Source organism: Hyla sarda, chromosome 3 (assembly GCF_029499605.1).
Source record: "Hyla sarda isolate aHylSar1 chromosome 3, aHylSar1.hap1, whole genome shotgun sequence".
Classification (NCBI taxonomy): Eukaryota; Metazoa; Chordata; class Amphibia; order Anura; family Hylidae; genus Hyla; species Hyla sarda.
In genome coordinates this window covers 365,841,633-366,418,348 of record NC_079191.1, presented here as the reverse complement: position 1 = coordinate 366,418,348, position 576,716 = coordinate 365,841,633, and the positions used below count along the sequence as shown (strand labels likewise).

The 576,716-nt window shown below is 42.4% G+C and overlaps 1 protein-coding gene across 2 annotated transcripts; it reads left to right on the top strand.

Moving 5' to 3' along the window:
- The first annotated feature begins 119,616 nt into the window (after window positions 1-119,616).
- CCDC85A (coiled-coil domain containing 85A) lies at window positions 119,617-452,763 on the top strand. 2 transcript variants are annotated; one of them, XR_008891555.1, is made up of 3 exons: window positions 119,617-120,753; window positions 213,717-214,730; window positions 449,366-449,459. XR_008891555.1 is itself a non-coding variant. In XM_056567717.1 (3 exons), the coding sequence occupies exons 1-3, from the start codon at window positions 120,547-120,549 to the stop codon at window positions 449,413-449,415; spliced, it is 1,182 nt and encodes a 393-aa protein (XP_056423692.1). In that variant the 5' UTR covers window positions 119,619-120,546; the 3' UTR covers window positions 449,416-452,763. The 2 variants fall into 2 exon arrangements, 1 of the variants encoding a protein (XP_056423692.1); XM_056567717.1 differs by having other exon boundaries at window positions 119,619-120,753; window positions 213,717-214,641; window positions 449,366-452,763.
- The last annotated feature ends 123,953 nt before the right edge of the window (window positions 452,764-576,716 follow it).

Genomic DNA, 576,716 nt, shown 5'->3' with positions numbered 1-576,716 from the left:
TTTTATATGTTTTGACCAATGTTGTTACCTCCCTGATGACACCAGCCTGGGTGCTGGTAGAAATGCGTCGGCGGTTTTTATTTGGTTGGGAGAATTTGTTGTTTAGGAGGCACAGTTGGGCTGGCAGAGCCAAGCAGAGCCCACCTTGGCCATCCACTATACAGCCATAATCCCTTGCAATTTTATTGGCAATGGTAATTTTTGTACACAAATACACAGTTTAAGTTTGATATTTTATCTGATAAACAAGTAAAAGTTACGTTTTATGCACACCATTAAACACATTACTGTCACGATTCGGCTTACAGGTAGTGGATCCTCTGTGTCAGCGAGGGATTGGCGTGGACCGTGCTAGTGGACCGGTTCTAAGAGGCTACTGGTGTTCACCAGAGCCCGCCGCAAAGCGGGATGGTCTTGCTGCGGCAGTAGCAACCAGGTCGTATCCACTAGCAACGGCTCAACCTCGCTGACTGCTGAGAAGGCGTGGTACAGAAGGACTAGGCAGAGGCAAGGTCAGACGTAGCAGAAGGTCGGGGCAGGCGGCAAGGTTCGTAGTCAAGATGGATAGCAAAAGTTCAGGTAACACAGGCTTGGACAACACTAAACGCTTTCACTGGCACAAGGCAACAAGATCCGGCAAGGGAGTGCAGGGGCAGTGAGCAGATATAGTCTGGGAGCAGGTGGAAGCCAATTAAGCTAATTGGGCCAGGCACCAATCATTGGTGCACTGGCCCTTTAAGTCTCAGAGAGCTGGCGCGCGCGCGCCCTAGAGAGCGGAGCCGCGCGCGCCAGCACATGACAGCAGGGGACCGGGACGGGTAAGTGACCTGGGATGCGATTCGCGAGCGGGCGCGTCCCGCTGTGCGAATCGCATCCCCGACGGCCATGACAGTGCAGCGCTCTCGGTCAGCGGGACTGACCGGGGCGCTGCAGGGAGAGAGACGCCGTGAGCGCTCCGGGGAGGAGCGGGGACCCGGAGCGCTAGGCGTAACAATTACTAGGTGTTTATGATTTATTTGAATCTATTAAACATCTATTTAAATAAATAAAAAATCTATGTAATTTTTTCAAGACTGAGGCCCCATGGTCGTCATCATATATTACCTCTGGAATTACCACAAGAATCCCATGAAACAGGTTGGAGCGATAACAATGAACCATAACTGATTAAATGAAACATTCACAGTTCCACACAGAGTAAAACAGTCGGGGTTCCACCAGCTCGATGCTCACCAGAATGATAATTAAATAAAATTAAAATTACTTTAAAATCTTTAATCTCTTAAATTGTGACGCCATATGGTCTTCCTGCTGCCACATTCAGACGCTGTGCGGCAGTGATTCTAAGGGTGCGTTCACACGGAGTAAATCAAGAGGAATTCACGCCGAAAAATTTACGGTCGGAAAAAAGAATTGTATTTTAGCGCGAAATTCGCACAGAATTTGCACGGAATTTGCACTGAATTAGCGCGGAATTGCGCGCGGAAATGGGGGAGAAAGAAGTCAAGGGTTTTTCAGCCATTTCCGTGCGAATTCCACGCAAATTCCGTACAAATTCCATACAAATTCCTCGCAAAAATGATGTCGGGCGGAATATTTTTTTACCATTGACTTCTATTGATTTCTGCTAGCGGATTCCGCTTGAAGAATGAACATGCTCATTCTTCTTCTTTTTTTTTTATTTATTTTTTTTATTACCACCGCATATTACAAAAAAGAATAATACAATATTTTATAAAAAAAATTTTTTCAAGGCAGCTATTGTTATACAGCTTTTCCATCCTTTCTCTTCTTATTGCCCTGACTCCAGTAACTGGTAAATATCATCATATGATCCTCTACATCTTTCCATCAAATACTCAATCATATGAGATCTCCTCCAGTCCCTAATAAAGTATAATTGGGCGGCTAAAAAATACTTTTTGACGTCCGGAAATGCCATTCCCCCTTCTCTTCTGGGTAGACATAAATATTCTATCTTAATCCTCACCCTTCTTCGGCCCCATATCAAAGCATTGAAGATTGACAGCATTCTTTTAAAAAAGAATTTAATCACACCAAATGGGTGATGCACTACATAGGTATAATATTTTCGGCAACATCATCGTTTTAATTAATATCATTCTGTCTGCTTTAGAAATCTTGAAATCGCACCATATTTTAATTTTCTTTTCCATGTTCTTTATTAACCCCTTAAGGACTCAGGGTTTTTCCGTTTTTGCACTTTCGTTTTTTCCTCCTTACCTTTTAAAAATCATAACCCTTTCAATTTTCCGCCTAAAAATCCATATTATGGCTTATTTTTTGCGTCGCCAATTCTACTTTGCAGTGACATTAGTCATTTTACCCAAAGATGCACGGCGAAACGGAAAAAAAAATAATTGTGCGTCAAAATCGAAAATAAAACGCCATTTTGTAACTTTTGGGGGCTTCCGTTTCTACGCAGTGCATATTTCGGTAAAAATTACACCTTATCATTATTTTGTAGGTCCATATGGTTAAAATAATACCCTACTTATATAGGTTTGATTTTGTCGCACTTCTGGAAAAAATCATAACTACATGCAGGAAAATTTATACGTTTAAAAATGTCATCTTCTGACCCCTATAACTTTTTTATTTTTCCACGTGTGGGGCGGTATGAGGACCGTGATCTGAAGTTTTTATCGGTATGATTTTTGTTTTGATCGGACTTTTTGATCACTTTTTATTCATTTTTTTATGTTATAAAAAGTGACCAAAATACGCTTTTTTGGACTTTGGAATTTTTTTGCGCGTACGCCATTGACCGTAAGGCTTAATTAATGATATATTTTTATAGTTCGGACATTTACGCACGCGGCGATACCACATATGTTTATTTATTAATTTTTTTACACTGTTTTATTTTTTTATGGGAAAAGGGGGGTGATTCAAACTTTTATTAGGGAAGGGGTTAAATGACCTTTATTAACACTGCACACACTGATCTCTCATCCTGATCACAGGCGTGTATTAACACGCCTGTGATCAGCATTATCGGCGCTTGACTGCTCCTGCCTGGATCTCAGGCACGGAGCAGTCATTCGTCGATCGGACACCGAGGAGGCAGGTAAGAGCCCTCCCGGTGTCCGATCAGCTGTTCGGGACGCCGTGATTTCACCGCGGCGGTCCCGAACAGCCCGACTGAGCAGCCGGGATACTTTCAGTTTCACTTTAGAAGCGGCGGTCAGCTTTGACCGCCGCTTTTAAAGGGTTAATACCACACATCGCCGCGATCGGCGATGTGTGGTATTAGCCGCGGGTCCCGGCCGTTGATTAGCGCCGGGACCGACGCGATATGATGCGACGTGAATATACGTCCTGCGTCGTTAAGGGGTTAAGGGTTCTAGGTTTAATTTATAATGATCTTTATTAAGGATTCTAGGTTTAATTTATAATGATTTACCTGAGATTTGTATACCTAAGTATTTAAAATGCTCGTCTTTTTTTAATATTTTTATTTCGTTTTCTATGAATATATTATTCTCCCCCAATGGAAGGAGTACTGATTTGGACCAGTTTATTTCTAACCCTGAAAAACTTCCATATTCCTTGATAATCTCCATCACTCCGGTCAGATCCAACTGTTTTTCCAAAAAAAGCAGGATATCGTCTGCATATAAGGATATTTTGTCCTCTCTCCCCCTTGCACCAAACCCGCCTCTCTGATCTTAATAGCCAAAGGTTCCATGCTCATAGCAAACAGCAAGGGGGAGAGAGGGCATCCCTGTCTGGTGCCTCTTGAGGGCGAAAATTGCTCCGATAATTTCCCATTGATCGACACTCTTGCTTTAGGTTCGGAGTATAACAGTCGGATCATGTCTATATATGTTTTCCCAAAGCCGCATTTTTCTAATACTGCCCACAAGAACTCCCACTACACCCTGTCGAAAGCCTTAGTGACAGGATTCCCCACCCTGTAATTTTCCCATATCTATATTCGTAAGGACTCTATATATATATTGTGTGGGGCCATTCTTCCCGGGATGTACCCGCACTGATCTTCCTGAATTAACTCTGTGATATTACTCTGTAATCTAATGGCTAATGCTTTGGCGAAAATCTTGATATCCGTATTTATTAACGATATGGGTCTATATGACTCCATATCCTCTTTATCTTTTCCCTCTTTCAGGATCAATATTATAACTGCTTCCCACATAGAGTCCGGTAATTTCCCGGTCACCATGCTGGTCTCAATCACTCTATGTAATGCCGGGATCAAAATTCCGCCAAACCTTCTATATACCTCAAAGGGTAGTCCATCGCTTCCAGGTGTTGTATTACCCCTTATCTGATCTAGAGCTTTATTCAATTCTATTCTAGTTAATGGAGCATCTAAGGTTTGTGTTTCCATTTCGGGGAGTCTAGGGGGTTCCATTTGGTCCAAATAATTTAGCGTTTCCTTTCTTTCCTTATTATATTCAGATCTATATAATAACTCATAATATTCTCTAAATTCCCTTATTATTTCCTTTTTTTCTATACACCAATCTCCTTCTTTATTCCTTATCTCAGAAATTCTTTGCTTAGTGTGTCGATTTAAGACAATTGCCATCAAATACTTGTTAGGCTTCCCTGCCTGTACAAATCTTTGCTGGCCTTGAAAAATCAATTTATTTTTACTCTTTTCCAACATATATTCATTAAATTCATTTTGTAGCTTATTTAATTTTTCCTTACTCTCTTCTGATGAATTTTGTGTATATTCCTTCTCTGTATCCCTAAGATTACTTATTAAGCCCTCCTCTTTTGATTTAAACTCTTTTTTTCCCACTTTATTGCTCTTATTATTTCCCCTTTTAGGTAAGCTTTACAGGTCTTTATAGAAGTAATTTACAAATCTGTTTAACTTTCCGGAGCCAGTTGATATATAAAAAAAAGTTTTGGCCTGGAATACCCCTTTCATTTTCTGAAACCCATCTCTTACCTCTTCCTCTGTTTTTATCAGTACTTCTAGAGCCGCATGGTCCGACAGACATCTAACCCAACAATGTATTTTTATCCCCTTATTTAAAATAGAGTCATTTCCCAGACATATATCTATTCTGGACATAGTCTGACAGGTCTTGTTCCAACATGAATATTCTTTCTTTTGAGGTTTGTAAATCCTCCAAATATCGCTGAGTCCCAGTTCATTACATACTTTCGCCAGGGGGGTGCAACCCACCTCTCCTTTACTCCCGCTTGCCCTCCATCTGTCTAACCTCTCATCTAGGATGCAGTTCATATCCCCCATGGCAAACACAGGGCATTCTCCGCAACTCACACAAAAATCAAATAGTTTAAGAAGGACCGCGGATGAGAAAGGCGGGGGTATATATACAAATGCTAATGCACATCTTTAATTTTCTAGTCTCCCATATAAAAAAACAAATCTCCCCTCATCATCTACCCTTTTTCTAATTAATTCCCAATTTAAGTTTCTACGGATTAACACCGAAACCCCCCGTGAATATGCTGTATGAAGAGAATGGTAATAATGTCCCCAAACATTACGTTTCAAAACCATTACTGTTTCTCTCGTTAAATGTGTCTCAACTAACCTGATTATACCTGGTGCTTGCTTCATAATAACTCCCATTACCGCTGATCTTTTAATTTTATCCCCAAGTCCTCGTACATTCCATACCACAGCCTTAACAGTCATCCGCGGTCATTCTCTTACAGTCCAGTTGAACACAATAAACACCGTAGTAAGTAGTGTTGAGCGGCATATGCCATATTCGAATTCGCGAATATTCGCGAATATATGGATGAATATTCGTCATATATTAGCTAAATTCGCATATTCATAATATTTGTGTTTTATTTTCACATATGCGAAAATTAGCATATGTGAAAATTAGCATATAAAAAATTAGCATAAACTAAAATTCGCATATGCGAAAATAAAGCTCAAGAGCACATTTTCCCCCAACTCATACACAGACTTTGGACCAAAGTCCAAACACAGGAAGTGCCGCCTGGAGTGCTGAGGGGGGGGGGGGGGTGTCCAACCAACAGCATATGGCAGTTATGTGTGAGAGGAGCTATGATTGGATGAGGCTGGACACCCCCCCCCCCCTCAGCACTCCAGGCGGCCCTTCCTGTGTTTGGACTTTGGTCCAAAGTCTGTGTATGAGTTGGGGGAATATGTGCTCTTGAGCTTTTTTAAGCACAAATAAAACATAGAAAACTTCATTTTTTTTTTAACCAAGTATATTAGAAATATTTTTCATTTACCATAAGGAGTGCAATAGCAAAAATTTGTTTTAATGAGAGTGACCCTTTAACAGTGTTATTTAATTTACTGTATAATGCATTCAAAAAAAGTTAACGTTATTATAAAGACCACCATGATTACAGGAATAGCAATTTTATATTGCTTTTTATGTATTGCTATTTTTACTAAATAAAAGTAGTAGTAGAAGTAACAGCTGACACTTCCTGAGCCTGCTCCACACATACCTTCGTGACATAGAGGGTTTAGCAATCATAATAATAGCTGAAATCACTTTCCCTTACCCTCACAAAACTTTGAATATTTGGCTCATAGTAAAAACTCAAGTTGACACAATCAGGTTGAGATTGTTAGAAGTACACTGCTCAAAAAAATAAAGGGAACACTAAGATAATACATCCTAGATCTGAATGAATGAACTAATCGTATGAAATACTTTGTCTTCACATAGTTGAGTTGACAACAAAATCACACAAAAATTATCAACTCAAAATCGAAGTGAAAAACCACACTACAGGCTGATTAAACTTTGATGTTATGTCCTTAAAACAAGTCAAAATGAGGCTCAGTAGTGTGTGTGGCCTTCACGTGCCCGTATGGCCTCCCTACAATGCCTGGGCATGCTCCTGATGAGTTGGTGGATGGTCTCCTGAGGAATGTCCTCCCAGACCTGGACTAAAGCATCCGCCAACTCCTGGACAGTCTGTGGTTCAACGTGGCGTTGGTGGATGGAGCGAGACATGATGTCCCAGATGTGCTCAATCGGATTTAGGTCTGGGGAACGGGCGGGCCAGTCCATAGCATCAATGCCTTCCTCTTGCAGGAACTGCTGACACACTCCAGCCACATGAGGTCTAACATTGTCTTGCATTAGGAGGAACCCAGGGCCAACCGCACCAGCATATGGTCTCACAAGGGGTCTGAGGATCGCATCTCGGTACCTAATGACAGTCAGGGCTACCTCTGGCAAGCACATGGAGGGCTGTCCGGACCCCAAATAAATGCCACCCCACACCATTACTGACCCACTGCCAAACTGGTCATACTGGAGGATGTTGCAGGCAACAGAACGTTCTCCACAGCGTCTCCAGACTATGTCACGTCTGTCACATGTGCTCAGTGTGAATCTGCTTTCACCTGTGAAGAGCACAGGGCGCCAGTGGCAAATTTGCCAATCTTAGTGTTCTCTGGCCAATGCCAAATGTCCTGCACGGTGTTGGGCTGTAGGCACAACCCCCACCTGTGGATGTTGGGCCCTCATGCCACCCTCATGGAGTATTTTTCTGACCATTTGATTGGACACATGCACATTTGTGGCCTGCTGGAGGTAATTTTGCAGGGCTCTGGCAGTGTTCCTCCTGCTCCTCCTTGCACAAAGTCAGAGGTAGCGTTCCTGCTGCTGGTTTGTTGCCCTTCAATGGCCTCCTCCATGTCTCCTGATGTACTGGCCTGTCTCCTGGTAGCGCCTCTATGCTCTGGACCCTATGCTGACAGACACTGCAAACCTACTTGCCACAGCTAGCATTGATGAGCCATCCTGGATGAGTTGCACTACCGTAGCCACTTGTGTGGGTTGTAGACTCCGTCTCATGCTAGCATTAGAGTGAAAACTCCCGCCAGCATTCAAAAGTGAACAAAACATCAGCCAGAAAGCATATGAACTGAGAAGTGGTCTGTGGTCACTACCTGCAGAACCACTCCTTTATTGGTGGTGTCTTGCTAATTGCCTAGAATTTCCACATGTTGTCTGTTCCATTTGCACAACAGCATGTGAAATTGATTGTCAATCAGTGTTGCTTCCTAAGTGGACAGTGGGATTTCACAGAAGTGTGATTGACTTGGAGTTACATTGTGTTGTTTAAGTGTTCCCTTTATTTTTTTGAGCAGTGTATATACCCATGGTGGTCATTGAATGTAATTTGTGTCTAAATAATGTATAAATAGCCATTGAGTATTAACTGTTGAAAAAAAAACCTGTGCATTTCATGCAGGCTGCACTGACTTTGCTGGTTACAAGAGCATGGGAAAAGCTAAATATTTGTCAATGGATCTATACGCAAAATAGCAAGTGGTGCAGCTGTTTCAGTAAGCACATTAAGCAAGTACTTGATCAAAATAACGTGAGTGGAGTTGCCAGAAAAAAATTGATGAGCCAGTGTCACAAAACAGGCAACTTACAATACTCCAAACAGAGTTTAGAGCTTCATGATCTCTGAAGGAAATATCCTAAAATTTGGACCTGTTTGAATAGTGAAAGAACAAAAGGAACAAAATATAGGCACTCTAAGTGTCATTATCAGAGACAGAACTAGTGAAAAAAGCCAGAGTAGGGAACCTCACCACTCATCTTTTTGTGTTGCCCTATGGTCACAACACCAGAATGGTCATCGACCCACCCTCGGTATGTCAGCAGGATCAAAGGATCAACCTGAATGTCCAGCCGCTGCTTGAACCAAGCTTTGCGGTGCAGAAAACCATCCAAAGTAGAGTGTCCGTGTGTGGGAAGTTTTTCAAGAGCCTAGAGGAAAAAATGTCTGTTGCAGGTGCTCCTGAGACTAGGAGGGGGTATTTAACCAAAATAATGGACTTATACAAAAACAATAAAGGTGAGACTCTATTCTAAAGGACTATGGGGGAGAATTATCAAAACCTGTGCAAAGGAAAATTTGCCCAATTGCCCATTTCAACCAATCATATTGCTTCTTTCATTTTGCGGAGGCCTTGTTAAAAATGAAGGAAGCGAGCTGATTGGTTGTTATGGGCAACTGGGCAACTTTTCCTCTGGACAGGTTTTGATGAATCTCCCCCTATGTGTTTCGAAAAGGGACTGATATCTTCGTCATGTCCATCGAAAAGACCGGTCAATTCTCGAAACACATAGTCCTTTAGAATAAAGTCTCACTTTTGTTCTTTGTATAGTCTAGATTTTTTTAAAGTCCATTCTTTTGGTTAAATACCCATCTCCTAGTCTCCGGAGCACACGAGAAAGACGTCCATTTCTTTTCTCTAGGCTCTCGGAAAACTTTCCACACCCAAAGGCTTTAACTTGGTTCTTCTCCTTTGGAAAGTTTGGATTTTGCTGGACACTCACCAGGCTGAATACAGAGTACACTGTCCAGTGAATGTACTAGTGAGTGTTAAAGGCTATGCACAGAACATTGCTGCTTACATAGTCAAAGACAGGAGTCCCTGCTCCTGTATGTACTTCTGGTGGCCCCATACAAGCTGTTCCAGATGCTACTCGTTAGAGTAGGGTTCAGATCGCCGTGGGTCCGACCACTGGGGCCCCCCACGTTCTCCTGTACAGGCCCCGGCAGCCCACGGGAAGGGGGCGTGTGGACCACCACACAAAGCGGTGGTGACACCCCCCCCCCCCCTCAATACAGTGCTATGGCAGAGCCGGAGATTGCCGAAGGCAGGGGCGATCTGAAACGTATCCCCTATCCTTAGGACAGGGAAGATGTTTTTCAGGACTGGACTACTCCTTTAAGGTGTTTATGAAGCATTGTATGGTCATGCAAAGTCTATTTCTTGCATTATACATGCATTGCAAGTCTAATGCATACACTGAGGTTTACAGTGTGCAGAGAGTTAATTTTTCTTACATTACATTGAATTTCATGTACAGCTGAATGGTTGATTTGGTCACATATTGACTTCTGGCCAATAGGTGGCTGGAGCAAGTCCTAACTACACCCCTCTCTCCTGGGAAAATAGGTGGATCTAAGTTAGTCAGGGTCTAGTTCTGGCTTTTGCCAGTTTTAGCAAGCTCCATTCAAGTAATCATTAGTGTTGAGCGCGAATCTTTGCAATGCGAGTTTTCACCGCAAATATTTAGAATATAGTGATACATATTTGTAATGACTTTTTTGCGAATATGCAAATATATGTGAATATGTAAATATGCAAATATGTGAATTTGCAATATTGCACATATCGGCACTTCCAGTTAGAGGGCACTGATCCCTCTCTTCTCTTAGGTGAAAGATATAATCGCGCATGCGCACTATGCCAATTTCATGCAAATTTTTGCATGGAAAAAAAAGAGAATGAACATAGCGAATATGCGAATTACGCAAACATAGGACGAATATTCGTCCATATATTTGTGAAATATCTTAAATTTGAATATATTCTCAAGTAATCATGTTCTCTAAAGTTACTGTCCTAAAGTCTAGCTCCAGTCCCGATGCAAGGATTCATCTTAAAGCCTCCAAAAGGAAAGTATTCTCCAGAATGGATAAGTTGCTCTTCCTTTCACTGGATTTTTCTTCACCCCTGGTCAGACCAGCGCTACCCTAGGTGCCATATCAGTGAAGACTTCATGGATACACTTCTACCAGTGTAGTGTCACCAAAAGAGTGAGAAAACTATGTTGCAGTACACCATGGTTTACTACGGTTAAGAAGATCCTCATTCAGTATTTTCTGCAATTTGTACTTTTTGAGCTAGAAAACCCCGCACCCATATTTCTACAGAGCATATTTCCACATAAACATGCTGCAGGCATTTAAAGTTGTCTAATATTCAATATATCTGCTAAAGACGCATTTTGTAAAAGGGAAAGTTACCAAGTCATTCTCCTGACTCCCAGAGCTGTATTTGTGTATTTTCTGGAAATGCAAAAGGAGTTCAGTGAAGATACTGGAATTTGGTTTACTGGTTTACTGGAATCCTAGCCTTAGAGGTCTGATTCCTGTAAAGTGTGAAGTGTGTGAGACACAGAAGGGACATTGGATTAACACCACTAAGCTATGTAACATAATAATTAGGAAACCCCATCATCATAACCCACAAATAGTCAAGTCAATCACAAAAATATGATTTAGATGAGTCTGATTTGTTTTGTAAAATTTGATCTGTTATGAATTTATTTGCTCAGCCATAAACAATATGTTTGAAATGAACCAACAAGATCTTTGAAGAGAAACCCATCATCCCTATTGTACAACACGAAGGATTTCTGCTGTTTTGACTGTGAGCTAAAAGGAATCTAGGTAAAAATGTTACCATGATTTAGAGTGCAGCATCTTATCAGAAAATATTGAAGGAGAACTTGCATTCATCGGTTAGGAAGCTACTCATTGGAAACACTTGAACTTGCTAATAGGACAATAATCCGAAACATGACATTTCATTGGCTGCACAGGAGGGAAATCAAGGTTCTGAAGAAAATATCTGGAGTAAACAAACTTTAGTGTATATGTGTATGTAAATATATGAGCACAACTGTCTACATATAAACTTAAAGGGGTACCTTACTCAACCCCTTGACATTCTATCCCTATCCAGAGCATAGGGGATGAGATGTCTAATTGCGGGGGGGTCCAGCTGCTGGGACTCACACAGCAATTTGGTTATTTTAGTATTATGACGTTTTTAATATTTTTTTTTTCTTTATAGTTTATTTTTTTATAATTAGAAAAAAAGGGGCGAACTTTATTGGGGAAAATGTGTTCTTTTCCTTAACTTATGATGAAATATCTAAGAACAGGGGTGGCAATGGAAAAGGCCGCAGCACACAGGACGTTCTCCAATAAAAAGTGAATTTATTCCATAAAACAACAAGCAAAAAGGAAGCTACGTTTTGGTAGTCTCACACCACCATCTTCAGGAGTGGCCATTTTTATTCTAGTGTAGTTTTTATAGCTGTTACATGTGGTTACATTGATACAGTGTTTAGTGATATTTGTGACAATTTGCATACTATTTCAGCTCCTTGTCACTTCAGTACTGTGGGGCTGACTGAGTGTAAATCTGATGCCTTTAATACAAATGCGTTGGATGTGTATATAGTAAACAGTATGTCGTAGTCGCATGATGTAATTACAAAGTGTAAATGGAGATGGTGGATGTGAAGGGGTTAATATGAATTGCAATGACCGTCTTACAATTAAGAAACAATGAATTACCAGAAATCAGTTAAGTTATGGTCTTAAATAAAAATTTTAAAAATCACATATTTTCTAAAAGAATAACAGGCTTTTCAATAACCCTCTATAAACACTGATTTATTTAAAAATGCTAAAAATATTTTTAAAAGGGAAAAATCACAAAACAATAGCAAAAGCAAGACACAATAAGCTGGGAAACGACATATCTGAAAACAATAATTGCCGATTCTTATCTATTGTAACAAATCCAAACAGAATATATCATTCACAAACAACTGGTAAAGTTCCATTTTTCTCACAATTGTTGTTTTTGCATTATTGTATATAGCCATGTTCTTTAGTTTGGCTGCTCCTGTTTGCTTGATAATTTTAAATGATGTGACTAATGGCTAATATACATTTTCATAACTGATGCTGTTGAAAATCTCTAATTTAAGCAATGCTAGCATATAACAGTATACATTACATATTTAAAAGAGTTGAATTTATTTTACAAAACATAAAATAAAATATAAAATACCTTAATTTTTTGGTGTGACACAAAACTCTACTCCATGGGCTTGCCTTTATGATTGCCTGTCCTTTGTATTTCCATGCCTTCGTGTATTAGATCCTGTTGGAGAACTGGTTTTCCATAAAGTATCCCTCGTATATCCAAGGCCTTTTGAATCAGGGTGGAGGTTGCTCCAGGAGATCTGTATATGACCGCAGATCATGCATCATCTGTCTCTGAACTGTTTCTTAATTTTACTGAAGCTTCCATAATTTAGAACCAAAGAAAATGCTGACCCACTGAATAATCTGAGATCGAAAAAGGTTTTGTCTTGGCATTAGCAGTGTTGTACGAAAAGGAAATAATCTGCCCGGAGAAATAATCACTGCAGTCCAGCTTACCCCTATACCTCTCTGCTTCTTGTTCTCTCTGTACGAGGCCCCAGCTGATTCAGCCTGCATTCGTCCATACATAAATCATTCCCCTTATTCTATTGGTTACATGGTACATGGCAAGTATTGATTTTTTCCTTTGCAGGAAAACCTATGATTTTTTTTTTTTTTTTTTACACCAAGGAAACAAGTAGAATTTTTTTTAAAGAAATGGTTTTGTTACATCTATACTAATTACATTAAATATACATTTTCTTTCTTAACCCTGATGTTAACTTTGACTTTTTTTTTACATGTTGGTGTAAATATAGCTACACGGATTCTGTAATAACATCATGTTTATGTGGAAACATTCATTGCAGATACTAACATTGCTAAGTGACATAAAATCAACCTTATGTTCTGACTTAAATATTTCTATAGAAGATAAATTATATTATATATGTATTTTTTTATATAACACACTAAACAAATCACATCATACTCTTTTAAAATCCAAATTTAAGCAAAATGTATGCTGCTAGTAAAACATTTAGTAATATTATTATTATTATTATTATCATTAGAGATAGGCAAAGTTACAGTAATTTGATTTGTCACAAACCTCGAGGCTCGGCAGTTGCTGACTTTATCCTGCATAAATTAGTTCAGCTTTCAGGTGCTTTGGTGGGCTGGAAAAGGTAAACACAGTCCTTGAAGACTCTCTCCTAGGACTGTATCCACCTTTTCCAGCCCACCAGAGCACCTGAAAGCTGAACTAATTCATGCAGGCTAAAGTCAGCAACCGCCGAGCCGAGAAGTTCGTGATGAATCGAATTGCTGTAACTTCGCTCATCTCTAATTATCATTATTAATAATAATAATAGTAATAATAATACATGTATATTAATATTGTAAAATCACAGAATATAACTAACCTTTAGAATGTTATATCAATATGTAAACAAAAGATTTGATAGTGTAATTATACAGATAAAACTGTCTACTTTATCATTATATTTAGTTAACATTTGACACTGTACCAACTACCAGATTTACACTGTAACTGCAGTGTTGAAGGTAGTTTACCAAAAACATACTTACATTTACACAACCACACATACCTGCCTACTTACTGTCTCCCTCTTTCTTCGACTTTCGATATAAAACACAAGTTTTTGGGGGCATTTATATGGTGTACATAAAATGGTTTGTAAACTGCCATTTATAAATTGACCATACTGTAAAAGGTGTATCTCTGGGCAACTAGTCATCCTAATTCCAGGCATACATTTTGTTCACATATTAATAGCTCTTTTCATTGGAGGGATATAAGCTTCTTTGCCAATATGCTAATGAGGTTCACGTGTCCAGGGGGTGTTCCCCAGCACAATAAAAGCTCACATAACTCAAGCCCATGTTCTCTTAATCTCTGCCCCATGGCCATCTTGCATCTACATTTCCTGTTCAACTGATTGCCACTAGAGCACATGGGCTGGACTTGCTTGGACTGGGGAACACCTCTTGGGCACTAAAGCCTCAGTTGCATATTAAAAAAGCTTAATAGTCTTTGAGAATAACCAAAGAATATGTCCGGAGTTATAAAAAGCTGCTCCATCTACCCATATTTCCATCCATGTCTTCCAGTTTTCAGGTCAGCTTTAAGTCTAGCAAGGGTATAATAGACTCCAGGGAGGAATTTAACCCCTTAAGAACCATATACCAAACATTTTTCATTTTTTTAATTCATTTTTTTATTTAAAAAAAAGGGGGGGGGGGGAGAAGTTATTATCGGTGAATGTTGGCTGCTGATAGTAGCCGGCACTACCATCTATAAAGGGAGTTCAGCTTCTGAACTCACATCATAGTTTAACAAGACCTGCATGATGTCATGTGTCTTTAAGGAGCTATATTGAATAAGTATATCACTGGCACTGACAACAGAAGGGAGAAAGTAGTCAACCACGTCCTTGTGATTGTCCACTGATAGCTTAGGAATACCTGTTAACTATTTGCATTTCTGAGCTCATTTCACTTTAATTGACCAAACCTGCAATACATGACCACTGATGACGCCATTGTTTCTAGAAGAATGAAGTGCAGCATTTAGCAACTATAAATTTATCTTTAGTTTTTAATGAAAACTTTAGCTTACACATGCCCTAATAACTGGACCCCTTTTCTTCATTAAATGGTCTCTCAAACCATATTATGTAACTATGTATATGTCAAAGCTGTTGCTGGTTATTTACATATTAACATTTCTTACAGAATAATTTATTCATAAATACAAATTCTAAACTTAATTTAGCATCAATATATAAAATAACTTTATGTCAAGTGACCTATTGAACAAAGTCATCTTGTGTAATGAATAAAACAAACTCAACTTTCTATTATTTTACAGTACAACTTATCTCCACATTGTTAATGCTTAGCAACCATTTTTCTACCTCTCCATAATTATTTTTTGCTAGTAACCTAGTAACTGTCTATGAAAATAACCACTGAGAAAGCCCACAAATCCATGTGCCCATTATCATGGGAAGGATGAAAGATTCACAGAGTACCTGACAGATATAGACTGGGAACAAATGTCTTGATTTTATTCAGCAGCTGAAGGATATTACAGTTGTGTCACATGTTAAGAAATACCATTGATCCCTGATGACATCCACACGATAAATGCCAGAACTGGAATAGCTTACAAAACTCAAATAACATAAGCTTGTTCAAAGCTCTGGAAACTAACAATATATTATTATCACATTTTTTTAGATTTCTTTGGGAAGCTGTGTTGTTTGAAATCATTACTCTGGTGTTCATATTACAGAATCATTTCCTTTTCATTTCCCGTATCAGAGTATAAAAAAAGTAACCCCAACCTCTAAAAAGGCAATACCCATTTATACATGGAAACAGTGGCTCAATATTAAAGATTTAAACTGGTCCCCATCTGGTGCTGGTTGAACCCATGGCACTCTTAACACAGTACAGTTCAGGAGTAGATACATAGTATCATCACAGTTGTATTGACCTTCATCATAAATTATTTAAACCACCATGAACTAATAGATACCCTGACTCTACTATAAATGTAATACTGCTTCCTACATTACTGTGCAGATCTGTATGAAAAGAACAGAGCTCCTTATGGTGTAATTTGTTCAAAAGATCATGCACGATAGAGCGAGTGTAGAGACCCTTACAAGGCTGCTCACCTGTTAGTGTTGTTTAGACAAGGAACAACAACTTGATAGAAGGACGCAGCCTGCCGGGTGTCGGTCATGGATCCTCAATTTACCAGGAATAGCAAGTAAAGAAATTTAAAAAAGCTATCCAAAGTCATCTGGCGCAAAATGTTCAAAGGAATCTTGGAAAAGCAGAGTTAGTGTTAACATTTTTTCACATTTATTGATGTGGCTTAATGCACCTGAGGAAGGGGTGTTTTATACCCAGAAACATGTTATGTATGTGGCTTCGTATGTACCAATAATTTTGTAAGATTTTTCATTAGCACTTACTCTGCTATTCTAAGATTCAGTATTGTTTCAAATTATTTTTATTATTTTTTTTTATTATCTGAATTACAATCATTATAAATTCACCATAAAATTACCTCCATCAACATCTTCACATATTATAGAAATTTTAACCCCGCCCCCCCCTTACACATCTCAAATCTGGGTCCAGTGCCCTGTTCAACCTACCTCACCTGCTTTTATTCATACTCCTTGTAGTAGCAATCCCTCTTCTTCCCTCACCTTCTTCTTCCTTTTACAAAAAGCAAACAAACATAAAAAAACTCAATTTTCTTCCTCTCTATCCTCCCCTCAGTCTCTCTCCTTTTCCAATTTTTTTAATTTTCCAAATTTTACAAGCAGCAGTATTGTTATATTCTTTTTTATTCATATTTTAATTATTTTACTGTAAGTAGCTGGAGGGTGGTCACAAGGGCCCTGTGACATACCCAAGGGAATTTTACTTTACAATTTTACTATAATAAATATCTGGCTTTAATTTGAGAAGCAAATCTTTTGTATTTTATAATGTATCCCTCTCCTTATTCACTTGTATGGTACATACCAATATTATTTTATTGAAATATTGGGATTGATTCCCTCTCCAATCCACATACTGTATATATATATAAAAAAAAAAAGGAATTTATTATACTATATCCATTTTCCCCATACTTTCTGGGGATTTACTAGGCCCCTTACTAGAATTCTGTATTGCCCAATATTCATAATTATTAATTTTATAAACTAATTTATGTCAATGAATAAAGGTGTGGGTTTTCTCCCATAACCAAACTTGCTACAATATTTTTAAAATTCCTCTTCACATATACAATGCATTTGGAAACTATTCAGACCCTTTTTCTTTTTCACATTTTATTATGTTTAGGCCTTGTGCCAAAATAAAATTAAAAATTTCCCCCAACAATCACCACTCAATACTCCAGACTGAGAATGTAAAAGCAGAATTTTAGGAATTTGTTTTACATTTATTAAGAAAAAAACAAAGAGGAAAGCCGCTGCTCCCCCCTGGTGCCTCCGGTATCCCGCTCTGATCCTCTTCCTGGTTGCCGGAGGTCAATCTATCTGTCACACTGTGGCTCAGCTTATTGATGGCCAGTGATTGGCTGAGCGGCAGTATGATGAATTCAGCTCCAGGACCAGGAAGAAGACCGGGCCAAGGGCCAGATATGTCACACTGCCGCTTAGCCAATCGCTGGCTGAGATGGAACATCGCTGCGGCTGGCGATTAACTGAGCCGCGGGGTGACGGATCAACTATCAGCCACAAGAAAGAGGATTGCTGCAGAGGCTGGAGCAGGATACCTTTTAAACTTCAAGAGCAATACTGCTCTCTGGACTAGCAGATCCTGTATATCACAAGGCAGACAGTAAGCTGGTAAAGTGACTTATATTGTCCTAAAGCTGGACTGGACATACTGTAGATATAAGGGACTTGTCATGTACAGTATATTGAGATGCAGTATAGTGTGTGCTAAAGTTGAGTTGGTGGAGTGCATTATCAGCCTGCAAGTACTGTAGATATCTTTGGGGAGACTGTTAAAGCTGTGGGCTAAATTCTGGCTGGTATGGAAAACTCTGGGGGTATGCAGTAGAATGCTCAAACAAGGGATAGGCTACATTTGAGTTTGTAGAAGGGGCTAAGGGGAAAACTTAGTCCTGTTGGGCCAATTAACAAATACAATGGGAATTGTTTGCCTTCAAGAAGGGAAGTGGCATGAGAAATAGGTTTGTGAGCTAGGCAGTGTGTGGGCTAGGCAGTGGACAATTAAAGAGGTAGTAAACTGGGGTTCAGATACACCTGACAAGCCTGAAGCTGTTGTGAAAAGATAATTGTAAGTGGGACAACATGGTGCTAGATAGCGACAATAGTGAGAGTAAGCCTTCTAAGCATGAAATTAGCTTTAAAATACATCTGGATAAGAGCCTTTAGTCTGTTAATGGAAAGATCCTGCCCAATAGAAGGGATGTACCAAAGGGCTGTGTCTTGTGTGATATAACACGGATTGGTAAGTTTGGCTAGTGTGAGGAGAACAGTACCCTGAGCCTAGGTTGAAGAGTTGAATAGTTTTATCATTCTAAGCTTCTTAATAGTAGTAGTAACAGTAGCAGTGCAGTGCTTAGTGTAAACCTTTTGTTGCTGTAATCATGCTGCTATTTCTTTATATTCTGCTCACATAGCACCTTGCAAACCCAGTGCATTAATATCCCCATCTCCCTCCACATACCATCTAGTACTGTAATGTGTAAATCATCACCTCAGCACAGTGTAAAACTGTTCAGTCCAGGGCACGTTCTCCAACACTATGTCATGGTATAGCAGACTATATGCTGTGCTGCGAGTGGCCAGAGAAGTAAGGGAAAGGAAGTCCAAGTATGTGAACTACTGGGAAACAGTCCAGCTCTGGTCGCACATCCTGAAATGTAGAGAATGAGAAATAGATCTGCATTAAGGAAGGTGCACTCATGGGCTCAAATACAACAGTGAGAACGCTGAAATCATCTTTTCCCTACCCCAGGGTAAAAAAAAAGATAAATCTTTCTCATTTTGCGAAAACATAACCACTAGACTTGTTCACCTCTATAGAGATACAGAGAACTTTGAAGCCAAGTGAAAGTGAAAGAAGCGATGGCTAGTATTGGAGTGTATAAAGAGTAAAAAAAAGTTTCCATTTCTCTCATAAACTTGTGTGGGTGGTATATAAAGTTTCTGAGGAACATAGAGGGGAATTCATCAAGCTATTTAGACAGTTTTTTTCCATCTAAAAAAGTGGCATCAAAAGTCTCAGTCACTTCTGCTACTTTTGAGCGACTTTTGCTATAGAACATATCTGAAAGTGTACTACTATGTGCAGTGCAGTGCTTTAAGTCGCAGCTCCCATCATTTACACAATAACCCACACCAATTTAGGCCTGAAGAGTACTCTAAGCGCTAACACCCTAATATATTTATTCCCCCCTCAGTGCTTCCATGTATTTGCGCCCCCCCCCCGCATCGCTTCTATACATTAATGCCCCCCGCAGAGCTTCTATGTATTAAAGCCCCCGGTAGCGCATCTCTATCTGTACATGTTCCCGCTGTGCTATGTCTACAAAGTATTGTATTAGCGCATCGGGCTGGCCGGGGAAGCCAGCAGCATTGCACTGGGGTCCCTGGCTGGCCTGATGCGCTAATACAATACTTTTCCCACATAGCGCAGCGGCTGCCATATATATTGCCGTCTGGGACCCCAGCGCAATGCCACCAGCCACCCTCCGCATGTTGCCCGACCCCTAATTAAACTACTTTAAAAATAAATATTTCTATCATTAACCCCCTAACCCCTTAAGGACTGAGTTTTTCCATTTTTGCACTTTTTTTTTTTTTCTCCTTAACTTAAAAAAAAAATCATAATTCTGAACCACCAGGGATGGTTTAAATGTCCCTTTAGACACCGCTGTCAACAACGATCTAAAGGGTTAATAGCCGGCCACGGCAATCACCACATGTCGGCTATTAACGCCGGCCCCCAGCTACAGGAATCCGCTGGGGGGCCGGCATGATGTGGGCTCGAGTAGGGAGCCCGCACCATACAACAGTTGCTGTCTCAGGAAGAGCTGGCTCGTCCTTAGACGGCAACCGGTTAATATCATTCAACTGGAGATTGAACCTAGAACCTTGTGGAATCAGCTACTTAAAACACAGTTCACCTGCCCTCTGAGCAACTCCTACTTTGTTTAACCCCTTAACGATGCAGGACGTAAATGTACGTCCTGGTGATGTGGTACTTAACGCACCAGGACGTACATTTACGTTCCTGAGCATAACTGAGGGCATCGGAGCGATGCCGGCATCATGCGTGGCAGGTCCTGGCTGTGAATCGCAGCCAGGGACCCGCCGGTAATGGTGGACACCCGCGATCCCACGGATGTCCGCCATTAACCCCTCAGATGCCGTGATCAATAAAGATCACGGCATCTGCAGCATCGCGGTCGGATCGCCCGCAGCGCTGCCGCGATGATCCGATCATCCTGCAAGGCAGACGGAGGTCCCCTAACCTAGCTCTGCCTTCCGGGAGTCTTCTGCTCTGATCTGCCTTCCCGCAGACCAGAGCAGAAGATGACAGATAACCCTGATCAGTGCTGTGTCCTATACATAGCACTGAACAGGATTAGCAATTGAATTATTGCTATAAATAGTTCCCTATGGGGACTATAAGAGTGTAAAAATAAAAGTAAAAAAATAAAGTAAAAAAAATTAGAAAAACCCCCTCCCCAATAAAAACGTAAATTGTCCCATTTTCCCTATTTTACGCCCAAAAAGTGTAAAAAAAAATTATTTTATATACATATTTGGTATCACCGCGTGTGTAAATATCCGAACTATTAAAAAATAAAATGTAAATGATCCTGTACGGTGAATGGCGTGAACGTAAAAACAAAAAGTCCAAAATAGCTGCTTTTTTTTTTATAACATTTTATACCAAAATAATGTAATAAAAAATTTAATAAAAGTATTGTATAAGCAAATATGGTATTAATAAAAAGTACAGATTATGGCGCAAAAAATGAGCCCTCATACCACCGCTTATACGGAAAAATGAAAAAGTTATAGGTCTTCAAAATAGGGGGATTTTAAACGTACTAATTTGGTTAAAAAGTTTGCGATTTTTTTTAAGCGCAACAGTAATAGAAAAGTGTATAATCATGGGTATTATTTTAATCGTATTGACCCAGAGAATAAAAAACACATGTCAATTTTAGCATAAATTGTACGGCGTGAAAACAAAACCTTCCAAATTTGCAAATTGTTGCGCCATACATTTTATGGTAAAGTGAGTGATGGCATTACAACGGACAACTGGTCGCGCAAAAAAAAAGCCCTCATGCTAGTCTGTGGATGAAAATATAAAAGAGCTATGATTTTTTGAAGGGGAGGAGGAAAAAACAAAAACGTAAAAATAAAATTGTCTTAGTCCTTAAGGTCCAAATGGGCTGAGTCCTTAAGGGGTTAAAGTAGTTCAGAACTTACCCTTAAAGTTCAGCATGGAACCCCCATTTGAAATCTTAGCATTTATCATGATGTTGAACTTTAAGGATCAGTTCTGAAACGACTTAATTAGAAGCAGAAGTGGTGGTGAAGAGCATAGGCGTGCACAGCCTATTGCATTAGGGTGTGCACCCTAAAGCACAAACTCGCGCGTGCATATATATGTATATATATATGCACACAGTTAGTATAGTTCCCCCACATTAGGTGCAGTATAGTTCCCCCACATTAGGTGCAGTATAGTTCCCCCACATTAGGTGCAGTATAAGTCCCACCACATTAGGTTCAGTATGGTTCCCCCACATTAGGTGCAGTATAGTTCCCCCACATTAGGTGCAGTACAGTTTTCCCCACATTAGGTGCAGTACAGTTCCCGCACATTAGGTTGGCAGTATAAGTCCCCGCACATTAGGTTGGCAGTACAGTTTCCCCACATTAGGTTTGCAATACAGTTCCCCCACATTAGGTTGGCAGTACAGTTCCCCCACATTAGGTGCAGTTCAGTTCCCCCACATTAGGTGCCACCTAATGTGGGGGAACTGTACCGCACCTAATGTGGGAGAACTGTACTGCACCTAATGAAGGGAAACTGTACTGCACCTAATGAGGGGGAACTGTACTGCACCTAATGTGGGGGAACTGTACTGCACCTAATGTGGGGGAACTGTACTGCACCAGTACAGTTCCCCTACATTAAGTGCAGTACAGTTCCCCCACATTATGTGCAGTACAGTTCCCCTACATTATGTGCAGAACAGTTCCCCTACATTAGGTGCAGTATAGTTCCCCCACATTAGGTGCAGTATAGTTCCCCCACATTAGGTGCAGTATATTTCCCCACATTAGGTGCAGTATAGTTCCCCCACATTAGGTGCAGTATAGTTCCCCCACATTAGGTTGGCAGTATAGTTCCCCACATTAGGTTGGCAGTATAGTTCCCCCACATTAGGTGCAGTATAAGTTCCCGCACATTAGGTTAGCAGTACAGTTCCCCCACATTAGGTGCAGTACAGTTTCCCCACATTAGGTTGGCAGTATAGTTCCCCACATTAGGTTGGCAGTATAGTTCCCCCCACATTAGGTGCAGTACAGTTCCCCCACATTAGGTGCAGTACAGTTCCCCCACATTAGGTGCAGTACAGTTCCCCCACATTAGGTGCAGTACAGTTCCCCCACATTAGGCTGGCAGTATAGTTCCCCCACATTAGGTGAAGTATAGTTCCCCACATTAGGTGCAGTACAGTTCCCCCACATTAGGCTGGCAGTATAGTTCCCCCCACATTAGGTGCAGTATAGTTCCCCCACATTAGGTGCAGTATAGTTCCCCCACATTAGGTGCAGTATAGTTCCCCCACATTAGGTGCAGTATAGTTCCCCCACATTAGGTGCAGTATAGTTCCCCACATTAGGTTGGCAGTATAGTTCTCCCCACATTAGGTTGGCAGTATAGTTCCCCACATTAGGTGCAGTATAGTTCCCACATTAGGTGCAGTATGTTCCCCCACATTAGGTGCGGTATAATTCGCCACATTAGGTGCAGTACAGTTCCCTACAAAAGCAAAATAGACATGGAGGCCACCAGCATCTGGGGGTGCTACCTTCCTACTGGCAGGAAGAGGGGGTTAATTTGAGGGTACTACCTTCTTACTGGGGGGGGGGTTAATCTGGGGGTACTACCATCCTACTGGGGGGGAGGGGGTTAATCTGGGGGTACTACCTGCCTACTCGGGGCCCCAGATTAACCCCCTCCCCCCCTGTAGGAATGCAGTACCCCCCAGATTAACCCTATCCCCCCACCCTGTTAGAAGGTAGTACCCCCCTGATGACCCCCTCCCCCCCAGTAGGATGGTAGTACCCCCCAGTTTAACCCCCTCTTCCCCCCACCCTGTTAGAAGGTAGTACGCCCTGATGACCCCCTCCCCCCAGTAGGATGGTAGTACCCCCCAGTTTAAGCCCCTCTCCCCCCCTGAAGGAATGCAGTACCCCCCAGATTAACCCTATCCCCCCACCCTGTTAGAAGGTAGTACCCCCCTGATGAGCCCCTCCCCCCCAGTAGGATGGTAGTACCCCCCAGTTTAACCCCCTCTCCCCCCCTGTAGGAATGCAGTACCCCCCAGATTAACCCCCTCCCCCCAGACCCAGTAGGCAGGTTGAAATAACATTCACTCACGTCACGCTCTGGGGCCGGCGTCCTTGAATACAGCGTGACGTCCTGATGGTCATGTGATGGCAGTAACGCGCCGTCACATGACCGGACCAACTAAAGGTGAGCCAGACCGGAGCGGCGCGGGGCACAAACAGGAGTAGGAGGCAGCGCTGTGCGGTGCGCCTGACGGACAGGCGCACCGCACAGCGGGGGAGCGGGGGTCTGGGCTGGTGAAGGACGGTCGGGCACAGATGGGGGGTGCTGCGGAGTGTCTTGGTGTCAACCGTTGCGGGCCGCACCCGGGTCGCAACGCCACTGGATTAGGGTGTGCCTGGGCACACCCGGCACACCCCGTGCGCACGCCTATGGTGAAGAGGGCAAATCAACTGGTTTTTGACTAACTGATCCCATAAGGTTCTGGGTTCATTCCCCAGACAGGGACAGATAATTATAGAACAGGTGCTTGAACAGGTGGAAAATGTAGGAGGACTGTGAGGTAATTTTTCAGTAATGTTCCCGAGCACCAGATTCATCAAGGGGCGTACGACTTTTCATGAATTTTGCGTTAAAAAGCAAGGAGACTTCTCATGCCTAAAATAGTAAAAAAGTATACAGTATTGATGAATTCCCCTCATAATTTTTATCTACCCTGCACTGTAGACTTCTAGGTCACCTCTTTATATATGGATGCTGCCCCAATCATTGCATATCATAAATACATTTTAGATTAAAATATGCTCGCAGATGAACTGCCGCAAACATATTAAAGATACTCTTTTATTTTATTTTATTTTCTAAATTAAAAATATAACATTCCACTTCTAAAATAAATAACAATGATGGAAAATCTCTGTAATTTGTTGCTTAATTTTAGTTTAAATCCGCAGACAACAAATCCTTACCATCTGCTTTAGGAGGTGGATTTCACTGGAGAGGGTTTCAAATGTGCCACATGAAAACTGTGAACTAAGTCAGTGAAAATTAGATTGAACCCCTGCAGTCTAATCCTTTGTAACCAGCCATTTCTTCCTGCATTTCTTTCCAAGATTGATTAGTCCTGGTGTAATTAAAGAAATTGCTTAACAGACGGAACTGCCTGGATGGACTTTAATTAAAATATTTTATATAAAATATAATTTTCATATAAACAATTATGAATTTATTGAGAAAGAAAAAAAGAAGAAAGAGAGAGCAATAGAATGAGAGAGATGTACTGTATTTTACGTATGCCCCATTTTATAATTTAATAGCAAATTAGAACATTATAATTTGTTTAGAAACATATAAGTTAAAGGTAGAAATGCAAAGAAAAAAAGTCAGACGGACAAAATTTAAGATGTATACCTAAAACTATATGTCTTGTCTAAAAACTAAACCAAAAAAGCCAATATTTAAGTACTTTTTGAATTTTTTTTTATTGTACTGAGAAATGAGTTTGATTTTATTCTAATTATGTAATATCAATAAAATCACATTTATTTATTACAATTATTTATGGTATGCTACTTTAATCTTAGTATTACACTTTTTTAGTAAAGGTGGGCAATTTCAAAACCCATGATCTGTTTTAGTGATGACTAGCAGAGTATGCAAAGTTGCCTGGTCTTCCTACCTAAACCTTGTGGCAAGGAAAAAGCAACAATAAAGTTCTTTTCCTCATATCCAACCCTTATATCCTGTCCTTATATCCCATCCTTAGGTGGGGCTGAGCTGTGATGAAGAGATTGTAGGCTTTAAATAGAAGGGGTCGTGGCTTTGTGGGGGCATGGCTTGTGTGAGGGGCTATGACTTGCAAACCGTACCAACACATTTACCCTGAAATGCGGATCTTGTGAAGTAAAATGGGGCTGAGCTGAGAAGAGATTGTGAAAGAAGGTCCTGTGATGTGGGTGTGTCAGGCAAAAATTGTTTACTGTCTTGAGCTGAAACAAACAAAAAAAGGGCGAAAAAAAGAAGGGCGTGGCTTGTGGGAAGGGCATCACTATTAGAAGAGGTGTGGCCATCTCACCAGAAGGTGCGGAACGGAGCTCATGGAGTAAGGGGCTGGAAGTCCTATAGACTTGCATAGGACTTTAGACAAAAAGCCAGACCCTCGCAAATAATATCTATATCTATAATTTAGTTTTTTCTCTAAATAAGTCTTTTTTGGGGTACTGTATGTTTACACAGTGTAAAATTTTCCACTGTATTTTATTTTGAATTTGCATTCTATATTCTGTTAAAATGTGGCTGTATTTTTGCCGATTACGGCCTAAAATGTGGACGTGAAATAAAATGCGCTAGCCAAGTTTACACTGTATCAGCTTTCACTTCCTGACTGTGTCTTTCAGCTCCTGCTGCAGCTGGGAGAACATAGGTGACTCAGTCAGAAACTAAACATCAAATCAGCCTGTATGAGGACATCTAGAGGCTGGTATTATAACAGCCAAATATAAGGTAAAAACTACAATAAAAAAACAACAATATATATTAGCGATAGTATTAGAATTGCTATATCTGCAGCATATTAATATTTTATGTTGGTGACAGTGCCTCTTTAAGCCTCAGTCCCTTGACAAAGCTGTTGCACGGTCAAAATATCAGGGAAGCTTTAGTGTTTGGTATTTTAATAAAGAAGCAAAGTCTATAAACATATAGGATACCTACACCAGGTACAAGGCATATATTTTAGGTGGGATCTTATACTGTCAATAACTCTAGGTAATGTCAGACCAGCAAACATATTGACAGCATCAATAAAGCTGCTATTACTGTTTTGGAAAGCTCATATAGGTTTAAATGGGTCATATTCAAAAGCTTGTTTACATGTTGTACATCTTGGCAAAACCTTCCTAATATGCTTAAAGAGGCACTGTCATTGTTAAAAACTTTTCATATATTGCAGGACTCATTATAAAATGACATTTCACAATATTCACCTGTTAAATTTTTTTTTAATTTTCACCTGAAATTCAAGCTCAAAATAGCCACCACTAGGGGTCGCCTGTCTTTTAGCCAGACAGACTAGTCTAGATTTTACAGCATACTGGATACCGGCCGTAAAGCATACCGGTATCCAGTATAGGAGATTTCTATTGTGTATGCAAAACTACAGATAAAGGATGTGTAGACATGCTGGGAGCTGTAGTTTAAAAACAGCTGGAGGCAACACTGCTCTAACACAGTTATTTACAAACATTGCAGCTCCAGTTGTTGCTAAACTACAACTCCCAGCATGCTGAAATAGTCAAAGCTTTCTCGGACTCCTGAATGACAAAGAAGTTGATCAGACATTCAGGAGTCTGTGAAAGATGAATGACACACATAGTGACAGCTATGCTGATTAGCATCCAGCTTTACTAGGAGAAGATAAAACAGATAGAGCATGTATTCATAAAAATGCTGTACTTTATCTAAAAAATCCTTTCACTAATTTTATAAAGATCTATTCTTATATTTATACATTTTATCCTGTTATGAATTTACCATAATGTCTTCTGATTACTGCAGGCAAGCTCCAAGTATCTTCCTCTGACACATGACACAGCATAAAACCAGAGAGGAAAAGGTTACAGAGTAGAGAGTACTGATTGGCTGACTGCACAGGCTTGCTCCTGTGAGGGAGACAGACTGACACGCCCCCTCCAGCCTGCACAAGGAAAAAGTAACTCACCAGCAGATAAATGCTTATATCTCTGGATATATAGGTCAGAGACACATAAAAATTATATGCACATGATCAGGATTGGGTCCTGAGTAACATATCACTTTTTTTCATTTTTTTGCACTATGACAGGTACGCTTTAACCTTTCTAATATGATTCATAAGAAAATGTTATTTCCTTATAAAATTATGCTTTGTCCAAGCTGAAGCACAGGCATGGACAAAGTAAGGCTGGGTTCACACCACATTTTTGCAATACAGTTCCTGTATCAGGTTTTTGATAAAAAACGGATTCCTCAAAACGTGTGTAATTTTTTTTTATCTATATACGGTTGAAAACCGTATACGGTTTAAAAAATGATGTCCGGTTGCATCCGTTTTTTAAGAAAAAAAGTATACCTTTTTAACTTTTCATTCCATTATGAATATAGTTTTACTTGATTGAAATTCCAAGAAAAAAAACTGAGCAAAGCCAAAACCGTAAGGTGAAAACCGCATGGAACCGTACACACATGCGGTACATTGACTCCCATGTTAAAAAAACATATACGGTTTAATACAGTTTTTCACCTGGACCAAAAACCGGGGTAGGACACGGTTTTCTGTCCGGAAAAAAAAGTAAATACCATATGGTTTGAAAAACGGAGACAACCGTATACATTGTGGTGCATACAGTTTTGAATGTGAAGTCTATGGGCATGGTTTTCTGTACGGTTGCATATGTTTTTTTAATGAATCCGTATGCCGAAACCGTATAGTAAAATTGTGGTGTGAACCCATCTTAAGTGAGGGTGAGCTAGCACTCCTCCATGCTCTCTCCTGTCTGATAGTACTCCTCTGTGCTCTCTCCTGTCTGACAGTACTCCTCTGTGCTCTCTCCTGTCTGACAGAACTCCTTTATGCTCTCTCCTGTCTGACAGTACTCCGGTGTGCTTTCTCTCCTGTCTGATGGGACTCCTTTGTGCTCTCTCCTGTCCTATCAGTGCTAGCCCATCCTCACTTACTGGACTTTGTCCATGCCTGTGCTTCAGCTTGGACCAACCCATGATTTTATAAGATATGATCTCTATAAAAAGGAAATAACGTTTTCTTATGAAGTATATTAGAAACGTTAATGTTTTGCCTAGATGTACAACATATAAAAAGTTTTTGTATCTGACAGTGCCCATTTAAGTTCAATTTTAGGATTGACAAATTAAGTGCCAAAGCTGTTTTAACCTGTTCAGGACGCCGGGTGTATGCATACGCCCTGCATCCCGAGTCCTTAAGGACATGGGGCGTATGCATACGCCCGTGGGAATTCTGGTCCCCGCCGCTAGCCGGATAGGGACCGGACTGGAATGCCTGCTGAAATCATTCAGCAGGCATCTCGGCACTTCGCCCCCCCCCATGTCGGCGATCGCAGAAAATCGGAGCTGTCAGGGACAGCCCCGATAGGAGCTGTCAGGGACAGCCCCGATCATCCTGAGGGCTAGGAGTGAGGTCACAGTGCTACGATATCCTCCTATCCCCTGCCATTGGTCAGAACTGATTCTGACCAATGGCAGAGCAGGACAGTGGGTTGCCATGGCAACCCCCGTTCTGCCCACCCCTGGATGTCGTGGGAAGAAGATGGAGGTGACCCCCCGATCTTTGCTGGAGACTGCTGGATCCTGGCTCAGGTAGGGAAACTACTGTGGGGGGGGGGGGGAGGGAATTGAAAGTGAAAGTAAAGGGATCTTTAATGTGGCAACCACTAGGAAGGCCAAACTGCAATTCCCAGCATGCCCAGACAGCCAAATGCTGTCTGGGCATGCTGGGAGTTGTAGTTTTGCAACATCTGGAGGGTCACAGTTTGGAGACCAATGTTACAGTGGTGCCCAAACGGTAGCCCTCCAGATGTTGCCAAACTACAACTCTCAGCATGCCTGGACTGCCCATGCATGCTGGGAGTTGTAGTTCTGTAACACCTGTCCCTTCAGATTTAGCAATTTTCATGAAATTTTTTAAAATTGTTGCTCTACTTTGAAGCCCTCTGATTATTTCAAAAAGCAAAAATATGTCCATTTTATGATGCCAACATAAAGTGGACATATTGTATTTGTGAATAAAAATAAAATTTATTGGGAATATCCATTTTCCTTACAAGTAGAGAGCTTCAAAGTTAGAAAAATGCTAAATTTTCGAAATTTTCATGAAATTTTGGGATTTTTCACAGCCAAAAATTTGCCACCAAAATAAAGTAGAATATGTCACGAAAAAACTATCTCGGAATCAGAATATTTGGTAAAAGCGTTTTCGCGTTATTAATTCGTAAAGCGACGGTGGTCAGAATTGCGAAAAAGGGCTCAGTCCTTAAGGAGAAAAAGGGCTGCGTCATTAAGGGGTTAAAGAGAAAAACCTAATAGCTAACAAATGTGGTTGTTTTATTGGGGTGATAGTCTATGCAGCAAACACACAGTCACATAAAGCCTCATAGAGGATAAGAATAAGTTTTCTTAACTTAATATATATATATATATATATATATATATATATATATATATATATATATATTGTGACACTGTGGCAAGGGAATGGCGTATTTCTCTAGCTAACTCTTGCTAGCCTAATTAATGAGGTAGCAGAAAGGGGAAGTGTGTTTAAAAGGAAGTCATACAGAATAGTTGGTGCTCTCCCCAGAAGACAGCAAGGTGGCTGTATGGGGGAGGCAGGGGTCCTGGTGAGGAACACACAGCCCGAGCTGTGAGTGGCCCCAACAGTGAAGTGGACAAGACAAGGAGTTTTAGCACACACAGCAAGAGGTTGCAAACACTGTGTGTGAACAGTGAGCTGGAGGTTGCAGGAGGCGTAAGTTTAACTAATTAATTAATGGTTGTATTGTTCCTATATAAAAATATGTATTTATATATTCACATCGCACACAACAAGTTGGCATTGAAGGCACTTTGAATTGAAGTTAATACTGGTTATTGTTCCTTTGCAATCAAGTGTTCTTATGACTACGGGGTCCAAGAGGATAATGAAGAGTGTGGAATGACCAACATTAATTTCACCACTGTGTGTAATATAGAGTTCTTGTTGGGGTTTTAATTGACTAAGCCCCTTATTTACCAGGAAATAGTAAATTGTTTTAATAAGGTAAAATAAAAGTTTATTTTTCAGGGAGGGGATCCCAAGTAGAATAGGGGGAGTGCTCCGAAAGGGTTATCCTGTTAGGGTTTGTGTTCTAATTTAAATACCCTGGGACAACCGAAGGATTTTTTGTGTCAGGGTGTCATAACCAAACATTCTGACCTATGTGACATATACCTCAAACAAATGAAAGCAAAGTAGAATAATTAATAGCATTTGTAGAGAAAAATATTACGGAAAATCAACAAACAAAAAATCCCAGTCTGTACATAGTTGCTGCTCCTTGGGCTCTCCTCCTGAAGGAAAAGAGGATGCTTTCTGGTGCCACCTAGTGGAGGTGGTATCTCTGTAGGACAATGTTCTACTCCTTCAAGAGAATTGGAACATAACTAGGAATTATTTGTTCAGTCAGAATAATCTCCAAAAGAAAGAATTAAAGAGGTACTCCACTAGAATTTTTTTTTCTAAATCCACTGGTACCAGAAGGTTAAACAGATTCGTAAATCACTTCTATTTAAACATGTTAATCCTTCCAGTACTTATCAGCTTCTGTTTTGCTCCACATTAAGTTTTTTTCTTTTAGAATTTCTGTCTGACCACAGTGCTCTCTGTTGACACCTCTGTCCATGTCAGTAATTGTCCAGAGCAGGAGCAAATTCCCCAAAGCAAACCTATCCTGCTCTGGACAGTTCCTGACATGGAGAGAGGTGTCAGTAGAGAGCACTGTGGTCAGAACTTCCTGTGGAGCATACAACAGTATGAAAGGATTAACATTTTTAAATAGAAGTAATTTACAAATCTGTTTAACTTTTTGGCACCAGTTGATTTAGAATTTTATTTTTTCCAGTGGAGTACCCCTTTAAACACCTGTAGACAGCATAGATACATGCAATGTACTATGGCACAGCACAAGCTGAGATACAGAAGAAATTAATATTTAGCGGTATCATAGGCTATTGCTGATAGTGTACCTTCTAGGGCATCCAACAGACTCTGTGCAAAGAAGGACTCTGAAAGAGATGAAAAGCTTCTTAAGTGAACAGGCATCTTCTACTTTATCTTTTTTTTCAAAGATTGTGGCCCCCTCTTATAGTATTTAGACTTCCTCATATAGTAGATAAGCCCTCCTATATAGTAGTTAGCCCCCTTTATATAGTAGATAAATCCCTCATATAGGGGTTAGGCTCCCTCCTATAGTGGTTAGCCCCTCTTATATAGTAGTTAGCTTCCCCAATATGGTATTAAGACACTCTCATATAGGAGTTAGGCCCCTCTCATATTGTGGTTACCCCACCATATAGTAGTTAGCCCTCTATATAATAGTTAGGTCCCCTCTATACAGTAGTGTTACAGAGCTGGATGTGGATCCTCTAACCTGTGGGGCTGATGACTCGGACCATATCAGGGAGCGGAGTCTAAGGTGCCGCTGGTCTTCACCAGAGCCCGCTGCAACGCAGGATGGGCTTGCTGCGATAGGCGACACCCAGGTCGCCACCCCCGACATGGCTCGATCACACAGGTTGCTGGGCAAGCGGAGGTTCCGAAGGATAAGGAAGTAGCGTAGTCAGACGTAGCAGTAGGTCAAGGCAGGTGGCAAAGCTGCAAAGTCAAATAACATAGCGGGAAGGTCTGGATACACGGATAAGGCAAACAGGCAATATGGAACGCTTAATCTCAGGCTAGGGGCACTGAAGATCCGGCAGGGAATTGGGGGAGGTGCAGGAACTTTATAATGTAGTGAGGGGTCTGTCAGTAATTATGGGCATACTTGGACTCTGCGCTCACGGCCGGTGCTTGCGGCCGGAGCGCAGAGTGTAACATAGAAGTTATGCCCCGATAGAAAAAAATCCCTTACCTCACTCCCCCCCCCCAAACTCTTCTTTTTGTTCAGATTCTAGTACAGGCAGCGTGGTATAGAGACGCTGCCTAAACTGGAAGTTCCCGACTTCCTCCCCTAAAACACCAGAAGAGGGAGCTACTGACTCTCTTTTTCACTGCATCTTAAAGACACACAAATAGCTGATGGCTGGGCACCCCTCTCCCTGCAGCAGAGCTCAGGGCTGATGTTGGGCCCACTGGAGGATCTTTTGGTACTCCAGTGGGCCACTCCGGCATTGCATTCCTTTTCAAAGGATCTAATCAATTTCTTACTATTGCCTATATAGCCCTAACATATTATGCAATAACGTACAGAGATTATCCCCATTATTCTCAGTTCCAGTCTCCGAAAGGGGTTACAATCTAAATCATCTATGACACATACACACAAAGAACTGATTCCAACACAGCCATACTAGTTTAAGCTCCAATACTCATACAAGGTTATGAACTGAAGTAGATAACTATGGTGCACATGGAATAATAATTGTTGAAACTTTATGGGCACCATTGTGCAATGACATCCTCTTAACCCTATTGTAGTACGCCACCTTGTGGTACAAATGCAACACTCCTGTGTATTCTATATGAAGTACATTTATGTCATTCTGAATGGAAAAAAAAAAATAAATTATAGTTTGGTTTATTGAAAATGCCACATGTGGCGTTCAAATAACAAATGTAGTCATAGAAAAAAATAAACGTGATAAATGTTTCTATTTGAAAACTGCAGTTTCCCATGGTAACTTGTTTTCTGTGTAGATAGCAGACAATAAAATTAATGTTTCAAGTTGAACAATAAGCAAATTCCATTTCCCCCCACTGCTGCTAATATTAAACGATTTAGAAGGTAGAAAAACCATAGGGGGCAACACGCTAGATGAGTCAGAATCAATCATGTACTAGAACTCGCAAACATTAGCTGAAGCCCAATATCCTTTATTTTGAAAGCTTATAAATGCAGAATAAATTCTACATGACATTGAGTTGTATGTGCTGCAGCAAAATCACCATCTGTCTAATAATAAAATAGTAATGATTGAAGGAATAAAGGAAACCTATTGTTGACTTATTTGCTATGTGTAACAAGCTCTCAACTCAGTTGCCCCTCTTAAATACAATACAACTCGCAGGGGTGTAAAGGTAGCAGTAGCATCGGCGGCCCCAAAGCACATCTGCCCAATAAGAAACCAGTATTTTAGTTGACACATGGGGCCCTGTTGAAGAAGCTGTAAGTAACGCCCCTGACAACTCGATATATTAACAGACAGCCCTGGAACACCAATCTGACAAAACAACTGAGGTAAGCTTCTAAGGCTGCAGAGCGGCGTTGGAAGAATACCCACACCAAAGAAGACTTCAAGAATTACAAGAAAGCACTTCTTACTTTCAAGTGTGCACTCATTTTTGCTAAACAGGACTAATTCCCCGCTGTCATTCTTCTCAGCCATCTTCTCTGCCCTAGAACCACAGGCAACACTTTGACACCTTGAATACACCACACATCTCTCATCTCAGCAGAAGACTTTTCCACATACTCCAAATAAAAGATTGACAATATGAGACAAAAGCTTTAACCTGCAATCCTCACAACCCATCCTAACACCTGTCCAGTGCTCTTCCCCATAGCTCACTTTTTCACCATTACTGATGATAAACTTTCCAAACTACTCTCCACATTGCACATTGACACTTGTACCCTTAACCCACTCCGATTCCACCATATCCCCAACCTAACTCCAGTGTTCATCCCCCACCCTTATCCATCCCAATCTGCTTATTGTAAAAGCCTCATGCTTACGGTCTGTGCTCCTTCTTTTGACCTTTCTTTTGCCTTGTTAGGAACAAGGAAGGGAAAAAAGATCCTCAATAGGCGCAATGGACAGCAGTGAAGGAGAATTCAATGGTCATCCATCATTAATATAAAGATATTTATTGAGCACACAATGGCAACGCGTTTCTTGCCCGGATCGGGCACTTCCTCAGGCAAATGTGCATGTGCACATTTGCCTGAGGAAGTGCCCGATCCGGGCAAGAAACGCGTTGCCATTGTGTGCTCAATAAATATCTTTATATTAATGATGGATGACCATTGAATTCTCCTTCACTGCTGTCCATTGCGCCTATTGAGGATCTTTTTTCCCTTCCCTGTTCCTGATATCTCTGCAAGCCGGCCAGCCACGCTGATTCCGGAGGATCCAGGCTGCATTCAGCACACTGCATCATCACTCGAGCTCATCTAGGTGTTGTGCCCATAGCGCAACACCATCTGGTAAGTGGAATACCAACCCCTTCCCTTACCCCAAAGTTTTTGAAGTATTACACTAGGGACGCGTGTCCTTTTTTCTTTTTGTCTTGCTTTCTTTTGCCTTGACACCGCTAAATACTCCCCCCTGCTACAAACTCTCTGATCCCTTGGCATCACATATTTATCTCTCTCCTGGATCTCTTCATATCTCCCCATCTGTACTTTCAGTGTCTCCCATAAAGTCCCTCCCTATGTTAACTGGCGCAAACCCACAACCTTGGGTCACCTTTTATTCTACTCTGTCTTGTAAACCGCAGGCCCAGGGGCGGACTGACCGGCCGGTCCAATCTGACGTCGTCTGAGGGCCCGGCCAGGTTAAGGGCCAACCGCAACCGCTACTGATGACCTGGGATACTCGTCCCAGATCCCCAGCAAACAGCACTGCCTTCTCCGGTATGTGCGATATATGCACATACAGGAGAAGGCGCCCCTCTGTCTGCAGCTTACACAGAGGATACCTCCGCCCCCATGCAGCATGCAGTACAGATGCCTATGAGGTCACTCATCAGCGACTGTACTGTGGAGGAGAGAAGATGCGGGCCCCTGCTGCTGAGGAGATCGCTGCGTGGGACATCAGGTGAGCATAATTTTTATTATAGTTTTTAACTCTACCTATGGGAAAGAGGGGGGTGTAACTCTGAATATACCTATGCGAAAGAGAGGGGGGTGTAACTCTGCATTTACCTGTGGGAAAGAGGGGGGTGTAACTCTGCATATACCTATGGGAAAAAGGGGGGGGGGTTGAACTCTGCATATACCTATGGGAAAGAGGTGGGTGTAACTCTGCATATACCTATGGGAAAGAGGGGGGTGTAACTCTGCATATACCTATGGGAAAGAGGGGGGTGTAACTGCATATATCTATGGGAAAGGGTGGGGGTGTAACTCTGCCTATATCTATGGGAAAGTGGGGGGGTGTAACTCTGCCTATACCTATGGGAAAGAGGGCGGGGTGTAACTCTGCATATACCTATTGGAAAGAGGGGGGTGTAACTGCATATATCTATGGGAAAGGGGGGGTGTAACTCTGCATATACCTATGGGAAAGAGGGGGTTGTAACTCTGCATATACCTATGGGAAAGAGGGGGGTTTAACTCTGCATATACCTATGGGAAAGAGGGGGGGTGTAACTCTGCATATACCTATGGGAAAGAGGGGGATGTAACTCTGCATATACCTGTGGGAAAGAGGGGTGTAACTCTTCATATACCTATGGGAAAGAGGGGGTGTAACTCTGCATATACCTATGGGAAAGAGTGGGGGGTGTAACTCTGCATATACCTATAGGAAAGAGGGGGGTGTAACTCTGCATATACCTATGGGAAAGAGGGGGGGGCAACTCTGCATATACCTATGGGAAAGAGGGGGGGTAACTCTGCATATACCTATGGGAAAGAGGGGGGGTGTAACTCTGCATATAGCTATGGTAAAGAGGGGGGTGTAACTCTGCATATACCTATGGGAAAGAGTGGGGGTAACTCTGCATATACCTATGGGAAAGAGGGGGGTGTAACTCTGCATATACCTGTGGGAAAGAGGGGGGTAACTCTTCATATACCTATGGGAAAGAGGGGGTGTAACTCTGCATATACCTATGGGAAAGAGGGGGGTGTAACTCTGAATATACCTATGCGAAAGAGAGGGGGTGTAACTCTGCATATACCTATGGGAAAAAGGGGGGGGGGGTTGAACTCTGCATATACCTATGGGAAAGAGGTGGGTGTAACTCTGCATATACCTATGGGAAAGAGGGGGGTGTAACTCTGCATATACCTATGGGAAAGAGGGGGGTGTAACTGCATATATCTATGGGAAAGGGTGGGGGTGTAACTCTGCCTATATCTATGGGAAAGTGGGGGGGTGTAACTCTGCCTATACCTATGAGAAAGAGGGCGGGGTGTAACTCTGCATATACCTATTGGAAAGAGGGGGGTGTAACTGCATATATCTATGGGAAAGGGGGGGTGTAACTCTGCATATACCTATGGGAAACAGGGGGTGTGTGACTCTGCTTATACCTATGGGAAAGAGGGGGTGTAACTCTGCATATACCTATGGGAAAGAGGGGGTTGTAACTCTGCATATACCTATGGGAAAGAGGGGGATGTAACTCTGCATATACCTGTGGGAAAGAGGGGTGTAACTCTTCATATACCTATGGGAAAGAGGGGGTGTAACTCTGCATATACCTATGGGAAAGAGTGGGGGGTGTAACTCTGCATATACCTATAGGAAAGAGGGGGGTGTAACTGCATATACCTATGGGAAAGAGGGGGGGCAACTCTGCATATACCTATGGGAAAGAGGGGGGGGTAACTCTGCATATACCTATGGGAAAGAGGGGGGTGTAACTCTGCATATAGCTATGGTAAAGAGGGGGGTGTAACTCTGCATATACCTATGGGAAAGAGTGGGGGTAACTCTGCATATACCTATGGGAAAGAGGGGGGTGTAACTCTGCATATACCTGTGGGAAAGAGGGGGTAACTCTTCATATACCTATGGGAAAGAGGGGGTGTAACTCTGCATATACCTATGGGAAAGAGTGGGGGGTGTAACTCTGCATATACCTATAGGAAAGAGGGGGGTGTAACTCTGCATATACCTATGGGAAAGAGGGGGTGTAACTGCATATATCTATGGGAAAGGGTGGGGGTGTAACTCTGCCTATACCTATGGGAAAGTGGGGGGTGTAACTCTGCCTATACCTATGGGAAAGAGGGGGGTGTAACTGCATATATCTATGGGAAAGGGGGGGGTGTAACTCTGCATATACCTATGGGAAACAGGGGGGGGGTGACTCTGCCTATACCTATGGGAAAGAGGGGGTGTAACTCTGCATATACCTATGGGAAAGAGGGGGTTGTAACTCTGCATATACCTATGGGAAAGAGGGGGGTGTAACTCTGCATATACCTATGGGAAAGAGGGGGGGTTTAACTCTGCATATACCTATGGGAAAGAGGGGGATGTAACTCTGCATATACCTGTGGGAAAGAGGGGGGTAACTCTTCATATACCTATGGGAAAGAGGGGGTGTAACTCTGCATATACCTATGAGAAAGAGTGGGGGGTGTAACTCTGCATATACCTATGGGAAAGAGTGGGGGTAACTCTGCATATACCTATGGGAAATAGTGAGTGTAACTCTGCATATACCTATGGGAAAGAGGGGGGGCAACTCTGCATATACCTATGGGAAAGAGGGGGGGGGGGTAACTCTGCATATACCTATGGGAAAGAGGGGGGGTGTAACTCTGCATATAGCTATGGTAAAGAGGGGGGTGTAACTCTGCATATACCTATGGGAAAGAGTGGGGGTAACTCTGCATATACCTATGGGAAAGAGGGGGTTGTAACTCTGCATATACCTATGGGAAAGAGTGGGGGTAACTCTGCATATACCTATGGGAAAGAGGGGGGTGTAACTCTGCATATACCTATGGGAAAGAGGGGGGTAACTCTTCATATACCTATGGGAAAGAGGGGGTGTAACTCTGCATATACCTATGGGAAAGAGTGGGGGGTGTGACTCTGCATATACCTATAGGAAAAAGGGGGGTGTAACTCTGCATATACCTATGGGAAAGAGTGGGGGTAACTCTGCATATACCTATGGGAAAGAGGGGCGTGTAAGTCTGCATATACCTAGGGGAAAGAGGGGGGGTAACTCTGCATATACCTATGGTAAAGAGTGGGGGTAACTGCATATACCTATGGGAAAGAGGGTGATGTAACTCTGCATATACCTATGGGAAAGAGGGGGGTGTAACTCTGCATATACCTATGGGAAAGAGGGGGGGTGTAGCTCTGCATATACCTATGGGAAAGAGGGGGGTGTAACTCTGCATATACCTATGGGAAAGAGGGGGGGGTAACTCTGCATATACCTATGGGAAAGAAGGGGGGCAACTCTGCATATACCTATGGGAAAGAGGGGGGTGTAACTCTGCATATACCTATGGTAAAGAGAGGGGTGTAACTCTGCATATACCTATGGGAAAGAGTGGGGGTAACTCTGCATATACCTATGGGAAAGAGGGGGTGTAACTCTGCATATACCTGTGGGAAAGAGGGGGTTAACTCTTCATATACCTATGGGAAAGAGGGGGGTGTAACTCTGCATATACTTATGGGAAAGAGTGGGGGGGTGTAACTCTGCATATACCTATAGGAAAGAGGGGGGGGTGTAACTCTGCATATACCTATTGGAAAGAGTGGGGGTAACTCTGCATATACCTATGGGAAAGAGGGGTGTGTAACTCTGCATATACCTATGGGAAAGAGAGGGGGTAACTCTGCATATACCTATGGTAAAGAGCGGGGGTAACTGCATATACCTATGGGAAAGAGGGGGGTGTAACTCTGCATATACTTATGGGAAAGAAGGGGGTGTAACTCTGCATATAACTATGGGAAAGAGTGGGGGGGGGTGTAACTCTGCATATACCTATAGGAAAGAGGGGGGTGTAACTCTGCATATACCTATGGGAAAGAGGGAGGTGTAACTTTATCGTTTGGCACACATGTTACTTATATGTCAACAACAAACAAAGGCTAGGTAATTTAACCCTTACTCATCCCCATTTGCCAGGGTTGGGGTTTTTGTTTAACCCCTTAAGGAACCATGACGTATGCATATGTCATCACACCCTGAGTCTTAAGGACCCATGACATATGCATACGTCATGGTCTTTTCCTGGTCTCCGCCGCTCACCCGCCTGAGATCGGAAGCGGATCCCTGCTGAAATCCTTTAGCAGGGATCCAGGGCAAACGCAGAGGGGGGCCATGTAGGCCCCCCATGTCGGCGATCGTCGCAAATCACAAGGGAAATCGCCCCTGCGATCTGCAGCGATACCGGGCTGATCGGGTGTCTGTCACAGACAGCCAGGACCATGCTGGAGTATAGGAGTGAGGTGGCAAGCCTGCCACCTCCTCCTGTTCCCTGCGATCCGTCGGTTAGCTAACCGACCAATCGCAGGGGGGGGGGGGGGGGGCGGTTACTTCCTCCCGCCTTGCGCGGCCCTTGGAAGTCCGGAGAGGACGGGAGGAAGACCGGAGGACGCGGCGCGGGACGGGGGAGTGCTGGGGCCTGGCCCCGGTACTTACCTCGTCCCTGAAGACCCGGATCCCGGCGATGAAGACGGCAGGTGAGTGGATCTTCAGCCGCGGTCGGGCCCTTTACAGCAATGCACGTCGCCGTAAAGCGACATGCATTGCTGTATTGGGACCCTGTATACTACAACTCCCAGCATGCCCAGACAGCCCTTAGCGTCTGGGCATGCTGGGAGTGGCAGTTTTGCAACATCTGGAGGTCCGCAGTTTTGGGACCACTGTGCCCTTCCAGATGTTGCAAAACTACACATCCTCAGCATGCCCTTACTGTCCAGGCATGCTGGGAGTTGTAGTTCTGTAACATCTGGCCCTTCAGATGTTGCAGAACTACAACCCCCAGCATGCCTGGACAGTTTTGGCATGCTGGGAGTTATAGTTTCGCAACAGCTGGAGATTCCCTTCCCCCCCCCCCCCCCCCGCCCCGTGAATGTACATTCACATGGGCAGGGGCTTACAGTGAGTATCAGACTGCAAGTTTGCGATGCAGCAAATTTTGCGCGGCAGCTCAAACTCGCAGCGGGAAACTCGCTGTAATCCCCCGCCCGTGTGACTGTACCCTAAAAACACTACACTAACACAAAATAAAATAAAAAGTAAAAAAACACTACATGTACACATAGCCCTACACAGCCCCCCTCCCCTCCCCAATAAAAATGAAAAACGTCTGGTACGCCACTGTTTTCAAAAGGGAGCCTCCAGCTGTTGCAAAACAACAACTCCCAGTATTGCCGGACAGCCGTTGATTGTTCAAGCATGCTGGGAGTTTTGCAACAGCTGGAGGCACCCTGTTTGGGAATCACTGGCGTAGAATACCCCTATGTCCACCCATATGCAAATCCCTAATTCAGGCCTCAAATGCACATGGCGCTCTCACTTTGGAGCCCTGTCGTATTTCAAGGCAACAGTTTAGGGCCACATATGGGGTATCGCCGTACTCGGGAGAAATTGCCTAACAAATTTTGGGGGGCTTTTTCTCCTTTCACCCCTTATGAAAAGGTGAAGTTGAGGTCTACACCAGCATGTTAGTGTAAAAAAATAAATTTTTTACACTAACATGCTGGTGTTGCCCTATACTTTTCATATTGACAAGAGGGAAAAGGGAAAAAGGCCCCTAAAATTTGTAATGCAATTTCTCCTGATTACGGAGATACCCCATATGTGGGCGCAAAGTGCTCTGGGGGCGCACAACAAGGCCCAGAAGGGAGAGTGCACCATGTACATTTGAGGTGATTTGCACAGGGGTGGCTGATTGTTACAGCGGTTTTGACAAACGCAAAAAAACAAAACCCCAAATGTGACCCCATTTTGGAAACTACACCCCTCACGGAATGTAATGAGGGGTGCAGTGAGAATTTACACCCCACTGGTATCTGACAGATCTTTGGAACAGTGGGCTGTGCAAATTAAAAATGTTGTACAGCCCACTGTTCCAAAGATCTGACAGACACCAGTGGGGGGTAAATGCTCACTGTACCCCTTGTTACGTTCCTTAAGGGGTCTAGTTTCCAAAATGGTATGGCATGTGGGTATTTTTGCTGTAGTGGCACCATAGGGGCTTCCTAAATGCGACATGCCCCTGAGCAAAATTTTCTCTCAAAAAGCCAAATATGACTCCTTCTCTTCTGAGCATTGTAGTTCGCCCGTAGTGCACTTCAGGTCAACTTATGGGGTACCTCCATACTCAGAAGAGATGGGGTTACAAATTTTGGGGGGTATTTTCTGCTATTAACCCTTGCAAAAATGTAAAATTTGGGGGGAAACACATATTTTTGTGACATTTAAAAAAAATTCTTTTACATATGCAAAAGTCGTGAAACACCTGTGGGGTATTAAGGCTCACTTTATTCCTTGTTACGTTCCTCAAGGGGTCTAGTTTCCAAAATGGCATGCCGTGTGGTTTTTTTTCCTGTTCTGGTACCATAGGGGCTTCCTAAATGCAACATGCCCCCCAAAAACCATTTCAGAAAAACGTACTCTCCAAAATCCCCTTGTCGCTCCATGCTTCTGAGCCCTCTACTGCGCCCGCCGAACACTTTACATAGACATATGAGGTATGTGCTTACTCAAGAGAAATTGGGCTACAAATAGAAGTATACATTTTCTCCTTTTACCCCTTGTAAAAATTCAAAAATTGTGTCTACAAGAACATGCCAGTGTAAAAAATGAAGATTGTGAATTTTCTCCTTCACTTTGCTGCTATTCCTGTGAAACACCTAAAGGGTTAAAACGCTGACTGAATGTCATTTTGAATACTTTGGGGGGTCATTTGTGGGGTATTTCTAAGATGAAGACCCTTCAAATCCACTTCAAACCTGAACTGGTCCCTGAAAAATTGTGATTTTGGAAATTTTGTGAAAAATTGGAAAATTGCTGCTGAACTTTGAAGCCCTCTGGTGTCTTCCAAAAGTAAAAACTTGTCAATTTTATGATGCAAACATAAAGTGGACATATTGTATATGTGAATAAAAAAAATTATTTGGAATATCCATTTTCCTTACAAGCAGAGAGCTTCAAAGTTAGAAAAATGTAAAATTTTCAAATTTTTCATCAAATTTTGGGATTTTTCATCAAGAAAGGATGCAAGTTACCAAAAAATATTACCACTATGTTAAAGTAGAATATGTCACGAAAAAACAATCTCGTAATCAGAATGATAACTAAAAGCATTCCAGAGTTATTAATGTTTAAAGTGACAGTGGTCAGATGTGCAAAAAATGGCCGGGTCCTAAGGTGTAAAATGGCTGGGTCCTTAAGGGGTTAAAGTCCCATACAAGTCTATGGGAAATATATGTTACTGCATAACTTCCAAATGGCTGGAGATATTTCGATAATACTTGGTCACATGTTACTTATAAGTCCACTTAAATTATAGGATAGTTAATTTAACCCTTAACTACCCCCATTTGTGAGGGTCAGGGTTTTTGTTTAAAGTTCCATGCAAATCAATGGGAAATGTATGTTCCCACATAACTTCCGTATGGCTGGAGATATTTCAATAATACCTGGTACACATATTACGGGTCGGGATGTATTAGGTCAGGATAGGAGGTTGAGATAGGAGGTCGGGATAGGAGGACGGGATATGAGGACGGGATAGGAGGTCGGGATAGGAGGTAGAGATAGGAGGTCGAGATAGGAGGTCGAGATAGGAGGTCAGGATAGGAGGTCAGGATAGGAGGTCGAGATAGGAGATCGAGATAGGAGATCGAGATAGGAGATCGAGCTAGGAGATCGAGATAGGAGGATGGTATATGAAGATGGGAAATGTGGACGGGATATGAGGACGGGATAGGAGGTCGAGATAGGACGTCGAGATAGGAAGTCGGAATAGGAGGACAGGATAGGAGGACGGGATAGGAGGTCGGAATATGAGGTCGAGATTTTCCTCCCCACAAGGATTAGAAAGGAAAAACCGGGCCTACATCGTGTGATAACTGATATAAACCTGTATACAGCGTGTGATACCTCATATTTACCTGTATACATTGTGTGATACCTCAAATATACCTGCATACATTGTGTGATACCTCATATATACCTGTATACAGCGTGTAATCTATATATATATATATATATATATATATATATATATATATACATATATATATATATATATATATATATATATATATATATATAAAGAGAAGGCCTGACTCACTGATTCATCAACGCCCAGCCTAAACCCTTGGACCTGGAAAGCTGAATTTTTTCACAGGTGTTTTTTTTTAAGATGTAGATGTTACGCCGAGCGCTCCGGGTCCCCGCTCCTCCCCGGAGCGCTCGCTACACTCCTCTCACTGCAGCGCTCCGGTCGGTTCCACGGACCCGGGGCGCTGCGATACCGCCTCTGGCCGGGATGCGATTCGCGATGCGGGTAGCGCCCGCTCGCGATGCGCACCCCGGCTCCCGTACCTGACTCGCTCTCCGTCAGTTCTGTCCCGGCGCGCGCGGCCCCGCTCCCTAGGGCGCGCGCGCGCCGGGTCTTTGCGATTTAAAGGGCCACTGCGCCGCTGATTGGCGCAGTGGTTCCAATTAGTGTTTACACCTGTGCACTTCCCTATATCACCTCACTTCCCCTTCACTCCCTCGCCGGATCTTGTTGCCTTAGTGCCAGTGAAAGCGTTTCCTTGTGTGTTCCTAGCCTGTGTTCCAGACCTCCTGCCGTTGCCCCTGACTACGATCCTTGCTGCCTGCCCCGACCTTCTGCTACGTCCGACCTTGCTTCTGTCTACTCCCTTGTACCGCGCCTATCTTCAGCAGCCAGAGAGGTTGAGCCGTTGCTAGGGGATACGACCTGGTCACTACCGCCGCAGCAAGACCATCCCGCTTTGCGGCGGGCTCTGGTGAAAACCAGTAGTGACTTAGAACCGATCCTCTAGCACGGTCCACGCCAATCCCTCTCTGGCACAGAGGATCCACTACCTGCCAGCCGGCATCGTGACAGTAGACAAGGAATAACAAAGGATTTTTCGAAATTCAACCCTTAAGGGGGTGAAAAAGGGGTTGAAAGTTTGTATGGAAGTCTGTCATTTTTGAAGCTAGAAGCATGAAACTTTGTTTTTAAGGCTAACAATTAGAGATAAAGAAACACATGTTTTAACGTTTTCTGAAATTCCACTACTGAAGGGGTGAAATGGGGGTTCAAAGTTCATATGAATTAACCCCTTACCACAGAACGTCGGGTATACCCGGCGCTGTGGTATGGGAGGATTATGAAGCGAGCTCAGGAGCTGAGCTCGCATCACACCTGCACGGTCCCGGCTGCTATCAGCAGCCAGGACGCGTGGCCAATGGCGGACATCGCCGTTCTGGTTGAAAGAATTCGGGTTGTTTGGGTGCCCATAGACTTTACCCAGAGCTGCCTCATTACTATAGGATCGTGAAAAGTAGATCTATGTTACCCCAAATTTAACGCGAGTGAAGCCACAGGCAAAAGCTAGTTACTTTATATGGGACAGGATTTTGGATACATTTCATGGAGGTTTAGGAGGTTTATTATTATTATTATTATTATTATTTTTTTATTTTATTTTATTTGGCCAAGTATAGTAACAGTTAGATATAAATTATAGTCCCCAGACAACCCAATAACACTAATGACAATTGGTCTATAGCAGGTTCCAATGCTCCTTATCCCCCCCTTGCGCAGACTCTCTCTCTCTGTTTAAGTTCCATAATATTTTCCATCTGTGACCTCTCTTGTCTGAATCTCTTTACTTGCCCTTCAGCTAGCCTCCACCTGACAACTATGGTCAGACTCTATTTCTCTTTACCTTAGCTTCATAAGAGCTTCCACCAGCCCTATCTGTCTACCACCCCATGGCCAGGACCTTTCTCTTCCTCCATGTCAACCTCCCCTGTTGCCCCCTAGCTGGCCTTCATCTTAACCTTGAGCTCTTAGCCAGCCTACTTTCCATTGCATGGGTTAATTACACCTCTACCTTGAATTCCATTCCAGTCTTCACATGCAACCCTTTTATCCAGCCCTTATATTTACATTGACCTTCATGGCAGCCTCTTTTTTAAGAAAAGAGGTCCATAACAGCTGCTGCCTGAAATGAAATGGGCAGCAGGGGCATGCAGTGTTGATGCGGTTTTTTAGTTGGACCACACCTACCAACATCTCTTCATTGCGAGTGCCACCAATAGGCTCATATTATGATTTGCTAAAGCCTAGTGCATTTGATGAGCGAGATTACACACTATTTTATTGCAAATGCTTTGTCTCAGACATTCCATAGTAAACAAATGGGTAATCTTAGCATGTAAAAGAGATAAAGGGTGGATTTTAATCTGCATCAGACTCTCATCACTATGTAGTTGAGCTAGAGTTAGTGGTAATGGTGTCGTAATGTATCAGAGCTGAAAATCCATAACTACGGAATATAATTAAGATTATACACAATGCCTTTTGACATTACTCATTGTACCATCTTCATTTTTTTGGATTTTACTTACTGTACACATATCCTATCTACAGTATAATTGTGACCAAACCTATTTAGGCAAAATGTTTTCAATTTAACACTTCAAATAAGTGAACACATCTATTAGAGTTAAAGAGCAATTTGGATTGCCTCCATTAACTGGCTATTTGCAAAAGATTCCTATCCTTGTTGAACAATGAGTCCAATTATGACTGACACCAATGACCATAATAACATTTTAATCTACTTCAAACACCATTGTAACTTTAGCTCTCCAGTTTTCTCTTTTAAATATTGTTTTACAATTTGCCTAATAGTTTCATTTATTTTCTGTGTGAAAATGGCATTTGGCTTATCCTTCCATTACGCAGATGTCTTCTAAATTTTAATGTTTTATTAACATTTTTACTCTAACTCCCAGATAATGATAACACAGCACAGCTTGAGATACATATGTTTCAACACAATGAAATGAAGATTTAAAACCTGTGCTCTCCTTTGAATATCATTTTTACAGCTTACAAAAAAGATTTAATCTCCTCAAAAAGTTGGTTAGGTCTGTAAATGCACTGTACTACTTATTTGGGGGAACAAATGTATGATCACTGGGGATCTAGCCACTGGAACAACATGCAATTTCTACAATGTGAATCCCAAGTCTTCCTTTGGCATGAATTGGATTGGTAGTCATGGGTATACACTGTTGCTACCATTGGCAAAGATAGCCAAGTACAGCCCCCAGCTACCTCCAGCAGTCTGATAGACAATGAATGGGATCGCAGTACATGAGGGGTGACCACTGCTCCATTCAGATGGGAGATTTAGAACCACCCATCTTGAGATCACCATGAGTTCTAGTGGTCTGACCCCTAGTAATCTAAAATGTTTCCTCATTCTGTGTATAGTAATAGGTTTTGTTGGTGGGAAACTGTTTTAAAACTGGCTATATGATCTGGGCTTCTGTTGATAAGGTGCATCAAGTCTATTGTATAGGGTGATACATTTTCCAAGTTTAGCCAACAACTGTACCCCACAATATCTGTCATACTCTGTCACAAAAAGGTGGCGACAGTAAGCAGGAACTTTTCTGAGTCTGCCAGTTCAGCTTTTTAAAATCTCTAGTATATATTATTTATTTACAGTATGTTGTATACTGTGTCAACTTGATGGCTACAAAATATTTTTAAGGGCTTCGGTGGTCTAAGAGCTCATTTATATCATGTTTGTGCCCTACGGTTCAATTTTACATAGGTAACCAGTCAAAAAGGGATACGGATGTATAAGTGCATATACTGGCATAGACTCCATGGCTAGTGACTATGTTCTGGTTATTTCCCACATGTATATGTGTATTTTCTGAGACTCAAAAGCATGGCCTCTGCACCTTTGAGTCCAGGAAAAAAATATGTATATTTGCAGGAAACCAAATTAAAGTCAAAGGAGCCCTTGTCAGTACATGCACATTCATGTTGTTGACATCTCATTTTGAAAGGTTGTTGATGTACATGTGAGGGGCATGGCACAAATATGAATGAGACTTAAAATTACTATGTGGGGGACTAATGAACAGCATTACATTACATGGGGGACCAAGTGAATGCCACTATAGTGGGTGAGGGATTACTGGGACACCATTACTTGGGCACAGTAAAAAGGAATTGTCACTTTCTGGTGCACCATTGCCCCCTGAGGCAATATTTTGGCAATACTACTGTTTAGAGAACTAAATGCGTAACTCATTATCTTGAGCACCAAGTGGAGCATTATCATTGCTTGGTGCACTTTTTTCTAATCTTTGGCAATATTTAGGCAATATTACTGCATAAGGCACTTAGCTGAGTACTGTTAGGATTTAAAACACAAATGGGGCGTTATTAATAGTGTGCTTGCAGTGATGGTACTCCTTTCTATCAAGGACTTAGAATGGTAATGGCACAACTCAGGGAGGTGCACGGCAAATCCACACCTGAAATTTCCCAGAGGGTGCAGACTGTGGTAGGGAGTGGCCTTAAAGAAACCCATATTAGCACAGCAGAAAGCGCAAGACTATGACTGGACCTAGTCCCTAATGCTACTGTTCAGAAAAACAAGTGACTTTTGCTCAAACACATAATGTTGATATCATTTCACAGAGGACTTCTCTTACATTAAAGGGGTAGTCCAGTGGTGAAAAACTTATCCTCTATCCTAAGGATAGGGGATAAGTTTGAGATCGCGGGGGGTCCGACCTCTGGGGCCCCCTGCGATCTCTCTGTACGGGGGCCAGGCTCTCCGGCCAGATAGCGGGTGTCGACCTCCGCACGAAGCGGTGGCCGACACGCCCCCTCAATACATCTCTAAGGCAGAGCCGGAGATTGCCGAAGGCAGCGCTTCGGCTCTGCCATAGAGTTGTATTGAGGAGGCGTGTCGGCCGCCGCTTGGTGCGGAGGTCGACACGCCCCCTTCCCCGGGCTGTCGGGGCTCCGTACAGGAGATCGCAGGGGGCCCCAGCGGTCAGACCCCCCGCGATCTCAAACTTATCCCCTATCCTTAGGATAGGGGATAAGTTGTTCACCACTGGGTTCACCACTGGACTACTCCTTTAAAGGGGTACTCTGGCGCTTAGACATCTTATCCCTTATCCAAAGGATAGGGGATGAGACGCCTGATCGCGGTGGTCCCGCCAATGGGGACCCCTGTGATCTTGCACGCCGCACCCCGTTAAAATCAGTCCCCGGAGCGTGTTCACTCCGGATCTGATTACTGTCAATCACGTGGCCGGAGCATTGTGATGTCACGGCTCCGCCCCCGTGTGATGTCACACTCCGCCCCCTCAATGCAAGCCTATGGGAGGGGGTGTGACAGCTGTCACACCCCCTCCCATAGACTTGCATTGAGGGGGCGGAGCGTGACATCACACGGGGACAGAGTCGTGACATCATGGTCTTCCGTTCCCATGGTCTGGAGCCAGAACCTCCAGCGCTGCCGGAAGCAGATACAGGTGGATGCTGCATGCTATATTGCGGGGGTCCCCAGCGGCGGGACTCCAGCGATCAGACATCTTATCCCCTATCCTTTGGATAGAGGATAAGATGTCTAGGGGTGGAGTACCCCTTTAAAGAAAATGTGTTGTTTTTTTTCAAGGAGAGGGGGAGACTATGTGCCCCTTGTCTTTTACGATCTTAGCTATGTTCCTGCAACAGTCTGTTATACTGGATAGAGTGTGAAAGAACACTTACTAACTCCTTCTCTTCGTACAGTAGCATTCTTTTCAGGTTAATTCTATCCAGGTACAGTGGCACCAGGATAGGTAGAGCAGCCTGTAAACACTATTGTTGAGCAAATGTTGTGGATGCTGGTATTTTGAAAAATAGGATCCTAATTTCCTCATCAGGAGAGGTGAATAGGAACCTTATTCCCTGGTTACAAGAGACTGTATGTTCTGCTCAGCCTGTCCTGGTAGGAAAGTTCCATGGGGGTATGTATATAATCAGTTGCAGTAATGTCACTGCATCATAAAAATATAATAAGAATCTATAATAATTATTTTTCATTATCGTTGGTCCAGCAGTAGCATGATTTGCCTTTCTGTACCTTTCCTGCAAATGTTTGGAATTTTAGATGCTTTCCCAAAAATTTTGGCTTGCTTGCTATTCGGTTTTATATTTCTGAACTTGAAACATTTAAACCTCCTACAAAAATTGCTTTTCCTTGCAAATACAGAATACATATTCCCCTACGGGTGACAGATAAAGCAAATGAATCTAAAAAATATGAGTGTCACAGTCTGATCTATGTGTGTTTTTCTGTGCTATACCTCCAGTTTTACAGGAAAAACTGATTGCAAAAGATAGATTCCACTCTAGAGAATAGAGTTTACCTTCAATTTATGCTCCTTAAGTTGCTTACTTACAGAACTTTTCCAATATTATTTTATTAAAATAATTGGATAGCAACAGGGGGGGGTGGGGGGATGTTTTTCTAGGGTATATTATAAGATAAATTGGCCAACTGGTAAGTGGCTGTAGAAGGCAAAAGACATTTTAAGGAAATGTACTTGTGAATTTGCTTACAGCAGCATCGTCTCTCAGGATGACTGCTGAACACAATAAAATGTTCCACAATTATGTTTTCCTTCTCTATCAGGATACAGTCTATCAGGCTTGTATTTACATGCTACTGTGTAAACAAAACAGGAACAAAGACTATAAAATGTACCTGAAAAGACAAGTGTGTTTTACATTCTGCTTACATAATTATGGGGTGGCAAAGGTAACCGTGAACAACTATAGTGCTATCATCTCTGTAGATGTTTTTGCGGACGTTTTTTTTCTTTACCTCAGTAAAAATATTTTCTTGTTTACAAAACATCCCTGATTGAAATTATAGTCTAAATTAACAAAATTTAAGACAGATCTATTGTACATAACACAATTCCTACATAGAAAAACAGCAAATTCAGATACTTTCTCTACCGCTACAGCCTTATTACATCTCCATTTGATGCATGCTCTTTACCCTTCACACCTACAACAAAGGTCACCTGGATGGAGAAAATATAGAAGCAGTCCACTCAAACTGTGGCCCTCCAGATGTTGCAAAACTTTAAGTCCCAGCAAGCCCTGCTTGGGCACTTGATCTGTGGACATTTGAGTTTGAGGACTATGGCCCAGATTTATCAAAGAATGTCTACGGTAGAGCTATTTTCCCACGTTTACTTGGGGGGTGGGTTTGACTAGAGTGCATCTTATTTATCAAGAAGGTGCAACAGGATGATGACTTTTGCGCCGCGCCATTCTCGACTCCACAAGCGGGATTTCGCAAAGAATAAATCATTGGGTATGAAGCCAAAGCCGTCTCCTGCAGGAAAATACAAAAAGGATAATAAGGTAGTTAGAAATTTATAACTTACTATTTAACGAAGGCTGTTGTCAGAAGGAAGCAAATGATCCTCTGGTCTGCAAGTAACAAATATATTGTAAGTGTGAATTAAAGCATCAACCACTTAAGGACTCAGCGATTTTCAGTTTTTGCATTTTCCTTTTTTTCCTCCTTACCTTTTAAAAATCATAACCCTTTAAATTTTGCACCTAAAAATCCATGTGATGGCTTATATTCTACTTTGTAATGACACCAGTCATTTTACACAAAAATCTATGGCAAAACAAAAAATATCATTGTGCAACAAAATTGAAAAAACAAAAAACATTTTGTAAATTTTGGGGGCTTCCGTTTCTACCCAGTGCATTTTTTTGTGAAAATGACACCTAATCTTTATTCTGTAGGTCCATACGATTAAAATTATACCCTACTTATATAATGTAGGTTTGATTTTGTCCAGGAGTTAGCGGATGCTTTAGTCCAGGTCTTGGAGGACATCCCTCAGGAGACCATCTGCCACCTCATCAGGAGGATGCCCAGGAATTGTAGGGAGATCATACGGTCACATGTTCCACTTTGATTTTGAGTGTGACTCAATATCCAGACGCCCATGGGTTCATAAATTTGATTTCCATTGATAATTTTTGTGTGATTTTGTTGTCAGTGCATTCAACTATGTAAAGACTAAATTATTTCATACAATTAGTTCATTCAGATCTAGGATGTGTTATCTTAGTGTTCCCTTAATTTTTTTAGCAGTCTATAACATTGCAAACACTGATTTCCTACACTGATCACTACCATGCAATAGCATGGCATTGATCAATGTTATCGCCGCTCAACTGCTTGGATCTCATGCACGGAGCAGTCATTCGGCGATAAGACACGCTTGAGGCAGGTAGGGATCCTCCTCGTGTCCTGCAAGCTGTTCGGGACGCCGCAATTTCACCGTGGCGGTCCCGAACAGCACCACTGAGTTATGTTAACATTTTTTATATGAAATTTGGGGAAAGGGGGGTGATTTAAACTTAATAAGGAAGGAGTTAATGTGTGTTTTTTTTACTTTTATGAAAAAAAATGAAACACTTTATTGGCCTTTTAGGGGACTTTTAGGAGGAATCATTAGATTCCTCATGGATCAAGCCAGGCTCAATGAAATGAAGAGCCACAGACAAGACTACAGGAGAGGTCCCCACACGATCGCACTGCGGGGAAACGATCCACTCCACTAAACCACCAGGGAGTGTTTTAAGGTTCCTTTAGATGCCAGTGTGAGCTTTGACAACGGCGAACTAAAGGGTTAATAGCTGCACGTCTGCTATTAACCCCGGCCTCCAGCTACAGGAATCAGCTGGGGGACAGCTGGGTATGGTGCGGGTTTGAGTGAGGAGCCCCCACCATAAACTGGTTGCTGTCTCCTTAGATGCCAACCGGTTAAGCGGCTATCCGACGGGTGCTGAAGCAGCCAGCGCTGCCGGATAGCAGTTTTTGCGATGGCCCCGACACACAGCAGCATCGTATGTTGGTGCTGCCTTCAACATACAATGGGCTCTGAGAAGCCATTGTATGTTGAAACTATCGTATGTCGGGGGACCACTGTACTACACTGGGGATCAAAAGTTTGGGCACCCCAGGTAAAAATTAGTATTAATGTGCATAAAGAAGCCAAGGATAGATGGAAAAATCACCAAAAGGCATCAAATTACAGATTAGACATTCTTATAATATGTCAACAAAAGTTAGATTTTATTTCCATCATTTACACTTTCAAAATAACAGAAAACAAAAAAATATGGCATCTGCAAAAGTTTGGGCACCCTGCAGAGTTGATATCTTGTACTGCCCCCTTTGGCAAGTATCACAGCTTGTAAATGCTTTTTGTAGCCAGCCAAGAGTCTTTCAATTCTTGTTTGAGGTATCTTTGCCCATTGTTCCTTACAAAAGTCTTCCAGTTCTTTGAGATTTCAGGGCTGTCTGTCACGCACTGCTCTTTAAGGTCTATCCATAGATTTTCAATTATGTTGAGGCCATGGCAAAACCTTCAGCTTACGCCTCTTGATGTAATCCCCCGTGGATTTCGGGGTGTATTTAGGATCATTATCCATTTGGAGAAGCCATCCTCTCTTTAACTTCAGCTTTTTCACAGATGGCATCAAGTTAGCATCCAAAATTTGCTGAAATTTGATTGAATCAATTTTTCCTGTGCCACTGGCTGCAATACAACCCCAAAGCATGATTGATTTACCCCCATGCTTAACAATTGGACAGAGGTTCTTTTCATTAAATTCTGGTCCCCTTGTTCTCCAAACGTACCTTTGCTCATTCTGGCCAAAAAGTTAAATTTTAACCTCATCGGTCCACATAACTTGTTTCCAAAATGCATCAGGCTTGTCTATATGTTAATTTGCATATATGTTAAAGTTCAAAGGCTGATTTTTGTGGTGAGGACGTAGAAGAGGTTTTCTTCTGATGACTCTTCCATGAAGACCATATTTGTACAAGTATCTCTTTATAGTGGAATAGTGTACCACAAGTCCAGTGTCTGCCAGATCTTTCTGGAGAGATTGTGCAGTCAAATATGGGTTTTGAATAGTTTTTCTCACAATCCTGCGAGCTGTTCTGTCTGATATTTTTCTTGGTCTTCCAGATCTTGCTTTAACTTCCACTGTTCCTGATGACTGCCATTTCTTAATTACATTCCGAACAGAAGATATTGACATCTGAAAATGTTTTTCTATCTTCTTATAGCCTTCTCCAGCTTTGTGAGCATCAACTATTTTCAGTTTCAGATTTCTAGACAACTGCTCAGAAGAACCCTTGGTGCTGATTGTTGGGGTAAGGTCAAATGAGTTTGGGCATTTAAAGGGGTACTCCGCCCCTAGACATCTTATTCGCGAACTCGCTCTGTAAAGTAATGATGGCGGGGTGCCGCAGCGGCGATCCTCGGGGTCCCCAGCAGCGGGACCGTGGCGAACTAACATCTTATCCCCTATCCTTTGGATAGGGGATAAGATGTCTAGGGGCGGAGTACCCCTTTAAAACCTTTGTGAGATTGACATCACCTGGTCTTCCCAGATGATGATTGAGAATAATCCATGACACTGGCAGGTCTCAGCTTTGCAAAGGGGGCAGTGCATGCTATAAACTCTGCAGGGTGTCCAAACTTTTGCAGACGCCATTTTTTTGTTTTCTGTTATTTTGAAAGTGTAAATGATGGAAATAAAATCTAACTTTTCTTGATATATTATAAGAATGTCTAGTCTGTAATTTGATGAGATTTTTCCATCTTTCCTTGGCTTCTTTATACGCATTAATACAATTTTTTTTACCTGGGGTGCCCAAACTTTTGATCCCCACTGTAGTGACTCACAGCTGACATATCTTTAGTCTTTCCTTTCCTTTATCTTGTCCAGACTTCTTCCAACTTCTATCTGCAAAGTTTGATGCGAGTACATCATTGGTTCCTAACTTTGTCAGCTGATCCTCATCCTTTACGTGAAGACAATAATCATTCTAACCCTGCTTAGACAAAGTGCCCATGAAAATAATACTGCAACAGTTTCTTCCACAGTCCTTCTACTTCTCCAGACGCCTCTGTTTCCTATTTTCCCACCAGACTCCTATGACCTCCTCATTAAGATTCCTATGTCCCTCCGCAGACCCATCTGTCCTCCTCATGCAGACACTTTTGCCCCCAGACCTCTGTCTGCCTCATGCAGACCCCCTATGCCCCCCCAAACCACTCTGTCCTCTTTATGCAGACTCCTATGGTCCCCAAACCCATTTGTTCTCTTCATGAAGACCCTTATGCCTCCAGACCTGCTCTGTCCTCCTCATTGAGACCCTTGTACCCTCCAGACCCCTCTCTCCTCCACATGCAGAGCCCTTTACCTCCCCAGACCCCTATCTTCCTTATTCAGATCCCTATGGTCTTCCAGACCCCTGTGTCCTTTTAATGCAGACCCATGAGTTCCGCTAGATCCCTCAGTCCTCCTCATGCAGACACCTATGGTCTATCATAGGTGGGAGTGGCTCATTCCAGGAAGGAATAAGTATATGATATCAAACAGATTCTTGTCTGCTAGGTTACATTGATGTCGCACAAAACATTCTTGCTATGTTAACAATTGCTGAATACTTTCTGTAAAGACCTCCTTTTTTAAGGAACAGACCTGAATGGAAAAAAAAATTCTCCACCTTCCTTATCCTACCTAGTAGCACACTAATTATTTTGTAAAGTTGCTTATTTCTGTTATATGAAAGTTTTAAAATGATTGGTGGCCTTTGACGTTTGTCAATGAAAAGAAGACAAATATAATCAATAAATTATAAAATGTAGTTATAAATTGTTAATTTTTTTTTCTAATTTTCAGAAATAATTTTATAAAAAAATATTCTAGGTGCAGATGTGTAGTTACAGTATGTGAAGAGAAAATAATGCACACATTTGCTGCTTTAAAAATGCTTCTAGCTCCACGGTCATGACCTTATCTATAGAAGCTCCAAACTGAAAGGCAGCAGATTTAGAATACTGCAGTAATCTGTGTTTTTAAAGTGACTGAAGGATCAATGCAGACGCTGAAGACGTTATGTGATGAGGAGCTACAATTTATTCTGCACATTATGTGAAAAATATTCTAAATCTTGAATAAAGAATCAAGAACATATCAGCTGATTTTACTGGAGCCTCATAATAGTAACAAACCAAACACTAAACAATTTACAGTATCCAGAGTGGAAATGCTATTATACAGCAATGTACTCCAACCTATGGCTCAGCAGCTGCTGCAAAACCACAATTCTCCAGCATGATGGCCATTGTAGTTATTCAAGAACTGGAGTTTTAGTTTAGGGTTTTCTATTATACAGCATCAACGGGATTATTCAGAAATATACACTGGAGATCAAAATTAGAGAACACACACATTTCCAACATGTCAAAGTCATAGTGTAGTCCGATGCCAATATATCCAACCATGAGTAAAATAGCAGTATGTTAAGCTTATTTCATAATTTGTATTTATTCTAAAGCACAGAATAAAAATGTAAATTAGATCATTGAAAAAGAACACTGATCAAAATTAGAGAACACTTTGAGATACCTCCAAGTTATTGGTGTTAATCTGGCATTTGGTGCTAATTTCCTTAATGATCTGACAAACCCTTTTTAACTGGGAACCTAACTTTCCAGTTTTCACTGACTTTGCAAAAATGGTGTGATGTTCCAAAGTGTCTGCAACCCTCTGACAGCAGGTTGTCCAGATGAAGCCAGAGGGATTACTCTATCAGCCATAACAGGAGAAGTTGGTTGTTCAAAGTATGTGATTTCTAGAATATTGCATCTTTACAACTCATTCAAGTCCCCCAAGAAGGCTGGTCACCCTCGAAAGACAAGTGCAAGAGAGGACAGGATAATGCAGAGAATCTCCATGGGTAATCATTTCAACACTGCAGATGGAATTGCTCACCAGTTAAGCACTGTACAAGGTAAGGATCTGTCTCATCATACAGTGTCTCGACGTTTAAAGGAAATCTGTCACCAGTGTCACTTGCACTAACCTGTCGGTACCAACAGGTAGTGCAAGTAACACTGACGACAACAGTACTTACCTTTTCCCGTTCCGTGCAGGGGATCTCCGGTAATCTTGTCCATTAGCTTGAGTTCCGGGCCCTGCTTGGGGAATGGGAAGAGCTTAGTGACGTCACAGCTGCTGCTCCCTGCTGGGGCCCACTGCCTGAGAACAGGAGCATTGATGTCACTAAGCTCCGCCCGTGCCCCAAGCCAGGTGCCTGGAGCTGGAGCTAACGGAAAAGATTACCGGAGATCCCCTGAACTGAATGGGACAAGGCAAGCACCATTGTTATTAGTGTCACCTGCAGTACCCTGAGGTTAGTGCAGGTGACACTGGTGACAGATTTCCTTAAAGAGCATTTGGACTGAAAGCCAACTCTGCAGTGACCAAACCATTCATTAGCAGAAAGAATTAAAAAGGCTAGACTCGCCTTTGCTGAGGAGCATCTTGTGTGGACAGAGGAGAAGTGGTCCAGAGTTTATTTTAGGGATCAAAGAAAGTTACATTTATTCGGGTCTAATGGTAAACCTTATGTTCGTTGACAAACTGGGGCAAGACTGACCCCAAAGTGTGTAAAGAAGTCAGTGAAAGGTGGAGGAGGAAGTGTCATGGTTTGGGGAATGTTTTCTGAAGCAGGAGTTGGACCTCTCATACAGCTGCATGAATGCAAGTGTGTATCTGAAACTTCTTCAGCAACACATGGTTCCTTCCTTGTGTCCATCACTCAATTAACCACCAATTTTCATGAAGGACAATGCCCCCTGTCACACAGCAAAATGGGTAAAGCAGTTGCTTGAAACTGAAAACATTGAAACAAAGAAATGGCCAGCCCAGAGTCCTGATCTAAACCCAATAAAAAACCTCTGGGAAATCCTTGGTGGCAAAGTTATGGCCAAGAAACCCACAACAGTCACAGAACTGTGGAAGAGTGGATCAAAATCACACCAGAGCAGTGTGAATGACTAGTGATGTCCTGTGGCTGCAGATTTGCTAAAGTTATTCAAAGCGAAGGCATGTACATTTCCTACTGATTGATGACTGTTGTAACTAGAGATAAGCAAATTTTTGAAAAATTTTATTTGGCCGATTTGGTGCGAATGTTTCATTTAATCAGTTATGGTTCATTGTTATCGCTCCAAGCTGTTTCATTGGATGGATATATAGTATGAGGAAAGTATGAGGAAAGCACTCACCACTCTTCAGGTACGTTTCATTGGATTCTTGTGATAATTCCACAGGTAATATGATGGCACTGACTAGAGATGAGCGAACTTTTGAAAAATTAGATTCGGCCAATTCGACAAATTTTCCCAAAAAACTTCGTTTTGGGTTGAATTTCTTTGCGGCGAATCTATATTAAAGACAGCTATTTCTGGCCTACAGAGAACTTCAATAGGGGTGAAGAACACTTTGCTTTGTTCTAACACGCATATGGAGTGGGCTGGGGCAGTGAAATAATACTGTTATTCAGTATGACATGCAGATTACAGGCATCGCTATTAGAATCACTGTTGCAGAGTGGCACAATGACAGAGCCTGGAGGTAGCATCAGTATAAGGAGACCATATAGTGGCTGAATGACACAGTGTGGAGGTGTTGGCAGCATGAGGACACCCCATAGTGGCTGAATGACACAGCTTGGATGTGGCTGAAGCATGAGGAGACCATATAGTGGCTGAATGACACAGCGTGAAGGTGTTGGCAGCATGAGGAGACCATATAGTTGCTTAATGACACAGCCTGGAGCTGGCAGCAGCATTAGTAGACACTTGGGCTTCACAATCCCTAAGATTAAAAGATTAATTTTGAAATTTAAATTGAAGATTTATGGTAGCTAGTGCTACCACGACATTTTTTAGGCCCAGGTCCAGCAGTAAACCATATATTGGCTGAATGACACAGCCTGGAGGTGGCTGAAGCATGAGGAGACCATATAGTGGCTTAATGACACAGCCTGGGGATGGCTGGAGCATGAGGTGACCATATAGTGTCTCAATGGCTCACCCTGGAGTTGGCAGAAGCATGAGGAGACCCTTCAAATTTAAGATTTTTAAATAGAAATTGAAAATTTTAAAATTGAAATCGAGGATTTTGAAATTGAAATTTTAACTCCCAAGTTTTAGTGTACCGGGCCCCGGCGTGTGGGTACAAAGGACCAAATATAACAAGGAGTCACATGTCACACAGCAGCACAATGAAAGAGCCTGGAGGTGGCATCAGTATGAAGAGACCATGTAGTGGCTGAATGACTGCCTGGAGTTTGTGGCAGCATGGCAAGACCATATTGTATCTGAATGGCGCAGTCCGGAGTTGGCTGCAGCATGAGGAGACCATATATTGTCTGAATGGCACAGCCTGGAGCTGGCAGCAGCATGAGTAGACACTAGGGATTCACAATCCCTAAGATTAAAATATGAATTTTGGAATTTTAATAGAAGATTTTTGGTAGCTAGTGCTACCATAATTTTTTTTAGGCCAAGCAGAATCAGTAAACCATATATTGGCTGAATGACACAGCCTGGAGGTGGCTGAAGCTCGAGGAGACCATATAGTGGCTGAATGACACAGCCTGGAGATGTCTGAAGCATGATGAGACCATATAGTGGCTGAATGGCACAGCCTGGAGTTGGCAGAAGCATGAGGAGACCATTAAAATGTAAGATTTTTAAATAGAAATTTAAGATACTGAAATTGAGGATTTTGAAATTGAAATTTTTACTCCCAAGTTTTAGTGTACTGGGCCCCGGCGTGTGGGTACAAAGGACCAAATCTAACAAGGAGTCACATGTCACATGGCAGCACAATGGCACAGCCTGGAGGTGGAATCAGTATGAGGAGACCATATAGTGCGTGAATGACTGCCTGGAGTTTGTGGCAGCATGGCAAGACCATATTGTATCTGAATGGCACAGCTAGGAGTTGGCTGAAGCATGAGGAGACCATATAGTGGCTAAATAACACAGCGTGGAGGGGTTGGCAGCATGAAGAGACCATATAGTTGCTGAATGACACAGCCTGGAGCTAGCAGCAGCATGAGTAGACAATCCCTAAGATTAAAAGATGAATTTTGAAATTCAAATTAAAGATTTACGGTAGCTAGTGCTACCATAAAAATGTTTAGGCCCGGGCCCAGCAGCATCAGAAAAACATATATTAGCTGAATGACACAGCCTGGAGGTGGCTGAAGAATGAGGATACAATATTGTGGCTGAATGGCGCAGCCTGGAGGTGGCCCAAGCATGAGGAGACCATATAGTTGCTGAATGAGACAGCCTGGAGCTGGCAGCACCAGGAGTAGACACTAGGGTTTCACAATCCCTAAGATTAAAAGTTGAATTTTGAGTAAACCATATATTGACTGAATGACACAGCCTTGAGTTGGCTGAAGCATGTGAAGACCATATAGTGGCTGAATGACACAGACTGGAGGTTGTGGCAGCATGAAGAGACCATATAGTGGCTGAATGGCACAGCCTGGAGATGGCTGAAGCAAGAGGAGACCATATAGTGGCTGAATTGCACAGCCTGGAGGTGGCTGAAGCATGAAAAGACCTTATAGTGGCTGAATGGCACAGCCTGGAGTTGGCTGAAGCATGAGGAGACCATATAATGGCTGAATGGCACAGCCTGGAGTTTGTGGAAGCATGTAGAGACCATATGCTGGCTGAATGGCACAGCCTGGAGGTGGCTGAAGCATGATGAGACCATATAGTGGCTTAATGACACAACCTGGAGTTGGCTAAAGCATGCGGAGACCATATAGTGTCTAGTGTTGAGCGGCATAGGCCATATTCGAATTCGCGAATATTCGCGAATATATGGACGAATATTCGTCATATATTCGCGAATATTCGCATATTCGTTATATTCTCGTTTTATTTTGCATATGCGAATATTCGCGTATGTGAAAATTAGCGTATGTGAATATTAGCAAATACAAAATTCGCATATGCGAAAATTCGAAAATTCGTTTATGCGAAAATTAGCATATGCTAATTTTCGCATATGCGAATTTCCGCACGCCAGTCTCACACAGTAGTATTACAGCCTTCTTTACACCACACAAGCTGGAAGCAGAGAGGGGTGATCACTGTGATGTGTACTGTGAAGAGAAAAAAAAAAAACGAATATTCGTAATTACGAATATATAGCGCTATATTCGCGAAATTCGCGAATTCGCGAATATGCGATATTCGCGAATAATATTCGAATTGCGAATATTCGCGAGCAACACTAATAGTGTCTGAATAACACAGCCTGGAGGTGGCTGAAGCATTAGGAGACCATATAGTGGCTCAATGGCAAAGCCTGGAGTTTGTGGCAGCATGAAGAGACCATATAGTGGCTGAATGACACAGCCTGGAGGTGGCTGAAGCATGAAAAGACCATATAGCAGCAGCATCAGGAGTCCTGAAAGTGACCCGGTGACAGAGTGGTGCGTTGTGTGGCAATACCAGTACCCGGTGACGAAGGTGGATGAAAAAAGGTCTGATGCGCAGGAATGTTTGTAACTGAGGAGCAGCCCCTTAAATTTGTTTGGCACTATCCATATTTGTGAAATGTTGGTGTTGCACCATGGTCAATCTACTCTGATGCATCAGGCACTGGTGGTTGGAAATCCTGGCTGATCCATGCCTTATTCATCTTCACAAAGGTCAGTCTCTCCACATTTTTCATGGAAAGACAAGTTCTCCTTGGGGTTACTATGGCCCCTTCCACACTAAACACCCGCTCTGATGGCACACTACTGGCCGGGCAGGAAAGCTTTTCCACGGCACACTCTACTAGTTGCACCCACAAATTAAGTTTTGCTGCCCAGAAGTCCCGCGGATCTTCATGGTGTGTTGGCATGGGCATGTCAAGGTATGTCACCACCTGCTGGTTCAGGTCCTGCTCCAGGTGTACCTGCTGCTGATGAGTTGCTTCACTATGCGGGTGAAGAAAGGTTCTCATCAGCGACTGTAGACTCAGGCTGCTGCTGATGGAGCTGGTACTGCTCCTGACACCCCACCGCTCCCCAGCAGCCATGGCAGTGGAAGGGGAGCACAGGGGGTCGCCTGAAACAAACCTGTGAGAGGATGGACGAAGGCGCTGATGGGCATTGCCAACTGACTACATAGGATGCCTCTGTAGTAGTTCACTTTGTCCTCCCCCTCAGTGGGTATAAAAAAGGCCCCTATTTTGTAGCAGTAGCGAGAGTCCAATAAGGTGGAGAGCCAGAAGTCATCCTGCTTGCCGAATGGTGACAATTCAGCTGTCATTACGCATGCAAGTGAGCATGCATCGTGCCATTTGTGCAAGTGACTCAGAGGGACTCCATGCCTCCATCTCCACTGTATACTGCCACGGTGTGTCTGGGTCCTCTGTCTTGCCTTCCTCATAAACCTCTAGCTCCTCTGGCTTCTCCTGCTCCTCCTCTCCTGCCAGATTACTATAAAAAACGCCCATTTGGTGAAACCTAAACTGTGCTCACTGTGCCCCTCCCCCTCCTCCTCCAGTTTAGCCCCCATAGGTCTCATGTGGCCGTGAGATGTAGGTGCCATGTCTCCAGTGCCCTGTCCAGCCATTGTTATTAACACATGTTGTAAGAAATGAAGCAGTGAAATGATCTCGTTCATCCCATAATGATGGCGACTTACTAATAATGTGACTTCCTCAAAGGGTCTGAGCAAATGGCAGGTGTCACGTATGAGCTGCCACTGGTTCACTTTGAAGTTACACAGGGGAGTACCCCTATCCGCTTGTATCATCAAGAAATCAGTGATGGCTTTTCTCTGTTCGTACAGTCGGCCCAACATATGGAGGCAACGTCACAAATCAGACTATGTTGGGGGATACCGTTCTGACGCTGCAGCTCAAGAAGGGTGTGCTTTGCGGTGTACGAGTGGCTGAAGTGCATGCAAAGTTTCCTTCCCATTGTTAGGATGTCTTGCAAATGGGGGGAACACTTCAGGAACCGCTTAACAGACTGAACACGTGTGCCATGCAGGGCCCATATCTCATCCTTTTCAGTCGCAGCACATGCAATATTCTTCCCGTTGTTAGTCACCATGGTTCCCATTTCCAGTTTTCACAGAGTAAGCCATGCTACATTTTTTTTTACAAATTACGTTTAGCAGTTCCTCCCCTGTGTGACTCTGTTCACCAAGGCAAACCATGTGAAGAACAGCGTGACACTGCCGTGCCCGGCACACATGGTATGCTTAAGGGCCACTGAGACTTGTCTGGGCACTGGAAGCGCAGGGCACAGTGGAGTATGGGGAGGTGGAGTTGCACACTGTCACAGGACTAAAGGTCTGAAAGAGTGGAGCTGGAAGCGGATTGACCTGTCCAAGTTGGTGTTGTGACTGTGCAGGAACCACATTCACCCAGTGAGCCGTAAAGGACATGTATTGTCCCTGACTATAGTTACAGCCTCAGATGTCAGCGTTGCCATGCACTTTGGTACACACCAACAGGCTCAAGGACTGGCCCACCTTCTCTTCCACAAAATTTTTCAGGGCTGGCACTGCCTTCTTCGCAAAGAAATGACGGCTTGGCACTCTCCACCTTGCTTCGGCACAAACATCAGTCCTCTGAAAGGTGCAGAGTCCACCACTTGAAAAGGGAGGGACTGCAGCACCAACAACTTGGACAGGAGCACATTCAGCTTCTGCGCCATTGGATGTGTCGGCGCATACAGTTGTCTCTTGGACATGACTTCGCCGATGAATTGTTGGCGGAAAGGCTGACGAAAAGTTGGAGAAGCAGGAGCATCTGGAGGGAAAGAAGGAAGGTATGACACACAACTCCCTTCGGCTGAGGTGGTGGATCCTTGGCTGGCTGAAAGAGGAAGCGGCGTACCACTGGTTGATGCAGCAGGCTGGGCCACTCAATTGGAGCCACGGTTCTCCCAGGCCGCTTTATGGTGGTGAAGCATATGTTGACGCAGGGCCGTGGTGCAAACATTGGGACCCTGGCCATGCTTCACCTTCTGCCGACATATCTTGCATGTGGCTATGTGAACCTAATCCGGATGCTTGATGAAAAACTGCCACACCACCGAGTAGCTGATTTTCCCACCAACAGTCTGCACTAATTGACTGCTACTGCCGCTGTCTCCAGGAACCCCATGGCACCAGAATTTCCACTTCTGCCACCACACTGACTGCCAACCATGCTACCACCTTGCTGGCTGAGATGCTGCCTCATCGGCAACTTGCAACTTTCTTCTCCTAATGATGATGAAGCCCCTTCTGCACCTGACTCCCAATTGCATTCGGCTTCATCATCATCAACAAGTGTCTGCACGTCACTGATGTCCTCCTCAGGTTCCTCAACAGTGTCTGCTTAAGGGCCCTGAACCCTGGCATCACAGCCTCCCCCGTCACTCTCCTCATCACTACTTACCCGCATAGTGGGGGAAGTGTTAGATGTCTCCTCCACTTCTTGGCTGGGAAGTAGCTGCTGACTGTCCTCTATTAGATCGCTCTCACTGAATAGTGGAGCTGAACTTACAGCATAAAATACTTCTTTAGGGGTGGGAACAGCATAGGCAATGGGAGGACAGGGACTGCTCCCAGGCCATGCCAAATGAGGGTTGCATCTGAGGAACCCATGGACTGTTGACTGGGGCTATCAGTTGTCACTTGTGATAACAGGAGCTCAGGCCTCTTGTTGCGACTTGCCCCTAGTCTGCTGCGACCTCTGCCTGATGAATTTACACCTCTGCCACTCCTCTGTGCATTTCATGGCATTTCTCTGTCTGACATACTTAGTGCGTATATGAGGAGAGTACAATATGCTTCACTACGCTTAAAACAGTATTTGTCTAGAACAGCAGCAGATGTGTACTTTTGATTGTCCTTTCACATTCTCTAGGCCCTTGACAAAATAGTACACTACTTAATTGTAGGTATGTTGTATGCACTTATGAGGGCAGAAAAATGGTCTACAGTACGCTTAATAAACGTATCGGAGTAAAACACCAGCTGGTGATTACTTTTGGCTGTCCTTTCACAGTATGTAGTCCCTTGATAGATTAATAGTTACAAAATAATACACTACTTAGATGTAGGTATGTGGTATGCACTTATGAGGGCAGAAATATGTGCTACTGTACACTTAAAAAAGTATCTGAATACAACACAAGCCGGTAAGTACTTTTGCCTGGGCTTTCACAGTATCTTGGCCCTTGACAGATTAAAAAACAAATTTATTTTAGTAAAACACCAGCCAGTGAATACTTTTAACTGGACTTTCAGAGTATCTAGGCCCTTGACAGACTAACAGGTACAAAATACTACACTACTTAGATGTAGGTATGTGGTATGCACTTATGAGGGCAGAAAAATGTGCTACAGTACACTTAAAAGTAACACCAGCCAGTGAGTACTTTTGCCTGGACTGTCACAGTATGTAGGCCCTTGACAGATTAACAGGTTTAACCTCTTAAGGACCCAGGACATACGGGGACGTCCCCGCACCCTGGGCTTTAAGGACCCAGGACGTCCCCGTACGTCCTGGCATTTTCCGGTCCCTGCCGCATGCCGGGCAGAGATCGGAACCGGATGCCTGCGGAAATGCTTTAGCAGGCATCCAGGGCAAATGCCGAGGGGGGCCATGTAGGCCCCCCATGTCGGCGATCGCCGCAAATCGCAAGGGAAATCGCCCTTGCGATCTGCGGCGATACCGGGCTGATCGGGTCTCTGGGACCCGACCGCCCGGTAATTTTGCATGATCCCGGCTGTCACAGACAGCCAGGACCATGCTGGAGTATAGGAGCGAGGTGGCAAGCCTGCAAACCGACCAATCAGAGGGGGGGGGGGGCGGTTACTTCCTCCCGCCCTGCCCGGCCCCTTGAAGTCCGGAGAGGACGAGAGGAAGACCGGAGGACGTAGCGGGGAACGGGGGAATGCTGGGGCCCGGCCCCTGGTACTTACCTCGTCCCTGAAGACCCGGATCCCGGCGTGAAGACGGCGGCGGTGGCGACAGGTGAGTGGATCTTCAGCCGCGGTCGGGCCCTTTACAGCAATGCATGTTGCCGTAAAGCGACATGTATTGCTGTATTGGGACCCTGTATACTACAACTCCCAGCATGCCCAGACAGCCCTTGGCATCTGGGCATGCTGGGAGTTGCAGGTTTGCAACTTCTGGAGGTCCACGGTTTTGGGACCACTGTGCCCTTCCAGATGTTGCAAAACTACACATCCTCAGCATGCCCTTACTGTCCAGGCATTCTGGGAGTTGTAGTTCTGTAACATCTGGCCCTTCAGATGTTGCAGAACTACAACTCCCAGCATGCCTGGACAGTTTTGGCATACTGGGAGTTGGCATACTGGAAGGGCACAGATTGGGAACCACTGTATTAGTGGTCTGCAAACTGTAGTCCTCCAGATGTTGCAAAACTACAACTCCAAGCATGCTGTGTGTTGTAGTTCGGCAACATCTGGCTCTAAAGATATTGCTGAACTACTACTCCCAGCATGCATGAGAATGTTTGGGAGTTGTGGTTTTGCAACAGCTGGAGGCACACTGGTTGGGAAACATTGTCTGTTTCCCAACTCAGTGTTTCCCAACCCGTGTGCCTCCAGCTGTTGCAAAACTATAACTACCAGCATGCACTTATAGACTGGGCATGCTGGGAGTTGTATTTTTGCAACAGCTGGAGGTCCCCCCCTGTGAATGTACAGGGTACATTCACATGGGCAGGGGGCTTACAGTGAGTATCAGGCTGCAAGTTTGCAATGCAGCAAATTTTGCGCGGCAGCTCAAACTCGCAGCGGGAAACTCGCTGTAATCCCCCGCCCGTGTGACTGTACCCTAAAAACATTACACTACACTACACTAACACAAAATAAAATAAAAAGTAAAAAACACTACATATACACATACCCCTTACACAGCCCTCCCCAATAAAAATGAAAAACGTCTGGTACGCCACTCTTTCCAAAATGGAGCCTCCAGCTGTTGCAAAACAACAACTCCCAGTATTGCCGGACAGCCGCTGACTGTCCAAGCATGCTGGGAGTTTTGCAACAGCTGGAGGCACCCTGTTTGGGAATCACTGGCGTAGAATACCCCTATGTCCACCCCTATGCAAATCCCTAATTCAGGCCTCAAATGCGCATGGCGTATTTCAAGGCAACAGTATAGGGTCACATATGGGGTATCGCCGTACTCAGGAGAAATTGCCTAACACATTTGGGGGGTCTTTTTCTCCTTTCACCCCTTATGAAAAGGTGAAGTTGGGGTCTACACCAGCATGTTAGTGTAAAAAAATAAATTTTTTACACTAACATGCTGGTGTTGCCCTATACTTCTCATTTTGACAAGAGGTAAAGGGGAAAAAAGCCCCCCAAAATTTGTAATGCAATTTCTCCCGAATACGGAGATACCCCATATGTGGGCGCAAAGTGCTCTGGGGGCGCACAACAAGGCCCAGAAGGGAGAGTGCGCCATGTACATTTGAGGTGATTTGCACAGGGGTGGCTGATTGTTACAGCGGTTTTGACAAACGCAAAAAAAACAAAACCCCACATGTGACCCCATTTCAGAAACTACACCCCTCACGGAATGTAATGAGGGGTGCAGTGAGAATTTACACCCCACAGGTGTCTGACAGATCTTTGGAACAGTGGGCTGTGCAAATAAAAAATTTTGTACAGTCCACTGTTCCAAAAATCTGACAGACACCAGTGGGGGGTAAATGCTCACTTTATGCCTTGTTACGTTCCTCACGGGGTCTAGTTTCAAAAATGGTATGCCATGTGGGGGTTATTTTGCTGTCCTGACACCATATGGGCTTCCTAAATGCCACATGCCCCCCCGAGCAAAATTTGCTCTCAAAAAGCCAAATATGACTCCTTCTCTTCTGAGCATTGTAGTTCGCCCGTAGTGCACTCCAGGTCAACTTATGGGGTACCTCCATACTCAGAAGAGATGGGGTTACAAATTTTGGGGGTATTTTCTGCTATTAACCCTTGCAAAAATTGCAAATTTGGGGGGGAAACACACCTTTTAGTGATTTTTTTTTTTTTTTTTACGTATGCAAAAGTTGGTAAACCCCTGTGGGGTATTAAGGCTCACTTTATTTCTTGTTACGTTCCTCAAGGGGTCTAGTTTCCAAAATGGTATGCCATGTGTTTTTTTTTGCTGTCCTGGCACCATAGGGGCTTCCTAAATGTGACATGCCCCCGAGCAAAATTTGCTCTCAAAAAGCCAAATATGACTCCTTCTCTTCTGAGCATTGTAGTTCACCCATAGTACACTTCAGGTCAACTTATGGAGTACCTTCATACTTAGAAGAAATGGGGTTACAATTTTTGGGGGGTATTTTCTGCTATTAACCCTTGCAAAATGTGAAATTTGGGGGGAAACACACATTTTAGTGAAATTTTATTTTTATTTTTTTACATATGCAAAAGTCGTGAAACCCCTGTGGGGTATTAAGGCTCACTTTATTCCTTGTTACGTACCTCAAGGGGTCTAGTTTCCAAAATGGTATGCCATGTGTTTTTTTTTGCTGTTCTGGCACCATAGGGGCTTCCTAAATGCAACATGCCCCCCAAAAACCATTTAAAAAAAATGTACTCTCCAAAATCCCCTTGTCGCTCCTTCGCTTCTGAGCCCTCTACTGCGCCCGCTGAACACTTTACATAGACATATGAGGTATGTCCTTACTCAAGAGAAATTGGGCTACCAAGATAAGTATACATTTTCTCCTTTTACCCCTTGTAAAAATTTAAAAATTGGGTCTACAAGAACATGCGAGTGTAAAAATTGGAGATTGGGATTTTTCACTAAGAAAGGATGCAAGATACCACGAAATTTTACCACTATGTTAAAGTAGAATATGTCACGAAAAAACAATCTTGGAATCAGAATGATAACTAAAAGCATTCCAGAGTTATTAATGTTTATATAAATGTGCAAAAAATGGCCGGGACCTAAGGTGTAAAATGGCTGGGTCCTTAAGGGGTTAAAATAGTACACTACTTAGATGTAGGTATCTGGTATGCACTTATGAGGGCAGAAAAATGCGCTACAATGAGCCTAAAAACTCCGTAATTTTTTTTAAACACCAGCCGGTGAATACTTTTGGCTGTCCTTTCACAGTATGTAGGCCCTTGACATATTGACAGGTACAAAATAGTACACTGCTTAGATGTAGGTATGTGGTAGGCACATCTGAGGGCAAAAAATGCGCTACAGAACACTTTGAAAACGTATTTGTATAAAACAGCAGCCAGTGATTCATTTTTCCCTGGCCTTTCACTGTATGTAGGCTTGTTACAGTTTAACAGGTACAAAATAGTGCACTACTTAGATGTAGGTATGTGGCATGCCCATATGAGGACAAAAAAATGCACTACAGTACACTTGGAAAACGTATTTTTGTAAAACACCAGCCGGTGATTACTTTTGCCTGGACTTTGCCAGTATCTAGACTTGTTATAGATTTACAGCTACAAAATAGTACACTTCTTTGATGTAGGTATGTGGTATGCACGTATGAGGGCAGAAAAATGCACTACAATATGCTGAAAAAACTTATTTTTGCGCAACAGCAGCAGTACACAACAGTGCAGTACCACAAAAAAAAAATTGTATCAAACCCAAAATAGTATTAAGAATGGAGTGAACTGCTGGTCATTATACCATCTACAGATTAGTATAAGCAGCAGATGATTTCTTGTGGAAAAAATACACAAAATTGCGCTGAAAAATCACTCATGTCTCCTCTGCTAAGGTTGAGGAAGTTGAGGCAGCTTGTTGAAATGTATTAGGCAACGAAAAGCTATCTGCCCCTCTCTGATAAAATGCTGAATAAAGTGATTGGGAGGTTAATGGCTGGCGTAAAAATCCTTTTCAGTGAGATCAAGTACTGCTTTCTGTCCACAACGCTGATGTGACTGGCAGTTGGAAGTGGAACGCTGCGGTATGATCAATTCAGCGTGTTTGTGTAACACACAGAGACACGCAGCCGTCCTCTCTCTGCAGTGTATGGCATAAAATGAGCAGCCGCAAAATGACTGCCGATTATATAGGGCTGTGACATCACAAGGGTCACTGAATGCGGATAGGCTGCATCCTGCATGTGATTAAGGGTCATCCCGCCTACCTCCCTTCCCGCCTTGCCTTCTCGCCTTCCCAGCATCCCCTGCCCCATGTACTGACATGTGGATCCGCCATTTAAGATTTCCTGTAGCCTGGAACGCTGTAAAATGGAGTTTAATGATAATGAAGCGATTTGCGCTATATAATCGCGGCGATATTCACATTAGTTGTGAATCAAATATTTAATGAAATACGTAAACGAATTTGAGTTTGTCTGCTTCGATTCGCTCATCTCTAATCACTGTCCCCACACCCCACCCCATGCATATTTCCACATATCATTATAATCCCCCTAAACCCATCCATATTTTTATGATTATCACACTTTTCCTCAGCCACCCCCACTCTGGCCATGCTTTTTAATTATATCAGCCACCTCTCAATGCCTGCCGCCATGCTTCCATCATCGGAAGGCCACCAGACCCAGCCGCCATTTAAGTTACATTTTGCACATGGCTTCTGCGACGGATCTTCCACGGCGGGGAAATGTCCTGCTTGCTGGGCGGGACTTCAGCATGTTACGCCAGCTTTCCATCCTGCCCTGCCTGCCTTATCCTGTTGTGTTGTCAAGGGGAAGGGGGATGATGGGAGGGGAGAGAACGGAAGCAAATAAGACAGGAAAAAAACAAGAAAACTGCGCTGGACCAGTGGGGGGAAAACAAAACTTTTTAGAGCCACGATCTTGCGTGGCACCCCAGGCACTACCGAACAGCTTACCAGTGTGCCAGGGTACCCTGGTTGGGAATCACTTCTATACAGAATATGTTCATACATTTAACACATGGTGGAAATGTGTTAAAGGGGTACTCTGCCCCTAGACATGTTATCCCCTATCCAAAGGATAGGGACTAACATGTCTAATTACGGGTGAGTTCTGGCCATTGGGACCCCATGCAATCTCCGGGTTGCTTCTGCAGTGTTATGGACACAGAACCCTGGGGGTTCCGTGATCATGACATCATGCCACGCCCCCTCCATTCATGGTGTGGTGTGACATCTTGATCACGGAACCCCCAGGCTTCTGTTTCTGTAATTCAGACCTGGGGACCACCCCCCCTCACCGATTAGACAATTTATCCCCTATTCTTTCTTTCAAAAGGGAAGCATTATTTTACACATAGTATAGTTGGGGTGTGTAAAAAGGAGGACATTCTCTTTCCATGGCCAGTCAGCAGGGAGGGAACTTCCTTATCTACACCCAATGACAGACTTGTCATTTGATTGCTCAGAGTCTAGGAGTTTGATTGTTAAAAAGTTTTTTTAAACTACACTTTTACAAAAAGGCAGAAGAAAATGATCAGATTTTCCTTTTAACACCACTGATAGACTGCTGTCAAGAGCAATAGGCAACTGTTGCGGTGCAATACGTTCAAGAGTCAGTCCACGTCAGTCATACACGTATGAGGAAAAGAAAAATAGTACTCACCTGTTCTGTTACTGTAGACTTTAATTGAATGGGCTACATCAAGCAAGGGACGGGGTAAAGGACAAGTGCAGGGGTGCAATTGAACAAAGTGGCAGCTGTTACACGCCAGCAGCCGCTTCTTTCGGTCTCTGAGGCCACACACGCTGAAATAAGTGCCTACCTGTGTGAAAGCACTGCCGGCTTGTTTGCTTGCACTCACTCTCTTTCTTGCATGATGTAGCCTGTATAAGAGTTGAATTTAAGTCTAAAGTAACAGAACCGGTGAGTGCTACGTTTTGTTATCTTCATATGTGTATCATTCTTTTTTTTTTAACAGTTTTAACAATTAATTTTTAATTTCTCTGGGTGACCATATATTCCTTCCTGTATTATATGTACATACAGTACAGTGTTATGTATTATGTGCTTTAAGGGGAGCCTGGAGGCCAATAATCAGTTATTTATTAAAGTCTACAGACATTGTATGGTTTCTATACCCTATGGTATGATATACTCCCTTGCCTATATCCCTCACCATTCTAGGTCTCCTGTCCGCTCCCACCGCTACATCACTATTCTTTGGGGGCAGTATCTACTATCCATAACCCTATTATTCTAATAGTCTTATGTTTATCATCATATGATTGAAAGTAATCTCACAATTAGGGGCATTTACTAATCTTTTACTATGTAGTCTGGTTTTTACCCTGTTTTTTTCTACTTCATTTTTGACTATGTGCGACAAATTTACTAAATTGTTGCACGGCGTTAATAAATTTGGCACACATAGGAAAAAGTGGGAAATGTACTTCATGTAGTAGAAAAAAATAGTCTGATCCTTTTTCCTGCTGTCTGAATAGGTTTTGCTGCTAGGTTTCCTTCTGGATCTTTTGTTTTTGAGTTTTTTTTTTTTTTTAGCTTTTTCACTACATCTAAATAACTAAATTGTAGTCATGGCTCAGAATAGTGGTAAATGGCGTTTAGTGTGTGTGTGTTTATTACATTTTTTTAACACTGTTTTTTCTCCCTAAATGTACTTACTTTTTTTTTTTGTTACTTCTACAGATCCGTGTATCCTGTGGACTCCTTCGGATTCGGTGGACTTCTTCGACGACCAGCATTTTTCTTTGCTTGATGTTAATAAAATGGTTAATGAGGGCTTGTGGGGGAGTGTTTTTTTGTAATAAATTTTTTTTTAAACCTGTGTTTTTTTTTTTACTTTACTGGACAGGCTTAGTAGTGGAAGCTGTCTTACAAACGGAGTCCATTACTAAGCCGGGCTTAGCGTTAGCCACAAAAACAGCTAGCACTAACCCCCAATTATTACCCGGTACCCAACGCCACAGGGGTGCCGGGAAGAGCCGGTACCAACAGGCCCGGAGCGTCAAAAATTGCGCTCCTGGGCCTAGGCGGTAACAGGCTGACATTATTTAGGCTGGGGAGGGCCAGTAAAAATGATCCTCGCCCACCCTGGTAACGTCAGGCTGTTACTGTTTGGTTGGTATTTGGCTGAGAATAAAAAATAGGGGGGACCCTATGTGTTTTTTAAAATATTTAATTATTTATAATAAAAAAAAAACGCATAGGGTCTCCCCCTATTTTCATTCTCAGCCAAATACCAACCAAACAGTAACAGCCTGACATTACCAGGGTGGGCGAGGACCATTGTTACTGGCCCTCCCCAGCCTAAATAACGCCAGCCTGTTACCGCCTAGGCCCAGGAGTGCCATTTTTGATGCTCCAGGCCTGTTGGTACTGGCTCAAAGGCTGTCCAGGCATGTTGGGAGTTGTAGTGTTGCAACATCTGGAGGCACCCTGGTTGGGAAACACTGGCCTAAAACAGTGTTTCCCAACCAGGGTGCCTATAGATGTTGCAAAACTACAACTCCCAGCATGCCTGGACAGCCAAAGGCAGCCAACAGGGAAACACTGTTTTAGGGCTTGGGCAACTTACCGGCTTCCATAGGATCCAGCGCCGCACAACAGTGCCGCCCGATGATCTCCGTCACCAATCGTCGCTGGAGCCTCGGAAGGGTAAGTGAACGTCTTTGCCGGTCCCCTTCAGCTGTTTAGTTTTGCAACAGCTGGAGGACTACAGTTTACAAACCACAAACCAGTGGTCTGAAAACTGTGGCCCTCCAGCTGTTGCAAAACTACAACACCCAGCATGCCCTGACAGCCAAAGCCTTTGGCTGTCAGGGCAGGAGCCCGGGCTGACATTACAGTGCAGCCGCCCGGGCTCCTCATATGGCCTCCCCGCTACCCTCACTTATGGGGACACTGATATCCCCCCCCTTGTCTCTCGCCCGCGCCGCTCAGCTCCCGCTGCTACAAGTCTGCAACTCCCAGCGTGTCCTCACTGTAAGGGCATGCTGGGACTTGTAGCCTTGCAACAGTTAGCAGACAGATGGGAGTTGTGTGGTGCTGGCAGGTGAGAGAGGTGGGATGTAAATCACTGCAGTGTCCCTGTAGCGCAGTGAGGGTAGCGGGGAGAAAGTATGTCGGAGCCAGGGCGGCAGTAGCTTTTCCTGCTCCATGTTGGAGCTGGAGTAAATTTAGTAAATTTTTACGGCCGTTGCAACAGTCTATTGGGCAGCTGCGACTGTCGCGGTTAATAAATACCTGACCACTGCAAGTCAAAAATGAAAACTTGCGTAAATCAAGCGGGAAATTTTTTTTTTACTTTCTTGCTCATGCTAGAGAAAGTTGCACGAAAAATAGGGTAGGCACAATTGCGACAATTTTGCGCCAAAAATAGTCAGAAAAAAATGACTAAACCCTTTAGTAAATGCCCCTCAATGTTCTTATACCAGGCTGTCTCTCTGTACCTGGTGACACCACTACTGACCCTTAAGTCAACTTACCTCCCAGCAGAATGCAAACCTAACAGCTCTACTGTGTATATATATCAATGTATGTTTATACTCACTATGTGGTAAATTTATCAAAACCTGTCTAGAGGAAAAATTGCAAAGAATCAGATTGCTTTTTTAATTTTTTTATAGAGGCCTTTACAAAAATGAAAAAGGCGATCAGATTGGTTGCTATGGGCAACTCAGAAACTTTTCCTCTGGACGGGTTTTGATAAATCTCCCCCTATGTTATTAGCAGAGTAGTTGTCCTCTTCAGATGCTTAGGCCCTATGCTTATATCAACTAATAAAAAAAGCTTTCTTCAGATCACGATAATCCTACGTGACTATTGATTCTCTGGTGAACGCTAAAGCATCTAAGCCGTCTCTTATAGAAGTTTTGCAGAACTCCTCACTCTGTATCCTACTGTGTGCTTTATGACAGCTGCAATAAACAGTAGTTAATTGGCAGATAAATGTCCTTGAATATTACAGTCTTCTGGTAGTGATATAGTACAGCCCAGGGAATTACAGGGAGCTGCATACAGAGCCTTATCTGTGTGTATAGCATTACTTCTCTGCCTTGTCTACACCTCCAGCAGTACTATAGTGCTGCTACTACAGAGGCTCTTTGAAAATTCAAAAATATAAAAAGCTGCCAACAATAAAAAAATCAATACTCACTTCCCATTTTCCAATCACTGGCTTCAGTGATCATGTGCCATACTTACAGGCCTCATGGGGAACTAAACAGTTGGTGTGTATCATGTATCTAATCTCCATTGATCTTTTTAGTAGTTGCATAAACATGCAAATATGTCAATTATGTTAAAGGAGAACTATGGCAAAAATGAACTTATTCCCTATCCACAGGATAGGGCATAAGTAGCTGATCATGGGGGATCCGACCACTGGGGCCCGGCGCTCAGTGAGGAGTGCCAAAAAGACCTCTCGGACATCATTGGTGCTCCAATAGAAATTAACGAAGCACGTGCTATCTACCGGAAGATGACACATGCTTCTCAGAGAGAGCCGGGGTCCTGTGCCTGTGGATAGGGGATAAGTTAAAGGGGTATTCCAGGAATTTGTTTTATTTGACTATGCTACAGGGGCTGTAAAGTTTGTGCAGTTCATAATATAGGGGAAGATTTATCAAATCCTGTCCAAAGGAAAAGTTGCCCAGTTGCCCATAGCAACCAGATCGCTTCTTTCATTTTAACAAGGCATCTGCAAGAAGCGATCTGATTGGTTTCTATGGGCAACTGGGGTAGGGGCAAATAGGGTAGGCACAATTGCGACAATTTTGCGCCAAAAATAGTCAGAAAAAAATGACTAAACCCTTTAGTAAATGCCCCTCAATGTTCTTATACCAGGCTGTCTCTCTGTACCTGGTGACACCACTACTGACCCTTAAGTCAACTTACCTCCCAGCAGAATGCAAACCTAACAGCTCTACTGTGTATATATATCAATGTATGTTTATACTCACTATGTGGTAAATTTATCAAAACCTGTCTAGAGGAAAAATTGCAAAGAATCAGATTGCTTTTTTAAATTTTTTATAGAGGCCTTTACAAAAATGAAAAAGGCGATCAGATTGGTTGCTATGGGCAACTCAGAAACTTTTCCTCTGGACGGGTTTTGATAAATCTCCCCCTATGTTATTAGCAGAGTAGTTGTCCTCTTCAGATGCTTAGGCCCTATGCTTATATCAACTAATAAAAAAAGCTTTCTTCAGATCACGATAATCCTACGTGACTATTGATTCTCTGGTGAACGCTAAAGCATCTAAGCCGTCTCTTAGAGAAGTTTTGCAGAACTCCTCACTCTGTATCCTACTGTGTGCTTTATGACAGCTGCAATAAACAGTAGTTAATTGGCAGATAAATGTCCTTGAATATTACAGTCTTCTGGTAGTGATATAGTACAGCCCAGGGAATTACAGGGAGCTGCATACAGAGCCTTATCTGTGTGTATAGCATTACTTCTCTGCCTTGTCTACACCTCCAGCAGTACTATAGTGCTGCTACTACAGAGGCTCTTTGAAAGTTCAAAAATATAAAAAGCTGCCAACAATAAAAAAATCAATACTCACTTCCCATTTTCCAATCACTGGCTTCAGTGATCATGTGCCATACTTACAGGCCTCATGGGGAACTAAGCAGTTGGTGTGTATCATGTATCTAATCTCCATTGATCTTTTTAGTAGTTGCATAAACATGCAAATATGTCAATTATGTTAAAGGAGAACTATGGCAAAAATGAACTTATTCCCTATCCACAGGATAGGGCATAAGTAGCTGATCATGGGGGATCCGACCACTGGGGCCCGGCGCTCAGTGAGGAGTGCCAAAAAGACCTCTCGGACATCATTGGTGCTCCAATAGAAATTAACGAAGCACGTGCTATCTACCGGAAGATGACACATGCTTCTCAGAGAGAGCCGGGGTCCTGTGCCTGTGGATAGGGGATAAGTTAAAGGGGTATTCCAAGAATTTGTTTTATTTGACTATGCTACAGGGGCTGTAAAGTTTGTGCAGTTCATAATATAGGGGAAGATTTATCAAATCCTGTCCAAAGGAAAAGTTGCCCAGTTGCCCATAGCAACCAGATTGCTTCTTTCATTTTAACAAGGCATCTGCAAGAAGCGATCTTGGTTTCTATGGGCAACTGGGCAACTTTTCCTTTGCACAGGTTTTGATAAATCTCCCCCATAGTGTCTGTACCTGTGTTTGACGGTTTTCTCACAATTCTTCTGTGCTTATTGCCCCAATATTTATTTTTAACAGCATACAAAATTACTCATGTCTCGGGATTTTCCAGGTTGCAGTGCGTCGAGACCTGACATCACTAGTCAGGTGATCAGAGGGAGCCAGTCCTGCTTCAATTTTGCAACTGCTGTAGGCCTCCTGGTTAGAAAACACTGTGTTTTAATGGGTGGGGTGGCTGATGTGGGGGAGGAAGGAAAGTGATCTCAAACTTTCAAGCATGGAACTATGGGATGTGTAGTTTAGAGAACAAAATCCAACAGGAAATACTCAGTTCTGTCAGGTAAGTAGTAAAATCACCTTGCTGGTGTACTCATTTAATTTGGTTTATTGTCATATTGTCTATATATACATTTTCTTGACAAATATTTACTTACTACTCAAGTAACATTATACCCTCAGTTTTGACTTATCCTAATACTGCTGTATATATATTTTTTATTTTGTTTTTATTTTATTTAAGTCTATTTTCTTTATTATTCTTATTTTTAATAACATTTATTATATCTGCTCGACTTATTTCTTTTATCATTTTGGTAATTTACAGTGTATTGTAATGTACACACACACAAACACACATATATATATATGTACCTATTTTGAGACTAATTTTATGATTATGAATATGTTAATGTTTATTTACATTTTAACAAAAACTATATTGATAAAAAAAATATACATTATTAATCTTAGTATAAAAAATGATTCTTAACAATTACAGATGGAAATTTAGTTTTATGCTAACTATACTAAGTCATAAACTGACTCCACTTAATAGATATTACAATCTAGCAATCAGTTTTTGATGAGTTTAATGATATTTTTTGACCAGTTATCTGGATTTGGGCAGAATCATTTTATAGGAGTACTTTGGGATATGAAAACATATCCCCTATCCTAAGGATAAGGGATACGTTTCAGATTGCGGAGGGTCCCTCGTGATCTCCTGTACAAGGCCCCAGCAGTCCGCCGGATGGGGGCATGTTTGACCACTGCCCAAAGCGGCAACTGACATACACCCTCAATACAACTCTATGGGAGAGCTGGAGTGATGCATTTGGCAATCTCCAGCTCTACCATAGAGCTCTATTGAGGGGGCATGTCGGCCGCCTCTTTGTGCAGAGGTCGACACGCGCTATTTCACCAGAGATCTGGGGCCCCATACGGGAGATTGTGCGGGGTCCATTAGTCGGAGCCCCCCACGATCTGAAACTTATCCTCTATGCATAGGATAGGGGATAAGTTTTCATATCCCGGAGTACTCCTTTAATGGTTGCAAATGTTTTGTTACATATGAAAATGTGATCCATTTTGAAACTGGGCAGTGAGAGAACATACAGCTGGCAGAATGCTGACATGGTACAAAAATCAATATGAACCCAATACAAATGAAAATACAGAAGCAAAGGCAGATAACAATCTATATTCTGTGTATTTATCTCCCTCTTATTACTACATTGTTTCCATGTGAGGTTTAATAGTGATGGCTTGTCTCCTATAACATATTAATAAGACAAGTAATTTGGCTCCTCATTCTGATTGGCTCTTTTTCTAAAAATAAAATGTTCTAAGTGACTTATCTGCAGACTGCACAACACTGTGATTCAAAGAGTCTTGTAGGTCACTGATCTCATAACAGTGAAGAATCCATTTATTATACGATTTTTCATGGGAGTTAAATGTGTATGAACCGTGTTCACACAGACTCATTGACACCACTGTGTAATTACCAAATATAAGAGGTGTGAGGCTTGCTTTACCGTACAGGGCAGTGTTTCCCAACAAGGGTGCCTTCAGCTGTTACAAAACTGCAACAGGTTATAAAAACGTATCAGAGTTCTCCTGTCCTATAAAAACAAAGTACCAGCATTCAGCAGATGGTTATTATAAAAAGCAGGTGTTCTGTATTTTTCCATTTCCATTTCTACCCATGTATTTTTATTTTTTTTAAAGCAGTTTACAAAATCATTACAAAAGAAGAATAGATCGTCCACTCACATGGATCCCCAACAATTCTGTATACTTCAAGCAGTCAGCAACAAACTTGGTGTCAGCCAGTGGTAAAATCATTTTCTTTTGTTGGAACAATATAAAAGTATAAAAGCAACAAAATGTAGGGCAATTGCCAGGATAAAATATGCAACAGAGCAAGAGGAAAGGGAGTGGATGCATTTCAGGTTGTTGATGCACAAAGATACAGGTAACACACAGGTTTTTATGGTGATCCTTGAGTGGAAAGGGAGGGGCAGAGAACAGAATGTCAAGCCTGTTAACCATCACCTGACCACAAATGGATCTACCAGTACACATACCAACCAAAATAAAACCTCATCAACATAGTCAATGGTATAGTGAGACAGCAATGTAATTTTGGGGAACAAATTACCAGACATATATGTATAAGAAAGGATATCTAAAAGGTATGTTAATAATGGAAAATTAAATCTGATCTGTAATTCAAACCATTAGGTTGATATGTTTCAAACCGTTAGGTTGAAGTGTGGATCCAAAAGATTTCCCTGTTGTGTAATAATCTTAGATAATCTCCTCCATGCCATGGTCTCTGAACCAACTCCACTCCGTGGAACATAAGTGAGGTTAGATCTCCAGAGTGGACGTCCTGTAAATGTTGCGAGACACCCAAGACGTTCACACTATGCAGATTTTTTGTCGCGTATATGTTCCTGGATTCTCTTTTTTAATGGGCGTCTGGTACTACCTATGTATGTCATTAACTAAAACATGATATAACATGAGCAAAATTCCTATTCAGTATACATTTATACCTCTCAATTGTCCCACATATTGCATTAACAATCTTCTCCTTTTCATAGAAATCATTAAAAAAAAGATCACTAGTGGTCCCCATACCATCCAGAACATAATTCTCTCCAGCTGCAGTTTCATCTTTGTCTGATGCACAGACAAAGATGAAGCTGCAGCTCCTTTGTGCTCAGTCCTGTCCTGAAAACAGGAGGAGGTTACTGTGACAACTTGCGCTCTGTCTACTCACTCTGGCCGTGAGCGCTTTGTCCCCCTCTCTTTCCCAGCCTGCGGGGCTGGGATTTGCATCGCGGGAGGCGCCCGCATGCGAATCCCAGCCGTCACTCATCTCAGTCCTCTGCTGTTTCCTCTCAGCTCTGGCGCGTGTGCCCCGCCTCCTAGGGCCAGTGCGCCCGTAATTCTGGTTTGCACCTGAGTCACACTTATAAGTTTCTGCATCTCCCACATACCCCTGCTGGATCTTTGTTTGCCACAGTGCCTCAGTAAAAGCGTTATGCTGTGTTTCCTTGCCATGTACCAGACCTTGCATTCCATGACCTAACCGTGTACCTTGCCGCCTGCCTACTGACCTTCTGCTACATTCCTGTTTATGCTCCTGTGCCGCCTGCCCTGACCTCCTGCTATCCAGACTATGTCCTGTCTCATCCCTTCTGTACCTCACATCACCTCAGCCGCCTGTGTGGTCGAGTAATGCCAGGGATAGCGACCTGGGTGCCGCCTGCCACAGCAAGACTATCCCGTTTTGCGGCAGGCTCATCCCACATTTCTCTTCCTTAGTAACTCCGATTGTAGCTCTCACCAGAAAGAACTCTAACCCAAAGTCATGGCTCCCTGAGGTCGAAGAGGCTTTCTTTCGCCTAAAGTCTGTGCTTGCTTCTGCTCCTGTGCTTTCAAAACCTGATCCGGACAGACCTTTTGCTTTGGAGGTTGACGCTTCGTCCGTGGGAGCTGGTGCCATTCTTACACAGAAAAATTCCAAGGATAATACTGTAACCTGTGGTTTCTTTTCAAAGACCTTCTCGCCTGCTGAAAGGAACTACTCCATCGGAGATTGAGAACTTCTTGCTATTAAACTAGCCTTAGAGGAGTGGCGAAATTTGTTGGAAGGATCTTCTCATCTGGTCAGTAGCTACTCACACCATAAGAGCCTACTTTACCTACAGTCTGCTCAGCGTTTTAATGCCCGCCAGGCAAGGTGGTCATTATTCTTTTCCAGATTTAATGTTTTCATTCACTTCTGTCCAGCTAACAAGAATATCAGAGCTGATGCCCTTTCCAGATCCTTTGTTGGTTTGGTCTCCATGCCCAGGCATTTAATTCCTCCTGACCATCTGATTTCTGCTGCCCATGCTGATCTTCTGCAAGTACCTCCTATGAAATAATTTGTACCAGCCAGACTGAGACGCAAAGTCCTGAAATGGGGTCATCTTTCTTTATTGGCAGGTCATCCCGGAGTGTGTAAGACTTTACTTTTAATCTTGGGATACTATTTGTGGCGTGACGTCTCCGAATTTGTCTTTTCTTGTCTCACCTGTGCATGTGACAAGATTCCTCGACAGAAGCCTGCGGGACTTTTACAGCCTTTGCCCATTCCGGAAACTCCATGGTCTCACATAGCTATGGATTTTATTACCGATCTTCCACCATCTCATATTAACACGGTCATCTATGTTGTAGTTGATCAGTTTTCCAAAATGGCTCACTTCATCCTACTACCTTGTCTTCCATCTGCTCCTCAGCTGGCGAATAATTTCTAGCAACATATTTTCTGTCTGTATGGTTTACCAGAACATATCGTCTCGGACTGCAATGTTCAGTTTGTATCAAAGTTCTGGCGTGCTCTCTGTTCCTGTCTTGACATCAGCCTGGACTTCTCCTCTGCCTATCACCCTCAGTCCAATGGCCAAGTGGAGAGGGTTAATCAAATTCTGGAGACTTACTTATGTCATTTTGTCTCAGCTCGTCAGGACGATTGGCTTGATCTTCTTCCTTAGGCCGAATTCTCCTACAACCATAAGGATTCTAAGGATTCTGAATCCACGAGGACTTCCTCTTTTTTTTTTTACATCACCTCCATCCTTTTCTTCCAGTTTCTTTTTCCATCGTTGTGCCAGCTGTTGATCTTCTGATCCATGACTTCTCTTCTATCTGACAACAGGCTCAGCATTTTTTGTCTCAAGCCTCCTCTCGCATGAAAACCCAGGCCAATAAAAAAAGATCTCCTCCATCTTTCTCTCCCGTGATAAAGTATATTTATCCTCCAAGTACATTCATTTCAAAATTCCCAATTACAAGTTGGGTCCTCGTTTCCTGGGTCAGTTCGAGGTCCTGCAAAGAAATAACCCAGTCTCATATAAACTCTGTTTGCCTTCTTCACTTTGTATTCCAAACTCCTTCCATGTGTCACTCCTCAAGCCTCTGGTATTTAACCGTTTTTCTCAAAAGAACACTACTTCCACTCCCATTTCTGGTTCCTCAAATGTGTTTCAGGTTAAGGAGATCTTGGCCATGAAGACTGTGCGTGGTAAAAAAAATTCTTCTTGGTCGACTGGAATGGATTTGGTCCTGAGGAGAGGTCCTGGGAGCCGGAGGAGAACATCCTGGAGTGTGCTCTCCTCAAACATTTTCTCAGCCACAAAAGGAGGGGGAGCCCAAAGGGGGGGGGGTACAGTGACAACTTGCGCTCCGGCCACTCACTCTGGCCGTGAGCGCTTTATCCCCCTCTCTTCCCCAGCTGGCGGGGCTGGGATTCGGATTGTAGGATGCGCCCGAATCCCAGCCGTCACTCACCTTACTACTCTGCTGCTTCCTCTCAGCTCTGGCGCGCGTGCCCCCGCTCTTAGATTTAAAGGGCCAGTGCGTCCATAATTATGGTTTGCACCTGAGTCCCACTTATAAGTTTCTGCACCTCCCACATACCCCTGCCAGATCTTTGTTTGCCCCAGTGCATTAGTGAACGCGTTATACTGTGTTTCCTTGCCATGTACTAGACCTTGCATTCAGTGACCTGACTGTGTACCTTGCCGCCTGCCTAATGACCTTCTGCTATGTTCCTGTTTATGCTCCTGTGCCGCCTGCCCTGACATCCTGCTATCCAGACTACGTCCTTTCTCATCCCTTCTGTACCTTGCATCACCTCAGCCGCCTATGTGGTCGAGTCATGCCAGGGGTAGAGACCTGGGTGCCACCTGCCGCAGCAAGACCATCGTTAAATAAATTTTTTTCCATCACTACTACATCGTTTTTTTTGGTACCCAACAAATTTGGCCAAAGAGGCCAAAAATGCAATTTCCACACAAATGAAAAATGGCAGAAAAAAACACCAGATGCAGGAAATTGCACTGGAGTTTTTTCAGGCATTTTTTCTTGCGTTTTCTTCACACAGGACAAAAAAACAAGTAGAAACTTAGCCTACATAGGAATTTCTGTGTGGAATTCTGCATGGAGATTCCTCTGCAGCAGATTCCCATTGAATTCAATGGGATTCTGCTGCGCTGTGCATATGGTGGATTTTCCATGCCATGTTCATTCTTTCTGTGGACTCTGCACGGAATTCATAGCTGTCTTTAAGAAAGTCCATATTATGCAGGCACCTGCAGTCTGCGGAATATCCACATGAAGATTTTCCATGTGGACATTCCGTAGTGTGAACATAGCCTTAGAGGACCGCTAGGAATCTATGCATGAACCTGTGCACATCTCTCAGAATGCTCTCCTAGAACCAGATGATAAATTGAAAACAATAGTGGATGTACGTGGGTAATAGTTCTATGAAATTTTTCCAAATCTCAAAAACCTTTGCAACATATCAGTATTTTAGAAGGCTTAAAGGGGTACTCCAGTGGAAAACAATTTTTTTTAAAAAAATCAACTGGTGCCAGAAAGTTAAACAGATTTGTAAATTACTTCTATTTATAAATATTAATCTTTTCAGTACTTATCAGCTGCTGTATGCTCCACAGGAAGTTCTTTTCTTTTTGAATTTATTTTCTGCCTGACTACAATGTTCTCTGCTGACACCTCTGTCCATGTCAGAAACTGTCCACAGCAGAATAGGTATGCTATGGGGATTTGTTCCTGCTCTGGTCAGTTCCTGACATGGACATAGATGACAGCAGAGAGCACTGTGGTGAGACAGAAAAGAAATTAAAAAAGAAAAGAACTTCCTGTGGAGCATACAGCAGCTGATAAGTACTGAAAGTATTAAGATTTATAAATAGAAGTAATTTACAACTCTCTTTAACTTTTTGGCACCAGTGGATTTCAAATTATTATTTTTTTTTACCACCAGAGTACTCCTTTAAGCTGAAGGAATGCCTGAAGGGGTGGCTGGTCGTGAAGTCAAGTGTGTGAAAAATTCTTGGATCCCACTGCTGAAAGTAATACATTTCTAACATCTGGCATGCAGCTATGATGTCATCTTATCATGTTCACTGTATGTAGACATGGTGATACAGATTAAGAAGCATATTCTAGGTCAGGCGTAGACAACCTTTTAGTAGAGCTGTGTCCAATTTCTTTCCAATTCGTTTGGTGTGTCGGCAATATGGGTGTGGCTTGCTGTGGGTGGGGTTTTTGGGGGTGTTGCTTATCACAATTTTTTTTTTTTTACAATTGTCCCCTTATATTGTTCTCACTGTAAGTACCTTACAGTGAGAACAACCATTTTAACTGAGACCTGTACAATACAGACCCCAGAATCAGTCCCAACTATAATACAGACCCCAGAATCAGACCCCACCATAATAAAGACCCCAGACTCAGACCCCACCATAATACAGACCTCAGAATCAGACCCCACCATAATACAGACCCCAGAGTCAGACATCCCTACATAATACAGACCTCAGAATCAGACCCCACCATAATACAGACCCCAGAGTCAGACCCCACCATAATACAGACCCCCCCCCCCTTACATAATACAGACCCCAGGATCAGACCCCAGTCATGTTGCAACATAATGTACATACAGTTACATTAACTGACTCACAATTCACGTCTCTTACGATCGGTGTTGTCCTCTTTCCTTTTGTTCTCCTTCTGGCTCAAACCACCATGCCAACTTCTTACAGCCAAAACCCATCACTGCATCATCTGCAGGGCAAACATCTTAGTTTCTGCATTATTCAAGTGCTCTCCACACCTGAAGTATAAAGTGCAGAATACGGTGGAGTTTATTCCATTCCAAACAGTGTTACAAAGCAGGCTATGTTTCAGTGACCTGAGAAAACGTAGTCTGCTCTGTAACACTGTTTGAAATGGAATAAACTGCACTGAATTCTACACTTTATACTTTGGCGAGCTACAATTTTCCTTGGATATAGGTAGGTAGCCCAGTAGGTAGCTATGCAAGTAGGTATGCAAATATGGAGGTAAGTTCATAGGTAGGCAGCAAGGTAGCTATGTTTGTATGTAGGTAGGTACCTGGGTAAATAGGTAGGTAGGTAGCTACGTAATTAGGTTGCTATGTTGGTAAGTAGCTATGTAGGTAGGTAGTCAGGTGGCTAAGTAGGTGGGTATGTAGAAAGGAAATTAATAAGGTAGGTAGCCAGGTAGGGAAGTAGCCAGTGCTCCTCCCCATCCAAATCATCACCCCCCTCCCCCTTCACCTACACCCCCTCCCCGTCACCTGCAACCCCTCTCCTGCATCCTCCTCCCCATCACCTGCACCCGGGCCGTCGCCCCTCCCTGTCACTTGAACCTCCTCCCCGTCATCTGCACCCCCTCCTTGTCACCTGCACCCGCTTCCCCCCCCTCCCTGTCACCTGCACCCCTCTCCCTCCCTCCTGCACACCCTCCCTGTCACCTGTACCCCCTCCTCTGCACCCCCCTCCCCTGCACTCCCCATCACCTCCACCCACTTCCCCATCACCTGCACCCCCTCCCTCTTACCTGCACCCCCCTCCCCGTCACCTGCACCCACCTCCCCCCAACCTGTCACCTGCACCCCTCTCCCCCCTCCTGCACACCCTCCATGTCACCTGCACCCCCTCCCCTGCACCCCTCTCCCCTGCACTCCCCATCACCTGCACTCCCTCCCTATTATCTGCACCCTCCTCCCCATCACCTGCACACCCCCCCCATTCACCTGCAACCCCCCTTCCTGTCACCTTCCCCCCCTGCTGATGGCAGGATGATTAAAAAGAAAACCTTTACTCACCTATATCGAAGGCAGGGATCTCCTGGGCAGCAGAAGCTGGCTACAGTGCATGCGCCGATGAGTGGCGTCATCGGCACTTGCACTGTGTGCTGGCAGAGGTCACAGGTCTCCTCTTAGTAAAGCTGCAGGTCCTGTGGCTCACACTGAGAGGAGGCTTTCGCTGTGTGTGCATCTGCCCACACAGCCAAAAGCGGCCTGGTTATCTGGGACAAGTGTCCTGGATCCCCATTAGTGGAGCGAGCACTTCTCCCCCCGGGGCCCTGCGTGAAACTCAAAAGCACCAAGGGTTGCCGACCCCTGTCCTAGGTTGATGGATATGGCTAGTAGTAAAAGCTCTATGTCTTGGAAAGGAAGGGTGGGGGGAAGGGGGGCTCATAGGAAGAAAATAATGGAATAGGGCACTAGAGGCTACAAACTGATATAAAGCTGATTATAAATGGTAAGAGATCTTTGTCCCTTTAATCAAAGGATATGAAGGTATATGTGCAATACATTCTATAACAAAAAATAAAACAAAGTGTATATCAAAATTTCAGCTAGAGGACTTTAGAACAAACCAGCTACTGTAAAGCTGCACAACAACAAATATGCAGGAGAGAATCCCAGCCCTTATCTAATCACTTTTTTTTTAAAGATTCTATTTGTCAGACAAATCTTAGCACTGCATATATTGTGCCGAAGTCGAGAAGCACCGTTTTGTTTATTTCATTTCTACTCGAAAGGTCCACAAAGTGCAATTTATTCTTTCTTCAGTGACAGGAAAGATGCTGAGAACATATTTAGTGGGAAATTACACAGCAGCCTGCACAGCTAAATATAATATCACATTCTTCTGTATTGCATGTGTCCATCCTTTCCCCTTATCACTTCCATTCTTTTCGAAATTCCATTTTTAAGGAAAAGATGTTTTTTTTTTCACATCCAGCATTCAGAAGCTTAGAAGCTGAGCAGAGCCTTCTTTCTAGAATGCAAATAACGTGAAAGACATTTAATGATGTTGGTATGGACTGGTGGCAATTGCAGCACTTGCAGCTTCTTTGTTTGACAAGAATAAATCAAATCTGTTTAGAATATTACAAAATATTGATGTAGCTGAATCCGATATCTTTGATTCCCTTTTGCAGATCGATACAGGAGCAAGGACTGCTGTCAACGACAAGAGTGCCTGCTCCTGTACTTACAGTGCATGTAGGCATATATGGTGTGCCATGTTTAGCTCCTACCCTGGTGAACCTGGCATTTCCATGGATTACAAGAACAGCCATTCATTTAAATCTATTCCTTTTTTAGTGGTCTACCACTAAAACCGATTAGTGTGAAATAAGGCGGCTACATATAAAAAAAAGGAGCTGTCTTCATGAAAGAACCACTTACTGTTAAAGAGTAGAAAAAAACGTATTGCCTTCAAAAGCCAATGACTCACTTTTATGTAAAACTTTGTAAATGCTTTTACATCAGAGCTCATGACTAGAAGATTGAGTTATATATTTCTAGTATTAAAAAAAACCTGTAACTTGAATGTTTTGATCCAGCAGTCTGGCATGTTTTGCAATTAACATTTCTATTTCTTAGCTTAGCTTACCATAGCCGGCTCTAACTTCGATTATGTCACCTACCTTTGAGAAATATTTTCTACAAGATAATAGATATAGTCAAAAGTTCTTTATTTCAAACCTTGACATTTGTGTAGAATAACAATATGAATCATTTTGGTTGTAAAGCTTCATTTAAGTCATAAAAAAAATGGCAAGAGTGGGCAGAGACTATCTGCTATATTGTGTCTTATACACAGCACATGCACCTCCTGCCCTTTCACTCTGCAGCACACCTTTAGAATGAGCCGCATCATGGAGGACATTGCAGAGCAGCACTGAACAATGTTGCTGTGAATCCAGTAATGGAATTAGATAGCAGTGTCTTTGTGCCTCTCTTGGCATTTCTCTCTTTCTAGGTGCTAACTCCTCCCTTCTGTATAGACTTCCACTGACAGCATGAACCCTTATACCTCTGTAAGCTTATAGTCCATCTTATCTCTCAAAGCAGATTTAAGCAGTGAAGAAAGAAAGTACGGAGGGTCCAGCACTTCGTTGCAAGCAACTTTATTGAAGATACATCATACCATAAAAACGACAGTCATTCAGACATGTTTCGAGCGCAAGCACTTGTGCTCGAAACATGTCTGACTGACTGTCGTTTTTTATGGTGTGATATATCTTCAATAAAGCTGCTTGCAACAAAGTGCTGGACCCTCCATACTTTCTTTCTTCAATATTGGATGCCTTGCCGGGCATCGGTCCGAGCACCGTACATCAGGGAAGGTGAGCTGGATCAATCACTTGTTTGTTAGATTTAAGCAGTGAATTGAAAATGAATGGTCAGTACAGGAGGTAAGAGAGTGATGCATTAAAGGGGTTATCCAGGACTGAACTTCTTTTTAAAGATCTTGCCCAGCATGCCGCTATTTAGGAAAACAAACAAAAAAAACTAAAACTGGTACTTGTGTCGACTACAGCGATGAGTAGCAGTGTAATGTACTAAGCCCAAGGGTCCGTTGTAACCACCAAAAAATGGTGGGGAAAGGCGCTACTATTTTACACACCACACAAATGTGCCCATGGGCACCAATCCCTTAGTTTACCCTCACCTCTTAAAACTTTGTAAAATGACAATGTAAAATATTCCAGTGATTGTTAAAAAATAAAAAAATAAAATTAGAGCTCTTATGACTTGTGCACGCTCTTTTTGTACACTTTATACAAACCCTAACATTCCCTCATTTTTAGGGTAATTAATTCATGTATGTAGATTATTCCATCCACCAGGTGTGTGTGCATAAAGATGACAAATAGGATTCCCCACAGTGACACTCTGTCTACAGTGCACACCACACACTCTCCATGCCCGCCCTTAAAGGGGTACTCCGCCCCTGGCATCTTATCCCCTATCCAAAGGATAGGGGATAAGATGTTAGATCGCCGCGGTCCCGCTGCTGGGGACCCCGGGGATCGCCACTGCGGCACCCCGCTATCATTACGCACAGAGCGAGTTCGCTCTGTGCGTAATGACGGGCGATACAGGGGCCGGAGCAGCGTGATGTCATGGCTCCGCCCCTTATGACATCACGGCCCGTCCCCTTAATGCAAGTCTATGGCAGGGGGCGTGACGACCGCAACGCCCCCTCCCATAGACTTGTATTGACGGGGCGGACCGTGACGTCACGAGGGGCGGAGCCGTGACCTGTCCTCATATCCCGACCTCCTATCCCATCCTCCTATCCCATACTTATATTCCGACCTCCTATCTCAACCTCATATCCCATACTCCTATCTTGACCTCATATTCTGTCCTCATATCCCATCCTCCTATCCCGACCTCCTATCCCAACCTCCGACCTCTTCTCTCGATCTTCTATCTCGACCTCCTATCTCGACTTCCTATCCCATCCTCCTATCCCATCCTCCTATCTCGAACTCATAACTCATATTCTGTCCTCATATCCCATCCTCATATCCCAACATCATATCTCGACCTCCTATCCTGACCTCCTATCCCGACTTCATATCCTCCAGTCCCCATATCCTGACCTCCTATCCCGTCCTCCTTTCTCGACCTCATATCCTGTCCTCATATCCCGGCCTCATATCCCATCCTCCTATCCCAACCTCCTATCCTGACCTCCTACCCCGACTTCACATTCCCATCCTCATATCCCGTCTTCATATTCCGACCTCCTATCTCGACCTCACATCCCATCCTCATATCCCGTCTTCATATTCCGACCTCCTATCTCAACCTAATTTCCCATCCTCCTATCTCAACCTCCTATCTCGAGCTCATAACCTGTCCTCATATCCTGACCTGATATCCAGACCTTATATCCCGTCCTCATATCTCGGCCTCATATCTCGACCTCCTATCCCGACCCGTAATATGTGTACCAGGTATAAATGAAATATCTCCAGCCATACGGAAGTTATGTGGGAACATACGTTTCCCATTGATTTGCATGGGACTTTAAACAAAACCCCCAACCCTCACAAATGGGGGTAGTTAAGGGTTAAATTAACTATCATATATTTTAAGTGGACATATAAGTAACATGTGACCAAGTATTATCGAAATATCTGCAGCGGTTTGGAAGTTATATAGAAACATATATTTCCCATAGACTTGTATGGGGCTTTAAACAAAAACCCCGACCCTGGCAAATGGGGGGTGAGTAAGGGTTAAATCACCTATCCTATGTTTGTTGATGACATATAAGTAACATGTGTGCCAAGTTTCATGTTAATATCTTTAGCCGTTTGGATGTGATGCTGGAACATACAGACATACACACATTGGGGGAGATTCATCAATGTATATAGAGTAATTTTAAGTGCATTTTGTCACGCAAAATCTTGCGCAATGAAATTTTCTGTGTTCTTTTTGTGCATTTATTTTGGTGGAACGTTTTCTAGCGATGTCTACCTGCAGGTGTACCGTAGAGCCCTTTAGCCCATAGACATCGATTTACTTACTGTTTATTTATTTTTTTATGCACAAAAAGAAGGCAAGGGTCATTTTTTGCGCAAATACACACCAGCTCCGAGCACACATAAGGAGCTCTCAGAAGTGGAAATATGGAGGCAATGTGAGGTGCCTGCTATATTGGGGCAATGTGGGGGAAGCACAAAGTGGGCACTATTAATGTATGGCGCAAGAAACATGTATAGTTTGTAAAGAGGTGAGAAATCTGCTGGCACAAGAAGTCTAAGACTAAAATGTTTGTCCGGCAGATTCTGCGAAGACAAATCGTGGCTGGAGAATTGTTCATGATGTTTCGGGCAAGATGAAAAAGAAAAAGAAAGGTGACTGACTTTGATCAAAAAAGACGTCACCTGTGAGCCACTACATGTAGCTGAAATCACTTAAATGGTCTGCATAGCCTTCTAGAGCTGGTATCTGCTTCTTTATTGTCACTGTATGTGGAAATATTGATTTTATTGATCTCTGTATAGTAGATTTTATTTAGTAACAGTATAGTGCAAAAAGGGGTGTGACCAAGGTGTGGGACCAAAGGGGTTGTGCCTTGGGTTGCAAAAATTCTTGCACCAGCCCTGTGCCTATTGTTATGGCAACTTTGTCTCTAGTGGCGGGCACAGCAAGAAAAAGAAAACAGAGAGACAGGGCATATCTAGTGCTATGTGCAGAAAAGAGGAAAAAGAAAAACCCTGTGGACCTGCAAGCTGTGTCTTTTCTCTAGAGGGTCACTAAAATACCAACATAGCGCCACTACACATAGTGTAACAAAAACCTCTATATAAGTATGTGTGTTAATAAAACATAACTTTTATTACTAACTATAAAAGGTGAGAACTAAAAATTACACAATTAAAAACAATAACCCAATGACATCACAATTACATCACAGACCAGTCCTATATACTCAATTGGTCAATGCGCTTGGCAGTACGTAACTTGGATCACATCCATTGGATACCACCAACTGATTCCCTTGTCTGGAGTCATCAATTGTTGCCACTAAATATTTATTCATGTACCTAGGGGGTGCTCAACGCCCTCCAGAAATGGCTAACGTATACCACCTTAGGTGGCATTAAAATCACTCCAGTGTCTAATTGTGTGTCTAATCTGTAAAGATGCCTCTACCAAGCAATAGGATCCTGTATTTTACAAGTCACTCCTAAGAGTGACAGCACCACTTAATGGGACTGTCTGATTTATTCCATGTTTATGTATCATGAGCACTTAGCACACTGCCCAGTACTCTGCTGTGCACCGCAGGTCTGGACTTCTCAAGTCTATAAGTGCCAACTATTTAATTCTGATAGGTACATAATATGGAGAATCATTATCAAGATGCACTGGGAAAGCAATTAAAATGTCAAACTGTCACACCCCGACATGTTTCCGCACTCACGTGGCATTATCAAGGAGATAAACTGACAGCATTTTCTCCAGAGGGTCCTCACTGCCTCTGAAAGCTAAATTCCAGCAAGGCTTTCCAGCAGCAATAGTAGTTTCAGAGCTTAGTGTAATCTCTTCCTTGCTGTGCTGCTACTGTATCTACCCTATGCTGCTTTATGTATCTTATTACCCCTCCCACTTGAGTCTGCAGGCTTGTCTTCACTGCAGTTATCTATCTACATGTAAAACATCCCCTAGCACAGTGTGAATCTGTTCAGTGCATGTTCATCAGCACTTTGTGGGAGATTCATCAAAACTAATGCAGATGAAAAGTTGACCAGTTGCCCATAGCAACCAATCAGATCACTCCTTTCATTTTTGAAAAGGCCTCTTAAAAATATAAGAAGCAAACTAATTAGTTGCTATGGCCATCTGGTCAACTTTTCCTTAGCATAGGTCTTGACGAATTTTCCCATATACATGGCTGGCTCTGCTTATAGGTAAAATAGGCGGCTGCCTGGAGTGCAGTCTTTAGGAGGGCGCTGCTCTATCCGTCGCAATAAACTTAGCCAGCATCCAAAGTCACAACCACCCGCTCACAGCAAAGCCAACAGCAACCCCACCCCCTGTACGGTTATACTGTCCTGTGCATCACAGTGCTTCTCTCTGATTCACAGGCGTGATCACCCAGGTCAGGTCGAGCATCCTGACAGTGAAACCACCTGCTAGCCCCCCTGACCAGATGTGTGCCACCCTCCTCTCTGAGGTCTGTGACAGAGAGTGCATTACATGAGGAGAGGGTCTGTTACATTGTGTCACCCCAGTAGTAAGGTGATTACATGAGGAGGGGGTTTGTTGCATTGTGTCACCCCAGTAGTATGGTGATTTCATTAGAAGGAGGTTTGTTGCAGTGTTTCAACCCAGTAGTGAGGCAGGGTGTGTCAAAGGGCGGAGTCAAGGGGGTGGCAAAATTAGCTTTTGCTTAGTGTGGCAAAAATCCTTGTACCAGCCCTGCCCATATATGTCTTGACATAGCAGAGAGGAGTATGTAATATGATGGGTAAAAAAGGAAAGGAAAAACTTGTGTGAGTCAGGGGCGGATCCAGAGTCGAGTCTCGGGAGGGGCACTATTAGAGTATTTTGTGTTGGCAGACAGAAAATAAGATGTTGCTTACGGAACTTACAATATTATTAAATGTATCATACAGTCCTAACCTTGTTTAAGACTCTTAGGCCATGTTCACATGTCAGAATAATAACCAAATATACCAATTGCCACAGAATGGGAAAGTGCTAAAGAAGTTTTTACCATTTAAAACTACAGCTTCCAGTATGATCTAAGTAGTGGTAAGGGGATGCTGGGAGTTGTTGTTTCACCCATCATTACTGCAGAACTTCTTCAGTGACTCCAGCTCTGATGGGACACACACAGGAGGATACAGAATGATATCAGTGATTACAGGTGACGTCTTCTCTATAGTCTTTCCTTATCTAATTCAGATGTACATACCACCGGGACTTGTTTCAGCTAAATGTTCTCCCTGCAGAAATTGATGCCCAGACGTCTCCTCACTATGTCAGCGGATTCTGATCCTCTATATGAAAACAATAATTATTATAATACTGCCAAACACTGTTTTCTTCGAATATAATACTGGCACATACCTTCTGAATATAATTCTGACACATTGTACCTCCTGAATATACAACACACTGTACCCTCTGAATATAATACCGCCACACACCGTACCCTCTGAATATAATACTATCACACACCGTACCCTCTGAATATAATACTACCACACACTGCGCCATCTAAATATAATACTACCACACACTGTGCCCTCTGAATATAACACTACCACACACTGTGCCCTCTAAATTTAATACTAACAAACACTGCACTCTCTGAATATAATACTACCACACTGTGCCCTCTAAATTTAATACTACCACACACTGCACTCTCTGAATATAATACTACCACACACTGTGCCCTCTAAATTTAATACTACCACACACTTCACTCTCTGAATAGAATACTACCACACACTGTACCCTCTGTATATAATACTACCAAACACTGCACTCTCTGAATATAATACTACCACACACTGCACTCTCTGAATATACTACCACACACTGTGCCCTCTAAATTTAATACTACCAAACACTGCACTCTCTGAATAGAATACTACCACACACTGTACCCTCTGTATATAATACTACCAAACACTGCACTCTCTGAATATAATACTACCACACACTGCACTCTCTGAATATACTACCACACACTGTGCCCTCTAAATTTAATACTACCACACACTGCACTCTCTGAATAGAATACTACCACACACTGTACCCTCTGTATATAATACTACCACACACTGCACTCTCTGAATATAATACTACCACACATTGTACCCTCTAAATTTAATACTACCACACACTGCACTCTCTGAATATAACTTGCTGTGCAGTGCACCCTCTGAATAAAATACCCAAATGTATTGTGGCCCATAAAAAATGTACCACCCCAGAAATTCCTCATAATCTACAATATACTTCTGAAATGCAAAACACTCTGTGCCTTCACATATAGTAATAATGCCCCATCTTGTGCCCCTACATATAATAATTATGACCCGTCCTGTTCCCCCCACATAATAATGCACTGTGCCCCTCACATATAATGCCCCCCATGCTGTGCCCCTCACATATAATGCTCCTGTCATATGCCCCACACATATAATGCCCCCTGTGCTGTTCCCTTCACATATAATGCCCCCATTCTTTGCCCCTCACATATAATGCCCCCATCATGCACCCCTTCCATATAATGCCCCGTGCTGTGCCCTTCACATATAATGCCCCCGTTCTTTGCCCCTCACATATAATGCCCTCATCATGCGCCCCTCACATATAATGCCCCCTGTCCTGTCCAGTCAGGGGGCATTATATGTGAGGGGCACAGCACAGGGGGCATTATATGTTTGGGGCACATGACAGAAGCATTATATGTGAGGGGCACAGGACAGGGGGCATTATATGTGAGGGGCGCATGATGGCGCATTATATATGAGGGGCACAGGATGGGGGCATTATATATGAGGGGCGCATGATGGGGGCATTATTTGTGAGGGGCACAGCACAGGGGGCATTATATGTGTGGGGCACAGCACAGGGGGCATTATATGTGATGGGCACAGAACAAGGGGCATTATATGTGTGGGGCACAGCACGGGCATTATATGTGAGGGGCACAGCACAGGGGACATTATGTGTGGGGTACAGCACAGGGGGCATTATATGTGTGGGGCACAGCACAGGGGGCATTATATGTGTGGGGCACAGCACAGGGGGCATTATGTGTGGGGCACAGCACAGGGGGCATTATATGATATAATGCACCCTGTGCTGTGCCCCACACATATAATGCCCCCTGTGCTGTGCCCCTCACATATAATGCCCCCTGTGCGGTGCCCACACATATAAATTATATGTGTGGGGGGCACAGCACAGGGGGCATTATATGTGTGGGGCACAGCACAGGGGGTATTATATGTGTGGGGCACAGCACAGGGGGCATTATATGATATATTGCCCTCTGTGCTGTGCCCCACACATATAATACCCCCTATGCTGTGCCCCTCACATATAATGCCCCCTGTGCGGTGCCCACACATATAAATTATATGTGTGGGGGGCACAGCACAGGGGGCATTATATGTGAGGGGCACAGCACAGGGGGCCCCCCTGTCATGTGCTCTTAACATATAGTGCCCCCAGTGCTTTGCCCTGCAGCACCTCACATTAAAAATTCCTCTTTCTCTCCCCCCCTAAGTTTTCAAACCCCCCTCCCCCTCCAATACAGTGCCCTTAACAGTGGCACATATTCCAAATCCCAAATCCCCTGGGCCCTGAGCATACTCTTCTTACTTACTGTATGCTGGCCGCGGGGACGGGATTTCCGGGCGCCGGCGCGATGATGTGACGTCATCGCTCCGGCCTGCAGAGGATCGTGTCCCCGCAGCTCACACGCTGTGTACTCACAGCGTGTGACTGCCTAGGTTAGTGAATGGTGGAGCGGAAGCTTACAGCTTCGACTCCACCATTCTAGGGGGTGGGGGACAGCAATCTCGGGGGGGCAATTGCCCCGTTGCCCCCCCCCTGGATCCGCCACTGGTGTGAGTACTACTGGCAAACAGCCCAGCTCTGTTACCACCCCTTAAAATGGAGAAAAAGAGAAGTGGCACTGTGGAGGGGACTCTAAGGGGCTTAAAAAGAACATAGGAGGAGATTTATCAATACCTGTGGACAGGCAAAGTTGCCCAGTTGCCCATAGCAACCAATCAGCTCCCTTCTTTCATTCTTAACAAGGCCTGTGTAAAATGAAAGAAGCGATCTGATTGCTATGGGCAACTGGGCAACTTTGCCTGTCCACAGGTTTTGATAAATCTCCCCCTATGATAGAGAGCACAAAAATTAACTTGTTAACACTCTGAAGGGTTAATTGACAGGGATGCTTCAAGCCAGAACAGAACATTTTGTTGTCTGATCTCCTTCTGCCAGGATATTTTGCTGACTCGTTAGGTAAAGCAAATTCACAATATTAGAGAAAGAGGAGGAAGAAAAAGCCAAATCTGCAAAGAAGGGGAGATATCGTTATTATATATAATAATGAAAGAAAGAAGAAAAATGTGTAAGTAATACAAGAAATTGGGAAATTAACTGTAATAAGGGGATATAGAGGGACATTTCTCAATGTTTGCTTATGTATTCTTTTTTTTAGTAATTTTTTCCTTACATTTTTTTTTTATTATGTGTGACTTATTTATCAACTGGTTTCAGCCTGTTGATAATTTTCTTTCACGTAAGCAATTTTTCCTTTTTTACGTTTTCTGCTCCATGTTTGAGCTGGAGTAAATTTAGTCAATTTTTAACCTTTTTGCCACTTTACTTTGCGCAGTTGCGACTGTCGCAGTTAAAAAATACCTGACTACCCGTAGTCCATTTAAAAATTATTACTACGTAGTTAATTTTTGGAAAACTTGCTTTTCTCGCTTTCCAGTCAAAATGTAACACGAAAAATCGCGTAGTCGCAGTTGCGACAATTTTGCGACAATTATAGTAAAGAAAACCTGACTAAACCCGTTAATAAATGTCCATAATAGTCATTGCTGCTCATCTGAATAGCTACTTTTATTTATTTATTTATTAAATTTTTTTACAAGGTATGTCTGGGCACAGCATTACCTCTAGTTGTAGGAGTTTAGCCTTAGGCTAAGTCTCCACTTGTTTTTGTTTTTTTGCAAAACGCAAAGAAAAACGCCAATTCTGCCGCATGGCATTTTTTTGGTCAAAAAACGCTGCGGCCAGATGTTAGCTGTAAATCAATGAGAAATCGCAAATTTCGAATTCCACTTTGCGTTTTTTTCACTTTGGCGTTTTTTTAAATCCTTTTGGCGTTTTTTCACTTTTTCTGCGTTTTTTTCCGCTCTTTGGCGTTTTGAAAAAAACGCTGTAGTTCCCTCAAACCGTCGTTTTTTGTCAAAAACGTGGCGTTTTGCTCCAATAGAAGTCTATGGGAGTGCGAAAACACCCAGAAAAACGCTATGTGGATTTTAACTTTGGCGTTTTTGCAGGCGGTTTTTAATCTTTTTTGGACTTTAGCGATCCAAAAAAGTGATGTAGATAGCTGTTTTTAATAAAATTTTGTAGGGTACCATTAATTTTTTTTTTTTTTAAATATACAGTAGTGAAGGAAAAAATTGTATCTGACGAAATGTATATTATTGAAAAAAAAACTATTACTTTTTAAACAGGGATCAATTTATGTGTGCGGGGAAATAAAAATTTAGCCGACAATTATAAAAATGTATTGTTTGTGTTTTTCACTTTTTTGCTTAATTTTTTTACATTTTTTATAGTTAGTACTACTACTCCCAGCATGGAACACACTGTTCCATGATGGGAGTAGTACTACCTGTACAAATAGACAGATCGCCCGCTGCGATCTTTCTGTATAATATATAGATGCGGCGGCCGCTCTTCTATGGTCCCCTATCCTGACGTATATATATACATATTCATATTTCCCGCAGAGCTGTGATTGGCCAGATGGTTCCAGCCAATCACAGCTCTTTGTGAGAAATAGGAATATGTGTATATATACGGCCGTGCAGGGGACCATAGGAGAGCGCTGGCCGCTGCATCCATACATTATACAGGAGGATCAAAGCAGCTGTCAGAAGTGATACCCGCAGTGATCTTTCCATAACTGCAGCTACTACTACTCCCAACATGGAGCACACTCTGCCTCATGCTGGGAGCTGTAGTACCTGCATTAATAGACAGATTGCAGCGGGTGTCAGAAGTTACACTCGCTGCGATCTGTCTATTAATACAGGTACTACAGCTCCCAGCATGGAGCAGGGTGTACTCCATGTTGGGAGTAGTAGTGTTTGCTTAAGGACACATCACAGTGGATGTCACTACTGACACCCTCTGTGATCGTCCTGTCTATAGCAGAGATGGAACGGCTATATACATCGCTCGCATCCCTGCTCTGCACTATACTCTGGGCCGGCCACTCATTCATTCATCTTTTCCTCAGAGCTGTGATTTGCTGCAACCATCCGGCCAATCACAGCTCTGGGTGGGAAATATGAATTTCTGTTGACATCAGTGGCCGGAGTATAGTGCAGAGAGGCGAGCGATGCATAGACCCGCTCGCTTCTCTGCTATAGACAGGACGATCGCATCGGGTGTCAGGACTGACACCCGGGGCGATATGTCTATAGTACAGGTACTATCACTCCCAGCATGGAACAGTCTGTTCCATGCTGGGAGTAGTAGTACTACATACATTTTTTTTTAAATTTATAAAAAAAAAAAGTGAAACACCCACTTTATTAAAAAATAATAAAAATTGGGTTATAAAATAAAAACATTGCGTTTAATTAAAAAAATTCCATCACTGCTGCATCCTTTTTTTTTTGGTACCCAAGAAATTTTGGGTACCAAAAAAAAACGCCAAGGTGCAATTTCCACACAAATGAAAAAAACGGCGAAAAATTCCCGAAAAAACACAAGAAAAAACGCATGATGACGTCACTTGCACTGGCGATTTTTCAGGCGTTTTTTTAATCCCTAAAAACGCAGCGCAAAAAAACAAGTGGAGACTTAGCCTTAGTGTTTTTGAAGGATGATGTTTTAGATGGCTGTATTTTTTCACCCTTTTAAGACACAGCCCATTTTCATTTTTGAGTTTTTGCTTTTTCCTCCTCTACCTTTAAAAGCCATAATGCTTTACAGACCTATATGAGGGCTTGTTTTTTTTATTTATTTATTTTTTACACCTTCCATTTTGCTCCAAAATGTACGGAAAAACAAACAAAAAAAAAATAGTATTTGTGAGGGGAGGGGGGGATTGAAAAAGAAAAATACATTTTTAAATTTTTGAGCAGTTTTAAAGACACATTCTCTTTATTCTGTAGGTCAATACGATTAAAACAATGCCCAAATCTGTAGGTCAATACAATTAAAACAATGTCCAATTTATATAGTTGTTCTATTATATTACTTTAAAAAAGCAAAACTTAAAATTGCCCTATTCTGACTCCTAAAACTTTTCTGTTTTTCTATGTTAGTAGTTTATATTGGTACCACTCTTGATATGATGGGAGTTTTTGATCAATTTGTAGTACCGTATATACTCGAGTATAGGCCGAGTTTTTCAGCACGATTTTTCGTGCTGAAAACACCCCCCCTCGGCTTATACTCGAGTGAACTCCCCCACCCGCAGTGGTCTTCAACCTGCGGACCTCCAGAGGTTTCAAAACTACAACTCCCAGCAAGCCCGGGCAGCCATCGGCTGTCCGGGCTTGCTGGGAGTTGTAGTTTTGAAACCTCCGGAGGTCCGCAGGTTGAAGACCACTGCGGCCTTCAACATCATCCAGCCCCCTCTCACCCCCTTTAGTTCTGAGTACTCACCTCCGCTCGGCGCTGGTCCGGTCCTGCAGGGCTGTCCGGTAAGGAGGTGGTCCGGTGAGGAGGTGGTCCGGGCTGCTATCTTCACCGGGGAGGCCTCTTCTAAGCGCTTCGGGCCCGGCCTCAGAATAGTCACGTTGCCTTGACAACGACGCAGATACGTCGTTGTTAAGGCAACGGCTCTATTCCGGGCCGGAAGCGCGGAGAAGAGGCGCCCCCGGTGAAGATAGCAGCCCGGACCACCTCCTCACCGGACCACCTCCTCACCGGACAGTCCTGCAGGACCGGACCAGCGCCGAGCGGAGGTGAGTACTCAGAACTAAAGGGGGTGAGAGGGGGCTGGATGATGTTGAAGGCCGCAGTGGTCTTCAACCTGCGGACCTCCGGAGGTTTCAAAACTACAACTCCCAGCAAGCCCGGACAGCCGATGGCTGCCCGGGCTTGCTGGGAGTTGTAGTTTTGAAACCTCTGGAGGTCCGCATGTTGAAGGCCGCAGTGGTCTTCAACCTGCGGACCTCCGGAGGTTTCAAAACTACAACTCCCAGCAAGCCCGGACAGCCGATGGCTGCCCGGGCTTGCTGGGAGTTGTAGTTTTGAAACCTCTGGAGGTCCGCATGTTGAAGGCCGCAGTGGTCTTCAACCTGCGGACCTCCGGAGGTTTCAAAACTACAACTCCCAGCAAGCCCGGACAGCCGATGGCTGCCCGGGCTTGCTGGGAGTTGTAGTTTTGAAACCTCTGGAGGTCCGCATGTTGAAGGCCGCAGTGGTCTTCAACCTGCGGACCTCCGGAGGTTTCAAAACTACAACTCCCAGCAAGCCCGGACAGCCGATGGCTGCCCGGGCTTGCTGGGAGTTGTAGTTTTGAAACCTCTGGAGGTCCGCAGGTTGAAGACCACTGAGGGCGAATGATGAGAAGAGGATGATGAAGGGGGGGGGGGGGTGTGGGGATGATGAAGGGGGGTGTGTGGGATGATTACAAGGGGATGATGAAGGGGGGATGTGTGGGATGATAAGGGGATGTGTGGGATGATGACAAGGGGATGATGAAGGGGGGATGTGTGGGATGATGACAAGGGGATGATGAAGGGGGGATGTGTGGGATAAGGGGATGTGTGGGATGATGACAAGGGGATGATGAAGGGGGGATGTGTGGGATAAGGGGATGTGTGGGATGATGACAAGGGGATGATGAAGGGGGGATGTGTGGGATAAGGGGATGTGTGGGATGATGACAAGGGGATGATGAAGGGGGGATGTGTGGGATAAGGGGATGTGTGGGATGATGACAAGGGGATGATGAAGGGGGGATGTGTGGGATGATGATGAAGGGGGGATGTGTGGGATGATAAGGGGATGTGTGGGATGATGACAAGGGGATGATGAAGGGGGGATGTGTGGGATGATAAGGGGATGTGTGGGATGATGACAAGGGGATGATGAAGGGGGGATGTGTGGGATGATGACAAGGGGATGATGAGGATGTTAATGACGGGTCTGGATGATGACAGGGGGGGATGAGGTATTTCCCACCCTAGGCTTATACTCGAGTCAATAACTTTTCCTGGGATTTTGGGTTGAAATTAGGGGTCTCGGCTTATACTCGGGTCGGCTTATACTCGAGTATATACGGTAAGTTTTTTTTTCTAGAATATATGATGTTAGCAAAAATAGGCAATTCTGGCGTTTCTTTATGTTTATGATGTTCACTGTGCTGGATCATTGACATTATATTTTGAAAGTTTGTGCGATCCATGCCTGATTCATCTTCACAAAGGTCAGTCCCTCCACATTTTTCGTGGACAGACAAGTTCTCCTTGGGATGACTATGGCCCCCGCCGCACTAAACACCTGCTCTGATGACACACTACTGGCCGGGCAGGACAGCTTTTCCAGGGCAAACTCTGCTAGTTGCGGCCATAAATCAAGTTTGGCTGCCCAAAAGTCCAGCGGTTCTTCAAGGTTTGTTGGCATGGCGATGTCAAGGTAGGCCACCACCTGCTGGTTCAGGTCCTGCTCCATATCTACCTGCTGCTGATGAGTTGCTTCACTATGCGGGTGAAGAAAGCTACTCATCAGCGACTATAGACTTAGGCTGCTGCTGATTGAGCTGGTACTGCTCCTGCCACCACTCCCCTCTCCAGCAGCCATGGCAGTGGAAGGTGAGTGCAGAGGGCCCCCCAAGTCAGACCTGCGCGTGGATGGATGATGGCGTCGATAGGAATCGGCCAACTGACTACGTAGGATCTCTCTGTAGTAGGTCAGTTTGTCCTCCCTCTCAGTGGGTGTAAAAAAGGCCCCCATTTGTACCGGTAGCGAGGGTCCAATAAGGTGGAGATCCAGAAGTCATCCCGCTGCCAAATGTTGACAATTCGGCGTTAGTGATGTCGCGAACATAAAATTTTCGGTTCGCGAATGGCGAACGCGAACTTCCGCAAAAGTCTGCGAACCGGGCGAACCGCCATTGACTTCAAAACCCACAGGGACTCTTTCTGGCCACAATTGTGGTTTAAAAGTTGTTTCAAGGGGACTAATACCTGGACTGTGGCGTGCTGGAGGGGGATCCATGGCAAAACTCCAATGGAAAATTACATAGTTGATTCAGAGTCTGGTTTTTATCCATAAAGGGCATAAAACACCTATTATTCCTAAATTCTTTGGAATAATGTGCTTTAGCCCCCTTTGGGCAGCATATAGAGTCCCCCTTTGGGCAGCACATAGTTAGAGCCCCCCTTTAGGCAGCACATAGTGGGATTTGAACCCAAGGCCCCAGCGCTGCAAGTCAGCAGTGCTAACCTCTGAGCCACCATGCTACCCTTACCATATACCTAATATGCACGGTTGCTAACATGGACAGAGATGTCAGCAGAGAGTAACAGAAAAATTAGGCATATACACATGGCTCAAAAATTTGGTATTGTTGCAGCCGCAGCTGTAGCAGCGCCCAGAAAAATTGTGGCAGCATAAAAAGTGCAGCACCAGAGGCCAGAAAAATTAGGCATGTACAAATGGCTGAAAAATAAGAACAAGCACATATCCAAGAGTCCAGAACACTCTATAATGCAGGACAGAGAAACAGACAAAGAAATTATTTTCTAAATAACATTTTTCATCAAATAAGGAAACAGAGTTCATCCCTCTCTGTATTTTATTTTTGAAAATGTAAGTTTAAAAATCACACGCAACAAGCGTTCCTTGGTGTAATGGTTAGTACTCTGGAAAATTCAAGTTTAAATTATCATAAAGTCCAGAAGACTCTATGATGCAGGACGGTGAAAATCACAGAGAAATCCTTTTCAAAATGAAATTTTTCATCAAATCAAGATGAAAGCAGCGGCCAGAAAAATTGCAGCAGCAGAAAAAATGCAGCACCAGAGGCCAGAAAAATTAGGCATTCATACATGGCTGAAATATAAGAACAAGCGCATATCTAAGAGTCCAGAAGACTCTATAATGCAGGACGGAGAAACACACAAAGAAATTCTTTTCTAAATAAAAATTTTCATCAAAAAAAGAAGTTCTTCCCTCTCTGTATTTTACTTTTGAAAATTTAAGTTAAAAAATCACACGCAACAAGCGTTCCTTTGTGTAATGGTTAGCACTCTTGAAAATTCAAGTTTAAATGATCATAGTCCAGAAGACTCAATAATGCAGGACGGTGAAAAACACAAAGAAATCCTTTTCAAAATAAAAGGGTCCCTCAACAGGCACAACAGCATGAAAGACCCCATTTGCTCAAGGTTGGATGCCGAGCTACTCATGTCCCGTTTCCTCGTCCTCAGTGATGTCAGGGAAGGTATCATCTTCCCCCCAGCCACGTACAACACCACGGGAACCAGAAGGTGACAATGAGTACCCTGGGATGCCTGTTGTGGTTGGTCTTCCTCCTCCTCTTCAAAGCCACATTCCTCCTCTGACTCCTCTTCCTCACAATCCTCTTCCAGCGTTGCCACAGGTCCAGCAAGTGATGCCGATAAGGCTGTTTCTGGTGGTGATGGTGACCACAACTCTTCCTCTTCACGCTCATCTACTGCCTGATCAAGCACTCTTCGCAGGGCACGCTCCAGGAGGAAAACAAATGGCATGATGTCGCTGATGGTGCCTTCGGTGCGACTGACTAGGTTTGTCACCTCTTCAAAAGGACGCATGAGCCTACAGGCATTGCGCATGAGCGTCCAGTAACGTGGCAAAAAAATTCCCAGCTCCGCAGATGATGTCCTAGCACCCCGGTCATACAAATATTCGTTAACGGCTTTTTCTTGTTGGAGCAGGCGGTCGAACATTAGGAGTGTAGAATTCCAACGTGTTGGGCTGTCGCAAATCAAGCGCCTCACTGGCATGATGGACAGAGATGTCAGCAGAGAGTACCAGAAAAATTACAACAATTTAACCCGAGGGGTTAATTAAGAAAAAACCTCTATATTGCATGTGTCACACTAATGTTAAAAACTTAACTTTTATTGTAATTAAATAAAGTGAAACGTGAGGAAACAAAAGTATTAAAATTATAATTCCACTGTTGTCATGTGCATATGTGGCTAGGCCTGGGTCCTATATTGGTCAAATCCTATTAATGAGTCTCCTTTCTAGAGTGGATGAGTGGGACGTAAATTTAGAATACTGAGATGCTGGATATATTCCAGAATAGGATATCCGCCTCCCTGCTCTAGGGCCACTTATGCAGGTGGCTACTAGTCAATATTGGATCTCTACTGTATCTCAAGGTATCATGACCACCTAATATCTTACACCTGCTGTGCACCGCAGGCATAAGTATAGACCAGGACCTTATTTATTAGCTACCCAGGCCTAGCCACACTTGCAATCTAGAGTTTTTTTTCTTAATTAACCCCTCGGGTTAAATTGCTGTAGTTTCGCTACCTCTGCATGTGCCACTTGGGCCGTCAGGTAGCAGTTTGGTTCTCTACCAGAAAAATTAGGCATGTACACATGGCTGAAAAATGTGGTATTGTTGCAGCCACTGCTGTAGCAGTAGGCCAGAAAAATTTCTGTTTGTTTCCCAGCCAGAAAGTGCCCTAAAACATTGCGGCTTGAACCATAGTTGGTGGCGGATAAGTCATGCAAGTCATCCTTGGTCGCCACCTTACCCAGACGGAACGTGATTGGTCGGATTCTTCAAAAAAGTTGCCGCCGATGCCTCTTGGAATTCTCCAAAGAGGAAATACACGTCTCATCCCTGATTGGTCACCGCCCGGACCTGCTGAGCAGCGATTGGTCGAATTCTTCAAAAAAAGATTTGCCGCCGATGCCTCTAGGAATCCCCCAAAGAGGAATTATACGTTTTTAACCTGATTGGTCGCTGCCCGGACTTGCCCAGCAGCTATTGGCTGAAAGATTTGAAAGACATCCTGCCGCCACCAGCGGCAAAGACTTGCAACCTGAACTCATACGTTCCCTCTCTGATTGGCTCACTCGACATCCCGAACAGCCAATCAGAGTTAAGCCTACCATCCCCATGCCCATGTTTGGATGACATCCCCTCACCGACTTTTTCCTATGACAGCGTAACTGTACACAGCCATGTACGGCATGTTCCTGATTGGTCGCCCCCATACCATCCAGCAGCGAGCGACCAATCAGCTTCAAGGGGCCCGTCTTCATTCAAAATCCACCGCGGCAACCCTGCACAGCGTCACCAGGTTTACCCAATGTGCAGTGTAGGTGATATACCTGCCCTGACCATGCTTTGCAGACCAGGTATCAGTTCAGATGGACCCTTGCCCCAACACTGTGTGCCAGACATGCCATTACTTCCTGTTGCACAATCGAGTACCGGTTGGGGATTGCCTTTTGTGCAAAGAAATTTTAGCTGGGTACCTTCCACTGCGGTGTCCTAATAGCTAAAAAAAAAAATTTAGCAATGACATTTTTTTTTTTTTTTTACATTTTTAAAAACATTTTTTAATACATTTTTTTAAAAGCTGGCGGGCTATGAGTTCAGACAAGCCAGCTGTCAGACGCCGGGCTAGGGGGTGACCTTGTGACATTGCCATCTTATGCTCAAACATGTCCTTGACAGACGTAGAGTAGACGCTGAAGGCCTGACACACACGCTTGCAGACAACTAACTGCTATTCAATCTATTACAGTCAAAATTGTATTTTTTTTTCAATTTACACAACTGTCACACCACATATGATTTGCACTAGTGTGGCAATGAGCCCAGCAGGCCCAAAAACTCCCAAGTGTGAAGTGAACTGACTGATTTTATTTCACAGCCAAAAAAAGGATTATTTTTTTCAAATTTACACTACGGTCACACCACATATGATTTGCACTAGTGTGACAATGAGCCCAGAAGGCCCAAAAACTCCCAACTGTGACGTGAACTGACTGGTTTTATTTCACAGCCAAAAAATGTATTTTTATTTTTTATTTGCACAAGTGTCACACCAAATGTGATTTGCACTAGGGTGCCACAATTAGCCCTGCAGGCAAAAAAAACTCTAAACTGTGACGTGAACTGACTGGTTTTATTTCACAGCCAAAAAAGTTTTTTTTTTTAACAACTGTCACACCAAATGTGATTTGCACTAGTGTGACAATGAGCAAAAAAGGTTGCCAGCGGAGTTCCTCTTTTAAGCAGAGGTCCCCAACCAGGGTGCCTCCAGCAGTTGCAAGACACACGGACTGAAATTATAGCCCTTTTAATGCAATAGTTAGTTGCTTGAAGGAACTTAAGTTTTACACTGGAGTACCCCTTTTAACCAGCTGTCCCCTCCCAACCAGGGTGCCTCCAGCTGTTGCAAGACACACGGACTGAACTTATAGCCCTTTTAATACTGTAGTTAGTTGCTTGAAGGAACTTAAGTTTTACACTGGACTACCCCTTTTAACCAGCAGTTCCCTCCCAACCAGGGTGCCTCCAGCTGTTGCAAGACACACAGACTTTTATTTGAGCCCTAAAAAGGGCTTTTTTGGGTGCTGTCCTTAAAGCGTACCTGTCATCGTGCAAAAAAAAAAAGAAAAAAAGTGATATGTTACTCAGGACCCAATCCTGATCATGTGCATATAATTTTTATGTGTCAAAGACCTATATATCCAGAGATATATCCAGAGACACCACCTAGCAGCAACCTAGCTATCGCTTTCCCTATTACAGCAGGAGCAGCTTCTCTGTCCGTCCACTTTCTAAGCCTGCAGCATGCCGAATGAAGGTAAAATGGCGTCCGTGCAGGAGGTAGGAGGGTCTGGAAGGGAGGGACTGCTGCTGATTGGCTGTAATGTGTCTGCTGACTCTGACTCACAGGGTCAAAGTTTACCGCAATGTTAAAATATAAGGGGCGGATCGACTTCACATATGTTCGCCCAGCGATGTGAACGCGAGCATGCTAAGTTCGCTGGGAACTGTTTGCGGGCGAACAATTTGTGACATCTCTATTCGGCGTTCACTACGCAAGCATCTGAGCATGCATCGTGCCATTTGTGTAAGTGACTCGGAGGGACTCCCTGCCTCCATCTCCACTGCATACTGCCACGGTGTGTCTGGGTCCTCTGTCTCGCCTTCCTCAAAACCCTCCAGCTCCTCTAGTTGATCATGCTCCTCCTCTCCTGTCAGATGACTAGAAACACCGCCAATCTCATGAAACCTAAACTGACCTCCACTATGCCCCTCATCCTCCTCCTCCTCCAGTTCAGCCCCCACAGGGCTCATGTGGCCATGAGATGTAGGCGCAAAGTCTCCATTGCCCTGACCAGCCATCGTTTCCAACACTTGTAGGAAATGAAGCAGTGGAATGACGTCGTTCATCCTGTAATCCTGGCGAACTTACATATAATGTGGTTTCCTCAAAGGGCCTTAGCAAACGGCAGGTGTCACGTATGAGCTGCCACTGGTTCACATTGAAGTTACACAGGGGAGTACCCGTATCCTCTTGGATCATCAAGAAATCGGTGATGGCTTTTCTCTGCTCGTACAGTCAGTCCAACATATGGAGGGTGGAATTCCAACATGTGTCAACGTCACAAATCAGACTATGTTGGGGGATACCATTCTGACGCTGCAGCTGAAGGAGGGTGTGCTTTGCGGCGTACGTGTGGCTGAAGTGCATGCAAAGTTTCCTTCCCATTTCTAGGATGTCAATTGCAAATGGTGGGAACACTTCAGGAACTGCTTGACAACCAGATTTAACACGTGTGCCATGCAGGGCGCATGGCTCACCCTTCCTTGTCGCAGCACGGCCAAGATGTTCTTCCCATTGTCGTTGACCATGTCTCCCATTTCCAGTTTTCTTGGAGTAAGTCATGCTTCAATTTCTTTACTTTTAGCAGTTCGTTCCCTGTGTGACTCTTTTCACCAAGGCAAACCATGTGAAGAACAGCGTGACACCGCCATGCCCTGCACACATGGTATGCTGAAGGGCCACTGAGATTTGTCCGGGCAGTCGAGGCTGAGGAGGCGGAGTCGCACACTGTCACAGGACCAACTGCCTGAGAGCGTGGAGGAGGCAGCGGCGTGACCTGTCCAAGTTGGGGTTGTGGCTTTGCAGGAACCACATTCACCCAGTGATCCATAAAGGACATGTATTGTCCCTCACCGTAGTTACTGCTCCAGACCTCAGTGCTGCCGTGCACTTTGGTACACACCGACAGGCTCAAGGACTGCCCCATCTTCTCATCATTCTCTGAAAGGATGCAGAGTCCACCACTTGAAAAGGGAGGGACTGCAGCATCAGCAACTTAGACAGGAGCACATTCAGCTTCTGCACTGTTGGATGAGTGGGCGCATACTGTTGTCTCTTGGACATGGCTTTGTGGATAGATTGTTGGCGGAATGGCTGACTAAAAGTGGGAGAAGCAGGAGCATCTGGAGCAACAGAAGGAGGGTATGACACAAAGCTCCCTTCGGCTGAGGTGGTGGAGCCTTGGCTGACTGAAAGAGGGAGCGGCGTGCCAATGGGTGATGCAGCAGGCTGGACCGGTACATCGGAGCCACGGTTCTCCCAGGCCTCTTTATGGTGGTGAAGCATATGTTGACGCAGGGTTGTGGTACCAACATTGGGACCCTGGCCTTGCTTCACCATCTGCCGACATATTTTGCATGTGGCTATGTGAACCTCCTCCGGATGCTTGATGAAAAACTGCCACACCGCTGAGTAGCCGATTTTCCCACCAACAGTCCACACTAATTGACTGCTACTGCCGCCATCTCCAGGAACCCCTGTTCCACTACCTCCTAGGAAGGTAGGCTGCCGCGAAGCACATGGTCTCCCTGGGCACGTTTGGCTCCAGAATTTCCTGCAACTCTCTTCTCCTGATGATGATGAAGCCCATTCTGCACCCGGCTCCCAATTGCGATCGGCTTCATCATCATCAACAAGTGTCTGCACATCACTGATGTCCTCCTCAGGTTCCTCAACAGTGTCTGCTTCAGGACCCTGAACCCTGGCATCACCACCTCCCACATCACTCTCCTCATCACTACTTGCCCGCCTAGCGGAGGAAGTGGCAGATGTCTCCTCCACTTCTTGGCTGGGTAGTAGCTGCTGACTGTCCTCTATTAGATTGTCCTCAGTGAACAGTGGAGCTAAACCCACAGCATAAGATACTTCTATAGGAAAGGGACCAGCATAGGACAGAGGCAATGGGACGACAGAGACTGCTCCCAGGCCATGCCAACTGAGGGTTGTGTCTGAGGACTGTTGACTGGGGTGTCAGATGTCACTTGTGATGAAGTGGATGACTGTGTTAACCAATCGACGATGGCAGATGGGTTGCTGGTCGAGACACGCCCACTAGCTGATAACAGGAGCTCAGGCCTCTCGCTGCAACTCCTGCTGCCACTCGCCCCTAGTCTGCTGCGACCTCTTCCTGAAGGATTTAGGCCTCTGCCACTCCTCTACTTCTCTGCCTGAAATACTTAGTGCATATATGAGGAGAGTACAATATGCTTCACTACGCATAAAACAGTATTTGTCTAAAACAGCAGCAGGTGTGCACTTTTGGCTGGACTTTCACAATATGTAGGACCATGACAGATTAACAGGTTCAAAATAGTACACTACTTAGATGTACGTATGTGGTTTGCACTGATGAGGGCAGAAAAATGCTCTACAGTTCACTTAAAAAAGGATCTGAGTACAACACCAGCCGAATAGTACTTTTGCTTGGACTTTCACAGTATGTAGGCTCTTGACTGATTAACAGGTACAAAATGGTACACTACTTAGATGTACGTATGCGGCATGCACTGACGAGGGCAGAGAAATGCGCTACAGTACACTGGGAAAACGTATTTTCATAAAACAACAGCCACTGATTACTTTCCCTGGCCTTTCACTGTATGTAGGCTTGTTACAGATTAACAGGTACAAAAAAAATGCACTACTTAGATGTAGGTATGTGGAATGCACGTATGAGAGCAAAAAAATGCGATACAGTACACTTGGAAAACCTTTTTTTTGTAAAACACCAGCCAGTGATTACTTTTGCCTGGACTTTCCCAGTATCTAGACTTGTTACAGATTTACAGCTACAAAATAGTAGCTTTGATGTAGGTATGTGGTATGCACGTAATAGGACAGAAAAATGCTCTACAGTACACTTTAAAAAGTATCTGAGTACAACACCTGCTAATGAGTACTTTTGGCTGTCCTTTCACAGTATGTAGGCCCTTGACAGATTATCAGGTACAAAAAAGTGCACTACTTAGATGTAGGTATGTGGTAGGCACGTATGAGGACAAAAAATGCGCTACAGTACACATGTAAAACATATTTTTGAAAAAAAACAGCCGGTGATTACTTTTGCCTGGACTTTCCCAGTATCTAGACTTGTTACAGATTTACAGCTACAAAATACTAGACTGCTTTGATGTAGGTATGTGGTATGCACGTATGAGGGCAGAAAAATGCACTACAGTCTGCTGAAAAAACGTATTTTTGCACAACAGCAGAAGGGCAAAACAGTGCAGCACCACAAAAAAAAATGTGTTTCAAACCCAAAATTGCACTCTGTCTTAAGAATGGAGTGAACTGCTGGTTATTATACCGTCTACAGACTAGTATAAGCAGCCGATGATTTCTTGTGGAAAAAATACACAGAATTGCGCTGAAAAATCATTCCTGCCTCCTGTGATACGGTTCATGAAGTTCAGGCAGCTTGTTGAACTATATGAGGCAACAAAAACCTATCTGCCCCTTTCTGATAAAATGCTGAATTAAGTTACTGGGAGGTTCATGGCTGGCGTAAAAATCCTTCTCAGTGAGAACAAGCACTGCTCTCTGTCCACAAAGCTGATGTGACTAGCAGTTGGAAGTGGAACGCTGCGCTACGATTAATTCAGCATGTCTGTGTAACACATAGAGACTCGTAGTCTGTCCTATCACTCTGCTGTGTTTGGCATGAAATGAGCAGCCGCAAAATGGCTGACGATTACATAGGGTTGTGACATCACAGGGGTGACTGAATGCTGATAGGCTGCATCCTGCATGTTATTCAGGGTCATCCCGCCTACCTCCCTTTCCGCTTTGCCTTCCCGCCTTCCAGGCATCCCCTGCCCCATGTACTGACATGTGGATCCGCCATTTTAGGTGTCCTGGAGCCTGGAACGCTGTAAAATGGAGTTTAATGAAGCGATTCGCGCAATAAAATCACGGTGATATTCGCATTCATTGCGAATAGAATATTTCCTGAAATTCGTAACAAATTCGGGTTCGTCTGCTTCAATTCGCTCATCTCTAGTCCAGACGGTAAGGTCATACATGTATGCTCTTTATTGTCTAGGGGTTAAAGGAGTACTCCGGCGTGCACTTTTTTCCTTTTATCCCGTCCGGGCTGCAAAATAAAAGAAAACACACTTTCTCTTACCTGCCAACGAGCCCCCGGAGCTCCGGTACACTCCGGTACAGGTGTTCGGTCCCCGGGCTGTATTCTTCTTACTTCCTGTTAGCCCGGCACGTCACACGGAGCTTCAGCCTATCACCGGCCGAGGCGGGACATGCGGCCGGTGATATGCTGAAGCTCCATGTGACGTGCCGGGCTAACAGGAAGTAAGAAGAATGCAGCCCGAGGACCGAACACCTGTACCGGAGTGTACCAGAGCTCCGGGGGCTCATGGCAGATAAGAGAAAGTGTATTTTCTTTTATTTTGCAGCCCGGACAGAATAAAAAGAAAAAAATGCGTGCCGGAGTACTCCTTTAAGGTTGATGTTCCTAATAAATGGGGAGTGTGCAATGTTGTATTTGTTCATAAAAAGGGAATTAGAAAAATGCTTACTACAGGACAGTAAAAGGGGTACTCCACCCCAAGACATCTTATCCGCTATCCAAATGATAGGGAATAAGATGTCTGATGGCAGGGGATCTCGGCTGCGGCACCCCAGACATCCAGTGCACAGAGCGAACTTTGCTCCGTGCCGGATGACTGGCGATGTGGGCCGGAGGCTCGTGACATCATGACCACACCCCGCTTGTAATGTCATGGCCTTGCCCCCTCAATGTATGTCTATGGGAGGGGGCTTGGCAAGCAGGGCGTGGCTGTTACATCATGAGCCTCCGGCACTGCACCCGATGCTCTAAACAAACGCTGAATGCTGCAGGGAGATCGTGGGGGTTCCCAGCGGTGAGACACCCGGGATCAGACACATTATCCCCTATCCTTTGGATAGGGGATAACATGTTTAGGGGCGGAGTACCCCTTTAACTTGACATATATAGTAGCACAATTGACCACAGAAAACTGAACAATGTTTTGGATTTCAAACAACATGTAATTACTGATGGGAAAATTATGTCACAAGAGTGTTGGATAAAGCTGGTTATATGAATTTTTCCTATCAGGATTTCTGCAAAGCCTTTGATACAGTTCCAGTTCCACAGAAGCTAAAAAAAAACCTTGGATTTAATCCATGGATAGTTCAGTAAATTTGCAGTTCGGTTGTTATTTATAGTATATCTTCTTTTTAATATAAGGAACATAGCAGCGGTGCATCGGGCCTACAGCTGGGACAATGCAACAGCAACACTGTAATTGACTTAAAGGAAAACTGTCAGCTTGCTCCCTCCGCACTAACCAGCGGTACTAGGTGGTATTGCTAGGGACATTGATCAGTTTGATGCAAACCATACCCGAATCTGCTGGGCCGTTCGCCCGTTATCTTCTTTCTTGATATGCAAATTAGCTGCTAACTGGCACAGGCAGGGTTCATCTGGCACTGTGACGTAACCGCCGCCCGGCCCGCATCACTGCCCGGCTTATGCATATTGATGTTCTCCCTCATCATCTTCCTCTCCTCCCCACTGATTTTAGGACTCCAAGTGGCTTCCGGGTGTAGACAGAAAGCCAGCACATGTGCAGTGGAGTCCTGAAATCAGTGGGGAGGAGAGGGAGATGATTAGGGAGAACATGAATATTCATAAGCCGGAAGGTGCTGCGTGCTGGGCGGTGGTTACGTCACAGTACCAGATGAAGGCAGTAACCTTGCCTGTGCCAGTTAGCAGCTAATTTGCATATCAAGAAGAAAGAAGATAATGGGTGAATGGCGCGGCGGATCAGGGCATGGTATGCATCAAACTGATCAGCGTCCCCCACACTACCAGCTAGTACCGCTGGTTAGTGTGGGGGGAGCAAGCTGACAGTTTACTTTTAAAGACTGAATACCTGTGTGAATGTATTGCAGTAAGGAGCCAATTTGCAATAATTTGCTATGGTAGCATCTACTTACTGCCCTTTACTAACCTTAGAAATGTTGATTTTCAAGGTTGGCATAAACTACCTCATAAAGAATCAAGTTAGTGTCAACATTTTCAACCATCAGCAAAATAGTTTGATAGTATGCCATCTTGTCCCAAATGACTGCTGACAATTGAAAGTTTATTTGGCTGAAGATATTGGCAAGAACAATTGTCCTTTTTAATGACATCTTCAACTATGATGGGTTTCGGCATTGCCCATAAATTTAAATATGGTTTAATGACTTTGAAGCAATTCAATTTCTACTTTTCAGCAGTATAAATTTGTTAAGTGTTTTATAAACGAAAAGGGGCAGACGTGCAAGCAGACGATGAAAGTGACAATACCATAGTCATACAAACTTCATTACATCTATAGTGCAGATAAAGATGGTGTCAGTTTCAGTGTGCTCGTGCTCAGCAACCTACTGGTTATATGCATGAGACGTGAACATAATAATGGGGATAATTCAATTAGGTTATTTTTTTTATTTTATTTTTTCAATTTAACTAGTGAATGAGTGAGCCTAAGGGCTATATCTATGACTTAAAAAATTTGGAGTCTGAAACCTCAGAGGCTGGACCTGACTTTTTTTGTTTTTTTTCAGAACTTTAATATTGATGGCCTAGTCTTAGATTGGCCCATTAATATCAGATTGATGGAGGTCCAACTCCCATCCCCCTCACTGATCATCTTATTAAAATAGACTGTGGTCATTGGACTCATAAGTGGGTTAAGGTTAGTTCACACTATGTGCAGTTTTAATGTGTTTTATTATTGAAAGTGTGTTTTTGAGAAATATTGCCATTAAGTGAAAGTGACTTGACCTTTAATCACAATTTAGGTGGTTTATGAAGTCTTTAGGCTGTGTTCTCACATTACATTTTTAATGTTTTTTTTCCCACACATTTCTATAGCATTTCAGCTGTTCCTGCTGCTATTTCCATTGTCTTAATGTGATTTGTACAATTGTGGTTAAAAATCACCCATCCTGGTAACGTCAGGCTTTTACTGCTTGGTTGGTATCTGGCTGATAATAAAAACAGGGGGAATACCACTATAAAGGGTCTGTTCATATTATACATTTATAACATGCATTTTAAATATAAAGGTATGCTTAAAACACACAATATGAACAGAGCGTGACCTACCACCCAAGTTCTAGCTGTCATCTTCATGTTTAACTCCACCTCTAGGGACATCATCACTAGAGGTGAGGCTACACAGTACCAGGCTGGACTAGGAATGGTGGTGGGTGAGTGATCTTCTACTCACTGTATAATAGTGTACAGACATCTAGATAGGTGGCTGTTTACTATATACCCCCCAATGAGTTAGCTAGCACTGCTCAGCAATGCTAGTTAACTCTTAACTCGTTACAGTAAAACAGTGAACCGTATAGATCGCTGCTTTACTGTTTGTTGACAAAATAGTTAAATTGAACTGTACAGCGGTGCAGCTTTACTCTTTCATTGCTGGGCAATCGTATAGCCCAGCAGTAATCTATACAGATTGTTGGATTACTGTATGCTCTTGCTGGACAGGAGATATACAATGTATAGCAATTACATAAATGTAGTCTCGAGGTGATAACAGGTGCTCAACCCCAAGTGCAATTGTGCACATACATTGGAGTAGAGGACCCGCACCTATGGACCACAATACCCGATAAGATAAAAGGGCACATTAGTATAAGCCTTAAAAGACGCTTGCCGGCTTATATTTGCATGGACATGGCTATAACAGGAAACTCAACCCCAAGTGCAATTGTGCACCTTTTCTGGGGTGGAGGTCCTGCACTTGTTAACCGTTGCTATGGGTGATCCCCAGCAAAAATTGCATACAATGGAGGATGCCTGCAGACGGTCACAAGTACCACAATCACATCCTGACACCTGATGAACGTCTATGTGGATGCGTACAACATGACTAACTTTAAACAATTACATAAACGTAGTCTCGAGGTCATAACAGGTGCTCAACCCCAAGTGCAATTGTGCACATACATTGGAGTAGAGGACCCGCACCTATGGACCACAATGTGGGTTCACTCCTGTGGTAAATGTATACAATGACATTAGTTAATCCTCAAAACTGATGTAAAATTGAGACATTAGCCAGTATATCCTTATATGAAGGACATACCTGAGCACGCACACCACGCCAAGGTTTCTCAAGTGGTGCGGGACCTATCCACTAACCTCACTGTATAATAGTGTACAGACATCTAGATAGGTGGCTGTTTACTATATACCCCCAATGAGTTAGCTAGCACTACTCTGCAATGCTAGTTAACTCTTAACTTGTTACAGTAAAACAGTGAACTGTATAGATCACTGCTTTACTGTTTGTTGACAAAATAGTTAAATTGAACGGTACAGCAGTGCAGCTTTTCTTTCATTGCTGGGCCATCTTATAGCCCAGCAGTAATCTATACAGATTGTTAGTTTACTGTATGTTCTTGCTGGACAGAAGCTATACAATGTATAGCTCCTGCTTAACCTGAGTTGTACCCGTGGCTGTACAGCTGTGGGCACAGCTTAGCTCTGCTATGAGCAGGTACAGTTTACAGTGGTGCATATTGTAAAGCCAGCGGAGGTAAGTAGTGATGTTATGAATAACTACTTACCTCTTTACTTTCTGTGGGCCGGGCGCTCGGCATCCGACACATGGTGTGGTACCCTTTTCAGGCTCTGACACCCAGAATGTATTAAAAAAAACTGCTATAGGTTTAAAAAAAAAATGTGTTTCCATACAAGCATGAAAAAAACACCTGAATAAACACCTGAAAAATGGCAAAACATTGCAGAAAGTAGTGGCAGTTTTTCTTCTTGTGTGGAAATTTAGCCTTAAAGGGGAACTGTCAAATACAAAAACTTTTTATATGTTGTACATCTTGGCAAAACATTAACCTTTCTAATATACTTCAGAAGAAAATTGTATTTCCTTTTTATAGAAATCATAGCTTATAAAATCAAGGCTTTGTCCAGGCTGAAGCACAGGCATGGACAAAGTCCAGTAAGTGAGGGCAGGGTAGCACTCCTCTGTGCTCTCTCCTGTCTGACAGTACTCCTCTGTACTCTCTCCTGTCTGATAGTACTCCACTGAGCTCTCAGACAGGAGAGAGCACAGAGGAGTACTATCAGACAGGAGAGAGCACATAGGAGTGCTATCAGACAGGAGAGAGCACAGAGGAGTGCTATCAGACAGGAGAGAACACAGAGGAGTACTATCAGACAGGAGAGAGCTCAGAGGAGTACTATCAGACAGGAGACAGCACAAAGAAATGCTAGCCCACCGTCACTCACTACACTTTGTCCATGCCTGTGCTTCAGCTTGGACAAAGCAATGATTTCATGAGTCATGATTTCAATAAAAAGGAAATACAATTTTCTTATGAAGTATATAAGAAAGGTTAATGATTTGTCAAGATGTACAACATATTAAAAGTTTTTGAATCTGACAGTGCCCATTTAAGGGTGGCAAATTTGTCATTTTTATTATTTTCAATATATGTCTGTATTATTTATGCCTGATAGGTACATGTGTTTACTCATGTGATGTATACACAGTTGTATATAGGTAGAGATTTTTTTTTTCATAGGTGGGAGGGGGTATGAACTGAACTTTTGTAAGAGGGCATGTGATGACAGGTTCTGCCAGAACCCATAGGGTTAATGCTTTCTAGCCCTGTTGTTTGTTTTAGTTGCTGGGACTACGCTTCTGTGTTGCTGGGTGTGGTTCAGCTTGCTGAACCTATTAGGATCCTCCTGCTAGCAGCACAGGGATATATAAGGAAGCATTTTTCACTCATGCCTCGCCTGTTAAAGTTCTTATACTGTAGCTAGCATTCTCTGTATATTTTTGTCTTATCTGGTTTTGTGATCTTTTGGCTCATTTCTAGACTTCTCTTTGGCTCTCCGTTATTGTACCCCATAATCTCCTGTCTTAGACTCGGCTTGTTTGGACTTCACTTCCTGTGTGTGTGTTTAGTTTTATTTCTGTTAGTTTTGTGTGTATCCAGCTAATTCTCAGACATCCTACTGTTTTGTATTTTATTTTTTTGACTTTTTGACTGTCCTTCACTAATTTAGGAAGGGATTTTCTCCGTGGTTGTGGACCCGTTACTTAGGACAGGTACGCAAGTAGGCCGGGACAGAGGGAGTGGGCAAGACTAGGGCTGCACTCTATCCCTGCCCAACATGACAGGGCACTTGAATCTTTAGCTACGATTTTCAAGGACATACATGCGCCACATAGTTTTCTACTCAATCGCTGAAAGTTTCTGGCAATATAAGTCCGGGTATTTCCCCTGCAACGTGAATATGCAACAAGGTTTTATGATTATTATCTAAGTTCAAGGCTATGTTTACACAGAATGTTTTTTAGAGCATTTTTGATGTGCTTTTTGGGTCAAGTTGAGCAAACTTTGGAAAAGTTTGGTTCTTCAAGGCTGCAGAACTTTTCAAAAAAATTTGGTTCACAGCAAATAAGTTCTAGAAGAACCCACAATGCAATAACCCTCATAACGCATGCATTACACTGCCTAAGAGCTTTAAAGCCCTGTTGAACACTGATAGGGTCACATAGAAATAGTTTTAAAGTGGTTTTAATGCTAAGTTAATGTCAAAGTTACGGTGATATGTGGTGGCTAACAGCTTAGTTTATGCACCTTTATTTATTGTTAAAAAGCATGCAAAAGTTATTTCTGATTGTTTGCAGATGCCTGCCAGTGTTAAAATGCACACAGAGGTTTTGGAATACGCAATTTATTTTTCTAAGCATTCCAAAATTTGCACTTTTTGGGAGTTGGAACAGTATTGGTGACACAGTGGTTGTAGTTGTAGTATCCAGCAGACAGCAGGCAGTGTTAGACTGGTGGTAGTTGTTGTAGCCAGTAGACAACAGGGGTGGTGAACTAGTGCTATTAGTATCCAGCGGGCAGAAGGCAGTGGTATGCTAGTGGTAGCTGTAGCCAGCAGATAGCAGGTGTAGTAGATTGCTTATAGTTGTATTAGCCAGCAGATAGCAGGCAATGGTGGACTGGTGGTAGTTGTAGTAGCCAGCGGACAGCAGGGTAGTGAGCTAGTGGTAACTGTAGCACCGCTCCACCACTCCGCTCTTCATCGCTAACAGTACCAGCACCCTCCTGCTCTGAACATGTCACCTCCTGGTCACCTGGTTCCCATGTCCTGTCCAAAACTATATCTTCATCATCAAACTCATCATCATCATCCCGAACACCTGGCTTAACATCATATCGTTGGACTCCTCCTAAGATAAGGACGGAGGAACCAGTCTACAGTGGCCGTATTATCCCCTGAAACAACACAACCCCTGGATGATATAGAAACCTTTCACTTGCTGCTGCTGCTGCCACTACCACTAGGCATCTGGCTGCTGCTACCACCTAAACTGGGCCTATGCAAATGTGTTATGCCCACAGTGCTGGTACTTCCACCAACATTCTTACTGGCAAAGATCAAGGCAAGGGTACTCTTTCCACATTCACACACTAGTCAAGTGATGGAGAAACTGCCAGTCAACTTTCATTCTCACGTCTAGAAATGCAGTTTTTTTCTTTGTTTTTATTTATTTATTTATTAAACCCAGCTTAAAAATACTCTGTTTTCACTAAAAAACATAAAATGCTGGTAAAATTGTGAAACAGACTCTCCAAGATCAGTCCCTTAGACCCATGCCTATGCTATCTCCTAATTGACGTGGGAGCTGTATGTAAGCAATGATTGGCTAACCTACGGTCCCATGTTCTTGCTGCTAGCTGCAAGTATTCTGGGCTACCTTGACATCATCTCAGTGTTTCTACTTCCTCATCCTATGCTGGAATCACACCAAAACACCATGTATTTATCTATATATAGTGCAATTGGAAGGCTCGCACTAAGAACGTTTGGCAAAGTTCGTATGTTTGCCAAATCTCATTTTGGCCATATTTCTTAGCTAGACCAGGTTTTGGAAATCTTTACATGTGGCAACATTTTTGCAGAAATTTCACAGCTGTCCCATTCCTCTAGATGAGGCTTGCAACAATTCCTAGACATGCTGCAGGGAAAGTCCCTTTTACCTATATGAATAAGATTTTTACTTGTGGAATTTTTTTAAAATGATTCTGCAATGTGAGAATTCACCCTAAGGGCTCGTCCACACTACAGACATTCAGCTTGCTATGAGGTTTGCTATGACGATTTGCTCCTGCTTTGGACAGTTCCTGACATGGACAGAGGTGTCAGCAGAGAGCGCTGTGGACAGATAAGAAAATAAATTCCAAAAGAAAAGAACTTTCTCTGTAGTGAACAGCAGCTGATAAGTACTGGAAGGATTAATATTTTTTTTATAGAAATAATTTACAAATCTATATAAATTTCTGGCACCAATTGATTTCAAATGAATGTTTTCCACTGGTGTACCCCTTTAAGCGGATGTACTTTCCGCTGGTGGAATTCTGCTGCAGCAATTCTACAATATGAACAGAATAGCAGAATGGGGGACTGCTGCAAACTGAATTTCACATCCGAATCCTGCCGATGGAATGCCTCAGAGTGGATGAACCCTAAGCGTTTAACTATTTGTTTGTTTCTGTATATCAGCTCTTGAACTGGTCTGTCATTTGGCTTTATTTTCTTGTGTTTTGCTGTCCCAGCTCATATCTTTGCATTGATACTGAGAAATCTCTACCCCAATCTCAGATATGAGAAACAATGTTTCTCCTTTCCAATGCTCCTTCCCCACCAGCAGTTGCGCTATGGAGATTTTAACACAGGACACAATCTGGTAAATCAAAGTTTCAGAATCAATATAACTTTGTAACTTTGTTTTCCTTTTATAACATCTCAGCCATTCACAGATTAACTGGTAGAAACATTCTTGGAAAATTTATGATGGCAAATTCAGGGAAACCCTTATGGGAAAAGGTCAATGCATTGCATTGGATATAAATGTTAACAATGTAACCGGAAGCAGCGATAATGTAACATTAATAGACATAAACACTTTTTAATTATTTTCAGAGGATAAGTGTCCTTTAGTTCATTACAATCTCCCTTGTTGAGTTGAATTCATTGCATTTCCAGAGAGATTAACCAAAGTGGCCACCAGATGGCGCAGGTGAACCTACATTAGAGACCAGCCTGCAAATTTGTCAGCAAAGAAGAGGAAAGGGTCAGCTCAGTCGGGCTGTATTATCAGCATCAGCAACAGCAGCCAGAGTGTCTTGTGTCTGCTGCAGGCAATGGAACTCTTTTCCAAGTCAAGAACATTGCCACTGCAGCCCAGCAGAGAAGATCCACACAGGCATGCCGGCAGCAGCATCTGCATGCTCTCATTCATTCTACTGCAGTAAAGCTCTAGCCATGAGGACATGAGAGGAGCCTGCAGATGCTTTAAAGTAGAGTAATTGATTCCTAAAAGCTGCTTTTCCGATCACTATGGTTATTTTATTCTAGGATTTTAATCTGCGGTTTTATGGATTTATTTTTTTCCCCAAGAGAAGAATTGATGGCAAGCAAACACCCCATGAATAGAATGGCTTGGAAAAGAATGGACTTTCTGAAGGGGTTCCTTCATTTTTTGCAAAATTTAGAAGTCACCCAGGGATCTGCTTGTCTCTGTTGAGAACCTTTTTTTTTTTTTTTTTGGTTTCCTCTAGCAAACACAGTGTTGGGAGATTGAGCAGTGAGTCCCAGCAGGGGATTATCCTAAAAAAGTGGAGAAAAAGTCCAAAGCAAAAATGGCAAAGGTTGTTGGGGAAAGTTTGGTAGAAGACCTTGCCAAGGTTTCTGATGAGGAGCTAATGAAGTGGACTAAGGAGGAGCTGATTGTCCGACTCCGAAGGGCAGAGGTTGACAAGATGAGTGCTATGCTGGATCACAGCAATCTGATCCGGGAGGTGAATAGGAGACTGCAGCTGCATCTAGGGGAGATCAGAGGGCTTAAGGTAAGGGCTGGAGAGCAGTGATGTCCTGGTATATAACCCCTGTGTCTACCGTCTTCTTATTGTACACCGCCACTGATCATGTTGGTGCCATGGAGCTAAGAAAGCACTGTTGCTCTGAGTATCGACCTGTATAGAAATGGTACATTTGTTCTCTGAGAAGAAACAGCGTTGCCGCTTTAAGAGTCAGTGGAGAAGGGAATTTCTGAAGATCCCTTTATCATTAGTCTTTATCAATCTATGGGAATTAATTCATATCCTCCTGCTGCAGTTATCTGGTTTTAGGCTAAGTTTCCACTTTTTCTGGCAGTTTTTGAGCCAAAGCCAGAAGTGTATTCAAAAGGAATAGGACATATAAAGGAAGGACTTACACTTCTCCTCCCTTATGGATCCACTTCTGACTTAGGCTCAAAAACTGCAGCAGCAGATATCCAAAAAACACCAGAAAAAAAACCAAGTGGAAACTCAGCCTTAGAGATACATTTCTGGCAGCTCCAGCAATTTCATTCCGTACACGAACGGTTAAGAGGATTTACTTGCAGCCTAAAAATACAGCATCTGGGTGACTCTCACACCTAGCAGCCCAGTCTTATCATTACGTAATGTGTCAGGAAGAGCACATTGGTACAGTATGGGGCTCCCTGCTGAAATCTAAAGACAGCAGCCGCTGAATCTAAGCATTAGATGAGAGTTACCGGGATGAAGGTGTTTGTGGTGTCAGAGAATTCTGAGAGAAGGATAGAAAACACATACGACGATATAAAAAAAAAACCTTCAAAGTGCAATGTTCAGCCTCCATGCTTGGTATAATCAAATAAATCCATATCCGGAGGTGCCAGGCTGTCGTTGCTAACCTCTGATGTGGATTCCGTGTATATTAGTTCAATCAGATTATGATGGTAACATTAGCCGGGGTTGAGTAGTAGCTTCCGAACATCTATAGCGGTGATGTCATGAGTCTCAGTGTAACCATTTCAGTGCTGCAGTGCACTCCAGCATCTCACACCCCTATCTCTCAGACAGACTTCCATTGATCAAAATTGTAAAAGACAAACCCACACCTCAAGGACAGTGATAATAATAAAGATTCAATAATAAATATCGGCTGAGACCGTGCTGGAAGCACGGTCTCAGCCAATATTTATTATTGAATCTTTATTATTATCACTGTCCTTGAGGTGTGGGTTTGTCTTTTACAATTTCGATCCCAATATATCACACCCTGGGTATAGGGGTTTCGCCCATTCCACCTCGGCCAGTGTTTAATTGTAATTGTGAGCTGCACTATTTTTTGTATTCGACTTCCATTGATATCATTGGAATCATGATGATTGTGTTATTATTTTATTATGTGCCAAATTTAGCTTTCGGTTATATTATTAACTGAATTGTTATGTACAATGCATTTGGAAAGTCACTTTTTTAATATATTTTTTTACATTTTTGTTTTTGTTGTACCATTGTAAAATTAAAAAGAAAATTCAAGTTTCCCTTCCATCATTCTGCATTCTATACCCCGCAATGACAAAGTGAGAACAGAATGTGAGAAATCTTTGCTAATTTATTGAAAAGGAAAACGCAAAATATTGCAGTATTCAGACCCTTTACTCAGGACTTAGTTGAAGCCCCTTTGGCAGTGATTCCAGTCTCCTGTCTTCTTGAGGGTGACCCCACAAGGTTCACACACATGGATTTGGGGATTTTCTGCCATTCTTCCCTGCAGATCCTATCAAACTTTATAAGGTTGGATGGGAACAGTCGGTGTCGACCTATACAGATCTCTCCAGAGATGCCAATTTGGGTTGAATTTTGGGCTGGACCACTCAAGGACATTCACGGAGTTGTCCCTAAGCTACCCCTGTGTTATCTTGGCTGTGTGCTTAGGGTAATTGTCTTGTTGGAAGGTGAACCTTCAACCTAGTCTGAGGTCCGGAGCACTCTAGATCAGGTTTTTATGAAGAATATCTCTGTACGTTGTGCCGTTCAGCTTTCCCTCAACCCTAACAATTTCCCTGTCCTAACCACAGAGAAATAGGACCACAGCATGATGATGCTACCCCCATGCTTTACTGCGAGATGGTATTGGGTAGATTATTAGCAGTGCCTGATTTTATCCAGACATGAAGCTTTGAACAGAGGCCAAAAAGGTCAATCTTGGTTTTAACAGTCAGAGAGACCTTTAAGGCGCTTTTTAAAAACTTCAGGTGGCTTTAATGTGTCTTTTACTGAGGAAACGCTACTTTAAACCCCAGATTAGCGGAGGCTGCAGTAATGGTTGATCTTCTGAAAGTTTCTCCTATCTGCACACATTGTTATAAGAGCTCAGTAAAAATGACCATTGGGTTCTTTGTCATCTCTCTTACCAAGGCACTTATCCTCTTATTACTAAGTTTGGGATGGCCAGTTCTCTAAACTTCTTCCATTTATGATTTATGGAGGCCACTATGCTCTTGGGAACCATCAATTCTGCAGAATTCTACCCTTCTTGAGAACTGTACCTCAACACAATAATGTCTCTGAGCTCTACAGGCCGTTTCTTCCAGCTCATGGCTTCGTTATTGCTCTGATATGCATTGTCAGCAGTTAGACCTTATATAGACAGGGCTGTGTCTTTCCAAATGATGTCCAATCCACTGAATTTAATCACTGAAGGTATTTTTATTTTAACACAATGCCACAACGTAACAAAATGTGAAAAAAGTTAAAGGGTCTGAAGACTTTACAAATGCATTGTAAGACATTCAAGATTCCAGTCTATATTTATAAAACAATGAAAACATTTTTTTAACCAATATAATAATAAAAACATCAATACACTATTATTATGATGATGATGATTATTATTATTATTCATAATATTAACTACATCAATGATAAAATAAAGTATATACAGAGTTAAATTAAATCAAATGTATAACCATTGAAGGGTTGCACCTTTTTTAATACAAAAAAACCCCAAACCACCAGAAAATAAAGTCTTGAGTTGTTGCTTGAGCTCCTCTGTCCAAAGATATCATCTCCCGCCCACGCCTTCCTGAGGGAACAGCAGAAATCAAGCAGATAAGTATAAGTATGAGGTAAATTTAATATATTTTACAATACTCTGGAGATCATGGTTCATTGCTAGCACAAAGATTTGGGATTTCATGTTTAGTCAAGTTCACTTATTGGATAATGTGCATTTATACGACAATTGCATCCCAAGTAGGTTTTGACTCGGTAGTGGAAAGGCACCACATTAACCCATTTTGAAGTACTAAAGGTATGGGTAAGGCAGGATATACAAAATATCATAATTTTCAACAAAGCAATTTACAGTTACTTGGGAATTTCTCACCATTCTGAATATGTTCTGAATATGTTCTGCTGGTTATGAACAGCTGGCGAGAAGCAGGTTACCTTCCAGGACACGTCATCGGCTTGGACAAGCAGGTAGAATGAGTGGCACCTCCTGTACGTACCTACAGTAATTAAACAGGGAACTCTGGTACATACAAGCTCTGTATCTATGGCTTTCCCATAGAGATACATGGAGGGGGCATGTCAGCCAACGCTTCATGTATGAGGAGAGCCGGGGTGCCAGGCAGGAGATCTCAAAGGGTCCCAGTGGTCTGACCCCTGCAATCTGACACTTGTCCCTTATCCTGTGGATATGGGATCCAAACGTATGTAACAGAGTTCCCCCTTTAAAGGAGGAGGTTGCAGTATTGAATGCTCTAAAACATAAGGGCAAAGGGGGGCTTATCTGTGTAGGTCATGTATACACTGCTCAAAAAAAATAAAGGGCACACTTAAACAACACAATGTAACTCCAAGTTAATCACACTTCTGTGAAATCACACTGTCCACTCAGGAAGCAACACTGATCGACAATCAATTTTACATGCTGTTGTGCAAATGGAACAGACAACAGGTGGAAATTATAGGCAACTAGCAAGACACCCAATAAAGGAGTGGTTCTGCAGGTGGTGAACACAGACCACTTCTTAGTTCCTATGCTTTCTGGCTGATGTTTCGGTCACTTTTGAATGCTGGCAGTACTTTCACTCTAGTGGTAGCATGAGACGGAGTCTACAAGTCTACAACAAGTGGCTCAGGTAGTGCAGCTCCTCCAGGATGGCACATCAATACGAGCTGTGGCAAGAAGGTTTGCCTTGTCTGTCAGCATAGTGTCCAGAGCAGGAGACAGGCCAGTACATCAGGAGATGTGGAGGAGGCTGTAGGAGGACAACAACCCAGCAGCAGGACCGCTATCTCCGCCTTTGTGCAAGGAGGAACAGGAGGAGCACTGCCAGAGCCCTCCAGCAGGCCAAAAATCTGCATGTATCCACTCAAACGGTCAGAAACAGACTCCATGTGGGTGGTGTTGTCAAGGATGGCTTCTGGTTTGGTCTTAAAATGTGAGTGACTGCTGCTGTATACTGCTGAGTGCCGGCACAAGGAATACACACCAGACAAAATGTCCAGGAGTTGGCGGATGCTTTAGTCCAGATCTGGGAGGACATCCCTCAGGAGAACATCCGCCACCTCATCAGGAGCATGCCCAGGCATTGTAGGGAGGTCATACGGGCACATGGAGGCCACACACATTACTGAGCCTCATTTTGACTTGTTTTAAGGACATTACATCAAAGTTGGATCAGCCTGTAGTGTGGTTTTCCACTTGGATTTTGAGTGTGACTCCATATCCAGCACATTCAACTATTTAAAGACGAAAGTATTTAATACGATTAGGTCATTCATTCAGATCTATTATCTTAGTGTTCCCTTTATTTTTTGGGGCAGTGTAGTTAGCTGTAGCTTAAATATTTCTCAGTGTTTCTAAATCAAGTCCCATCTACTGAAATATATTGCAGTAAGTGTCATATCACAGAAAAAAATAATGCTTCTATATGTTACTCACTAAGTCATGCAGATCCTTTACATGTCTTTTTTACGTGTCTAGCTTCTGTATTTAGCTCACAAATCCCTCTGTTCTGCTGCTCATTCATTCTGACATTCACTACTCAAAAAGGGGTGTGTCTGAGGCAAGCACTGAGTCCACCCTCACTCAGCCCTGCTGTGCTGTGCTGGGTCTCCTCATCAAATCACTGCAGGATGCTCTGTAACTGAACAGAAAGGGGCACAAAGAAGTGCTAGTCCTGCCCTTACTTAGTGGTCTTTGTCCTAGCTTATGCTTCAGCTATGACAAAGATGATGGTGCAGCCGGACACGATTATGTTCTGGATTGTATGGGGACCCCTAGTGGTCTTTTTTTTTAAAGACATTAATTCTATAAAAATGAAAAACATTTTTTTTTTAAAGTATATAAGAGATATTTTGTTAAGATGTACAACATATAAAAAGTTTTTGATTCTAACAGTGCCCATTTAAACATTATTAACTAATTATTGGTCTGCACAGATAATGCAATGATAATTACAGAGATAACAAATCATGGGAATAAAGCAAATTATAATAGGTGAAACAAATAGAGTCTTTACTAATAAGTCCCACATGTAAGTAATACATAAGACCACATATTTCTCTATAATAAAAAGAAGATAATGAAAACAAAAATAATAATAATAAAAAAAAAATTAAGAAAAAAGATTGCTGTCCGGGCATGCTGGGAGTTGTAGTTTTGCAACATCTGGTGGTCCACAGTTTGGAGACCACTGCACTAGTGTATACCCTGGCCTGATATAAATTATTTTATCTCTCTCGTTTTTACAGATTTGACCTATATATTTTTTTTTAAGCTAAATCCTCATCAACCTTATTATTCCTAATTGATATCATCCTATTATAAGCAGGATGCATCCAGTGATAATGCTTTATGGGATTGCGATTATCCTTGTGGCTTGCCTACATCCTGCTTGTAATATCAGCAAATAGATGGAAACTGGTATTTAGACCTGCCCTTTGATGCAATGGCTTTTTTAAGGCTTGCCAGGAAACGTGTCCCTAGCAACCTGTCTCCGATTACTCATGTCTACAACCGAAGGATGAAACGGCAGAAGCTGAGAGCAGAGGAAGTATAAAGAGCCTTGGCAGTGCTAAGAGAGTGCTTGTACCTATCTGTAATGCAGTATTGATCAGATTATAAATAAGTGGACAACGTCAGTTTGAACCTCTGCTCAACCAATAACTTCAATGAATGGGTTAGCGCAGCAGTATGTGCTCCACAGCGGCACTTCCTACCATAAACAGAGACAGGCTAGGTTTCCACACAGGTTATTTCTGGTGGTTTTTTTTCTGTCAAAGTCAGAAGTGGATCCATTAGGAAGGAGAAGTATAAGTCCTTCGTTTCTACTTCTCATTCCTTTGAATCCACTTCTGACTTTGGCTTAAAAACTGCAGTGGCATTATAAAAAAAAAAAAAAAACTCCAGGAAAAAAATAGTAAACCTACCACAGGGGGATGCAATGTTCATTAGCCACTGTGGAGACCAAGTAAGACAGTACATACAATAACTTCTATGTTGCCCTCTTACTTTATGCATAGTATATGTTCTACGAGTATGACTTTATCCATTTTTCCATGATTTGTAGTAGAGGCTTTTTTCCCCCCTTAACATTTTACCTATTTCCCACATGGGTCATAAATAGGCAGCTAAATAGAACCTTTAAATAGGCAATGTCACTTAAAAGAAACAAAAAAACTAAAATTTACAACTTTTGACATGTTGTAGAGGCATGACAAAACTTTTGGTTAGGGTCTGAGTGTTTAGACCCCGACCAACCGCTAGAATGGGCCTGGAGAAGAGCAAGCTAAGTAGGACAAACTTACAATATAGGTCTATGGGATTGTCTTGGTCAGCATGCGCTTCCCTCCCTGCTCATTCTAGTGATTATTTGGGGTCTGAATACTTAGACCCCGGGTCAATCAAAACTTTTGACTTTTCTCTAGGACAAAGCGACAGGTAACCTTTAAGAGAACTGATGTTTCCTTCATGTTTGTAGTTCATTTTTTGGTGATTTGTAGACAATAATTGGAGATTTTTCTAGTCTAGATGATGGAAAATATAGATTTTATTAACGACTTGCTTTATTAACGAATATGCTTTTCTTTTTTACAAAAACATAGCAGCAAAAAACATAGCAACAAAGTACAATAAAGCTTTTTTTTAAAACAAAAACAGGTAATATGCAAATAGGTATGTACTGACAACCAATCTGCAACCAGCACAGGTGATATAAGGTGTATACAGGTAATGAACTTCCTCTTCTTTGGTGCAAAGCGTAGCAATAACAAAATAGGTAACAAAGTACCATGTAACTAAAAGTTATAAAATAAGAAGATAAACTAAATATCGTAGAGTAAAGCATATAATAAACTAAATAACTAGAATAGTCTGAAGGAAACAGTAGTAGTATAGTCTTTTCTTTATGGAAGAAGTAGTTGACAACAAAGAATCAGAAGTAGAATTCCGGTTCCTTGAAGATGAGCAGAAATAAACCTTCCAAAACGAAATACCATCTGGGGTGAAGCATCAAACTGGAAAAAATAAACATATGAGTAGTATAGGGTTGGGTTAATAGGGAGGGATAATGTTCGTCTCCTGTCGTTAATAAAATCTATATTTTCAATCATCTAGACTCGGAAAATCTCTAATTTTATGGCACGACAGGAGACTTCCATTATGCAAATTTAAAGCTGATATGCAATACAATACATCTAAATATATATAATTAGATTAAAAAACAACAATAAAATATTTGAAATGAAATTATAGTAATGACATGGAAACATGAGGTTCAGGTCTAAAGTAAAAGGTCTTGAAGGTGGATTCTGAAGACCAATTTGCAGCCTTTAGGACCAAGGGCGTACCTGTACGCCGGTGGGAATTTCCTTCCCCGCCGTGCACTGGGCGGGGACCGGACCGGGATGCCTGCTGAAATCATTCAGCAGGCATCCCTTGCCAATGCCCAGGGGGGTCCTAAGACCACGCCACGTCGGCGATCGCCGCAAATCACCCTGGTGAATTCACATCAGCCATTTGCGGTGATACGGGTCTTCATTGACTCGGAAAATAAGGGGGGTCCCCTGAAGGGATAGGAGTTAGGTGGCAGGGGTGCCACCCCTCCTATCCCTGCTATTGGTTTGTCAGAAGCGACCAACCAATAGCAGATCGAGGGCGGGGGGGTTAAGGTTCAGTTCCCCCCGTTCTGCCCACTCACTGTTGTCTTGACAGAGCAGGGGAACCGTCGGTGACCGGCGCCGGAGGTCACTTACTAACGGAGGCGGCAGTGGGCGGCAATGATGTGCGGCTGGCTTTCTGATGCAGACTACGGAAGCCAATGAGTTGCCTCGCACAATGCTTTTTGCTGTCTGGGCATGCTGGGATTTGTAGTTTTGCAACATCTGGAGGGCCACAGTTTGGAGATCACTGTGCAGCAGTCTCTAAACTGTGGCCCTTCAGATCTTGCAAATGCTGTCTTGGCATGCTGGGAGTTGTAGTTACGTACCTCCAGCTGTTACATAACTACATTTCCCAGCATGCCCTTCAGAGATCAGTACATGCTGGGAGTTGTAGTTTTGCAACAGCTGGAGGCACACTGGCTGGAAAATACTGAGTTAGGTAACAGAACTTAAAGGGGTTATCCAGGAAAAAACTTTTTTTTATATATCCACCGGCTCCAGAAAGTTAAACAGATTTGTAAATTACTTCTATTAAAAAATCTTAATCCTTTCAGTACTTATGAGCTTCTGAAGTTTAGGTTGTTCTTTTCTGTCTAAGTAATCTCTAATGACACGTGTCTCGGGAACCGCCCAGTTTAGAAGAGGTTTGCTATGGGAATTTGCTTCTAAACTGGGCGTTTCCCGAGACACGTGTCATCAGAGATTACTTAGACAGAAAAGAACAACCTTAACTTCAGAAGCTCATAAGTACTGAAAGGATTAAGATTTTTTAATAGAAGTAATTTACAAATCTGTTTAACTTTCTGGAACCAGTTGATATATAAAAAAAAGTTTTTTCCTGGAATACCCCTTTAACTGAAGGTTTTCCAACCAGTGTGCCTCCAGCTGTTGCACAACTACAACTCCCAGCATGCACGGTCTGTCAGTGCATGCTGGGAGTTGTAGTTTTGCAACAGCTGGAGGCTTGCCCCCTCCCCATATGAATGTACAGGGTACATTCACACTGGCGAGTTTACAGTTAGTTTCCTGCTTCAAGTTTGTGGTGCGGCAAATTTTCCATCACAGCGCAAACTCCTAGCGGGAAACTCACTTTATGTACCATAAAAATACTACACTACACTACACCGACACAAAAAAAAGGGTAAAACACTACATATACACCCTCTTACACTGTCGCCCCCCCCCCCCCCCCCCAATAAAAATGAAAAGGTATGGGTGTATATGTAGTGTTTTACCCTTTATTTCGTGTCGGTGTAGTGTAGTGTTTTTATGGTACATAAAGTGAGTGTTTCCAAAACAGAGCCTCCAGCTGTTGCAAAACAACAACTCCCAGCATTTCCGGACAGCCACTGAATGTCCAGGCATGCTGGGAGTTAAGAAACAGCTGGAGGCACCCTGTTTGGGAATCACTGGCGTAGAATACCCCTATGTCCATCCCTATGTAATTCCTAATTTAGTCCTCAAATACGCATGGCGCTCTCTCCCTTCGGAGCGCTGTTTTATTTCAAGGAAACAGTTTAGGGCCACATATGGGGTATTTCCGTACTCGGGAGAAATTGCACTACAAATGTTGGGGGTCTTTTTCTCCTTTTACCCCTTACAAAAAAGGAAAAGTTGGGGTCTACATCAGCCTGTTTGTGTAAAACAAAAAATTTTTTACATTAACATGCTGGTGTTGCCCCATACTTTTTTTTCACAAGAGGTAAAAGGAAAAAAAGACCCCCAAAATTTGTGACGCAATTTCTCCCTGAGTACTGAAATACCCCATATGTGGACGTAAAAAGCTCTGCGGGCACACAACAAGGCTTATTAGGGAGAGCGCACTATGTACATTTGAGGCCTAAATTGTTTATTTGCACAGGGGTGGCTGATTTTACAGTGGTTCTGACATGAACGCAAAAAATTAAATACCCACGTGTGACCCCATTTTGGAAACTACACCCTTCACGAAACGTAACAAGGGGTAAAGTGCACCTTAACACCCCACAGGTGTTTGACAAATTTTGGTAAAAAAAAATGTTTTCACTAAAATGCTGGTGTTACCCAAAATTTTTCATTTTCACAAGGGAAAATAGCAAAAAAGCCCCCCAAAATGTGTAACCCCATTTCTTCTGAGTAAGAACGTAGCCCATATGTGGATGTAAAGTGCTCTGCGGGTGCACTACAATGCTCAGAAGAGAAGGTGCGCCATTGGGATTTTGGAGAGAAAATTTGTCCGGAATTGAAGACCACGTGTGTATACAAAGCCCCCATAGTGCCAGAACAATGGACCCCCCCCCCACATGTGACCCCATTTTTGGAAACTACACCCTTCAGGGAATGTCATAAGGGGTACAGTGAGCATTTACGTCCCACAGGTCTGTCAAACGCCAATGGGGTGTAAATGCTCACTATACCCCTTATTAAATTCTGTGAGGGGTGTAGTTTCCAAAATGGGGTCACATGTGGGGGGTTCACTGTTCTGGCACCAAGGGGGGCTTTGTAAATGCACATGGCCCCTGACTTCCATTTCAAACAAATTCTGTCTCCAAAAGCCCAATGGCGCTCCTTCTCTTCTGAGCATTGTAGTGCGCCAACAGAGCACTTGACGTCCACACATCGGGTATTTCCATACTCAGAGGAAATGGGATTATCGGGGACATTTTCTCCTATTACCCCTTGTAAAAAATGCAAAATTTGGGGAAAAGACAGCATTTCAGTGAAAACATTTTTTTTTCATTTACACATCTGACTTTAACAAAAAGTCGTCAAACCCCTGTGGGGTGTAAAGGCTCACTATACCCATTGTTATGTTCATTGAGGGGTGTAGTTTCCAAAATAGTAGACCATGTGTTTTTTTTTTACTGTTCTGGCACATAGGGGCTTCCTAAATGCGACATGCCCCCCAAAAACCATTTCAGCAAAATTTGCTTTCCAAAAGCCAAATCTGACTCCTTCTCTTTTGAGCATTGTAGTTCGCCCACAGAGCATTTTACATCCTAACTAGGGGTATTTCCATACTCAGAAGAGATGGGGTTACAAATTTTGGGGGGCATTTACTCCCATTACCCATTGTAAAAATTTTAAATTTGGGGGGAAAACTGCACAATTTTTTTTTTTCATTTACACATCCGACTTTAACGAAAATTGGTCAAACACCTGTGGGGTGTCAAGGCTCACTGGACCCCTTGTTATGTGCCTTGAGGGGTGTAGTTTCCAAAATAGTATGCCATGTGTTTTTTTTTTTTTGCTATTCTGGCATCATATGGGCTTCCTAAATGTGACATGCCCCTCAAAAACCATTTCAGAAAAACTCACTCTCCAAAATCCCTGTTACGCCGAGCGCTCCGGGTTCCCGCTCCTCCCCGGAGCGCTCGCAGCATTCACCTTGTCACAGCGCCCCGGTCAGACCCGCTGACCGGGAGCGCTGCTTTAGTGTCTCTGGCGGGGATGTGATCCGCGATGCGGGACGCGCCCGCTCGCGGTTCGCATCCCAGTCTGCTTACCCGTCTGTTCAGTCCCGGCGCGCGCAGCCTCGCTCCCTAGGGCGCGCGCGGCGGCGGCTCTCTGCGATTTAAAGGGCCAGTGCGCCTCTGATTGGCGCCTGGCCCAATTAGTGCTTACACCTGTGCCCTAGCCTATATTACCTCACTTCCCCTTCCCTACATCGCCGGATCTTGTTGCCCTTGTGCCAGTAAAAGCGTTTCCTTGTATGTCCCAAGCCAGTGTTCCAGACCTTCTGCCGTTGCCCCTGACTACGATCCTTGCTGCCTGCCCTGACCTTCTGCTAGTCCGACCTTGCTCTTGCCTAATCCCTTGTACCGCGCCTATCTCAGCCGTCAGTTGGGGTTGAGTCGATATTGGGTGGAACGACCTGGGGGTTACCTGCCGCAGCAAGTCCATCCTGCTTTGCGGCGGGCTCTGGTGAAAACCAGTAACCCCTTAGACTCCGTTCCCCTGCTACGTCCCACGTCATCACCCCACTGACACAGAGGATCCACCACCAGTATCCTCACAGTACCCGGATCCTGACAATCCCATTGTTGCTTCTTCCCTTCTGAGCCCTCTTCTGTGCTCGCCGAGCATTTCACATACACATGTATTTCCTCACTCGAGAGAAATTGGGTTACAAATTTTGGTGCGCTTTTTCTCCTATTACCCCTTGTAAAAATTCAAAAACTGGGTCTACAAGATCATGCAAGTTAACACCAAAATAAGAAACTGGAGTGTGAATACCTTAAAATCACAAAATCTTTATTTCAAAGTACATTAAAATGAACCATATATGGACGAGAGGAATAGAAGAACAATACCTCTACTGCTGCCAAGGCACTAAATGGTCATATATCATGCAGCCAATGACACCATTGCAAAGAATAATATACAATAATAATCATAATGATACACACTGGGCTACTATACCAAATAACATTATATGCAATCAATGAACGACCTGCATGTTACCCATTTGAGACTCTAAAGTGCAACCTGCATACTTTTAAACAATAGCGAGTCCTGCTGCAACAAGCCAGCCTCTGATATGCAAAAAATCCTGAGCAAATTGTAAACATAAAGGTAAAGTGGCCAGTGCTGTAAACAAAGTCATCAAAAGCAAAGTGCTAGATGCTTACCCATCTTATTTCAGCGTGCCTCGGCTCCCCAACGCCGTTTCGTTCCCTACTTTTTCAAAGGGCTGCCATCTCAGAATCATAACTTTGTTTACAGCACTGGCCACTTTACCTTTATGTTTACAATTTGCTCAGGATTTTTTGCATATCAGAGGCTGGCTTGATGCAGCAGGACTCGCCATTGTTTACAAGTATGCAGGTTGCACTTTAGAGTCTCAAATAGGTAACATGCAGGTCGTTCATTGATTGCATATAATGTTATTTGGTATAGTTGCCCAGTGTGTATCATTATGATTATTATTGTATATTATTCTTTGCCATAGTGTCATTGGCTGCATGATATATGACCATTTAGTGCCTTGGCAGCAGTCCAGGTATTGTTCTTCTATTCATCTTGTCCATATATAGTGTATTTTAATGTACTTTGAAATAAAGATTGTGTGATTTTAAGGTATTCAAACTCCAGTTTCTTCTTTTGGTGTTAACTTTAGTCTTAGGAGTGACCTATTGTTATATAGGGATCATATTGGATGCCCATTGTGTAATATGATGTACAGATTTGAAGGGTGTCAGTTTGGGTTCTTATTGTGCAAGAACTTTCCAGTGTAAAAAATTTAGATTTTGAATTTTCTCCTTCACTTTACTGCTATTCCTGTGAAACACCTTAAAGGTTAACAAACTTTCTGAATGTCATTTTTAATACTTTGAGGGGTGCAGTTTTTATAATGGGGTCATTTATGGGGCATTTCTAATATGAAGGCCGTTCAAATCCACTTCAAGTCCTCTAATGTCTTCCAAAAGTAAAAACATGTCAACTTTATGATGCAAACATAAAGTAGACATATTGTATATGTGAATCAATATATAATTTATTTGGTATGTCCATTTTCCTTACAAGCAGAGAGCTTCTAAGTTAGAAAAATGCGAAATTTTAAATTTTTTCATCAAATTTTGGAATTTTTCATCAAGAAATCATGCAAGTATCGACAAATAATTACCACTAACATAAAGTAGAATATGTCATGAAAAAACAGTCTCGGAATCAGAATGAAAAGTAAAAGCATCCCAGAGTTATTAATGCTTAAAGTGACAGTGGTCAGAATTGCAAAAAATGCTCCCATCCTTAGGGTTATAATTAACCCAAGGGGTTAAAGGTGTATTTAGGCCAAAGAAATCTTATCCCCTATCCCTGATCACAGGGAGCCTTCTGCTAGGATGCGTAATGCGGGTGCTGCAGGAAGTCCCTGTGCGCATAAAATCGCATAAAAAAAATTAGTATAAAAAAAGAATATTCATCATTACGAATATGTATCACTATATTCTAAATATTAAAGAAAATTATACCGCTTTGGCTTCCTAAACGTCTTGATTTTTTTTATCAAGGCTGAAAATTGTTATATAGATTTTTCCCAGAAATGAAGAAATGTTGATTAATACAAATCTAAAAGTTCAGACATAGAAATTAGCTGGAAACTCAAGATAACTTTATTCTCTTGGAGGTGATGAGCTTGGCAGTAAGTCACAACTTGTGTTTTGAAAATGAGGTACGTTGCTAAGTTGTTAGACACAGTTGTAAGAAAGTTGGCACCTTGCCCCAGTCTTAAAGTCGAAGTTTTCTATTACATCCACAGCCTATACATTTTTGTAACCTGAGTAGGTTCTCCTCAACCTGTCCTGGACCCTTCCCATCATCCACAGCTATGTTTTATTGCTATGGTTCTCCAGCAGTCCCAAGCCGGATTTGGCTATTGTCTCAAGGGCAGGTGACATCCCTTAAACAGCATCAGCCACATAGGATTCACCTCGCAAGTCAGTCAGTGTCAGTGTTAGTGTCTCACTATCACCTCATCAATTTGGTCGTAGACGGCCTATTTTTATTAGCGATCAGTCTTTTCTCTTCAGTGAGTGCAAAAAATGCAAAACTTCAAAATGTCACCATCTTTTACAGTGCTTAAGGTCACTGTCATTTTGCCATTGCACTTATTATGGTAAATAAAACATCTTTCTAATGTACTTTGTTTAAAAAAATATATAGTTTTCTATGTTTTATTTGTGTTTAAAAAAGCTGCCTTTAGTAGTCTCCCTACTTGTTCAGAGCACATTTCCCCTCATCTCTTGCACAGAATTTGGACTCTTGCTGGCCTGTCAGAAGGGGTGCAACCTTAGCCAATCATAGCTCATCTCATACTGTACTGCTGTGGGCTGTGTGTAGCAGAGTGAGGGACCAAGTTCTCCCCTGTATGGCTTCAGATGATCTCACAGCCTGCTGGGTAACCCCCCTTTCCAGTCTGTGAATCTGCCTGAGACTGAGAAGAAAATACAGAGCAATATCAAGGTAGAAAACTAAAACATTACAAAACCAAAGGCAGGGGGTGGTTTATCATGATGGGGCAGTGAAGTGGGAGGAATATAACATTTACCATGACAGGTACTCTTTAACTAGTCCAGTGTAGCAATGGGGCCAAAAGTTCTCCGACATCATGTTGCTTAGACGCACTGTACAAAGTGAGCATACTGTCAAACAAAAGCATGGTGACACATAACCAAAATGAATAACGAATATTCATAAAGTCAAATAATTTCAGTAAACAACAAAATCATGTCTACACCAATAAGCCCTGTATATGGGCAGCTTTTAACTATACCATAAATACTGGATACATCACAGAAATAAATCAATACAAAAATTGTTTCTTTATTGAGGAATAAACTGCAGTGTGTTGATGTTGTCAATATTTGATATTATTATCTACCCTTTGGTGTCAGTTTTAATGGCTTTTTTTCTCATTAAGACAACCCCCTTTTGAGTGGAAGCAATCCCTACCTGTTATTGGGGGGGGGGGGGGGTAGAAGATGCCCCCTCTTGCTAAAGAGCCCTAAAAATTCTTAATATGCCTTTGTTACATTCATCAGTGTGTAAGGTAAGGGACCACAGTAACTCAGTTATTGGCTGAGCGGGCAGTCACCTGAGCACTTTTCTGAAGGTGAAGGCAGGAGCGCTGCAGGGACTGGTAGGTAGCTGGGCCCCTACAGGAGTTCATGAGGGATCCCAGTTGGTGGACCCCCACAATCAGACACTCATTTTATGGCCTCTCGATCACCATCTCTACTGCCTACTTCTGAGAGGTCAGAGCAGTACCTGTCCACTCAGCCAATCACCAGCAAAGATGAGTCATCACTGTAATCAATGTAAGGCTGAAAAGGAAGGCCCTGCTTCTACGTCTCATCTCAGGCAGAAGAGATAAGCATTGAGAAGCATATCAGAAGGAGCTGAAACAGGAGCTGCAGGGGACCTGTAGGGGACCAAGGGTTGGTGAGTATCATATTTTGTTCTGTTTTCTACAGCATCAGCATTATATGGTGTTTTTCGCATACCAAAAATACCCCTTTAACCCCTTAAGGACGCAGGACGTACTCAAACGTCCCCTTTTCCGAGTCCTTAAGGACTCAGGACGTTTGAGTACGTCCTGTCAAATCCCGGCCCCCCGCCGCTAGCTGGAGGGGAGCCAGTGCCCGATGCCTGCTGAAATCGTTCAGCAGGCATCGGGGCATATCGCCCAGGGGGGTCATTATGCCCCCCCATGTCGGCGATGGCCGCAGATCGCTGGACAATTCAGTCCAGCGATCTGCGGCAGATTCCGGGTCAATCGGGTCTCCAGTGACCCGGTGACCCGGAATTACAGGCTGTTCGGGGCCATCTCCGACGGCCCCGAACAGCCAGAGCCTGCAGGGGTGAGGTGGCACTGGTGCCACCTCACGATCGCCCTGATTCGTCGGCCGCCCCTCTTCCGGAGGACATGAGCGGGTGCGGGACGTGCACCCCGGGTGCTGGGGACCCCGATCCCCGGCGCCCCTATTGGGATCGGGGCCCCAGGAGCGACGGCGGCGGCGGAGACGACGAGGGACTGACCTGTGCGGCGAGGATCGTTGGAGGTGAGTGACAGCCTCCTGCTGTTGCTTAGCAACAGCTCCCAGCATGCAAAAAGGGCATGCTGGGAGCTGTAGTTATGCAACAGCAGGAGGCAGACCACCACAACTCCCAGCATGCCCTTATGGGCATGCTGGGACTTGTAGTTTTGCAACAGCTGGAGGCACATTTTTTCTATGGAAAAGTGTACCTTCAGCTGTTGTGTAACTACAACTCCCAGCTTGCACCAACAGCTAAAGTGCATGCTGGGAGTTGTAGTAGTGCATCTGCTGGTTGCATAACTACAACTCCCAGCATGCCCGTTGGCTGTCGGTGACTGCTGGGAGTTGTAGTTTTGCAACAGCTGAAGGCACAGTGATTTATGTAGCAAACCAGTGTGTCTCCAGCTGTTGCATAACTACAGTCCCCAGCATCCCCAGCCAAAGTAGTATGCCTCCAGCTGTTGCATAACTACAAGACCCAGCATGCCCTTCCGCTGTCCGTACATGCTGGGGGTTGTAGCTTTTGCAACAGCTGAAGGCACACTGGTTGCAAAACACTGAGTTTGTTACCAAACTCTGTGTTTCACAACCAGTGTGCCTCCAGCTGTTGCAAAACTACAACTCCCAGCATGCACTGATAGACCGTACATGCTGGGAGTTGTAGTTTTGCAACAGCTGGATGCCCCCCCCCCCCCCCCCCCAATGTGAACGTACAGGGTACACTCACATGGGCGGAGGATTACAGCAAGTATCCGGCTGCAAGTTTGAGCTGCGGCAAATTTTCTGTCGCAGCTCAAACTGCCAGCGAGAAACTACTGTGAACCCCCGCCCGTGTGACTGTACCCTAAAAATACTACACTAACACACAATAAAAAGTAAAAAACACTACGTATACACATACCCCTATACAACCCCCCTCCCCTCCCCAATAAAAATGAAAAACGTCTGGTACGCCACTGTTTCCAAAATGGAGCCTCCAGCGGTTGCAAAACTACAACTCCCAGCATGCACTGATAGACCGTACATGCTGGGAGTTGTAGTTTTGCAACAGCTGGACGTTCCCCCCCCCCCCCAATGTGAACGTACAGGGTACACTCACATGGGCGGAGGATTACAGTAAGTATCCGGCTGCAAGTTTGAGCTGCGGCTCAAACTGCCAGCGTGAAACTACTGTGAACCCCCGCCCATGTGACTGTACCCTAAAAACACTACACTACACTAACACACAATAAAATAAAATGTAAAAAACACTACATATGCACATACCCCTACACAGCCCCCCTCCCCAATAAAAATGAAAAACGTCTGGTACGCCACTGTTTCCAAAACGGAGCCTCCAGCTGTTGCAAAACAACTACTCCCAGTATTGCCAGATAGCCACTGACTGTCCAGGCATGCTGGGAGTTTTACAACAGCTGGAGGCACCCTGTTTGGGAATCACTGGCGTAGAATACCCCTATATCCTCCCCTATGCAAGTCCCTAATTTAGGCCTCAAATGCGCATGGCGCTCTCACTTTGGAGCCCTGTCGTCTTTCAAGGCAACAGTTTAGGGTCACATATGGGGTATCGCCGTACTCGGGAGAAATTGTGTTACAAATTTTGGGGGGTATTTTCTGCTTTTACCCTTTTTAAAAATGTAAAATTTTTGGGAAAAGAGGCATTTTAGGTAAAAAAAAAAATATTTTTTTTACATATGCAAAAGTCGTGAAACACCTGTGGGGTATTAAGGTTCACTTAACCCATTGTTACGTTCCCCGAGGGGTCTAGTTTCCAAAATGGTATGCCATGTTTTGTTATTTTTGCTGTCCTGGCACCATAGGGGCTTCCTAAATGCGGCATGCCCCCAGAGCAAAATTTGCTTTCAAAAAGCCAAATGTGACTCCTTCTCTTCTGAGACCTGTAGTGCGCCAGCAGAGCACTTTTCACCCCCATATGGGGCGTTTTCTGAATCGGGAGAAATTGGGCTTCAAATTTTGGGGGATATTTTCTGCTTTAACCCTTTGTAAAAATGTAAATTTTTTGGGAAACCAAGCATTTTAGGTAATTTTTTTTTTTTTTACATATGCAAAAGTTGTGAAACCCCTGCGGGGTATTAAGGTTCACTTTACCCCTTGTTACGTTCCCCAAGGGGTCTAGTTTCCAAAATGGTATGCCATGTGGGGATTTTTGCTGTCCTGGCACCATAGGGGCTTCCTAAATGCGGCATGCCCCCAGAGCAAAATTTCCTTCAAAAAAGCCAAATGTGACTCCTTCTCTTCTGAGACCTGTAGTGCGCCAGCAGAGCACTTTTCACCCCCATATGGGGTGTTTTCTGAATCGGGAGAAATTGGGCTTCAAATTTTGGGGGGTATTTTCTGCTATTACCCTTTTTAAAAATGTAAAACTTTTGGGAAACCAAGCATTTTAGGGATTTTTTTTTTTTTTTTTATGTATGCAAAAGTTGTGAATCACCTGTGGGGTATTAAGGTTTACTTTACCACTAGTTATGTTCCCCGAGGGGTCTAGTTTCCAAAATGGTATGCCATGTGTTTTTTTTTGCTGTTCTGGCACCATAGGGGCTTCCTAAATGTGACATGCCCCCCAAAAACCATTTGTCGCTCCTTCCCTTCTGAGCCCTCTACTGCGCCCGCCGAACAATTAACATAGACATATGAGGTATGTGCTTACTCGAGAGAAATTGGGTTTCAAATACAAGTAAAAATTTTCTCCTTTTTACCCCTTGCAAAAATTCAAAAATTGGGTCTACAAAAACATGCGAGTGTAAAAAATGAAGATTGTGAATTTTCTCCTTCACTTTGCTGCTATTCCTGTGAAACACCTAAAGGGTTAAAACGCTGACTGAATGTCATTTTGAATACTTTGGGGGGTGTAGTTTTTATAATGGGGTCATTTATGGGGTATTTCTAATATGAAGACCCTTCAAATCCACTTCAAACCTGAACTGGTCCCTGAAAAAAAGCGAGTTTCAAAATTTTGTGAAAAATTGGAAAATTGCTGCGGAACTTTGAAGCCCTCTGGTGTCTTCCAAAAGTTTGTTACTTAACTCAGTGTTTTGCAACCATTGTGCCTCTAGCTGTTGCAAAACTACAACTCCCAGCATGTACGGTCTATCAGTTGTAGTTTGCAACAGCTGGAGGCACACTGGTTGCGAAACACTGAGTTAGGTAACAAACTCTCAGTTTTTTGCAACCAATGTGCCTTCAGCTGTTGCAAAAACTACAACTCTCAGCATGACAGCCAAGGAGCACACTACTACAACTCCCAGCATGCCCTTTGGCTGTCTGTGCATGCTTGGGTTTTTTCATCAAAAAATGGTACCTCCAGCTGTTGCATAACTACAACCCCCCGCATGCACAAACTACCAAAGGGCATGCTGGGAGTTGTAGTTGTGCCTTCTGCTGTTGCATATCAACAACTCCCAGCATGCCCTTTTGTGATAAGCAACAACAGGAGGCAGCCGTACCTCCTGTTGCTGCTGGCTCCCTGAAGCGCCTCCTCGCCGCTGCTGCCGCCGCTTGTCCTGGGGCCCGATCCCGCCACAGATGCAGGGGATTGGGGACCCCAGGTGCTGATGTCCACTCCTGGCACCCGCTCTCGCCCTCCAGAATAGGGGCAGAGCGCGTGCTGTCAGATACACCCCCCAGCAGAAGTCCTGATTCACCAGTGACACACCTGCTGCTAAAGGGTGATAGGTGACGTCCGAGACGGCACCTGTCACCCTTTTTTCTGGGTCTCCAGGGACCCGATTGAGCCGATTGAATCGCTTCACATCGCCAATCTGAATTGATCGGTGGTTTGGGGACCCCCGTGCCCCCCCCAGGGGTTTGCAAGGGGTGCCTGCTAAATGATTTCAGCAGGCATCCCGTTTCGTTCACCACCGGATTACCAGCGGTGAACGGAAACGTCTAGGTACGCCCTGGTCCTTAAGGACCAGGACATCAGGGCATACCTGTACGCCCTATGTCCTTAAGGGGTTAAGGGCAGTAGGGGTGTTAAGAGTAGCTAGGGAACATAGCCTGAAGTAGTTTAATTGGTGACAGGTACTTTTTAAGTTTTACACCTAGCATAAGAAGTGTTGCTACTAATGCATTATTCTGATGTTTTTTTTTTTTTTTTTCACCATTAAGGCTACATTCGCATCTCGTTTTTGCAATACAGTTCCCGTATCTGGTTTCAGTGAAAAAAAAGGTATGGAAATGTATTGAAAACCATATGTATAGATATTTCATAGAAAATCACATGCCAACCGTAGCATCCGGTTGTGTACGGTTTGCATCAATTACGGTTTTATCCATTTTTTTCTTGTACACAAAATCGTAGTCTACTACGGTTTTATGTCCTGATGAAAAAAACAGATGCAACCCATATAAGTTTTTTTTTTTAAATGGTGGTCTATGGGAACCATACTGAACCGTATGTGCGTACGGTTCCATCCGATTTGCACAATACGGTTTTTCAGTTTGCTCATGCGCAGTGCACGCCGAATGTTCTTTCCACAAATAGAACAAGAAGAACTTTATTCAAGGACTAACATAAAACCGTATCCGTTTTACGGAGGTATATTCGGTTGTACACGGTTGTATACAGTTCGGTCCGGTTTTGAAAAATGTTTTTTTACAAAAAATCTGATACGGGAACCGTATTGCATAAACGAGATGTAGCCTTACACTTTACTTTTACTGGCTAACCATGGAGTTGCCATGTGTACCAAGCTCCATTTCCTGAATGCAAGCCTAAAACTTGTTGCAACTTTTTAACTGATCACATTAAATCCAGACTTGAATCTAGTTTTATCAGATTGTGTTGGCTTATTATGGGTTCGGACATCTCACCTCTAACATTAATATAGTAATTTATTCCAAAATACACCTGAAATGTCAAACCCTACATTTCTTAGTTTAGGAAGTATCATTTTTATAACTGATAAATGTATCATGCCAACCTTTAAATCAGTCATCTTGACATTTTTTAGATGTCCATAAATCTAGTGGGCCTGTCTCAAATTGCTGTCAGCACCCAAACTATAAAACCTTTAATAATAGGCTGAGAATAGTGAAATGATAGAAAATCATCCTTGGAACAGGCTGTTCCTAATAAACCTTAGACGAGCAATCTCACTATATAATAAAACAAAAAATAGCATTAAACGAAAGAGCGCTATTTTCAGGGCATCATAAAAAAGAAGCTTCTGTTCCATTGCTGTTCAGCTTGTACCTGTCCTGATATATTCATTTAGCAATTTAGAATATCAGAAGACGTTAATGCGGTTGAATAATTCATAAATGATAGTTTGAATAACATTACAGCTCGCTCTCTGTACAATATTGTGTATGAAAATGCTTTTTTAATGTTGCCAAATTTTAAATAGAACCTCCTAACATCCGCACACAAGCAAATGGTCATATTGTCTAAAGAGGTTGGTATTATGAATGCGGGTTGATTGGTACAATATTATGAAACAGATTTACCATACCATGCAGCTTCTAGGGAAAATGGAATTCTGGCGCAAGCAAGAGAGTAAACAATTGTCGACATCTGTTCTGACCTTGTCAGCCTTAGATTGAAAGGGTTTAAATATTATAATTTGTTTTTTACTACATTTCTAATAGTGTCTATATGTACGTTTTTTTCTTTTCTTTACTGCGTCTCCTTTGATCCTCAATCACTCCACGGCGCCTCTTCTCTTGTCACATAAATGAGAGGCTGCAAATACAGGGAGACATTAAATGGCCTGGTTGTTTTGTTTGGTGGATGCTTGTTTAAATTCCTCTCTGGTGCCGTGAAAGGTTTACTGAAAAGCTCTTAAATAAATCAAGTGTGAAAAGCCTATGGATTGATCATTAATGTGGTAGCGCTGTCTTTAGAGCACAGCAATATTCTACAGCTGAAGAATAAAGCTCTGATAGGTCTTAGGGTATATTCACATAAGAATTCTTCCATACATTGTATGCATTAGTCAAAAAAGCAACAAAAAGGTATTCAAACATATAGAAGGGTATACCTGTGGCATGTCCATAGGGTTCAATGAACCATCTCTCTCTCTATCAACCTATCTATCTATCTATCTATCTATCTATCTATCTATCATCAATCTATCTACAGTGGGGCAAAAAAGTATTTAGTCAGCCACCAATTGTGCAAGTTCTCCCACTTATAAAGATGAGAGAGGCCTGTCATTTTCATCATAGGTATACCTCAACTATGAGAGACAGAATGAGAAAAAAAATCCATAAAATCACATTGTCTGATTTTTAAAGAATTTATTTGCAAATTATGGTGGGAAATACATATTTGGTCAATAACAAAAGTAAATTTTAATACTTTGTTATATACCCTTTGTTGGCAATGACAGAGGTCAAACATTTTCTGTAAGTCTTCACAAGGTTTTCCCACACTATTGCTTATATTTTGGGTCATTCCTCCATGTAGATCTCCTCTAGAGCAGTGATGTTTTGGGGCTGTGGCTGGGCAACACAGACTTTCAACTCCCTCCAAAGGTTTTCTATGGGGTTGAGATCTGGAGACTGGCTAGGCCCCTCCACGACCTTGAAATGCTTCTTACGAAGCCACTCCTTAGTTGCTCGGGCGGTTTGTTTGGGATCATTGTCATGCTGAAAGACCCAGCCAGGTTTTATGCCAAGTTTCAATGCCCTTGCTGATGAAAGGAGGTTTTCACTCAAAATCTCACGATACATGGCCCCATTCATTCTTTCCTTTACACGGATCAGTCTTCCTGGTCACTTAGCAGAAAAATAGCCCTACTTTGGTTTCATCTGACCATATGGCATTTTCCCAATACTCTTCTGGATCATCCAAATGCTCTTTGGCAAACTTCAGATGGGCCTGGACATGTACTGGCTTAAGCAGGGGGACACTTCTGCATGATTTGAGTCCCTGGCGGCGTAGTGTGTTACTGATAGTAACCTTTGTTACTTTGGTCCCAGCTCTCTGCAGGTCATTTACTAGGTGTCCCCCCCCCCCCGTGTGGTTCTGGGATTTTTGCTCTCTGTTTTTGTGATCATTTTGACACCAGAGGGTGAGATCTTGCGTGGAGCTCCAGATCGGGGGAGATTATCAGTGGTCTTGTGTTAGGACAGGCCGGCACTTACTGTTAGGAATCACGCAGGTGGACAGCAGGTGGTGGATCCTCTGGGCCTGTGTGGAAGGAGACTTGAACCATGCCAGGGAGCAGGGTCTAAGGTTCCACTGGTCTTCACCAGAGCCCGCTGCAAAGCTGGATGGTCTTGCTGCGGCGGGTGACACCCAGGTCGCTACCCCTGGCACGACTCGGCCACACAGGTAGCTGGGGGTTGACGTGGCACAGACAGAGACTGGCAGGAAATGGCAGGCAGGACGTGGTGGGCAGGACGTGACTGGCAAGGCAGAATGACAAGGCAGGAACACAGGAACAGGACAGGCTGGGACTAGGGACAGGTACACAGACTCTGGAACAGGGCTTGACTCAGGAACAGGACTAGACTCAGGAACAGGACTTGACTAAGGCTAGGACAAACAAAGACTAAGACAGACAACCAAGATCTGGCCCAGGGAGCAGGGAGGAGCAGATACTTATGGACCAGGCGACAGGTGCAAACACTTAGACTAATTGGATACTGGTCCTTTAAGAAACAGAGCTTCGGCACGCACGCACCCAAGGGGCCAGAGGCACACACATCAGGGAGAAAGGACATAGGTAGGTGAGAGACGGGCTGAGACACCCTTGCGGGCGTGCCCCGCACTACGAATCTCAGCCCTGCCAACAGCGGGGACAGAAAGCGCTCATGTCGCTTAGATACAGGAAGAAGATACAGGTCTGTGAGAGCCAGAAATCTTGCTTGTTTGGAGGTGACTAAATTCTTATTTTCCACCATAATTTGCAAATAAATTCTTAAAAAATCAGACAATGTGATTTTATGGATTTTTTTTCTCATTATGTCTCTCATAGTTGAGGTATACCTATGATGAAATTACGGGCCTCTCTCATCTTTTTAAGTGGGAGAACTTGCACAATTGTTGGCTGACTAAATACTTTTTTGCCCCACTGTATCTACAGTCATGACTGTAAATGTTGGCACCCCTTAAATTTTTCTAGAAAATGAAGTATTTCTCACAGAAAAGGATTGCAGTAACACATGTTTTGCTATACACATGTTTATTCCCTTTGTGTGTATTGGAACTAAACCAAAAAAGGGAGCAAAAAAAGCAAATTGGACATAATGTCACACCATACTCCAAAAATGGTCTGGACAAAATTATTGTCACCCTTAACGTAATATTTGGTTGCACACTCTTTAAAAGATAAAAAAAACTGACATTAGTCTGTTCCTATAACCATCAATAAACTTCTTACACCTCTCAGCCGGAATGTTGGACCACTCTTCCTTTGCAAACTGCTCCAGGTCTCTCTTATTGGAAGGGCGCCTTTTCCCAACAGCAAATTTAAGATCTCTCAGTAGAATAGATGTTCAATGGGATTTAGATCTGGACTAATTCCTTGCCAATTCAGAACTCTGCAGCGCTTTGTTGCCATCCATTTCTGGGTGATTTTTGACGTATGTTTGGGGTCATTGTCCTGCTGGAAGACCCAAGATCTCGGACGCAAACCCAACTTTGTGACACTGGGCTGTACAGTGCGACCCAAAATCTGTTGATAATCCTCAGATTTCATGATGCCTTTCACACATTCAAGGCACCCAGTGCCAAAGGCAGCACATGAATCCGAAAACATAATTGAACCTCCACCATATTTCACTGTAGGTACTGTGTTCTTTTCTTTGTAGGCCTCATTCAATTTTCGGTAAACAGTAGAATGATGTGCTGCACCAAAAAGCTCTATCTTGGTCTCATCTGTTCACAAGACATTTTTTCCAGAAGGATTTTGGCTTACTCAAGTAAATTTTGGCAAATTTTGTAGTCTTGCTTTTATGTCTCTGTGTCAGCAGTGGGGTCCTTCTGGGTCTCCTGCCATAGCGTTTCATTTCATTTAAATGTTGACGGATAGTTCGCGGTGACACTGATTCTCCCTGAGCCTGCAGTACATCTTGAATATCTTTGAATTGGTAGAGGGGAACCCAAGGAGCCTGTTGCCTTGCTGGGAGTTGTAGTTGCTGTGGAATGCAGCTTTAACCCCTTAAAGGGGTATTCCAGGCCAAAACTTTTTTTATATATCAACTGGCTCCGGAAAGTTAAACAGATTTGTAAATTACTTCTATTAAAAAATCTTAATCCTTCCAATAGTTATTAGCTTCTGAATTTGAGTTGTTGTTTTCTGTCTAACTGCTCTCTGATGACTCACGTCCCGGGAGTTGTGCAGTTCCTATGGGGATATTCTCCCATCATGCACAGCTCTCGGGACGTGACATCATCATTGAGCAGTTAGACAGAAAACTTCAGAAGCTAATAACTATTGGAAGGATTAAGATTTTTTAATAGAAGTAACTTGCAAATCTGTTTAACTTTCTGGAGCCAGTTGATATATATAAAAAAAGGTTTTGCCTGGAATACCCCTTTAAGGACCAGGCCAATTTTCACTGTAGGACCAGAGAATTTTTTGCACATCTGACCACTTTCACTTTAAGTTCACAGTAGAAAAAGTAAGGTATCAGCTCAACACTTGTAGTATCACGTGTTCCCGATGTAATCACACAACACACCTCTCCAGTGGTAGCTTCGGACGGATCTCAGGGCCGAGTCCCCAGGTGAGACAATTGGAGCAAAAGAAAGAGGTTGCCGGCTCCCAGACTGGGTAAAAAATGTAGCTTTATCGTATCACATCTTAAAATCCAGTGCACAGAAGATGAATAAAAACATAAGAGAAGGGCAAGACACAAACGCACCGACGCATTTTGACTTAACTGTAAGTCTGAGTCATTCTAAGACTTACAGTTAAGTCGCGTCGGTGCGTTTTTGTCTTGCTCTTCTCTTATGTTTTTATTCATCTTCTGTGCACTGGATTTTAAGATGTGATACAATAAAGCTACATTTTTTACCCAGTCTGGGAGCCGGCAACCTCTTCCTTTTGCACTTTCACTTTAAGCATTAATAACTCTGGAATGCTTTTACCTTTCATTCTGATTCCAAGAATGTTTTTTTGTGACATATTCTACTTTATGTTAGTGGTAACATTTTGTCGATTCTTGCATCATTTCTTGGTGAAAAATTCCAAAATTTTATGAAAAAATTTAAAATTTAGCATTTTTCTAACTTTGACTCACTCACTAAAGTGCAGTTTTTTCCCCAAATTTACCATTTTTATAAAGGGTAATGGTAAAAAATGCCCAACAAAATTTGTAACCCCATCTATGGAAATATAGTATGGAAATAGTATGGAAATACCCCATGTTAGGATGTAAAATGCTCTGCGGGCGAACTATAATGCTCAGAAGAGAAGGAGTCACATTTGGCTTTTTGAAAGCAAATTTTGCTGAAATGGTTTTTGGGGGGCATGTCGCATTTAGGAAGCCCCTATGGTGACAGAACGGCAAAAATACCCACATGGCATACTATTTTGGAAACTACACCCCTCAAGGAACGTAACAAGGGGTACAGTGAGCCTTAACACCTCACAGGTATTTCACAACTTTTTGTTAAAGTTGGATGTGTAAATGGAAAAAAAAATCACAAAACTGCTGTGTTTTCCAAAATTTTTCATTTTTACAAGGGGTGATAGGAGAAAATGACCCCCAAAATGTGTGACCCCATTTCTTCTCAGTATGGAAATACCCCGTGTGTGGACATCAAGTGCTCTGCTGGCGCACTACAATGCTCAGAAGAGGAGGAGCGCCATTACGTTTTTGGAAAAGGAATTTGTTTGGAATGGAAGTCAGGGGCCAAGTGCGTTTACAAAGCCCCCATGCTGCCGGAACAGTGGACCCCCCCACATGTGACCCAATTTTGAAACTATACCCCTCACAGAATTTAATAAGGGATGCAGTGAGTATTTGCACTCCACTGGTGTTTGACAGATCTTTGGAACAGTGGGCTGAGCAAATGAAAAATTTAATTTTTCATTTTCACGGACCACTGTTCCAAAAATCTGTCAGACACCTGTGGGGCGTAAATGCTCACTGTACCCCTTATTACATTACATGAGGGGTGTAGTTTCCAAAATGGGGTCACATGTGGGGGGGGGGGGGTCCATTTTTCTGGCACTATGGGGGCTTTGTAAACACACGTGGCCTTCAATTCCGGACAAATTTTCTCTTCAAAATCCCAATGGCGCTCCTTCTCTTCTGAGCATTGTAGTTCGCCAGCAGAGCATTTTACATCCACAAATGGGGTACTTTCTTACTCAGAAGAAATGGGGTTACAAATTTTGGGGGGCTTTTTTCCTATTTTCCCTTGTGAAAATGAAAAATTTTGGGTAACACCAGCAATTTAGTGAAATTTTTATTTTTTTAATTTTCCCATCCAACTTGAACGAAAATTCTTGAAACATCTGTGGGGTGTTAAAGTTCACTATTCCCCTTATTACATTCCATGAGGGGTGTAGTTTCCAAAATGGGCTCACATGTGGGTATTTATTTTTTGGCGTTTATTTCAGAACCGCTGTAAAATCAGACACCCCTGTGCAAATCACCAATTTAGGCCTCAAATGTACATAGTGCGCTCTTGCTCCTGAGCCTTGTTGTGCGCCAGCAGAGCATTATACCCCCACATATGGGGTATGTTTGTATTCAGGAGAAATAGTTTTACAAATTTTGGGGGTGTTTTTTTTCCTTTTACCTCTTGTGAAAATAAAAAGTAAAGGGCAACACCAGTATGTTAGTGTAAAAATTTTTGTGGTGTAGACCCCAACTTTTCCTTTTCATAAGGGGTAAAAGGAGAAAAAGCCCCCCAAAATTTGTAGTGCAATTTCTCCCGAGTATGGAAATACCCCTTATGTGGTACTAAACTGTTTCCTTGAAATACGACAGGGCTCCAAAGTGAGAGAGCTCCATGCGCAATTTGAGGGCTAAATTAGGGATTGCATAGGGGTGGACCTGAGGGTTTTCTACGCCAGTGATTCCCAAACAGGGTGCCTCCAGCTGTTGCTAAACTCCCAGCATGTCTGGACAGTCAGTGGCTGTCCGGAAATGCTGGGAGTTGTTGTTTTTCAACAGCTGGAGGCTCCATTTGGAAACACTGCTGTACAATACGTTTTTCCTTTTTATTGGGGGGAGGGGGGAAGTGTAAGTGGGTGTATATGTTGTGTTTTACCCTTTATTATGTGTTAGTATAGTGTACTGTTTTTAGGGTACAATCGCACTGGCGCAGCTCATACTTGAAGCAGGAAACTTACTGTAAACCTGCCTGTGTAAATGTACCCTGAACGTTCACATGGAGGGGCAAACCTCCAGCTGTTTCAAAACTACAACTCCCAGCATGTACTGACAGACCGTGCATGCTGGGAGTTGTACTTTTGCAACAGCTTGAGGCACACTGGTTGGAAACTGGTTCAGTTAGGTTCTGTTACCTAACTCAGTATTTTCCAACCAGGGTGCCTCCAGCTGTTGCAAAACTACAACTCCCAGCATGTACTGATTGCCGAAGTGCATGCTGGGAGATGTAGTTATGCAACAGCTGGAGGTACGCAACTACAACTCCCAGCATGGCGAGACAGTTGTTTGCTGTTTGGGCATGCTGGAATTTGCAGTTTTGCAACATCTGGAGGGCTACAGTTTAGAAACCACTGCACAGTGATCACCAAACTGTGGACCTCCAGATGTTGCAAAACTACAAATCCCAGCATGCCCAGACAGCAAACTGCTATGTGGGCATGCTGGGAGTTGTAGTTTTGCAAGATCTACAGGGCCACAGTTCACTGCACAGTGATATCCAAACTGCAGCCCTCCAGCTGTTGCAAAACTTCAAATCCCAGCATGACAGCTGTCTGGGCATTCTGGGAGTTGTAGTTTTGCAACATCTGGAGGGCCACAGCGTAGAGACCACTGTATAGTGGTCTCAGACTGTAGCCCTCCAGATGTTGCTAGGCAACTTACTAGCTTCCGTCGGGCCCGCAGGGTAACTGGATCTTCGGCGCCGATCCTCTGTCATTTCCCCGTTCTGCCCCACCTATTGTGGGTGGCCAGAACGGGGAAAACGAAAGTTAACCCCCCCGCCCCCGATCTGCTATTAGACGTCGCTTCTAGACACCCAATAGCAGGGATAGGAGGGGTGGCACCCCTGCCACCTCACTCCTATCCCTTCACGGGGATCGTGGGTGTCTTAGACACCGTGATCCCCCTTATCTTGTGGGTCACCGGGTTACCATAGACCCGCCAATCGCCAACATGGGGGTTCTGATGACCCCCCTGGGTGTTTGCGCGGGGTGCCTGCTGATCGATATCAGAAGTCACCCCGGTCCGATCATCCGTGCCCGGCGCGTGGTGGGGACCGAAATTCCCACGGGCGTAGAGGTACGCCCTTGGTCCTTAAGTACCAGGGAGCAAAGGCGTACCTGTACGCCCTTGGTCCTTAACAGGTTAAGATTATTAGTAGAGATGAGCAAATAAATAAAAAAAAATCTCTCGATGCTGGGAGCTGTAGTACCTCCATTGATAGACAGATTGCAGCGAGTGTCACTTCTGACACCCGATGCAATCAGCTTGTATAATGTATAGATGTGGGCGGCCGGCTGCTCTTCTCTGTTCCCACTGTAGTATGACTATATGCCGCATAGATTCCTACTAACTGAGTATCCGACGTTGCCCAGTTTTTCCTCACAAATGGGGGTAGTTAAGGGTTAAATTAACTATCCTATATTTTAAGTGGACATATAAGTAACATGTGACCAAGTATTATCGAAATATCTCTAGCCATTTTGAAGTTATGCAGTAACATTTATTTCCCATAGACTTGTTTGGGACTTTAAACAAAAACCCTGACCCTGGCAAATGGGGATGGGTAACGGTTAAATCACCTATCCTATGTTTGTTGTTGACATATAAGTAACACGTGTGCTAAGTTTCATGTTAATATCTTAAGTTGTTTGGACGTGATGCTGGAACATACACACACATTGGGGTTTATTTACTACCGTGATCCCGACTCTTTTTTGTCAGGTTTTGCGCCCAAATTGTGTTGCACGTCCCTTGCTACACAATTTGCGACCAAAAAACCAAAACCCTCCGATTTACGAGAAAAACCCAAAAAGGGGGTGTGGCCACAGGATAAAGTTTTGAAAAATCCCATTTACTATGGTTTCCACAGATTTGTGCTGAGGAAAACCCGACAGATCAGAACAGTTGTAAAAAAAAGCAAAACGTAGGGAAAAGAGCAAAATGTTGGGAAACCTTAGTAAATACCTTGGGAAAATACCCACAAAATCAAAATCAAAACCCACAAAGAAACCTATGCTCCACTCTTGGTAATTAAAGGGGTATTCCAGGAAAAAAACTTTTTTATATATATATATCAATTGGCTCCAGAAAGTTAAACAGATTTGTAAATTACTTCTATAAAAAAATCTTAATCCTTTCAGTACTTATGAGCTTCTGAAGTTAAGGTTGTTCTTTTCTGACTAAGTGCTTGCTGACGACACGTGTTTGCTATGGGGATTTGCTTCTAAACTGGGCAGTTCCCGAGACACGTGTCATCATAGAGTACTTAGACAGAACAACCTTAACTTAAGAAGCTAATAAGTACTGAAAGGATTAAGATTGTTTAATAGAAGTAATTTACAAATCTGTTTAACTTTCTGGAGCCAGTTGATATATATATAAAAAAAAATTTTTCCTGGATAACCCCTTAAAACCCCATTGTCTAAGAGTGTTGTGTTCGTTTCTTTGTGTTTTTTAATTCCCTACAAATTTTTTTCCACGGTATTAACTAAGGTTTCCCTACATTTTGCTATTTTTTACACATGCTGTGATCTGTCTATTAGTACAAGTACTGCAGCTCCCATCATGGAACAGTCTGTTCCAAGCTGGGAGTAGTAGTACTACCTAAAAAAATTTAAAAAATTGAGGAAAAAAGTGAGACACACATACACACACTTTATTAAACACAATATTAAGATACATTACTAATCAAAAAAAAAATTAAATTAATTATAAAAAATATATTAATCATACATTTAAATGGCCCCTTTCTACCTTTTTATTATTGTTGGCTACATTTTTAGGTCCCTGCCCACCCACATAAATTCATCCCTGTTTAAAAATTAACATTAACATTTTTTTTTGTCTTTCAATTTTCGGGGGCGGGTGGGGACCAGAAAATTCAGCGCTCAATATTAAAATGAGGCTAAAAAAGTAAAGTGAAAGTAAAAAAAAATTATGATTTAGAACAAAAACTAGAAAGAAAAAAAAATGAAATGCACTCCTTATTTTTGATATTGAGCACAGAATTTTCTGGTCCCTGCCCGCTCCCGAAAATTGAAAGACAAAATAAAAAAATGTTATTGTTAATTTTTAAACAGAAATCAATTTATGTGAGCAGGCAGGGACCTAAAAATGTAGCCGACAATAATAAAAATGTACTGTGTGTGTGTTTTTCACTTTTTTTTCTTTTCTTTTTTTCTTCGTATTTTTTAGGTAGTACTACTATACCCGGCATGGAACATACTGTTCCATGATGGGAGAAGTAGTTCCTGTACTGATAGACAGATCGCCCCGGGTGTCACTCCTGACACACAATGCGATCGTCCATAATATAGCAGAGATGGAGCGGCTCTATACAGCACTCGGATCTCTGCTCTATACTCTGGGCCGGCCAGTGATATGAATAGAACATCACTTATTCCGATTTTCCACCCAGAGTGGGGATTGGCAGGATGGTGGCAGACAATCACAGCTCTCAGCGGGAAATATGAATGAGTGAGTGGCCGACTGGAGTACAGAGCAGAGATGCGAGCGCAGGAGAAAGCTGCTCCGCATCTAAGGGATGAAGGATGATCGCAGCGGGTGTCAGGATTGATACCTGCTGTGATCTGTCCTTAACTGCAGGTACTACTGCTCCCAACAGTGAACACACTCTGCTCCATGCTGGGAGCTGTAGTACCTGCAATAATAGACTATTGGCAGCGAGTGTCACTATTGACACCCGCTGTGATCTTCCTGTATAATGTATAGATGCGGGCGGCTGGCCGCACTTCTATGGTTCCCTGCACTGCCGTATATATGTACACCTATTGATATTTCCCACAGAGAGTTGTGACTGGCTGGAACCATCTGGCGGGAAATATAAATAGGTGTATATATACAATGCAGTGGACCATAGAAGTGCGGCTGGCCGCATCCATACATTATACAGGAGGACCACAACGGGTGTCAGAAGTGACCTGGGCAATCTGTCGATTAGTACAGGTACTACTACTCCCATCATAGAACAGTGTGTTCCATGCTGGGAGTAATAGTACTACCTAAAAAATGTAAAAAAAAAAAAAAAAACACACACACTACATTTTTATTATTGTTGGCTAAATTTTTACTGCCCTGCCTGCCCACATAAATTGATCCCTGTTTAAAAATTAATTATAATTTTGTTAAAATAAAGATACATTTTATTAAATACAATTTTTTCCATCACTACTGTATCTTTTTTAATATTTTTTTAATGGTAGCCAACAAAATTTTATTTAAAAAGGTATTTCCATCACTTTTTTGGATTGCTAAAGCTAATTTTTTTTCTCCATTATTGCCTCCTAAACGGACCCTTCTAATAACAGATGCAAACTGATGCAAAGGGATGCATCAAGGGATGCACGAAGGTTATTTGTGATGGAAGAAAAAATGGCACATGCACAAATTTTTCTTCCGTCAAAAATAATGGTGGAATAATGGCCATTAAATGTTAACATTGAAGTCTATGGCAAATGGATGAGCCTTTAATGTCATCCATTTACGCCCGGTTTATAATATCCGTTATTACTCCTGCAGTGCTGAGAGTCTACTACTACTCCCACCATGGAACAGACTTGTTTCCATGATGGGAGTAGTAGTTCCCCAGCTTCGGGAGTCTGCCAGTGGCTGGGGAGGCAACATTGTTGTTTGTACTACTACCACCATCATGGAAAAGACTCTGTTCCACGGTGGGGGTTGTAGTACAGGGGCTGAGGGATTGATTGCACTGGGTCTCACTTCTGAGACCTGATGCAATCAGAAGTTATTAAACAGGGGAGTGGGTGGCATGCTCCGCTCCCCTGAGATGTATTTTTACTTTTATTTTTTAAATTCCCTGCCGGGAGCCCTGAATGGCCGGTACGGAGGAGTCACTCAGGGCTCCCGGTGGGGTTTTTAGACTTACAGTGTGCCTAATTACTGTATAATCACATTCCCCCTGACTTAAGTATATTCATTTTATTCCCCCCATGTGTATGTGTATGATTCTCCCCTGCTTGCTGCCCGATCATCTTCTAGTGCTGTCACAGCACATTACAGCAGGGACATGCCATTCCATTCCTTGCTGCTCATCTCCATATATAAGAGAGAGAAGCAGCGGAGAATGGAGGGACATATGCTGTTATAGCGCTCCATTCCCCGCCCCCGCCGGTACCTGCCCTGTCCCCCCCTGTGCCCTGCTTCATTCATTTATTCCCCACTGCCTCACGACATCTTCCTGCTGCTGCACAGAGTGCACAGCGGGGACATGCCAGTCTATTCCTTACTTATCATCTCCATCGGGTATGGCGATGAGCAATGGAGAACAGACTGACATGTCCCCCGCTTTGCGCTCTGATTGTACTTGGAGCAGGGCAGCAGCAGGGACATGTCGGGCGGCGGTGGGAAATGAATGAATGAAGAAGCGCACAGGGGGGACAGGGGGAAAGTGATAGAGATACCTTTTTTTTAGTAAAAATTTTTAAAAAAAGATACAGTAGTGATGGAAAAAATGTTATTTAATGAAATTTATCTTTATTACAATGAAATTTTTCTTAATTTTTAAACGGATCAACTTATGTGGGCAGGTAGGGCACTAAAAATGTAGCCGACAATAATAAAAATGTAGTGTGTGTGTTTATAACTTTTATTTTTTCAAACACTTTTTAGGTATTACTACTACTCCCAGCATGGAACACACTGTTCCATGATGGGAGTAGTAGTACTTGCACTAATTGACAGATTGCTTGTGTCACTTCTGATACCCGTTGCGATCCTCCTATATAATGTATAGATGCGGCCAGCCGCTTTTCCATGGTCCCCTGCAATGCCGTATATATACACCTATTTATATATACCTCTTAATCATATTTCCCGCAGAGAGCTGTTATTGGCCAGATGGTTCCAGCCACTCACAGCTCTCTGCGGGAAATATGAATAATAGGTATATATGCGGCATATACTCATACTAGAGTGGGACCAGAGAAGAGCAGCGGGAGCCCGCATCTATACATTATACAGCACATTCAGATCGGGTGTCAGAAGTGACACTCGCTGTGATCTGTCTATTTATGCAGGTACTACAGCTCACAGCATGGAGCAGAGTGTGCTCCATTTTGGGAGCAGTAATACCTGCAGTTGAGGACAGACCACAGCAGGTATAACTCCTGACACCCGCTGCGATCATCCTATCTATGGCAGAGATGTGAGCACAGGAGAAAGCAGCTGGCATCTATACATTATACAGGACAATTGCAGGGGTGTCGTTAATGAAGGAATTCGTTATTTAGAATTGAGTCCAAGTTCGGATTCGGTCAGAATCAAATTTTTCATGAAATTCGGAATGAATTCAACTTTGTCAAATTCGATTTGCTCATCTCTAATTATTAACAGCACATGCTGACTTGAAAGACTTTAACTTGACTGACTGAAGTAGAGATTTTCCCCAGGAGCTTTGCTTACCACCAGGCTTTGATATTCACTTTTGCGCTAGGGTTTTTCCTGAGATTGGCGTGGAGGTGGAATTTTGTAGTTTTCTTCTCCCTCATAGTACCTCAGATTACTGGCTGTAACACTCCTTCACTCTCCTTCTTTAGCCCACAGGACAGCCTTTGGTACTGGGATACCACACTTGGTAAAATTGTTACTTTTATATGAACTAAAATAATAGGATAGTTAAACTAACCCTAACTCACCACTATTTGGAGGGTCAGGGTTTTTGTCTACAGTCCCATGCAAATCTATGGGATGTCAGGTACCCTACTCCACAAACTCCGCTCTGCATCTTCTGGTGAGTGTGTTAGTTCAGCTTACAAGCCATGCCCCTTCTTTAAGCCACACCATTTCTGCAACCCATGCTCTTCTTTTTTCGGCCCTTTTTTTTAAGCCTTGGTCCCAGGCCAAAACCACCAGATCACAGGTATATAAACAAAAATGTCTTTATAACAGCTCAGGCCCACCTTACTCCACAAACTCTGCATCTCTGGGGAATGTGTCAGCCTGGCTTGCAAGCCATACTTCCAATCTATTTCTGGCCTAAAATCTCTTCATCACAGCTTAGCCGCACTTGAGGACAGGATATGAGGATGATATATGAGGTCAGATGTAAGGTTGAGATATAAAGACGGGATATGAGGTTGGAAGATGAGGATGACTTCAGGATATGAGGACACGCTATGAGGTCACGATAAAAGGATTGCCTATAAAGACAGGATATGAGGATGGGATATAAGGTCAGGATATAAGGTCGAGATATGAGGAACGGATATGAGGTTGGAATATGAGGATGGGATATGAAGATGGAATATGAGTTCAGGATATGAGGACGCACTATGAGGTCAGGATAAGAGGATGACCAATAAAGACAAGATATGAGGATGGGATATGAGGTCAGGATATAAGGTCGAGTTATGAGGAAGGGATAGGACGTTGGGATATGAGGTCAGGATATGAGGACAGGATATGAGGTCGGGGTGTGAGGACAGGATATGAGGACGAGATATGAGGATGGGATATGAGGACAAGAGCACTGAATAGCCAAATGGCCCCTAGTCTGCCGGATACAACTTATCTGCACAAACATGTAGTCTACTTGTCGCTATGTTTTGTCTGCTTTATAAAGGTTTACGTTTTATTTGTGAGACAGAATAGACTACTACACTATACCCTCAAATCTACCTTGGACCATTTAGAATAAAAAAAAAATGGGTGTAACCCACAGATTTTCTGCAAGTGGAACAGGTATATGAGATAATTTATTGAGAACGCAAACATTTTTTACATTTCACTTTTCAATGTCCTCAACGCTCCAACAACAGTAAAGGCCATAGTGACAGTCACAGTGTCTCCTCATACAGGGCAAACAGACCAAATAACCTACCTTTTCCCCACATCAAGGCTGGTTCTCTCCAGATAGGTAGATAATTGATGTATAGAGAGATTCAGGCATTTTTAGCTTTAAGCCTTGACGACTCTACTATATTGGGGTCTATACTTTGACATGTCGCTGGTATTCTATGCTTGGAATGGGGTTAATGTGCACATCTTCTATGATATCTTACTCCACAAGCATGTTTATTTTCTGGGTGGTCTATGACAGTGTTTTCAACCTAGATGTTGCAAAACTTCAACTCCCAGCATGCATGAAGCTCCGCCCCTCAATCCAAGCCTACGTAGGCTTGCATTGAGGGGCGGAGCGTGACGTCACATGGGGGCGGAGGCGTGACGTCACATGCCGCCGGCTCTGTGGTCGAGCGTAATCAGACCCGGAGCGAACACGCTCTGGGGACTGATTACAAACGGGGTGCCGCGTGCATGATCGTGGGCGTCCCCAGCTGCAGGACTCCCGCGATCAGGCATCTTATCCCCTATCCTTTGGATAGGGGATAAGATGTGTAAGCACCGGAGTACCCCTTTAATCCTTAATATTTCTTATTGTTCTGATTCAGAAAGCTAAGCCCCATATATAAACATAGCCATTTACTTTTAGAATTTTATTTTTAGATTTAAAGTGTTGACACAGTGAACTCCATAATACAACTCAATCAGAAATGGGGTTGTACATACTAGATAATCCCTTTAAACCATAATATTAAAGCTTTATAAGATTATTCTGCACATACATAAGCTACAGTATGCAAAGTATAATTGACAGGAGAGATGACTGCATGGAAACATATTTTTCACATCTCTTCTGACATCAGCGAGAACTCAATAGATTCTACCTATCGGTGTATGAGCTAGCTAGTCTGGATATCAGATCCCAAGAATTTCTCAAAACTAAAATATGACCAATTCAGCCCAGTGTATAATCCTAGCATATATGAACCAACTATTGTTACCATAGGGGAAAAGATAACTATTTATCCCAGAACGTGGAAACATTCTTCATTGCAGCCCCCGCTCCCTTACGATAAAAAGACTGATTCACTTATTTTTACTATTTTACTTTACCTAAAAACTCTACTATAGCTGCATTACAAAACAGTCATAGGACACACTCACTGTGCTTTGAAGGAGTCTCTTGCTAATATTAGTTTACATACTATTCCCAGGAAATATTGCCTGAAGTCTCACCACCTTCATCCTGACAGTACTCCCTAAGGAGAATTCGTATTCAGTGTAGGAATTTCTTGAACATAAAATAACAAAGCATGAAGTTAGATGGAGATTTGTATAGCAGTATATGGTGACTGCTGAGCTGATCTCTATTTTTAAACAGCATATAATCATAGAACTTGTTTTTTCACTCTAATTTTGTGATTCCTATAATGTGCTCATATTACTGTAAACAAACCTACTTTATCTATACCATTTCATGGATTGTTATGACTAGATATAGCTGAGTGTAAGGAGTGTAATGAATGATAACACTTAAAAGTGAAAAGTATGGGTGTAAATAACCACATGTCTAGATAGGGTTAGTCAACATCATTTAGGGTACACCTTTTTTTTAATCTTCATAGTCCTTCCCAGAGATATAAGCCATTCTATTATTATGCAAATTATGCTCAAATGAATGCCAAAGGGTAATTTCCCAGCAAGGCAAGTGCCCAGGTAAGTCCACCACATGTCCTGGTTATTGCAGTCTACTGGCCCACTTGCACCTGCCAACCACTTTTGACAGAGCCAGTAGAGGACATGGGCTGGACTTACCTGGGCTCTTGTTGTGCTGGGAAACATCTGCTGGGCTTTTAATCTCATTTGTATAAAAAAAAGGCTTATATCTTAATGCTGAAGAGGACTATAGAGATAAAAAAAAAAAGGAATCTTGTTGATTAGCCCTATGTAGCCAAGTGCCTTTTTATACCCCCATTATGATGCCTTAAAAAGTACCTGTCACCAAATAAACTGTTCTAAACTAACTCAGGCTATGTTCACTTACTACTCCTAACACCCCTCCAGCCATTAAAAAAAATCAGAGCTTTAAAAAGCTCTGTATTTTACCTTTCTTACCCTTCGCAACCAGTGTGCCTCCAGCTGTTGCAAAACTAGAACTCCCAGCATGTACAGTCTCTCAGTGCATGCTGGGAGTTGTAGTTTTGCAAAAGCTGGAAGCACACTGCTTGCAAAACACTGAGTTAGGTAACAAACTCGGTTTCACAACGCAAAACTGCAACAATCAGCATGCATTGACAGTCAAAGGACATGCTGAGAGTTGTAGTTTTGCAACAGCTGGAGGCACACGACTACAACTCCCAGCATGCCCTTTGGTAGTCTGTGCATGTTGGGAGTTGTAGCTATGCAACAGCTGGATGCACACTTTTTAATTGAAAAAATGTGCCTCCAGCTATTGCATGACTACAATCCCCAGCATGCTCAGACTACCAAAGGGCATGCTTGGATTTGTAGTTGGAACTCCAGCTGTTGCAAAACTACAACTCCCAGCATGCCCTTTGGCTTTGCATGCTGAGAGTTGTTGCTAAGCAACAGCAGGAGGTTAACAGGCCCCACCTCCTGCTGTATCCTGCCATCGGGACCGCTGCCGCTGCTGCAACCGATCCTACTGCTCCTGTCGCTGCCACCGATTCTGAGGGAACCCCTGCCGGACCAGGGCAAGGTTGGAGACCCCCGCCGGTGCCGATCGCCGCCATCATCGTCGTCCCAATCGCCGCCCAGCAGGGTCATGATTGGTCGCTCGTTCCGACCGATCAATCACGTGATCATGAGGTGGCACCCGTGCCACCTCATTCCTACTGAGTAAGGGAGAATGGGGCTGTCTCGGACAGCCCCATTCACCCTTTTTTTCCAGGTCACCGGGTCACCAGAGACCCGATTGAACTGGAATAGCCGCAAATTTGCCGACATGGGGGGTCTCAGAACCCCCCAGGGGTTTGCACGAGGTGCCTGCTGATAGATATAGGCAGTCACCCCGGTCCGGTCCTCGCCCGGCGAGCGTCAGGGACCGGAATTCCAACTGGTGTACCTGTACACCCTGCGTCCTTAAGGACTGAGGATGCAGGGCTTATGCATACGCCCTGTGTCCTGAAGAGGTTAAAGATTGTGACCTCGGGAACATTCAGTTTATGAGGAGACCTATACTGGAAAAAAAATTAATGTAGAGGGTTCTCTGTGGATTTTGGTTTTGAACTAGATGTACAAAATATTTTTCTAAGCAGAACCAGATCCCTATATAAGATAAGAGTATGTAAAAGAAGTGAGTTAGGTAAATACTGAGCAGTTTTGACACAGTGCAAAGAACAGATACAGTTCTATAGTGGGGCCAAGACTTTAAGCTTAAATGGGTACGCCGCCCCCTAGACATCTTATCCCCTATCCAAAAGATGTCTGACCATGGGAGTTCCATTGCTAGGGACTCCCGTGATCTCCCTGCTGCACCTGGCATTCGTATAGAGCGTCGGTGCAGTGCTGGATGCTCGTGACGTCATGGCATGCACCCTCAATGAAAGTCTAAGGGAGGGTGCTTGACGGCAGTAGACTTACATTGATGGGGCATGGCCATGACATCATGAGCGGGGCATGACGAGCCGAGCCGCCGCCCTGCATCGCCAGTCATCCGTCACAGAACAAAGTTCACTCCATGCACTGGATGTCTGGGGTGCTGCAGCAGAGGTCCCCAGCGGCAGGACCCCTGCAATCAGACATCTTATCCCCTATCCTTTGCGTACCACTTTAACATTAGCACCAATGACTCTATTCCTCTATCATTATATACAAGAACATAATAAATAACTCTATAATATACATGTCTCTAAAATAAGGGAATTCAGCAGAGATAGATGCAAAGATCTATTAAACATGACAATCTGGTGACAACTATTCACACAACTTTACATAGTAATAGACTATTAACAAATCTGCTGGTTATGACTGAGTTTTCTTTATATTTTTTACTGAAAGGAATTATACTTCACATTGATGAATAGCAAGTGACTGATTAATATCACAGTAAAATGTCAGCCTACAGTTTTTGGTTTGATAAATCCTTCTGTGCCTGTATTGGATGGCGGGATGCATAACGCCCACTTATGTTTTCATTAGAGCTGGAATTTTGGCCTTTCTGTGCTTTTACCCCTGCAGTGGGGCTTCACTTTGTTATGGTTTCTCTATGCTGGCCTCATTTGGCTTCCTTCAAGCTCTATTGTATATTGTTTGCCTATTGTCCCTCTCTGACCCCTTATGTTGTTCTTTTCATGTCCTTATTTTCTTTTTGTTTTGTAAATATAAAAATTCTTCAATAAAACTTACAGTTAAAAAAAAATGCTTAGACATTGTACTTCTTTATACCTGTGTATCTCAAGGTATTTTAGACTTGTATTAGATATAGTTGCCTCATGTCAGTGTTTGTGTCTAAGCCTTCTTAGGCCGTTGGGATTTCACTGGCAAAGGTTCATCAGCTTCTTATCGATCTGAAAGAGGTTCTTGTAAACAAGAAATTAACTGGTGTCTGATACTAGGATGAAACTGTATTGCACGGATGATGGCCTGGGTTTTCCTGTTGGAGAGAATGCTGGATGAGTAGATACCTGGGGACTGGATAACATGCACAAAGCAAAAGCTATCAGGAAAGTGAAGAAATGATAAATTCACATGGAATTAAAAAGGTGTTCTGCTGAATCTGCTGAACTAGATTTTGTCAACCTGTCCAAATATCTATCCTATAAAGTCGACAAAAAAAAGGAAAAGGGGTGCACACCTTGTAAAGTCTGCAAAAAGGCAATAATGAAAACAGTAGTACAGGAAGATAGTCACTTACTGAATCAAGTTGCGCTCAAAACACAACACCTTTTTATGGCTATATATGTAGAATGGTCAGCAGCCTTGTGGTCACTCTGGCTTGGGTGAGCGACCACCGGAGAAATTGCAAACAAGAACAGTGTGAAGATCACAGGAGAGAGATCCAGTGATATGTCATTGTTTGTCCACAATAGATATGTCATTGTTTTTCTGTTTTCTTCACACTGTTCCTATGTGTATCTATCTACCATGGACTCTTTCCCATACCATACTTGGAAAGTGTATTATTATCATCATCATCATTATCACACATGCTTATCATCATCATCACACATGTTTATTATCGTGTATATGGTTATATATATATATGTGTGTATATGGTTTTAGCGAAACGGCGCACAGAACACAAAATGGTAGCAAGGACTTATTGAATATAAGGCCGTCTGCCGTATACTGGGTGTGGAAAAAGTAGTGTACGCTAGTTGAGGAAAGTTGAATGCTGAAAACAGGTCTCTATTCGGACTACTGTGCATATATCCTGCAGTTAAGTTCAGCTGTCTGCTTATACTAGTCTGTAGGATTGCAAGGACAGACAACGCTCAGTGTGTAGACTTCTTAGAGGGGTATCGTGGTCCGGTGTTTTACAGTATCTCGCACTCCAGAGGATGTGAGTGCGGAATTAGTTGGTTACTTGTTCACGATAAGCAGGAGTTGTCCGTGATGAAGTTGATTCAGTCCGGGGATGGTAGCGGCTGCACGCGCCGGGAGGATCGCATCAGCCGGAAAGCGTTTCACCGGTGCGGCGTGCGCTGAATGACAAGCGAGTTGCGGTATTGCCTGGGCACTACTAAGTGACGTCACTAGTGTCGTAGGGCGCCGGGGCCAGATTAAGGATCTAATCTGTCCCCTGTGCCCTACGACACTAGTAACGTCACTTAGTAGAGCCCAGGGGGTCCTAGCAGTCAACAGAATAAGTTTTTATTACCAGATTTACAAAAGCATTTACAAAAGCTTTCCCAAGTTTTCATGGTTGTCTTTTAATGTTTAGATGCATCTTTTCTATTATGTTCTCAACAAATTCCAGTGTTTTAAACAGTAATATACATTTTTTATACATTCATTTTATGGCTATTTGTTCTTGTTATTTACCTGGAAGAGGTTAGAAATGTGATATAGCACAGGCTGTTGGCCCTGTTATTTGGCTGTAGTATATGCATAGCGCACTATTTGTCATTTATGACATATGGTAGAATGGATGTATTTGGAATTATCCTGGTTTATTGGCTATGGTTAATTTAAATGTTTGATGTGTGTTTAACAGCTATGACTAACAATGTGGTCATTGTTCCAAATGGTTGTGTCTACTTGCAATTCATTGTTTTAAAATGTATTATGAATTTCGCCTTTCCAGGTTGTAGACTAATTTCCTTTCTTGCTGTGTGTGGTGGTGCGGAAAGTCCTGCACTGATGTCTGGGCAGCACAGTTAGTCCTGTCATTCATTGCTACCATAATATTGTCACTTTCATTCTTCTTTCTAGTCAGTATCCAGATTTTATCATTTTGTGATACCATGAAAATTACCATGGCCTTCGGTGTTCTGATCTTTGTATTGTAGAAAATGAATTACATCTTACATGTTTTAACTATCTTTATATAAACGATTGCACTTAAATCTTTATCTATCAATTTAAAACCACAATTTAATCCTGTAAATTTAGTTACAAAGAATTGCCTCCAAAAGGTAGAAGACTATAAAATATTACATGAAATAAGACTACAGTGGTCCCTCAACATACGATGGTAATTCGTTCCAAACGACCCATCGTTTGTCGAATCCATCGTATGTTGAGGGATCCGTGCAATGTAAAGTATAGGAAGCTGTACTCACCTGTCCCCGTCGCTCCGGACCAGGTCCTCACCGCTCCCGATGCTGTCCCAGGGGCTCCCGATGCTGTCCCGCTGCTCCGGTGTCTTCTTCGTGATCCTCCGGCTTCTTCCGCATCTTCTGCAGGGTCCGGGCCTCGCTTTCTGGTGACGTTATTACGCTGCAGCGCCGGCGCGGCGTGCGCAGTGACGTAATAACGACGCCGGAAAGCGAGGCCCGGACCCTGGAGAAGATGCGCAAGACACCGGAGGATCGCGAAGTGGACCCGGAGCAGCGGGAATAGGTAAACGAACCTGCCAGGGATGCTTAAACTGCTATCCGACAGCAGCTTAAGCATTTTGCGCTGTCGGATAGCAGTTAATGCGATGGCCCCGACATATTAAAGCATCGTATGTCGATGCTGACATTAACATGCGATGGCCTCTGAGAGGCCATCGTATGTCGATTTTATCATATGTCGGGGCCATCGTAGGTCGGGGGGTTATGTATTAGTAAATTTAGAAATTAGACATGAACAATTTATACAAAACAAGCAAAGATAAACCCAATACAGATTGAGCTTCAGATTTTGTTGAATTTAAACTAAGTATTTGAGCCTCAGCTTTTTTTTAGTTGAAAGCTTGTCACATAGAGCGTTATGGCCAACCACTTCTACTGTATCTACTGACACCTCTAAAATATCAAACCAGTGAAAAATGTATGGCTTTTGATTGATTGACTTGTGTCAGAACCTGCTGAAACTTTGAGTTCAATGGGGTCTTGGTTGTGGGTAGAACCTGTGCTGAGACCTCTCCTGCTTGTTACTATGTTGAATCCCGGTCACCTGGTGGCCGCAGGGCTTAATTGCAAGTGGCAAATAGAGATTTTTATTTTGGACATGGAAATGTGTGTGAGCTGTATGTTATACATGTATAGTGTATGTCAAAGTTTGTGTTTGTATGTATATGTTTAAAACAGTGCAAGAGAATCTTGTCCGGCTACTGCAGGATATATGTAGAGACCACTAAGGACAAGTGCATAGGTGACGACTTGTGGCGCTGAAGATATGAGGGTGGTGCTCTGTCTTAAAAGTGTGCAGACCCAAATACAAATTCCATAGTAAATAAAAGTCGACGACTCACCAATCTTCTTCTTCTTCAATCTTTATTAATACTCACATAAGACGTTACAGAAGAGGGATGATGTGAGGGGGGTACAGTAGGCAACAGTAGCCGTTTCGCACAGGTTAGTGCTTCATCTGGCCTAGATGAAGCACTAACCTGTGCGAAACGGCTACCGTTGCCTGCTGTACCCCCCTCACATCATCCCTCTCCTGTAACATCTTATGTGAGTATTAATAAAGATTGAAGAAGAAGAAGATTGGTGGTCGCCGACTTTTATTTCCTATGGAATTTGTATGTATATATTTATTTATGCATATATACTATGTATGACGTATTGTTTTTTTTTCTAAATACTTTATGTTGAGGTTATATAGTGGTTATGTAGCACTGATGTAAAATGTCTAACGTCTGACAGTCTGTGATTTGCTCAGATGCGAGAAAGCATTACAATTTTTGACCAATGTAAGATTAAGGGGTTATCCAGCAAAATCATTTTTTTAGGAATGTGTCCAGGATGTGTATTAAAAAAAAAAAAGCCATTACTTACCTCACTCACTCCTATGCAGCCACAATCAACGCCTGGTCTCCGGTGCACATTACTTCATGGAGCTGCAGATGGCACATCAGATCAATGTTCAGCCAATCACTGACTGAGGCAGGACACCTCTTTTATTGTCTTCACCATGACCACTTCCTCTGGCAGAGAGTTCTATAGTCTCACTGCTCTTTCTGTATTGGACTAAACACTTTTTCCCTCTATGTGTAGAGGATATCCCCTTATAATACATAAAACTCTGTGGGAGAGATCTCTGTACTGCCCCCTGATATACATAGTTAATAGGTCACCCCTAAGCCATCTTTTTCTGCAATAAATTATGTTCACACAGGAGCACATCCACAGCACATTTGATGCCACAGATGTGCATTCAGCTAACACAGAGTTAAGGCAGAGCAAACTCCCTGCTGCTGCTGCCGCCGTAGCTCTGTATGTTTGCTTGTGACTTCTAGCTGGAACCTGCAGATACGAGCAGACACACAGACTTATGTCTTTTTTTGGCTTTACAAACTTAACTATGCAACTAAGAATTTTATTGTAGACTGTGGACAGTGGTCAGAATAAGAATTTTACATGATTTGTGGCTGTACAACTAGATACGTAGAAATCTGCCACAAGAGGGGAAAACCTTAGCAGTCCTTACAGATATGATTGTGTCTAATATTTTTCCCCTAGTTACTGTTTGGATGTAACCAAGTCATCCAGATAAATTCTTTAATTACTACTAGATGACTCTGCTACCACTTAATTGGCGAGATTTATTAAAATCTGTGCAAAGTAAAAGTTGACCATTTGCACATAGCAGCCAATCAGATTGCTTCTTTCGTTTTTAAAAAGGCCTCTGAAAAGTAAAAGAAACAATCTGATTGGTTGCTATGGGCAATTGGTCAACTTTTCTTTTGAACAGATTTTGATAAATGTTCCCTAATTATTTTCTCTGTGGCAGAGAAACAAAAGATGTCCTATAAGGGAGCTGATAGCAGGAACTAAATAGGTGTGTGGCACAATTATTACTGTATATAGTGCTGGGGTAGTCTGATCAAGTTGAATGGAGTAGGCACCAATGTAAAATGTGCAAATTTGCTGAAGGAAGAGCAAATGACTAGGAACTGTATGAATAGACATAAATAGCCATCATAGGACTGTCCACATAAGCTAGAGGAAGAGGGACTCGGAGAATGATTATATCAATTTGTGATTAAGTGACGTCCTTGAGGAGAAGATTAAGATTGTCGAGTGAAACCATTTGATGTGCTAAAGGAGTCTGTTGTTGACCTGAGAGAAAATTGGCTAACTGGCAGGTCCAGAAATGCCTGAGAGTTACACTAAGAAAGGCAAGAGTAGTATCATGGAGACGTATGTGAGCTAGGTAAGAAAATGTGAGCTAGGTAAGAAAAGTGTCTGGCAGACTGTATAAACTGTGGGACACTTAAAGGGGTACTCCAGCGCTTAGACATCTTATCCCCTATCCAAGCTGTCACACCCCTCCCATAGGTTTGCATGGAGGGGCAGAGCCGTGACATAACACGGGGGCGGAGCCGTGGCATCAAAACGCTCCGTCCCCGTGATCGACAGTAATCAGACCCGGAGCGAACACGCTCCGGGGACTGATTTTAATGGGGTGCGGTGTGCAAGATCACGGGGGTCCCCAGCGGCGGGACCCCGCGATTAGGCATCTTATCCCCTATCCTTTGGATAGGGGATAAGATGTCTAAGCGCCGGAGTACCCCTTTAAGTTCTGTGAGGAGCACACCTTGAGAGAGGGAGTGGGTTGGGTAACACTTCAGCCCTGTGAAGAGCCACAAATGCAATAACATGGACTGTGTGGAATTGTAGCCTGAGGAAAGTAATAGATGCAACAGTGTGGGCTGTGTAAGATATCAGCCCAGTGAGGAGTCATAGCTGGGTAATGTTTGCAATAAGAGATTTTAGTTTCAGTTCAGTGTGAGAGTGATGGACTAGCAGAAAGAAGTTTAGTTGTCCTGTGGCCTGGGATATGGTCAGTAGTTTGAGCGCTCACTACTGATGCCTCCACGGCATACACTGAGGACCTATGTGTCAATCACACAGTGGGCAAAGTGCTGAGGTAAAGGAGAGAGGTGTGGCAGCCCTGAGGCATTGCAGAACTCTGGCCATGCCTATCTGACTGTTGCTGACTCTAGACAAAGGGGGACATTTACTAATCTAGTCTATTCTGGGTATGCTTATAGACCAGCATATGTGGTAGTCTCCTGTCTATTGTGCTCCTAATTTATCAAAGGTCTCACAGCCCTTGATAAATTCTGTGCTCAGACTTCAGGGTCTACAGCTTAAACTGCATTTAGACCTGCTCCAACATGGTCTGACATTTCAGCGTATTTTGGGCAGATGCGACTTGTCGCACAAAAGTCGCACTTGATAAATTCAGCACCAATGCATTTTCCAACGCATTTCCATCTAAAATAGACTTGCATGCATCATTTTCTAAAAATCCTCTACAACAAAAGTCGCAGAAAAGTCGCACATATTTAGACTGTGACTTTCTGTGCGACAAATTTAGACTGGAAAAACCAGTCAAAATCCTTTGATAAATCTCCCCCAAAGTGTTTTAGTATCATAAAGAGACATTAACCCCTTGGGGACAGAGCCCATTATGACCCTAAGGATGGGAGCATTTTTTTTGCAAATTTGACCACTGTCACTTTAAGCATTAATAACTCTGGGATGCTTTTACTTATAAATTTAATTCCGAGAAATTTTTTTGTGACATATTCTACTTTATGGTAGTGGTAAATTTTCGTCGATACTTGCATCATTTCTTGGTGAAAAATTCAAAAATTTGATGAAAATTTTGAAAATGTAGCATTTTTCTAACTTTGAAGCTCTCTGCTTGTAAGGGAAATAGACATTCCAAATAAATTATATATTGATTTGCAAATACAATATGTCTACTTTATGTTTGCATCATAAAGTTGACATGTTTTTACTTTTGGAAGACATCAGAGGGCTTCAAAGTAGAGCAGCAATTTTCCAATTTTTCACAAAATTTTCAAAATTGGAATTTTTCAGGGACCAGTTCAGTTTTGAAGTGGATTTGAAGGGCCTTCCTATTAGAAATACCCCACAAAATACCCCATTATAAAAACTGCATCCCTCAAAGTATCCAAAATGACATTCAGTAAGTTTGTTAACCCTTTAGGTGTTTCACAGGAATAGCAGCAAAGTGAAGGAGAAAATTCAAAATTGTAATTTTTTACACTCGCATTTTCTTTTAGACCCAGTTTTTTAATTGTTACAAGTGGTAATAGGAGAAAAAGCCCCCCAAAATTTGAAACCCAATTTCTCTCGTTAAGGGAATACCTCATATGTGTATGTCCAGTGTTCGGCGGGCGCAGTACAGGGCACAGAAGGGAAGGAGCAACAATGAAATTTTGGAGAGTGAATTTTGCAGAAATGTTTTTTGGGTGGCATGTCACATTTATGAAGCCCCTATGGTGCCAGAACAGCAGAAAAAACCCCACATGGCATACCATTTTGGAAACTACACCCCTAAAGGCACGCAACAAGGGGTCCAATGAACCTTAACAACACACAGGTGTTTGACGACTTTTCGTTAAATTCGGATTTGTAAATGAAAAAAAATGTTTTCACTAAAGTGCAGTTTTTTCCCCAAATTTACAATTTTTACAAAAGGTAATGGGAGAAAATGCCCCCCAAAATTTGTAACCCCATCTCTTCTGAGTATGGAAATACCCCATGTTAGGGCGTAAAATGCTCTGCTTGCGCACTACAATGCTCAGAGGAGAAGGAGCGCCATTGAGCTTTTGGAAAGTGAATTCGTTTGGAATGGTAGTCAGGGGCCATGTGCGTTTACAAAGCCCCTCGTGGTGCCAGAACAGTGGACGGGGGGTCCACATGTGACCCCATTTTGGAAACTACACCCCTCACAGAATGTAATAAGGGGGGCAGTGAGTACTTACACCCCACTGGCGTTTGACAGATCTTTGGAACAGTGGGCTGTGCAAATGAAAAATAAAAATTTTCATTTTCACGGACCACTGTTCCAAAAATCTGTCAGACACCTGTGGGGCGTAAATGCTCACTGCACCCCTTAATACATTACATGAGGGGTGTAGTTTCCAAAATGAGGTCACATGTGGGGGGAGCCCATTGTTCTGGCACTATAGGGGCTTTGTAAACACACGTGGCCTTCAATTCCGGACAAATTTTCTCTTCAAAATCCCAATGGCGCTCCTTCTCTTCTGAGCATTGTAGTGCACCCACAGCACTTTACATCCACATTAGGGGTTACAAATTTTGGGGGGCTTTTTTCCTATTTTCCCTATGGGAAAAAGAAAAATTTAGGGAAACACCAGCATTTTAGTGAAAACTTTATTTTTTCATTTTCCCATCCAAATTGAATGAAAATGGGGTGTTAAGGCTCACTATACCCCTTGTCACGTTCCATGAGGGGTGTAGTTTCCAAAATGGGGTCACATGTGGGCATTCATGTTTTTGCGTTTATGTCAGAACCGCTGTAAAATCAGCCACCCCTGTGCAAATCACCAATTTAGGCCTCAAATGTACATGGTGCGCTCTAACTCCTGAGCCTTGTTGTGTGCCCACAGAGCATTTTACGCCCACATTTGTGTTACAAATTTTGGGGGTCTTTTTTTCCTTTTACTGCTTGTGAAAATAAAAAGTATGGGGCAACACCAGCATGTTAGTTTAATTTTTTTTTTTTTTTACACTAGCAGCCTGGTGTAGCCCCCCAACTTTTCCTTTTCATAAGGGGTAAAAGGAGAAAAAGCCCCCGAAAATTTGTAGTGCAATTTCTCCCGAGTACGGAAATACCCCATATGTGGCCCTAAACTGTTTCCTTGAAATACGACAGGGCTCTGAAGTGAGAGAGCGCCATGCGCATTTGAGGACTACATAGGGATTGCATAGAGGTGGACATAGGGTTATTCTATGCCAGTGATTCCCAAACAGGGTGCTTCCAGCTGTTGCTAAATTCCCAGCATGCCTGGACAGTCAGTGGCTGTTCAGAAATGCTGGGATTTGTTGTTTTGCAACAGCTGGAAGCTCCGTTTTGGAAACACTGCCGTACAATACGTTTTTCATTTTTATTGGGGGGGGACAGTGTAAGTGGGTGTATATGTAGTGTAGTGTAGTGTAGTGTTTTTAGGGTACATTCGCACTGGCGGTTTACGGTGAGTTTTCCGCTAGGAGTTTGGGCTGCGGCAAAAAATTTACCGCAGCCTAAATTTGAAGCAGGAAACTTACTGTAAAACTGCCCGTGTGAATGTACCCTGTACGTTCACATGGGGGGCAAACCTCCAGCTGTTTCAAAACTACAACTCCCAGCTTCTACTGACTGAGGAGTTGTACTTTTGCAACAGCTGGAGGCACACTGGTTGGAAAACCTTCAGCTAGCTTCTGTTACCTAACTCAGTATTTTCCAACCAGTGTGCCTCCAGCTGTTGCAAAACTACAACTCCCAGCATGTACTGACAGACCGTGCATGCGGGGAGTTGTACTTTTGCAACAGCTGGAGGCACACTGGTTGGAAAACCTTCAGTTAGGTTCTGTTACCTAACTCAGTATTTTCCAACCAGTGTGCCTCCAGCTGTTCCAAAACTACAACTCCCAGCATGTACTGACAGACGGTGCATGCTGGGAGTTGTACTTTTGCAACAGCTGGAGGCACACTGGTTGGAAAACCTTCAGTTAGGTTCTGTTACCTAACTCAGTATTTTCCAACCAGTGTGCCTCCAGCTGTTGCAAAACTACAACTCCCAGCATGCACTGATCGCCGGAGGGCATGCTGGGAGATGTAGTTATGCAATAGCTGGAGGTACGCAGCTACAACTCTCAGCATGCCGAGACGGCTGCTTGCTGTTTGGGCATGCTGGGATTTGCAGTTTTGCAACATCTGGAGGGCTGCAGTTTATAGACCACTGCCCAGTGATCTCCAAACTGTGACCCACCAGATGTTGCAAAACTACAAATCCCAGCATGCCCAGACAGCAAAGAGCTGTTTGGGCATGCTAGGAGTTGTAGTTTTGCAAGATCTGGAGGGATACCGTTCAGAGACCACTATTTAGTGGTCTCAAACTGCAGTCCTCCAGCTGTTGCAAAACTACATATTCCAGCATGCCCAAATAGCAAACAGCTGTCTGGGCATGCTGGGAGTTGTAGTTTTGCAACATCTGGAGGGCTACAGGTTAGAGACCACTGTAGCCCTCCAGATGTTACTAGGCAACTTACCGGCTTCCGTAGGATCCAGGGAGCCATCCTCTTCTGCCGCACGACGTTGCCGCCCGCCGATCACCGTCGCCTGCTGCCTCCGGACGGGTAAGTGATCTATGGGGTTTGGTCCCCTTTGTTTCCCCGTTCTGCCCCGCCTATTGTGGGTGGGCAGGACGGGGAAAAGGAAAGTTAACCCCCCGCCCCCGAACTGCTATTGGTGGTCGCGTCTAGACCACCAATAGCAGGGATAGGAGGGGTGGCACCCCTGCCACCTCACTCCTATCCCTTCAGGGGGATCGTAGGTGTCTTAGACAACCGCGATCCCCCTTATATTCCGGGTCACCATAGACCCTTAATGACCCGGAATCGGTGCAAATCGCAAGTGTGAATTTACTTGCAATTTGTGCCAATCGCCAACATGGGCGGGTCTGATGACCCCCCTAGGCATTTGCGCGGGGTGCCTGCTGATCGATACCAGCAGTCACCTCGGTCCGGTCCCCGCCTGGCGCACGGCGGGGACCGAAATTCCCACGGGCGTATGGATACAACCTTCGTCCTTAAGTACCAGGATGCAAGGGCGTATGCATACGCCCTTCGTCCCCAACAGGTTAATCAGGCAATGACTGCAGGTAAAGCTGGATTACAAACTTAATAGCTTTTACACATTGGGCATAGTTTTAGAGGGTAATTATCTCTAAATTCCCATCTATCAGTGATGCAGGTGGTGAGTATACTAGCTTTTCACAGCAACATGAGGTCATGATCATCTGTCAACACTTTGTATCCCTGTGTGTCTCACCCATTGATTGTTATGTAAATGAAGTATTTTGTGTATTCTGTTATAATGTAATGAGAGGTGCCACAGGCATGACAGCTCAGCATACACTTTACTAAAAAATTCATACAGTGTTTAGCATACGTCTGTACAGTGCTGCTAAATGATTGTCCTGGACAAATGTAACTATTTCTGTTACAGTTGCCTATATTTGTTGCTGATCTGACTGCAAACAAGAAGCATTTCACGCTATATATAGTACTGGGAAAAAGTTTTAGGCAAGTGTGGACAATTGCTGCAAAGTAAAATGTCTCCCATCAGGGAGGTGTCTGATTGGCTCCAAATCTTATTCTACAACAACCTTATAGGGGTTATCCAGCAAAAAACTTTTTTTTTTATATATCAACTGGCTCCAGAAAGTTAAGCAGATTTGTAAATTACTTCTATAAAAAAAATCTTACTCCTTTCAGTACTTGAGCTGCTGAAGTTGAGTTGTTCTTTTCTGTCTCTCTGCTCTCTGATGACACCTGTCTCAGGAACTGTCCAGAATAGAAGCAGATCCCCATAGCAAACCTCTTCTACTCTGTGCAGTTACGGAGACAAGCAGAGATGTCAGCAGAGAGCACTGTTGCCAGACAGAAAAGAATAACTCAACTTCAGCAACTGATAATTATTGGAAGTATTAATATTTCTTTATACAAGTAATTTACAAATCTGTTTTACTTTCTTCAGCCAGTTGATATATATCAATGTTTTTTTTCCTGGATAACCCCTTTAAACATCAAGGCAGTGTCATTAAAGGGGTATTCCAGGTCAAAACTTTTTTTTATATATCAACTGGCTCCGGAAAGTTAAACAGATTTGTAAATTAAAGCCACTGGAGGAGGAGAGAGCACACCGTGCAGCTGAACATGCAGATATACGATACCGCTGTGTACACTGGCAGCCTCCGGACCCAATAAGTTACAAAGCAGCACCTGCGGGGTGCACACACTAGATAAAGTATCAAGTAATACAATAAAAAAGAGGTAGCGTGCACTCACTGCGGGTAAACAGCTGCAGGCCCAAGGTCCGGGATCACCACGGCATAGACGGAGACGGTAAGGGGCGCTCAGAGGCTATGCTGGCGTAGCCTCTGAGCTCCCCTTACTGTCTCCGTCTATGCCGTGGTGATCCCGGACCTTGGGCCTGCAGCTGTTTACCCACGGTGAGTGCACGCTACCTCTTTTTTATTGTAAGATTTGTAAATTACTTCTATTAAAAAATCTTAATCCTTCCAATAGTTATTAGCAACTGAGTTGTTGTTTTCTGTCTAACTGCTCTCTGATGACTCACGTCCCGGGAGCTGTGCAGTTCCTATGGGGATATTCTCCCATCATGCACAGCTCCCGGGACATGACATCATCATTGAGCAGTTAGACAGAAAACTTCAGAAGCTAATAACTTTTGGAAGGATTAAGATTTTTTAATAGAAGTAATTTACAAATCTGTTTAACTTTCCGGAGCCAGTTGCCTTGAATACCCCTTTAAGAATCATCTTTAGCATAGAGAAGAACATAGAGTCCTGAAAGTGTATCTGGGAATACTTGAAGAGACAGAAAGGTTTGGTTAAGCCTACATCCCATCCACAAAAGATAGTGGGAACTTTCCTGCTGAGTTCCTTAAAGAGTATCTGTCACCAAATTAAACTTTTAATATATTGTTCCTTATGTAATTATAAGACACTTTGCTATTTACATGCTGTTAAAATTCTCAACCTTTATATGTTTTTAATTTGATTGAAAACAGCCACTAGGTGGCTCTGTTCTTTTCCCTGCATAAGTCAAACAGTTAGTTTGGTCTCCTCCTAGCCTGGCAGGAGACCAAACTCAGGAAGTGTGTGCGGGGTATGGCGAGGCACAGCTCTTGCAGGTTTCAGTAATGTCATGCCTGCTGGAGAATGCCCACTTTCTCCTGCCAGGAGCTCACACAGTGTGAGCAAGGTGAAAGGTATGATACAGAGCTTTTTAAAGCTGGTGTGACATCACTAGGAGGGGGCATGGCCATGACGTCACATCCTCGTCTCAGAGGCAGCGTTCGGCACAGAATGCTGGGAGCTGCACTGAGATCGCGGGGGTCCCCAGTGGAGGGACCCCTGCGATCATACATCTTATGCCCTATCCTTTGGATAGGGGATAAGATGTATAAAGCCAGAATACCCCTCTAAATTAAAGTCCACCTGTTACAAATAATATTTGACATGTCCTAGGGACATGTCATGTGACACAGAGGCAGGATAGAGAAAGTGTTAAGTGAACACCCAGACCCCGACTGATTAAAACTTTTTATATATCTCTATGACATATAACAGTGCATTATTTTCCCACACCTGCCTAAAACGATTGTACAGTACTGTATGTCTTGTTTTGTATACAATTGTATAAAAAGGCATAGTCAGGGCTGGGACACACTGTGAAAAGAACCATGGACCATAACTGTAACACAAACAATCTAGCAGAAAAAAGTAGGAAATATTTCAGACTAAATGCCACAGAAGATATGACCCAACAGGCAACTAGAGAAGGTCATAACACCTATAGATTGACAAGTTTATTGTGTTGGGCTAATGTGTCAAAAATAAGTATCTTAAAATGTCTTGTTTTCAGGAGAAACTACTGAAACTGGATGACACATAAAAGGTCATTTATTATGTTTCATTTAATCGTGAATTTCAAGTGAGTAGAAGTGTAGCAACAAATTTCAACAGAACAGGCAGCTTCTTATATAAAATATTAAAACCCATTCTGGTCAGTGTACTCTTTTAGGGTCCTTCTACTAAACATGAAAAATACCATGTTATCTATGCTAAGAAGATATCACAGTAGTAATAATGTCCAACAATTTAATATTGTATCATGTTCAAGATAGGGATCAGTGAAGACTAGTGCTCGCAAAAAACGCTTATCCTACTTACTTGGTCGATCCGCCCTAAAGGGTGGCCCCTAAACTGGGTGACGGTTCCTACCCTGGGATAAGTGCACTGGGTGTCAGGAAAGTCAGGCAGGACAGATCAGAAATACACAGACAGAAGTGTAACATCAGTAGACAAAGGGACAAGCCAAAAGTCTTGTCCCTGCCTATTGTATAGCCGCCCTAAATACAGACTGCACAACTAGAAGACGATCCCTACACTGAATAAGTGTAAGTACATCACAGGTCAAAACAAAAAAATACAACAATACATTAAGGTCATGGAGATACAGTCAGGACCCAATAGGTAAAAATGCACAGGATATAATGCAACAGGGAGACATACAAACAGAAAAGATAGTCAGCAAGCCGGATAAAAAAGCCAAGAGGACAACAGAAGAACCGAATCGAGTAGCAAAGGGTTTACCAATATGAGAGCCAAAGTCACAGTACCAGAACCAGAACACAGAATCAGATGCAGGATAGCAGGAGTACAAACTCTTCCACAGGTAAAGACTGAAAGGACACTGTAGACTAAAATAGCCAGAGCTAGCAAGGTGTGGACATAAAAGGGACAGCTTAATAGTCAGAGAAAAAACACACAGGATGGGAAAGGGAGTCGCAACAGGAACCATAAGCTTTGCCAGAAATTAAATAGGTTTAACTCTTTGGGCAAAACTAGGTTGAGTTATTATAGAGGCTTGCAATGAGACCAATCATGGGCATGGCAGCAGTGCAGTTGCTGGTTGGAGGTGTGAGCACTAACGAGGCAACCAAATTGCCTGGTACTTTGATCTTCTAATTGGTCAGCAGGGCTGTCGGCTGTCACCATAGAGACCCCAGAATGCTCACAATTGCACCCTGCAGGGTCTAAATGGGACCTGAAAGTGTGGGCAGATATGTTTATGACATCTTGTCACTGGGTTTCCCTAAAGTTTATGACTGATTGCTAGGGGAACAGCAGCAGGACACCCCATCATCGTCTTATTTTTTAGGGGCCTTTATGATAAAAATGATTACATATTGTGATTTTGGGATATCAACCACCTCCAATTCGGCAATTCGTAGCACTATTCAGCTGGCCATTTGGATGGCCATTTTTTGGTGACATTCATATTACGAGACCTGTACCATGGAGTGCTTTGTTTTTTATTCTATCATTATTGGATATTATTGAACAATCATAAAATGATATGATGACTTCCAGTTACAATGATGTACACAGCCATGCGCTGTCTCATAGAGAAGCCATCTGATATCTCCTCATGCATTAACTCATTAGAGATGTGTGATTACTTGGATCCCACATGGTAATTAGTCATTTTTTATGATCACAGTCTATAGTTAAGTCAGTTTTGGATGCTAATTATTTGCCATAGATATTTTGAAATATGAACATTTTAATCCCTAAATTCTTTTGAGGCGTTCAATGTGCTTTCATTTGTTATCAAGAGAATATAAGGATAAAAATAAAATATTATAGCCACTGAATCATTTAATATAAATCTGTCTGTGCCTCAATGTATGGTATTACCCTTTCATCTAAATTTATATTCTTTTTTTGTGTGTCTTTCAATGTTGAAAATTTTCCATCAGTATTATTAAAGCCCTTAAGTCTTTTATGATGCAGCTCATTCACTTCTGAAAAATGTTTTCCAACTGGGTTTTTTATTATAGGCAGTAAATTCGTGCAAAGCAACCCTCGTCTTAGTCTTTTTCCTATCCCGGATAATCCATTGAGACTAAGCATATTGTGGTGTGCTGTTTAACAGAGGTTGTTTATTTAGGTGACATTCTAGGTCTAGTTTGATATAATTTGCAATTACAATCTTGGATACTAATATTTTGCCATCCAAAAGAATATGCCTTAAAGATTGTAATAGTTAAAAAAATATATTTTTATCATTTCATTTATGACATTTGTGAAGATTCCTTAGTGTAGATACCCTTTATATGTGCTCATTAAACACCCTCCCAATGTTTCGATCATGAGGCTGTAAACTGGCATGTCTCATAAATTCCTCCACACAATAAAACATCTCGGCTTAATCGGCTAAGCTCCATGGAAACCAAAGATCAGGGAAGGGCTTTCAAAACCAAATAAATTTTATTCCTTAAAAAGGACCTGTCATATGTTCTCCACTGTAAAAAAAACAAAAAAAACAAAAAAAAAACAGACTTTTTTTTGGTAACTTTTTTTCTACCATTCCTGTGTAATTCATATTGCATACAAATTGCCAAGTAAGTGCAGCCAGGTGTCAAAGAGGCAATAAACTAAGCTGTCTAGTCTGGTCATTTAGGCACATTGTCTTCCTTATTTAGATGTATGAAAACTAATACCATTTTATATCAATATGCATGCTGTGCAATCTATATCCATAGGCAGAAAATCTATGTAAAAAATATGTAATGATTAGAGATGAGCGAGCCGAATCTGACAAACCAGGATTTGACCCAAACTTAATGATTTTTGCGGCTCAGCGAAAACTCAAGCTTTTATTGGTTTGGCTTGCACAAGCCGGTAAATTGTGCGAAAAACCATTAAAGCATATTTTTTGGCAGGTGGAAAAAGCAGGGCAGGCAGAGGGTGGTGAGATTACGTGAGGGACATCAGCATATCACATGATAACCCTATCATGTGATTTGCTGCTTAATGTGTCAATCAGCACAAAGGCCAATAGGTCACAGCAATGGGGCATCTTTACACAGAAAAGAGGGCAATGACGTCACCCACTGCATGTAGAGCACCGAAACTGCTGGAAGGAGAGTTACAGGGAAAGAGAAAGAGGGAGAGAGACAGAAGAACTATGGACAGTTAGTGATTAGAAAGATGTGTGATTCTATTGTGAGTAGCCTGTCAATAAGCCTGGACATTTTTGTTTCATACTGTTATAAAAGCCGTAAAACAACAATGCTGAATAAAGTGAGCCTCCTGTCCTGAGGAGACAAAATCAGCCCCTGCGGTGTCGCACACAATGGACTACGCATCTGTAATGGAGTGAACATCCTGTCAGCCTACCAAGGTGTGATTCCAAACTGACTTATCCGAGGTGCAAGGACGCCATCCGCAGGAAGATGTAGCGATATTGGGGAACTGACCCATATCCGGTTACTGCGAGTCGATTAGAGAGACTGTAACAAAGAAGGCCGGATGGTACCGCTAGAGTAGGTAGCAGATTATCTTAGATACAATATTTGGCACCCCAGCAGATTGTGGAATACAATATTCTACAAAGAACTAAGACGTCCAAATATGCTTTATCCAGTTTCTGAAAGACCAAGGAGTATTCTGCATTGCGACCAAACCAAAACTAGTGTTGCTCGCGAATATTCGCAATTCGAATATTATTCGCGAATATCGCATATTCGCGAATTCGCGAATTTCGCGAATATAGCGCTATATATTCGTAATTACGAATATTCGTTTTTTTTTTTTTTTTTCTTCACAGTACACATCACAGTGATCACCCCTCTCTGCTTCCAGCTTGTGTGGTGTAAAGAAGGCTGTAATACTACTGTATGAGACTGGCGCGCGAACATTCGCATATGCGAAAATTAGCATATGCTAATGTTCGCATATGCGAATTTCCACATATGCTAATTTTCGCATGCGCGTATTTTCGCATATGCGAAAATAAAACGAGAATATAACGAATATGCGAATATTCGCGAATATATGACGAATATTCGTCCATATATTCGCGAATATTCGCAAATTCGAATATGGCCTATGCCGCTCAACACTAACCAAAACCTCTTCAAGGTAGACAGAGCTAGGGGAAATATCCTTGGTGGACAAGTAGCACGCTGGTTCGTGAATAATAAAAGACACCTGAGACATCAACCTGAAGTTCTGGAAACTACTGCATCAGTGAGCGGACGTGTTTTAGTTGGTGAGTTCCTATACTTGAATAGTATATAAGCAATGTTATATTATGTGTGTTGTTGATAATCTATGAAGTTCAGGCCTGGGTATTTGTTAAATTGTTAATTGTTGCCAGCAAGTTAGTGTTAGTATCCTGTTGACTGAAGTACTCATAGGATCTAAAGGGTAAAACCAGACATCTTTGCAAGGAAAGTGAGGGAGAGTAAGCTCTCTGAACCTCATGTTAAGGGGAAGTAGCCTTATGCCTCAAGAGGAGATCACTCTTGGCCTGGATCTTGGATCTGTAGTCGATCAGGTATATCAGATACGGTCAGTCAAGAATAGGTAAGGTCATGAGGCTCTGATTTGGGGTGTGAATTACCTTAGGGAGGATTATATGAAATCTTTGTCCCTGGTGTAATAAATTGTCATTCACTGTTTGTAGTAATTTGGTGTTATTTTTGTTTCTTTTGTAATGAGTTACTATTCAATAGTTGTAGTATATTTGTGGTATCTTTGTTTCTTTGTGTATTATCATTTACTGGCTATAGTAAGTTTGTGATATCTGTTTCTTTTTGTCTGTAGTTCTAGAAATTGTAGGTAAAATGGAAATTATACGTCAATTTGTTGGAAAGTATGCATCTGCTAGTTTTAAGGATTGTACAGATGATGCCTTGACACACCAATTTTAAAGATATGATGGAAGAGATGGTTGTGAGTGTGAAGAGCTCAGAGGAAGTGGACAGATTGGTTCAACAGAATTGTGATTTGGAGGATGAAATACAGGAATATGCGGAAAGATGTAGGCTTAGAGATTTACAAATTGCTTCATTAGAACAGGAAAAGAAGTGAAGAATGATGATGTTGTGAGAGCACTTAAAGGACAACTGTAGTGGTACACTTTTATATATGCCCGTGCTCGGGCCTCAAAAATAAACAAAATAAACTCATACATACCTTCCTACGAACCCCCGTTGCTCCGGCACAGGCTTCATGGTGCGACAGTGCTGACGTCATTCCACTTCCTGGGGACGGGGACGCCGCAGAGCCGTCGGCGTATCACCGGCCGTAGTGATGTCCCGCCCCGGTCGATGATAGGCTGAGCCCACTGTCATGTAAGGAGCTCTGGCCAGCTGTAATGACGTCAGCACTGCCGGTCCGTGAGGCCTGTGCCGGACCAACAGGGGCTCGTAGGAAGGTATGTATGAATTTGTTTATTTTTGAGGCCCAGGCACGGGCATATATAAAAGTGTACCACTACAGTTGTCCTTTAAGAATCATTTGCATGATGCTAATAAACAATTGGTTCATAAAGAGCATTGTAGTAGGAACCTGAGACCTAAGGAAAATGCAAAAGTTAATAAATGTTATTGTGGTATTCAAACACAAATGTATGGTTCCCTGAACAGAAGGAAAGAGATGGGAAATGGGGGGAAGAGCAGCCTATTTTGCACTGCAGATGGTCCACAATCAACCCCAGATGATAGTTCCTCTCTCTTTACTCCTGTATCAGATGGAAGTAGACAAAGAAGGGATAGTTTGCATATTTATGGTAGCAATCTTGTCCAATCCACAACACACTCTATACAAGACAAAACAAACCTATGCCAAATTTTGGGGAAATTTGATACAAGTGCCTCATCCATTAGTCTTTCCAATAGGTTGGAAACTGTGGTTATGCAGTATAATCTCAACAATAGGGATGCATGTGCCTTATTTAGGGTATGGTTCCCATCTCAGCTTTGTGAGAAGTTGCAGTCTCCTGTGGGCACTCACAAAGGATTATCTGCAGAACTCAACTCCAACAGGGGAGATGCAAATGATAGGCTGAAAAGTTGTAGAGAGTGATGGGAGGAGGAGATACCAGAGGTACCAATGCCCTAGAGAATGCTAAATTAAAGAGAGGGGATGACCCAATTATTTTCTGCAGGGAATATTTGACCCTATTTCGTACTACATATAACTGTGCTGACATGTCTCCTGACGGTTTTCTTTATTCATTGGCTAATAAATGCATTTTTATTGACTATCCAACAAAGGTTGTTTTAAGGAATGCAAATTCCTATCAAGCCTTTTTAAATATCTTAAAGTACTGGATTCAGGAGACTAGTCATGATAGCAAGCCTCAACAGAGAATATCAGAGGTCGTTAATAATGAAGGCAAAATATGGTTTTTGAGAGAGTGCAGAAGTAATAGGAATGGTAACAACAAAGATTTTATACCAAAAAGCAACAAAAGCAAGGATTAAATAATGCAGCTGATGAGTACCTCAGACTTCTAAAGATACATTATATGGTCCACTTATGAAGAAGATCAGGAGGATAGGCAAAGCAATGGCAGAGATGCCAGATTAATTAAAGGCCCCACCTCCAACAAATCCTTATATGAATCGATAGGGATGTCAGGCCCCTGTGTTGTCCCTGGTGTGCCAGCTAGATAGGGATAAAGGCTGTAGACCACATATCCAGGGTATGGCAGGGGGCCATCGTACAAATCTTTTAATGAATATGGGGGCAACCGTAAATTTGACTAATTTGTATTTGACCGTGAACCCTAGTGGTAAACACATTTTTCTAAGAGGCTTTGGTGGACAACTGGTACCTTCTAAACAATCTGTGCCTATAGAAATAAACATGGGAAACCTAGGTGTGGAGCATAGTCTGTACCTGTCTCCAACACACGAAGGTACCATTATTGGCTCAGATGTGATGAGAGAACATTGGCTTGTTGTTGATCTGTGTAATTGGATGTTGTGGAAAGGATCATGATACAAAGGCTGCCTTAGGATGCATACTCATAACTATGGAATTCATGTGATCAAGAGTACTTACTCTCTAGACCCTGGTGCATTGTTAAAAACTGAGGAGAGACAACTGGCTGATATTTTGTGGCAACATAACAAAGGGTGGGCAACATCAAAAACTCAGTATGGCAAAGTTTCAAACATGGTAGTGATGATAGAAGGCCCAGATCCCCCTCCTAGCGAAATACAAGATACCACCTGAATCAATTTCATATATCAAAAACATACTGGAGGAATTGCTGGCCCAAAATGTAATCAGGGAGTGTCAGTCTACAAACAACGCCACCTTGTGGCCAGTTAAGAAACCAAATGGTTGGAGGCCCACTCTGGACTATAGGGCATTAAACAAGTGTACCCCTCCCATTAAATGTGGTAGCCAAAATGCCCGACATGACAACGCTAAAGCCATTTTCCACGGTGTACTCATCAATAGATATCTCAAACGGGTACTTTTCAATCCATTTGCATTTACATTTCAAGGACAACAACATTTTGTTTGTTGCCACAAGGTTTCAAGTCCAGTTCAATGTACTTCCATAAATGCATGGTTTAAATATTGTTGTAATTTTCGGAGCCTGACTATATTGTGCAGTATGTGGATGACATATTGCTCCAAACTGACAACAAGGAAAAACACTACGTATTACTTAAAAGAGTTGTTGGCGCTTCTTGAAAATGCAGGCCCTAAGTTAAATCCAACTATGGCCCAGTTAATGAAGGATTCGGTGACATTCTTGGGAGTCATAGTTTCAAAAGCAGGGAGGATTCCTGACCCATACAAATGTGAAACTATACAGAAGTTGCCTAGGCAAAACACAAAAACAGCCCTCAAAACAATTTTTGGGAATGGTTGGATTTGTAGAGACTTCATGGAGGGGTTTGCTGAGAAAGCCAAGCCACTCTATGAACTCTTGAAAGGGAACACACGAGAAGCAGACCACCTTGAGTGGATGCAAGAGCATGAGGAAGCTTTTGTTAGGCTTAAGATCAACCTCACTCAGGCACCTGCTCTAAGCAATCCAAACCCAGATTTAAGATTTGCAATATAGGTTAACGCCTCCAAAATAGCAATTACAGCTGTGTTGCAGTAGGCTCTGGTGAAAACTCTCCGGGAAAGCCCTGGCATGGGCTACTCCTCTCTGGGACCGAAATGATCCTGTATCTTCCAACTTGCAAGCCTCCCTCTCAGCTTTTCACAGTATTTTTGAAGAGCCTGCACAGGCCCACTCGGCTGAAACCGCACTACTGAACCTCCGCCAAGGGGACTCTACTGTTGGTGGTGACGTGGTCCAGTTTCGCACACTTGCCTCCGAATTGGTCTGGAATGACGAGGCCCTGTGTACTAAAAGGACTTTCCAGTAGAGTGAAGGATGCTCTTGCTGCACGAGATCCTTCATCTTCCCTGAGTGACCTCATTCAGTTATCCATTCGAATAGATGTGTGATTTGCCGAGAGGCAGGAGGAACTTTGCCAAGAACGTGAACCAGTACAGACACGTCATCCTCTCCGTTTGGCACCTGTGTTCCAGCGGCCACCTCAACCACCCTCTTTGCCCTCAGCCAAAGAAGCTATGCAGGTGGATCGTGCATGTCTAACCCTGTAGGAGAGGTTCCGCCAAAATGAAAATTTGTGTCTCTACTGTGCTAGCCAGGAGCATTTCCTCAAAGATTGTCCTTTGCGACCTCCATGTCCGGGAAACACACACACCTAGGAAACGTGGTGTGCTACCTCATTGTACTTCGGAGCTTATTCTCGGTCTCCCTTGGCTACAATGTCATACCCCAGCTCTAGATTGTCAAACTGGGTAGATCACCCGCTGGGAATCCTACTGCCAGAATCACTGTCTCTTGACTCCACTACCCAAGAGTGTCTTGACGTCTCCTTCCCTGCCGGGTCTGCCTCTTCCTTATCAGGATTATTCTGATGTCTTCTGCGAAAAGCAGGCTGAGAGTCTTCCTCCACATCGTCCTTATGATTGCCCGATTGACCTTCTGCCAGGGACTACACCTCCTCGGGAAAGAATCTATCCCTTGTTAGTTCAAGAAGCGCAATACATAAAGGAGAATTTCCAGAAGTGCTTCACCCAGAAGTCCTCATCCCCTGCCGAGCTGGATTCTTCTCCATCCTTGTATTGAGTACCGGCACCCCTTTCGGATCGCTTTGATCACCTGCGGGGTGGAGTTGGATCTGCGAGGAGCATACAACCTCATCAGAATTTGGGAAGGAGACGAATGGCCTTTAACCCCTTAAGGACCAAGCCCATTTTCACCTGAAGGAAGAGGCCAATTTTATTTTTGCGTTTTCGTTTTTGCCTCCTCGCCTTCTAAAATCCATAATCCCTTTATATTTCCATCTATAGACCCATATAAGGGCTTGTTTTTTGCGAGACCAATTGTACTCTGTAATGAAACCTCTCATGTTACCATAAAATGTACGGCAAACCCAAAAAACTCTTTTTCAGGGAGGAAATTTAAATGAAAACCACAATTTTGCGCATTTTGGAGGGTTTTGTTTTCACACTATACACTTTACGGTAAAAATGACATGTGTTCTTTATTCTGTGGGTCAATACGATTAAAATGATACCCATGGCTAGATACTTTTATATTTTTGTACCGCTTAAATAAAATCTAAAACTTTTTGTACAAAATCAGTAATCTAAAATCACCCTATTTTGACCACCTATAACTTTTTCATTTTTCCATATATAGGGCGGTATGAGGGCTAATTTTTTGTGCCGTCATCTGTACTTTTTATAGATACCACATTTGCATATATAAAACTTTTAGATAATTTTTTATAATTTTTTTTAATAAAATGTGACAAAAAAGCAGCATTTTTGGACTTTTTAAAATTTTTATGTTTACGCCATTCACCGTACTGGATAATTAACATTATATTTTGATAGTATGGACATTTGCGCACGCGGCGATATCAAATATGTTTATTTTTCACTTTTTGTTTTACTTTTTATTATTACATTTTTCAAATTTTATTTTACATTTTTTATGTCCCCATAGGGGACTATCTATAGCAATCCTTTGATTGCTAATACTGTGCAGTGCTATGTATAGGACACAGCACTGCTCAGTATTATCGGTGATCTTCTGCTCTGGTCTGCTCGATCTCAGATCAGAAGACCCCAGGAGACCGCTGGAGGCAGGTGAGGGGACCTCCGGCCGCCATGCTGGATGATTGGATCACCGCGGGCAATCCGATCATTCAAAGTACCGCACTGCCGCAGATGTCGTGATCTGTATTGATCACGGCATCTGAGGGGTTAATGGTGGACATCCGTGCGATCGCGGATGTCAGCCATTATGGGCGGGTCCCCGGCTGCTATTATCAGCCGGAACCTGTCGTGTATGACGCGAGCACCGTTCCGATGCTCGTGGTCATACACAGGACGTAAATGTACGTCCTGGTGCGGGAAGTCCCTCCGAACCAGGATTCACATTTACATCCGTGGTCGTTAAGGGGTTAATACCCGTGATGGGCACTTCAAGTACCTTGTGATGCCATTTGGTCTCTGTAACGCCCCGGACGTTTTCTAAGAATTTGTCTATGGCATCTTCCGTGATCTTCTCTACACATGTGTTGTGGTGTATCTGGATGATATCCTGATCTTCTCAACCAACTTGGAGCTTCATCGCATACATGTGCAACAGGTCCTAAGACGCCTACAGGACAATGGTCTATGCGCAAAACTCGAGAAATGCCTATTTGAGAAGACAAGTCTTCTGTTTCTTGGATATATAGTCTCCAATCAAGGCCTCTAGATGGGCCATGATATGTTGTCTTCGGTTTTTAATTGGCTTCGACCTTCTGGCTTGTGGGCTATACAACCCTTTCTGGGGTTTGCCAATTATTATCAGCAGTTTATTACACACTTCTCCTCCTTGGTTGCTTCGATAGTTGCTCTTACTAAGAAGAACAGTAACCCCAAATCCTGGCCTCCTGAGGCTGGAAAAGCCTTCTCCTGATTGAAATCGGCATTTGCCTCTGCTCCAGTTTTATCGAGAACTGACCAAGAAAACCCCTTCTTCCTTGAAGTAGGTGCCTTTTCGGTAGGAGTTGGAGCATTTCATACTCAAAAGACCTCCAGGGGTAAAACCGTGACTTGTGTTTTTTTCTCCAAGACCTTTTCGCCTTCCCAGAGGAATTATTCCATTGGAGTCCGTGAACTATTGGCCATTATGTTCGCCTTGGAAGAATGGCGTCACCTACTCGAAGGCTCTACTCTTCCAGTCAGTGTCTACACAGACCATAAAAACTTTTTGAAGCTTCAGTCCGCTCAGCATCTAAATCCCCGGCAGGCCAGGTGGTCTCTTTTCTTCTCCAGATTTAATTTCCTAATCCTTTTTCTGCAGGAAAAGAATATCAAGGCTGATGCTCTCTCCAGAGCTTCTGATAGGGTGGGTCCGGATTCCTCCCCTTGGCACATAGTGCCTCCTGAAAGTTTAATCTCTGTCGTACTTCTTGACCTACAGCAAGTTCCCCCTGGGAAGTCTTTTGTACCATCCCACCTTAAAATTAAGGTATTGAACTGGGGACATTCTTCTCTATTGGCCTGGCACTCCAGAATTCGAAAGTCTGCATAGCTGATCTCTCGTCATTATTGGTGGCTGAACTTGGAACGCTATGTTTCGGATTTTGTCCGTTCCTGCACTACTTGTGCCAGAGACAAGGCTCCACGTCTTAACCTCTTAAAAATGCAGGGCATACCTGTATGCCCTGCACCCAATCCATATCTTCAACGCGGGTTGGTCCAGGTGTCTAATGAAAGCTGGGACCCTGGGCTAATAGTGTGCAGCGCCGATCGTTATGCCGCACACTATTAACCCTTTAGACATGGCGATCAAAGTTGATCGCCGTGTCTAAAGTTGAAAAAACTGCATCCCAGCAGCTCAGTCGGGCTGATCAGGACCATCGCAGTAAAATTGTGATGTCTTGATCGGCTAGGACATGAGCAGAGGGTCCGTTACCTGCAAAAGTCAAGCCCCGATAACACTGATCATCGGCATATATTTCTATGCTGATGAACAGTGTTAGGAATCAATGTAATGCATAATATAGCCACTAGAGGAGGATATAACATTGCAAAAAAAACAAGTTGAAAAAAAAGTTACTAATGATGAATTAACCCCTTCCACAATAAAAGTAAGAATCACTCCCCTTTTCCCATTTGCCCCAAAAACTGTGTAAATAAAAATAAACATATGTCATATTTCCACATGCAAAAATGTCCGAACTATAAAAATATATTGTTAATTAAACTGCACGGTCAATGGTATACACGCAAAAAAAATTCCAAAGTCCATAATAGCTTATTTTTGGTCACTTTTTTTGGCACAAAAAAATGAATAAAAAGCGATCAAAAAGTCCAATCAAAACAAAAATGGTACCGATAAAACTTTTTGGTCCTTAGGAGAACATCTTGGACCGGGATTTGGTATTCAGGTTTCTCCTGCCTAAAAGAGCTGGAGACCTAAGTGGGGGGGGGGGGGGGTACTATTAGGGGCCTCGTCGCTGCCAGTCATGCTGGCCAAGGATGCAGTCCTCTGCTGCCTGGCACGGTCTGTGCTGCGATTCGCATCCCGCCATGCGATCGCGCCCAGCCCACTGCCCTTCCCCCTTGTCCCAGTGTCTCCTCTGTTCTTCCTGCCTGCTGGTGTGCGCATCCCCGTCTCCTAGGGTGCACGCGCAGGCTCTCTGAAATTTGGCCAGTACGCCACTAATTGTTCCTTCTTGTTTCCTGCCCCTATATATGTCTGCACTTCCTTTAACCCCTCCTGGATCTTTATGCCCCACAGCCTTAGAGAAAGCGTTCAATACTTGTGTTCTGCCTTACTGTGTACCTGACCACCTTGCTACATTTCCTGACCACGCTCCAGTGCCACCTGTCCTGACCTTCCTGCGTTTGCCTTATCCTTTTTGTGCCACGCTTCACCTCGGCAGCCTGTGTGGATGAGTCATATCAGGAGTAGTGGCCTTGGTGCCACCTGCCACAGCAAGTTCATCCCGTTTTGTGGTGGGCTCTGGTGGAAACCAGCGGCACCATAGACTCTGCTCCCAGGTATGGCCCACGCCATCATCCACACAGGCTCAGCAGATCCACTTCACCACTGCCATTACATCAGAAGGGCACGGATGAAATTACAGTTGGCAAAAATGAGGTGGACAAGCTAGCCAAAGAAGCAGCTATAATGGGGGCCAGGTGGACTCCCTATGATATTGAGGGAAGGCAGGCCTGGGATCAACATGACAGTGAGGACAGAGACAAAATAGATCTAGAGCTTAAAGGGGTATTCCAGGAAAAAACTTTTTTTTAGATATATATCAACTGGCTCCCGAAAGTTAAACAGATTTGTAAATTACTTCTATTAAAAAATCTTAATCCTTTCAGTACTTATGAGCTTCTGAAGTTAAGGTTGTTCTCTTCTGTGTTAGTAATCTCTGATGACACGTGTCTTGGGAAACGCCCAGTTTAGAAGCAACTTCCCATAGCAAACTTCTTCTAAACTGGGCGGTTCCCGAGACACATGTCATCAGAGATTACTTAGACAGAAAAGAACAACCTAAACTTCAGAAGCTCATAAGTACTGAAAGGATTAAGATTTTTTAATAGAAGTAATTTACAAATCTGTTTAACTTTCTGGAGCCAGTTGATAAATAAAAAAGTTTTTTCCTGGATAACCCTTTTAAATGCCTACCTGTTGTTAAAACACCAACACCATGCTTAGCAGCGGAGCAGGATAAAGACCCTAAATTGCAGCAAATCTAATGCTCCATTAGGGAAAAGACAGCACCTATACCCCAAAACTACATTCTCCAGGAGGATTGGTTGTTCAGAGAAACCCCAGACTGCCCTAGATTTGTGGTCCTTATCAATATCAAAAGGTCATTGCAAAAGAAAACTATAGACTGACAGGTCATATGGGCACTGAGGATACTTTAAAGTTTGTTCAAGCTAAATACTGGTGGGAAAACATGAAAGACGCTGTTCTGGGGGTTATGCAAGAATGTTTGATCTGTGCGCAAATTAACCCAAGACCAAAAGGACAAAGGCCTGTGCTGTCCAGGATACCATTGGTGGAAGGACCATAGGAAAGTTGCAAATTGACTTTGTTGGTCCTTTGCTCAGCGCTCCTGGAGGGTACCGATATTTGCTGGTGGTTGTTGATGTGTTTTCTAAATGGGTGGAAGCCTTGCCCATGAGGAAAGACACTGCAGCAGCAACAGCAAAAGCCCTGTGGAGGGAGGTCATCTCAAGATGGGGATTCCCTAAGGTCATAGAATCAGACAGGGGCACACATTTTACAGGGAAGATCATGACAGACATGTGGGAAATGTTGAATGTTGAACAGAAATTTCATGTACCACATCATCCCCAATCATCAGGGATGGTAGAAATAAATGAATAGAATGCTAAAGGAAAGACTAAAAAAAATGGCACTACAATCTGGAAGTAACTGGTTGTGCCACTTACCCACAATTCTAATGGCCAGACAGGGTACAGAGGCAAGAGGCACCTCAATCACTCTATATCAGTTAATGACTGGTAGAATAACGAACCTGTGCCACCCTGCAGACCCAAAGCTTAGTACTCCAATGAGGGAGAGTGCTGAGAAAGAAAAATTCCTTGCACAGTTACAGGACCAGGTACAGAAATATCTGAACTTTGCAGCCACCAATATGGCACCAGGGCAAAAGAGGAATCTGGCAGGCCACCAATTAGACTAGAAGTAGGAGACAGGGTAATGGTAAAGAACTTTGTGCCTAATTCTTCATGGGAAGCAAATTGGATGGGCCCATTCCTAGTAACAGTAAAATTGAGTGATCAGGTTGTAAAGGTCAAGCGAGTGGGCAGTAGGAAAGTGGCCAAGTGCATGAAAAGGAGGGATATGGAAATGTGGGTTCATGCAGATCAAAGCAAAAGAATGTAACTGATAAGAATGTGATGCTTCTCTTGTTCTTTTATTCCAGGATCCTACATGACGTGTAAATTAACAGGCTGAAATTTCCGGATTTTTGGATATGGAGATTACAATTTTGTTGATGATTGGCATCACCCATGCTATTGGATTACATGATTTTGAACAGTCAGGGGATGAAGATACACATATGTTTTCAGATGGGGAACATGAAAAGGCAGTATTTATATCGTCCTTAACAGCTGTGGATATGCCACAAAGTAATAATATTCACAAAGTCAGAAGTAGGAAAGTGCAACTCATTTCAGAGGGAAAAGATGCATCTCAAAGATTTTGTCAGAATCCGGGTGGGCAATTTGAATATAATGTGGTTTTCTCTTTTGGGAGGGTAAATCATAATTCAAATATGGGAAGACTTGAATTAACACATGGTACGCAAAGTATTCTGCCAGAATCACTACAACCATTCATGATATCAACAGTATATGTGAGTAATACTGGTTATTGGCTGGGAGAAGAGTCTGACTTGCCAAATGCGGGTGAGCAGAAAGGTATGCAATATGGACTATTTAGTGACAACTTGAGATAAGGAGAATATCTGTGTGTGTGGCAGTTATTGGTATAATAGTATGCACCCAAAGCTCATACCAAAAAATATTAACCTAGTAAGATGAGCCTTGGTGGAATCACAGACATGAGCATGTTAATTCAGTGTGGTGAAAATTATATTATTGGTACAATGTCCAAATCATGTAAAACTTATAAGGAGATGGTTGGTCATTGGACATGTGGTACACCTGAATTGGGGAGATTGGGGCAATGCATATTATTGATGCCAATTCAGATTATATAAGGCCATGCACAAACAAAGATTCTGAGAATACTCAAAAGACCTCACATCTGGAGGAAGGACAACCTTTTCAAGTTAACCTAGAGTCTGCCAGGACAATTGCTAGTGGTGTTCAATATGTCAATATGCGTGTGTTACATGGCGGTTCAATATTTCTCTATGGTTAATTAGAACCCGATATCCAATATGTTCAGGGCATACTCCAAATCAGGTACATTCCCTCTATCAATGGCTAATTCCCAGAAGCACAATGGCTCGCCATCACTTGATTAGGATTGGGAAGAGCAGAGGAAAAAGGGATACGTTCAGTACAATATTGGGTGGGGTAAGAGCTTGTCTGGGACTAATTAATCAGGCAGATATCAGTGTCATAAGAGACAAACTTGCAGCCATAGCATCTAACAGTAAAAATGGGTTTGAAATACAGAGGGAAATTAATCAAATCATCAGTAACCTACGAGGGCACATAGACACTAACATTGGAGTGGCAACAGACATTGATCAACATTTTAAGATGTTTGTTGAAAATGTGCAGGCTAGGGCAGGTGGAACTATCAACTAATGTAAAACTCGCAATTCCAACCTTATATAATGGGCAATGGCCATTTGAGTTACTATGACGGGCAACAGCTGCATTACCGAAGCTCCTCACATTTACAGATTCTAAATGGTGGGCAAGCGCTTGAATTGGATGTAGTAATCACAGCTTGGAAATGTACTATGAATGAATCTTCCCTAATTCCATACATGAGTTCCCTTTTAGAAGTTATATATAAGGTCACTTCAATTTATATTTTAACTGGAGGATCCACGCTATTACATCCAAGATCAGAACATCCTCATGTCATCCAGAAAGATGGGTTGTGGAAACAGGTTTATATCTCTCTCTGCCTTCATAGAAATCAGGATATCTTGTGTACACCATGCCAGTATAGATTGGTGGAGGATAAGTGTTGGAACAACTTTTCAGTTTGTGTTCTGTATTGGGAGTCTATTGAAAAAGATAAGGCACCAGTCATATACTTAGGACATCAAAGAGTGTGTTTCCTTCTATTAAACATCACTAATGTAACTCTGATCACAACCCAATGCTCAATAACAACATCTGCGTGTAATGGTGCATGGTGCACGCTTGGTAATATCGCTGAGATCCAAACACCAAGTTGGAGATACGTACTTCCTACCATTGCGAACTTGTCGGTTGATATTAGATACCATAACCCTGCCAATCTTCAAGCACTAAATTTGGGAATGGGAAAAGAGCTTCAGGATTGGCTGGTCAGATTTGATAAAGATGAGTATTTGCTTAAAAGCTAAAGCAAGAAGAAGCTAATGCTACAATCCTAATACACCATGACCAGAATGAGCTAAAACACACCACCAATCTGTTAGAAAATAATGCTAAGGGTTATTGGTGGGAGGTCATATTTGGGCATTCAAGTGCAGCTAATGGAATTCTAAATTTTTTAATCCATCTGATTGTGGTATTGCTCATTGTTGCTGTGGTTTTATCCCTTTTGCAAATTTACATGTGCTGTATGAAACTATATCTATATAAAAAGCTCCAAGTCCTATCCATGGAGATAGAAACACAAAATAAATATAAAATCGCATCATATGAATTAGATGTACCATTAAAAATGGAGAAAAAATGGAGATTTGACAACTGTGGCAGAAAAGGACATAGCAGAAGAAACTACCTAATCCCTGAACACCATAACAAAGTATAATGTGAAAATGAACTGTCAGGGTCCGGACTAGCGGCTGGTGAGGACACTGGAGGTGGATCCTCTGTGCCAGAGAGGCGATAATGCGGGTCGTAGTGGGGAATCGGTTCTAAGCAGTTATTGGTGTTCACCAGAGCCTGCCGCAAAGCGGGATGGACTTGCTGCGGCGGTAACTACCAGGTCTTGTTCCCCAGTAGCGATTCGACCTCTCTGGCAGCTGAGACTGGCGCGGTACACAAGGACTAGACAGAGACGAGGTCAGACGTAGCAGAAGGTCAGGGCAGGCAGCGAGGATCGTAGTCAGGGGCAACAGCAGAAGGTCTGGGTACACAGGCTAGGTAAGACACTATAACGCTTTCTCGCGTCCCCACCAGCACGAACACAGCAGCGCTCGCGGTCAGAGACAGAGACCGGAGCACTGCTGTTAGCAGAACGCTGCGAGCGCTCCGGGGAAGCCGCGGGACCTGGAGCGCTAGGCGTTACAGTACCCCCCCCCTTAGGTCTCCCCCTCTTTTTGGAGCCCAGGAACCTATGGATGAGCTCCTTGTCAAGGATATTGTCCTCGGGCTCCCAAGACCTCTCTTCGGGGCCACAATTCTCCCAGTCAACAAGAATTTTTTTTTTTACCTCTGACAACCTTGGAGGCGAGAATTTCTTTTACCGAGAAGACATCAGAGGAGCGAGAGACAGGAGCAGGAACGGTGACCTTGGGAGAAAAGCGGTTAAGAATGAGAGGTTTGAGAAGTGAAACATGAAAGGAGTTAGGAATGCGAAGAGAAGGAGGAAGATGGAGCTTGTAGAAGACAGAGTTGATTTGACTTTTGACTCTAAATGGCCCGAGGTAACGTGGACCCAGCTTGTAGCTAGGGACACGAAACAGAATATATTTGGCAGAGAGCCACACTTGGTAACCAGGGGCAAAGACAGGAGGAGTTCTTCTCTTCTTATCAGCATGTTTCTTCATTCGAGAAGAGGCCAGTGAGAGCGACTTTTGAGTCTCTTTCCAAATGGAAGAAAAGTCCCGGGTCAATTCATCTACGGCAGGAACTCCAGATGAAGTGGGAATGGGGAGCGGGGGAAGCGGGTGACGGCCGTACACCACAAAGAATGGAGACTTGGCGGATGACTCAGAGTTTTTGAAATTGTACGAGAATTCAGCCCAGGTTAACAGGTCGACCCAATCGTCTTGGCGGGAGGAGACAAAATGTCGCAGGTAGTCACCAAGGATCTGGTTCACTCTATCCACTTGTCCATTGGACTGTGGGTGGTAGGTGGAGGAAAAATTCAATTTAATCTTCAATTGGGTGCAGAGTGCTCTCCAGAATTTTGAGATGAGTTGAACGCCTCTATCAGAGACGATATGCATAGGCAGTCCGTGGAGACGAAAAATGTGCAAAAAGAATTGCAGAAGGGAGACCAGGAAGCTGGACAAAATGAGCCATTTTTGAGAATCGATCAACGACCACCCAAATGACAGTGTTGCCATGGGATACAGTAAGGTCAGTGACGAAGTCCATCGCTATGTGTGACCAAGGCTGTTCGGGCACCGGCACAGGAAGGAGAAGACCCGCAGGCCTCTGGCGAGGAGTCTTGTCTCGTGCACAGACAGTACAGGACCGTACGAACTCAGTCACATCTTTTTCAAAGGCAGGCCATCAATAGTGTCTGGCAACCAACTGAATGGATTTCTTGATTCCAGCGTGACCCGCCAAGTGGGAGGAATGACCCCATTTGAGAATCCGGAGGCGAAGACGTGGAGGGACATAAGTTTTTCTTGGAGGAACTGGCACCAGAGAAGCAGGAGCAGCGGAGATCAGACACTCAGGAGGGATGATGTGTTGGGGAGAGGCTTCAGCTTCTGTGGCATCGCTGGAACGTGATAGGGCATCTGCCCTGACATTCTTGTCTGCAGGACGAAAATGGATCTGGAAATTGAAGCGGGCAAAAAACGACCACCTGGCCTGGCGAGGATTAAAGCGCTGGGTGGACTGTAGGTAGGACAGATTTTTGTGGTCAGTGTAGATGGTGATAGGGTGAAGGGATCCTTCCAGGAGGTGTCTCCACTCCTCTAGTGCCAACTTAATGGCCAGCAATTCACGGTCACCAATAGCGTAGTTCCTTTCAGGAGGAGAAAAAGAGAAAAAAACGCAAGTGACGTTTTTTCTTTTAGCGGTTTTTGGAAGAAGAACCGCCCTGGCTCCTACTGAAGAGGCATCTACCTCAAGGAAGAATGGTTTCAGAGGATCGGGCCTAGTCAAGACTGGGGCGGAGGCGAAGGCGGCCTTAAGGCGAGTAAAAGCTTCTTCCGCTTGGGGAGACCAGGATCTCGGATTCGCATCTTTCTTTGTCAGTGCCACAATAGGAGCCACGATAGTGGAGAAGTGGGGGATGAACTGACAGTAGTAATTAGCGAATCCGAGGAAGCGCTGGATAGAGTGAAGTCCAGAGGGGCGTGGCCAATCCAAGACTGGGGAGAGCTTGTCGGGGTCCATTTGAAGACCTTGTCCTGAGACCAGGTATCCCAGGAAAGGAAAACAGCTACGTTCAAAGAGGCCTTTTTCAATTTTGGCATAGAGATGGTTAACACGGAGGCGCTGGAGCACTTGACAAACATGGAGGTGGTGTTCCTCTAGGTTGGAGGAGAAGATTACTATGTCATCAAGATAGACCACTACTCAGGTATACAGTTTCGTTGACAAAATCTTTAAAACTGCAGGGGCATTGCAAAGTCCAAATGGCATGACAAGATATTCGAAGTGGCAATCTCTGGTGTTAAAAGCACTCATCACCTTCACAAATTCTAATGAGGTTATAGGCGCCCCTGAGGTCAAGCTTTGTAAATACTTTTGCTCCGCACAGTCTGTCGAAGAGCTCAGAGATGAGTGGCAGAGGGTAACGGTTCTTTACTGTAATTTTATTGAGGCCACGATAGTCTATGCTGGGGCGTAGAGAGCCATCCTTCTTAGCCACGAAGAAGAACCCCGCTCCGGCAGGCGAAGAAGACTTCCTAATAAAACCTCTCTCAAGATTTTCCTGGATGTATTCAGACATGGCCTTGGTGTCTGGCGGAGAGAGGATAAATTCTGCCACGGGGTGGTGTGGTACCAGGGAGCAAGTCAATAGGACAGTCGTAGGGTCTATGTGGTGGCAAGACCTCCGCTTGTTTTTTACTAAAGACGTCAGCAAAGTCCTGGTAGGCCTTGGGAAGACCAGGCAGTGGAATAGCGACGGGGACTTGGCTGATTGGTACAGACTTAAGGCAATGTTTGTGGCAGGAAGTGGCCCAGGACTTAATGTCCCCAGTGGTCCAGTCGAGGGTAGGAGTATGTCGCTGGAGCCAGGGCAAGCCAAGGAGAATGTCCGAGGTACAATTTGGCAAAACAAAGAATTCAATTTTTTCTTGGTGGAGTACTCCAACAGTCATGAGTAAGGGTTCTGTGCGGTAACGCACGGTGCAGTCCAGATTCTCTCCGTTTACAGATGAGATGAAGAAGGGTTTGAAGAGACGGGTAACTGGAATATTAAATCTGTTGATGAATGAGGCTTCAATAAAGTTTCCTGCAGAACCAGAGTCCAGGAAGGTCACCGCAGAGAAGGAGGAGTTAGCGGATGGAGAAATCCGCACTGGAATAGGCAGGCGTGGAGAGAAGGAATTCACACCTAGTAACGCCTCTCCCACGTTAACTAGGTGCATGCGTTTCCACTGACGCGGAAGACGAATAGGACAGTCTATAAGGAAATGTTCAGTACTGGCACAGTACAAGCACAGATTTCCATTTCTGCGGCGAGTCCTCTCTTCTTGGGTCAGGCGAGACCGGTCCACTTGCATAGCCTCCTCGGCAGGAGGCACAGGGGTAGGTTGCAGAGGACTCTGGAAGAGAGGTCCCAATCGATGAAGCCGCGGGACCCGGAGCGCTCGGCGTTACATGAACATTTAATTATCTCATGTATGAAATACTTGAATTATATTTTATGGTGTGCTTAGTAGTGTAGTTGACAGATGTATTTAGATTTTGTTGGTAAATATGTGTTTATATAGTAATTCATATTTTACTCCTTTAATGTCCTAATAGAAGTGTAATTTGTATTAAAATTAATTGGAATGAATGGAAATTCATGAATGGTGAATTGACTTCTTCAATGTCCTTTTGTTGGTGAATATGTTTGTAATGGTAATTCATATTTTTACTCCTTTAATGTCCTAATAGAAGTGTAATTTGCATGAAAATTAACTGGAATGAATGGAAATTGATGAATGGTGAGTGACTGGGTTCACCCTTTCTCTGTTTGGACAATGATGGATCGCAAGGTTGAAGAGAACTATGAATCATGGAGTTTTCATCGTTGGTGTGTCATTCAGACACAAAGGGGCATATGTTGGAAGTCAACATTAGACTGATACAAGTCGATACACTTTGATGGACTCATATATGGTGGTCGGACATGATATGAAGAGTGAATCTGCTTTCACCCGGTTGTAAATAGTAATGTCAATAGGCCTGGCATCTGGACATCTTGTTTGACCATATTGTACACAGCAGTATCAATGAGCCTGAACATCTTCTTTGATCCTATTGTGAGCAGCAGTATCGATAAGCCTGGACATTTTTGTGTCATACTGTTGTAGAAGCTGTAAAAAAACAATGCTGAATGATAAGGATGAAAGTGAGCCTCCTGTCCTGAGAAGACGAAACCAGACACTGTGGTGTCGCACACAATGGACTACGCATAAAGTATTACTTTACTGAGAGAGTAGTGGATGCATGGAATAGCCTTCCAGCAGAAGTGGTCGCTGCAAATACAGTGAAGGAGTTTAAACATGCATGGGATAAGCACAAGGCTATCCTCCATATAAGATAGGGCCAGGGACTAGTGACAGGATTCAGATTATTGGGCAGACTAAATTGGCCAAATGGTTCTTATCTGCCAACACATTCTATGTTTCTATGAGTTGGCCCACCAAGGTGTGAATCCAAAGGACTTGCATTTGTAATGGAGTAAACATCTTGTCAGCCTACCAAGGTGTGATTCCCACTGACTTATCCGAGGTGCAAGGACACCATCTGCAGGAAGATGTAGCTACTACAATGATATTCAGGAACTGACCCATATCCGGTTACTGCGAGTACTGCGAGACTGTAACAAAGAAGGCCGGACGATACCGGAGCAAAGGGTGGAGTTGTAGGTGTGAATGTGGTTTGATGTGAAATATATACTAGGCCAAATTGTATAAGATATAGTATTAGATTTAGATGCTAGGTTTATATGTTATATGTTTATGTTACGCCGAGCGCTCCGGGTCCCTGCTCCTCCCCAGAGCGCTCGCGGCGTTCTCTGCAGCGTCCCGGTCAGACCCGCTGACCGGGAGCGCTGCACTGTCACTGCCGGCGGGGATGCGATCCACGTAGCGGAACGCGCCCGCTCGCGGGTCGCATCCCAATCTACTCACCTATCCCATTCCCCGGCTGTCACGTCCTGGCGCGTGCGGCTCCGCTCTCTAGGGTGCGCGCGTGCCGGCTCTCTAAGATTTAAAGGGCCAGTGCACCACTAATTGGTGCCTGGCCCAATCAGTGTATTAACTTACTTCTGCCCCAGGCTTATTTAAACCCACTTCCCCTTCCTGTCCTTGCCGGATCTTGTTGCCTCGTGCCTAGTGAAAGCGTTTTTGTGTATGCCCTTACCAGGGTTACCAGACCTTCTGCCGTTGCCCTTGACTACGAACCTTGCCGCCTGCCCTGACCTTCTGCTACGTCTGACCTCGCCTCTGTCTAGTCCTTCTGTCCCACGCCACTCTCAGCAGTCAGTGAGGTTGAGCCGTTACCGGTGGACATGACCTGGTTGCTACCGCCGCAGCAAGACCATCCCGCTTTGCGGCGGGCTCTGGTGAAAACCAGTAGCAACTTAGAACCGGTCCACCGGTACGGTCCACGCCAATCCCTCTCTGACACAGAGGATCCACCTTCAGCCTGCCAAATCCTGACAGTTTATTAATTATTTTATTATTTTCCAAGTATAGGACAATGCACAGAGGTTTTGCTTTATACTTTATTTTATTTACTTTGTAGCTTTTTATGTTATTTGATCTTTTTGCTAATTAAATAAGCTATTTATTAAAGTCTGGATTCCTCTTCTTTCAAAGACTACTTCAGGATAGAGTAGGTAGCATATTATCATAGATACAACAAAGGGACATCCTAATTACAGCCCCTGAAGGGCTTATCTTTTCCTACCGCAAATCCAAAGCCTTTTTCAAGGCTCATAGCTGCATTTACCTTAATTGAATAGTGTTCCTCAACCAACTACAGTAGCCAGTAAGGTGCAGTGATCTGTATCTAGCCTGTTGTGTGAATACAGTTCTGGTGCATTTCATACTGTTCCACAAACACCTTCAGTATTCATTGTGCTGTCAACCCTGTCTTGCAAAAAGCATGTTGAAAGTACCTAGCCTGTAGTGTAAATCCAGTTCTGGTGCATTTTACATTGTTCCGCAAACACCTTCAGTACTCATTGTGCTGTCATCATTGCTACGCAAAAAGCATTAAAAGCGCTGACACTTAGATTTGACAAGTAGGTTGGTGAAATTCACCCAAAAAGGATAAAAGCAAACAAAAAAAAAAAAAACATTTCTGAAATCAGGTAGAATCAGTGGTTGAGCCCAGCGCAAGCGGGACTGGTGGGGTTAGGCAGTACAAATACTGTAAGACATCATGGTGGCTATGCTGAGGGGGGGCAAGGAGCTGATGAAGTCCATGCAGAGAAGAGTGGAGTGGACGATGAGGAGTTTGATGTTGACGATGATGTGGTGTTGGACAGAATGTGAGAACCACCTGGGCATGAGCTGACGTGTACAGAGCAGGAGAGTAGTGGCGGTGTCAGCGAATAAGAGCGTAGCCGAGATAAGGGAAAAAACCTGTGAAACGTAACAGACGTAGGGCTGCTGGTCTTATGAGCAGATTCTGCTGCCTGTTCAGGTTCCGTTAAAAAAACATCCAGAGGAAGGACACAGTCAGGTGGTGCAGCTTCTGTCTGATATGATGTGTGGAACTTCTTTTATACCTTATTACACTATACAGTTCCAACCGGCCATGCTGACTAATGCCCTTCTTAATAACATCCATAATGCTAAGGCAATGTCTCCAGACCATTAAGGGCTGTCATTATAGAACAACTTGATATATAGAAAAATTGTATACTGACACAAACCAAGTTGATATTGGATAATAAAATGATTACTCTTTATTCATATTCTATTAAAATCACACTTCATAAATAACAGATGTTCATACATATTTAGACAAAAATGCCAGTACAGCATCTAACTCCCAGGTGTCTCAAAAAAGTTACAAACAATAGTACAGGGTGGGCCATTTATATGGGTACACCTTAATCAAATGGGAATGGTTGGTGATATTAACTTCCTGTTTGTGGCACATTAGTATATGTGAGGGGGCAAACTTTTCAAGATGGGTGGTGACCATGGCGGACATTTTTGAGTCGGCCATTTTGAATCCAACTTTAGTTTTTTCAATAGGAAAAGGGTCATGTGACACATCATACTTATTGGAAATTAGACATGTGCAGAAGAAAAATTTTCGTTTTTTTTCGTTTCGTTTTTTATAAAATTTTCGGTTCAGTAATATTTTCAGTTTTGATTTTCAGATACATTCGGTATTCAGGAGTCCAGGTTTCATTTTTTTTTTGGATACATTCGGTATTCGGGTGTCCGGTGGGTTAATTTTTTAGGATACATTCGGTATTCGGGTGTCCGGGGGCTCATTTCTTTCGGATACATTTGGTATTCAGGTGTCTGAGTTTTATTTTTTTCGGATACATTCGGTATTCGGGTGTCTGGGTTTGATTTTTTTCGGATACATTCGTATTCGGGTGGGTTTGATTTTTCGTATACATTCAGTATTCGGGTACATTCGGGTAAATCTTTTTTAAGCAGGGGACCATTATCGGGAGTGTGTGCAGGAAAACAGGGCATCCGCAGAGATCGGAACATTGGAAGACAGGTAAGATAATATAATTTTATGTGATTTATATTAATACATAATGTAATGTTGAATGAATGAATGAGTAAATGAATGAATGAATGCTGTATGAATGATTGATGTGTTTGATCGATGTGTTTGATTGTCGGGTGATTTATGTATAACATGATGTTATATATAAATCAGCTGACAATCAAACGCATCGATCAAACTGTTGCAAAACTACAACACCCACCCAGCATGCTGCTGTCTGGGCATGATGGGAGTTGTAGTTTTGCAACAGCTGGAGGCATACTTTGGCAAACACATGCATTCGCGCAATGCTTTTTAATTCATTTTCAAATTCCGCTGGCTTTTGTCAGAAATGGGTTACCAGGTCAATGACATGCATAGTAATTGCCGTGGGAACATTTTTCATTCATAAAACCGCAGACTTAATTGGATAATTGCAGTGTAGAATGTTTGGTATCCTAAGCGTTCTACACGGCAATTATCCAATTTAGCCTGCAGTTTTATGAATGAAAAATGTTCCCACGGCAATTACTATGCATGTCATTGACCTGGTAACCCATTTCTGACAAAAGCCAGCGGAATTTGAAAATGAATTAAAAAGCATTGCGCGAATGTTTTTGTTTAGCACGGATAGCCATTTGAATTAAGGCCTGCATAATACAGACCCCAGAATCAAACCCCTCCATAATACAGACCCCAGAAACAGACCCCACCATAATACAGACCTCAGAATTAGACCCCACCATAATACAGACCCCAGAAACAGACCCCACCATAATTCTGACAACAGAATCAGACCCCCTTACATAAAACAGACGCCAAGAACTAAACCCCAGTAGAGTCTTGCAGTAATTCACATACAGCTACGTGGCTCATAATTGATGTCTTTTTTGATCAATGACATCCTCCATCCTTTTCTTCTCCATCAGTTTCAGACCACCATGAAGACTTCTTCCAGCAAAAACCCATCTCTGCAGCATCTGCAGGACAAACAGATTTTCTCTGCATTTTTCTAGTGCTCTCCCCGCCTTTACCCAATCTTTCAATCTATAGGCCCCCAAACTGTAATAATGCCACCCTTGGGGTCCTGCATAATAAAGGTGGGTAGACTTATAGGTCCCCCATTAAGTAGGTATATTCCCCACAGTAGGAAGATAGTTCCCCAATTAGATAGTCCCCTCCATAGCATGTTTGTCTTGAGGTAGGAAGCCCCCCCAATAGGCAAATGCATCCTAAGTTAGGTTGATCAATCCCTCTCTCTAGAAGGTAAATATGTTGATGCCAGAGGGGACGGGCTGCCCTGCATGGGAGGAGAGCTGTACTCTGGTGGTTGTAGGCTCAGTTCCCGTGCAGCGTGGTTCGGACCTTACATTGTGAGGCCAACTGTCTCTCCTCCCAGCAAGTGCTGGGAGGAGGTGACTTAACCCATCCATGACCCCCCATATGCATACGGCACAGCTTCATACTAGCTAATGCCAGACATTACTGATAAGGGTAATGTCTGGCATTAACCTTTTAGACTCCACGATTTAAGTTGATTGTGACATCTAAAATACTAAAAACAAGTGCCGGTAGCTCAGTGGAGCTGATCGAGACACCTACAGGGTCATGATCAGCTGAGAGGACAGACAGAGGGTCCCTACCTGCCTCCTTCTCACTGATCAGCGCTCCAATAATGCAGGCAGCCTGTAGTAATGGAGCAAGCTGGGTGCCTGCAGCTGTTGTAAAACTACAACTCTCAGCAAGCTGGGAGTTGTAGTTTTGCATTAACTGGAGACAAACTGTTAGAAGCCCCTTAATACTGATTTGTATACCTTCCAAAGTATAAGATAAGAGATTATTATTAATGTAGAAACCTGGCCAACTGTTAATATTGCATGTCATTAATCATCCATGTCTTGTTTAGCCAACCTCGAAAAAAAACAACAAAAATAAATAAAAGAAAAACAATAGCATTGTCCATTCACCACCAAACTTTACAAATGGCAAAATGCAGCAAGGCAAGTAATAATCTTCTGGTTCTCCTACAAGAAGAAATATAAACTGCTCAAAAGAATAAAGGGAACACACGGCCATTTGCCCCCGTTCCGTTAAAAAAAAAAAAAAAAAAAGGATTTAAAAAACGGATAGAAACAGCTGATCAAACGGGTATCCGTTTTGAAGCGTTTGTAACCGTTTTTAATCAGTTTTTTTTTTATGAAAAAATCAGCCACCTACAGACTTCTGCAGCCAGGACTAGTACTACTCCCATCATGGAACAGACTTGTTTCCATGATGGGGGTAGTAGTACAGGGGCTGAGGGATTGATCGCACCGGGTCTCACTTCTGAGACCCAATCCGATCAGAAGTTATTAAGCAGAGGAACGAGTGGCATGGTCCTCAAGCCTGCGATCACCGATGTATTTTACTTTCATTTCTAAATTCCCTGCGGGGAGCTCTGAATGGCCCGTAACGAGGAGCCAATCAGGGCTCCCTGTAGGGATTTTTAAAATGGACAATGTATATTAGAAGTGCTGTGGGGGGCAAGATATATAGCGCTATATATCTAGCCCCCAAGCGCATTTATAAAGATATAACCCCCGCCAGTGCAAAAATATATACCCCGCAGTATATATAAGTGTGACCCCCCGCCAGCGCATTTATAATGTAACCCCCGCCTGCACCTTTATAATTATATACCCCCCGCCAGCGCAATTATCAATATATACCCCCCGACAACGCATTTATGTGACCCCCGCTGGCGCATATGCCATTACTGCAGCGCGATGTATGAATAGTATTTTACTGGCAGAGCATCACTGCCGGCGCGATGCTGCTGATAGAATACTATTCATGCATCGCACTGCAGCCTGCAGGGGCATATTATATAGAAGTGCTGTGGGGGCCAGATAATACTATATATCTGGCCCCCACAGCACTTCTATATAATATGCCCCTGCAGGCTGCAGCACAATGTATGAATAGTATTCTATCAGCGGCATCGTGCCGGCAGCGGCTGGTGCGATGCTCTGCCAGTAAAATACTATTCATTCATCACGCTGCAGTAATAACATATGTGCCAGCAGGGGTCACATAAATGTGCTGGCGGAGGGTATATATTGATAATTGCACTGGAGGGGGGTATATAATTATAAATGCGCAGGAGGGGGGGTCACATAAATGCACAGGCAGGGGGTATATATTGATAATTGCGCTGGCGGGGGATATATAATTATAAATGCGCAGGCGGGGGGGTCACATAAATGCACTGGCGGGGGGTATATATTGATAATTGTGCTGGCGGGGGTATATAATTATAAAGGCGCAGACGGGGGTTACATTATAAATGCACTGGCGGGGGTCACACATATATATACTGCGGGGTATATATTTTTGCGCTGGCGGGGGTTATATCTTTATAAATGTGCTGGGGGGCTAGATATATAGCGCTGTATATCTTGCCCCCCACAGCACATTGTCCATTTTAAAAATCCCTGCAGGGAGCCCTGATTGGCTCCTCGTTAAGGGCCATTCAGAGCTCCCCGCGGGGGATTTAAAAATGAAAGTAAAATACATCGGTGATCGCAGGGTTGTGGACCATGCCGCCCACTTCCCTGCTTAATAGCTTCTGATCGTATCTGGTCTCAGAAGTGAGACCTGGTGCGATCAATCCCTCAGCCCTGTACTACTACTCCCATCATGGAACAGAGTCTGATCCATGATGGGAGTTGTAGTACAAACACTAATGTAGTCCCCCCAGCCACCGGCAGACTCCTGCAACCAGGGAATTACTACTCCCATCATAGAACAGACTTGTTCTGATGACCCCTCTTCTGAGCATGCTCAGATGTAATTATGGATATTTTAAACCTGGGTGCAAACGGATGACATTAAAGGTTCATCCATTTGCCATAGACTTCAATGTTAAAATTATGATGTCCAAGTTTTCTTCCGTTTTTTTCATGGAAGAAAAAATACTGCATGTGCCGATTTTTTCTTCCGCAAAAAAAAATGGAAATGAGTGCAAACGGGTGCACACGGATGTAAACGGATTGTAAAAAAATCCCATTGACATGAATGGGATTTTTTTTATCTGTTTTTAATCCATTTACAATCTGCAAAAACGGAGCTGAAACAGGGATAAATAAATGGGGGCAAACGGCCGAGTGAACGCACCCTAAGATAACACATCCTAGATCGAAATGAATGAACTAATCATATGAAATACTTTTGTCTTTTCACAGTTGAATGTGCTGACAACAAAATCACACAAAAATTATCGATGAAAATCTAATTTATCAATCCATGGAGGTCTGGATATGGAGTCACACTCAAACACAAAGTGGAAAACCACACTACAGGCTGATCCAACTTTTATGTAATGTCCTTAAAACAAGTCAAAATGAGGCTCAGTAGTGTGTGTGGCCTCCAGCTGCCTGTATTTATTTATTTATATAGCGCCTAAAGATTCCGCAGCACTTATGACCTCCCTACAATGCCTGGGCATGCTCCTGATGAGGTGGTGGATGGTCTCCTGAGGGATGTCCTCCCAGACCTGGACTAAAGCATCTGCCAACTCCGTGGTGCAACGCGGCATTAGTGGATGGAGCAAGACATGATGTCCCAGATGTGCTCAATCGGATTCAGGTCTGGGGAATGGGTGGGCCAGTTCATAGCATCAATGCCTTCATATTGTAGGAACTGCTGACACACTCCAGCTACATGAGGTCTAGCATTGTCTTGCATTAGGAGGAACCCAGGGCCAACCGCACCAGCATATGGTCTCATAATGGGTCTCAAGATCTCATCTCGGTACCTAATGGCAGTCAGGCTACCTCTGGCAAGCACATGGAGGGCTGTGCGGTCCCCATTACTGACCCTCCGTCAAACCGGTCATGCTGGAGGATGTTGCAGGTAGCAGAATGTTCTCCACGGCATCTTCAGACTCTGTCATATCTGTCACATGTGCTCAGTGTGAACCTGCTTTCAACTGTGAAGAGCACAGGGTGCCAGTGGCAAATTTGCCAAGCTTTGTGTTCTCTGGCAAATGGCAAATGTCCTGCACAGTGTTGGGCTGTAAGCACAACACCCACATGTGGATGTCAGGCCCTCATACCACCCTCATGAAGTCTGTTTCTGACTGTTTGAGTGGACACATGCACATTTGTGGCCTGCTGGAGGTCATTTTGCAGGGCTCTGGCAGTACTCCTCCTGCTCTTCCTTACACAAAGGCAGAGATAGCGGTCCTGCTGCTGGGTTGTTGACCTCCTATGGCCTCCTCCATGTCTCCTGGTGTTCTGGCCTGTCTCCTGGTAGCGCCTCCATGCTCTGGACACTATGTTGACTGACACAGCAAACCTTGTCACAGCTCGCATTGATGTGCCATCCTGGATAAGCTGCACTACCTGAGCCATTTGTGTGGGTTGTAGACTCCATCTCATGCTAACACTAGAGTGAAAGCACCTCCAGCATTCAAAAGTGACCAAAACATCTGCCAGGAAGCATAGGAACTGAGAAGTGGTCTGTGGTCACCACCTGCAGAATCACTCCTTTATTGGGTGTGTCTTGCTAATTGCCTATAATTTCCACCTGTTGTCTGTTCCATTTGCACAACAGCATGTGAAATTGATTGTCAGTCAGTGTTGCTTCCTGAGTGGACAGTGTGATTTCACAGAAGTGTGATTGACTTGGAGTTACATTGTGTTGTATAAGTGTTCTCTTTATTCTTTTTGAGCAGTGTACTTTTCGGAGTAACTGATTTAGAATAGCTGAGATCCAGTTATTTCAGTGGAGTTGGCAGAGTAAAGATTATCACAAGGATATTGACAATTTTAGAAATAAGTATGTTCCTTTTTGGTCTGAAATGGTGGTGAATAGCTGAGAAGGTACATGTCTGCAGAAGGGAATGCCAACTCCAGTATAGTCAGCCCTCCTCTTTTGAAGTGTCTTAGTAGATAGATCCTAAAAAAGTTATATTAGGACTGTTAGTTTTACTAGATCTGTGTATAGTCATGGTTTTGTAAGTTTGGCAACGTCATCCACCATCCTTCCAGCCTTTGTACGTGCTTCGAGGGCCTGCAACAAAGTATGGTCTTCTGCATTTCTTACCTTCCTTGTCCACTATTAAACGTGAGTGTGCACAAAAATTTGGACGTCAAAATCATTCATACCACCAATTGTGAATTTTAAGTCTCTAAAGCCCATTTAAAGTTTGTAACTAGTTATGTTCATGACTTGGTGACAAGATTGCTTTTTTGTAATAAAATAAAAAGCATCTAGGCTTTATGCCATGCAAGTATCAATCGCACAGTTACCATAACCAGATAGAGAAATGGCAGCTTGGTAAAGAACAAACCTCTTCTTAAAGAAAATATTATCATACTCACTGATGTAAAATCCAAAGCTAAATACATTTTAATGTGTGCAAAACTGTTCTAGAAGTTTGTTGAGATAGTACAGTATTTTAATACATGCAATGAACATAGGTAAATACCCGATTTGTTTTACTTTTCTTGGGAAATCAATAATTTCAGCGTTGGTGTTCATAAATGTAATCCATTCTTCCACTCTGTATTTTATTTCTAAAACATCTATCTATTTATAGAGGAGCATTAAATGTCATTGCATGGATGAAGTTGTGGTCCATACAGGTCTAGATCAATGTCTGGTCTGCACCTAATCAAAAGCGTGGGGTGAGCGACTTAAAGGGGTACTTTGGTGGAAAACATTTATCTTTTTCAAATCTTCTAGTGCCAGAAAGTTAAACAGATTTGTAAATGACTTCTATTAAAAAATATTAATCCTTCCAGTACTTATCGGCTGCTGTGTGCTCCAGAGGAAGTTAAGTAGTTTTTTTTCAGTGTTTCAGTGCTCTCTGTTGCCACCTCTGTCCACGTCAGGAACTGTATGGTTTGCTAAAGGGAGCATGGAGAGATGTGTCAGCAAAGAGCACTGTGGTCAGACCGAAAACAACTCAACTTCCTCTGGAGCATACAGCAGCTGATGAGTAGAATTAAGATTAAGGATTAAGATTTTTTTTTTTTTATAGAAATAATTTACTAATCTGTTTAACTTTATGGAACCAATTGATTTGAAAAAATAGTTTTCTACCGGAGTACCCCTTTAAGCTTCTTTTGTAGCAGAATAATTTGAATAAAAAATAAATAAATACATAAACCTTAACAATCTACAGATAACAAATAGTCAAACACTTACTGTTACATTAGGGTTATGTAAGGTGAAGACAATTGAGAATTTCTTGTATCTACTCCAGGATGGCTACATCTTCTGTTATATGTAAAGGGAACTTCCCAAGCTTTTCTTGCTACCCAAGAAATGAGTTTGTAATATCAAAAAGACAATTACAGACATTTGTCATGGCACATGTGCTTCTGTGAGCAAATATTGGCTACAATGATTCATTGGTTGCATAACTCTAATGTGATATTCATCAATGTACATCAGTCCCTGAAGTAACAATGGCCATAGGTTACTATACATTTAAAGGGGTTCTCCAGTGAAAAAAAAAAAAATTTTTAATCAACTGGTGCCAGAAAGTTAAACATATTTGTAAATTAATCCTTCCAGTACTTCTCAGCTGTAGCATGCTCCACAGGAAGTTCTTTTCTTTTTGAATTTATTTTCTGTCTGACCACAGTGCTCTCTGCTGACACCTCTGTCTGTCTCAGGAACTGAGGATAAGTTTGCTATGGGGATTTTCTCCTGCTCTGGACAGTCCCTGATAAGGACAAAGGTGTAAGCAGGGAGCACTGTGGTCAGACATAAAATAAATACATAAACAAAAGGGCTTCCTCTGTAGTATACAGCAGCTGATAAGTACTGGAAGGATTAAGATTTTTAATTTAAAATTTACAAATCTGTTTAAAGTTCTGGCACCAGTTAATTAAAAAAAAAAATTAGAACTTTCACCAGAGTACCCCTTTAACCCCTTAACCACTTAAGAATCCAGTACATGGGCCGCGTCATAGCGGGTCGGGCTTGGCCTCTAACAACGGCTGGGAGCCGTGGTTAATAGCGTGCGGCACTGATCGAGGCGCCGCGCACTATAACCCTTTAGACCCGGCGTTCAAAATTGATCGCCGCGTCAAAAGTGAAACTTAACTAATGCCGGTTAGCTCAGGGGGCTGTTCGTGACCACCGCGGTGAAATCGCGGCACCCCAAACAGCTATAGGACAGCAGGAGGGTCCCCTTACCTGCCTCCTGGTGTCTGATCGCCAAATGAATCCTAAGTGCCTGAGATCCAGGTATGGTCAATGGTTACCTATGAGAAATCATTGATCAATGTAAAAGATCAGTGTGTGAAGTGTTATAGGTCCCTATGGGAGCAAAAAAAAAAGTGAAAAGAAAGTGAATAAAGATCATTTAACCCCTTCCCTAATAAAAGTATTAATCGCCCCTTTTCCCATTTAAAAAAAAAAGTGTAAATAAAAATAAACATATGTGGTATCGCCGCGTGCGAAAAGGTCCGAATTAGAAAAATATATTGTTAATTAAACTGCACGGCCAATGGAGTACGCGAAAAAAATTCCAAAGTCCAAAATAGCATATTTTTGGTCACTTTTTATATCATGAAAAAAACTTCCGATCAAGGCGCAAAAAATGAGCCCTCATACCGCCCCATAAGCAGAAAAATAAAAAGTTATAGGGGTCAGAAGATGACAATTTTAAACATATAAATTTTCCTGCATGTAGTTATGATTTATGGTATCATTTTAATCGTATGGACCTACAGAATAAAGAGAATGTATCATTTTTACCGAAAAATGTACTGTGTAGAAACAGAAGCCCTTCCCGTATGGGATCAATAACATTATATTTTAATAGTTCGGACATTTACACATGTGGCGATACCAAATATGTGTATAAATTTTTTTTTATACACTTTATGGGGGTAAAATGGGGAAAAAAGGACATTTAACTTTTTTTTAACTTTTTTTACTTTTATTTTTACACTTTAATAGCCCCCATAGGGGACTATTTATAGCAATCCTTTGATTGCTTATACTGTTCAGTGCTATACATAGGGCATAGCACTGATCAGTGTTATCGGTCATCTTCTGCTCTGGTCTACTTGACCTCAGACCAGAGCAGAAGACCCGTGGAAGGCGGCAGAGGCAGGTGAGGTGACCTCCGTCCGCCATTCTGGATGATCAAATCACCACGGCAGCGCAGCAGGCGATCCAATCATCCATATTTCTGAACGCACTTCAGATATGTATGGATCATGGCATCTGAGGGGTTAATGGCAAACATCCACGCGATCGCGGATGTCGACTATTACCGGCGGGTCCCTGGTTTCGATCAGCAGCCAGGACCAGCCATGCATGATCCGAGCATCGCTCCGATGCTCGTGGTCATTTATAGGATGTAAATATACGTCATTGTGCGCTAAGTACCACAGCACCAGGACGTAAATTTATGTCCTTGGTCGTTAAGGGGTTAACATGCAATGGTAATTTTTGGACCATAAGAACTTGAAACCATATTCAACATTAGTGATGAGCGGCCTTGGCCATATTCGAATTTGCGATATTTCACGAATATGTGGACGAACATTCATCCTATGTTAGTGAAATTCGTATATTCGCTATGTTCGTTCCCTTCTTTTTGCATGCGAAAATTCGCAATGAAATTTGCATAGTGCGCATGCGCGATTATGTCTTTCACCTAAAAGTAGGGAGGGATCAGTGTCCTCTGGAAGTGGCGATATTCAGGAATATTTTCCTATTCACATATACGAAATATTCGCGCTCCACACCGACTGACACAGTAAATAATATTGGAGCCTTCTTTGGGGACCACAAGCTGGAAGCAGGGAGGGATGATCACTTTTTTTTTACACAGTGCACATCATTGTTGTGATGTGTACTGTGAAGAAGAAAAAAAACAAAAAAAATACGAATATTCGTCATTACGAATTTATATCGCTATATTCTAAATATTCATGGAATCGCGAAGGGGTGATATTTGCGGTAAAAATTAGTATTTCGAATATTCACGCTCAATACTATTCAACATTCAATGTCACAGACAGTCTGGATCTACAGCATGTATTAATGTCCAGAAGATCCAAAAATTAGAATGGATGTGTCACTGGTAAAACACTTAGTACTGAAGTGCATGCAATGATTGGCTGTCTAGTAGCACCTCCCTACTACATAGTGCAGTACTATATTGTCCTGTAATGCTCTTTACCTGTGCTATGACTAGCTGTTTCTTTGGACTCCAGTTAAAGAAGGTTCTATTTTATTATTCTAGTACATAGGGAATTTACCTTTGGTTGCTGAACAAATATTTGATGGTAACTGCACATTATGACCAACACATTTATTATCATTGTTCTTCAAAAATTAAACTGTTTACAACTGATACATACTATTTTATCCAAATCTCAAAAAGTGGATTCTTCCAAGAAATGTAGAAATAGACACATCTATTAAAGAAGACCTGTGGCCTCCCTGAAAATTATGGCTTTTTAATACCCCAAGAAAGCTAGAGTCTAGAGGGTGTTCATATTTTAAGAATTTGCCCCCCCCCCCCACATTCCCTAGATATGAAGATCTTAGTACATCATCTGACTGTCAGTGATTTGTCATCCTTAGCCCGGGAAGGGCGGCTCATGCAGCCAGGTAGTGAGACAACATGGGGAAAAGGATTGTGCAGATAATATTACCCCCATCATCTCCTACACTTAATGGACTGTATGAGATCACATACTTCTTTCATAATACATTCATAATATAAGCACACCCCTAGACTCAGGGCACCCTAAGCTTTCAGGAGGTATTAAAAAGCCACAATATTTCGGGAGGCCAAATGTAATTTTGTTAGTGTGTGGACAAAAACTGTAAGATATTTTTTTTATCTGTTCTTGATATAGACAGATTTTGATGCATGGTCTGACAAATTTATTAACCCCTTAACAACCACGAGCATTTTTTTACGCTCGTGGCCGGCTCCCGTTATGTGAAGCATGTTCAGGAGCTGAGCGCGCTTCATACCCCGCCAGGTCCCAGTTGCTATCAGCAGCCATGACCCACGGCTAATACCGGACATTGCCGATCGGGCTGATGACCGGTATTAACCCTTTAGACATCGCGATCAAAGTAGATTGCGGCGTCTAAAACGGGAGAAAACAGTTGCCGGTTAGCTCAGTGGGCTGTTCGGGACCGCCACAGTGAAATAACCGCATCCCGATCAGCTGAGAGGACAGTGGGAGGCTTCTTTGTTTATTAAATTAGGATACTTCCATGCTCAGAATAAAGCAATGCCAGTTTCTGTGAATGAATAAGTGATTATATTGTATTGCATGGTCATACTGTATATGGACATGAGTTGTTCAGTGACGTCAAACCTGTAATTTGTTTGAAACATAACCCATTTGTAAGTGAGATACAGTAGAATAGATAGATAGTAGAGATGAGCGAACTTGCCGAGCTCGACGAACATTCAACAATGTTCGGTTCACATTGAACTAGTGCTCGATGAACTGTGTATAACACTGCCTAGGAGCTCTAAAGCATTTTGTAACACTTCCTGCCTTCATTTAGGCACCAGACCTCCATGTGTTTCCCATCCCTTGTGCTAATATTGTGCACATTACCAGGTTTTGTGTGAGCCGAACCTGGCAATGTTTGAAAGTCCTGAAATTTGAATCGAATCCAGGTTTGTGGAGCTCAGCTCACTCATCTCTAATAGATAGATATCCCCAGGAAAAATCAATATCACGCTCCAGGTGTATGCAACTCAGTGCCTGGTTCATGGTCCACTTCAATATAGACTGGAAAAATTGCAGCACTCCCAATGAAAATAAGTATTAAAAAGCATATGCAGTGCCAAAAAAAAGCTTTTTAGTCCCTGCATATGATGCAATAATCACCGCTTTTTACACCTGTTTTTATTGTGAGGGCTGCAGTTTTCCAGTCTAGAAAGATAGATAGTTACTATTTGATATTTTAGTTTTAATACTTGTAAGGCATACAGTAGCGGCTAACTGGATACATCCTTTAATCTCTTGTATTTTGTTATGGGGATTAACTCCAAAGGACAAGACTAGTGTGAAAAGTGTGTTTCTCCTACTGATTCCAAATATATGGACTGAAATGATGTTAACTCTCTTTTATATTCCGATCTGGAGATCAGATCTCCTATTCTTTTTTTTCTTCTTTTTTTTCTTAACTAAAAGAAGATTGGTTCTTAGCACAAGGAAGAAATTATACATTCCCTAACATTTCCTTAGGGAATGTTCACCCTCTCTCTTGTGCTGATATTGTATCCACTTTTTGATCAAAAAAAGATGTATAGAAGAGATGATCTCTTAAATGTGAAAAAAATATATGGTCTCAAATTGCAGAAGGGATAGGTAACATTTTATGGCTTTGTAAAAATATCCAGCAATTGTTTTAGAAACATAGATGACAGATTTCCAATTAGTTTAATTTCAGAATTATGTTTTTTTGCTGCATCAGGTTAAATATTATATCTGATTTAATCTTTCGAAAATGCTTTTGAATAAATCACATAGATGAGTGTAAATTGTGTTTTTCCAAACTGGCATATTTTCATCTAGACAATTTGCAGGCAATAAGATATGTATGTTTCCCAAATGAATCATTTACTAATACAAAATATCCTTTTGTTTTAGGATGTAAATCAGAAGCTGCAAGAAGACAACCAAGAACTCAGAGACCTTTGTTGCTTCTTGGATGATGACAGACAAAAAGGGAAACGAATTTCAAGAGAATGGCAAAGACTTGGAAGATTTACTTCAGGAATAATGCAAAAAGAGGTTACTTTATACTTGCAGAAATTAAAGGAGCTTGAAGTAAGACAAGAAGAAGTGGTAAAGGAAAACCTTGAACTGAAAGAACTTTGTTATTTGCTAGATGACGAAAAAATTGGAGTTGCTGGTAGTCGATGTTCCATCGACAGTCAAAATAGCCTCTGTCAATTGAATACAACAACCAGCACTTTCCTACGAGATGTCGGTGATGGAAGTAGCACATCCAGTGCAGGTAGCACAGATAGTCCAGACCATCATAAACCAAGTTCTACCAGCAGTCCTGAACACCTTCAAAAAAGTAAAAGTGAAGGAAGTCCTGAACACCAGAAACATGGAAGTGGAAGTCCAGAACATCTTCAAAAGCCTAGGAGTTCAGCAAGCCCTGACCATCAGAAACATCTGAAAAGTGCCAGTCCAGAGCATCATAAAAGTGTGGGTAAAAGTAGTCCTGAGCCACAAAGGCATACTTGTAGTAGCCCAGAAAATCTACAAAAACAAATATTAAGTAGTTGTCCTGAACATTTTAAAAAGCATAGGTCTGGTGGTAGTCCAGAGTACCAAAAGCTCAGCAGTGGCAGTCCAGATCATCTCCAAAAACATACATTAAGTGGAAACTCAGAACATCTTCAAAAAGCAAGGGGCAGTAGCCCTGAGCATCTCAGACATTTTGGAGGTAGCCCAGAACATCTCAAACTTTTGAGTGGGAGCAACAGGGATGGCTCCTTAAGACGACAAGTAGCAGATGAAATGTCATCTCATCACAGAAGTGTGTACAATGGAATGAATGGTGGGTGGACAAGCCTACTGAAATCCCCATTTTCTTAAATGGAGTTTTCTGCATGTGTTTAACAACCAGAATATACATGATACATACAGGTGAACATTTCATGAATGCATGTTTTAGCCTAAAATGTATTCTAGTAATGACCAGCCATTATCAGTAATGTACTACCAACCTTGCCTTAAACAGGTTGTCTGGCCACTTATTTATTTATATTTTTTTAAGGCTCAGAAAGCCCTTTCTAATCCCTCCCTGGTCCTACTGGTCTCTATATAATGTGGCTTCTTCTGACATTAACAATTTAACATGTGATCAATGCAGCCAGTCACTGGCTATGGCTGGTCACATGTCAGTGTCAAGAGGGACCAGGAAATACAAAGATCAGGGGTCCCAGGAGGTGCTGAAGTGGGAACTGCAGGGATCGGTAAGATTATGTGTGTGGACAGACAACACCTTTAACTTTTCTAGGCTTTGCCATCTCCTATTAGGACACATCTAAACATAACTGGCCAGTATGAAAGCCTAAGATACACACATCTCACAGAATGTTTGCTTTTGATATAAACATACATAGTTAGTCTAACTAATGGAGTCAATCATTTCGATATCTTGGAACTGTTTTAGCAGAGAATATTGATATACATGCTGTTGCTTTGTGGATTATTTTTTTTAAAGTGTTGTTCATTATGTTGATTATTCATGTACAGTATTTGAAAATTGTTTTACATAAATTAACTAAACAAAAAAATAGAAAAGTGGATCAAAAACTGGAGAAAAAGCTTGACTGATGTGATTGATAAAAATGTACTGCATTGCATAGTTCTATACTATACTTTATTATTTTATTCTAATATTTAATGTGAGACTGCTAATGTTGAACATACAGATATATATTGTGGCAGAAGCTGTTGTTTACATTAAGATTAGTGGGAACATTCCTTACCTTATTGAGCACCTGGCTTAGCAGGTTTCCTTTAAAGATCATATATATCATTGATCACTCAGGTTCATAGGGCTTAGAGAGATTTATTGCCATTAAGCTCTTAGTTAAAGTCATTTCCACATAAATTGAACAAATCTACAGTCAATATAGGCAAAGTCATGTGTATGGTGATTGTGTGGGCAGAATATAACTTCATACTAGTGAGCCATAGGCATATCATACGCGACCCTATAGTGTCTCTGCACAGCACCACATTCTCTCGTAGAACAAACACTTCTTAAAAAGAATATTACATTTAACATCTTTATTTTTGTCTTACTTTAAGGAAGAGTAATGTATATTTTCCAGATGTTAGACTCTATTGTCTTGTCTTAGGCTCTGTAAGTTCCTTATTAGATGGGAAGAAGATGCCTTAATGTCTGACTCAAAGTGTAATGAGTAACTATACTAACATATTTGAGGTTTTGGAGATCCACTTGGATCTGGAGAATTTGGCTCATTTCCTTTTGTAAAGGTGATTCTGAGTTGCTAGAAATGGCTTAAATAATCTCTGTGCAGGCAGGTTTATTTGATTTTGCCCCCTTTGGTACATCAAAGGTTTTACTGGAGTATACAAACTTAGAACACCCAGAAATTAGGAGAGGGGGATATGTAAAATCTCTGATATGTTCAGAGATGGACAGGCGTTACTGTCATTAAAAACAATTTTTGATACAGACATATATTATTATTATGTAACAATGTACAGCATTACTGGAGAAGCATGTAACAAGAGACCATGGTTATATTGGGATCTGACTTTGCATTTCATGGGAAAAAAGGTACAAGTAAATTAAATCCTATTGTTAGCCAGGCTTTTAATTATTAAGAAATAGTTTTCTTCAATTTCCCCTAGCTTTATCGACCTTTAATAGTTTATTTATTTTTGAATTTTCTTTGAATAATAAAAAAAAAAGTTGAAAAAATCATCGGTTAACATAAAATAAAGGACCTTTAGTTCCTTACCAGTGAGCCATTGGCATACATACAACTACCTTATAGGGCGTATGAGGGATTGACCGATATCGTTTTTTTAGGGCCGATACCGATAATCGGTGGAGGTTAGGACCGATAGCCGATAACTTATACCGATATTCCGGTATAAGTTATCGGCTATTTATCCCCCCTCGACACCGCTGCAGGTCATTGATTTAAAGCGGGCGCTTTAAATCAATGCACTACAGTGGCTTTTGCGGTGCCATAGGCCGCTGCCGCCACCCGCTACTCTCCCCCTACCTGTCAGGGTGGTCCGGGCCATCCATCCTTCCGTCCTGTAGTGAACCGGTCCGGGCTGTCCTTCTTCTCTGGGGGTCATCTTCTCCACTCCGAGCAGGCTCCGGCCTAGTACGCTGCATAGACGCCGCTGCGCAGTGACGCCCGTGCGCAGCGACGCACCTGACGTCTTGGCGTAGCGGCGTCTATGCAGCGTACTAGGCCAGACCCTGCCCGGAGTGGAGAAGAGGACCCCCGTAGAAGGACAGCCCGTACCGGTTCACCCGAAATGGCGCCGGACACTACAGGACGGAAGGATGGATGGCCCGGACCACCCCCATTACGGGTAAGTTTTTATTTATTTATTTTTTATTGACTCGGAGGGTGGGGGAGGGGCCCGATCGGTATAGTGGTATGGGCAAAAATCCATACCGATATACCGCCCAGCACTACGGTGGGGGGTGCGACGCGGTGGGTCGGGGGGCGGTCGCGGTGCAGTGGGGGCGGTGCGGGGGGTGGGGAATTATCGGCTTATCGGCAAGGTAATTGCCGATACCGATAATGCCCAAAATCGTGATTATCGGACGATAATATCGGCCATACCGATAATCGGTCGATCCCTATTTTGTACAGTACCATATTCTCCCTTAGATCCGATGTTTTTAGTAAATAACACTACATTTCTTATATGCCTTTGTATGACATAGCAGAAACAAGGAGGTGCAGTGTGGTAGTATAGACTTCTATGCATGTGTAAAATGTATGTATGACGATTTGGTGCTTGACTTGTTCTCCCCATGTTGTCTACACAATATGGACTAAGGAGACTAAGAAAGTTGAGTAACAATACATCTGTGAGATGGCATTTTTTATTGTCACTTGAAAAAAAATGATGGAAAAAAGAGACAGAGAAGGCTACCTCCAGAACTATGATTTACAGATGGTTTATTCATTGCAGGTGGAATTACTCATAAATGTTAAATAAATTGATCTCTTATTCTTGGGGGTTGAGATTGTGAATATTTTTTACATTTTTTTACTTTAAATTGTGGTTATCAGAAAAATCTGTCTTTTTAATTGGATGTCAAGGATTGGAAACACATTAAAACTTAAAACAGCATTACACCTACTGGATGTGATATCATAGCATAGCCCTTTTAACTTTTAATGATGCTGTGCTGAGATATGAAGCTAAACCCAGGTGTCGGGCTGTTTTAAGTGTAAATGCAGCGATTAAAGGGATACTCCCCTGCAAAAAAAATGTTTTTTTAATCAACTGGTGCCAGAAAGTTAAACAGATTTGTAAATTACTAAACATCTTAACCTTCAAGTACCTATCAGCTGCTATATGCTCCACAGGAGGTTATTTTCTTTTTAAATTTCCTTTATGTCTGACCACAGTGCTCTTTGCTGACATCTCTGTCTATTTTAGGAACTGTCTGGAGCAGGATAGGTTTGCAATGGAGATTTGATTCTACTAGTTCCTAACATGGACAGAGGTGTCAGCAGAGAGCACTGTGGTCAGACAGAAAGGAAATTCATAAAGAAAAGAAACTCATGTGGAGCATATAACAGCTGATAAGTACTGGAAGGATTACGATTTTTAAATATAAGTCATTTGCAAATCTGTTTAACTTTCTGGCACCAGTTGATTTTAAAAAAAAACAAATGTTTTCCACCGGAGTACCCCTTAAAAGAAAGAAAAGAAAACAAACAAAAAACTATATAACCTATTTTATATGAAAACTATTGGGAAAATAACCCGGCAGTTTGTGAGCTGGCAGCGCGGTGTGCAGCTTAAAGAGGTGGGTGCCGAATGCAAGATTGCGGGGGTCCCCAGTGGCGGGACCCCCACGGTCAGACATCTTATCCTCTATCCTTTGGATAGTGGATAAGAACTCTTAGGGCCGGAGTTCCCTCTTAAGGACTGAGCCCTTTTTTACCTTAAGGACTCAGCTCTTTTTTGCAATTCTGACCACTGTCACTTTATGCATTAATAACTCTGGATGCTTTTACTGATTATTCTGATTCCGAGATTGTTCTTTCGTGACATATTCTACTTTAACATAATGGTAAATTTTTGTCGTTATTGCATCCTTTCTTGGTGAAAAATCCCCAAATTTCATGACTTTGAAACTCTCTGCTTGTAAGGAATATGGATATTCCAAATACATTTTATATTGATTCACAAATACAATATGTATACTTTATGTTGGCATCAGAAAGTTGACATGTTTTTACTTTTTGATGACATTACAGGGCTTCAAAGTATAGCAGCAATTTTCCAAATTTTCTCAAAAATTTAAAAATCTGAATTTTTCAGGGACCAGTTAAGTTTGAAGTGGATTTGAGGGGCCTTTCTGTGAGAAATACCCCATAAATGATCCCATTATAGAAACTACACCCCTCAATGAATAGCAGCAAAGTGGAGGGGAAGAATCAAAATCTGAATTTTTTACACTAACCTGTTCTTGTAGCCCCATTTTTAAAAGTGGTATAAGGTGAAAAAGCCCCCCAAAAATTTTAGCCCAATTTTTCTTCACTTTTTTTTTGTGTGCTGGTAAAGTGTAGGAGCACCAAATTTAATAAATGGTCACAGCATTTTATAAATTTTGTGCAGGTAAATGTTTTCTGAAGTTTCTTCACATACACCAAAAAAGCTAAGCTAAGTCTGAGCTGGTGTAGTTTTAAAGACTTTACAGTGGCTTTGTGCCTTTTTTGCGCCTTTTCACAAAAAGGTGCAGTTCATAAAACCCTTCCGTATCATGTGTATTGCCAAAATCAGTGGATTGCAACTCAAAATCTTTTTTGTGTCTTTTGTAGAAACAAAAAACTGTCTAAAGACAATGATAAATGTCGGCCAGTGCTCTATGGGCTCACAACATGGCTCAAGAGGAAAAGAGCAACTGTGGGATATTAGAAAACGAATTTTGCTGTCATGGTTTTTGGGGGACATGTTGCATTTAGGAAGCCCCCATGGTTCCAGAACAGCAAAATAAACCCCACATGGCACACTATTTTGGAAACTACACCCCTCAAGGAAGGTAACAAGTGGTATAGTGAGCCTTAATACCTCACAGGTGTTTGATGACTTTGCGTTGAATTTGGACATGAAAATGGAAAATTTTATTTTTATCACTAAAATGACTGTGTTACCCCAAATTTTTCTTTTTCACAAGGGGTAATAGGAGAAAATGGACCCCAAAATTTGAAGCCCAATTTCTCCTAATTAAGAAAACACCCCGTATGTGGATGTTAAGTGCTCTGCAAACGTATTACAATGCTCAGAAGAGAAGGAGCAAAATTTGGCTTTTTGAAAGAGAATTTAACTGAAATGGTTTTTGGGGGGCATCTTGAATTTAGAAAGTCCCCATGGTGCCAGAACAGCAAAAAAAATAAAAAATAAACCCACATGACATACTATTTTGGAAACTACACCCCTCAAGGAACGTAACAAGGGGTATAGTGAGCCTTAACACCTCACAGGTGTTTGACGACTTTGTGTTGAAGTTGGACGTGAAAATGGAAAAATTGATTTTTAACACTAAAATGATGGTATTACCCAAAATTTTTCTTTTTCACAAGTGGTAATAGGAGAAAATGGATCCCAAAATTTGAAGCCCAATTTCTCCCTATTAGGAGAACGCCCCATATGTGGACATTAAGTCCTCTGCTGGCGCACTACAGGTCCCAGAACAGAAGGAGCGCCATTGTACTTTTGGAGAGAGAATTTTGCTGAAGTTGAAGTTGGGGGCCATGTGCATTTACAAACCTCCCATGATGCCAGAACAGCAGAAACCCCCCACATGTGACACCAGTTTTGAAACTAGACTCCTCCAGGAATGTAACAAGGGTTACAGTGACTACTTTCACCTCACAGGTTTTTTGATCAAAGGGGCCAAAAAAGTGAAAAATTAGATTTTTAAAATTAAAATGATGGCATTACTCCAAATTTTTCATTTTCACATGGTGTAATAGGAGAAAATGGACCCCAAAATTTGAAGTCCAATTTCTCCTGGTTAAGAAAACGCCCCATATGTGAACGTTAAGTGCTCTGCTGGTGCATTACAGGTCAGAACAGAAGAAGCGCCATTGGACTTTTGAAGAGAGAATTTTGCTGAAATTGAAGTCGGGGGCCATTTACAAACCTCCCATGGAGCCGCAACAGTAGAAACCCCCCACATGTGACCCTATTTTGGAAACTACACCACTCACAGAATTGAATAAAGGGTGCAGTGAACATTTACACCGCACTGGTGTTTGACAGATCTTTGGAACAGTGGGCTGTGCAAATTAAAAATTGCATTTTTCATTTTCACTGACCATTATTCCAAAAATCAGTCAGACACCTGTGGAGAGTAAATGCTCACTTCACCCCTTATTACATTCCTTGAGGGGTGTAGTTTCCAAAATGGGGTCACATGTGGGGGGTTTCTGCTTTTCTGGCACTATAGGAGGTTTGTAAACAAACATGCCCATCAATTCCAGACACATTCTCTCTCCAAAAGCCCAATGGCGCTCCTTCTCTTCTGAGCATTGTAGTTTACCTGCAGAGCACTTTACATCCACATATGGGGCATTTCCATACTCAGAAGAATTGGGGTTACAAATTTTGGGGGGCTTTTTTTCCTATTACCCCTTGTGAAAATGAAAAATTTGGTATAACACCAGGATTTTAGTGAAAAAAATTAAAAAATTTCAAGTCCAACTTTAACAAAAATTCTTGTTGGGTGTTAAGGTTCACTATACCCCTTGTTATGTTCCGTGAGTGGTGTAGTTTCCAAAATGTGGTCACATGTGGGTGTTTATTTATTTGCGTTTATGTCAGAACCACTGTAACGATCAGCCACCCCGTGCAAATCACCTCAAATGTACATGGCGGTCTCTTTTCTGAGCCTTGTTGTGCGCCCGCAGAGCATTTTGCGTCCACATATGAGATATTTCCGTACTCAGAAGAAACTGTGTTACAAATTTTGGGGGGCTTTTTTTCCTTTTACTTCTTGTGAAAATGAAAAGTATGGGGCAACACCAGCATGTTAGTGTAAAAAAAAATATATATATTACAATAACTTGCTGGTGTAGACCCCAACTTTACCTTTTCATAAGGAGTAAAAGGAGAAAAAGCCCCCCAAAATTTGTTAGGCATTTTCTCCCGGGTATTGAAATACCCCATATGTGGCCCTAAACTGTTGCCTTGAAATATGACAGGGCTTCGAATTGAGAGAGCACTATGCGCAATTGAGGCCTAAATTAGGGATTTGCATAGGGACGGACATGGATGCAAGGATTACACTTGCCTCCCATACCAAAATTACCCTACGGCAGTGTTTCCCAAACAGGGTGCATCCAGGTGTTGCCAAACTCCCAGCATGCCTGGACAGTCAATGGCTGTCTGGCAACACTGGGAGTTGCTGTTTGGCAACAACTAGACGTTCCGTTTTAGAAACCGTGCCGTACCAGGCATTTCTCATTTTTATTGGAGGGGGTAAATGTGTAGGGGTGTGTATATATGTAGTGTTTTAACCTTTATTTTGTGTAGGTGTAGTGTAGTGTTTTCTGGGTATATTCACATGGGTGGGGGTTCACAGCGGGTATCCCGCTGGAAGTTTGCTATAAAAATGTGTATAGCAAAACATGTTACTGCAATCCTTTTTTGTAAGAAATACTTAATTTTTCTTAAAAAAGTTCAGGGGAGCCAACATTTACAGTCATGACTGTACACGTTAAATTAACCCTTACCTACACCTTTATATAAAAGATGGGTTTTTGTTTCAAGTCCCATGCAAGTATATGGGACTTCCAGTACCTTACTCCACAAGCTCTGCTCTGCATCTCCTGGTTAATGTGTCAGTCCGGCTTGCAAGTGTCAGTCCGGCTTGCCACACCCCATCCCACAAAGACACGCCCATGGTTTAAGCCCCATCCCTTTTATTATCTACCCTTTTGTGCATCGGTCTGGCTTGCATATCACGCCCAGTCCCACAAAGCCACATTCTCTTCTTACAAGCTTACAATATCTTCATCACAAATCAGTCCCACCTGAGGACAGGATATGAGGATGGGACATAAGGACGGTATATCAGGACGGTATATGAGTACAGGATATGAGTTCGGGATATGAGGCTAGGATATGAAGTTGGGATATGAGGACAGGACATGAGGTCGAGATATGAGGACGGGATATGAGGTCAGGATATGAGGACGAAATATGAGGACGGGATATGTGGTCGGGATGGGAGGATGGGATATGAGGTTTAGATATGAGGTTGTGATATGGGGACGGTATATGGGGATGGGTTATGGGGTCAGGCTATGAGGACGGGATATGAGGATGGGATATGAGGACTGGATATGAGGACGGGATATGGGGTTGGGATATGAGGACGGGATATGAGGATGGGATATGAGGTCGAGATAGGAAGACGGGATAGGAGGTTGGGATATGAGGTTGAGATAGGAGGTCGGGATAGGTGGTTAGGATATGAGGACAGGATTTGAGGACGCCATATGAGGATATGATATGAGGACAGTATATGAGGTCGAGATGTGAGGACGGGATATGAGGAGGGCATAGGGGGTTGGGATAGGAGGTCGGATATGATGTTGAGATATGAGGACGGAATATAAGGATGGGTTATGAGTTCAGGATATGAGGTTGAGATATGAGGACGGGATATGGGGACGGGATATGAAAGCAATATATGAGGATGAGCTATGAATTCAAAAGCTTCCTCCTTTGTTGATTTTCCTCCCCAACAAGGATTAGGAAGGGAAAACTGAGCAGCGCCATGTACTCAGCTAATAAATAAATATATATATCAGGAATATGCAAAACAGCTCAACACACCACCTTCTCAGGTAGCATGCCCTAAGATCAGCTTTGGCTCCAGTTACGAAGCCTCAGAAACTGACTGGCATTTATGCCAAGCCAGAATTCTCTCCAGAAGGGAAGAAGACCCATCTGCAGACAGCTGTTTCGGGGTGCTTGCCCCTTGTCAGTACAGAGCAGGGTGTACTGCCTTGGATGTGGGTAGAGGCCTGTGACTAACTAAAAAATCAAGTTGCTGTATTCTGGGAGCCATAACTTTTTTTTTTCACTGACGCAATTGTGTGAGGACTCCTTTTTTGCGGGACATGTTGATGTTTTTGGGTGGAATATTTTTGGTTGTATTTTATATAACAAAATGTACTTTATTATTTTTTTCACATTTTTCAATTTTATTTTTCATTTTTTTATTTAACTTTTTTCACATTTTAATTTTTTACTATTTTTTTTTACTATTATACACATAATTCAATGGAGTACACATGATCAGTCACTACCTTAGGTTAAGACTGATCTGTTGCCATGAGAACGAGCCCACTGTCAGTCCTCTTGTTGCCATGGCAACCATCAGCTCCCTGCTTTCACTTTGCAGAGCGTCGATCAGTTACAGAGGAGCTCCCTCCCTCTGTTACCCTAATATATGCTGCGGTTACGGTGACAGCAGCGTCTACAGGGTTAACTCAGGATCAGAGCACAGTTCCGATCCTGAGTGCTACGGGTGGCCTCCTCTGACGGGGCCCCCCTCACCACCGATCACTTCATTGTGTGAAGCAGCGAAGGAGAGGGGGAAGGGGGAGACCTCTGCCAGATCCCTGCTATTGGTCGGTCTGTACTGATGGACCAATAGGGGCAATCGCCGGCCGGGGACTGCTGCGATTGGTCCCTGGCCAGCTTCAGATAGGCCGGGCAGTGCAGCCTAGCTCAATGAACCATCACAGCGCCCGGCGGCGCTGTGTCAATTTATTTACATCAGGTACATGTACAGTGGGGATCAAAGGTTTTGGCACCCCAGGTAAAAAATTGTATTAATGTGCATAAAGAAGCCAAGGAAAGATGGAAAAATCTCCAAAAAGCATCAAATTACAGATTAGACATTCTTATAATATGTCAACAAAAGTTAGATTTTATTTCCATCATTTACACTTTCAAAATAACAGAAAAAAAATGATGTCTGCAAATGTTTGGGCACCCTGCAGAATTTATAGCATGCACTGCCCCCTTTGCAAAGCTGAGACCTGCCAGTGTCATGGATTGTTCTCAATCATCATCCGGGAAGACCAGGTGATGTCAATCTCAAAGGTTTTAAATGCCCAGACTCATCTGACCTTGCCCCAACAATCAGCACCATGGGTTCTTCTAAGCAGTTGCCCCTCACAAAGCTGGAGAAGGCTATAAGAAGATAGCAAAACGTTTTCAGATGTCAATATCCTCTGTTCGGAATGTAATTAAGAATTGTCAGTCATCAGGAACAGTGGAATTTAAAGCAAGATCTGGAAGAACAAGAAAATATGAGACAGAACAGCTAGCAGGATTATGGGAAAAACAATTCAAAACCTATGTTTGACTGCACAGTCCCTCCAGAAAGATCTTGCAGACACTGGAGTTGTGGTACACTATTCCACTATAAAGAGATACTTGTAAAAATATGGTCTTCATGGAAAAGTCATCAGAAGAAAACCTCTTCTACGTCCTCACCACAAAAATCTGCGTTTGACCGATGAGCTTAAAATTTAACTTTTTGGCAGGAATGAGCAAAGGTACGTTTGGAGAAGAAGGGGAACAGAATTTAATGAAAAGAAGCTCTGTCCAACTGTTAAGCATGGGGGTGGATCAATCATGGTTTGGGGTTGTATTGCAGCCAGTGGCACAGGGAACATCTCACGAGTAGAAGGAAAAATGGATTCAATAAAATTTCAGCAAACTTTGGATGCTAACTTGATGCCATCTGTGAAAAAGCTGAAGTTAAACAGAGGATGGCTTCTTCAAATAGATAATGATCCTAAACACACCTCGAAATCCATGAGGGATTACATCAAGAGGCGTAAACTGAAGGTTTTGCCATGGCCTTCACAATCTCTTGACCTCAACATAATTGAAAATCTATGGATAGACCTTAAAAGAGCAGTGTAAGACAGACAGACAAGAAATCTCAAAGAACTGGAAGACTTTTGTAAGGAAGAATGGGCAAAGATACCTCAAACAAGAATTGAAAGACTCTTGGCTGGCTACACGCTGTGATACTTGCCAAAGGGGGCAGTACAAGATATTAACTCTGCAGGGTGCCCAAACTTTTGCAGACTCCATTTTTTTGGTTTTCTGTTATTTTGAAAGTGTAAATGATGGAAATAAAATCTAACTTTTGTTGACATATTATAAGAATGCCTAATCTGTAATTTGATGCCTTTTGGAGATTTTTCCATCTTTCCTTTGCTTCTTTACGCACATTAATACAAATTTTTACCTGGGGTGCCCAAACTTTTGATCCCCACTGTTACTGATGTTGCTGGAAGTGACCACTAATCACTAGGTACATGTACCTGATTTTGCATAAATGGGTTAATGTAGGTACTACTGCTCCCAGCATGGAGCAGAGTGTGCTCCGTGTTGGGAGCAGTAGTACCTGCAGTTGAGGACAGATCATAGAGGGTGTCACTCTTGACACCTGACGGGATCGTCTTATCTATTGCAGAGATGCGAGAAAGCTGCCTTCATCTACACATTATACAGGACGATGGCAGTGGGTGTCACTCCTGACACCTGGGGCAATCTGTCTATTAGCACAAGTACTACTGCTCCCATCGTGGAACAGTCTGCTCCATGATAGGAGTAGTAGTACTACCTAGAAAATTAAAAAAATAGAGAAAAAAAGTAAAACACACATACACACACACCTTATTAAACACATTATTAAAATACGATACTAATAAAAATTTGCCGCAAATTTATTCAGATCAAATCAAATTATTTTTTTAATTCGGCAAATCGGCCAAATCAGTATTAGTAGTTTCCAAACTCTTTAGACATGGTTTTGCTACCTTATCCAGTCTGTTGAGTCTTTTGCTGTCCTCAGAAATATATTTTCTTTATGCCATGACCCTTTCCTTATGCCATGACTGGGCTTTGGTGGATCCTTGTACTGAAAAAATTTAAATGTTTGTCAGATCAGTCAGATAGGCTAGAACTTAATTTTAATAATGGGATTGAATATCAGGTGATTGGCGTAATTATACAGTCAGAGGGTGTGTACTAGACATATACTTCTTTCAATGTAAAACGTTCACACTCCCTGGCTGTATCATCCTGCCCATCACCTGGTATTCACTCCCATTATTAAAATTAAGTTCACGCCCATCTGACTGACTCCCTGAATTGTCAGACAAACTATAAACCCTCATATCTCAGGAATGTAAGGACATGTCAAGAAACTGTAAAAAGTTTTTGATCAGGGTACTCTAATCTATTCAGTGACAGTAAAATATAATTTTTTAGGGCTTGCTAAAGGTCCTGTTTATGTAAGGCATAGTTAATTCTAGCGACAAAACGTGGACCTAGACAGTATGTTGCATAGTGGATACCAGTGGGTCCCAACGGGTTCCCATTGACCTTCAATGGGGCTCCTTCAGGTTTCAGTAACCTGCAGTATTTTTTTCTCAACTTTATTCCAATCATCTGCTGAGCAGATCCGGCAAACAGAGTTCCCCAGAACAGAGCTCGACGTCGTTGTGAATGAGGCCTAAGACGTCTTAGGCCATTCCCTTTAGCCAAGCAACAGCTTTATTTTGTCAGTCAAGAAAAGGACTTCTGGTGACTACCAAATCAGTGGGAAGACCATCTCAAACAGAGTATAAGAGGATACAATTGTGTTGTGTTGTGACACCTAGAATACCTGTAACAATAACACCCATACTTCCCAAATTGATGCTCCATTTTATATTCTTCTTACTGTCTGTGACTTTTATGTTTGAATTCAGTATTTTCAGCATTGTTAGGAACTCAATAGCAATTTGTCTTCTTAGAACTGTTTAACAAGTCTGTATTATTCCTACTAACTAAAGCTGCTAAAGATTGTATTAGGAAATATGCAAATGGGACCATATTTACATTTTTTTCAGCATGATGTGTGTGACAACCGTGTAAGATAACCGTGTATCTTTACACCTTGCTGTGCTGGAGAGCTGTGTTTTCTCCAAGTGGTTTATTATAAATCATCTGTTTCTTATCTGGTTTCATGGTAAGCTTTGATATCTCTGTCATAGTGTGATATCAAAGTGTTTTAGATCAGCGTGTCATTCCCAGCTGGAATTATGAGAAAGAAAAGAAACGCAAAATTGGTGACTAATAATACCTGCCAGATAACACTGAAATATATCTGAAAATAGACTTTATGCATTTATGGGTAGAGCAATAAGAAATAAAAAGACTTTATTTTATGGGTGTAGCAGCTCATATAGTGAACCCGGCAGCAAAGGGAGAGGAGATATGACAACCAACCATTTTATGATATTATTATTATTATATTATTATTATATTATTATTATATTGGACATAAATCTACTTCCTGGTGCCCCTATAATTTACACATAAGAATATACAGTTCTATCCTGAGCAACATTCTGTCTATAAATCAAGCAAAGAAGATGCGCATGTTTCATAGACTGAGACTGACAGTGATCAGCAGCTGTGCACTCACAGTCAATGATGGACATCTGTGATCCTGCTGATGTCCATCATTAACCCTTTTAACCCCTTAAGGACGCAGGATGTACATTTACGTCCTGTTCATAACCCTTTTAACCCCTTAACGCACCAGGATGTACATTTACGTCCTGTTCATAACCGCGGGCATCGGAGCGATGCCCGTGTCATGCGCGGCTGATCCCAGCTGCTGATCGCAGCAATGGCCGACGCCCGTGATCTCGCGGGCGTCCGCCATTAACCCCTCAGGTGCCGGGATCAACACAGATCTCGGCATCTGTGGCAGTGCGCGATTTGAATGAATGATCGGATCGCCCGCAGCGCTGCTGCCGGGATGCGATCATTCAGAACGCCGCACGGAGGTCCCCTCACCTTCCTCCGTCCGGCTCCCGGCGTCTCCTGCTCTGATCTGAGATCGAGCAGACCAGAGCAGAAGATAGCCGATAACACTGATCTGTTCTATGTCCTATACATAGAACAGATCAGTATTAGCAATCATGGTATTACTATGAATAGTCCCCTATGGGGACTATTCAAGTGTAAAAAATAATGTAAAAAAAAGTAAAAGGAAAAGTTAAAAAAAAGTAAAAAATATCCTCCCCCAATAAAAAAGTAAAACGTAATTTTTTTCCTATTTTACCCCCAAAAAGCGTAAAAAATTAATTTTATAGACCTATTTGGTATCGCCGCATGCGTAAATGTCCAAACTATTAAAATAAAATGTTAATGATCCCGTACGGTGAACGGCGTGAACGAAAAAAAAAAAAGTCCAAAATTGCTACTTTTTTAATACATTTTATAAAAAAAATTTATAAAAATTGTATTAAAAGTTTTTATATGCAAATGGGGTATAAAAAAAAGTACAGATCATGGCGCAAAAAATGAGCCCCCATACTGCCGCTTATACAGAAAAATAAAAAAGTTAGAGGTCATCAAAATAAAAAGATTATAAACGTACTAATTTGGTTAAAAAGTTTGTGATTTTTTTTAAGCGCAACAATAATAGAAAAGTATGTAATAATGGGTATCATTTTAATCGTATTGACCCTCAGAATAAAGAACACACGTCATTTTTACCATAAATTGTACGGCGTGAAAACCAAACCTTCCAAAATTAGCAAAATTGCGTTTTTCATTTTAATTTCCCCACAAAAATAGTGTTTTTTGGTTGCGCCATACATTTTATGATATAATGAGTTATGTCATTACAAAGGAAAACTGGTCGCGCAAAAAACAAGCCCTCATACTAGTCTATGGATGAAAATATAAAAGAGTTATGATTTTTAGAAGGCGAGGAGGAAAAAATGAAAACGTAAAAATTTTATTGTCCTTAAGGCCAAAATGGGCTGAGTCCTTAAGGGGTTAAAGGGGTAGTCCGCCCCTAGAAATCTTATCCCCTATCCAAAGGATAGGGGATAAGATGCCTGATCTCATCGGTCTTACCGCTGGGGACCCCTCCAATCTCCCTGCTGCAGCGCCAGAGGCTCATGATGTCACAGCCACGCCCCTTCAATGCAAGTCTATGGGAGGGGGTGTGACAGCCGTCAAGCCCCCTCCCATAGACTTGCATTGAGGGGGCATGGCCATGTCATCACGAGCATCCAGCCTGCAATGCCAGTCATCATTCATTTCCCATTTTCAAATTAAAAAAACACCTATTTGGTATCTCAGCATACGGAAATGTCCGAACTATAATAACATAATGTTTATGTTTCCTTACGGGGAATGATGGCATAAACAGAACAAATAAATTCCAGAATTGCTGATATTTGGTCACATTATATTTCAGTAAAAAATAATAATAGAAGCTGACCAAAAAAGTCTAAGCAAAATGGTACTGATAGAAACTATTGATCATGAAAAAAACAAGTCCTCAAGTTCCACTTTAGATGAATTATAGCTCTACTACATATTTAGCTGAAAGTTCAGACCCGCAGTCATTTCGGGGCTTGTGATCATCACACGGATATACAGTATGTTCATATTAAGCTTGCGTGAACCCAACCTTACAGTGCTGACATTTCAAAATGCTGATGTAAAAACCATCATTTACACCTGGTATTTCTATAGGTTTGCACACATATTATTTTAATTTGCTTATTTGTATTTTTTTTAAGCATCCTTAGACACTATCATGTCTGTAAGAACTTAGCTCCTATCAACAAAATGAGAATGTAAAATAGGCAAAATACAGGCAGACGTCCTAAATCAAACCGGCTCTGCCGTCACAGAGTTGCAAGTCAGCAATATCCACTATGTCCACATGTTGTAGATCCCCACTAATTGCCAATTACCAGTGATATCCCAGTTATTACATTACCTACTGCTATATAGAACCTTTCCTCTCCTGGACCTAATGACGCATGTACCACAGACATAAACAGGAACACACGCCACCATTTTTTAAGTTCACTTTTATTTTCTTACAGCAGAAGGATCAATCTTTGTGCCATATTTTGAAAGTGATTTTTGTTTAAAGGCCAACACTTGCCTGACCTTTCCATTTTTATCATTTGTATTCATTTTACTTTTCACCCAGTCACAGTTCTTCAGTATCGTTGCTTTTATGTGACAAAATTGCTACAACAGAACATTTTATTGCTATTCTGGCTGAATATGAAACCTTAACGTTGCCGGCTCGTCCTATAAAGACATGTCAGTTCACATCTGAAACTTCCTGAATGCATACCCTTGGTGTATAAAAGGTCATGGAGCATTCGAATGCTTTATTATTTGAATTTCACATCTAACTTTAAAGATATATTTTAATATCCATTCTTTATAGGGGTCAGTAAAATTCTGCTGATGGCATCAACAAAAATTAGCTTTTTTTACATTTTGTTTCGCACAGAGAGGAAATAAAGTTTTTTCAGCCAATTAATACTATTTGGGACCCAGTGACTTTCCTTGTGCCCCGTTTGTGATACCTGAATAGTTTGATATGTGTGGCATGGCACAGTTTTGTGTTCTAATAAATTACATATGAATTCACAAAAAAAAAAAATTCTGTACTTCTGGTGCTATATGGTGCTTTATGTGAATTCAGAATTTTTGGCATTTTACTTTTAGCAATTTTTGTTCCTAAAATATTATACTGCAGCGATTGTTGCTGCAGTCTAATATTGTTTGTAGCTACTAAATAGGGTAAAGGAAAAAAATGGTATTTACCTTCTTTTTGTATGATTTTCCTGTATATACCGTATTTTTCGCCATTTAAGACACTCCAGCATATAAGACGCACCCAATTTTAAAGGATGAAAATCTAGAAAAAAAAAAGATTCTGAACCTTCAACCTGCGGACCTCCAGATGTTGCAAAACTACAACTCTCAGCATGCCCGGACAGCCATTGGCAGGTTGAAGACCACTGGTATAGGAGGTAACACTCACGTTTCCCCGCCGCTCTGGACCCGTCACTGCTGCCTATGATGTCACCCTCCATTGCTGTCGCCGCATCCCCGGGGTGTCCCCGTTGCGCGGGAACGTCTCTGCTGCTGGGTATCCTCGCTCTCCGCTGCCGCCATTACGTTGCTACGTATGCCGCTACGCATGCCGCTCCTATTGGATGACAGGACGGCATGCGCGACGACGTGATAACGACGAAGGAGAGCACCGGCCATGCAGGGAATCCCGGCACGGAGCAGACACCGAGGAGACAGGTAAGATCCCTCCCGGTGTCCTGTAAGCTGTTCGGGATGCCGGGATTTCACTGCGGCGGTCCCGAACAGCTCGACTGAGCAGCCGGGTTAGTGTCACTTTTGCTTCAAACGCGGCGGTCAGCTTTGATCGCCGCATCTGAAGGGTTAATACATTGCGATCGGTGACGTCCTGTATTAGCCGCCGGTCCCGGCCGTTGATGGCCGCAGGGACCGCCGCCATAGGACTGGTTTTAATGTGTATTTGCCGTATAAGACGCACCAATTTTTCCCCCCCAGTTTTGGGGAAGAAAAAGTGAGTCTTATACGCCGAAAAATACGGTAAGAAATGCACTAAAAGCTTGTCCTGTCTTGCGGTGAACAGGCTGTAATGCATCCAGCTTTTAGCACATGCAGAGCATGTACTATTTACACAAAAAGAGGCATTATTAAAAAGGAAGGCAAGTACCTAATGTTCAATTTATTACTGTATGGACTAATAATGGGACACATGTGTGGTACCGTCAATTAACAGATAATTATAGTAAAAAATGAGATTGCATTATCAATAAATAGTGTAGGGTGCCCTGATCACACACATTTTTACAGTTTCCTTCTCACCCCTCCATTCCCGAGATATAAAGGTTTATAGTTCATCTGACAATTCAGTGAATCAGTCAGCTTGGTGTGAACTTAATTATAATAATTGGAGTCAGGTGATTGGTTGGATTATACATTCGGGGGGGGGGGGGAGGGGGTGTATTAGACATCCATGCACCTCAAAGTAAAACATTCACACACCCCTGACTGTAGAACCCCTTCATTACCTGATAGTCACGTCCATCTGACTGATTTCCTGAATTATCAGACAAATAATAAACCCTCATTTGAGGAATAGGAGGGTGTATCAAGAAACTGTAAAACGTTTTTTAATCATGTTTATTAAAAATCTTTTTTTTTTTTTTGGGACCCCCCGTGAGGGCATGGTCCATAGGTCCTCTTTTAGAGGCGAAAAAAAAAGCTGCACATAACACTTTTTAGGACACTGAGCAGATGCCTGCACAAAACACTGAGTCAATTGATGTATAAGTTGGCTTCACTGTGCTCAGTGACTCCCTGAGTGGGTATTTCTTTCATCTCATTAGTGTCTGGAACGTTACTTAAAAAATATATATATATATATATATATTTATTGCACTAGATAAACCCTTTTATATATATATCTGTCCTGATATTTTCATGAAAAATGGTGATGTAATATTATAAAAATATAAGATTTGTAAACCCTTCACATTAAGAGGCATTCACTGTGTTGTTAAAACACCAAAATGATATATAATTCGATAAAAAAAAATGATACCAATGCTTCTTAGGCAAGGCTTTAGTTCGGTATACTTTGTTGAAAACCACAATTTCTTTTTATTTCTGGGAATTATTGAAATTAGGCTGCTATATTCCTTGTGGCTACAGTAGTGCACTTCTGTTTTTTTTCTTTGTTCTAAGTATTCTGTCTCCTTGGTGACACTAATTCTTTCAGTACCATTTCACAGTCACACCAGTTGGCAACCTATGTTGTCCTAGATTTTATATCAGTGCATCCCTAAAGGCAGCTATGGAGGCATATGATGCATAACCTAGAGAGACGTAACCTAGAGAGACAGTTTTATTTGACATGTTTTATACTAATAATATCTGTCAAAGGCAGTAAATCCACAATATGAATAAAAATGAAATGCTTTGCTGCTTTCAAATGTATGACAATGTCCTTAACTACTTCAGAACCTGCTAATATTTTTTACAGGCTTAACTTTCATGTTTAGCTAAACATTAACCTTTTTAGTAAATATAGTATGTAAAGTAGCTCTCCATGTCACTTGCTTGTCTCGGCCCTCTTTTGGGGTGACATCCCTTCAAATCAGTGTTCAACCCTTACAGAGCCTTGAAAGATGACTAGGAATTATATGCCAAGCAATACTTTCTCCTATAAGGTAAAGTTACTCATCTATACACAGCTGTTTTGGGTTTCTTGCTTCTCCTTAGTACAAATCAGGGTGGAAGCTGGTTGGCTAGGTCAGAGGTAGAGTTTAGCAAACTTTCTAAAAGTTCGGCTTAGTGAGCTAGCTGAACTATTCAAAAAGATTAGAAAGTTAGGAAGAAGAAGAATACATTTTTGTATGAAAAGGCAAAAAAAATTTATGATGTGTAGGCCTGGTGGTTGTAGTAGCAGGCAGTGATGGACTAGCACTTGTAGTATCCAGCGGACAACAGGCAGTGGTGTAGTAGTGATACTTCTAGTTAGGCCTTGCGGTACTTCTCCATCTGCTGTAATTCCTAGACTCTAGCTGGTTTTCTGCATCTGGTAAGATAGAAAATCACTTCCACTCAGCAGGGTACCATAAAGAGATAGGTACACCACCACACGACTGTGTCCTTCCTCTGGAATGCTTTTTTCTCTAGCCTACAGACAGAGCAGTATTACAGTCACCTGAGCTGCATCTGAGCTGGTCAGACCAACGGACCTAGGTCCGGTACATTTGACAGATGTTCTGGCCCTACCTCGGCTTCTCTTTTCATCGCTGACATCATCATCAAACTCCTTCTCATTTTCCTCATCACTCTTCTCAATAAGAACTTCTGATGTCTGATCATGGGTTTCATGCTCCCCCTCAGCATATCCCACATGATGCCATACCATCATACCTCCACGCCTATCACTACCAGTCCCTTTAGTGCTATGCTGGACCAATGCTTCCACTTCCACCTCCTCTGCAACACATTCCAAAGGCTGACTATCCTCTCATATCCCCTCCTCATGGCTAATGCTATCCTTCCGTTTAGCACTAGTGGGGGAAGCAAAGACAGAGATGGTGGAACAGACTGTCTTGGATGGACATTCACATCACTGTAACTGTAGACGATTAGGAAACCACTGACACCTGGTACAACGTCATATTGTCAGACTCTTCCTCCTCCTGAGATGACTGTAAACGAGTCACCTAGTCCACAAGGGCTTCTTTGCTGATGCTACTACCATGAGGTACTGGGCTGCTGTTGTTACCTGTACTGGCCCTGGGCAAATGGGTGTCGTCCACAGAGCTGCTACTGTCACCGACATTCTTACTGGCGGAGGACACGGCAGGAATGCTCTTTCCTTTACCCCATCCTCTGCCCACCATTCCCTTAAGAGAGATTTTTTTTATTGAAAAAAAAAATTGGAGGCTATTGTTATGTTTTGGGAAGATTTCACACTCATTAAGTAGTGGTGAAACTCTATGGTAGAAACACTATGTCTGAATAAACCCAGAAAATACAGGCAACTTGGCCAAAAATGCGTATTCCCTATTCACTATAAATGCTTTTAATGCATATTTATGTTAATTCCAGGTAGAAATACATATGTTTGATAAAACCCAGAAAAGACACATAACTTGGCTTAAAATGTGTATTCCACATTCACTGTTAACGCTTTTAATGTGCATTTATGTTTAACCCAGTTAGATCTACTACTATATATATATATATATATATATATATATATATATATATATATATACACATGATTCAACCTAGAAAATACAGGCAACTTGGCCCAAAATGTGTATTCTATGTTCACTATAAGCACTTTTAGGATAGGATCACAAGTGCATATATTTTTTTGCTGTGTATTTTTCAACCTATTGAAGTCAATTGGTAGCAAAATCTGCTGCAGAAAATATGCAGCATAATATGGCACGTGTGAAACAGCAATGCAGGTGATTTGTCACTGAGTCAATGCTTTGCTCATCTTGCTTTCAATTAGGTTTGTAAAGGCTTACTTGGATCAGTACTTTCTCTGTGCTTTCTTTGCTTAGTTTTCTTTCTAAAGGTAAGTTCACACAGCGGAATTCCCACAGAATTCTGTGAGCAGGATTCCGCGAGTGGAATTCCGCGCAGTGAACATTCCCATCAGTGTGTACGGGTCTTCCGCGAGACCCGTTCATACTGCGGAATTTCAGCAGCGGACAATTCCGCCGCTGAAATTGTTCTGTGCAAAAAAAGAACGAACAAAGTCTGTGAGCACTGCATAGCCATCAATGGTGATTGCGCAGTGCCGCACGGTCCTACCGCCAAAGTACTTTTGGCCGCCAGACAAAATCTCTGCTCGCTGAATTCAGTGAGTGGAGATTTTGCAATGTGAACATACCCTTAGATTACATTTCATAGGCAGACAAGCCAGTTGAAAAACTTGTATCTGTTTTGTTTTTTTTATATAAATTTTTTTTAACCCGATTAAACGCAAAACCTGCCCAATGGCAGCAATAATCCAACTTTGTATCTCTTTATATAAAATCAGAGTTGGCGAAAACCATTAGTCTATAGGCAAGACTGCCCATGGTACATCTGTGGCAGGGGCATCATAAAAGTAAATCATAATCACAATTCCAGATATTTTAGTGCCTTTTATAATGACCACTTTTAATACATATGTTATGCTTCATCTTTTAATGAGAACCATGTGATTGTTCTCCGTTCTGTTGGTCATAGCTTGTACTACAGAAACATATTCTTTTGAAAAATTATCTTTTGAGAACCTTTTTCTTCCCTAAGTAGAGGCATAGCTTCCTAATAGGGTATGAAATATTAGTAGCCCAAATTTTGGATAATTTTTTGTTGATTTTTTTTATTTATTTATTGTAGTAAAGTTTCCTTTTTCTAATAAGTTTCAATATTTCATTTGTAAATATTATCAGACATTAACTAAATACTATATATCATGCTGTCTGGTGAGATTAGCATAATGAAAATGTTCAGTCTGCCTAGGCAAGGCATTAGTCTACATTTGCATGAACAGAATGACTAAAATGGACCTCGGTTGGAGGCGTACGAGACACGACTCACAATTAATTCTGTTTAAAAGTAGGGTTTATGCTATATTTCATTGTCTAGAGAGCTTGGTACTTTCTGGGCAGTGGTGATAAATTGTTCTCTCCATGCGTTTTCTGTTCAAATATTTCATTTTATAAGGATTTGATGGCTTTAAAAATAATTAATTGTTGAATACCCAAGTCGAATCCCTTCCCATCTGTCTTTATAGCAAATCATTATAAAAGGTTTCCTTACAAAAAAAAAAAGCTTGGCAGGCAAAATTAAAAATAAGATTAAAATATTCTATTTATGCGGGACATCATCAATAAAGTGATTATTGCCCTAGATTATTCATTATTCTTTGGAGACTTGAAACTTGTAAGCTTTATAATAACAAGGAATTGTTGAGTTTTAATCTACCTTTTATGAGCGTGGTTTGGGCTCAAATATATTTCCTGTAGCATATATAGGTTATTGTGTCACAGTATGTGTGAATTGATCTTCCTCTGCTATACTTAGTAACAGAGTATAGTATAGCAGTATGCTTAGTTAACAATGGTGTATCCTGAAAGGATATAACAATTATCACAATAATACATTTACATCATAGGCACGACAAAATGATGATGGAAATGCGTTAAATACTTTAGTACTAGGGCAGGCATAATCTTTTTTAGGAGTAACACATGTCTGAACTAAAAGCTAAATGAGTGATACAGAACTGGATTTCCTGATGCTATGACCGAGGGTTTTGCACATTGCTTGGATGTCTACTTTGATCTAATTTTTAATGTTAACCTCCTGGTGCTGGACATTGCTCTCTGTTTACAGTACTGTATGTTGGATTAAGGAGAACTTTCAGCTGGTAAATTAACAAGTATGTGGGTTCAGATAGTGGTGAGTTGTTCCAAACTGGGTTTTGAGTACTGGATTCCTGGTACTGTGTTGAAGCATAATGCACCTGTGATGCCTTTTAACCAATGAAATCTAGCTTAGATCAGTACAGGAAGACATGGATATTGGCACCTTAGTGTTGACAGTTAAAGGAAACACTGTGTAAATACTTTACAGGAATTCAGTGACATAGATACAGGGGTAGCAGAGGTCACAATTGCAACTAGGCCCCTAAGTCATGGGTGGGTGGGGGTTGATTTATTTTCTGTCTGACCACAGTGCTCTCTGCTGACACCTCTGTCTATGTCAGGAACTGTCCAGAGCAGGATAGGTTTGCTATGGAGAAATGCTCCTTCACTGGACAGTTCCTGACACGGGAAGAGGTGTCAGCAGAGAGTACCGTGGTCAGACAGAAAGGAAATTCAAAAAGAAAATAACCTTGACTTTTATTGATAAAACACATCTAGTTAATATGTGGCCTGTGTCATGAATTTATATGTTTTGTTTGCAGGGGAAAAAAAAATTGTCTACCATCCCTTTATGTCATATAAACAAAACATGTCTATTCTTGAAACCACACATTCACCGGTAGACTATGTAATCATATTGACCTAAAGAATAAAAGTAATATTTAAATTGTAACTTTAAGTGCACTGGGTAAAAATGAAGCCCCCCAAATTTGCAAAATTGTTTTTTTTCTCTTCAATTTCTCCACAGTTATTTATTTTTTCTTATGATCCCACATATAGGACTGTAGGTAAAAATTTGAGATATGGTTTTCATATTAGGAAAGGTGTTAAGGTAGGATTACTGTAATAAGTGATATTTATGAATACACATCAAAATGTTTGTAAAACATTCTAGATGAAAATAGAAAGATTCTGTGCCATTCCTTTAACTCTGCATACATATTGGGGAGAATTTACAAAGAACAAATTACCTCAAGTTAAATTACCCTAGACCAGCGGTACTCAACTGGTGGACTGCGGTCCAGATACGGACCACAGCTGCCAGTCATCTGGCCCTTCGCCCGTTTTAGGGAACTGGCCAGAGGTGGCAGCCGCTGTCCTGGCATTCATATGTATCTGTGTCATTTAGACACCTATACAAATGAATAGCTGGCCAGGCCTGACAAGAAGAATGATGTAAAGAAGTGTAAAGAAGAATGATGCAGGGGTCTTGGCGGATGGGGAGTGTTCAAGCAGAAGGGGACAGAGGGGTCTGGGGGGGGGGGCAGAAAAGTGTAGAGAAGCATGATGCAGGAGTCTTGGGGGGCAGAGGAGTCTGGAAGAAATCTGAAGAAGCCCCCCTTCTTCAGATTCCCCCTAGACTCCTCTGATCCCTATGTCCTCCTTCAGACTCCTCTGAAGACGGGTCTGGAAGAGGACCTAGGGGTCTGGGGGGACTTAAGGCCCATTCACATTGAGGACATTCCTCCAGCGGAAATCTGCTTGCAGCAGAGTTCAAATATTTTCAATGGTTTTCTAGTGCTCTGTGCACACTGTGGAATCGCCACAGTGGAATTCCCCCTGCAGAATGGGCGTAAACTCCAAGAACAAACATGTTCGTTCTCTGGGTGGATGTTCATTCTGCTGGTGGATCGAGATGGCGCACATCCGTGCAGTCCTATCGCCAGTGGCTTCAGTGGTGCCTGCAGCAAGCGTACATTCCACCGACTAAATGTCCACAGTGTGAAGAAGCCCTTAGGGGTCTGCAGGAGGAGGGGAAAATGGGTCTGGGGGGAGCACAGGGGTAGGATTCTGACAAACAGAGGAAACAGCGTCTGGCAGTATTATTTTTAGGGGTCATGATGTCTGGCAGGGTTATAATGATTATTGTTGTCATACAGAAGATGAGGTTGAGGATAACAAAGTGACGAATAATGTGCGGGCATCAGACTCTGCAGAGAAGATGGAGCTGAAAGAAGACAAAGACCAGATGAAGAAGAAAAGGAAAGACAACAGATAATATGTCTCCTGTGAGTCATTATACAATTGTGTATGCTGCATTACGGTGTCCCATCAGAGCTGGAGTCACTTGTAATTTCTGCAGTGATGATGGGTGACACTGTACCCCAATCTGCGGCTCTCCAACTGTTACAAAGCTACAACTCCCATAATGCCTGAAGCTTTGCGGGCATGATGGGAGTTGTAACTATGCAACAGCTAGAGAGCTATTTAAACCAAGGTGATTTTAGAGTAGGCAGCCTATTTTTTTTTTAAATTTTTTTTTGAAAGGGCTACATAGTCTAATATGCCTGGGCCTATATTTGTTCGCATCCGTATTTTTATTACAGGAATTTCCCAACCTTTATCTCTACAGTAGTTTCAAATCTACAGCTCCCATTATGCTCTTCTGTCTGCATGATGCAAGAGTTCATATGGGGGGGTGGGTGGGGGGACACACACCTCATTCATTGTTTTAAGGGACACAGAGGTATAATTACCTTCAGGGCACAGTGGCAATATAATATTTGGGGCCCCAGCATGTGATAGTTTTATACTCAGGGGCACAGTGTGAGGCAGCATTATAATCAGGGGCATGGTGTGTGGCAGTATTATACTCAGGGACAGGTGTGTGGCAGTATTATATCAGGGGCATAGTGTTTGACAGCATTCTATTTAGATATACAGCATGTGTCAGTATTATATTCAGGGGGACAGTGTGTGACAGTATTATACCAGGGGCACAGTATGTGGCAGTTATATATTCAGGCGCACAGTGTGTGGCAGTATAATACCGGGGGCAAAGTGTGTGGCAGTATTATATCAGGGGCACAGTGTGTGGCAGTATTATACCAGGGGCATAGTGTGTGGCAGTATTATACCAGGGGCACAGTGTGTGGCAGTATTATACCAGGGGCACAGTGTGTGGCAGTTGGAGAAAGATTGTGACTTATTAAGTACTAATTATGATCTACAACAGGCAGTGCCTATTTCTGGCATGGCACTGCGGCCACCAGGTGTCTTAGCCTTTAGCTCGGACCTTCACTGGATGGCAGATCTGGAAAAGAAGACCCCTACTAAAAGTAGTTGAGCACCCCTGCCCTAGAGTAGGATGCACCAAATGTATTATTATTATTATTATTACTATTATAATTATTTATTTATTTTTCTACTGTCCTTGGTTCCAGGGCTATGTTCACACAGTGTTTTTGAGCCTTAGTTTGAGCTGTAGATGCCTGTAAAAATGTAACGAAAGTAAGAATCAGCTGAAAAAAGTGCAGGTTTTATTTTTTGCGTATGATACATACTGTTAGTCGTTTATGTCTCAAAATGAGGATCACAATATGTGCGTGAACATTGCTTCTAACTGAAAGCTATGCCTTGCTGATGTTGATATCAGTTATAATTTGCGCTCCAATAACCCTGGACCATTTTTTAGTAAAGTGGCATGAGTGGCACAAAATCTGAAAAAGTGTTCCTTTTTTGCTCACTTGTACCAAAAATTGCAACTTACAGAAAACTGGAATGCTTAGTACAATAAATTGTTAGTATAACAATAAATGGTAAAACTCAAATTCTAAGTTAATTTTCAAATCTAAAATACAGGGATCATGACAGATCTAATTGCTGTTTGCATTGCCTCCTCCTAATAGTGGTTCTACTATTGATGTTTAGGTGACGAAAATGTCAGATGGGGCTGGAAGCTAATGAAATATGAAATGTGCTGGAGACAGAATAATAACAATGTGAAAGGTCCAATTTAAACAAACTATTGAGAAATTCTCCTGCAATTCTGTCACCATCAATTAACGTTCTAATGTTCTCACTGAATTTCATTACAATGTACTAAAGTAAGAAAACATGTTTATTCCATATAAGTAAAACAATAATTTATAACCATTAGAATACAGACATAGGAGTTTCCTGCCACTGTATTGGGAATGGCCAGGTCACACCTTATCAGATAGTCTCAGGTGGGGTGACAGTGTCACATTGTTAAATTGCGAAAAGCAATGGGGAAAGTAGCTATTAAAGAATCACTCTATTCACTGTGTACATTATACAGCCATATAAATGGCTGTATAATGTATACGCCCTTCTGCCCTAAGGAGTTAATTTGAGATGAACCTGGCAATGTTTGAAAGTTCATTGAGCCGTGTACCCACCAAAGTATGGATCGAATGCGGGTTCGGAGTACTCAACTTGCTCAACTCAAGACATGAGCAGGGGGCATTCTTTGAGTAATAAGGGCTCTCTGTATAGCATGGTGTTGGTGAGTCTCCGAATAATAGGTCATCTACATTCTTTTTTTATCCTGCTGATTTACCTATGTGGTCAGTGGTTACAAAAAGGAAGGTTGCAGCAGCACACTTGGTCAAAAAATGGAGGTTCTTAGTGCACTTTTTGATCAAAACTTGTCCCCCACACGGAGGTGGCCTTTCCTTTCTGTCTGACCACAGTGCTCTCTGCTGACACCTCTGTCTGTGTCAGGAACTGTCCAGAGCAGGAGAGGGTTTCTATGGGGATTTGTTTCTAATCTGGATAGTTCCTGACACGGACCGAGGTGTCAGCAGAGAGCACTGTGGTTAGACTTGAAAGAACTTCACAAATGTCTCTGTAATATACAGAGGCTGATAAGTACTGGAAGGCTTCAGATTTTGAAATTGAAGTAATTTACAAATGTTTAACTTTATGGCACCAGTTGATTTGAAAATATTTGTTTTCCACTGGAGTTCTCCTTTAATTCAAACAATATGAGATATATGAGATGTGGTCATTCTGGCAGACAATGTCCAAAAGACAAATCCATTTTGAGAAGCTGTGACACATCATGAAAGACTAATCAGACCTTCAGCACAATTCCATCATTATCTATCAGGAAGTCTAAAAAAAACCGTAAAGGTCATTTATAGCATTGAAAGCAGTGTTGTTTATAAAAGATTTGAGGGTTTTACAGTTTTGCCTGACATTAAATTGGGACTACCACCTTTTACAAGCAAGGTCACATCTCTGATCCTACTGAAATGCTTAAATTATGGAGAATTTCTTAAATATTTTGGGAAAACAGATATTCATGTTTCTGGAAACTTGAGACTATTTGCAATAATACTTTAAATATCAATTTAAAAGAATATATTTTAGAAACCATCAACAAATGTGCTTGCATTGTAGCTTCTTAAAAATAAAATTATATATATATATATATATATATATATATATATATATATATACCGTATTTATCGGGGTATACCACGCACCGGCCTATAACACGCACCCTCATTTTACCACGGATATTTGGGTAAAAAAAGTTTTTTACCCAAATATCCATGAAAAAATGAGGGTGCGTGTGTGCGCGTGTATACCCCGATATACCCCCAGGAAAGGCAGGGGGAGAGAGGCCGTCGCTGCCCGCTTCTCTCCCCATGCCTTTCCTGGGGTCTAGAGCGCTGCTGTCGGCCCTTTTTAACCCCTGGTTATCGGCGCCGCTGCCCGTTCTGTCCCCCTGACTATCGGTGCCGGCGCCGATAGCCAGGGGGAGAGAAGCGGCGCCGACAGCCAGGGGGAGAGAAGGGGCAGCGGCACCCATTGCCGGTGCCGCTGCCCCGTTGCCTCCCCCATCCCCGGTGGCATAATTACCTGAGTCCGGTCCGCGCTGCTCCAGGCCTCCGTCGTGCGTCCCCAGCGTCGTTGCTATGCACGGCGCTCTGACGTCATGCGCCGCGCCGTTCAGCGCATAGCAATGACGCCGGGGACGCACGACGGAGGCCTGGAGCAGCGGAGCAGCGCGGACCCGACTCAGGTAATTATGCCACCGGGGAGGCAACGGGGCAGCGGCGCCGGCAATGGGTGCCGCTGCCCCTTCTCTCCCCCTGGCTGTCCGCGCCGCTTCTCTCTCCCTGGCTATCGGCGCCGGCACCGATAGTCAGGGGGACAGAACGGGCAGCGGCGCCGATAACCAGGGGGTGAAAAGGGCCGACAGCAGCGCTCTAGACTCCAGGAAAGGCAGGGGGAGAGAAGCGGGCAGCGACGGCCTCTCTCCCCCTGCCTTTCCTGGGGGGGTATCGGCGTATAACACGCACACAGACTTTAGGCTAAAAATTTTAGCCTAAAAAGTGCGTGTTATACGCCGATAAATACGGTATATATATATATATACATATAAAAAGCAAAATCATCGGTAGTTGCAGTATCTTGTAATACCTTTTTTATTGGACTAACAAGATTTTGTAGAGACAAGCTTTCGGGATTCCTCCCTTTATCAAGTCATAAGCATTTCTGAGCTCACAAGGAGAAAACATAGGTTCAATCTCAGAAAATATGCTGGGGTTAAAACAACATTGGTGGAGAATGGACATTAAGTTGGGCCATAAATTGTATAGCAATAGGACGATAGATACAGATAAGGATGAGGAGGGGGGGGGGGGGCTGGAGAGCAGAGGTGAGAATGGTGGTTACGCTGGACAGACAATTTTACTATAGAGCCATAGACTGAAGATAAGACTAGACAGGGGAGGGGGAGCAGGGGTGTGATGGTGTTAGAGCAGGGAGAGGGTAGAGAGTTTAGCAAAGGTTATAGCATCACTGGACTAATACGGCTACTCCTAACTAATCTATATATATATATATATATATATATATATATATATATATTCAGATTTGCTGTTGTGGATTTGATGCTGTGTTTAGCTATATTGATCTAACAACATCAAATCCACATTTGGTGCATGTGAATGTACCCTCAAAGTCCTATTCCTATCTCATAAAGTGATCCCTTTAAGATGGATAGGGGCCCGACTTCTGTGCCCCCACTAATCATAAAAATCTAGAGGCCAGAGTGCTGGTCTCACACCCTTTGCAGTTTTTAAGTAATTGTTGCTAGCTAAAGTTCCCTGGACAGCCCTGCGGGAGAAAGTAGGAAGCACTAAATTAGAGCTTTGATGTTTTTAGGATATAAAGTAAGAACATTGCTATAGAAGGCTTTTGACTCTGAATCTGTACCAGCGCTTAGATATCAGATGTGCAAATTTGGCTTTGGAGCCCACTGGGGATCCCTTTGGCTGTTAAAGTCCCTTCACCAGTTAAACTGGGATGAAAAATACAAACACCAATACGAAAAATGGAGTCACTTCAGAAGTGAAATTAAAAAGTAAATGTTTAATTTCATCAATAAAAATACCAAACCATGTTAAGAAAGGAGGAATACATACATCACACACAAAGACAACATATCCGGAACCTGCATGTACTAGTCAAAAACGGACTAAATAATAGCAGAAAGAATGTCAATCACAATTAATTACTATCCATATAACAAGCAGTGCATCAGACCACAATGGAAGAACCCTATCTCATACAGTCGACCACACAACAAGTGCAAATGCTGCAGCTAAAGTGCTAGATGCTTAAGGCACTGACTATAAGAAAGATAACATGATATATAAATAAATAAACATATTGATTTTTGTGCCATACTGACCAAAAAAGTGCAACTATAGTAAACGCAGGGAGCGGGATAACGTCACGCCAAAGCACATTTCGGCACGTCCAGCCTTTGTCTGGGACTGTGTTCTTTTGGTAAATTAATTATGGGAAGAAAACTGCAAAAGACAAGAGGGTGTCACCTAGTGTAGTACTGTTAGGCCTGTCGGGTAGTGCAGTGGATTCATTGAAACCCAAGTAGGTGGCTGTTCACCTGCAGTATGTATGAAATGCATCTATTACACACACACTGGATGAGAGGTGGCAGTAGCCAACCGGATCAATCCTGGAGGGACCCAATATATCAGATGGCAGAAGAAGAGTTATATGCTTGGTGCTGCCATCTCCACTGCAAGTATTGTTTACTAAAAGCAAATAAAAATACATAAAATGGTCCAATTACGCCTTTCGGGAGACTGTCACCCTTACTTGACTGTCATCTGATACCTTCACCGGTTAGTTACCACGTCTGTTCACTGGTCACTTCCTTTACCCCCTTGATTGACAGGCACTTGGCTTTGTTGTAATCTCTGCCTCTATTTAAACTCTTATATCTCTGTGCTGGAGGCGTCAATTAACTAATAAGATGGGTCAGTTTCTGGGTCAAAAGCCTTATACATCCATATCCATACTTTAGACCCCAAAAAAACTGTTCATAAGTTTGCTTTACATGTGTTAATATGTAGTAAAACTTATCTGCTAGGGGCCTGATTCATAGTCAATTAATATCTGCTTAAAGTATCCTTAATAGTAGATTATTATCTAAAACAACAGTATAGAGATAACACCCAATACATTACACCTCTTATCGCACTAAATGAATTGTAAGGCTATCTTATAATCAGGATGTAGAGTCTACGTGCAACACAAATAACCAGTACTGCCTATTAATAATTGTTGCTTCACTAGCGTATTTGATGCTGCAGATGCATTACTGACTGTCCCTAGAGTGTGCCTCCTTCTGTGCCCATGCTCCCTGAATTTGTCTGCTCATAGAAGCAATCCACCGCTATGAGCAGATACACAGTAATCTGCCAGTCCCTGCATGCATGGGCAGCATACTCACAAAAATAGCGGCCACTCTTGGCCTAGCTCAGGGAGCAGGGAAGTGACCGCGATGTCTGTGAATACAATGTTCAAGCGTGCAGCGACTTACTTGCTGAATGCAAGTCAACCATTGGTTGTTTTAAAGGGGTACTCCGCCCCTAGCATCTTATTCCCTATCCAAAGGATGGGGAATAAGATGTCAGATCACGGGGGCCTGCCGTTATCATTACTGAACAGAGCAAACTCGCTCTGGGTGTAATGACCAGCAATACAGGGGCTGGAGCATTGTGACATCACTGCTCTGCCCCTCGTGATGTCACACCCCGCCCCCTCAATACAAGTCTATGGGAGGGGGCATGGCGGCCATCACACCCCTGCCCATAGACTTGCATTAAGGGGGCGGGCCATGACATCGCGAGGGGCAGAGCTGTGACATCATGATGCTCCGGCCCCTGTATTGCCAGTGATTACGCACAGAGCGAGTTTGCTCTGTGCAGTAATGATAACAGGGTGCTGCAACGTAGATCCCGGGGGTCCCTAGTGGCGGTACCCCTGCGATCTGACCTCTTATTCCCTTTCCTTTGGATAGGGGATAAGATGCTAGGGGCGGACTACCCCTTTAAGCCAAGTGCTTTCTATAGACAAGGCAGCTAAATGTTGTTATAGGGTTGATTCGTTCGTAGGAATCAGTCAGAATTGTCATAGGGTCACAGTTCCTCACAACTACCTACAGCTTTTTTTTCCCAGCAACAAACTGAAAGATGAGATTTGATGGAATGCTTATTCTTTGATAACATTATTCTGCCATAATATATGAAGTGTTGTCAGGGGGCCCAGGCCCAAACCACTTCTAACAGGCAGTGTGTAACTTCAAATGTATGAAGGAAGAAGATGCCATTAGTTCCTTCCCTTGCCATTTCTTGTATTGTGACAATAGCAGAAATAAACAGACTTGAACTTGTGATTCCAGCTTTATAGGAAGCGAGGATGTTTAATTACATTTCTCTGTAGCGAGCTAATTTAATTAATTTGGTATTTATGAGTAGGTTTAATCATTGGAGTGTATAAGCCTGTATACGCTGAGCTCTTAGTATACCGTGTTAATTTTTCATCTTTCTGTGAAAATATAAGAATTCTTTACTTATCATTACACACAACACTCCAGATAAATGATTTCATCAATAAAACAAATTTGCTTAAGCCAGTCTGCTGCCTTCTCTTCTGGAGGTGTAACGTGAACATTAGGCAGATAACAAGTAGATCATTCACTGTTCAGAAAGCAGCCACATCCCTGGCTTATTTATATATTTCCCATCCAATGTCTTCGGTAGAAAGTATCCTCACCTGAAAAGAGGGAAAATCCCCACAAATGAATAACAATACCAGTTCTTATCTCAATGGTTTTCTTATAATGGTGTCTTTATCATGCTAGAATAATGCTTTGCAACCCAGTCTCCAAAGGGAGGGGATCATGCTCTGCTTTAGTATATCATTGAACATGTTGGCATTCATGGTTCCCTTAATGAACTGACCAGACCATGACACTCCCGCCACCATGCTTCCCTCCCAAGGGAGGGAAAATGGCTTATTTTACTCAATTTGACCATTTCCACTTACATTTGTTACCAAAGTTTTGACTTTAAAGGGGTACTCCGGCCCTGAGACATCTTATCCCCTATCAAAAGGATAGGGGATAAGATGTCTCACCGCGGGGGTCCCGCCGCTGGGGACCCCCGCAATGTTGTATTCGCCACCACATGTTTGAGATGCACGCCGCTGTGCCAGCTCAGAAACAGCCGGGTGGCGGACACGGGACCAGAGTATCGTGACGTCACAACGCCACCCCCCACCCCCGCTATGCAAGTCTATGGGAGGGGGCATGACGTCCGTCACGCCCCCTCCCATAGACTTGCATAGCGGGGGGGTGACATCACATGGGGGCAGAGTCGTGACATCACAATACTCCGGCCCTGTGGTCGCCACCCTGCTGTTTGTGAGCTGGCACTGCGAAATGCAGCTCAAACAGGTGGTGGCAAATACAAGATTGCAGGGGTCCCCAGCGGCAGGACCCCCATGGGGATAAGATGTCTCATGGCCGGAGTACCCCTTTAATGTCTATGTGGTAAGTTATTTTGAGGGGATACAACATTAAACACTGTTATACAGGTTGTGCATTCACTGTTTTACATTGTAGCAGAGGGTCATTTCTTCAATGTTGTCCCATGAAAAGTCCCATGAAAAGATAAAATAAATGAACTACATAAATGTGAGGGGCGGTCTCACTTGTGAGATATACTGTATGTGTATATATATATATATATATATATATATATATATATATATATTTGATATATATATCAAATAAATAAATTGTAGACAGAAAACATTTAGCTGAAGGTAATTTTCCTTTAGTGTTCCTGACAGCCGAGTGAAGAAAGCATTCTATTACTAGGGACAACAATAACCATAAAGGAGGTCAGGCGGAAGCAGGCAGGTGTTGAAATATAGATAGCTAAGTGTAAATGATAGGAAAAGATATTTCTATGTGTAAAATGAAAAAAAATAAAAACTTTACAATGTGAAAAAAGGGAGGTTAATAGTATAAAATACATACTATAGAGAGGTCTAAAAGCCCAAGAAAAGATACCATATGTTCTACTGTACATTAATGCAGTTTGGCAAATGTACTGTTGTATCCAAGAATGCTTTCAATAAAATCACCCATAGTAAAGAGAAAAACATAATCTTGTGACAATGGCACCTGTCAAGGGTGGAATGTATTAGGCAGCAAGTGACAGTCAGTTGATGTGCAAAAACATAGAAAAATGTTTTAGTGTAATGGTCTGAGCTAGTAACAGTTCAGATGGGGTAATATACAAGCAGAAATATCCATGTGTATTTCAAGGCAGAAAAAAATAGTGAAATGAAAAACTTCTGAAAAAGCTTTTTACATTTGCAAGTGTTTTTTGAAACTTTTTTGAAATTGTATTTTTATATGTTTTTTTAGCACTACTACATAATTCATACAACACCTTTCAAAATTACATGTACAATTCAATTCAGTTAGAAACACATTATGGGATCAAAATCGGGGTATTTTGAAGCATAGTACAAGTGTTGATTCTTGAATACTAATAATACACCTGCAAATACACCACGGTCTAACATGGGCCAAATATTGATGGCTTGACAACTGTCTCAAAGTATCTTTAATGCATACAGCATTTTTTGGGGTGATTCTGGTATGCATTTGTTACTTCTTACCAAAAGGACACCTTGAGGAATCTTGTGGAGTCTGTTCCTTGGCCAGATTGGCTTTTTTGGTGGCACATCTGTTTTGTATAAAGATTTATTAAAGGGGTACTCCCCCCCTAGACATCTTCTCCCCATCCTGATTTTTTTTATAAAGCTTTATTAAAGGGGTAATCAACCCCTAAACATCTTATTCCCTATGCAAAGGATAGGGGATAAGATGTCTGATTGGAGGAGTCCCGCTGCTGGGGACTCCCGCGATCTTTCTGCTGCACCCGGCATTCGCTTAGAGCGTCGTGTACAGCGCCGGAGGCTTTTAACATCACAGCCACTCCCCAGCGGGTCGTGGCCGTGACGTCATGAGCCTCTGCCCCACAATGCCAGTCATCTGGCACAGAGCAAACTTCACTCTATGCCAGATGACTGGTGATGCAGGGCAGAGGCTCATGATATCATGAGCCTCTGGCGCTGCACCTGATGCTCTAAGCGAACGCCGGGTGCGCAGAGAGATTGCGCACCGAATGTCTGCGGTGCCGCAGCTGAGATTGTGGGGGTCCTCGGCGGGGGGACTCCCACATTCAGACATCTTACCTCCTGTACTTTGGATAGGGGATAAGATGTCTAGCAGCGGAGTACCCTTTAAGGTCTACTTCCAATTGTCCATTGACATTATCTAACACAGCCCAACAATTATCCTATTGCTGTATTTGCAAAATCTACAATAATATACCATTGAAATGGGATCATCCGTAGCCATGATCACCAACCCCATAGCTGACATCTCTATGGAGACAGTCTGGAACCAGGCCATATCAGTAGTAGGCTAACAGGTGCCTGTGCAAACAGTATTCATAGTGTTGTAGAGAAGTAAATAAAAATTGACCCCATAACCTTCACAAGATGTACAATAAATATGTACTGTACACTGGTCATCAAACCATATTTTCTAAACTAACTCAGATAATATTCCCTAACTACTCCTAACACCCCTCCTGCCCTTAAAAAAATTCAGAGCTTTAAAAAGCTCTGCATCATACATTTCCCCTTGCTCACATTGTGTGAACTCCTGGCAGGAGAAAGTGGGCGTTCTCCAGCAGGTGCAGTGTCACTGAAGCCTGCGAGAGTTGTGCCTCACCATGCCCGGCATGCATTTCTGAGTTTGGACTTCTGCAAGTCTGGGTGGAGACCAAACTAACTGTTTGACTTGTGGCAGGGAACAGAACAGAGCCACCTAGTGGCCATTTTTTCAATCACATTAAAAACATATAAAGGTTGAGAATTATTACAGCAAGTAAATAGCAAAGTGTCTTATAATAACATAAGGAACAATATATTAAAAGTTTAGTTTGGTGACAGTTAATCTTTATGGTAAACAATAAAAATCAACATTGATCATCAAGATATAGTATTTATTTTTAAAGATTAAAAAACAAATGATATAGGAGCAAAAATGTCATAAACTAGACACAGAAATGTTAATATCTTATTTGTCCCTGTGTCTTCAGAGAGTCCCAAAAATATTTCAATACATTAGATTACGAGAAAACACAAAAATATACTTAGTACATTTTTGTTGTCTGTTTATACTTCCCTTCAGGGTTTATACAAACACATATTCTTAGCTTCACTTGAGGGTCACAAATGTACTGATAATGATGTAGCCAAAATGAAAACTAGGTTAGAGCTTTAACCAAATTTTGTATGTTAGTACAGATATAAAGCCGATCAAACCTACTTTATATGTAAGATTTCCTGGCAGAATATAAACTGATTATGCGTGCCAGGTTGGACACTCCCTGCTTATTAAGACTTAACCAGTTAGCACTGAGCAGTTAGGACCTAGGAACAATCAGAATACAGTGATCCCCCGACCTACGATGGCCCCGATGTCCTCTTTGGGATCTTCGGGATCCCCTGCATCGTCGGCGCTCCCCATCGTCGTCATCACATCACCACGCACGCCGTCCCGTCATCTAATAATAGCGGCGTGCGTAACGACATGATGGCGGCTATGGAGAGCGAAGATGTCGGGGAAGCAGAGGCCTTGCCGGAGCATCGGGGACACCCCGGGGACGCGGCAACAGCGATGGAAGGCAACATCCAGGGCAGCGGTGACGATCCGGAGCGGCGGGGACAGGTGAGTACAACTTCCTATACCAGTGGTCTTCAACCTGCGGACCTCCAGATGTTGCCGTTGGCTGTCCGGGCATGCTGGGTGTTGTGGTTTTGCAACATCTGGAGGTCCGCAGGTTGTAGACCACTTTCCTGCACTTTACATTGCACGGATCCCTCAACATACGATGGTTTCAACAAATGATGGTCCATTTGGAATGGATTACCATCGTATGTTGAGGGACCACTGTAGTAGCAGCAAGGGATCAAATGAGGATCTCATATTTTTAAACACTGTAACCCCTTTAAAACAATATGTGTTCCAGAAACGCTTTCAAAGGCGATGGAAACCTTTACTTACAGCCCTCTCAATGCTGTATGCAGTTTGTGTAGAGCTGTGTACGTGATTGGCAATGAGTAAAAATTAACAGTAACGTTCACCATAATTTCTGGGGCAACTCGACAAAAATAACACCTTGGAAAATCTGTAATTTGAGCAGAAGTCTGACAGGAGTCCTTGCACCATTTACTAAGCAGTAAGCCTTCAATGCTTTATACATCACTGGCTTACTGTCAGTAGAATTGCTGGGTTGAGAGCTTTGCACCAAGCACAGCAAATACAGTATATCCAGCTTGTTAGAAGTATTATTGTAATACTTTATGCACTGTAGGATTACTTCTGAAGACTCTGCCTGGCCTGGAAGAAGTTAGCCAGTGGTGCTGGCTCAGGCTTTTTACGCTTGGCTCAGCAAGTCATTTAGTCCGGCACAGGGGCGTAGCTATAGAGGTAGCAGAGGTAGCAGTCGCACCGAGGACCTGGTACCCAAGGGGGCCCCAAAGCACATCTGCCCCATAAGAGACCAGCATTATAATTGCCATGTGGGGCCCTGTTTCAGATTTTGCATCGGAGCCCAGAAGCTATAAGCCCGACAGCATTAATTACAGGAGCAAGGACACTATTAGCAAAGAGGCAATTGAAAGGACACAATGAGCATGTACTCATGTCAAAGACAGATGTTACTGCACCTTGCAGAGAGCATTACACTGATAGTGTAGCAAATTTTGTGACTTATGCAGTGGACTAACCAGAATATTGGTAGGTCTACAAATGTTATTGGTTTTTATTCTGTAGTTTGTCTTGTTCAGAGTGAAATGTATTAGAGGAGCAGCCTGAAGGTTTGCTCTCTAGTCTCACAATCTCCACTTCTGAATGATCTTCTAAAATGCTTTATGATGATCAGATTATAGATTATGGACTTCATAGACATGTTCATATATACATATTACTATGACTATTGAGCTTAGGTCTAGAGAGAATGGACTATGTAGATAGGTTTCGTAAAATCTACATATTAAACCAAATGAGGATCTCAAAGGAACATTTTTTTTTTACAATTAAATATTTCTATTCTTAGGCAATGCTTTATGATAGTTCTACAAACTTTTTGGATGGGAATGGGGTTAAAGCTTGCTGCAATGATTCTAATGTATTCTATAAGCTCTAAATAATTAATCTTTTAACGTAGCTAAATAGACGAGAAACAATAAGAATGCTGTGCACATTGTCTTGGTTTTCTTTCCTCTACGGCTCTACTGTAACAACAAGTGGAAGTCACGCACACAATCTTGAAAAATTGCTATAATTTGCTGTCTACATTAACATCTATTTTCCTGTTGAGAATTGATGTAGCGTAAAGAGCTGGGAATAGTAACTTCACCTAGGAAAAATACAATATATTGACATTAGCCCGGAGATGTATCATACAAAACATGTGTTGGCAAGTAAAGAATACAGTAGTCTAGTTAGCAGAGTATTCTATGTTAGAATATAATATGGCTTTCAAAGGTGATATCTGTAATAGCCCTGTAATGGTTAATCATAGAGGCTGTCTCAATACAGATGTCAATTACATCAATGACATATCAATAGATAACCATTAATATCTTATTGATAATGAACTTATAAATATGCTCTCTCTAAAATGTATCATGCAACTTTGGTTGCAGCCCTAATGATTTAAACACACATATTTGAGACCATTGGTAGGAGGGGGAAATTTTTGCAATGAACTAAAAACCACCTTAGGTGTTCACTAACACCCTAAATTTACCAACCAACTAAAATAAAGTGCACTATCTTATCTTTATGAAAAAACACACAAGATTAAATTACTGTGTGCATTCTGTCCCTATTTACTTAAAGAACAGGAGTTGTATCTGCCAATACACATCAGCACTATGTAATAGTATCACAGTATAACACAACAGCAAAAAATAGCTAAATATAAGATATTTTTAACAGCATGTGCATAATAGCCTAAGACCTATTGTGTCCTCCTACACAAAATTATACCCAAGAAAAAATGGGTCCGTTCTTAAGGGGTTAAAGAACCTATCCCAAACATTCAATACCATGATGGACAGCTCATCACGACAATCCTGGGTGCTTCTAACAAGGCCAATAGAAGAGAGAAGCGTCTCCTTGTCTGATTGATCAATCCTGCCGGAAGAACAGGTGACACAAACTGCGCATACCAAGCTGTGTTACCTGATAGTGTCCGTGGCTGATCTTCTGTTTATGTGCGCATGCGCCACTTATAGGCACATGGAGGCTTGCGCACGAACTTAGAAAACAGAAAGCAGCTTTAGATGACAGTGCGCATGCACCAATATTCTGCGCACAAGGATCTGCATGTACACTTATAAATGTCACTGGTTTTCTATGCCCAGTATTCGGCCGGACAAGTGCTGAGAACCAGTGTAGATGTGTAGATGTGCATCTAAAGCTGCTTTCTGTTTTCTAAGTTTGTGCGCAAGCCTCCATGTGCCTATAAGTGGCGCATGCACACATCAACAGAAGATCAGCCATGAACACTATCAGGTAGCGCAGCTTGGTATGCGCAGTTTTCGTCACCTGTCCTTTCAGCAGGATTCATCAATCAGACAAGGAGACGCTTCTCTCTTCTATTGGCCTTGTTAGAAGCACCCAGGATTGTTATGATCAGCTGTCTATCATAGTATTGAATGTTTGGGATAGGTTCTTTAACCCCTTAAGGATGGACCCATTTTTTACCTCAATGAGCAGCCTCTTTTTTTTATTTGACATTTATCTCTTTAAATGGTAATAACTTTAGAACGCTTTTTCTGAGCAGAACGATTCTGAGATAGTTTTTTCATGACATGTTGTACTTTATATAAGTGGTGTATTTTTGTTGACACGTGCAGGATTTTTTGTGAAAAACTTCAAAATATTGTGAAAAACTGGAACATTTCTGGCATTTTATTATTTTTTTTTTTATGGTGTACACTGTGCGGTAAAAGTGATGTTATATTTATTCTGTGGGTCAGTATGATTATGTTCTTCCTTTTCTGACCAAAATAATTTATCTTCCATTCATTTTCCAACAGCCGTCACTTTTTTATTTTTTGTCTGACGCCATTGAGTAGGGGCTTATTTTTTGCGGGATGAGTTTTACTTTTTAATGGTATCATTTTTGCGATATGTGCTACCTTTTGATCTTTTTTATTCCACTATTTGTACCAAAATTGGCGAATTTTGCACTTTTTTGATGTTTGTTTTTACGGCGTTCACCATGCGGGATAATTTACATTATAATTTTATAGTACACGTCATTACAGACGTGGCAATACCTATTATGTATATGGTTTGTGTTTTTGATCTTTTTTGGTTATAATACAGGGCTTTTATTGAGAAAGGGGCATTTTTTTTTCACACTTCATAATTTTATTGAAGAACTTTTTATTTTATTTTTTACACTTTTTACAGGTTATACTATGCTGCAATACTTTTGTACTGCAGCACAGTATGACCTGATCAGCTGCACAGCCACTGGCTGGATCTTACAGGCTTCTGTAGCAGGCATACAGGAGGTCATGATCTGACCTTCTGCTGCCATAGCAACCAATGGCGACCTGAGATCATATCGCGGTGGCGCCGCCGTTGGTGAACAGGGGGAGAGCGCTCCCCCTGTCAACACCATAGATGCCGTGATCAGGATTGATCACATCATCTATGGGGTTAATGCTGCTGGGCCGGCGCGATCGCGACTCTGGCAGCTGCGGCGGGACTCCGGCTATGATTAACAGTGACGGAGATCGCTAGGACATATGCATACGTCCAAATGCGCAAAAGTGTTGGATGCTTGGACATATGCATACTTCCTATAGCGAGAAGGAGTTAATGCATCAATCAAAAACATTCAGCTCCATTGAAGTGACAATTTAGTGATGTCATGAGGGAAGGTTTTATAACCTCCTGTTGGCGTTTGTGACGTGCATTGCCAATTTGCCTCTTGACAAAGCCACAGCCGTGGTGAAACGTTGAGGGGGGCACTGTGTTTATGATTTTAACCTCTGCATGCATTAGCCCTAAATGTATAGTATCTGCTGCAGAGATGCTTTCATCTACATACTGTGATACTATTTCAAAGTGCTAATGGGTATTGGCAGATACAACTCCTGATCTTTAAGTAAATCGGGACAGAATGCACACAGTATTTTAATCTTGTGTTTTTTCACTCAATAAAGTGGTAAATGGTTGGTAAATTTAGGGTATTAGTGACCACCTGAGGTGGTTTATAGTTAAGTCCTAATGATTTGACTGACTTATGGCCCAATATGCCTCCAAAAAACACAGAATGGGCCACAATGCATTCCTAGTAGTCCAACATCCATCAATCAGAGCAATGATTACAATGGCAACTGCTCCACATTTTTCATCTTCTGTAGTTTCAATACATGAAACCTAGTCCATAACATTCATATAAACGTAGCATAAACTTCTGATGAGCTATCTTAGGGCTCGTACCAGCCCATAGAAATTTGCTAAAAGCTGTGTTAATACATTTAACATCAGAATGTCTTAACAGGAATGGAAAGGTCATGAAGCTATATAGCAAGCAGTGAAAGGACCCATGAGAATAAGGGAGACGGGTGCCCCAACCTACAGAGCTTGGGGGGTAGTTCAGGGAATAAGGGGACTCAAGCGTTTTCTCTATTTTGAAGTTTGAATATACCCTTGAAGTTAAAATAATAACTGCTTGAAGATATCACCATTGGTCAAATTCAAACCTTGAATTTTCACTATATATTTTTTGTGTATATACATTAAAAAATACATTTAGGTAGAATGGAAGACAGCACAGGACCAAGTCTCCAAGCAGATGACCGTCCAAATGGCCAATCCGGAATAGAGGCAACAGGCAGGTTCTGCCTATTGGCAAGCGCCGCTCTGCTCGCTGTAAGAAAGTTAGTAACCAGCCAGCATCCGAACCACCTGCCCAGCCAGAACCACTGCATGAGGAGGGGGTTTGTTACAGAGTGTCACCCCAGTAGTAAGGAGAATACAGTACATGAGGAGTGGGTTTGTTACAGTGTGTCACCCCAGTAGTAAGGTGGTTACATGAGGAGGGGGTTGTTACAGTGTGTCACCCCAGTAGTAAGGAGATTACGTGAGGAGTGGGTTTATTACAGTGTGTCACCCCAGTAGTAAGGTGGTTACATGAGGAGTGGGTTTGTTACAGTGTGTCACCCCAGTAGTAAGGTGGTTACATGAGAAGGAGGTTTGTTAGAGTGTGTCATCCCAGTAGTAAGGAGAATATATGAGGGGTGGGTTTGTTACAGTGTGTCACCCCAGTAATAAGGTGTGGTGTGTCATAAGGTGCCAATTGGCAGGGTCAAGGGGTGGCAAAATTAGCTTTCGCCCAGGGTGGCAAAAATCCTTGCACCAGTCCTGGCAATAGGAGAAGCATAGGTCACAGCATCCAAGCAGCTGATTCTGAAATAGTATTAAAAAAAAGCTGTAGTCTTTTTATTGGTTACTAATTGGTAACTAATCAAAAGACTACAGTTTTTTTGCACAATTTCGAAGTCTGCTGCTTGGGTGCTCTGACTTAGAATTTTCCTATTACATCAAAATATATAAAGTCCCATATCAGTTTTCCCTACACATTTCAATGCATTCAATGCGTTGATAGTAGGGCTGGTGTCAATGTAAATGCAATACAAAGGCTTTTACCTTAATCTAAAGGGGGTGCAGTGTCTTGATAACTATGGCACATGCTGGAGAGAGAAACTGTTATCCTATTAACATAGTTAAAAAGTCACAATTTATGAAATTTTTAAAATCATATCCTCTTAATGTTATCGCTGGCAATAGTTAGGTCCCTTGTTTGTATATATTATTAAGGGACATCTTCTTCTTTTTTTCTTTTTTATTTTTTTACACAATTTATCATTAGTTGCTGCCCAGCGCTATAATTAGGCAGGAAATGTAGGTCGCCCAATTGATATTTTTTTTTTCTTTCCTCAGGGTAATGAACTTGATACAGAAGAAAAAAAAAATCAAAAGCTTTATGTGGGGAGAACTATTCAAAACCTGTGCAGAAGAAAACATGCCAATGGCAACCAATCAGATTGCTTCTTACATTTTTTTTTTGAGGCCTCAAAAATAAAAGAAGCATTATGATTGGTTGCTACGGCTAATGCTTCACTTTTCCTCTGCACATGTTTTGATATCTCTTCCCCAATAGACTTATTAAATGCAGCAGTAGAAAGTGTTAACATCTTTAAATAGATACCATAATCTGCATTTTTTTCAGCAAAATGAAAAAATAAATAAATAAATAAAAAGTTTCAGAATATTTTTAGAAATGCATCTAGCTCAGCGAATCTTATTTGAATTCAGTTGTCTTTGGAGTTGTGAGCAAAGAGAAATTTTCTATGGATAGAAAAATAAAGGAATATGTAAGTAAATTAAACATTACGTAATCCTAAAAACAATACAAGATTTATGAGTTTTTGATTCAGACCAATGCCCTTTTAGACAGTATAAGCAATATATTATAAGTGTATCGTATGGAATCTAAATTGTAGCAATTAGTGGCTATTACCTCCATGACATAAATTTTTTTGTGCCAGCACGTATTTCCCTGACCTTAGTTATTTATTATTCCTTAGTTGTTTGTCAGTTGTCAGATTCATGTTAAAAACACACAGAAAACGCGATGAACACCCAATGATGTAGAACTGGTATTGTTGCTGGTACTGTAACTGGTGTTGTAGCATGTGCCTCAATTACACTACAACAAGCAAAAAATAAGACCAAGAATCTAAACAATAATAACATCATATCTAAAAAGTGAACTAACACAACATAAGATTGATTATAATCAATTTTATAATAAGTTAGTGTCCACCCGAAATGCCAACCAAAATAAATATATAAGATAATAATACTTATCTAGGGTACCCAGCTAAAGGCAACGGTCAGAGGGTGGAAACGCAAATTCAGCTATTATAGTGTGGAAGTGCGCTTCCTCCGGAACTACAAATGTTCTGTCACCATAGCAAATTTCTCAGGGGGTCATATATACGTATATAATGAGCAATAAATGCCTGTCAGGTAAAGGATGAACAGGGCGGCTGTACTGCATAAAAAAAAGGCCCCACAAGCAATATCATCGATATGCGCCCACTTACGTCATAAAGGTGACTTACACTGGCTAAGTACTGGTTTGCATGCGTAGGGTCGTGTTTGTCAACATCACTAACAAGAAACCTGATTACCCTACACACATGCGTCAACTGGATGCTGCGCATGTGTAGAAAACCTGCAAGCCCACATTATTGCCTGCACCTCTGCCAGCCCATATCTGCTGCGTCTGCACAATAGAAGTTGTATTTGGCGTGATTAGTGCTATGTCTCCAATAATATGAATGTTGATGCAGCAAACTAAGGGATACAGTTTGTGAAAATTACGTAAAAGAATTCAATGTATAATTGGAAAAATGATCTGTATGAATATGTATATATATATATATATATATATATATATATATATATATATATACATAAATAACAAAAATAGAGAAAATGAAACATAGTCACACATCCACAATTTATCTTTTGATCTCTTGCCTCTCATAATTTCAAAAACTAACAGGTTGTTAGTATACATTTTGATCAAAAAGTACAATCCCACTCTCCACTGCGGCACCAAGCCCACAGGGGGAATGACCCAGTGGCCAGACAGCCCCACTGTGACCTGACCAAGCTATATATATATATATATATATATATATATATATATATATATTTGTGTTCGGGGCTTCACACTCGTGCTCGTGATTATAGTAATACATACGTACCTGTATGGAAACATTACACTAAACCTAAAGGTCAGATTTGTGCCCAATGACCGTGACGGAGGGCATGCCTTTAGTGGGCATGCCCTGTAGTGATTATTTGAAAGAGGGAGGGTTGGGAGGGGTCCGACGGACATCCCGAACGCCCCTCCCGTAGGAGTAGGGGCGTTATATACCCCCGCCCCTACCTATCTCTACTAGACGCCCCGCCTGGACGTGTGGGGGGGCGGAGATACTCACGCCCCTCACACAAATTCAGCCAATAGGCTTCCCACTTGTGTTCGGGGCTTCACACTCGTGCTCGTGGTTATAGTAATACATACGTACCTGTATGGAAACATAACACTAAACCTAACGGTCAGATTTGTGCCCAATGACCGCGACGGAGGGCACGCCTTTAGTGGGCAAAAATTAGCCTGGTAGGAATAAAAAGGGGGCAAAAATAAACAGTTAGAAAGTGAAACACAGCATGCTACCTGACAGACCTGGGGATGATAAACTTGTGGAGCCATATCTCTTGTAATCAACTACCCTCGAATAGGCAACTTGCCTGACTAAACCATACCTTCAACTGAAAAGCTGCCCACTCAGTGATCTTGGGAGTGACGCCCCGCTGCGATTTATTGATTCTTCCATGACCAACATGCCTGTAGACATGACCAGTCCCCGCGCAACCTACATGCCCATAGATGCTAGGGTTCTATACGCGAACCATCATGCCTGTGGACTAAACAGATCCCGCGTACCATCGTGACTATGGATGTGTCAGATCCTATGCAACCATTGTGGCTATGGACCTGAGGCTTTTTAATTTTATCCTATTTATTCTATTTCCGTTCTTTGCAACCACCTGTGTGTCATGAAATTATTTCTGTGAAAACAAACGTGTCCATGACACTACCTTCGCAGTGTATGCTCTTGCAGGCGTGGCAGGTATGAAGCGTACAAAAGCACCTACGTGACGTGATGTAGTTGCTTGGAAGACGTGTCAGTAATAACAATTGCGCAGTGCCCTCCCCTGCAGACGTGGCAGGTAGAACGGGTATACAACAGCCTGTGAAGCATGATATTGTTGCTCTGAAGAAGTGTCAGTAGCAACGATTACGTGGTGCATCACTCTGCAGACGTGGCAGGTATATCGAGTATACAACAGCCTATGACTCGAGATGTTATTGCTCTGAAGATGTGTCAGTAACAATAACCTGCGTGGTGCCCCCCCTGCAGACGTGGCAGGCATAAAGGGTAAACAACCACCTGTGTGTCATAATGTTATTGCTCTGAAGATGAGTCAGTAACAATAACCTGCATGGTGCCTCCCCCTGCAGACGTGGCAGGCATAACGGGTAAACAACCACCTATGTGTTGAAATATCATTGCTCTGAAGATGTGTCAGCAACAATAACTTGTGTAGTGCCTCCCCCTGCAGACGTGGCAGGCATAGCGGGTAAACCACCACCTATGTGTCGTATAGTTATTGCTCTGAATACATGTCAGTAGCAATTATTTACGTCATAACGACCCCTGCAGACGTGACAGGCATAACAGGTAAACCAACCACCTGTGTCGTATAGTTCTTGCTCTGAAGACGTGTCAGTAGCAACTAACTATGTGATACCGACCCCTGTGGACGTGGCAGGCATAATGGGTAACAACCATCTGTTTGTCGAGATGATGTTGCTTTGAAGGTGTATCGTATGTTGAGAAACCGCTTATGTGTCATGATGGTATTTGCTTGAGACGTGTCTGCGACAACTTATTGAAGAGGCTGACTGTCAGATGTCAGTGTATAGTGCTAACATGTAATCGTGATACTGACTTGGTGACTACCAGGGTGCAACTACTCCAGTAACCTTTATGACCTATCAGCTGCGGGAAACCAGTATAACCGTGTGGTGGCGTATGCCCGTGATACTAACTGTGTGGTGGCAATGAGTGAGACTGACTTGGTGGCGTACATCACACCACTAGAAAGTGGTTGTATTCGGAACTTCCGGTGAACTAACAGACGTGTGGAAGACATGTGCGTGGTTACAACGTCTAACACCCGCCCAGGGTGACGGCTATAGTAGTGAGAGTGTATTATTGAATGTATCGATGTGACGGGACCGTCAGGAGTATGCCTGTAAATTCTAGCATCGACATCTTTGTGTAACCGAACTAAGCATCATGCGTGGTCATGAACATGCGACTGATGCAAGCTAATGACCTGTGTATCATGCTGCAATCGAACTTACATTATCGTATTATATCTAAAGTATGTATGCCCTGAGAGAATGCTGTGTGGTTACATAACGTGAATACTACAAATGTATAACACAGCATGCTATGAGCGTATGTACAGTGTAACGCTATGGACATGTGTACCGAGATGCGTGAAGTACCATATAAGCTATGACCGTGTGTACCGTGTAAGTGCTGTAGCATGTGCATGGTATGACTATGAGTGTATGAGCCGTATTCAACGAGCACATTTACCTAATAATTATGTGAATGTATACAGAGCATAGATGCCGATCACTGTGCATAGTACTACTATGAGCGTGTATGAGCATCCGAACAGCACCGACGCCACAGGCACACATGCAGCACCACTGCCATGGGCATGAAACACAAAGCCAGGTGCGCATGCATAGCACCAACCGCCAAGGATGCATGTGCCATATAATACTATGAATGTGTGAACAAAAGAGCGTATGAGCCGTGTGATGCCAAGAACGTGTGAACAGTGTACATGCTATGAGCGCGGGAATGGTATAATGTCTAGTGTTGAGCGGCATAGGCCATATTCGAATTCGCGAATATTCGCGAATATATGGACGAATATTCGTCATATATTCGCGGATATTCGCATATTCGTAATATGATCGTTTTATTTTCGCATATGCGAAAATTAACATAAGCAAAAATTTGTATATGCGCAAATTAGCATATGCTAATTTTCGTATATGCGAAAATTCGCACACCAGTCTCACACAGTAGTATTAGAGCCTTCTTTACACCACACAAGCTGGAAGCAGAGAGGGATGATCACTGTGATGTGTACTGTGGAAAAAAAAAACAAAAAAACGAATATTCGTAATTATGAATATATAGCGCTATATTCGCGAATATTCGCGAATTCGCGAATATGCGATATTCGCGATTAAAATTCGTATTGCGAATATTCGCGAGCAACACTAATAATGTAAACGAATGCCCAGTATAAATGCCACCATCATATCGACAGTATTTTCCTTGAGTGAATGAATACCATGAGCACCTAACAACATATAGCCATTAGTGTTGCTCGTGAATATTCGCAATTCGAATATTATTCGCGAATATCGCATATTCGCGAATTTGCGAATTTCGCGAATATAGTGCTATATATTCGTAATTACGAATATTTTTTATTTTTTTTTCTTCACAGTACACATCACAGTGATCATCCCTCTCTGCTTCCAGCTTGTGTGGTGTAAAGAAGGCTGTAATACTACTGCGTGAGACTGGCGTGCGAAAATTCGCATATGCGAAAATTAGCATATGCTAATTTTCGCATATGCCAATTCTCGCGTATGTTAATTTTGTATATGCTAATTTTCACATATGTTAATTTTCGCATACGCGAATCTTCGCATATGCGAAAATAAAACGAGAATATAACGAATATGCGAATATTCGCGAATATATGACGAATATTCGTCCATATATTCGCGAATATTCGCGAATTTGAATATGGCCTATGCTGCTCAACACTAATAGCCATGACATACAGACTGTAAAAACCTTGAGCATACGCACAGCATGAGTGCCATAAATGGAGCGAGCAATATCAGTGGCATAAGCATAGAACAGCATGAATACTATGTGCGCCCGCCCAGTGGGTGTTTCACAGCATATACATGGAATGTCATGAATGTAAGAACGTTGTGAATGCCATGTATGAACAGCATGAAACAGTGTAGAAGTCCTGAACAGAAAACAGTATGGATGTCCGGTAAAACAGTATGGATGCGTGCGGTATAAATGACTTGATAGTTTGAATGTCAAGAGCACGAAATGTTATGATTGTGTGTACAGTAAGCCAAGAGCGTATACACAGTATAAATGCCATAAACGTGAGGACGGTATAAGCAATGAGCGTGTGAATCGTGTGAAACGCTGTGAGTGCCTGCACAGTATGGAAAGCCCTGAGCGTGTGAACAGTATGAATGCCATGAGCGTGTGAACAGTATGAATGCCATGAGCGTGTGAACAGTATGAATGCCATGAGCGTGTGAACAGTATGAATGCCATGAGCGTGTGAACAGTATGAATGCCATGAGCGTGTGAACAGTATGAATGCCATGAATGTATGAACAGTATGAATGCCATGAGCGTGTTAAACAATATGACACCATGCCACAGGCTTGTAACGGTAATTCATTGAATTTGATTAGTTGTATCCTCGGTTTGTGATATGCGTCCGTAAGTGTGTGCCCTGATGTGGCTATCTTAGACGGCTTGAGCGAGATGGATTATTATTTTTTTTTGTTTTATAAGTGTGGTATAACTATATCGTGGTGTATGTATGTGGTATAACTATATCATGGTGCCTGTATGTGGTATAACTATATCGTGGTGTATGTATGTGGTATAACTATATCGTGGTGTATGTATGTGGTATAACTATATCATGGTGCCTGTATGTGGTATAACTATATCGTGGTGTATGTATGTGGTATAACTATATCGTGGTGTATGTGTGTGGTATAACTATATCATGGTGTATGTGTGTGGTATAACTATATCATGGTGCATGCGTGCGATGACTTGTGTAATGTGTGCACAACAATTATGTTGAAGCACCCGCGTGGGACATCCGTATCTTGTTATAATTGTCACCGCTACATAAGATTTATGAAGGAACAACTATGTACTGGAGTATGGCGATACGTACGTCAGTAGCTCCCTACGCTAATTACGGAAATAACATCAACACAAGCTATGAGTGAATGCACGGCAAATGCATACAAGTGAACAAATGGTGTAATTCTGTGAAGGAACTGACAGAAAATGCTATGCATGAAGCCAGCACTGCCCAGAGCATGCAACAAATGCTGAAGAATGCATAGTATAAATGCACGCACCAAGCTTGGAGAATACATAGTATAGATGTACACACAAAATGCATGATGACAGTCAGATGATATGATAAATGCATTCACCCCTGCACAGAAAGCAATATAATGTTAATTAGCTTAAGCAGATGAAGCCTGAAAATGAACCGGGCGGACTGTATGAAATTACCTTGAAATTAAACTAATGTACTGAGTGTAAAAATTAAAATGAGTGTAAAATTAAAACGACATATCAGGGAAGGAGGGAGCCAACTATGTTTGAGAGGAGGGGGAATCCCTGAGTGCCGTGACTTGTAGCGTGTCCCCACATACAGTATCGGCGCCAAAGACATCCACTGTGACCCCAAGGATTCCCCACCTCCCCATCAGCTATGGACAGGGGGGACAGGGGGGACAGGCAGGCTTAATCCAGCAAGGTATAGGTTAGCTGTGGAATTGCCTGCTGGCCAACAACCCTGCACTGCTCCGGCCCTCCCCCCTGACAACTCGTGGCGTGGCTCGAGCTGGCATCCCCTTGTATATGAACGGCCCGTGCTCCATTTGCGCAGCGTGACAGTAGCCGGCCATTTACAAAATGCGGCACATGATTGACCAGGACTGGGCTGATCAGGGGTCCCCTCGGTCACCAGCTTACCTCCGGAGCCGAGGATAACGAAGCTACACAACCCCCGATCAGTCCCGGCCACTTACCCCTCTCTCTCTGCCGCTCACTCTATCGGTTCCGGTCAGCTGACTCAACTAGTCAGCTGATCAGCTGGCAGTGTAGAACTCGTGGCGTCCGACGGACATCCCGAACGCACCTCTTGTAGGAGTAGGGGCATTATATACCCCCGCCCCTACCTATCTCTACTAGACGCCCGGCTGGACCTGTGTGGGGGGGGGGGGGGGTGGAGATACTCACGCCCCTCACACAAATTCAGCCAATAGGCTTCCCACATATATACATATCTATGCTGATTTGTAGTCTTTCTTATGTATGCAGCTATTTATTTGATGCACATGTGTGTCTTATGATAGAGCTCAAGAAGCCAAAGGCTATAGAGCTTGCTGGGAGTTGTAGTTCTGCAACAACTGGAGGCACACTATTTGAAAAACACTTCTTAAGACAGTTGACCAGTCCTGCTGAAGTTGTCAGGTTTGGCCAACTTTTCACTAAAGTGTATGGGGAATTTACACGACTGGATACAGCCCTCTAAGTATGCATTTACTACTAAATGTACTACTAAAATAAAAATAGAATTTTTTTTATAACTGATATGGCTATTTTTACTTAAAGGGTAGCTCCCACCATCCTATTTTTTTTCTGTCCCTGCCTATTGCCAATCTATCCCTAACCCCCTCCCTGCTTTTACTAGTGCTCACTACCAGGCAGACTTCCCCAGCACGCACCACGTCACTGATGCCTGCTGGGGACAACACTTCCGCCCTTAGATTATCTACACAGGGTGCCTCCAGCTGTTTCACCACTACAACTCCCAGCTTGCCCTGACATCTATAGGTTGTCAGGGAATGCTGGGAGTTGTAGTAGTGAAACAGCTGGAGGCACCCTGTGTAGATAAACTATAAGTTAGTGCCATGCGGCGCTATGGCGCTAGCCCGTTCCCTCCATCAAAGCCCCCCCCATACCCTGTTCCCTCCATCACAACCCCCGCCTGCCCGCATACCCCGTTCCCTCCATCACAAACCCCCCGCCCGCATACCCCGTTCCCTCTTACTTACAGATACTGCAGAGTCCAGCAGCGGGCGTGCAGGGGCAGCGGTGGCGACGACACGTGCGGGAGGAGTTGCCTCCCAGCCAGTGGCCGGGGAGCCAATGCGCTCATTCCCGCCTGTCTGATTGACAGGCAGGGAGCGAGAGCAGCCTAAATGAAAAAGGACTGATTGCCAGCCCAAAATCAGTCCTTTTTCAGGCTTGACGTCACGCCAGGCTGCAGCCGGCCACTGGGAGGGAGACCCCTAGTGGCCGGTTTTCAAATGTAAATTACATCATGTTAATAAAAAAAAAATAATAATGAAACTATATTAGAGATACGTTGTAGTACATATGTACTACAACATATCAAAAAAAAAGTTGGTGACAGTGCCCATTTAAAGTATTTATTAAACTATGAATTGAAAATCATGTCTATAGCAGGGCCCTTGCCACAGACGAGATACATACATTTGAATTAGCAAGAAATCATGAGGGTAAAAAGATGATAAAAATCTGTATTAAGTCCAATGAAAGACCGCCTGCATAAAAATGTAAATATATATATATATATATATATATATATATATATATATATCGTCACTCGTTGGATACAGTCTATGATGTAATCAGATAGGTAAGTCAAGCATATATAAACATATGAGACATTTGGTGTGCTGCACCACTCACCACTCAACAGCCGGCAAATAGAGCGAGGTCCGTCAGCTTTCAGAGGAGATATGCAGTCTGGGTTGCAGTACAGCGATGTAAAAAGCCGTTCTTCCTAATGCTTGCAGAATGGCACAGACATGCGTTAGGAATGCGTTATCAAGCATTAGGAAGAACGGCTCTTCACATCACAAGTAAAACTGGCCATATAAGTTATTTATTCCTATTTTACTAGTACATTTAGTAGTACTGTATATGCATACTTAGAGGGCTGTGTCCAATCGTGTAAATTCTCTGTTTCTTTTTTGGCACAAAGGGAAGTGCAACACAATGACCTCGGTATACATTGTATTTTACAGTGTGAGCCACCCACAATCCTTTTTATTAAAGTGTATGGAGACCTTCAGATTCTCATGTACAATATCTCAGTGAAACATATTTTCCCTTTAAAGCTAAGCCATTATGTATAAAGACGAACTGATGCTTGGTCCCTGGTAAATGTTTTTACAAGCCTGCCTCCTCACATTAAACTTGCAATGTCTCCTACCCCTTTACACTGTAGAGAGAAACAAAAATACTACTTGCTTGAATCAGTGCAGAGGCTGCTATGATCACAGGACTTTATTAATTAGTACATTTTCATTCTTGCTTTTCCCTATTCTGGTAAGATTTAAGTTACCGGTATTTACCTCTCTCTTTCTTTCTTTGTAATACAGCGTTGAGTTAAGAGCAGCATTGCACAAAATGTGTCATCTGATATTGTTTCACATGGATGCCATTCCTTTCTAAAAATACTGAAATTGAATGATATACAGCATGGTATATTGCAACCAACAAGTACAGGCTGCATATTGAAAACATATTTTGGGGGACAGCTTTGTATTTTTTACTTATTACTTACAGACAAAATATGCTTTAGGCCTTACCCGGGGCGAGGAAGAATTACAAACTTATGCATTATGGAAAGTAACAATCAAAGTGTCTTAAATTTTATGAAAACTTTGTTCAATAAAAAGACATTTGGCCCAAAGTGTTATTGAGAATACTTTGTAATTGGAAATTTCTGGCATAGGCTTCCATCCAGCTGTATCCTTATACTGACATACAATAGTATGATTACTTTAATACTTGTCACATCCGAGTGACTATTGCTCTATACTGGATATTTTGTCTGGCCACCACTGAGATACGCATTTGACTTTTGTACTGTAAGCATGTCACATATTTTAAATGTGATTTTTAACAAACTGATGTTCATCATGAAAATGAGCTGACAACTTTGAAATATTGCTTCTCTTCAGGCAAGAGAAATGTTAATGCTTTCAGCGGATGACATAACAGAAAATGATAAGAGTAATATGATTTTTACATTTAGTTTTAACAATATTTTTTAACTAGATACTGAAAACTATACATAAACGTGACAATATTTTAAACAATGTAGTTATATAGCAGAACTATTAACTATATATTAATATAGGTGATAAAAGCATAAAAGTGAGATGTACATGGTCAGAATTAGGTAACATTAAGTTTTATTTGTGGGATCTGACAGGTATGCTTTAACCCCAACGACCATGGACGTAAATGTACGTCCTAGTGCGGAAGTACTTCGCGCACCAGAACATACATTTCCGTCCTGTACATGACCACGAGCATCGGAGTGGTGCTCGCGTCATGCACTGCAGGTCCCAGCTGCTATCAGCCATCGGTAATGGCGGATCCGGTCATCTAAAATAACGGTCGGAGGCCCCCTTCACCTGCCTCCGGCTGTCTCCAGGGGTCTTCTGCTCTGGTCTGAGAACGAGCAGACCAAAGCAGAAGATCGCCGATAACACTGATCAGTGCTATGCCTAGTCACTGAGCCCAGTAAATAACACAACAGGTCTATAAAAATGTTGTGACTTGAAACTTACATTATGATTTTCTCCCAAAAATATTTATTTAAGACATATAGCACACACAGTAGGACTGTAAGGAGAACTTCACACTTTGAACAGAAACAGATCACTCTCTAAGTGTTAATGTTTGCTAAAGATGGAGAAGGCAGAAGTCTTTTTTTTGATCTGATAAGTCAAAAATGTACCATTTGGACTTATTGAACTTTATTTTGTAGTGTAGGTGCAACTTATAGGAGGACTGCAAAGAGAAATCTGACTGTTGTTTTACCAACGAAATGTCAATGGTGATTTGTCGGATCCTTCACACCTTGAGGGAAACATCATTGGTTTTAACTTTTTTTTTTTTAACAAAGCTGCAAATCTTTGCACAATAGCGGAACAGTTGCTAAATTTTTGCATACATCTTTAAGGAAACCACTTGAATGTACTGCTGCATGGTTAGCTTTTTTGCAGTGATTAGCTATTTATTAACTGTGACTTTTTTAAATTGTCACAAATTTTTGCCCAACCTCACATCAGCCTGTACCACACATAGAGACCTGTCTACATCTAAGGCTAGTTTCACAGTGGCTCCATTACAAACCGGCTTTGATGCCCATTTGAATGGGATTCCTCTAACGTTCGTTATAATTCTCGTAATTGCTGTTGAACATAGCGGGAGAAAAAGTCGGCGCATGCACAAATTTTTCTCCCGCTAACTTCCTAACGGACGTCACCTACCAGGCACAAATGGTAGTGTGAAAGGTGTTTAAGCTACTTTGCTATTTATGCAGAATGTGCATGTGGTACGCCTCGGGGGTATGTAGGGTAATTGGGGTGTTGCTGTTCTGGATAATAAAGGGCGCTGTTAACCCTTGTCACTCGTGACGCCAGGGTGAGGGTTAAATACTGTAATGGTGCTGGGCCTATCGCCACCATTCCCAAGAGTGATAGGTGAGTGCGTAATAAATGGATTGTCCACAACCACTGTTTAACTGAAAACTTGCAGGAACTTTTACTGAAGACTTTCGGTAGCAGGCAATTTCAATAACAGTCCAGATAACAAAGTCTATTTGTAGTTGAGCAGCGATTGACAGTTGGTTGGGATCAGATAAGCTCAGTTTAGCTTTAGGAAGATTCTGTTGCATAGATCCGCTGGATTTAGGGGTGCATTTAGGTCCAGTGATCTTGCGGAGAGTAGCTGGGAATTATAGATATATAACCACTGTGGTATAGGCCGAGGCCGAGGTCCTACCTCATTCAGTGACAGCAACCCAAGAGAGCGATCAATGGCCACAGCTCCCTTATATGGGTAGGGGCTGGCCGTTTTGGATTGGTCCATAACAACTGTCACTCACCGTTACACGGCATTATGGGTGAACACGTGACTTAAGAACCACCTAAGGTCCTTCAACATACCATAGAGTTCTGAGCAAAGGGTCACATGACCTAAGGTCCCGCGATGCCAAACAAGTGAGTAATGGAATATACATATTTACAATGACAATATTTATAAATATTAACTTACTAAGGAGTGATTAAGGGCTAACTAGGGAAGCGGACCCCCACAGTACTAGGGACTCTGACTTTGGGAACCCCCCCCCCCCCCCCCCCCGAGGCACAGTATGAAATACGGTGCTGGGAGATCACATGCAATTCTGTGGGGGAAGTAGACATGACGTACTCCCAGGCAAAGGGGGGGGGGGGGTGGTAAAAAGAACTTGATTTACACAGACAATGATACATTTCCCCCATTGAATGTGTCATTGTATGCTGAATTTTGTTTTGAATTACAATAGCCCAGGAATTATCACTGTATGCTGAAAAATATTGAATTATGAAGCCACTGTATCTTGTCTATTGGTCTAGACATCAGTTAAGGCTCAGCGGAAATATTTTCCTCTAAGAGACATTTATTTTCACAAGGACAGAAAAGTCAAAATGATTTTGAAAGGAAGCTACCAATTGTAAAAGAATAGGATTGAAATTTACAAATAGGTCATTCAAGACTCACTGAGACGGTCAACACAGCTTGACAAAGTCTAAAAAATAGTAAACAAGTGACTGATCAAGAGCAAATCTCGAAAAGAAGAACAAATTGACACAAAATTACTTTGATCATAGTCATATTTCCCTGTGTTTACTTCTATGGGAGTTTTACATAATGGCTGTGATTGCAATTAGAAATGAAACTGATACTGAACATTCATATATTCCTGTACAAAAATATGACACATCCTTATAAGTAATGATCAGTATAATGGTACCGGGAGATTCTCTGCAATGTATTTTATCTCAAAGTAGTTAAAAACAGAATACATATTGAACCACTACTTATATTTAGGGATGAGTGAATCGAATCTGACAAATCCGAATTAATTACGAATTTCAGGAAAAATTTGCTTTGCAACGAATCCGAATATCGCCTCGATTTGATCACACAAATCGCTTCATTAAACTCCATTAAGTGTGGTCCCGGCTCCAGGGCATCTAAGATGGCAGCTCCACATGTGAGCGTTTTGGGAAGGAACTCTGGGAAGGCGGGAAGACAGGTAGGCGGGATGACGGTGAATCACATGCAGAATGCAGCCTATCAGCAGCCAGCCAGCCCTGTGATGTCACAGCTCTATGTTATCGTCAGCCATCTTGCGGCCAGTCACTTCAGCGTTTTATTGCAGAGAGAAAGAGAGGGACAGAGAGCACTGTGTGTTGCACAGAAAAGCATTTTTACAGCAGCAATTCACCTCAAGCCCAAATCCAGCCTAGAAACACTGATAGGGAAGGGAGAGAGATTGAGAGAGAGAGAGAGAGAGAGAGAGAGAGAGAGAGAGTGCAATTGTGGGTGTACTACACAGCAGCTGTGTGCTGCAGCACTGGTGTGTACAACAACTGAAAGGCTAATAGTAGCAAGCCAGTTAGGGTGAGCAGAGCACTAAAAGCCACAATCACCTGCTATTAGTGCCTAATAAAGGTTGCTGAGCGTATTGTCCTCTATTAAGTGTAACCTGTGCGTACATATGTGGTATAAGATGTTGTTCCTGTTGAAGTCTTAAGGGCCTAGTTACTGTAAAAGGCCAGCTAAAAGTACAAACCTGCTGCTGTTCGAGACAAATACTGTTTTAAGCGTAGTGGAGCGTATTATACTCCCTTCATATATGCACTAACTATGTCAGGCAGATAAGTGACAGGACATGCTCAAAGGAGTGGCAGAGGTCTAAATTCATCAGGCAGAGGTCGCGGCAGACTAGGGGCGAGTGGCAGCAGGAGTCGCAGCAAGAGGCCTGAACTCCCGATATCAGCTAGCGGTCGTGTCTCGACCAGCAACCCATCTGCCATCATCGATTTGTTAACACGGTCATCCACTTCATCACAAGTGACATCTGACACCCCCAGTCAACAGTTGGTGAGATCCTCAGACACCACCCTCAGTTGGCATGGCCCGGGAGCAGTCCCTGTACTCCTATTGCCTCTGTCCTATGCTGTTCAGTCCCCCACAGAAGTATCTTATGCTGTGGGTTCAGCTCCACTACTTCGTAAGGACGATATACTAGAGGACAGTCAGCAGCTACTGCCCAGCCAAGAAGGGGAGGAGATATCCGCCGCTTGCTCCGCTAGATGGGCAAGTAGTGACGAGGAGAGAGGCATGGGAGGTGGTGTTGTGAGCGTTCAGGTTCCTGTTGAGGAACCTGAGGAGGACATCAGTTACATGCATATACAACTCGATAAAGATGAAGCCGATCACACTAGGGAGCTGGGGGCAGAAGGGGCTTCATCATCATCAGGAGTAGAGGGTTGCAGGCTGCCCGTGTGGCAGCAGCTGAGCCAGCAAGGTGGTAGCAGGGTTGGCAGTCAGCATGGTGGCAGAAGTGGAAAGTCTGGAGCCAAACGTGCCCAGGGTAGATTACCTGCTTCACGGCAGCCTACCTTCCCGGGAGGTAGTGGAACAGGGGTTCCTGGAGTCGGCGGCAGTAGCAGTCAATCGGTGCAGACAGTTGGTGGGAAAATCAGCTATTCAGCTGTGTGGCAGTTTTTCATCAAGCATCCGGAGGATGTTAACCTGGCCCCATGCAAGATGTGTCGGCCGCAGGTGGAACCATGGCCCTGCGTCAACATACGCAGCGTCACCATAAAGTGGCCTGGAAGAACCGTGGCTCCGATGTAGTGGTCCAGCCTGTTCCATCACCCAGTGGCATGCCGCTCCCTGTTTCATTCAGCCAAAGCTCCACCACCTCAGCCGAAGGGAGCTGTGTGTCATACCCATCTTATGTCGCTCCAGATGCTCCTGCTCCTCCTACTTCGAGTCAGTTATTCCGCCAGCATTCCATCGATGAAGCCATGTCCAAGAGACAACAGTATGCACCCACTCCCTTTTCAAGTGGTGGACTCTTTACCTTTCAGAGAACTGATGGCTTGTGCCGAGCTGAGGTGGAGAGTCCCAAGTCGTCATTTCCTTGCAAAGAAGGCAGTACCAGCCCTGCACAATTTTGTGGAACATAGTTAGTTAGTATGGTTGAAAAAAGACATACGTCCATCAAGTTCAACCAGGGTGTTGAAGGAAAGGGTGTAAGGGGATAAGGGGAAGGGATGTAGTTTTATAATTCTGCATAAGCATTCATGTTATTTTGTTCCAGGAATGTATCTAGCCCTGTTTTAAAGCTATTAATTGTTCCTGCTGTGACCAGTTCCTGAGGTAGACTGTTCCATAAATTTACAGTTCTTATGGTAAAGAAGGCGTGTCGCCCCTTTAGACTAAACCTTTTCTTGTCCAGATGGAGGGAGTGCCCCCTCGTCCTTTGGGGGGGTTTAACCTGGAACAGTTTTTCTCCATATTTTTTGTATGGGCCATTTATATACTTATATATGTTTATCATATCCCCCCTTAAACGTCTCTTCTCAAGACTAAACAATTGTAACTCCTTTAATCGCTCCTCATAGCTAAGATGTTCCATGCCCCATATTAGTTTAGTCGCGCGTCTCTGCACCCTTTCCAGCTCCACAGTGTCCCTTTTATGGACAGGCGACCAAAACTGAACAGCATATTCCAGGTGAGGCCGTACCAATGCTTTATAAAGGGGGAGTATTATGTCCCTGTCCCTTGTGTCCATGCCTCTTTTTAACATGACAATATCCTTCTGGCCTTGGAAGCAGCAGCCTGACATTGGAACAGAAGGTGGGCCAGTCCTTGAGCCTGTCCGTGTGTACCAAAGTGCATGGCAGCACCGACTTGTGGAGCTGTAACTATGGTCAGGGAGAATGCATGCATGATGTGGTTCCTGCACAGCCACAACAGCAATTTGGACAGGTCACACCGCTTCCGCCTCCACTCTCTCAGGCCTGTAGTCCTGTGACAGTGTGTGACTCCGCCTTCTCATCCTCAACTGTGACCTCAGCCTCCACTGCACGGACAAGTCTCAGTGCCCCTCCAGCATACCATGGTGGGCACTGCGTTGTCAAGTTGTTCTTCACATGGTTTGCCTTGGCGAACAGAGACACAGGGGAGGAATTGCTAAAAGTCATTCATCAAGAAATTAAATCATGGTTTACTCAACGAAAACTGGCATTGGGAACCATGGTGACCGACAATGGAAAGAACATCTTGTCTGCACTGTGACAAGGAAGCCTGAGACATGCGCCCTGCATAGCGCACGTGTTCAATCTGGTTGTCAAGTGGTTCCTGAAGTGTTCCTCCATCTGCAAGACATCCTAACAATGGGAAGGAAACTTTGCATGCACTTCAGCCACTCTTACACGACAAAGCACACCCTCCTTGAGCTGCAGCATCAGAACGGCATTCCCCAACATAGTCTGATTTGAGATGTTTTCACACGTTGGAATTCCACCCTCCATATGTTGGACCGACTATACGAACAGAGAAAAGCCATTACCGATTTCTTGATGATCCAAGCGGATAAGGGGACTCCCCTGTGTAACTTCAATGTCAACCAGTGGCAGCTCATTCGTTACACCTGCCATTTGCTCAGGCCCTTTGAGGAAGCTACATGATTAGTCAGTTGCCAGGATTATGGGATGAACAACGTCATTCCACTGCTTCATTTACTACAACACGTGTTGGAAACGATTGCTGGTCAGGGCACTGGAGAGGTGGCACTTACATCTTATGGCCACATGAGCCCTGTGGGGGCTGAACTGGAGGAGGAGGAAATGGAGGAGGGGGAGGGGCACAGTTTAGGTTTTGCGAGATGGGCGGTTTTTCTAGTCATCTGACAGGAGAGGAAGAGCAGAAGCAGCCAGAGGAGCTAGAGGGTTAAGAGGAAAACGAGACAGAGGACCCAGACACACCGTGGCAGTATGCAGTGGAGATGGAGGCAGGGAGTCCCTCTGAGTTACTTGCACAAATGGCTCACTTGCTTGCATAGTGACCGCCAAATTGTCACCATTCGGCAGCAGGATGACTTTTGGCTCTCCACCTTATTGGACCCTCGCTACAGGCACAAAATGGGGGCCTTTTTTACACCCACTGAGAGGGAGGACAAACTGACCTACTACAGAGACATCCTACATAGTCAGTTGGCCAATACCTATCTGCGCCATTGCCCATCCTCTCACAGGTCTGACTCAGGGGGACCTCTGCGCTCACCGTCCACTGCCATGGCTGCTGGGGAGGGGTGGCAGGAGCAGTACCAGCTCCATCAGCACTGTACTGAGTTTACAGTCGCTGATGAGTAGCTTTCTTCACCCCCATAGTGAAGCAACTCATCAGCAGCAGGTAGACCTTGAGCCAGACCTGAATGTGGTGGCATACTTTGACATGCCCATGCCAACACACCTTGAAGATCCGTTGGACTTCAGGGCAGCCAAACTTGATTTGTGGCTGCAACTAGCAGAGTTTGCCCTGAAAAAGCTGTCCTGCCCAGCCAGTAGTGTGCCATCGGAGTGGGTGTTTAGTGCGGCCTTTGTGAAGATGAATCAGGCATGGATCAGCTAGGATTTCCAACCAACAATGCCTTATGCATCAGAATAGATTGACCATGGTGCCACACCAACACTTCACAAATATGGATAGTGCTAAACATATTTAAGGCGCTGCTCCCCAGTTACAGACATTCCTCCGAATAAGACCACAAGTATTGAGGATATGCATTACGTAAAACGTAACTTTTAATAATATTCTTAGGATAAAAAAAATCTATGTACCCAAAAATGTTTTGAAATCAAACAAAAGAAAAGGTGTGCAGAAAAGGAAGTTTTGACCTTCACCTGCTACAATGGACAATATGTTGTTCCCTTCCAATCCCTATTTCCACCTAAAAAACTTTGGTAAATGGCAGCGTTTGAAGGTGGAAATAGTGAGAGGTTCCTGTGTGGGGCTGCCCTTTTTTGGGCGAGTAACAACAAACGTTGTCTAAGTCAATAATACAAGCAAGTTAATACCATTAAAAATAAATCTTTTAAAACTTATGAGCCTCCTCTTCTCACTTTCTGCTCCTGCTCCGATCATTCACTCTCAGTTCACCGCAAAAGCTATTTTGAGAAACAAGATAGACTATCATCTGTCTGGTTGATCACATTACATGCTGCCCATAGAGGTTTATGGAGAGAGAAGGGGGAGAAGTGAGCTGTTTGAGAAAGGCAAAGAGAGACAGAGATATGGCTGCAGGATCTAGTAAGTAGCAATCTAACTGTTAAGCTGTATTCATGGCTTCACAGCTCAGTTTACAGTATAATGTCATCCATGCTTCTGCTGCTTTTGTGGGTATTCTACAGATATATAAGGGATCTCCATTTACCTGTCTGTACTGAATGTTAAAAACGTTATAACAGCTAGTCTCTACCCATTCTGTAACCGAGTTCCGAGAAAACTGAACTCAGTTACAGAAAAAAGCTTTCAATAGAGAAAACTGGTAAAAATGTGATTTAAAAGTTACATAATGGCCAGAAATAACATTACTCTTTATGTACACACATGACGACATATTGAAAATAACTGAAAATACAAGGATACATCAAGCTAAATAACCCAGGATTAATATAATAACCCCCATTTTTTATAAACAAATAAAGTTAGTAACAGGCAAGATCTTCCTGGCCCTTATATTTTTACGATCATACTGTCAATATTATGCAGATCAAATGTTAGCAGGATAAAGGACTATAGTTGTACTGCTGCTTTTATTTTGTAAAATGGCTATTTCCTGTTGGAGTTCCCTCCCTCCAATAACAAGTCCCAGAAATCCTCAATTGTAGGTGTGAGTTCACCTTTCTCCCTCCCACACATCAGCCACCCCACCCATTGAAGCACACCTGGGACAATTCCCTGTAGCCCTGTGGAGAATGATCTCCCGTTCCACCCATTAAAGCACAGACAGGCTCCCTTTCAACACCTGACTAGTGATGTAATACTTTGGGCAGCACTGCAACCTGGCAAAACATGAGACTACACTAATTTTGTATGCTGTTAAAAATAAACATTGGGGAAAAGATCACATTAGAATTGCGAGAGCAGCATCAAACAGAGATACAGATGCTATATTATAAAATATACTAACTTTACAGGCTCTGTAGCACAGTAAAATAAAAAAAAATCCTGAAATACCCCTTTAATCTGAATTACATTACTTGGACATCTATTTGTCATTTGATTCCAGGTAACCAAGTAGTCCCAGAAGTTCTGGTAAACCCCCACACCATAATTAATTATTTATGGAGAAACCCACCATCCTATGCTCTTAAACCTGGCAGACAAGCCATATACTACTTGCTTTTGAAATCAATGAGCAGCAAACAAAAAGTAGGGCACAGATGTATCATAAGTCATGTGATGTCGTGTGACTAGTTGCTTGTTATCTTTATGGATATAATGACACATTTCTTTGTGTCCCCTCTGCCATGTTAAGAAATTGTACATGTTTATATTTTACAGTTTGACAAAATGATTTTTCATTTCTAAACTACTTAATGTTTTACTACATCGAACCAAAATAATAACATTGGCAGGGGAATGATTTTCATATGATGCTACGACAAAGACAAATTCACATTATGGAACTGTTTGTCATTACTGTTATTGTGGAGATGATTTAAAAAAAAATTGTTGATTTAGCAATATCGCCTCAAATTGTTCCCATGTTGCCGTCTTTTCTTGTTGGGTCAATACATTTTTTCTCAGATGGAAACTTCAAGTTTTGATTAAATGTCATGGAGAAAAGATGAACACTCTGCTAAGCCTAAATAATCTCTCTAGGTACTTAATCCATTCAAGGGTGAGCGGAATATGTAGCATAGTGTATCAGAAGGGGGAAATATCCACATCTGTCTTTGCTGTGCATTATCAGAAGTGCAGATCTTACAACTTTAACATATGCTTCACCAAGGTCAATGCAGATAAAACACTTCTCACCAGCACTTACTGTAATTGCAGCTCGGTTTATAAATAACACTGCTTGCTTTAAAACTCATTTCTTAATAATACAGTACAAAGGAAGTTGCTAATAGGAACTAATCAGGTTGTAGCTTTTGTTTTTGTTAAAAAGTCTAATATGATAGCTAGGAATCTGGGTGGGTAACTATTCAACTTTTTATTTCTTAAAATTTTTTTTTTACAGACTAGGATCTTGATAAAATACTTTGACTACCTAACTTTTTGGTCTTTTTAGGTGACTTATTTTTTTAATTTGTTATTTTTATTATAGGGGTATTCCACTGTTTACATAAAAATGTATATGTTGCTGGAACCTGTAAAAATTTTGTAAAAGCTGTACTAGTCCACCACTGGATCCCTAGTCCACCACTGGTCCTCATCAGCTCATGTTCTTCTGTTTTCAGTCCCTTCATGCTTTAACCACTTAGGGACCCAGGGGGTACAGGTACACCCCGACACCCCTCCTAACCCTGCTAACCCTGCTATTTGTCGGTCAGAAGTTACCGACCAATAGCAGATCGGGGGTGGGGGGGTTAAGGTTCGGTTCCCCCATTCTGTCCATCCACGGTAGTTAGGGCACTGTGGTGTGACTGGCAGCGTCGGTGGAGGTAATTTACAGGCGGCGATCGGCGGCGGCAGATGGCGATCGTCTCCCTGGTGCGGCGATCCTGCGACTATGGTAGCCGGTGACTTGTTGTCTAGCAACATCTGGAGGGCTACAGTTTGGAAACCACTATACAGTGGTCTCTAAATTGTAGCCCTCCAGATGTTGCAAAACTACAACTCCCAGCATGCCCAAGCAGCTGTTTGCTGTTTGGGCATGCTGGGATTTGTAGTTTTGCAACAGCTGGAGGGCTACAGTTTGGAGAACACTGTGCAGTGGTCTCTAAACTGTGGCCCTCTATATCTTTCAAAACTACAATTCCCAGCAGTTCGCTGTCTGGGCATGCTGGGATTTGTAGTTTTGCAACATCTGGAGGACCACAGTTTGGAGAACACTGTGCGGTGGTTTCTAAACTGTGGCCCTCTAAATCTTGCAAAACTATAACTCCCAGCATGCACGAATAGCAAACAGCTGTCTTGCAATGCTGGGAGTTGCAGTTGCGTACCTCCAACTGTTGTACAGCTACATCTCCTTGCCTTTTGGCGATCAGTACTTGCTGGGAGTAGTAGTTTTGGACAACTGGAGGAACACTGGTTGGAAAATACTGTTAGGTAACAGAACCTAACTGAAGGTTTTCCAACCAGTGTGCCTCCAGCTGTTGCAAAAGTACAGCTCCCAGCAGGCACGGTCTGTCAGTACATGCTAGGAGTTGTAGTTTTGCAACAGCTGGAGGTTCCCCCCCCCATGTGAATGTACAGGATACATTCACATGGGCGGGTTTACAGTGAGCTTCCTGCTTCAAGTTTGATCTGCGGCAAATTTTTCGCCGCAGCGCAAACTCCTAGAAAGACACAGTTCGTAGATAGCTAGCACGGCACTGCTTCCCTATTTGAGTGTAGAACAATGATGAAATGGCAGACTTGGACTAGGAATGCTGGAAGTGGTGCTCTGATTGACAATAGTACATGAAAACGTTTCAAAGAAGCAGGAAAATAATCGTCAACTCACCGCACCAGCTGAATAAATCTTCTTTTATTTCATACTCACAAATATGTTACATGGGAAGAGGGTAGTGGGGGGACACAGGATGGCAACCAAGCTCTGTTTCGCACGGTGATCGTGCTTCCTCCGGCCGGCTCCTTCTTTTCTGAGCATTGTAGTGCGCCAGCAGAGCACTTGACGTCCACAAATGGGATATTTCCATACTCAGAAGAAATGGGGTTACAAATTTTAGGGGGCATTTTCTCCTATTACCCCTTGGAAAAACCAGCCTTTTAGTGATTTTCTTTTATCATTTACACATCCAACTTAAACAAAAGTCGTCAAACACCTGTGGGGTGTTAAGGCTCACTCTACCCCTTGTTATATTGTTTGAGGGGTGTAGTTTCCAAAATAGTATGCCATGTGTTTTTTGTTTTTTTTGCTGTTCTGGCACCATAGGGGCTTCCTAAATGTGACATGCCCTCCAAAAACCATTTCAGCTAAATTTGCTTTCCAAAAGCCAAATGTGACTCCTCTTCAGAGCATTGTAGTACTGTCCACACATGGGGTATTTCCATACTCAGAAGAGATGGGGTTACAAATTTTGGGGGACATTAGTGTAAAAATGTGACATTTGTGGAAAAAAACTGCATTTTAGTAAAAAAAAAAATTCTTTACACATCCAAAGTTAATGAAAAGTCGTCAAATACCTGTGGGTTGTTAAGGCTCACTGGACCCCTTGTTATGTTCTTTGAGGGGTGTTGTTTCCAAAATAGTATGCCATGTGTTTTTTTATTTCTTTATTTTGCTGTTCTGGCACCATAGAGGCTTCCTAAATGTGACATGCCCCCAAAAACTATTTCAGAAAAACTCACTCTCCAAAATCCCATTGTCGCTCCTTCCCTTCGGAGCCCTCTAGTGCACCCACAGACCATTTGACATACACATATGAGACGTTTTCTTACTCAAGACAAATTGGGTTACAAATTTTAGGATGATTTCTCTCCTTTAACCCCTTGTAAAAATTCAAAAACTGGGTATGCAAGAACATGCAAGTGTAAATAATAAAGATTTGGAATTTTCTTCTTCACTTTGCTGCTATTCCTGTGAAACACCTAAAGGGTTAACACACTTTCTGAATGTCATTTTGAATACTTTGAGGGATGCAGTTTTTATAATGGGGTAATTTATGTGGGATTTCTAATACGAAGGTCCTTCAAATCCATTTCAAAACTGAACTGGTCCCTGAAAAATTCCGATTTTGAAAATGTGAAAAAATGAAAATTGCTGCTGAACTTTGAAGCCCTCTGATGTCTTCCAAAAGTAAAAACATGTCAACTTTATGATGAACATATAAAGTAGACATATTGTATATGTGAATCAATATCTAAATTATTTGGGATATCCATTTTCCTTATAAGCAGAGAGCTTCAAATAAAAATAAAAATTCTTAACCCCTTAAGGACGCAGCCCATTTGGGCCTTAAGGACGCAGAAAATTTTATTTTTACATTTTCATTTTTTCCTCCTCGCCTTCAAAAAATCATAACTCTTTTATATTATCATCCACTTACTAGTATGAGGGCTTGTTCTTTGTGTGACCAGTTGTCCGTTGTAATGCCATCACTCACTTTACTATAAAATGTATGGCGCAACCAAAAAAATTATATTTGTATGGGGAAATTACATTTTGCTAATTTTGGAAGGTTTCTTTTTCACGCCGTACAATTTACGGTAAAAGTGACATGTGTTCTTTATTCTTTGGGTCAATACGATTAAAATGATACCCATGATAACATACTTTTCCATTACTGTTGCGCTTAAAAAAAATCACAAACTTTTTAACCAAATTAGTACGTGTCAGGATCCGGGTACTGTGAGGATACTGGTGGTGGATCCTCTGTGTCAGTGGGGTGATGACGTGGGCCGTACCAGGGGAACGGAGTCTAAGTGGTTACTGGTTTTCACCAGAGCCCGCCGCAAAGCGGGATGGACTTGCAGAGGCAGGTAACCCCCAGGTCGTTCCACCCGATAGCGATAGCGACTCAACCCCAACTGACGCCTGAGATAGGCGCGGTACAAGGGATTAGGCAAGAGCAAGTTCGGACGTAGCAGAAGGTCAGGGCAGGCAGCAAGGATCGTAGTCAGGGGCAACGGCAGAGGGTCTGGAACACTGGCTTGGGACATACAAGAAACGCTATCACTGGCACAAGGGCAACAAGATCCGGCGATGCTAGGAAGGGGAAGTGAGGCAATATAGGCTAGGACACAGTTGTATACACTAATTGGGCCAGGCGCCAATCAGAGGCGCACTGGCCCTTTAAATCGCAGAGAGCCGGCGCGCTAGGGAGCGGGGCCGCGCGCGCCGGGACTGAACTGACGGAGGACAGGACGGGTAAGGAGACTGGGATGCGAACCGCGAGTCGCATCCCCGCCAGTGACATTAATGCAGCGCTCCCGTTCAGCGGGTCTGACCGGGGCGCTGCGACAAGGTGAATGCTGCAAGCGCTCCGGGGAGGAGCAGGGACCCGGAACGCTCGGCGTAACAGTACGTTTAAGATCCCCCTATTTTAAAGACCTATAACTCTTTCATTTTTCCGTATAAGCGGCGGTATGAGGGCTCATTTTTGCGCCATGATCTGTACTTTTTATTGATACCATATTTGCTTATATAAAACTTTTAATACATTTTTTAATTAATATTTTGGGGAATAAAATGTTATAAAAAAAAGCAGCTATTTTGTACTTTTTATTTTTTTACGTTCATGCCGTTCACCGTACAGTATCATTAACCTTTTATTTAAATTTTTCAGATATTTACGCACGCGGTGATACCAAATATGTGTAAAAAATCTTTTTTTTAACACTTTTTGGGGGTGAAATAGTGAAAATGGGGCAATTTACGTTTTTATTGGGGGAGGGGGTTTTTCACATTTTTTTACTTTATTTTTTAAATTTTTTTACTTTTATTTTTACACTTTAATAGTCCCCATAGGGGACTATTTAAAGCAATAATTCGATTGCTAATCCTGTTCAGTGCTATGTATAAGACATAGCTCTGATCAGGGTTATCGGTGATCTTCTGCTCTGGTCTGCGGGAAGGCAGATCAGAGTAGAAGACTCCCGGAAGACAGCGGAGGCAGGTGAGGGGATCTCCGGCTGCCATGCCTGATGATCGAATCGCCGCGGCAGCGCTGCGGGCGATCCGATCTTCCAATTAAGTGACCGCGATGCTGCAGATGCCATGATCTGTATTGATCACGGCATCTGAGGGGTTAATGGCGGACATCCGCAGGATCGCGGGTGTCTGCCATTACCGGCGGGTCCCTGGCTGCGATCAACAGCCGGGACCTGCCGTGCATGATCCGGGCATCGCTCCGATGCCCGCAGTTATGCATAGGACGTAAATGTACATCCTGTGCGTTAAGTACCGCATCACCAGGACGTACATTTACGTCCTTCTTCGTTAAGGGGTTAAATCAACTGGTGCCAGAAAGTTAAACAGACTTTTTTTTTTTTTTATCTCAATCCTTCCAGTAATTATCAGCTGCTGTATGATCCAGAGGAAGTTCTTTTCTTTTTGAATTTAATTTCTGTCTGACTACAGTACTCTCTTCTGACATCTCTATCCATATCAGGAACTGTCCAGAGCAGGAGAGGTGTACTGTGGGGATTTGTTCCTGCTCCGGACAGTTCATGACGTGGACAGAGGTGTCAGCAGAGCGCACTGTGGTTAGACAGAAAATAAATTAAAAAAGAAAATAACTTCCTCTGGAGCATACAGCAGCTGAAAAATACTGGGAAGATTAAAATTTTAAAATAGTAGTAATTTACAATTCTGTTTAACTTTTTGGCACCAGTTGATGAAAAAAACATTGTTTTCCACTGGAGTTCCCCTTTAATCTTCTTCCTGCTTCTGGGATAAGTGCTCAGTGCAGGACCTGCCTGCTCAGCCAATCACTGGGTGCAGCAGTGTCCTGTTTTGGCCAGTGATTGGCTGAGCTGCCAAGTCCTGCATGAAGTGCTTGTCACGGTAGCAGGAAGAGGACAAAAACATTGGGGATCAGAAGAAGAACAGGAACATTGGGGATCAGAAGAAGAACAGGAGATTTATTTTTAGTTTTTTAATGTATCTCTTCCTGATCATATGTAAGTCAACTTATGACTAATGTGTATGTCTCCTTATCTACTGTTTTGTGAACTCCTCCGGCATGATATGAGTTAAGGAAGTTGGGTTATTGAATCAAGGGTCTGTTGAGATCACATTCAGTTTTTGGACTAGCAGCCCTTCACTACCAGTATGTTAATGTGCTTAAACACCAGTAGCCAAACTTCTTGAGCAGTGTCCCTTTGGCACACCAATATTCATTTTTATACCTTGTTTTCTTATGGCACTAGAAATCGACTATACACTTTTCAATAAATAAAAATCCCTCTAAAACAACTCACACCAATGTTTTTTTCTTTTACAACGGTAGTTAGAGGCAAAATTATTCAGCTATGTAGGAACACAGCTACATAGGTCTGTGGCATATGTTCAGCCGCATACTTTACCAAGGCAGACATAATGTGAACAGAGCCTCAGCCTCAATTAAGCCTAACATTTTATATTTGAGTACAGTTTGGCTTTACTTTTCTCAAAAAAGTGTAAAGCTGTATGGTGATATGTACCTTTGGACGGGTTAAAACTACACAAACTACAAAAGGAAGGCTTTATTTACACCAGAGTATATATATAATGTATGCACCCAGAGATATTCCTGAAATATATAAGGAATGGGTCTATAGACCCCTGTAAATCAGATGGTTACAGTCAGTTCTTTTGGAACTTATCAGGCAGTTATATAGTAGGATTCCTCTTTTTTGCTGTATAGTAAAACCATCATTCAAAAAGAGGTATATCTTGCAGTATAGGTTTTTTTTTTTCCACATAAAGGTATATATATGTAATTGTATGGTGTCCAATTTCATATTCTTCTACAGTATGCACCAATACAATTGCCATAGGTTATTTTCATTTTGAATCTACCTTACTTTTAATCCATGCTATGAAGCTACATACATTTTTATTTTTTATGTTGTATTTATCTTTCTGTTATTGTTACATATTGGGGGAGATTTAACAAAACCTGTCCAGAGGAAAAGTTCAGAGGCCTTTTAAAAAATGAAAGAAGCGATCTGATTGGTTGCTATGGGTAACTCAGCAACTTTTCCTCTTGACAGGTTTTGATAAATCTCCCCCATTGTTTTTTTTCAATTCAGTCACACTATTGACCTGGAACCACTCTTCCTTATTGGCATTTATAAAGCTTCTTTTTATCTGCATGTTTCATGCCTGATACAAAGCCCCATTTGGGCCAGAAACGCTAGAGTGCAGCGTATTACCTTATGAAATAATGCTGATTTTATTATCCATATGAATTGGCCCTTCATCTATTCCTTAGAGAAGTGCCTTGATTGATGTCCCACTTTTCTATGTGATTCTCACACTGTCCCTGCCCGTTTACCCCTGTATTATATTAATATAGTACTGGATCTGTTAGAGATGATCATATACAATGGATCTCTCTCCATATAATTTGTAATCATGCAGTGTTACTAATGCTCTAATGACTAAGGTGCATTCATTGTAAAAGCAGAAATCCATTTAAGGGTATGTTCATACTTCGAATTTCCACCTGTACAAATTTGAGACAGACATTCTCAGTGCATCAGATACCACTGGCACTAGGATTTTTTTATTCCCTAATATTTGCTGTTGGGTCCTCCATGCCCCCACACCCTGATCTGCCTTTACTGTGAGGAATAGTTTTGTGTGTTGTTTTTTGTCATGGGTAGAGAGGAGACAGGGGTGAGCAAACTGTTTGGTGGGATGGAAGCTGATGGGGTTCGTAGTGAAAGGTGGGCCCAAGGCTGGCTGAATTGTAAAGTCAAGCTCCGGGGAGGAGGAGGGTTGTGACTTACCAGAGGCTTGCTCTTGTTACTCTGGCGAACACCCTTTGTAACTCAGTCTCTCCCACACGTAAAGTTTATGCTCAGGCTCAGGGCTGCTCCTCATACGCTCCCAGAAGGATTATAGGGCCCGGTCGCAATTGCGACCCTTGCGACCTCTATAGCTACGCCACTGTCTGGGGCTTTACATTTGGTGCATATATCAGAAGATTTTTTAGAGTTTACGTGAAATGTTGCCCAGAATCATGATGGGTACACACTGGCATATTGGCATCTGTATATAATAGAATCCAAACTGTCATGTATCTGCTACTTCAGTGTTTCCCAAGCTTTGTCAAAGTACTCCCAACAGGTCTTGTTCTTAGGATTTCCTTAGTCTTTGATAGGTAATATAATTTGGTCAGTGCATCAGGTATTACCACAAGATATCCTCAAAACCTGACCTGTTGTGGGTACTTGAAGACTACGCTTAGAAAACACTGTTCTACATGATAGATCCAAATGGTGACCAACTGACTAAATTATAATACAGTCTGTGGGGATTCTGTGGAGGATTTAAAGGGGTCATCCATCCTTACATTGGTGGGAGGAGGGGGGTCTGGGTAGGGGTCTTTGCTAACCTTGCTAGAATTTAACCTTTGAAACAGAATTTCCGAAATGAACAATAGATCTTGAGCCATATTGTTACGCTATGTGCTCTGGCCTCACACGCTGGCCGTGAGCGAATGGTACCCTTACCTTCTGCTGCCAACGGGGCTGGGACTTGCATCGCGGGACGCACCCGCATGCGAGCCCCAGTCCGTCACTCTCCGAGTGTTTCTCCTGCCTCTGTCTCCGCCTCTCTGCTCCGGCGCGCGTGACCCCGTCCCTTAGGGGGTGCACGCGCCGGAGCTTTAAGATTTAAAGAGCCAGTACACTCATTAGTGTAACCACCTGTGGCTTATTTATAAATTCCTCCACCCTCCTCAGTTCTCTGCCGGATCTTTGTTGCCTTGTGCCCTAGAGAAAGTGTTCCATCGTATTGCTTTGCCGTGTACCAGATCTCCTGCTCTTGTGACTTGACCTTGCTCTTCTGCCGCCTGCCTACTGAACTCCTGCTACCTCCCGACTACGCTACTGCCCTGACCTACTGCTATTCTCACTACGAGTTGTCTCATCCCTCCTGTGCCTCGCATCTCCTCAGCCGCCTGTGTGGTCGAGCCGTGCCAGGGGTAGCGACATGGGTGTCGCCTGCAGCTGCAAGCCCATCCTGCTTTGTGGTGGGCTCTGGGGAAGACCAGCGTCACCTTAGACTCCGCTCCCTGGTACAGACCGAGTCATCTGCCACACAAGTCCAGCGGATCCACATACACTGGAGTTCCTTTCTTCAGAAACGTGAGTGTTACACATATTTACCATACATAGCAAAGTCACCTATTTTTCAGGTTGATAAGCTTGTTCAGATCTTTCAGTGGGAATGCTTTGTAAAATGTGCAGCATTGCTATGTAAAAATAATTTTATCTCTATTGTTCCCTTACAAAAATGTAGTTCCTAGGCCTTTTAAAATGAACAAACACGTCTATTCAATCTGTTTAACAGGGCAAGCAAAAGCTATGCCTCATAATACGGAGTCCTGCATACGAAAAAGTAATGATACTTGGAAAAGCATCCACCAGATATCTTTGTCTGAAATGCTAATTGGAGCTGCATGGCAGATGCTTTGGGAAGCACCCATTATGTCACAGGATTTCCCTGCATTGCAGAGCCAACATGAGTTATTTACAGCTCTAAGCCATCTTGCGTACAGGACCTAATGGCTATCCAAAAGTTATGGCTTTATTTAGCTTAAAATTATCACAGGTATGAAAAGAATTAACGGTTGAATATTGAAGAGAGAAACAGATTGCACTCACGGTTTATGCAGTAAATGTTTAATTCAACACAACTGGTTACAGATGCAGATAAGGTCAATGGGCTATTTTACGCTAATTGCACTTCCCCATGACCTCTGTTGGATCTGTCCTTGAAGGGAACTGTCCCGAGCCAGAGAGGTTTGGTCTGGGGGATAGCTCCTGCTCTGGACAGTCTGGAGGACATGTCTGGAGGACATGACACTTAGAATTGAGACCATAAAGTTCAATATTGGCTTCATCAGACCAGAGAATTTAGTTTTTTACAATCTGAGAGACCTTTAGATGATCTTATGCGAACTCCAGGTAGCTTTCAGGCGTATTTTACTGAGGAGAGGCCTCTTTCTGGTCACTCAGTCCTACAGTGATTTTTTAACTTCTGGAAGTTTCTCCCATCTGCAAACAGATTCTTTGTAGCTCATCCAGAGTGACCAATGGTTTTAATGAAGCAAAGGCAGGCAAACTCACATAAACAACTTACAGTAATTTAGATTCTAAATAGGAAAATTTAATAGCTTAATCATATGTAAGCAACAGGCTAATGAAATGACACATTGAGCAGGACATTTTTCCAATTCTTGAAAATATTAACAGAATAAAATATTAAGTGAGCCTTAGGGTAAATTAAACTTGGAAAAAAAGAAAGTGCTTCCTTGCAAATTAAAATGAAGAAAATTTGTATAATTTACAACCACGAAATAGGTTTTTCTGATTTCGCCTCCAGTTACATATGCATACAAATGTATTATGTTCTTTGATAGTTTTTTTTTTTTTCAATTCATGTTATGTCATAAGACCAGTATACAGATGTAGTAATAATGTAAAAGATGTCAATGAGATGAATGGCTGGATAAAGGAGAGCAAAATTCAACACCAGCTGACCAAACCAATGTGAGGAAGGTGCTTAAAACATAACCTTTAATATTCCTCTAAAAACACAAACAAATCAATCATGTGCTTTTATATTGTGCCGAAATATTAATCTTTGAAAAGCAAACCTTGTAACAAGCTGCTAAAATATAATCAAAAAACTATCCGGAGTGCATTGATTCAAAAATGCACATCACAGATCCCCATATTATAGAAACATCAGTATAGGTTCTCCCAACGCATTTCTATCGCTTCTAGAGGTGACATCATCAGGGGAGTATCCTAAGGTAAGCACAGTAACCTCTCTCATAATAGGTGCATAACAACAATAATATGTTTAAGCTGCAAATTCACCACCCCAACAGATACAGAGTTTCACCATATACACTGTCAGGTGGAGTACGTAGGCAGGATTCCTCATCCAGGACATGACCCCAGATGTAGGTAATGACTGTTCGGTGTTACTGCAGTAAGTACAACAGCAGCTTGCTCCCGCAGTGGCAGAACGGTCGGCCGTGTTTGTCTGACCTGTGCAGGTCATGCAAACACAGAGACCCTTCTGCCACTGTGGGAGCGCGCACTCCATATCAGGATCATCTACTCTGTGTCCTGCCACTGCAGGACCATAGTCTTAAGCATTGTTTACACCCTGGTGACACGGATATTCTGTACCCATGCATGTTTATTCCAAATGCTCCATATATGATCGGGGCTACCCTGGATTGGGTAACATTTTGGTATGTTTACATCTGTTTATCTCTATGATTTACCTGCACAATACCCCTCTGTGGGCCGGACTATAATTGCCAGTCTCTCTACATGATTTCTTTGGCCTTATCCTGCTGACTGGGACAGACCTCAGTTTTATTTAATTGACTGGATTCATTAATGTGTTGACTGACAAATATGGTATACCACAAGTGATACTATGTATACCGTAAATATACATTTGTGTATGTTCCCCTGAGGACGTCCCTAATTGTGGTTGATTACACTTAGGATAGGAAGGTACGTTGGGAACAACGTTTTTCAGGAATATTGGTTTATAACCTTACTAGTGACAGCGTGTAGCTGTGATGGTGTCCAGAGCAATTAACCGTTATTGTGTGTTTTATCTACATATTGGACCTGATTTTCAAACAGCATCCCGACTCTTTTTGTTGGGTTGTACGCCTAAATTCTGTCGCACGGACCATGCGACAGAATGTGAAACAAAGGGTTTTGCACTTCCCTCCATTTTGTAAAATTATATTAATTGCCTGGGAATATTGGGTATCTGGGCTGGCATGTAGCCAAAATAAAAAATATATATATATATGTTCTGGTAACTAGTAGTTCAAGTAAGTGGTTCTTGAATGGTGAGGCAGTTTTTTTTTATTTTAACATGCACTATAACTGATGGCAAACCCCAGGCATCACCATGTTCTTGCTAGAGAGGCCCCAGTAGACAGTGAGAAACCTTAGTTTAAGAAACATTCAGTAGTTTATTTTATTATGAGGATTTATTTGAGGTTATTGGAGGCTGAATTCAGGTTGGATATTTACAATGTATTACTTTTCATGTCTATCTAGCTACTTATTTTATTTGGGAAATATTCCCCCATTATAAGTGAACACATAGGGGGAGATTCATCAAAACCAGTGTAGAGGAAGAGTGGTGCAGTTGCCCATAGCAACCAGTCAGATCGCTTCTTTCATTTTTCACAAGGCCTCTGCAAAAAGAAAGAAGCGATCTGATTGGTTGCTATGGGCAACTGGACAACTTTTCCTTTGCACAGGTTTTGATAAATCTCCCCCATAGAGTTCTAAGCACTTGTACCGTTAAAAAAAATATATCTTTAAGAAAAAAAAATGGCTGTGGGTAAAGTATATGATTTATTCAAACATTGATATTTGAATGCAGGCAAGCATGTGGAACTTGTATTAACAGAGGCAAATATAATATATGAAATAACTTGTCATGACAGAGTACATGTTTATGAAAGCTGAATACAAATATAGGTTAGCAATGACAGCTATATTCTTACTGATACTTTGCATGTGTCAAACAGTCGGAAAGTTTTAGCTATATCTCCATTACTCAGGAGATTGAAATGTTCCTGAGGGACATACTGTCACTTGAAATTTGTATTTTGCTGTTCATCTTTACATGACATTGTATATTTCTAGTAAATATGTACTGGGACTTATTCCCAATTCTGCCTCTGGTCTTTTAGTGGCAAAGCTTGGCTGAGCACTGCATTTCTGTAAAAGGAAATTACAAGTCCCATGTATTACTGGGCTATTCTGCTAACAAAAGTCCATGGCATCATTTACACATAAGCATAATATTCTATAAATTAAATATCAGATGAAAAGATAAATTTTTTTGGCAGAAAAAGTTCAACATGATAATAGGTGGGCCCCAGCTCAATGCCAGGTTATTAACACTACTATATTAGCCCTGATTTACTAATATTATTTTTTAGATTCTTTTTCCCCAACAGGTATTTTTCCATGGTATTTTCTAATTTGGCGCTTTCCCCTAAATGTGTTTTTTTTTTTTACACCTGTTCTGAGCTGTTGGGTTTTCCAGAGCTCAAATCAACCACATTTTATGGGGGAACATTAGTACATTTGTTTTTGTTTTTCTGAAACTGATGGGGCTATGCCCCTTTTCCCATGCTGCCACACCCCCTTTTCGCTTTTCAGAGCAAAACAGAGTTGGTCGTTTTTTGGGGGACTTTTGTGATGCAGAATCTAGCACATACAAAGTGCCACACAATTTGGGTGCAAAACCTGAGAAAAAAGAGTTATATTATCTTTAGTAAATGAGGGCCATTGTACAATGCTGACAATGCCACTACATAGGCTTAATGTATTAAATGGCACCCATTGAAATCAGTTGGGATCCATTTTTTATTAAAGAGGACTTGTGGTCAATTTGAAAATCTGGAGTTTTTAGCATTTATAGAAAACTTAGTGGGGGCTGATAAAGTATGTTTTTACAGCATATTGATCAGTGCAACCCCTATTTATGACATATAGTGGTTTGTAGTTCCTCTGACTGATTCAGTTATCATTTAGAGGATAGTACTTTATTAAAATAGGGGCTGTGTTAGTGTGTGCTTTACTAGTAGGGGGGCAAGAGCTGCACTCATTTTGCAGTCATCCATACCATTCTGATGTTGATAATAATCTTGGGGGAAGTTGTTCTCACTCACTGCCTCCACATGATTCTCAATGCTGTGTGGTACTCTGCTGTTTTGGAGCTACCTGTGCATTTTCCCTTCTCAGGGCTGTGTGGCCCCTGTCTTCTATCCTGCTTCCGCTCCCACATACAGAGGAATCCCCCCTGTGTTCAGTGAATGGGGTCAGGATGCTCTGTGTGGTGCTCCCCCCCCACCAATGCATGTGAATGGTCCCCTTTTGATTAACTAGAGAAGAAATATGCTAACAGAGCTAGAATCTTGCAAATCTAAGCCACCATTGTTTATCTGGTCAGGCTTTCACTTTAAAAACAAAAAAACATACAGAATCCCCCTTAGGGATGAGTGAATCAAATCTGATGAATCTGAATTCATTACGAATTTCAGGAAAATTTTGATTCGCAACTAATGTGAATATCGCTGCGATTCTATTGCGCAAATAGCTTCATTAAACTCCATTTAGTGCGGTCCAGGCTCCAGGGCATCTAAAATGGCGGATCCACATGTGAGGACATGGGGCAAGAAATGCTGGGAAGGTGGGAACAAGGGTAGGCGGGATGACCCTGAATCACATGCAGCATGCAGCCATATTGCAGCCAGTCACTTCAGCCTCTCACTGCAGAGAGATAGATATGGACAGAAAGCACTGTGTGTTGCACAGAAAAGCTTTTTCCAGCAGCTATTCACCTCCTAGTCAAGTCAGCGTTCTGTTGCACAGAGAGAGGGACAGAGAGCAGTGTGTGTTTTACAGAAAAGCATTCTTACTGCAGCGATTCACCTCCCAGTCACTGTCTACAGCGTTCTGTTACAGAGAGCAGAGTGCACAGAAGAACAACAGTGATTCAGCTCAAGCACAAATCCTGCTTAGAAGCACTGATAGGGAAGGGAGTAAGAGAGAGAGTGCAATTTTGGGTGTAGTACACAGCGACTGTGTGCTACTGCACTGGTGTGTACTGCTGGTTTTGTGCACAAATACTTTTTTAGGCGTACTGTAGCACATTTTTCTGCCATCATATATGCAAAGCACATACGTACATCTAAGTGGATACTATTTTGTTCCTGTTAAAGTCTCAAGGGCCTAGATACTGTGAAAGGACAGTCAAAAGTACTCACCAGCTGGTGTTATACACAAATACTTTTTGAAGTGTACTGTACCGCATTATTCTGCCCCCATAAGTGCATACCACATACATACATCTAAGTGGTGTACTATTTTGTTCCTGTTAAAGTCTCAAGGGCCTAGATACTGTGAAAGGCCAAGCAAAAGTACTCACCGGCTGGTGTTATACACAAAAACTTTTTTAAGCGTACTGTAGTGAATTTTTCTGCCCTCATAAGTGCATACCACGTATCTAAGTTGTGTACTATTTTGTTCCTGTTAAAGTCTCAAGGGCCTAGATACTGTGAAAGGATAACCAAAAGTACACACCTGCTGCTGTTCTAGACAAATACTGTTAAGCGTAGTGGAGCGCATTCTTCTGCCCTCATAAGTACATACCACATACATACATCTAAGTGATGTACCATTTTGTTCCTGATAAAGTCTTAAGGGCCTAGTTACTGAAAAAGGCCAGCCAAAAGTAAACACCAACGGCTGTTCCAGACAAATACTGTTTTAAGCGTAGTGAAGGGTATTGTAGTCCCCTCATATACGCACTGAGTATGTCAGTTAGAAGTGCCATGCACAGAGGAGTGGCAGAAGCTTACATTTATCAGGCACAGGAAAAGGTCGCAGCAGACTAGGGGCGAGTGAAAGCAGTGTCGCAGCAGAGTCGCAGTGAGAGGCCTGATCTCTCGGTATCAACTAACGATCGTGTCTCGACCAGCAACCCATCTGCCATCATCGATTGGTTAACATGGTCATCCACTTCATCACAAGTGACATCTGATACCCCCAGTCAACAGTCGGTGGGTTCCTCAGACACAACCCTCAGTTGGCATGGCCCAAGAGCAGTCCCTGTCCTCTCATTGCCTCTGTCCTATGCTCTTCCCTCCTCTACAGAAGTATCTTATGCTGTGGGTTCCCCTCCACTATTCAGTAAGGACGATCTTATAGAGGACAGTCAGACACCACTGCACAGCCAAGAAATGGAGGAGACATCCGCCGCTTCCTCCGCTAGGCGGGCAAGTTGTGATGAGGAGAGTGACGTGGGAGGTGGTGTTGCCAGCATTTAGGGTCCTGAGGCAGACACTGTTGAGGAACCTGAGGAGGATATCAGTGACCTGCAGACACTTGTTGATGATGATGAAGCCGATCGCAATTGGGACCTGGGAGCTGAAGGGGCTTCATCATCATCAGGAGAACAGGAGAAGAGGGTTGCAGGTTGTCCGTGAGGCAGCATCTGAACATTTGCTGCGCCACCATGATGCGGTGTGGGAGAACCTTGGTGGTCCAGCCTGCTGCATAACCCAGTGGCACACCCCTCCATGTTTCAGCCAGCCAAGGCTCCTCCACCTCAACCGGAGGGAGCTGTGTGTCATACCCTCCTTCTGTCGCTCCAGATGCTCCTGCTCCTCCTACTTTGAGGCAGTCATTCCGCCAGCAATCCATAGGCGAAGCCATGTCCAAGAGACAACAGTATGTGCAAAATCATCCAACAGCACAGAAGCAGAATGTGCTCCTGTCCAAGTTGTTGGTGCAGTGTACTCTGCACCTTTCAGAGAACTGATGACTAAAAGTCATTCATAAAGAAATCAGAGCATGACTTACTCCACAAAAACTGGAAATGGGAACCATGGTGACTGACAATGGGAAGAACATCTTGTCTGCGCTGCGACAAGGAAGGCTGAGCCATGCCCCCTGCATGGCACACATTTCAATCTGGTTGTGAAGCAGTTCCTGAAGTGTTCCCCCCATTTGCAAGACATCCTAACAATGGGAAATAAACTTTTCATGCACTTCAGCCACTCGTACACCGCAAAGCACACCCTCCTTGAGCTGCAGCGTCAGAACGGTATCCCCCAACATAGTCTGATTTGTGACGTTGCCCCACGTTGGAATTCCACCCTCCATATGTTGGACCGACTATGCGAACAGAGAAAAACCATCATTGATTTCTCGATGATCCAAGCAGATAGGGGGACTCCCCTGTGTAACTTCAATGTCAACCAATGGCAGCTCATGCGTGACACCTGCCGTTTGCTCAGGCCCTTTGAGGAAGCCACATTTATGGGATGAATGAAATCATTCCAGTGCTTCATTTCTTACAACACGTGTTGGAAACGATGGGTGGTCAGGGCACTGGGGACTTGGCGCCTACATCTCATGGCCACATGAACCCTGTGGGGGCTGAACTGAAGGATGAGGAGATGGGGGAGAGGCACAGTGGAGCACAGCTTAGGTTTCACAAAATGGGCGGTCTTTCTAGTCATCTGACAGGAGAGGAGGAGCAGGAGCAGCTAGAGGAGCTAGAGTGTTATGAAGAAGGCGAGACATAGGACCCAGAACCACGGTGGCAGTATGCAGTGGAGATGGAGGCAGGGAGTCCCTCCAAGTCACTTGCACAAATGGCACGATGCATGCTCACTTGCTCATGTAGTGACCCCCGAATTGTTACTATTCGGCAGCGGGATGACTTCTGGCTCTCCACCTTATTGGACTCTTGCTTCCCTCACAAAATGGGGGCCTTTTTTACACCCACAGTGAGAGGGAGGGCAAAGTGACCTACTACAGAGACATCCTACGTAGTCAGTTCGCTACGTAGTCAGTATCGGCACCATCGTCCATCCTCTTGCAGGTCTGACTCTGGGGGCCCTCTGCACTCACCTTCCACTGCGATAGCTGCTGGGGAGGGGTGGGGTGGCAGGAGCAGTACCAGCTCCATCAGTAGCAGCCTGAGTCTACAGTCTCTGATGAGCACCTTTCTTCACCCGCATAGTGAAGCAACTAATCAGCAGCAGATAGACCTGGAGCAGGACCTGAGCCAGCAGGTGGTGGCATACCTTGACATGCCCATGCCAACACACCTCTGCCAGTCTGCTGGACTTCTGGGCAGCCAAACTTGATTTGTGGCCGCAACTAGCAGAATTTTCCCTGGAAAGGCTGTCCTGCCCGGCCAATAGTGTGCCATCAGAGGGAGTATTTAGTCCTCATGCTGCTGCCACCTCTAGGCTCACCCCAAGAAAAACTCGTCTGTCCACGAAAAATGTGGAGTGACTGACCTTTGTGAAGATGAATCAGGCATGGATCAGCCATGATTTCCACCCACCAATGCCTGATGCATCAGAGTAGATTGACCATGATGCCACACTAACACTTTACAAATATGGATAGTGCAAAACAGATTTAAGGCGCTGCTCCCCAGTTACAAACATTCCTCTATATCAGACCTTTTTTCACCCACCTTCGTCACCGAGTACTAGTACTGCCACCAACTGCACCACTCTGTCATGGGTCACTTTCAGGACTCCTGATGCTGCTGCTGCCACCTCCAGGCTGTCTCATTCTGCCACTATATGGTCTCCTCATGCTTCAGCCTCATCCAAGCTGTGTCATTCAGCCACTATATGGTCTCCTCATGCTTCAGCCTCATCCTAGCTGTGTGATTCAGTCACTATATGGTCTCCTCATGCTGCCAACACTTCCACGCTTTGTCATTCAGCCACTATATGTTCTCCTCATGCTGCCGCCACCTCCATGCCATGTCATTCAGCCACTATATGTTCTCCTCATGCTGCCGCCACCTTCACGCTGTGTCATTCAGCCACTATATGGTCTCCTCATACTGCCGCCACCTCCAGACTGTGTCATTCAGCAACTATATGGTTTCCTCTTGCTACCGCAAACTCAAGGCTGTGCCATTCAGCAGCTATATGGTCTCCTAATGCTGCCGCCAACTACAGGCTGTGTTATTAAGCCACTATATGGTCTCCTCATGCTGCTTGTTCTTTACTTAAAACATTTTAAGGTAGCACTAACTAACATAAATCTTCAATTTAAATGTAAAATTCATCTTTTAATCTTAGTAATTGTGAGGCCCTATTTTCTCCTCATGCTGCCGCCAACTCCAGGCTGTGTCATTCAGCCACTATATGGTCTCCACATGCTGCTGAGACATTACCTAAACATTTTTATGATAGCGCTAGCTACCATAAATCTTCATTTCAAATTTGAAAATTGATCTTTTTATCTTAGGGATTGTGAGGGCCTAAGGTCTCCTCATGCTGCCGCCAACTCCAGGCTGTGTCATTCAGCCACTATATGGTCGCCTCTTTCTGCCGCCAAATCAAGGCTGTGTTATTCTGGCAGATTATGTTCTCCTCATGCTGCTGCCACCTCTAGGCTCTGTCATTGTGCCGCCATGTGACATGTAACTCCTTGTTGGATTTGGTATTTTGTAACCACACATTTTATTATTAAATCTTACATTTATATTTTAAAAAAATCGATAGAGCCATAACAATGAACCATAACTTATTAAATGAAACATTTGCACTTTCACAGTCAGGGGTGCGCTGAGAGGCAGGGGCTGGAACAGGTGGTATCTCACCTGGCAGAGGACCACCAGCTCAATTTTAAGATACAAGTAAGAGCTTTTTCACTGCAGCCACTTCTAACTTTTTGCACCCACTTAAGAAAAGAAAACAACCATATGACCTGCTTAACCTGTTGGGGAGGGCATACCTGTGCGCCCTTCGCCCACTAACTTTCTAACGCCCTTCGCCCACTAACTTTCTACCTGTGCGCCCTTCGCCCACTTACTTTCTAACGTCACAGCGGGTCGGGCTCGGCCTGGGAACCGTGGCTAACCCTTTTGACGCGGCGTCTAAAGTGAAAGTAAACAAAAGCCGGTTAGCTCAGGGGGCTGTTCTGGATTGCTGCGGCAAAATCACAGCATCCCGAACAGCTGTAGGACAGCAGGAGGGTCCCCTACCTTCCTCCTCGCTGTCCGATCGCCAAATGACTGCTCAGTGCCTGAGATCCTGGCATGAGCAGTCAAGCGGCAGAATCATTGATCAATGGTTTTCTATGAGAAACCATTGATCAATGTAAAAGATCAGTGTGTGCAGTGTTATAGCCCCCTATGGAAGCTATAACATTGCAAAGAAAGCTTAAAAAAAAGGGAATAAAGATCATTTAACCGCTTTCCTAATAAAAGTTTGAATCACCCCCCCCCCTTTCCCATTAAAAACTTACAAAAAAAAACTGTGTAAATAAAAATAAACATATGTGCTATTGCCGCGTGCGGAAATGTCCGATTTATAAATATATATTGTTAAGTCCAAAATAGCGTATTTTTGGTCACTTTTTATATCATGAAAAAATTAATAAAAAGCGATCAAAAAGTCCGTACCGCCCCGTATGCAGAAAAAGTTATAGGGGTCAGAATATGACAATTTTAAACGTATACATTTTCCTGCATATAGTTATGATTTTTTCCAGAAGTACAACAAAATCAAACCTAGAAAAGAAGGGTATCATTTTAATCGTAAGGACCTACAGAATAAACAGAAGGTGTCATTTTTACTGAAAAATGTGCTGCGTATAAACAAAAATTTACAAAATGATGTTTTTTTATTTTGTCGCACAATGATTTTTTTTTCCATTTCGCCGTAGATGTTTGTGTAAAATGACTGATGTCATTACAAAGTAGAATTGGTGGCACAAAAAATAAGCCATCATATGAAAGGGTTATGATTAGAGATGAGCGAATTTACAGTAAATTCGATTCGTCACAAACTTCTCGGCTCGGCAGTTGATGACTTATCCTGCATAAATTAGTTCAGCTTTCAGGTGCTCCGGTGGACTGGAAAAGGTGGATAAAGTCCTAGGAAAGAGTCTCCTAGGACTGTATCCACTTTTTCCATCCCACGGGAGCACCTGAAAGCTGAACTAATTTATGCAGGAAAAGCCATCAACTGCCGAGCCGAGAAGTTTGTGACGAATCGAATTTACTGTAAATTCGCTCATCTCTAGTTATGATTTTTAAAAGGTATGGAGTTAAAAAATAAAAATGCAAAAACGGAAAATCCCTCCGCCCCCAAGGGGTCAAAGGGGTACTCTACTAGAAAACAAATGTTTTCAAATCTAAGTTAACCCCTTAACGACGCAGGACTTATATTTACGTCCTGCGCCGGCTCCCGCGATATGAAGCGGGATCGCGCCGCGATCCCGCATCATATCGCGTCGGTCCCGGTGCTAATCAACGGCCGGGACCCGCGGCTAATACCACACATCGGCGATCGCGGCGATGTGCGGTATTAACCCTTTAGAAGTGGCGGTCAAAGCTGACCGCCGCTTCTAAAGTGAAAGTGAAATTGACCCGGCTGCTCAGTCGGGCTGTTCGGGACCGCCGCGGTGAAATCGTGGCGTCCCGAACAGCTGATCGGACACCGGGAGGGCCCTTACCTGCCTCCCCGGTGTCCGATCAGCGAATGACTGCTCCGTGCCTGAGATCCAGGCAGGAGCAGTCAAGCGCCGATAATGCTGATCACAGGCGTGTTAATACACGCCAGTGATCAGCATAGAAGATCAGTGTGTGCAGTGTTATAGGTCCCTATGGGACCTATAACACTGCAAAAAAAATGTTAAAAATAAGTGTTAACAAAGGTCATTTAACCCCTTCCCTAATAAAAGTTTGAATCACCCCCCATTTCCCATAAAAAAATAAAACAGTGTAAAAAAAATAAAAAATAAACATATGTGGTATCGCCGCGTGCATAAATGTCCGAACTATAAAAATATATCATTAATTAAGCCGTACGGTCAAAAATTCCAAAGTCAAAAAAAGCGTATTTTGGTCACTTTTTATACCATTAAAAATGAATAAAAAGTGATCAAAAAGTCCGATCAAAACAAAAATCATACCGATGAAAACTTCAGATCACGGCACAAAAAATGAGTCCTCATACCGCCCCGTATGTGGAAAAATAAAAAGTTATAGGGGTCAGAAGATGACATTTTTAAACGGATAAATTTTCCTGTATGTAGTTATGATTTTTTCCAGAAGTGCGACAAAAACAAACCTATATAAGTAGGGTATCATTTTAACCGTATGGACCTACAGAATAATTATAAGGTGTCATTTTTACCAAAATATGCACTGCGTAGAAACGGAAGCCCCCAAAAGTTACAAAATGGCGTTTTTTTTTTCGATTTTGTCGCACAATGATTTTTTTTTCCGTTTCGCCGTGCATTTTTGGGTAAAATGACTAATGTCACTGCAAAGTAGAATTGGCAACGCAAAAAATAAGCCATAATATGGATTGTTAGGTGGAAAATTGAAAGCGTTATGATTTTTAAAAGGTAAGGAGGAAAAAACGAAAGTGCAAAAACGGAAAAACCCTGAGTCCTTAAGGGGTTAAACAGATACTTCTTTTTAAAAAGCTTAATCCTTCCAATATTTATCATCTGCTGTATGCTCCAGAGGAAGTTGTGTAGTTGTTTCCAGTCTGATCACAGTGCTCTCTGCTGACACCTTTGTCCGTGTCAGTAACTGCTCAGAACAGGAGCAAATTCCTATATCAAACCTCTCCTGCTGACATGGACAGAGGTGTTAGCAGAGAGCACTGTGGTCAGACTGGAAAGAACTACACAACTTTCTCTGTAGTATACAGCAGCTGCTAAATACTAGAGGGATTTAAAACTTAATATTTAATAGTTACATATCAACACTAGATATTAATGTGACCACAAATTCTCAGTGAGAAATCAATAATTAGCTAAAAATCTAAATCAAAAGACAAACCCGGACAAAATACCCTAGTCACAACGCGTTTCACCCTTTATATTCTGTACGGGATCCTCAGGGGCCACAAATCTGGGATTATACATACATTTTAAAAAGACAGCTGCACATCTATCCTATTGTTTGTGCAGGGCGCAGTGAGTGGCCTAACCATGGGCTGTGGATTTTTACTTCTTTGTGACCTTTTGCATTAATTATATTGATATGTGTATATAAAGATATGATATATTGTCTATTGATTATGGACTTGATTTGGTGTTTAGTTGTTTGCTAATATGCAGTATCTTCACTGATGTGGAGAAGATATATCATAGTGGGGCATCAGACGTATCATAATGATTACTGCAGTATTGCATCTCTATCTAAATGTACTCAACACACGTAATCCGATTGTGGATATAACTTCTGTCTTTTAAAAAAATTGTGTATAATCCCGTATTTGTGTCCCCTGAGAATCCCTTACAGAATATTACGGGTGAAACGCATTGGGACTAGGGTACTCAACTAATTGTTCCTCTTCTTTATCAGAGGCTCATGATAAGTTTTTGTCCGGGCTTGTCTTTTGATTTTTGATTGATTATTGGTTTCTCACTGAGAATTTGTAGTCACATTAATATCTTGTGTTGATATGTATACCTAGTTTTTTAAAGTAACTATTAAATATTAAGTTTTGATTGCTTGTTTTGTTTCTGTGAAAACTTTGTTATTTGCAAATACATGCCCTTGGTATCTGTCCATCTAAACAGACTGTGAATTTGTTAAGTACTGGAAGGATTATGATTTTTAAATAGTATTTAAAAAGTAATTTACAAATATGTATAACTTTCTGCTACCAGTTGATTTGAAAACATTAAAGGTTTGATGATTGTTAAATAAGAATAAAGAGCGAACAATGTGCAGCAACACCGATCCGTTTATTTTGGAACATTTTGATTCTCTAGAAAATCCTTAAAACAAAACAAAAGATTTTACTTTGTCAAACACTACAGCAGGGGATCTGTACTGCAAAATTTCTTCTCCATACAATCGATCAATTGTGATCAGAGCTAGATGTTTAGAGATTCTAAAAAACTCACTGTAACAAGGAAAATATGGAAATAAAAATCATTTATTGTACCTAAATCAATATTGAGAGTTTAAAGACAAAAATATCTATCCCTGTTAGATTATATCAAAGATGTGGCTGAAGCATGAGGAGACCATATAGTGGCTGAATGACACAGCCTGTAGTTGGCTTAAGCATGAGGAGACCATACAGTGTCTGAATAGCACAGCCTGGAGTTGGCAGGAGCATGAGTAGACACTAGGGCTTCACAATACCTAAGATTAAAAGATTCATTTTGAAATGAAAATTTGAGATTTTGGGTAGCTAGTGCTACCATAACAAAAATGTTAGGCCCAGACCAAGGCCCAGCAGCATCAGTAAACCATATATTGGCTTAATGGCACAGCCTGGAGTTGGCTAAAGCATGAGTAGACACTAGGGCTTCACAATACCTAATAATAAAATATGAATTCAGAAGCTAATAACTATTGAAAGGATTAAGATTTTTTAATAGAATTTTTAATAGAATAGAAAATCTTTTTAACTTTCCGGAGCCAGTTGATACATATAGAAAAAAGGTTTTGCCTGGAATACCCCTTTAAGAATAAAATATGAATTTTGAAATTTAAATTCAAGATTTAGGGTGGCTAGTGCTAACATAACAAAATATTAAGTGCCAGACCCAGGCCCAGCGGCATCAGTAAATCATATATTGGCTGAATGGCACAGCCTGGAGTTGGCTAAAGCATGAGGAGACCAAATAGTGTCTGAATGGCACAGCCTGGAGTTGGCAGCAGCATGAGCAAACACTAGGGCTTCACAATCCCTGAGAATAAAAGATGAATTTTGACATTTTAATTCAAGATTTAGGGTAGCTAGTGCTACTATCTGGAAAAGCTTTGGCCTGGGCTACATCCTTTATAAGGAACTTCCTCTGGAGGAACTTCCTTTGGAAAAAGAACCTGCCCGAACACGTCGTTTACCTCGTCTGACCCTGTGTTCCAACATCCAACCTTACTGTCTACTCTGCCTTCTGCCAAAGAGGCTATGGAAGTGTGCCGTTTTTACTTAACGCAACAGGAAAATTCCCGTCAACGCAATGAGAATTTGTGCCTATGTTGTGCCAGTCTGGAGCACTTTCTCACAGACTGTTCTATACATCCTCCGCGTCCGGGAGAACGCTCTCAACTTTGACAAGTAGGAGTGGCTTCCCTAGATGTTAATATTACCTCTCCTCGCTTGACCACCCCAGTTCAAGTATTTTCCTAGACGTCTTTCATCGATTCTGCTCTTTTGGACTCCGATTCTGCTGGTAACTTCATTGGTGACTCCCAGTTCCATAAATACCATCTTTCAGTGTCTCGTCTTGCCAAGCCCATCTACATCTCTTCTGTTAATGGACAAAATCTAAACTGTAAGATGCAATTTCGCATGGAACCCCTCGTCATTCAAGTAGGTAATTTGCATAAGGAAAATATTGAGTTCTATGTGCTACCACATTGTACTTCGGAGCTTCTTCTTGGTCTTCCTTGGCTTTAACGTCCTTCTCCACAACTTGACTGGAAATCTGGTGAAATCACTTGTTGGGGACAATATTGCCAAGATCACTGTCTTGTTCCTCCTGTGATATCTTCTGTGCCTGTTAAACTCAGACGTAAAGTCTTGAATTGGGGACATTCTTCCTTGCCAGTTGGTCACCTTAGAAGACGGAAGACTTCACGACAGAAGCCTGCAAGTTCCTTACAGCCTTTGCCCATTCCAGTAACCCCCTGGTCTCATGTAGTGGGGAACTCTCTGAAATCAAAAGAAGAGGGGGGAGACCAAAGGGGGGGGGGGGGTACTGTAAACCTTGGCTCCGGCCGGACATGCCAGCCGTGAGCGCTCTCTGCTTATGTGCCCGCTTCAAATCCCAGGCCGTCACTCACTCCCTCATCTTCCGCCTCTCCGTGTCCTCGCAGCCACAGAACGCGTGCCCCTGCCTCCTAGAGCGCATGCGCACTGGAGATCTTTCACTTAATGGGCCAGTACTCAATTAATTAAGTGTCTACACTTGTCCCCTGTCCTTAAATATCAGCTCCTCCCCTGTTTCCCTGCCAGATCTTTGGTTGCCTAGTGCCATAGTGAAAGTCCTGTGTCCCTGTTTCCGTGTACCTGTCTCCTTCTGTGCCACGCTACCTCCCAGCTACCTGTGTGGACGAGTAGTGCCAGGGGTAGCAACCTGGGTGCCGCCTGCCGCAGCAAGACCATCCCGCTTTGCGGCGGGCTCTGTTGAAAACCAGCGGCACCTTAGACTCCGCTCCCTGGCACGGCTCACGTCATCATCCACACATGCCCAGAGGATCCACCACCTGCCATGACCCATTACAATTAGATGGTTGCCATAAGCTACATGCTGTAATCTCTGTTTCTTTATTCATTTTCAGAACATCCTATCCCTGATATGCAGTTTGCCACCTGCTCCCTTTTCCAGACTTTTCATTCCAGACTTTTTCATGTTGGTGCATCTCTCCCAGTAATACTTAGACCGATTCCTCCTTCTACAGTCTATGAGGGCTTTACTATGCTGAGAGACAAAGAGGTTAAGAAGTTAAGGTTTTCCCCCTTTCTCCCCTTAAATAGTTCTACAAATACTCAGCCATAGTGATCTCTTTATTCTTCAATTTGCAGACTGCTATATGTGTGTCCTCTTTTTCTACACTCCCAGACAGTACAACATGTATAATCTTCCCTCCCTGAAGATATGCACACTGTCTTCTCTCTTTTTAAATGGGACCTTATGTCATCCATCAGAGACACTCATTGATTATATATGTCTGAACAATAATAGGCTTTAAAAAAGCCTTAGACTATATAGCAGCAAATGGTAGGTTACTTTTAAATATAATACCAATCAACATTATCATAAAAGAGTCTCAGTTTTAGGAGGGGGAGAAAAAGTTAAAAAAATAAAATAAAAAATCCCTTCAAAAGTATAGATAGCCTTTTATCTATGCTATCAGTTAATTTTTTTTAATCAGTCATTACATTTAAGGGGAAAAAAATTAATACGTCCAGGAGGCAAAAAATAGCTAAAGTACATTAAAGATTATATAGTTCCTATACAGAAAAGTTTACTAAACAAAGGAAGAAAATTTTAATGAAGACTATAGTATTTAGAGTTACTTAATTTCACAGTGAGGAAGCAAAAGAATCATAATGTAATCAAAGGTGTCCATAGCCTCTAAGTCAACCATTACCGTTTCAGGAAAAATCAATATGTATTGTATGTAGGTAAAAATAGCTACATAAAAGCTGATGCAGTTCCTATATGGTCATTAAACTTTAATTCTATGTAATTTATTTATCACAGGAAGAATTATACCAATGCTATAACTTTAAACTAATGATAGAAATCTACATTAAAAGTTATTTATTATTCTAACACAATCCAGGGATTTGAAATGTCAAAACCCAATACATAAAGGATTGGAAGTCATGTTCACATATCTTTACAAAAGGCTAATATTTTAGATCTAATTTAAAGGAGTACTCTGGTGGAACACAAAGTTTTTCAAATCAACTGGTGCCACAAAGTTAGATTGGTTTTAGATTACTTCCAGTACTTATCAGCTGCTGTATGCTCCACTAGAAGTAGTTTTTTGTCTGGAGTTGTTTTCAGTCTGACCACAGTGCTCTCTGCTGACACCTCTGTCCTTATCAGGAATTGTCCAGAGCAGGAGAGGTTGGCTATGGGGATATGCTTGTACTCTGGACAGTTCCTGACATGAACGGAGGTGTCAGCCTATTGATTTCCTGTAACAATATCAACCATGAGCTACAGCTAACTTTTTTTTAGCTAAGTAATTAAGAAGGGGAGTGATTTTTAGATTATATATAAAAATATATATATAAAAAAAATATATATATATATATTTAAAGGGGTTAGATAAAAAGAGCTAATTTATTTCAAAAACAGCTCCACGTCTGTCCCCAGGTTGTGTGCGGTATTACAACTTGGCTCCATTCACTTTTATAGAACTGAACTAGAGAACCACACCAAACCCGGAGACAGACGGGAAGCTTTCTTTTTCTATTCCTGAATAAACCTTTAAATCTAGGAATAGCCCCTTCTCATGCAGTGGTTGGTGCAGACATCATCTATGAGTCCTTGCCTAACACCTTCTACAGCTTCCAATAAGTATTTTTCACTCAGAGTACTACACGTGCCTACATAGTCCTATTAATATGCATACATTTTTGTGTCTATAAATACACAATGCTCACATTTATGCACATTTATCCAGGTTCCAGCAGACACCCTTCTGCCATGGTAACCTATAGGTACATACCTACTGTGTCTGTGGTTAAATCCCGTTATATCCTGCTATTGAAAATTCCCATTTCTGAACCTGATGCCTACATCTTTAACAATACTTGTTACCAATTATTCCTTCTTAGAATAATATGATTATTACGGTACTTTTAAGCCCCTTTGTTTTTCTGCAGACATTCCGTGTGACTCCACTATCTTAAAGTGTATTTCTAAGTGCGTCCACTTAATGTAAGAGCAATAAGGTTCTCGTTGAAGAAAGATGACAATTAAATTGCTAATAAGGTAAAATTACTTTTTCATAAATAAGGAATAACAGAGGAAAGGATCTGAGTCTGAGCGATGTGAGGGATTTCCATGGGGAATAATTTGTTACTTTGTGTGTTCCATCTAAATGCACCTGTCATCACTTGGAAACAGATATGATGACAGATATAGTAAACGCATGTTCAAACAGTTTACAGAAGTAATTACACTGAGGCGTGTAGATTGCTAACATTACTATGTAAAAAAAAATAGTATTTTTTAGCTAGAATTGAATAGAACAGATATAGATCTGTTGAATAAAGATCCATGTAGATATGACTTTTTAAATAAGCAATTTGGCATTTTTATGACTATTGAGGTTGTTAAGGCTTTTAATATATATATATATATATATATATATATATATATATATATATATATATATAAATCTCCTCCACATATTCAGGCATACGATAATTATACTTCTTATGCATGGACAACCAAATCCATGAACTAGGAAATTATTTAGCTGCTTGGTCACTGTATTGCAACCGATTAATGATATGTTCATTCATAATTCTTACAGTCATAGCAACTATTGAGCAAGCTGAGCCCCCCAAATCCGGATTTAATCCCAACTTTGGGGAGTTTGTGGCTCACTGAACTTTGGAACATTGCCAGATTCAGCTCACGGGAACCTAGCAATGGCGGGGCTGAACTGTGTTCACAGCTGACAGCCGCAGTACAGCTCAGATGAGCAAGGAAGGAGTTAATTAGTGCTGCTGAGTAGTGCTAGTTATCTAATCCAAAGGATGTACAATATACATCCATCTATATTACTCTATAATACATATTGGGTTACCAGCAAACACATGTACCATTTTAAAATGTAACTTTTAATGGATATACAGTAAAATAATCTACCCATAACAATGTGCACAATAATTATCAGAAAACCAAGTATGGGTGGGTAGTCCGGAAGAAAAACATAGGGTCAACAAATCTATCACATATACATGATTAGTTAAAAGAGAAATGCTAACCGTATGTAGGATAAATATTGTGACTATATCATTAACATGGAGATACCATCATGTCTAGTGAAGTAAGATAAACTCATAGAGGCAGAGGTGATGCATCCCTTGATGAATTTGGCAGTTTTCTTGCAGGTAGGTAGACACTGAGGAATATGCAATCACACAAATAAAAATGATCCAAAGTGCTATCCCTCGCTATTAGCTCTAAGCAAAGCTGTCCATACCTAGCAGTGGAGAAGGCACCTTCATTTCAACCGATGGCTAACTGCTACCTACCTACAGTATAACTTATCCTACTAACACATGTGTCAGAAAAAGTCCCTATGATGATGCATCATCATATCCAAAATCCAGATACAACATGTATAAGACTCTAGACCAGCATTGCACCCCTATGTTCAAGACTTTGGACCAGCATTGCCAAAAACAAAACTTAACCCTTTAAATTGGGTCAAATAAGTAAATATGTAATCAGCACTAGAAGCTACTAAAGGATAAGAAATACCAAGTTGATACTAAAATACATATTGTAAATCTTCAGCAGAATTTCACTGTTTAAATTTGCATAAAATATATTGTAAAATGTTAAGTAAGTTTGTGAGTACTTGTCTTTATTTGAAATTTTTCTTGTACAAATTAAGTTACTGGATGTTTTCCGCTCATTTAAGTATAGCAATAGAATTTTCAGTAAATCACAGGAAATTCAGATGGTCATAGCATCCAGTTCGATCTAGGTCATATATCTCACAGCAAAACCTAAATAACCTTCAGCTTGTTTCCAAAGGCAAATGTAAGGCCTGCTAATCCAGTGCAGATGTGAATCCATTATAAGACACAATATTATTCAATATCAAAACAAAATGCATGTAACAAACTGTTTATAAGGTTAAACAACACAAAGTTTGTAGATACTAGACATGTTATATATTAGCTCACATTCCTTCTTCTTCATTCCACTTTTACAAGGCAACAACAAAGGACAAGGCAACAAAGTGTACCTGCTTGATATTAACTCAATATTATTTTGGCATAGTTTGAATAAATAAGCTATCTATTGAATAGCAAAAGAACATTGTGTTGTTCTAAAATGAGAATGGTGACATGTAGCAGTAACATATGAGAACACCAGTATTTTCTAAATTAAACCTCTCCACAAATTTTGAAGCTGGGCTCATCTGTACAGAGGATAGCGGAATCAACTGTTCTCAGTGTTTTGTCAATATCAATTTGACTACATTTAATACTAACATTCTAAAGGTGATTTGTTCCACCTACTTCCAGAATAACTGATAATATCTAAAGGGTAATGTCCGTTAAAGGAGTACTCCAGCGCAACATAACTATAAGTTATAGATCGCAGGGGGTCCAAGAGCTGGGGCCCCCTGGGATCTCCTGGACGGGGCGGCGGCAGTCTGCAGGAAGTGCAGTTTTGCCCCCAGCAGAAAGCCGCGGCAGACACACCCCCTCCATGTATCTCTATGGGGTACATGGAGGGGGCGTGTCGGCCGCCGCGCCATGTGGGGATGGAATGCCTCCTTTCCAGCATACTGCCGTCCAAGAGAAACCGGGGGGCCCAGCGCTCAGACCCCCCACGATCTATAACTTATCCCCTATCCTTCGGATAGGGGATAAGTTATATTGCACTACAGATGTACTTTAATAGGAACAGTAGTGTATTTCAACAGCTACCTTGCTGTACATTGCTGAGGCCTTTAAAGTCTAACTTTAAAAATTGATAGATAACTACAGATAGCATTACAGCAGGGAAAAGGTCCCCAACTTCCCTTACTTGCCTTCAACTGTAAAATTTCCATGATAAAAATATGCACAGAAATTATTTTGAATTGTGTAATTAATAGAAAGAAAAATGATACATGATGAGCAAATCTAAAGCGCTAGTAAAATATTGCAATTAATTACAATAGAAAGCTAAATTGTAGCTCAAAGTGGAGAGGTGGTACAGCTCACAACTACTATAGGGAGTATTGAGGTTAACTGTCAAACACTGTACTCACTGTAATGACCTTAGGGGTGACAGTCCTTTATTGTGGGATGTGTGTGGTGGGGGGAAGGTAAATGGGGGGTGGGAATGGGTAGAGGGATATAAGTAGATGAAGAAAGATGAAAGAAAAGAAAGAGGAATAAGAGATCACTTGACCACTAAGAAGGGTGCAAAGATTATTTATGACCATATCATTTCACCTCTCCCAGATTACATCGCAGAGCATTATCACGCTGCTTGCTATAACCTCTTGCATAGGAGGACACAGCACTGTTTTGGAACTGTACAGAGTACTTTTCTCCACAGGAATACTATAAGTACAAATTGCTATATAGTAGCACCCTATATCTACTACTGAACTATTGGAACTGTATCTAGTATTTTTTTCCCACAGGAATACAATGAGTGCAACTGCTACACTGCTACATGTAGCATCTCTAGACTTTCTTTATTTGGCACCAAATGCCCATTTCCTTTACAGGTTGCCACACAAGCACTGAGCACTTTTTAAGGCTAGGTTTCCAATTATTTTTTTCATTACACCTAAAAAAAAAAATGCCAGCAAAAGCGCCAGAAAAACTGCCACAGCTTTTTCCTGTGTTTTGGCAGTTTTTTCTAGCATTTTTCCTGGTGTGTGGAAACAGCCAATGTTGTCCTCTGTGGCAGTTTTCTCACTGGGCTGCATAGTGTACCCGTGTAAACTATACAGAAGCCGGGAATCTTGTCACCAGATTGACAGGACACCCTGCTCCTATAGCCTCTTTGGACAATATACAGAATATACAGCTATCTATAGATAGCTGTATATAGTGTATACAGAACACAAGGTCAACCTACCTCCCTCACTCCCTGTCCCTGCCAAGGAGCCAAAAATAGCTGAAAAACGCCACAAGGATAAAAAAAAAAAAGCCGAACTTAAAAACACCAAGTGGATATGGCATTTTGCAGTTCCCTATTGACTTGCAGCTAACATCTGGCCGCAGCGTTTTTTCACAAAAAAAAAACCCACCATGCGGCAGAATGGGCGTTTTTATTGGCGTTTTTGTCAACAACAACAAAAAAAAAGTGGACCTACGCTACTGTCACAAAGTTTCCACCTCCTGTAGGGCCTAGGAAACCAACTTCAAAATTCTAACCAGATGGTATCGGTTCCCGGCTCTATTATCCAGTTTCTTCCCGGGGACCCCCGACGTATGCTGGAGGTGTGGGAAGTCGGAGGGTACCATAACTCATATATGGCTGAAATGCCCAAAGCTCTGCTCCTTTTGGACCCAAGTGTTGGATGTAATCCATAGGTTAACATCCATAAGATTGGATGTGGACTCGGGACCCTTGTTACTATTCATCCTTCCCCCCCCCTTCACCCAAAGTGGCCTACTCATCTAGCTAGATTTATGTTTCTAGCGGCTAGGACGGTCATCCCTAGGCTGTGGAAATCCACTTCCCCACCCTCTTTCTCATCGTGGCTATGGGAACTCTCCCATCTCCATAGGATGGAAGAATTAATAGCGTATTCCAGACGATCAATGGACAAACACCACCTGATCTGGGGCCCTTGGGTCTCTTTCATATCCTCCTCTGAATATAGATCTATAAATCTGGAGCCTCCAGATCCCCCGAGTTAATTGCCAATTTAGGGGATGTTCGCGCCCTTCTCCCTCACACTATCTAGCGACTGTCTGATGTCGACACGTCATGTTGGAGAGTCTTAGCCTGTGCACCCTGTCGAGAGGTAAGCCTTCTCTTTCCTATACCCTTGTTCCTCGTTCTCTCTTGTCATCTCCTCCCACTCTGTGTCCATCCCTCTCCCCCTCCTTTTTCTTTTGCTTTTTACCTCCTCTGTGTAGAGCTCCATCAAGCCTACTCAGTCAAGAACCTGCAAGGGTAGTCCCTTGCTACCCATACTGTGGAGCCTCCATTGAATATACCCAGGATTATTCTTACTGTTATTGATACACGTGATTTTTTTTATCCTATCCTGTGTGTATGACACACGTGCCTTCATGTGTGTTTGTATTATTTGTACTTTTTTTTGGGAAAACTTTCAATAAACTTCTACTGTTTAAAAAAAAATACAGAAAAAAAAAGTGGAAAAATAGGCTTAGACTGTCTGGATATCTAGTAAAATTATATCGTTTTTATGCCATGCTTATTTTTATTTTTTAAAGGGGACATGTTTTTACATTTTTATAGTTTTTTTTATAGTGTGTTATCTGTACTTTGTACCATCTACCTACTAACCCATCCCATAGTTTATAATAAATAATTTTTGCACCCTTTTAAGTGGTCAAGTGATCTCTTATTCCCCTTTCTTTTCTTTCATCTTCCCTCTCCTACCCACATCCCTCTACCCATTCCCACCCGTCCATTTCCCTTCCCCCACCACACACATCCCACAAGAGAAAACTTGAGGATTGTCACCTCTATGGTCATTACACTAAATTGTAGCTATAAATGTATAGGCATTGCTGGAAAAAAATTAAAATAAAGAAAGAAAACTAATATCTATCAGTCTTTAAATTAGTTAGGGGAGATTTATCAAATCCTATGTAGAGGAAGAGTGGTGCAGTTATCCATAGCAACCAATTATATTATTTAATTTTTAAAAAGACCTGTGAAAAATAAAAGAATCAATGTTATTGATTGCTACTGTCAAATGGTCAACCTCTGCACAGGTTTTGATAAATCTTCCCCGTACTCTTTTGGTAGCAGGGTGTTGTGGAACAAATGGTGATTGCAGGTTGCTGATAGGATAACCAATGATCAATCTACAGAAAAGCAAGAAGACATAGTGGCCCAGATTTCGTAAAACTAAGGGCCCCTTCACACCGCGTACAAACATGCTTAGTTCATTCTTTTGGCAGAATTTGTATTGCGGTTTTGTGACCGGACTCAAAAACGGAGTATACCATGGTTTTAAGTCCGGTCACAAAACCGGATATGGGGCAAAATTGAGCCGACCGGAGTCACTGTCTCACCGAGAGCGCAAGGTTTTCACTCCCCCCAGTCGGATCCGGTGACCGTATTAACAAACCGTAGTGTGAATGCACCCTTACATACATTGCACATACATTGTACATACATTGCATACAACTGTACATACATTGCATTACTCCAATGCTGGTTAATCGATCGTGGCATTTAAACAGTTTTGGTGTTTAGTGATTGGCACCACTGTGATGCAACGGGGGCAGCCATTTGATTGTCAGAGCACTCGCTAAGAAATCTCGCCGTGCGCCATTGAAGAGATCAACATGCATGTGTATGTGCTGAGGACCTAAGTGTCAATGACCCAGCGTTCTCAGCGTGGAAGTAAAGGAGAAAGACCTTGATAGACAATAGACATAATGTGCTCTAAATTTGTTTGGCTGCATTTGTTTCTCCTTTTCCTATTTCACTCTTACTTGTGCCAACCCTTTCTGTTCTTTCTTTTCCTACAAAATGTTGTCAAGCCCCACCCCCATTAAAAAAAAACAGGTTGGTGTCTTTTATGGAATAAAAAGGGGGTTGCTAGGAATTCCAAGGATCTTGTGTGGCATGTTCCCAACTACATATGTTATCAAACTTAAGTCCAACAATTTATACACTTAAGGACTGATAACTTCACCTGTATCTTGGCTACCCTAAACCAGCCTAGGTTAGAATGCACATATAACTAATAGAAAGAGTGATATTTTTTAAATTGTGAGATAAATAAGGAACCATGCTTAAAATCTGCAACTAATTCTCAACTTTGCTTTTAACATTTTTAGCGCACACAGAGAAAACCCTTGAGAATAAACTGATATAAATCTTATTATCTGATTTAATGAAGTGCAATTTGTTAGTGTGGTAAATCCTAAATAGTTTATGGTTAATAAACAGGAGCAATAAATGTCAACACATTTTATTTTATACTAGAATGATGTATGACATTTGGGAGACTTCTTATCACCGGTTATTGTGTGCATTTTATTCTTCATAGCCATGAATCGTCTCTTAGTCTGAAGGCTGCTAAAATCTTTGTGTATTACTACAATATAATTTATTAGTTTCACATTGTGCAGACTTATTGTTGTCAGGAGACAACATTTAATCCCAATTCCCAAGCATGTTGCTTCTTTGTTATTTATGTTCTTAATATACATTGATATATTGCATGTAATGTCTATTGAGTTGGCAGAACCATCCACTCGGCTCATTAATAATATGCACATTACTAGCATTATAATGCTATTAATATAAATGTTTCTTTTATCAGGTTCATTGTGTAACATACAGATGGTTTTAATATTTCTAATTACATTATAAACACTGTTGTATAATCCATTGAATTTCCAATTAAATATATTTTCTTTGGTAATATTTTAAATAAGAGAAAAAAACTAATTACAGTATGATATTATCTTGGATAACAATAACTGGAAGTAACATATACATACTAGTATTTTTAAAAATACAATTTGTAGAAACATATTGATGCACCTCAACCTTGGCCTTGACTAAGAGCTGGGTGCTAGCTCGAAACGCGTTTGTATTTCACTATTTTTTACAGGTAGAAGACAGACAGTTGAGTAAGGCTCCCACACTGAAACGCATCCATGTACTACACTATGGCATCATAAATCTTCATTATGCATTACTGGTGAGTGCTCTGCATCATCTTTCTTCTACCAGTGGCTTTAGCCTACTTCCTGCACCACCGCAGATTCCACGGAAGTGCCGACCTATCCCTATACATGTCAACAGGGTATGGGATGGCACCACCAGGTCTCACATATGCATCAATCTTAAATGGGCAGTTTCATTAAAACTAATTTTTGCTATTGCACTCCTTATGGTAAATAAAATATATTTCTAATGTATTTGGATTAAAAAAATGAAGTGTTCTATGTTTTATTTGTGTTAAAAAAGCTGGACGATGTCTCCCTACTTGTCCAGAGCAAATTTCCCTCCCCATCTTTTGCACAGACTTTGGACTCCTGTTGGCCTGGAAGAAGTCCAAACACAGGAAATGCAGTCTGGAGTGCTGAGGGGTGTGTGTTCAAACTTATCCAACCATAGCTCCTCTCACACTTAACTGACATTTGCTGTTGATTGCAGAGTAAGGGAGGAAGTTCTCCCCTGTATGGCTTCCCAGTCTGTTAACCTAAACCTGAGGCTGAGCAGAAAACTAAAAAATAATAAATAAAGGCAGGGGGAGGTTAATCATGATGGGGGCAGTGAACTGGGAGGATTATAAAATGTATCAACTTAATGAGAGGTACTCTTTAAAGAGGTACTCCGGTGGAAAACTTTTTTTTTTTAAATCAACTGGTGCCAGAAAGTTAAACAGATTTGTAAATTACTTCTATTAGAAGATCTTAATCCTTCCAGTACTTATTAGCTGCTGAATACTACAGAGGAAATGGGAGTAGTAGTACCTGTGCTAATAGACAGATAGCCCTGGTTGTCACTCCTGACACCCTCTGCGATCGTCCTGTATAATGTATGCAGTAGATGCGGGCAGCTTTCTCACATCTAGATAGGATGATGGCATTGGGTGTCAGGAATGACACATGTTGTGATCTATCCTCAACTGCAGGTACTACTGCTCCCAACATGAAGCACACTCTACTCCATGCTGGGAGCTGTAGTACCTGCAATAATAGACAGATCGCAGCAGGTGTCACTTCTGACACCCGATGCAATCGTCCTGTACAATGTATAGATGCGGGCGGACGGCCGCTCTTCTCTGGTCCCACTGTAATATGAGCATATGCAGTATATATACCTATTATTCATATTTCCCACATAGAGCTGGGATTGGCTGGAACCATCTGGCCAATCACAGCTCTCTGCATGAAATATGAATAAGTGATGTGAATTCTATTCACATCTATACATCAGGTGTCAGGAGTGACACCTGCTGTGATCTGTACAGGTACTACAGCTCCCATCATGGAACAGTCTGTACCATGCTGGGAGTAGTAGTACTACCTAAAAATAGAAAAAAAAGTGAAACACACATACACACACTTTATTAAACACAATAAAAAAATGCATTACTAATAAAAAAGTTTAAAAATGAATTAGAAAAAATATATTATTTTTACATTTAAATGGCCTATTTCTAAATTTTTATTATTGTTAGTGTTGAGCGGCATAGGCCATATTCGAATTCGCGAATATTCGCGAATATATGGACGAATATTCGTCATATATTCGCGAATATTCGCATATTCGTCATATTCTCGTTTTATTTTCGCAAATGCGTAAATTCACGTATGCGAAAATTAGCATATATAAAATTAACATACGAGAAAATTCGCATATGCGAAAATTAGCATATGCTAATTTTCGCATATGCTAATTTTTGCACACCAGTCTCACACAGTAGTATTAGAGCCTTCTTTACACCACACAAGCTGGAAGCAGAGAGGGGTGATCACTGTGATGTGTACTGTGAAGAAAAAAACAAAAAACAAAAAAAATAAATAAATAAACGAATATTCGTAATTACGAATATATAGCGCTATATTCGCGAAATTCGCGAATTCGTGAATATGCGATATTCGCGAATAATATTCGAATTGCGAATATTCGCGAGCAACACTAATTATTGTTAGCAACATTTTTAGGTTCCTGTCTTCTGTAAGGGCAGGTGTGTGGATCCACTATACCTGTTGTGGACGATGGCGTGAGCCATACCAGGGAGTGGAGTCTAAGTAGCAGCTGGTTTTCACCAGAGCCTGCCGCAAAGCGGGATGGACTTGCTGCGGCAGGCGGCTCCCAGGTCACTACCCCTGGCACGACTCGTCCACAAAGGATGCTGAGGAGATGCTTGGCACAGAAGGAATGAGACATAGTCATAGTAAATCAATGCGAACTGCAGCAGAGCAAGTATGAAAGAGCAGGGCAGGAGTGCGCTTGCGCCCAGCATGTCTGGCCGCAGCGCTACTCATAACAGTAACACCCTCCCCTTGGGTCTCCCCCTCTTTTTGTGCTGCAGGAACTTCAGCACCAGGTTCTGATCTAAAATGTTCTCGTCAGGCTCCCAGGATCTCTCCTCGGGGCCAAAACCCTTCCAATCCATCAAGAAGAAAAGTCTAACTTGACTTTTAGGCGTGAACAGAGCGCTCACCAGAAGTTAGAGACAAATTGTACGTGTAACAGCAAACCATGTGAATTAAAAATATGCCTGAAGAATGGATCCGCCAGCTGAGGAGCAGAGGGAAGTCGAGGCAAAGGAACAAAATGGGGTATTTTGGAGAAACGATCTGTGACAACCCAGATGACTGTGTTGTTAGAGGAGGATGGTAGGTCAGTGATGAAGTCCATGGCGATGTGTGTCCAAGGGCACTCTGGAATGGGCAAATGTTGAAGAAGGCCTGCAGTTTTAAGGCGTGGAGCCTTGTCTCTGGCACAAGTAGTGCAGGAATGGACAAAATCAGAAATATTGCGTTCCAAGTTTGGCCACCAATAATGACGAGAGATTAGCTGAGTAGACTTTCGAATTCCGGGGTTCCCGGCCAATAGAGAAGAATGTCCCCAATTCAATTCCTTAATTCTAAGGTGAGATTGTACAAAAGACTTCCCAGGTGGAACTTGCTGTAGGTCAAGAGGTGTGACAGAGACCAAATGTTCAGGAGGCACTATGTGCCGAGGAGAGGAAGTCCAGACCCACCACATTAGAATCCCTGAAAAGAGCATCGGCCTTGATATTCTTATCCGCGGACCAAAATGGATTAGGAAATGGAATCTGGAGAAGAAAAGAGACCACCTGGCTTGCCGGGGATTCAGACGCTGACGGACTGAAGGTACAAAAGGTTCTTATGGTCTGTGTAGATACTGACTGGATGAGTAGAGCCTTAGAGTAGGTGACACCATTCTTCCAAGGCGAGTTTAATGGCCAATAGTTCACGATCTCCAATGGAATAATTCCTCTCGGCAGGCGAAAAGTTCTTGGAGAAAAAAAAACACAAGTCACGGTTTTTCCCCTGGAGGTCTTTTGGGTCAAAATAGCGCCAATTCCTACCGAAGAGGCATCAAATTTGAGGAAGAAGGGTTTTTTTCTGGGTCATGTCTCGATAAGTCATGTCTCGAAAGTAAAGGGTATCGATTCTAGACAGTGATTTTATTAAGTCCCCGGTAATCAATACATAGGCGGAGAGAGCCGTCCTTTTCCACAAAAAAGAATCCAGCACCAGCAGGGAGGAGGATTTCCGGATGAAGCCCTTCTGGAGATTTCCTTGATGTATTGAGCCATAGCTTGCGTTTTGGGAACAGACAAGGGGTAGATTCTTTCTCGAGGAGGCGTAGTCCTAGGCAGAAGGTCAATCAGGCAATCATTGGGATGGTGTGGATGAAGACTTTGAGCCTGCTGTTCGCAGAACACATCTGTAAAGTCCTGATAAGGAAGAGGCAGGCCAGGCAGGAAAGGAGGCAGTGAGAAACTTGGGTTGTAGAGATGCCAGGCAGTGGTTCTGGCAGTAGGACCCCCAGCGGGTGATTTCACTAGTTTGCCAGTCTAGAGCCGGGGCATGACGTTGTAGCCAAGGGAGACCAAGGATAAGTTCTGAAGTACAATGAGGAAGCACATAGAACTTGAAATTCTCCTTGTGCAATATTCCCACTTGCAATAAAAGAGGTTCAGTGCAGAATTGCACCGCATAGTTTAGGCATTCTCCATTGATAGAAGAAATGTACAATGGCTTAATGAGCCGTGTCACCGGGACACTGTATTCATTGACCAGGGAGGCATTGATAAAGTTTCCAGCAGAATCTGAGTCCAGAAAGGCTGAGGTGAAGAACGAAGCACTGGTAGAGGTATAGACTTGAACTGGTGTGGTCAATTGAGAAGAGGTGAAATTCACACCTAGGGATGCCTCTCCCACGTTTCCTAGGTGCGTGCGTTTCCCGGACATGGTGGTCGCAAAGGACAATCTTTGAGGAAATGCTCCGGGCTGGAACAGTAGAGACACACATTGTCATTTAGTTGGCAGAACCTCTCCTGCTGGATTAGACGGGCAAGATCCACCTGCATAGCTTCTTCGGCTAAGGGCAAGGAGGGTGGTTGAGGTGGTGCTGGAACACAGGCACAACGGAGAAGGTGGCATATCCAAACTGGTTCACGTTCTTGGCAAAGTTCCTCCTGTCTCTCAGCAAAACGCACATCTATTCGAGTGGATAACTGAATGAAGTCACTCAGGGAAGATGGAGGGTATTGTGCAGCGAAAGCATTTTTCACTCTACTGGAAAGTCCTTTTTTAAAGGTAGCACACAGGGCCTCGTCATTCCAGACTAATTTGGAGGCTAGGGTGCGGAACTGGACTGCATAGTCACCAACAGTAGAGTCCCCTTGGCGGAGGTTCAGTAGTGCGGTTTCGTCAAAGGAGGTCCGTGCAAGCTCTTCCGAAACATTGCAGAAAGCTGAGAAGAAGGCTTGCAAGTTGGAAGATACAGGATCATTTTGGTCCCAGAGAGGTGTAGCCCAGGCCAAGGCTTTCCCGGAGAGTAGACTGACTACAAAAGCCACCTTAGCTCGCTCCGTTGGGAACTGGTCAGCCATTAATTCCAGATGCATGAAACACTGAATGACAAACCCTCTGCACAATTTTGGATCACCTTTGTACTTTGTCGGCAGGGACAGACGTAGCTTGGAGCCGATGGATGCCACAGAAGCTGCAGAAACCGAAAGAGCCACATTAACAGGTTGAGGCTGCTTCGGCTGTTGAAAGGAGAGAAGCTGTTATCCGCATCATTGCTGATAATTGGTTCAACTGTTGCACTTGATGAGCTAGCTACTGCGACTGTTGTGCCACGATGGTGGTGAGATCAGCAATGTTAGGCAAAGGAACCTTAGTAGGATCAATGGCCGGATCTTACTGTAACAGCAGGTGGTGTGGATCCACTATACCTGTTGTGGACGATGGTGTGAGCCGTACCAGGGAGCGGAGTCTAAGGAGCCACTGGTTTTCACCAAAGCCTGCTGCAAAGCGGGATGGACTTTCTGCTGCAGGTGGCTCCCAGGTCTCTACCCCTGGCACGACTCGTCTACAATGGTTTCTGAGGAGATGCATGGCACAGAAGAAATGAGACGGAATCGTAGTGAGGGACTGGCAGGAGGTCAGGACTGGCGGCCGCCCACATAAATTGATCCCTGTTTAAAAATGTACATTGACATGTTTATTTTATTTTTTTTGTCTTTCAATTTTCAGGAGCGGGCAGGGACCAGAAAATGCAGCCCTCAATATAAAAGGAGGAGTGCCTTTCATAATTTTATTTTCTAGTTTTCGCTCTAAATCATAATTATTTTTATTTTCACTTTACTTTTTTTAGCCCCATAATGCCCCATAAAATAGAACTAACTGTGCAGACTATGGGGGAGGATGATATAAACTACCTTTGTTGTTGTGATATTTAACATTTGGGGGCTCATCCTATCATTGATCAGTATTTGCATATTAATATGTATAGCAATGAATATTCTCCTAGTCTGAGGCTGTTAAAATCTTTATCCATTAAAATAATGCATTTGTTTTTCATTGTAACAGCCTTATTATTGATAAGATGATTTGTTTACCTAGACTTATAATGACATAGTGCTAAATAAACAAAACTTATTGTTTGGAAAACACTAGTTTCCAAAAGACAACATTTAAATACAGTTACCTAAACATGTTGCCTTTTGGGTAAAAGTCTAGAACATCAGATTGCTGTGTAGAGTCTTGGGCACGGGCTACAATTTCCAGAATGAAAAAAGCAAGTAAAAACTATGGGGGAATTCATCAAGAGTGGTGTAGCTGAACATATTTTTACCCCATTAACCCCTTAACGATGAGCACCGTAAATGTACGTCCGTGTGAGGTGGTACTTAACGCAACAGGACGTACATTTATGTCCTAAGCATAACCACGAGCATCGAAGCGATGCCTGGATAATGCGCGGCAGGTCCCGGCTGCTGATCGCAGCCAGGGACCCGCCCGTAATGGCGGACACCCGCGATCCCGCGGACGTCTGCCATTAGCCCCTCAGATGCCGTGATCAATATAGATCCGATCATCCAGCACGGCAGACGGAGGTCCCCTCACCTGGCTCCGCTGCCTTCCCGGCATCTTCTGCTCTGATCTGCCTTCCCGCAGACCAGAGTAGAAGATGATCGATAACCCTGATCAGTGCTATGTCCTATACATAGCACTGAACAGGATTATCAATTGAGTGATTGCTATAAATAGTCCCCTATGGGGACTATTAAAGTGTAAAAAGTAAAAAAATAAAGTAAAAAAAATGTGAAAACCCCCCTCCCCCAATAAAAACGTAAATTGTTCCATTTTCCCTATTTCAGCCCCAAAAAGTGTTACAAAAATATTTTATATACATATTTGGTATCGCCGCGTGCATAAATATCTGAAATATTAAAATAAAATGTTAATGATACCGTACGGTGAACGGCGTGAACGTAAAAATAAAAAAAGTCCAAAATAGATGCTTTTTTATAACATTTTATTCCCAAAAAATGTATAATAAATGGATTAAAAGTTCTATATAAGCAAATATGGTATCAATAAAAAGTACAGATTACGGCGAAAAAATTAGCCCTCATCCTGCCGCTTATATGGAAAAGTTATAGGTCTTCAAAATAGGGGGATTTTAAACGTACTAATTTGGTTAAAAAGTTTGCGATTTTTTTTAAGAGCAACGGTAATAAAAAAGTATGTTATCATGGGTATCATTTAAATTTTATTGACCCAAAGAATAAAGAACACATGTCACTTTTACCGTAAATTGTACGGCGTGAAAACAAAACCTTCCAAAATTAGCAAAATTGCGGTTTTCACAAATAGTATTTTTTTGGTTGCGCCATACATTTTATGGTAAAGTGAGTGATGACATTACAACGGACAACTGGTCGCGCAAAAAATAAGCCCTTATACTAGTCTAGTCTGTGGATGAAAATATAAAAGAGTTATGATTTTTTGATAGCGAGGAGGAAAAAACAAAAACATAAAAATTTAATTGTCTGCGTCCTTAAGGCCCAATTGGCTGCGTCCTTAAGGGGTTAATTCATGTAGTGGAAACTGTTTTCCTGCATCAGATTTATGACTGGTGCAGGGCAAGTGAGAAATTACATTTCTTACTTAAGTATACCACTTTGTATGGTGCCACTCTGCGACTTTTTATCCTGTGTGACAAAATGTGCAACTTTTAATAATGCTGTTCGCAGGCAGTTTTGTAAGCCAAGTCAGGGCTGGTGTAGATTTGTGTCTAATTAAGCGCAGTTGTGACAAAAGAAGCGACAAACTGAAAAGTTGCACATGATAAATCCCTTACCACTGCATGATATAAACTGAAATCGCCACTTGGTATGTTCTTTTAGATAAACCTTCTAAAGCAAAAGTCGCAATAAAAAGTCTCAAAACAGCATCTGAGACAAACTGTGAGACAAATGGACACCATAAAACCAGGGTAAAACCAATGATAAATTCCCCCCTATGTGTATTATGTCAAATTATTTTGTTTGCTTGATATAGCTAAATTGCCTCCTCATTTTCACATTGTTTGGATTGCTCACTAGCTATGGCAGGCTATGTCTGATGTCTTCATGGTAAAGATACAATTACTTACATTCCATGCATTCTGCATTACACTCCTTCTTGTGCTTACTGCCGTGATTTCAACTCTCAGGCATCACCTTCTGAGACTCATCCCCAGCCCCTAAAATACAGGTACCTAAAGAGGTACTTCACCCCTAAACATCTTATCCCCTATCGAAAGAATAGGGAATAAGATGTCTGATCAAGGGGGTCCCGCCACTGGGACCCCCCCCCCACGATCTCCAGCCTGACACCCCAGTCATCCGGTGCATGGAGCGATCTCCACTCCGTGCTAGATGATGGGTGACCACAGCCATCATGCCTCTTTATTCATGTCTATGGTAGGAGGCATGACGGCTATGTACTAACTGTCTTGCCCCACTTCCATATACATGAATGGGGGTGGCGTGGTGTAACATCACAAATACGGGATCTCTGGTTTGCGGTGCCGGCCCAGAGATCCCTGGGGGTCCCAGCAATCAGACCTTCCGAGATCAGACATGTCTAGGGGCAGAGTACCCCTTTAATCTGGAATATCGCTTACGTGAAACCAGCTGGGACTGTGCATGCCCTTTCCAATCGCTAAACTCAACACTTCCAAAGCTTAAGATCACAAGTGACAATAAGTATAGGGGGCTGTGTCTATCAGCTTTTTGCCAGTGTGATGGATAAATGGGGAATCATTTCAACAGAAAATATTGATGACATCAGAGGTCATGAAACATGCTGCGGAATCTGTAAACATAGGCACTGTAAGTAGAGGAGGATGAATCCATTCTAACAGAATAAAATTCACTCTAAGATTGAATTTGATCTAAATTAGAATTTACTGGAATGTATTTAGGGTAAATTCTATGACATGAAAGGGTGTCACCAAAAGTACAGGGCTCTGTACAGTGAGGCTCTATGACACGCCCCCGGCTCACACAGCAGGATGACTGACAAGCCAACATAACGACAGGTAAATTTTAAGTCTCAGAGCGATGTGATCCTGGTTACAGAGAAAATGAAAGTGAACTCATATTTGTCCTGAAGAATGGGCCTTCAGTCCTGGAGACATTATTGAATGTTAATAGAAAAAAAAAAAAAAAAAAAAAAGAAATAAAAAAAAAAAGAAATAAATAAAAATAGAAAAAAAAAAAAAAAAAAAAAAAAAAACATGGGCACCACCTCAATAAAGATAGGGTGCAATAGGCTGCAATTAACTATAGACCCAGAAGAAGAGAGAAAGCTAGCAGCCATATATACATTGCACACCACAAATAGTCAATATGTTCCAAAAAATATATATAAATCTTTATTTCTCACAAACCAGACAGATGAGTACATACAATTAAAAACAGTTAAAAACACATAATCCCAAAGCGGAGGAATATAATCCTACTACGCCCACCCTGCAGTAGGTACACATAACCCTAAGATGTAAGCCAGTCCCGGACAAATAGAACACAAACCAATCTATGCAGCAAATTCTAAAGATTGTACCAATAAGTAGCACCTGGCAAATGTAAATATAATATATAAAACGCCTAGCAGCCTGACCAATGTCAATATAATGAAAAATATGTGTGAATCTCAGTGCATATGAATCTGACCAATATAAGGTGCAAAGAACTAAATCTCAGTGCATGTAATAAGTCTGACCAATGTAAAGTGCAATACTACGACCTGAGAAAAGTGCTGTATGTCCATCAAGTCTGGCTGTCAGGCTCAGTGCTAAAGTGCTGCTACCGGGACTCCTCACATCCAAAGCAGGGAGAAGCTGACCCCACGCGTTCCGCCTCCAGCTACGGAGGCTTCCTCAGGACTCAGGTTATGTGTACCTACTGCAGGGTGGGCGTAGTAGGATTATATTCCTCCGCTTTTGGATTATGTGTTTTTAACTGTTTTTAATTGTATGTACTCATCTGTCTGGTTTGTGAGAAATAAAGATTTATATATATTTTTTGGAACATATTGACTATTTGTGGTGTGCAATGTATATATGGCTGCTAGCTTTCTCTCTTCTTCTGGGATTATTGAATGTTAGACATTTTATTCACAAAACACAACCCATAAAACCCTTTAAAGGGGTATTTCGGTGTTAACTTACTTAAAACTATCCTATGTTTACTACATTTACTTGTATGGCTCTGCTGTGGATCGTCCACTTTTTCTTCTATATATGGTCCCTCCTAGGTTCAGCATTCCATTGAGGCATTGATGATATTTGTCTTGAGCCTTTTCTGTGATCCTTTTGCGGCTCGAGGCAGCAGCTGATGTCAGGGGGTTTGGTTTCTTATTGTCTCTCTTGACAAGACAGCTTCCTGATGACGTGTGCCGTCCATCTGTACGTCCCGATGTGTCGGCATTGACTGCGTCTCCGAAATCTTTAGATTGCCAAGATCACAAGACATTGGCAGGTAGGTATGTACAGATGAACCGCACACATCATCAGGGGTCTAGCTTATCAGGAAAGACAAGAAAAAAACAAGTACCCTGACATCAGCTGCTGTCTTGAGCCGCAAAGGATTGCAGAATAAGCTTAAGACAAATGTCATCAATACCTCAATAAAATGCTGAAACTAGGGATACCATATATGCAAGAAAAAGTTTACGATCCACAGCAGAGCCATACACCAAGTAAATGTATTACTTACATAAGTTTTCATAATGGGCAGGATAGTTTATAGTTAGTCAACTGTGGAACACCCCACATCATGTGCATCGCTCATCTATTGAGCATGAGATTATGTGCAAAATCCCTTGTTCAGATGTCAAGGGGAACTATTTATTTTATAAAAACGTTTTTATCATAACAAAATAATGAACAATTTGTTTTGCAATATTTTTTTTTTTTATGGCATCGATCCTGATTTCTGTTCTGTTTCTGCCCATCCCAAAATCCCAACACTTTAGTTGTTACTCAGTGATCTCTCATAATCAATTCTGCAAGTGAGTCATGAATCAATTCTGACTTATGGTAATTCTTCACAGTGCTTAATGATAACCAGCCACCTACTGTTCAGGTGTCAGACTGGAGATTGTGCTCACCTGGGAATTTAGAAAAGTGTGTGAACCAAAGAATTGTTTGTGTATAAAAAATTAAACATATTCTTTATTTTAACCAAAGAAACAAAAATCTATACATAGTCTAAAGGGAGGGGCGAATCGAATCTGACGAATCCAAATTCGTTACGAATTTCAGGAAAAATTTGCTTTATGTAACAAATGCGGATATCGCCATGATTCGATCATACAAATCATATAGTGCGCATCTAAGATGTCAGGACATGGGGCAAGGAATGCTGTGGAGGCGGGAACAAGTGTAGGACCCTGAATCACATGCAGCCTATCAGCAGCCAATCACCTCTGTGATGTCACAGTCCTATATAATCGGCAGCCTCTGGCGGCCACTCACATCAGCGTTCTATTGCAGAGAGAGAGGGACAGAGAGCAGTGTGTGTATTGCACAGAAAAGCATTTTTACAGCAGAGATTCAACTCAAGCACCAAATGCAGCTTAGAATCACTGATAGGGAAGGGGGAGAGATTGGAAAAGAAAGTGCAATTTTGGGTGTATTACAGCAGCGATTCACCTCAAGACCAAATCCAGTCTAGAAGCACTGATAGGGAAGGTAGAAAGATTGAGAGAAAGTGCAATTTTGGGTGTAGTACACAGCAACTGTGTGCAGCAGCACTGGTGTGTACAACAATCACCTGCTATTAGTGCCTAATACAGGTTGCATAGCAGGGCGTATTTTCCTCTATTAAGTGTAACCTGTGCATACATAGGTGGTGTACCATTTTGTTTCTGTTAAAGTCTTAAGGGCCTAGTTATTGTGAAAGGCAAGCAAAAAGTACACACCTGCTGCTGTTCTAGACAAATACTGTTTTAAGTGTAGTGGAGCACATTGCACTCCCCTCATAAGTGCATAGCAAATATGTACATCTAAGTGGTGTACAATTTTTTTTTTCCTGTTAAAGTCCTAAAGGCCTAGTTACTGTTAAAGGCGAGCCAAAAGTACACACCTGCTGGTGTTGTAGACAAATGCTGTTTTAAGCTTACTGGAGCGCATTGTACTCCCCTCATAAGTGCATACCACGTACGTACATCTAAGTGATGCACCATTTTGTTCCTGTTAAAGTCCTAAGGGCCTAGTTACTGTGAAAGGCTTGGCAAAAGTACACACCAGCTGGTGTTGTTGACAAATACTGTTTTAAGGGTACTGGAGTTCATCATACTCCCCTCATAAGTGCATACCACATATGTACTTCTAAGTGGTGTACTATTTTGTTCCTGATAAAGTCCTAAGGGCCTAGTTACTGTGAAAGGCCAGCAAAAAGTACACACCTGCATGTGTTGTAGACAAGTACTGTTTTAAGCATACTGGAGCGTATTGTCCTCCCCTCATATACTCACTAAGTATGTCAGGCGGAGAAGTGCCAGGACGTGCACAGGGGAGTGGCAGAGGCCTAAATTCATCAGGTGCAGGCTGAGGTCACAGCAGACTAGGGGCGAGTGGCTGCAGGAGTCGCAGCGAGGGGCCTGAGCTCATTCTGCCACTATATAATCTCCTCATGCTTCCGCCACCTCCAGGCTGTGTCATTCAGCAACTATATGGTCTCCTCTTGTTGCCGCCAACTCCAGGCTGTGTCATTCAGCCACTCTATGGTCTCCTCATTCTGCCGCCAACTCCAGGCTGGGTCATTGAGCCACTATATGGTCTCCTCATGCTGCCACCAACTCCAGGCTGTGTCATTCAGCCACTGTATCAGGAGTGCTCAACTGGAGGACTGCGGTCCAGATCCGGACCATGGCCGCCATTCATCTGGACTACCTGCCGGATCTCACCTCATTCATTGTGGGGACACAGAGGCATGATTCATTGTGGGGGCACAGTGATAGTATTCATTGTGGGGACACAGTGATATCATTCATTGTGGGTGCACAGTGACATCATTCATTGTGGGGGCACAGTGATATCATTCATTGTTGGGCCACAGCAACATCATTCATTGTGTGGGCACAGTGGCATCATTCATTGTGGAGGCACAGTGGCCTCATTCATTGTGGGGGCACAGCTGCATCATTCATTGGGGGGGCACAGCGGCATCATTCATTGTGGGGACACAGCGGCATCATTCATTATGGGGGCACAGCAGCATCATTTATTGTGGGGGCACAGCGGCATCATTCATTATGGTGGCACAGCGACATCATTCATTGTGGGGGCACAGTGACATCATTCATTGCGGGGGCACAGCGACATCATTCATTTGGGGGGCACAGCAGCATCATTCTTTGTGGGGGCACAGCAGCATCATTAATTTTGGGGGCACAGGGGCATCATTCATTGTGGGGGCACAGTGGCAGCATTCATTATGGGGGCACAGCGGCATCATTAATTGTGGGGTCACAGCGACATCACTCATTTTGGGGGCACAGCGGCATCATTCCTTGCAGGGCTGCCATCAGAAATTTTGGGGTCCCTTACACAGCAGAAAGCCTGGGCCCCCGAACTCTTGTAGCCGCCCCAGGGCATGACTGCCATCTTCCCCATCATCCACAAAATAAATGTTTTAAACACAGGACAAGAAAAACAAGAGCCTGTGAGTTCAATGCGGAAGGAAGGAAAGAGGAAATATCACCATACATATTACCATCATACTGTTACTGATCAAATCCTGTATACTACCGAGCTTAAAGGGGTACTCCCCTACTTTACTTCTTATCCCCTATACACAGTATATATCATAGCGTCCCCCAATCGCAATGACGGTTTTATACTGGCTATGGTATTGGCAGCATAAAACCGATTACAGGTTCCCTTTAACTGTAAGTAACTATATTAAAATAAACATAATTAAAAGACAACAAACAACTTGAATTGCAAAAAAAAGAAAAAGAGAAACAAAGTGCCCCCTCCATAACACGGTAGTAAAAGCAGATCTTCACTCCCAAGACACCCCCCTTATAACAGGTCTCCCCTCTCCAGCTCCCCCCCCCCCCTTATAACAGGTCTCCCCTCTCCAGCCCCCCCCCCTTTATAACAGGTCTCCCCTCTCCAGCCCCCCCCCCCATATAACAGGTCTCCCCTCTCCAGCCCCCCTCCCCATATGACAGGTCTCCCCTCTCCAGCCCCCCCCCCTTTATAACAGGTCTCCCCTCTCCAGCCCCCCCCCCTCTATAACAAATCTCTCCAGCCCCCCCATTTATAACAGGTCAACCCTCTGTAGCCCTCCCCCCTTTATAACAGGTCTCCCCTCTTCAGCTCCCCCCTTTAAAACAGGTCTCCCCTCTCCAGCCCCCCCACTTATAACAGGTCTTCCCTCTCCAGCCCCCCCCTTATAACAGGTCTCCCCTCTCCAGCCCCCCCCCCTCTATAACAAATCTCTCCTCTCCAGCCCCCCCTCCATTTATAACAGGTCAACCCTCTCTAGCCCTCCCCCCCTTTTAAAACAGATCTCCCCTCCTCAGCCCATCCCCCTTATAACAAGTCTCCCCTCCTCAGCCCCCCCCCCTTATAACAGGTCTCCCCTCCTCAGCCCCACCCCCTTATAACAGGTCTCCCCTCCTCAGCCTCTTCCCCATATAACAGGTCTCCCCTCTCTGTCACCCCCCATACATATTACCATCATACTGTTACTGATCAAATCCTGTATACTACAGAGCTAAAAGGGGTACTCCCCTGCCTTACTTCTTATCCCCTATACACAGGATATATATTGTCACGATGCCGGCTGGCAGGAGGTGGATCCTCTGTGCCAGAGAGGGATTGGCGTGGACCGTGCTAGTGGACCGGTTCTAAGTCACTACTGGTGTTCACCAGAGCCCGCCGCAAAGCGGGATGGACTTGCTGCGGCGGTAGTGACCAGGTCGTATCCACTAGCAACGGCTCAACCTCTCTGACTGCTGAAGATAGGCGCGGTACAAGGGAGTAGACAGAAGCAAGGTCGGACGTAGCAGAAGGTCGGGGCAGGCAGCAAGGATCGTAGTCAGGGGCAACGGCAGGAGGTCTGGAACACAGGCTAGGAACATACAAGGGAACGCTTTCACTGGCACAATGGCAACAAGATCCGGCGAGGGAGTGCAGGGGAAGTGAGGTATACATAGGGAGTGCACAGGTGAACACACTGATTAGAACCACTGCGCCAATCAGCGGCGCAGTGGCCCTTTAAATCGCAGAGACCCGGCGCGCGCGCTCTAGGGAGCGGGGCCGCGCGCGCCGGGACAGGACCGACGGAGAGCGAGTCAGGTACGGGAGCCGGGGTGCGCATCGCGAGCGGGCGCCACCCGCATCGCGAATCGCATCCCGGCTGTAGGCGGTATCGCAGCGCACCCGGTCAGTGGATCTGACCGGGGCGCTGCGGGAGCGAGAGTGTAGCGAGCGCTCCGGGGAGGAGCGGGGACCCGGAGCGCTCGGCGTAACATCTATCATAGCTTCCCACAATCGCAATGACGGTTTTATACTGGCCATGGTCTTGGCAGAATAAAACTGATTACAGGTTCCCTTTAACTGTAAGTAACTATATTAAAATATACATAATCATAAGACAATAAACAACTTGAATTGCAAAAAAACAAGAGAAACAAAGTGCCCCCTCCATAACACGGTAGTAATAGCAGATCTTCACTTCCAAGACCCCCCCCCTTATAACAGGTCTCCCCTCTCCAGCCCCCCCCCTTTATAACAGGTCTCCCCTCTCCAGCCCCCCCCCTTTATAACAGGTCTTCCCTCTCCAGCCCCCCCCCCCTTATAACAGGTCTCCCCTCTCCAGCCCCCCCTCTATAACAGGTCTCCCCTCTTCAGCCCCCCCCCCCTTTATAACAGGTCTCCCCTCTCCAGCCCCCCCCATTTATAACAGGTCTCCCCTCTCCAGCTCCCCCCTTTAAAACAGGTCTCCCCTCTCCAGCCCCCCCCCTTATAACAGGTCTCCCCTCTCCAGCCCCCCCCTATAACAGGTCTCCCCTCTCCAGCCCCCCCTCTATAACAGGTCTCCCCTCTCCAGCCCCCCCCCCATTTATAACAGGTCTCCCCTCCTCAGCCCCCCCCCCCTTATAACAAGTCTCCCCCCCTCAGCCCCCCTCTTTATAACAGGTCTTCCCTCTCCAGTTCCCCCCCCCTTATAACAGGTCTCCCCTCCCCAGTCCCCCCCCCCACACACACACAGCAGGACTCTCCGCCTCCTTCCTCACATAGTAATAGGATCAGGCTCTCCTCTTACCCAGTGTGGCTGATCTTCCCCTGAGCAGCTTCTGTTCCTGTGTGCCGTCAGCAGGAGGAGCCAGAACCAGTGAGGAGAAGGCAGACAGTAGAGGCAGCAGTGAGCGTCCTGTCTGAACAGTATGTAGTAGACTCTGTAGCCTCTGGACCTCCAGTCACTGTGTCAGCTATCAGTCTCAGGACCTGTGTGTGATGCTGCGGTGCACACAGGTCCTGAGTTCTCAGGCTGACACACTGACTGATCTATATGTGTGTCAGGACTCCTAGCCCCCAGCTACAGACAATGTTCTGACCCTGGCTGCTGCAGGAGGGTGCAGAGGGTCGGGCCCTCTTGGGAGGTCGGGCCCCTTACTGGAGTATTGGCTGTACCCCCCCTGATGGCGGCCCTGATTCCTTGTGGGGGCACAGCAGCATCATTCATTGTGGGGGCACACAGGCATCATTCATTGTGGGGCCACAGTGGCATCATTCATTGTGGGGGCACAGTGATATCATTCATTGTGGGGGCACACAGGCATCATTCATTGTGGGAGCACAGCGGCATCATTCATTTTGGGGACACAGTGATATAATCCATTGTGGGGGCACAGCGACATAATTCATTGTGGGGGCACAGTGATATCATTCATTGTGGGGCACAGCGGCATCATTCATTGTGGGGGCACAGCGAAATCATTTATTGTGGGGGCTCAGCAACATCATTCATTGTGGGGGCGCAGCGACATCATTCATAGTGGGGGTGCAGCAACATCATCCATTGTGGGGGCACAGTGTCAGCATTCATTATGGGGGCACAGCAGCATCATTATTTGTGGGGTCACAGCAACATCACTCATTTTGGGGGCACAGTGTCATCATTCCTTTTTGGGGCACAGCGGCATCATTCCTTGCGGGGGCACAGCGGTATAATTTATTGTGGGGGCACAGCGGCATCAATCATTGTGGGGGCCCAGCGTAATCATTCATTGTGGAGGCACAGCGACATAATTTATTGAGAGGGCACAGTGGCATAATTTATTGTTTTATGGTACAAAAAGTCAGTACAGGGCACAGTGTTTGTCAAAATTATATTTGGGGACATAGTGTGTGGCAGTAATATACCAGGGACATAACATGTGGCAGTAATATAACAGGAACCAAGTAGAGAAGAGCAGCACCACCGTCAGCGTCCAAGGAGAGTGGGTGCAAGCGGGCCCAATCGCAGCCCTAGGTCACTGGCAGCAGCAGTAGATACCAAATAAAGCGTCCTACAGCACTCCAAGATAGTGAGTCAAACAATGAAATTTATTTCCTCATACAACGTTGCAACGTTTTGACCAGCTCTCCTGGTCTTTATGCTTGATAAAGACCAGAAGAGCTGGTCGAAACTTTGCACCGTTGTATGAAGAAATAAACTTCACCATTTGACTCACTATCTTTGAGTGCTGAGGGATGCTTTATTTGGTAATATAACAGGGATATAGCGTCTGGCAGTACTATACCAGGGGAATATCAAGTGGCAGTAATATACCAGGGGCATACCATGCTGTAGAAATATACAAGGGATACAGCATGTGGCAGTAATATACCTAGAGCACAGCGTGTGGCAGGAATATAATTAGAGACATACTGTAGCATGTGGCAGCACTATACCAGGGGCATAGCGTGTGGAGGTCATATACTAGGGAACAGTGTGAGGCAATAATGTATCCAGTGACATAGCGTGTTGCAGCACTATTCCAGGGGAATAGCGTGTGGCAGTAATATACCAGGGCACAGTGTGAGGCAGTAATATATCCAGGGGCACAGTATGCAGGAAGTAATATATCCAGAGGCACAGCGTGCAGGCAGTAATATATCCAGGGGCACAGCATGCAGGCAGTAATACATACTGTGGCATAGCGTGTGGCAGTAATATACCAGGGGAGCAGTGTGCGGCAGTAATATATGCATGGGTATAGTATATGGCAGTATTATATTCAGGGGTACAGTGTGTGGCAGTAATATATTTAGTGGTACAGTGTGCGGCAGTATTATATTCAGGGGTACTGTATTCAGGGGTACAACATGTGGCAGTATTTTCATGGGTACAGCATACAACAGTTTTATATTAAGGGGTACACAATGTGGCACTATTTTATTTAGGCACACAATATGGCAGTATTAAATTCAGGGGCAGTATTTTATGTTATTTTCATGGGTACAGTATGCAGCAGTATTATCTTCAGGGGTGCAGTAGGCAGCTGTATTATTTTTAGGGGTACAGTATGCAGCAGTATTTTCAGAGACACAGTCTGTGGCAGTATTATTTTCAGGGGTACAGTAAGCAGCAGTATTATTTTCTGGGGCACAGTAGGCAGCTGTATTATTTTTAGGGGTACAGTATGAGGCAGGATTATTTTCAGGGGTACAGTAGGTAGCAGTATTATTTATAGGGGTACAGTATGCAACATTATTATTTCCAGGGGTATAGAAGGCAGTGGTATTAATTTTAGGGGTATAGTATGAGGCAGTATTATTTTCAGGCGTACAGTAGACAGCTGTATTATTTTTTAGGGGTACAGTATGTGGCAGTGTTGATTTCAGGGGTACAGTAGGCAGCGGTATAACTTTTAGGTGTACAGTATGCGGCAGTATTCAGAAAATACAGGAAACAGTACATTTGCATCCTCCAGAGTTCAGTCATTTTACCTTCATGGCACTCTGGCCACTAGGTGTGAACCAGGCCTTGGCGCTTAGCTCGGACCTTTACCAGTGACAGACCTGAATGAGTGGACCCTCACTAAAAATAGTTGAGTACCCCTGCACTATATGGTCTCATCTTGCTGCTGCCAACTCCAGGCTGTGTCATTCAGCCACTATATGATCACCTCTTGTTGCCGCCACCTCCAGACTGGGTCATTCAGCCACTATATGGTCTCCTCATGCTGCGGCCACCTCCACGCTGTGTCATTTGAAGGGCTCATACATAATGCATTAACTCTTAAAGTGTACCTGTCATTTAGAAAAACTATTGACATGTTACAGAGATATGTCAAACATTTTGATTGGTCGGGGTCTTAGTGCCAAGACACCGACCATAAGCGAGAGCAAGGCTCCAGGCTTACAACAATCACCAGCCAGAATTTCTGGACTGCCCTAGACTTATAACGATGCAGCAGGATGGAAAGTTGGAGAGTGCAGAACTCTAGAGAGCACTTCTTCCAACTCATTCTCCTCATTGGTAGGGTCTAAGTACTGTGGGTCACAATGTTTTCGGTTGAGCTCAGCAAGCTCAGACAATTATCTTTTTAAGAACCATACAAGAAGAAGCAATGTGGCACTCACCCGTCATATTTTCAAAGCTTTATTGAGGCATAGATATAGTGGTGAATTAAAGGACATCTGTAGCGTAAAATAACTTACTCCTATCCCAGTGCCCGGACCTCCCGCGATCTCCTGTACAGGGCCCAGACATTCTGCCGGAAGGGATCAGTTTGTCCGCGTATGCACGGTGGAGGCTGAAACATTGAAACGTGGCCGCTGAAACACCCCCTCTATGTATCTCTATGGGATACATGGGAAGGGCGTGTTGGCCACTGCATCATGCTGGGGACGGTCACGACCCCTTCCAGCAGAATGCTGGGGCCCCCGTACAGGAGATGTCGGGGGGATCCCAGCACCGGGACCCCCTACAATCTATAACTTATTCCTAACCTTTGGATAGGGGATGTTATTTTACACTACAGATGTCCTTTAATAAGCAGGTACATTTCACTGAGCAATGGCTAATTTTCATCTTGCATTTTTTCCAGCTCACAACACGTTACACCGCCTGTGCTGACTTTATGCATCAGAACATTGTTACCATGGTTACCAACTTAAAATTAAAACAACAGTAAATGTGTATTGTCAAGGGCACATCTCCTAATAGGTGCATCGCTCTGATATCATAATACCCCAGACTTCAAATCACATAGAATGTGTATATTAGTTACTAATACAATGACATTCTTTTTTAAAGACCATACGTAGTGAAATACAAATTCTGTACTACAGCCTCACATTCTTTATTAGGTTATGATAGATTTCATCTGCTCCACATTAAGAAAGCTATCCACTATGATCAATTTGTCCGACTTATACGTCTGAATTGCAATAATGAGGGGTTTACCATTGCATGTACTACATAGAGGATATACAGAATAGACGATTGATAAGGCCAATACTAGGGTAAGTAGTTATAGTCAAATGGAAACTCGAACAGCCAATATATAGACTAGAGAATAAAAAAAAAATAACTTTTACTTTTTCATTACAAAATACTCCAATGGATGTCAACGTCATCATCCAGTTTTCAAAATGCGAACACCTTATGGAAAAAGATCCAGCTGTAAGGGAAGAAGCACGCAGATAGCCCCTTTCTTTGTAGTTGTCTCTTGTGTGATATAGGCATATATAATGAGGAATCCCTTGGGTTATAATAAGCACTGATGTGAGTGACAATCTTTACATGCCGACAATCTTAATATGTCAGCATTATAAATTCAACAAGAAATTAATATTAATGTCTTTATGTTGCCAATTTAACCAGTTCCCTATTCTCATGTCTAACGTATGCATTTCGCCGCTTAGCCTTCATGATAAAATTAGTCTGTTTTACCTTTTTTTCTCTAAATTGTTATATTCTTTGCAACTCTCTGTGAAAATGTAGGACTCCAGGTTATAACCCTCGTTTTCTAAAAGCTTTTTTTTTTTTTGGTTCCATCATAGTATTTTTGTTAGACAAGTAACCCTCACTTACTTCTCTTTGGAAAATATGTTTTAAAAAGCTTCACCTAAATCCATGTATTAAAGAGGTTATCCAGGAATAGAAAAATAGAGCTAATTTCTTCCAAAAAAAGCAACACATCTGTACTGGTTTTTGGTTTTAATACTTAAAGAAGAAGTATTATGGACAAAAACCTATAAGTTTTAGATCGCGGTGGGTCCAAGCGCTGGGGCCCCTTGCGATCTCCTGTATGGAGCCCCGACTCTCTTCCACAGCAGCGCATCATGCCCCGGCCCGAAGCAGGGACCACCACGCCCCCTCCATATAGCTCTATGGGAGAGGCCAAAATTGCCGAACAGCAACTCATCCCCTATCCTTTGGATAGAGGATACGTTTTTGTCCGCGATACTTCTCCTTTAATGCTTCCTTTATTCAATAAAACTAATTTGCAATATCACAAACAACCAGGTGTGGTGCTGTTTTTTTATTTTAGAAATATCAGGTCTATTTTTCCAATCATGGTCAAATTCTGGTTAACATGAGGACCTTGTCTTGGCCAAATTAACCTCCTTCAGATTAAACGCTCTTGACAACCAGTATTCACGGAATTCTTATAGCTGAAATGAATGACATGACATGAACCCTGTTCTTGAGTTTATACTTTACTTGAAACCTTTGAATTAAGCTTTGTACTGTTGAGATCAATAGGCGCATCAGGGCATCCTTCCTATGTTCCTACTTTTTCTAATTGACCCAATGTGTTGACCTAGTTAGTCCAAAACTCCACAACCACTGCTGTGCTGACAGTTTCCTTACACCGGTCATGCCCAGGGTAATGGATTTATTTGACAAATATAGTTCTACTTTTTAGACACATATTGGAAATGTTTTAGTTTAAACTTGTTTAAACTTATTTTACTAGGTGAGTTTAAAAAGAAATACTATATAAGACATATATAATTTTTTTTTATTATGTTTTTCTTTTCTTTTTGCTGAATCTGCATATTCAGCTTTGCCTGCATGAATGTGGACTCACACATGTACTTCATAGTTAGAGGATAAGAAAGGACATCAATTTTTCTTTGAATAGCCCAAAGAACTTTTGTGTTTTTGAATATTCCATGGCAGATTTTACTACTTGCATTGTGGGGGTTTCCTCCAGGTTTTTGTCCCTTCTTGAATAATTAGTTTTTTTTTTTAATGCAGTTTGCCATATTGAGTATGAATTAGGTTATGAACCCCAATGGTGACAGGGGTAGATGTGATTGATGATGATTTGTGCTCAATACTGTGGTACATGTATTATTGATATTGCAGTATTAATGTACCATGTATAATATACCTGCTTCCCAGTGTGTGTGTGTGTATTATATATATGTATATATATATATATATATATATATATATATATATATATATATATATACATATATATATATATATATATATATATATATATATATATATATGGTGAGAAGGGGAAAGGGATAATAGTGGACGGTCGATATGTGTCACCAAGGTTCCTGGCCTCGGTGAAGGGAGAGCCGGTAATTTTTCCAGTGTCTGTGCTGCATGTTGCAGACTGACACTGCAGCTGTAGTATAGAGGCAAAGATAATCTGGGACAACTCTTACTGGGAATGGTCAAGGGTTGGGTGGGGGCCATTCCCCACAAACCAGACCGCCTTTTGTTGGCCTTAAAGGGGTACTCGGGTGAAAAACTTTTTTTTTTTAAATCAACTGGTGCCAGAAAGTTAAACAGATTTGTAAATGATACAGAAATGTAGGTGCACTACTGTGGTAGATGTATACAATGACATTGGCTAATCCCTCAACACTGATGTTAAAATTGAGACATTCGCCAGTGTATCCTTATATGAAGGACACACCAGAGCCTGCACACCAACGCCAAGGTTTCTCAGATGGCACGGGACCTAACGCTAACCTACCTGTGCGTAATAAGCAAAAACCAGGGGCCAGTGGGCAATTACAGCAGCACTAGGTCGACATGTAGCCTGCTCCCAGTTCCCTCCAGCGTGACTAAGCACACATACAATGGAAGGGGGGAGAGAGGCTACAAGCCCCACCCAAGTTGGCTGATACAGGTGCATGGCCTCACAGGTGCAACCCTAATGCTGCCTGGAAAATGTTCAAGGCGCATTAACATATGGAGTTTACACACCTCCACTTATAAATTTACAAACAACAACAAAAAACGTGGTCTCAAATGGCTGGAGGTGCTCAACCCCAAATGCAGTTGTGCATATATACTGGGGGAGCAGATCCTGCCCTTGTAGTCTGTTGCTAGGGGCGATCCCCAGCATAAAAATGCATACAATGGAGGATGCCTGCAGCGGACTACAAGTGCCACAATAGAATCCTACACCAGATAAACGGTGTGGATGTGTAACAATTAGAATATTACAATACAGAAATGTAGGTGCACTACTGTGGTAGATGTATACAATGACATTGGCTAATCCCTCAACACTGATGTTAAAATTGAGACATTCGCCAGTGTATCCTTATATGAAGGACACACCAGAGCCCGCACACCAACGCCAAGGTTTCTCAGATGGCACGGGACCTAACGCTAACCTACCTGTGCGTAATAAGCAAAAACCAGGGGCCAGTGGGCAATTACAGAAGCACTAGGTCGACATGTAGCCTGCTCCCAGTTCCCTCCAGCGTGACTAAGCACACATACAATGGAAGGGGGGAGAGAGGCTACAAGCCCCACCCAAGTTGGCTGATATAGGTGCATGGCCTCACAGGTGCAACCCTAATGCTGCCTGGAAAATGTTCAAGGCATTAATGCTATATTTTGCTTTTCAAGATGGGTGGTGACCATGGTGGCCAATTTTGAAGTCGGCCATTTTGAATCCAACTTTTATTTTTTCAATAGGAAGAGGGTCATGTGACACATCAAACTTATTGGGAATTTCACAATAAAAACAATGATGTGCTTGGTTTTAACATAACTTTATTCTTTCATGAGTTATTTACAAGTTTCTGACCACTTATAAAATGTGTTCAATGTGCTGCCCATTGTGTTGGATTGTCAATGCAACCCTCTTCTCCAACTCTTCACACACTGATAGAAACACCGCAGAAGAAATGCTAGCACAGGCTTCCAGTATCCGTAGTTTCAGGTGCTGCACATCTCGTATCTTCACAGCATAGACAATTGCCATCAGATGACCCCAAAGATAAAAGTCTAAGGGGGTCAGTTCGGGAGACCTTGGGGGCCATTCAACTGGCCCACGACGACCAATCCACTTTCCAGGAAACTGTTCATCTAGGAATGCTCGGACCTGATACCCATAATGTGGTGGTGCACCATCTTGTCAGGTGTCAGGTCCGAGCATTCCTAGATGAACAGTTTCCTGGAAAGTGGATTGGTTGTAGTGGGCCAGTTGAATATCTTTGGGGTCACCTGAAGGCAATTGTCTATGCTGTGAAGATACGAGATGTGCAGCACCTGAAACTACGGATACTGAAAGCCTGTGCTAGCATTACTCCTGCGGTGTTGCTATCAGTGTGCGAAGAGTGGGAGAAGAGGGTTGCATTGACAATCCAACACAATGGGCAGCACATTGAACACATTTTATAAGTGGTCAGAAACTTGTAAATAACTCACGAAAGAATAAAGTTACGTTAAAACCAAGCACATTACTGTTTCTCTTGTGAAATTCCCAATAAGTTTGATGTGTCATATGACCCTCTTCCTATTGAAAAAACAAAAGTTGGATTCAAAATGGCCGACTTCAAAATGGCCGCCATGGTCACCACCCATCTTGAAAAGTTTTCCCCCACACATATACTAATGTGCCCCAAACAGGAAGTTAATATCACCAACCATTCCCATTTTATTAAGGTGTATCCATATAAATGACCCACCCTGTATATTATATTTTATATTTTACACTGTACTGTTAAGTTCAGTTCTATGACAACTGTGAAGATTTTTTTCTGATGAGAAATAACATAATGAAATAGTTACGCCAGTGCTTTCCAAACTGTGTGTCTCCAGCTGTTACAAAACTACAACTCCCAACATGCCTGGACAGCCATTGTAGTTTTGCAACAGCTTGGAAAACACTGACTTATATGTACACCGTTTTCCATTTTCGCACCTGATGCTATATTTAGTGATCCCATTCGCTTGACTGTAAAAACAAGACCTATACTTGCTATGCTAATGCTGCTGAGTGGGAGCAATCCTGTGTCTGAAGGTTGCTCTAAAAAAAAAATTTGTGTTGTCAGTAGAACTTGGGTGAGCGTTCGATCAATACTTACACAACATGAAATTGGTTCAAATTGAATCTGATCACAGAACAGTGAAGAGGATTTTCAAGAAGCTTCTACTTAAAGACATTTCCTAGAACACACGATGCGGCGACTGCAGAAATACAATCCCAGTGTGACCTATAAGGAAGGTTCAGGAATACAGGATGGTGTTTTCTTGTTTAGGCTAGCTATTTTCAACAGAAATAATGAGAAATATCTTAGGGTAGCGTATATAATGCATCATGAACTTCCTTCAATGATATACTGTAACAAGCCATACCCTGCCCCTCTTTAAACATTTTGTTGCCACTTGCCACACTTATGTGGAATATTCTTATAGTTATATTTTACATAGTTATTAACCTGTGAAAGGAATAAAGGAATGTTTTTGACTGCGGGAAGCAAAAAAAAAAAAAATTTTTTTTTTTTTTTGGAGTCTGGTGAAGTGCATTCACGTGAAACGGCTGTAACTTCTTGTTGAATAAAGTATACCGTTTTTTTTACTGCACTGGATGCCATGATCTGTGCTGGATGATTTTTTCCCCCAATCATTTCCTCCTTGTAGTCAGTTATAACTAGGGATTAGCGAATTGAATCTGACAAATCCGAATTGATTACAAATTTCAGGAAAAATTCAATTAGTAACGAACGTGAATATCGCTGCGATTAAACTCCAGGCTCCAGGGGCCGGGCATCTAAAATGGCAGAGCCACATGTGAGGACATGGGGCAAGGAATCTTGGGAAGGCAGGAACAAGGGTCAGCGGGATAACCCTGAATTACATGCAGCATGCATCCTATCAGAAGCCAGTCACCTATGTGATGTCACAGCCCTATATAATCGGCAGCCATCATATCAGCTTTAAATTACAGAGAGAGAGGGATAAACAGCAGTGTGTGTTGCACAGAAAAGCATTTTTACAGCAGCGATTCACGTCAAGCCCAAATCCAGCATAGAAGCACTAATAGGGAAGGGAGTGAGATTGAGAGAGAAAGTGCAATTTTGGGTGTAGTACACAGCGACTGTGTGCTGCAGCACTGGTGTTTACAACAACTGAAAAGCTAATAGTAGCCAGCCAGTTAGGGTGAGCAAAGCACTAAAAGTGTATTGTCCTCTAAGTAGTGTACCATTTTGTTCCTGTTAACGTCTTAAGGGCCTAGATACACACCAAAAGTACACACATACTGTTTTAAACGTAGTGGAGCGTATTGTACTTCCCTCATATATGCACTAAGTATGTCATGCAGAGAAGTGTCAGGACGTGCACAGAGGAGTGGCAGAGTCCTATATTCATCAGGCAGAGGTCGCAGAAGACTAGTGGCGAGTGGCAGCAGGAGTGGCAGTAAGAGACCTGAGCTTCCAGTATCAATTAGCCATCGTGTCTTGACCAGCAACCCATCTGCCGTCATCGATTGGTTAACACGGTCATCCACTTCATCACAAATGACATCTGACACCCCCAGCCAACAGTTGGCGGGTTCCTCAGACACAACCCTCAGTTGGCATGGCCTGGGAGCTGTCTCTATCCTCCCATTGCCTCTGTCCTATGCTGTTCCCTCCCCCACAGAAGTATCTTATGCTGTGGGTTAAGCTCCACTATTTAGTGAGGGTGATCTAGAGGACAGTCAGCAGCTACTGCTCAGCCAAGAAGTGGAGGGGACATCCACCGCTTACTCTGCTAGGCGGGCAAGTAGTGATGAGGAGAGTGACGTGGGAGGCGGTGTTGCCAGGGTTCAGGGTCCTGAAGAAGAAACTGTTGAGGAACCTGAGGAGGACATCAGTGAAGTGCAGACACAACTTGATGATGATGAAGCCGATCACACTTGGGAGCCAGGTGCAGAAGGTGCTTCATCATCATCAGATGAAGAGGGTTACAGATTGCCTTTGAGGCAGCAGCTGAGCTAGCAAGGTGGTAGCATGGTTGGCAGTCAGCATGGTGGCAGAAGTGAAAAGTCTGGAGCTGTCCACCATAAAGCGGCCTGAGAGAACCGTGGCTCCGATGTAGTGGTCCAGCCTGCTGCATCACCCAGTGGCCAGCCGCTCCCTCCTTCATCCAGCCAAGGTTCCACCACCTCAGCCGAAGGGAGCTGTGTGTCAAACCCTCCTTCTGTCACTCCAGATGATCCTGCTTCTCCCACTTTTAGTCAGCCATTCTGCCAACAATCCATTGGCGAAGCCATGTCCAAGAGACAACAGTATGTGCCCATTCATCCAACGGCACAGAAGTTGAATGTGCAATATGCTCCTGTCTAAGTTGCTGGTGCTGCAGTCCCTCCCTTTTCAAGTGGTGGACTCTGCCCCTTTCAGAGAATTGACGGCTTGTGCCGAGCCGAGGTGGAGAGTCCCAAGCCATCATTTCTTTGCAAAGAAGGCAGTACCAGCCCTGCTTTGTACAAGAGAAGGTGGGCCAGTCCTTGAGCTTGTCGGTGTGTTCAAAAGTGCACCGCAGCGCCGATGTGTGGAGCTGTAACTACGGGCAGGGACAATACATGTCTTTTACGGCCCACTGGGTAAATGTGGTTTCGGCACAGCCACAACAGCAACTTGGACAGGTCACACTGCTTCCTCCTCCACGCTCTCGCTCCCAGGCAGTTGGTCCTGTGACAGTGTGCGACTCCGTTTCCTCATCCTCCACCGTGTCCTCAGCCTCCAATGCACGTACAAATCTCAATGGCCCTTCATCGTACCATGTGTGTAGGGCACGGTGGTGTCACGCTGTTCTTCACATGGTTCGCCTTGGCGAACTGAGTCACACAGGGGTGGAACTGCTAAAATTCATTCATCAAGAAATCGGAATATGGCTTACTCCATGAAATCTGGAAATGGGAACCATAGTGACCGACAACGGGAAGAACATTGTGTCCGCGCTGTAACAAGGAAGTGTGAAACAAGCGCCCTGCATGGCACACGTGTTGAATCTGGTTGTCAAGCACTTCCTGAAGTCTTCACCCCATTTGCATGACATCCTAACAATGGCAAGGAAACTGTGCATGCACTTCAGCCACTCGTACACCGCAAATCACACCCTCCTTGAGCTGCAGCGTCAGAACGGTATCCCACAATATAGTCTTATTTGTGACGTTGCCATATGTTGGAATTCCACCCTCCATATGTTGGACAGACTATACGAACAAAGAAAAGTGATCACCAATTTCTTGATGATCCAAGCAGATAGGAGTACTCCCTTGTGTAACTTCAATGTGAACCAGTGGCAGCTCATACGTGACACCTGCCTTTGTTGAGGCCCTTTGAGGAAGCCACGTTATTTGTAAGTGGCCTGGATTACGCGATGAACGACGTTATTCCACTCCTACATTTCCTACAACAAATGATTGAAACAATGGCTGGTCATGGCAATGGGGAAGTTGTGCCTACATCTCAGGGCTACATGAGCCCTGTGGGGGCTGAACTGGAGGAAGAGGATGAGGGGCAGAGAGGAGCACAGTTTAGGTTGGATGAGATGGGCGGTGTTTCTAGTAATCGGACAGGAGAGGAGGAGCAGGAGCAGCCAGAGGAGCTAGAGGGTTATGAGGAAGTCGAGACAAAGGACCCAGACACACCATGGCAGTATGCAGTGGAGATGGAGGCAGGGAGTCCCTCCGAGTCACTGGCGCAAATGGCACGATGCATACTCAGTTGCTTGCGTAGTGACCCCCAAATTGTCAAAATTCTTCAGCGGGATGACTTCTGGCTCTCCACCTTATTGGAACCTCGCTACCGTCCAAGAATGGGGGCCTTTTTTACACCCATTGAGAGGGAGGACAAACTGAACTACTACAGAGAGATCCTACGTAGTCAGTTGGCTGATGTCTGTCGGCGACATGGCCCATCCACTCGCAGGTCTGACTCGGGGGCCCTCTGCGCTCACCTTCCACTGCCATGGCTGCTGGGGAGGGGAGGGGTGGCAGGAGCAGTAGCAGCTCCATTATCAACAGCAGCCTGAGTCTACAGTCGGTGATCAGCAGCTTTCTTCACCCGCATAGTAAAGCAACTCATCAGCAGCAGTTAGACATGGAGCAGGACCTGAACCAGCAGGTGGTGGCATACCTTGACATGGCCATGCCAACAAAGCTTGAAAATCGGCTGGAGTTCTGGTCAGCCAAACTTGATTTATGGCCGCAACTAGCAGAGTTTGCCCTGGAAAAGCTGTCCTGCGCGGCCAGTAGTGTGCCATCAGAGCGGGTGTTTAGTGCGGCCAGGGCCATAGTCACCCCAAGGCGAACTCGTCTGTCCATGAAAAATGTGGAGAGACTGACATTTGTGAAGATAAATCAGGGATGGATCAGCCAGGATTTCCAGCCACCAATGCCAGATGCCTCAGAGTAGTTTGAGCATGCTGCTACACCAACACTTCACAATTATGGTTATGAAACCCTGTTGGGTTATGAAACCCTCTTGGGTACTGCGAATGCCTGCTTCTGACTCATCCTGTGTCTTTCAGGAACTGCTTGCCTCACTGATTTTTCTGGCCTTGTGCCTTTCATTTTTGGAAGTTTAGCAGTAGCTAAATACATGCTTAATGCAAATTTTAACATTGATCTTTAAATGAAAGGGGTTATGAAACCCTCTTGGGTACTGCGAATACCTGCTCCTGACTCATCCTGTGTCTTTCAGGAACTACTTGCCTCACTGATGTTTCGGGCCTTTCATTTTTGGATGTTTAGCAGTAGCTAAATTCATGCTTAATGCAAATTTCAACATTGATCTTTAACCCCTTAAGGACTCAGGGTTTTTCCGTTTTTGCACTTTCATTTTTTACTCCTTACCTTTTAAAAATCATAACCCTTTCAATTTTCCACCTAAAAATCCATATTATGGCTTATTTTTTGCGTCGCCAATTCTACTTTGCAGTGACATTAGTCATTTTACCCAAAAATGCACGGCGAAACGGAAAAAAAAATCATTGTGCGACAAAATCGAAGAAAAACGCCATTTTGTAACTTTTGGGGGCTTCCGTTTCTACGCAGTGCATATTTATGTAAAAATTACACCTTATCATTATTCTCTAGGTCCATACGGTTAAAATGATACCCTACTTATATAGGTTTGATTTTGTCGCACTTCTGGAAAAAATCATAACTACATGCAGGAAAATTTATACGTTTAAAAATGTCATTTTCTTACCCCTATAACTTTTTTATTTTTCCACGTACAGGGCGGTATGAGGACTCATTTTTTTGCGCCGTGATCTGAAGTTTTTATCGGTATGATTTTTGTTTTGATCGGACTTTTTGATCACTTTTTATTCATTTTTTAATGGTATAAAAAGTGACCAAAATAAGTTTTTGGGGACTTTGGAATTTTTTTGCGCGTACACCATTGACCGTGCGGTTTAATTAATTACATATTTTTATAGTTTGGACATTTACGCACGCGGCGATACCCCATATGTTTATTTTATTTTTTTTTACACTGTTTTATTTTTTTTTATGGGAAAAGGGGGGTGATTCAAACTTTTAATAGGGAAGGGGTTGACCTTTATTAACACTTTTTTTTAACTTTTTTTAAAAGTGTTATAGGGACCTATAACACTGCACACACTGATCTTCTACACAGATCACAGGCGTGTATTAACACGCCTGTGATCAGTGTTATCGGCGCTTGACTGCTCCTGCCTGGATCTCAGGCACAGAGCAGTCATTCGCCGATCGGACACCGAGGAGGCAGGTAAGGGCCCTCCCGGTGTCCGGTCAGCTGTTCGGGATGCCGGGATTTCACTGCGGCGGTCCCGAACAGCCCGACTGAGCAGCCGGGTCACTTTCACTTTTGCTTTAGAAGCGGCGGTCAGCTTTGACCGCCCCTTCTAAAGGGTTAATACCGCACATCGCCGCGATCGGCGATGTGTGGTATTAGCCGCGGGTCCCGGCCGTTGATGAGCGCCTGGATTGACGCGATATGATGCAGGATCGCGGCGCGATCCCGCTTCATATCGGGGGAGCCGGCGCAGGACGTAAATATACGTCCTGCGTCATTAAGGGGTTAAATGTAAGGGATTATGAAACCCTCCGGTGTACTGCTGATGACAGCTCCTGACTGCTCTTGTGTGTTTCAGGAATTACTTGGCTTACTGATGCTTCTAGGCTTGGGCCTTAAATTTTTGGATGGTAGCACTACCTAACATGCATCTTCAAGAGATTTCAACGTTCACCTTTTAATTTTAGGGGTTGTGAACAACTCTTGTATACTCATGCTGCTTCTTGCTCCACTCTGTCAGCCCGTTGGTGCTGTGACTATGTGCGACTCAGCCTCCACATCCTCTACTGTGTCCTTTGCCTCCACTGCCCGGACAAGTCTCAGTGGCCCTTCAGCATACCATGTGTGCAGGGCACGGCGGTGTCACGCTGTTCTTCACATGGTTTGCCTTGGCGAAAAGTCTTGGAAACAATGGTCGATCAGGGCAATGGACGTTGCGCCTACATCTCACGGCCATATGAGCCCTGTGGGGGCTTGTTAGATTTGGTCCTTTGTACCCACACACCGTTGTCTGGGACACTCAAACTTTGATTTAAATTTCAAATAAAAAAGTCAGACATTTCAATGGTCTCCTCATGCTTTAGCCAACTCCAGGCTGTGCCATTCAGGCAATATATGGTTTACTGATGCCGCTGCTGGGCCTGGGTCTGGGAATTACAATTTTATGATAGGTAGCACCAGCTATCCAAAATCTTCATTTAAAATTTCAAAAATTCTTGTGTTTTTTCTTAGGAATTGTGAAGCCCTGCTGTGTACTCATGCATCAGCCAACTCCAGGCTGTGTGATTCAGGCAATATATGGTTTACTCATGCAGCTGCTGGGCCTGGGTCTGGGAATAAAAATGTTTTGATAGGTAGCACGCGCTATCCAAAATCTTCTTCTAAAATTGTTGTGTTTTTTTTAGGGATGGTGAAGCCCTGGTGTCTACTCATGCATCAGCCAATTCCAGGCTGTGTCATTCAAGCAATATATGCTTTACTGATGCCGCTGTTGGCCCTGGGTCTGGGAATTAATATTTTATGATAGGTAGCACCCGCTATCCAAAATCTTCTTCTAAAATTTCAAAAATTGTTGTGTATTTTTTTAGGGATTGTGAAGTCCTGGTGTGTACTCATGCATCAGCCAACTCCAGGCTGTGTCATTCAGGCAATATATGGTTTACTGATGCCGCTGCTGGCCCTGGGTCTGGAAATAAAAATGTTGTCATGATAGGTAGCACCACCTATCCAAAATCTTCTGTTTAAATTTCTAAATTCATATTTTAATCTTAGGGATTGTGAAGGCCTAGTGCCTACTCATGCTGCTGGCAACTCCGAGCTGTGACATTCATCCACTATATGGTCTCCTCATGCTGCCAACACCTCCACGCTGTGCCATTCAGCCACTATATGGTCTCCTCATGCAGCCAACACCTCCACGCTGTGTCATTCCGCCACTATATTGTGTCCTCATGCTTCAGCCTCATCCACGCTGTGTCATTCAGTCACTATATGGTCTCCTCATGCTGTCAACACCTCCACGCTGTGTCATTCAGCCACTATATGGTCTCCTCATGCTGCCAACATCTCCACGCTTTGTCATTCAGTCACTATATGGTCTTTTCATGCTGCCAACACCTCCACGCTGTGTCATTCAGCCACTATATGGTCTCCTGACACTGATGCCACCTCCAGGCTCTGTCATTGTGCTGCTCTGCAGAAGTGATTCTAAAAGCGATGCCAGTAATCTGTGTGTTATTCTGAATAACAGTATTATTTCACTACCCCAGAACACTCCATATGCGTGTTAGAACACAGCAAAGTGTTCTATACCCCTGTTGAGGCTGAATCGGCTGAATCGAATTTTTGAAAAGTTCGCTCATCTCTAACCTAGGCTATTGTGGGATTTTACGCTTATGCACAGACTCAACATATGGGCCCTAGTTTTCACTCCATGTGAGTGTGAGATGTGCCATTGTTACATGTATTTTATATATGTTTTTTTTCATGGTTGTAATTCAGTAAAATTTACATTTTATTTGCACAAAATCTTTTTCTTGTTCAATATGGTCTAATTTTTGGTGTGGATCATTTTGGTGACCATATGACATTAAGTCTCAGATTGCCATTTAACCTATAAGGTAATTTATGCATAACCTTTGTAGACTAACCTTTTTAATAGCAAATATATGCAGGTTTTTATTTAAAATTAATTTACATTGAGTTCAGTACATCTTTTCTGTACCTTGTCCCTGTTATCATGACTCTAAGCATTTGATCAGTTGCTATGTAGTGTTTTGCCTATGTTACAATACAGCTCATGCTTTTTTCTTTTTTTTGTAAAGGAGATATAGATTTAGCAGCCACCAAACAGATTTTGATGGCATACTATATCATCATTGTTGGGTCGCAGGTCCCTGACAGAGATAGCACTCTACGCTATTGATGCAGCCCATGTAGACACTGTTCACCATGTTAAAAGTAAACTTACTGGATAAAGGATTTTTTATTTATTTAGATACTGTACATATGTAAAGCAACATGGGTATAAGACTGCTACCTATAATAATACTATATAACTCCAAATAGTAGTCATACATTTATAAGATAATACCTCTTTACAAAGAGTATATCCCCACTATACATATTACCATCAATATTACCATCATACTTTAACTGACCAAATACCTGGCCCCCAAACTGTGATAATGCCCCGTCTTGGCAGATGTAGGTATGACCTCCCCCTTCATTGTGTCAGAATGGAAAAAAAAACTATACCTCCTGTCCCACGCAACAACCTCCCTTGCAATACGACTGGCCATGTTCGATCTCCTCCACAGTGCAGGCCCCAATGAGTGACCTACTCTGACTGCCAGCGTTCAACTGTATGCGCGTAAAAGCAAGTTGTGTTGGCACATAAAAAAAAAACTTGATCGAAATAAAGTAATCCCTGTTAAGATACCACTTGGGTCCAATGGACTAAGTAGGGTCCATTGTAGGGCCAACCCTGCCACTGAGTATAACCGTACAGCAGAATATTGGGAGGAGGCCTATACAGTAAATCATAAACTTATACTTTTGCTCTAAAGATAAGTAACATTTTTCCTATGCTAACTTGCATAAATGCATTCGTTTCATATGCAAATGTGTAACTTCAGGCTCTTGACCCCAATGCATAATGTATAACAGAACAATTATACGCTGCTGTTCTCTTATGTCTCCAGAGTTTGTCCTAGCCATTGTCCTATTAAAAGCCATGTCGTATACTGTATCATAAAACCATACTACTTAAAGGGGTACTCCCACCCTAGACATCTTATCCCCTATCCAAAGGATAGGGGATAAGATGTCTGACCGCGGGGGTCCCGCCGCTGGGAACCCCCGCAATGTTGCATGCGGCACCCACCTGTTTATTTTCCGGAAGCGCTGGAGGGTCTCGGTCGCGACCACTGGAACGGAAGTCCGTGACGTCAGGCCTCCGCCCCCGTGTGACGTCACTCCCCGTCCCGGACGTCACGGACTTCCGTTCCAGTGGTCGCGACCAAGACCCTCCAGAACTTCCGGACAATAAACAGGTGGGTGCCTCATGCAACATTGCGGGGGTCCCCAGCGGCGGGACCCCCGAGGTCAGACATCTTTTCCCCTATCCTTTGGATAGGGGATAAGATGTCTAGGGTGGGAGTACCCCTTTAACAGGCTCCTGTTTAATGAAAAGCACAATAACCTGAGTAACATCTTGTATGTACATATGATTGGAGAACCTTTCATGACATTCTAGAGTCAGCCATTAATATTTCTAAAAGAAACGGTAGTTTTCGGTAGTAATAGACCTATCTTTCCGCACTTAAATTGATTTTCCTCATTCTGGCATAAAGTGTGTCTCTGTCACCCAGCCAAGAGATGAGAACTGGCACCATCGCAGTAGATGCATAAGCAGCAGCTGCTTCAGCATTAAAAATGGAAGTGTCAGTATCTATTCTTCAACATGAGAAAGATATGTTGAAACACTTACACAATGTTGTGCTATAAACAAACCAACTCACACTGACAGGAGGGATTTTTCTTTGCATTTTTTAAACCTTATAAAATATATATGGACCCCATCTAAAGGAACGTTAAGTAATATGTTCAAATTTGGGGAAATATAAGTAGTCAGACAAATTGGCACCAGACATTTATGGAAAAAAAAGATTTCAACTGTGTAGCAGTGCAGATACCAGACTAAATTTAGAATGAAGACTGAAAGAAAAAAAAAAACACGGAAATTGACTTGAGTGTGAATATGAGACAGATAATATTAAGCCAGACAATGTTAGCGCGATACTATATTCAGAGAGACATCTGCTAACAAATGCATTATTAAAGGCACAATTTACAACCGCCGTATCTGTACTGTACGAGCTCATATTAGATAGGTTTAATTGATGCATTTCATATCAAATGATGCACGTAGTTTCCACTGATATTTATTTAAATATATTAAAATAAATCAAAAAGCATTAAAATAGAGGAAAAATACAAGTGTACCCTTATCTAGTGGGTCACCTAATGTCTACTAAGAGCATTGGTGGCGGTCATGTGTCTTGCTCTGTCATATGGTTTTTGGGAATAATAATTATTTTTTACTTATTTATTTGTTTATATATTCATCCTTGGGAATGATGAGAGTTGTAGTTTACCTACAGAAGGGGGGCTCCCTTTTTGGGAACACACTATGAGAAACATCTGTTCACTTTCTACATTTTTAACATGCCTTTTTTTTTTTTTTTTTTTTTTATAACAGGCATGCTAAAAACGCCTGTGAACAGACCCATATTTACCACCCTGGTTCCTGTCTGTGATCCTCTTCTTGTATAGCTCCGTCTTTAGCGACGTCATCACTAGAGGTGGGGCTACACAAGAAAAGGTTGCAACAGAAACAAAGTGTGTATGGGTTCGCATTGAGTAACTTGACCTGAATCTCTGCTCTTGGGAACCCACGAGAATAGATTCCATCAGGTGGTGGCCACCAAAGGATCGCGCGGCTCACGGCAGTCACCATTGATGGCAATGTAGTGCTCAGAAAATTGTAGTGCTCAGGTTCATTCTTTGGGTGGATACATTTAGGGCCGAATTCTCCGCCACTGAAATTCTGCAGTGTGAACAGGTTAGTGGATGACCTATTCACACCAATGGTAGAGTTCACAGAGCAAATTTTTGACGTGTAATTCTGCACGAGGAAATTCTGCTCAAAGTACTCAGTGTGAAGACATCCTTAGAGTCCATTCACATGGGCGGATTATCTGTGGAATTCCCGCAGCAAATACTATTTGCTGCGAAAAATCCGTAGCAGATTTTTCTACCATTGACTTCAATGGGTCCGAAGGAAAATCTGCAAATCTGCCTCTACTGCGAATTTTCTACTGAATTATTGACGTCTGCAAGTAACCCGCCTGTGTGAATGTACTCTTAAAGAGTTCTTCAGTTCACAGTATGCAGCCATCAATGAAGACAAAAAATGAAGGCAAAATCTTCTAAGTTTAATACAGTGACCTCTAGACCTACGATGGCCCCGACATACGATAATTTCAACATGCGATGGCCTCTCAGAGGCCATCGCATGTTGAAGGCAGCATCAACATACGATGCTTTTTTATGTCGGGGCCATCGCATAAACGGCTATCCAGCAGCGCAGACTGCTTCAGCTGCCACCGGATAGCCGTTTACGATGCCCCGTGAGCTCCGGTGATCTCTTACCTGTCCTCGGGGCTCCGGCGCGTCCTCTTCGGGATCCCCTCCATCGTCGTCGCTCTCCATCAACATCATCACGTCGCTGCGCACGCCGTCCCGTCATCCAATTGGAGCGGCGTGCGTCGGAGCGACGGAGCGCGCGGATGCCGGGGAAGCAGAGGCCTTGACGGAGCATCAGGGACACCGCGGGGACGCAGCGACAGCGATGGACGGCGACATCCCGGGCAGCGGTGACGAGTGGTGACGGTCCGGAGCGGAGGGGACAGGTGAGTACAACTTCCTCTAACAGTGGTCTTCAACCTGCGGATCTCCAGATGTTGCAAAACTACAACACCCAGCATGCCCGGACAGCCAACGGCTGTCCGGGCATGCTGGATGTTGTAGTTTTGCAACATCTGGAGGTCCGCAGGTTGTAGACCACTGTCCTATACTTTACATTGCACGGATCCCTCAACATGCGATGGTTCAACAAACGACGGTCCGTTTGGAACGGATTACCATCCTATGTTGAGGGAACACTGTATATCTTCTTAGTTATATATACAGTATACATATATTGTGGCAGAACAAAAAAATTTGCTCACTTGTGGTCCAATGCTGTAGTGTATGGTGATGCCAACTTTGCACAGACTGCTGCAACCCATCACTGGCATCAACTGTCGAGTACAAGACGTGATTTCTAATGCTTGGAACAGCCTTCAATCATATTAATGTACGGTTAAGTCGATGGATGATAAATGTTCCCAAACCCAAATGCTTTGACTCCTACAGACAGCAGTTCCAGAAAAACACTATGTGCAACAAAGATGAAGAAACAATCTACTGTAAATGAAAGAAATTGATGTCATAATCTCTGTCTCTCATCTGGAAAGCGCTCGAAGCGTGTACGCTTGATGGATGGGTTGACCTGCAGAGATACAGAGCTTGTGTAGACAGTTCATATTTTTATGCAAATGGAATGCTTGCATTATTTTTTATTGTATGTTTTACCAAATTGGCGTTAAGTAGAGAGGAGATAAATATATCAAGAATATGACAGCTTTATTCTAGCTTTAATCTTTATGATGATGTATGCTGCCATAGAATGTATACCTCATCACACTGAATATATTTCTTCCCTTGTCATGGTAAAGCTTTATATGTACAAAGTATTTTGGTTGAGATATATTTTTTTGTTTTCCTTTTTTTTTTACACTACTGCAAAAATATAATTTTTTGAACTGGATACATATGCTGTAAAAATTGCCAATGCTCATGTGTGAACCTTCCTATATCAAGAAAATGGTCAGATCATCTTACATCTAAAGTATTCTTCACATTTGTTAATGTATTTCCTATTTTTTCTGGTAGCTTAACAATTTTATTTTTTAAAAGTGGAAAAAATTTTTTTTTAGATCAACTAGTGCCAGAAAGTTAAACAGATTTGTAAATAACTTCTATTTAAAAATCTTAATCCTTCCAGTACTTATCAGCTGCTGTATGCTCCACAGGAAGTTCTTTTCTTTTAGAATTTCTTTACTGTTTAACAACAGTGCTCTCTGCTGCTCTCTGTATATGTCAGGAACTGTTCAGAGTAGGATAGGTTTGCTATGGGGATTTGCTCCTTCTCTGGACAGTTCCTGACATGGACAGAGGTGTCAGCAAAGAGCACTGTGGTCAAACAGAAAATAAATTAAATAAGAAAAGAACTTCCGCTGGAGCATACAGCAGCTGATAAGTACTGGAAGTATTTAGATTTTTAAATAGAATCAATATACAAATCTGTTCAAGTTTCTGGCACCAGTTGATTTAAAAAAAAAATTGTTTTCCATCGGAGTTAAAAGGTTCCTATACTTTAAAGTAGAGGTGCACCGACATGGAAATTTCAGAACCGAAACGAAACCGAAATAAAAAAAAATGTCCGGCCGATACCGATACCGAAAATGACTTCTCCCCGTCTTCTGGTAAAATGCAGCGCTCCGCTCATTAGATTAGATTCCCCCACATTAGATTGCCAGCTCCCCCACATTAGGTCGGGAGTTCCCCCACAATAGTAGGCAGCTCCCCCACAATAGTAGGCAGCTCCCCCACAATAGTAGGCAGGTTCCCAAATTAGGTCAGCATTTCCCCTATAATAGTAGGCAGGTTCCCCACAATAGTAGGCAGCTCCCCCCAACAATAGTAGGCAGTTCCCACACAATATTAGGCAGCTCCCCCCAACAATATTAGGCAGCTCCCACCACATTTGTAGGCAGCTCCCCCCCACAATATCAGGCAGCTCCCCCCAACAATATTAGGCAGCTCCCCCCAACAATATTAGGCAGCTCCCCCCACATTTGTAGGCAGCTCCCCCCCCACAATATTAGGCAGCTCCCCCCAACAATATTAGGCAGCTCCCTCCACAATATTAGGCAGCTCCCCCCAACAATATTAGGCAGCCCCCCCCATAATAACAGGCAGCTTCCCCCCCCACAATATCAGGCAGCTTCCCCCCCCCCACAATATCAGGCAGCTCCCCCCCCCCCCCCACAATATCAGGCAGCTTCCCCCCCCCCACAATATCAGGCAGCTCCCCCCCCCCCACAATATTTGGCAGCTCCCCCCCCCCCACAATATTAGGCAGCTCCCCCCCCCCACAATATTAGGCAGCTCCCCCCCCCCCCCCCCCACACACACACACACACATTTGTAGGCAGTTCCCCCACCCCACAGACATACAGCTTCCAGCCATATACAGTGTATGGCTGGAGGCTTTATGTCTGTACTGCTGCCCCCACAGTGTTCCGGTCATCGCTCCTCCGGCCCGGGGTCACATCTACTGCTATGGCCTATGGACCATAGCAGTAGGTGCCGGTGCCGGGACCGGAGGAGCGATGACCGGAACACTGAAGAAGATGACGCGGTCACTTACCAGGCCCCGGTCAGCGCCCGTTCTCCTGCGACGATCCTGCGGTCCTCCTGCGTCTCTATGATTGTACGCACGGGACGTCAGTGATGTCCCGTGCGTACGACCATAGAGGCGGAGAAGCGAAGGACCGAAGGAGGATCGCGGGAGGATCGCAGGAGGACGCCGGGGAATGGTGAGTGACCGCCGGACATCCTTATGTCCCGAAAAGATTTTTCGGGACACAGGGATGTCCGGGATAGGATTAGGAATACTTCTTTTTATGTGCCCGGGCCGGCTCCCGTGTGTGGCTGCAGGCGGGGGCCGGCCAGAGCATATAAAAACTAATGCTGTATACTAAAACCAGGGGGCCTCCAGCTGTTGTGAAACTACAACTCCCAGCATGCCCGGACAGACTTTGCCGGTCCGGGCATGCTGGGAGTTGTAGTTTCACAACAGCTGGAGGCCCCCTGGTTTTTAGTATACTGTATATTAGTTTTTATATGCTCTGGTCGGCCCCCGCCTGCAGCCACACACGGGAGCCAGCCCGGGCACATAAAAAGAAGTATTCCTAATCCTATCCCGGAGAGCGCAACACCCCCCCCCCCCCCCCAGATGTTGCGGCCGGCCCCCCCTGCACCGCCCACGAGTGCCTCTGCCACTGGCAGTGTTTGTAACTTGTGCTGTGGGCGGGCAGGGTCATTATCGGCAGATTTTTAGTTGTTTCGGCATTTTGCCGAAATAGCTATTTTCGGCCGATATGTATCGGCCGCCGATATATCGGTGCATCCCTACTTTAAAGCGTTCCTTTTTTGCCATTTTTAAAATGTCAGAATTTTTTTTTATTTGCAACATGTATTATTTAGTCTTTTAGTGGCACTTTTAGTATGGTGCTTTTTTGTTCATGCATTTTCAATAGAGTTTTTGAAGTCCTTTGCAGAAAACCTTTGGGTTTTCAGAAAAAAAATCATACTGAAAGCATAATGAATTTTGAAAGTTTTGGAGGATCAAAAAACACCAGAAACCAAAATTCTTTGTATACAGAGTATTTCACATTTTTATACAGATTTCAATGTAATATCTGAAGGCAAAAAAGTAATGTTTATCTGCAAAATGTTATGTATAAAACCAGCCAAGACCTTTCTCCATCCTAGTTTTAACACTTAAAGGGGTATTCCAGGAATTTTTTTATTTGACTATGCTACAGGGGCTGTAAAGTTAGTGTAGTTCATAATATAGTGTCTTTCCCTGTTTGTGACGGTTTTCTCACAATTCTTATGTGATTTTCATCCCAATATTTATTTTTAACAGCATACAAAATTACTGCTGTCTCGGAATTTTTCCCAGCTTGCAATGCGGTCGAGACCTGACCTCACTAGTCAGCTGATAACAGGGAGCCTGTCTGCTTCAATGGGTGGAGGGATCAATCTGCAACTAATGCAACAGCTGTAGGCACCCTGATTGAAAACCACAGGTCTGCAGCTCATTTATGTTTCAATGGCTGCGGTAGCTGATGTGGGAAAGAGGAAAATGGAATCATGGGATTTGTAGGCAAACAAGAAAACTGAAAACAGGAAATACAAGTTCACAGAAAGCTAGCCACAGTGTTCTGGTAATCTCAGAGCATAGTCATTTAGCCCAAGACAAGTGCAGATCCTTCCTAAGCATGTCCATTACTTGTCTGCCAGGTAAGTACTAAAATCCCCTTATGCTGGATAACCCCTTTAAGAAGTTTGTCTCACCAAATACTTTTGGTCACCAATACCCTATAAACAGCTGCCAGTGCTGGGGCAAACCACAACCTGGCAGAAATTTGTATTATCTTATGTGGTATTAGGGCTCGCTTTCATCAGATTTGTGCCTTCCGTGGTATGGATATGTTAGCAAATGTTAAAGTGGTATGCCGACATACAAAGTCAGGCACTGGCCTCATTAATTTCAATGACACGAATGTAGTCAGCTGGTGAACATTTTTGAACATATGTTATTTGTCTTAGATTACTGCCCCTATGAGAGAAAACATATGGTGAAGTAGCCCGTGATCAATTTTATGAGCAGTAATCTACTCAAAGGATTCCAGCAGTGTTCTTGATAGAAAGATATTACAGCATGCCGGAGAGAAGATATACACATAGAGAGGTCATGTGATCCATAAGCTCCTCTGATTTATTGGGCCTATTACATCATTTTTAATACTGCTTATTCAAAATTCAGAAGCATAATATGGATGCACAAATGATAATCATGCAAATTCATGAATAATATTGTTCCATATGAATATATCAGAATAATATTAGATTCTAGACATAATCCCGAGAGTAAAGTCAAGGACTATGGGGGAATTTTATCAAAACCTGTGTAGAGGAAGAGTGATGCAGTTGCCCATAACAACCAATCAGGTTTCAGCTTTCATTTTTAAAGAGGCCTGTGAAAAATGAAAGAACCAAGCTGATTGGTTGCTATGGGCAACTGTGCCCCTCTTCCTTTACCTAGGTTTTGATAAAGCTCCCTCTATATGCGCATGTGTATGAATACGTGATTACTATATCGCCATTCACACTACAACCTAATCCATAAATGTCAAGATGCTTATTTATTTAACCCTTAGGTTTACTTGTTTTCTCATGAGAACAAGATGACTTCCTAAAACAAAATGGTTTCTTAATTAAATAACATATTGATAGCTACTTTAGAACCCGCATATGCTCGGAAAATGACCTAAACGTATTCACTAGCTACATGCAGCTTATTGAAATCAATAGGGGCTCTGTCTATCTGTGTCCGGATATGTCGGATTCCCATTTTGACATTTGATGATCCAGTCAGCTATTGATTTGGGACATATAAAGTGAAATCTATATGGAAAAATTGATCTACTGCACACCGAGCTGAATTTCACCCACCCACCTACCAGCTGCTGAAAGTAGCTTTCTTTCTATATACAGTATGAGAAGAAAGCTGTCAATCAGCAGCTAGGAGAATGAGGTGTGCAGTAGATAAATGCTGATTTTATGATATTTGCTGCATCAAAAAATGTATTTTATAAATGCCAAAAATTGGGCAGCATAAACAGGATGACAGATTTTCTTTAAAGCATTAATATCAGTTATATAGATTTTTGAGAAGTGTGATAAGAAGAAGAGTGGAGAAAAACCCATAGAAAGCTTTGGCTTTGTACCTGCAAGCTGAGCCAGTCTGCCTGTTGGAGATTATCCACATTGTACCTAAAAGGTAAATGAAGGCTTCCCTCCCATCTCTCACCACTCATTCAACTTAGAGCAGCTGTCCTTTATGTAAATACCAGTGTATCTACTGCTCTATGTCAACAGTGCTGTAATTTATTTTCCTCTTCCCCCACCCTTTAGTCTTCATGTTTGTGAATCCGAATTTGTAACAAAACGAATTGTACATGCCTACGAAATTGTGAAAAACATATTTTATTTTTGCTAAAACAAAATTATTTTTTATTTAGAAGCAGGGGACCATTATGGGGAGCGGGTGCACGGAAAAGAAGAGACACGCGGAGATCAGAACATTGGAAGACAGGTAAGATAATGTATAATTTTATGTGATTTATTAATACATGATGTAATGTTGAATGAATGAATGAATGAATGCTGCATGGATGATTGGTGTGTTTGATCAATGTGTTTGATTGACAGGTGATTTATGTATAAAGTGTCATGTTAGTTATTTTTATTGTATTTTTCATGTAGATATTTATTAGAGATGAGCGAACTTACAGTAAATTCGATTCATCACGAACTTCTCGGCTCGGCGGTTGCTGACTTTTCCTGCATAAATTAGTTCAGCTTTCCGGTGCTCCGGTGGGCTGGAAAAGGTGGATACAGTCCTAGGAAATAGTCTCCTAGGACTGTATCCACCTTTTCCAGCCCACGGGAGCACCTGAAAGCTGAACTAATTTATGCAGGAAAAGTCATCAACTGCCGAGCCGAGAAGTTCGTGACGAATCAAATTTACTGTAAGTTCGCTCATCTCTAATATTTATAGTAAAATATGTGATTTTAATATATACTTATTGTTAATACATAAATTTTAATGTAATGTGTATTTTTTTGTATGTAAAATATGTTAGATACGTGTTTTACACTTGCACTAACCCAGTGTTTCTGTTACCCAACAAATCAGGGTGCCTCCAGCTGTTGCAAAACTACAACATCCAGCATAATCTGACAGCCAATTGCTGTCCGGGCATGCTGGGAGTTGTCGTTTATCAACAGCGTGAGGCACCCTGGTTCGTTTGCAAACACAGTTACCTATTTTTGTTTTTTCTTTTTTAAATTTCCCTCTCCCTTTATTGAACTGGTTTAGTAGGTTAATGAATTACATAGTTAATTGCCATGGGAAAATTTTTTTATTGACAAAACCACAGACATAATGCCATAATTGCCCTTTAGAACATTTGTGATTTTATCAATGAAAAATTTTCCCACGGCAATTAACTATTCCTTTCATTAACCTACTGACCATTCAGTGAAGGGAGAGGGAAATTTAAAAGAAAAAACAGAAATCGGTTATAGCATTGTTTGCCAATGAACCAGCGTGCCTCCAGCTGTTGCAAAACTACAACTCCCAGCATGCCCGGACAACCTTTGGCTGTCAGGGCATGCTGGGTGCTGTAGTTTTTCAACAGCTGGAGGAACCCTGGTTGGAAAACAGAAACACTTGGTTAGCGCAAGTGTAAAACACCTTTCTAACATATTTTACATTAAAAAAATACACATTGCATAAAAATGTATGTATGAACAATAAGTATATATTAAAATCACATATTGTACTATAAATATCTACATAAAAACATTATATAAAAAAACAAGACACGTTATACATAAATAATTTGTTAATCAAACACATCAAACACACCAATCATTCAAGCAGCATTCATTCATTCAACATTACATTATGTATTAATAAATCACATAAAATTAAACATTATCTTACCTGTCTTCCAATGTTCCAATCTTTGCAGCTCCCTTCTTTTCCTGCACCCACTCCCGGTAATGGTCCCCTGCTTCTAAATAAAAAATAATTTTGTTATCAAATTTGTTTCTCACAATTCCCTACAGCATCTTTCTTTTTCATGGTACCCCGGCAAAAGGACAAAAAAAAAGCCATAAAAAGGTAACGAAACGAAACTAAGTTAAAAAAAAATTATCCGATTCTCCGTATACCGAATGTATCCGAAAAATCGAACCTGAAAAAAATTACCGAACCGAAGATTTTACCCAATATGAAAAAAAATATAATGAAATGAAATGAAAATTACCCTCGTGCACATGTCTAGTATAGTGCACTTTCATCAATTCTATGTCATGGTATTGCAGAGAGGATTATCTGCTGTGCTTTTGTTGTCCAGACAACTAAGTGAGAAAGTAACTATGTGTGTACTACTGGCATACAGCCCAGTTCTGATCCCATTCCCTGAAATTCAGAAAATGAGAAATAGCTGTGCTCCATAGAGAGGTCTTTCAAGAGCTCAAAACAGCGTTAAGAACGTTAAAATCACATTGTCTCCACTCTAAAGGGTTAATCTAAGAAAATCATGCAGGCTGACAAAAATATTTTAAAAGATACAGTAGTTACGCTGTAAAGTGAAAGTTTATGGGCAAGTGTAAAAGCCAGTAAGAGGAAAGCTTACCAAGCATAAACAATTTATACCTTTTTGGGGCAGAAAATGGGTATCCAGAGAAATGAATAGTAGAGAAACTCACTAAAATGTGATAAATATATAGATAGATAGATAGATAGATAGATACTTTATTTGTGTGTGTTATTCAAAAAAGTTTTCCTTTCTATTTTTTTAATAATAGGTGATGGTATTCAGTATTACATGAACTCAGCCAACCAGTCTCATATATCTTAAGTAATTACTTTTGGGTTAGATTCGGTGGCAGACACTTGGACAGGGTCACAGAACTCTCAGTAAGAAATAGATGACTTTGACTTTGACAAGAGCTTAATGAGCCCCAAGATGCTTCATGTGGAGAAGTAATTAGAAATGTAATTAAATAAAAGAAGGTTTGTGATCACTGATAAAGCCTTGCTTGTCACCCACATCTTCCTCTTCTTTAAATTCACTTTCTCTATTTGCTTCTTTTAGCTTATGTTCACACGTTCAGGATTTTCCTATGTTGATATCATTGTGTTTTTTTTGCGAAGAATCCACGGCACAAATCCAAAGCTGACCAGGGCATCTCTGGTGCACTTGTTCCAGCAGATCTGCCCAAGGGTTAAATGATACCCTATTCACTTGCGTTGACTAAAGATCTGATGGGGATTTATGCATGAAATGTGAATGTGTGCACATACCCCTACATTGTTAAAGGGTACTTGTGAGCAAGAAAACATGGGGGGGACATTTATCAAAGCATATGCGCCTAAGCACTTTTTTGTGTGACTTTTGTGTGTAAGCAAAAAGTTACAAACAACCATAACTAAGCAAATTTCAGTTTTCACTTTGCAGTGGTCAGGTATTTATGATGTGCAAAAGTCGCACGTAGGCAAAAAAAAGTCGCAAACCCCTTACAAAAAGTCACAAGTCTACTCCAGGTCTGACCTGGAGTACAAAACTCCCGTATGTGAGCAAATTTTAAAAAGTCTCACAAAAGTCTCAGCTGTGACTTTTGTTTTGCTTACATGCTCCAAATTTATCAACCCGATGTGATATTATGATACATATGTGGCACATAAGCAAAACTTAAGCAAAATAAATGACTTCACAACTTGTTTACCAAAGCAAACAATGATAAATGTCCCCATGGTATTTACGGTATTTAAAGGGGTACTCCGGTAGAAAACGTTTTTTTTTTTTTTTTAATTAACCGCTTCCAGAAAGTTAAACAGATTTGTAAATTACTTCTATAAAAAAAAAAAATCTTAATCCTTCCAGTACTTATTAGCGGCTGTATACTAGAGAGGAAATTCTTTTCATTTTGGATTTCTTTTCTTTCACAACCACAGTGCTCTCTGCTGACACCTCTGTTGATGTCAGGAACAGTAGGAGAAAATCCCCATAGCAAACCTATCCTGCTCTGGACAGTTCCTAAAATGGACAGAGGTGTCAGCAGAGAGCACTGTGGTCAGACAGAAAAGAAAAGAACGTCCTGTGGAGCATAAAGCAGCTGATAAGTACTGGAAGGATTAAGATTTTTAAATAGAAGTCATTTAAAAATCTGTTTAACTTTTTGGTATCTGTTGATTAAAAAAAAAAAATTCCAGAGGAGTACCCCTTTAACCCCTTAAGGACTCAGCCCATTTTGGCCTTAAGGACTCAGACAATTAAATTTTTACGTTTTCATTTTTTCCTCCACGCCTTCTAAAAATCATAACTCTTTTATATTTTCATCCACAGACTAGTATGAGGGCTTGTTTTTTGCGCGACCAGTTGTCCTTTGTAAAGACATCACTCATTATATCATAAAATGTATGGCGCAACCAAAAAACACTATTTTTGTGGGGAAATTAAAACGAAAAACGCAATTTTGCTAATTGTGGAAGGTTTTGTTTTCACGCCGTACAATTTATGGTAAAAATGACATGTGTTCTTTATTCTGAGGGTCAATACGATTAAAATGATACCCATTATTACATACTTTTATATTATTGTTGCGCTTAAAAAAAATCACAAACTTTTTAACCAAATTAGTACGTTTATAATCCCTTTATTTTGATGACCTCTAACTTTTTTATTTTTCCGTATAAGTGGCGGTATGGGGGCTCATTTTTTGCGCTATGATCTGTACTTTTTTTTGATACCACATTTGCATATAAAAAACTTTTAATACATTTTTTATAATTTTTTTTTTAATAAAATGTATTAAAAAAGTAGGAATTTTGGACTTTTTAAATTTTTTTTCGTTCACGCCGTTCACCGTACGGGATCATTAACATTTTATTTTAATAGTTCGGACACTTACGCACGCGGCGATACCAAATATGTCTATAAAAAAGGTTTTTTACGCTTTTTGGGGGTAAAATAGGAAAAAACGGACGTTTTACTTTTTTATTGGGGGAGGGGATTTTTCACTTTTTTTTTACTTTTACTTTTACATTTTTTTACATTTTTTTTTACACTTGAATAGTCCCCATAGGGGACTATTCATAGCAATACCATGATTGCTAATACTGATCTGTTCTATGTATAGGACATAGAACAGATCAGTATTATCGGTCATCTCCTGCTCTGGTCTGCTCGATCACAGACCAGAGCAGGAGACGCCGGGAGCCGCACGGAGGAAGGAGAGGGGACCTCCGTGCGGCGTTATGAATGATCGGATCCCCGCAGCAGCGCTGCGGGCGATCCGATCGTTCATTTAAATCGCGAACTGCCGCAGATGCCGGGATCTGTATTGATCCCGGCACCTGAGGGGTTAATGGCGGACGCCCGCGAGATCGCGGGCGTCGGCCATTGCCGGCGGGTCCCTGGCTGCGATCAGCACCCGGGATCAGCCGCGCATGACACGGGCAGCGCTCCGATGCCCGCGGTTATGCTTAGGACGTAAATGTACGTCCTGGTGCGTTAAGTACCACCTCACCAGGACGTACATTTACGTCCTGCGTCCTTAAGGGGTTAAGGACATACTTAATTTTGTCCTGTTTTATTTATTTTTTTATTTTTTTCCCCTCAATGCCTATTAAGAGACATAACACTTTTATTTTTCCATCCACAGACAGATAGGAGGGCTTGTTCTTTGTGCGACCAGTTGTACTTTGTGATGACACCTCTAGTTTTACCCTAAAATGCACATCGAAACCAAAAATCTTTTATTTGTGGGGGGAAATAAAGAAAAATCTGCACTTTTGGGGGATTTGTTTTTAAACAGTGCACTTTACAGGAAAACTGACATATTCTCTTTATTCTGTGGATCAATACAATTAAAAAGATACTCAATAGAATTTTTTTTTTGAATTGTACTACTTTAAAAAAAACTAACTTTTTTTTTACAAAATCGGTATGCTTGAAATCTCCCTATTCTTACTAGTGATGAGCGGCATTGCCCTTATTCAAATTCGCAATATTTTGCGAATATATTGATGAATATTCTTTCTATATTCGCGAATTTCGCGTATTCGTTATATTCGCATATTGGCATATGTGAATATTCCCATATTCGCATAAGTGAATATTTGCATATTCGCGTATTCGAGGAAGAAAACAGTGAGGGGGTGGGCAACTTTACTATTGGTTGCTAGGGATGTTGTTGATAACTTATGACAAGTATATTTGCATCATTCTAATTGGCCCACAAGTGAAAAGAAGGAATATGCAAATATTCACATATGTGAATATGCGCATATGCGGAAAAAAGAGAATATTCGTAATTTGGAATATATGGCAAATATATAAGCAAAATTCAAGAATTTGCGATATTAGCGATAAAAGTTCGATATGCAAATATTCGCCCTTTATGAGGGCTCAGTTTTGGAGCCTTGATCTTTAGTTTTTTTTTCAGTCCTATCTCAGCATAATCTAATCATTGCATTTTCACAATTTCTTTTCCTATTTAGTAGGTGCATTTTCTTAAATCACACAATCGCAATGCATATCATGCCATTTAAAAAGCAAATTTGCAAGAACTGCGCCTTTGTAGTGCTAATAAAAACAACTCGTGTGAACAGTGCCTAACACCCTTTTGGTAGAGGCAATTCATTGTTTCATTTGATTCGATTAAAAAACTGCCACTTTTTTAAAAATGTATTTATGCCTGTAAGAAAAACACAAAAGTGGTCATATTTTTTTTTTATGCATTCACAAATAATTAGCATGTTACTTATTATAACAGACTCAAGAAAATATAAAGTTTTTTATACAGTTTTTTTTAAATATATATATATTTTCCCATATAATTACATAGGGCACATGAAATATAAAAAAAAAACACTAATGCAAATTTTCTGTGACTGTTACTGACTTTTTTCAAATATATTTGTTTTGTATATACAGAGAAAATAAAAACAGAATAGAAATGTTACCTTTTGCAATATGACTTGTGTCAGTAGGTTTTTGCACTGGGCTTTATATTTATGTCAAGAAAATGATTTCATGCTTTCTATTCTGTACCCTAGAGTCATTATTGGAGGAACTGACTGTTCTGGTCCTGGTTTTGACCTTTTACAATATATTGTGTATTATTTAGCTCAGGAAATCTACTGTGCACATTATTTATTTATTAATGACCTAAAATGTATTTTTTGTTCTTTATACATCTAGTGGTAAAATATTATGTTCTCCAAAGGTTACTTAGAAAGAAAAAGCTTCCCCATTAGGCCATGTTCACATACAGTGTCCTCTTGGTCTGTTTATTCAACTGCGTGAGGCCTTATTTAGTAATATCTCTATTCTTCTCTTTAACAAGAAATCTAGTATACAATTTAATACTAATGTGTATATTTCATTAAAAAATGATTCTATTTACAAATTGTGGTTAAGTGCAGTTCCTTAAAGGGATACTCTGATCTCTGATCACGGGGGTCCCGCTGCTGGGGACCCCCGCAATCTCCAGGTCGGCAGCGGGGGTGTCCGGAACACGGAAGTTTGGAGCTTCCGTGTTTGTTACGTCATGCCACACCTCCACCATTTATGTCTATGGTAGGGGGAATGGTAGCTAGTACATAGCTGTCACGCCTCCTCCCATAGACATGAAAGGAGGAAGTGTGGCGGCTGTAGTTGCCAGTCATCCGACACAGAGCGGAGTTCATTCCATGCACCGGATGACTGGGGTGCCACAGCGGAGATCGCCGGGGTCCACAGCAGCGGGACAACCACAATTACACATCATATCCACTATCCTTTAGATAGGGGATACAATGTTTTCAGGTGGAGTACCCTTTTAAGGGTGTGGTGACTAGTGTTGAGCGGCATAGGCCATATTTGAATTTGCGAATATTCGCGAATATATGGACGAATATTCGTCATACATTTGCGAATATTCGCATAGTCGTAATATTCTCGATTTATTTTCGCATATGCGTAAATTCGTGTATGCGAAAATTCACATATACGAAAATTAGCATATACAGAAATTAACATAAGCGAACATTCGCATATGCGAAAATTAGCATATGCAAGTTTTCGCATATGTGAAAATTCGCACACCGGTCTCACACAGTAGTATTAGAGTCTTCTTTACACCACACAAGCTGGAAGCAGAGAGGGGTGATCACTGTGATGTGTACTGTGAAAAAAAAAAATAAAAAAAATAACAAAATAAAAAAAAATATGAATATTCGTAATTACGAATATATAGTGCTATATTCGCGAATATTCGCAAATTCACGAATATGCGATATTCGCGAATAAAATTAGCATTGCGAATATTCGCGAGCAACACTAGTGGTGACCCCCTAAGCCCACTCCCAGCGTTTGGAATTAAGTGTTCTGAACGCTATGGAGTGGAGTACCCCTTTAAGGCAAGAAAGCAAGTATTATTTGGTACCTTCCATATACACTGTATGTATCACATTGCATATATATATATATATATATGAATTCTGATAGAGTGGGCAGCACAGCAGACTCAGGGAGGGAGTGAATGAATGGCGAGTTAGGGCGAGCTCAGTGCTTGCCTTGGACACACCCCTTCCTGAGCAGTGGATGTCAGAATGAGTGAGCAGCAGAACATACAGCTTTGTGAGCCAAATACAGAAGCTTGTAAAGCATCTGCATGACCAAGTGAGTAGCATATAGAAGCATTATTCTTTTTGTGTGTCTGTGATATGACAGGTACGCTGCCCTCCTTCCTGCTTCTCTATAGACTTAAGCAGAACACATTATTTTATGTATTTTTCCGCATTATACCCAATGCCATGCCATCTTTTTGTAAAATAACATAAAATAAAATTAAAATAAAGCTCATTTTACAATGTTTGGACATAGCGTTACCCCTTCACCGCACTAACATTCTAATGGCTCTCACCGAGACCTATATCAATTTTACAGAGCACAAAGCAGCCCAGACGGAGCAATCAGAAACCACCGAGCCCAGGATCCCCGGCATTTATGGTGCCTGCTGATGCATTGGAAAATAATAATCCTCTGGCACTAAACCCCTCATCTCTCAGGAAGCATATGGTTACTGATACTTTCTTGTCAGACCAAATATTTTTAAGGTAATGTTTCCCAACCAGGGCGCCTCCAGCTGTTGCAAAACTACAAATCCCAGCATGCCCGGACAGCCTTTGGCTGTCCGGGCATGCTGGGAGTTGTAGTTTTGCAACAGCTGGAGGAAACCTGGTTGGAAAACACTGATTTAATGATTATATAAAGTGCATGAGGGATACAGCAGCAGAGCTGCCAGCAGTTTATGGGAAAAATATAATAAAATAACTCCAGCCAACGTGATACGTTTATAGACATGTTGTGGCTCAATAAATCTAAATTTAGCTTGTTTTAATTTTAAGTAAAGAGCCGCACTACGTTCATTGTCAACAGACTTGCACAAAATGCAAATGTATTTCTTTATCCTCGGATTGAAACAACAAACAATGCATTGTCACTGTAAATCACTAACATCTAATAGAACTTGAGAACGAATGCCAGCGATAAAATTACTTCTCCTTTATTGAAAAATCCATATAAAAACAAGCGACAGTGGATGGTCTCAGGTACATCAGTAGTAAAACAAAACTGTGGAAACGCTCTGCATGACGCGTTTCAGGTCATGTGAGCTTTCCTCTGCTGGTATTCCTTCTCAAGTTCTATTATTGGAGGCTCCACGCTTTGCGGAGGACTACGGTGAGCTGACTGCATCTGTATTCTCACTAACATCAAATACCTCTCGGCGTACTTGATTTCTACTGTATTGTGTTCTGTTACTGTTTGTTCGTTGTCGTAACTGGTAGATATCTGAGCACTATTCCAGAAGTCCCCAAACATATAGAATGTATGGTTAAACCCCTTAAGGACACAGCCCATTTTGGCCTTAAAGGGGTATACCCATGGAAAACTGTCAGAAAGTTAAACAGATTTGTAAATTAGTTCTATAAAAAAAATCTTAATTATTCCAGTACTTTTTAGCTGCTGTGTGCTCCAGAGGAGGTTGAATAGTTATTTTCACTCTGATCACAGTGCTCTCTGCTGACACCTCTGTCTGAACTGTCTGGAGCAGGAGAGGTTTGCTATGGCGATTTACTCCTGCTCTGGGCAGTTCCTGACACGGACACAGAGGTGTCGGCAGAGAGCACTGTGGTCAGACTGAAAAGAACTACTCAACTTCCTGTGGAGCATGCAGCAGCTGAAAAGTACTGGAAGGATTAAGATTTTTAAATAGGATTATTATACAAATCTGTTTAATTTTCTGACACCAGTTGATTTATAAAAAATAGTTTTCCACCGAAGTACCCCTTTAACCCCTTAAGGACGCAGGGTGTACAGGTACGCCCTGATGTCCTGGTACTTAAAGGACATCTGCAGCATTATACCACTTATCCCCTATCCACAGGATAGAGGATAAGTGTTTGATCGCAGGGGGTCCGACCGCTGGGACCCCCCCGATCTCCTGAGAGTGCTAATGCACGTAGCATCGACCTAGAGAAGCCGACGGTACACCACCTCTCCGCCCCCTCCCCATACAGTTCTATGGGAGAGGTGGGGAGGCACGAACGCTGCCTCCCTGCCTCTCCCATAGGACTATTCTGCCGCGGCTTTCCCGTGCAGATGGCCTACCAGCCGCAGGAAGATGTTTCAGCCGGCAAGTCTCCTGCATGGGAGAGCTGCGTGGATAGAGGATAAGTTGTTTTTGGCTACAGATGGCCTTTCAGGACTTAAGGCGTACCTGTACACCTTGGTCCCATTTAGTGGGTTTAAACTGTTCTCACTGGTGGAGAACCTGTTAAACCCGGTGGGTCCCAGTTGCTACAGGCATCCAGAACCCACGGCTAATGCTGGACACCGCCAATCGAGCCGATGCCCATCATTAACCCTTTAGATGCCGCAATCAAAGTTGATTATGGCATCTAAAACGAAAGTGAAAGAATCCCGGAAGCTGATCGGAGATTACGCGAAAAAAATCAGATAAGCTTACCGGACGATGAGAGGATACTTATACTTACCCGTTGTCCGATTGGTGATCTCCTGCTCCATGCCTATGCTATGGCATAGCAGTGATCAGTGTATGTAAGTAGAATATTGCATGGTATAGCCCCCTGTGGGGGCTAAAAAAACAAAAGTGTAAAAATAAAAGTTAATGAAAGTTAAAGAAGAAGTATCATGGACCAAGTCACAATTTTTTTTTTCTATCATGTGAAAGTGCATCAGCTCACCATTCTGACAATCTGCTCCTCATGTATCTCACCCTCTCCCTTCTCCTGTAATCCCCTCTGAAAGATCGGTACTTCCTGGTCCATGGAGGTCCCTGACTTCCTGTCTCCCATAATGCCTTTCAGTTCATCATAGAAGTAGCCCAGCCTAGACCAGTGCTTCCTAACCAGGGTGCCTCCAGCTGTTGTGAAACTACAACTCCCAGCATGCCTGGGAGTTTTAGTTTTGCAACAGCTGGAGGCACCCTGGTTGGGCTACACTGACCTAGACACTGATCACTTTCCTAACAGCAGGCTCAGTGTTTCCCCTCCCCCTGCTTCTATTCTTAGGACATTGTTCTTTCAGACTGACCTGCTGTCAGATTGTAATCAGTGCAGGGCAAAGCAGGGATCTCCCCCTCCCCCTCTGCTTCTTCTCGGGACATTGGGACATCGTTCTTGCTCTTATAAACACTGAGCTGGCTGTCAGATGCTTCCCTGCGGAGGAGATGAATACACGTGAGCTCAGCTCACTGGGGCTTCTATGATTGGCTGAAGCTGCACATGGGAGGTTCCCTTGCCGTGCACAGAGCTGGCTAAGCTGCAGAACTATGGGAAATTGTGACATCACGGCCCCCAGCATAATGCAGCTCAATGGGGGGTCGCAAGTCATCAGAACAGGGAGCTGCTGAACTTCCTCTCTGAACAAAGAAGCTAGAAAAACAGGTTTTATATACAAGATGGGTGAAGTCAGTGATTTACAAAGTGATATAACTTTTGCTTCTGCATTTAAAACACAATACTTTTTCTACATGGGACTTCTCCTTTAATTAAGCCTTTCCCTAATAAAATTTTAAATCACCCCCCTTTTCCCATTTTTTTTAAAATAAAATAATGTAATAAATAATAAAAATTATCATATGTGGTATCACCGCATGCATAAATGTCTGAACTATTAAAATATAAGGTTAGCTTTTACATGTTTTTCTCCCATGTTCATTCATTTCCTTGCTTTATACTAAAGCAGACTTCCCCCAGTCTGCGTAGAATTTACAATTCTGCACATTTCCTTTTTGTCAACCTATTATATTTTTTCTTTATGTTACTCTGTTGCTTTTTGTGTTTAGTCAAGGTACACATCCTAATGATGCTGGGTGGTGTTCGCTACATGTTCTCTGAATGGATCTCAGACCCTGCCCTCTCCTCCATTCCTCAGCATAACTACATGGGTAAGCATTATTCCTACCCCGTTTTTCCTACATACACGCCATGAGTATTACATTTTATACACACAATGTGCACGGCTTAAATAGCCCACAAAAAAAGATCTTTCATGTGGTCTGATTTGAAAAAATCCTTAGTGGATGTAGCTTGTATCCAAGAAACACACTTGAAGAAAGATAACCACCGACCATTTCTCATAATAGTTTATCATACATGTTGAATGCGCCAACACTAAGAAAGAGGGAGTTTTCATTGCAATTAGAGACTCTGTTACCTTTGTAGAACACAAAATCATCATAGATAAGGGAGGAAGATACCTGATCCTAGTCTGTACTATCAATAATACGCCCTTTACTTCTTTTAACATATATTCTCCTAATTCGAGACAAATACACTTTCTCAACTCTTTGTTAAAAAAAATCACAAAAAGCCCTTCAAGGGAAACTGATCTTATGTGGAGACCTTAAAGGAATACTCTGGCGCTTAGACATCTTATCCCCTATCCAAAGGATAGGGGATAAGATGCCTGATCATGGGGGTCCCGCCGCTGGGGACCCCCGTGATCTTGCACGCCGCACCCAGTTTAAAATCAGTCCCCGGAGCGTGTTCGCTCCGGGTCTAATTACTGTCGATCACAGGGCTGGAGCATTGTGACATCAAGGCTCCGCCCCGTGTGATTTCATGCTCCGCCCCCTCAATGCAAGCCTATGGGAGGGGGCATGGCAGCTGGAGTACCCCTTTAATGTAATTAATGACGCTTCCTTGGACTCCACCTCCTCTTCATGTACACCCCCTGTACAACTAAATACGTGGCTACATCATAATGAATTGTTAGATGTATGGAGATGCATGCACAACAATGAGAGGGACTATACTTATTACTCAGTTCCTCATAATATCTACACCAGAATTGACTACTTTATTACGAATATTTGGTCGAATAAAGATGTTTCCAAATGCAAAAAGCTCTTTCACACTACGCCGCCGCGCACACACACAATGCACATGTCTATTTTGCTTGGGGCCCCCGAATTCCTTCAAATGGCCCTGATTACCTCTAAATTTATATGGTGTGGAAAACGCCCAGGAGTAGCAGCATCGATTCTTTTTAAATCCACAGTTAATGGTGAATCGGGGGTTCCCAACTTGAAGGCTTACAGACAAGCAATCGTAATCAAACAATCCTTGGAATGGATTGGAGATGATCCTATCAAGCCTAGTTGGGCTGATATTGAGGCATCAATCTCCGACATCTCAAAATGGAAACATCTCTAGTTAAAACCCCTCAGATATAATTCTTTAGTAAAGACTCTCCTTCCTGCTACCAAGCATTCACTGGATGTTTGGAATGATGCTTTATCTCAACAACACTCAGATCATACAGCTGTATATCAGGAAATCCCCCTCCATTCTCTCAGTAATCATATAAAAAATATCCCTCCATGTGTTTGAGATAGTTATGGTATTAATCACTAGTGTTGAGCGGCATAGGCCATATTCAAATTCGCGAATATTCGCGAATATATGGACTAATATTTGTCATATACCCGCGAATATTCGCATTTATTTTCACATATGCAAATATTCGCGTATGCGAAAATTAACATATGCGAAAATTTGCAAAAACTAAAAGCAAAAATTCACATATGCGAAAATTAGCATATACAAATTTTCGTATATGCGAACATTTTCACACCAGTCTTACACAGTAGTATTAGAGCCTTCTTTACACCACACAAGCTGGAAGCAGAGAGGGATGATCACTGTGATGTGTACTGTGAAAGAAAAAAAAATGAAAGAAAACGAATATTCGTAATTACGAATATATAGTGCTATATTCGCAAATATTCGCGAATTGTGGTATGACTGGTTCTCTATCCCGCATTTTTTGGAAATGCCCAAAATTAGCCAAATCTAGACAAGATTTATTACTCCTTATACAGTCCCTCACGCCTTCACTCCAGGATATTCATAATTGTTGACCACAGTGCTGTGCCAGGAAGGCTGCGGGCAGGGTCTAGAGATGCCACTGTATCACAAGGAGGTATGTACCAAGTACCAATTATTAACAGTACTTCTTTCCTATTATCTCCATATGAGATATATTTTCATTTTGTTCAGGTGCGCTCCAATTTACAACTCCAATTCACCACACGGTCTAACAATGACATTGTTTATTTATGTTAATTGAATTTGTTCCAATCTTCCATACATACATCATTTCTCGACTAAGACACTTCATATAGCCGAAAAATAAAAAAGTTATAGGGAAGATGACAATTTTAAACATACTAATTTTTGTGAATGTAGTTATAATTTTTTTTAAAGTAGTAAAATAAATAAAACCTACATAAATTGGGTATTCCTGTAACCGTATGGACCAACAGAATAAAGATAAGGTGTCATTTTTACCGAAAAGTGCACTGTGTAGAAACAAAAGCCCTAAACATTTGCAAAATGGCTTTTTTTTTATTTCACCCCGCAAATAATTTTTTTTGTTTCGCCGCAGATTATGTTATAAAATAAGTAATGTCCTTACAAAGTAAAATTGACAATGCAAAAAACAAGCCTTTATATGCGTCTGTAGGTGCAAAATTGAACGCGTTATGATTGTTTTGAGTCTTTAAGGGGAAAATGGAGGTTTCTTTGCCTTTACGTTTTTTCCTCCTTGTCTTCTAAAAATCATTACTCTTGACATCACTTATTTTGCCATAAAATGTACAGCAAACCCCAAAAATTATAATTTGTGTGAGGAAATTGAAAGAAAAAAAAAAATGTTGCACATTTTGAAGGGTTTTGTTTTCACCCTGTACATTTTACGGTAAACATGACATGTTTTCTTTATTTTGTGGGTCAATACTATTAAAATGATACCCATGATTACATACTTTTCTATTACTGTACTGCTTTTAAAAAATACTCAATTTTTTTTTACAAAAGTAGTATGTTTAAAATTGCCCTATTTTGACCACCTATAACTTTCTAATTTTTTCATATACCGGGGCTGTATGAGGGCAAATTTGATTGCACCATGATCTGAAGGTTGTTTTTTTTTTTTGGTACCATATAGCATATATGTGACTATTTGATATATTTTTTTGTGATGTGATTAAAACACAGCAATTTGGGGATTTTATTTTACCTTTATGCCATTCACCATAGGGGGTCATTTACATTATATTTTGATAGTTCGGACATTTACGCACATGATGATACAAACAAGTTTATTAAAAATTTGTCTTGCTTTTTGGAGGTAAAATGGGAAAAATGTGCAATTTACATTTTTATTAGGGGAGGGGCTTTTTCATATTTTTTTTAAAACTTTTTAAAACAGTTTTTTTACACTTTTTATGTCTCCTTCGGATAATACTTATAGAAATCATTAGATTGTTAATACTGCTCAGTGCTATGCATAGGCATAGCACTGATCAGTATTATCAGCGATGTTCTTGTCCTCTCTCTCTCTCTTTCTTTTTTTTTTTTTTTTTTTAACAGTGTTTTATTTGACCTCCCTAGTCATCAGTAGATGGCTTAATCGGTGCTTGATTGCTAAAGTCTGCTTAAGGAGTCTGGCAGGATAGGAGTGAGCACAGAGGAGTAGTGGTCCCACCCTCACTTCCTGGACTTAGTTCCAGTCTGTGCTACAGCTGAGACAAAGATGATGCTGCAGCCAAATAGTGTTATGTTCTAGATGGTATGGGGACCCCTAGTGGTCTTTTTTATAAGCCATGATTTCTACTAAAAGAATATAACATTTTCTTTTGAGGTAAATTAGAAAGGTTAATATTTTGCCATTGATGTGCAACCAAAGTTTTTGATTCTGATAGGGTCCATTTAAAGTGTACCTGATGTTTCATGCATCTTTTCAGGCTAAATTGTTGTGTGTGAACATAAGTGGCACTATTATACAGATTTCAGCAATTTTGCAGAGTAGGTGATGACTTTTGGAGGAGAGGAAGGAGCCACATAAATGGAGAGAGGGGTATTACAGTGTTTCTTATATTCACGTGTACTGTTAACATCAAAAACGTGGAACGGTAGGTGACATTTTGATGATATATTCCCTTTAGCTGATACCTACAATCTATCATCTCATTGTGTAATACTGTCAAAATTCAATATAAATAAAGCAATCCTTATAACATCAGTATCATTGAACATCATACAGGGAGGCTTTTCAAAAAATCCAACCGTTTCTTTCTTCCTCATTTCTGTTAGGAAACACTGTGACTAAATGTTAAAAAATCATTGAGCTGAATTGATGTTCCACATTGATCATGGAAATAACACTTGAGTGGATAGTGCCTATAAACCTCTAACCCCCTGTGCAGAGAACATCTCCAAGACGTGCTATTTCTTTTCAGCTCTCTATGAGTCCTGTTCATTAAACCACTCAGTGATCTTGAAAGCAGGTGTTTTTATCTGAAAGTCACAATATGTCTGCATTCAGGAAATGTTTTCATCCTTATGAAGTGTTTGCTAATGTGTTTTTTTTTATAATGATGTTGTTAACTCTGACAGGTAATTTGTTAGGGGGATCTGTAATCACCAAATAACTGTGCATTAAAATATTTGCCACTAAATAGAGAGGGTCGCTGGATTAATAGGGGCACATTTGTCCAGTCAAGCAGCTACGTGATATATGGAATTTCTTTTACGTTCACCTGTGTATTATGGGCTGACGATTAGAATTATTTATGGCATGACTCTTGTGAATAATGTTAATGGCGGTCTACTTATCGACTGAACGACTCCAGAATATAAATGGCGACACCGTATGATGTACATAATAGAGCTAGATCTAGGTTTCTACTAAAATGGCTTAAAGGCGTACTCCGGTGGAAAACTTTTTTTTATTTTTTTAAATCAACTGGTGCCAGAAAGTTAAACAGATTTGTAAATTACTTCTGTTTAAAAATCGTAATCCTTCCAGTACTTATCAGATGCTGTATAAGATAGAGGAAGTTCATTTCATTTTTAATTTCTTTTCTGTCTGTCCACAGCGCTCTCTGCTGACACCTCTGTCTGGGTCAGGAACTGTCCAGAGCAGGAACAATTCCCCATAGACAATCTCTCCTGCTCTGGACAGTTCCTGATATGGAGAGAGGTATCAGCAGAGAGCACTGTGGACAGACAGAAAAGGAATTAAACTTCCACTTTATTATATAGCAGCTGATAAGTATTGTATGGAATAAGATTCTTTAATAGAAGTCATTTACAAATCTGTTTAACTTCCTGGCACCAGTCTGGCAACAGCTACTTACTTGTCCTCGACGTGCTCCAGCCCCCACCTTTCTGAACGGATGCAAGTGACTGTCCGCTTAGCCAATCACCGGCTGATGCAGAACATTGCTACAGCAAGTGATTGACTGAGTGGCCCATTACTTGTGTCTGTCCAAGAAAATGGGAGCCAGAGTCCACCGAGGACAAGTAGGAAGTCGGGGCCCTGTACAGGAGATCGGATCATGGGGGGATGTTCACGGCGACCAAACCCCTTCTATTGACGTTTTTCTACTTCTTACAACACATATTGCACATCTATTGATAACAGTTTATTAAAATAATATAATCATATGGTGTCGGATGGGAAATGTGTGTATTAACCTCTTGGTGACTCCAGGGCATGGTTAACCTATACACCACCTGAGGTAGATCAGCTTCACCTGTGCCAGGCATGGGGCAAATAATCACTTTGACGCAAGGTTACGGTTGACTGGTATGCTTTACTGAGGTAGACAAGGTGTTAAAGTCCATACAGCTCAGATAGGCACTAAAGAGATGCAGGGTGAACTTAAGAAAACTTATTGGCTTGCTGGGACTTGTAGTTGCAATTTTATAGACTGATGCAGCCTTGAATTTAGTAATTGGCAGACTTGACTTGACTGACTACTTGGACTGGACTTCAGCAGAATCCCCACTATGTTTAGGTCTTACTGTTGGCTTTTACTTTCACCCATGGTGCAGAGGTTAACGTGAAGTAGATGCATGGTTACTGGACTAGGCCTCAGGCCTCCTTCAGGAACACTCCACAGACTCCTCAGACTTCTCTTCTCTGTGCCTCAGCAAAGACTCAACAAGAGCTAGAGAGATCCCATTGGGTAGATAGGTCACCTGCTCACCTTGCATATTCTCCTTAACAACAAAGGTACCTTAGCAACATAGATTTAAGATAACAGTGCATATAAAATACATTATATTAACTCTTATATAACATGACATTAGTAAGTACAATAAAGAGAGTTCTAAGGAGAGGGGACCCATGATGGACATTGAGCAGAATATGCCAGACAGGATGGGCAGAAGTACAGAGGAGTATGTGACTCTGTACTGGGTCACCGTAATAACATTGTAATGTAACAAACTGGAGGACGAGAGGAAAATGTAATGGGAAGAGGGAGATGTAAAGTCATTGGCGTAAATGTTGGCACAACTGAAATATTTCAAGAACATTTTGTATTTCTCACAGAAAAGGATTGCAGTAACACGTTTTGCTATACACATGTTTATTCCCTTTGTTTGTATAGGAACTAAACCAAAAAAGGGAGGAAAAAAAGCAAATTATACATAATGTCACACCAAACTCCAAAAATGGTCTGGACAAAATTATTGGCACCCTTAACTTAATATTTAGTTGCATAAAAATAACTAAAATCAGTGGCTTCCTATAACCATCAATAAGCTTCTTACACCTCTCAGCCAGAATGTTGGACCACTCTCCCTTTGCAAACTGCTCCAGGTCTCTCTTATTGGAAGGCGCCTTTTCCCAACAGCAATATTAAGATCTCTCTACAGGTGTTCAATGGGATTTAGTTCCGCACTAATTACTGGCCAGCGCTTTGTTGCCATCCATTTCTGGGTGCTTTTTGACGTATGTTTGGGGTCATTGTCCTGCTGGAAGACCCAAGATCTCGGACGCAAAGCCAGCTTTCTGACATTAGGCTGTTCAGTGCGACCCAAAATCCTTTGGTAATCCTCAGATATCATGATGCCTTGTACAAATTCAAGGCACCCAGTGCCAGAGGCAGCAAAACAACCCCAAAACATCATTGAACCTCCACCATATTTCACTGTAGGTACTGTGTTCTTTCTTTGTAGGCCTCATTCCAGTTTCGGTAAATGGTAGAATGTTGTGCTTTACCAAAAAGCTCTATCTTGGTCTCATTGTCACGATGCCGGCTGGCAGGTAGTGGATCCTCTGTGCCAGAGAGGGATTGGCGTGGACCGTGCTAGTGGATCGGTTCTAAGTCACTACTGGTTTTCACCAGAGCCCGCCGCAAAGCGGGATGGTCTTGCTGCGGCGGTAGTGACCAGGTCGTATCCACTAGCAACGGCTCAACCTCTCTGACTGCTGAAGATAGGCGCGGTACAAGGGAGTAGACAGAAGCAAGGTCGGACGTAGCAGAAGGTCGGGGCAGGCAGCAAGGATCGTAGTCGGGGGCAACGGCAGGAGGTCTGGAACACAGGCTAGGAACACACAAGGAAACGCTTTCACTGGCACAATGGCAACAAGATCCGGCGAGGGAGTGAAGGGGAAGTGAGGTATAAATAGGGAGTGCACAGGTGAACACACTAATTGGAACCACTGCGCCAATCAGCGGCGCAGTGGCCCTTTAAATCGCAGAGACCCGGCGCGCGCGCGCCCTAGGGAGCGGGGCCGCGCGTGCCGGGACAGGACAGACGGAGAGCGAGTCAGGTACGGGAGCCGGGATGCGCATCGCGAGCGGGCGCTACCCGCATCGCGAATCGCATCCCGGCTGGAGACGGTATCGCAGCGCACCGGGTCAGTGGAGCTGCCTGGAGCGCTGCGGTAGCGAGAGAGAAGCGAGCGCTCCGGGGAGGAGCGGGGACCCGGAGCGCTCGGCGTAACAGTACCCCCCCCCTTGGGTCTCCCCCTCTTCTTAGAGCCTGAGAACCTGAGAAGCAGACTTTTGTCTAGGATGTTGTCCTCAGGTTCCCAGGATCTCTCTTCAGGTCCACAGCCCTCCCAATCCACCAAAAAGAACTTTTTTCCTCTGACCGTCTTGGAGGCCAGTATCTCTTTCACTGAGAAGACGTCAGAAGAACCGGAGACAGGAGTGGGAGAAACTAATTTGGGAGAGAAACGGTTGATGATGAGTGGTTTAAGAAGAGAGACATGAAAGGCATTAGGAATACGGAGAGAAGGAGGAAGAAGAAGTTTGTAAGAGACAGGATTAATTTGGCACAAGACTTTGAAGGGACCAAGATAGCGTGGACCCAGTTTGTAACTGGGGACACGAAAGCGGACATATTTAGCGGAGAGCCATACCTTGTCTCCGGGAGCAAAAATGGGGGGAGCTCTTCTTTTCTTATCGGCAAACTTTTTCATGCGAGATGAAGCCTGTAAAAGAGAAACTTGGGTCTCTTTCCATATGGTGGAAAGATCACGAGTCACTTCATCTACCGCGGGCAAACCAGAGGGCAAGGGAGTAGGGAGGGGGGGGAAGAGGGTGACGGCCGTACACCACGAAAAATGGGGATTTGGAGGAAGATTCAGAGACTCTAAAGTTATACGAGAATTCGGCCCATGGTAGAAGATCTGCCCAATCATCCTGGCGGGAGGAAACAAAATGTCGTAAATAATCACCCAAGACCTGGTTAATTCTTTCTACTTGTCCATTGGATTGAGGATGATATGCAGAAGAAAAGTTTAATTTAATCTTGAGTTGTTTACAGAGAGCCCTCCAGAATTTTGACACGAATTGGACGCCTCTATCCGAGACTATTTGTGTGGGCAACCCGTGAAGACGAAAAATGTGTACAAAAAATTGTTTAGCCAACTGAGGCGCTGAAGGAAGACCAGGAAGAGGGATGAAATGTGCCATCTTGGAGAATCGATCAACGACCACCCAAACAACAGTGTTGCCACGGGATGGGGGTAGGTCTGTAATAAAATCCATACCAATCAGAGACCAAGGCTGTTCGGGGACAGGCAGAGGATGAAGAAAACCAGCGGGCTTCTGGCGAGGAGTCTTATCCCGAGCACAGACAGTGCAGGCTCGCACAAAGTCCACGACATCCGTCTCCAGAGTCGGCCACCAATAGAAGCGAGAGATGAGTTGCACAGATTTCTTGATGCCTGTATGACCTGCGAGATGGGAGGAGTGACCCCATTTGAGGATTCCGAGGCGTTGGCGTGGAGAGACGAAGGTCTTTCCTGGAGGAGTTTGCCTGATGGAGGCTGGAGAAGTGGAGATCAGGCAGTCAGGAGGAATGATGTGTTGCGGAGAGAGTTCAACTTCCGAGGCATCCGAGGAACGAGAGAGAGCATCGGCCCTAATGTTCTTATCGGCAGGCCGAAAGTGAATTTCAAAATTAAATCGGGCAAAGAACAGAGACCACCTGGCCTGGCGAGGATTCAGCCGTTGGGCAGACTGGAGATAGGAGAGGTTCTTGTGATCGGTGTAAATAATAACAGGAAATCTTGATCCCTCCAGCAGATGCCTCCATTCCTCAAGTGCTAATTTAATGGCTAGAAGCTCTCGATCCCCGATGGAGTAGTTCCTCTCCGCCGGAGAGAAGGTCCTAGAAAAAAAACCACAAGTAACAGCATGCCCGGAAGAATTTTTTTGTAGAAGGACCGCTCCAGCTCCTACAGAGGAGGCATCAACCTCCAATAGGAAGGGTTTAGATGGGTCAGGTCTGGAGAGCACGGGAGCCGAAGAAAAGGCAGACTTGAGCCGTTTAAAGGCGTCTTCCGCTTGAGGAGGCCAAGACTTGGTATTGGCATTTTTTTTGGTTAAAGCCACGATAGGGGCCACAACGGTAGAAAAATGTGGAATAAATTGCCTGTAATAATTGGCGAACCCCAAAAAACGTTGGATAGCACGGAGTCCGGAGGGGCGTGGCCAATCTAAGACGGCAGAGAGTTTGTCTGGATCCATTTGTAGTCCCTGGCCAGAGACCAAGTATCCTAGGAAAGGAAGAGATTGGCATTCAAACAGACATTTCTCTATCTTGGCATAAAGTTGATTGTCACGAAGTCTCTGAAGAACCATATGGACATGCTGGCGGTGTTCTTCTAGATTGGCAGAAAAAATCAGGATATCGTCCAGATATACAACAACACAGGAGTATAAGAGATCACGAAAAATTTCATTAACAAAGTCTTGGAAGACGGCAGGGGCGTTGCACAGGCCAAAGGGCATGACCAGATACTCAAAGTGTCCATCTCTAGTGTTAAATGCCGTTTTCCATTCATCCCCCTCTCTGATGCGGATGAGATTATAAGCACCTCTTAAGTCCAGTTTGGTAAAGATGTGGGCACCTTGGAGGCGATCAAAGAGTTCAGAGATGAGGGGTAGAGGGTAGCGGTTCTTTATCGTGATTTTATTAAGACCGCGGTAGTCAATGCAAGGGCGTAGAGAGCCATCTTTTTTGGACACAAAGAAAAATCCGGCTCCGGCAGGAGAGGAGGATTTACGGATAAAGCCTTTTTTTAAATTTTCCTGGATTTACTCCGACATAGCAAGAGTCTCTGGGGCGGACAGAGGATAGATTCTGCCCCGGGGTGGAGTAGTGCCCGGGAGGAGGTCAATAGGACAATCATAAGGCCTGTGAGGAGGTAGAGTCTCAGCTTGTTTTTTGCAAAAAACATCCGCAAAGTCCATATAGGCCTTAGGGAGACCGGTTACAGGGGGAACCACAGAGTCACGGCAAGGGGTACTGGGAACCGGTTTTAGGCAGTCCTTGAAACAAGAGGGCCCCCAACTCTTGATCTCCCCAGTGGACCAATCCAGGGTTGGGGAATGGAGTTGAAGCCAGGGTAGTCCAAGGAGGATTTCGGAAGTGCAATTGGGGAGGACCAAAAATTCAATCCTCTCGTGATGAGGTCCGATGCACATTAGAAGGGGCTCCGTGCGGAAACGTATGGTACAATCCAATCTTTCATTGTTTACACAATTGATGTAGAGGGGTCTGGCGAGACTGGTCACTGGGATGTTGAACCTGTTGACGAGAGAGGCCAAAATAAAATTTCCTGCAGATCCGGAATCCAAGAAGGCCATAGTAGAGAAGGAGAAGGCAGAGGCAGATATCCGCACAGGCACAGTAAGACGTGGAGAAGCAGAGTAGACATCAAGGACTGTCTCACCTTTGTGCGGAGTCAGCGTACGTCTTTCCAGGCGGGGAGGACGGATAGGACAATCCTTCAGTAAGTGTTCGGTACTGGCACAGTACAGACAGAGATTCTCCATGCGGCGTCGTGTCCTCTCTTGAGGTGTCAGGCGAGACCGGTCGACCTGCATAGCCTCCACGGCGGGAGGCACAGAAACGGATTGCAGGGGACCAGAGGAGAGAGGAGCCGGGGAGAAAAAACGTCTTGTGCGAACAAAGTCCATATCCTGGCGGAGCTCCTGACGCCTTTCGGAAAAACGCATGTCAATGCGAGTGGCAAGATGGATGAGTTCATGTAGGTTAGCAGGGATTTCTAGTGCGGCCAGAACATCTTTAATGTTGCTGGATAGGCCTTTTTTAAAGGTCGCGCAGAGGGCCTCATTATTCCAGGATAATTCTGAAGCAAGAGTACGGAATTGTACGGCGTACTCGCCAACGGAAGAATTACCCTGGACCAGGTTCAACAGGGCAGTCTCAGCAGAAGAGGCTCGGGCAGGTTCCTCAAAGACACTTCGAATTTCTGAGAAGAAGGAGTGTATAGAGGCAGTGACGGGGTCATTGCGGTCCCAGAGCGGTGTGGCCCATGACAGAGCTTTTCCAGACAGAAGGCTGACTACGAAAGCCACCTTAGACCTTTCAGTAGGGAACTGGTCCGACATCATCTCCAAGTGCAGGGAACATTGGGAAAGAAAGCCACGGCAGAATTTAGAGTCCCCATCAAATTTATCCGGCAAGGATAGTCGTAGACCAGAAGCGGCCACTCGCTGCGGAGGAGGTGCAGGAGCTGGCGGAGGAGATGATTGCTGAAGCTGTGGTAGTAGCTGCTGTAGCATCACGGTCAGTTGAGACAGCTGTTGGCCTTGTTGCGCTATCTGTTGTGACTGCTGGGCGACCACCGTGGTGAGGTCGGCGACAACTGGCAGAGGAACTTCAGCGGGATCCATGGCCGGATCTACTGTCACGATGCCGGCTGGCAGGTAGTGGATCCTCTGTGCCAGAGAGGGATTGGCGTGGACCGTGCTAGTGGATCGGTTCTAAGTCACTACTGGTTTTCACCAGAGCCCGCCGCAAAGCGGGATGGTCTTGCTGCGGCGGTAGTGACCAGGTCGTATCCACTAGCAACGGCTCAACCTCTCTGACTGCTGAAGATAGGCGCGGTACAAGGGAGTAGACAGAAGCAAGGTCGGACGTAGCAGAAGGTCGGGGCAGGCAGCAAGGATCGTAGTCGGGGGCAACGGCAGGAGGTCTGGAACACAGGCTAGGAACACACAAGGAAACGCTTTCACTGGCACAATGGCAACAAGATCCGGCGAGGGAGTGAAGGGGAAGTGAGGTATAAATAGGGAGTGCACAGGTGAACACACTAATTGGAATCACTGCGCCAATCAGCGGCGCAGTGGCCCTTTAAATCGCAGAGACCCGGCGCGCGCGCGCCCTAGGGAGCGGGGCCGCGCGCGCCGGGACAGGACAGACGGAGAGCGAGTCAGGTACGGGAGCCGGGATGCGCATCGCGAGCGAGCGCTACCCGCATCGCGAATCGCATCCCGTCTGGAGACGGTATCGCAGCGCACCGGGTCAGTGGAGCTGCCCGGAGCGCTGCGGTAGCGAGAGAGAAGCGAGCGCTCCGGGGAGGAGCGGGGACCCGGAGCGCTCGGCGTAACACTCATCTGTCCACAAGACGTTTTCCCAGAAGGGTTTTGGATTACTCAAGTTAATTTTGGCAAAATGTAGTCTTGCTTTTTTATGTCTCTGTGTCAGCAGTGGAGTCCTCCTCGGTCTCCTGCCATAGCGTTTCATTTCATTTAAATGTCGACTGATAGTTCGTGCTGACACCGATGCTCCCTGAGTCTGCAGGACAGCTTGAATATCTTTGGAACTTGTTTGGGGCTGCTAATCCACCATCCGGCCTATCCTGTGTTGACACCTTTTATCAATGTCTCTCTTCCGTCCACACCCAGGGAGATTAACTACAGTGCCATGGGTTGCAAACTTCTAGATTTGCCTTTGTCCACAGTGCGCAACATTGTCAAGATCTCTGGAGGTGGACTTGTAACCTTGAGATTTTTGATATTTTTCCACAATTTTGGTTCTCAAGTCCTCAGACAGTTCTCTTCTCCTCTTTCTGTTGTCCATGCTTAGTGTGGCACACACAGACACACAATGCAGAGACTACGTGAACTCTCCTTTTTATCTGCTTTCAGGTGTGATTTTTATATTGCCCACACCTGTTACTTGCCCCAGGTGAGTTGAAAGGAGCATCACATGCTTGAGACAATCGTATTTATCCACAATTTTGAAAGGGTGCCAATCATTTTGTCCAGCCCATTTCTGGAGTTTGGTGTTACATCATGTCCAATTTACTTTTTTCCTCCCTTTTTTGGTTACTGCAATCCTTTTCTGTGAGAAATATTTAATTTTCTTGAAAAATTTAAGGAGTACCAACATTTACGGCCATGCCTGTGTGTGTGTGTGTGTGTGTGTGTGTGTGTGGGGGGGGGGGGTCTGGGACATAGTTATAGTTATATCCCAAAGACATGATTGTTTGAGAGGGTAAAAGGTACGGGTCTGCTAATAGATGCAGATATGACAATAGATGAAAAACTGCACAAAATTAAACCACAAAAGCAAAACAAATGTTCCCATTGTGCACACGTCTATCCATTGTTAAATCAAGTTTAAGAAATATTCATAGTTTAGTGTTTCAAAAGAAAATTTTGGCAACCGCTAGAAGGGTATTCAGTCTAATACCATAGCTGTAGCAAGGTGATTGGTCTTAAGACTAAGAATATAGAATTTTGATGTTTATGACAGTTTGGTAATGTATTCTTCATATATTTTGTTGGCAACCTCAATCCATAAAGTTTATACCACAGAACATTCCCACCACACATAGAAATGGCATTTCCATCATATACTCTTCATAAATGTGCATTTTGAGCAGGGTGACATATCAGTAAGCAGGGAAAATTTTTGACTTGTTGCTGAACATTATGAAAACCCAAATAGGGCTATATAAATGCAAATCACCATCTGGTGTGTTATTAAAACAGATAAATACCCATAGACACACCAGGACAAGAATTATTCCAAGTAGATTTATCCTTTATTGAATACACATAATTAAAAACATTTATAAGGGATAGCAACAAAACAGACAAATATTGAGTGCTACACAGGTAGGTAAGTGAGAATGTGCAAAGTGACGAAGTGCAGTAAATATATTAAAGTGACTTATGCAATCTATAAGGCTGCCAAAGTGCAGCATGCAATATATATAGGCAATGTAAACACTTCAATATGTAAACATATAAGTAGTATGGCCGTGGCCAAATGTTTTGCACATAACATAAAGTGACACAATAAAGAAAGCAGGGTAAGGGAAAAGCCTGCAGATATCTGATCTATCAATAGGCCGGACAAAGAAAAACACCTATGGATGTGGATAGGGCAGGTCCCACCACATCAAAAAGAGTCTGCTATTAAGCAGAATAATAAGTTGCCACAGAACAATGGTAAATCAGAATCATGGTCACCTATCACATACCCCTATGCAGAACGTCAGACCCCAATGCCATTTCGCCGTGAAGGCTTCCTCAGGGTTTTGTTGCGGAACATTGCAAAAAGTTGTTGATCGCACTGGATCTTACTACTGAGACCCAGTGTGATTCTGAAATATAATCTGGGGTAGCGGGCGGCATTGCACTCCACTCCCATGGCCTCCCGGCATGTACAACCTTTTTTCTGCATAGAAGTCTATGCAGAGAAAAGGTCGGATCTGCAAGTCAGCTGGGGAGAGGAGCGCCATGCCACCCACTGCTTATATCTCAGAATCACATCAGGTCTCAGGGCTAAGACCTGTTGTGATCAGCAACTTTTGACATGTTTGAACAGAATGACAAAAGTTGCTTTTAATGATAGTAATGCTTTAAACTTATTTTCACATATTCTTACGTATCTAGATACAAGTTTGAGTGCATCCAATGTACTAGTGGTAAAAAGGTTAGTCTGGAAGTCCTCTTCCCAGGCTGCAATTTGATATCTTATGTATTTTTTACTTTACAGAACTACAAAATTCCTTGCATTGCCAATTAAATTATAACATTTGGTTTGCCTGGAGTCACCCCTAGGGGCAGTTTAGGAAGTAATGTCAAACAGTCTTTAAATTGAGCTCAATTTATACAAAACAAAAAAGCTCTGAAATGAATAATGGCTCTCCAGCCCCTATAAAGAAGGAATCCTCTTGGAATATTAAACGTAAAGCTATGTGGTATTAAAAGATGAACATATTATTTTTAAATAATAGAGGACATGTAAAGTTCCTGGACGCTGAGGTTGTAAGGGCAATAAGGTTTCCCCATGTCCACAGACATTATTGTGTAATGAACCATAAGCACCATGGGGGAGATTTATCAAAACCTGTGCAGAGGAAGAGTGGTGCAGTTGCCCATAGCAACCAATCAGATTGCATCTTTCATTTTCCACAGGCCTCTTTAGAGGCCTGTGGAAAATGAAAGAAGCAATCTGATTGGTTGCTATGGGCAACTGCACCACTCTTCCTCTGCACAGGTTTTGATAAATCTCCCCCCATATGTTTCTAATAATTTGATACTTATTGCAGCTTAATAGAAAAAACGTTTACTGTTTTTCACAACTACTTAGATTGATTTGAAATCCTAAATATAAATATTAGCAGTGTTTTCCAAGCCATGTATACTATAGTTCAACTTGACAAGCTGTAAAACGTAAATTTCCTGCTATATATAGTTGAAAACCAGATGACGTACAAAGAGCAGGAGAACACTAACACTCCAAGTAGCAAATGACACCAAGTTCATTATCACAACTTGATGCTTATTGAAGTTCACAGAAAGGATACAGAAGCCATGCTAAGTAATAGAGTGTTATTGTAAATCTGCGATAATGCTGTATATGAAAAATCCATCAAGATCAGCATGAAGCATAATATAAAGCCGGTGGTATTGAACCAATAGTCATTGACAGCTGCGGTGATGGTAGCAGAGTGTGACCACTAAAATGCTAATGTTTTAAGACTCCGAAAGAAGCAAGTGACATTGCGGTTTAGTTAACAAGAGCTCACTGAAGGACAAGCCACAAACCTACTGATAGGGTCAATAAGATCTTGAAACATTTGCAGGCATTAGCAGGATTTTTTTTTCTCACTAAGCTAAAAGTGCAATTATTAGCGCAGTGACATAGATATTAAAGGGGTAGTCCAGTGGTGAAAAACGTATCCCCTATCCTAAGGATAGGGGATAAGTTTGAGATTGCGGGGGGTCTGACCGCTGGGGCCCCCTGCGATCTCTCTTTACGGGGGCCAGGCTCTCCGGCCAGATAGCGGGTGTTGGCCTCCGCACGAAGCGGCGGCCGACACGCCCCCTCAATACATTTCTATGGCAGAGCCGGAGATTGCCGAAGGAAGCGCTTCGGCTCTGCCATAGAGTTGTATTGAGGGGGCGTGTCGGCTTCCTCTTCGTGCGGAGGTCGACACGCCCCCTTCCCGCGGGCTGTTGGGGCTCCGTACAGGAGATCGCAGGGGGCCCCAGCAGTCGGACCCCCCGCGATCTCAAACTTATCCCCTATCCTTAGGATAGGGGATAAGTTGTTCACCACTGGGTCACCACTGGACTACTCCTTTAAGGCAAAGAAGCGTTTCCTTAAAAAAAATAAAAAACAATTCTGAGAAATTTAAGTCAGCTACATATTTAATATGTCCACCTGTGAGCACCACTTTATGGTTTACATATGGATTACATTGGCATATTCTACATGACGATACATCGATATATTTATTTATGTTCTTATCATGGTGTTATCAGCCATATTATAGCCTAGAGCTACTTTTTCAGTACTGCAGTCATCTGAACTAAAATCTCCCATTCCATGCTGGCTCAGTGTAAACATGGAGCTTGACTTGGCGATTGGCATTCTCTGAAGTATATTCTTCCCAGCTGTCAGTATTTTCATTGCATTGAAAGAGCTTAGGGTAATGCTAGAATTATAATACAGACTGTGCTTCACAGCATTGCAGCAATATAAGGAATACAAAGTCTTCAAAAAGTCTATAAATATATTATATCAATATATAAACTAAGTTTGTGTAATAGGCAAGTATATACTATGGAGCAGAATATAATAAGTATACTTATATAATTATCAATACCTATGCATAGAACTGAACAGTATTAGCAATCAAATGATTGTTATAGATAGTCCCCTATGAGTACGTAAATAAAAAGTGTAAAAAAAATTAAAAGTAAAAAATCCTCTCCCCCAATGAAAATGAAAATTGTCAGTTTTTCCCATTTTACCCCCCAAAAGCGTAAACATTTTTTTTATAAACATATTTGGAATCACCTCGTGTGTAAATGTCCGAACTATCAAAATATAATGTTAATGATCCCGTACGGTGAACGGCGTAAACGTAAATAATAAAAAAAGTCCAAAAATTATGCTTTTTTGTCACATTTTATTTTAAAAAAATGTATAAAAAATGATATAAAAGTTTTATATTTGCAAAAGTGGTATCAAAGTACAGATGACAGCGCAAAAAATGAGCCCTCATATCGCCCCATATATACGGAAAAATGAAAAAGTTATAGGTGGTCAATATAGGGCGATTTAAGATTACTGATTTTGTACAAAAAGTTTTAGATTTTTTTTAAGCGGTACAAAAATATAAAAGTATCTAGACATGGGTATGATTTTAATTGTATTGACCCACAGAATAAAGAACACATGTCATTTTTACCTTAAATTGTACAGTGTGAAAACGAAACCCTCCAAAATGTGCAAAATTGTGGTTTTCATTTAAATTTCCTCCCTAAACAAATTTTTTTGGGCTTCGCCATACATTTTATGGTAAAATGAGAGGTTTCATTACAAAGTACAATTGGTCACGCAAAAAACAAGCCCTTATATGAATCTGTAGATGGAAATATAAAAGAGTTGTGGATTTTAGAAGGCGAGGAGGAAAAAACAAAAATGCAAAAATAAAATTGGCCTGGTCCTTAAAGGGGTACTCCCGTGGAAAACTTTTTTTTTAAATCAACTGGTGCCAGAAAGTTAAACAGATTTGTAAATCACTTCTATTAAAAAATCTTAATCCTTCCAGTACTTTTTAGAAGCTGTATACTAAAGTGAAGTCCAAAAAAGAAATGCATTTCCTCTGATGTCATGACCACAGGGCTCTCGGCTGACCTCTGCTGTCCATTTTAGGAACTGTCCAGAGAAGAGGAAAATCCCCATAGCAAACATATACTGCTCTGGACAGTTCCTAAAATGGACTACAGAGGTCAGCAGAGAGCACTGTGGTCATGACATCAGAGGAAATGCATTTCTTTTTTTGGATTTCTCTTTAGTATACAGCCACTAAAAAGTATTGGAAGAATTAAGATTTTTTAATAGAAAGTGATTTACAAATCTCTTTAACTTTCTGGCACCAGTTGAGGGAGTACCCCTTTAAGGTGAAAATGGGCTTGGTCCTCAAGGGGTTAAAGATGTTGGGTGGGGGTGGGGAAAAAGTAAAATAGAAGGTATAATCGTATACCCAGATCAATTGCAGCTGTAGTGCTTCTCAGATACTTTCTAGGGCAAATTGCGTGTATTTTCTACATGAGTAACATAACTATGCATTTAAAAGCATCGAGTGAACATGGAAGATCCATATTAGACCAAGTTACAAGTATCTTCTGGGGTTCATCTAATTTATAGTATTTCTACCTAGGTTTAACACAAATAAGCATTAAAAGCTTTCAAAGGCCAAGTAATGTGTATTTTAAGAGTCTAATCAAACATATGGGGGGACATTTATCATGGTATTTAGAGCCATTTATTTTACTCCTGGCGCACAAAACGTCACACATGTGCCTTACCACTTTGTGACTTAAAGGGGTATTCCAGGCAAAAACTTTTTTTTTTATATATATCAACTGGCTCCAGAAAGATAAACAGATTTGTAAATTACTTCTATTAAAAAATATTAATCCTTTCAGTACTTATGAGCTTCTGAAGTTAAGGTTGTTCTTTTCTGTCTAAGTGCTCTCTGATGACACCTGTCTCGGGAAACGCCCAGTTTAGAAGAGGTTTGCTCTGGGGATTTGCTTCTAAACTGGGCGTTTCTCGAGACAGGTGTCATCAGAGAAGACTTAGACAGAAAAGAACAACCTTAACTTCAGAAGCTCATAAGTACTGAAAGGATTAAGATTTTTTAATAGAAGTAATTTACAAATCTGTTTAACTTTCTGGAGCCAGTTGATATATAAAAAAAAGCTTTTTCCTGGATAACCCCTTTTAAGTTGCAAACAGTTAACCTAAGCAACTTTCATTACAAATTTATGATGTGCGAATGTCACACGTGGAAAAAAAAAAAAACACAAAACCCTTCAAAATGTTGCAAGGTAAAGCCAGGTCTAACTTGGCTTACAGAATTGACTTCCTTGAGCACTTTTAAGAAGTCTGTTCCATCATCTCTGTCTTTGCTTCCCCCCTAGTGCTAAGCAGAACGATAGCATTAGCCATGAGGAGGAATTGTGTTAAAGTCAACCTTTGGAGTGTGTTGCAGAGATGGAGGAGGTGAAAGCAGTGTGCGAACATAGCACTAGTGGAACTGGGGAGACTGTAAGGCATCATGGTGGCAATATATGCTGAGGGGGAGCCAGGAGCCCACCATCAGACATTGGAAGTTCATACTGAAGGGAGTAGTAGGGATGACAAGAAAGAGTTTGATAATGATGTCTGCAGGCCTGTTGATCTGATCAGTTCAGGAGCAGGTGACGGTCATGCTGCTGTCTCTGCAGGCTTAAGAAACAACCCTTCCACAGAAGAGGCAGAGTAGTGTAGTGGTGTACCTATCTCTTTATGGTATCCTGCCCCGTGTGGAAATTATTTTCTACCTTTCCAATCAGTCAATAAACCAAAGCCAGTGCCCAAGTTTAGAATTTACAGCTTTACATAAGCACATGGAGCGGCATCACAAGTCCTGACCTGAAATATCACTAGTCCACCACTGCCTGCTTTCCGCTGGTTAGTTCAGCTACCATCAGTCCACCACTGCCTGCCTTCTGTATGATACTACAACTACCACCAGTTCATAACCCTTGCTCTTGTTAGTACTTGCCAGGCCTACACATACACAACCCATAAAAGAGATCATTTTTTTTGCAGCTCTTCATTCAAAAGCTATTTTTTTTTCACTATTTTGGGAAACCAATCCCATGGCAACTCCTATAAGGGAGAATTTTATGCATGCTTGGGAAAAGCCATTGCGTCTTCTTCACTTGCCAGCCACATAACCTGTTGCAACTCCCAAAAAGGAAGAATTTTTGATAATTGTTTTCAACCTTTTAATATTTACAATATATTTTACAATATTTACAATATATTTACAATATTTCTTTACTCTCTACCGATTCTTCACTATTTTAAGAAACTATCACCAATCCTGTTGCAATTCCAAAAAAGGGAGAATTGTTTTCAAATTTTGTCAACTTTTCAATATTTACAAATGCTATTTCTTCACTGTTCTTGTACTTGTCTATTTAGAGACACTGTCGCTAATCCTGTTGCTCCCAAAAAGGGTGAATTTTTGATAATTTTTTCAACTTTTCAATTTTTACAAAAGCTATTTATTCATTACCTACTAGTTTGTCGCAATTTTTAGACTATGTCACCAATCCTGTTGAAACTCCCAAAAAGGGAGAATATTTGATCATTCTTTCAACTTTTCAATGTTCACAAAAGCTATTTCTTTACTATTTCCTGATTCTTTACTATTTTGAGACACCAATCCTGTTGCTATTCCCAAAAAGGAAGAATTGTTAGAACATTTGGACAAAGCCATTTCCTCTTCCATTACCTCTGTGTGCATTTAAACACTGGCAGACATCTGCAAACAACCAGGGATACTTTATGCACCTTGTTTTAATGGTAAAAAGCAAAGAAAATCCGCTAGTGAAATGCGTTTTTAAGCAAGGTATTAGTTACCCTGGGTTACTGCATATCACTTTAACTTTTACATTAATTTAGCTTTAAAACACTGTATAAGTACTTGAATGTGTGACCCAAGCAGTTTTACACAGGGCTTTAAAGTGTTATACTTTTGCAGTGTTATACACATGCTCTCCAGATTTGGTACTGTATTTGCCTAAGTGCCATTGACTGGGACTGTTTGACGCCTTTTTGATGCCCCAGAACTTAGATCAATGTAGGAATCATTGCCCACTGGTAGGTAGGGACAGTGGACACTGATCCCTACTAGATATGGCAACTAGTAGGAGATGAATATTTTTCACAGTTTGGGCACCAAAATATATTAATAACTGCTTAACTGGTAAATGTAAAATAAAATATGCACAATAAAGAATAGGCTTTATAATGTTGCATAAGCTAAGATGTGACATTACACTGGCACTTTAAAATACTAAGCGTCTTTATTTTGACATAAGTAAAGAAAAAACTCCGGCACCAGCTTTATTTTGACGTAGAATATCAGGGGAGTTAAATGTAGGATACTAGATCCAGAAAAGATGCATAATACTAGGTGTATGTCAGTGAATTTCAGTCACTGCGCATATGTTATAATTTTATTAGTAGTAACGGGAAGCAAGGAGCAGTGAAGTTCAGCCGATTGTCAGTTTGGACATTTTCATTTCACTAAGTTTTGAAACAAAATACAGTTTGTCTAAAAGTTTCCTTTTTGCAGCCTCTGCACAATACTTTTGTGCCACATCATCATGCAAGATCTAAATACGTCTATTATTCAGCATTGTAGAGCTTCACAGAAGCAGCAGGATCATACTCAAAAGCAGTGGGATATTTTTCTGCATTGAGATAGAGTATAGATTACTGTTTCCCAGTACCTGTCCATATTAGATAGAAAAATCAATATACAAACCACCCGTCTTTTTCCATTTTTAAATGTGATTGTAAAATGACAGGACCATGGTATTGATTAGGGATGAGCGAATCGAAACTTAAGGTATCCGAATTCGTTAGGAATTTCAGGAAAAATTTGTTTTGCAACTAATGCGAATATCGCTGCTATTCGATTGCGCAAATCAGCTAATTAAACTCCATTTAGTGTGGTCCAGGCCATCTAAAATGGCAGATCCACATGCCAGGACATGGGGCAAGGAATCCCGGGAAAGTGGGAAGGCGGGTAGGCAGGATGACCCTTAATCACATGCATGCAGCATGCAGCCTATCAGCAGCCAGTAACCCATGTGATGTCACAACCCTTTATAATTGGCAGCCATCTTGCAGCCAGTCACATCAGCGTTCTATTACAGAGAGAGAGAGAGAGAGAGAGAGAGGGACAGACAGTAGTGTGTGTTGCACAGAAAAACATTTTTACAGCAGCGATTCACCTCCCAGTCACATCAGCATTCTATTGCAGAGAGGGACAGTGCTCCGACCACCGCTCCTCCAATCCCGGGACCTAATGCTATGGCCTGTAGGCCATAGCAGTAGATTGTGACCCCTGACCAGAGGAGCGGTGGATGGAGCACTGAAGTGGGGCAGTACACAGGCATGACAGTCTGAGGCAAGGGCCCTGCTGAAGACTGTGCATATACTTATTAAATATTATTTTATCATTGGACACTATCTCTTTACTTCATTCTTACTCTCTTTTATTCCTCTTATTCTCTTATGCATTCTTATATTTTTACCTTCATCCCTAGCCTAGTAGGACTGTTTTCCTATATTTATTGTTGGTTATCCTTTTGCACATTGGGTTTATGTGCAACACAGTATCCTCGGCTTGGTAATTCATGGTTTATGTTGAGCTCCCATTTATTTTTTTTGAATCTATACTGTACCTAATGTGGGGGAGCTATATTGCACCTAATGTGGGGAACTATACTGCACCTAATGTGGGGAACTATACTATACCTAATGTGGGGGAACTATACTGACAACTTAATGTGGGGGAACTATGCTGACAACCTAATGTGGGGGAACTATACTGCACCTAATGTGGGGGAACTATACTGCACCTAATGTGGGGAAACTATACTGCAGCTAAAGTGGGGGAACTATACTGCACCTAACGTGGGGGAACTATACTGCCAACCTAATGTGGGGGGACCTATACTGCCAACCTAATGTGGGGGAACTACAATCTAATGTGGGGGGACTTATATTGCCAGCCTAATGTGGGAGAACTGTGGTGCCAATTTACTGTGGGGGAACTATAAACTATCAATAAAAAAAAAAAAGTTTGGATCATTGAACTCTGTTGTGTTTGTCTTTGAAAAAAAAAAGATGTTAATTAGCTATGGCAACTGTAGGAGTTGTTTTTTCTAAACTTAAATCTCAGTATTCTGATTTAATTGCTGTGCTGACACTTTGAAGGAAAAAAAGTTGGAGTGCATTACGGTTTGGGCACTCGGGCTCAAAAAGGTTCATCATCACTGGCCTAGATACTGTGAAAGGCCTGGCAAAAGTACACACCTGCTGGTATTGTAGACAAATAATGCTTGTAAGCGCTGCGGAATCTGTAGGCGCTATATAAATAAATAAATAAGCGTAGTGTAGCGCATTGTCCTCCCCTCATAAGTGCATACCAAATACATACATCAAAGTGGTGTACCATTTTGTTCCTGTTAAAGTTTCAAGGACCTAGATACTGTGAAAGGCCATCCAAAAGTACGCACCTGCAGGTGTTGTAGACAAACACTGTTTTAAGCATAGTGGAGCATATTGTACTCCCCTCATATACGCACTAAGTATGCCATGCAGAGAAGTTCCAGGATGTGCACAGAGGAGTGGCAGAGGCCTAAATTCATCAGGCATAGATCGCAGCAGACTAGGGGCGAGTGACAGCAGGAGTCTCAGCGAGAAGCCTGAGCTCCCTGTATCTGCTAGCAGTCATGTCTCAACCAGCAACCCATCTGCTGTCATCGATTAGTTAACACGATCATACACTTCATCACAAGTGACATCTGACACACCCCAGTCAACAGTCGGTGGGTTCCTCAGACACAATCTTCAGTTGGCATCGCCCAGGAGCAGTCCCTGTCCTCCCATTGACTCTGTCCTATGCTGTTCCCTCCCCCACAAAAGTATCTTATACTGTGGGTTCAGCTCCACTATTAAGTGAGGACGATCTACTAGAGGACAGTCAGCATTCACTGACCAGTCAAGAAGTGGAGGAGACATCCTCCGCTTCCTCCGCTAGACGGGCAAGTAGTGATGAGGAGAGTGGCCTGGGAGGGGGTGTTGCGAGCTTTCAGGCTCCTGAAGCAGACACAGTTGAGCAACCTGAAGAGGACATCAGTGACGATGAAGCCGATCACACTTGGGAGCTGGGTGCAGAAGGGGCTTCATCATAATTTCCCTCTAGAGATTGTGATACATATTGATTGTGCATTTATATTCTACAGTATTTTTTTGTACATGTATGTATTTTATTTTAATATGAATGTCCGGTTGGGGGAAGCACATACAGCTATATGTATTGTGGCAGTGTGGCAAGAAAAGGGTGTATTTCCCTTGCTAACTCTGGAGAATCCACCTGTGGCCTGATTAATGAGGTATCAGGAAGGGAAAGTGTGTTTAAAAGGAAAGGAAACAGAATAGTTGGGGCTCTCCCTGGGAAACGGTGTATGCTGGTTGTTAGAGGGGGAGACACATGGGCCCTGTTTAGGTAACATGCAGAAGGTGCTGCGAGTGGTCCAAGAAGTGGTGTGAACTGTGAGTACCAGGTTGCAGGAGACACATGTTTAACTGGCTGAGGGTAGCTCACCAGTTGATAGAAAGGGCATGCTTACATGTATAGTCAGTGACCAGACGGTCTAGGGCTTTATTTTTGCTCCTGTTTATGTTTTGTTTTACCTGCAACCTGTGGAAATAAAGCTGGAGAGGAGCCAGACTTGTATGCGGAACTGTGGTCTGTGGTATTATTGTGAGGAACGTGTCCTGTGGCAAGTGACCAGGACGATCCCAGAGTTAATCCCCAAGACAGTTCGTCACAGTATATATTCTTTTTGTAATTTTGTTTAAAGTAGCAATCATTGTAAGAGAAATTATATATATTTCATTTAAAAGGAAAAGAAAACGGAGGAACACACCTGGATAACTTGCTAGTGAGGGTTTATTCTTATTTCATAACCGGCAGGATACCGGCAGAGTCCCAACACCTCTACACCAAGCAGAGTTGGAGTGGCAGGAGCCAAGCATCTGGACGGCCGCGCTGTTTCATGCCACAAAGGCATTTCCTCAGGTCCCTGGTGACCTGAGGAAACACCTTGGTGGTGTGAAACAGCGCGGTCGTCCAGGTGCGTGGCTCCTGCCACTCCAGCTCTGCTTGGTGTAGAGGTGTTGGGACTCTGTAACCTGAAGTCTACATGAAGTCTACAAAATCCTTATCGGATGTGTCAGCACCACTCTGACATTCCTGCATTCCGTCCCACCCCTGATGCCATACAAACATTGACATACGTGTATATTCTATTGCAGTTATCCGCTAGCAGTGCCCAGTTTCGATTTCTCCAAGCTGTATTTGGAAATTATATACTTGCCAATGGACTTGTCACATAGTCCTGTTAGTTATATGGGTCTATTTGTCTGATTATGATCAGTTATAGTGCAATAGTAATACATCTGATTTTATACACAATTACATGTATATATACATGCGCGTCCACTATATATTTCTATTTCTTTTGTAAAGTACCCCTCCTTTAAAAGTTTAAAAGTATTTTATATGTGTTTTGTGTATGCATTTTGTATTTTATATATTCTGTATGTATACTTTTATATATATATATATATATATATATATGCATATATATATATATATATATATATATATATATGTATCTTTTTGTAAGGATCTGTCTAGATAATGCAGAACTTGAGCAATAATAGAATTTTATCTTACTGTCCCAGTTATCTGTGAAGTAATAGATAGTTATCTACGAAAGGGTTAATATTACCTGGTACATAAGATCCCTCCCCAACCCTTCTGTTATGATTCGGCAGGCTGGAGGTGGATCCTCTGTGTCAGAGAGTGATTGGCGTGGACCGTATCGGTGGACCGGTTCTAAGTTGCTGCTGGTATTCACCAGAGCCCGCCGCAAAGCGGGATGGTCTTGCAGCGGCGGTAGCAACCAGGTCGTATCCACCGGTAACGGCTCAACCTCTCTGACTGCTGAGACAGGCATGGTACAGAAGGACAAGGCAAGAGCAAGGTCAGACGTAGCAGAAGGTCAGGGCACGCAGCAAAGGTCGTAGTCAGGGGCAACAGCAGAAGGTCTAGAACACAGGCTTGGGACATACACAAACCGCTTTCTCTGGCACAAGGCAACAAGATCCGGCAATACTGGGAAGGGGAAGTGAGGTTATATAGACGTGGAGCAGGTGGGAGCTAATTACAGATTGATTGGGCCAGGCACCAATCATTGGTGCACTGGCCCTTTAAATCTTAGAGAGCTGGCGAGCGCGCGCCCTAGAGAGCGGAGCCGCACGCGCCAGAACGTGACAGCCGGGGACCGGGACAGGCAAGTAGCTTGGGATGCGATTCACGTCGGCAGTGTCAGTGCAGCGCTCCCGGTCAGCGGGTCTGACCGGGGCGCTGCAGAGAGGAGAACGCCACAAGCGCTCCGGGGAGGAGCAGGGACCTGGAGCGCTCGGCGTAACAGTACCCCCCCCCCCCCTTAGGTCTCCCCCTCTTTTTGTCTGTTTGTCCCTTCAAATGAGACGAGAACATTGGGGGCAACTCTTGAGTTTCCTTCCGGAAAAAAGAGAAGTCCTGGGAAGCTACATCAGAGGCAGGCAATCCAGAAGAAGTGGGAATGGGGAGGGGGGGGCAGAGGGTGAATCTTGTCACAGGGCAGAGTGTTACCAGGAAGGGGGCTATGAGGAGCAGATGTGAGGCATCGTTTGTGACAAGCAGGACCCCAATTCTCGATCTCCTCGGTGGTCCAGTCAAGGGTGGGAGAATGACGTTGGAGCCATGGCAGACCAAGGAGGACTTCAGAGGTGCAGTTGGGCAGAACAAAAAATTCAATTTTCTCGTGATGCAGTTCAATGCTCATAAGCAGGGGTTCTGTGCGGTAACGCACAGTGCAGTCCAATTTTACTCCGTTGACCAAAGAAATGTAGAGCGGCTTGACGAGACGGGTCACTGGGATGCAGAACCTATTAACAAAAGAGGCCAGAATAAAATTTCCAGCAGAACCAGAGTCCAAGAAGGCCACAGCTGAGAAGGAGGAGTTGGCAGAAGGAGCAATCCGCACGGGCACAGTGAGACGTGGAGAAGCAGAATTCACACCTAGGGACGGCACTCCCATTTGAACAGGGTGCGTGCGTGCGTTTCCCAGACGCGGAGGACGAATAGGGCAGTCCACTAGGAAATGTTCAGTACTAGCGCAGTACAGGCATAAGTTTTTATCTCTGCGATGAGGCCTCTCTTCATGGGTCAGGCGAGATCGATCCACTTGCATAGCCTCCTCGGTGGGAGGCACAGAGGTAGATTGCAAAGGATACTGGGAGAGAGGTGCCCAGAGATCAAGGTCCTTTTCCTGGCAGAGCTCCTGGTGTCTTTCAGAAAAACGCTTGTCGATGTGGGTGGCCAAAAGGATAAGTTCAGACAGGTTAGCTGGAATTTCTCGTGCGGCCAGTACATCTTTGATGTTGCTGGATAAGCCTTTCTTGAAGGTCGCGCAGAGGGCCTCATTGTTCCAGGCTAGCTCTGAGGCGAGGGTACGAAACTGGATGGCGTATTCGCTTACGGAAGAAGTTCCTTGGAGTAGGTTCAGCAAAGCAGTCTCGGCAGAGGAGGCCCGGGCTGGCTCTTCGAAGACACTACAGACTTCAGCGAAGAAGGACTGGACTGTGGCTGTGGCAGGATCATTGCGGTCCCAGAGCGGTGTGGCCCAAGACAAGGCCTTTCCAGACAGAAGACTAACTGCGAAAGCCACCTTAGACCGTTCTGTAGGAAATTGGTCCGACAACATCTCCAAATGTAGTGAACATTGAGACACGAAACCACGGCAGAGATTAGAGTCCCCATCAAATTGGTCCGGCAGAGACAAGCGGATGCTAGGAGCGGCCACTCGCTACGGAGGAGGTGCAGGAGCTGGCGGAGGAGATGGTTGCTGCTGTAGCAGTGGCAGAAGTTGCTGTAGCATGGCGGTCAACTGCGACAGCTGCTGTCCTTGTTGGGCGATTTGTTGGGATTGCTGGGCGACCACCGTGGGTAGGTCAGCGAGACTTGGCAGCGGCACCTCAGCGGGATCCATGGCCGGATCTACTGTTATGATTCGGTAGGCTGGAGGTTAATCCTCTGTGTCAGAGAGGGATTGGCATGGACCGTATCGGTGGACCGGTTCTAAGTTGCTACTGGTATTCACCAGAGCCCGCCGCAAAGCGGGATGGTCTTGCAGCGTCTGTAGCAACCAGGTCGTATCCACCGGTAACGGCTCAACCTCTCTGACTGCTGAGACAGGCGCGGTACAGAAGGACAAGGCAAGAGCAAGGTCAGACGTAGCAGAAGGTCAGGGCAGGCAGCAAGGGTCGTAGTCAGGGGCAACAGCAGAAGGTCTAGAACACAGGCTTGGTACATACACAAAACGCTTTCTCTGGCACAAGGCAACAAGATCTGGCAATACTGGAAAGGGGAAGTGAGGTTATATAGGCGTGGAGCAGGTGGGAGCTAATTACAGATTGATTGGGCCAGGCACCAATCATTGGTGCACTGGCCTTTAAGTCTTAGAGAGCTGGCGCGCACGCGCCCTAGAGAGCGGAGCTGCGTGCGCCAGAACGTGACAGCCGGGGACCGGGACAGGCAAGTAGCTTGGGATGCGATTCGCGAGCGGGCGCGTCCCGCTATGCAAATCGCATCCCCGTCGACAGTGTCAGTGCAGTGCTCCCAGTCAGCGGGTCTGACCGGGGCGCTGCAGAGAGGAGAATGCCATGAGCGCTCCGGGGAGGAGCAGGGACCCGGAGCGCTCGGCTTAACACCTTCTTGTCATGCCTGATGAAACCCCACAAGCACAGTGAAACGCATTGCATTCTTTTATCCAACAAACCTTCTTATCCTACCTGACGTGCTTGCTCCTGGTCATCGCCGTTGAACCCCACTCCACCTTGGAAGTCTTCCCCTGCTATTGTTTGTTTGTTTGGTCAGGAAGGCTGCAGATCAGGCTTATTGCTCATTCTCGCTGACCATTGTTGTGTGTGAGCCCACGCAACCTTCTATGGCAGTGGTTCTTAACCTGGGTTCGATTGAACCCCAGGGGTTCGGTGATTCAGTCCCGGGGGTTCGGCGGTGGAGGTCGGAACAGGACAGGCAAACCAAGCAATTGCTTGGGGCCCCGAGCTGGCCAGGGGCCCCAAGCAGAGCCGGTGTTTGCCCATCCTGTAGCGACGGGGCAATTCCCCTCATTACTCTTGACTCCCTGCGGCCCCGAGTTAAGTTTAAAAATGCAGGGCCGCCGGGACATAACGCATGCCGGGACGTCACTGAAGTCCCGTGCTTGCGCCCATGGAAACGAAGGCGCTGAGGACCGGAGGATAGAGAAGGAGGAAGACACGCGCTGGCCAGCTTGGTAAGTGACCAGCGGCACGTCATCTTCGGTGCTCCGACCACCAGTCCCGAGACCTACTGCTATAGCCGCTCCGGCTGGTCGGAGCACTGAAGTGGGCAGTACACAGGTATACAGCCTCCAGCCATACACTGTATTTGGCTGGAGGCTGTATGTTTGTGGGGGAACACTGCCTACATCAGTGGTCTTCAACCTGTGTGTGGACCTCCAGATGTTGCCGTTGGCTGTCCGGGCATGCTGGGAGTTGTAGATTTGCAACATCTGGAGCTCCGCAGGTTGAAGACCACTGGCCTACATAATGTGGGAGAACACTGCCTACCTAATGTGGGGGAGCACTGCCTGCCTAATGTGGGGAAACTGTCTGCCTAATGTGGGGGAACAAGGCCTGCCTAATGTGGGGGAACACTGCCTGCCTAATGTGGGGGAACACTGCCTGCCTAATGTGGGGGGAACTCTGTCTGCCTAATGTGGGGGGAACTCTGTCTGCCTAATGTGGGGGGAACACTGCCTGCCTAATGTGGGAGAACACTGCCTGCCAAAGTGGGGGAACACTGCCTGCCGAATGTGGGGGAACACTGCCTGCCTAATGTGGGGGAACACTGCCATTGTTGCGAAAATGACATGAGAGTGGCACTTGACAAGGTAATCCCCACTTTCTGTGTTTTGCCCTGGACTCACTGCTACTAGAAACAGTGTTAGCTTAAAAACAGGCAGTGGACAGTAAATTGCAGGGAAGGGGGAGCACCAAATGATAAAATCCCTTTAGGAATTATGGGGCATAGCAACAAGATAAAGATGGCATTGGAATCTGGGCACTCATGGTTACTTAATTTTGTTATACTGACCATCAGTCCTCTTTAGATAAAAAAAAAAAAGGATACAAATGCAGGATTGGGAAGAGGTATGTGAAGTAAGAGGCCACTAATGACATCATTATTAGGGGGAACAAATGAATACATTTAAAGAACAAAGGTAGATATATGAGTTAGATGTAACAGTGATTGGGCCTGAGAAATGCGGGAGTTAAAAAATCCTAACAGAAATTTTTGGTAGGGTGTTGAGTTGTGTCTACATAGAGGGCTGTACTTGTGAGGAGGGGAACAGAATAGGGTTTCTACATAATTAAAAATGCTGGAGAGTGATGGGGAACAATGGACAAGGAACTAATTGAATGAATGATTTTCCACCCAGCACCTATGATGATAAACCTTAAATAGGTTGCCTGTCCCTTACAAAGTGTGACTATAATAACTGATCCACTGGTGATCATGAAGCTTAAAAAAAAAGTGCACAACAAAGTTGCATGACAGTTGTATTTGTCATGCAGCTTTAAAGGAGTACTCCACCCCTAGACATCTTATCCCCTATCCAAAGGACAGCCGTCACGCCCCCTCCCATAGACTTGCATTGAGGGGTCGGGGCGTGATGTCACATGGGGGCGGAGTTGGGACGTTACGATCTTCCGTCCCCGTGGTCGCGAGCCAAACCCTTCAGCGCCTCAGGAGCAGTAACAGGTAGGTGCTGCGTGCTATATTGCGGGTGACCCCAGCGGTGGGACCCCCGCGATCAGACATCTTATCCCCTATCCTTTGGATAGGGGATAAGATGTCTAGGGGTGGAGTACCCCTTTAGCATGGCTAGCCTGGAAAATATTTTGGGAGTATGTCTTGCAGGTCTGCTTCATCACTGATCTTTCCACTTTTGGGCCCCCATGCCATCATTAATAACACACTCATTAGAGCACCATCACAGTGGAAGCGGCAGTGCGGAGTAGGCTTTTAGCATTTTCTGGCTGCAACAGGCATATAACAGCATATCACAAATCAACCAAGCGGATTATCTGAATGTCACAGACCAGTAACTGCATCAAATTATACAGCGCACAGACTGAGATGGAATCTTACAGCCACTGAAGTATTTGGATGGTTGGAAACAAAATACAAATCATTAGCCATGAAAAGGAAAGATAGGATTTATTTGTATTTTTGTTTTCACTTTGTAACAACAATAAAAAAAGCAAATCCCAGCAAATGTAAAAAAAATTCTTAACAATGATCATTGATTTACATGCAACCGAAAAAGAAAAAGAAATTGCTAAAGCAAAATAAATAGTTTGAGTAAATGTTATTGGCACAAACTGCACAACATTTACATTGGAATATTTTAATTTCTTACATTTATCAATGGATATTATTATCAGGGATATTATTATCAGTAAATTGATTTTCATGGGACATCTATTTTGTAAAATTGAAAAATTTCAATTAACCCCTTAAGGACTCAGGGTTTTTCCGTTTTTGCACTTTCGTTTTTTCCTCCTTACCTTTTAAAAATCATAACCCTTTCAATTTTCCACCTAAAAATCCATATTATGGCTTATTTTTTGCGTCGCCAATTCTACTTTGCAGTGACATTAGTCATTTTACCCAAAAATGCACAGCGAAATGGAAAAAAAAATCATTGTGCGACAAAATCGAAACACATCTCCCCCAGAAAACCATGCGGGGGGACAAATCATTGGGAAATCCCCCCCCCCCAGTTCTGCCTGCAAACTTTGCCGAATTAAATGCTCCCTGGGTCTGATTAACCCAGAGAGCATCCGTTGGCGGTCACTCACCGCCGGTGATGTTAAGTTTTCTATAATTACCGGTACAGAGCCTCTTTGAACTGCGGACGCATACGCGCACACAGTTCAAAGACGGCCATGCCCTCTGCTTCAACGCAGGCGCCGATGACATCACACATCAGCGCCTGCACGTATCAATATGTTCTCATTTATGCCACTGTTCACATGTAAGTCTGTTTATTCACTGTATCTGACTACATTAATTCTAGGGATGGTAACTAGCATACACGTGTAGCAGTTAAATCTCCATGCCACTGTTCACATATATGTACATTTTATTAGTCCGTGGATAGTCTATTGCAAACAAACAAGTACACTCTCCTTAGTCACTGTGGTTGGTCCAATATTCCAGTATTTATATTGTTCTCTTATGGTAACTAACATGGTGACTGCTAACACATCGGGCTAACCACAGTGACAAAGGGGAGTGTAATTTTTTGCTTGCAATAGAATATCCACAAACTAAAAAAAACGTACATATGTGTGAATAGTTGCATGGAGAATTAACTGCTATATGTGAATGCTAGTTACCATCCCTAAAATGAATGTAGCCAGATACAGTGATAAAACAGAGTTACATGTGAACAGTGACATAAATGAGAACATATTGATATATAAAGGAATTTATGTCATGTAACAAAAAAAGCTTTTTCCGAGAAAAGAATAGAAGATAAACCTGGACCATACCTCCCATTGGAATTTTTTGTGTATATATCTTGTGTGTTTTTATGCACTGTTTTTGCACTTTATATGGAGTTTATCCTGACTACGTATACTCAAGTGCAATATGATAATTGTGTGCTAAACCATAGGTAACCGGTGGCAGCCTGTATTGTAGTGTAAGTCGATATTTTATTGTAATAAAAGGTATATTTTATCATATGAAAGGTCCCTATTTAAATCAGTGTCTATATTATTAATGTACTTGGAGACCCACCATTTTAACCTGATAAGTTTTAATACCTACCTACCAAGTTTGCTAACAACCTATCTATCTGGTTACCTACTTCCCTGGCTATCTAACTACCTGGCTACCTATGTAGCAATCTAGCTGCCTGACTACCTAGCTACTTACCTACTTGGTTTTCTAGCTACCTATCTTGCTATCCAGCAACCTGGCTACCTACCTAGCTAGCTAGAAAACAACCCGCCTAGCTAGTTACCTACCTGGCTACCTAGCTAGCTACCCCCCTATCTTGCTAACAATCAACCTAGCTATCTATCTACCTATCAACCTAGAAAAAGAATAAGTCAGCCATCACTTTAGTTGATACCAAACTATTATATGGACCTGGCCAGCAGGTGCACGCTACTAGGCTAAATATACAGCAACAAAAGAATGCAGCAGCACACTGCCAGTACAAGGATATAGGTGAAACATGAACATGCAGATAAAACATGGAGAGCTATACAGCTATGGTGTAATAGGTGAAAATGTGAAACTATGAGATAGTGAGGCACTTAGCTCGCAAATTGGTCTCCGCCGGCGGTCAAATAGCTTGGACCGTCCCACCGCGATAAGGTGGCCTCATTTGCGTGCACCTGCAGGCCAGGTCCATATAATAGTTTGGTATCAACTAAAGTGCTAGCTGACTTATTCTTTGTCTGTATTACACATACGGGGTAGTGGCTACCTCCATTTGGCCTTGCACCCCACCCACCTCTATCAGGTGTGTATATAAGGTGTCTTGGATGTTCCAGATCCTGCCATGCTTACTGAACTGTTCACACAGAGGCATATTCACAGTGTAGGGTCCATCCCAATGAGGCCACCTTATCACATGTTTCACCTATATCCTTGTGCTTTCAGTGTGCTGCTGCATTCTTTTGTTGCTACCTATCAACCTAACTACCTAACTAGCTACCTGTATGGCTATCAACTTAGCTAGCTAAAAACCTACCTAGATACCTACCAAGCTATCCACTTACCTATCTAGCTAACAATCAACCTATCTTTGAACATACCTAGCTACCTATGTGGCCAGCAACCTACGCATGTAGCTAGCTACCTACTTAAATGCCTAACTACCTAGCTAACAACCTACCTACTTTCTGATGTATTTACCAACTGGGGGAGGGTCTACAGTGGGGGATAGGCCAACTTAATGGGAGACCTACTATCCTAATTATGGGAGGGCAGTGCACTGAAAAAATGCAGAGTCTAACATGTTTTTCCTGCAGATGCTAAAGAGATGGTTTTTGGCTGGAAGATGTTGACATGTCTGATCTAGATGCAGAAGAAAAGGAAAGAGGACATCGCTGATCAGAAATGACTGTACCTGTGAGTCCCTAGAAGTAACTATAATCACTTATATGGTATACAGATCCTGTGTAAAGCTGGGATCTACCTTTATATGGTCCTGTATACAATCCTTATACAGTCCTTATATGGTATACAGGTCCTGCAACAAAATTCCAAGACCACAGCACAAAAAATTGAAAATTCTGGATATGTGCAAAAGAGCAGTAGTTAACTGGCTCCCCAAAAGCTTTTTTTGAGGAGCCCATAAATGACAGCTCTTTTGCACATATCTGGTGAATTCCATTTTTTGTGCTGTGGTCTTGGACTTTGTTGCATGTTTCGTATCCGTATTGGCTATCTGGATGACTACAGGGACAATGGATTTATCCAGTGCTGTCTTCTACTGCTTCTCTGTATACAGATTCTGTGTATGCCTGGTATTTACTTCTTTATGGTCACTGTTCAGGGAGATACATGTCTGTATACAGTGGTTTTATTCAGTAACAGTATGATGCATTAGTCACTAACTCACTCCAAACCACCATAGGGAACAGCTCACCCCTTCCTGTAACTGCACGCTTGTGCACGGAGCCTGACGGTATCGTCGCCGGTCAACCACGAGATATAGCAACGGAAAAGTCCAGCACCGCAGCATGCATTCCAAATGCCTGGACTTTATTTAGACGTGTTCATACAGGATACAAACGAGAGATAAAAACTCTTATGACACGTTTTGGGCTGTCAGCGCTTAGTCATCGAATCTATGACTAAGCACTGACAGCACGAAACACATCAGAAGAGTTTTTATCTCCTTGTATCCTATATGAATACGTCTAAATAAAATCAAGGCATTTTTAAATGCATGCTGCGGTGCTGGACTTTTCCTTTGCTATTAGTCAGTAACTGTGTGATGTGAAGTTTGTTCCTAATGATGCAGTACTATTTGGTCCTGTTATTGTTTATATTCTGGTATTATTGGTATTGTTAGTCTGTACAGTGGTTTTTACTCAGTATGGTGGTATTATCGAGTCTTTGTGTGCTGGTATAATTTGTTCCTTGTATACTGATATTATTGATAATGTTGGTCTCAGTAGTTAGGATTTGGTCAGTAATAGTATGGTGGTAATATGTATGGTGATTTTATTCCTCTTTTTTTTCTGTTATATGAAGAGACCAGAAATCAGCAATTATGGACTTAGGTATTTTTTATGTTTACACCGTTGACCATGCAGTTTCATTAATGTTATATTTTAATAGTTCTGTCAATTCCATGTGCCGCGATACCAAATATGTTTATTTTTGTTTAGACTTTTATTAGGGGAGGGATGTGATCACTTCATACATCCAGACTGCTACCACGGCATACATGTACACCCTGTTTTGTCGAGGTGTCAATGGTGCCTACACTAACCACTCGTCCTGACCTCGCACACACAGCCTACCTCCCACAGTCCTGACAGATCCCTATCTCTTGAATTCACTGCTCTCTGAGGGAACCTGTGATCAGGAGCCTGTATTGTCATGCAAAATATAGTGACCCAGCCCCTTTAAGTCCCTCCCCTTTTATGACTCAGCCTTTTTTCAAAGCCACAACCAGTTACAATGCTATCCCCCCAGATTTGTGGGGCTTCCTATGCCCCTGAGGAAGACAAAAAAAAAAAGGAGTGGGACTGCAGTAGCAGACACACAGAGCATGTTTATAGTCTCTTATCCTTGAAACATACAAGTCTGCATATAAGTTTTAAACAAAAAAAAATCGGAGGATTTGTTAAGACTATTGTTACTTTTTCTGGGTTTTACATGCAGTGGGTCGATAAAAGTTACTATTTTTAAGTTCCAATATGCAAAGATATGTAACTTTGAAATTAACTTGTAGTGCCTGTAAGGGGTGAATTGTCCCTTTTTTTGTCTATTTGATGCACCTGGAAGTTCTACATTCATAGGCACTAGAGATTAGCATTGTGAACTTGCTGTGGGGCACAAAACCATGTGCCAGAGATCATCTGATTACAGGGAGCATGGCTGCTTCACATCTTGCCTGACAAGCCAGCCCCCTAATAACACGTGTGGCATAAGTGTACACCTCGACATGTTAGAGATGAATGCTCCCCTGCTATCTGAAGACTGCGCTAAGATTACATTCAGTGATGGCAGTGCAAAGGAATACCCCCGTAAATAGACTGTGAAAGGAGAATCACAATCACAATCACAAACTGCGGATGCAAAATCATAGAATGCTGCAGAATCATATAATACCTTTTTTTATTGGGCAAACAGCATTTTGTAGACAGTAAGCAGTATTTCAGATATATATATATATATATATATATATATATATATATATGAATAATCAAATGTAGGTACACAATTTGTATATCACCCAATGAGTACAAGGCTATATGACCTCCCAAATAGCATATGCATATACAAAAAATGGAATCATTTACAAGAAAAGTTTTTGACACATATAAATCTTTATAAAACACTATGAATTAAAAAATAGGAAGGATTCCACCCAGAGGGGGAAGAAAGAACAATGGGTGTCCCTCAGGTTGCCATTTCTTGTAAATGACTCAATTTTTTGTATTTGCACACAGTATTTTGTAGAGACAAGCTTTCAGGAGTACTCTATTTATCAAGTCTAAAGTATTTCTGATCACATACTGTAGGCAGAAAACACACTCACAAAATATGCATGGGGTAAAACAACGGATGTGGAGAATTCACAAAAAAGTTGGGCCATAAATTGTCCATCTATAAAATGATAGACTTCATAGATAAGGAGGAGAGAGGGGAGGAAGCAGGGGTGAGAATGGTGAGACAAAGAGAGAAGACAATCCATCTATAGGACCATATACTACAAATAAGAATGAGACGGGAGGGGGGAGCAGGGGTGAGAATGGTGATGAGCAGGACATGGGGAGATACTGAAGAGAAGAAAATCCAGCTACAGGGCCATAGACTAAAGTTAGGGATGAGATGGATGGGGGGGGGGGGGGTAGGGGTTAGAATGGTGATGGAGCAGGACATGGTGAGAATGAGCTAAGAAGCTCAAATCCACATTAAGTCCTCTGTTTATGGAATTATATAAACGTATCACTTTGGCTTGAAATTTCTCTCTTTTTTTTTTTTTTTTACAGTTTCCTTTCAGTATCTTGATTTTAAGGTCATGTATTGAGTGACCTGTTTGGGTAATATGATGTCCAACTGGAGTGCACTATTCATTTTCTTCATGGTGGTTGAAGGTAAATCCGTGTAGATTCATCCTTTCATTAAAGGGGTACTCCACTGGAAAAAACTTTTTTTTATCAGATTTGTACAATACTTCTATTAAAAAATCTTAAACCTTACAATACTTATAAGCTGCTGTATGATCCACAGGAAGTTCTTTTCTTTTTGAATTTCCTTTCTGCCTGACTACGGTGCTTTTTGCTGACACCTCTGTTCATTTTAGGAACTGTCCGGAGTACAAGCCAATCCCCAAAGAAAACCTATCCTGCTCTGGACAGTTCCTAAGATGGACAGAGGTGTCAGCAGAGAGCACTGTAGTCAGACTGAAAGGAAATTAAAAAAAAAGAAAAAACTTCCTGTGGAGCATACAGCAGCTGATAAATACTGGAAGGATTAAGATGTTTTTAATAGAAGTAATTTAAAAATCTGTTTAACTGGCACCAGTTAATAAAAAAAAAAATTGTTTTCCAGTGGTGTACCCCTTTAAGTTTCTGGCAGGTTTTACCAATGTAACATCCTATTTAGTGAATTGCATCCTGTATACCACATTCTCAGTTGTGCAGAAGTATAGTCCCTTAATTTTGTATGTACTGTTGTTGGCCTCATTCTTTCTGCAGATGTGTTGGCAAAATATATAAACTAGTAGGTATATATAAACTAAAATAGTTGTAGTAGAAATACCATGGTTACCTACATTGTGCTCTGTTGCCCAGACTGGTCTTGAATTATTCTAAAAAATATATATATTCTAATAAATATAATTAAGGCTGATTATAAATAGTCTGAACTTACATTCTCCAGATAGTATGGAGTATATTTTTAAAAGGGTTAACAATATATTCCAAACTTTTTCTTTTAGTGTCTATGAGTAGCCAGTTCTAAAATTCTCAAAATAAGGTCTGGCTTTCTGCATCAAAGTCAGATATAATGCAGAACCTTTAAAGGGGTGCTTCAACATTTGAAAATTAGTGCTCGTGTATCTCTGGCGCTCCCATAGAGATTGCATGGAGAAGGCGTGTGTACCCTGCGCACTGTGCACAGGAACATTCAGGCATCATTCTGGAGATCGCAGGGAGTCACAGTAGTGGAATCCCCCACGATCAGACTCTTATCCCTTATCCTCTGGATAGGGAGGAGAATATTTAGTGTGAATGGGCCCATAACAGGGCTGATCCCCCATACCCTGTATCAGAGAGTCTACACAGGATGTAAGAGATCACTGCAGTGTTCTGAGAAGTTTCTCCTTTTTTTCTAAGAGAAGCCATTTGGTATGTTAAAGCCCTTCCCTGTCTAATGAGCCCTGGGATAGGCTCAACCTTGCAACGTTCTGATGGCGGCCCAAATTGAAATTGTATTTATTTGAACTGGTTTTCTAATATTTGTAAATAAACTTTAATTGGGAAAAACAAAACAAATATATACCTGGCAATTACACTCAGTTCCTTCTAGTCTACAACTGTATGCAATGACATTAAACTGTTTTGTCATACCACATGATCTCGGTAGCTAGGTCTGACGCCGAGATGTTCCATCCTTGCTGGTATCTCATCATACAGAGATAGGCCAATCACATACCTTGCTGTAGTGCCAGTAAACAAGTGCCAATAGGAATGGGTGATGAGGGAATTGCACAGAATCCGTAAGTTAAGTGTATTGCAGCTTGTTTTGTTTTCCCATTTGCGATGTATTAAAGCTCATTTATAAATCATGGAAAGTAACAGAAGAAAGGGAATGAAAAATGCAGCGATGCCTTATAACTGTGTTACAATAAAAGGGCATGGGGACTGGTTTAACTTTAATATGGTAAATGTTTTATTTAAAGTGATTTTTTTCCTGCTATATGCTGAACATTTTCATTACATGAGTTTGTTTATAATTAACTCTTGGCTGATGATATTGATTGTCAAATTACTTATTCTTAAGGTGTTACTAATGTATTCTCTGCTCAAGTAAATGAATCACATTGTTAGGCATAGTCATTTATTTATCTAGCTTATTATTTTACGAATAATTATTATTAAAAAAAAAAAGAAGAAAAAAATGAAGAAAATCCAAGGGGAAACCTGAAACAGCCAGTCATACTTATCAGAGGAGAGCAGCAGACTTGCTCAGAGGGATAATGTAGGAGGGTAAGTTTACAAAGACAGAACAGTTGTTGGGAAGGTAATTTGGCTCTGACGTGAACTCCTGTTCTTTTACCCACATACAATGCATTTTTATATGTATGGTGCACAAGGCAATTAGCCAGGGAACATTCGCTGCTTGGTCTGAATAATGACAATGTTGAGCATTATTCAAATCTACTTCAAGGACACATAAAGCTAAATTGCTGCAACTTGTGAAAAAATGTATTAAAGGGAACCTGTCAGTTGCTGCAAGCATCCCAAACAGCTGACAGATTAACATAGCATATAGGGAACTTGTACACACTCTACCTCTATATTTTCTTTCCGTGATGTATGCCAGAGAAAAGCCCCTTTATTAATCCAGTCCAAAGAAACAGAGAATTCCAAGGCAGGTCAACACTGCACTCCGGTGGTGCCCGTGGATCAGGGAGTATCCATATAAAGAAAAGGGGATCCCGGCACTTGTGAATTGCTGAACAAACGTTGCTTTTATTACAGCTTCATAGCAGGTACACTAAGGCGGTACGTGTTATGGCTATACCAGCCTTTCTCAACTGCATAATAAGAACAGGTTAACACGTGTAATTTATGCAACATCCATCTCATCAAAACGACGTCACATCAGTAACTAGGCAACCATAAACAAAATAAATCAATTCTGAACAAAGAAAAATAAAACAGGTATTTGTGTCTTTTAATTCCGTGGCATCCCGTCATCACGGATCTCAGGTGGGTCTCTGCGAAGTCAAAGTATATCACATTAGTAATCGCCAACTGTACAAACTCAAAATAGTTGTGTTAACTTGTAATCACAATTTAATCCCCGTGGTGCCATAGTGTCCAAATGGTGCATCCAGAAAGCTTATTTTTTAAGAGGAATTTTTTTATGCCTCCCCCGCGTCTAGGCGGGAGTACCTCATCTATCACCTGATATTTTAACTGTGTATTAGAATGACTCTTTTCCTTAAAATGTTGAGGAATCGGTAATAGTAAATTGCTGCATCTGATGATAGATTTGTGTCGATAGATGCGGTCTCCTACACGTTGAGTAGTTTCTCCAACATATAGCAGGCCGCATGGACATTTTGACAGATAGATGACATTACGAGACTAACATGTAGAAACCCGCAATTGGAAATCTCTTTCCATTGTGTGGGTGCATTAAGGAATCACCTTTGATGACATTGCTGCATTGAGCACAGCTCAAGTAGGGAAATGTCCCACATTTTTTGGTACTCAGGAATGTTTGGTGGATCTTTTGTTTAGTACCCACATCAGCCCTAACAAGACGATCTTTCAAATTTTGCGATCATTTGTTGCAGATGTATTGAGGATTTTTGAATTCTTCTATTGCTGGGTAAGATCTTCCTAAAATTCTCCAGTGTTCTCTCATTATCTGGTAAATTTTTCTGATGAGGGGATGATATGTCCACATAAATGGGATCACCTTTTTAATCCTTCTCTCTTTTTTGTCTCTTTCGACTAACCCTATGAGGGGATAAGATATTCTGGGGGTAACCTATTTCCCTGAACTTCTCGTCCAGCTCCTTTAGTCTCACCTCTCTCTTTTCAGGGTCTGTTGCAATTCTTTGGATCCTCTGTCTTTGTGAGTTAGGAATTGCCCATTTCGTGGATGGAGGGTGGGCACTGGTGTAGTGACTGTAAGAGACTGTTTTTATTCATTGGCTTTCTAAACAAGTCTGTACAGAGCCCCCCCCCCCCCCCCCCACCACCATCTTTTTCGATCATAGTATCCAAGAAACTCACCAAATGGTGAGTTGTGAGTTTCTAGTAAGAGAACACTGGAGAAATTTAGAAAGAACTTACCCAGCTATAGAAGAATTCAAAAATCCTCCACACATCTGCAACAAATGATCGCAAAATTGGAAAGATCGTCTTGTTAGGGCAGATGTGGGTACTAAACAAAATAGCCACCAAACATTCCTGAGTACCAAAAAATGTGTGACATTTCCCTACTTGAGCTGTGCTCAATGCAGCAATGTCATCAGAGGTGATTCCTTAATGCACCCACATAGTGGAAAGATATTTCCAATTGCGGGTTTCTACACATGTTAGTCTCGTAATGTCATCTATCTGATAAAATGTCCATGTGGTCTCCTATACGTTGGATAAACTACCCAATGTGTAGGCAATTTACTATTACCGATTCCTCAACATTTTAAGGAAAAGGGTCATTCTATCACACAGTTAAAATATCAGGTGATAGATGAGGTACTCCTGCCTAGACCCGGGGGAGACATAAAAAAAATTGCTCCTTAAAAAATAAGCTTTCTGGATGCACCATTTGGACACTCTGGCACCAAGGGGGTTAAATTGCAATTATGGCAATTATGAGTTAACGCAACTATTTTGAGTTTGTACAGTTGGCGATTACTAATGTGATATACTTTCACTTTGCAGAGATCCACCTGAGATCCGTGACGACGTGCCTGTTTTATTTTTCTTTAAGAATTGATTTATGTTGTTCATGGTTGCCTAGTTACTGATGTAACGTAACATAAAAAACATAGAAACATAGACTGTGTCGGCAGATAAGAACCATTTGTCCCATCTAGTCTGCCCAATAATCTGAATACTATGAATAGTCCCGGGCGCTATCTTATATGAAGGATAGCCTTATGCCTATCCCATGCATGTTTAAACTCCTTCACTGTATTTGCAGCGACCACTTCTGCAGGAAGGCTATTCTATCCATCCACTACTCTCTCAGCATCCACCACTCTCTCAAAAGTTACCAGTCATCGTCCAACGTGGGCGATGAGACGGATGTTGCATAAATTACACATGTTAACCTGTTCTTATTATGCGGTTGAGAAAGGCTGGTATAGCCATAAAGCATACCGCCTAAGTGTACCTGCTATGAAGCTGTAATAAAAGCAACGTTTGTTCAGCAATTCATGAGTGCCGGGATCCCCTTATCTCTACAAAAAAGCAGAGAGGTGGTGCCGAGCCCTAGCATGCTGTTAATGTTCACACCTCTTTGCTGCCACTCCCTCCCTATCCCAGCAATATTGACCAATGAATCAGGACTTAGTTTCTCGCACCGAACACTGAGATATTGAGGATGCTGCCAGCAGTAGGCAAACTCACTGCATGAATCCCATGACCGAGCCCTGACTGTCTGTAAATCATGCTGGGATGGGGCAGGAAAAGTCCTGTCACACGCTAGGGGCTTTTGACTTTTAGAACTGAAGGAATCAAGGTATTTTTCTATGGTTCTCTCTAAAACAAGCATATAAAAACAACATGCAGCTGCAGTCTATAAGCTGACCACATGAGCTGTACATGAAATGTATAAACAATATTAGGCTTGCCTGGGGTAAAAAGTGTCGTGAATATCAGAAATCCTCCTGCTATCCTGTTCTTCTGTCTAGTGCAACTTGTATCTCTTTAGTTCTCTGGTTCTTGTGTTTGTGAATAGTGCCTTAGATATTTCTATTGTCTGTGTTATATTGGCATGTGTATTTGGAAATCATTGCAGTTTGTCTTGATGCAATGTTCAGTGGGCCATCTTGTTTTTTTATGCTGGGGAGAGTTAGGCTGGGTTCACATCACGATTTGAACCTCTGATGCACAGATACAATTTTGGAAGCTCAAATCGGCTGAAATTGTATCTGGGCATGGACAGATACGAACTAGGGATGTCCCGATACTGATACTAGTATCGGTATCGGGGCCGATACCCGGCATTTGCATGGTATCGGGGGACTCCCATCCACATCATGGCGTCCCATGGAGCAACAGGTGACACACACGTCACTCCACCTCCTCCACTGCGCCCAGTGTAACGCTATGGAGGAAGCAGAGTGATGTGTATGTCACATGCTCCTCCATAGGACGCCATGATGCGGATGGGAGAAGGAGGCAGCGGAGTGGCAATACCCAACAGACGGCAGCCGCAGGTGAGCAACTCCCAGGGGCACTACCGAGGGTGCTGTGGTGGGGGCTGCTGTCTACAAGGGGGTGGGGGCGCTGTCTACATAGGGGGCTGTCTAAAGGGGGGGCTGCCGTCTACAATGGGGGGCACTGTCAACAAGGGAGATGCTGTCAACAAGGCAACAAGGGGGATGCTGTCTACAAGGAGGGGCTGTCTACAAGGGGGGCGCTGTCTACAAGGGGGGCTGCTGGCTACATGGGGGGGCACTGTCTACAAGGGGGTGTGCGGTCTACAGGGGGGCTACTACTTATGCCTGTAGGAGGGCTGCTGTCTACAGGGGGCTGCTGCTAATGTCTGCAACTATCTATACTACCTACAAGGGGATTCAATCTACTATTAAAGCTAATCTTACTGTAGGGTCACCTGCACTAACTTGCATTTATAAGTAGATAGTGTAGGTGACCCAGTTTCTACCGCTGCTCACCATGTGAACATCAGTGCAATCGCTCCGGAGACATTGGTCTTACCGCCAATGCAAATTCCCTGTTCTGCCCAATGGAGAAGAGAGAAATCTTTGCTCATACTACAGCAGCCGCCTCCATTGCATACAACAAGAACCCATATATCCACACGGTAAGCAGAGACAGAAACCGGGTCACCTTGGTGTCAGATTCCCTTTAAAAAAATAAAATAAAAGTACTCGTAATTGGTATTGGCGAGTACTAGAAGTAAAGTATTGGTACTCATACTCAGTTTAAAAAAAATGGTATTGGGACATCCCTAATACGGACCCTTTAACTTCTATAAGGCTGTGGACCCAATTATAGTCAGCTAGTGACTACGATTGGGTCATTTTCTTAGGGCATCTAATTTTTGACATGGACTGAAAATCGTGTCCATGCATAGATATGATTTCAGACGATTTGAGCTTCCAAAATCGTATCTGTGCATCGGAGGTTCAAATCATGATGTGAACCCAGCCTTGGGCCAGGGATTCCACAAGGAAATTGCGGGGATAGTTAGGGTTGTTTGTCTGGTAAAATGTTAGAGTTCAAAGATAGGCTTGCCCAAGATAGAAACCGTGTTAAAAATCACAACATCAGCTTTTACTACAAAATGAAATATACACAAAAAACTTACAAAACATGTAATGGTGGACAGCTACAATAAAAAAAAAAAACACAACATAGCAAGTAGAAATAAGAGGACATAGCACATCGATTTTCTTAGATTTTCTCCTCTGTAAAGTACAATGTGAAGAGTAAATTTTCTTGAATGTGGTATTTGTAGAATGTTACATTTTTACTTTGCTCTTTTGCTCCCACTTAAACTACTAAAGGGGTTTTACTAACTTTTTTTTTTTTTACTAAGAAGTCATTGTATTTTAAAGAGGCACTGTCATTATGAAAAACTTTTCATATTTTGTAGTACTACTGATAAGATGATTTTTTTAAATATACATTTATATTAAAAAAAAGTTAACATTTTACAAAAAAAAAAAAAATGAAAAAAGCCGCTACTATGGGTCATCTATCTTTATGCAGACAGACTACTCTGTATTTTGCAGCATACTGAATACCATCCGTAAAGTGTGTTGGTGTCCAGTATAGGAGATCACCATTGTACCACTGCAGCCTTCAGCTGATCCTAAACTACAACTCTCATGATGGGAGATGTAGTTTTGCAACAGCTGGGGGTACAATCTTTGTAAAACTCTGTGTTAGAGCTATGTATTCACCATCTGTGTGCCTCCAGCTCTTGCAAAACTACAAACAAAGGATGTGTGGGCATGCTGGGAGTTGTAGTTTTGCAACAGCGCTAAAGGCAACATTGCTCTAACACAATGCTTTATAAACATTGCACTTCCAGCTGTTGCAAAACTACAACTTCCAGCATACTTGAACAGCCAAATGTTTTTCTGACTACTGAATGACAAAGAAGCTAATCAGACATTCAAGACTCTGTGAAAGCTGAATGACACACACAGTGACAGCTATGTTAATTAGTAGGGATGAGCGAATCGAATTTGATGAATCCGAATTTGTTACAAATTTTGCTAAATTAAACTCCATTTAGTAGGTTCCAGTCTCCAGGGCATCTAAAATGGCGGATGCACATGTGAGGACATGGAGCAAGAAATCCTGGGAAGGTGGGAACAAGGGTAAGCAGGATGACCCTGAATAACATGCAGGATGCAGCCTATCAGCAGCTAGCCACCCCTGTGATGTCACAGCCCTATATAATCGGCATCCATCTTGCGGCCAGTCACTTCAGCCTTTTTTTGCAGAGAGAGAGCGAGGGACAGACAGCAGTGTGTGATGCACAGAAAAGCATTTTTACAGCAGAGATTCACCTCCCAGTCACATAAGCATTCTATTGCAGAGAGAGAGGGACAGAGAGCAGTGTGTGGCACAGAAAAGCTTTTTTACAGCAGCAATTCACCTCAAGCCGAAATTCAGCCTAGAAGTATTGATAGGGAAGGGAGTGAGATTGAGAGAGAAAGTGCAATTTTGAATGTGGTACACAGTGACTGTGTGCTGCAGCACTGGTGTGTACAACAACTAAAAAGCTAATAGTAGCCAGCCAGTTTAGGTGAGCAGAGGACTAAAAGCATATTGTCCTCTATTAAGTGTCACCTGTGAGTACATTTAAATGGTGTACCATTTTGTTTCTGTTAAAGTCTTAAGGGCCTACATACTGTGAAAGGCCAGCTAAAAGTACACACCTGCTGGTGTTGTAGACAAATACTGTTTTAAGTGTACTGGAGCGCATTGTCCTCCCCTGATAAGTGCATACCACATACATACATCTAAGTGGTGTACTATTTTGTTCCTGTTAAAGTCTTAAGGGCCTAGATACTGTGAAAAGCCAGAAAAATGTACACACCTGCTGGTGTTGTAGACATATACTGTTTTAAGTGTACTGGAGCGCATTGTCCTCTCCTCATAAGTGCATACACATACATACATCTAAGTGGTGTACTATTTTGTTCCTGTGAAAGTCTTAAGGGCCTAGATACTGTGAATGGTCAGGCAAAAGTACACATCTGCTGATGTTGTAAACAAATACTGTTTTACGGGTACTGGAGCACATTGTCCTCTCCTCATAAGTGCATACCACATACATACACCTAAGTGGTGTACTATTTTGTTCCTGTTAAAGTCTTAAGGGCCTACATACTGTGAAAGGCCAGCCAAAAGTACACACCTGCTGGTGTTGTAGACAAATACTGTTTTAAGTGTACTGGAGCGCATTGTCCTCCCCTGATAAGTGCATACCACATACATACATCTAAGTGGTGTACTATTTTGTTCCTGTTAAAGTTTTAAGGGCCTAGATACTGTGAAAAGCCAGAAAAAAAATACACACCTGCTGGTGTTGTAAACATATACTGTTTTAAGTGTACTGGAGTGCATTGTCCTCATTCTCATAAGTGCATACCACATATGTACATCTAAGTGGTGTACTATTTTGTTCCTGATAAAGTCTTAAGGGAGTAGATACTGTGAAAGGCCAGCCAAAAGTACACACCTGCTGGTGTTGCAGACAAATACTGTTTTGAGCATAGTGGAGCGTATTGTACTCCCCTCATATACGCATATAAGTATGTCAGGCATAGAAGTGCCAGGACACGTACAGAGCAGTTTCAGAGGCCGAAATTCATCAGGCAGAGGTCGCAGCAGACTAGGGGCGAGTGGCAGCAGGAGTCGCAGTGAGAGGCCTGAGCTCCCGGTATCAGTTAGCGGTCGTGTCTCGACCAGCTACCCATCTGACGTCATCAATTGGTTAACACAGTCATCCACTTCATCACAAGTGACATCTAATACCCCCAGTCAACAGTTGGTGGGTTCCTCAAACTCATCTCTCAGTTGGCATGGCCCGGGAGCAGTCTCTGTCCTCCCATTGACTCTGTCCTATGCTATTCCCTCCCACACAGAAGTATCTTATACTGTGGTTTCAGTTCCACTATTTAGTGAGGACAATATACTAGAGGACAGTCAGCAGTTACTGCCCAGCCAAGAAGAGACATCTGCTGCTTCCTGCTGATGATACAAGCAGATCTGGGTACCCCCCTTTGTAACTTCAATGTCAACCAGTGGCAGCTCATACGTGACACCTGCCGTTTGCTCAGGCCCTTTGAGGAAGCCACATTATTAGTCAGTTGCCAGGATTACGGGATGAACAACATCATTCCACTGCTTCATCTACTACAACACGTGTTGGAAACAATGGCTGGTCAGGGCACTGGAGATGTTGCGCTTACATCTCACGGCCACATGAGCCCTGTGGGGGCTGAACTGGATAAGGAGGAGGATGGGGAGGGGCACAGTGGAGCACAGTTTAGGTTTCGTGACATTGGCAGATTTTCTAGTCATCTGACAGGAGAGGAGGAGCAGGAGCAATTGGTGTGCTAGAGGGTTATCAAGAAGGTGAGACAGAGGACCCAGACTCATCGTGGCAGTATGCAGTGGAGATGGAGGCATTGAGTCCCTCCGAGTCACTTGCACAAATGGCACGATGTATGCTCACTTGCTTGCGTAGTGACCACTGAATTGTCACCATTCGGCAGCAGGATGACTTCTGTCTCTCCACCATATGGGACCCTTGCTACCAACACAAAATGGGGGCTTTTTTTACACCCACTGAGAGAGCGGACAAACTGCCCTTCTACAGAGACATCCTACGAAGTCAGTTGGCCGATGCCTATCTGCGCCATCGTCCATACTCTCGCAGGTCTGAATCGGGGGGCCCTCTGTGTTTACCTTCCACTGCCATGGCTGCTGGGGAGGGGTGGGGTTGCAGGAGCAGTACCAGCTCCACCAGCAGCAGCCTGAGTCTACTGTCGCTGATGAGTAGCAGCAGGTAGTGGCATACCTTGACATGACCATGCCAACACGCCTTGAAGATCCGCTGGACTTCTGGGCAGCCAAACTTGATTTCTAGCCACAACTAACATAGTTTGCCCTGAAAAAGCTGTCCTTCCCAGCCAGTAGTGTGCCATCAAAGCTGATGTTTAGTGCGACGGGGGCCATAGTAACCCCAGGGAGAACTCATCTGTCCACGAAAATTGTGGAGAGACTGACCTTTTTGAAGATGAATCATTCATGGATCAGCCAGGATTTCCACCCACCAATGCCTGATACATCAGAGTAGATTGACCATGGTGCCACACCAACACTTCGCAAATATGGATAGTGCTAACCCTGTTACAGACATTCTTCCGAATCAGACCACAAGTAAGTATTGAGGATTTGCATTATGTAAAACTTTACTTTTAATAATATTCTTAGGATAAAAATAAAATATATGTACCCAACATTTTTTTTAAAATCAAACAAAAGGAAAGGTGTGCAAAAAACACCATGTGTCAACTACACCACCAAGTGTTGATGTGATGTAAAGACCTCTAAAAGTGAAAGGGAACAACGTATGGTCCATTGTAACCGGTGGGGATAAAAACTTCCCCTGTAAGGCCCTACTCTTGCATTATTAATTTCCTTCTTGCCAAGTGTTACTCGCCCTAAAAAGGGTTGCCCCACAACCCTCTCCCTATTTCCCCCTACAAACACTGCCATTTCCCAGGGTTTTTAGGTGGAAATAGAGACAGTTTCCTGTGTGGGGCCTCCCCTTTTATGGTGAGTAACACTTTCCAAGAAGGGAATTAATAGGGCAAGAGTAGGGCCTTACAGGTGAACTTTTTACCCCTACCTGCTACAATGGACAATACGTTGTTCCTTTGCCTCATGCTGCCACGACCTCCACGCTGTGTCATTCAGCCGCTATATGGTCTCCTCATGCTGCTGCCACCTCCACGCTGTATCATTCAGCCACTATATGGTCTCCTCATATTGATGCCACCTCAGGCTCTGTCATTGTGCTGCTATGCGACAGTGATTCAAATAGCCGGAGCTCCTGTTCCCCTCGCCTCCACCTATATACCTACCTGTCGTATCGGTGACAGATTAAAGTGTTGAAATCTGGGTGAGTGTGATCCACTGCTTCTTTCTTCATTGAACTTGTCATTCTAATAGCAACGCCTCTGATCTGCATGTCATACTGAATAATGGTATTATTTCACTAACCCAGCACACAACCTATGCATGTTACAGCAAGACAAAGTGTTCTACACCCCTACTGAGGCTCTCTGTAGGCTAGAAATAGCTGTTTTTAATAGTGATTCGCCGTGAATAAATTCGGACCAAAAAATTTTTGGGTGAAAATTCGGCAAATCGGCCAAATCAAATTTTTCAAAAATTCACTCATCTCTATTGATTGGCATACAACTTTACTAGTAACGGATAGAACACGTATGCATAAAAACTACTTTGCAGTCATTTGCAGACTGCCAGGCTGCTTCCAGACTCAGAGCAGATGAACCACAGTGAGGGAGAGAGATGGACATGCCCCCTTCACAAGGCAAGAAGACAAAACAAGTGAGCTATCTATAAATGCTATTTGTTAGGGATATATAGGTCATAGACACATAAACATTATATGTACATGATCAGGATTAGGTACTGAGCAACATATCACTTATTCTTCAGTGTAGGAACAAAAGAGACTAACATCAGGAAGGATTGGAAAGAGCAAAAATGCATTGGGAGGGAAATTCAAAGAAGGATTGTATTAGGCGTTTAGAGTATTATACCAGAAGGTTTTGAGAACGGCGATGGTTTGGTGTGACAGATAACAAAATAATTTCTTTTTTAAATGGGATGTGCATTTTCTGATCATATTGGTGGAGATTTATCAAAATCTGTGGAAAGGCAAAGTTGCCCAGTTGCCCATAGAAACCAATCAGCTTGCTTCTTTCATTTTTCACAGGCCTTTTTAAGAATGAAAGAAGCGATCTGATTGGTTGCTATGGGCAACTGGGCAACTTTGCCTCTCCACAGGTTTTGATAAATCTCCCCCATTGCCATCTTGTCATATTGCCAATATACACTGCTCAAAAAATAAAGGGAACACTAAGATAACACATTCTACATCTGAATGAGTGAACTAATCATATGAAATACTTTCGTCTTTACATAGTTGAATGTGCTGACAACAAAATCACACAAAAATGATCAATGGAAATCAAATTTATCAACCCATGGAGGTCTGGATAAGGAGTCACACTCAGAATCAAAGTGGAAAACCACACTACAGGCTGATCCAACTTTAATGCAATGTCCTTAAAACAAGTCAAAATGAGGTTCAGTAGTGTGTGTGGCCTCCATGTGCCCGTATTACCTCCCTACAACGCCTGGGCATGCTCCTGATGAGGTGACGGATGGTCTCCCGAGGGATGTCCTCCCAGACCTGGACTAAAGCATCCGCCAACTCATGGACAGTCTGTGGTGCAATGTGGCATTAGTGGATGGAGCGAGACATGATGTGCCAGATGTACTCAATCACATTCAGGTCTGGGGAATGGGCGGGCCAGCCCTTAGCATCAAAGCCTTCCTCTTGCAGGAACTGCTGACACACTCCAGCCACATGAGGTCTAGCATTGTCTTGCATTAGGAGGAGTCCAGGGCCAACCGCACCAGCATATGGTCTCACAAGGGGTCTGAGAATCTCATCTCGGTACCTAATGGCAGTCAGGCTACCTCTGGCCAGCATATGGAGGGCTATGTGGCCCCCAAAGAAATGCAACTCCACACCATTACTAACCCACTGCCAAACCATACTGGAGGATGTTGCAGGCAGCAGAACGTTCTCCACGGTGTCTCCCGACTCTGTCACATCTGTCACATGTGCTCAGTGTGAACCTGCTTTCATCTACAAAGTGCACAGGGTGCCAGTGGTTAATTTGCCAATCTTGGTGTTCTCTGGCAAAAGCCAAACATCCTGAACGGTGTTAGGCTGTAAGCACAACCCCCACCCGTGGACGTCAGGCCCTCATACCACCCTCATGGAGTCTGTTTTGCAGGGCTCTGACAGTGCTCCTCCTGCTCCTCCTTTCACAAAGGCAGAGATAGCGGTCCTGATTCTGGATTGTTGCCCTCCTATGGCCTCCTACACGTCTCCTGATGTACTGGCCTGTCTCCTGGTAGCACTTCCATGCTCTGGACACTACGCTGACAGACACAGCAAACCTTCTTGCCACAGCTCGCATTGATGTGCCATCCTGGATGAGCTGCACTACCTGAGCCACTTGTGTGGGTTGTAGACTCCATCTCATGCTACCGCTAGAGTGAAAGCACCGCCAGCTTTCAAAAGTGACCAAAACATCAGCCAGGAAGCATAGGAACTGAGAAGTGGTCTGTGATCACTACCTGCAGAACAACTCCATTATTGGGGGTGTCTTGCTAATTGCCTATGATTTCCACATGTTGCCTGTTTCATTTGCATGACAGCATGTGAAATTTAATCAATCAATGTCAATCAGTGTTTCTTCCTTAATGGACAGTCTGATTTCACAGAAGTGTGATTGACTTGGAGTTACTTTGTGTTGTTTAAGTGATCCCTTAATTTTTTTGAGCAGTGTATAATAATAATACTAACCAATTACGATGCCATTGATGGTACGCTAATATTTTCTAAATAAATGACTCTTTTAATGCTCCAGTTCTCTGAAATTTGTATAGCAATTATTATTCTACTTATATGCAAATTCTCACTATTGTTTATAGCTTCCATTTGGTTGCTAGGTCCCTGGCAAACTACACATATTCCCTGCTTAGTGATCACTGGTGTGCACCACTACTGCTTCTTTGCAGCAAACCACACAGCCGTGCTTCACTCAGTTAATGGCACTAATGGATCCTTACCCCCTATTTGGCAGGTTCAGTGACATTTCTTGTTTGACTATCTGTCCTTTTAATGTTTTTGTATGATCTCAGTCACTGAAAAGTTGTTTTATGACATAAAATGTCTAACAAAGAGAGGTCTTAGTAAAGAGTATTGCTTGGATTTGATCCTGATCATGAATATCAAGAATTCATAGCATGGCCCTTTGAGGTTTGATCTGTCTTTTACTGAGGCAGTGAGGACAGATCTCGAGTTAGTCAATGCTTTGTAGGTTAGGCTTCTAAGTAGTTGTCTTTCTACAACTGTTAACTGGAAGGACTTACCAGGAGGGCGATAGTGAATGAATGAGAGTGGAGCAAAGGGTACATTGAGGTGTCAGTTTTTTATTAATAAGTGAAGACAAAAAAAAAATGTTTTGAGTTGGAAGTGCCAGGAGATGTGCCAGGAGAAATTTATATCAGAGATCTGTGAGAAATGTTGTTGGTAAGGAAGCTTGTAACCAAGGATCAGTGATAGGATATACTGCATTTATTTCTTGACTATATCTGGAAACTGCACAAGAGTGTTCAAAATAAAACCATTACTAAACCTGGGCTCTGGAATTACACAAATCTCTAATATCCAACTTCTATATCTATGGGGAGAGCTATAAATATCTTAATACTCGTTCCAGAGTTAAATAGAAATGTTTTGACTGTCTGTTGCCACCACTAGAGGGAGCTTGCTTCATATAAATCTACACATACAAAGAAGTGAAATCACTGGCACCGCTAGATGTATACACAGCTATTTGTTCATCCGTTGGTATGGACACCTGAACGTCCACTAAACCGGCACATGTATTTAGCACATAGAGTCTATGGCATGAGGATAGACTACACTATGACTGGGGGTGGTGCTCCTCTATCAGACACAAGGTATTCCATATGATACATATAATGAACATCGCAGGGGATAGAGTGAGGGAGTTCTCAGATGCTGGCCACTGGCGGAATCACGCCCTCCGGCGCTTCGTCAGGCCATTGACTGGCCTGACGAAGCGCCGGAGGGCGTGATACGGACCGTGGCCAGCGTCTGAGAACTCCCCCACTCTATCCCCTGCGATATTCCTGATGGACCGAGGATAACCAGTGCTGGAATTTCTGGTACGGCGACCGACTCTGGGTAAGTGCGCTCTGAATTCTTTAGATGTATCATACTTCATATAAATGTTTACAGCTAAAGGCAGTCCAAGCATGTAGTTGTAGTTATGCAGCAGCTGAAGGCACCCTGGTTGGAAAACACTGCCATAGAGACTGACGGTGCAATTGGGTATTTAGAGAGAGGTGAGCTCAATAGGTAATGAAACACAAAAGGAAATTTTCAGCTCACCTCCCACTGGTCTTGCACGGATCTTTAGCCTGGCCCAGCTTGATACATAGTATAATGAAGAGAAATTCTGATCCAGCAATTCCATAAAACATAGGCTTTTATTTGTATGCAAAGTTAAAAGATAGCAACAAACATAGCACACACGACTCACCACCAAGCCAGTGTTACACTGCAAACATGGACGCGTTTCGCATGCGCACCCTTGATCACCACTGCACCTGTACGCACCTACTCCTCTTTATACAGAGTTTCGAGGGAGGAGTAACCAATTGTGAATTAAAAATAGACTTAGACTAAAAAGAAAAAACAGGTATATACACAGGAGACAGGAGAAAGCTTGTATTGAACTTCATGTGTGAGAACATTCAGATTTTCAAATATTGAAACATAACTTCAATATCACTGAACACATGCAAATCGCAACAGGCACATATAAATGTGCACATACTCTAACGCTTGCTGCACATAATAACGGAGCAAAATCAGTTGCGCCCTATGTTAGATTTCTTGAGTGTGCACGGAGCCACACAGTAATGGATAAAAGTGACAGTAATGGATAGAAGTGCATACATAGCCCAGGTACATGAATTGCTAAAAGATGACAATATATATAAAAAATTATGTTGTGATCCAACTTCATCGTTCACAAGGAAACTTGTAATTCTCTTGGAGGATGGAGTTGCTCTGAACATATTAAATAATAGGGAAAAGGAATACCTTTTGGGTGACAATTCTATCATCCCAATCATGTAAACATGTACCAAAAACTCATAAAGGGCTGAAACCTCCCCCATGCGCCCTATTGTCTCCCCATTGTCCCTCCTGGAGCAATTGTCCTCGTGGCTGGATCAAATGTTACAGCCTCTAGTACAAAGAGTTCCAGGGTATTTACAGGACTCCAGACATGTGCTTAGTGATCTTGGTTCTCTGACATGGCGCCCCGAATGGTGTTGGCTAACATGCGACATTGTTTCACTTTACACTTGCATTCCCTGGCAGGTGGCTATGCAAGCCCTTGAACACCATCTGAGCCGCCATAGTAGATACACTGCGTACTTATGTGAATACATTAAATACAATGCAGTGGTGTTTCCATGGGGGCGAAACATTCCCCCTTGTCTTATTGGGAGGAGTTGTATATTTTTTCCACCAACAATATTTTTTTTCGAACATGTACAGTGGTATGGAAGGTTCATAGATGATCTCCTTCTTGTTTGGAGGGGTGATATATCTTCCATACCACTGTTCATAGAATATTAAAATAACAATACCTTCAATCTTAAATTTACTTCCCACTCAGATCCAGTCACGGTTAATTTTTTGGATCTCACACTAACAGGAATTTCCGACACAACAATACAAACAGAAACTTACAGAAAACCTATATCAGGGAACACAGTGTTAAGGGCGGATAGTAATCATCCCTCACAAACCATACGATCTATTCCCATAGGTGAACTGACAAGAATTAAGAGAAATTGCACTTCACAATCCAAGTACTTGGACAAAGTTAAAGTCTGGAAAGTAGACTAATTAAACGTGGCTACAGACGCACCAATATTATGAAAGCAAAAAGGACAGGAGCTTATCAAACCACAAACTAAATTTAATCGCAGGACCAAACATCACAACATCAATTTCAGGACATCTAATCCCAAACCAATATTGGCCATTACTTAAAGTCCACAATTCAATAGCATCAAAAATATTACACATAGACATATACACTTATTAAAAGATGATGAGAATGTCGAGAATTCTGGCTGCAGGTGTAGCAGTGGTACCAAAAAGGGCTATCACCCTGAGGGACAAGTTGTCTCCAAGTTTGGTCACAACTGAGTCCCCCCCCCCCCTGTGAACAGCTGGTTAAGCAATGCTGGGTGTTATAAATGTGAAGCAAATAGGTACAAAACCTGTGGGGGTCATACGGAAATGTAAAGAATTCAGTGATTCAACAGGTGTTCATACCCACAAAATTAGGCAATACCTTAGTTGTAACTCGACAAATGTGGTCTATGTGATTGAATGTGAAGCCTGCAACCTGAAATGTGTGGGGTGCACCACCCACAAACTAAAAGCAAGGCTCGGAGAACATCTCAATGATGCCACAAACAGAGAAGGAACACACAACAAATCAGTAGTCTCACTACATTTTTGTGAAGTGCATAACACCAGTACAAAATATTTCAAAGCTTATGCAATAGAAAAGGTGCTTCAAACAGATAGGGGAGGAGATCTGCAGCGTAGACTGCTCAGTCAAGAGGCTTTCTGGCAGTTTACGCTTCAGACCAGGGCTCCCCAAGGGTTAAACAAAAAGAAAGAACTGATGTTCCATTACTAATCTCATTCCATAGCTTTCCCTCACACAATAAATATAAAATACAGACAAAGAAAAAATGTGTCCTTGTGTAACATTCAAATTGTGTGTATAGCCTTGTTTGGAAACATTCCCTATTATTAATAGTTTTAATGTTTTCCTTATGTTTCTTATACTTCATGTCCATTCATTGGATGCAAGCGATAGCATATTCATGTCTAGTGACATTTGGCTCCGTGCACACTCAAGAAATCTAACATTGGGCGCAACTGATTTTGCTCCATTATTATGTGCAGCAAGCGTTAGAGTATGTGCACATTTATATGTGCCTGTTGCGATTCGCATGCGTTCAGTGACATTGAAGTTATGTTTCAATATTTGAAAATCTGAATGTTCTCACACATGAAGTTCTATACAAGCTTTCTCCTGTCTCCTGTGTATATACCTGTTTTTCTTTTTAGTCTAAGTCTATTTTTAATTCACAATTGGTCACGCCTCCCTTGAAACTCTGTATAAAGAGGAGTAGGTGCGTACAGGTGCAGTGGTGATCAAGGGTGTTCATGCGCCCGAAACGCGTCCATGTTTGCAGTGTAACACTGGCCAGGTGGTGAGTTGTGTGTGCTATGTTTGTTGTTATCTTTTAACTTTGGATACAAATAAAAGCCTATGTTTTATGGAATTGCTGGATCAGAATTTCTCTTCATTATACAGAGGTGAGCTCAACCCTTGTTTCTACTCCAGTTACAACTGGGTGCAAAGAACCTATGTAGCACCATTGTTATTCCAAAGGAACTACATTGTTAGCAAACATGGGTCTACCTTGGGTGAAAACCTGGCACCATAGGAGAGTATTAAAATGTTTGCTTTCCCTCTTCTTTGTGGGTTTTCACTGATCAGAAGTTCCATGCTAATCTGATTTTAAGAAAATGGCAGACTGTCAGTACTCTAAACTGTCAGCACTACTGGCACAACCTAAGAAGACTGAGCAAGCAGCTTATAACACCTTTGAAATCAATCTCTAGTCAGTACCTACCACTAGGCATGTTCTAGCCTGTAACATGACAGTGACACTATATATGCGGCATCATAGTGGCTTATTTTACATTTCCAAATGAAGTTTGCACAGTAAAGACTACATATAGCAGATTATGCAATCACAATTACCAAGACATGCCTTACCCTTACCATTGGCCTCTAAATATTGTGCAATGCAAATACAAATGTCAATATCTTGTTCATTGTAAAACCAATACTCCAGTTATGATTTATGGTATTTGAATGATATATTGTTCTACTGTGGATAACAAACCATCAGAAAATTCACTATAAAATTAAGCCACCGTTGAAGTGCAGAAATTAGGATAAAATCCATTACTAAATTAAAAAATAACTAATGAATATCAGAGCTGACACTTAACCTTCATCTCAACCTAGGCCAAGGAAGGTAAGAACCTCTTCTCTAATTGCTTTCTCTTGGGCAAAGTTCATTAAAGTTTAATCTTTATTACAAATATGAAGCCGATAAGTTGTACGCCACTTTTAATTTTTACTGAACTGAGCAACACTAAATATAGTAATAAATTGTAGCCACTATCATGAACACTAATGAGCAAAAACATCCTATCTGTATTGGGAAAAGCTTAAAAGAAATGTGGAACATACATTGCTGATGCTAAAACTACAACAGCCGGTATTTAATGTGCAGCGGAGATAATGATACTAATGCTTCAAATAAAATAGTGGAAAGTGGCAGACCCCGGAGGAATATATTCCTTTTAAAAATATGTATTCATAGAAAAGTTAGAATTTTTATAAACACAAATATTTTGCCCAGAAACTATTTTTGTTCTTTAAAGTTGAAACAGAAAAAAGTTTGTAATAGGCAAGTAAAGATTCCAAAGATCTAAAGGAAAGATCCAGTTACAATATGTTGAGGAGATTGGTTTTGTTCTGTTTTGTTTATTGCGCAGAAGTAAAGAAGGAAGCTACATATTTACAAAATATGAAAAAAAAAATAAGATTGATGACTATAAAGCTCAACCAAGAGAATGGAAAGAATGTCAAGGGAAGGGAAGAATTGAAATGTACAGTAAATCCTAGATGAACAAATTGGTTGTTAACTTTACCTACATTTGTGGCCATCCTTACCTTACCTCTAAGCTCAACATAACCCAAAATTAGTTTGAACGGTTTGGCGAACTCTGGCAAAAAGTCTGGTCTATACCTCTACTTCACCAACAGCCATATACTGGGAGTGTATATATGCTTGTGATTCCCCCTGCAGCAGCCCGGTACCTCAGAAGCCCAGAGCTATGTTTTCTCCGAGGCTGATGACAGGCTGTGCAAGGGACTGGGCATTGGGATATCATGGCCCGCCTCCTCATGATGTTATGCCTCGCCCCCTTAATACAAGTCTATGGGAGGGGGCATGATGCCCCTTCCATTGACTTGCATTGAGGGGCCAGACGTGATGTCACAAGGGGGCGGAGCCGTGATGTCATGATGCTCATGCCCTTCACTGCCCATCATCAGCCTCGGAGAAAACTCAGCTCTGGGCTGCTGAAGTACCAGGCTGCTGCAGCGGGGGATCGCGGGGGTTCCCAGTGGCAGAATCCAATTTCTCCTTAGAAGTTCTGCTATGGGACAGCAGAATTCCTATTAGCGAGTGATAAGTGAGAGGATTGTTCAAGCGGAATCTGAACTGAATTTCCTTGTGGAAATTCCATGCAGAATCTCTGTAGTGCAAACGGGGCCTTAGTGCACCACAACAAAATAATAAATGCAGAAGACTTTCTGTGGTGCTGCTTTACTACAATTATTGTTTCGTGTGGCCTACCCCTTTCTGTGTTGGTTACTGATCACTATCCTTCGCAGAGATCTTCTCCTAAGAACTGACATTCCATGATTGGCTAGAAGATCTTTTTGAAAGGCATTATGGACAATCCTGGGGTCATGTGATTCTTTCTTCACCTTTCTTCCATGTGGACAAAGCAAACTTTTAACAAAGTTCTGACCAAACTCGAGTTCTATGGGTTCACTTCTCTGATCTCTAATGGCTATACTAGAAAATAGACAATACATGATACTCTATTGGTAGATATATGTGACTAGGCACCCAGAGGTTGGGATGTGACTTGCAGCTTGTTAAGGCTAGCACGTCATGATCATTTCTAGAATTTATATAATGAGAAATCTACATCCTTAAACAAAGTCTACGACCAGTTTTGTCAAATTAAATCACTGATATTGCTGAAAAGAGAACACTATTGTGTTATGAATATTACCTTTATATCTTAATGTGCTGTATTATCTGGGAACATTTTTTTATTCAATAAGCAAATTAGCATTTTGGTGGATTGGGGCATGACTCTAACTATGGGAGCACCCCTATGACCACCTGCATTCCTTCTATCTCTTCCTATAGCCACCCCTAATCTAAAAGAATAAGAATGAGGGCATATACTTTAGGTGCACAACAATAAAATATCCCCAGGGATTCCAGGGCAAATGTATTATACTACAACCTTTAGGGGTCAACCCCCAAGGGGTAAGCCCTAAACTAGAAACCCCCCCTAAAACTAAATTTTATTAGATCATTTAAAACATTTGAGCTCTGATATAGTGATTTAAAAGCACAGCTAGTTATTGTCTTAGCGATATACGTGCATCCAAGAACCCATTGGTATTGTTTATGTGCTTAAACAGCACTAATATGAGGATGCCGTTAATATATCAGATGGACACTGATAGCTGCTTATTAAAACATAGATAGCCTTCCGCTGCCCGACGTTTCGTTGGCTACGCCAACTTTATCAAGTTACAGAGGCTAATGGCCGTTCGGTTGGACCTCTCTCCCTTTTATGTCCTCTGCCTGTGATGTCAGAATCCACTGCATCACTGTGCGCTGTCTGATCAGCCTATCTCCGCTCGGATGGCTTCACTCACCTATCCTGTCATTCCACGTCACTACATGTTGATGCCCTGCCTACCAATCACTGCTCTCTCTTCACCGCTGTGTCCTCTACATGTATATGATGCGCGGCGCATGTCTTCGCATTTAGTGCATATCACTCTCCGGTCCGTCCCACTACGCATGTCAGTCCAGAGTCTCCCACTGCGTAAGTCCGCCGCGCATGTCAGTGGACTTGCACTGACTCGTGAGAAATACCAGGACCTGCGCCTGCGCGTCCACCCGGAATGCTCCAAAGGAGAACTCCGCGCATGTCTGTGGACTTAGTTTTTAAAGAAAGCTGATGGTAAATGGTAAATTCTGCGCATATCTGCGGACTTAATTATTTACATAATTGCTGATGGTGGATATTGATAGTCAGGTCCGCATCTATTCTTAGACCAAAAAAACGCAGACTTGGTTATTATTGCGAATGCTGGTGGTGGATGTAGGTGATAGGATCCACACTTATTATTGGACTTGATTCTTCTATTCATTTAGGATAGACTATTAGTGTTAAAGTCCACACTTAGTTCTTCTATTCATTACTAATAGGCTTGGTTGTACTTCTTCCACATGTGGGAGAGTGTCCAGACTAAATTGTTCTAGGATGTAAAATATATCATTCTCCACATGGATATAAGATACATTATTCTCCACATATGAGGAACAATATATTGTCCTCCACATATCAAGGGTAGAGTAGTGGTTACTCAGTAGGTTCTATTGATAATCTATGCTGGCATAGGTCCTATTGACATCCTGTGGTATAGTGAATGAAACATGAAAATCATAATCCAAAATAAATAGATGAGGCTATCATTATTGCTGTTACAGTCTGTGTATGGGACAAAATCACCTAAAATTCTGGAACAGATGATCATATTTCACTGTTGTGCAATTAGATCTTAGTCATTCATAGTCTGTTTAGATGGATTACAATTTAGTTCACCTTTTTATTCTCCAATTTAATTAGTCGGACCATAGATGTCTATATTAGCATTTAGATATTCGTCTTGCTGGTTTCACTATATTAATTTTCCTTCCTTTTCTTATCCTTGCTAGGAGTACAAGGCCACAATGAACCGTAAGCAAACAACGCACAATCCCATCCAAATCCAGTCGACCACTCCCCTTGTAGGTGAGTATATCCTAATAGCCCTTTGGTAAGTACTAATCACCAAAATTCCACACTATAAATTATTATAGGTAATGGACTAATTTTTATGTAATGGATAGATTCTGGTTTTTGTTTCCTTATAGTACATACACATCCCACATACACATTAAAGGCTGCTTTAATAGAGCGTATCGGAATGATCGGAATAGACTTCTTGGACCGAACAATAGGATTTTCACACCAACAGACTCAGTAATCAGAATGATAGGCAAATATGATGCCTATACCCCACAGATCAATCAAATATTGAGAAGACATTGGCACATCCTATTATCTGATCCGGTTTTGAGTGGGAGGATTGGACCCAGACCCAACATCACATATAGAAGGGGAGCTAATTTACGCGAACTGTTGGTGCATAGCCATTTTGAGGAAAAAACTGAAATCCCACAGACATGGTTACCTAATCAACAAGCAGGATCATACCCCTGTGGCCATTGTACAGCATGCAGCTCCTTCTCTAGAACCAAGGAATTTATCAACCCCAATGACAACAAATCTTATAAAATCTTAGATTTCATAAATTGTAGTAGTAAAAATGTACTATATATAGCTTGTTGCACGTGCCCAAAACTTTATGTGGGCAAAACAACTCAAGGAGTTAGACGAAGGATTGGGAAACATCTCAGTACCATCAGAACCCATGCAGATACACCGTTGGCCAAACACATCAGGACCGCACATAACAACAGGAGTGACCAAATTAAATTTTGGGGGTTACGTCAAACCAAAATGGGTCCAAGAAAAGGTAATGTAGACATGATATTACTTAAGGAGAAGGCCAAATGGATATATAAGTTGAGGACAAGAAGTCCGGATAGACTAAACAAAAATTTTTCTTTTGCAGCGTTTTTTGAGAATTAATGACAAATATAATGATTCAGAACTAAATAGATAATAATGAGCACTGGATATATGGTTCCTCTCCCCCGGGACTCTGCACCAACTAATTTACATATAACTACAATTATGATATAAGGACACCTACTAAGTGAGAAGTATAATGAGTAGATACCTGTAGTCACTACATTTAGGACAAATTTACTCAATGAAAGACCATACGATCATTAGAAAGTAAATTACATCTGTATATACGTACCTCCGGTGGTGGATGGGATGGTTGAGTGGTGGATGTGGGATGTGTATGTATGTACTATAAGGAAACAAAAAAACAGAATCTATCCATTACATAAAAATTAGTCCATTACATATAATAATTTATAGTGTGGAATTTTGGTGATTAGTACTTACCAAAGGGCTATTAGGATATACTCACCTACAAGGGGAGTGGTCGACTGGATTTGGATGGGATTGTGCGTTGTTTGCTTGCGGTTCATTGTGGCCTTTTACTCTAAATTGTAATCCATCTAAACAGACTATGCATGACTAAGATCTAATTGCACAACAGTGAAATATGATCATCTGTTCCAGAATTTTAGGTGATTTTGTCCCATACACAGACTGTAACAGCAATAATGATAGCCTCATCTATTTATTTTGGATTATGATTTTCATGTTTCATTCACTATACCACAGGATGTCAATAGGACCTATGCCAGCATAGATTATCAATACAACCTACTGAGTAACCGCTACTCTACCCTTGATATATGGAGGACAATATATTGTTCCTCATATGTGGAGAATAATGTATCTTATATCCATGTGGAGAATGATATATTTTACATCCTAGAACAATTTAGTCTGGACACTCTCCCACATGTGGAAGAAGTACAACCAAGCCTATTAGTAATGAATAGAAGAACTAAGTGTGGACTTTAACACTAATAGTCTATCCTAAATGAATAGAAGAATCAAGTCCAATAATAAGTGTGGATCCTATCACCTACATCCACCACCAGCATTCGCAATAATAAGCAAGTCCGCGTTTTTTTGGTCTAAGAATAGATGCGGACCTGACTATCAATATCCACCATCAGCAATTATGTAAATAATTAAGTCCGCAGATATGCGCAGAATTTACCATTTACCATCAGCTTTTTAAAAAAACTAAGTCCACAGACATGCGCGGAGTTCACCTTCGGAGCATTCCGGGTGGACGCGCAGGCGCAGGTCCTAGTATTTCTCACGAGTCAGTGCAAGTCCTCTGACATGCGTGGCGGACTTACGCAGTGGGAGACTCTGGACTGACATGCGTAGTGGGACGGACCGGCGAGTGATATGCACTAAGTGCGAAGACATGCGCCGCGCATCATGATTGGTAAGCAGGCCATCAACATGTAGTGACGTGGAATGACAGGATAGGTGAGTGAAGCCATCCGAGCGGAGATAGGCTGATCAGACAGCGCACAGTGATGCAGTGGATTCTGACATCACGGGCAGAGGACATAAAAGGGAGAGCGGTCCAAACGAATGGCCATTAGCCTCTGTACCTTGATAAAGTTGGCGTAGCCAACAAAACGTCGGGCAGCGGAAGGCTATCTATGTTTTAATAAGCAGCTATCAGTGTCCATCTGATATATTAACGGCATCCTCATATTAGTGTGCTGTTTAAGCACATAAACAATCCAAAGGGTTCTTGGATGCACGTTTATCACTAAGACAATAACTAGCTGTGCTTTAAATCACTATATCAGAGCTCAAATGTTTTAAATGATCTAATAAAATTAAGTTTTAGGGGGGTTTCTAGTTTAGGGCTAACCCCTTGGGGGGGGACCTCTAAAGGTTGTAGTATTATACTGTAGGTGCTCCCAGAGATAGGCATGCCCCCAATCCACCAGAACTCATGTGCATACTGAATTAAAAAAAAGTTTTCCTGTCAATAATGAATTATAACATTTTAAAGGTAGTGTTCATTACACAATCAGTCCTCTGTTCATCAATACCAGTGGCTTAATTTTGCCAAACTGGTGGTAGACTCCTTTTAGCTGTATTCAAGGAAAGGTAAGTGTGGATACCTCTTCATAAAATCATTATCATATGTCATTTGGTCAGCACGTTCAATCAACAACATATTAGAGAAGCGGCCACTGTGACTGAATACAGAGGCAAGAAAGTGATTTAAGGTTCAAAGAAGTAGGTAAAGAGAAATGGCCTCAGTTATTAAAGTTATAGGAAGGAGTATTTGTTCACAGTGATGTCCCAGCATTGGAGTTGGATGCACAGTGATGCCAAAAAAACTGTGATAATAGAAGAGGAATGAAACCAGAGTCATGTCACAGCTAATAGATGACGGCCATTGTGATGTCATAGGGAAAATAAAAGATATCAAAGCGGACCCCAAATGAAAATCATATTGAGGAATTGTTCACACCAAACACGTGTGTCCAAGTTATTTGACGAATAAGCTGTTCCTCATGGGTGAAGTGCAATGGCAAAACCAATGTCCCAACCCATCAAACTGACTCCATATGAGTTTTCCTCCACCATTTATGTTCAACAAATGAGACTAAAGAGCCATATATTTGTCAAGTAACCCTTAGGGGGCTTTAAAGGGGTACTCCGGTGAAAACCTTTTTTCTTTTAAATCAACTGGTGGCAGAAAGTTAAACATATTTGTAAATTACTTCTATTAAAAAATCCTAATCCTTCCTGTACTTATTAGCTGCTGAATACTACAGAGGAAATTATTTTCTTTTTGGAATGTTCTCTGATGACATCACGAGCACAGTTCTCTCTGCTGACGTTATAATAATAATAACACTTTATTTATTGTTGTCCTTAGTGGGATTTGAACCCAAGTCCCCAGCACTGCAAGGCAATAGTGCTAACCACTGAGCCACCATGCTGCCCTTAGCATACATCTGCTATGCATGGTTGCTAAAATGGACAGAGATGTCCGCAGAGAGCACTGTGTTCGTGATGTCATCAGTGTTCAGAAAAGAAAGGAATTTCCTCTGTGGCATTCAGCAGCTAATAAGTACTGGAAGGATTAAGATTTTTTAATAGAAGTAATTTACAAATATGTTTAACTTTCTGCCACCAGTTGATTTAAAAGAAAAAAGGTTTTCACCGGAGTACCCCTTTAAGACCTGAAGTCTGCAAATACTACATTAATAGAGTGACACCAGAAAACATACCATGAGCTGATTTACAACTAGGCAGAAAGACTTGTGCTACAATAAATCAAACAATCAAACATAAAACAGTTCAGTCATGCAAGCAAAGTCAGATATTTGCAATGAGCAATAAAAGGCATTTAGCATTGAAAAGCTACATGTTTTTACTGTTAGCAAAGCACTGACTGCTATGTGTAGGAGGAAACTTAAATGTGCCTGTCAGATTCAAAAATGTTTTATATGCTGTGCATCCTGGCAAAATATTAACCTTTCTAATATACTTCATAAGAAAATGCTATTTCCTTTTTATAGAAATCATGGCTTATAAAATCATGTCTTTGTCTAAGCTAAACCACAGGCATATAAATGGCCAATATAAATCATATGGGGAAAAACTGTTCCAGATTAAACCCCCTCAAAGGACTAGGGGGCACTAACTCCATCTGGAGAAGAAAAGGTTTGGTCTCCAGGGGCGACCCGTCTACCTCAGGAACTGGTCACAGTAGAAACAGTTGAAAGTTTTAAAATAGGGTTAGATACATTCCTAGAACAAAATAACATTAATGCTTATGCAGAAATATAATCATATCCCTTCCCCTTCATGTCACCATACCCTTACCTTCAATTCTTTGGTTGAACTTGATGGACATATGTCTTTTTTTTTTTTTTAGCATACTAATTAACTATGTAACAGAGGAGTGCTAGCCCATGCTCACTTACTGGACGTTGTATGCAAATGTATTCAGTTATATTACATGATCTAAAATATATCTAAGAATGGATTGTATTTGTCTTCCTTGATGCACAGGTTGACCTTCGAACATTGTTAATAATAGTTCATAGAAAAAAATAAAAAAAACTTGAGAAATGTTGTCCATTCTTTACCATACTGGTATCATCTTGTATTGACCTTGAGTTACAGTCTGTATTATGGCCCAGAACTGTATTCATCCTTCTTTGGAAACAGTACACATACTTATTGGTTTATGCCTTTGAGACAAATTGGAGAGTTAGTTTGCTCTGTAGGCTAAAATGGTGACAGAATGGACATTCAATTGCTGTGAAAGAATAGGCATTTTTTGGATCAGTGAAATGTTGAGGAGCGTAGAATTTACAATATTCCTCAATAATTCCTTTAGTGTATCGGGCAATGAATTGTAAAATTTGTATTTTATGTTGATATGGGTAAACAGTATTATAGAATAGTATTCTTGAGTGTCATGAGTCCCAGCTTGCATTTGTCCAATTTTCCTTCCCCATCATGGACTTCTGTACAATTCCTTCTCAGCAAAGGACAACAATTTAGAAAAGAGATAGAAACAGACATAGGGAATAGAGATGAACAAACCAAAACTGTCAAACTAGGTTTGGCTTGAACTCAAGCCTTGTACTGTTTATTTCAGCTTGAACTGCCAAAATAGCATCAGCTGAATGGCAGAAGGGAGGAAGAAAATGACCTCAGGGTAGCTTGTAATGCCTTGCAAATAACAGCTCACCCACCCAATCAGGAAGCATTATAGGGGCGATATCAAAGCCACTTATAAAGCCTATGCACATACAGTAGCTTCAGCAGCCATTTTAGAGACAGCAGGTGTTTGGTGAACACCTCTGTTAAAGTGAACAGTGGGCAGTTAACAATGGAGTAGAACAACACAAAAACAATACTTGTAGTGAAAGGGGTTATCCACCTGTCAGGCCCAAGGCCTGATTATTAAAATCCTATATGTGTATTATAATTATAACTGTGTGATGTATTATCCGAGCCATGGGTGAGAGGTCATTCAGACTGTGTTTTTGTGTATTGCATTTTATTGGGGGGTCTGGCTGTTTGTTTACATCTCCTTTGAAGTCAAAGGCTTTTTTGAAGTCATGCACTCTGGTCCCATCATATAATCAAACAGATAAGGGGCCAGGAAGAGAGAAGACCCCCTGGTGGGATCAGAGGGGAGGGGGCAATGGAGTCTCCCTTCCAAAAAGGCAGATATATAATATTTAACAATGCTAGACTCAGGGTGTTCAAGGCTGTGCCCCAAGCTGACAAGACCTTCCTAAGAACAGCACTTTCACTCACTCATGGACTGCTATATCATCATGCTGTAAGAACTTCATCTTTTGTTTTCTCAACTTGCCTTGCTAAACTCTTTTATATATTTTTGTAACTGTATGTCATTTGTTTCTGTATTTTTATATAGTCAGCACTGTGATACTGTCACGCTCGGCTGGCAGGAGGTGGATCCTCTGTGCCAGAGAGGGATTGGCGTGGACCGTGCTGGTGGACCGGTTCTAAGTTGCTACTGGTATTCACCAGAGCCCGCCGCAAAGCGGGATGGTCTTGCAGCGGCGGTAGCAACCAGGTCGTATCCACCAGCAACGGCTCAACCTCTCTGACTGCTGAAGATAGGCGCGGTACAAGGGAGTAGACAAGAGCAAGGTCGGACGTAGCAGAAGGTCGGGGCAGGCAGCAAGGATCGTAGTCAGGGGCAACGGCAGGAGGTCTGGAACACAGGCTAGGAACACACAAGGAAACGCTTTCACTGGCACAATGGCAACAAGATCCGGCGAGGGAGTGCAGGGGAAGTGAGGTATAAATAGGGAGTGCACAGGTGAACACACTAATTAAGCCAACTGCGCCAATCAGTGGCGCAGTGGCCCTTTAAATTGCAGAGACCCGGCGCGCGCGCGCCCTAAGGAGCGGGGCCGCGCACGCCGGGACAAGACCGACGGAGAGCGAGTCAGGTACGGGAGCCGGGATGCGCATCGCGAGCGGGCGCCTCCCGCATCGCGAATCGCATCCCGGCTGGGAGAGGTATCGCAGCGCACCCGGTCAGCAGGTCTGACCGGGGCGCTGCAATTGCGAGGATGTTGCGAGCGCTCCGGGGAGGAGCGGGGACCCGGAGCGCTCGGCGTAACAGTACCCCCCCCCCTTGGGTCTCCCCCTCTTCTTGGAGCCTGAGAACCTGAGGACAAGACTTTTGTCTAGGATGTTGTCCTCAGGTTCCCAGGATCTCTCTTCTGGACCACAGCCTTCCCAATCCACCAAGAAAATTTATTTTCCTCTGACCGTCTTGGAGGCCAGAATCTCCTTCACGGAGAAGACGTCAGAAGAACCGGAAACAGGAGTGGGAGAAACAAGTTTGGGAGAGAAGCGGTTAATGATGAGTGGTTTAAGGAGAGAGACATGGAAGGCATTGGGAATACGAAGAGAAGGAGGAAGAAGGAGTTTGTAAGAGACAGGATTAATCTGGCACAAGACTTTGAAAGGACCAAGATAGTGTGGTCCCAGTTTGTAACTGGGGACACGAAAGCGGACATATTTAGCGGAGAGCCATACCTTGTCTCCGGGAGCAAAAATGGGGGGAGTTCTTCTTTTCTTATCGGCAAACCTTTTCATGCGGGATGAAGCCTGTAAAAGAGAATTTTGGGTCTCTTTCCATATGGTGGAAAGATCACGAGTCACTTCATCCACAGCGGGCAAACCAGAGGGCAAGGGAGTAGGGAGGGGGGGAAGAGGGTGACGGCCGTACACCACGAAAAATGGGGACTTAGCAGAAGATTCTGAGACTCTGAAGTTGTATGAGAATTCGGCCCATGGTAGAAGATCTGCCCAGTCATCCTGGCGGGAGGAAACAAAATGCCGTAAATAGTCACCCAGGACCTGGTTAATCCTTTCTACTTGCCCATTGGATTGGGGATGATAAGAAGAAGAGAAGTTTAATTTAATCTTGAGCTGTTTACAGAGGGCCCTCCAGAATTTAGACACGAATTGGACGCCTCTATCCGAGACGATCTGCGTGGGCAAACCGTGAAGACGAAAAATGTGTACAAAAAATTGTTTTGCCAACTGAGGCGCTGAAGGAAGACCAGGAAGAGGAATAAAATGTGCCATCTTGGAAAATCGATCAACGACCACCCAAACAACAGTGTTGCCACGGGATGGGGGTAAGTCTGTAATAAAGTCCATACCAATCAGTGACCAAGGCTGTTTGGGGACAGGCAGAGGATGAAGGAGACCAGCAGGCTTCTGGCGAGGAGTCTTATCCCGGGCACAGACAGTACAGGCCCGCACAAAATCAACAACATCCGTCTCCAGAGTCGGCCACCAATAGAAACGAGAGATGAGTTGCAAGGATTTTTTGATGCCTGCATGGCCTGCGAGGTGGGAGGAGTGTCCCCATTTGAGAATCCCGAGACGTTGGCGTGGAGAAACGAAGGTCTTCCCTGGAGGAGTTTGCCTGATGGAGGCTGGAGAAGTGGAGATCAGACAGTCAGGAGGAATGATGTGTTGCGGAGAGACCTCTACTTCCGAGGCATCCGAGGAACGAGAGAGGGCATCGGCCCTAATGTTCTTGTCGGCAGGGCAAAAGTGAATTTCAAAGTTAAAACGGGCAAAGAACAACGACCACCTGGCCTGGCGAGGGTTCAGCCGTTGGGCAGACTGGAGATAGGAGAGATTCTTGTGATCGGTGTATATGATAACTGGAAATTTTGATCCCTCCAGCAGATGCCTCCATTCCTCAAGTGCCAATTTAATGGCCAGTAATTCTCGATCCCCGATGGAGTAGTTTCTCTCCGCCGGAGAGAAGGTCCTAGAAAAAAAACCACAAGTAACAGCATGCCCGGAAGAATTTTTTTTGTAGAAGGACAGCTCCAGCTCCCACTGAGGAGGCATCTACCTCCAATAGGAAGGGTTTAGAAGGGTCAGGTCTGGAGAGCACGGGAGCAGAAGAAAAGGCAGACTTGAGACGTTTAAATGCGTCTTCCGCTTGGGGAGACCAGGACTTGGGATTGGCATTTTTCTTGGTTAAAGCCACGATAGGAGCCACAATAGTGGAAAAGTGTGGAATAAATTGTCTGTAATAATTGGCGAACCCCAAAAAACGTTGGATAGCACGGAGTCCGGAGGGGCGTGGCCAATCTAAGACGGCAGAGAGTTTATCTGGGTCCATTTGTAATCCCTGGCCAGAGACCAAGTATCCTAGGAAAGGAAGAGATTGACATTCAAACAGACATTTCTCCATTTTGGCATAAAGTTGATTGTCTCGAAGTCTCTGAAGAACCAGGCGGACATGCTGGCGGTGTTCTTCTAAGTTGGCAGAAAAAATCAGAATATCGTCCAGATAAACCACAACACAGGAATATAAGAGATCACGAAAAATTTCATTAACAAAGTCTTGGAAGACGGCAGGGGCGTTGCACAGGCCAAAGGGCATGACCAGATACTCAAAGTGTCCATCTCTGGTGTTAAATGCAGTCTTCCATTCGTCCCCCTCCCTGATGCGGATGAGATTATAAGCACCTCTTAAGTCCAGTTTGGTAAAGATGTGGGCACCTTGAAGGCGATCAAAGAGTTCTGAGATAAGAGGTAGGGGGTAGCGGTTCTTTACCGTGATTTTATTAAGTCCGCGGTAATCAATGCAAGGACGTAGGGAGCCATCTTTTTCGGACACAAAAAAAAATCCAGCTCCAGCAGGAGAGGAGGATTTGCGGATAAACCCCTTTTTTAAATTTTCCTGGATGTATTCAGACATAGCAAGAGTCTCTGGAGCAGACAGAGGATAAATTCTGCCCCGGGGTGGAATAGTACCCGGGAGGAGGTCAATAGGACAGTCATAAGGCCTGTGAGGAGGTAAAGTCTCAGCTTGCTTTTTGCAAAACACGTCAGCATAGTCCATATAAGCCTTAGGAAGACCGGTTACAGGGGGAACCACAGGGTCACGGCAGGGAGTACTGGGAACCGGTTTAAGACAGTCCTTGAAACAAGAAGTACCCCAGCTCTTGATTTCTCCTGTGGACCAATCAAGGGTTGGGGAATGGCGTTGAAGCCACGGTAATCCAAGAAGAATTTCGGAAGTGCAGTTGGAGAGGACCAAAAACTCAATTTTTTCGTGATGAGGTCCGATGCACATTAGGAGAGGTTCCGTGCGGTAACGCACGGTACAGTCCAATCTTTCATTGTTAACACAATTGATGTAGAGGGGTCTGGCGAGACTGGTCACCGGGATGTTGAACCTGTTGATGAGAGAGGCCAAAATAAAATTTCCTGCAGATCCGGAATCCAAGAAGGCCATAGTAGAGAAGGAGAAGGTAGAGGAAGATATCCGCACAGGCACAGTAAGGCGTGGAGAAGCAGAGTTGACATCAAGAACTGTCTCACCTTTGTGCGGAGTCAGCGTACGTCTTTCCAGGCGGGGAGGACGGATAGGACAATCCTTCAGGAAGTGTTCGGTACCGGCACAGTACAGGCACAGATTCTCCATGCGGCGTCGTGTCCTCTCTTGAGGTGTCAAGCGAGACCGGTCAACTTGCATAGCCTCCACGGCGGGAGGCACAGGAACGGATTGCAGAGGACCAGAGGAGAGAGGAGCCGGGGAGAAAAAACGCCTCGTGCGAACAAAGTCCATATCCTGGCGGAGCTCCTGACGCCTTTCGGAAAAACGCATGTCAATGCGGGTGGCCAGATGAATAAGTTCATGCAGGTTAGCAGGAATTTCTCGTGCGGCCAGAACATCTTTAATGTTGCTGGATAGGCCTTTTTTAAAGGTCGCGCAGAGGGCCTCATTATTCCAGGATAATTCGGAGGCAAGAGTACGGAATTGGATGGCGTACTCGCCAACAGAAGAATTACCCTGGACCAGGTTCAGCAGGGCAGTCTCAGCAGAAGAGGCTCGGGCAGGTTCCTCAAAGACACTTCGAATCTCCGTGAAGAAGGGGTGTACAGAGGCAGTGACGGGGTCATTGCGGTCCCAGAGCGGTGTGGCCCATGACAGAGCTTTTCCAGACAGAAGGCTGACTACGAAAGCCACCTTAGACCTTTCAGTAGGAAACTGGTCCGACATCATCTCCAAGTGCAGGGAACATTGCGAAAGAAAGCCACGGCAAAACTTAGAGTCCCCATCAAATTTATCGGCAAGGATAATCGTAGGCCGGAAGCGGTCACTCGCTGCGGAGGAGGTGCAGGAGCTGGCGGAGGAGATGATTGCTGAAGCTGTGGTAGTAGCTGCTGTAGCATCACGGTCAGTTGAGACAGCTGGTGGCCTTGTTGCGCTATCTGTTGCGACTGCTGGGCGACCACCGTGGTGAGGTCGGCGACAACTGGCAGTGGGACTTCAGCGGGATCCATGGCCGGATCTACTGTCACGCTCGGCTGGCAGGAGGTGGATCCTCTGTGCCAGAGAGGGATTGGCGTGGACCGTGCTGGTGGACCGGTTCTAAGTTGCTACTGGCATTCACCAGAGCCCGCCGCAAAGCGGGATGGTCTTGCAGCGGCGGTAGCAACCAGGTCGTATCCACCAGCAACGGCTCAACCTCTCTGACTGCTGAAGATAGGCGCGGTACAAGGGAGTAGACAAGAGCAAGGTCGGACGTAGCAGAAGGTCGGGGCAGGCAGCAAGGATCGTAGTCCGGGGCAATGGCAGGAGGTCTGGAACACAGGCTAGGAACACACAAGGAAACGCTTTCACTGGCACAATGGCAACAAGATCCGGAGATCAGGGAGTGCAGGGGAAGTGAGGTATAAATAGGGAGTGCACAGGTGAACACACTAATTAAGCCAACTGCGCCAATCAGTGGCGCAGTGGCCCTTTAAATTGCAGAGACCCGGCGCGCGCGCGCCATAAGGAGCGGGGCCGCGCACGCCGGGACAAGACCGACGGAGAGCGAGTCAGGTACGGGAGCCGGGATGCGCATCGCGAGCGGGCGCCTCCCGCATCGCGAATCGCATCCCGGCTGGGAGAGGTATCGCAGCGCACCCGGTCAGCAGGTCTGACCGGGGCGCTGCAATTGCGAGGATGTTGCGAGCGCTCCGGGGAGGAGCGGGGACCCGGAGCGCTCGGCGTAACAGATACCTTTTATCAGATTAAATGTTTAATTAATCAGCTCTGGTCTTTGATCTCTAAATATATGAGCTCACCTTTCTGAAGGAGGCTCTGGTAAAACACGTTTATCTAAGGGTTAATTTGGTGACTTGCTGGGACTTGTAGTGGATACCCAGAGGTCTGGAGGCTTTAACCCTTGCACCATCACACTCTCTCTAATGTCTTGGCTGGACCGATAGGGTGTGATCGTGACAACTGGTGGCAGCGTCGGGATATATTTAGAGATTTTTTGTGCTTGCTGGATGTTACCTGTAGGGAAATCTTAGCACTAAAAATAAATTGCATACATATTCTTGTGTGTAAATTCCAAAGACAGAGCTCAGTGCTGGTTTAAAAGACATACAAAAAGAGTGTAAGACAGTTCTGTCCTCCCCATCTCCTGTTTTACCTCCTCTGTCTCATCTCGGAAATATGGAGGCATATCGCAAGCAGTCCAAGCCTGCACTGGAGCTAATGTGCCAAGAAAAGGACATCCCTACTGCAGGAAAGAACAAGGAACAACTTATTGCTGATCTTGTGGAGTATGATGCCCGTGCAGAAGAGCTGAGTGACATGAGACAAAGTCCTACAGCTGGAACTGCCATCCAAGGACTGATATCTCCTGGGGAATGCAACATTACTCCCCATCAGGACAGTACTCCACATGAGGCCTTGGACTCTGATATGCGGACTGCCTTACAACACCTTGGGAATGTGGATGCCAATATGAAACTCCAACTGCTTCTCCAATACCAAACTGCAGAGAGAGAGGCACGAGCGGCAGAGAGAGAGGCACAAGCCGCAGAAAGAGAGGCCCAGCGAAGGCATGAACTGGAGGTTCTGAGGCTGAGAGGGGATGCTTCATCCGCACGGAGTGATGTGCAGGATCAAGGAGACCACAAACCCTGCTTGGAACATTTCCCCATGTTGGAGAAAGATGGTGATCTGGATGTGTTCCTGAGGGGATTTGAAAAGGTTTGCCGGCAGTTCCATCTACCTAAGAAACAGTGGGGACGATATCTAACCCCACGGTTGCGAGGAAAAGCTCTGGATATGTTTGGTTCTCTTTCCTCTGAGAGTGACCAGGACTATGAGGCAACACAATCTGCCCTGCCCAGAGACTTATCGGAAAAAGTTCCGGACTTTGCAACAAAGTGCCACAGAAAGCTGCAATCAACATGCAGGTCAGCTAAGGAGCTAAGGACTGCATTCAGGCTATGGACTGGGGGCCTACAAGTCACTACCTTTGAGGCCCAGGAGGACTTGATGTTCCTGGATCAGTTTCTCCAAACACGGAGCTTTGAAGCCAGAGAGTGGATTTTGGACCGCAAGCCCAAGAAAGCCATGGAAGCAGCAGAACTAGGAGATGACTTTGCCAATAACCGGGCGCCAGCAGCAAAGCGTGGTTCTGCACAAGCTGGAGCAAGTACCTGGAGGGGAGCCACACACCCACAGAGCACCACCAGGCCAGCCAGGAAATTCTTGCCATCATCCCCAAAAGCAACAGGAGCCACATTGGGTCAGGGGGACACCCGCCGATGTTACAGATGCAACAATATTGGGCACCTGAGTGCCACTTGCTCCAACAAGAAGAATTCTCCACCGGCAGCTGGAGGTCACACAGCCATTCTTCTGGTGTCCAGAGCGGTGGAGAAAAGAGGGGATAACCTACAGAGTGTAACCGTGGGTGACCGGGTGACAGTGGGGTTACGAGATTCTGGAACCTCATTTACCTTGGCCTGAAGTGGTGGATACAGAGGACATCATCCCTGGAAGAACCATGGCCTTAAAAGTAATTGGAGGTGTGCGGCCTGCTGTGCCCATGGCCCATGTGTACCTGGATTGAGGTACAAGCAAAGGTTTGCGGGAGGTGGGGGTCTCTGAGGACATCCCTGTTAATGTTCTGCGGGGAATGATTTGGGTTGGATGCTCTGTCATTATGCTCTAGAGGACACTACCTGCACACTGGATGGGCTAGGAGAGAGCCCTGTTCATTCTGAGGTACTGTGAGAGACTTTGGGAGACACTGCGAGATGTGGAAACTGGGAGGGAGTACAGGGGATTGATAAATGTTTATCTGTGACTGAACCAGTAATGTTTTCCAAAAGTGAAATGGGGTATATTGTAACATGTGGTGACAATGCATTGCCAATGCCAAAACCTAGTGGAGATGGACTAGGGGGAGGGGTTGGTGTGCCCCTGGGGACATTTAAGGATGAGGGACCAGCAGTGAGTGATATGTCCCAATCCTGTGAGCCTAAGGCGGAGGAGGGAAGGAGTGATAGCCCTGTGTATGATGCCTGTAACATTTTTATGCCTGGAACTGAGGGAGAGGAAGGTGGAGATGCTAGTTCAACTGGGGGAAATGTGCTCCCTGATGCCCAAAGATGGGGGGAGGGAAATGAGCATTTCCGGGAAGCTCTGCGCAGTGCCCCTTCCCTTGAAGGGCCGAGACAACCTGCTGAACATACAGGTGTTGACACAGATGGGCATCGGGTATATTGGGAAAATGATATCTTGTACTGGGAGTCCAAAGGCATGCTAGGGGCCCAGGAGAGAGAAAGGCCGTTAGTGGTTCCTAGGCAGTACAGGAAAGAGCTGCTGAGGTTGGCCAATGAGACCCCCCTGGCAGGACATTTGGGAGTGGCCTATGTGGTCATAGAGAAGGAATGTCTAACTGTGGTCTGGGCTTTGCAAAAATTACAGCCATACCTGTATGGCAGGGATTTTACTGTCACAACTGATCACAACCCTCTACATTGGTTGGACAGAGTGTAACAATGGCACCTTGAAACAAATGCTAAAAACATTTGTAGAATCGGAGGGCAGAGACTGGGAAAAATATTTACCCCATCTGTTATTTGCTTACAAGGAGGTACCCCAAGAGCCTACAGGTTTCTCGCCCTTTGAGTTATTATATGGTCACAAAGTGCCGGGACCCCGAGATTTAGTTAGGGAAGAATGGGAAGGGGGGCTACCTGCCCCTGAGACTTCTGTGGTGGAGTATGTTCTGATATTCAGGGACTGGATGCAGGCATTGACGGGGCTGGGACAGGACAACCTCATAGCTGCACAGTCCAGGCAGAAGTACTGGTATGATTACAATGCAAGGGACCGGGTCTATGAAGTGGGACAGAAGCTAATGGTTCTGAACCCCATCAGGCAGAATAAGTTGCAGGCTGCCTGGGAGGGTCCCTTCCCCATTCTGCAGCACCTAGAACCCACCAAATTTGTAGTTGCCCTTGATGAGAAAGGTCAGAGGCAGAGACAGTACCACATTAATATGGCATACTATGACCCTGAGAAGGTGGTACTCAGTGTAAGTAGTGCACCAGAGGAGGGGCTGGGTAGTGATCCCCTACTAGACCTAGTGGAGGAAGCTAAGAGCCAGGGATCCCTTCAGGATGTGGAGATCAATCCACAGCTTTCAGAGGAAAAAAAAAGGCAGCTAAATGAGGAAATTGGCCCCTTCAGTGCCATCTTTGCCTGGGAATGAAGGGCCTGTGGTGTCAAGAAGATAAATAGATAGTTAAGGGAGACAGATCTATCAGCCTGGATAGGCAAGATCTCTCTGTCCCCATCTTAAGGGAGGTATCAGGCCCAAGGCCTGATTATTAAAATCCTATATGTGTATTGTAATTATAGCTGTGTGATGTATTATCCAAGCCATGGGTGAGAGGTCATTCAGACTTTGTTTTTGTGTATTGCCTTTTATTGGGGGGTCTGGCTGTTTGTTTACATCTCCTTTGAAGTCAAAGGCTTTTTTGAAGTCATGCACTCTGGTCCCATCATATAATCAAACAGATAAGGGGCAAGGAAGAGAGAAGACCCCCTGGTGGGATCAGAGGGGAGGGGGGAAATGAGTCTCCCTTCCAAAAAGGCAGATATATAATATTTAACAATGATAGACTCAGGGTGTTCAAGGCTGTGCCCCAAGCTGACAAGAACATCCTAAGAACAGCACTTTCACTCACTCATGGACTGCTATATCATCATGTTGTAAGAACTTCATCTTTTGTTTTCTGAACTTGCCTTGCTAAACTCTTTTATATATTTTTGTAACTGTATGTCATCTGTTTCTGTATTTTTATATAGTCAGCACTGTGATACCTTTTATCAGATTAAATGTTTAATTAATCAGCTCTGGTCTTTGATCTCTAAATATATGAGCTCACCTTTCTGAAGGAGGCTCTGGTAAAACACATTTATCTAAGGGTTAATTTGGTGACTTGTAGTGGATACCCAGAGGTCTGGCGGCTTTAACCCTTGACGATAGGGTGTGATCGTGACACCACCATAAGGTGATTTTAGTACATACCTGGCAGACAGTAATGGACATGCTTAGGAAGGATCTGCGCTTGTCTTGGCGGTAAATGACTATGCTGTGAGATTACCATAATACTGTGGCTAGCTTTTTGTGAACTGTTATTTCCTGTTTGAGTTTTCTTCTTTTGCCTACAAATCCCATAATTCCATTTTCCTCTCTCCCACACATCAGCCAACCCACCCATTGAAACATATAAATGAGCTGCATCAATTCAAAAGACCTGTGGTTTTCAATCAGGGTGCCTACAGCTGTTGCATTAGTTGCTGATTGATCTCTCTCCCACCATTCAATCTATCCACCCATTGTAGCAGACAGGCTCCCTGTCATTAGCAATTTTGCAAATTTTGGAAGGTTTAGTTTTCACGCTGTACAATTTAAGGAAAAAAACTACATGTTTTCCTTATTTTGTGGGTCAATATGATTAAAATGATACCCATGATTTGATACTTTTCTAATACTGTACCGCTTAAAAAAAAATCTAATTAGTACATTTAAAATCCCTCTATTTTGACGACCTATAACTTTTTCATTTTTCCTGTATGAGGGCTAATTTATTTCACTGTGATCTGTACTTTTTATTGATGCCACATTTGTGTATATAAAACTTTAAAAATTTTTTTTATAATTTTTATTTTTGGAATATGATGTGACAACGCATTTTGAATTTTTTTTAAATTTACGCTCATGCCGTTCACCGTACGGGAACATTAAAATTATGTTTTGATAGTTTGGACATTTACGCATGGGGTGATACCAAATATGTTTATTCATTTTTCACCAATTTTTATTGGGGGAGGGGATTTTTCAATTTTTTTTCCTTTTTTAAAACTTTTTTTTTTACACTTTTTATGTCCCCATAGGGGACAATATATAGCAATCACTTGATTGCTAATACTGTTGATTCATAGGACACAGCACTGATCAGTATTATCGGCGATCTTCTGATCTGGTCTGCTCGATCTCAGACCAGAGCAGAAAACCCGTGGAGACAGAAGGAGGCAGATGAGAGGACCTCCGTCCCCCATTATGGATGATTGGATCCCCACATTTTGGAGCTGCGGACGATCCGATCATCCATTTTTCTGACCGCACTGACACAGATGACGTGATCTGTATTGATCACAGCATCTGAGAGGTTAATGGTGGACATAAGCTTGATTGCTCATGGGACCTACCGTGCATGACGCAAGCACCACCCCGGTGCTCGCGGTCATGTGCAGGACTTAAATGTACAACCGCACAAGGTTGTACATTTATGTCCTGCATCATTAAGGGGTTAAACAAGCTGTTACCACCAGATACCATCTGTTTACCCATAACTATACATGTTGCTGTAATGTGGTATTAAATTTGCCTTATAAACAGCATAAAACTATTCAGATACATTCCTAGGTGACCTAACATTGTTAAACATGGCCCTTAGGGTGCTTAGACAGTTTCATATACAATTATTAGGGCTATTGGTAAAGTTTGGGTCCGATTCAAACCAAACTTTTTGCCAGACTTTGGCAAACAAGCTGAACCAAACTTTTAAAAAGTTCATCCATCTCTAATAGGGAACTAATCTAAGGGACATGTAGCCTCTCTCTCTTAAGTTGGACAACAGACAACTTAAAGGGGTACTCGGTTGGAAATTTTATTTTTAAATCAACTGGTGCCAGAAAGTTTAACAGATTTGTAAATCACTTCTATATAAAAATCTTAATGCTTTCAGTATTTTTCAGCTGCTGTATGCTCCAGAGGAAGTTGAGTTGTTCTTCTCTGTCTGACCATAGTGCTCTCTGCTGACACCTCTGTCCATGTAAGGAACTGTCCAGAGTAGGAGCAAATCCCCATCGCAAACATATCCTGCTCTGGGCAGTTCCTGACATGGACAGAGGTGTCAGCAGAGAGCACTATGGTCAAACAGAAAAGAAATTCAAAAAGAAAATAACTTCTTGTGGAGCATACAGCAGCTGATAAGTACTGGAAGGATTAAGATTTTTAAATAGAAGTAATTTACAAATCTGTTTAAAAGGGTACTCCGGTGCTTACACATCTTATCCCCTATCCAAAGGATAGGGGATAAGATGCCTGATCGCGGGAGTTCCGCAGCTGGGGACGCCCGTGATCATGCACACAGCACCCCGTTTGTAATCAGTCCCCGGAGCGTGTTCGCTCCGTGTCTGATTACGGTTGACCGCAGGGACGGCGGCGTGTGACGTCACGCCTCCGTCCCCGTGTGACGTCACGCTCCGCCCCTCAATGCAAGCCTATGGGAGGGGGCGTGATAGCCATCACGCCCCCTACCATAGGCTTGCATTGAGGGGCGGAGCGTGATATCACACGGGGGCGGAGGCGTGACGTCGCATGCTGCCGGCCCTGTGGTTGAGCGTAATCAGACCCGGAGCGAACTGATTACAGACGGGGTGCCAGCTGTGGGACTCCCGCGATCAGGCATCTTATCCCGTATCCTTTGGATAGGGGATAAGATGTGTAAGCACCGGAGTACCCTTTTAACTTTCTGGCACCAGAAATAGTTTTCCATCGGAGTACCCTTTTAATGCCCTCCTATATTAAGATGGCAAAATCATGATAGCAGAAATAAAAGTGAACATCAGTTTTATTATACCTGTATTGTATTTATTTTTGCCTTGTCATTGCCCTATCCTGAGTTTTAGAGAATAGAGCCTTGTGTAGGACATTTTATGTATCATTGTGCTAATTTTTTTTATTTTTTTTTATTTTTCCAGGTTGTGTGGAGGAAACTTGGAGATGCTGCAGGTTCATGTCCTGGAATTAGACATCTTTCTGGAAGTCAGTACAAAGGACCAATGTAGACCAACATGGATACCGCCTAAGCCCTTGTGGAAAAAGAATAACCTTAAAATGATGATGTTACTAGTGGAAAAACGAAAACAAAACAAAAGTTACTCACAAACGCTAAGCCCCAGACATGATGATGTGTCTGAACTTTTCACTGTATAGATTGATACATGGCACAACCTTGTCAAAATTATAAGCTGCAAATCTGTTCTTTAAAATAAAAGGAATATACACTTCTTGATAGCACATATTATAAATACCTTCTGATGGCACAGTTGTTTAATACCAAAAAAAAAAAAAAAAAAAAAGAAGCTAAAGATTTATTTATAAATAATGTTTCAGTCCAGTAAATTAAACATATTGATATAATGTAAGATGTCTAACCATAATGAAGGTTACATTAAAAAGTTATTGTAGCACAACAAAAATGTTTAGGTATTCTATATAGTAATGGTAACTGGTAATTTTGACGTAATGCAAATATGAGATAAAAGTTTTGGTTACTTATTTATACTGTTCAATGTAGAATATTATTATTACTACACCAGGCATCTGGGGTTCATCTCCTATAGTATTACTGATAGAACAAAATAAAAAATAAAAAAATGAATATACCACATCCTATTCCATTACAGAAGCTTTTGAAATGATATAATAAAGAGACTTTTCTTTGGTTCCTACCTATATCCTCTTCCTAAATATGGTGCTGCACAATCGTGGGCATGCCAAAGTGCTCTAGCTTCTATTGTTTTAAATTTTATTACCAATTTTAGTAATTATTTTATCATTTTCAGTTTTATTTATTTTTGTATTTATGTTATTTAGATATCAATTAATTAATGATTTGTTTTGTGTATTTATTTTTCTATAGAAAATGTAGTTCCTGATTAGTTGTGTTTAGAGGTGCTAAATTTATGCTGATTCCTTTCAGGGAATAGATAAAATTAAAGCTAGTCATGAAAATAAATTTAATCATAATGAGAAAAAAAAAAGATGTTTTGAATAGAATTTACATAATTTTAAATAACCAGTGGGACCACTCTTGACTTTTAGATGTACATTATTATTATTATTTCAAAGTTTCAATTAAAAAGAATTCTAAATAGTATTGGTAATTTATATCTTTTTGACGTTTTGGTTTGTTTTTATAAGTTGGGGGAAAAAATCTAAAATTGCACTGCATTTATGTAACTCGAGCTTATCTTGCATATGATTCATTGAAAGAAAGATTGACAAATAATCAAAGCATGAACTTCCATTACTCAACTGCTAGATGCTTTTATTCAGATTGCCTGAGTATTGACCAAGAGGTGCCATAGTTGTGTGTAGTTGGATTTCTTCATATGTTAACAATCATTAGGTTGTGTGTAGTTAAAATGCTTTGATAGATGTTTGATGTGTTCCAACTGCTATGATAGTTTCTTGTATGAATGTGCAACAGGCTTGTTAAAATATATAGTTGCTTATTTTTTCACTTTAAATATATAATAGGAATGCAACAATCTTCTATTTTGTAAAATATAATATGAAATTATATTGACATATTTGAAAAAATTGTTGTTTCAGTATTCATTGTTTCTATGAATTTAGAAAATAATTATGTAGAACTAAAATGACATCTGACTGCAGACAGAGACCTGATTGTTAGAACATCTCTTCACCCACCCCCAGTAAGAGGTGTAAATTACAATTTAATATGCTAAATACACAGACAAGGCCTGCCTGGCCAATAATCAAAATCTCAATGAAATAATTGAGCACATAGAAGTTACCTCCATGTTAATTTTGTGCATCTGACTGCCCAAAATACCAAAATACGGGCCTGGTATGCTTAAAAAGTATAAAGAAAAGTAATGCAAACAGACCCCTCATATGCCAAGCTTTGTTAGCTGACAGGTGCCCTACTAAAATTCCCAAATGCATTTACTACTTACAAATTGTATGAAACCAAAGTATAACATAAATTTTTTCCCAATGGCAAAGTTATAGAGTTTGCAGACTCAGCATTCACTTCTAAGCTCTGAAACATTCTATCCATAAATATTTGAAAATGTTGACTTTGGCAGATTGACGTCTTCATTATTGTAATATGGCAGATATATCTCTATCTTTATACACAGAAAGGCCTTTGTGCAGCTTCTGAACTGGAGCCTAAGATATTTCATGCCTCTGCATTTGAGATATATAAATGTTTATTTCATTTTATCTACATATCACAAGGGCACACCATATAGTTACATAATTAATAGGTATGAAAAAAGACAAGAATCCCTCAAGTTCAACCTTACTGTTTTGCAGTAAGGTTTTGGTATCCGTGGCCTGCATACAGTAGCCTCAGTTCAGGTTAGCTGCATCCCTTATATTAATGGATGAAGGTGAGATGTGTAGAAATGTATTTTCAAAAGGTCCTATGACATTAACCCCTAGAAGATCCATGAGGTAAATGTACGGCATGACCGTAATTTGGGGAGCGCCAGCCAGTGCTGTACTCGGGTCTCTTCAACATTCAACACTCCCATAGAATAATGGAGCACATGCTGTCTGTGGATAGGAAATAAGTAACTTTTCATTGGAGTTTTCCTTTAAGGACCCCACACACTTCCCATACTGTAACCCCTTTACTGTACATATCACTAAGCATGTTCCCCAGTTAATGGGCCATTTCTTTATGTCCATATGTGTGCAACAGTGTAGATAAAAGAGGATGTTGGAATTGGTAAATATGACAAAACATTGGCCCTCATTTACTATTGCAAACCCAACATGTTTTGTCGCGTTGTGTGCCAGATTCTGTCGCATTGCGCCAGATTTTGCACCAGAATTTGCGCCAGAATTGAAAAAATCCTGACTTACTTTCCATTTTGCTAAGAAAACCCGAAAAAGGGGCGTGGCTGCTGTGAAAGGGGACGTGGTCTCCGAAAAGGGGCGTGTTCCCAACATTTTCACAAAAAAACAACATATTTTCTAAGGTTTCCACAGAAAATGTGATGGATTTGAGCTGAGGAAAAACAGACAGATCAGAACATGTGTCAAAAAAGCAAAGTGTAGGGAAAGTGGAAAATGTAGGGAAACCTTAGTAAATACCGTGGAAAATAAATTGTAGGGAATTAAAACCCACAAAGAAACCTCCACAACACTATTAGTAAATAAGGGCCATTAAATTTAAACAAGGCTGGTTTACAGGACTTTGGTAAAAAGTTTAGTTGGGACCAAACAAATTCTGTCCAAACCTCAACTTCACCAATAACACTTAAAGCCCTGTATAACACTGGAAGGTCATCTAGGAGTGTATAGAAGTACTTTTAGGCAGATTTAGGCCAAAATGAACTGCTAGTAGATTTTAATGTTGTTAACATGAAAAGGGGGATATTATCCCTATTTGGTGCGATAATTATCCCTATTTGGTGGTGGATGGATTTTTGACAACCAGGTATTAGAAGAAGCGATGGCATTTTTCAAGCAATTCAAAATTATCCCATTTTGGGGAGAATCAACAGGATTGGTGGCCTAGAAAGTGTACCAAAGTGACACTCTCTGCTCTGCTTTTTCACAACAATTAAAGTACCACAAAAAAAAAAAAAAAATGGGCACATTAAACTTGCAATGAAATCAACAGAACAGATAGGGAATGCACCACCCATCCACCCGGAGTTCATGAGATCCTTATTTATTCTATTTATTCTCCTTTCTGCCATGCGGCTGATGCTATTTAAGCAGGTTCAACTGAAACAAGCTTTTAGCAAACTTCAGACCAAACGTATGATTCTGCAGGTTCGGTTCACTCATCTCTAGTTAGCTTTCCAATATAAAGATATAAAATGAATGGAATCTAAATTTTTGTGGTCTCACCCACTTGTACATATATATATATATATATATATATATATATATATCTTCAACCATTCTGTACAGACAACTGCCCATGTCTGACATCTGAATACTGTACTACACCCCTGGTTATTTTTCTACGAGTGCTTTTACATTTTACCTAACACATGTTTGATTATTGTGGAAATTATCTGTGCGATTTATGTCTAACCCCTACCCTAGGGGCTATTATCCTGCTGTACCCATCTGATGCATCATCAGATATGCTTCCCCTTGTAGCCTAGGGTCTATTAGGAGGTTCCGGTGTAGGCCCAAGTCACTAGGACAGGGGACCTACAGTATTGATAGGCAGGATTTCAAGATAGGGACAAGACCAGCGGTCCCCATCCGATCTACTCTCTTATAGTACTGTTGTACTTATATTATGTAAACATCAAATGTCTTGAACCACTCTTATTAATGCTATATAGCGTTGTTAAAAAAATATATCAGTGCTAAGTTTAGCTCTGATAACCACCCTAACACAGCTCAATAAAGTGCCAAAGCTACTAAATTAAATAAAGTGCATGATGAGGATTCATAAGATGCATTCATGCTTACCCATTTGGTGCTGCTCTGTACCCCAATGGCGTCTCGTCACCTTCCTCAAGGGACTGCTGCTTATTTATACTGGTCTATTATGAAGATAAACCTCATAGACCAGCTCTCTTAGCACATGGCTATACTGAAACCTATAACCCTTTGGGGGAATAATGAAGTTAATGTAATAAATTAGGATTATCTATTATTCTATTGTTTGCTGGTTGTTAGCTTATTAGTGTATCTTGAGTTTATATTTGGGACTCCATACTGTGTAAATAATTAACTCTGTAAATTTTCCTTTCACAAATAAGCACACATGTGTAAGGATTATTTAGTTGAAATGCCATCCTACTCAGAAAATACAGTGCCCCCACCCCATCTTAATATTTGGTTGTACAGTAACAAACTTGATAGAATTAGAATAAATTAGAACTAATGATGAGGTAAGCATTCTAAGGCCTCATGCCCATGGCACTTAGATCTTGTAGAAGCATATAGGAGTCTTGTATAGCCTGTAAAGCTATTATCTCTGATAGATCATGCCACACATATTTTGTTAGTTGAATTTTTACAAAATCCAACCAATAACACATTTGAATAAAGTCAGAGGCTTGCAGAGGTGCAGTACAGGCCCCATTAACCTCCATGGTTCCCCTATTACGGCTGTGCACACAATGGACCTGTAGCTTTATATGCACACTCAGCAGCAGATTTGTTGAAAGATTTTTGCAATTTAAGATCCATTCTATGCATGAGAATGAGAGTCATGTGCATGGATTTGGAAGATAATAGGGAAACCATGTTCCAAAACACTTAGATACATTGTTGTTAAAAAAGTATTGATCAAGTGATGGATATCTAAACCTTTAGAAATTGGTGAACACCCCTAGGGTACAACTTCATGAATATAGCCCCTCTTTAAATTAAAATCTGCCATCTCTTAAAGGGATACTCTGCTGGAAAACATTTTTTTTTTAGTTAACCAGTGCCAGAAAGTTAAACAGATTTGTAAATTACTTCTACTTAAAAATCTTAACCCTTCCAGTGCTTATCAGCTCCTGTATGCTCCACAGGAAGTTCTTTTCTTTATGAATTTCCTTTCTGTCTGACCACAGTGCTCTCTGCTGACACCTCTATCCATGTCAGGAACTGTTCAGAGCAGGAGAGGTTTGCTATGGGGATTTGCTCCTACTCTGGACTGTTCCTAAAATGGACAGAGGTGTCAGCAGAGAGCACTGTGGTCAGACAGAAAGGACATTCAAAAAGAAAATAACTTCCTGTGGAGCATACAGCAGCTGATAGGTACTGGAAGGATTAACAATTTACACATTTAAACTTTCAGGCACAAAATGATTTTAAAAAAAAATAAATGTTTTTACCAAGGTCCCTGAAAATATCTTACTGTATATGATATCCCATTGAGAGATATTAGCTTACTGTGTGCCATTATTTATACTTATTCTTAAATATACTAGCTTATATTCACTTATAATTGGTACATTCATTATGTGATACATTCCACAAACGATTCCATGAAACTTGACGAGATGAGAGAGGGGAGGACCACAAGATCCGGATTCATAATAATAAACCAATTGCTGACGCATCATAAGTATGATTATATAATACTTAGTGATTATGATTATAGGCAACTTTAATTCTTTTACTCAAAATACAATATCCTTAAAATGATTTGATTCAATTTTATAGATAGACAAACCTATAATACTACTGAGTGTTTGTTCGATTCAAATTCTATATGGATATGATACCTTGTTTTGTAATGTTCTTTTGCCGTGTTTTGTTTTCTTTGGCCAACATTTCTTGTTCTAAAAATGTTCTCAAAAACCAATAAAAATCATTTAAACCATAAAAAAAAATTTTTTCCAATGGAGTACCCGTTTAAACTTCAACAAACAGATTATTTTACTGGGGTTTACTTACTATCCAATATTCATTAAAGAAGAAGTATCATGCATAAAAATGTATCCCCTCCTTAGATCATGAGTGTCCCAGTGATCTCCTGCACAGGTTCCCTGCTTTCCCTGGGAATGGAGTGTGTAATCCCCTGCACGAAGCGTTAGCTGATATGCTTCCTTTGTTTATCTCTATGGGAGAACCGAAGATAGCTGAATGTCTCTCCCATAGAGATATACAGAGGGGGCTTTTCTGCCGCCGTTTTGTGCGAAGGCCAGCATGCCCTATTTTTGCGATCTAAAACTTATCCCCAATGCTTTGGATAGGGGACACATTTTTATGCATGATATATCTCCTTTAAACGGGTGCTCTGCCCCTAGACATCTTATTGCCTATCCAAAGGATAGGGGATAAGATGTCAGATCACAGAGGTCTTGCTGCTGGGGACCCCCGGGATCTCGGCTACAGCACCCCTCTGTCATTACTTCACAGAGCAAACTCGCTCTGTGCATAATAACGGGCAATACAGGGTCCGGAGCATCGTGACATTACGGCTCTGCCCCTCGTGATGTCACAGCCCGCCCCCTCAATACAAGTCTATGGGAAGGGGCGTGTTGGCCGTCACGCCCCCTCCCATAGACTTGCATTAAGGGGGTGGGCCATGATGTCACGAGGGGTGAAACCATGACATCACGATGCTCCGCCCCCTGTATCTCCCGTCATTACGCACAGAGCAAGTTTGCTCTGTGCAGTAATGAAAGTGGGGTGCTGCAGCCGAGATCACGGGGGTCCCCAGCGGCGGGACCCCCGCGATCTGACACCTTACCCCTTATCCTTTGGATAGGGGATAACATGTCCTGAAGCGGAGTACCCCTTTAACTCAGCAATTGTTTCAAGGGATGGTAATACCTGTTTTTCTATTAAATGATAGACATTAAAGGTTTTTTTTTGAGAAGGCAATATTATTGGACTATCCTGAGGATAGGTCAATGTTATCCGGCGAATGTAAACAAAAAAGAGGCAGCAGCCTTCATATACCTTTCAAACAGCTAATCGGCAGGGAGACAGGAGCCAGGACTACTGTCGGCTGATATTGGTGCCCTATCTTGAGGATAGGGCCATGAATATTGAAATTTTAGAAAATTCCTTAAAGGAGGCATAACAAAAGAATAGCATGATGCAGGGTTCTAAGAACATATTTCCCCAGAATTACCATTTTAAAAAAGTACTGTACTAAGTACTCACTTAAAAGGACATGTCAGGTGACCTAGTAGGTCCCCTTTAGAGTCCTGAAGATGCCGAGCCAGTCCAGGCCTAAATTAAATTGGGAACGTATGGCTGAGTTTTGAAAAGCTTTCATCTCTTGATCCTCATGTAATTTTACAAACCTTGATCTTGTAAGCTTTCTATATTATTAACAGGATACTGACCAGATGAGAGGGTCTCCATCGTTATTGTACCCAGGCTGGAATAAAATTAAGTACAATTATCATTCAAAATGATCGTAATAGACTCTTGAAGATGATGGCTTTTGCTCTGATGAAGCTTGTTTGTATTAAAGGTCATTCTCAGTCAACAAAGCATTAGTAAAAATATTTCTCCTTTAGAATATTTTCTTTCATAGCCCTTAGGCTATGTTCACACAGCATAAAATTTGGCCGTGTATTTAAATTTTTAGCTGTAATCTGTAAAAATGTTATGCTGTGTGAACATAGCCTCATAGCCTCCCTGGTGTACCAGAGTGATAATGTGCACAATGTATTTATGTACCACAATATAATCTATTCATAGTATTCCACAGATGTCACAGCTCTGTTTCTTAGGAACATCATAAAAACAAATACTATACATGTCATACGATAAAAAATGTATATAGTATTTAATTATTGGTATCAATTTGTGCTTTCTTTTATACCATGCTCAAAACATTTCAAATAGAGAAAACCTATATCAGTTTTTTTTAAACCACGTATTAGTCAAATCTAAAGATTTTGGAATTGTTTGTAATACATCTTAGCAGATTATAAAATTGTGTTAGTTTCCCTTATTTTATCTTTTTGGATATTTTTGAAGTACGCTAAAAAAGTAGAGAGATATAATCTAGCTGCTTACTCCATGAAAACACACATTGATCCAATCAACTGTACAGTATTTATATAACTAAGATCCTGCCGGATTTCATTTATAAAAAATAAATAAATACCGCTCATCTGATAGGTTGGGGTCCTATAAAAGACTAATGATTGTAATTGTATATCTAGGATATACCCAAAAAAATTCTTATAGGTGAGGACCAAACTTCTAAGAACCTAACTTTTAGGAGTACAAGGGGGCCATGACCTCTGTTTTACAATCCAAGGCATGTAGTGGTTGTTGCAAATATGAGATGTGTACAGGGAGAGATAGTCTTGTTCTTGGCTGTTTCTGTGTCCTACATAACTCCCAATTTCCCAAAAAATGTCAGTCCATGTACTAGAATACCTGTTATGTAGCCAACTATTTACCAAACAAATAGCACACATTTTGGTTAAAGATTGAGCTAAAGATAAAAAATAAATGAAGTAAAGAACTGTTATAGCAAAGTAAAAGGAATTAAATACTAGAGCAATGGAATGTTTTATTGTTTTCTTGACTATTTGAAAATCAATGGCATTTTCTTGAAATAAAGAACGTCATTATTTAACCCCTTAAGGACGCAGGGTTTTTCCGTTTTTGCATTTTAATTTTTTCCTCATCACCTTCTAAAAATCATAACACTTAAAATTTTGCACCAACAGACCCATATGAGGGCTTATTTTTTGCGCCACCAATTGTACTTTATAATGACATCAATCATTTCACCCAAATATTTTAGGCGAAACCAGAAGAAAAATATTTGTGGGACAAAATTGAAAAGAAAAGTGTCATTTAGTAAATTTTGGGGGCTTCCGATTCTTTGCAGTACACTTTTCGGTAGAAATGACACCATAACTTTATTCTGTAGGTCCATTAGGTTACAAGAATACCTAAGTTATATAGGTTTTATTTTATGTTACTACTTAAAAAAATTATAACTACATGCAGCAAAATGAGTATGTGTAAAATTGTCATCTTCTGACCCTTATAACTTTTCTATTTTTCCATATACAAGGATTTGGGCTAATTTTTTGGTCCATGATCTGAAGTTTTTATCTGTACCATTTTTGTTTTGATGGGACTTTTTGAGTGCTTTTTATAAACATTTTTAGGGTATACAAAGTGACCAAAAATACGCAATTTTGGACTTTGGAATTTTGTTACGTGTACACCATTGACCGTGCGGTATAATTAAGGGGGTTGATTCAAACTTTTCTTAGGGAAGGGGTTAAATCACATTTATTAACTGTTTTTACACTTTTTATTTTTGCAATGTTATAGTCCCTATAGGGTACTATAACATGCAATACCTTGATTGCAGACACTGATCAATGCTATGCCATAGCATAGCTGTGGTCCCGAACAGCCCACTGAGCTAACGGGCAATGTTTTTCTCCCGTTTTAGAAGCTGCAATCAAATTTGATCACGATGTCTAAAGTGTTAATACCGAAAATCAGCCCGATCTGCGTTGTCCGGTATTAGCCACGGGTCCTGGCTGCTGATAGCAACCGGGACCTGGCGGGTATGAAGCATGCTCAGGAGCTTCACGTATCATTAAGGGGTTAAATAGCCCAATTGTACTTAATTTAACATTTAAGTTCCATCAGCACAATATAGATGCTATAAAACTATCCTAAATATTACAATGAATTTAGGCAACGCCTAGCTATCTTCAAAGTGTAAACGGAAACAAATATAACTGTAAAAATGTTTTGCTATATAATATCAAATCCTAGCATGCAGTGTCTGTTCAGTGAAGTTCTCTGAAATTGTTGCATTCCTATCAGATATCAGTATAAAGATTTCAATTTCAGGCCTGAAGCACTAATCTGGAGTGCCTAATATACCAGACAGTGGTGTTAAAATTAGAAACAATTATGTACATTTTGATACTGTATTGAGATTATTTTTTTACAGTTCTGCAGATAAAATAGCATTGAGTATATGTATTCATTGGAGCAACAACATTAAACTATTTAATCTCACTTACCGACTTTGTATTTTGTTCCTGAACGATTCGATTTTATTTTGTTTTACCACCATAAAAAGTGATGACACGTGACACTACACTATGCCATCATTTTGTTATCACTGACTGTTATCACTGACACTGACTTTTTTTTCATGGTTTGTTTGTTTTTTCCTACAAAGATCATAATAAATGTTGTAGTCATGAATGTTTTGAAATAGGACCAAGCATTTAAAGGTAACCTGTCAGGTCCCTAGGGCCTCACACCACAGGTACTGGCACAGCACAGGTCAAGGGCACAGCATTTCAAAGCTTAGACCATTCTGCTGTGCTGCAGAGAGCTGAAAACTACCACAACTTTAATTGCTGCAGCTGTCTGTCACATCAGGAAGGGAAGTGCAGCCCTGCTTTCACCCAGAACCACTTTCCTTGCATACTTATGTATCTGCCCTAGACCGTGGATCCACAACTTGACAATGGTCCCTGTTCTAAGTGCATGCAGGTGCGTAACAAGGTCCAGTGTGGATTATTTCCCAATGTATGCCTAAAGCTAGCAATGTGCCAGTCCTTGAGCTTTGCAATAAAGTGGTAATCAGTTTATAACAAACACTAGATTTTATAACTCAATTCACACAAGATTTTAACACAATATATTTATGACTCAGTTCACACCAAATGAGCAGGTGATTGCTTTTTCTTCACTTCTAATTCCATTTATGTAGTATACCGCAATCAAGTTTTAGTAACAGTAGCATCCATCCATGAGATGTTTTTCTGCATAGTTAATGCTTTGCCAACATTGTCCAATATTGAAAACATAGCCAAAATCTGTGAAAGAAATTAGCAAGTGAGCATAGCGTGGACTGATCGACAGGAAACTAAGTAAAAGTTTTAGTCGCATACTCACAAACATTAAAATCATTTGAGCATATCAAGAAATTATAAAATGCAAAGCCGTGTACACAGGCTGTGTTTATGAATTTGCATTTGACTACATCTATATATGCACAGATGATTAATAAAGATAGTCTATGGTCCTTAGGATCCTCTTTTCTTAGTTTTCACACACTGTACAGCATTTTGACAGATCATTAATATATGGACATAAGTATCAAAAAATTGCACAGCATTGCAACTTTATTATAAGGTAACTGTGTCTTCATGACACCGAGCGCCATGCTTTGCTGATTGATTCTGAGCACTGATTACATCCATTTCTGTCACTGCGCTGAGAATGGAGGCTATTAGAGAACATCCAGCCTGGATTAGTGCAGTGAAATGAGAGAATCAATTTGCCAGGTTTGAGATTTACAGCAATTTGTATTGATTCACATCCTGGACAATCAATTGAAAAGATAATATTTAAAGATAGGCTCATCTAAATAATATAGGAGACAATTGAAAGACTCAACAAATACGAAAGATTCATACTTAAATATTTACAGGTGAAATATCATTTTTATATTGTGCAATCAATTATTATAATAACCAACCTAAAAAATGCAATTGTCTCCTACAAAGAATTGTTTAAGACTAGTACGACTCCAAAAACTATAAGAACAGAATTTTGCCATTATTTTAAAACTTGTCAACTTAATGGATAAACTTGCCATTAACTTGCGATTGACAGAAGCAAAACAATTTTTCTAAGAGCTGTCCAGCTCTCAGTCATAGTTATGTCCATCTCAATAAAAGTATTACAGCACGGTATACTGTGCAGTCACTACTCTCTTTATGCTATATGTGTGGAAAAAGCAGAAACTAAAACAGACCTCTCCACAGTGCTGACTTTTAGGGGCATGTATGTTTATTATGCCTGCCTCCATAGAAGGGGGGATTTCGGAGGCTTAGCTTTTTTACCCATCTTAAAGGGGTACTCCGGTCCTGAGACATCTTATCCCCTATCCAAAGGATAGGCGATAAGATGTCTCACCATGTGGGTCCCGCTGCTGGGGACCCCCACAATCTTGTATTCGCCATAGACTTGCATTGCAGGCGGGGGGGGGACATCACACGTGGGCGGAGTTGCGACGTCACGATACTCCGGCCCCATGGTCGTTGCCCGGCTGTTTGTGAGCTGGCACCGCGGCATGCAGCTCAAACAGGTGGGGGGGCGAATACAAGATTGTGAGGTCCCCAGCGGCGGGACCCCCGCGGTGAGACATCTTATCCCCTATCCACTATCCCTGGCTTCCACAGGCGTAGCGCTGCCTGTCTCTCCAAACTGGCACCCATTCCAAGAGAGACTAAGACTAGTTTTAAAAGAGGTCTCTCAGATGGCTTTTAGGCAGCCTGACTAACTCCTAGCAGGAGTGCAAAGTAGTAGGAGTAGAAGTTGTTCTTCCCAACTTCGAGATCCAGCTTCTATTTTTGGGGATTAGATTCGAACTTAACAGGAAAAAAAACTTTTTTAATCCATTTTAGTTGAAAGTGATGGGGCCTGCCTCCAAAGAAGGGGGGGGGGTGGGATTTTAGGAGGTTCACCTCATTTACCCATGGAAAATTCTCATTGACAATTAGGGTCATTACTACATTGTGACATCATGACCTGCAGTCACCAGTAGTTTAATATATTTGATCTTATGAAATGCCTAAATATCTATAATGTAATTCATATATCTGGGCCTGACTATTTACCCAGAATATTTAAAAGCTCATTGATTTACGCTATGGCGGTATGTTTTGTAATATCATGAAATAACACACTTCTTATTAACTATGCAGATTTATTGGTTATGAGTAATAAACAACATGAATATACAAAGATAAAGTTTATACATAAATTTATCTTAAATCAATATGACACATATAGAACATTATTTAAACGTTATTTAATATATAAGCGCAATCACTACATATATAAAGCATGTAAAATAAGAAATGTATAGAACATATATAGAAGCATGGTAAGCATGGTAATCGTTAACACTATTGGGGGATATATGTAACGTCAACAATAGCCCATCTGCCTAACCACACAAAACAGAACAACAATTTATATATATATATATACATATATATATATATATACGAAAAACAAGGTGATTTTGCAGCACTACTTAGCTTGATGAAAAAAATAGTCGGGTGCCAGCTCCAAATGAACTTGATCAAAGTCCCAAAATTAATCCATCCAAAGAAATGGTGCAGCACTCCATAAGTAAATCCAAGGTGCAAAAAAGATTTATTCACTTCACATCATAGCATAGCAACGTTTCAGATCACACAGGATCCTTTTTCAAGCTCATACAAACACACATTAGGGGGTAATAAATACCCAAGTGAACATTTCAATCATGGTATAATAATTATAGTGCCAATTAATAAAAAGTGTACAAAAAGTGCATATTTAGTGCATCATGTTACAAGTATAAAACATTAGTGTAATGTATAGATAAAGTGCATACGTATATATTAAAAACATTAAAATAGCTTGAAAGATACAGTTAATATTATACAAACATAGTTAATTGCACACACATGTATGTCATATTGTATAATCATACCCATGTGTGGCAAACATAAATCATAAGCATAAACACTGGCACGGAGAAGGAGGAACGCTCACCTGTTATAATGCATAATGGCGCCGGCAAGCGTGAGGCAATCTCTACTGCGCAAGTGCAGAGAGTTGTGACGGGATCTGTGTGGGGATGTCAGCTGACTCACCCGATCACGTGTTCCACGTCATTGTGTTGTTCTTGTATCACATGACCGTCGTCATGGAGACGGGCAACACCAACTTGTGCTCTCTCCATGCTACTTGGTCAGACATAAACTATCGCATATTGATATATTAGGAGATCTGCCATGTTATTTGTGTTAAATCTATATGTGTGGCTAACAAATATAAAGTGAATACAAATATATATTATTATATAAAAAGATCTCTTATATAAAAAATCCTTTTATATTTTGTGTATATGTGAGAAAAAAATATATATTCTCTATTAGGATGCAGTAATAACGGGTCCATGTGGGCAAAAACTCAGCATAACTCAGAGTTATATAGAAATAGCATTAAGCGAGCTAAAGATAATAAAAAATATTATTATGCAAAGAAAAGAGCAAGAGGGAGAAAAAAAGAAATAGTAAAAAGTAAAATTGATAAAAAATAAGATTAATATAGTAAATAGATAAAATTATAATAAAAATAACAAACAATAAAAAAATAAAAAAATAGAAAATAAATAAAAATATATTGCAAAATAAAATTACTAAAGAATGTAAAACTTAAAAAATAGAAAATAAAAAAGTAAATAAATAAAGAAAATGTTTAATTCGATCATAGATCATCACATGATTGCTCAGTGGTCTCTAGATTTTTTCCAGGATACGGGGACCCATATATAATCCCTATTAATATCTACTCCTGGTGCCATGGGACCAGTGCCCGGGGGCACACTATCAATGTATCCCCTGACATCAGTCAAAGAGAGAGTCTTCAGAGTTAGGTCGCTAGACCCTTGTCCAGAGGCTCTCTTCACCATAGTCCAATGATGGAGCGCGCCCGCTATTTCAGCAGCGACTTATCATACTGGGTGGGTCCCCCCATTTTTGTTCCTTATTATTTTCAAAAACAAAATGTAAACTAAAAAAGAAAAAAGAAAAAACAAAACAAAATTATCAAATTACTCAAAAAAAGCAAAAGAAAGAAAAAGGAAAAATATTTTTTAGAAACAAGATAATAAATATAGAAAGAAAGTACATAGAATGTATCCCTCTGAGAGATGTTTCCCGCCCACACATGGTAATCCATCAACTGCATCACAACTACGAAAATATTGGAAAAAAATATATATATGTATATCTTCTTAAAGAAGTCTATATTTTATTAATTTTATCAAATAAGATGACAGGTCTCTCTTCAATAATCATAGAAATGATGTCAAATTACATTAATTTCTTGATAGAATTCAAATTGTTGAGATGTTCCTCCTCCTCCATCCAGATATAATTCCATAATCTACCTAAAAAATAATAGAAAAATAGTGTAAGTAGAACATATGAGTATATTTTAATTACAAAGTAAATAATACAATGTGTGTCTATTAATCATATACTGTTGAGTGGACTCGAGAATTCATCATGGTTACACTATATTAAAGTCTACATTAAGACCTTTCGGACGTAGTGAGTCCAATTGGTGGATCCACCATAGTTCTCGCTTACGGAGTAGAGCAAGTCTATCACCACCTCTGGCAGGTACTGGTATGCAATCAATCGCCATGAATTTTATATCATTTTCCGTGTGTCCAGCCTCCGTACAGTGCTTGGACACAGGGAGGTCTAACTTCTTCTTTCTAATGCTATATCTATGATTATTCAATCTAACTTTTAAGCTCCAGGTAGTTTGGCCTACATATATCAGATCACATGGGCACATAAGTATATATATTACCCATGTCGAATCACATGTAAGAAAGTGTTTGAGATTGTATATTTTGCCTGTGCCTGGGTGGGTAAACGTTGAACCTTTGGACATAAGTTTACAATTGACACAAGAAAGACATGGGAAGGATCCCAGTCTTTTAGATGTCAAGAACGTTTGACCTGATCTCTTTTTGTTCTTGACTTCTGATTGAACAAGTCTATCCCTTAAATTACGTGTCCTGTGACATGACATAAGTGGTCTGGATGTAAATTCTTCAATATTAGGATAACTCCTACTTAGAATATACCAATGTTGGTTTAAAATTTTTGAGATTGTTCCACTTCTAGTGTTATATGTGGAAGTAAAGGGAATCCTTTTCACTGGGTCTCTTGTTCTAGTTTGTAGAGTGGATTCTCTATCCAGGGCCTCCACTCTATTTCTATGTTTCTCAATAAGATGTTTTGGATATTTGCGTTCTATGAATTTGGACGTCATGTGGTCAAGGGACTTCTTCATGGCTTCTTCTTCATTAACTATCCTTTTCACCCTTAACATTTGGCCAAACGGCAACGAATTGACCATCTGTCGAGGATGACAGCTCTGGAAATGCAGTAGTGTATTTTTGTCTGTAGGTTTAACATTAAATCTTGTTTTTAACTGATTATCTTTCTTGACCACCAGGACGTCCAAAAAGTTAACGCTATCTAAAGATTGGGTCATTGTAAATTTAATCTTGTCATCAATTTCATTAAGGAAGGCATGGAACAACTGGAGATCTTCCAAAGAGCCCTCCCACAGGAGGAAGATGTCGTCGATATATCGCCACCATCCCAGACATTGTCTGAAATGGTGGGATAGATAGACGACATCCTCCTCCATGGCAGCCATATATAGATTAGCGTACATTGGCGCTACATTTGTCCCCATGGCGGTTCCAATTAACTGTAAATAATATTGTTCATCAAATAAAAAATAATTGTTAGTCAAGATTAATTCCAACAATTGTAAAAGAAAATTCTGAACCGCCATGGGGAACACAGAAGCTGCCAATGTTTTATGAATAGCTCTTAGGCCCTTCACATGATCAATAGAAGTATACAAACTCACAACATCGAAAGACACCAATATGGTGTCTCCCGATATAGGTATGTTTTGTATTTTTGTCAAAAAATCATTAGTATCTTTAATGTAAGACTTGGAAGCAAATACATAGGGCCTCAAAATTTTATCCAATAATTTGGAGGCATTACTCAGAATGCTCCCTCGACCTGATACGATAGGCCTCCCAGGTGGAGAAGATAGGGACTTGTGGATCTTCGGTAAAACATATAGCACCGGAGTAACTGGGTGCTGAATCACCAAAAATTCACGTAAGTCTCTATCTATGAGATTATCATTAAATGCTTGTTCCACAACCATAGTTAATTTTCTGAGAATATCAATTCTAGGATCACGATCTAATTTACGATATGTCAGGGAGTCTGTCAATTGTCTATATATTTCCCTTTTGTAATCCACAGTGTCCATAACCACGACCCCACCACCTTTGTCTGCAGGTTTTATGGTGAGGTCGGGGTTATGGACCAGCTCTTCTATAGCTATTTTCTCTTCTCTGGTGAGATTCTGTCTAACTCCAACCTCCCCCGGGTTATGGTCTCTGAGCTGTTCTATGTCTTGTTTGACCAGGTTCATGTAGGTCTCAAGGGGGTGTGATACCACTGGCGGGTTGAATGAGCTCTTATTAAAGAGGTCAATACACCTGGCGGATTTTGACCTCTTTAATAAGAGCTCATTCAACCCGCCAGTGGTATCACACCCCCTTGAGACCTACATGAACCTGGTCAAACAAGACATAGAACAGCTCAGAGACCATAACCCGGGGGAGGTTGGAGTTAGACAGAATCTCACCAGAGAAGAGAAAATAGCTATAGAAGAGCTGGTCCATAACCATGACCTCACCATAAAACCTGCAGACAAAGGTGGTGGGGTCGTGGTTATGGACACTGTGGATTACAAAAGGGAAATATATAGACAATTGACAGACTCCCTGACATATCGTAAATTAGATCGTGATCCTAGAATTGATATTCTCAGAAAATTAACTATGGTTGTGGAACAAGCATTTAATGATAATCTCATAGATAGAGACTTACGTGAATTTTTGGTGATTCAGCACCCAGTTACTCCGGTGCTATATGTTTTACCGAAGATCCACAAGTCCCTATCTTCTCCACCTGGGAGGCCTATCGTATCAGGTCGAGGGAGCATTCTGAGTAATGCCTCCAAATTATTGGATAAAATTTTGAGGCCCTATGTATTTGCTTCCAAGTCTTACATTAAAGATACTAATGATTTTTTGACAAAAATACAAAACATACCTATATCGGGAGACACCATATTGGTGTCTTTCGATGTTGTGAGTTTGTATACTTCTATTGATCATGTGAAGGGCCTAAGAGCTATTCATAAAACATTGGCAGCTTCTGTGTTCCCCATGGCGGTTCAGAATTTTCTTTTACAATTGTTGGAATTAATCTTGACTAACAATTATTTTTTATTTGATGAACAATATTATTTACAGTTAATTGGAACCGCCATGGGGACAAATGCAGCGCCAATGTACGCTAATCTATATATGGCTGCCATGGAGGAGGATGTCGTCTATCTATCCCACCATTTCAGACAATGTCTGGGATGGTGGCGATATATCGACGACATCTTCCTCCTGTGGGAGGGCTCTTTGGAAGAACTCCAGTTGTTCCATGCCTTCCTTAATGAAATTGATGACAAGATTAAATTTACAATGACCCAATCTTTAGATAGCGTTAACTTTTTGGACGTCCTGGTGGTCAAGAAAGATAATCAGTTACAAACAAGACTTTATGTTAAACCTACAGACAAAAATACACTACTGCATTTCCAGAGCTGTCATCCTCGACAGATGGTCAATTCGTTGCCGTTTGGCCAAATGTTAAGGGTGAAAAGGATAGTTAATGAAGAAGAAGCCATGAAGAAGTCCCTTGACCACATGACGTCCAAATTCATAGAACGCAAATATCCAAAACATCTTATTGAGAAACATAGAAATAGAGTGGAGTCCCTGGATAGAGAATCCACTCTACAAACTAGAACAAGAGACCCAGTGAAAAGGATTCCCTTTACTTCCACATATAACACTAGAAGTGGAACAATCTCAAAAATTTTAAACCAACATTGGTATATTCTAAGTAGGAGTTATCCTAATATTGAAGAATTTACATCCAGACCACTTATGTCATATCGCAGGACACGTAATTTAAGGGATAGACTTGTTCAATCAGAAGTCAAGAACAAAAAGAGATCAGGTCAAACGTTCTTGACATCTAAAAGACTGGGATCCTTCCCATGTCTTTCTTGTGTCAATTGTAAACTTATGTCCAAAGGTTCAACGTTTACCCACCCAGGCACAGGCAAAATATACAATCTCAAACACTTTCTTACATGTGATTCGACATGGGTAATATATATACTTATGTGCCCATGTGATCTGATATATGTAGGCCAAACTACCTGGAGCTTAAAAGTTAGATTGAATAATCATAGATATAGCATTAGAAAGAAGAAGTTAGACCTCCCTGTGTCCAAGCACTGTACGGAGGCTGGACACACGGAAAATGATATAAAATTCATGGCGATTGATTGCATACCAGTACCTGCCAGAGGTGGTGATAGACTTGCTCTACTCCGTAAGCGAGAACTATGGGGGATCCACCAATTGGACTCACTACGTCCGAAAGGTCTTAATGTAGACTTTAATATAGTGTAACCATGATGAATTCTCGAGTCCACTCAACAGTATATGATTAATAGACACACATTGTATTATTTACTTTGTAATTAAAATATACTCATATGTTCTACTTACACTATTTTTCTATTATTTTTTAGGTAGATTATGGAATTATATCTGGATGGAGGAGGAGGAACATCTCAACAATTTGAATTCTATCAAGAAATTAATGTAATTTGACATCATTTCTATGATTATTGAAGAGAGACCTGTCATCTTATTTGATAAAATTAATAAAATATAGACTTCTTTAAGAAGATATACATATATATATTTTTTTCCAATATTTTCGTAGTTGTGATGCAGTTGATGGATTACCATGTGTGGGCGGGAAACATCTCTCAGAGGGATACATTCTATGTACTTTCTTTCTATATTTATTATCTTGTTTCTAAAAAATATTTTTCCTTTTTCTTTCTTTTGCTTTTTTTGAGTAATTTGATAATTTTGTTTTGTTTTTTATTTTTTATTTTTTAGTTTACATTTTGTTTTTGAAAATAATAAGGAACAAAAATGGGGGGACCCACCCAGTATGATAAGTCGCTGCTGAAATAGCGGGCGCGCTCCATCATTGGACTATGGTGAAGAGAGCCTCTGGACAAGGGTCTAGCGACCTAACTCTGAAGATTCTCTCTTTGACTGATGTCAGGGGATACATTGATAGTGTGCCCCCGGGCACTGGTCCCATGGCACCAGGAGTAGATATTAATAGGGATTATATATGGGTCCCCGTATCCTGGAAAAAATCTAGAGACCACTGAGCAATCATGTGATGATCTATGATCGAATTAAACATTTTCTTTATTTATTTACTTTTTTATTTTCTATTTTTTAAGTTTTACATTCTTTAGTAATTTTATTTTGCAATATATTTTTATTTATTTTCTATTTTTTTATTTTTTTATTGTTTGTTATTTTTATTATAATTTTATCTATTTACTATATTAATCTTATTTTTTATCAATTTTACTTTTTACTATTTCTTTTTTTCTCCCTCTTGCTCTTTTCTTTGCATAATAATATTTTTTATTATCTTTAGCTCGCTTAATGCTATTTCTATATAACTCTGAGTTATGCTGAGTTTTTGCCCACATGGACCCGTTATTACTGCATCCTAATAGAGAATATATTTTTTTTTCTCACATATACACAAAATATAAAAGGATTTTTTATATAAGAGATCTTTTTATATAATAATATATATTTGTATTCACTTTATATTTGTTAGCCACACATATAGATTTAACACAAATAACATGGCAGATCTCCTAATATATCAATATGCGATAGTTTATGTCTGACCAAGTAGCATGGAGAGAGCACAAGTTGGTGTTGCCCGTCTCCATGACGACGGTCATGTGATACAAGAACAACACAATGACGTGGAACACGTGATCGGGTGAGTCAGCTGACATCCCCACACAGATCCCGTCACAACTCTCTGCACTTGCGCAGTAGAGATTGCCTCACGCTTGCCGGCGCCATTATGCATTATAACAGGTAAGCGTTCCTCCTTCTCCGTGCCAGTGTTTATGCTTATGATTTATGTTTGCCACACATGGGTATGATTATACAATATGACATACATGTGTGTGCAATTAACTATGTTTGTATAATATTAACTGTATCTTTCAAGCTATTTTAATGTTTTTAATATATACGTATGCACTTTATCTATACATTACACTAATGTTTTATACTTGTAACATGATGCACTAAATATGCACTTTTTGTACACTTTTTATTAATTGGCACTATAATTATTATACCATGATTGAAATGTTCACTTGGGTATTTATTACCCCCTAATGTGTGTTTGTATGAGCTTGAAAAAGGATCCTGTGTGATCTGAAACGTTGCTATGCTATGATGTGAAGTGAATAAATCTTTTTTGCACCTTGGATTTACTTATGGAGTGCTGCACCATTTCTTTGGATATATATATATATATATATATATATATATATATATATACAATGGTACTAAATTTGACAGGAGCTCCTATAAGGAACTCCGTGGAGATATTTTTATTTATGACAAATAAGGTAGCGAAGGATCAGCAAATATGCCAAATGTGCACTAAGGTTAATGCATTGATTTGCATAAGCCATGCCCCCTTTCTCTGCAGATGAAAGTTGGATGATCTACATACTTAACATACTACAATCTCCAAATGGAGATTTAATATATCTATTCGCTATCTCAGTAGCCATAATGACATCCGCATCTTAACTCTGATTCTTACCATCTAAGAACATAAAGGGGTATTCCAGGAAAAAACTTATTTTTTATATCAACTGGCTCCAGAAAGTTAAACAGATTTGTAAATTACTTTTATTAAAAAATCTTAATGCTTTCAATAATTATCAGCTGCTGAAGTTGAATTGTTGTTTTCTGTCTGGCAATAGTACTCTCTGCTGACATCTCTGCTTGTCTCGGGAACTGACAACAAAAAGCGTGGTCTCAAATGGCTGGAGGTGCTCAACCCCAAATGCGGTTGTGCATTTATACTGGGGGAGCAGATCCTGCCCTTGTAGTCTGTTTCTAGGGGCGATCCCCAGCATAAAAATGCATACAATGGGGGATGCCTGCAGCGGACTACAAGTGCCACAATAGAATCCTACACCAGATAAACGATGTGGATGTGTAACAATTAGAATAATACAATACAGGAATATGGGTGCACTACTGTGGTAGATGTATACAATGACATTGGCTATCCCTCAACACTGATGTTAAAATTGAGACATTCGCCAGTATATCCTTATATGAAGGACATACCAGAGCCCGCACACCAACGCCAAGGTTTCTCAAATGGCGCGGGACCTAACAATAAAACCTACCTGTGCGTGATAAGCAAAACAGGGGCCTGTGGGCAATTACGGCAGCATTCGTTCGACTCACAGCGTCCTCCCAGGTACCCTCCAGCGTGGCTGAGCACAAGTACATTGGGAGGAGAGAGGCAGGCTGCAAGCCCCACCTAAGTTGGCTAATATAGGTGCAGGGCCTCACAGGTGCTACCCTAATGCTGCCTGGAAGATATTCAAGGCGCATTACATGTGGAGTTTACACACCTCCAAGTATAAAATTTAAACAAACAACAAAAAATGTGGTCTCAAATGGCTGGAGGTGCTCAACCCCAAATGCGGTTGTGCATTTATACTGGGGGAGCAGATCCTGCCCTTGTAGTCTGTTTCTAGGGGCGATCCCCAGCATAAAAATGCCAAGGCCAAGGTTTCTCAAATGGTGCGGGACCTAAGGCTAAACCTACCTGTGCGTGATATGCAAAACAGGGGGCCAGTGGGCAATTACGGCAGCATTCGTTCGGCTCACAGCATTCTCCCAGGTACCCTCCAGCGTGGCTGAGCACACATACAATGGGAGGAGAGAGGCAGGCTGCAAGCCCCACCTAAGTTGGCTAATGTCCGAATGTCTCGGGAACTGCACAGAGTAGAAGAGGTTTGCTATGGGGATTTGTTTCTAAACTGGGTGGTTCCCGAGACACGTGTCATCAGAGAACACTAAGACAAAAAAGAACAGCTCAACTTCATCTTTTTTTAATAGAAGTAATTTACAAATCTGTTTAACTTTCTGGAGCCAGTTGATATATATAAAAAAAGATTTTTTCCTGGATAACCCCTTTAACTTGTTGTTACCAGTTGCATGTAACAAAGTAGATATTGTATATAGGAACAAAGAAAAGAGGAAAAGACATAATAAGTAACTATATTGTTACCGGGTATCTTTCCAGGAAACACAGCAGCACCTGGGACGGTCTCTCAGGGCTTTCATCTTGGCATGCGCCCCCCCTTGGTGGAGACGGCTTACTACCTCATGACATCTTCTGGTGTCCTCTGTTCCCATCAACCACCCTTTCTTCCTGTCCCCAGGTGCTTTTATGATCTCTTGCTGTTAATCAAGTAGACCCCGTGGTACGGAATTCTTAACCAATGGGAACAAATCGTCTCACCAGGACAGAGGAAGACCCCCCCCCCCCCCCTTGACAGCACTGTGCAAATTCCCCTGCAGATGGCGCTATGCAATACCCATCTACAGGAAAATTACCAGTGACCACACAGATATAATGAGACGTGTGACCTCCCCGAGTATGTCAACAACAGTCATACATTTTGGCTTTGTTAGACGAAAGCAGCCACCTGGTTTTATTTACAGTGGGATTTGGCCGTGACCTTTCAATTGTTTTGGAACTTTCTCATTATTGACTTTTTGTTACTGCAGAAATGGGAACATGCTAGAATTGATGTCAGCATATTTCAAGTAACTCCATTTAATCTATTTCAAAGCTAATCTTTGAATGAAGCAGTTTACACTTCATATAAAGATGGCTTTTTGGAGCAAAATGGAGTCTCACATTAGTCTATTTGAGACTGGATTAGCTATTCTTGACTGCCAGTCCTGGATAGTTTAGAGTAGAGAAGGCTTTCTTTACAAATCTTTGACTTGTGTAGTTCTATGTGGACCACAGCGAAAACTATGTTAATTTTAACCCTGTATTCCTGTATTTCTTCAGTATCTTGCTCTGGTCTTGACTTCTGTTTTTTTATTATTTTTTTTATTTCTTGTTTGTTTAGCTCCTGTGTTTTAGTTTCTACTCTGCCTTTCATGTGTCTCTGGGTCCTAGTGTCTGTTTAATTTTAGCTTGGGAGAGTTAGTCCAATCAAAATGCTTCTTTCATTTTTAACCCCTTAAGGATGCAGGGTTTTCTGGATTTTGCACTTTTGTTTTTTCCTCCTCACCTTTTAAAAATCATAACCCTTTCAATTTGGCACCTAAAAATCCATATGATGGCTTATTTTTTGTGCCACCAATTCTACTTTGCAGTGACATCAGTCATTTTACTTAAGAATCTGCAGCAAAACAGGAAAAAAAATCATTGTGCGACAAAATTGAAGAAAAAATGCCATTTTGTAACTTTTGGGGGCTTCCCTTTATATGCAGTACCTTTTTCAGTAACGATGACACCTTATCTTTATTCTGTAGGTCCATACAATTAAAATGATACCCTACTTATATCGGTTTGATTTTGTCGTACTTCTGGAAAAAATCATAACTACATGCCCGGAAATTTATATGTTTAAAATTGTCATCTTTTGACCCCTCTAACTTTTTATATTTTTCTGCGTAAGGGGCGGTATGAGAATTAATTTTTTGCTCCATGATCTGACATTTTTAGCGGTACCATTTTTGTATTGATCGGACTTTTTGATTGCTTTTTATAAATTTTTTCATTTTTTGCGCATACGCCATTGACCGTGCGGTTTAATTAATGATATATTTTTATAGTTCGGACATTTATGCACTCGGCGATAACACATATGTTAATATTTATTTTTATTTACATGGTGGTTTTTTTTTTATGGGAAAAGGGGGGTGATTTGAACTTTTATTAAGGAAAGGGTTAAATCCCATTTATTACCTTTTTTTTTTACACTTTTTTTTTTGCAGTGTTATAGCTCCCGTAGGGGGCTATAACACTGCACACACTGATTGCCAGCACTGTTCACTGTTATCGGCGTTATCGGCGTTATCAGTGTTATCGGCGGTCGATTGCTCAAGCCTGCATCTCAGGCTTGGAGCAATCAATCGCCGAAGGGACACGCCGGAGGAAGATAAGAGGACCTCAGCTTGTGTCCCAGCTGATCGGGACACCACATTTTCACTGCAGTGGTCCCGATCAGCCCCACTAAGCAGCCGGGCAGCTTTCACTTTTGTTTTAGTTGAACGCCGCGTCTAAAGGGTTAAGAGCATGCGGCACCGCGATCAATTCCGCGCGCTATTAGCCCCGGGTCCCGGCTTCAGATACATGCCAGGACCAACCCGATATGATGCGGGGTCACCGCGTGACCCCGCGTTATATCACAGGAGCCTGCCAAGGACGAAAATATACGTCCTTGGTCGTTAAGGGGTTGAAGAGGCCTGTGAAAAATGAAAGAAGCCATTTGATTGGTTGCTAGGCAACTGCACAACTCTTCCTCTACACAGATTTTGATAAATCTCCCCCACTGATGCTAAATATTGTAAGGTTGTTCAATCTAGTGTAGGATTTGAGACATCTAGCTAAAGTTAGTCATTGTATTTGTTTCTGTTCTTCACCTTCTGCTTCATTCTTACTGCCATGATCTTCAATGTGTTATCATCCATTTCATCATCTCTGGTTTATCTCTTCTATTGATGAGTTGCTATTCTTGTTCCTGTTACCAGCCATTATTGCTATGTGTTTGCTATGTTTTTCTTGTGACTGCCTGCTTGTCACACTACTTGGCACTTCTGTAAGTCCTAGGGGTATCTGAAGACTAGAAGCTGCAGATAGGACTCAAGAAAGGTGATTGTTCTAGATGAAGCCCAAGTTTTCCCTCAACCTTCAGATGTTATTCCAAGAGAAACAAGTGATGAATCTAGAGATATGTGACAGTGCTGAGAGGAGACTTGTTGTAACCCATGGATCTGGAGGCATCAGAGACAGAATAGAGAGTGGCATCAGATACTATGGCAACAGAGAAAGATCACTGAGAGGGAGACGGAAAGAACAATGTATGCACATCTGCAGTGAAATAGCCCCGCTGGATACGGCAGCCATAGGATTAAAACGTGGGGTGAATGCACCCAAACATAAAATTTACAGTGGTAATATTATTTTGCTTGGAACAAAACAGTTCAGGCTATGGGCAGGTTCATAATATTAGGAATTTAGCAATTTTGTAATTTCCCAGAATACTCATAATCCAAAAAAAAAAAAAAAAAAGCAAAATGCGATGAGGACTTTTAAACAGAGGATGCTGATCACACAGTACAACCTACAGGCATGTGTACAAGAGTTCCTGTAGATGTACTGTGACCACTCCGAAAATACCTGCAGGAGTACAGACCGGATCAGCTGTTACAAATAGTAAAGGAATCATCAGACAATTCAAGGATATATATTGATCCTAAGACACTGAACAAGACTCTGAAAAGAAATCATTATTCAACTCTTACAATAAAAGACGTTCTGCCAGAAGGGTAAAATATTTTGTGTATGTGATGTGAAAGATGTATTCTGACATGTGGAACTGGATGACAAATCAGGTTTATTGACAGCACTTTCTTCTCCACTTGGATTCTGTAAATGGCTGAGAATGCCATGGGATTTTATCGTTTCAGGCATGTTCCACTGAAAAATACATTTAGACTAGGCTTAAGTAGCAGGTTATATACCAATACAGTGGTCCCTCAACATACCATGGTAATCCGTTCCAAATGGACCATTGTTTGTTGAAACCATGTTGGGGGATCCGTGCAATGTAAAGTATAGGACAGTGGTCTACAACCTACGGACCTCCAGATGTTGCAAAACTACAACACCCAGCATGCCCGGACAGCCATCGGCTCTCCGGGCATGCTGGGAGTTGTAGTTTTGCAACATCTGGAGGTCCACAGTTTGAAGACCACTGGTATTGGAGGTTATACTCACCTATCCCCGCCGCTCTGGAGCGTCACCGCTTGTCACCGCTGCCCTGGATGTCGCCTTCCATTGCTATCACCGTGTCCCTGGGGTGACCCCGACGCACTGGCAAGGCCTTTCCTTCCCTGGCAACCTCGCTCTCCGTCGCCGCCATTACGTTGCTACGCACGCCGCTCCTATTGGATGACGGGACGGCGTGCGCAGCGATGTGATGACGACGATGGAGAGCACCGACGATGCAGGGGATCCCGAAGAGGACGCGCCGGAGCCCTGAGGACAGGTAAGTGATTGTCAGCGGACCCCACGAGGCGCCGTAATCGGCTATCCGGTGGCAGCTGAAGCAGTCTGCGCTGCCGGATAGCCGTTTATGCGATGGCCCCAACGTACAAAAGCATTGTATGTTGATGCTGCCTTCAACATACGATGGCCTCTGAGAGGCCATCGTATGTTGAAATGATCGTATGTCGGGGCCATGGTTGGTCGGGGGGTCACTGTAGTTTGAAAAAGTGAAGATCTGGAATCTGAAAAGGATATAGCAAATGCGTTTAAGCATGCATGGAATCGGCATAAGGCTATCCTACATATAAAATAGGGCCAGGGACTATTCATAGTGTTCCAAATAATGGGCAGACTAGATGGGCCAAATGGTTCTTATTTGATGACACTTTCAATGTTGATATGTTTTTATAATCAGAAATCAATACATTTCTCAGACCGATATAGAGATCAACTTAGTGAGAAGAACATTTTTAGTACAAATATTCTTGGCCATATTCTTTCTAAAATTTTCAAGCATCTTTCAGATATATCTGCAGTTCTATACTGGAACACAGAAACACTTGTCCCACACATGGTCTAGTGTTGAATGGGTTTAAAGAGGTACTCCGGTGAAATTTTTTTTTTTAAATCAACTGGTGCCAAAAAGTTAAACAGATTTGTAAATTACAGTTATTTAAAAAACGTAATCCTTCCAGTACTTATCAGCTGCTGTATGCTTCAGAGGAAGTTCTTTTCTTTTCGAATTTCTTTTCTGTCTGACCACAGTGCTCTCTGCTAACACCACTGTACATGTCAGGAACTGTCCAGAGTAGGAGCAATTCCCCATAGAAAACCTATCCTGCTCTGAACAGTTCATGACATGGACAGAGGTGTCAGCAGAGAGCACTGTGGTCAGACAGAAAAGAAATTCAAAAAGAAAAGAACTTCCTGTCGAGCATGCAGTAGTTGATAAGTACTGGAAGGATTAAGATTTTTAAAAACAAGTAATTTACAAACATGTTTAACTTTCTGGCAACAGTTAATAATTTTTTTTTTCAATGGAGCACCCCTTTAATGAGGAACTGGAGTCCTTAAAGGGGTACTCTGGCCCTAAGACATCTTATCCCGGGGGTCCCACTGCTGGGAACCCCCGCAATCTCGCATGCAGCACCCACCTGATGTCTTAGGGCCAGAGTACCCCTTTAACTAAACTAAAGGGAAGGGAAAGGTGGACAGTGAACACATCTGTATGACAAACACTGGCAAAAGAAAAAACTTGAATGAATATGATGAAAGAATATGAATGAGAAGACATTTTAGTTATCTGAAAAGAATGAGCATGGCCTTTCAAACAGTATAATGACATTTAAATTAACACCTTAAGGACACAGCCAATTTTATTTTTGCATTTACGTTTTTTCCTCCTCGCCTTCTAAAAATCATAACTCTTTTATATTTTCATCCACAGACCCATATGAGGGCTTGTTTTTTGCATGTCCAGTTGACCTTTGTAATGACATCACTCATTTTACCATAAAATGTATGGCGCAAGCAAAAAAATATTATTTGTTTGGGGAAATAAAAGAAAAATGCAATTTTGTAAATTTTTGAAGGTTGTACACTTTACGGTAAAAAATAGATGTTTTCTTTATTCTGTGTGTCAATACGATTAAAATGATACCCATGACTACATACATTTCTATTATTAGACACAAAGGTCTCACAGGACTGTACAATATCATAGCTAATAGCTAGTCCCCTATCCTGCCATTATACAAGAATCCTCTAGTGGCTGCAAATAATATACTGCGAATAAAACACAAAACTAGACTTGGATTGCCAAAAATATAGTAAATTTTATTGAAAAATACATACGGTAATACACACTAAATGCTAATGTTAAAAAGGGAAAAAAGGCACCCAACAAAAAAATGTGGGGAAAGGAGGTGCAGTATTATAATGCAATCATATATATGGCCAATTAATGTAAAGTGCTTGTGCTGCTGGAAGGTGCTATAATAGTGAACTGCTCATGGGCCTAGCCTCAGCTAAGGTTACCAGAGCGTCCACTCTATTACTAACCTACAGCTCACTAGATAATAGTAACAACATCCTGCCATATATCAAAGAAAAAGTGTCTTATCCATGTTGGAATTCACCGCTTTGCCTCCACAACCCCATTCAAATACATTTCTATTATTTCTATTATTTCTTAAAAAAATCTCGCACTTTTTAACCAAATTAGTATTTATAAAATCCCTATATTTTGACGACCTATAACTTTCTAATTGTTCCGTTTACGCAGCTGTTTGAGGGCTCATTTTTGCGCAGTGATCTGTACTTTTTATCGATACCACATTTGCTTATATGAAACTTTTAAATCATTTTTTATAAATTTTTTGGGGAATACAATGTGACAAAAAAGAATCAATTTGGGATTTTTTTTTACGTTTACGCTGTTCACCGTATGGGATCATTAACATTATATATTGATAGTTCGGACATTTACGCATGTGGCAATACCAAATATGTTTATTATTTTTTTATTGCTTTTTGGGAGTAAAATGTGAAAAAGGGACAATTTACAATTTTATTGGGGAAGGCCGATCTCAGACCAAAGGAGAAGACCCCTGGAGAGGGCCGGAGGCAGGTGAGGGGACCTCCGGCCGCCATGCTGGATCATCGGATACCGGCGGCAGTGCCGTGGGCTATCCGATCATCCATTTTAAGAGCCGCACTGCCGCAGATGCCGTGATCTGTATTGATCACGGCATCTGGGTGGTTAATGGCAGACATCAGCGTGATCGCGTGATCCGTTATTACTAGCGGGTCCCTGGCTGCTGATAGTAGCCGAGACATGCTGCACATGATGCGAGCACCGTTCCGTACTATAGGACGTAAATATATGTATAGGACGTAAATATATGTCCTGGGACATTAAGTACCAGGGCATCAGGATGTATATTTATGTCCTATGTCGTTAAGGGGTTAATAATATTGCAAGTACAAGCAACACTGGGACACTTCCAGACAAAGATCAGGGTAAGGATTCTGCATAGAGATGGTCTATCCCAGAAATATTTTTTCACCATTAAAAGAAGGGAAAATGGTTGTGAAGAATAGTTATTTTAGCTGGCTGCATCATCAGATAGCTAGAGCCCAAAAAGGATATAAACATTTCTTATTTTTTTCATTTCTAAATTGTTTGTTTTATTATATTTAATAGTTATTTACATTTAAAGAATAAGGATGTAAAAATATGCAATATGCTATGTATAGTCATTGATCACATGACATACCAGGAACAAAATGGAGTAAAAAGCTATCACATCTATGCCAAAATGGTACCAATAAAGACTGCAGATCACAGCACAAAAGATAGGTCCTCGAACTGCGCTGTGGGCAGAAAAATACATTTATAGCTGTAAGAACACGGCACACTTTTTTAAGAGTTTTTATTTTTATTGGTAAAACAAAGTAAAAATATAAAAAGTTTGTATTGTTGCGTATTAGCATATAGTGATTGCCGAAGAAAATGACTGCCCAACAAAACTATGCTGTAAATTTTTTTATTTTGCTCACAGAAAAAAGTTTTTTTTGTTCTGTTTTGTAATACCTTATAGGGCAAAATAAAGTAAATCTTATCCAACAAAAAATTAGTGTTACGGAAAGGAAGAAAAAAAAACGTTAATCTATATTCAAGCGGTTGGTGAAGGGGGTTAATAATATTATTATTATTATTATTATTATTACTTGTAATGCTATATTCATAATGATCATGTTATTGTAAGAATAAATCACTAATATATTGTCAGGATCCGGACTGGTATGCGGAGAGGACACTTGGTGGTGGATCCTCTGTGTCAGTGAGGTGATGGCGTGGGCCGTATCAGGGGAACGGAGTCTAAGAGGTTACTGTTTTTCACCAGAGCCCGCCGCAAAGCGGGATGGACTTGCAGCGACAGGTAACCCCCAGGTCGTTCCACCCGATAGCGACTCAACCTCACTGACAGCTGAGACAGGCGCGGTACACAAGGACTAGACGGAGGCGAGGTCAGACATAGCAGAAGGTCAGGGCAGGCAGCGAGGTTCGTAGTCAGGGGCAACAGCAGACGGTCTGGGTACACAGGCTTGGGAACACACTAAAACGCTTTCACAGGGCACAAGGCAACAAGATCCGGCAAGGACAGGAAGGGGAAGTGGGTTTATATATGTTTGGGAGTGATTACCACTGATTGGGCCAGGCACCAACTAGTGGTGCACTGGCCCTTCAAATGTCAGAGAGCTGGCGCGCGCGCGCCCTAGAGAGCGGGATCGCGCGCGACGGGACATGACAGCAGGGGAACGGGACAGGTGAGATGATTGGGATGCGACCCGCGGGCGGGCGCGTGCCGCTACATGGATCGCATCCCCGCCGGCGATAACAGTGCAGCGCTCCCGGTCAGCGGGTCTGACCGTGGCGCTGCACACAGAAGAACGCCGCGAGCGCTCCGGGGAGGAGCAGGGACCCGGAGCGCTCGGCGTAACATATATTTTGAAATATACATTGCAAATTCAAGTTGGCCATATTTTCTCCAATGACAAAGTGTTCCTTTGTACTTTAATGTCGTGAAATATATATATTAAAGCTCCTTCTCAAACCAAAAACAAATCATTATGACATGACAAGTTCAGTAGGAAGTGAAGAAGCTTTTTATTTGGATAAATGTAAAATCTTAGAAAATGTATGCACTTAGCCACTCTTCTCCTCTCTGATTCATTGACACCAAACGTTCTTTGATAGGCTTCTATTCTGTGCTGGATCATTTCTATCTTTTGTTTGTTTATGACTGACTCTAAGTAAAGCTGTTATTAACTCAAGACTGTGTGTTTGTAGATGAAATATTCCATAGATGAATGCACTTAAGACAATGACAGCAAGCTTATCTCAGCACGAGAGGAAAAGTACTCTACTCTATTTTTATTGATGCTACTTATTAGGACACAATAGAAAATAAAATCCATGGATAAAAGATGTAAAATACTAGAATTTCTTTAAGACTGTTTGGAGGGTCATTGATGCCTCTACCATGAACCAGTAGCATAGCAAATACTCAAACACAGAAAGATGCACACAAACTTAAAGGGGTACTCCGGCACTTAGACATCTTATCCCCTATCCAAAGGAGATAAGATGTCTAAGCACCGAGTACCCCTTTAAACATAAGTGCAAACATATACAGATGTAGCCAGCGTCATCTTGATCCCTGGTGCATTAAGATATTATTAAGATATTGTACTGCACTCATAGTTACATAGTTAGTACGGTCGAAAAAAGACATATGTCCATCAAGTTCAACCAGGGAATTAAGGGGTAGGGGTGTGGCGCGATATTGGGGAAGGGATGAGATTTTATATTTTTTCATAAGCATTAATGTTATTTTGTTCCAGGAATGTATCTAATCCTGTTTTAAAGCTGTTAATTGTTCCTGCTGTGACCAGTTCCTGAGGTAGACCGTTCCATAAATTCACAGTCCTCACGGTAAAGAAGGCGTGTCGCCCCTTGAGACTAAACTTTTTCTTCTCCAGACAGAGGGAGTGCCCCTCGTCCTTTGGGGGGGTTTAACCTGGAACAGTCTTTCTCCATATTTTTTGTATGGGCCATTAATATACTTATATACGTTTATCATATCCCCCCTTAAAGGTCTCTTCTCAAGACTAAACAATTGTAACTCCTTTAATCGCTCCTCATAGCTAAGATGCTCCATGCCCCATATTAGTTTAGTTGCGCGTCTCTGCACCCTTTCCAACTCCGCAGTGTCCCTTTTATGGACAGGTGCCCAAAACTGAACAGCATATTCCAGGTAAGGCCGTACCAATACTTTATAAAGGGGGAGTATTATGTCCCTGTCCCTTGAGTCCATGCCTCTTTTGATACATGACAATATCCTGCTGGCTTTGGAAGCAGCAGCCTGATATTGCATGCTATTCTGTAGTCTGTGATCTACAAGTACACCCAGATCCTTCTCTACCAGTGACTCTGCCAGTTTAATCCCCCCTAAGACTTACGATGCATGCAGGTTATTAGTACCCAGATGCATAACTTTACATTTATCCACATTGAACCTCATTTGCCAAGTGGATGCCCAGACACTTAGTCTATCCAAGTCATCTTGTAACTTATGCACATCCTCTATAGACTGTACTGTGCTACAAAGCTTGGTGTCAACTGCAAAGATAGAAACAGAGCTGTTAATACCATCCTCTATATCATTGATAAATAAATTAAACAACAGTGGTCCCAGTACTGAACCTTGGGGTACACCACTAATAACCGGGGACCAATCAGAGTACGAATCATTGACCACCACTCTCTGGGTACGATCCATGAGCCAGTGTTCAATCCAGTTACAAACTAAAATTTCCAAACCCAAAGACCTTAACTTACCTGTCAGACGTCTATGAGGGACAGTATCAAACGCTTTAGCAAAATCCAGAAACACTATATCCACAGCCATTCCTCTGTCAAGGCTTCTACTCACCTCTTCATAAAAGCAAATTAGATTGGTTTGACAACTTCTATCCTTAGTAAACCCATGCTGGCTATCACTTATAATACAATTATCCCCTATGTATTCCTGTATGTAATCCCTTATAAGTCCTTCAAACAATTTACCCACAATGCACGTTAAACTTACCGGAAACTTACAGAACTTATCCTAACAGGTTACTTATCCTAACAGGTTACAAAAACCAAAGTTTAAAGAGTACCTGTCCTCAAAAAAGCTTTTGACATGTCACAGAGACATATTAAAGCTTGGATCAGTGTGGGTCTCAGACCAAAATTGCAGTTATAGTTGTTCTACAGCTGTGAATTCCCAAAATATTGAGTAATTGCAATTTTTGGGGGATTTTTTTTTTCAATTATGCCAAGAAAATGCTATTTTCTGGTCTTCTAACAAATTATATTATCTACTAAAATTATTGTGCCAGTAAAAAATACAACTTGTCCTACAACACATAAGCCCTCATACAAGCGGTAAGGCCTCATCCACACTGTGGACAATCAGTCTACCTAATTCTGCTGGCTTAACCCCTTAGGGACTCAGCCCATTTTCACCTTAAAGGCGTTATCCAGCATAAGGTGATTTTTAGTATGTACCTGGCAGGTAGCAATGTACATGCTTAAGAAGGATCTGCACTTGTCTTGGGGCTAAATGGCCATGTTGTGAGATTGCCATAATACTGTGGCTAGCTGTTTGTAAACTAGTATTTCCTGTTTGACTTTTCCTTTTTTGACTACAAATCCCACAATTCCACCTTCCTCCCTCCCACACATCAGCCACACCACCCATTGAAACATAAATGAGCTGCATCCGTTCAAATCAGTGTGGTTTTCAATCATTGTGCCTCCAGCTGTTGCATTAGTTGTAGATTGATCCCTCCACCAATTGAAGCAGACAGGCTCCCTGTCATCAGCTGACTAGTGAGTCAGGTCTTGGCCTCATTGCAAGCTGGGAAAAATCCGAGACAACAGTCATTTTGTATGCTGATAAAAATAAATAGTGGGATGAAAATCACAGAGAAAACTGTCACACACAGAGAAAACCGTGACACACAGGTACAGACACTATATTATGAACTACACTAACTTTACAGCCCCTGTAGCATAGTCAAATATAAAAAATTCCTGGAATACCCCTTTAAGGACTCAGCCCTTTTTTGCAATTCTGACCACTGTCACTTCATGCATAAATAACTCTGATATGCTTTTGCCTTTTATTTTGATTCCGAGAACGTTTTTTCGTGACATATTCTACTTTAATAAACTGGTAAATTTTTGTCGGTACTTGCATCCCTTCTTGATGAAAAATCCCCAAATTTTATGAAAATGTTTAAAATTTAGCATTTTTCTAACTTAAAAACTTTCTGTTTGTAAGGAAAATGGACATCCCAAATAAATTATATATTGATTCACAAATACAATATGTCTACTTTATGTTGGCATCATCAAGTTGACATGTTGTTTCTTTTTGAAGACATCAGAGGGCTTCAAATATTTTCAAAATTTTCAAAAGTATTTTCAAAATTTTCACGAAAAATTCAAAATCTGAGTTATTCTAGGGACCAGTTAAGTTTGAAGTGGATTTGAGGGGCTTTTCTATGAGAAATACCCCATAAATGACCCCTGTCACAAACCGAGACGTACGGGTGGAAGGGTTATCTCTAAAATCACTATTTGCCTGCACTAGACCAAAAATAATGATAAAAAATCCCTCTTACACCACCCAATTTAACGATATTGCTGCTACCACCTGCCTGTCTCAAGCCGACAGGAAGCTATCAATCCAATCTAGATATGTTACAATTCCCAAATATAATCTACTATCCCCATTAGTATATAAAAAAACAGGAAAAAGATTAATCCAAATCTATAATGTAACTGAACCGGTAAGTAAATTTAAGACTATAACTTAGCTCTCTTCAAGGACAATGTATGTCCGTTTAACCAGACATAAGGCGGTACTTAATAAATGAATGATTTATTATGAAAGAAAAATATTCACAGTACATGTAAAAATAGATGTTAACAAGACAAAGTTTCACCATACAGAAAATAAAATAAAAGGGAAAAAACATAGAGTCCTTACTTACAAAAGTTCTATCCCATGGGGTCTGGTAGGAAATGGCGTCTGGCATCCAAAATTAGATCTCGTCCCCCATGCAAGCGCCCCTAGTCCCCCCAGGTCTGCAGTTTTATATCCTGCTATGGACAAGAGACACCTCTTTGTTCAGCCCCTGGGCAGGACAAGGAGGAGAGATTGATTCTGCCCCCTTACTGCTGATAACCTTATTCCCAAAGAATAGGAAATTACCCCTAACTATTATCATGGGTCAGGCACCCACATAATTTTCTAATATTTGGGTTCTCCATCAAATCCTCTTTCTAGGGGTACCTGACATGACCCCCTTATTGTGTATGATTTACCCAGTGCATACAGTTCGGGCAGGGATCAATACACAAGGCTCATTTGAGGACTCATCTTAAAGGTAATATGATGGAAAATCTGACCATATATAATAGGGCAGGGACACACTTCCCTAACCCCCATATTTAATATTGAAATATATAGGATTTTCCAATTGGGTCAACTTCATACATCTCTTTCATCTATTGACACCCAGGCTGGTGCCTGGCTGGCTAAAATGGTGTTACCTTTCCTGTCATAGAGCAGCTGTGTTAATGAATCCCCTGCTAGGATTAGTCACACCTATACCCAGGCTGGATAGACATGTAGGCTCCATGGTGCCCTGATCAAAGATAATTAATTACCCCCCACTGGCCACTGGATGCTCTTGATCAGATTGTCATCTCCGGACAGTTAGACCAAACAGAAGGGATTCTTTGAAATGTTCAGCGATGCAGATAGGTGTGTAATGGAATTAACAGTTGTGCATACCGATAGAAATTTTGCAGAACATGTATCACAAATGACAAGCAATCACAATGCAACAAGAATACATATTTTGCCATGGTATATGACAACCCCATTATAGAAACTGCACCCATCAAAGCATTCAAAATGACATTGAGAAAGTTTGTTAACCCTTTAGGTGTTTCACAGGAAAAGCAGCACAGTGAAGGAGAAAATTCAAAATCTTCATTTTTTTACACTGGCATGTTCTTGTAGAGCCATTTTTTTTAATTTTTACAAGGGGTAAAAGGAGAGAAATCCCCCCAAAATTTGTAACCCAATTTCCTTGAGTAAGGAAATACTTCATATGTCGATGTAAAGTGCTCAGTGGGTGCACTAGAGGGCTCAGAAGGGAAGGAGCGACAATGGGATTTTGGAGAGTGAATTTTTCTGAAATGGTTTTTGGGGGCATTTCACATTTAGGAAGCACCTATGGTGCCATAACAGCAAAAAAAAAAAAAAAAAAAAAAACACATGGCATACTACTTTGGAAACTACACCCCTCAAGGAACATAACAAGGGGTACAGTGAGCCTTAACACCCCACAGGTTTTTGATGACTTTTCGTTAAAATCAGATGTGTAAATTAAGTTTTTTTTTTTTTTTACAATTTTACAAGGGGTAATAGGAGAAAATGGAAATGTGTGGACTTCATGTGCTCTGCTGGTGCACTACAATGCTCAGAAGGGAAGGAGTCACATTTGGCTTTTGGAAAGCAAATTTTGCTGAAATGGTTCTTGGGGGGCATGTCGCATTTAGGTAGCCCCTATGGTGCCAGAACAGCAAAAAAAAAAACACATGGCATACTATTTTGGAGACTACATCCCTCAAGGAACGTAACAAGGGGTACAGTGAGCCTTAACACCCCACAGGTGTTTGATGACTTTTTGTTAACGTTATATGTGTAAACTATTTTTTTTTCACTAAAATGCATTTTTCCCCCCAAATTTTACATTTTTACAAAGGGTAATAGGAGAAATTACTCCCCAAAATGTGTAACCCCATCTCTTCTGAGTATGAAAATACCCCATATGTGGACGTCAAGGGCTCGGCGGGCACACCACAATGCTTAGAAGAGAAGGAGTCACGTTTGGCTTTTGGAAAGCAAATTTTGCTGAAATGGTTTTTGGGGGTCATGTCACATTTAGGCACCCTATGGTGCCAGAACAGAAAAAAAACACATGTCATACTATTTTGGAGACTACACCCCTCAAGAAACGTAACAAGGGGTACAGTGAGCCTTAACACCCCACAGGTGTTTGACGACTTTTCGTTAAAGTCGGATGTGTAGATGAAAAAAAAAATGTCACTAAAATGCTGATTTTTCCTTACATTTTACATTTTTACAAAGGGTAATAGGAGAAAATGCCCCCCAAAATGTGTAACCCCATCTCTTCTGAATATGGAAATACCCCATGTGTGGATGTAATGTGCTCTGCAGGCGAACTACAATGCTCAGAAGAGAAAGAGCGCCATTGAGCTTTTGGATAGAGAATTTGTTTGGAATGGAAGTTGGGTGCCATGTATGTTTACAAAGCCCTCCGTGGTGCCAGAACAGTGCCCCCCCCCCACATGTGACCCCATTTTGGAAACTACACCCTTCACAGAATTTAGGGGTGCAGTGAGCATTTACACCCCACTGGCATTTGACAGATCTTTGGAACAGTAGGCTGTGCAAATGAAAAATTAACCTGTGGGGCATAAATGCTCACTGTACCCCTTATTACATTCTGTGAGGGGTGCAGTTTCCAAAATGGGGTCACATGTGGGTATTTATTTTTTTGCGTTTATGTCAGAACCGCTGTAAAATCAACCACCCCTGTGCAAATCACCAATTTGGCCTCAAATTTACATAGTGTGCTCTCACTTCTGAGCCATGTTGTATGCCCGCAGAGCATTTTACGCCCACATATGGGGAATTTTCGTACTCAGGAGAAATTGTGTTAAAAATTTTGGGGGTCTTTTTTTTCCTTTTACCTCGTGTGAAAATGTAAAGCATGGGGCAACACCAGCATGTTAGTGTAAAAAATCGTTTTTTTTTACATTAACATGCAAGTGTAGACCCCAACTTTACCTTTCCATAAGGGGTAAAAGGAGAAAAAGACCCCCACAATTTATTAGGCAATTTCTCCAGAATACAGAAATACCCCATATGTGTCACTATATTGTTGCCTTGAAATACGACAGGGCTCCAAAGTGAGAGAGCGCCATGCGCATTTGAGGCCTACATTAGGGATTTGCATGTGGACGGACCCGGATGCAAGAATTACACTTGCCTCCGATACCAAAATTACCCTACGGCATTGTTTACCAAACTGGGTGCCTCCAGCTGTTGCAAAACTCTCAGCCTGCCAGGACAGTCAATGGCTGTTCTGCAATACTGGGAGTTGTTGTTTTGCAAGAGCTGGAGGCTCTGTTTGGAAACAGTGCCACACCAGATGTTTTTCATTTTTATTGGTTTTATTGGGGGGGGGGGGGGGTAACTGTGTAGGGCTATATGTATATGTAGTATTTAACTTTTTATTTTGTGTAGTGTAGTGTTTTTAGGGTACATTCACACAGGTAAAGGTTTACAGCGAGTTTCCCGCAGGGAGTTTGAGCTGCAGCGGAAAATTTGCTGCATCTCAAACTTGCAGCGAGAAACTCACTATAAATCCGCCTGTGTACATTCACATGGGGAGGGGGAACCTCCAGCTGTTGCAAAACTACGACTTCCAGCATGCCCTCTGGCTGTCGTGCATGCTGGGGGTTGTAGTTATGCAACAGCTGGAGGCACACTGGTTGCAAAACACTGAGAGTTTGTTACTAAACTCAGTGTTTTGCCTCCAGCTCTTGCAAAACTACAACTCCCAGCATGTACGGTCTATCAGTGCATGCTGGGAGTTGTAGTTTGCAACAGCTGGAGGCACACTGGTTAGGTAACAAATTCAGTGTTTTGCAACCAGTGTGCCTTCAGCTGTTGCAAAACTACAACTCTCAGTATGCACTGATAGACTGTACATGCTGGGACTTGTAGTTGACATCACTTATTTTACTATAGAAATATTACAGCAAATACAAAACACACTTTTTGTGGGAAAATAAACATAAAAAATGTTTTTCACTTTACATTGATTTTACTACCTGTGTTGTTAAGAGTTAAAGTGGGAGGCACAGGGCAGCTGGTTAAGTGCACAATTTATTAAGAGGCCTTTAAATAAATTCGATAGAATTATCAGTCTGCAGGATTTTACATGTGAAATGCTGATCTTTGGTTCCATATAAGTAGTGCCCATTAGCCATATTTAAGTCACATTAAGAAATAAGAATAAATCATTAGTTGACTAATTCACATTTTTTGTTGTATAAAGAAGAATGCAATCCTTGCTGTGACTATTGCAGACGTCAACGAACTGACTAGAAAGTACAACTTTTTTGTTTTATTAGGTTATTTTTTAAATTAAATATATATTATAAAATACACTCCTAAGGATGCAATGTACAGTACTTTGCATTACCGTATATACTCGAGTATAAGCCGACCTGAATATAAGCCGAGGCTCCTATTTTCACCCCAAAAACCCAGGAAAAGCTATTGACTCGACTATAAGCCTAGGGTGGGAAATACATCACCCCCCCCATGTCATCACCCCCCCCTTGTCATCACCTCCCCTATCATTATCCAGACCCCTGTCATTAACACTCCCGTCATGTTGCAAAACCACAACTCCCAGCATGCCCGGACAGCTATCGGCTGTCAGGACATGCTGGGAGTTGAAGTTTTGAAACATCTGGAGGTCTGCAGGTTGAAGACCACTGATGAAGGGATTGAAAGGCAGAGAGTTCACTCGAGTATAAGCCGAGGGGGGGCGTTTTCAGCACCAAAAATCGTGCTGAAAAACTCGGCTTATATTCGAGTATATACGATAAGTCACTGCCAGCAATTAAAGGGGTACTCCGCTGTCCTGTGTCGGAAGCTCCGCTCCCCAGCGTCCGGAAGTTTATTGTTCCGGACGCTGTGTGCGGGCTTCCGTGTTCAGGGCTGCCCCTCGTGACGTCACACCCGCCCCCTTCGTGACGTCCCTTCTCGCCCCCTTCCCATAGACTTTTGCTGAGGGGGCGAGCGTGACGTCACGAAGGGGGTGGGCGTGACGTCAAGAGGGGCGGCCCTGAACACAGAAGCCCGCACACAGCGTACGGAACAATAAACTTCCGGACGCTGGGGAGCGGAGCTTCCGACACAGGGCAGCGGAGTACCCCTTTAAACAATATTATTGAACATCTAGTAGAAAAGAAAATGTGTTCAACCAAACACAGCATGATTTTATTGCAGGGAACCTCTAGGGCCTTCTTAAAGAGAACCTGTCAACAGTTTTATGCTGCCTTAACAGCAGGCTGTATATAACTGGTGTATCGTCTGGTGTATCAGAGTAATCATAGTTTAAAAATGCCCCTGGGACATAAGAGCATTTGGTAGTCCTAGGGGTGGGTCGTGGCTGCAGGTAAGCCAATCATTCATACAGCTCCCAGGCCTATCAGGAGAAAACATAGGGAAGGGTCTAAAAGGAATGATAAAACCCTATGCAGAGCATTACAGCTGCCATCTTGAAGAAACACGATGAGCACAGAATAAATCATTGTGGCACTACAGAGCCCAGCCAAAGAAAGCTTTCACACTACAACACAAAGCATAGCATTCTAGCAGTTCAATTTTGTGGTGGGCTGAATTACAGCTCTGTCAAGTGACCGTGTACTACAGATTCCAGTAGTGTGACTGCACTATAGACCCCAGCCAGAGAAATATTATACACTACAACACAAAGCAAAGCATTGTAGCAGTTCAATTGTGCAGGGGGCTGACCTGCAGTGCTGTCTAGTGATTGTGCACTACAGGCCCAGCAGTGGGTGAGCAGGGAAAATCAGGAAAACTATATACTATAACGCAAAACAAAGAAATCTAGCATCTAAATTTTGCGGTGGGCTGTGATTTATATCTCAATTTTAAGTTCAGTCAATCAGTGTGTGCTCTACAAAGACCACCCCCATTGCAATAATATACATGTGCAATACAACAGAAAGCACTTTTGTAGGCCCCATTTTCCTACTTTCTCATTTTAGGGTTAGAAGAATAATCAGGTTTAAGAGGATTGCTGTGAGAAGAAGACTTTACCGGTATTTCCTGGATTTAAAGGGGTACTCCACCCCTAGAAATCTTATCCCCTATCCAAAGGAAAGAGGATAAGATGTATGATTGCACCCCTCTGTCATTACTGCACAGAGAAAAAACTCGCTCTGTGTGTAATGACGGGCAATACAGGGGCCGGAGCATCACAATGTCCTGGCTCCGCACCTCGTGATGCCACGGACCACCCCCTCAATACAAGTCTATGGGAGGAGGCATGATGGCCATCACACCCCCTCCAATAGACTTGCATTAAGGGGACGGGCTGTGACATCATGAGGGGTTGAGCTGTGACATCACGATGCTCCAGCCCCTGTATCGCCTGCCAATGCGCACAGAGCGAGTTTGCTCTGTGCAGTAATGACAGCAGGGTGCTGCAGCCAAGATCCCAGGGGTCCCCAGCAGCAGGACCTCCGCGATCAGATATCTTATCCCCTATCCTTTAACAAAAAAACTGAGAGTGAAACTTGACTAGCCCTAACTTTCTTTCTAGCCCAAACTTTTTTTCAATTAAATATATATATATATATATATATATATCTGCTCAAAAATATTACAGGAGCACTTAAACAACACAATGTAACTGTAACGGCTTACCGTAACGGCTGAGTAGTGGATCCGCTGTCCTGTGTGAACAATGGCTGAACCGTACCAGGGATCGGAGTCTAAGGTGCCACTGATTTTCACCAGAGCCCGCCGCAAAGCAGGATGGCACAATCCGTCCACACAGGTTGTCCAGATGTAATTTGGCACAGATGGTATAGCGTAGTCAGGAAGAAGCACAGGTAAGAAGGAAGGCAGCAAAGAAGTGTAGTCGGCTCACAGGCACAAGGTCAGGAGGCTGGCGGCAAAGGAGCAAGGTCAGGTCACAGGCACAAGGTCAGGAGGCAGGCGGCAAAGGAGCAAAGTCAGGTCACAGGCTGAAGCTCAGGAACACTAAATGGCACACACACGGTAACACTTTCTCTAAGGGACTAAGCATAAAGATCCGCCACCAAGATAGGGACTAATATAGGGTCCGCCCTGCAGGAACCAATTAAGGGCGTACCTTAGGAAAGGGGATGCGCGCGCCGCCGACGCAGAGCAGCAGACGGGTCAGGGACAGCAGGAGGTAAGGAGATGCCCGGGGCTCACATGCTGGTCCGTCCCGCATAGCAAGTCCCGGGACCACTGAGACAAACAGAAGTGGTGCGCCCATGGCCGGCCAGAACATTGCCCATAGCAATGCCCAGGACACGCGTGCGGGTCCGTCCCACACCGCGAGTCCCAAAGCCATAGATGTTAAGGGAGAGGGGGCGCTCATGGTGGAATGAATGGCCGGAGCGCTGCCCTTAACAGTACCCCCCCCCCCCCCCTTGGGTCTCCCTCTCTTCTTGGGTCTAAGAAAATCTTGAACCAGGCTGCAATTAACAATATTCTCTTCCGGTTCCCAAGACCTTTCCTTCCAGTCAACAAGAAAATAACGCTCTCACAGTTTTTATGGCGAGGATCTCTTTCACCTCGAAAATGTCCAAAGAACCAGAGATCGGAGTATGAGCAATGATTTTTGAGAAAACCGATTAATGACCAGGGGCTTGAGCAGAGAGACATGAAAGGAATATGGAGGGCAAAGGGAGGAGGGCAGACGTAATTTGTAAGAGACTGGATAAATTTTTTTAAGAACCACAAATGGATCCAGGTAACAAGGACTCAACTTGTAACTGGGAATTTTAAAGCGTATATACTTGGAGGAGAGCCAAACCCTGTCACCAAGAGAAAAAGATGGAGAAGGTCATCTTCTCTTATCCGCTTGAGACTCCATTTGGGAGGAAGTGGATAACAACGGGCGTCGAGTCCTCTGACAGATGGACACAAAATCTCTGATAAGGGTATCTACGGCCGGCACTCCAGAGGAAACTGATAAGGGAAGAGGAGGACGAGGATGAAGACTGTAGATGACAAAAAAGGGAGAAGTCTTTGCAGACTCTATGATTGTAGGTAAACTCCGCCCAAGGCAGAAGATCAATCCTGAGCAGAAACAAAGTGTCGCAAGTAGCTTTCCAGGACCTGATTACCTCTCTCCACTAGCCCATTGGATTGAGGGTGGTAGGCAGAAGAAAAGCCCAGATTAATTTTTAAACAAGAACAAAGGGCACGCCCGAATTTGGAGACGAATTGCACCCCACGATCCGAGACAGTGTGGAAAGGAAGACCATGTAGACAAAAAATTTGTCGAAGAAAATGTTTGGCCTATTGTGGAGCTGAAGGAAGTCGGGGAAAAGGAATAAAATGTGCCATCTTGGAAAACCGATCAACGACCACCCAGATGACAGTATTGTAACAGGAAAGAGAAAGATCGGGGATGAAATCCATTGCTATATGAGTCCAAGAAGTATCCGGAATAGGCAAGGGCAGTAGAAGTCCAGCAGGTTTCAATTGGGGAGTCTTGTCTGGAGCATACGTGGTACAAGAACTGACGAAGTCTGTGACATCCTGTTTGAGATATGGCCACCAATAGCGACGAGAAATTAACTGAAAAGACTTCTTGATCCCAGAATGACCAGCCAACAGCGAGGAGTGTCCCCAACTGAGGACACGACATTTGAGATGAGAAGGCCTGAACGTCTTCCCAGGTGGGACTCGAATGAGGGAAGCTGGAGCAGTAGGAATAAGGCACTCAGGAGGAATGATATGACGTGGAGTGACATCCTGACTAACAACATCAGAGGATCGAGAAAGAGCATCAGCTCTAACATTTTTCTCAGCAGGAAAAAAAACGAATGATGAAGTTGAATCGGGAGAAGAAGAGCGACCATCTAGCTTGATGGGGATTCAGGCGTTGTGCAGATTGTAGATATAAAAGGTTTTTGTGATCAGTAAAAATGCTGACTGGATGCGTAGTACCCTCCAAAAGATGGCACCATTCTTCTAAGGCAAGTTTAATGGTGAGGAGTTCCCGATCACTAATAGAACAGTTTCTTTCCGCAGGAGAAAAGGTCTTAGAGAAAAATCCACAAGTAATGTTTCTGCCTTTTAATCTTTTAACGACGCAGGATGTATATTTACGTCCTGCGGCGGCTCCCGCGCTGCGACCCCGCATCACATCGCGTCGGTCCCGGCGCTCATCATCGGCCAGGACCCGCGGCTAATACCACACATCGACGATTGCGGCGATGTGCAGTATTAACCCTTTAGAAGCGGCGGTCAAAGCTGACCGCCGCTTCTAAAGCGAAAGTATCCCGGCTAGTCAGTCGGGCTGTTCGGGACCGCCGCGGTGAAATCGCGGCGTCCCGAACAGCTTGCAGGACATCGGGAGGGCCCTTACCTGCCTCCTTGGTGTCCGATCGACGAATGACTGCTCCGTGCCTGAGATCCAGGCAGGAGCAGTCAAGCGCCGATAACACTGATCACAGGCATGTTAATACACGCCTGTGATCAGGATGAGAGATCAGTGTGTGCAGTGTTATGGGTCCCTATAGGATCCATAACACTGCAAAAAAAAAGTTTAAAAAATGTGTTAATAAAGGTCATTTAACCCCTTCCCTAATAAAAGTTTGAATCACCCCCCTTTTCCCATAAAAAAAATAAAACAGTGTAAATAAAAATAAAAATAAACATATGTGGTATCGCCGCGTGCGTAAATGTCAGAACTATAAAAATATATCATGAATTAAACCGCACGGTCAATGGCGTACGCGCAAAAAATTCCAAAGTCCAAAAAAGCATATTTTGGTCACTTTTTATACCATTAAAAAATGAATAAAAAGTGATCACAAAAGTCCGATCAAGACAAAAATCATACCGATAAAAACTTCCGATCACAGGGCAAAAAATGAGCCCTCATAATGCCCTGTACGTGGCAAAATAAAAAAGTTATAGGGGTCAGAAGAGGACATTTTTAAACGTATAAATTTTCCTGCATGTCGTTATGATTTTTTCCAGAAGTACGACAAAATCAAACCTATATAAGTAGGGTATCATTTTAACCTTATGGACCTACAGAATAATGATAAGGTGTCATTTTTACTGAAATATTCACTGCGTAGAAACGGAAGCCCCCAAAATTTACAAAATGGCGTTTTTTCTTCGATTTTGTCGCACAATGATTTTTTTTCCGTTTTTTCGTGAATTTTTGGGTAAAATGACTGATGTCACTGCAAAGTAGAATTGGTGACACAAAAAATAAGCCATAATATGGATTTTTAGGTGGAAAATTGAAAGGGTTATGATTTTTAAAAGGTAAGGAGGAAAAAACGAAAGTGCAAAAACGGAAAAACCCTGAGTCCTTAAGGGGTTAAGGAAGTGTTCAGGATTGGCACAAGAAAGGCACAAGTTCTCATTGCGTCGATGGTTTCTTTCTTAAGAAAGTCTAATGCGGTCCACTTGCATGGGCTATTCTGCAGGAGGGGTTGGAGAAGGTTGTAGAGTACGTTGAAACATGGGGCCAAACGGGAATAACGCCATGACCGGAGTGGTTCCCTCTCATGATGTAGCTCCTAATGTCTCTCCGAGAACCGTTCGTCAATACAAGAGGCAAGATTGATAAGATCAGTCAGAGAGGATCTTCAAGGCATCCTTGATCCTACTTGAAAGACCCTTTTTAAAAGTAGCGCACAAAGCCTCATTGTTCCAGGCCAGTTCAGAGGCGAGGATGCAGAATTTTACTGCATATTCTCCCACAGAGGAGTCTCAGAGATTCAGTAAAGCATTCTCAGCAGAAGAAGCCCGAGCCGGTTCCTCAAATACATTTTGAAATTCCGCAAGGAAAGTCCGGAGATTAAAGGACAACGGGTCATTGCGGTCCCACAGCGGTTTAGCACTGGCCAAAGCTTTCCCAGAAAGAAGGCTGATGATGAATGCTACTTTAGCATGCTAGGTAGGAAACTGGTCCGCTTGAAGTTCAAGGAGCATGGAATACTGGGTTACGAAGCCCCTGCACAACTTCGGATCACCATCATATTTAGTAGGCAGAGACAGATGAATTTTGGAACCAGCAGAAGCAACAGGAGCAGGAGTTGCGGAAGGTTCTGCCGGTGGTGGTTGAGGCTGTTGTGAAGCTAGGAGTTGCTGCACCAGTGCAGAAAGCTGAGACATCTGCTGCGCTTGTTGTTCTATCTGTGCAGACTGTCATGCCACATTAGTAGAGAGGAAGTGGAACCTGGGCTGGATCCATGGCCGGATCTTACTGTAACGGCTTACCGTACTGGTAAAGGCTTACCGTAACAGCTGAGTAGTGGATCCGATGTCATGTGTGAACAATGGCTGAAGCGTACCAGGGAGCGGAGTCTAAGGTGCCACTGGTTTTCACCAGAGCCTGGTACAAAGCAGGATGGACTTGCAGCGGCAGTCGGCACCCAGGTCGCTACCCCTGGCACAATCCGTCCACACAGGTTGCCCAGATGTAACTTGGCACAGATGGTATAGCGTAGTCAGAACAAAGCACAGGTCAGAAGGCAGGCGGCAAAGAAGCATAGTTGGGTCACAGGCACAAGGTCAGGAGGCTGGTGGCAAAGGAGCAAGGTCAGGTCACAGGCACAAGGTCAGGAGGCCAGTGGCAAAGGAGCAAGGTCAGGTCACAGGCTGGAGGTCAGGAACACTAAATGGCACACATGGAAACGGTTTCTCTAAGGCACTAAGCATGAAGATCCGGCACCAAGATAGGGAGGTGCCGGACTAATATAGGGTCCGCCCTACAGGAACCAATTAAGGGCATACTGGCCCTTTAAATCTAGTAACGCCTGTGTGCGCGCACCCTAAGGGAAGGGAAAGCACGTGCCAGCAATGCAGAGCAGGAGACGGGCCAGGGACAGTAGGAGGTAAGGAGATGCCCGGGGCTCGTATGTGGGTGCATCCCAGAAGGGGTGCGCTCACAGACGGACGGAACAGCTCGGGACACGCGTGCGTGAGTCTTGGAGCCACAAATGTTAGGGGAGAGGGGGCCCTCATGGTCTGAATGAATGGCCTGAGCGCTGCCCTTAACAGTAACTCCAAGTCAATCACACTTCTGTGAAATCACACTGGCCACTCAGGAAGCTACACAAATTAGCAATAAATTTCACATGCTGTTGTGCAAATGGAACAGACATCAGGTGGAAATTATAGGCAATTAGCAAGACACCCCCAATAAAGGAGTGGTTCTGTAAGTGTTGACCTCAAACCGCTTCTCAGTTACTATGCTTCCTGGCTGACGTTTTGGTCACTTTTGAATGCTGGCTGTACTTTCACTCTAGTGGTAGCATGAGATGCAGTCTACAATGAACACAAGTGCAGCTCATCCAGGAGGCACATCAATGCGAGCTGTAGCAAGAAGGTTTGCTGTGTCTGTCAGAGTAGTGTCCAGAGCATGGAGGCTCTACCAGGAGACAGGCCAGTACATCAGGAGACATGGAGGAATCCATAGAAGGGCAACAACCCAGCAGCAGGACTGCTACCTCCGCCTTTGTGCAAAGAGGAGCAGGAGGAGCCCCATCAGAGCCCTGCAAAATGACTTCCAGCAGGCCACAAATGTGCATGTGTCCACTCAAATGGTCAGAAACAGACTCCATGAGGGTGGTATGAGGGCCCGACTAGTGTTGAGCGGCATAGGCCATATTCGAATTCGCGAATATTCGCGAATATATGGACGAATATTCGTCATATATTCGCGAATATTCGCATATTCGTTATATTCTCGTTTTATTTTCGCATACGCGAAAATTCGCGTATGCGAAAATTTACATATGTGAAAATTAGCATATGCGAAATTAGCATACGCGCAAATTCGCATATGCGAAAATTAGCATATGCGAATTTTCGCGCGCCAGTCTCACACAGTAGTATTAGAACCTTCTTTACACCACACAAGCTGGAAGCAGAGAGGGATGATCACTGTGATATGTATTGTGAAGAAAAAAACAAAAAAAAAACGAATATTCGTAATTACGAATATATAGCGCTATATTCGCGAAATTCGCGAATTCGCGAATATGCGATATTCGCGAATAATATTCGAATTGCGAATATTCGCGAGCAACACTAGGCCCGACGTCCACAGGTGGGGGTTGTGCTTACAGCCCAATACCATGCAGGACGTTTGGCATTTGCCAGAGCACACCAAGATTGGCAAATTCGCCACTGGTGCCCTGTGCTCTTCACAGATGAAAGCAGGTTCACACTGAACACATGTGACAGACATGACATGAGTCTGGAGATGCCGTGGAGAATCTTCTGCTGCCTGCAACAACCTTCATCATGACCGGTTTGGTGGTCGGTCAGTAATGGTGTGGGGTGGCTTTTTATTTTTTTGGGTGGGGGTGCGTACAGCCCTCCATGTGCTTGCCAGAGGTAGCCTGACTGCCATTAGGTACCGAGATGAGATCCTCAGACCCCTTGTGAGACCATATGCTGGTGCGGTTGGCCCTGGGTTCCTCCTAATGCGAGACATTGCTAGACCTAATGTGGCTGGAGTGAGTCAGCAGTTCCTGCAAGAGGAAGGCATTGATGCTATGGACTGGCCTGCCCGTTCCAAAGACCTGAATTCGATTGAGCACATCTGGGACATTATGTCTCACTCCATGTACCAATGTCACGTTGCAGCACAGACTGTCTAGGAGTTGGCGGATGCTTTAGTCCAGGTCTGGGAGGACATCTTTCAGGAGACCATCCACCACCTCATCAAAAGCATACCTCTGCGTTGTAGGGAGGTAATACCAGCACGTGGAGGCCACACACACTACTGAGCCTCATTTTGACTTGTTTTAAGGACATTACATCAAAGACTCCATATCCAGATAAATTTGATTTCCATTGATAATTTTTGTGTGATTTTGTTCTCAACACATTCAACTAGGTAAAGACGAAAGTCTTTCATACGATTAGTTTATTCATTCAGATCTAGGATGTGTTATCTTAGTGTTCCCTTAATTTATTTTGAGTAGTGTATATAACTGGTAAAGAAATGATTGGACAAGGACGGTGTAGTGGAGAAAGCATCCCTGTCCTGTCCTTTGTAAGTAAGCATGTTTTTGGCAGTACCAACATTGTAAGCACCACCCATTAGCACAGGCCCAGTACAGATAGCAGCAGCAGCAGCAAGGTGTCTGTTGGAAGTAGCAGTAGCAGCAGCAACAAGCAAAAGTTGTAAATAATTTTTCCGGGAGTTGTGTTGTTTCGGAGAACAAGATGGCCATTGTGGACTAGTTGTCTCATTCTCATTAAACTAAGAGTCTAAAGATATGATGTTGAGCCAGGTGTCAGTGGATTCCTCATCATCTACAGGTACATGATGCTCCAAACACCCCCCCCCCCCCCCTTGTGCTAAGCAGAAAAATAGCCATGAGAAGGAGTTTTTTAGGGATACAACCTTTGGAGTGTGTTGCAAAGGTGGTGAAGGTGGAAGCTTTGGCTGGGCATAGCACTAGCAGGACTGGTGGTGGTAGGTCAAAACCCCAAATATTGAATTTTTATGTTATTTACATAGAGGTTTTACTATTTGTATTGTGAATAGGCTTTACTATTTGGTTGACTATCTGTACTTTTCACTGATAAGTGGGAATTTAATTGCAAAATAGAATGTGAAGGCTAGACTTAGGGGATGTGATTAGGAACTTCATATTCACACCCCTTGAACATGACTTTGCCCCCTCAGCCGCCTCCTGATCAAATACTCTGAACCTAGCAATCACACTCTATTTTGCAAAAGAAAGTTCTCACCCATCAGACAATTTTGTGAAAAGTAGAGATAGTCAATCTTTAAAGGGTTAAGAAGGTTATAATTACCTTATTTATAACCAGTCATGTATTGCAAAAATACATAATTAGTTTTTTTTCCTTGAAAGATGGGCATGCTGGAAGAGTTTTTAAAGTGTATTATTTTTATTGGACATTTCCTCTTTACATTTGTTACATTTGTGATTAGAAAAAAAAATCTAAAAGTTTCTAGTCTTGTAGATAAATATCTCTGTCAAAGTTGAAGGGTCAGGTTTGTGCCACGCATGTGAGATAAATATGACCAGACACTGTTGTTTACACAAATGATAGTTAGGCACAATATAAGTATGATGTGCAGCCACTTTATGAGACCAAAACCTTGAAAGAGCCCTCCAACAAAATGAGAAATCAGACAAAGATTAATTAAGGATATTGTTGTCGGTGGATGTTAATAACCACTTGACACGCTGACATTGGTGGAATACAAAATGAACTAAAGCTAAGTGTGATAGAGTTTAATATTAAAAATACTTTCACTTATGAGGTAAAGGAAAAAACTGAATGAAAACAAACTGATGTGAAAATAAAGAGAGCAAGAAAAGCATCTGATAAACAAAAGAATTAAAAGATTAATTTCAATGTATTCAATAATGGTCAACTGTTTGGGCATTTACACTAAAAATAAAATTTTGTCCTGTTCGGAAAAAAAATTGTGACAATTCTAAATAGTATTGGTATATAAATCTATTCAGAACCAGAATTCTATTAGAATATTATTAATGTGAAAATAACAAATAATTTACTTAGATAGGCTTTTTAGTATGTTATGAATTGATGAATTGTCATCACTCCAGACTCATATACGATGCTAACTTGGAAGACATGAAATTACATAATATTGTGAAAGTCATAATATCGTGTTTGGGGTGATTATGAATTGGACTATTATTAGCATGAATTGAACTATATAGTAATGTATCCATACGGATTCATGCAGATACTTATGTCCAGGTAGGATTCAAATAACAAACCACTATAGGTATCCCTGTAATGTTACAAATATGCTACCACTGATGTGTATAGTGTAGTAGGTATGGTTCAATTATAAACTGAATGTCACCACCTACTACCCACTGTCATGACCCGTCACATAATTTGCAGATGTACATCTGTGCTGATGAGCCACCATTGTCGCTAATATTTGTAATGTGCCGGTATATCATCTGTAAGTAGTTACTATCTACAATACGCTATTATCTGCAATGCATTTTTGCTGCTACTATCTGCAATGCGCCATCATATCACCTGTAAGCGCCTACTTGGCAGAAGTCTATCTGTGTTGGTATATCACTATTACTATCTATATTGTGCCGTTGTATTATCAATAAGCGCTCATCTAAAGTAACATATCGCTATAATGTTATCTGGATAGTAAAAATCTGCATGACAATGATCTTAGTAATATACTCCAGTAATTTATTTGCCAGCATGTGTAATGTATCATTACTTTTAGTGTGCTATGCTAGTGTGCCATTCCGATGATAACACTTGTGCTGTGCGGTTTGTACGGCTCAAGTGATTCTTCCACTACGTTCAGAGCACTTGTATGTACTGAAGCTTTGGCCAGGGATGCACTGACCGTCCTCTAGGAAACCTATCTCACTCCCTCTCCATGTCAATGGTGCAGAATCAATGGGAGAGGGCGTGGTCTCAACTCCAGGGGAGAGACTCAATATGATGCCAAAAGGGGGAGGCGCAGGACACTGCGGCCGTAACCTATGTGACTCTAATTATCCATATTATGGCTTATTTTTTGTGCCAGCAATTCTACTTTGCTGTGACATTAGTCATTGTACCCAAAAATCAACGGCAAAACTGAAAAAAAATCATTGTGCCACAAAATTGAAGAAAAATGCAATTTTGTACATTTTGGGGGCTTCTGTTTCTACGCAGTGCATTTTCCGGTAAAAATGACACCTTCTCTTTATTCTGAAGGCCCATATGGTTAAATTGATACCCTACTTATATAGGTTTGATGTTGTCGTACTTCTGGAAAAAATCATAACTACATGCAGGAAAATGTACACGTTTAAAATTGTCATATTCTGACCCCTATAACTTTTTCATTTTTCCCCATATGGGGATATATGAGGGCTATTTTTTTGCTCCATGATCTGATGTTTTTATCGGTTTCCTTTTTGTTTTGGTTGGACTTTTTGATCGCTTTTTATTCACTTTTTATGGTATAAAAAGTGACCAAAAATATGCTATTTTGGACTTTTGAATTTTTTACGTGTACGCCATAGACTGTGGTTTAATTAACAATATATTTTTATAGTTCGGACATTTACGCATGCGGCGATACCACACATGTTTATTTTTATTTTTATTTACACAGTTTTTTTTATTGGGAAAAGGGAGTGATTCTGACTTTTATTATGGAAGGGGTTAATTGATCTTTATTAACACTTTATTTTTTTACTTTTTCTTTGCAGTGTTATAGCCCCCATAGGAGACTATAACACTGCACACACTGATGTTCTACACTGATAACTGCCTGGCAATAGCCGGGCATTGATCAGTGTAATCGCCGCTCGACTGCTCCTGCATGGATCCCAGGCACGAAGCAGTCATTCGGTGATTGGACAGCAAGGAAGCAGGTAGGGACCCTCTAGCTGTCCTGCAAGCTGTTCGGGATACCAACAGCTCCACTGAGTTAACTGGAAAAGTTTACTTTCCCTTTCAACTTTGATCACCGCGTCTGAAGGGTTAATACCGGGCATCACCGCGATCGGTGATGTCTGGTATTAGCCGTGGGTCCCGGCCGTTGATGGCTGCCGGGACTGACGTGATATGACGCAGGGTCAGCGCCTGACCCCTCGTTCTATCGCGGAAGCCCGCTCATGACGTATGCATACGTCATGTACCGGGAAGGGGTTAACAATAAGAATAATTATTACAGGAGTATTATCATTACAGGAACCTTGTTCCCTGGGCTGAGGCCCTGGGTTTTAGTAATGTTTTAGTAATTTGACTTAATTGTGGTTCCTGACCCACCTTGGGGATCAATTGTGTTTGGGATGTAAACAATGACATCAGCTAACCCTCAAAACTGTAGTAAAATTTAGACATTTGACAGTATATCCTTATATGAAGGACATGCCTGAGCCCGCACACCAACGCTAAGGTTTCTCAAGTGGTACGGGACCTAACGCTAACCTACCTGTGCCAGATAAGCAAAATCAGGAACCAAATTAAAGCAGCATTACGTCGGGCTTGTAGACTGTTCCCTGGTTACCCCCAGTGTGGCTGAGCACACATACAATGGGAGGGGGGAGACAGGCTACAAGCCCCATTCTGGTTGGCTAATATATTGCCGGCCTCAAAGGTGAAACCTTAATGCTACCCAATATGATAAAAAAAGGTGCATTAGTATAAACTTTAAACATTAAACAACTACATTGACGTGGTCTGAAATGGCAGGAGGTACTCAACCCCAAATGCAGTTGTGCACCTAGGCTGAGGTGGAGATCCTGCACTTGTTTTCCGTTGCTATGGGTGATCCCCAGTATAATGTGCATACAATGGAGGATGTCTGCAGATGGTCACAAGTACCACAATGACATCCTACACAAGATAACCGGGGAGCAGTCTACAAGTCGGACCTAATGCTGCTACAATTTGGTTCCTGGTTTTGCTTATCTGGCACCGTCTGCAGGCATCCTCCATTGTATGCACATTATGCTGGGGATCGCCCATAGCAACGGACCACAAGTGCAGGATCTCCACCCCAGTATAGGTGCACAAGCTAAGCACAATCAAGGCTAAGCACAATCAAATGCAAAAAAAAAAAAATATATATATATATATATATATATATATTTATATATATATATATATATATATATATATATATATATATATTTAAAAAGGACTGTGTTGCTTTTCCTTTGCAACAAAATTTGACCGTACTCAGCTATATATATATATATATATATATATATATATATATATATATATATATATATATCCTCTGTCCCTCTGACAACTGTCCAGAGTAGGAGCAAATCCCCATAGCAAACCTATCCTGCTCTGGATAGTCCCTGACATGGGCATAGGTGTCAGAACAGAGCACTGTGGTCAGACAGAAAATAAATTCAAAAAGAAAAGAACTTCCTCTGTAGTATACAGCAGCTGATAAGTACTGGAAGGATTAAGATAAAAAAAAAAAAAAGGAATTTACAAATCTTTCTGGCACCAGTAGATTAAAAAAAAAAAATTCCACCGGAGTACCCCTTTAACATCTCAATTTGACAGCACATTGAATGCTACACATATAAAACCCAGAAACAAAATCGGAATTGCATTTTGTTTCCATTCCAACACCAAAACCCGCCCCCTCTCCAAAACTATGTTTTTCAATAAATTATATGGTACATTAAATAATGACAGAAACTTCACTTCAATAGTTTGAACCAAAATTTCCACATGCTTACATTTGTTCGCAATAAAATATGCAATATAAAATAGGTGTGATCAGGCTGTAAATGTAGTTTTAGACAAAAAGAAAACATTTAATTATGTAGGCACAGTTCTTACTAAATAGCCTTTTTAGTAACATTGGTCTAAAGTTTCCTAATATCCATCAATGTGGCCAATGTATTGCATATTTATATATTATTGTTTTCATAACTGTATACGGTCATTATTTACATTAAACAAGCTTAATATATATTGTTGCCATACACCCATTATCATGTTGGACAGAAACAATAATTGCATTATTTCTCATTGTTATTGATGCCAAGCTGCTCGTTGCTTGTTGTCAAGCAAGTTCGGAAGCCATGGTAACACCGGTCTCTGTTGAGCATGAAGAAGCAATTAATTAACATTGCGGTCAAATATGTTGAGGATCATTATAACAATGAGTACTTAACCTAAAAGCTTTTTATTTTATTGTTTTATTTAAAAAAAAAAATTTTTTAAGACTACCTAAAATGCAGCCATTATAAAGGAAAGTTCATCTTATACAATGAAGCTGTAACGCTCATTTTCACATGTAGAGGTAAATGTTACTTAGAATTCTCAGAACTGATGGTGTATGAGCTAGAAAAGTCCTTATAACATATATTTAATTGAGCAACACTATAGTCAGCCTGTCTCCAGTGAAAACTGTCTGCACCTTGGCAAGAAAAGATAAAATTCTATTGTGAAATAAATAAAGCAAAATGAGATTAAAAAGACTTTAACTTATCACCTATTCACAGGATAGATTGTATGTATCTAATGGAGGGTCCAAGTGGTGTACCTTGTTCTCCAAATGGTCAGCCATAGTTTCATTCAATTGTTATTTGATTGCCAAAGATAGCCATTGACAGAGCTTGGCTGGCTTTAGCAGTTCCAAAATGGGTGATGGAGTGGCAGTCATGCATGGTAGACAAGGGACCCTCTTTGCTGTAAATGGTGGGGTCCCAGTGGTTGGATCTTCATTGATCAGATACTTATGACTAGGATTGACATTGAAAATTTCAGCAGTTGGTTCTCTATCTTCTGATAGGAGCTAGTGGACACAGTAAAAACTGTAAGGAGGAGAAGACTGTAATAACAGGGGAACTTATATGCAGCCCTAATATTAAGCTGTACCGTCCTTGCCTATTTGCACTGGCATCTGCAGGGGGGTGCTTGTTCCACCCTTGAAAAATTCACCTTAACCTGTTGATGACACAGGATGAGTATATATATACATATATATATATATATATATATATATATATATATATATTGAGTGGGCTCAGGACTTGAGCTAGGTTCATACCTGCAGCACCCGGCTGGCTTTAGCAGGCGAGGGCTGCTACTAATAATCTGCATGGACAGGACCACCATCAGGACAGTACAAGCAGTACTGCTATCAGGGACAGTAAAACATTAAAGGGGTACTACAGACAATGTATTCCCCTATCCAAAGCATGTGTCTGATCGTGGGGGGGTCTGACCGCCTGCCCTCTCCTCTGTGCAAGGAGACTGTCCACCCCTGTACGGAAGGAGCTTGTCGGCCATCGTTTCCTGCAGTGTTCAACACAGCTTCTTTTATGCAGAGAATTAGGCAGCCATGCAGAAGATTGTCTGGTGGGTGGAGCAGAGGCAGAGGGGTTCCTATCGCCCCCCCCCCCCCCCCCCAGGCTGCTGCTTCTTCTACAATTGGCACATAGGGGGAGGGGTGGAAAGAGAGGAGGTCCTGGAAAGACAGCACAGTGTCAGGATGCGAGCAGAGCATTAAAGGAGCACTATAGTAGCGACTATTTATCCTCCATTGTGCCAGGGCTGAAAAAAAAATGAAAATAGACTTTCACTCACCTTCCTGGTTCCCCCGGAGCGCAACTACAGCTGATCAGTCCTCCGGTCCGGTCTTCTGCCTTCTTTCTGTGCACGGATTGTCACAGGGCACTCAGCCTATCACTGGCCGAAGTGGGACAGGCCGCTGATAGGCTGAGCGCCATGTGACGATCCATGCACAGGAAGAAGGCAGAAGACGGGACCGGAGGACTGATCAGCTGTAGCGGTGCTCCAGGGGAATGCAGGAAGGTGAGTGAAAGTTTATTTACATTTTTTTTTCAGCCTGTGTACAATGGAGGATTATTAGTCGGCATTAGAGTACTCCTTTAGGTAACGACAAACTAGTAGTTACCCACAGTCATAGGGTCCATGGTTTAGGGACAGGGGTGTTCCAACAGCATCTAATGAGCCCTGCTGCAGCTAATTACTACTAGTAGAGTGCTGCTGTTCAAACTTAAAAATCCTCCTGGGCTACCTCAGATAGCCACTGTCAGAATCAAAACTTTTTCATATGTTGAATATCTTGGCAAAACATTAACCTTTCTGGTTTTTTTTCAAACATATTTTTATTGAACAATTTTCGGAACAAAAACAATACAAACAAGCAGAGAAAATAGAAAACAACTGAAAAAGGGACAAATCATAAATGAAAGACAAAGTGGGAGTCCCTTGATCCCACATTTACGCAGCTGTCGCTTACAGCAGTGCTATTGTCGAGCTGCACAGGAAGCAACTAACAAGGAAACCAACAAGGACCCAACAGACCAAGCGACCAACCCTGATAAATACAATTAATCGTGCATATACACACACACACACACACACACACACACACTAGCAAACCGATCATGGAGCACCACCCCTTGTCCAGGGGACTGTACTTAAACCTCCAGCGCCTCCCTTGACTCTCAGGGGATCCATTATGAGACATAAAATGCGTAAGGAAAGCAAAATTGAGCCAAGCAGAAAAAATTTGTCATCAGGTAATCATACCCCTCAGAGCCTCCACACTGTACCAGGTGGTATATTGAAAAGGGCGTACAATTTCTGCTATCCCCTGAGAGTTAAAGTGAGTAACAATGAAAGATGTCCATTTTTGGAAGAAGTGCCCGAATCACAATGTCACTCTGCATCCAATCGATCAACTGCTAGCAAGGACTTCAGGTGAGAAATCAGCATTGGCAAATCTGGAGGGACATCATCCAGCCACTTTGCAAAAAGACACCACAGTGCCACTAAAATGACAATGTGTATAAATTATTGGACTCTCTCACCTCCCCCCTCCCCCCCTCAGGTGGGAGCAATTGGTGAAACAACAGAGACTGGGGCGTAAATAGAATCCGCACCCGCCATTGATCCCAAACGTACTTCTGTATCATCTGCAAATACTCGGACGAGCAGTCCCAGACCCCATGATACAGATTAGTGAGTGGGGCACTACATTTGGGGCCTGCTGCGGAGAGCTAGCTAGAGCTCGGAGATCTACACCCGTCAAGGACTGTCACCTATAATACCATCTAAGGAATGAGTCGGTATTTCCCATGTAAGATCCCTGAGTCTAGCTGAGCAAAAGGAGTACACCTGATTGGCATGAAGAATGAGGGAGCCCTAGTGTGTAAAGCATCTCTCCCGATGTGAGCCATCTACGATCCTCCCTCCGAATTAGGGATCCCACCGCAGTAACCGCTTCATTGACCCACAGCTGTGGCCAAGAGGAAGACCTACTTTGGTGAAATTCTGGATGGTCAAGCAAGGGCATTCTTTTAGATAGGAGGAATGGGAGGCCAAACACCTTCCGCACCACCTTCCACGAAATGAATGTGTCACGCAGCAAGGGCGAACCCTTGACTACAGCCGGCAATTTTGCATAAGAAGTGTGCAGCAATGCTCGCAGGGACCAAGGCGTGGGTAGCACTGACTCCACCCCCAGATTGGAAAAATAAGACGAGCCATGAAGCCAGTCTAAAACATGGCTAAACAGACAAGCCAAATTTTAACCCCTCACATTTTGAAAGATAACCCCCCCTTCACCCTGCTCAACATTAGTGTTGCTCGCCAATATTTGCAATGCAAATTTTATTTGCGAATATCGAGTTCGCGAATATTCGCGAATATAGCACTATATATTCGCAATTACGAATATTCATTTAATTTTTTGTTTTTTTTTCACATTGCACATCACAGTGATCATCCCTCTCTGCTTCCAGCTTGTGTGGTGTAAAGAAGGCTCTACTGTGTGAGACTGGCGCACAAATTTTCACATATCCAAAAATGTGCATATGCAAATTTTCACATATGCTAATTTTTGCTTATGTTCATTTTCGCATATGGTAATTTTCGCATATGTGAATTTCCACTTATGCTAGTATTCGCATATGCAAAAATAAATGTGAATATTACGAATATGCGAATTTAGAGAATATATGACGAATATTCGTCCATATATTTGCGAAATATCGCGAATTCGAATATGGCCTATGCTGCTCAACACTACTCAACATGAGCTTCTGCAAAGCTATACGAGGACGTTTACGCTGCCAGAACAAGTACTGGAAGGCCGAGTTAAGGTGCCTAACATCGTCATGCTTGAGCAGAAGTAGAAGTGTCTGCAGGGGGTACAAAAGGCGAGGGAAACTAATCATCTTGGCTAGATAGCAATGCCCTAAAAAGGATAATGGAAGAGATTCCCATTGCCTCAATTCTGCCAATATGCGCTTTAAGAGGGGTGTATAGTTAATTGTATACCAGGTGTTTTCCCAATGTGAATAACCAGATAGGTGATGAAAGAAGGGGCCACCGCAACTCCCAAGGCATCCACACCACGAAGATATCTAGCAGAGGTTGAGCTCAAGGGCAAAAGCATACTTTTAGAAGCATGAATTTTCTAACCTGTAATAGGAAATTGAGAATTTTAGGTACAGCTTTCCTTGGGTTGCTAAGATAAAGCAGGACATCATCCGCAAACATTGACAGTTTAATTTCCTTTGTCCCCATGTGGATGCCTAGGTACATGTCAGTGGAGATCAAAAAGTGTGCTAGAGGCTCTATGGCTAAGTCAAATAGGAGAGGTGACATGGGGCACCTCTGGCATGTACCTTTTGCTAACATAAGGGGATCCGAGAGGAACCCTGGGGTATGCACTCTGGCAGTAAAACCATCATATAAACCCTCTATAAATGAACTACTCTAAATCTGCCAGTGATCCCAAATTTCATCAGCACCAGCAATAGCCAGTCCCAGCGGACATTATCAAACGCTTTCTCCATGTTAAGAATAAGCAAGGCCGGATGGGAATCCGATCGGGTCTGGCTCCGAGTGCTGTCCCTGGCAACCAGGACCTTCCTGATATTCGTGATAGCCAATCTAGATTTAATAAAACCCACCTGATGTTCCCCTATAAGAGAATGTAAAAATACTGCTAAACGATCTGCCAGGATTTTAGAGTAATTTCACGTCCTGGTTTATCAGAGAGTTGGGGTTATATGAACCAGGGTCTAAGCGTCCTTTCCTGGCTGAGAAAGCACCTTAATATAGGCCAGCTTGGCTGCAGGAGACACTGCCCCTGAAAGAAAAATCTCATTAAAGTATCTTGTTAAAGTGGGCAATACTTGATCAACTAGGAGCTTCTAAAATTTGCCACGATAGCTATATGGTCCTGGTGCCTTGCCATTGGCTAGAGAGCGAATCCCTGTTGGCACTTCCTCCTCTGTCACTGCTGCATTAAGCTCCTAACGCTGCTCCTCCGACAAAGTCGGTAGCGCCAAACCCTCCAAGAACCACTTACCATCATCAGTCGGAGCGGAGGAGGAAGAATAAAGAACAGCATATTAAGAGCCCAAAACAGCATTCACAGAGCGGGGCTCAGTTTTAACCAGACCCATCGAATTCCTCAACGCCAACACATGTGCTGGCGCATAGGAACCCTTTGCTACCCATGCTAAAAGGCGCCCTGCTTTGTTGCCATGCCAAGTCGGCCTCAAAGTGGGACCTATAAATCCTCTCTTTTCTATCTAACCACAGCTCACATGAGGACTTTGCTGAATTAAAGTTTTATGCCATTAAAGTTTTATGACGCCGCGCTCGCCGTTGCATGACCCTCCAAAGTTTTACGCTTAATTGTATTGCTATATGACATGATCTTTCCTCTCATCACCACATTCACTGTCTCCCAATAAACACTGGGATTGTCTGCATGTGCTGCATTGTCAGTCTGAAACTCCAGCAACCAACCCCTGAGAAGGCCCAGAAAAGAGTCATCTTTCGTAAGATAAGATGGAATCGCCACAGGAAATCGGAACCTATGGCGCTCTAAGTACCACCAGCGCATGATCCGAAACGATCAAATCTTGGATATCCACCGCACAAAAACGGGAGCAAATCAAGGGGCTTACCAGGAAATAATCAATGCGAGACCAGGAGCTGGGAACATGTGAGAAGTGTGTGTACTCACGGCCCTCAGGTTGAAGTTGACGCCATGAATCGTGTAAGCCCATTTGTGTCAGAAAAGGGGGAAGAACTTTGTCACTGTGCCTCAGAGCTACGAACGTCTTAGTGGAACGCATATGGTCCACCTGGGGGTCGACTACTGAATTCAAATCCCCTCCTAGAATTGTCGTGGGACCTGCGGTGCGATGAACAGTGTCTACCAGGGAGTGAAAAAAGAGTTATTGTCTCCATTCATTCATGAGAAAAGTGCTCCTCTGCATCCCAGTCACGAGAGAGTACCCAGTGTGGGATAGACTTATGGATCAGCATCAGCGCTCCAGATTTTCCATCAACTGTCGGCCTGCCTAAAACTTTGTCTACCCACAGCTTCTGCATCCTCTGAAAGTCCTGTCCCACAAGGTGTGTCTTCTGGAGGAGAACTATGTCAGGATGAAGACGTTTCAAAAAACGCTGAATTTTCATCCACTTCTGAGGGGAGCACAGCCCCTTAACATCCCAAGTGATAACAGGGGGTGGGGGGAAGAGCATACCAGTGGCAGAAGAGGAACAAAGGAGAGGAGTCACTGTAAGTAACAACAGAAAGGGGGATAACAAACAGGAGAAGGGGAAAAGAAGAGGGGGAAGGAGACCTCTCGTGTCAGGGTAACAAGGGCCAGCAAAATACGTAGGAATAGGAAAAAGAATGAGAGAGAAAGAAAACTAGGAAATTGAAAACAACCTAAAAAATCTGGAACAGAGCAAAGTAACTAAAACCATCCCGTAAAAGGCTAACACCCAAGGCAAAATACAGGTGGCCATGAGTCGGGTAAAAGACTTAACTTTTTCCAGGCACATGTGGAAAACAGGACCCCCCACCACAGACCCCGGATATGACCAGATATATGTACATGGGCCTGCTATGCACAATAATATATGAGAGTGGCTAATAATCGGTCCAGTGAGAGGGAGGGAGGGTGACCCTGGGCAAAGCCCTGAATAACAAGTAACTATATCAGAGATCAAGCCCCGCCACCAGACCACCAAGATGAGAGAGCTAGTCAACTACACAAGATACCTCCATCCGTTCCGGAATTTACAGTAACAGTATATGAGAAACCCACAGTGGAGAGAAACCCAACCCGCAAAAACCTGTCCCAGGGGTACCAACTACCCACCGCCCAGTATTAGGATGAGGCTCAGCATATAATAAATTAGTAAACCTCCTTAGAATATGGTATCACCCATGCCATCCGAGAACAGAGCTAACAGGAACATTTGAGGATCACAGGACCCCCTGAACACTACAAACCACACAATACAGTTCAGGAGATATTCAGTCTGGTGAGGACAATCTGCTGCTGCTGAGAGCGGGTGGTAGTCCCTCGATGTCGGACCGGATGAGAAGAAGGTTCACCCCCATCTCTCCAAGATAGGGAGTGACGAGGAGGAGAGCAGGGATGACGAGCCGACTCCCTCAGAAGATCTTGAAAAGCCGCCTCCACTGCAGCCGGTGTCAGGAATGAAGAAAAGGTTCCATCCAGTCAGAATAGATAGCAGGATATTGTTGTTGGAATTTTTTTTTTGCCTTGAACAATTCCGTACAAACTTTGCTGTAGGCTCTCCTGTGCTTAGCAACATCTGCGGAAAAGTCCTCAAAAATCAGCACTTTTCTGTTAAGGAAAGTGAGGGGCAAGGTGCACCATCGGTAAACCCACAAAATCTCCACTTTGTTGTTATGATCCAGTAATTTCAGGATAACCTGCCTTGGGTGGGATATTTCAGCAGAACCAGATGAGTAGACATCCGCCGGGGCCCGACTTAAGCGATGAGCCCTTTCCACCCTGCATTTGTGTTGAAGACCAGAGCTTTGGGTAGATCACTCAAAAATCCTGCAGGTCGGATTGAAAAAGAGATTTGCTGACCCCTACCAGACGGAGATTGTTCCGGCGGGAACGATTTTCCAGATTCTCAAGTTTCTCGGTCACATAGCGTAGATCATTTTCAGTGTGGTGCAGTCTGGTGGGGAGACCACTGTTCTCATCTTCCAAAGCGATTGTCCTCTGTTCCTCATCCAATCGCCCCACCTGAGCACCCAGATCAGTCTGTAATTGTGTTAACGTGGAGCGCATGGTGTTTTCAAGAGTCACTTGTATAGTAGGGGTGATTTACTTGACTAAAGCTGCTGCCAACGTCTGGAGAAGCATAGTAGTATTGAGAGAAACAAGGTGCTGACTGGGGTTGAGGGTCTGTCATCAGGGGTAAACAACATCTGGCTATTAGCCAGATATCTGCTGTTTGGTGCTGTGCTGCCTGCATTGGTACTGTGGAGTGAAGAGTGGCAGGGGCCATATTCAAATTTGCAATATTCCGCAAATATATGGACAAATATTGTTCCTATGATCGCGAACTTCGCATATTCGCTATGTCCGTTCTCTTTTTTTTTCCATATGAAAATTCGTAATGAAATTCACATAGTGTGCATGCACAATTATATCGTTTATATCTTTCACCTAAAAGAAGGGAGGGATCAGTGTCCAGTCTGGAGGTGCCGATATTCGCTGTGACAGTGTGGCAAGGAAAGGTTGTATTTCCCTAGGTAACCCTGGAGAAACCTCCACCTGTGGCCTAATTAATTAGGTAGCAGAATGGGGTAGTGTGTTTAAAAGGAAGTCAAACAGAATAATCTGGGCTCTCCCCAGAAGACAGCAAGGCGGCTGTAGGGAGAGGAAGGGGTCCTTGTGAAGAACACACAGCCCAAGCTGTGAGTGGCCCCAAGGCCAATGCTGTGTGTGAACAGTGAGTAGAAGGTTGCAAGAAGCATAAGTTTAACTGGCTGGGAAAAGCCCACAAGTTGGTAGTCAGGGCATGCTGGATTGTTTAGTTAGTGACTAGACGGTCTAGGGTTTGCTTTGTTCCTGTCTTATGTTTTTATTTATCCGGCAACATGTCTAATAAAGCTGGCGAGGGGCCGGACTTGCATACAGTACTGTTATTTGCCTGCTGGTTGAAGTGGAAATGTGTCCTATGGCTGTGTCAAGGACGATCCCAGAGCTATCACCAGGGAGAAATCCCTACATCACATAAAAATATAATATAAACGAATATTAGTTATTATGAATATATATATCACGTTATTCTAAATATTCACGATATCGCGAAGTGACGGTATTTGCGGTAAAAATTGGCATTTCAAATATTCGCACTCAACACTAGTACTGGGCCCACAACTGCAGCGGAAGAAGAAGCAAATTTAGACGGATCCACGCGGTGGGGCCCCTTGTTAAGATAACACTCCATTTATAACAGGGCAGTGAGTCAAATTGTTACGAAGCAGACAATGTAGTTTGTACAGGAATAGAGCTGGCTGGTCAATCCCTCAAAGGAGAGCCAGGGCGTAGGTGGGTGAGAGAAGGAGCCTGGCATTGAGAAGCATACTTAATACTGGGCTGTGGCTCCAAATGTGCTACTAGTAAGGCAGGTTCCCCTCTTGCCCAGTATTGCTGCCTTCGGGCCACAGGGGACCCGCTATACAATAATGCTCGTTCCTCACTGTAGCGTGGTCGAAGCGGTTATGCAGCGGCAGCGCCTTATTCACTGTGGGGTTGCCTGAGGAAGATGTATGCTGTCCCCATCACCTTTCACATCCCCCCCCCCAGTATGCACTGTGCTGGGGAGAGCGCTGTCACTTACTACAGGCAGTGTTATGTGCTTCGGGAAGATGGCGGCTTCTGCTGTGTGGCTGAGTGCGGACAGGCAGAAAGTTTGGAACACACCACCCCCCCCGAGGTGGGATACGGGCACGTCGGGTCCCCTGCTGATCTCCGAGCTCCACTGCGGCTCCGAGGTGGTGAGTAGCCAGTTAATATGGCCGGTACGGTGCGGGTATGGGGCCGGTGTGCAGTAGCTCCGTTTCCAGCCTCCTCACATGCCCTCTCTGGAAGTGGAAGTCAATATTAACCTTTCTAATATACTTCATAAAAAATTGAATCTCCTTTTTATAGAAATCATGGCTTATAGGGGTCCCCATACTATCCAAAACATAATTCTGTATCATCTATGCATCACCGGCTGCAACATTATCTTTGTCCTAGATGAAGCATAGGCTGGGACAAAGTCCAGTAAGTAAGGGCAGGACTAACACTCCCCTGTGCTCACTCCTGTCTATCAGATTGCTTCATGAAAACATGGAGGAGGGAGTTACAGAGCAGCTTGCCATGATTGGGTGAAGAGACCCAGCACAGCCGACTCAGAAAGGAAGTGAATGCATAGTGAGTGAGGAGGAGCTCAGCGCTTGCCTCCTCGGACACGCCCCTTCCTGAGCAGTGGATGTCAGAATGAGCAGCAGAACAGAGGGATTTGTGAGACAAATACATAAGCTATTTCACAACAACTTTAGGGAAAACCTCCGAAGGGGTACCCTAAATTAGGACCATCCCTATAAAATGTAACTTTTCTTTTATGTAGGTTCAAATATAAATGAAAAATTCTAAACTCTGTGTAGTTCATAATTTGTCCACTAGGTGTGAGGACCACACTGTGATTAAAACCCCAGCTCCAGTCTAACTCCTATGTTACCTGTATGACAACCTTTCTGCTTCTGGAGAATTAAAGTAAGGCCCCTCTAGGTTAGAGCGATTAATGGTTGTATTGAGTTAAACTGAGAGGCTGCTGATTGAAACTTGCAATTAGCCAGTTCCTTTGATGTTTCACTGGTTCCCCAGCTTCATCAGAAAGGACGGGTGGCTAATGGCCAGCGATCGTGCATCTCCTCCTTAAATAGACTGGCTTCTGACGTCAGTCAATGGTGACAACATCCCTCCTCCAATCAAATGTTGTTAAACGGCCATGTGATACTGATGCGATCACTTATAGGAGAGGCCATAATCTCAGGGACATTCTGGTACACAGCCATTTACAGAAATTTAGAATATCCAGAGAAACTTGGTTATCAACAAGACCAAAGGGACCATTCCCTTGTGGACATTGCATGTTTTGCAAATACATGAACCAAACCAATAGGTTCACCAATCCTGTCGATGGCCATGTATATACTGTTCTTCATTTTATCAATTGTACAAGCAGCAATGTCAACTACGCCTTACAATGCTCATGCCCCAAATATATGTGGGGAAAACAACTCACTCACGGTTTGGGACATAAGACAAATTAAATTGTGACCCCGTAAGGGAGATATGGATGGCATCCTTTTGAGAGAAGCTAGGTGGATCTACTGATTAAACTGTAGGAGCCCATTAGGTTTAAACGACGAGTTTTCTTTTTGGATTGATTACAATTATTATTATTTCTGCTCTATTTTGTGACCACACAGTACAGCGTGGCTAGACTCCCATATTATATTATAATTTTTCATTTTCTTCTTAAAATTCCTTTTCCATATATTTTTCTGTCCCTCTAACTTGACACCTGACGTCTATGATAGGATACATTGTTAGTCGACAATTGGACAATAGATTCACAGGTTAAAAAGCAAATATAAACAACAAAATATGCATACTACTACCAAGGTATCTTGCAGCAATGGATGGCGCATCCCTGGGGTAAGGTTGGTTCATCAGTCGGCTCACCTAGAGATTCCCTATAGGGATATAGCATTTTGATATCAATGATATCAATAATCTCTACATCCTCTTAAACTATGCTTTATCTTTAGGCTTATGCAAGATGTCAGGAGTGTATCCACAGCTTTCTGTGCTGAGTATAAGTGGCCAGATGGGTTTATTGAGACCATAATGGCTACTGACACTTAATAAGCCCATATATCTCATGTATTATATACAGGGTACACACCGGACAGACGCATACACATAAACTAATTATGTCCTAAATTAGTTCTAAATCCTGACTACTACAGTGCAAGTATTAGAATATATGCTCCTAATTAGGCATACATACCTGGGAAACTAAGTAAGTCACTGTCATGTGCATATCTTGCAATCGCACTGACAGCAGAACAGTCCATAGCTGTGGCCAAGTCTACAATTATGTGCCAAGCACAATCGTGCAGTTCAGTTCCCGATTTTGACTAAGTACAGTGTAATGCGCAAGTTATTCGCAGCTGCGCAGTAACAATCATCTGGGACGTAAAACATACAAGTTAGGAGTCATGCGCGGCGCATTCTGATGTGATCATCAGCATCACATGGCCGCTTTACCAACATCTGATTGGAGGAGGGATGTTGTCACCATTGACTGACATCAGACACCAGTCTATTTAAGGAGAAGATGCCCGCCCGCTGGACATTAGCCACCAGTCCTTTCTAATGAAGCTGGGGGACCAGCGAAATGTCAAAGGAACTGGCTAATTGCAAGTTTTAATCAGTAGTTTCTCAGTCTAACTCAATACAACCATTAATCGGGCTAACCTAGAGGGGCCTTACTATAATAGCGCATCTTCTCCATAAGCAGAATGGTTGTCATACAGGTTACATAGGAGTTAGACTGGAGCTGGGGGGTTTAATCGCAGTGTGGTCCTAACAGCTAGTGGACAAATTTTGAACTACACAGAGTTTAGAATTTTTCATCTATATTTTAAGCTGCATTAAATAAAAGTTAAATTTTATAGAGAGGGTCCTAGTTTAGGGTACCCCTTTGGGGTTTTCCCCTAAAGTTGCGAAATTGTTGTTACCCTGGTACCTCCTGGTGTTTTTGTTGTAGTTTTAAATACATAAGCTAGGTACATGAAAATGACATATAAAGAATTTTCATGACCTAGCGAGTAACATATATGTTCACATGTTAAAAGTAGCCTATGTTTAGGGTGTAGGCCAGTATTCTGGTACAACAGCGTGCTGACATATACCAATGGCTACCTGTGCTGGGTTCTTTGAGTTTAATGGACCATACAAAGTTTACTACAGACTACGTTCAGCCCATTTCCAAACGCCAAGTCCTGCAAACAAAACAGTATACACTCCCAAATGGACTGAATGTAGTTATTAATAATGTTCAGTGTATGGAACTTGATGGAAGCTGCACTGGTATGCTGTGGTATATGTTGGCCTACCAATTTGCCACAATGCTGACATATAACCTAAACATAGGCTACTTTTCAAATGTGAACATAGCCCGACGCTCAAAGAGAAATCACATTATCTTTATTTACTAGCTTTCCTTCTAAATTTACAACGGTGTACCAAGATTGTTATGAACATGTAACAAGAGTTGATTTTGGACATTATATCTTAAAGGGGTACTCCGGTGGAAAACATTATTATTATTATTATTTTTTATTGAACTGGTGCCAGAAAGTTAAACAGATTTGTAAATTACTTCTATTAAAAAATATTTACCCTTCCAGTACTTTTTAGCAGCTGTATGCTACAGAGGAAATTCTTTTCTTTTTGAATTTCTTTTTTGTCTTGTCCACAGTGCTCTCTGCTGACACCTGATGCCCATATCAGGAACTGTCCGGAGCAGGAAAAAATATCCATTGCAAACCTATGCTTCTCTGGACAGTTCCTGATACGAACAGAGGTGTCAGCTGAGAGCACTGTGGACAAGACAAAAAATAAATTAAAAAAAGAAAAGGATTTCCTCTGTGGCATACAGCTGCTAAAAAGTACTGAAAGGGTAAAGATTTTTTAATAGAAGTAATTTACAATTCTGTTCAACTTTCTGGCACCAGTTGATTTAAAAAAAAAAAATAAAATAATGTTTTCCTCCGGAGTACCCCTTTAATTGTGACTTCAAGAGAAGGTAACATTGAATGTGAATGAATACATCACTTTGCACTACATAGGAGATTTATCATGATGCTGTTAATGAGCTCTCCAATGGTTCTCTTGGGTTTAATTTCACACACGTATGCATTTTCCTTTACTATACTATGATACTGATTTAGTCTTCTAAATTACCATAAAAAGCATTGATATCTGTCATTGACCTAGTGGTGGAAGACAGAGCAAACATTTCAGATCAATATTTGGTCCCTGTGGCTTTATATTGTAGGAATACTTTACATATGTACATTAATTACAACTCTGAATATGTCACAGGGCTATGTGGCATTCCTCTTTATTTACGACCATCCCTAGTTCATCTGTCCTTTTATTTATTTACCAAATGCTAAGTACTGATAATATAAAAAAAAATTATAATAATATTATTTTTCACGTGAAAGAGCTTTTCTACCAACATTAAGTAGATTAAAGATTTGTGGATCGAGAATAAATGATGCTTATTTTTATTAGACGTTACCTTTTATATCTGTATTTTTTATAGCATTAAGAGGTTATCTGACCCTTTTTTAAACCTCGGCATGGCCTTATAGATGCTACAAGGTTATAGGCTTTCCATATTGCTGGATATTGTACTACAATACAGCATAACATCACATAATGAAATATCAGTGCAAGCCTACAACCTCTGTCTCTCTCTGTATGAAATAAAAAGCATATGAAGCTACCATATGTTCCTGTAGCATTCAAGTATGACTGTGCCAGCTTCCTTCCTAATAAAGTTGTCAGGTGGCTAAAAGTCTAAAGGTTTGCTTCATGCATTTAATACATATCATGTACTGGAGAGCTAATGTATTCTTGTGCATTGCACTTCCTTTAGTGCATACACTAAGGCCTTGCATAGTGTAAAGGGTTAACATTTCTTGCATTTAATGTACATAACAATGATTAGTCACATGTTGCTCCTAGGCAATCATTTTGGGAGAAAATTACAACATCTTGCACCTTGCACCCCAGTGAACCATCCTGTTAATAGCAACTACAATAGTTTCAGTCATTTTAGGGCTAGTCAGTGTTATACAGAAGTTTGAGCGTTATTGCATATACATTAAAATATCCCCCAGATTTGACATCCCCATAAATCCCCATAAATGTTACAACATGTATCAAAATATACAGTAAATATACTATTGTTGGTCAGCAATGAAAAAACCTAAAATATGGCATAACAGTGTTTGGCAGCAAAAGCCCCATCATATTCTTGTTTAATTAACGTAAATGTGCTTTAGCATCAGTAGCTCTATCACACAGTATCATCTGTTATAGTACAACATAGACACAACCACCTGGCATGTTAATCTCCTCAATCTGCCATTTTACTAAAAACACACACACATACTAAAAATACACCATCTATAGCAAGAAATGTAGCATTTACTTTTTAATTTAGTAAACCTAAATTTGTAATTTTACTTGGGGCTGAATCATCATTTATGCAAAAGGCAATAAGTCAGTTTACCTGCAGTCTTAAAGGGGTATTCCTATTTTACAATGTAATGACATATTGCTAGGATACCTAACTACATGATTGCTAAGAGTCCAATCTAGAGAATGAAGTAACCCCAGCCCCTTTGGCTTTTTCCCGACACGGCTATGTTACTTTCCCCCCATTGTGCATGAAACAGCAGCATAATCCATCACAGAGTATGATGCAAATAATCTAAACCAATCTTAGAATTCACAGACATTAAGACTAAAAACAATATTTATTCATCTCCATTAAAACGAGGTAACACCATCCTAATTACAAACATCAACCAAAAAGAAACAACAAACGTGATGTGAATACCACACATGAAAACCACATGTATCAGATACCACCGATAAAGCAAATAACACTATAGTTACTGATGTAGTTAGTAAAGTAAGTATGCACAACTAAATGCCAACCCCTATCCCCAATGGCTGAGGACAGTCCCGCTCTGGAACCTAACCTGCCACCTGTTTCTCCCTACAATTCCCTAGCTATCTAGCTAGATGAAGTGCTAGACTAGCTAATGGCCAATTTCGGGACCCAGACTACAGCCCAGTAAAGAAATACAAAATACCACCCCCTAGAAAAATAAAAGATATCCCCAGAGTGAAACTGGAAGATCACTGATAGATAACAGAGTGAAAATGTTGTTGATAATACACATATTAGGTGGTCAGCCCCATGTCATCTTGCTGTCATAGAGACTCAAGGCAATATAAAATATATATTGACACTGGTGGAGTATAAGGTATGTTGTAACCAGGTCCTCCTAGCAACCACAAATAAACATATCCAAGTCCGGGGAAATAGAAGGGTTAAAGCATCTTAATCTCCAAAACAGTTCCAAATACACTGCGAACACCAATCGCATAACAGACATCTATCAGTGATCATAACATATTAACATGCATCTTACAGCTCATGATAAACAAGCAATGAACATACCCAAGGCATCATAATAGAAAACATGGGGTATAGGCAAACAATCAAGTGTGATACTTAATTGTCAGATGTATGGATAGTCTGTCTGTCCCCGGCCGATTTCCCTGTTCAGGGAGAACGATATGAACAAACAGATGGTACATCCGATTGTCCGTAACCCAGTACATGATGAAGATAACGGAGTAGGATGGCCGCCACCCTACTCCAGTATCTACATCATGTACTGGGTTATGGACAATATCCCATGTTTTTTTATTATGATGCCTTGGGTATGTTCATTGCTTGTTTATCATTAGCAGTGAGTTGCATGTGGATATGTTATGATCATTGATAGATGTTCTTTATGTGATTGGCGTTGGCATCGGTGTGTACACAGTTCCTTATGAAACAGCCGATAAAATACTGTCCATAATGGGTGCTGAACCAATACAGAGAGAACAGTCCATGCAAAATATCCGTGAGAGAAGAAGATGGCAGCACTCACCAGTACAGTAGATCAGTATCTTCTTTAAAGTGCAAAAGTGAACACCATGTGCGGCCGGCCATGGACGCCAACATCAATCAAGAGAATGGGTGACAGCTGTTGCGCATGCGCCACACATGCTTCATCAGACCCTGCCTCCTTCATCAATGACGCGCAACTATGAACAGTTCAGGCATGATGTCAGCAAAGGTGAGCTTACAGACTAAAAGCAAAGTGTGTGACAACATTAAAAACAATAATCTGTAGTGCGGCAACACTTCACAGGAATATGCTATAGTCCAGTCTGTGATTCAGTCATAAATTTCCTTGCGTGTTGGTTCATAATATCCAATGAGCTTCGGCTTGTAAAAGGGATTTTTGTCTATCTTGACCTTCTTTACTATTAACCCTTTCCAAGCTTTGAAAGACCAGACTATTAGGATCACCATTCTGTGCTTTGTTTAGGTGACTAATAAAACGAGGAGCACCTTTTTTTTACAGCGGAAGGAGTAGACAAGATATCGCATAAACTACCCACGGGGTGCGAGAAGTTATTAGATCGTGTATATTTCCTCCTTATTAGTCACCTAAACTAAGCACATAATGGGGATCCTAATAGTCTGGTCTTTCACGGTTTGGAAAGGGTTATCTTGCTGTCATAGACAGTTTGTGTGTCCAGTGTGAACATTGTCCTATATTAGGCATATCTGTTTCTGCTCCATATCGACAATCCTATATGCTGGAGATTTTCTGATTGATTGAGAATCCTTTCTTCTTTTCAGTGTGAACAGTGTTCTATATTTATTTCCTGTTTTATCCGTTGTAATTAGGCATACTTGTTTCTTCTCCAAGGGGACATCCTTGTCTACTGGAGATGTTCTGAGGGATTGCGATTTATCCTTTCTTGTGTTCAGTGTGAACAGTGTTCTATAAGCTTATTCCTGTTTGTTCCAGGAGTCTTTTTAGATTCATATGTTTTCCTGTCGGGTGTTTTGAACTCTATATTTTTATTCGTTCTTGATTTCAGATCTTTGGAGTTCTCTACATGACTACTGATCTATAGTGTCCTCTGTTCACGACCACGGATCTATAGTGTCCTCTGTTCACGACCACTGAGTCCTCTGTTCATGTCCGCTGATCCATAGTGTCCTCTGTTCATGTCCGCTGATAGTGTCCTGTTCTGCTCACTGATCTGTGTCCTCTGAACTTAATCTGTTATAAACTTCTATGTTCCTGTTATGTTTCTTTTTTGTGACCGACTATTTATTGGCATGTGTTTTAATTAGACCCTTGCACTTTAGTTCAGGAAGGGACCGGCGCCCAGTTGTCGATCCACCGGTTAGGGTGGATGGGCAAGAAGGCAGGGAGAGCGGTTTTAGGGTCAGTTTAGGGCTCACTCTCCCTGTGCCCCAGTCGGTCCCTGGCAATTCCCCAGCAGGTGTGACGTCTCTATAGCATGCGAGAGCTGTGCCTCGCCATGCCCCACAAACACTTCCTGAGTTTGGTCTCCTTCCAGGCCAGGAAGAGACCGAATTAACTGTTTGACTAGCGCAGGGAACAGAACAGAGCCACATAGTGGCCATTAAAAACATATAAATGTTGAGAATTTTAACAGGAAGTAAATAGCAAAGTGTCTTATAATTACATAAGGAACAATATATTAAAATTTTAGTTTGGTGACAGGTACTCTCTAACCCCTTGCCTCAGAATGCCGTTTATAAACGGTGCAGTGGCACGGCAGGGGTATGAAGTGAGCTCAAGAGCTATCAGCAGCCAGGACCCATGGCCGATGTCCGGTCAAAGTTGATATTGGCATCTAAAAGTGGCGAAATCTGTTCCCGGCAGCTCAGTGGAGCTGATCAGGACCATCACGGGGAAATTGCGATGTCCCAATCAGATGTACGGATGGATGGAAGCCTCTTACCTCCTTCCCTGCCATCCGATTGGCGCTCCTGTGCTGCAGCCAGCAATTTCAAGCTGGAGCAAGGGCATAGCATTGAACAATGTATGCAATCCAAGGATTGCATGTAATAGTCCTCTATGGGGACTAAAAAAATAGTGTAAGAAAAAAAAAAAAAAAGAAAAGAAAAAAAGTTAATAAATGTGAATAAGCCGATTCCCTAATAAAAGTTTGAATCACCCCCCCTTTTCCTATTTTAAAAATTAAATTATGTAAACAAAAAAATATTTACAGATGGCGTATCGAAAATTGCCTAAATGTCCAAAGTATTAAAATATAATGTTAATTTAACTGCACGGTCAATGGCATAAACAGAAAAAAAATACCAAATTCAAGAATTGCGTATTTTTTGGTCGCTTCTAATACCAGAAAAAATGAATAAAAAGCGATCAAAAAGTCCCATCAAAACAAAAATAATATCAGTAAAAAACTTAAGATGATGGCGAAAAAAAATTTACACTCATAGGTCCCCATGTACGGAAAGTTTAAGAAAATATAGGGGTCAGAAGAGGTCAATTTTAAACATACAAATTTTTATGCAAAAATGTTTACTTTTTTCAAAGTTGGAAAGTAAAACAAAACCTATATCGTTCTAATCGTATCGACCTACAGAATAAATATAACATCTCATTTGTACCGAAAAGTGCACTGCTTAGAAACGAAGGCCCCTAAAATTTACTGAATTGCTTCTTTTTTTTTTTTTTCAATTTCTTCCCACAATTTCTTTTTTAATTTCGCTGTAAATATGGTGGTAAAATGTGTGAAGTCACTACAAAGTATAGTTGGTTGTGCAAAAAACAAGCCATCATATGGGTCTGCAAGTGGAACATTTAAACAGTTATGACAAATGTCCAAAAAAATTAAAAATAAAAACAACCCTATGTCCTTAAGTGGTTAAGTCAAAGCAAATTTATTGCCAAATGTAGTCTACTGGTTAGGTCTGGTTCCCTGTGGTATATGCATTTTTGCATAGAATGGTGTAGTCTATAATTTGAAGCTGACCAAATATAGTAACACATGCGCAACAGTGTCAATGCAGCATCAATAGTCCAGGGCTGGTCCGGAGCGGAGAAGAGGGCCTCCCGGTGAAGATGAATGGTCCAGACCGGCTCGCTCTCCCCACCGGTATGCGGATGGTCCCTGCAGCTACTAGGCAACAGAAAAGAACCGAGAGAGCAACAACTGGGGAGGTGAGTAGACAATGAAAGGGAGGGTCTGGATGACGACAGGGGGGATATTGACAGGGGGCGATGATGACAGGGGTGATGATGACAGGGGATCTGGATGATGACAGGGGGGTTGACAGGGGGTGATTATGACGGGGGGATGATGACAGGGGGGTCTGGATGATGACAGGGGATCTGGATGATGACGGGGGATGATGACAGGGGGTGATGATGATGGGGGGTCTGGATGATGACAGTGGGATGATGGATGATGACAGGGGGGAAGATGTATTTCCCACCCTAGGCTTATACTCGAGTCAATACGTTTTCCTAGGTTTTTGTAGTGAAATTAGGGGCCTCGGCTTATATTCTGGTCGGCTTATATTCGAGTATATACGGTAATCAGAGTTTATATCATAAGCCATAGTCTATTCCAAAAGAGAGAGTTATCCATCTGTTGACAACTTTTTAAAGGGCTCTTGCCGCTTGTCAGTAGAGAACAGGGTGTTAGCTGGCTAGTGAGAGGATTTCAACGTTGCACTAGAAGAGCATTCTACACTTTCTTTGTACTTATTATACTATAAAAAAAAAACACTTCCTCCATAGGTCATTTTTTATTGCAAATTTTGTTTACTTTCTGTTTCACAGCCTATGCAATGTCCTGTCATTAGTATGATCAGCAAGAGAAGTTATTCTAGTCATAAATCATCTTAAAAGTAGGCTCAAGAGATGTGAGATAAGGCTATGTTCACATGGACAACACCCCAAAAACATCTCAAATTGCCCCAAAAAACAAGCAGTTTCCAGCTGTCATTGATTTAATTTGTGAATGCTCAAAACCACATGGAAATCAGCGATGGAAAAAAAGAAAATTATGTTACTTTTTTAGAGCAGTCCTGCTTGGAAGCTCACATTGAAGCAGGACTGGTGCACGGATTTTTGCCAGCCTAGGCAAAAGCTAATTTTGCCACCCCCTTGACTCCAACCATTGGCCCTCCTGTTACCATGCCCCACCTTACTACTGGGATGACACACTGTACCAAGCCTCCTTCTCATGTAAATAGCTTACTACTGGGGTGACACACTGTAACATACCGCCTCCTCATGCTGCTGGCTAAGTGAGTGGTTCAGATACTGCTTATCTAACTTTCTTGTGGCAGGTAGAGAGGCACCCCCCATTAAAAGGGTAAACCGGCGCCGCCCCCCCATCATTTTGCCTGTAGGCAGAGCCGGCTCTGCATTGTAGTTAACTGGAGCTTCCAAAAATACACTTTAAAAAAGCACCTATAAAAACCAAACTGATTTGCAAGATGTTTTAGAGGCGGATTTTTCATGTGGCTTATACACATGGGGGGGGGGGGTCATATATTAAACTCCTTCTGGAGCCTAAATGTGACACTGGTGTGCTTTGCATGTTAAAAGCTAGAATGGCCATCAAAAATATCTATTTTTGCTCGCAAATCTACCATTTTCGGAGTGGGAGAACAGTTGTTGTTTTCATTGTCGTATTATTTACACCAGAATGCCTTATGTGTGACTTCCGAAAAATGCTTTAAAAGTCCCACATAAAGTCACACAGGCCACACCAACCAGGACCTGGCATAGCCAGTGCACTGCTGACGTGGCCTGAGTGGGTAATCTATCATTTTGTCAGAGAGGTGTTTGAAATGAGGAACACCCTGGGGTATGTTTTATGCAGACGAATGTTTACAGCACCGGATTGGCACAGAATCCAACATAATTTTTGACATTGCTTCTAGTAGTAATGAAAGGTCTCACTCACTAGTCTTCTAAAAGTGCTTTATTCCAATTTGAACGGGGGGGACATGTTAGCGCGTGCAGTGAAGGAGCGTCATCGTCTGAGGGCTAAGGGCTAATAAACTCCTAAAACCAGCATCTCTAATGGGCTTCAGCACTAACAGGACAATGCAGGGGCTGTAGAACAGAAAGACATTGAAAAAAGTGCTTTGTATCAAAAGGTGAACAAAGCATATTATATATAATTCCTACTTTCTAAGAATCCAGAAAAGACTAAAACATTGTAGAACATGGCAGCGTAGCCTCTCCCATTCATTGGACGACTTGTACATTATGCTGAAGGAACTGAGATTCCTTTCTATAGTCCTGGACAAGCTCTTTTATTAACTAATTCCTTATTTATCAGATACTTATTCCTTATTTATCAGATGTTGAATTATAACAACAATGTTCTCTAATGAAACATTATTCTAGAAATCAAACATGGAAGATAATTGTATTGATAAAATTTGAACAAAATTAGATTTCATGGTCTCACAGGATATGACACGTTTACTGGCGATTAGGTAGATGTCACCTAACTGGAGTCATAAATCATAATAATCATGTGATTGAGGCCTAATTGATCTCATTAGCCCTCTCACAATTTTTCGATAACAGCAAATAGATAATTTAAATGGATTAATCTCTTTAAGAAGCACTTGGTGGTAAATGTTATTTACAGCAGAATATTGCAGAAGATTAACATATAGCTAAATGACCTTTCCTTAAAGGGGTATTCCGGCCCTAATAGATCTTATCCCCTATCCAAAGGACCCCCGCAATCTGTCATTCCGCACCCACCTTAGTGAGCTCTTCGCAGTGCTGGAGGCTCCGAGTGTGAAGCGTTACGACCACGGGGACGGAGTATTGGGACATCACGACTCCGCCCCCGTGTCATGCCCCCTCCCATAGACCCCCACAATCATACATCTTATCCTTTGGTTAGGGGAAAATATGTATTTGGGGCCGGAGTACCTCTTTAATCATATCTCAAGAGTATTTCATTGCAGCTATATAATGAAATATCATTCACTTTAAAGGGCTTTATGGTCTAACAGATATGTAAAGAGAAACATCATAATGGATAGGAGAAAATAATTTCCCAAAATCATTCACAAGGCTGCTACTTGCTAAAAATGACACGGAAATAAACAGTTTATTCAAAAATCCATTTTGTCTATCTGTTTCATTTTGTGCATCTGCAATCTTCACAAAATTCAATTATCTTCACTATAATTCGTATTATAAATTAATATAAAGTGCATTCACATTTCTGATAGGTAAAAAGATTGAATGATGCATTTTACATTTGTATCACTAAAGCAAAAAACGGCTCCTACTATGCTCTTCTCAACCTTTTACTTCTTTTTATACTGCCAAAAAATGAATAAAACTCCCTGAATCTGTATTATAATGTACTACAATTTGCTGAAATCTATCCTAGTGCTAGATTCAGACTAAGGCTGGGTTCACACTACGGTTTGTAACTACGGTTCCCGTATACGGCTGGGAGGAGTGGAGGGCGGGGCTTAATCGCGGCGCCCGCACTCAGCCGTATTCGGGAACCGTAGTTAATGTATGTCTATGAGCCGACCGGAGTGAACCGCAGCCTCCGGTCGGCTGCGTTTTCGGCCATATACGGTTTCCCGACCGCAGGCAAAAACGTGGTCGACCACGTTTTTGCCTGCGGTCGGGAAACCGCATACGGCCGAAAAAGTGCAGGCGCCGCAATTAAGCCCCGCCCACCCCTCCTCTCAGCTGTATACGGGAACCGTAGTTACAAACCGTAGTGTGAACCCAGCCTAAGGCTGGGTTCACACCACGTTTTTGCCATACTGTTTTCAATCGGTTTTTCTATAGAAAACCGTATGGCCAAAAAACCGGATGGAACAGTATGGGAAAAAGTTAATTACAATGCGTTTTTAAACTGTATACTGTTTTTAAAAGTGCATACAGTTCCGTCCGTTTTTATAAAAATGCACTTTTAAAAACAGTATACAGTTTAAAAACGCATACTGTTTACTTTTTCCCATGCTGTTCCATCCGTTTTTTGCCATACAGATTTCTTTAGAAAGACGGATTGGAAACAGTATGGCAAAAACGTGGTGTGAACCCAGCCTAACAGTAACCCAGTAATAAGAGGCTGAATTATTGGCATTGTGAACTGTAGTTGAGGCTTGGCCTTTGCCAAGGTCACATGTCTTCAGCCTCGATATTCCAGAGAAGATCAAGAGAAGGAAACATAGGGTTTGCTCATGTCAGTGATATCCCATAGAAAGGTGATCTTTAACGTGCTAGCCACTCGTTGGTTCTACCCTGTTTCCATATAACCCTAATATAACCTTAATAAAACTTAACATAACTTTTAATAAGTTATTTTAAAGCCACCAATATTGCCACAGAGGCCCCAGTGTAAACAAAATTAATCTCAGTGCTTATCAATAGGGGATGTATACCAGAATCACTGGTCACACTGCATAAATAACTATTGATGTAGAAACAAATGTGTTAAAGGGGTATTCCAGGCCAACACTTTTTTTTGTATATCAACTGGCTCCGGAAAGTTAAACAGATTTGTAAATTACTTCTATTAAAAAATCTTAATCCTTCCAAAAGTTATTAGCTTCTGAAGTTGAGTTGTTGTTTTCTGTCTAACTGCTCTCTGATGACTCACTGTCTAACTGCTCTCTGATGACGTCCCGGGAGCTGTAAGATTTTTTAATAGAAGTAATTTACAAATCTCAAAGCAGTAGAAGAAAACCGCACTCACCCGTCAGTAGTGCACCGATGCTTTATTACAAAAGAACCGTGGACATGAAAACAAGACAGCAGGATACCGGCAGGAACGCCAGGGCACACACACGTGTAGCTACAGCTGTTTCACGGGACTCAGCCCGCTTCGTCAGACTGACGAAGCGGGCTGAGTCCCGTGAAAAAGCTGTAACTACACGTGTGTGTGCCCTGGCGTTCCTGCCGGTATCCTGCTGTCTTGTTTTCATGTCCACGGTTCTTTTGTAATAAAGCATCGGTGCACTACTGACGGGTGAGTGCAGTTTTCTTCTACTGCTTTGAGTACACAGCGACTTGTGCCTTTCCTTACCTGCACCCCGTTTTGTACCTTCAGTGATCTCACTGCACTCCTACGCACGGATCCAATCATACCACTGCATACCCTGTGCTTGCCAGTGCTGTGCCGGACTTTCATTTATGTATCTACATGCATCAATTTACATATCTGTTTAACTTTCCGGAGCCAGTTGATATATATATATATATATATATATATATATATATAAAAAAGGTTTTGCCTGGAATACCCCTTTAAGCCTTAGGCTGCAGTCCTTATGCTACTCATACTGTGGCAACAAAGAACTTTAAAAACATAATAGACACAGCCTCCCTGACATTTCTCGCTCTAAACGAGCTTCATCAGAGGTACAGGCTAATGACTGTCAAAATGGTGGTCGTTTGGCTTTTTATATCCTCTGTTAATGATGTCATCAAGGAGGTGGTACAATACTCCTTGATAGCTACTGCAAATAATGTGCAATGGTTCCACTGTTTATTAAGGTTACCTCAGTAAGAAAACAACCAACACTTTGTTTATATATCACCATTAGTTACCCCAATAGCATATTGCCAGCTCAAACCAACACCAAATGACAACACTTCCTTTGCAGCCTCAATCCAATAGACTTTTCACTACCATCTCTACCAATGAGATCCTTCTTTACAACTTACCAATCATCAGTCATTAGCAAAGGAGAGATCTATTCTCTGGCGTATGTGTGCTCCTCTAACGATCTTCTCGCACAGCAATGATCTTAGCCAGCAGCAATGAGATTCCAGACTCGCATAGCCCATGTGCCGACACTTCGTTTATAGTGCTCATTCCATGCATCACTGTGCATGACACTATTTCCCTCTCCACGTATGTGAATGGACTTAGCCAACACTTCGGAGATTCAGAACTTCAACTGTGCAGAAACAAATACTTAACCAATTTCTAACAGTGAAATTCCATTGGTAAGTATGTGATATCAAAGAAATAGATAGAAGCAACTAAGAAACAAGAATCTTGGGTCCTGTTCCTCACTGCTACGTGCTACAATCATGTGCGATATATAATTTAAATAATACATAAAAAAGCTAACCAATATATATCATATAGGATATAACTATACAGAACAGTGGTACACTCACATATATACCCAACATCAATAGATCCAAATTGGAATACTAGAAGACATAGTTATAATAACAACAACAGACAAAGATGTACATAAATACAAAATGAAATGCAAATATATTAGACCACCAAAGAAACGTCAATCTCAATTTATAATAATTAAAGTACAACTATAAATTAAACAAAGCCTGGATAGAAACTATTCAGAAAACCCTCACAATTATCATAGCAACCATTATTCATCAAACCGGCTACATATAATAGCAGCATCCTGTAGGGGTAAATACCCCTCATAAGAACGCTCTTCAGGAGACGGTTATCAAGATCTCCCCTTTGGGGTCTCAATTTCAATTGGCTACTGCCCCAAAACCTAAGGGCCTGATGCTGAAAGTTAATGTGATGGGATATAGGGGGGAAACCTGAAGGAGGAGGCTAGATGGATTTATAGACTGGGTAGTCTCTTTCCGGATGGTCTGAATGAAGGGTTCTTCTTTTTAGCCTTCTTATGAGGGGTATTTACCCCTACAGGATTATGCTATTATATGTAGCCGGCTTGGTTTGATGAATAATGGTTGCTATGATAATTGTGAGATTTTTTTTTTTTTTTATAGTTTCCATCCAGGCTCTGTATAATTTTTAGTTGTACTTTACTGATTATAAATTGAGACTGATGTTTCTTTGGTGGTCTATTATGCACTGCTCAAAAAAATAAAGGGATCACTTAAACAACACAATGTAACTCCAAGTCAATCACACTTCTGTGAAATCACACTGCCCACTCAGGAAGCAACACTTATTGACAATCAATTTCACATGCTGTTGTGCAAATGGAACAGACAACAGGTGGAAAATATAGGCAATTTGCAAGACACTCCAAATAAAGGAGTGGTTCTGCAGATGGTGACCACAGACCACTTCTCAGTTCCTATGCTTCCTGGCTGATGTTTTTGTCACTTTTGAATGATGGAGGTGCTTTCACTCTTGTGGTAGCATGAGATGGAGTCTACAACCCACACAAGTGGCTCAGGTAGTGCAGCTCATCCAAGATGGCACATCAATGTGAGCTGTGGCAAGAAGGTTTGCTGAGTCTGTCAGCATAGTGTCCAGAGCATGGAGGCACTACCAGGAGACATAGAGGAGGCCGTAGGAGGGCAACAACCACGCAGCAGGACCGCTACCTCCACCTTTTTGCAAGGAAGAGCAGGAGGGGCACTGCCAGAGCCCTGCAAAATGACCCTCAGCAGGCCACAAATGTGCATGTGTCCACTCAAACGGTCAGAAACAGTCTCCATGAGGGTGGTATGAGGGCCCGACGTCCACAGGTGGGGGTTGTGCTTACAGCCCAACACCGTGCAGGACGTTTGGCATTTACCAAAGAACACCAAGATTGGCAAATTCACCACTGGTGCCCTGTGCTCTTCACAGATGAAAGCAGGTTCACACAGAGCACATGTGACAGACGTGACGAGACGCCATGGAGAACGTTCTGCTGCCTGCAACATCCTCTAACATGAGTGGTTTGGCAGTGGGTCAGTAATGCTGTGAGGTGGCATTTTTTTGGAGGGGCCGCACAGCCCTCCATATGCTTGCCAGAGGTAGCCCAATATGAAATCCTTAGACCCCTTGTGAGACAATATGCTGGTGTGGTTGGCCCTGGGTTCCTCCTAATACAAGACAATGCTAGACCTCATGTGGATGGAGTGTGTCAGCAGTTCCTGCAAGAGGAAGGCATTGATGATATGGACTGACCCGCCCATTCCCCATACCTGAATCCAATTGAGAACATCTGGGACATTATGTCTTGCTCCATCCACCAACGCCACATTGCACCACAGACTTTCCAGGAGTTAGCGAATGCTTTAGTCCAGGTCTGGGAGATCATCCCCCAGGAGACCATCCGTCACATCATCAGAAGCATGCCCAGGCATGGTCATATGGGCACGTGGAGGTCACACGCACTACTGAGCCTCATTTTGACTTGTTTTAAGGACATTACATCAAAGTTGGATCAGTCTGTAGTGTGGTTTTCCACTTTGATTTTGAGTGTGACTCCATATCCATCAATAATAATCATATTATTGATTTCCATTGATAATTTTTGTGTGATTTTGTTGTCAGCACATTCAACTATGTAAAGACGAAAGTATTTCATACGATTAGTTCCCTCATTCAGATCTAGGATGTGTTATCTTAGTGTTCCCTTTAAAAAAATTGTGAGCAGTATACTAACTTTTTATATGCATAGTGATCTGTTGTTATTATAACTAGAGATGAATGAACTTTTGAAAAATTTGATTCGGCCAATTCGCTGAATTTTGGGAAAAAATGATTTTCGATCCGAATTTATTCGCGGCAAATCTATATTAAAAATGGCTATTTCTGGACTACAGAGTGCCTCAATAGGAGTGTAGAACACTTTGCTTTGCTCTAACATGCATATGGAGTGTGCTGTGGTAGTGAAATAATACTGTTATTCAGAATGACATGCAGATCGCTTCCGCAGAGCGGCACAATGAAAGAGCCTGGAGGTGGCATCAGTATGAGGAGAAAATATAGTGGCTGAATGACAAAGCGTGGAGGTGTTGGCAGCATGAGGAGACCATATAGTGTCTGAATGACACAGCCTGGAGTTGGCTGCAGCATGAGTAGACACTAGGGCTTTACAATCCCAAAGATTAAAAGATGAATTTTGACATTTAAATTCAAGATTTAGGGTAGCTAGTGCTACCATAACAACATTTTTAGGGCCAGGCCCAGCAGCATCAGTAAACCATACATTGGCTGAATGGCACAGCCTGGAGTTGGCTGAAGTATGAAAAGACCATATAGTGTCTGAATGGCACAGCCTGGAGTTGGCAGCAGCATGAGTAGACACTTGGCCTTCACAATCCCTAAGATTAAAAGATGAATTCTGAAATTTAAATTGAAGATTTTGGGTAGCTAGTGCTACCATAACAACATTTTTATTCCCAGACCCAGGCCCAGCAGCATCAGTAAACCACATATTTCCTAATGACACAGCCTGGAGTTGGCTGAAGCATGAGGAGACCATAGTGTGTCTGAATGGAACAGCCTGGAGTTGACAGCAGCATGAGTAGACACTAGGACTTCACAATCCCTAAGATTAAAAGATGAATTCTGAAATCTAAACTGAAGATTTTGGATAGCTAGTGCTACCATAACAAAATGTATTTTCCCAGACCCAGGCCCAGCAGCATCAGTAAACCATATATTGCCTGAATGACACCTCCTGGAGTTGGCTGAAGCATGAGGAGACCATATAGTGTCTGAATGGTACAGCCTGAAGTTGGCAGCAGCTTGAGTAGACACTAGGGCTTCACAATCCCTAAGATTAAAAGATTAATTCTGAAATTTAAACTGAAGATTTTGGGTAGCTAGTGCAACCATAACAACATTTTTATTCCCAGACCAAGGACCAGCAGCATCAGTAAACAATATATTGCCTGAATGACACAGCCTGGAGTTGGCTGAAGCATGAGCAGACCATATTGTGTCTAAATGGCACAGCCTGGAGTGGGCAGAAGCATGAGGAGAAATAGAGGATTTTGAAATTGAACTTTTAACTCCCAAGTTTTAGTGTCCCGGACCCCGGCGTGTGAGTAGAAAGGACCAAATCTAACAAGGAGTCACATGTCACATGGCAGCACAATGACAGAGCCTGGAGGTGGCATCAGTAGGAGGAGTCCATATATGGGCTGAATGGCACAGCCTGGAGTTGGCTGAAACATGAGAAGGGACCATATAGTGGCTGAATGAGATAGCCTGGAGGTGGAATCAGTATGACCGCCTGGAATTTGCGGCAGCATGGGGAGACCATATAGTGTCTGAATCGCACAGCCTGGAGGTGGCTGAAGCATGAGGAGACCATATAGTGTTCTGAATGGCACAGCCTGGAGTTTGTGGAAGCATGAAGTGACCATATAGTGGCTGAATGGCACAGCCTGGAGGTAGCTGACACATGAGGAGACCATATAGTGGCTGAATGAGACAGCCTGGAGGTGGCATCAAAATAAGGAGACCATAAAGTGGCTTAATGACTGCCTGGAGTTTGTGTCAGCATGGGGAGACTATATATTTTCTGAATGGCGCAACCTGGATTTGGCTGAAGCATAAGGAGACCATATATTGGCTTAATGGCACAGTCTGGAGTTGGCTGAAGCATGAGGAGACCATATAGTGTCAAATTGGCACAGCCTGAAGTTGGCTGAAGCATGAGAACATACCATATAGTGGCTGAATGAGACAGCCTGGAGGTGCAGCTGCAGCATCAGGAGTCCTGAAAGTTACCCGGTGACAGAGTAGCGTGGTGGGTGGCAATACCAGTACCCGGTGATGAAGGTGGGTGAAAAAAGGTCTGATGCGGAGGAATGTTTATAATTGGGGAGCAGCACCTTAAATCTGTTTGGCACTATCCATATTTGTGAAGTGTTGGTGTGGCACCATGGTCAATCTACTCTGATGCATCACGCATTGGTGGTTGGAAATCCTTGCTGATCCATGCCTGATTCATCTTCACAAAGGTCAGTCTCTCTGCATTTTTTGTGGACAGACGAGTTCTCATTGGGGTGGCTATGGCCCCCCGCCGCACTAAACACCCGCTCTGATGGCAAACTACTGGCCGGGCAGGACAGCTTTTCCAGGGCAAAATCTGCTAGTTGGGGCAAACTCTACTTCCCAGAAGTTTAGTTGATCTTCAAGGCGTGTAGGCATGGGCATGTCAAGGTATGCCACCACCTGCTTGTTCAGGTCCTGCTCCAATTGTACCTGCTGCTGATGAGTTGCTTCACTATGCGGGTGAAGAAAGCTACTCTTAAGCGGCTGTAGACTCAGGCTGCTGCTGATGGAGCTGGTACTGCTCCTGCCACCACACCCCTCCCAGCCATGGCAGTGGAAGGTGAGCGCAGGGCCCCCCCCCTCCCCCGATTTAGACCTGTGAGAGGATGGATGATGGCTCTGATAGGCATCGGCCAACTGACTATATTGGATGCTTCTGTAGTAGGTCACTTTGTACTCCCTCTCAGTGGGCATAAGAAAGGGCCATATTTTGTGGCGGTAGCGAGGGTCCAATAAGGTGGAAATCCAGAAGTCATCCCGCTGCCGAAAGGTGACAATTCAGCTGTCACTACGCAAGCAAGTGAGCATGCATCATGTCATTTGTGCAAGTGACTCGGAGGGACTCCCTGCCTCCATCTCCACTGCCTACTTCCACGGTGTGTCTGGGTCCTCTGTTTAGCCTTCCTCATAACCCTCTAACTCTGGCTACTCCTGCAACTCCTCTCCTGTCAGATTACTAGAAAAATTGCCCATTTGGCAAGACCTAAACTGTGCTCCACTGTGCCCCTCCCCCTCCTCCTCCTCCAGTTCAGCCCCAACAGGGCTCATGTGGTCATGAGATGTAGGTGCCACGTTTCCAGTGCCCTGACCAGCCATCGTTTCCAACACGTGTTGTAAGATATGAAGCAGTGGAATGACGTTGTTCATCCCATAATCCCGGCGATTTACTAATATTGTGGCTTCCTTAAAGGGCCTGAGCAAACGGCAGGTGTTACGTATGAGCTGCCACTGGTTCTCATTGAAGTTATACAGGGGAGTACCCCTATCTGCTTTGATCATCAAGAAATCGGTGATGGCTATTCTCTGTTCGTACAGTCGGTCCAACATATGGAGGGTGGAATTCCAACGTGTGGCAATGTCATAAATCAGACTATGTTGGGGGATACCGTTCTGACGCTGCAGCTCAAGGAGTGTGTGCTTTGCGGTGTACGAGTGGCTGAAGTGCATGCCAACTTTCCTTCCCATTGGTAGGATGTCTTGCAAATGAGGTGAACACTTTAGAAACTGCTTCACATCCAGATTGAACACGTGTGCCATGCAGGGCACATGGCTCAGCCTTCCCAGTCGCAGCGCATGCAAGATGTTCTTCCCGTTTTCAGTCACCATGGTTCCCCTTTCCAGTTTTTGTGGAGTAAGCCATGCTCAGATTTCTTTATGAATGACTTTTAGCAGTTCCTCCCCTGTGTGACTTTTTGCCAAGGCAAACCATGTGAAGAACAGCGTGACACCGCCTTGCCCTGCATACATGGTATGCTGAAGGGCCACTGAGACTTGTGTGGGCAGTAGAGGCTGAGGACATGGTGGAGGATGAGGAGGCATCACAGGATCAACAGCCTGAAAGTGTGGAGGAGGAAGCGGCGTGACCTGTCCAAGCTGGTGTTGTGGCTGTGCAGGAACCACATTCACCCAGTGAACCGTAAAGGACATGTATTGTCCCTGACCATAGTTACAGCTCCAGATGTTGGCGCTGCCGTGCACTTTGGTACACACCGACAGGCTCAAGGACTGGCCCACCTTCTCTTCCACAAAATTGTGCAGGGTTGGTACTGCCTTCTTCACCAACAAATGACGGCTTGGCACTCTCCACCTCGGCTCGGCTCAAGCTATCAGTTCTCTGAAAGGTGCAGAGTCCACCACTTATAAAGGGAGGGACTGCAGCACAAGCAACTTGGACAGGAGTACATTCAGCTTCTGCACCGTTGGAGGAGTGGGCGCATACTGCTGTCTCTTGGACATGGCTTCACCGATGGTTTGATGGAGGAATGGCTGACTAAAAGTAGGAGGAGTAGGAGCATCTGGAGTGACAGAAGGAGGGTATGACACACAGCTGCTATACACCCTTCAGCTGAGGTGGTTGAGCCTTGCCTGGCTGAAAGAGGGAGTAGCGTGCAACTCGGTGATGCAGCAGGCTGGACCACTACATCGGAGCCACGGTTCTCCCAGGCCTCTTTATGGTGGCGAAGCATATGTTGACGCAGGGCCGTGGTGCCAACATTGGGACCCTGGCCACGCTTCCCCTTATGCCGACATATCTTACATGTGGCTATGTGAACCTCCTCTGGATGCTTGATGAAAAACTGCCACACCGCCGAGTAGCTGATTTTCCCACCAACAGTCAGCACTAATTGACTGCTACTGCTGCTGTCTCAAGAAACTCCTGTTCCACTACCCCCCCGGGAAGGTAGGTTGCCGCGAGGCACATGGTCTCCCCTGGGCACGTTTGGCTCAAGAATTTCCACTTCTGCCACCATGCTGACTGCCAACTAAGCTACCACCTTGCTGGCTCAGCTGCTGCCTCACGGGCAACCTGCAACTCTCTTCTCCTGATGGTGATGAAACCCATTCTGCACCCGGCTCCTAATTGCGATCGGCTTCATTATCATCAACAAGTGTCTGCACGTCACTGATGTCCTCCTCAGGTTCCTGAACCCTGGCAACAACGTCTCCCATGTCACTCCTCATCCGTCTTGCCCGCCTAGCAGAGGAAGCGGCGGATGTCTCCTCCACTTGTTGGCTGGGCAGTAGCTGCTGACTTTCCTCTATTAGATCGTCCTCAGTGAATAGTGGAGCTGAACCCACAGCATAAGATACTTCTGTGGGGGAGGGAATAGCATAGGACAGAAGCAATGGGAGGACAGGGACTGCTCCCGGGCCATGATAACTGAGGGTTGTGTCTGAGGAACCCACTGACTGTTGACTGCGGGTATCAGATGTCACATGTGATGAAGCCTTCTTTGATTCTGAAAGCTGATGCTTAAAGCTTATACTACTGCACCTTTTTATCATATTGGGTAGCATTAAGGTTTCACCTGTGAGGCCGGCAATATATGAACCAACCAGGGTGGGGCTTGTAGCCTGTCTTCCCCCCCTCCCATTATATGTGTGTTTAGTCACACTGGAGGCAACCTGGGGAGCAGTCTACAAGTTGGACCTAAGGCTGCTATAATTTTGCTCCTGGCTTTGCTCATCTGGCACAGGTAGGCTAGTGTTAGGTCCCGCACCACTTGAGAAACCTTGGCGTGGTGTGCGGGCTCAGGTATGTCCTTCATATAAGGATTTACTGGCTAATGTCTCAATTTTACATCAGTTTTGAGGGTTAGCTAATGTCATTGTTTACATTTAACACAGGAGTAAACCCATATTGTTGTCCACAAGTGCAGGTCCTCCACTCCAATGTAGGTACACAACTGCTCTTGGGGTTGAGCACCTCCTATCACTTTAGACCACACTAATGTAGTTGTTTAATGTCTAAATTATGTAACACGCATCCACATACACATGTATCTGCTGTAGGATGCCATTGTGGTACTTGTGACCGTCTGCATGCATCCTCCATTGTACGCATATTATGCTGGGGATCGCCCATAGCAACGGACCACAAGTGCAGGACCTCCACCCCAGCATAGGTGCACAACTACACTTGGGGTTGAGTGTCTCCTGCTCTGACCACGTTAATGTTAATGTAAACCATCTTTGATGCTTAAAGCTGATGCTTAAAGCTTATACTAATACACCTTTTTATCATATTGGGTAGCATTAAGGTTTCACCTGTGAGGCCGGCAATATATGAACCAAACAGGGTGGGGCTTGTAGCCTGTCTTCCCCCCTCCCATTGTATGTGTGTTTATTCACACTGGAGGCAACCTGGGGAGCAGTCTACAAGTCGGACCTAAGGCTGCTATAATTTGGCTCCTGGCTTTGCTCATCTGGCACAGGTAGGCTAGTGTTAGGTCCCCCACCACTTGAGAAACCTTGGCGTTGGTGTGCGGGCTCAGGTATGGCATTCATATAAGGTTATACTGGCTAATGTCTCAATTTTACATCAGTTTTGAAGGTTAGCTAATGCCATTGTTTACATTTACCACAGGAGTGAACCCATATTTTGGGGTTGAGCACCTCCTATTTCTTTAGACCATGCTAATGTAGTTGTTTAATCGCTGAGTACTTTTGCCTTGTCTTTCACAGTATCTAGGCCCTTGACAGATTAACAGGTACAAAATAGCACACCACTTAGATGTACGTATGTGGTATACATTTATGAGGGCATAAAAATGCGCTGCTGTACACTTCAAAAATTATTTTAGTAAAACACCAGCCGGTGATTACATTTGGCTGTCCTTTCACAGTATGTAGGCCCGTGACAGATTAACAGGTACAAAATAGTACACTACTTAGATGTAGGTATGTGGTATGCACTAATGAGGGCAGAAAATGTGCTACAGTACACTTAAATATACGTATTTTTGCACAATACCAGCAGTACACAGTCGCTGTGTGCTAAACCCAAAATCCTGCCTCCTCTGCTAAGGTTTATTTCGTTGAGGCAGCTCGTTGAAATGTATGAAGCAACACACAGCTATCTGCCCCTCTCTGTAATACAATGCTGTAGAAAGTGACTGGGAGGTTAATGGCTGCAGTAAAAATCCTTTTCAGAAAAAAAAAAAAGCACTGCTTTCTGTCCACTGCTGATGTGACTAAGAGGTGAAATTAAGAACTCTCCAAGTCAGAATTTGTTTTTATCATTTCCCATCTATCTATCTCTGGGTTTATCACCTGAATGAGTTCAGCCATAAACAGAAAGGTTGCATTAGGGTTTAACAATGTCTCTACTTTGTTTCATAAATTCTGGGAATTTATTTCTCTAGCTCCCTTCTGGAAAAAGTTATCTATGTGATAGGATATGAGCGGTGGATCCATAGATAAATGTTGGCATTACAAGTGTTTATTTTGGTGGCTAAGAAATACATATATACAGATATAACAAAGATAACACATCCTAGATCTGCATGAACGAACCGATTGTATGAAATACTTTTGTCTTTACATAGTTGAATGTGCTGACAACAAAATCACACAAAAATTATCAATGTAAATCTAATTTATCAACCCATGGAGGTCTGGATTTGGAGTCACTCACAATCAAAGTGGAAAACCATACTACAGGCTGATCCAACTTTGATGTAAACTCCTTAAAACAAGTCAAAATGAGGCTCAGTGGTGTGTGTGGCCTCCATGTGCCCATATGACCTCCCTACCCTAACTCCCTCTCCCATAGACTTGCATTGAGGGGGTGGGGCGTGATGTCACACGGGGGCGGAATCGTGACGTCACATACTCCGGCCCTGTGATCGTCACGCTGCACGCTCAGAGCCTCCAGCGCTGCTGAGAGCTCACAAAGCTGGGTGCTGAATGACAGATTTATGGGGATAGGGGATAAGATGTATTGGGGCCGGAGTACCCCTTTAACTTGCCCACATAACAATGCATAAATCAATCAATGCAGAAATGAATGAAGTTTTTTTTCGGTCTGTCTTTGAAAGTTTGCTGAAGTATACAGAGGATGTTATATCAATAGAAATTCAATTCTGCTCTCTTTGTAGAGTCTTTGCATACGTCTTTCCTTCACAGATAAGACAGCTGTCCCTTGGATTAAATTAAAACAGTAATTCATTGGTGATTTAATAATGTAATTGTAATAAATAATGCATTGATAAGAATGTCAGCATATGCCAGTGACATGAATTTTGCGAAGTTAAATTCTCAACATATTTTAAGTCTTCAGTACTTTACAAGAAGGAGATGTGCAATGATTCTAATTGTTCGTCGTTAATATTAATACTAGTTTTAATATTGTTGAATTTTAATCTGGAATCAAAGGGAATGCTTATATTGAATGCAAAGTGTGTGACCATCCCATTAGTACAGTTGGGCTTTTCTAACTAAGATCATATTAAAATTGACAACACCAGGTACTAAAATGCAAACTCAAGCTATAAAATATCAAATGAATTTCTTGCATTTATGGATGAAATTGTAAGTAATGCTGTTTCGGAAGTAATAAAAAATACCTATCATAAATGCATAGTGAAGCATTGGGCTTGGAATAAGATGGGACCTTAATGAATCTTCCATACCACTTCCCTATATATTGTGTCCCTCCACTGGTTTAGCACCCTGTGCTAAATTGGGGCACATCAGTAGGGCACTCCAGAGCGGTGGTGTTGCTGGATTGGGAGGAAGTGGAGGGCTGGAGTTTTTTTTTTGTCCTCCCATTTTCTGCACCTGGTGTCACATTGGGTAGGGATATGTGCAGTCCCGAACTCACCCTCAGCCTCTACCCCTGCCTACTTGATGATCTGCCCAAAGCAACAGCGCAACAACTGGACGAATGCCCCTATACTGAATGATTGAAAATAATAAAATACAATTACACATGTCAGGGATCAGGTCAGGACAAACACAAGAAGCACAAATTAAAGTATAAGCAATGTCAACTAGCCCAGTCAGAGATAGTGGTGCAGTATAGAAACAGTTAGCAAAAAGATTAGTCAGAGTACAAGCCAAGAATAAATGAAGGTAAACCAGGAGATACAATAACAAAGTCAGTAACAATGAATGATCTAATATTCCAGGAACACTGAAGTAGTGAAGAATAAATGGCCAGCCTAAAGAGGACTGAACACTATTGGACCAGGCTCCACTCCCTCTGGAGTGTCACAGCTGCAAGGGGCGTCATCAGGGTAACTAACAACACCTGTTGCGTACAAAGGAGGAAACAGCACTGCTATAACCCATTTAAGGCAAAACAAATTGAATCTACATATTACATATACAAATGTCACTGTCACTGACCTAGACCTAGATTGAGTGAATAACAAAAAACTTTAGCAATATAAAGCAAATATGAAACATTTGAACACTATTGTATAAGAAAGATTAAAGTAATTATCCAGGATTAGAAAAAATCTAAAAACAGCACTACACCTGTCCTCAAGTTGTGTGTGGTATTCTAACTCAGTTTCATAAGTGGTGCCATTTTGGAACAAATTGCTTATGTTTTCATAATCTTAAATAACCCCTTAACTTGTTAGTGACCAGGCCTTAGGCCATGGTCACATGTCAGAATTTCCATGCCAGATTCTGCATTGGATTCAATGGGATTCTGTTGTGTTGTGCACACAGTAGAATGTCTGTGCCAGATGTTTCTGGCATGGAAATGCCATGTCCGTCTATGAGACTGAGCATTCCTGTGTAGAATGTCCGCACTGAGATTTTCTGTGTGGACATTCCAAAGTGTGAACCTAGCCTAAAAAGGTCTTACTGGCCATCTTGATTTTTTTCATTTTTGTCTGTCTGCATTTGAGTGGTCAAAATTTTAGTAATTTTAAAAAGGTATACACTTAGTGATCCTCAACCCCAACCCAACATTTATCCTTTTCAGTATTACAGTGTTATTTTAAATTTCCTTGTTAGTAACAACATTGCCTTTGTATTGTAGTCATTCTTTATATGTTCTTGATAAAAAAAAAAAATGTCTGTATACAGCAAACTCCCGCTGGGGATACATTTATTTTGCAGCAGGCACATAGACCACCCTGGGGTCTTTTCTAGGTCTCCAGGCCAGACTGTGGAACATTTCCTCCACGTCTGATCAGGTCGATTGGAATCATGGTGACTTGATTAGAGTGGGAAATTCCCTTTGATCATGCTAGCATCCTGGACATGGTAACCAAAGAGATTGCTGGGAACAGGATCTGTAAGTGAAAGTATTGGTTCTTAGAGCAGAAGCAGCCCCAGAGCCACAAAATCCCCTCTACTGCAGCAATGCCAAAAGACGTTCCTACAGACTGGCAACCTGCATCACCTACTATCAAAAGACATTGGTCGATCATCTAGCACTTAAAGCAGAGCTCAAAAAGGGATAAGATGCAATGTGATTAATGTAATTTAGTATCCAGAAAAAGTTACTATAATTCTAATATATTAGAGAAGACCCAACTACTATAAATATTTCACATAATGTAAAGGTTGTTCAGAGGAGTTTTCCAGGGAGCAGAAAAGGTTCTAGCTGTTCCATTCCTCTTTCACTCCCTGGTCATTTAGGAAGTAAACCATTCCAGGCCAATAGGGGGAGGCGATAGTCACAATCATCTTGTTTGGGTGAAAGCATGTCAGAAAGCCAATAGCTAAACAATATTGCCACATTATTGGTAGCCATTGGGATTCAGCTGACCATCCCTCTCTCATCTCGGAATGATATATTTCCGAAATGACCAGGAAATGGAACAGATAGGACCTTTACTGTTCCCCAGTCAACTACTGTAGTGCATAATAAGGAGGACTAATCTACAAAAAAGAATGGGACATTGAGCAAAATTAATGACTGGATCCCCCTAACCAGTAACATTTTTAAGCTTTACAATCTTTCCAGACAACTTTTGACATAAAAAAAATTTGATCAGTCATTAGAACGAGCCAGAAAAATCAGGCTAAACACTTCTTTGCCTGTCTCGCTGCTCTCCCTGTCTCGCTGCAGGAGACAGACTCTATAGTAAGTCTAAGGAGTTCATCTTAAGGGAAGAGCAGTGAGCCAGTGATAGAAGCCTTCAGCCTCTAACAATTGGGAAGGGGAAGGGGGGGGGGGGGGTAAGTAGATGGGTTTTATTTTTGTATTTTTTTAAACATGACAGAATGTGTAGGTTGGTAAAAAAATAAAAAAAAAAATATCCTGGAGTACTCCTTTAAGTATACCATGATTCCATGTAAAGTATCTCCTGAAGTAAAGTGTTTGGTGAAACTGCTTGCCTATTTAAACTCATAGGCATGATACAGAAAAAAACTAGACACAAAGAAAACAAAATAAAAACGTGACAGGAAAAATGAAATACAAAACTGAATGTAATGCCAGACACAAATAATAGATCCTAGTTCATTTAGAAACAAAGGTCAAAATCTGACTAAACTGTGATTATTTAGAAGTTTGATCCGATGCTTAAAAGAAGTTAGTTTTATTCCCTGTTTCCGAGTATTTTATTCCAAGGTCTAATCCCCCTCTGAGGTGCCACCCTTAGTAAAACCTGCCTTGTGTATATAAAAATGAATATGTATTTAACCCCTTAAGGAGAGATGACGTACTGGAACGTCATGTGTCCGCTCCCGATCTATAACGCGGGGCCACGGCGTAGCTGGTCGGGCCCGGCCTCTAACAATGGCCGGGACCCGTGGCTAATAACGAGTGGCATTGATCGCGGTGCCGCGCACTATTAACCCTTTAGATGCGGCGTTCAAAGTTGAACGCCGCGTCTAAAGTGAAAGTATGCCGGTTAGCTCAGTGGGCTGTTCGGGTAGCCGCGGCGGGATTGCGGCATCCCGAACAGCTTACAGAACAGCAGGAGGGTCCCTACCTGCCTCCTCGCTGTCCGATCACCGAATGACTGCTCAGTGCCTGAGATCCAGGCATGAGCAGTCAAGCAGCAGAATCATCGATCACTGGTTTCCTATGAGAAACCAGTGATCAATGTAAAAGATCAGTGTGTGCAGTGTTATAGGTCCCTATGGGAGCTATAACACTGCAAAAAAAAAGTGAAAAAAAAAAAGTGAATAAAGATCATTTAACCCCTTCCCTATTAAAAGTTTGAATCACCCCCCTTTCCCATAAAAAAATAAAAAACACAGTTTAAATAAAAATAAAAAACAAACATATATGGTATCGCCGTGTGTGGAAATGTCCGAATTATAAAAATATATCATTAATTAAACCGCACCGTCAATGGCGTGCGTGCAAAAAAATTCCAAAGTCAAAAATAGTGCATATTTGGTCACTTTTTATATCATGAAGAAATGAATAAAAAGCGATTAATAAGTCCTATCAATGCAAAAATGGTACCACTAAAAACTTCAGATCACGGTGCAAAAAATGAGCCCTCATACTACCTCATACGCGCAAAAAATAAAAAGTTATAGGGGTCAGAAGATGACAATTTTAAATGTATTAATTTTCCTGCATGTAGTTATGATTTTTTCCAGAAGTACGACAAAATCAAACCTATATGAGTAGGATATCATTTTAATCATATGGACCTACAGAATAAAAATAAGGTGTCATTTTTACCGAAAAATTTACTACGTAGAAACGGAAGCCCCCAAAAGTTACAAAACAGCCTTTTTTTTTTCAATATTGTCTCACAATGATTTTTTTTTCTGTTTCGCCGTAAATTTTTGGGCAAAATGACTGACGCCATTACAAAGTAGAATTGGTGGCGCAAAAAATAAGCCATCAAATGGATTTTTAGGTGCAAAGAGTTATGATTTTTTAGAAGGAAAAAATGAAAATGCAAAAACGGAAAAACCCTCGGTCCTTAAGGGGTTAAATTAGACATTTTTTATCACCATTAAAAGGAATAAACACAATACTATTTTTGTATAAATTCAAAGTAACCTCTATCAGTCACAGCTGCAGGCAGGCTGAATTTTATAATTTCCTCCTCCAAGCATTTCATTATTCTAAACTGTATAATAATAGCCTATATAATCATATTATTAGATATTATTACACAGTGAATTACTAACATTATTTTAAACCTCTATCTGCAATGGATAATGGCTGTCCATATCAACCCAGTGGAGCTGCTAGGGTTGGTGTCACCCGGTGCGGTAGAAAATTGTGTCACCCCATACCTACCCCCACCCCCAAAGTAAGTTTTTAGCCGGTTGCGACGGACGCCACTGGTGTAGCCCATTGTGAAAAATTCCATTATGATAATCAAATATACCAATTGCCACAGGATGAGAAAGCGCTAAAGAAGTTTTCACCACTTAAAACTACAGCTCCTAGTATGACTTAAGCAGTGGTAAGGTTATGCTGGAGTTGTAGTTTCACTCATCATAACTGCAGAACTGACAAGTGACTAAAGCTTTGATAGGACATATAAAGGAGAATACACAATAATATCAGTGATTATAGGTGACATCTTCCATATAGTAGACAACTGAGAAAATGAAAATTCGGCACATGCAGGACTAGGGGGATGTGGAGCAATAGGAAGAGGTAACGCTGCAGACTGGGCATAGGTGTGGAGGTAGGCAGTGCAAATCACAACAGATACATGGTATGAAAAAAGAGTCCAAAAAAGGAGACTGCACTCACCATCCACAGGTTTATTCAAAAGCGTGTAGGCATACAGTAGCGGAGGCAGGGGCACAACGGGACAAGTTGTTTCACGCTGTCTTGCGCTTCTTCAAGCCGGAGTGAAGAAGCGCAAGTCAGCGCAAAACAACTTGTCCCGGTGTGCCGTTACTGTATGCCTACATGTTTTTGAATAAACCTGTGGAAGGTGAGTGCAGTCTCCTTTGGACTCTTTTTTTTCATTTCATGTCTTCTCTAAAGTCTTTCCTTATCTAATTCAGATGGTACATACCACCCGGACGTGTTCCAGCTAAATCTTCTCTCTGCAGAATGTAACGCCCAGTTTGCATTGGCTCCTCACTATGTCAGCGGCTTCTGAACCTCTATATGAAAACAATAATTATTATAAATCCTGTATCCTCTAAATATAATACTACTATACACTGCACTCTTTGAATATAAACCTTCCACACACCGTACCCTCTGAATATAAATCTGTCACATACTGTACCCTCTAAATATAATACTGTCTACTGTCACCCACATAACCTCTGAATATAATAATACCACACACTGTACCCACTGAACATAATACTACTACACATTGTACATTCTGAATTTAATACTAACACACACTGCACTCTCTGAATATAAACCTGCCACACACCATACCCTCTAAATACCATATTACCATACACTCCACTCTCTGAAAATAATACAACCACACACTATACCCTCTGAATATACTACCACACACTGTGCCCTCTGAATATAGCCATGCTGTACAGTGCACCCTCTGAATACAATACCACAACATATTGTTGCTCCTTTTAGTATACACCGTACCTCTGAAACATAAAGCACTCTGTGCCCCTCACATAGTAATAATGCCCCATCCTGTGCCCCACATATAAAATATAATAGTTTCCCCTATCCTATGCCCCAACATAATAATAATGCCCTCTGTCCTGTTCTCCCACATATAATAATTATGCCCTGCCTTGTGCACCCCACATTATAATAATAATGCCCTGTCCTGTTCGCACAACATAATAAGGGCCCGTCCTGTGCCCCTCACATAAATTGCCCCCTGTCATGTGCCCCTCACTTATAATGCCCCTTGTCTTGTGCCCCTCACATATAATGTCCCCCGTCAGGTGTCCTTCACATATGGTGCTCTGTCATGTGCCCCTCACATATAATGCTCCCCGTCATGTGCCTGCAAATATAATGCCCAAGTGCCCCTCACATATAATACTCTCTCTCATGTTCCCCTCACATAATCCTCCAGTGCCCCTCACATATTATGCCCCAGTGCCCCTGTCACGATGCCGGCTGGCAGGAGGTGGATCCTCTGTGCCAGAGAGGGATTGGCGTGGACCGTGCTAGTGGACCGGTTCTAAGTCACTACTGGTATTCACCAGAGCCCGCCGCAAAGCGGGATGGTCTTGCTGCGGCGGTAGTGACCAGGTCGTATCCACTAGCAACGGCTCAACCTCTCTGACTGCTGAAGATAGGCGTGGTACAAGGGAGTAGACAGAAGCAAGGTCGGACGTAGCAGAAGGTCGGGGCAGGCAGCAAGGATCGTAGTCAATAAGGTAATAGCAGGAGGTCAAGTACACGGTAAGGACAAACACAGTAACGCTTTCACTAGGCTTTAAGGCAACAAGATCCGGCAGGGGAGTGCAGGGGCAGTGAACAGATATAGTCTGGGAGCAGGTGGAAGCCAATTAAGCTAATTGGGCCAGGCACCAATCATTGGTGCACTGGCCCTTTAAGTCTCAGGGAGCTGGCGCGCGCGCGCCCTAGAGAGCGGAGCCGCGCGCGCCAGCACATGACAGCAGGGGACCGGGACGGGTAAGTGACCTGGGATGCGATTCGCGAGCGGGCGCGTCCCGCTGTGCGAATCGCATCCCCGACGGCCATGACAGTGCAGCGCTCCCGGTCAGCGGGACCGACCGGGGCGCTGCGGAGAGAGACGCCGTAAGCGCTCCGGGGAGGAGCGGGGACCCGGAGCGCTAGGCGTAACAGTACCCCCCCCCCCTTAGGTCTCCCCTTCTCTTTGTCCGGTAACTGCCTCCCCTGGGATGAGAACACCGGGAAAGAATGGAGGGATTCCTCAACAACAGGCAGTACAGCAGGAGTGGGAATGGGGAGGGAGGGCAGAGGGCGAGGCCTGGCACGGGGCAGTGTGACACCAGGACGGGGGCCATGAGGAGGCACCGAGGCTTGCCTGACTGGACTGGGAGGGGGGGAGAGGCACTTCTTATGGCAGGCAGAGTCCATAAAGACTTTAGGGAGACCGGATACAGGGGAACACACAGGGTCACGGCAGGGAGTACTGGGAACCGGTTTAAGGCAGTCCTTGAAACAAGAGGTACCCCAGCTCTTGATCTCCCCTGTGGACCAATCCAGGGTTGGGGAATGGTGTTGAAGCCAGGGTAGTCCAAGGAGAATTTCGGAAGTGCAATTGGAGAGGACCAAAAACTCAATTTTTTCGTGATGAGTTCCGATGCACATTAGGAGGGGCTCCGTGCGGTAACGCACGGTGCAATCCAACCTGGCTCCGTTGACCGCGGAAATGTGGAGTGGCTTGACGAGACGGGTCACCGGGATGCAGAATTTATTCACCAAGGACTCCCGAATAAAATTCCCAGAGGCACCAGAGTCCAGGCAGGCCACGGCTGAGAGGGAAGAGTTGGCTGAAGGAGAAATCCGTACAGGCACCGTGAGACGTGGAGAAGCCGACTTAGCATCAAGAGACGCCACACCCACGAGAGCTGGGTGCGAGCGTGCGTTTCCCAGACGTGGAGGACGGATAGGGCAATCCACCAAAAAATGTTCGGTACTGGCACAGTACAGACAAAGATTCTCTTCCCTACGGCGATTCCTCTCTTCCAGGGTCAGGCGAGACCGATCCACTTGCATGGCCTCCTCGACGGGAGGCCTAGGCGCAGATTGCAATGGAGACTGTGGGAGAGGTGTCCAGAGATCTAAGTCTTTTTCCTGGCGGAGCTCTTGATGCCTCTCAGAAAAACGCATGTCAATGCGAGTGGCTAGATGAATGAGTTCATGCAGGTTAGCAGGAGTTTCTCGTGCGGCCAGAACATCTTTAATGTTGCTGGATAGGCCTTTTTTAAAGGTCGCGCAGAGGGCCTCATTATTCCAGGATAGTTCAGAAGCAAGAGTACGGAATTGTATGGCGTACTCGCCAACGGAAGAATTACCCTGGACCAGGTTCAGCAGGGCAGTCTCAGCAGAAGAGGCTCGGGCAGGTTCCTCAAAGACACTTCCAATTTCCGAGAAGAAGGAGTGTACAGAGGCAGTGACGGGGTCATTGCGGTCCCAGAGCGGTGTGGCCCATGACAGGGCTTTTCCAGACAGAAGGCTGACTACGAAAGCCACCTTAGACCTTTCAGTAGGAAACTGGTCCGACATCATCTCCAAGTGCAGGGAACATTGCGAAAGAAAGCCACGGCAAAACTTAGAGTCCCCATTAAATTTGTCCGGCAAGGACAAGCGGAGGCTAGGAGTGGCCACTCGCTGCGGAAGGGGTGCAGGAGCTGGCGGAGGAGATGGTTGCTGCTGTAGCAGAGGCAGAAGTTGCGACTGAAGTTGCTGCACCATGGTGGACACTTCCGACAGCTGGTGGGTTAGATGGGCGATCTGTCGGGATTGCTGGGCGACCACCGTGGTGATATCAGAGATATAAGGCAGGGGAACCTCAGCGGGATCCATGGCCGGATCTACTGTCACGATGCCGGCTGGCAGGAGGTGGATCCTCTGTGCCAGAGAGGGATTGGCGTGGACCGTGCTAGTGGACCGGTTCTAAGTCACTACTGGTATTCACCAGAGCCCGCCGCAAAGCGGGATGGTCTTGCTGCGGCGGTAGTGACCAGGTCGTATCCACTAGCAACGGCTCAACCTCTCTGACTGCTGAAGATAGGCGTGGTACAAGGGAGTAGACAGAAGCATGGTCGGACGTAGCAGAAGGTCGGGGCAGGCAGCAAGGATCGTAGTCAATAAGGTAATAGCAGGAGGTCAAGTACACGGTAAGGACAAACACAGTAACGCTTTCACTAGGCTCTAAGGCAACAAGATCCGGCAGGGGAGTGCAGGGGCAGTGAACAGATATAGTCTGGGAGCAGGTGGAAGCCAATTAAGCTAATTGGGCCAGGCACCAATCATTGGTGCACTGGCCCTTTAAGTCTCAGGGAGCTGGCGCGCGCGCGCCCTAGAGAGCGGAGCCGCGCGCGCCAGCACATGACAGCAGGGGACCGGGACGGGTAAGTGATCTGGGATGCGATTCGCGAGCGGGCGCGTCCCGCTGTGCGAATCGCATCCCCGACGGCCATGACAGTGCAGCGCTCCCGGTCAGGAGCGGGGACCCGGAGCGCTAGGCGTAACAGCCCCTTACATATCCCCCAGTGCCCCCTCACATATAATGCCCCATCATAGTTACATAGTTAGTACGGTCGAAAAAAGACATATGTCTATCAAGTTCAACCAGGGAATTGAAGGGTAGGGGTGTGCCCCACACATACAATTCTCCCAGTCATAAAATGCCTCTCACATAAAATGCCCCTGTGCCCCCTCACATGTAATGCCCCAGTGCCTCTCACATATAATGCCCCTGTGCCCCCTCCCATATAATGCTCCTTTGCCCCCTCATATGTAATGCCCCAGTGCCTCTCACATATAATGCCCCTGTGCCCCCTCCCATATAATGCTCCTTTGCCCCCTCACATGTATTGCCCCGGTGCCGCCTCACATATATTGCCCCTGTCCCCCTTACATAAAATTCCCCTAGTGCCCCTCACATATAATGCCCCAGTGCCTCCTCACATATATTGCCCCAGTGCCCCTCACATACAATGCCCCTGTACCCTTCACATAAAATTCCCCTAGTGCCCCTCATATACAATGCCCCAGTGCCTCAAACATAGTAAAAAAAAATATTATTCTCACCTAATCCACGTTCCCATGAGCAGGTGTCTCCCTCTCTTCTTCCTTGCAGTGTGTGAGCCGCAGGGACAGCATCTCGGGCAGGTGTGATGATGTCACATCATCGTACCAGCCTGCCGGGGATTGCATCCCTGCGGCTCCCACGCTACAAGCATAAGCAAGCATGCTTGCAGCGTGTGAGAGTGAATGGTGGAGCGGGAGCTGACAGCTGCCGCTCCACCATTCTAGCAATGCTGGGGTGACACCATTGGGAGATTACTTCCCACATGGTGGTGTCACCCCACTGGGTGTTTCTGCATTGATTCTTATGCCTTTTTCTGCATTGATTCTCATGCCTTTCCAGTCTTCTTCTGATATATACCAAGTTGGTAAAGATAAGTTGGGACTGAAAAGTCGACAAATTGGTACATGTTGTAAACCTATACTAACACCGATCAACCTCTCTAGTGTGACAGCTTATACTGTGAAAAATCGAGTGTGATTTTGTACTTTTTGAAATGAATAAACCATATTATAAAGCAGAAATTGTCAGAAATTTGTCTCATCATATGTCATGTAATGTGCAGATGGTCCAATGAGGCTCACAAAGCCCCACTAATACTTTAGATGCCATAATAGGTATTGATCAAGCCATCTAAAGGATTAATGGTGGGCCTCAGCGTGATTGCTGATGTCCACCATTAGCAGTGAGTCTCGCTTCATAGATTGTACATCCTTCAGTGTGTAAATGTGCCGGGCAACAAGGGGGTAGATTCATGCCTTGCACCATTTAGGGGTTAAAGAGGTTATCCAGGAAAAAAAAATGTTTTATATATCACCTGGCTCCAGAAAGTTAAACAGATTTGTAAATTACTTCTATAAAAAAAATCTTAATATCTTAATCATTTCAGTACTTATGAGCTGCTGAAGTTGAGTTGTTCTTTACTGTCTAAGTTCCCTCTGATGACACCTGTCTCGGGAACCGCCCAGTTTAGAATCAAATCCCCATAGCAAACTTTTTCTTTTCTGTGCAGTTCCCGATACAAGTAGTGTGGACATTTCTCTGCTGTGCCTCAGTGCAGTGTATAATACAGCTTATACCAGCTCGGGCTGAACACCTGTCACAACCAGACAGACAAGCATTTCTATGCACACTGACATGCAATACACTGACAAACATATATATATATATATATATATATATATATATATATATATATATATACCGGTATATTTATATGCAAAATGATTTCTCTATGGTCGTTTTATGAATGTATTTCTTATGTATTTGCACCATATAGGTTCCACATGGCTGCTTTAGGGTTATAAAAAAAAGCATGCACTTTGGGCACAAAGCTGTGCAAATGTAAAAATATTTGCGCAGACCTCATGACAGGGGAGAGGGGAGGAATAGAGTTCATCATTCTCCTGGAGAAATGCCCCCCAGCCTCCCAGAGAAATGCAGAAAGACTGAGCATAGTAGTACATAGGTCAAAAGGTATTTTACATATTAGCTCATGCATATTTTAATGCATACAGGTCTTAGGGCACATTACTACACTGACTTAAAGGGGTACTCCAGTGAAATACATTTTTTTTTTAAATCAACTGGTGCCAGAATGTTAAACAGATTTGTAAATGACTTCTATATAAAAATCTTAACCCTTTCAGTGCTTATCAGCTGCTGTATCTTCCACGGGAATTTTTTTTAATTTCCTTTCTGTCTGACCACAGTGCTCTCTGCTGACACCTCTGTCCATGTCAGAAACTGTCCAGAGTAGGAACAAATCGCTATAGAAAACCTATCCTGCTCTGGAAAGTTCCTGACATGAACAGAGGTGTCACCAGAGAGCACTGTGGTAAGACAGAAAAGAAATTAAATAGAAAAGAACTTCCTCGGTAGTATAAAGAAGCTGATAAGTACTGAAAAGATTAAGAATTTTAAATAGAAATAATTGACAAATCTGTTTAACGATCTGGCACGAGTTGATTTAAAAAAATAGTTTTTCACCGGAGTACATCTTTAACCATTTTTGAAATTTTTTTCTTACTAATGACAGTAACGTTTTACTGGAAACCTCAGAGTGCTCTAGACCTCAGACTGGGCCAAAAGGGTTAACCTACAGGGATGTGCACACATAGCCCAGAAGGGGGCCCCTGCCCTTTTGATGCCTCCTCCTTAGGTGCCCTTTTTCCTGGACAGTGCTGCTGCTGATAGCAGTGATATCAAGGTAAATTAACTGCTCATATTTTCACTTGGGCACCTGTCCCCCAAAATGTCTGTGCACATTCCTGTTAACCTACAACAAGACAATGGGGGGTATTTATCAATTTTGCCTGTTGACAGTTTCTTTTAACCCTTTATTTTTTCACTTTGGTTTTCGTGGACATGCACCAAATTTATCATTTGGTACAAGTTGTTAGTAATTTTGGCTCAAATGTTGAAATCATCTGTTCACAGCGCCTTTTACACAGAACTTACCGCCACAGAGGACGCGTATTTTACCCTGTAGAGCAGCCATTTCGGAGTCCCTCCTGCAGTATATCAGCAAGCGACAGGAGTTATTTTCTTTTGTGGGGTTTATAGCCACCATGTGAAATGGATTTTATTTTCAACTTGAGTAGTTTTTTTTGTTTTTGTTACTTTAGTGCAGTGGTCCTCAACCTGTGGACCTCCAGATGTTGCAAAACTAAAATCCCAGCATGCCCAGACAGCCGTTGGCTGTCTGGGCATGCTGGGAGTTGTAGTTTTGCAACATCTGGAGGTCCACAGGTTGGAGACCACTGCTTTAATGCTTACCTTTCCTGAACCTGTGCGGCCATGTCCAATGCTGGCTCAACGAAGGGTGAAGGTTCCTCAGAGACAACTATGTCGCAGGATAGTATTGAGCAGCCCTGGAGGTGTCGCTGCTTTCACAAAAAAAATGTTTTAATGTATTTTGATGCCTTTACATTTTCTGACATTGCTTAGTGTGTTTTCCATGTGCACAATTTCTTGGCGGTGATTTGCGCCAAAGAAACCCCTAAAGGCGCAAATGATGAATTACTGACTAAAGTTAAAATCACACACAGGACTGTGTGATTTTAAGAAGGTTGTAAAAATGACAGTAGAGAAGATGCGCCAAAAGACACTGCGCCAAAGTTACATGAAAAAAAAAAAACACATAAATCCTTTGATAAATCCCCCCCACTAACCCTAAGCACACAGCCAATACAACAGAGTGGTTAAGGGAGAACTCTGTGAATGTCATTAAGTGCCCCAGCCAGAGCCTTGACTTGAACCTAATTGATCATCTCTGAAAAGACATGAAAATGACTTCCACCAACGGTTCCCATCAAACCTGATAGCATTTGAGCAAATTTGCAGAGAAGAATGGAAGAAAATCCCTAAATTGCCAAAATGTGCAAACCTTTAACCATCATCCCCTCCCCAAAAAGATCGGAGGCTGTAATCACTGCCACTGAGGCTTCAACCAAGTCCTGCGAAGGGGCTGAAAACGTATACCAATGCATTATTTTAGCTTTTCCTTTTTAATAAATCCGGAAAGATTTCTAATTTTCTCTTTTCACTTTGTCATTATGGATGGGGTATTAAGTGAAAAAAGATGGGAAAAACTTGATATTCAGAAAGGCTGCTATGAAACTTTATATGACACGTACAACAGACATTAAAAATCTAAAGTATGGTACAAACTGTTTAAAATGTATCGAAAACACTTCAAAAACAGTACTGGACTTTTAGAGAACATTTATCTAATCAAAACATTTGCCTAAACATTTTACCACAAAATCAATAAGGGACAATGCTAAATTATTGGAGAAACGACAGCTGTACTGTGAAAGCTTAACTCCACATTATTCAGTTTTTACTGGTTTACACTAGAGTAGCTTTTAATTAAGATTGTATGCCTTCACCCAGGCAAAATGCCCAAAAAGTGAACAGTAGTAATTCATGTAAACTCCGAAAGAAGCATCTGCTCTAAAAACACATCTCATTCATATTTGGTTGTTAAGCCTTCTACTTATCAATCATTCTGACTAGCTTCATATTACAAATTTAGTTTCCTTTTCTGAGGTCCAGAATGACTTTGTAGCTGCCAAGATTTTTTTTTAAATTAACCCAGTGTTTTCTGGATGGACTGATGGCCTTGTACTTCTAGAGCTCCTCTTTTGGCAAAGTAGTCTTTATAATCTGGAAGCACAGAGTTCTTAAAGGGTACTCCGATCGTAAGCACCTATCCCGGATCCAAAGGATAGGGGATAAGACGACTGATCCTGGGGATCCAGTCCCCCCCCCCCCCCTTGATCTCTGGTGCAGCACCCCAGTCATCCTGTGCACGGAGAAAACTCTGTTCCTTGCCGGATGACGGTGACCACAGCCATCACGCACCCTTCATTCATGTCCGTGGGAGATGTCATTACGGCTATGTACAAGCTGTCACACCTCCTCCCATAGACATGAATGTAAGGGGTGTGGCATGATGTCATGAACACGGAAGCTTCATGCTTCCGCGTTCAGAACGCCGCTGTGCGTGCCTGGAGATTGCCCCCACGATAAGACATCCTATCCCCTCTAAAATTCAGCATAGATTTTTTATCCTTTACAAAGACACAAATTAAACACATCAAGTTTTTGTTATAATGCAAAACATTTTACAAAAAACATGTAAAAAAAAAAAAGAAGAGGAAAAAAAGGATTGCTTCATTTTAATCAATCTACAGCCTGTGCTTTTCATCTCTGTCTCAGAGAATTGTTCTTGTCAGATACCTGCGATTGTCTGTCTTTTGGAAAAATCAATATGGTTCAGACATCTCTTTCTGCTGCTGAAAAATAAAAAGCTCATACGACAAGACTCACAGCAGGTAAAGCCAACTGTATTTACATTTGCGGGATTCCTTTGTGTATCATTCTAGCACAGTAAGATGTAGAAAGGATTATAGTTATAGTGAGAAACATATTTTGAACTTTTCTATGTACCTGAACATCCTGAACACAAAGTTACAATAATATAAGAGCATAAGTTATCAGGGATGTCGTTGGGTTGACTAACCAATTTTGATGTATTGCTATGGACTCTAGTACTTTTGCTTTATAGCATGATGGATAACTGACTAAAGGTTTGACTAAAGAATAGTAAAAAAAAATCAACCATGCAAGCAACTAGAGATCAGCGAACTTACAGTAAATTTCATTCGTCACAAACTTCTCGGCTCGGCAGTTGATGACTTATCCTGCGTAAATTAGTTCAGCTTTCAGGTGCTCCGGTGGGCTGGAAAAGGTGGATACAGTCCTATGAGACTCTTTCCTAGGAATGTATCCACCTTTTCCAGCCCACCGGAGCACCTTAAGGCTGAACTAATTTACGCAGGATAAGTCATCAACTGCCGAGCCGAGAAGTTTGTGTCGAATCAAATTTACTGTAAGTTCGCTCATCTCTACAAGCAACCTATTGCCATGACCAGGTGTGTTATTAGGTTACTTTGTTTTTAAGAAAGTCATTGGTATGGAAATGACCTTTAAATAAACAATTTAGATGAGTAGGTATTTTCCTTAAAGAAGTATCTGGTTCTTAGGGAAAAAACACAGTTGTCTGATATGCCAAATCATTTTTTTCAAATAATTTTCACAGCTTGACCATCCAGCCTACCAGTTGAACTTTTAACCAAACATCATCATAACCATAGCAGTCTTGAATTGAAGTAAATTCAGCTCAATACTCAAGTAATAACTTAAAATGAATTAAGGATAAGAATAAATTAGTAACTAAATTTAAGTATGAATTAAAGGGCAACTCCTGTGGAAAACAATTTATTTTCTAATCAACTGATGCCATAAAGTTAAATAGATTTCTAAATTACTTCTAGTTAAAAAATCTTAATCCTTCCAGTACTTACCAGCTGTTGTATACTACAGAGGAAGTTGTATAGTTCTTCTCTGTCGGACCACAGTGCTCTCTGCTGACACCTCTGCCCACGTCAGGAACTGTCCAGAGCAGGAGAGCTTTGCTTTGTGGATTTGTTCCTGCTTTGGACAGTTCCTGACAAAGACAGAGGTGTCTGCAGAGAGCACTTTGGTCAGACAAAAAAGAACTATACAACTTCCTTTGGAGCATACAGCAGTTTATAAGTACTGGAAGTGTTAAGATTTGTATAGAGAAGTAATTAATAAATCTTTTTAACTTTTTGGCACCAGTTGAAAAAAAAATCACAAACTTTTTAACCAAATTAGTACGTTTAAGATCCCCCTATTTTGAAGACCTATAACTTTTTCATTTTTCTGTATAAGCAGTGGTATGAGGGCTAATTTTTTGTGCCGTGATCTGCACTTTTTATGGATACCGTATTTGCTTATAAAAAAATTTAATACATTTTTTATAAATTTTTTGGGAATAAAATGTTATAAAAAAGCAGCTGTTTTGCACTTTTTTTTTACGTTCACGTCGTTCACCATACGGTATCATTAACATTTTATTTTAATAGTTCAGATATTTACGCACGAGGTGATACCAAATATGTATATAAAATATTTTTTTAAACACTTTTTGGGGGTGAAATAGGGAAAATGGGACAATTTACGTTTTTATTGGGGGAGGGGGTTTTTCAAAATTTTTTTACTTAATTTTTTTACTTTTATTTTTACACTTTAATAGTCCCCATAGGGGACTATTTATAGCAATCATTTGATTGCTAATGCTCTTCAGTGCTATGTATAGGACATAGCACTGATCAGCGTTATCGGTCATCTTCTGCTCTGGTCTGCGGGAAGGCAGATCAGAGCAGAAGACGCCGGAAGGATAACCGAGGCAGCGCTGCAGGCGATCCGATCATCCATTTAAGTGACCGCAATGCTGCAGATGCAGTGATCTGTATTGGTCACGGCATCTGAGGGGTTAATGGTGGACATCTGCGGGATCGCGGATATCTGCCATTACCGGGACCTGCCGCGCATGATCCAGGCATTGCTCCGATGCCCGCGGTTATGCTTAGGACGTAAATGTACATGCTGGTGCGGTAAGTACCACCTCACCAGGACGTACATTTATGTCCTTCGTCGTTAAGGGGTTAATACTAAAGAACTAGACAATTGTCCGGGCGCAAGCCTATGTCTGTACTGCAACTGTAGTTTTAAGTGCCTGTTATCTGATTAACATACAGTAATTAACATACAGTAGAAAAGGAGCCCTATAGCCAAAAACAAAATGGACCCCACATTTGCCATCCAGTACAGTAAGCTCTTATCACATTATTGTCAATCTCTCTCCCTACTGTGAGTTTTGTGTTTTGCTTATGTGCTCCAAATTTATCAACCCCTGTGATAGTATGATAAATATGTAGCACATAAGCAAAACTAAAGCAAAAAATAAAATACTTCAGAACTAGCCTACCAAAGCTAACAATGATACATTTCTCACTATATGTCTGATTTAAACTGTACCTGTCGTTAGCAAATACACGTAACTTGCCCTAAAATGCACAGTCCATCTTCACAATACACACTTTTTATACATATTTATGTTAAACCCAGGTAGATTTATGTTAAACCCAGGTAGATATGTTTGATTGAACCCAGAAAATTTACCAAACTTGGCCTACAATGCGTAAAACACATTCACTCTCAACCCTTTTAATGTATATTTATGTTTAATCTAAGTAGAAAAACTATATGTTTGATTGAACCCAGAATATACATGTAACTTGGCCTAAATTGCATATATTATGTTTACTTTACACTGACCTCTGAAAATACTAGCCATCCCACTGCTTTGCTCAGCTTACTTTCTATTGGATAAAGGCTTTCTGCGATCAGTAGTTCCTGTGCACTGTCTGCTCTCTCTCAGCTTTCTCTCCAAGATTGTGGTCGCAATGCAGCCTCTTAAACTCACCCCTATTCTGGCTCCTGATTGGTTTGGCAGCTGTATTTCACATAATACAAGCAATGATTGGGTAGCCTGGGGTCATGTGATCTTGCTGATAGCTGCAAGGTATTCTGTGCTACCTTGATCATCTCAATGTTCCTACTACTTCCTCCAATCATTCAGGCACAAAAACACCATGTGTTCCTCCTTCCAAGTTTACATGAGCCGAGGCTATTTAAAAGTTCTGCAAGCCGAATTTACCCTAAAGTTCTGTGTGAGACTGGGTTAGACGGGCTTGGATTGCTCAATTCTAAAAATGTCATAAAAATAATCATGGGGCAACCCCTTTTAAATTATGTGCATATGTATTGATGATCTTGCGGAATGATTAAATTCAACATCAAAGTATACATTTGCCATATGTAATAAACAATGGCTATAAAATGTGTAACAACTGCATAATTAATGAGATTATTTTAAGAAGAGTGTAATTCTGCTTGAGTGGAATGTTGAGTGTTCTACTTTTATTACATTGCCAAACATAAAACCAATCTTGTGTAAATTTTTTAATGACTTACAATTGGAAATTTATGAAGCTGAAAAAACAAAAACAAAATTTAATATAGAAACCTTCTAACTAAACTAACAGAGACAATAATGTCAACAGCGTTTTATTTTTCACTTATCAGGAAGTCTATTATCCATAGAAAGCTTAAAAGCATGGATAGGGCAATTAAAGCAGCTGGATTATCACATTTTTTTTTAAATCAACTGGTGCCAGAAAGTTGAACAGATTTGTAAATGACTTCTAATTAAAAATATTAACCCTTCCAGCACTTATCAGCTGCTTTATGCTCCAGAGGAAGTTGTGTAGTTCTTTTTTAGTCTAACCACAGTGCTCTCTGTTGACACCTCTGTCTGTGCCAGGAACTGTCCAGAGTACAAGAAAATCTCCATAGCAAACCTCTCCTGCCCTGGTTTAACTTTCTGGCACCAATTGATTTGAAAATAACTTGTTTTCCACTGCAGGATCCTTTAATCCAACATATTGCTTAATGTACAGAGGAGGAACAAATATATTTGATCCCCTGGTGATTTTGTATGTTTTCCTAATGACATGTTTTCCCAAATAAATAACCAGTCTATAATTTTCATGATAGCTTTATTTGAACAGAGAGACAGAATAACAAAATAAAAATCCAGATAATCCAATGTAAAGTAAGTTACAGTTTGATTTGCATTTTATTCAATATTTGATCCCCTATAAATCAGCAAAATATCTGGCTCCCAGAAGTCTTTTATACAGTATCAAGCTAAGATTATGAGCTTGAGGGAGTGCTCTTAATCTCAGCTTGTTACCTACATAAAAGACACCTGTCCAGAGACAGATTACAAACTTTTCACCATGGCCTAGACCAGAGAGCTGTCCAAGGATGTCGAGGACAAGATTGTAGACCTACACAAGGGTGAAATAGACTACAAGATTGTTGCCAAGCAGCTTGGTGAGAAGTTTACAACAGTAGGCGTGATTATTCGCAAATGAAATAAATACTTGTCAATCTCCTTCAGTCAGGGGCTCTATGCAAAATCTCACCTCATGGAGTTTTAATGATCATGTGAATAGTGAGGAATCAGCCCAGAACTACATGGAAGGATGTTGTCAATTATCTCATGGCAGCTGGGGCCATAATAGTTACCAAGAAAACAATTGGTAACACACTACACCATTAAAGACAGAAATACTGCAGCACCCACGAGGTTCCCTTGTTCAAAAAAGCACCTGTACAGGTCGTTTCTGGTGGAAAACAACTTTTTTAAATCAACAGGTTCCAGAAAGTTAAACAGATTTGTAAATTACTTCTATTAAAAAATCTTAAACCTTTCAGTACTTATCAGCTGCTGTATGCTTCAGAGGAAGTTGAGTTGTTCTTTTCAGTCTGACCACAGTGCTCTCTGCTGACACCTCTGTCCGTGTGGGGAACTGTCCAGAGTAGAAGCAAATCCCAACAGCAAACCTCTCCTGCTCCAGACAGTTCCTGACATGGACAGAGGTGTCAGCAAAGAGCACTGTAGTCAGACGGAACAGAACAACTCAACTTCATCTGTATACAGCAGCTGCTAAGTACTGAAAAGATTAAGATTTTTTAAATTAAATGAAGTCATTTACAAATCTGTTTAAATTTTTTGGCACCAGATGATTTGAAAAAAAAGTTTTTGAGTACCCTTTTAAGTTTACCAATGAATATCTGAATGATGTTCAGAATGCAAGATTAAGTACAGGACAATGTTCATGTTTTGCTTTTAAAAAATGTGGAAAAAAAATTCTTAGCATAGCCATATTCTGACCTTTATAACCTTTTTATGTATGGAGCCGTGAGAGGGTTCATTTGTTTGTGCAATGGTCAGTTTTTATTGGTACCATTTTGGGAAAAATAAAACTGATTGCATTTTATTCCATGTTTTCAAAAAACAGAAATTCTGGCATTGGGTATTTTCTTTTTTCATTTACAGTCACCATGCACAATAAATAATACTAGATTTCATTTTGTGAACAGGATGAAGAGAATCCTTGGAGCGAGGCTCACATGGGTTGTAGATAAGTATAAAAAAGAAAAGCACACTAAAGGCAGTTTGACAAAAGAACAAAAATAAATGCTTTTCAAAAAAGTTCATAGACTTTAACTTCCTTCCCTACCCATGTCATACATTTTCCTTATGGGGAGAGTGAGGAAGCATGGAGCAGCCGCAGGAGTCGGGTCCACGTTATAACCAGTAGTGTTGAGTGGCATAGGCCATTTTCGAATTCGCGAATATTCGCGAATATATGGACGAATATTCGTCATATATTCGCGAATATTCGCATATTCGTTATATTCTCGTTTTATTTTCGCATATGCGAAGATTCGTGTATGCGAAAATTAACATATGCGAAAATAAGCATATACAAAATTCGCATATGCGAAGATTCGCATATGCGAAAATTAGCATATGCTAATTTTCGCATATGCGAATTGTTGCACGCCAGTCTCACACAGTAGTATTACAGCCTTCTTTACACCACACAAGCTGGAAGCAGAGAGGGGTGATCACTGTGATGTGTACTGTGAAGAAAAAAAAAAAAAAAGAATATTCGTAATTACGAATAAATAGCGCTATATTCGCGAAATTCGTGAATTCGCGAATATGCCATATTCGCGAATAATATTCGAATTGCGAATATTCACGAGCAACACTAATAACCAGTGGGTGTCAGCTGCTATCTGCAACTGACACATGCGGATAGTGACCAACATCAGCAGTCAGTCAGATGTATATTTTTAACTGTTTAGATGCCATGAATAATAGAAATTCCCCAGTATTTAGATCCCCCCCCCCACACCGGATTATCTTTAATTACAAACTAAGTTTCTTCTCCACATGTTTATATGTTTATGTATCACTAAGTACTTGTTGCTCAGGGGTTGGGCAGAGAGTATAACAGCAGCAGTCACACCCCCACCTCTAAGGCATGCAGGATCCAAATGCCTCTCTGTGTTAAAATGACACATAACTGATAGGAAACCCTGTTGAACACTTTGCAATATAACTATTTCTTCTCCCTAAATTCCGGCATCACAGGTCAGGACAACTTTAAGAATTTTAATTGACATGGATATCTAACTTCTATATTTTCTAGTTCTGTTTTCTGTTTATACTACTTCTCCATAGTAAGTTATGAGATGGTTAATTCAGCTAGCTGTTGTTTTAATACTTCCTTTATAATTGAATGTACTCACTTGATTTAATGGTTGTATGTTTGTTTGTTTTTCTAGTATACATTACTGTTTGTTTTATAAATCATTGCTAGTTCCTGCTTAAAATACGGACATTCTACATTAACTAAATCTCTTAAATGTTTGGTTTTTATTCTAAATGTCAGTTTTAAATTGTTCATTCAAAATAGACACCTAGAATTACTTTATCCAATAAAAACATTTAAACACACAGTAACTATCAAGTGCATTTAATAGCAAAGAATTTGTAAATGTACTAGTTATTTTCGCAGTTTAGAAATCTGTTACTATGGAAACAATGCCTTTGTTAAAACATGTGCCTAGTCAACATAATGGGACCTTAGGGAATGCAGGGAAATAAATTCCAAAGACTGCACACTTCAATCAATATAATATGTATATGACTAATGCAAAAATAATGCAAAATAACTTTCAGAGAACACAGTTTATTGGAAATAAAATTCAAAATCAATTTGTCATAATATATATTACTGTACATATATAGAACACAATGACATATCTAGTGATTTTCCACATTCTTATGGCTGAATGATCTTCCTATTGCTATACATTTTTTGCCAATACAATTGACATATTCATCAATTAAGCTCATAACAACAAACTGTTAACCACTTCCCTTTTTTTATTTTATTTCGGGCTTATGTTTTCTTTCTCCAGTCCTCACCTTCTAAGACCCATAACTTTTTATTTTTTTACAGACAATGTTGTATTCAGGCTTTTCTTGCCAGACTAATACTTTTAACCCTTTATTTTATCATATAATGTATTTAAAAGTCAGAAAAAAAACTACATTTATTGGGCAAAATTTTAAACAAAATGCACAATTTTGTAAGGCAATTCTTTTTTAGTTCATTGTATGGTAAAACTGACATGCAATCTTTATTCTATAGGTCAGTATGATTCAAATGGTGACTTTGATTCTTTTTGTGTTGTTTTATGATAAAAAAAAATTTGAAAAATTGAAAAAAAGTGTTCATTTTTCAGTTCAAATATTTCAGTTTTGCGCCATGAGCTATAGTTTTTAAATTTACCACTTTTGTATAGTTCTCATTTTTTGATCACTTACATTTTACTTATTGTGGGATATGATGTGACCAAAATTCAGCACTTTGGTGTTTGAAATTTTTTTTTTTTTGCATTTACGCCTTTAACTTTACAGGATCAAGAATGTATTAATTTAATTGTTTGGAAAATTCCACATGCTGCATTATCAAATACCATTTTTTTACAGTCTTTTATTTGGAAAATGGGAAAAGGGAGATGTTTTGAAATTTGTATTGGGGCATATTTTTTCTATGTAATCTTTAACCCCTTAAGGACGCAGGACGTAAATGTACGTCCTGGTGAGGTGGTACTTAACGCACCAGGACGTACATTTACGTCCTAAGCATAACCGCGGGCATCGGAGCGATGCCCGTGTCATGCGCGGCTGATCCCGGCTGCTGATCGCAGCCAGGGACCCGCCGGCAATGGCCGACGCCCGCGATCTCGCGGGCGTCCGCCATTAACCCCTCAGGTGCCGGGATCAATACAGATCCCGGCATCTGCGGGAGTTCGCGATTAAAATGAACGATCGGATCGCCCGCAGCGCTGCTGCGGGGATCCGATCATTCATAACGCCGCACGGAGGTCCCCTCACCTTCCTCTGTGCGGCTCCCGGCGTCTCCTGCTCTGGTCTGTGATCGAGCAGACCAGAGCAGGAGATGACCGATAATACTGATCTGTTCTATGTCCTATACATAGAACAGATCAGTATTAGCAATCATGGTATTGCTATGAATAGTCCCATATGGGGACTATTCAAGTGTAAAAAAAAATGTAAAAAAATGTAAAAGTAAAAGTAAAAAAAAAGGGAAAAATCCCCTCCCCCAATAAAAAAGTAAAACGTCCGTTTTTTCCTATTTTACCCCCAAAAAGCGTAAAAAACATTTTTTATAGACATATTTGGTATCGCCGCGTGCGTAAATGTCCGAACTATTAAAATAAAATGTTAATGATCCCGTACGGTGAACGGCGTGAACGAAAAAAAATTAAAAAAGTCCAAAATTCCTACTTTTTTAATACATTTTATTAAAAAAAAAATTATAAAAAATGTATTAAAAGTTTTTTATATACAAATGTGGTATCAAAAAAAAGTACAGATCATGGCGCAAAAAATGAGCCCCCATACCGCCGCTTATACGGAAAAATAAAAAAGTTATAGGTCATCAAAATAAAGGGATTATAAACGTACTAATTTGGTTAAAAAGTTTGTGATTTTTTTTAAGCGCAACAATAATATAAAAGTATATAATAATGGGTATCATTTTAATCGTATTGACCCTCAGAATAAAGAACACACGTCATTTTTACCAGAAATTGTACGGCGTGAAAACAAAACCTTCCAAAATTAGCAAAATTGCGTTTTTCGTTTTAATTTCCCCACAAAAATAGTGTTTTTTGGTTGCGCCATACATTTTATGATATAATGAGTGATGTCATTACAAAGGACAACTGGTCGCGCAAAAAACAAGCCCTCATACTAGTCTGTGGATGAAAATATAAAAGAGTTATGATTTTTAGAAGGCGAGGAGGAAAAAATGAAAACGTAAAAATTAAATTGTCTGAGTCCTTAAGGCCAAAATGGGCTGAGTCCTTAAGGGGTTAAAAAAAATGTTTTACCTTTTTAACATTTTTATTAGCTCCACTAGGGGGCTATTATCAGCAATCAGTTGTTTGCTTACATAGATCAATGTAAAGCTATTGTATTACATTGATCTTTTAGACCTGCACGTTGTTTCTAAAGCCTTCTCTAGGCAGGTTTTAACAACCGCCGAGCCACAGAAGAATCCAAGGCCTCTGGCTTTCCACAAACCCATAGGCATTGCAGGGAAGCCAATGGATCCACTAGACACCAGGGATGAGCGGGATTTACTTTTAAATGCTATTGATGACGTCATCTTAACAGTTAAATGATTGCATGATCACCTATGTCCGTCATTACTGGCAGATATCAGCTACTGATAGCAACATAAGTGAGACGGTTTATCGTGCAGACCTGACTTCTAAACCTGTGCAACACTCCTTCCCCAGCCCCATAATGTACCTGTGTGGAGGTATCAGAAGACGCAATGGCTTTTTCTGAACGTTCCAAAAATTATCCCTTTTTTGGAGTTGCAAAAAGATTGATGATGACAGAAAAGAAATAGCTTTTGTAAATTTTTCATAATTTCAAAAATTCTCACTTTTTAGAAAATTGCAATGTATTGAAGATCAAGACCCTGTCCACAGTAATAAAAAAAAGTTTTTATTGTTAAAATTTTAAACCTTTGTACAAAATTTCCCCTTTTTGGGAATTGCAACAGAATATTTAGGAATCTACATCGTGAAGAAATAACTTTAAATTTTGAAAAATTGTAAATATAAATGTGGTGTCCAGGTACTGTATTGCATCCAGTACCTAGTGTAGAGGTCCCCAAAGTCAGAGTAACTACGTTCAGGTAGGGTTCCTCAGGTGGGACAGCCCCTAGTCGCCTCTCCTTAAGTCTAACTTTAATGTTCATAAATGTATATATTAATAATTATAGCTATATTGTATAGAAATGTATATGAATGTATAGTACTTACCTTGTTCGGCGTCGCAGGATCTTCGGTCATGTGACCATGCTAGTAACCTCTATGGTATGTTGCAGGACCTTAGGAGGTCCTTGAGTCACGTGTTACCCACAAATCTCTGTAAAGGTCATTGACATCCGTTTGGACCAATTAGCATTAGTCCCGCCCCTGCCCATATAAGGGAGCTGCGTCCAATTATCGCTCTCTTGGGTTACTGCTCTCGTGGATGCCGGACTAACAGGATGGTGTGCTACGCAACTTTCAAAGAAACGTTAGGCCTCAAAACCTACGGCCTCAGCAGAACCAAGAATCGTGAGTTTTAATCTAATTCCTGCAGATGCTAGCGTAACTGCTGGACCGCAATTAATTCCCCTAAATCCAGTGGAACAGCGCAATAGACTAAAGTCTCTTAAAGCTAAAGTCCCAACCATTGTCAATCTCCAAAAGGAAGCTGTTGTATTGATAAGAGACTGTTATGTTAATGAAGTATATAGAAAATCTTCAGTAAAGTTAACGCTGTTTACAGAAGCTTTCCGGTTGTGGACAATCCATTATTACTCACTACCTAAAACCTATTATCATCTACCTCCCTATCATTCCTGGGAAGGGTGGCGGTAGGAAAAGCTTTATTGAGGAGCCCTCACTCTGGCATCACAAATAGTAAGGGTTAACAAGTACCCTTTAATACCCGCACAGCTACACTCCCCATACCCTACATCCCCCAGGCTACCACATAAAAAATAGATCTTTTGGGATCATGACAGATTGTCTATATGTAGGCCCTTAGCCTATCCACCATGATGCCTTACAATGTCACCACCACGCCTACCACCACCAAGCTCACTAGTGCTATGCTCAGTCACTGATTTCACCTCCTGCACCACTGCACCATACACTAAAAGGCTGACTGTGAAATAATAAATAACAATAAAGGATAAGTCAGGTATCCAAATACCCAAGTGTGCAGTGCTCCCAGTCAATATGAATATGGCATATGGTGGGGAGTGATATAAAACGTAACTTTTACTAGTTCATCACTAAAACACATATAATATGTTGTGAGTAATTAATTGGGCAAATGGTTTGCCCTCCAAAATGACGCAAAAAATAGACCCCTGTTAAAGTCAATATTAGACAATTGTATAATCTCAATGCTAGTGTGTATAGTCACTATCTCAGTCTACACGTCTCCAAAAAATAGCCCGACGCGTTTCTGACAACATTCAAATGTCTTCCTCAGGGGCATAAGAGGAGACAGTGACTCAATGAATAAAGTTTAGCATATACTGATCAATTCTCTGTTAGTAGAGCAAAATTGAAATCAAGTCCAAGTCGTCGATACAGTAACGACTTGGATTGTGCCTGTCGTGGTTAAATGCAGTACACAAATGAAAAAGTGAGCTGGGAAAGCCTCATGTGGTCCAGTCTGTAGACCTGTTAAGGTTCCTGCGTCCACTCATCTCCTGCGCAAACCCGCTGTGGCGGGGAGCCGTGCAGTTGTGAAATAACTGTGAAATAACTCATCATCTTGGCTTATGCTTTCCCTTTGCTTAGCAGTAGGGGGTACGCAAAGACAGGGTGATGGAAAAGACCACCTAGCACAGACATTTCCACTGCACCATGTAACTGTAGACAAAGAAAAATCCACTGACAACTACCAACATCATATTGTCAGACTCCTCCTTCTGAAAAGAACTTGAACAAGTCAACCAGTCCACAAGGGCCTTACTATCCTCAAAAAACACACAACCCCTGGAAGACAATGAAAACTTTTGCTTGCTGATATGGCTGCTACTACTACCACTAGGCACTTGGCTGCTACTACCTGTACTCGTGCTAGTACTGCCACAACATTCTTACTGGCAAAGGCTCTTTGGTGTATTACCTTCAACAAGTAGTAACGCTCAATGTGGATTGCACTTACCGCAAGCGGTTGTACTCCATTCCAAGTACAACCATGGGGTATCGTATGTAAGAGAAGCTGTCTCTCCAAGCACTCCACACCAGATGAACAGCATCAAACAGAGAACAAACCTCAGGAAACCAAAGCAGGATGAACGGGCGCTGAGACTTGGTAAGTTACTAGATAGATTAATTTATCCACAATGCAACGCATTTCACAGACTGGCCCGCTTCCTCAGGCATCATGCTTTGGATAGGGGATACGTTTTTCTCAACTAGACTACTCCTTTAACCCCTTAAGGACCAAGCCCATTTTCACCTTAACCCCTTCCCGCAGAATGTCATATATAAACGCCGGGTTGTGCAGTGCGTTCGCGCATCCCGACGTTTATAAATGACATTCAGTTAACCAGCAGCATCACACGGGTTAACCAGCAGAAGTCCAGCTGTTTCCAGCAGGAGACAACTTCTGCTTCACCCCCCAGGACTATTGATGGTCCTGGTCAGCGATCACTGTGATTGGTCCCTGTGGACCAATCACAGTGACCTGGGGTGAAAGTTCAGATCCCCCGCACTGCCCGCCCCTGGAAGTCGGGCAGAACGGGGGAAGATGGCTGCGGGGGCTCGCGGGGACCTGCGGCATAGGGGGAACAGGCGGGGACCGGCGGCCTTACCTGGAGCAGCGGCGGGACCGAAGAGCAGCGGCGGAACCGGCCACGTGGAGGAGCAGCGGCGGGACCGGCAGGTAAGTACATGGTCCTCAGAGGCAGCAGTGAAGATCTTCACTGCTGCTTCTAGGAGTCTGAAAACTACAACTCCCAGCATGCCTGGACAGTCAGTGCATGCTGGGAGTTGTAGTTTTGCAACTTCTGGAGGGCCCCAGTTTGGAGACCATTATATAATGGTCTCCAATCTGTGCTCTTCCAGCTGTTGCAAAACTACAACTCCCAGCATGCACAACAAGGCCCAGAAGGGAGAGTGCAACATGTACATTTGAGGTGATTTGTACAGGGGTGGCTGATTGTTACAGCGGTTTTGACAAACGCAAAAAAAACTAAAACCCCACATGTGACCCCATTTCGGAAACTACACCCCTCACGGAATGTAATGAGGAGTGCAGTGAGAATTTACACCCCACTGGTGTCAGATCTTTGGAACAGTGGTCCGTGAAAATGAAAACTTTTGTACAGCCCACTGTTCCAAAGATCTGTCAGACACCAGTGGGGGGTAAATGCTCACTGTACCCCTTGTTACGTTCCTCAAGGGGTCTAGTTTCCAAAATGGTGTGCCATGTGTTTTTTTTTATTTTTAGCTGTCCTGGCACCAGAGGGGCTTCCTAAATGCGACATGCTCCCCGAGCAAAATTTGCTCTCAAAAAGCCAAATATGACTCCTTCTCTTCTGAGCATTTTGGTTTTTTTACATATGCAAAAGTCGTGAAACACCTGTGGGGTATTAAGGCTCACTTTATTCCTTGTTACGTTCCTTAAGGGGTCTAGTTTCCAAAATGGTATGCCATGTGTTTTTTTTTTTTGCTGTTCTGGCACCATAGGTGCAAAAGTCGTGAAACACCTGTGGGGTATTAAGGCTCACTTAATTTCTTGTTACTTTCCTCAAGGGGTCTATTTTCCAAAATGGTATGCCATGTGGCTTCCTAAATGCGACATGCCCCCCGAGCAAAATTTGCTCTCAAAAAGCCAAATATGACTCCTTCTCTTCTGAGCATTGTAGTTCGCCCGTAGTGCACTTCAGGTCAACTTATGGGGTACCTCCATACTCAGAAGAGATGGGGTTACACATTTTGGGGGTAGTTTCTGCTATTAACCCTTGCAAAAATGTGAAATTTGTGGGGAAACACACATTTTAGTGAAACATTATTTTTTTTTTTTACATATGCAAAAGTCGTGAAACACCTGTGGGGTATTAAGGCTCACTTTATTCCTTGTTACATTCCTCAAGGTGTCTAGTTTCCAAAATGGTATGCCATGTGTTTTTTTTGCTGTTCTGGCACCATAGGGGCTTTCTAAATGCAACATGCCCCCCAAAAACCATTTCAGAAAAACGTACTCTCCAAAATCCCCTTGTCACTCCTTCGGTTCTGAGCCCTCTACTGCGCCCGCCAAACACTTTACATAGACATATGAGGTATTTGCTTACTTGAGAGAAATTGGGCTACAAATATAAGTATATATTTTTTTCTTTTATCCCTTGTAAAAATTCTAAAATAAAGTCTACAAGAACATGCGAGTGTAAAAAATTAAGATTGTGAATTTTCTCCTTCACTTTGCTGCTATTCCTATGAAACACCTAAAGGGTTAACACACTTACTGAATGTCATTTTGAATACTTTGGGGGGTGTAGTTTTTATAATGGGGTCATTTGTGGGGTATTTCTAATATGAAGACCCTTCAAATCCACTTCAAATCTTAACTGGTCCCTGAAAAATAGTGAGTTTGAAAATTTTGTGAAAAATTGGAAAATTGCTGTGATCTTTGAAGCCCTCTGATGTCTTCCAAAAGTAAAAACTCATCAATTTTATGATGCAAACTTAAAGTAGACATATTGCATTTGTGAATAAAAAAAAATATTTGTTATATACATTTTCCTTACAAGCAGAAAGCTTCAAAGTTAGAAAAATGCAAAATTTTCACATTTTTCATCAAATTTGGGGATTTTTCACCAAGAAAGGATGCAAGTTACCACAAAAATGTACCACTATGTTAAAGTAGAATATGTCATGAAAAAAACATAAGATGCCTGATTGCGGGAGTCCCACTGCTGGGGACCCACGTGATCTTGCACACAGCACCCCATTTGTAATCAGTCCCCGAAGCATGTTTGCTCTGGATCTGATTACCGGCGGCCACACGTGTGACGTCTCGCCTCCGCCCCCGTGTGACATCACGCTCCGCCCCTCAATGCAAGCCTACGGGAGGGGACGTGACAGCTATCATGCCCCCTCCTGTAGGCTTGCATTGAGGGGCGGAGCATGACATCACACGGGGGCGGAGGCGTGACCTCACATGCCGCCGGCCCTGTGGTCGGGGACTGATTACAAACGGGGTGCCGCGTGCAAGATCACGGGGGTCCCCAGCGACGGGACTCCCGTGATAAGATGTCTAAGCACCAAAGAACCCCTTTAATAATGCTGGAACACTTTTACTTTTCATTCTCATTCAGAGATAGTTTTTTCATGACATGTTCTATTTTATGTTAGTGGTAAATGTTTGTCGATACTTGCCTCATTTCTTGGTGAAAAATTCCAAAATTTTATGAAAAAAATCTAAATGTTGCATTTTTCTAACTTTAAAGCTCTCTGCTTGTAAGGAAAATAGGCATTTCAAATAAACTATACATTGGTTCACATACACAATGAGGGACATTTACTAAGGGGTTTAGTCATTTTTTTCTTACTATGTTTGTCGCTAAATTGTCGCTATTGCGACTACGCTAATTTTCGTGCGACTTTCTCTCAGAAGAGCTAGAAGAGCAAATTTTTTACCCCGCTAGATTTAAGCAAGTTTGGATTTTTGACTTGCAGTGCTCACGAATTTATTAACTGCGACAGTCGCAAAAAAGTCACAAAGGCTAAAACACTTGACTAAATGTACCCCAGCAAAGTTTTGGATTACTAAACAGAACTATGTAAGCAAAGAATAGGCCATTAGTCGTTATGCATGTTTTTAATCAAAAATGTTGTTTATTTTTCAAATTTAAACACATATGTACAGTTTGAAATAATCTGCTATCAGAAACTCTTAAATAAAACACAAATGATTTTACCTTTTTTTTCTCCTTTTTGGTTCATTGCTTTTTTTGGTTTAAGGAAAACTTAAAACAGCAGGGTCAATACTTTTTGAATCCAACATCCTCTTTGAGTATTCATTTTTAAAATTACAGCAGTTTCCCGTAGAGGGAATGGGCATTGAAATCTTATGTGTTTCAAAAATTGCAAAATTGGAATATCTGCAAATTGGTAGGCTATAAAGTAACAAAACTCAGAAGATCCGGTGATGGTTAACATGATAAGATGAGGACATAGATAAAACATTTAACAGACACTGATTTAAAAGATTAATCACCAAAAGTAAAAACAAAAACAAACCTCATCCATGCGAACCTCCATCTCAGGATCCGTGTAGTTTTTTTTCTTAACAGCGCGCATACGTGCATTGCGGGCGCCACTGAGCCTTCACCATGCGAAACTTCAGAGAAAGGGTGAAGCAAAGAGCCAGCATCAAAATCCTGATTAACAGTTGTACCAGATATGTTTTCCAATAATACCTCAGCAGCAGTAGGTTGAGCAACATTACGGGTTTTGGACTTACGCTTCCCACTAATATGAGCCATTTAATTAAGCCTGTAGTAGATTGAGTAAAATGGGTTAAAAAAAAACAGAGATCTACACCAAAAAAGAAAGTCCAGAGAGAGAACAGTAATTAAACGGATCCCTCCAAGGAACAACCCAGGATAGAGGCAGCGCACATGACTTCAAGGTAAAATGGTTTATTTACCCGGCATGCAACGCGTTTCGCTGGATAACCAGCTTCATCAGGCATGTTGAGGGTAGAGACACCTAGGGTATTTATACACAACAGTTAACCCGCACATTGCTGGAATAAAAACAATAGGCAGGAGCCCATAGAACACACACTTAAAAAATAGTAAAATAAAAAAATATATAAAAAATTATAAATATCTCACATACCCAACTAGAGAAATTGGATATGTATATACATAAAATATAAAATATAATATATAAATAAATATAAATCAGAGAGAGAACAGACTGCCTGACCAAGTCAGACAGCAGAAACTAGTAAATGACTATTTTTCAACTACATGAAGTAAATTTCCCGCTTTTGCCTATGTGCGACAAATTTATTAACGCCGTGTGACAATTTAGTAAATTTGTCGCACGTAAGCAAAAATGAAGTAGAAAAAACTTTATGTTTGCATCATATAGTTGACATGTTTTTACTTTTGGAAGACATCAGAGGGCTACAAAATTCAGGAGCAATTTTCCAATTTTTAAATTTTTTTTTTAAATTTAACTTTTTCAGGGACCAGTTCAGTTTTGAACTGGATTTGAAGGGCCATCATATTAGAAATTCCCCATAAATGACCCCATTATAAAACTGCACCCCTCAAAGTATTCAAAATGACATTCAGTAAGTGTGTTAACCTTTTAGGTGTTCCACAGGGCTCAGAAGGGAAGGAGAAACAATGGGATCTTGGAGAGTGAATTTTGCTGAAATGGTTTTTGGGGGGCATTTAGGAAGCCCCTATGGTGCCAGAACAGCAGAAAAAAACCCACATGGCATACCATTTTGGAAACTAAACCACTCAAGGCACATAACAAGGGGTCCAGTGAGCCTTAACACCCACAGGTGTTTGATGACTTTTCCTTAAAGTCGGATGTGTAAATGAAAAAAAAAATGTCACCACAGTGCAGTTTTTTCTTTCAAATTTTCTATTTTTGCAAAGGGTAATGGGAGAAAATGCCTCACAAAATTTGTGAGGAAATACCCCATGTGAGGACATAAAATGCTCTGCGGGCGAACTACACTGCTCAGAAGAGAAGGAGTCACATTTGGCTTTTGGAAAGCAAATTTTGCTGAAATGCTTTTTGGGGGGCATGTCGCATTTAGGAAGCCCCTATGGTGCCAGAACAGCAAAACAAAAAAAAAATCACATGGCATACTATTTTGGAAACTACACCCCTCAAGGAACGTAACAAGGGGTACAGTGAGTCTTAACACCTCACAGGTGTTTGATGACTTTTTGTTAAATTTGGATGTGTAAATAAATTTAAAAAAAATCACTAAAATGTAGTTATTTCCCCAAATTTTACATTTTTACAAGGGTAGTAGGAGAAAATAACCCCCACAATTTGTAACATAATTTCTTCTGAGTATTGAAATACCCCATGTGAGGATGTCAAGTGCTCTGCTGGTGCACTACAATGCTCAGAAGAGGAGGAGCACCATTGAGCTTTTGGAGAGAAAATTTGTTTGGAATGGAAGTCGGGGCCATGTGCGTTTACAAAGCCCCCGTAGTGCCAGAACAGTGGATACCCCCCACATGTGACCTCATTTTGGAAACAACACCCCTCAGAGAATATAATAAGGGGTGCAGGGAGTATTTACACCCCACTGGCATTTGAAAGATCTTTGGAACAGTGGGCTGTGCAAATGAAAAATTACATTTTTCTTTTTCATGGACCACTGTTCCAAAAATCTGTCAGGCACCTTTAAATACACACTGTACCCCTTATTAAATCACATGAGGGGTGTCATTTCAAAAATGGGGTCACATGTCCATTGTTCTGGCACTATGGGGGCTTTGTAAACACACGTGGCCTACAATTCCGGACAAATTTCCTCTTCAAAAGCCCAATGGCGCTCCTTCTCTTCTGAGCATTGTATTTCGCCTGCAGAGCACTTTACTTCCATATATGGGGTATGTTCTTACTCAGAAGAAATGGGGGCTTTTTTCCTATTTTTCTTTGTGAAAATGAAACATTTAGGGTAACACCCACATTTTCGTGAACATTTTTTTTTTCATTTTCCCATCCAACTTTAATGAAAATTCTTCAAACACCTGTGGGGTGCTGAGGCTCACTATACCCCTTGTTACATTCAGTGAAGGGGTATATTTTACAAAATGGGGTACTTGTGGTATTCACATGTGGGTATTTATTGTTTTGCGTTTATGTCAGAACCGCTGTAAAATCAGCCACCCCAGTACTAATTTTGGGGGTCTTTTTTTCCTTTTACCACTTGTGAAAATAAAAAGTATGGGGCAACACCAGCATGTTAGTGTAAATTTTTTTATTTTTTTACACTAACAGGCTGGTGTAGCGCCCAGCTTTTCCTTTTCATATAGGGTAAAAGGAGAAAAAGCCCCCAAAATTTGTGACACAATTGCTCCCGAGTACGGAAATACACCATATGTGGCCCTAAACCGTTTCCTTGAAATACGACAAGGCTCTGAAGTGAAAGAGCGCCATGTGCATTTGAGGCCTAAATTAGGGATTGCATAGGGGTGGGCATAGGGGTATTATACGCCAGTGATTCCCATACAGGGTGCCTCCAGCTGTTGCTAAACTCCCAGCATGCCTGGACAGTCAGTGGCAGTCCGGAAATTCTAAGAGTTGTTATTTTGCAACAGCTGGAGGCTCCGTTTTGGAAACACTGCCATACAAAACATTTTTTATTGGGGGTACAGTGTAAGGGGGTGTATATGTAGTGTTTTACCCTTTATTGTGTTAGTGTAGTGTAGTGTTTTTAGGGTACATTCACACTGGCGGGGGTTTACGTTGAGTTTCCCGCTAGGAGTTTGCGCTGCAGGGACAAATTTGCCGCAGCTCAAACTTGAAGCAGGAAACTCACTGTAAACCCGCCCGTGTGAATGTACCCTGTACATTGACATGGGGGGGGGGGGGGGGCAAACCTTCAGCTGTTTAAAAACTACAACTCCCAGCATGTACTGACAGACCGTGCATGCTGGGAGTTGTACTTTTGCAACAGTTGGAGGCACACTGGTTGGAAAACCTTCAGTTAGGTTCTGTTACCTAACTCAGTATTTTCCAACCAGTGTGCCTCCAGCTGTGGCAAAACTTCAACTTTCAGCATGTACTGATCGCCGAAGGGCATGCTGGGAGATGTAGTTATGCAACAGCTGGATGTACACAACTACAACTCCCAGCATGCCGAGACAGCTGTTTGCTGTTTAGCATGCTGGGATTTGCAGTTTTGCAACATCTGGAGGGCTACAGTTTAGAGACCACTGCACAGTAATCTCCAAACTGTGGCCCTCCAGATGTTGCAAAACTACAAATCTCAGCATGCCCAAACAGCAAACAGCTGACCTGACCTGTATAGTGGTCTCCAAACTGTAGCCCTCCAGATGTTGCTAGGCAACTCACCGGCTTCCATAGGATCCAGGGAGCCACGAAGAACCGAACCTTAACCCCCCGCCCCCGCCCCCGATCTGCTATTGGTTGTCGCTTCTGAACGACCTATAGCAGGAATAGGAGGGGTGGCACCCCTACCACCTCACTCCTATCCCTTCAGGGGGATTGTGGATGTCTTGGACAACACTGATCCCTCCTATTTTCCGAGACCCGTATGAACCAGAATCACCGGTGATTTGCGGTGATCGCCAACATGGGGGGGGGGGGGGGGTCAGGACCCCCCTGGGCATTTGCACTGGGTGTCTGCTGATAAATATTCCCATGGGCGTACAGGTACCAGGGCATCAGGAGTTAAGGAGTTAAAGGGGTACCCCGGTAAAAAACTTTT

Coding starts and splice junctions, on each gene's coding strand:
- CCDC85A (XM_056567717.1), top strand. CDS start 120,547: ATGGCAAAGGTTGTTGGGGAAAGTTTGGTAGAAGACCTTGCCAAGGTT. Junction 120,754..213,716: donor GGGAGATCAGAGGGCTTAAG/GTAAGGGCTGGA, acceptor CTTTTGTTTTAG/GATGTAAATCAGAAGCTGCA. Junction 214,642..449,365: donor TGTGTACAATGGAATGAATG/GTGGGTGGACAA, acceptor TTATTTTTCCAG/GTTGTGTGGAGGAAACTTGG.